Here is a 576,716-nt window from a genome sequence, read left to right as displayed (position 1 = left end):
TTTGAGAAGGAAATTGGTACTTTAATTCACCAAAATCGCATTCAACTGATCACAAAGTATAGTCAGGAGATTACTGATGTAAAAAACAGCACCATCACTATTTGAAAAAAATCATTTTTGATAAATCTGGGCAGGCCACATTTCTATCAGCCATCACTCCAACACCTTATCCTTGAGTAATCATGCTAAATTGCTTAATTGCTAATTTGGTACAAGAAAATTCCTTGCCATTGACTATACAATGCTTGAAACTGCCAAAAAAACTGAAGATTTCATACAAAGGCATACAATACAGTCTTCAAATATAAAGGACAACTGGCTCTAACAAGGACAGAGAAAGATGTGGAACGCCAGATGTCTATCTAGTTTTCAAAGGTGTACCAGGCCCGGGTGGCATTAAACACTGAACTCAGTGACAATTGGTCTCGGAGACCAAAAGTCCGAAAGCATATGTGGCAGGGTGGAGGGCAGGGCCGGGTCATGATCCTACACACCCGGTCCCGTATTAGGCTAATTAAGCCTCAGAGAGGGATAAAGGTTTACGGACATGTCCGTCAAATGTGTGTGTTTATGTTTTGGTTTTGAGTTTAATTAAATATTATTTATATTGACAAGCTGGTTCTCACCTCCTCCTTGCCCATCTTAACCCCCTTACATTGAACCCTCTTTACACTGGTGCCGAAATCGGGGAAGGAGCAGGGATACTCCGTAGTAGAGTTCTCGCCACTACCGTCCACCCCAACGGAGCAGCCGCGGCCATCTGCCGGGGTACGAGGAGCCCAGCCACCTGGAAGAGGACGATGGCCGCTCCGTTGGGGTGGACGGTGAACTCTACTATGGCGTATCCCTCCTCCTTCCCGGGTTTCGGCACCAGTGTAAAGGGATCAATGGAAAGGAGGAGGCGAAAACAGGCTTGATAATATAAATAATATTTTAATGAATAACTTAAGACACAAACACAGATGACGGACATGTCTGTTAACGATCTCTCTCTCCCGCACGATCCTCTGCAGTTGACCTTTATCCCTATAGGAGGCTTAATTAGCCTAATACGGGACCGGGTGTGTAGGATCACGACCCGGCCTTGCCCTCCACCCTGCCACAGCATAATAATCACCACCCAAAATAACCTTCAAAAATAAGAGATTGTGCTCTGAAGGAAGAATTCCAAAACCAATCCAGCTGGAAACACACTAACTAATTGGAGTTTACTCATTCAAAAAACAAAAGGTGAACACTCAAACAAATAGGCTGCTCACCATTATTTGAGCATGTGATCATGACTAATAGCAGCCGGTGTCAGCCAAACATCACTTCAGTCTATTCCGATGGACATGGTTGGAGTTGGCATCAGTTCATCCTCTGATAAGACATGGGATACTTCATATGCATGAACCTTGGACTTAGGATAGACCTCACCGAAATTACCGGCCAGACTGAACTGTGATGCACCTCATTGATCTCTGCCTGCATCACCTCGGTCTAATGATGGACTACACTCTTGAAATGGAATACATCGACTATAAATTAATTACCAACAAAACCCTTCATCAGCCAATTAACAAGGACAATTGCATATATGTGAACTTCTGCAGTTATTATAGGATGGACTTTAAAGACATTAATCCTTAATCTTACAGTTCATACAAAATCTTTGTTTAAACACTGTCCCTTAACACTTACTTAATTTAATATTTTTAAACCATGACTTGCACTATACATAAGTAATATTGGCATTATATTCATGATGTTAACCAGAGGGGAACTGGCCCCCACAGTGAGTCTGGTGTCTCCCAAGTTTATTTTTATCCATTAACCAACATCTTATGGAGTTTTGGTTTCCTTGCCACAGTCTCCTTCGGCTTGCTCACTGGGGTTATAAATACAATTATTATTTAATTACTTATTTTTAAACACAATTCACAATCATATTTTATCAAACTACACAATGATGACTCATAGACATTATAGACAATACAGTTTTATCTTCTGTTAATGCCTGATCTTCTGTAAAGCTCCTTTGAAACGATGCATGTTGTGAAAGGTGCTATACAAATAAAAATGACTTGACATTACACACAGCATCCAAAGATTTCAGAGGAGCCTCCAATTCATGTTACAGCCAGCTCATTCCCGACTGCAACATTAAGGAGGATCGTACACGAGAGGTCATTTGAATTGTATTCATTTATTAATTTAAAGATAGTATACAATTCAATAGGGGACAATCCTGCTTTAGATTATCTTATCTGCTTTATAAATGATATAAAAAAGTGGATGGCAATTAATTTTCTTCACCTAAATGAATCAAAAACTGAAGTGATGGTATTTGGTTCGCCTGGCTCTACCAAACACATGACTAATGATCTAGGTTCCTTTGCTTTTAATTTACATGAAGAATGTTAAGAATATTGGAGTAATTCTTGACCCTGATCTAAAGCTTGATAGACACATAAATTCTGTGGTCAGAAGTGGTTTCTTTCATTTAAGGAATACTGCGAAATTGAAACCTTGTTTATCTTTTAAGGACATGGAAGTTGTTATACATGCTTTTATTTCTTCAAGACTAGATTACTGCAATTCATTGCTCTGCGACATTTCTCAAACTTCACGGTCACGTCTGCAGTTAGTCCAGAATGCTGCTGCAAGATCCCCAAGTCCCGTCTTAAGTCAAAGGGAGATCGGGCCTTTTCAGTGGCGGCACCATGGCTGTGGAATAGCCTTCCACTACATATAAGGTCTTGTACATCAGTTGATGTTTTAAAATCTTATTTGAAGTCTCACCTTTTTTCACTTGCTTTTAACTGTGTTTAATGTGGGTTCTTATTTTATGTGTTTTTATATTTTCTATATTATGTATTTATATGATCTGTTTATGCTATAATGTGAATCACTTTGGTCAACATGTGTTGTTTTAAATGTGCTATAGAAATAAAATTGATTGATTGATTGATTGATTGATTGATTGATTGATTGATTGATTGATTGATTGATTGATTGATTGATTGATTGATTGATACTGAAGGAATAAAGAATATCTAGAGGGTTAAATAAAGGAGCAACAAACAAGAAAATCCAAAGGAGCTGTAAATGATGGGGAGCATGAAAGAAAGAGTCAGGGCCGTAACATTCTTCAAAAGGCTGAAAAATATTATCCAACACCACATGGGGCAAATCTCTTTGAAGGAGCATGTCAATACAAGATGCGCAACCACAGCTTCACACATGTGCACTCCATAACATTCCCATGCAAGTATCTCAACCATCCACAGCCTAAGAGCAGATGTTTGAACTCATGTTTCATTCCAGATCTCATCAGGCTGTAGAGCTCTGATCAAACATAACAGAGGCTGATGGTGGGAATGTCAGGCAGGATTATCACCTGTTTCATTTGCTTGTGCACATTTGAGATATCCACTTGCCTGACTCATTCTACAGCATAACACACTCTTTAACCAAGCACTCTAGGGTTGGGTAAATATTACAGCATGACTGTTCGCAGACCACTGTGCTCTGAGAAGCAGTTGCAATGCCGGCAAGAAGTAAGGATCAATTCAAATTATAGTTCAGAAATGCAGTGTGCATAAGACTATAAGGATGTAATACAGATATTTAAAGTTTAAAGCACAATGAATTCTTCTCTCAGGGTGTGCGCATGTTCTTTCATGTTAAATTAGGTTGAAAGTCTTTGGTATTACTATGCACAATGATATTGTGAGGAAAAACTAAATTGCCTTCATAATCTTTCACCAAAATGTACCTAATAAGTTTTCCACCTCAGAAACAACATTTCTTGTCTGATGACATCGTCAAGGCCATGCAGGCGAGGAAAAATAATACTACTAACCAATAATATTGAAGCTCGCTTTTCACAATCCAGTCCAAACCTGTTCTTCCCTATAAGTTCTGCCCTATGTGGTTAAACACTGAATATTCTCCAGATTTACTTAGAAATATCTCATATGATAGAAATTAAATAATTTGCATGTTTCATGAAGACCTAAAGGTTCAGCAAGAAAAATTATTATTATTTTGTCACAGAGAAAAAACATTCTGAATTACCTGTGAATTATATAATAGTACTGCTTTAGGTATTGAATGGTGTCTGGGTGATATATGAGTAAGGGGCCACAAAAAGTAAGGTTGCAATACTGTAAAACTAAAGAACCGAGGCTGTTAGCCTTGTGGTTTAGGAGGTGGAGAGATTGAAACACCTGTCCACACATGTTCTCGTGCAGGGATATTTTATTCAGGGTTGGAGCTGTATAACACCACAGGCCTTAGTATCAGTTAATGGAATGAAAGAGATAAAGCAATGAAATTTACAAAGGCTGGCTTCAACAAGCTAGATGGAAAAAACAATGCTTGATAAAAACAATAAATCAGAAAACTGCTCTGGGTTCTTCTCAAAAAAGAGCAAAGAGCCAAAATCAATTCCATTCCATCCTCCTTAAAACCTCACAAAATTACAAGGCTTGGAAAGAAAACAGTAACAGTTTGCTACGTGCTGTGTCATGGGAGCGTGCACTCTGAATGAAATGTAGCTTATTTGGCTTCAGTGGGTCTTGAGGTCTCATCAACGCAGTGTCACCATCGCTTAAGTTGAGCAATGATATGCCAATATTAAATTTACATTGCATTTAACGATGTGAACTGTGATTTAGGTAAAATTTTTCCAAGGACTGTTTTCACAACATTCTCTGTTTTAATGTCTGTTGGAAGGTAAAAGTGTTGCAAAACTCAAGCTTGTAGATTTTAATTTGAGAACTTGTACAATAAATATTTGTGTACATTATGTACAACACACATTAAAAGTTTCCTTTTGCTTTGTTCCATACATTGTGTGTCCAGGAGACTTGGGAGGCAGGGTCAAGTGACGGAACTGCTGTTAGAGGAGTCTCTTGTAAGGCGGACGGAACTGCTTAAGGAAGAATCTCTGGAGGAGCGGTCAGAGCCATGGAAGACTCTGTGACTGAGCCATGAAAGATTCTGTGGGCGTAGCCGGGAGAGGCTTGACGAAGGCAGGCGGAGCCATGGAAGGTGGAGCCGTGGGAGGCTCGAGGGGCGAAGTCATGGAAGGCGCAGCCGTGGGAAGCTCGAGGGGCAGATCCATGGAAGGCGGAGCCATAGGAGGCTCGAGGGGCAGAGCCATGGAAGGCAGAGCCATGGGAGGCTCGAGGGGCGGAGCCATGGAAGGCAGAGCCGTGGGAGGCTCAAGGCTAAGAGGTCCTTGATGATTGGGAAATGACCTCAGAGGTTGTGAGTACAGGCAGAGACTGGAAAACGACCTCTGTGGTCGTGAACACTAGCAGAGACTCGGGAACGACCTCCATGGTCGTGAGTACATGCTGAGACTCGGGAACGCCCTCCATGGTCGTGAGTACAGGCTGAGACTCGGGAACGACCTCTGTGGTCGTGAGTACAGGCTGAGACTCGGGAACGACCTCTGTGGTCGTGAGTACAGGCTGAGACTCGGGAACGGCCTCAGTGTTCGTGACACCTGCAGAGACTGGGGAACGGCCTCCGTGGTCGTGAGTACAGGCTGAGACTAGGGAAAAGGTGTCTCTTTCTTTCTCTTCCATTTCCGGACAGCTGGGAGCGTGGTTACAGGGACGGTCGAGGCTACAGGCTTTGGCTCTGGGACGGTCGAGGCTACAGGCATTGGCTCTGGCTCATTGGCCGTGGCAGGTGTAGGCGCTGGCTCATTAGCCATGGAAGGCTTGGAGCAAGGAGCCGTGGAAGTCTTGAAACAAGGAGCCGTGGAAGGCTTGCAGCAAGGAGCCGTGGAAGGCTTGGACAAGGGAGCACAAGATGCAAGTTTTGGCCCAGGGTTCCCGCCATCCACTGTGTAAAGGGATCAGCAAGTTCCAGAGCCTTCTCCACATATTCACAAAGTGTCCAGTGAGGATCAGCTGGAGGCATCAGTTCCTTCAGTGCACTATTCAGACCGGTCCGGAACAAAGCGGTCTGGATAGTGCACTAAATTCGCTAGCTCTAAAAACTCACGGACGTGATCCTCAACTGGACAGTCCCCTTGCTTCAGAAGCAGAATTCTGACCATTTTTGGTCAGTCTTTCTGTAAAAAGGCAGGCGAGGAATGAGGATCTTAATGCATATTTTGATAAAACAAAGATGAACAAGGTAATTCAGAATAAAACGAAACAAAACACGGGGAACCAGACACAGAACATGACAACACATGTGAAGACTGACAAAGAAACCAGGGGAAACAAGGGCGTAAATACACAAGGGAAAGAGGAACACCTGGAGAAAAAAAATCAGGGGAAAACCAATCATAAAATAAGAAACAGGAAGCAGGAACGTAGAACTAAACAAGGATTTCAAAATAAAAGTCTAAGCACAGAAACAAGGGATAAGTGACAGTATGTATAATAAATGTGTAAATATTTAAAAGGTAAAATAATACATTATGAAATATTTAAAATTCAGAAAAAAAACTGTAAATAATAAAATAATTTAACAAATAGGATCATGCCACATGTATGCAAGGGTTTGGTCATATTTTTATTTTTGCATAGTATTTATGATATAGAGAGACATCATGTAAATTGATAAAATTAAATTCTAGAAGCTGAAATTTGGTTAAAATTATCAAAGCGAAATATGAAAATAAAGTTTACAATCTCGCATACTCCATTGCGTGATCATATATATGAATCCTATATATATGTGAAGATGCCCCGTTCTCTGTTTGCTTTATATCTTTTTCCGTTTTAAGTTGCTTTACGATTACATGTTGTCAAAAGTCTGGCGAGTAATAACAAAACAAGCCAATGGCAATTCCTTCTCCAACATGTCCATAGAGGGTTGTCCATGATGTTATGTTTTCTTGAAGGCAGAAATCATCTATAATACCCAAATATACACTGATCAGCCACAACATTTAAACCACCTGCCTAATATTGTGTAGGTCCCCCTCTTGCCAACAGCACCAACCCGCATCTCAGAATAGCATTCTTTAATGCTATTCTTCTCACCACAAATGTAAAGAGCGGTTATCTGAGTTATCATAGACTTTGTCAGTTCGAACCAGTCTGGCCATTCTCTGTTGACCTCTGTCAACAGAGAATCACTCTGAATTTGTTTGTTTTTGGCACCGCATTTTGAGTAAATACTTTAGACTGTTGTGCGTGAAAATCCCAGGAGATCAGCAGTTACAAAAATTTTCAAACCAGCCCATCTGGCACCAACAATCATCCATTAAATTATCTAATCAGCCAATCGTGTGACAGCAGTGCGGTGCAAAAAATCATGCAGATACGGGTCAGGAGCTTCAGTTGATGTTCACATCAACCATCATAATGGGGAAAAATGTGATCTCAGAGATTTGGAGCATGGCATGATTGTTGGTGCCAGATGGTCTCTAGAATTTACTCCGAATGGTGACAAAAACAAAAAAACATCCAGTGAGCATTCTGTGGACGGAAATGCCTTGTTGGAGAGAGAGGTCAACACAGAATGGCTAGATTTGCTAGACAAAGTCTACGGTATCTCAGATAACCTCTCTGTACAATTGTGGTGAGAAGAATAGCATCTCTGAATGCTATTCTGAGATGCGGGTTGGTGCTGTTTTGGTGGCACGAGGGGGACCTACACAATATTAGGCAGGTGGATTTGATGATGTAGCTGATCGGTGTATGTATGAGTACTCTTTATTCTCCATGTATGCCCCACTGTCTACTGTAGCCACTTGTGCTGAGCAAAAAGCCTGATTGTTATAATATTTACACTGCTTTAATCAATGGGAAACTGACAGTCTTGATTCAGGGTACATCTGAAGTATAAAAATATCTGCTGGCAAGCCTTGTCCCCTTTTGCTCTCCCTTCATCTGCCTCTTGTCTTTCTGGGATGTTAAATGTAATCATCCATCCACTAGATCTACTCTGCTAGAGTGACATGGGGCATGAGGACTTTTGCGGTAAAATAAAAACAGGTGGAAAACTCAACAGCACAAAAGAAAGAAAAAACATTTGCTAAATAATTAAAGCCAATCAGTGGAGAATGAACAGTAGAATTTTCCCTACTATTTATCCTAATTAGTAATGGTGCAGCTGAGGATTTGTCCCCTATGCTAGCACATTTCTTTCACTGAATCGAAGAATATATTTTCCTCTATTACAATTGCAACAGATAATTTAAAATCCACAGTGCAAATCCGTTAAATGCTTAAGGGGTACTGCACGACACGCAATGTCATTGGTGGATACATTATATTTTGCCCTTGGTAGGAATCGAATCATTATGTAGACACAAATATGTATATATTGTGTGTACACACACACACACACACACACACACACACACACACACACCTTAGTTCTCTGCCTCTAGCTGACACCAGATTTAATCAGCAGCTACAGTCAATAAGTTGTATCACTCAGAATACCTCAAATAAAACATCAGCATGTGAAGAAATATTTTTGACTTAATTTGCCCCAAGAATGAATTATGAAACTGATGTGAGAACATCTATACAAATGTAAGGGAGGGTAAAAGTTAATGAAGGATGACACTGTACTTCAATATCTTTAAATATCCTGCTCTAAATGTAAAAGGTTTCAAATAAAAACTTTGATGTAATAATATATTATTTTAATTTGGCATGCAGAATTTGGATCATTTCACTCAGGAGGCATTCATTAATGTCCAAGACTATCAATCCTCTTAATGAATGTTATATGTGATAAACAAAGAAGTACAGTAGGATTACAAAGTCTCAGCTACCCCAATAATAACTCTTGAAATAAAACAAATTTCACCAGACAAACTTATAAATAATTTTTGTATTTATTTATTTGTATTTAAATTTTTGGCAAAATACTAATTATAATCATTAAAGCTCTTTTAAAGAGATTCTAAGGAATTTACATAATGTGGCAAACGTAACTATAACTATAGAGTAATGAATACTATTATAATGACGCCTTCAGGAAAAATTCATTATGTTTTTTACTATCAAACTGTGCATAGTGGGGGTTATTTTAATAAGTGCTGTAAAAAAAACAGAGAGAGAGAGAGAGAGGGGGGCATAAAAGTGAAAGAAAATAAGAAACCTGTAGGACCGAATGCCTTAGACAAGATATACCACTGACCTAATCTGCATATGGCTGACAATAAAATTAGTTATAGTACATCTCATCTAAATGTAAATTAAGTGTTTTATGCCTTCAGTAAACAGTTTATGTATCCATGGTCTGTTTTAATTACCAATTAACCAGCCATTTCTCTGACTTCTTAGTTTTTGTAAAATTTTTCGACAGCTGTTGAAAAGGAGAAGGAAAGATGAAACAATTTATCTGGCAGAGAGAAAGGACTTGAGTGATATCTTGGCTTTAAGACCAACACATTTGCTTAAAGTCCTGCAGGATCTAAAGATGATGTGATTCTGCAATGAAAGCATGTATGTAGCAGCCTTCTCGATGTTGGTGACTGTATATGGCTTTATATTTACATAGCAATAGCCCATTCAAGTGCATGCATTCTATCAAATTACAAAAAAAACATTCTGAAAATATTGCTGGAATCTGAGACAATTTATGAAGGCATTATTACTGGCCGTGCCGTAACATATTTTCAAAAAGGGTTTAGCCACACATTTTCAAGATCTGAACGAGAGATATATAATCTATACTTTTATTTTCATATTTTATGAGCTGTCCGAAGGGATATTTTATCCTTTGACTGTGTTTTAAATACAATTTACATTTTGAAGGTGTTGACTTTCACTGTAACAAAGGATACGCTGTGAACAGTGAAAAGTTATCATCCGCTGACAGGTGGCTTTCTGACAAATTAGCTCACATAACCAAAAACCTTCACATTTCCACATCTTCTTCAACAAAGCGAGAAACGTTTGATTAATGATTGGCTGCGCCTAACTCCGAAAGCTTTGCTGAAGTATTGTGTCCAGTATCCTTCAATTGACACAGGGGCTTCAGCTCTCAAAGTCACTTACAATCAAAAGCCCAGATTGTTGCCACGAAAGTGCCTCTTCCCTTTTGTCAGCGTGTAAGTTGTTAACACCATTTCACTACAGTGTTGCTTTGCTGAAACAGCAACAGGACATTAATTTGACATTAGCACTGTAACATCAATTCCTCTCCCTTTTCCAACTTGGATAATGCATTTACTGGAAGTAGATTAATATCTATTCCATAAATCATTCAGAGAATTTGCAGAGCCCGAGACATAGGGGAAATGTCATATATGTTAGCTGATCCTGGTCTTGCGGCTCAACGTTCATTAATCAGTGCCTCAGGGTCCCTGGGGCCAGTCAAAGGGGGAAAACAGAGAAACTTAAAAAATATCCAGATTATTTATTTATATTGACTTTGGCTCTGTAACTTTATGTTAATTTTCCATGTCCTTTTATTGCTGTCCTTCGCCATGAAGCATAACCCCCTGTCCACTATACGTTCCACAAACCACCATCAACATATGAGCAAGCTTTTGTCTTGATATCTCTGTGATGATGGATGCCACAATTTCTAAAGCAAAATGTGAGCAATGTTTTATTATTAGTTCCTCTGTTGTCTGTTTCTCTGGATATCGACTTATCAAGTTACTTTGGAATTGATTCGAAACCACCAGTATTATGTTTCAGTCACAGGATCAGTAACTAACTGCTTTCTTTTAGCTTAGCATTTGAAACAAACTAAAAAGTAACTAGCAGTTATGACCAAAAAGACAACAAAAAAAAAAGCATAACATTCCCGAAAATGTCCAAGACCAAAAATCTATAGAAAAAACTCTCCACAAGGAGCCCAACCACAGACGAGCTCTGTACCCACAGAGGGGTGAATTGGTTGGCTGTCAAGAATATGAAAGCTGAGTCTCATCTGCTGGAGACCCTGAACCTAATCTACCAGCAGAGAATATTATTGTGCCTGTTACAGTCAAACTGATTCACTGTCAATCTGGCCCAAAGCTGCTCTCAGCTGCCCACTTGACCTTGTCTCTGAAAAAGCACTTTATTTTCATTACATCACTGTTCATTCAGACCGGCAAAACGTGCCAAACAAAGGCTTTCAAAAGGATTTACTCAAAGCATTCTTCAAAATATCATAACTAGCTTTAATTACAGTTTTCAACAAGGTAGACTGACACGAGCAGTCACTTTCAAATGAAATGCTTAAATTTTTACCACCTCCTTTTAAAAGGGAAATAATTGTCCATTAAAAGCCCCACTCACATGGACAACAGGCTCGCTCAGGCTGTGCTGCCATATGCTGAAATTATATGGCTAAACATTCTCATTGATTTTTGTACAAACATGTTTGATAACAAAGGTCTACAGCTCTTATGGGAATTCAAGGGTGTATCTTAATTACAGAGTTAACACAGGGCAATCCAAGATGTTCACTATCTAAACTGACAAAAGTAGTATAAACTAAATCTTTAATTAATTTCCATGTTAGCATATTGTTTGGTACTGTTTAATTGATTATCTGTTGATAGCAAATTAAATTATAAACATGTCAATCCCACGACTATGTTACAACCATCAGTGCTCAACAATAACGATGACCCTCTGGCCTTGGGCCAGTAACAGTGTTTTGGGCAAGTTGATGGATCTGACACTTGCCTCATCAGGCCAGTACTGCAAGATCACTAAATCTTATCCTCGCTGATGTTATATGTATGTTTTTGTATCCATCCATCCATCCATCGTCAACCGCTTATCCTGTGTACAGGGTCGCGGGGGGCTGGAGCCTATCCCAGCTAACATTGGGCGAAAGGAGGGGGACACCCTGGACAGGTCGCCAGTATGTTTTTGTATGACTTGCAAAATTAAACAATGCATTGAACACTGTTATTGCAAATTCTGCAAATTTTAACATATCAAGCATTTAGCTGGCGAACATGTGTTTTGTCGAAATTGAGATAAAGACTTCATTTTGGAAGCGTCAGTAAGATTTGGTAGAAAATTTCAAAACATGCAGTAATGTTTTGCATCGTATGCCTATATTTTTCAACAAAAGTGTTTATAGGTGTTATGGCATTATAGCAGTACAACTTCAAGCAACTTCAAAAAATAAGTCTTTATTTTAAAACCACACACTGTCAAGATTTCAGACAGAAACTTCCAGTTTTGTATTTGTTAAGAAAGAGAAATGATAAGGAATTACTAAGTTTTGCTATGGTAAAGCAAAAATATTTTTGAATAAATGTAAATAAATAATATATAAAAATAAATGTATATATAATAAGTCTCTTAAATATTCAATGATTCTCAAACACTTGTGAAGGAAAGGATATATGAGAAAGCAGTGGCAGGCCATGCATTTTAAGTCTAGGCCTTCAGTGTGATTCATGCCATTAAGAAAACACATTTTCACAATGAAGAAGACACCCTATGCATTTGGGCATCATACATTATGTTGCAGCTAACTAATAATACCAATTGACACTTTAAAAACACATCCATGCACGGAAGGCTCAGCCCTGCATGCCATGGCCCTCCTGCAAGTTCACCAGGCCAAGGCACTCAAAGATCTGCACTTGGGTAGTCCTGAACCCGATGTGTTGCAAGAATTGCTCTCGGCGACCGACCTCACCCTCCGGGCCACGAAGGTCACAGCACGGACACTCGGGCAGGCGATGGCCACCCTCGTTGTCCAAGAACGTCATCTTTTGCTGAACCTGGACGAGATGAGGGAAGTAGACAAAGCTTGCTTTCTCAATGCCCCCGTCTCCCAGCTCGGTCTATTCGGTGACAATGTTCACGATTTTGCCCAGCAGTTCTCGGCGGTGAATAAACAGACAGAGTCCATTTCCCACATCATGCCCCGCCACCGGTCCAGCGTGGGCCGTGCTCCATCTGCTCGCCGAGGGCGTCCTCCTGCGGCTTCCAAACGTCAGGCAGCTCTCAGCCCCAGTGTCGAGCACCCCGCAGGAAGCGCACGCCCCAGTCTCCCGAATGTCCTCGAGGACCTGGAAGGCTCCCAAGTGTTCCTGAGACGGACGACCCAGGGAACAAGACTCCGAAGCTGGTAAGCAGACCATTCAGAGGTCAACGAGAAGTGTGGCATCCTCGTGGGCACTGGCCAACGGCACCTCCCTAGCAGACATCTGCATCTCAGGGCTGAGTCGGGTCTCGACCCGTGTTCTCTCAGGTCCGAGCACGTAGAACTCAGGAATGCGGAACGTCTGACCGGGTGTTCTGCTTGCACATAGCGCCTTTACCCTCCACTGAGGTGATCACGTGCACTCTTTCCCCCAGGAGTGTCCACTAGATTCACGCTCCCTGGATGTTCTTCCTCCCTAGCCCTCTGGTCCGCGAATTCAGTGGAGGAATTCCCCGACCAGACCCACTATGGGTACTAAAATTATCCTGTACTGGAATTGGTGCTCCACAGGATGGGCCCTTGTGGATTAATCCCCCTGTGTGTATTTTCCACAGTACGGTCCACCTACGGGCAGACCATCGTCTCCCTTGGGCAGTCACCGCTGCCCCCCCGGTCGGCGTGTTTGTAGCAACTCCTCCCTCTCAGCAGGTAGGATCTACCACATGCCATGGGCAGGTGGTGGTCTCTGCAGGGTCATTTCCCCCTGAAAGAATAGGAGTTGGAAAAGAACGCCTTCCCCGATGCGTGTGATAGCGTTAAGATGGCCCCAGCCGCTTCAACTCTATGTGAGAAACATAGAAAGAGAAAAGCCGCGGCTGCTCCCATGCTTGGCACGTCGCTTTGTTTCCCCCTTCGGGATGCCGGGAACCTAAAAAGTTTATGATGATTTTATGGGGCGTTAGGGAAGGATATGTGCAGTCTGACGCAGACGGTTGCTCTGGCACACAACTGCCTGCCCGCACCTGCATCAGCAGCGTACATACACCGTTCAGCGCATGGCGTGACTGAACAGGGACCCCTAGTGTCGCTTCACTCAACACAACTTCGAAGTGAGCGACAGACGGGGAACATCTAGGTTACAGTTGTAACCTCCGTTCCCTGATGGAGGGAATGAGACATTGTGTCCCCCTGGCCACGATGCTGAACCGAGCCACTGCAATGGCCGAACCTCCTTCTCGGCTCCTCAGTGCAAAACTTGAATGAACAGAGGCATGATTCCCTCCCTTTATACCCGTATGTCCAGAGGAGAGACATGCAAATTCTGCCAAATTCTCATTGGCCTTTTCTCAAGTTCAAAGGTAACCAAGGCCTTCAAAAAAGTCCCTCCATTAGGGAACAGAGGTTACAACAGTAACCTAGATATTATTTCCTCAAAGTGTAAACTCAGTGGAACTCCAGCACTTTCAACATTGCCCTGTTTGTTTGAGCGGTCAAACATGTCAGCTTCTGGCTCAACCAATGCCATGAGTTTAGGGCAGGACAGTCTGATCTGTTTGTAAGAACAGTTTGGATGACAGGAGGAGTGTTTGGATAACCTGTCTGAAAGCAGTGATTATTTTTATAGTTTCATTTGTTGTTGATATTGGCCCAGAAATTACACAAAGCAGCTATTCAGTCTAAAATTGGCCCTATTTGCTTTCTTAATAGATATATATTTTCTTATTGTGAATGATTAAATGGTGCACATTAATCCAAAGAAAAAAATATGTTTGGCTTTCATTCACAGTATAAATGAAAACATGAATGAAAAAAATCTGATTACCTGTAGCACAATGCTGAATCACAGTGTGGTGATTTTCAGTAAAAAAACATTTTTGAGATTGCTTACTTGTAATAAAAAAAATTATAATAATAAACCCTTTTATTATTACATTATTGTTATAAGTATTATGGATATTACATTTTCTATACAACAGTAATATTTTTCTATTGTAATGTCTTTGATTTCACGCATCCAGTTAAATAGAGCTTTTATTTTGGAGGAACTTTTATTTTGGCGGACCTTTGACAGACCTACCTCCTGTGTGGTCGTTTTAATAAGGTCCACATTCTAAATAAAATGCTGAAATACTCGTGAGCTGAGACCTTGGAGCAGCACCGGAGGAGTTTGTGTGAGTGTTCACAGCCACTCAGAAACTGATGAAATTCTTCTGTGGTTTAATTATCACAATTGGCCATATCAAGTTTGAATTTGATTAACCTATTGATATGCAATTCTCCCGCACTCGGTGGTGATGTCACTCTGCTTACATTTAATATATAATTTACCATCTATAAATGTAATTAATGTTAAAAAATTATACATCTTTTCAAATGTCTAAGGGTTCAACATTGATATTCGATCTCTGTTTCACGATAGCAATGCTCCAGAAACAGCAATTTAGTTATTTGTGCCAGGAGTACAAATGAAAACATGCAATATCAAAACGGGACTTCATACCTTTGTTAGCCAGATTTGTCAGTTCACCACACTTGGGCCAATTGTCCATGACAAACATCAAATAGCACTTTGTGTCCATAAAATTGATAAATCCGAGAAATATTGATATATTCTCAATTGTTTACATGAGATCTCGCCTGAAAAAATTACCCTTCATCATCGTTCTTCAACAACCTATGCAATATGAGCAGCATTCATGTTGTAAAATTTTATATTATCTCATATATTAGTCTCATAAACAAAATGAGCCTGTCTCCAACATCTATTTTTAAAAATGCTGCGTAGTTTTATTCATAATTTCCAAGCAGTGCAGTCAGATTGTGTCGTCTTGAAAGGTCGGAGCCTTAATTTTACTCACTTCCAGCTATTTTACAGAGAACAAAAGCTTACAGGAACCTAATTTTTTCCTAGATCATCTTCAAATTTGAAACATAATTTCTTTAGCCTTGTGGCTTTGAGAATATTGTATTTCTGGGTTGTCTTGGCACTTTTATTATAGTTTTTTTAGATTATAAATACATGTTCAGCACAATAATATTTCCATTACTATAAACTTCAGCTTCTCTAACTTTAAAAAAATAACAACATATATTAATTCTGAAACTTGGTAAATAAAGCCCAAAGTGTCTTCTTTCAAAATATACTACAACTGTGTCCATAGTCCAAAGGGTCCAGTAAATAAAACCATTTAAGTTCAGGTATGTCATTTTCATGGTTTGTGCTCAAAAAGGGGGTGCGTATCAACAGGTTAATTGTCAAATTGTCATTGATTTAATTTAAAAGATTTTACATGTTGTAAAATTTTGCTAATAGCGCCATAGTATAGAATGGTACAGAAATGAGCAACAAGATTATATTGCACCGTTTAATATATTTCGTTATTGTAAAATGTCATTAGTACTGTGGTACAGTATACCATACTGTAGTGCAAACTAGGGGCGAGGGAAAAATAGATTAATAAAGGCATACAAGTTTGGGACACCATGAGGGTGAGTACTGTAAATGATGACAGAATTTCATTTTTGGGAGAACGATTCCTTTAACATCTTAAAGAAAACAAACAAACAACTTTCTAAATCAGATATTTGAGCCTGTATATATCTATCATTCAGTAGATCAGTATCATGGCTTCAGTATCGGGAAAAGTAAGTACTGTTACTGATTAAGAGATTAAACAGTCATCTGCAAGGCAAGCGTTAAACTGACAAACATTCAGACCACTCACCACTCTCATAGCAGGCGTCGAAGATGAGATGTCCTTTCCTTGGCGGTCCAGTATATCCTGGAGGGGTGACAATCAGTTTGTTCATATTCCCCACCAAAGCATCCTCTCCGCCTGCTTCATTATCTGCCACACAGAATTGAGATTTCCATATAATCAGCTTGTCTATACATACATACAGCTTGATTACCCTTCAGTTTCTAATCTCTAAACAAATTGCCATTTAAAACACCAAGGCAATTAACATTTCAGCAAGGACCATTGTAGAGCTGACTTAAAAAATACTTGGCAACAGCAATGTTTTAGCAATAACAATTTGGAATCTAAAAAAGGTTTTGGTCTTAGAGATCCATTTTGTTTGTGGGTACATGTCTGTGTACAGTTTGCCAGAGTGCCAGTCAGATAGAATCAATGCCAACACTGAATTTATTTCTCAAGCCTGAAACCAACACAAGGTGAAGTATGGCAACAGAAACAAAACCTCTAGCAATAAAAAATCATAGTAGTAGTAGTGAACACTGGTAAAATACAATAAAAACGAATGTTTCTAGAATTGCAGCCATGAACCTAACACAGACACCTTTATGTTAAATATGTATGTATATTGACATATTAGAGAGGTTGTCTTTTCATATTGTGCTGCCACATTTTACCATGCATCATGCATGATAACAAACACTTTCAACAAACACTTAAAGGGTGGTTCTTCTGTTTATTTTAGCCTTCTTTTAATTTTTGAAGCTTGTTTTTATCATCATCATCAATGTCGTTGTTATTATTATTATTCCTAGAATTATCATTAAGCTGAGAATTCAAGAACATTCTTTGCTAAACGTCTGTCTGGCAATACTGCTAATAACCTAGGTTTGTTTAAAGACTAGTACAGGTCTAATAAAACCAGTAAATGTTTAGTAATGCTAGTAAGGACTAGTCGAACAGGTAAAGATCTAGTAAAGTGTGAAAACTATACTGTACATCACCCACTGCATCTGGAAACGTCCACCTTAACAAGGCTGGGCCACAAACACGTGGTCTTTCGTTTCATTATGCAGCTGTAAATGCATATTTATCGCAATAAAAGCCGCTTTGAGATGTTATGACACTATATATGCTGGACAACATCGCAGAAATGCGGTTTATTCAAGACATTGGCTAACGTTAGCAAACGGTCACTGTTTTTACGAAAACGAAGCCCTAAAATCATTCACCGAAAGGATAAAACAGCTCGCTTTTCATGCACTGACAGCTTAAAGTATGTGTCCGTGAAAACAAAACGGTAACACGACTCCGTGTGAATATTTTTTATTTTACACACCAGTATCGAGATGTTCTCTGCTGATCTCCCCCATATTTCGTTACCACCGCCTCACTCAGCCTAGCGACGCTGAAGGAGCGTTGTCAAGGCAACGGCGCTTCACCGCGCGAGAGGAAGAATTTGACGTCACTAGCAGGTGTGAGCGCGGGAAGAGCTCACAGCACCCCCAGCTACGCGGGTGTCTCTCCACATCAAGCAAAGATATGTTGTGTATTCACACCTTGGCGTGTGAAGTGTTGAAATGGAAAGGGAATTTCAGCAGCAGTTTTTATAGATAGTAAGTAGCGCCTTGAAATGCAATGTAAAATTATAGAGTTTAGATAAAATGCATAAAGCAAGCACTCAACATGTAGGCTTTAAATAAACCCTCAAATGAAAAAAACATCATCTACAGCTACCTTAAAAATGTTGTTCAGACCCATACTGTATGACTTTCTATAGAACACAAATGTTGTTAAGAAATATGTTTGGGAAATGACAGCCTCCATCAAGATTCACATATTCATTCATTGCATCTTTTTTCAATATAATGAAAGTAAATGTGACTGAGATTGTCATTCTGTCAAACACACCTTTTATTTTTGGTGAACCACCCTTTTAACGTAGCTTGAGGTAATATTTCCATATTTCAGAATCAGAATAGTTTTATTGGCCAGGTAAGCTTTCACTTACAAGGACTTTGACTTGTCATTTGCTAATGGTGTACATACATAGGATACAGTTTAAATATACTTTATTTTTCATGTTAGGGTTAATTTACAGAAAAGTCTAAATGTTGAGTGCTTGCCTACTTATGCATGTTATCCAGACTCTATCCCTTTAACTAACCCTTTAACTATCCCTTTAAACCTGGTATATACTTAACCTTTCTTACATTGTGAGGACAAAGATGGAGCAGCATGCAAAAATTTCGGTCATCAACAGTTCCTTCAAGTGTCTCATTTTTAAAAATGCAACTGACTGGCTCTCTCAATATAGATTAAGTGTATGGATTCAGGGACAATTGGAGCATAGCCTGTGCCATCAACCACAATCAAGTCCGTCCTCATTCATTTCCCATTAATAATGCAGCTTTCTAATTAGCTTGCAAATGATCAACCATATGACTTGCCTTTTAGGAGTGCACAGGAATAGAGACCATCAGATGCTAATTTTAAGGTTATGAGCAAAGAAGAAGTCTCAGAAGCAGATGAAGAGAATTAGGATTGTCTTTAATAAGGCAATGATATTTCCTCGTGATCATATTTGATGGCAAACTAAAACAAGCAGGGGCACCCAGGTTAGTTTGACTGTTTTTATATAATGAGGAATAGTGCTGCATGGTACACCCTTCAAAGCGAAAATTGAAAAGCTGTCCTTTATGGTATGTAATTTCCTTATATCTCCAATTATCTGGCTCCATGCCTCCCTGTTTATTTATTGAGACTGTCAATTCCTATTATGAATTGGCCGACAAAAATACAGATCATTCAAAACGATCTCTTCCTTGCTTTTTTGTGTCCGCAGACATCTGCACATGTTCCAGGGTGCATGCAATGTACCTGTGTATGCCAAGACCTGTGTATGCATAGATCTGCGAACAAATAGCAGGAAATAAAATTGTAAGGGGAAACAGAATCTCAGCAGATATTCATATGACAATTATGATGTGCCTGCAAAAGCAGAATTTCTTTTCTGCACACTGGTCCTGTCACGCGGTCTGACATGTGAACAGATGATTTAATGAATCCATCAATCAAAATACAAAATCAAAGTACAGTCCACTTCTTGATCCTCCAATTTTTTAATTGGTTCCCATGGGTCGCAGTGTTGTTATATATCAGAATAAGTTTTACCCCACCATTGTAACCAACTCCACTGCTAACAATCATGAGAGACCAGTGTGTGACACCAAAGAGTACAATGGCAAAACTGGATTAAAGCTTGTGTGTGTGTGTGTGTGTGTGTGTGTGTGTGTGTGTGTGTGTGTGTAGCGTGTATTTATCACTTTGTGGGGACCAAATGTCCCCATAAGGATAGTAAAACCCGAAATTTTTGACCTTGTGGGGACATTTTGTCGGTCCCCATGAGGAAAACAGCTTATAAATCATACTAAATTATGTTTTTTGAAAATGTAAAAATGCAGAAAGTTTTCTGTGAGGGTTAGGTTTAGGGGTAGGGTTAGGTTTAGGGGATAGAATATAAAGTTTGTACAGTATAAAAACCATTACGTCTATGGAAAGTCCCCATAAAACATGGAAACACAACATGTGTGTGTGTGTGTGTGTGTGTGTGTGTGTGTGTGTGTGGCGTGTGTGCGTGTGTGCACATGTGTTTCTTCTATCCCATTTTAATATGCAGAGACAGTTAAAAGTAAACCATATGTAGGTTGATTTCCTGGAAAAGTGTAACAACTGTGGTTTTGTGGCATTATAAACAATGTTGGTTTGAGCATCCTGACATAGCAACATTAGTTCAACCAATAAACTTTTTTTTTTTTTAACCAAAATATACAGCAGATGAGATTTTGGGAAACCTGTTAGAAAAGCATTATTTTTGCATTTCTGTGTAGTGACGCTAGTTAGAAATTACACATTTCAGCTCTAAATATAAAAGATGAAACTTTCTTTTTGGTCTGGAGGCATTTGAAGCATTTGCTGTTAAAAGAGTTACCTTGCGTGTTTGTGTGGGGGTGTGCGTCTCTCTGTCCAATGGCACCTACATGTTTTTGGTGGCGTACAGGGAAACCCTTTTTAGATGGACCATGTTGGGACTCCACACATGAATCCCTAGCAGTGAATGGCAGGTCATCTGCATGGAGTGGACAGCACACAGGAGAAGAGACAGGCTCTGAACAGGCTTTATGAAGACACATAGAGACACTATGGAGACAGCAATCAGAATGCTCCTGGGACCTCAGCGGACAGAAGAGGGGAATGAGAGGCAGCTGACTCTGGAATCAAGCCGTAAACTCCATGATTCAAGTGACAGCCCTTCCCATTGCATGCACACGCACACAAGCACGTATACACAGTCTCCTCAGTGATTTTTAAAGAGCTCTGTTGAATATGATAAAATCTGAAATGGGCTACTGCACTTGAGAAATGGAAAATTCTGCAACATCGTGAACATAATTACAGTGAGAGTGAGAAAACGACTGTTTACATGATCCCTTAGCATGCAGCACACTGGGTGGATCTCTTAACTGAATAAAATGTGCCTGTAATAATATTATTTTAAATGGATTTTGCATTAAAAGTTACAATGTAGACATTGTGGGGGTACAAACAGTTGTATAATAGCATAAGTCAAATGTTATACAGTTTAAAAAAAGGATTAGACTGTACCTTTAATATAATGCACTCACACATACACATATACCTCTATAGTGTACAAATTATAGCTCTATCATCTATCTATCTCTCTCTCTATCTATCTATCTCTTTATTTCCCTTTTTCCTGTTGGCTTTAGTCCACCTCAACGGATGGGTCGGTGTCAATAGGTTGCTGTTAATTAGACACACGCCTCTCATGGGCCAGAAGACCAGATCTTACTGTACTAACGGTATATGCAGTTTAAAAAAGTAGGAGGAAAAAACGAATCAGCTTATTTTGCTAGTCATACCCACTTTTAGCTAACATCCACTTTAGCAGATTGAAATTGACTTATTCTTGCCTGCTTTGTTATTTTGAGAGACAAACATAAATGCTTTTGTGGTTTGTATTGTATTTTGTGACCATTGGCATATGAAGCTGATGATTATGCTAGCATACTATTAACAGCAAAGCCTCTGTGTGTCAGGGTAGAGACCAGGAGATCGGAGGTAAGTGATTCAAATATAGTTTTACTCAAGCATAGAAGGTGAAAGGTAAGTATCAGGTGACTTTTCAGGTGCTGGTTTAGTGAAGATAGTTCGTTGCACGGAGAACAACTGGAAATCCAAATGACTTGGATCGTAGAACATTCACTCTGTATCAGTTCGTTAACGCCTTCTCTTTTCTAGGAGCAATCGGGCCGGTTTGATCAGATCTCAGACAAGGGTTCAGGAATCGGATAAGTGATCTGGAGATGGCAGAACAACAGTGCATAGGGTTAGTATGAATCAGGTAAGAAAACGGAATACTCAGGTTTTCAGGATCGACGGAGATATCAGGACACAGGGAGAAGTGGTCTGTTCCTGTTGGAGGCTTGACAAAGACTGGATACAAGGTGAGTGTTTTTATAAGTTGGCTGATGAGGTGATAAGTGATGACCAGGTGTTTGTGATTTAGAATTCTGGGGAGAGTGATCTTTGAGTGGTGGACTGCAATGAACTTGACTGATCTCTGACATTACCCCCCCCTCCAGAGTCCGCGCCAGCGGACCTAGTACCTTGACGTCGTGGGGGTCTACCTCGGGGTCGCAGAGCAGGCCTTTCAGGATGAAGTTCGTGGAATTCTGTGAGTAACATGGGGTCGAGGATGTCCCTTCGAGGTACCCAACACCTCTCTTCTGGGCCATAGTCTTCCCAGTCTACCAGATATTCGAGTAGACCCCTACGACGTCGGGAGTCCAGGATTTCTCTAACAGTATAGATGGGGTCGGCTTCAATGGGAGGTACTGGGGGGTTGTCATCGTGCACTAGGTCTGTGGAGGGAACAGGAACAAGTGGATGATGGGGTTTCAAGAGTGAGACGTGGAATGAGGTGTGGATGCGATATTGGGCTGGTAAACGGAGCTTGTAGGTGACTGGGTTAAGTTGTCTTACAACGGGGAATGGACCAATGTATCTCGGACTTAGTTTACGACAAGGGAGTCTTAGACGGATGGCCCTGGTCGAAAGCTAGACCAGTTGCCCAGGCTGATATTCGGGAGTGTTACTGTGGTGAATGTCTGCGAAGTGTTGTTGACGGTTCAAGGCTTGTTGGAGATGATGATGAGTTTGGTTCCATACCCTCTCACTGTTTTGGAACCAAGTGTTAACTGCGGGGACTTCAGATGACTCACCGGACCATGGAAACAATGGTGGTTGATAACCCAGTACACATTGAAATGGTGTTAGATTCGTGGAGGTTTGTCGAAGGGAGTTTTGAGCATACTCTGCCCATACGAGATATCGGCTCCAGAGATGTTGATTCGAATGGCAGAAAGTACGAAGGAAACGACTGACATCTTGTATTTTTCAGCTCCGCTTGACCATTTGCTTGTGGGTGGTACCCTGATGTTAAACTCACTGTAACATTCATTAGTGCAAAGAAGGCTCGCCACACCTTGGAGATAAATTGTGGCCCTCTGTCTGACACAATATCCTCCGGGATGCCAAAATTCGGAAGACGTGTTCCAACAATAGCTCTGCAGTCCCGAAGGCTGTGGGTAAGTTCTTGAGGGAATTAATTTGCAGGCTTTGGAAAAACGATCAATAGTTACCAGGATACATGTATTCTCGTCTGAGGGAGGAAGGTCAGTGACGAAGTCGACTCCAATGTGTGACCAATGTCGTTGCGGGACTGGCAGAGGCATGAGTTTTCCAGTGGGTAAGTGACGAGGGTTCTTGTTCATGGCACAGAGAATGCATCCTTGGATGAAAGTCTTGATATCCTGTAACATGTTGGACCACCAGTATCGAGTTTGAAGAGTGGAATAGGTCTTATTAACTCCAGGATGACCTGTGCCGTCAGACGAGTGTGCGGAGGAGATTAGAGAGGTACGAAATTCTTCGGGTACGTATATCTTTCCGATAGGACATTCTGGAGGACTGGGTTGGTGTTGAGACATTTCAAGCAGTTGTTCATTTAGGTCCCACTGAATGGGATTGACAAACATTTTTTCGGGGAGTATATTCTCAGGTTCTTCATGGGAAATTTCGGGGGCATGGAGACGGGACAAGGCGTCTGCTCGGACGTTCTTCGAACCCTGACGATAGGAGATCTGGAAATGGAAGCGAGTAAAGAAGAGTGCCCATCTGGCCTGGCATGGGTTAAGTCTCCTTGCCTCTTTCAAGTACTGCAGATTCTTGTGGTCTGTGAGAACTAGGAATGGATGTTTGGCTCCTTCTAGCCAGTGTCTCCACTCTTCTAGCGCAAGTTTAACGGCCAGGAGTTCTCGATTACCAATATCATAGTTCACTTCTGCAGGAGATAGCTTGTGGGAGAAGAATGCACAGGGCATGGGTTTAGGTGAGGAAGCAGAGTCTTGTGACAACACCGCTCCTACTCCTGTTGTAGAAGCATCTACTTCCACAATGAACATCTTTTCAAGGTTCGGGTGTTGGAGTAAGGGGGCTGTGGTGAATGCGGTTTTGAGAGATTGAAAGGCATGTTCAGCCTCAGTGGTCCAGAGCAGTGTTTTCGGTTTTCCTTTGAGTAGAGAGGTCAGAGGAGCTGTAAGCAGGCTGTATTGATAAATAAATCTTCGATAGAAATTCGCAAATCCAAGAAATCATTGTAACTCTTTGACAGACTGTGGAGTGGTCCAGGAAGTAATGGCTTTGGTTTTATGATCATCCATCTCTACTCCTCTTTCACTGAGGTGGTAACCAAGAAATTCAACTGAGGTTTGATGGAAGGAGCACTTCTCTGCTTTCAGGAACAGGGAGAATTCACGTAGCCGTTGGAGTACCTGAGAGACATGTTGCTGATGCTCCACCAAGTTTCTGGAGTAGATTAGGATATCGACTATGTAGATAATGACAAATTGATTCAGGTAGTCTCGGAAAACTTCATCCATGAAACTTTGGAAAACTGAAGGGGCGTTGACCAGACCATACGGCATGACGAGATATTCGTAGTGTCCTGCTGGGGTGATGAATGCAGTCTTCCACTCGTCGCCCTTTCGGATTCGAATGAGATTGTATGCACTTCTCAAATCCAGCTTGGTGAATATCTTGGCTTCTCGAAGTTGTTCAAGTGAAGAGGGAACCAATGGGAGTAGGTAACTGAACTTGACGGTTATCTTGTTTAAAGCTCTATAATCTATACACGGACGTAAACCTCCATCTTTCTTAGGGACAAAGAAGAAACTGGTGGCAGCAGGTGAAGTAGAGGCCCGAATATAGCCTTGTTTTAATGCTTCTTCAATATACTGTTTCATGGCTTCTTGCTCAGGAATAGCCAGAGAGTAGATTCGAGAGACTGCATGGATGGCGTATGGCTTGGAGGTGGCGGATTGTTGAAGTTGGAGTTTCTGACAGAGCTGCCCGGAGATGAAGTCTCCTGCTGATCCAGAATCCACAATGGCTGTAGCAGAGACATGGAAACGTGTAGATTTCAGAATCACAGATATCGTTAACGGAGCTGATACAGAGGCGGACGTGCAAACAGAACTCACAAGCATTCTAGGAGGTCGTGTAGGGCATGAACGAAGAAAATAGTTATCCACCTGCATCTTCTCGACAGTGACTTCGGAGGGTCGTTTATCGGGGTACTGAGGTGGTGAAAAGGTGGGTTGCTGGGCTTCGCGATAGCAGCTTTGAGATCTTTGGTGCACACGGAGAGCTTGCTGTATGAATTTCTCAACCCCCAGGCTATCATCATAAATCGCAAGTTGAAGGCGGAGTGCAGGATTCAAACCACGTCGGTAGATGGAAATGAGCGCTTTTTCGTTCCACCGACTGGCGGCGGCTAGAGTGCGGAATTCCAGTGAATATTCAGCAACTGACTTCTTGCCTTGGTGTAATTGCAATAGCTTGTCACTGATGGATGAATCATCTACTGGACGCCCAAAAACTTCTTTGAAATGGTTTATAAATTCTTGTACAGAGGAAGTAACGGTAGATTCCTGCAGCCACAAAGTTTCAGCCCATCTTAATGCAGCTCCTGATAACTGTTGAATAATAAAAGCAACCCTCGACTTTTCAGTGGGGTATAACTGGATTTGTTGTTCTAGAGCGAGCGAACACTGTAACAGGAAACCGTTGCAATCCTCCGCCCGGCCGGAGAATGCCACTGGACGGGAAGTTGGATTGGCGAAGCAAACCAGAGAAGGAGCGGGGTTTACGGAAGTGCTGGAAGCTGGCTGACTGGGATTAACAGCGGCGGCTGTCGGTTGTGCAGGGTTATCAATATTACAAACAGATTCCATCGGCTGTTCTTCTTCCCTTTTTTCGGCCAAGCCTTCTGTCAGGGTAGAGACCAGGAGATCGGAGGTAAGTGATTCAAATATAGTTTTATTCAAGTATAGAAGGTGAAAGGTAAGTATCAGGTGACTTTTCAGGTGCTGGTTTAGTGAAGATAGTTCGTTGCACGGAGAACAACTGGAAATCCAAATGACTTGGATCGTAGAACATTCACTCTGTATCAGTTCGTTAACTCCTTCTCTTTTCTAGGAGCAATCGGGCCGGTTTGATCAGATCTCAGACAAGGGTTCAGGAATCGGATGAGTGATCTGGAGATGGCAGAACAACAGTGCATAGGGTTAGTATGAATCAGGTAAGAAAACGGAATACTCAGGTTTTCAGGATCGACGGAGATATCAGGACTCAGGGAGAAGTGGTCTGTTCCTGTTGGAGGCTTGACAAAGACTGGATACAAGGTGAGTGTTTTTATGAGTTGGCTAATGAGGTGATAAGTGATGACCAGGTGTTTGTGATTTAGAATTCTGGGGAGAGTGATCTTTGAGTGGTGGACTGCAATGAACTTGACTGATCTCTGACACTGTGCTTTGGACATTGTTATATTTAATCTAATTGTTTTCTTTCCTGGTATAAACCAAACCAACAAAATGAAATAAGATCTCAAGAGAGATTTCATAATTGAAACTAAAAATTTTAAATGACATTTTAAATGTTAATCTCATGAAGGTCTGATCAGTATGCATATTGAATACTATATGATACTTTAATGGTAAAATTACCGGACACTGGCTGATGAGCGTCTATGACTAGAATAAATCAATAAATAACAGTGACCTCATAATTGGTCATACTTTTTGTTAAGTTTTTCCATATAAAATAATTATAAAGGAAAAGTCTCAAATCTAAAGCAAAGAATTTGAGTCACTAAAAGTCCCTGTTATCTCATGCTATTCTCACATAGAATTAAAGGGTTTGGTTGTTGGCGTTTAATTATTGAGAGGACGGGTTATCAATGCTCAGTTCCTGCTGCTAAGTGGGAGTCATTTTACAAGTTCCCATTTAAAGGTTAAGTATACGTTTTGAGACTACATCTGATGAATCATAATTATTTTATATGGTGCATCTAAAAAAAAAAAATAATATCGTGGAAAATTTCGTTTTTTTCTGTAATTTAATTCAAAAAGTGGAACTTTTATATATACTAGATTCATTACACATCAAGTGAAATATTTCAAGACTTTTATTTTTTGTTTTAATCTTGATGATTATGGCTCACAGCTCATGAAAATCAAAAATCCAGAATCTCAAAATATTAGAATAAAGTATTTATAATACAGAAATGTCGACCTTCTGAAAAGTATGTTCATTTATGCACTCAATACTTGGTCAGGCTCCTTTTGCACAAATTACTGCAAATAATTATTGCTCAGTGATCCAAAGTCCTCTTTTCAAATGAATTAATTTTGCATTTAATTTGGAAATTGGAAATAATTTGGTCCCAGAGTCTGGAGGAAGAGTGGCGATGCACAGAAAGAAAGTTGCTTGAAGTCCAGTGTGAAGTTTCCACATTCAGTGATGATTTGGGGTGCCATGTCATATGCTGTTGTTGATCCACTGTGTTTTCTCAAGTCGAGAGTCAATGCAGCCATCTATCAGGAGATTTAAGAGCACTTCATGCTTCCATCTGCTGACAAGCTTTATGGAGATGCAGATTTCCTTTTCCAGCAGGACTTGGTACATGCCCACAGTGTCAAAATTACTTGTAACTGGTTTGCTTACCATGGTATTACTGTGCTTGATTGGCCAGCCACTCGCCTGACCTGAACCCTATAGAGAACCTTTGGGGTATTGTCAAGAGGAAAATGAGAGACACCAGACCCAACAATACAGCTGAGCTGAAGGCCACTATCAAAGCAACATGGGCTTCCATAACATCTCAGCAGTGCCACAGGGTGATAGCCTCCATGCCACGCCGCATTGATGCAGTAATTTGTGCAAAAGGAGACCCGACCAAGTATTGAGTGCATAAATTAACATACTTTTCAGAAGGTTGGCATTTCTGTATAATTATCAAGATTAAAACAAATGGATTGAAATATTTCACTTGATGTGTAATGAATCTAGAATATATAATAAGTTCCACTTTTTGAATTAAATTATGAAAAAGAAAAAACTTCTCCATCCATTATTGGAGATGCACCTGTACATAAAAAATAATAATAATCCAACCATCAAAAAGTTGTCCATGCAGTTTGTTAAACAGGCTTTATGCCGATTCAGTGCATCCACATACATACAGTGTGCCTAAAATGTATTTGGACAATTAAGCCACACTTAAAAATCTATGAATAACATTGTATTAGATATTCAAAGCATTAGACAATATATCAAACCAAACTGAAACTGCCAATACATGATGACCTTTTCTCAGAACTATAACTTAACTTTTTTTCATGTTAAACATTACTTTTAATAAACTGATCTCAAGGTAACTTTACAGTAAATAGATGTATGAAGTCAGTGCCCCACAGAGTAACAACAGGTTCATTACATATGAACACATTCAACTAAATTTGTTTCAGAAAGTGTCCAAATACTCATTGTCTTAATTTTGAAGCGTTTTTAAGCTTAAGTGTTCAAATCCCTTTCAGAGCCAGGTATTTCTAGCAATGTAAAGCAGTGAATCAAAGCACCATGCAAACTATTAGACAAGTCTCATGATCTGATGTCATTTCTGAGGAAGAGACATGTCAGTTTCCCAAATATTCTCTGGGAACCATTCAGTGAAATCTCAGCAGGGGTTTTCTCAGGCGAGGTGCCACTGGTCAAAATTGTGTTAATGATATTGGTCTATAAATCAGCCCTCTTCTACTCCATACATCAAACACGGCTGTCGTGAGATGATGGAGGAGAGGGAGGAAGTGAAAGAGAGGAGAGAATGGAGGTGAGAGCGGGTGCCAAGCTGATCATGTGTTCTCCGCAAGCAGCAGGAGGAGAGTCGTGAAGCCAAACAAGGAGGAAAAGATGAGCCAGGGAAGGCAGATGTGCCTGTGTCAAGTCTGTTATGAACAGTATTCCCACCCTGTGGTAACACTGTGAACTGTAGCTGCAGGAGAGCGTGATCGAGAAAGATAGAAAGAGTGGAGGGTGGGGTGGGGTGGGGGTAGAGAGAGAGAAAGAGAGAGTGAGGAAGGGAGGGAGCAAGGAAGAGGAGAGAAAGGGTGAGGGATGGAGAAAGAGAGAGAGAGGAGTTTAAACTAAGAGCTATGTTTTGGGACGGACTAATCTGCTAGAGAGCAGTGTGAGGATCGGAACGCATTGTGTGAGCGAGTGTGTGGAGGACAGATAAGGGAAGAAGCCCAGCAGACCGACTGCTTGTTTTAATGTGCTGACTCTGGGGAGCTAAAAAATATATATATATATATTGACTCTTCAGTCGTGTGCCGTGAGCCAGGGCACAAGCGCCACATTTAACAAAGGTGCACCAGAAAGCAGGGCTAAGGAGAGGAGCAAATACATCCAACCAGACAGCACATTTAGAGGATTTCTCTTTCCTTTCTTCTTTTTTTTTAATCTGTTCATTTTTATTTTTTATTTTTTTTCTTCGGGACTGACTCCCATTTCCTGTAGAAAAAAGGAGCCATAGAGTCACAGAGCAAATACAATAAAACGACCGGGGTGACAAGAAACAAAACAACGCCAACAAGATGTTTGAAATCAGCCGAACACTGAACGCTGCTTTGTTAAGCAATGAGGTAAAGGAATTGGATTTTTCTTGTTATGTCACCTCACTTCTCTAAGTGTGTGTTCATTATTCCGTTGTGCATAATGTTTCCGTGTGTCTTATCAATGTGCCCATGCTTCTAAATATGGCAGATGTCACAGGTTTTAAATGAATGCGCAGGGATTGGCCGTTCAGGTCCAGTTAAACGCTGCTAGCTGAAGGCAGTACCTCGTTGCTCTCCGGGCGTGCTGTAATGGATGAGAGACTAGACATGTTCTCTCTCCCTCTCCCACGCACAATCATTTCATTTTCTCATTTACTCAAAGCAAGAGAGCTCTAACTGCTGAGCTTGCTTGATGACTTGCCCATCTGGGGCTTACACTGACTGCGTGTGTTTGTATGTGTGTGTGTGTGTGTGGGCAGGTTTGGGTGGTTTAGGAGGAAATTTTTTTAGGTTACAAACTGGTAATTACAAGCATATTATGCTATAATTGTGGATATGAGGACATTTCTAGTTTTCAAATCGCTTAAAAACATACTAAAGTTTTTTGAAAATGTAAAAATTTAGAAAGTTTTTTTGAGGGTTAGGTTTAGTGGTAGGGTTAGAGGATATAATCTGTAGTTCATACAGTATAAAAATCATTATGTCTATGGAGAGTCCTCATAAGGATAGCCACACCAACGCACATGTGTGTTTTGTGGTTTACGAGGACATTATTTTAGGTTACAAACTGGTAATTACAAGGGAATGCTTTATATGTGGTTTTGAGGACATTTCTAGAGTCCCCATATTTCAAATCCTTGTAAAAATGCAGAAAGTTAGGTTTAGGGTTAGGGGATATAATCTATAGTTCGTACAATATAAAAATAATTGTCTATAGAGAGTCCTCGTAAGGATAGCCACACCAACGTGTGTGTGTGTGTGTGTGTGTGTGTGTGTGTGTGTGTGTGTGTGTGTGTGTGTGTGTGTGTGTGTGTGTGTGTGTGATCTCAGTAGTACACGGCTCTCTATCACTGTGGCAGTCCAGGTTTCTCTTTCCTTCCTCCTCTTGCTTGTCTTTAGACTATAAATATCTTTTACCACCTTGGCTAGCATTCTGTTCTTCTCCTCTCTTCTACTTTTCTCCCTTTTTCCTTTTAAACGTGCACCTTGCGAGCAGTGTCTGAAGATGATGGTAAGATGCTTACAGAACTCGGCAGTAGCCCAGGCGGAAGGTTCCTTCCCAGGCATGGGCTCGCTGCTTTTCCCCCAAGATCCATCCAGCCAACTGTGGGACAGGGCACTGGGGGTAAGAAGATAGACAGATCTATTAGACAAATGAAAGAGAAAAAATACAAGAAGAATTAGCACAGTAGAATAAGAATAGCAACTTAATTTAGGTAAATGTGTTTAGCCCTTAGGGTTGAATTAGCCAATGTTTTCATGCTTCATTGTGGGATAATACGGCTGACTACTCTGGCTAGATCTTTCTATCAGTTAGCCAGAGAGAAAGAGAAAGAGATTGAGAGAGTGAAAGCAGGTTGTGTAAGTACATCATTTGTGTATTCCTGCTCGGAATGTGATTGTGCGGCTCCTTGTGTACTGATGCCTGAAATTGAAAGTGCTGCATGTGTATGTGTGTGCGTGTCATATGTATGCATAAAAGTCACTCCAGAATTCTAAAGTTGGGAAGCAAAGGGTTCATAATAATACAATGTGCATGTATTATTGTGTTTGGAATTTTACACAACTTTCTAAATATATTGTCTTGGTCTGCTGCACCATTATAGCATAAAAGTGTTTGGAACTGTAAAAGGCGTTATCATGCTCTAATGTAGATTGTGATTCTTATAATACACAATCAGTAACAAAATCATCCTTGTGTGGCACTATTGTTGAATATTTTTGAAGGACATCAAAATGAAGCTATTTTATTCCTCCACTGATAGGTGTCTATAACTGAGTATGTTATGTACTATATTATATCCTTTAATCCTCTAAACAGGATTGTGTAGAGTAGATAGATTGGTAAATTATTCCCTATACAATGTTTTCACTCAAGATATTTATCCTTTCGTCTTCATTCAGTCATTTCTGATCTTATACACTACAATCTTGAGGGGAGGGGGGTTGGTTAAGAATAAATCCCTGACTTGGTGCATTAAATCGACATGAAACTGTGGGTGTCTAATCTGTGATGGGCTCTCGTTCCTCGTCTCCACAAAACAGGATCAGCCTGCCTGCCTGGAGCCGCATCACATTCTCACACAAATCAGACTCATACTGACAGTACTGGAGCTCCTCTGCCAGTACACACACGTAACGCAAGTATACATACACACACTGCGATCGCATACAGCTGGGTGTTCTTAGGCAGAGGCAGCAGATATTTAAACCCTTCTTCACAACTTTTTGAGGTGCGTACACAGACTTTCCTTAAAATCTTCTGCGGCTCAGGGATTTTGAAACATTTCGATTATTCATCCCATTGATTCTCCAGCTTTGAGAAAATGTATAAAAAGAAACAAGGCATGTAGAGTCACAACCACTATATTTTCATTAGAACAGCAATATGGTTACAAGTAGTTACAACTCTGATAGTGTTATTAAACAATCACTATTTGGCCAGGGAAAGTGTAGGGTCCATGTGACAATTAATATCAAATAAAAAATGTGTGATGTCAAAATGTACTTGGCACTAGTCATGTTCTGTTTTTCCTCTGTTTTTAATTGTCCAAATTGGTAGAACTCAATTTACGTAGCTAAAATTTCAAGATAAATATAGTTTGACAAGAAGTGGAGCTTCTATTCTGTCCCAAAAAGTACCAATAGACTTTTAACTAACCATGTTGTTTTTAAGTGATTCTACTTTTGCACATCTGTCACAGCCATTTTAAAAACAGAAATTATTAGAATAAAATTTTGAAATGATTAATGTTACATCTTAATTTCACAAAATGACAGCAGTCATTGTACATTATACACTACGTGTACACTTCATACATACATTGACGCTACATTTGGATAATAAATTGTGCTTTCATTGGGGACAGGAAAACATTTTCTTGTTCCTGAAAGAAGAGCCAATCCATCGTAACACTGGTTGCAATGATTTAGCATCTCTTCTGGACTGTTTCTACTCTTAAAAATCATTTTCCTCTCACGATTATCCGCAAATACACAGCTTGTGTTTTAGATTGTAATTAACAAGGTTACACCAGACCATCGTTACAGTGATTAATGGTGCCTTCATTAACTGAAGCCAGATAATTTGCATACATTAAATCACTGGCTGTGTATGCAATGTATGAGGGATATTTCATTCTCCTTTCTATTTCATTGCAAGTGTTTATTAGTATTCTCCCTGATATCATGCAGAGGAAAATGACTAGAACATTCCATTTGGGTGGAGCTTTCTGAATTATATATCTGTACGCACAGCATGTATAGAATTAATAAATCTAAATGATGATTGCATTTTATGAATATGTGAATCAATGAAGCAATAAAAACACTCTGAGTGGTAGAGCCATGCATGAAACATGAAACAAACATGAAATTATATTAAAAGTAGAGTGTTTTCATTGAAGCAATGGATCACTAACAAAAATTGTATTTGCTAAAGCTTATCAATGCGCTATAAAACAATTTGTAAATTATTATTGTTATTATTCTTGTTTTTGTTTTTTATTATTTAGGTATCCCAGCTCTTGCCAAGGACTCTCAATTCTCAAACATCCCAAATATATTGAAATTATTTCTAATCATGGATAATAACTGCAGTGTATGTTTTTTTTTTTTTTTAATTAAGCATGACACATTGCCACTGGAGACTGCGCTAAGCATGATATGGTCTGATTCCCAATTATAGAATTGTTTTTAACATTCAGCACAAATGATGAAAGACTCTGAAATAGCACAAAAGCACAAGCACGTTCCATTGAAAATACATCTGACTTGGTAGGATAACGGACATTAATCCAAACACATGCAGATGTGCTAGATTAAAAAATTCAGTTTCTAATTGGAGATGATGTGCTAATATACAAACACTCCAGCAATCAACGTATAGCTTCTCTTTTTCAAACAGCTGCAAGCTCAGATTCTAACTTCATTTTCAGCGATATTTTGAAGGTTACATTAGCTCCTCAGTTCGTTCGAGGGAGCTGAGAAACAAACCGTGATGAGGGGGAGAGGAAAGGGAATTGAAGAGCGATTGGCAAATGTCTGTTGGCAGTACGAGAGATAGGCAGGGTCATCTCTATTTCACAACAAAGATTAGCTCTGCCCATCTGCTGGCTCGAAAGGCTCCTCCTGCTGTCACTGCAGTGTACTCTGTTCAATGTAGCCCTGGAAATTAGCTCATTTGTGCTGCTCAACCCCAGCCTAACTGTACTGAGAACAGGTGCGGCATTCTACCCCCGTACAAAGCCGTAGCATGTGTGTGTGTGTGTGTGTGTAACCTCCACAAGAGCAGTCGAGCAGCAAGTGAAGCAGACTCATCAACTGTAAAAAGATTCCCATCTCACAACACAATAGCAGTAGATTGCAGTGGATCAACTTCCTGTTCAGATATAAAAACCCTTTTCTCCTAATAGTAGGCCATCTCTCCCTCGCAGAGTTATTAGCGTTCACCTCAAGAATACCAACATCAATACCTTTTTGCTTCTGTGTATATTTAGCTTGGTACAAAAGGTGCTGCGTTAAACCAAATATGACACTACCGTTTTATTCACCATGCTGAGAATTTCAAGCAGATTCCATCAATATTCTGTCCTGATTTAATTTGCAATGCTTCAGTCAAGGACAGTCTGTAATTCTGTGCAAGTGTGAAAATGATACAGCCATCACAGAGAGAAATCTGGAGCCCAAAGCCCTACAGCCTTTTCATCTGTTGCCTAGAGGCTGCCGCTTTTGTCAGGGTGCTTTGCTATTTGGAAGAAAGGCGGCGAGAACGAGCTATTTAACCTGTAGGTCACTCAGCAGTCACAACACACACGCACGTAGGGGCATCCATGAACGAATTAGCTATCTTGCACTGCTCAAAAACGTGTGTGCGCATGAGTAAATGAAACAAGTCCAGAAACAGAGAATCCTATAATGTAAACTAGTGATAAAGGACCACCTGTTTTGAATGAACATGCATGAGACAAATGTTGCACAGGACTGCATCCCTATACTGTCAGAGCATTATGGTGATGGACTGAGCTCATATTTATTGTCAATAGATGCCAATAGGACACATTCCAATTTTTTTTTTTTAAATAAGCAAGCCAAATTTGTTTTATTTAGTTATTTAAAATAGCTTGAAGGTGGACAATAAAAGGAGTGATTGTCTCTTCAAAGTAATATGATGAAATATGAAATAAAAATGTCTTTTGTATAATAAAATTTAGAATCTGGAATTACAGTTTGAATTTTTGTGTCCTAATAGCACAATATATGTAGCATCATCAGAGACAAGTCTGATCAATCAATCAATCAATCAATCAAACTCTTTTCAGCAAGAGTGGTGTAGATGGTATCGCCATTGTGTTCTTTAGAAAGATATATCCGACAGTCCCTGTTGTGTGACTATAAATGGGTAGTTCATTTAAAACCAAGAAAACCAAACTTTTATATCTTAGGTCCTGTAGCCATTTTTACCAGTTTTCATAATTTTTTATTAGCTTTTTTTTGCCTTTTTGGTTCATTTGAAATGGTACTGCAATGTGAAAAATGCATTTTTAAAAGTTATATTAGTTCATAAAATGGCATGATGAAAAATAAACTTTCCTTAAAATAGCTTTAGATAAATTATAGCATGTCACATCACAGGACACTGCAAAAATGCTGGAGATTTAAAGCCAAATAAAGAGTCTATTACAGAATATTATCTTATTCTATTAAATTCTGCTCTATTCAATTGTGTTCTGTTCTATTCTATTCTAGAAGAAAAATGTAAATATGGAACATCAGGAAGGTGCACTTTATTTGTTTTGTTATTTATTTATTTTTTGTCTATTAAACAATGCAGTCATAGCCTTCTGCTGAGTCTAACTATTGGGGCAACCCATGCTAAAATACACAGAGGTCCTCAGACATCCTTTGCAACATCTGGCTTCAAAGCCATAAACACTTGCAGTTTTTCATCTTCAGGCATTAGCATGTTAAGCTGGGAGTAAGAATGAGAGAGCTCATTAGGAAAGAAATGTAATAAAATGAAAATAATAAAAATTTGACAACTACATTTAGTTATGGATAGTTTTATAAGCATGCAAGCCTGAGTTTAAACTGTAATTACAAGGGTGCATTTGTGTGTTCACATAAATCCTTAGCAATAATTTGGTGACAAAATTGTCCCCAGAAGTTAGCTAAATATGACAAAGCCTCCTTTTGGGGACATTTGGAAATGCCTTCATTAGGAAAAACAATTCATAAATTAGATAAATAACAGTTTTTGTTTTTCTTTAGTTATCAGCTTAATAAAAAAAATAGTTCTAGGTCTATGGTATGGTATGGTGTGTTCTCACTGTCACACTCAATATACAACACACAACAGCCATACACACCACCAAACACAGGTACTCACTTTTGCACACCCTCAATGCTTCAGGACATGGTGCATGAAAAAGAGAGTGAGAATAGATGAAAAAGCTCCGTTGGGGGGCCGTCATCATTGAGGCGAGGAGCAGGTGTCTCCAGCCAGGCAGAGTGAGAACCAGGGCAGCCTGCCTCAGTTGAGTCGTAGCCCCACCAGAGCTCCCCTCACCTGGGAGGATGGGTGACATCTGGCCCCTATGTCTATGCAGTGGAATACTCACACGTCAGGGACTGCAGTCACTACTGAAACGCTGAGCCTTAAGACATTATAGAAGGAATCTGATGTTCTTCTCACTGTCATACTTTTTGATGATTACACAGTTGTTCCAATTGCTAAGTCCCGCCCCAGTATAGGGTGGGAAGGAGTAACAAAAAGGTTGGAGATCCCTTCTCCCATCCCAGCATTCAAAAATAAGTCAACTTTTAAAATCAAATAATACTTTTACTTAGTTCAAGAAAAAGAAAAAGGAAGTATCAAAGGCTCCAGGAGGGGACAAGGCCAAAACAACAAACAAAAGTACAATTACTAGTGGGAAGTCAGAACTAACTTACCTAACAATGAAAATGCAAATAAACAGCATAAATTTACCCTAGCTCCCTTACTAGTTAAACACAGGAGAAAATATGTGTTGATAAAGTGAGAGGCAGATTGGAGGTCTTGCAAGAGCTCTCCCCTTTTTTTCTTTGAAAAGAAAGCTAAAAAAGAGTGAGTGGAGAGAAGGGTCAGCATGAGTGATACAGGCACCATGACCTGGAAGTAAAAAGCCTGTGATTTCAGCAGCAGGGGGTGATGATGGTCCCCAAAGAAAAACATGCTCACGTACAGAATAAAGGTCTAGTGTTCATCTAGAGTTTAGGAATGTGATTTCTGCAGGGAAAATTAACATCAAAACACTGGATTTAGCTTTGTGTTTCAAGTGAGACTATTTGAGTAAAGCCATAAAAAGATTCAAAATAAAAGAAAGAAACAGAAAAGGTGAAATTACAAAGGAAGAGTAATTTCCATAGCTGAGGCAGCATTGTTACTGACAATGCAAACTAAAACTCTTTTAGGTTTTTCAAATGCAGAAATAGTTCATGTTTTTTTTTACACTTCCAGAAAAAGAAATAGATATTTTAATGATTCAGATCACCTGGCCACATTTATGAGTATTTCAGAAATGATGATGGAGTGATTTTAAAAGAGAACCATTGAATGCTTACACTGGAATGTGTGTTAAGTGCATAACAGCTCCCTTGTCTGGTTTACTCCAGTTTGCTTAAGTACTGTAATGAATGGTTTTCTTAATTCAACAGGAATGGCAAAGGCACTGTAGTGTAAAAGGCAGCAGCAGCAGTTATTCATCAATTTCACTCCCTTTTCCTCTTTTCCTTACTTATACTTTGCAAGCATGTTTTTTTTACAGCCCAAACAGAACTTTAAAGGCTTCATTGGTTTATGAATTACACTGGCTGCTATAATTTTGCTCAATTCACACTGTGACTCCTCTTCACACTGGAAAATTAACACAATGACCACTCAGTGATGAGATTATACATCAAATCCAACTCAAACATACTGCCATATCAGGAAAAGAAACTATATCTGTGAGACACATTATCGAATATGTTGGATTATGTGTTAAATACATTACGAAAAGCAGTCACACACAGACTGGTTGTTATTAAAGTTCAATCATCCATCAGAATTGGCCAGCCATTTTATAGTAGGATTGGCCGCGTTGCGGTGACACGCAGGCTGTTTCTAAAGTGATAAATGTGCTCTCTGCCTGAATGATAGCCTGTGCCCAAATGCTGACACGTTGACGAACGGCGCTGCTTCCCCGAATTGATAGTTTCTGAACCCATATATTTCATTGATTTGTTAATTGTTCGGGGGAGTTGGAGACGCCTGACTGTCATGAATAAATGATAGATGCCTGGCATGTGTGCATTACTGAGGAAGACCTTTGAGGCGTGGTGTTGCTTCCTTCGAGACGCCAACCTCCTCTTCATAGCCCAGAGGAGCCGCTGGTCCCCGTTAGTTTACCCTCGCATTAATAATGCATTCTCTCTAACAGCAGTGTTCAGCATTAAATGCTCTGCCATGGAGCCTGTTCAAAAACATCAATACAACTAGCTGAAATAACCCCATTTCAGGCAGAGCGGGAAAAGAGAAGTTACATATGCTAATTGCTTCTGAAGGCATCCCTTCCTGCTACAGCTAGCGGCTCTTGTATCTTTTTCTCTTTCTGCATACTTTCCTCCCTCTTTCTCTCGCTTGCTCTCTCCTGCACTGGCGAAGAAAGGCACTGTGAATTCTAAGAGAAAGACAGCAAGGATTGGGGGGCGAGTGGTGCAGAAATACTGACGTTGCTTATCCCAGGGCTCAGAAAGACAAGGTGATAGAGTATCTACAAACAAGGAAAGATAGGTGGGAGAACAGAGAGATCGATGGCACATTTCTGTTCAATTTAACCCTAGAGATATGAGTTGTATGTATAATAACAATGAGGCAAAAATGACTTACTTTTTCAAATTACTCATTGTAGTTGCTCTGAATCAAATACTGTTGGTGCAACATAAAAACACTAGATGATATGCTATTTGTCATGTGAATATCAGATTCATGGCAACTATTTTACTTGCATTTTTAACTTAAAGGGAATTATTTTTGCAAAAATAAAATTGTGATAATTTTATCACCCTATTGTTTTTCCTTGGAACCAAAAGGAGATGCTAGGCAGAATGTTAAGGACCGACAGCCTCGGTCACCATATACTATGTGAATGGTGACTGAAGTTGTCAGCCCCTAACATTCTGTCTAGCATCTCCTTTTGTGTTCCAAGGAAAAAAGAGAGTCATACAGGTTTAAAACAACAATAAGGGTGAGAATATGATAACAGATTTTTCATTTCTTTTTTCCCCAATTTGGAATGCCCGATTTTGCGCTCTAAGTCCTCGTAGTGACTGGCCTCAATCTGGGTGGCGGAGGACGAATCTTAGTTGCCGTGTCTGAGGCAGTCAATCCATGCATCTTTTCACTTGTTGAGCATGTTACCGGGGAGACATAGCACATGTGGAGGCTTCAAGCTCTTCTTTGCAGCATCCACGCACAACTCACCACACGCCCCACCGAGAGCGAACCCTATTATAGTGAACACAAGGAGGTTACCCCATGTGACTCTATCCTCCCTAGAAACTGGGCCAATTTGGTTGCTTAGGAGACCTGCCTGGAGTCACTCAGCACACCCTGGATTCAAACTTGCGACTCCAGGGGTGGTAGTCAGTGTCTTTACTCGCTGAGCTACCCAGGCCCCCCTTGATTTTTTATTTCTGGGTGAACTATCCCTTTTTAAGCATAAATTATCGGGCACTAAAATACTCAACTTTTCAAATTCACCATTGACTAATTGAAGATATTCATTGTTGCTGAAGAATGAGTAATCTAATGCATAAGCTGTATTCACCCTGTGGCTCCTCTAAGCAAAGACTGGCCTGGTCAGCACAGTGTATTTTTGCCCCCTCTCTAAAGGGAAGCACTGATTAAAGACCAGGCCAGATGGACCACAGCGGTCCTCCTCATCGTGCTCGAGAGCTCCAACTGTGATCAAATACAGCAAAGGCCACCCTTCAGCCAATGGTCACACAACTCGATATCCACCATTGCTCCATCCCCCTTTAGCAAACCATCAACGGCCCTGTACCATGCAAATTAGATGGAGAGAATCGTCAGTGATGTTAATGATCAGAAAGGATTGGAGTGTCTCGCTCAATGTCACCTTTGTTTAAAGCAGGCCATTATAACAGCCTCCAACCGGGTTCGAGATCTCATGGATTTACCAGTGCCACAATCATCTATCTAATTTTCCCCACAAATAATGAGGCTTTCCATAATGAAAAAGAAGTATACACTTATTTCTAATTGCCTTCAAAACTGCAAAATAATTATTCAGTAGTATTAGTGATATTTTTTATTATATTTACATTCTAAATTTAAATGTCAAACTACAGTGACTCTTACTCTTATTTTGTAATTATTGTTATAGAAAAGTATGTAATTTCTACACCACTAGCATCACAAATGGAATTGCAAAAATAATGATGAGCCATTGAAATAAAAAACAATAGTCCCACCATCCCAAACCATTGGTTGAGGCAATGTTGCTGTGCCGGGATGGTCAGGATACTCAAACAAACAGAGCAATGTTTTTAAAGTGCCACAGAGCCTCAGTGTTAAATCTACAAATAGCTTACCCCTTTACTTACAGTTAGTTTACAAAGTTTGAAAAAATGGCAAACTTCAGTTTTAAAACATGTTTTAGTCTCAGAACAAAATGTGAACTAATGGCATAGATGATCAAATTTTTATTTAGCCAGATAAATCACAACATTTCCTGAATCCTTATCCACTAGTTGCTCGACTATGAAGAACAGCCCTTGTTTTCCAACAGGTTTTTGCATATTTGAACATGCAAGCTCCATCTGGGTGAGCCGAGCCTGAGCTCAGTAGCCTGACACATGCAGTGCTGTCTAGTGGTGAAGCCGCCAAAAAGAGTTGATGTGGTGTCGACGTTCTCCTTTGAGAAGGTGACAGGAACAGGAATTGGACTGGGTGATACTCATGTCCCCTGACAGAGAAAGATATTTGCTTCAGAGGGAGGAAATTCACCTCTTACTCCCAAGGCGAATGAGAATAGTGACAATCTGGAAATGTCAAAAAAACAGGAAACAAGAAAAAGATTTTGACATGAAAGGGGTAAAAATCTCCTTCAACAGATAGAAATTAAACAGTAACAGTATTTTGGAAATTTCAGGGTTCTGTTTTACTAAATATTTCGGCTTTTTTTAACTTCTAAAATACACACATACATCCATAAAAATAAATAAGTTTTGAAACGCTTGACTGAAATGTTTCTCATGATCTTAAAAATCTTTTGATCTGAATGCGTATGCTTAAATGTTTGAAATTAGTTTTGTAGACAAAAATATAATTGTGCCTCCATATTCATTGATTTAATTATTAAATGAAAATTTTATAAAATAAAAAAACTTGGATTTATTTTGGATTTTGTTTAGTCACAACATAATTCCCATAGTTCCAATATGTTATTCCATAGATTTGATGACTTTACTATTATTTTAAAATGTGAAGAAAAAAAAAAAGAAATTATAATAAAGAATGAGTAAGTGTTTCAAAACCTTTGACCGGTAGTGTAAATCCCTTACATAGGAAAGTTATAGGTTTATAACTTATTAATTCATTTTCACATAAAAAATTATTCAAACGAAAAAAGAAAAAGAAAAAAGGTTTTATCATTAGTATGCAGTATTTGTTTGTATTTAAAGGGAAAGTTCACCCAAAATCTTTAATTACCCTCATTTTCTTTCTTCTGATGAACACAAACAAAGATTTTTAAAATAATATTTCAGCTCTGTACCTGAAGGTTCTTACAATGCAAATGAATGGTGAACAGGTCTTTGAAGGTCCAAAAGGGACATAAAAGCAACATAAAAGCAATCCATAAGTCTACAGTGGTTAAATCCATATATTTGTAAGCTATATGATAAGTGTGAAGCAGATCAATGTTTCAGCTATTTTTACTGAAAATCTACACTTTCACTTCCACGTTCCGTTTAAATATTGATTAGTTTCTCACCCACACCTATCATATTGCTTCAGAAGATATGGATTTAAACACTGGAGTTGTATGGATTACTTTTATTCTGCTTTTATGTCCTTTTTGGACCTTCTGAGTTCTGCATTTTGAGGATCAACAGAGCTATTCTTCTAAAAATCTTAATTTGTGTTCAGCAGAAGAAAGAAAGTCATACACATCTGGGATGGCATGAGGGTGAGTAAATGATAGAGAGAATTTTCATTTTGGGGAACTATTCTTTTAAGAATGTTACTTTTTATAATCTACTACTGAATATGTAAAGAAATGGACAAAGTAAAGTGCCTTCACTTTGAGAAATTTCTAAATTTTTAAAGCTAAGCTGCAAACAAGGTGTGTAGTTTTTAACACACTCGAGCTGACAGCTTGCAGGGGATCTACACTTTAGTGTCTTTAAATAAAGCTGTTATTATTCAGGGTGAAAATTGAGACAAAATAAATGTTCCATCTTGCTGGAGGATTTTGAAATAATTATCACCATGTCTATTGCAGGTTTTAACATGTTACGCTCAGAATAGATGCTTGGTAATCATACTCGAAAAAGGAGTGAATGTGTAAAATGCATATGGTGGAAATGGATGTCATTGATGGGACACTGATGGAGCATGGGTAACACACTCATCCAAGTAGAGTGTAGGTTTGAAATATCTGACAAACAAGAGCCCTTGGATTTGTGGTTATGGCCAACTGAATGAGTCAGGTGGTGTGTGTGCATTTGGAAGCAGGGACAAATGGGGCATGCAAGGTTCAGAGTAATTAGCCAGATTGAGGACTGAAATGAGGCAGTGTGATAGGAGGCCGGGGCTAAGCATTTGTGCGCGTGTGTGTCTGTGTGTGTGTGTGTGTTTATTTGTGTTTGTGTATTTGTGTTAGAGGCCAGACTGGTGGGATGCTCTAATTGGAGCTAAGCGGCCGCAGAGGATCAGAGGTACTCCAGAAACAAAGGAGCACAGGCAGAGAGAGAAAGAGAGAGAGAGAGGTTGCTGTACTGAGTGTTTGAGTGAACAATAACTAAAGTGACATTTTACATGCTCAGCTAGCAAGGCTTTGACCGAATCTCTGACTGCATCAAAATCATACACATGTCCAAACTAGGCCTACAAAAAGAGAACAGAAATTCTAAAATGAAAAGACTGACTGATTTGTAATAGATGTATAAACATTTTCATTTCCAAGAAAATTACTTGTTCTCAATAAATATATTACATTTCATCCTAAGATGACACTCAATGAAAAAATAAAATCCACTTTAACTATACCGAATGCATCTGAGATAGAAAAAGGAGCAAATTCATTGTCATTGTCAATTAGTTTGCTGAGAATATAATGTAAAAGACCATTTACAGAATGAAAATAAATCAATTAGCCCAGTTGCTTTTAGCTCGTTACTCAATTCACATGCTGCTTCACTTTTAATGGCTTTTTGACAGCTGATAAATTATGTGATTTACATTAGCTGGCCTGTTATAAAACCCCTCCACCGGTGGTCAGAACAGCCATCCTTTAGCTCAACAATACCTGCATTAAAAGTGCATTTGGCAAAATGGCTGACATACAATGTATGTGGGTTGAAGGATAAATTACAGCATCTGATATAAAATAATGATATCTTAGACTGACTGCATTTAACTGCTGTTTTCCATGAGGCTTATCCAATGCACGATGACTAAATTAAAGTCATTTATGCGTATAGACACACACATACAAACAGTTTTCTTCAATAGTAAAGATCTCTGAGGTCACATCCTCCCACTCAAAACCTCCATGTATTCTTAGACAAACTCATGATCTCATGCCAGTCTAATCCCTGAGACCCCTCCCTCCATCTGTCCCCACCCAGCCCAGGAGTGAACACAGAGAGAGAGGGTCACACGCAGCCTCTGAGTCATACTGGACATGTTCCCTTAGCCTGCATGTCTACTGCATGTTGTATACGGCCGTAATTTAAAACACTCTTAATACAGACATATCTTAGCTATATCAGATATACAAATATACTGCAAATTGGCAGACAAACAACATGATCATGAACATCATGATTTTAGCTTAAAATTATGTAGAAGGGAAATTGTATTTTTTTCCCACTTTTAGTTACCTAACAAATTTTTGTTCCCCTTCTATCACTCACTCGACGTTGAGTCGAATGAATTGACACAAGGGGTCTTCCTGGGATGCCAAACATACCTCTGAACCTGAGAAAAGGCCAATGTCAAGTTGGCAGACAGAATTTTCATGCCCCGCCTCGGACAAATGGTATAAGGGAAGCGGGGCAACGAGTACCAGTTTTTTTTTGGAGCCGAACGGTTGTGCAACAAGCAATATGAAGTTCACCACTGTTTCATTCACCTCTGTCAGCGAGAAGCATTGCTGTCGGATCTACGGTGCATTTCCAGCTGGCGTTCTCTCTCTCTCTGCACGCTGTGCAGTCTACGCCCCTGGGCGCTTCGACAGCGCTTTTCACTGTTAAAAGAGCGTTCTCCTCCTAAGAGTTTGATTTCTCTAAAAAATTTTGAGTTTTCCACTCACAAAAGAGCAACACACAGCGGCGTTGAACGTCCTTTTCAGGATGCGTCTTTTTCAAGATGCCTTTCCTGTTGTTCATGGATGCGGTCGATTTCTCTCCAAGGCCGATGATCACACTGAAGCGGCGTTCGTAGATAGCTCATGTACTCATTGCGAGAACATGACCATGGCAGCGTTGCAGTCGCAGCTCTCCTTCCTCAAGGTAAATGCCACTTCAGCCACCCCCCTGCGTCGCTCCTCCTTCCCACGGGATTGAGGACGACCCGGCTGGTGATGAAGGCGATATGGGGATAACTATGGGCTCGGTTTCACCGGGTAAATCCCCACGAACCACCCGCCCCCGACACGCTCGCTTGCTTCCGAGCTCGGGATGAGTGCGGCTCGCCTCACTGCCAGCCAGCATTCTCCCTTGAAACCCTGGACTTGGATGATGACATCGCCGCTGCATCGGAGAGCGTCCAGGCGTCTGACGCAGAAGACTTGACTGGGCTGCCACTTCGGGCCAGGAGGAGAATCCTTGTTTGCATTACTTTCATTTGCCAAACCGCCTTCGGGCTGTGGTAACCACATTCTCAATAAAAAAGTGATTTCCTCACTCCATGGGTAATCCAGCCGGTGCGCCGTTCTCACGGCACCCCGGCCCCAAAACGCTACAGTCCCGGCTCCCCGGACGCAATTCCCTCGCCTCCGGCACTGCCACTGCCCAGCCCCGGCAGGCCAGCGCTGATGAGTTCCGAAGACACCTTTCTAGGACCTTTTCCTCAGTCTCTAATCCACCCCCTGCCAGTTGCGCATAGCAAAGGAAAGTGCTTTGAGTCTTTTCTCAGCACCCAAGCCTCGGGACGCTCTTCTGCCTCCCGACGCGCTATTACCTGCTCCCCACCAGCACGAAGCTCCAACCGGTACGTCAAAAGCGATCGTCCCTTTAGTGCCCCTCGCGTGGAGCTTGGATGCGTGGCTTTCACTTCCCAATCCGTTGCGCTGGCTGGCCAGGACCATCCGACTCGGCTACGCAATTCAATTCGCCCGGCTCCCGCCTCGTTTCAGCGATGTTCGCTCCACTTCCGTGCATGGTGAGAAAGCCTGCACCTTACGAGCAGAGATCACGACCCTGCTCCTCAAGGATGCGATAGAGCCCGTCCCTCCAGCCGAGCTGGAGAAGGGTTTCTACAGCCCTTACTTCATCGTAACCACAAAAAAAAAACGCTGGGTTGCGACCAATTTTTGGAGTTCTCCAAAAATTGCGAGTTCTCAACAATGCCTTACACAGACTCCCATTCAAAATACTCACGCAGAAACAGATTCTTACCTGCGTTCGACAGCTAGATTGGTTCACGGCGGTAGACCTGAAGCACGAGTACTTCCACGTCTCCATTTTGCCTTGACGGGAATGGAGGTTAAAATAGTAACTATGACGTTTTCAGTTCACTTAAATAGCCCTCTGGTCACTGCTTGACATTATGTCATGTCAACAACCCAAATGCTGTTTATGTAATATTGTGCTATAATCTACTATTTGTCATGTTATTTTCAAAATACCCTAGTATTATAAAACTTTTGTAATGTTTATTGTTTTTAATAAGTAGCATTACTAATCAAAATAAAAACATTTACATTTGATAATACTAGCTCATTTTTAAAATAACATGGCAGCAAGGAAATTATAGCACACACATAGTACATTATTTCCCTACAGAAAAAAAGAATGCTTATGTTTAGTGATCTGTGAAATACTGAAAACAGGGAAATTCAAACTGAACCTTCCAGAAGAAGTTCCCCTCTCGGAATTCTCTTTGCAGCATCAGCTGTTACAAAGACCAGCAGTTGACATTTCGTCCTCTGTAAAGATTTCCGAGACAGAGATAGGAAGAGAGGCAAAAAGAGAGAAATTGTGTCATTGTTATCATAAGAATCATTGTTGTTTATGATTTGTTATTTCTTTGACTGTTGACCATAAGGTTAAATACAAAAGCGATGTCACTGCATTCTAATTATGCTATTTTGACAAAGCTAACATAGGTCTACTGCTACTCTACAGACATGTTTTAGGGTTTTTCCAAAATCTCTAAACCAAGACCAAATTTATCAACTTTAATGCCTCCTAGATTTTCCAAACTCGACATAGGCCTCTAGACTGTTCTAATTCAGGTTGCTGTGACTTTTCTAACTGAACTGGAATTACAGTTTTTGCAAAGCAGACAATAAAACCCTGAAAAATCCCATAGACTTAAACTGACAGAATCTTCCAACATCTGTCAAAAAAATTCCATTTAAACAAATACACACACAGCCTTTTGGTGCATTCATGTCATGTCGGAATTCCTGTAATTACGAGATGGCTACTCGTAGATTCTACTCGGAGCTATTCGTGTCCTCAGACCTAGTAAGTTATTTGTTTCTATGGCAATACAACGTTAAAACACTTTGTTGTTGACAACAGCTAAATGTTTACCACTACATAAATGTGTTAATTCACCACTATATGTTTCACCACTATCTTGCAAAATACTTCAGAACAAAACATAACAAAAAATGCTGTCATCAATGGCACAATAAAATGGCTTTTGAAACAAAAACGACATGTTAATTCCCTTCAACAGTTGAGGTTGCTGCCATTTTGGATATTTTTACCTGATGCCACAACTGTCAAGTTGAAGCTTTCATAGAATTCCTAAGTTTACAATTGTAATTACGAGTTCTACAAAGACGTGAACACTTTTTCCAAGTAGGAATCTTGAATAACGGTAATTACGACATTGCTCTCTCTCCCTCATCTTTAATTATCTATCTATCTATCTATCTATCTATCTATCTATCTATCTATCTATCTATCTATCTATCTATCTATCTATCTATCTATCTATCTATCTATCTATCTATCTATCTATCTATCACTATAAAGCCAACATCAAAGTTTGTCTTGTCAAAATGTATCTATCTAGTCTAGTTTATTTTCTGCTATTTATTGTCATGTGTCACTTGCTACTGACAGGAGCTGATCTGCTCAGCCATTACTGTCAGAAAAAGACACACACATAAAAAGAGAATAACAAAGAAAACAATGTTCAGACGGACTATCTATATGCCATAAATCCTCTTCACTGAAAACAAACATGTAAAATACATCTGCACCGAGGCACTCAGCACTTTGTTTACATCCATATGAGAATACAGATCTTGACATTGACTACCCACATTAATATTTTTCTCTTTCTCTCTCACACACAAACAAACATCTCTGAAAGATATGTGTGTGAGATGAAGTAGAGAAAGAGAATACCTACTGACCTACCAAATAGCTGCCCCGACCCACACCCACCTTTTTTCATCTATATATCTCTATTCTATGCATACACACAGTATGAAAGTGAAAGTAGGCATCTGTAAACTCAATGCACACATTTCCACCTGCTGCCCAAGTGACAATGAGAAGTGGTCGGTGGTATATATATAATGGTAGCGAGCATTGCGGATTGTTCTGCATTGGGTTAACAGCCGCACAAAGTTTGGAGGATGTGGAGAGCTCACTGATGGCTCCCATCAGTGGCTGCTAGACTTCAGATTGGTGAACTCACACAGAGGTTAATGGACTGACTAAAGTTTGCCTGTGCTGTGACGAGAGGTCCTGTGTATAATTTAATCAACCCTGCATATGAATGAAATGACAGGCATGTTTTTTTATATCTCACTCGCTCTCTGTTGGTGGGAGGACATGCAATAATGTCTTGTTGTGAAGAAGATGAAAGGTAATGCTTTCCAATTAGCAAAATGGGAGGCAACACACAACTAGGTCATAGTGTGTTTTGGATTTGGTTGGCACAGTGGTTTTTAATAATGCCATTTTTGCCATGCAAATATTTTATTATTTTCTAAATATATATTTATACAGGCCCAATTATTTTTTTAACCAAGGCTTAACTTTGTCCAGTCCTGTGGTTTCTTAATGTTTAATTCCAATTTGGGACTTCAATTAGGTTGTCTAGAAGATAAATAGAATTTTGTCTTATCTCTTGTTGTGTCATTTTAATCAAATGCATTTAAAGGAAAATAAAAATACATTACACAAAGTTTGGTTTTTCTCAGGTCGAGCTTGCCATTACCATGTCCCTAAGATTGAGGCGTTTCCATCCAGTGAGAAATGTCTTACATTTTTTATAGTTCCGCTGGACTCTCATGCCATAAGTGCTTCTTGTCAAGTCCGTTGCGCACCATGAGGGACTTCTGCTGTGGTTTTAAGAGAAAGTGCAGGAGAGGGGACGATAAGACCACTGCTGTAACATGTTGCTCAGCCCATTCCAGTCTTGTGATTTGTTCTATTGTGCCACTTCAGCAGCACAAAGACCCAAACCGTATTAAAATGACACCCCATTATTTCCCCACAACAAACCTGAGAGCGAAATGCATTTGCACAAAACTCCCCTAAGATCTATTGAATGTGCAATATTAGGATTGTATATGTGAAGTAAATGGTTGCAAGCAGGAAATGTGTTTTTGCCGTGATGAATTCCATATCTCGGTAAATAAAACAAGATCTGAAATCCCTTCATTCGGAGAGCAGTCGCTCTCGGGCAGCCCTCACCGGTGGAGATGTGAAATTAGTTTTGTCAGGGGTGGGAGTGACTGGTCTCGCGCTTAATTATTGATTCAGTGCGCGTGCAGATGCGAACAGCAGAGAATGTGGGAAGAGTTGGCAATGATGTTTTGAAATGATAAATGATAGAAAAGAAATAATGAATTGGTTGAATGGTTATTTTTACAAGACTGTCCTTCTCACTTGAGCAGACTGGAAGACTGCAGACTGGTGTTTTCTTCCTTACTTTCTTTAAATAAATAAATAATTCCCAGTCAACCGTAAGGTTTGCAAACTAGCTATGAAGAGTACAGTTATTTCCTTCGATAATTAGGAAGGCTACAATACTACTTTAAATAATTTCTTCATAATTAAAAGTTAAATAATTTATGTAAACACAAATTAAAACAGTAAACGAATCCCTAGTCATTAAACCATAATCACAGATGCGTTGACACTATAAAAGCTAAAGCGTTTCAAGTGCACCTGTCTCCCACTCGCAAACGAAGGTCAAATTAGCTGTCAATCAGAGCCGCTGCGGCGCGAGTCCGCTCGTTCCCGAAAGGCACGAGACTCCCGCCTCACCCTCTCCAACCGACTTCTCAAGAGCAGCGCGCGCCACCCCTGTCTTTTCCCTCTCAGCCAATGAGATCACACTGCGCTCCATAAATGGTGTGGAGGAAAAAAGGATGCTCGCACTACTAGCACCGCAAAGTCATTGAGGGACTGTCTTTTTTGTTTTTGTTGTTTTATTTTGGATGCTTTGCCCTCAGATTCATTAACCGACGAAACAACAGGCGCTTTCCGACCGCAGCTTTAAGTTTCTGACTCCATCTCTCCATCTATCAGCAGATCCTTCTCCACCCGACTGTCCTTGGGTCCACGCGACACCTCCTCCAAGACTTCCGAGAACGACACGCATCATAACCGCTCAAAGGCGCGACGTTAATTTTCTAACTGTCTTATTTAAATAAAAGAACGAGCCTTATCTTTCTTACATTCACCCAAGGACACGAGAATGGTCATGGTGAGTAATGTGTTCTCATTTGAAACAGGAGAATTACACTGCAATGTAAATCACCGAAACACACTGTTACGTGCAGTTTTAGAACAGTGCCTTAATCCGACGCAATACACCTCATTTCACAAATTTCGCTCTTTTTTTATTGTTCTTGACCACACGTACAGCGACAGTGGGGATTATGACAATTATATTATTTAGAGAATGTTTTAGAGACGCGCATTGTGCGTAAAGGTGTGTGTAAATGCGTGTGTAGTTATGTATTATGCAAAGAGCAGGTGTGTGAGATCGGTAACCTGTGCATTCCTCAACCTGGCACTCTGTAAATAACATAAAAAAGTATTTTCATTAAATTAACACGTTTTAAATAGCTAAATCGCCCATAATAGCCAATGCCCCAAAATTTGGTGTCTTGAAGAATCAGCCCTCTTTATGGCTTTACTTAAACTGATCTTTTGCCCACTTAATCCTTGGGATACTTGGGTGTAAACATTTTTTTTTATAGTAATGCATTAATGTACAGAAATCTATCTAAAAATGTACAGACATATGTTGGCTCTAGTAATGGAATAGATTTAATATTTAGGTTTTGTAATGATTAACCTGTGATTCTCAAATTTATACTGCATGTATATGTATTGAATGTAAAAGATTTCACATATTCTGCAAGCAGTGCACACTTTTAACTTGCTTTAATTAGCAGTGCTGTGCTGTCACCCTATTACCATAATGCCTGTAGGTGCAATCACTCTGCACTCAAGCTGAGACCTCGGTAGCGATTGATTGCCTTTGCTAGTTCTGAAAGGGCTTCTGTTAGCCAAAGTGCCTGTGCCTCCATCTGCAAGGCTGCCAGAGCGAAAGTGTTAATTTTCCAGAGTAGAGCAGATGACGGACAGCTGAGGCAACCAGTGAGGAAGCTGAGGAGGAGGGGGCTGCTCTGACCTCACCAATGAGGAGAGGGCAGGGTGTGGAGCTGGAGCGTTCAGCTCATGCCGAAGCCCATGCATTCACAAGCAACCTCACTCGGAGGAGGAATGCCCACTCTCTCTCCTGCTGTCCGCACGCTGCCTCACCATCACTGAGACACATATAGAGAGAGAGAGAGGAGAGACACAGAGAGATCTCCAAGTGAGGAGATATTTATACGGCTATAGGCAAGAACTCTGCCCGCCCACTTACAAATGGAGTGGAATGGGTTTAAGATGGTAAGGATGCTGCTTTGCTTTTGTGCATTCAGGCATGTTTGAGTGTGTATGTTCGATTGTGTGTTTGCCCTTGTTGTGTCTCTCAGCCTGCAGCTGCAGTGGCAGCATTAGAGTCTCTGTCTTTCTCTCTGCCTCTTCCTTTCTCCTCTTTTTTCCATTCTGCATGCTAATCCTCCCCTTTATCTTAGGATGAGAGGAGTATTGTATGAGAACAAGGCAGATGTGAGGAGAAGAGCAGAGTGGAGAAGAGAAGAAAGAAAGAACAGGTGTAGCAGTTTCTCAGATGCCGCGGTTTAGAACCTATTTACGGTGTAGAGGCAGTATGGAATCTAAATGCTCACCTTTTTTGGTTGCATTCTAATTTTCACTCTCATTGTAACACCTGCAGTTCTGGTTTGATCTGACAAAAAGATACCATGAGCCATAAGTGTCATATGATGAATATGAATTCACATTTTAGTAAACAATCGATTTAAAATTTCAATGTCAAGATGCAGGGACGTAGAGGGTTGTGTAACATTGTAATAGCATACATGTCAGAGTGTAAGTTTGTAAATGAGAACGAGTGGGAGTGACCTTGTGTGTGTGTGTGTGTGTGTGTGTGTGTGTGTGTGTGTGTGTGTGTGTGTGTGTGTGTGTGTGTGTGTGTGAGTGTATGCTTGTGTATGTGTATCTATTAGGTAGTGTATCTATTAGGTGTGTTTCCATGCATAGTGTAGTTAGTGTTCAAGCACGTCTGGAGATCACTGGCTGTGTTTACTGACTATTACTGTGATAGAGGCAGGGCAGGCTGCACTTTGCATGCTGTGCGTGTGTTGTGTGTGTGTGTTGTGCGAGTGTATGTGTCCATTGTTGACTAAGGGTTCAGAGACTATCTCCCCCGGCTGTCACCAGGCTAGAGGAAGACTGTGCCTGCCAGGAACCAACTCTCCCCAAGAGAGAAACACAAAGAGAGAGAGAGTAAGGGATGTGGCAAAGCATACAAACTGAGCTGGGTATGAAAGAATCTAAGGCCTGTATTAAGGTGCAAGACACAACAAATAATTTTGAATGGTCGAGGCAGCACAGATATATGTTTGTACTAACTTGCTGTGACTGTCAAATCCCCTATCTGAGCAGTGTGGCTGTTTGAATTCAAATGTGGGCAGCATTATTCATTTTTCAGGCAAATGTTTGTTTGTGTGTGGGCTTTAACATGCAATCAAAATTCTAATTGAAAAGAGAGCGATTCCCAACAGTGAATCCTTGCCTTACATCCTTCCTCTCTTTTCTTTGTGCGCATGAGTGAGGAAAAAATACAGTTTACGCGTGGCAGATAGTGGCTGTGAGGGGGCTTGTCCACAAGTATGAAGGAGATGGTTATAGTGACAGAGGAAATAAGGTGCGGGAGGGAGAATGTTAAGGGGAAAGAGCTTCCACGTTGGCCGCTACATTTCTCCTCCTCCGCAGTGCTGACGTCCCGGTTTCACACTCTCCTAATGGCCATTACACAGAGCTACAGCCACGTAGCCACAGCCTACCTCTAGCTTATGCTGTTTCCTTCACTCTGATTCTGTTCTTCTCATTACTTTTTTCACCTCACATCTTATCCTCCTCCTTCTCTCCTTTCCTTCCTTCACCTATGTCCTTCCTCCGTATGTCCTCTCCTCATATTTTCACTCCCTCTTCCAAGCAGCCTTACCACTCTGCTTTAGGGCTTTCTCCTTTGTTGTCCGACTCCAAGGTTGCATATCAATGCTAATAAGGCTAAAGCTGGACTGAATATTAAAAAGGGGTGGATAAGGGCGCAGGTGGACAACAGAGAAAAAAGAGAGAGAGAGAAAAGAAAATGAGACAGGCTGTCGAGATGCTGTAATCTGGGCAGCAGGGGTGGGAAAAGTGCCCTAGGATGTGTGATGGCTGGGTGGAAGAGTTTGCACCCCTCTCCACACAGCGTGACTACACATGACAGCTGAGTGTCAAAGTGGGCCACTTGATTTTTCTAAAAGTTAAGAAAAGAGTTCGTAAGAGGAGAGGGAGTGCTAGAGAGAGGCTCAGGTTATTCCCCTCTGGCTGTGTAGACTCAGGGGCACTGAGGGCGTGAGTGTCACCACTGCATCCATCCCTCACTGTTCCACTGCAGGAAAACAGCAGTATTCTTATAACTGCCTGCCTCTGCATACTTTTACAATGAGCTCTCAGATGGTGGTGCCGTAGAGCTTCAACCTGTTAAACATGGTTCACTGTGTAACTTTCAGTTGAAATGTTTCCACACAGTTCTTTTTAATCACATTCAGTATTGTGTTTCTGTATAAAAACACATGATTTCTCTTACTGAATGGTTGGAAGATATTTCTCCAGCTGATGAAACATCAGTCAAGACACTTGGACCAACTTGAGCTGAATTTTCTAGTGGCAGTTATTGTATGTAAAAAATTTATATTACAATATGGTATACACTACAATTCTGTTTTGCTTTTTATTTTTTGCTGCATTTACAGGATGTGCCAGCTTTTTTATATGTCTCTGACCAAAACACATTCCTCAACTCTGCAGTCTGAGCAGTGGTAGAAATACAGATACACTAAATGACTGACATGAGATCAGATAACCTAGGACACAAGAAATATTAATCGGTTTACGGATTGGACAAGCGGTCAGTGAAGGGAAGCCAGACAGGACAGGCAATGATGCTATGATGCATTATTTAAAATCAGACTTAACACAGAAATACAACCGCACGAAACAGGATTCATGAGGATTTATTTCCCTTCCATTGGATTTACCGCACTATATTTAAGATTAAAGGACAATAGCATTGCCCTGAGCCTTTTAGAACACTAAATAACATTAGTGGCAAGTGTATCAGTAGCCTTTGCTGTAGTCTTCTAATTAGAACCGATGCCAGATACCATTTGTAAGTCTTTATGCTCTCGCCGCAGTTCCGACATGGCATCGTTAAAAGAGTAAACAGCAGTCTGTAATCTATTTGCTATGCTCTTCATTCCGATTTGAAAAAGTATCCTGATACTTAATCGTTTTCAACGGCTCTGACAGATTTAGAACACAAATGTAACCTCCGAATGTAATTACTGAATGAGTCTCACTCTGCCAACTGATTAGAGAAAATGCCTTGAGAGTTACTGAGGTAACTGAACATCCAGCTCTAGGGGGGATAGAGCACACTGACAGGTGAAGACAGCATGCGCTTATTAGACGAGTCTCTTATTGAGACTTAAATAACTCAGAAAAGATTTCAGCGGCTAATGTGGGCTTTCATCACATTCCATATTTGCGATCACATCACTTTTGGGAGAGTTTTACCCATAGTGTTAAAATGAACAATGTGCAAACCTACAAAGAAAACCTTTACAAAGAATTACAAAGAATTTGGAATGTAAATTTTAAACATGCATTAAAATTAATCTGTGAAATGTTCAGATAAAAACTGGCTAAATGAAAAGAACAATCAAGAATGAGATCTATTTAATGTCGCTGTTGTTTCACCCAGACCAGTGTTCCTGACAGGTTATGTTTCAGGACATTTTTTTTTACATTGGACATCAAGTAGCAACCCAACACCATACCAAAACTGTTTATTACAAAAGCAAGAAAATATCAGTGAAATCAGTCCTGAAATTATTATTATTACATAGTAATTAATATATAGTCATATAGTATTAATATTACCACAAACTGCCTAACAATATGCAAAATTATGACATAGGCAGAGTATGAAAATGGACAATTCTGCGAATGCATTAACAAGAGCAGAAATGTGATTTACCAGCCTAAAGGTCTGGTCGCACCGAGAATGATAACTACGATATCTATAACCATATGTTTTAAAAATCTTTTTGACTCTGAGAGAATTGCAGAGTCCACACCACAACAATAACGATAACGACACTGAGGAACAATTCTCTTCAAGAGTCACTTTAAGAGTGTTTTGTTCCAGCTGATGAACAATAAAAACATTGACAGCCAATCAAAATTCAACTTTAAAGGGCTTGAGCCGCAATGTGCATTAATCTTCAAAGTAACAAATTTCAGCACCAGATCACCACTTATTACACACACAAACAAATTGAAAACTCCTGCTCAAGAACAGGTATTGTTTCTTCTGCATTCTTCTTCTTCAGTATTAACGAAGATGAGATAATGAAAACTAACGCATACTGGTGGCATACAGTTACCTCAGATGTACAGCGGTAATGTTGACAACATTGTCTTGTCTCCTTTGAAGTTGTATCAGTCTGTTTTTCTTTTGAATTCTTAGCGAGACGTAGTGCAATAGCAGGTCATATTCGTTTATTTTCTTGACCATGAATGTAACTGCAGCATGCACTTAGAATAAACAGAAAGTTGTCTTCTGTTGGTGTGGACGCTAATATAGATATCATTATAGTTATCGTTATCATTCTTGGTGTGAATGGGCCTTAACGCATTAATTAAATGGTGGGCAAAATACTTAATTAGAACAAACCATATTTCTAAGTATTGAAGTCTGATTGCACAATCTTTTACAACCGTTTTCTCGTCCCTTTAAAAAGTTTAAAATCTTACAGAGCTGTGAAAAAGTATTTGCCCCCACTCCCCTCCTGATTTCTTCTGTTTTTGTTTATATCTCATATTAAATTGCTTAAAAAATTCAAACAAAATCTCACTTAAAACAGGCAATCTAAGTCAGAACATGTGAGTGGAGCTGAGCATGGATAATTTCACCTGAGCCAAGAGCACCTTTTTGAAGATCCCATTCCGTTCGCTTAGGCCGCTCATTGCCTGCTCTCTCAACCTAGAATGCACATGATATGCTGACTTAGGAATCTGAAAAATAAGCAATAGGCCTGAGGTTATGGAGTTTAAACATTGTTTTAGTAAGGTTTCAAACCTTATACATAAATGCAAAGTAAAAAGCAAAGCTAAGAACAAGGAAGTAGAAGGGAGTGGAGAGGCTGTGAGAGTTAGCAAAGATTCCCTTTGGAATCTTAAGTGTCACATTGCCAGAAAGCATGAGGATGTTTTATGCGACAATAGTAGCTAAAGGTAAGCTAGTAGGCTACACTAACATTCGATAATAAATAGATCGTAATGTATATTGTTTTTTTGAAATGCGAGATTCTGCACAACCACACGTGTTATCAATTGTAGAGAACTAAACTTTATAGCCTACTACAGAGAAATTTCATGTTGGAGCGGGATTTGAGTGAACTTTTTTATCGTGAGCATGAGTGGTACTTGATCGGAGCGTTCGCTTAGGCCGTTAGCGGTACTTGAGCAGAGCGCACGTGCATGGAATGGATTAATCTGAGTGTCACACTGCTCCACTTCGCTCACATGCTCTGATCTGAGTGAACACAAAATACAGTTTTTAAATAATAATTTTATTTATTGAAGCAATAAGTTATCCATGACCAACTGGGCCTTTGTGAAAAAGTATTTTCCCCTTAGTTACTAATCTCCAAATCTATGGAACTGCATTCATAATGGAGTTCAGCTGGACTAGACACACCTAGGCCTGATAACTCCCAGCCCTGTTCAATATAAAATAGAACTGTTTCAGCAGGAGTTTGCTAAAAGGTATCACCTAGTAGTACACTATGCCAAGGTCGAAATAAATTCCAGAAATAATGTGGAAAAAGGCGATTGAAATACATCAGTCTGGGAAGGGGTACAAAGATATTTCAAAGGCTTTGGGACTCCAAAGAACCACAGTGAGAGCCAGTATCTCCAAATGGAGAAAACTTGGCACAGTAGTGAACCTTCCTAGAAGTGGCCGACCTTACAAAATTCCTCCAAATGCACAGCGATGACTCATCCAGGAAGTTATAAAAGCCATTAATAAAGGTCACTGTTCATGACTCCACTATCAGAAAGACACTGGCCAAATATGCCATCCAAGGAAGAGTGGCGAGACGAAAACAACTGCAAAACCAGAAGAACATTAAGGCTCTTCTGAATTCGAAAATGGAACTGTTTGGAAGACAGGGGTCCCGTTATATCTGGCATAAATCAAACTCAGAATTTCACAAAAAGAACATCATACCTGTGGTCAAACATGGTGGTGGAAGTGTGATGTTGTGGGGATGCTTTGCTGCTTCAGGGCCAGAGCGACTTCCAAAAATGAAGGGAAACCTGAATTCTGCTTTCTACCAGAAAATCCTCACAGAGAATTTCCAGTCATCAGTCCATGTGTTGAAGCTCAAGCACAACTGGGTTATGCAGCAAGACAATGATCCAAAGTATAGGAGTAAGTCCACCTCTGAATGGCTCAAAAGAAGCAAAATGTAAGTTTTGGAGTGACCTAGTCAAAGCCAAAGAGTGGGCCACAGCATTGTGAAAGACTGATCTCAAGTTATCGGAAGTGTTTGGTTGCAGTTTTGCTGCTAAAGGTTGCACAAACAGCTATTAAGTTTAAGGGGGCAGTTCGTTTTTCACATGGATGATATAGGTGTTGGATAACGTTTTGCTTCAATAAAAAAAATATATATTTGAAAACTGTATTTTGTGTTTACTCAGGTTGCTTATGTTTTATGTTATATCTCATTTGAAGATCTAAAAGAATTTAGTATGAAAAATACATAAAAATAGAAGAAATCATGAAGGGGCAAATACTTTTTCACAGCACTGTAATTATTTTGCTATTCTAAATTTGCTCTAGTATGTAGTTGCATTTTATTATTTGCATTTACCATTTTTTACCATTGTCCCTGCTATCCATGACCCTTTATTAACAGACCTGTGACCCACCAGCTGAGAACCACTCTTATTATTTCTCCCAGAAACATTTGGGGAAAACAGAGACAAAGGTGACACTTTAATGGGTCATAATTTAAATCTCCAAAAAGTCTCCTGAGCTTTGAAAGAGCAACCTCTGAGCATTAAAATTTTCCTCTGAGTGAGGCGAAACTTACCACATGTTTTAATAAGACTCAGGCTTGATTAAATAATGTGCTATGAAGAGAATTTTCTTAATAATATGCTTTCACCACAAAATGGGTCCTTTTATTATGTCAAAGATAAATATAAATTAATAACAACAAAACGTTTGTTTAAATTTTAATAGGCCTCGACAGCGATTTCTTCATTTGATTCTTCCTTATTCTCCTTGCTGAAAGCTGAGGAAAGATCACAAGTGCAAGCACAATAATTCCTCTGGCACAATTTCAAAGTGCCACGCATAGACAAACGATAATCAGCCGAACATACACTGCACGCACAACCTGCTTACCGACACACAATACACTGCTACTGGCATACTGACAGATGCCTCTCCAGATACACATTGAATATTGTATATGTTTGTTTGTTCTAAAAAAGGTTGTATTGTATCGTACGATACTAAGTTCACAATTCAATACCATATGTATCGTATGATACATAAACAAACACATTATAGTGTAATTAAAACCAAGAAGCACAACATTGAGAGCTCTACAGGTGTCCTCCTGTAGAGGTGGGCACTGAGTGCTCACAGGAGAACAGAGCAACAGATCAGCAGTACATAGGCGAGAAGATCAATGGCAAATGGAAAGAAAATTGTAACTTTACAGCTTGTCGAATTTGCCAAACAATGGTGTCATGTCCCAGAGCTACAGTACATCAAACATGTTGTTTTATTTAGGCCGAGATCACCGCTCACATCGGTGAATTTGCGATGCATAAACACAGCAGCAGCAGCAAAGCTGCACCTCCCCCAGATGACACGGAGCATTACACTGAGCAAGACACTCATAAGTAACATTATTTTTTTGTTGGTACAACACTTGCACACATGTTATAAGCCAGTAATAATGCAGATAACATTTACATGCAACATGAAACCAGGGGAAGAGGCCAAAAAAATTATGTGTGCCAATTGGTTTTTGCTCAAGCCGCTAAATAAAATTGGATTATGTACATATATCGTAAAACCAGAGTTCAGGTTTTTTCCTTTCTACAGTCACTTTAGCTTGCTCTCTGGGGGCTTTAAGACTTTAAGGCATGATTTTCTAGGGGTGCAACGATTGATCGGCCACCGATCAAAATCGGCAGTCTTAAATCCGTGATCGCCGATTGGCCGATCGTGCCTAGAATCAGGGTCGATATTTTTCGCTGCAAACAGGGAATCACACATACACTGCTCCTCTAATAAATTTGTGCTTTCTTAGCCCTTGAAGCATGACAGTGTGGCCTTCGGAGGGTGAGTTGTTGGCAATTCTAAGCATTCAAAATTTTTTACTTGCATACATGATGTAATTCACATGAATATGCCATTTTTTTTTTTTATTTGTAAGAATTACACTTGTGTGTATACTAAGTTGTTATACAGTGAGCAGGAAGAGGATAAAGAGGCTGCTAATGGGTATAAAAACAAATTAAACAACAAATAAACATACAAATACAAATCTGAGTGCACATGATGTAACATGAGTCCTGACAAACAGATGTTGTGTGGAGCGATAGAGACTGTTTGAGCCATCATGAGCCATCAAGCACTTTTAGCTTCGCCCTCTTTAACATGAGCGCTCTCTTGTCAATCAAACATGCACACTCTCCAGGTGCTCTCAATATCTCATCATCAGTCACTCATCTCAGCACTATTCTGCAAGGATCCCAATTTAAATCAGATTAATGTTGGTCACAATACCACTAAAAACAGATGTAACTGTTTAACCTTCAATAAAGGCACCGCGTCTTCACTCATTTGCTTAATAATTAGTTATTTGTGTTACAGCAAAACACCCAAGACAGCAAACAAATCATAGATATTAATGATTTGTCACTGGAGCAGTTTTAGAGCTTGTAATGGACATATTTTTCTTATTTTTGAAAGTATCTCTCCTGTGTATGTGATGCTCTCATGGTTTTTGGTTGCCAGTATGTCACAATATGACCTTTTGATATTGACAACAGAACCATTCATAACTGTTTTCAATACAAATAAATGTTAGCATTTCACAATTAATGTAATTGTAATGTAATTTTGGTAACACTTAATAAAAAGGTTTCCTTTCTTTAACATTAGTTAATGCGTTAGGTATCATGAACAAACAATGAACAATATTTTTACAGAATATATTAATCATAATGTTAGATAATAAAAATACAATTGTTCATTGTTAGTTCATCATGGATTAATGTGCATTAACTAATACAACTTTTGATTTAAAAAATGTATTAGTATAAGTTGTAACTAACATTAAGTTCATTAGTTCATATTAACTACAGTAATGTTGTTAAATAATGTTAACAAATGGAACCTTTGTAAAGTGTTACTGTAATTTTACTGTGTTGGGCATAAATATATAACTGCAGCACATAACTTGCAAATGTGTGGCAAAGGGCACAGTAAGAAAAAATCGGTATCGGCCGATTAGTGTTAAAACAATTGGAGATCGGTATCGCCCTCAAATTTCGTGATCAGGGTACCACTAGTGAAAAGTGCTAAACAAATATAAATGACTTGAGTGTAGACAAACTTTAGTATTTCTTATTAAAATAAAAAAGTTCTGTTGTTTAAGTTTCTTTATTATAGAGCACTACATTTGTTGACAATGTGTTGAAACCTTTAGTAAGTTTAAGAATCATATTGTGAAATTTGTGTATCTTTACATGCCTAATATACAGTATATAAATACTATTATTATTATATATATATATATATATATATATATATATATATATATATATATACAAATATAATACAGATATAATGATGAAATTATTATATATAGTGATCTTTAAATATTTACAATAAATAATAAAAAAATATTCAGATAATTAAAATATATTATATTATTGTGGCGTTATTGCAGCTTTATAATCCAATGTATTGTTTATTGGCATATTATTGAACATAAGCTAATCATTGGCATACAGTTGACAGCAATCCATTTTGCAAGTGAATTTGTCAGTCAGTCCGAGATTTATTATGAGGGCTTGTCTAAGGACCCATGCATTTACACCTGCGTCAGACAGATGCTTTTGGAGCATCTCACTTTTTGGTTGCGTCGCATCATAAACACAATTTTTAGGTGACTGTGTCAAGGTAAACATAGTTTAATACTTAAAAGAGCAGGTTTTAAGATCCCTTAGTTCGGATTTACGCTCCATCAAGCTGTGTTTTGAACGCAAGAATGTTGTGCTGTCTGCTGAAGGGTTGTTATGTTGTCTGTATAAGTTGCCTATATTGCTGAAGTATCGCTTACTGCCCCCTAGAGAAAACAGGTGGTACTTAAAGCTTGAATTTCTCAGGAATCTTCCTTATTAAGGTCCAGGGACATGATTAATTATGTAAACATTTTTAATGCATTATTTTTTATAAAAATTAATCTGAATTAACACATTAAATCGACAGCCCTAATATATATATATATATATATATATATATATATATATATATATATATATATATATATATATATATATATATGTATGTATATTTTGCTCTCATCCCCTATCATACTAGCTTTCGACCTCCATCCCACTTTCTTTGTTTCTTTCCTTCTCCTCTCTCCCCCTCGCTCACTCTCCCCCTCCCTCGCTCTCACTCTCTCTCTCCGCCTGTGTGTTTTGGTATTCATACAGACGTTTGGATTTGAGTGGCAGGCTCTCTTGAGACTGCACATTTCTCTGATCTACATTTTGCACCCTAAGAAAAGACAGCAGAAGTGGCAGCAGCAGGCGAGTCTTTGCTCCCGCTATTGCAAACACTGTTTCTTTTTCTCTGCTGCCCATTAGCCAATTAACTGACCTGTCTCCTGTGATGCAAAAGGACATCTCAAGGTCATTTGCACTACAGAGGCTTGCCTCACACAATCACACAGATATTTAAACCTATTTAAAAAGTTTAATTCAGTAAAGAAATTCACAAAATTCAAAAAGTAATATTTTTATCAAGTGTTTTTGTCTTGTTTTCCATTTAAAATTGTCTAAAAATCCTTAAAGCAAGATACATTTACTTGAGCAGCAACATACAAGATATTTAGAATTGCTTTAAGATAATATATCTTAAATATAATTGTATTTTATATATAAGTGTATTTGAGTGCAGGAAAGACAAAATATACTTATATTCAAGATCTATTCTCTAAAAGCAAGTCTAAATATTTATATGCTGCTTCTCAGGAGAATGCATCTTTTTAAAGGACTTTGATATTTTAAAATATTTGAATTTTTTATATTATATTCAACATTCTCAGATAAAAAAGTTTCTTCTGCAGTATAGCTGCTAAAGAAAATGTACATTGTTTTAAAGGAGTTTTAGATATTTATATTGGAAAACAAGCCAAAACAATGGGGCAAAGACTACCCTCTCTCACTTTTCTGTTCAATTCAATCCATCTTTAACTCACAAAAAACAAACTCTCTTATTAATAAAACTGCTTGTTGCCAATTTTCGTCATGATAAGAAATGCACAGTGACCTATATTATGATTCAATAAGTCACAAGCCATTGGGTTATAATCTAGCTGCATTAAGCGTGCACGCTCGAGGGACGAGCCCGTGACAGAGTGTGCATCAGCCATGTGCAGTTTCATTCATTCATTCATTCACACAACTCATAGAAGAGGCACTGTCCGCACAGAGAAATGCCACTTTCGGAGTTTGTAGTTATTTACGTGACTTGCTTCCGTATTATTTGAACTTTAATAAAGCTATAACACATTAAATATAACTGCATTAAAGATGTAATGCTGGGTGATTCCTTTAAAGACGCTCAACACGTAAGTTTTGCTTCAGCAGCATGGCAGCTCCAGCTATTTACTTATTGTGGCAGGGCGGAGGGCGGGGCCGGGTCGTAATTCTACATACCCGGTTCTTTATCAGGCTAATCAAGTCTCCGAGAGGGATTAAGGCCGACTGCGGAAGATGGTGCGGGAGAGAGAGATCGTTTACGGGCATGTCCGTCATGTGTAAAGGGATTTAAATGGGCAAGGAGGAGGGAAGAACCAGCCATCATTAGAGTTTAATGTGATCTCATGTTATGTTAAATGAGATCAAACGACTATTTGACAATGAACATTTTTGGATGTTATTTGTGCTTGTTTCCTTTGATGCTCTGGGTGTAGAAGTAGGAAAAATGAGACGAGAAATAGAACATGGGTATAAATGTCAAAGATAGTTCTACTCTGTGAATATCAGTGCCCGCAGGTCAAAGGTCACACACATATATGAAGGGTTACAGAGTTTGCGAGGAACGTCAGCTCACGCAATGGGATGGCCCACAAAACCGTCTTCCCCAAAACAGTAACCATAGATATGCTGTTGGCATTTCACAAAGGGAATGCTTTGCCTGAAATCTCGCCCCAGTAGATCCGCTTGGGTTGAGGATATTGTTATCTCGCTGTCAAGAGGAGTTAGGCTGATTAGAGGTGAGAGCAGACCTTAAGCAGAAGTTGCTGGCGCAAATGTCTTCCCTTACACAAACACACCCTGTTTTTTTTTTTTTCCTCCTTTGCTTGCAGAGAAGCCAAGCATTTATTCCATTAGGTCTCCATCAACCTTCAATCAGGAATCCAGTTTGTAAAAGCACGTCTGACAAATGCTGATGAATATTCCAGGCACAAACCAGAATGCTTACAACTATCAAGAGCACAAAAAAAAAAAAAAAAAAATACCCACATACTAGGCTCATCACTAAACTCTGTTTCAGATGGATTCTGCAAGAATAACCATATATTTTCTAGCACATTCTATATGAGCATAGATGGCCCCCTGTAGGCTTTTTCAATTACACTGTACCCTAGCAGTGGAAGATTAATCTGCTCTTTTGAATGCATGCCACATTTGCTGCTTTCGTTGATATTCTGCAGAGGTTTTATCTAACCAGCTGCAAGACTACTTTAGGTCGCCTTCTCCCTAGCTGCAGCACATTTCTTAATGTCATTCTTTATGCCCCCCAAAGACATCCTGGTGATGTGTTGACACAGCGTTCAGGTCATTTCTGCTTTTAAAATGTGATGACACTAAAGTCTATCACTTCATTGCAGTTAAGCAGAACGAATGAAAAGAAAGACGATTAGCAGTAGATACTATATGTTCTCTGTGGGCACCACAGCATTAGTGGGGAGCACAGTTGCCTTCTTTTAAATGACACCCATTCATCTACATTTTAGAGCCTATATGACATCCGAGCTCTTAACGTGGGTTGACACATATGAAGAGGCTAACAGATTGAATCTCTTTTACCTCTTTGTCTCTCACATTGAGATTGGTGCTATTTATTAACTGCCTGTGTTAGTTAGTTATTCAGTCAATCTCCTATCAATTACCTCAGCGTTCACTTATTAAAACAGATGCTGTGGGGTTGCTGCTTTGTCTTGCAGCTACTTTCCTTTATGAGCTCAAACGCAGATCTTAATCAATAACTAAACTGATGCAAAGGGATGTTTCTCCACCAGCTGTGGACTTCATTCCTCATATAAATATTGGTGTCTTTGTGATTGCTTGGGGTTTAAAAAAGGCAAATATTTGTCAATACGATACGGTCACCAACATATTGTGCATTCATATTTAAAGGATTGTATTTTGTATCCCTGTGGTTCTTGGAGGAGAAGAGGCAGAAATATTAGGTGTGCTTGTTAGTGCAAAGAAGAGCTCAATGTTGTTGTTGTTTTTTTTTAAAAGGGAAGAGAAGTGAAGGAAAACAAAAGACCACATGGGAATGAGATTGGATAAGGAAGGAATAATGGTGAGTAGTGTTGGTAGATGAAAATGGGAAAAGAAGGGGTTTTGGGAAAGAGGGAGTGTTGAAGAAGTGAAGGGAACCGTGAAAAATCAGCAGCAAGAAGATGAGGAGGCTGAGATTGGATTAACCAGGGCTCATGTGTGTGGTGTGTTAGAGTGAAAGAGAGAGAGAAAGCTCAGTGTGTTTATGTGTGTTCAGAAGCCCACCTCATCCTCTTAGAAACTTGAGACTGCAGTTAGCTGCCTTAGTTACTGTATTTTCCCTTGCCTCACACATACACACACAATCACACATCTACTTTTAGGCTATTTGTAAAGCTTTTAATGTGTCTCTATAATGAGCAAATATAGCATGACAAGCTTAAACAGAGGAAATAATTAAGAGACAAAAATATTGTGTAAGGTCTTTAGCTGGCTTTCGCACTCCCCATAACAAAACACATTCATCCTCATTTTACCAGCTCTCCAAATTCACTGCAATACTCACCAAGGGCTCCCAAGCACAGCTTTAAAACCCATCTATATAGTCTTGTTGTGATTTGTTGTTGGAGGTAAAGCAGCTTGTTAGTTGCAAAGGTTGAGGGGTGCGCAGTATGCATAGTTTCCAGGGCATGCAGTAATGAGGCTGCACTCTTTCTCTGTGCCCGGCACAGGTGCGGCACTGTTCTGCCACCTGCCATCTACCTACAGCCATGTTAGTGCCCGTTTGGAGCTGACACAGCCTGGCATACTGCTTGTACTAAGTAAAAGGAAACCACATATGCACTTGCACACATATACACTGAAGTGCATGCAAAGAGAAAAACTAAACCACAATACTCATGCAACCTTGAGCTATCTGAGCAGAGACCACTTGCACCATAAGCAGTGCAGCGCAGAGAACCTACATGTAGCCACGGCAAGGTCACCTTTATTTTAATGCAGAAAAGTCCCCCACTGGGAAGGCAATGGTAAAATGTGTAATATATATGTGCAATGTTTAGAGAGGAAGAGCAAAAGGGTATGTGAAAGAGAAAGATCGTGTGGGGGTGGGCAGTGTATCTCTGACTCTGTCACTGACAATCAGCTTGAGGTATAAGTCTAGTTGACAGACAAGGACAACACACGCATAAACCCGGAGATCTCACCCCTCTCGTTTTGATCATCAACTTACACATAAACCAAGTTTCATAACACAGATCTTAGACATTTTAAAGGCACATCCACCAAATGCTTTGATATGGCCTTGCATCTAATAACGAAGGCCTCTCCACATCACAAGTAGCGCTTGCAGAGATAACCAGGGGCCGGAGCATGTCAGTCATTTGCCACTGGGTGTGTATGTGTGTGCTTGCAAGGCCAGGCCCAGCAGGCTGCTTATCTCACACAGCCTAAAGGATGCAAGTCCTGTGGGCTGTACTGCGGCAGGCAGAGGGCCAAACTCTTATATTTCCATCAGGAGCCCGAGGATAGAACTGGTCACTGGAGCCACACAAATGCAAGTGTCATCCCCGAATCAGATGCTCACCAATTTTCTGCTTGCCTTGGCAGTGAGCTGGGCTGCTACCAGCGGCTAATGGAGCTAGCGGTCCCAGGACAGCATGGACTAGATAGTGGATACATTGTGCAAAATGCACACGTAAATTTATTTTTCTGTCAAGAAATAAAGCTTTATTTGAAAGATCTTCAATTAATGTGTTTACATGCACACCAATAGGTTGAGAACTACCAAAAATCAGCCTATTTAAAAAGTCCAACAACGGAAGAAACATTTACATAACATTTGAAACCATTGGGCTGGTCTCTGCTTTGGATAATGAAAGCGTACCCTGATTATGAAAGCCCGTTTAAAGCATTTAAATGACTTTACTAATTTTAAGCTTATTAAGTGTAATCGTTGTAAGATTGTGCATGTAAATGGTAATAACCCCAGTATTATGTAATTTTTCAGTATCTTTATCAGCATGCACCACAGTTGTGTAACTTTCACAAAAACATTCCTTTTTGCATGGCAGTTCATCAGCACTGCATTGAAGTTCTTTGCCTTTATTTGAAAACTCTGCTGAACCCTTACCAACACATTAGCCGCACTGTCATGTTGGGCGCTAATTCGTCTCCACAGAAGATCTGTGAGAGAGGTTAATTTAAGGCCAAGGAGATCCCACGCACAGAGAGAAAATACAGCCATTCGTCCAGAGAGAGAGGGAAACAGCAAAGGAGCGAGGATGGAAAGAGAGAGGGAGAGAAAGCAAGAGAGCTGGGTCAGCTGATGAGGTCAATGTTGTGAGATTTGGAGAGAGTGGGTAGGGAGAGACGCAGGTGTTTCACCAGACCCATAGCCCAAAGGAAATACACGGACCGTGTCACCAGTGCTGCCGTTCTCCACATGCACCCTCTTTTCTCCTCTCCTTCTCTCATCCTTCATCTTTTCCATTCTCTTCATTTACTCTTCTCCCATTCCTTCTCGTGCTTTCCTTGTTTCTTTTTCTTCAGCAATTTTTACCTAAAATGTACATGAAAGACAATTTGATATCTCCAACTATCTCGAATTGAGGTTTTGTGTCTCACAGAGTTGTCAATATGTATGCAACTTTTTCACACAAATGCATTTTTCATTATTTAAATTCTGTTATAATGGTTTCAAGCAATTAAACCCTCAGACAATCAATCCACTCTCAATCATCCAGTCATTTACATGATAAAATGTATTTTTTTCTGCAGCTTAAATTATTCAGTTGGACCACTGGACAATCAAGTAGCTTCTTTACCATCTAAAAACAGCTTTTTAAAAGAGTGTTGTTCTGTTATCTTGTTGGCTAGATCTTCAGAATCTAGAAAATTATTTATTAACACTTCTAATGGTATTAATATTTTGCTGACCTTAATACTAATGTATTAATCATAATTCCATATTAGAGGGATAGTTCACCAATGATAGTTCAAATGTAAAATTCTGTCATCATTTACTCACCCTTGTGTTGTTCTAAACTTATTCTGTGTTAAGCCTGATTTATACTATGGAAGAAGTCTAAAGTTTTTCTCCTGGACAAACTAAAGCACCTTAGGCGAACGAAACCAGCATTTAGAATATGTGCAGCGTATGTGTAGTTTTTAAATTAGTTCTTTTAGGGTGTTGTCATGGTGTTTAATGTACTGTTCCAGCCACAAGTAAAGACAATAATGCAGGTTTTTCTCTCCGTGGACTGCCGCTTTTAGCACTGTGTCGCTTCTTTGTTTTATTAACTTGTAACGGAGCCCCTTCCACTTTTAAAAAATCTATTCGCTCCATACATTTGTCGTGGCCACACAGTCTTTGTAGATTTTGTGTTGCAAATCAGATAAAAAGTACACTTCTGCACAATCTCGTAGAGATGGGCTTCAAAGTTATCCATTTTAATGACAGTAACCCAGGTAACAACTGGGCACGCATTATTGTAAATAAAAAAATCGTCACGTTTAAACCACACACACGATTAGTTTTAACCAATCATCAGTGCTCTTCGACCAGCTGAGTCTTCAAGGTCAAGAATGTCAGAGATGTACGCGAACAGGAGAAATCTCACCAAACAAACACCTTGGCAGAACAAAAACGTCACTGCACTTTGTCATTTGTAGGTGAACCAAGCGAAGCCTGTTCGCCCATTAAGTATAAATTAGCCTTTACACATTTGCTTTCATTTCCATACAATGAAAGTAAATTTTGACTTAGGCTAACATTCTGCCTAACATTTAATTGTATGTGTCAAGGAAGAAAGAAAGTCTTAAGGGTTTGAAACAACATGAGGTTGAGGAAAGTACTATTTTCATTTAAAGTGAACTATCCCTTTAATATAAAACTTCACCAAAATATCTATTACTCCACAGACTTGTCATTATTGAGTCACCTTACATCACCCCAGGAATCGAATTCCGCCTTTGAACAGGAAAAGGTCAGAGAGATTCCTCTGAGATATTCATTGGACTCAGACAGGTGCATGGAACCCATCTCTGAGAAACAGACACAAAGAGAGAACATGAGCCATGGGCCAACTGAAAAACAGCCATCATTACTGATTTAATGAGGCCCGCTGTAATGACGGGGTAATATAATCAGGGTGTGGTCCTCTGCTATCCTCTACCATCCTGGTTGAGCCAGACCCATCACCACTACCCAGGGGAGAGAGGTAGAGAAATTACGGAGAAATGTTTTGGAGACTTCTATCGATTCTGTGTAACGTAAGACTGGACTTCATATAGAGAGGAAAGAGGAAAATGTGTCAAGCAAAAGTTAAATGAAAAATTGCTTTTATACTGAGGCATTTATTATACAAACTCTCTAAGAGGGAGAATAAGAGGAAGAGAGAGAGGTACTCAATGAGAGAAGCAAGGGAGGGTGGAGAAGAAAAAATCCATTTGGTAAAGTAGATGCGGATCGATGATGACGGAGCGGAGCAGTCTTGGCGCATGCCGTCCCACATTACTGCCCTGATTGATCTGCCGGAGTGGCAGCTTGACCTGAGGGCTCTGGAGGAGGTGTCCCACAGAGGAGTAGAGCCCACGCAAAACACTGGGAGAGAAAAACAAAAATCAATATGGACAGAGAACTTTACTGACCCAATGTTAAGATACAAGAAATGTATAAAGCTGCGAACCTGAATGGGTTTTGACAGCCCCTCCGGCAGTTCAGTGCACAGGAGGGTTGAAGTCTGGGGCTAATGCAGCGACCTCTGTGAACATTTAGGAGAATTGTACCCGCCGCCTAGAGTCTCTGTTAACTGAAAATGTGTTTATTTATCAGACTGAGAATTATTTTTAAGGGATTTTATCCAGGGCTATTTATTGGACTCCTACTTTTTTTGTCAAAGGAGGTAAAAGATGAGTGAAGGAAAGGTTATTCCCTGGCTACATGTACCTGCCTTGTATGAATAATCAGAAGCCTTTAAGTATTGCTTGAGAAAGAGCATTTCAAGTTAAAATCCTCATCTTGTCCTCTCCTTGGCGGCTTTGAACCCCATTAGAGTGCATAAAAAAACAGCTAGATCATATATTCAAATGCATATACAGTATGGCTGCTAATGATGACCTCCATTTTGTGGCTGGCTCTCAGTTTTAAAATTTGAACAGTCTGTGATGCCAATTATCTGCACCGGGGGTGTGTGATACGGGCTACAGGCACAAGGAGATGATTGTGCAAGCTGCTTCTGAGTCCAGTGTGGTTCCAGTTTGGGTCGGGTTGGAGTTAAGCACAGGTTGTTTGGCTGAAAACCTTCTGTCGGTGTTAAAGAGGCTGAATGTCACGTGAGCAGATGAGAGAAGCATGGGAGATATTTTGATTATACAATGTGAGGTGACATTACTGTTCCATTGGTTTTTGTGATCTAGTCACTTTTGTTGCAGTAATGAGTCATGTCCGAGAAGGTAATATCTTCAAAAACCTTTTGATACCGGTTTTGATAACCACCAACTATAAGCGATACTTGCTGGTTTCAACAGGGAATTACAGGCATCTACATTTTTGTGTGTGTATGTTTGTGCATGTGAGAGAGAGAGAGAGTGAGAGAGAGAGAGAAAGAGAGAGAGTCAAAAAGTTCATGTTATAATAGAATTTTCACCTGAAAACAAGAATTGTAATCATTGAATCCCCCTAATGTAGTTTCAAACCCACATGACTTTCATTCTTACGTGGAACAATAAAGGAAATGCTTGGCAGAATGTTAGTCTCAGTCACTATTCACTTCCATTGCATCTTTTCTCTATACAGTGACATTGAGATGGAGAAAAGGAAGTCAAACAGGTTTGGAACAACATGAGGGTGAATAGTGATGACAGAAGTTTCAGTTTTGGGTGAACTATACCTTTAAGCTCACATCCTCTATCCAACGGCTATTCTTTTCTGGCTTATGTGAGAAATTATTTAAAGAAACAAACGTTCAATGAATTGCCATATTTGCTTACATTGCTTAATTGCAATGAACAACTGCAGAAGTTTTTTGTTTTCTCAATAAAAGCAATCCAGAAAGAGGAGGAAAATGAGACAGAGAAATAAAGTGAACAAAAGCCATTTCTCCATTGTTAAATCTTCCATATTTGATTCCTGTGAGCTTTGAGAAAAGGTCAGTGAAAACAGAAGATGAATTCATTTATAGTCTGTCCTCTCCCTTCTGCCGCCTGCGGACATTGATCTGTCCTTTGTAACCAGAGTAACGGTGAGCATGTTTTAGACTGTGAAATGATGCATCAGTTGGCTGTGTCACCCTGGTTGTCATTTTGAACGATTCAGCATGTGGATCTGAAGATTTGGTTTGGTTCATGGAGACAATTTGCTGTTTCACTAAAGAACGAATACACATAAATCACATGGAAATCAAGTTTAAAGCTGAATGTACACTTATGTTGCATCACTATAACAATAAAAGTGTGTTGTTACACCCTGCGGTCCTCACTTAAAACTAAAACCAAGGTGGCACTGGAGATTAAAAACGAAAATCCCAAAAGGCTTTTTTCTTCAATTACAGACCCATGTCCCAGATAACACAACACCGAGAGCTGTTAGCAATCCACCTGCCCGCCCCATCCCTCTCTCCTCCACTGACAATTTTTCTCAAGATCCCGACACCTGGGTGCTTACATGTATGTGTTAAACATCTGCAGAGGACACAGAGCCCTTCCCTCCCGCCCCTGTCTGATTCAGAAGTGTCCCCTCCGTCATGTAGTGCTGGATGCCTCTTATTACACTCCTCCTCTATTCCATCCATCCAACGGAAAGGTCACGCTCATAGTCTCCCTCTTTTCCTAAATTGGCTGTTTTCGCTGTTAGCTCCACGGCTCAAGCTGTGATTGCGGCAGCCTCGGTATTGGTCCTCTAAGGTCTTGTTTACGAAGTTGGATTTGTCCGAAAAACCCATGATATTAAATCTACAGTCGGGAGCCTTGCTGTTTTTCCACCATATATTCCACCCAAATTCGTCTTTTTTCTATGGCCTTGTATGTAAAAATGAAATACCTAAATTTCTTAAGCGAATAAGTCAATCTTTATAGCACACATTCTCTGCACCTATAGCACCCATATCCACTATGTGATGCCCTAGCCTATTATATTTAAAACCCAAATAAATCCAATCAAATTTTAATTTTAAATTTAACTGTCATGTCTATCCAAATCGAAGCCACCTATGTGTTTTAGTCTGCCTGGAGACCGTCAGGAGTGTTTATTTGGTATGGAGAAAATGGGCATGTTTGAATATTGACCCTGCCCCCCTCCTGTAGGGATCGACAGAGACTCAGTGGCGTCAGGCAGACCTGCCGCAGCTCCAGGGCTGGGCTGAGAAGGGACTGCTGACACAGCCAAAGATGGTAAGGATACTGCTACCCACTAACTGCCATTTTTACCCCATTTATACTCTACCATATTGCTACTATGAAGTATGAGAGGGGGGCCTAATGCAGGGTTTTTTTTTTTTGAATTGTAATATGTTTTAAATAAAAGGGGAGGGTGACTTGATAACATATTATGAATGGATGTTGTATTGCCAATATTTGTAATATTTGTGCCGCATTTAAAAGACGTGTGCTATTAAAACAATTCTTTGCATATTTAAGACATGAAGGCTACATTTTCCGATTGATTTTATTTTTATTTTTAAAGGGATCGTGAAAATATTAATTTTGCATTTGATTCGCAAAATACTTTGATTTCCACACAGAACAGCCCTGTATTTCCCCTGTACTTGAACCTGAAGATTATTACCAGTGTTGTTTTCCCCTAGATTTAGCTGTCACAGGGCCACATAAATAAGAGCAGACATATATAGGAGGGAGAGCACTAGCATCAGAAGGCCACGGTAATGACTGGAGAGCATTACCGGTAAAAACATACATCAGAATAGAAGCCTGACATTTCATCATCTTAGCTAATAAGGCCATTAAAGTGCTGCGTTGAAATGGCAGGTATCAGCGACACACACCGAAATGCATCTATCCGCAGTGCTATGAACACATAAACACACACACACACCTCTGGCTCTGCGTGATACAGGGACATTGGACTGGTTGAACCTGTATTTTTATCCCCGTCCTGACATCCTCTAAGGCACTTATGTAAGACAGAGTGGCAGAGCCTCTTCCTTCCCACATTCACACACGTGACTTCCATGTAGACACACACGCTCATATCCTGACCCGAGCCGAGCAGTGTTCAGAAACAGTCGGCATATCTGCCATTGTGTTTGAAAAAATAAAGGAGTGTAATCTGGGGCTACTGTTCAGTTGAATCAAAGGAAAGATGATGTCTGTCCTCCGGCTGACACCAAGTCCTTTGTGATGTCTTAGCCTGTCTGCCTGTCTGCTAGCCTAGCGTGTCTGTTTATCTCCCTGTCTACTACAGCTACAGTACTGATAGAACAAGCTAGGCTCTGCCTTGGTTAGCAACCAAACCAGAAATTTCCAGTGCAGAAGTTTATAGCTTACTATTCCAGTTAAATTGTTTGAATGCCACACATAATATGTCCCAACTACCTGACAGATATCACTGAAATAGGTGTCCTGAAAAATTACACCTCTCAGTGGCAGCCCTAAAGCCTCTGTTAATATCAAAAAGTGGGGGGCATTTTTTTTTTCTGAAAATGCACATTGGATTTGTATGTGTTTATGTTGTCTGACATGTCTTTTGAGGGCAGGGATGGGGGCAGTCTGAGGCATTAATGCATTTTTATTTAAAAAGTCTGGTGTCTTAACATTAACCTTTTTCAACAGAAGCAGAAATGCTACATTTTTGGTGGAGTAAGACGCTGTTCTAGTGTGGATGAAAAGCATAAATGTAGCTAAATTAATTTCAAACAAAAACGTTTTAGTGTGGATGTGGCAAAGCGGAGTCCAAATGAAGTTAGCAAAAATGGCTCAAAATTGCTTTCAGCACCTTTAAAGGAGAAGATACACACAAGTCTTCATTGAGCAAGTGGTTTTATTAACAATTGTAAAAAAAAGTTCAATGTTTTGAAATGTTTAAAGACTTAAGAGCTAGCCTACTCCATATGTCCATAAAGAGTATCCCAATAATTTTCATCCAGCTGTGCTAAAATACAAAATATAACAACTAGGACACAAAACACCTGTTCTCCAAGCTACTGTAACTGAACCATGTAGTAACAGGTTTATAAAAGCAATAAGGCTCTCAAGGCTGTGCTACATTGTGAATCATCAACTTTTAGCTTTAAATACTGTAAATTCACAATACAGCACAGTTCATACCTTATTGCTTAATTAGTGTGAACTTTGCATTACACAAAACTATTTCCTGATTAAGTACTTAAAGATTTCTGAGCAGCTGGAAGCCTGATGGGTGTTTTGTTTTGTTTTGTTTTGTTTCTTTTTAGTTTAAGAAATTCTTTAGTAATTTTGCCTTTCAAAATACTCTTTAACTACTTTATTATAAGGAAACATAGCTACACTGTCTCTTTAATATTAAACCCAACAATATGAAATATGTGAAGGAACAATTACCCTTCTCAAATGAAAACCAGAGTTTAAGTAGAGGAGAATAATAAAACAGCATTTAAGTGCTGGTGAAAGGATTGAATAAGAAGGACAAGCCTTTAATTGGCCATCAAGACACAACAGGTCTCAGGAACCAGAATGAAAGTTGTCCACTTTCACGTTCCGATTCTGGAATATTCAAAGCTCTCTTCCCATGAGGTTTGAGCATTTTTCTTTTTCTGAGAGAACAGTGCACAGCAGGAGCAGGAAACAGACTTAATATGTCTCCCCTCCCATGCGCGCACACACAAAAACACATGCAAATAAACACGTGAACGCACAACGCAAACCAATCAAGACCTGCTTGCAATGGCTATTTTGTCCCTTTCTGTCACTCTATCCCTCTTTGCTGCAGAGATGAATGGCACAAGACCTGTTTACATACATATCCTGAGAGCTTTACAGATGGCCTCCTATCAGCTTTTTTCAGTTTGTCACATTGGATTATGTGAACGTTTACAAAGACTAAAAATCAAGGCAAGGAAATTGATCCAAAACCTCCATCTCCAATGGGAGACTGTAATGTCTGCCTAACCGCCTTTCTTTTGGTACTGTGCAATTAGTTTGCCAGACAGTAAAGCTATTTTTGCTGAGATGTTAAAGAACAATTAGGGAGAGCAGAGAAACGTTACAAGAACAATTTAGGATATTTTTGATGGCTTCTCATCATGCACAACTAAATAGATTTGTTGTTTATTCCTCTTTCATATAGTTAAACAGTGTGCACGTGTGTTACTCAAAACACACTTGCACACACAAGGGTGGTGTCAGATGGGGGAAAAATGTGTTAACCTTTCTAAATATGCCTATTTTGATAAAGGAGAGTCTGACTCCAGAGTGCAGATGAAGAGTATTTTTTGAAGTGCAAAAATAAGCACAGCTGAATTTCAGCTTAGATCATTTTTTTTTTCCACCTCATCTCTATTATTTTCCACTCTTGAATCTATCAGCAGGAAACATTAACGCTTTTTCTTCACTCTCACTGCAGATCTTGATCTGAATTACACTACATCCAGTCAGAGAGGAAGATAAATATAAAAATGGTTGACTTATAGAGTCAGCTTAGAACTAGCTACAATCAGGTCATGATTGCTTTTTTATTCCATGTTTATTTATTTTAGGTTTTTCCCCCTTCTATCCTCGTTTTTAGTCTGAGGTTATATGACAGTTTTGTCTGTCATTGAGAGACCTCATTGGCTGTTTCCAAAAATCTGTTGCTTTATATCATACAGCACACAATGCAGGAGTCATTAGTCAGGATGCACCAAAATTTTCACCACCAAATTGTTTTTAATAAAACAGTATATAATGCAATTTTGGATTTTGGTTGAAAAAGAAAATAGATGTAAAATCTTGGCAGAAAATGTGAACAGAACTGTTATTTTAATCTTTAAATTGGAGAAAAAGTAGAGGACATGTGGTATTATCCATGTTTAATCATATTTAATGTAAACGCCAGCTGATGATGAATGATATATTGGGGGAAAGGCAGTTGCTTTTACAGTTCATGAGATTCATATTGTATAATAATACAATATTTTAAAAGTTGTTGGAGATGAGGTGTTATTGGATTAATGCCAAATAAAGAAACAATAATATAGTATAATATTAATACAATTGTTAATTTATTCCCAACAAAGGCTAATTAAAAAAATCCCCATTTTCTGTTTAATTTTCTGGCATGTCCGGAATTTTTGGTTTCAGTCAACAATATTCGTTTAGCGCATCACTAGACATTAAGCTTTAGCATGTCTGTCCAGACAGTCTGAGAAGGTCAGGCTTGTTTGTTTTAAAAGGTGTAAAAGCTAAAGTTGTCAACATGCTGCACTGACTGTCATCCACTGACTGTTGTTTGTTCCCTTGGAGTGCTTTAAAGGAAGCTGCCCTACACACACAAATATGCATATCCTCAATCTTCGTGACAGTCAGAATATGACACAATTTCTAGATGTCAACCAACCCCCTTAAAATTACACACGCACACACACACACACATTCTTTATGCAAATTTATGAATACATTTATCTGCGGTGTGGAACTATCTTAAAATAAAAAGTTTGAGGCTGAAAAGCAGCAAAAACTGGGGGCCTCCTCTGTTCCCTCTTCCCCAGGGCCAGCAAGCTCCTCTTCAAACACCTGCTCTTAAAAGTGTACGGCTAAACCAGTGGCAAAGCTGTTTGCCATGACAGTCGCTCCATGCTGAAGGGCTCACATTGTTACCCTGTCAAGTTGAGCCAACCATCAAAACGCACAGCCAAACTCAACAATATCACTGATAGAGTGAGGGGGAGGGAAGGGGGAAAGAAAGCTACTGAAAGTGTAGAGATGCATAAACAGTTCTTCTGTAAGTGTGTCATGCATTGTATTATTTAGAATCTGTATGAGATCATTTGAAGCTAATAGTTGTTCCAGTTGGAACATCTACTAAATGTTTTTCCAAACCCCTTACAGCAAAAACAAAAAAACAAAAATGACAGTATTTTTTGCTTGTTTGCTGGTAAAAGTATCTAAACATTCTTAAAAAAAATATAAATTGACATGAAAATCAAGATTTTGTATGAAAAATGGACTATAAAAAGACTACTGTAAGATAGTAGAATATACGTATAATATATAATGGCGAATATATATTAAATTACATTCATTGTTCTCACCCATTGGCATTTGTTTTTCTTGTTTTAAATGTAAACCTGATTATATGATTATGATTATACAGCAGTTTTATTAGTGCAGAGGTTAGTGCACTTGCTCCTCACAAAGAACTTCATAAAGTTCTCTATTTAATAAATTATTTTGCAAACAAATAATGATTTGTTGATGTTAAAGTTTGCTAATCCATTATGGTTAAATGTTGTTGAAGTCCATCAAACTAAATTATGTTTGATTTTTAGGAATTAGTAAATAGTTTTATGTATGAGATCCCACAGTCTTCAACAGCTTCTGTTTCCACAGATAATCAGCAACATGGAGCCTCCTGTGACGAATGGTCCAAACTCAGCTACGGCCAACGGGCCCTCTAGCAACAGCCGCAGCTGCCCCTCACCCATGCAGACCGGGTGCTCTAATGATGACAGCAAGACCAACCTCATCGTCAACTACCTGCCCCAGAACATGACCCAGGAAGAGTTCCGCAGCCTCTTCGGCAGCATTGGCGAGATCGAGTCTTGCAAGCTTGTTCGAGACAAAATCACAGGTACTAACAAAGACGGGGAACTACAAAAGATCACAATTTATTGATTACAATGGTGAGCTATGTACAGTGGGGGCAGGAGAGACCTGATGTTTTGAGTATCTCAACCAGCCCAACAAAGCAAAATTGGTTCAACCAATTTCATGTGTTTGGGACAGGACTTTCAGTTTTTTTAACCAATGGAGGATGAGGGGATTGTTTGGGAAACATGTCTGAAAACCATCATTATTTTTTGCCATTATTTTAGCAATTGCATTTGGTGGCGCTAGTGGAACATAAATTGTACACTTTTTAATTATTAAATCCAATTAACTCTCCTCATGAATTAAGCACCACGTGATGTTTAACATGTCATATAAATGAAAAATTAGGTACACTATTTTACAATATTCAGCGTTGAAGATAAACTGCCTTCAGGAACCAGCAACCTTGCATCTTCCTGAATAATTGGCAACCAGCTATTATACTACTATAATACTTCATAGGAAAATCATAATCAAAAATGTCTTACACCAGGGGTGCTCACACTTTTATGGCATGAGATCTATTTTTTCATAATGCTATTACTGTAATATCTACCTTGTACAATATAAAAATTAATTGTAGGCAGTGTTGTCACAACATTTCAGTAGTCAGAAAAAATACCAGTGAAATATGACGATTCTCGATGAAAAAAAATAATCATTGTCAAGTTCTTCTCAATTAATTATTTAAGACAAGGAAACAGTCAGCAATAAAATAAGAACAAAGAAACAAATTAAGAAAATAGTGCTTAAAAATTTTAACAGCAATATCAAGTATTCAAGTAGACATTCTTATATTCTTGTGAATTAAAGGTCTTCACTGTATGATTATAATACATTAATATTTTATTTGAAAGCCACTAAATTATTCAGCAAAAAGCAATGAATGGTTTTCTTGTTTTCTTGACCGTTTGATCTATTAACGGGTTTGACCAGTGGTTGTCTTGCGATCGAGCAGTCAACGTAATGAGCACCCCTGTCTCACACAGTCTTATACTGAAACCATCCCAATTACTTGGGATTCTGTTCGACACAATTGTATAAGATCAGACTGCAATTTCGGGAAATTCGGGGTGTTCAAAACATTGGGCGACAAAGGCTAGTCTTGTTTACAGAACCCAGACAGAAAGGGAGAGGGAGAAAGAGGACATAAAATTGTTTAAGCAGCACTCTGTTAATCAGAGTTCTAATCCCACCATAGTGACTATGTGGGTGGTTAGCAGATGGATGGGAAGGCTGCTCAGAGGTAATGCCAGATAATGGCCTCCATTTTATATCTTACTTAGTGACACTTCGCTCTGGATAATCTCATTAAAACAGGGCCAAGCCTAAAGCCACTGGTTCTGAGACAAAAGGAGAGAGAAAGAGACGCTTGGCTCTTGACCACATTTTGAAGGATTTCATTGCCAAGCAGTCAGATGGTTGAGAAAGAGAATCGTCATTAGAAACATCGTCATGAGAGTTAACAAATGTCCATTTTTCAGTTTGCAAGTTTACATGTGGGAAATTCACTAAAAGTCTTGGGGAATACATTAACGAACACCAAATGGAACCTAGGAATGTATTTTATTAAATTGATTGTAGTCCAAAACAATAAGGTTGGGGAATCTGATTTAAGCGGCGGGTCTTAATGCTTTTCCTTGTTATGGCTGAGGAACACAGAGTGCATCATAAATCCTTCTCTTACTGCACTGCACTCTTGCACCAGGTTCCCAGGGGTGCAATTTTCCAGTTCAGAATTTTAAGCAAAGGCAGCAACAAGGCTGGTTGTTCTGTCTACTTCCATCATTAGCTGCTGTCGGGGGTTCAAAATAGATTGTAGGTAACAGAGTTTAAGAGCACGGATTGTATCCAAACCTTGATGTCATAATATTTGACCGGATCAATCTTCCCGAGTTCCGCACCCGGCTTTCATCTATAGGGTATGGACGTCAACGAGAAGTCACTTCTCAGCTTTTCAAAGAATTTTGACATACGAGAGAGCCTTCTACATGGCAGTTGAAAAGCTAGAGAGAGACGGCTCCTTCGACAAGGTGAGAAGCATTGGGCCTTTGCAGAATAATAGACAGGCTTCTTCATTTCCCTTTTTTCCATCCCCCGCTCCTGTCAGCTTTGATGAGACGCAATGCAGTGAAGTACCGTTTGCCTCGGCTACTGTTCTCTTGGCTTGTCAAGCCCGGGTGACTTCCGACTGCTGAAGTGCCACCCCAGATTGTTTATCCGTCCTTCTCTTTCCCCCGCTTGTACTTTTAAATATACATATACACACACACTCTAATTTTTTCCTTCTGACCTCTGGCTCTGTGCATGCAATACACCTGAGACCTGAGGCTCAATCTTTTATTTAATATAGTCATACACGCATACAGGATCTCAACATTGAGTCAGTCTGGGATTACATAAAGAGACAGAAGCAATTGAGACAGCCTAAATATGTAGAACTGTGGCAAGTTCTCCAAGATGATTAGAGCAGTCTATCTGCCAACAACCTAAAAACTGTGTGCAAGTGTTTACCTAGGAAAACTGGTGATGTTTTAAAGGCATAGTGCGGTCTCACAGGGTATTGAATACTTTTTTTTATGTTTACTGCAATTTGTATGATGCTAATTGATTCCAGACCAAACCAACAAAATTTAAACCTAAATCATGTATCACAGATTCTTTTACTTAGACTGAGGCACACATTCAGCAAGACTTTAACACTGCTAATCAGCAAATCAGGGTATCTGCAATTGTTAAATACTCAATACATGTTTTCCAATTTTTAACTAAATGAGTTCTTGCAAGAATGACATTTATAGGTGCTCTCAGTAATGTTTCCTATTAAAAAGAAATTAATTGTAATTTTTAAATAAATGTATAAAATCACAACCACTCACATGAGATGAGGACTCTATTCATATCAGTAACCTTATAAAAGCACCATAGGGGCTGCCATTTTAGAATCACATGACCAGCTAAATACTACTCGCTTAATCTCTTTAACCATCTTGTTATTAGACACTTTCACTTTTGGATTAAAGTAATCATAGCTGATTGTGAATAGTGCATTTCTATAATGGGATCTGTAACTGAAAACTATTGATTTTGAATGATGCTGCATCCACACCACTAGGTGTCACTGTAAGTCCAAGATGACACAAACAAGTTACTGAATGCACCTTTAATCATATGTATCAGATTTTATATAATAAAAAAATATTTTGTATTATATTGGTTTATGTTTGGATATCTCTTTTACAAATTTTAATTAAATTCAACAAATGTTGGATTTTGCTGATAACGATAATAAGATGTTCGAAGAAAACTGAAAACTGACTATATTGGAAGAATATTTTTTAAATCTATACATTGAATGTGTTTAAAAATGAGGGGGCAGTCCAGATAAAATCAACAAGAGTTCAAACTAAATTAAATCATGCAGTTTATTGTGAACACAAAATTCCAAGAATAACCAGAATAAAATACAATTTGGTGCATAAAGAGGGATGTTTTACTATAAACTAGCAGGAAGGACATGGGGGACTCTTATTTTGAAATTGATGTGCTCCTATATGCTCACACAAACAGACGAGGAAAACAGCATATTAGCCTGCAAAACTAAACACTTTAAAGTAAAAAATTGTCATATAACAAATATAAGCAGTAAGCCATCAACATTAGAGAAACAGCGTTCGCTTGTCATAAATACCCAGTACACACTGATTTTGAACAGCTCTGAAAGCGCTGGAAATGCAGCATCATGAGAACAGAGACTCGTCTTCACTCTGAAGCAAACAGCACATGCTGACAATATATGTATTTAATTCAATCGCAGCACAGGACATGTCAACATTTCTAAAGTATTTCATGTCAACTACGCTTACCCAAACACACATTTATCATTAGCAGATGAACCACAAATAAAACAAATGACAAAAATCCTTGAATTTCTTGTTGATTCATTGCACAAAATAAATCTGAGATTGATTTATTTCTGTATACTCAGAAATAACAGCAGCCCAATATTTATCAGCGAATATGTAAACTGTCAGCAGAAACGACTTCATCACATTTCTCTCAGTGGGAGAAGCATTTCAGAACTCATTATTGCAAGGATTGTGTCAAGATGCAGAGGAAAGCAGATGGTTATGTTGCTAACATAGCGGAAAGCCTTTGTTTTTAAAGGTTCGACTCAAGCTGCAAATCCCCTACTCAAAATGCACACATCTCAAGCCCAGTGTTGCTACCTCAGCAACACCCGGTTCGGTGCTAATAGTGAGGATAAACACAGCCTGTAGGGAGCAATGGTGATTTTCTTGTGAGCCAGGAAGCATATTGAATGAAAAGTTTTAATGGAATACATTAAGAAAGTGTTAAAGCTTCTGGCTATCAGCACAAAGAAAAATGGAAAAGACTGATTGAGCACTGGGTCGAAGAGGAAAAAGAATTGGATACTTGTCAGTTTCTCTGGCTTGGCAGATCCCTTTCTGTGTGAAAATTAACACAATTGTGTTTATAATGATACAGCAAAAAAGGACACACTCAGGCAAGGATGTGAATTGATTGTGTCTATGATTTTCCATATGATGAGGAGAGAAAAAAAAAAAAGAGCAACTGAATATAATCTTCTGTTCATATTCTTGAAGCAGTAAATAATTACTGCACGATTAAAAATGGCTTCTGAGAAACAGCACCAACCCCCCTGTGGTTTAGGCCGCTCCCTGTGTAGCACAAAAGCGAGCGGCACATGCTATTGCTTCCAGCCTTCTTCGTCGCCTGCTATTTTGCTTAATTATTTTCCCCTTCTCGGCCAATCCACAGATGCCTTTGTTGGTATTTAATGGCTTGGCACAGGCAGCGGTGCTGCTATTAGTTCACTCTGTGTTTAACACTTATGTAGCTTACATCAAAAAGCCTGTCTGCTTTGTGCTTCTGCTTGTTCAGGTACACAGCCCACTCACGCACCCAGCCATCTGTCACGCTGCTGACCTGAATGCAGTGTTCGTTGTCCGTTGCCAAGCTTAGCGCATGATAACCTGTGTCTAGGTGAGCTGACATCAATATGGAACAATATATGACTTCTGTCTCTATTCTGACCAAAGAGCAACCCAATCAACTTTAAGAAATCATTTACAGACCAATAAAAATTATTCTAGCATAATTTACTCTCTCTCATGTCAGTCCAAACCTGTATGACTGTCTTTCTTCAGTGTAACACAAGCCTTACGGTATTGATTGTATGAGGAACAGATTGAATTTAAGTAGTTATTCACTGAAAATCTTGACATCCACCCTAACTTTCCATAATAGCGAGGTCTGATACATAAATGGATCTCTCTTTTGGGCTCAGATCTTTTAATAAATCAATTTAACCAGTTCACAAATCTGGTCTAAATGATTTTTAGGTGCTCAATTTGTCATTTTGTAGATTGATAAACCCAGTCCTTATTCACTGTCATTATATGTTTAAAAACAATGGCCAGGATATTCTTCAATTATTCACCTTTTCTGTTTCACACAAGATATAATGTCATTTAAGTTTGGAACGACACAAGGTTGAGTAAAAAATGACAGAATATAAATTTTTCTGTTAATAATTCTTTAACTACCAAGAACAACTGCCATCTGAATTTAAGCCAGTAAGATGTCTTCCCATTCCTTTCTACTGGAACACACAACAACACAGATGAAAAACTGCAGGTAAAACAAGAAAATGTGGCTAAACCGTATCTAAAAAGTGCAGTCATATAGGTGATATGGAAAAAAAATCCAATAGAATAGCAGGAATAAGCTACTTCAGTATTTGGGAACATGAAGTTTCTCAGTGCTAAAAAAAATATAATTCAGTGCTGTGATTTGTTCTACATTCAGCCTTGAGTAAACAAAGTAAATTAGTTGTTGTTATTTAGGGTAAAACATTTAGACCCTCATTTACATTGTTTGAAAATGAACTTTCTGTCACCATCCCAATTTCACTGACAAACAGAAGCACTGAACAGACCAATCTCCATCTGTTTTTTGTTTTTTCACAGAAGGCCATTTACCTTCTATTGGGTTATATAAAATGTTCATGGGGAGAAATTTACTTAATGTCCTCTATTTTATCCCTTTTTCTTATTTCTTCTGGTTCACATACCATTTGGGAGGTCTATTTGAATGCCAGTGGGCAGTGACATTATTACTTTTTTAACCTGATCTGATGATTTTCCGTAAATAACCATCAGCCTTTCAGTGCCATGACCTAGCCCTTGCTTGACAACACATTGAGCTGTGAGGCTAATGCAGTTGACATGGGTTTGAATCTGGTTTATGACATTTCCCAATCCCATTTGCCCACCCTCTTACTCCCCATTTCATCCCATCTCATCTACCTATAAATGAAAGTGGCAAAACTGGCCAAAAATAAAACATAAAATGTATGTTTTTATGCTTATGCTCATATGTCATATGAGCTGAAGAATAGCAAGCGAGCACAAGGTGGTCCCAAAAAGCGCTACAAGGACACCTTTAAAGCTTCATTGAAGAGCTTTGGATTCGACCTGAAAAGCTGGGAATCCCTAGCACAGGACCGACCTGCCTGGAGAAGAAAAGTACAGGACGGTGCAGTCCTCTGTGAGAGTAGGAGAAGCTCCTGTGCTATCTTGAAGAGGCAGCAGCGCAAATCTACCAAGGAAGGGTGTGTGGCTGCACCTCAGAGCTCTACATCCTCCCTGACCTGTCCAGTGTGCCACAGAGAATTCCGGGCTCGGACTGGCCTCTTCAGCCATCTGCGCACTCATCAAATCCCAACAAAATGACAAACGTGCCATGGTCATCATCAACTTTGATGGACGAACAAGAAGAAAGGAGAAGATCTTTTTTTTTAAACTCACCAAGTCAGCATTCAACCATACTGTATATGATCTAGAACTTATCTTAAAGGTGAAGAGTGTATGTTTAAGTTCAAATACATTCTCCAGTTTTTTCTCCCAAATAATTTTACAAGTACATGAAGTGCTGCTGAGGTTAGTCACAAACATTACCTTGCGGTTAGCTTGGGATTAGCCTCTGGCTCCATGCAGCTCCAGCAGTTCCAAGTAAGCGTGGGATCTCAGCACTCACTAGGGTGGCTGCTAGTGTTGTCATCTTGTATGCGGGGTCTGACGCCGCTTCGTTGGGGTGTCCCAGATTTACAGGAGCTCCTTTCGTTTCCACATGCACACTCCTCCCAGACAGCCCACACACTCTAGGCTACACGCCAACATGCCACAGGCTCCAGCACGGCAGAGGGGGGAACTGGGGGCTGGAGATTCCTGTGTCTTCCAGCTGTCGCCAGCTTAGCACAGCAAAAATACAATCCACATATTCAGTTACAGTATAAAGCTTATAAGGGAGTGAGGTGTTAAATGGTATGGTAAAGACATTACAAAAAATGGCAGCAACATTGAGTTGGCCCGAACGGAATCTGTGCAAGCAACTTTTTAGAAAGCTTAAGATTTTTACAGAATTTTTAACACTTCATTTTTTTGTATTTGTTTTTTAAATATTTCTGGCTAATTTGATTATGCAGTCCTCTTACCTTTGTTTATAACATGTGATATACATTTTCTTGCTAAACAATACTGAAATTGTAAAAGAATTCTGTCTGGGCCTACCAATGAGTTGAACCTTCTGTAGCAATTTAATAGTGTAAAAACTTTCCTTAGCTCAAGTGAACAAAATAAAACCACAACAAACAAAAACCGTTAAAGGAGTGTTTCAGCTTCAACACAAGTTTACATTTACTTTTATGCATTTGGCGGATGTTTTTATCCAAAGCGACTTACAGTGCACTTATTTCAGGGGAAAATCCCCCCAGAGCAACCTGGAGTTAAGTGCCTTGCTCAAGGACACTATGGTGGTGGCAGTGGGGATCGAACCAGCCACTTTCTGATTACCAGTTATGTGCTTTAGCCCACTACGCCACCACCACTCCGAGTTAAACTCAATCGCTGGTATTTGTGGCCTAACGTCGATTACCAAATAAACAAAAAAACAAACAAATAAAACACTCTAAACAAAAACCGTGGTTACTGTCAGGCACTGACAATGGAAGTGAATGGGCCAGTTTTTACTCATTAAATTATACACTTTCCAACATATAGCGACAAGACGTAAATATTATATGTGATAACATGATTTAAGCATGATAGAATCACTTACTAACCTTATCTGTGTAAAGTTATTTCCAATATTACAACTTTATTGTTGTATTTTAACAGGGTTTACCAACGCTGGTAAACCCTGTTATCTGGTAAATACTGTAAAACCAGTATATCCCTGATTTTATTACACAGAAATTATGTCAACATGTATAATGTTTACAACTTGCGGCTATACTTTTGAAACAGTGTGTATTTTAATGTTTATGGACTGGCCATAAATTCCCTTCCACTACGAGTGGCTTAATAACCAAATGACCTTTAGTAAATAACAGTTTTTGTTTGTTTGTTTGTTTGTTTTTTTTAAATGAGGGATGAATTTAAATAATTGTTGTGGTAATTATGTGGCAAATGCTTTTGATTGAGATTAAATTATATTGAATCTGGAACAGTTCTATAATCAATCTGTAAGGACAGGTAAAACAGACAATTCTTACTTTCCAGTGTTCATTACTCATGCCATTATATGTATTCATATAGTATTTTGATAACAAAACTTGCAGGCAGGTATGTAAGTAAGGGAACAGGTCTTAAGTCTATGCTAGGTCAGGTGAGCTAATGGGTTTACACAACCTCTTAGTGAAATATGAATCTCTAATGCAAATCCAATCAGAATGATGCTTTTGTCTGAGAGAGCACTTAGAGACCCCTTAAGTGTTTTATGTACAAATGGGCTGAATTAAGGCTATTAGATACAATGATAAACTGCATTAGGAATAGAGTTATCCCATTGCACCTTACATTATCTAATTACACTTCAGTCAGCTTTTGTCTCTTTTGATGGAAGATCACTAAGCTAATTAGAAAAAGTCGTGAAGTCATAAATTGACCTCTTCTGGAATTGTATAAGTCGTAATGGGAAATGATGCAACTGTGTGTTTACAGCTGCCAATAACAGAACAGAATAGAATGAAAATGTCCTTAATATTTCTTTTTGAAATGCAGTTTCTGTCTCAAGATGCTGTAGCAACAAGGGCACAATGTCAGGCAAGCAACAGCGGTGATACATTTGTTTTGACAAATCTAAATGTTTTTTTCATTCCTTCCCCATCCCTAAATGTGACTAAATTTAAGTCTGACCAAACAGATTTTCCTGTTCGTAGCCAGAGAGCTTCACAATATCAAGGTGCTTTAGCATCAAATGTTCATACAAATGTCATCTTGCATCTGTCTTGCTGTTCTCTCCCACACAAATGCAAGTTTCAGCTTTTCCACTTTATTCAAGCTTAGGGGAACTGCAAATGTCGACACAACATGGCTGTTAGAGGGTTTGGAGGGGAGGGGTGTGTGTAGCTGGAGGCAATGTTGTGTTTGCTACAACGTTCATCTCATTTTCAATCAATGGAAGCATTGGGCCTTTAAATCAATCAACAATTTATCAACAATTGATGTAGAGAGATGGAGAAATTAGTAAGGATCTAGTGCAAAGACTTTTAGCTGGCTGCCAAGCAGCCAAACTGTGAAAATCAGTCAAATATTGCATATTTCATGTGCAAAGCTTTGATGATAAATGATGCTGAGCGCCAAGGAATGTGTGTGCAGAGTTAAAGTAAATGATATGTAACAAAAAGTAAAAGGATTATGTGTGTGTGTATGTGAGACCGAGGAGGGACACTCACCAGACACACACTTGTTTTATCATCTCACACACTCTGTCTCCTGCTGCTGGGGGAAGAGGCGTAATGGTTCAAATGCAGCACCTCCAAATGGAGCCTATAACCTCAATTTATAGGAGAGAGAAACATCTCATTCCTCCAATTTAACTCAGCATGTTCCTCAAATGCTTCAGAGGAGACCTAGAGAAGGGGCAGCTTACGCCTGCCCTTCCTCATCGTCCTCATCCTCGCTATCATTGAGATGTTGTTGATGGTGATTACAGGAGAAAGGAGGACAGAGGCTTTGGGACCTTGTGATTCCAGTGTAGTGATGTCAAAACTAATGATATCAATAATCTGTTTTCATGCATACATACATTCTGTACTAAAGCAACCACTGTTAGTTCACAAAACATGACAACACACGCATGTGGTACCTAGGCACATCTCTCAGGAACAAAACAGAGCTGTGCATATTATAAATCACATTTTTGGAACAAAAAACGTACGTTGATACACTTACATTTATCCCACGCACCCAGTCCCATATACAAATGTGCTCCAAAACCTAGTGAGCTGCCTATAAGGGCAGCATTTTATTTTCATACACATTCTTCCGACATAAAAGCTGTTTCTAAAATCATATCACATGTACATTATCCTTTGCGGAGAAGGTAATCCTCAAATGAGTTCAGTGAAAAAATAAATCCAAGATGGCAGACGAGGTGAAATAAATGTTGATTATAAATAAACATATTTCATTTAGTATTGAAATGTATAGAAAAACTTAAGTATTACCAGAAATGGATTCTTTTACCCAATATTTGTGAATACTATATATGCTCATACTTATTAGAGTATCACACCATTAGCTTAGCAATTTGCTAACATCAAATTGCGAAGAGTGTAACAGTCGCTGCCCACTTTTTTAGCTGTGTGGGTACCTGAAGTATTTTTCCTATACTTTTTTTCCTTTGGCTTTTCATAAAAATCCTTATCAAAAGAGTTCTATGCCATGAACCAATCTAACCAGCTTTGAGGTGAATCACAACATTACAAACTTTGATTTGAAGGAAAAAAGTGTGTGTACTTATTGTCTTTTATGAGGGAACGAACAACAATCCCATGAAGCATTGCAAATGATGTAATCAAAATAAAAAAAATATAAAAGAAATATATATATATATATAAAATGTTGATTGTAAGTGTAGAATTGGTAAATGAAAAGTACAGTATATTGCAAAATATTCTGATATACATATATAAGTAATTTCAGAGTGTAGGAAGACCAACTCGATTGCGTCATTCACAGTGTTATCATCTGGGTGGGAGTTTTCTCTGCTGTATCATGGATAGTGTAGTTCTTCTTCAGTAATTCTGATATTTAACATGTTTTTTTTTAAAAAAAGAAGTTAAAACAACATGGGCTGATTTCATTCAGACTGTTGCGCTCTATAGAAAGAAATGTATGCATATGTAGAACATTCCAAATCAGTCACTTGCAGTATGAGGTTTCATGATTATTGGGCTGCTGCCTTAAATGGCAGCTGCCTATGTAGGGAGTAGGCAGTTAGGCAGCACACTAGGCTTTGGAACAGCACAACACTCTTGATCACTATTCACTCCTGCTTCAATCGTGTCCCATTCCAATGAAAAGCCCATCAGGAGCCTACACACTAATAGTCATAAGCTGTTTATTTGTGAAAAATATCCTTTTAATTAGTGTTAAGCATTGTCTTTGAAAAAGCCTTTCCACCATTTCCAGATTTGACTGCATGTCTATCCTGCTGGGTAACAGAGAGTGCTCAAAAAATGAAGATCCACACTCATTAAAAGCTCATTAAAACTGCAATACATCATTTCCTTTCTCAATTTTAATTGACAATTAAAATATATAAGTTAATGTAACATTATACTAATTAAACAGCATAGAGGTAATTCTCCTTTGCTGTGCCATTTGAAGTTTATTGCATATTTCTAATGGGCTCTTTGAAAATCAATTCAACCAGTTTTATCGATAATCTCACTTTACAGCAGAGAAAAGGGAATATTCTCTCAGATTTGTTGTAAACAGCGCAATCGGCCCTGCATGCTTATCAAGATGGGCCCAAACACAGCATGGCATAAATAAAAACATTTTTGTTCTGTAAATTAAACATTACATGAACATTTACAGAACAGCTATTATGCTGGATAGCAGAGCGCTGGCTTTGCCATGAAACATTCTCTCTGATTCTCAATAATGAATTCATGAGGCAGACTTGTCCATAACCCTCTCCGGTACCTATGTTGCTGTCCATTGTAGGTAACCCTGGCTGTGCTGAAGAGATTGTGTGTGCTTTGTATTCATGTGCTGTCTCTGAGTGTGTATACAATCTTGTTTTGTGAATAGATATTTTATATTCTTTCTGTGTGTGTAAGTGTGCATACCACATATGTTTGTCCAGATATACGAAGTAGATGCCTTTTACTCATGTATGGATATAACATGTTTGATATTGATTCTTTTAATGTTTTATGTCTACATAGTATGTAGGTGGAACAAGTCTGTGTGTGTTTACATGGTTGCAGTACAGTGTATTTGACTGTTCTGTTATCATAGAGCAGTGGTTTTAAACTGGTTTTTCTTTATGCACTGTACCAAACACTGTATATCAGATGTGTTTATAGCACAAAAGTAAAAAACATTGAAATTGTTTTTATTTATCATACATTTTAAGGCAATAATTCACAGCACAAAAAATCTCTTTTTACGTGTAGCTTAACCCTGGTTCCCTAGGTAGTCCCATTGGGACGTGCCCTGAGTGTCACATGGTCTGAAGCCCTTATACAATCACGGCAATTTATTGGCTGATGGCCCTTAAGGAGTGCCCCTAGGGAGCTACGTCACAGGCTCCATAAAGGCTTCATGCCATTGAGTCAGATTTTCTGCATGAAGTCATGAGCCTATGCAGCTGCTAGAGAGTATGGCCAACTTATGCAGTGTCTCGTTAAAACTCAGGGAACCAGGGTTATTCTTCACGTAACCGAGACATTCCCCTTCATAGGAACTCGAGCTGCTTAGATCAGCAACTGTTGCCAAGGGCTCAAACGTTTCTTTAAAGGCTTAAATCCCTTAGGATGAAAAAGGTCTAAACCTGCATACCTTGTGCATAAAACGAGAGACAAGACAATAACTACTGACAGAGACCCCATTGATAAGGGTATGCTCAGCCACTACATCGGCAACATAGACTTTTAAGCATTGCTGGGGCAACCTCTGCCCCAAAATGCTCTTCTGAATAACCCACCATTCAAAAGAGCGCCCTGTTGAGGGGCCATACCCATAACTTCCACAAGTCTGGCTGAGGGTGCCAAATGCTGCCCCAAGCCTGAGGCAACATGTCTGTTCTGACTGGAATCTCCCAAGGTACCTTCTACAGGAGAGAGACCAGAGTCAGAAACAATACTTGAGATGGCCAAAATGGTGCCATTAACAGAAGCCGAACCTGATCCTCCCCAACTCTCAGCAGAACTGCGTGCAGCAGACTGATCGGTGGAAACACATAAAGACAAGTTGTCGATCATTGATGTGTCAATGCATCGGTCCCTAGGGGTGCCGGGGGCAAGAGGTGTGACATTTCACTTGAAGCTAACAGATCCACTTCCGTTCTGCCGAGTCTTCTCCAGATTTGTTTCATAATCTGAGGATGTAATGTCCACTCACTTGGCATCAAGCCCTGTCTGGACAGGAGATCCACCCCAAAATTCAACCGGCCCAGAACACGCACGGCTTGTAGAGACAGAAGAATGAGCTGTGCCAGCCTCTGTATGGCATGGAACGCACTCTTCCCTGGTGATATAGGACACCACTGTCCTGTTGTTTTAACAGATAAAGACATGGCTGCCCTGAATCTCCAGGAGGAAAGATCTTAATGCCAGCAGCATCGTGAAATCTCCTGAAAGTCTATGTGCCAATATTTCCACTGACCCGTCCAGACCCTGTAGGCTGGACGACCCTCGTATATAGCGCCCCAACCTGTGGAGCAGTCGTCATAACTTTGGCACACTTGGCCCAACGAAACGAAACGCCTGCATCAGTGGCTGAAGTCCCTTTGTGGAGTTCATTCAGCAATGAAAAGGTCTTGCATGCAACATGCCCAGGGGAATGACAGTGGAAGCCACGATCATGAGCCTCAAAAGCCTGTGAAATTTTCTCACAGGGAGAATGCATCCCACTCTGATCAACGCTAGACACTGGCTGAATGATAGAATGTGAGCTTGAGACAGATGCGCCTGCATCACCCTTGAATCTAGCTCAACCCCTAGAAACAGAGTCTGTTGCTTTGGCACAAGGAGACTCTTGTCTAGGTTTAACCACAGCCCTAGATTGCTCAGATAGCTGAGAATGACATCTAGATGTCAGGCAGACAAAGTCTCTGAGTGGGCTTGCACCAAGCAATCATCGAGATAATTATAAACGCGGACGCCCTGAAGCCTGAAGGGCGTCAAAGCCGCATCCATGCATTTTTTGAAAGTGCGTGGTGCCAGTGAATGTCCAAACAGAAGCCCCCGAAAGTGAAATCTTAGAAAGCACCTGTGCTTCGGTGACATTATTTGCTTCTGCATCAGCATTTTGAAATTACATTTCATTAGTTTGGAATTCAAACATCTCAAATAAAAAACGGTACACGAGCAGCTGTCTTTTTCGGGTCGAGAAAATAATGGCTGTAAAAATCGCACTCTCTCTGAGAAGGAGGATCTCCTCTATTGGCCTTTTTCTAAGAGAGAATTAATTTCCCAAATCAAAAATGGGCCTTCTCAAACTGAAACTTTGGGTGGAATGACCCGTTGAACACCGGCGTAGTTTGCCTGTGTTGAATTACATTACCATGCTGTATCGTTCGAAGTACCCAGTTCAAAATGCCCAGTTCGAAAGGCCCTTCAGCTGCTGCAAAGCCGACAGACAGGCAGATAGAGGGATTAATGCATTGCTTTTGCCTGCAGTTGCGACCTGTAACCACTATATGGCAAGCTTGGCTTACTTTTGGCGACTGCCCCCAAACCAGTTGCACAATGGAGGAAAGCCATCACTCTTGTATTACTGAGGCCAGTTGTATTACTGAGGCCAGTTGAAGGGAATTTGATACTGTTTTTGCCTTTATTGTACTCAGGCATAAAAGATGAATGCCCGAGATGCCTTTGCAGCAGGGACGCTGACAGAATAAACCTTTTCCCTGGTATTTTGAACGGGTAAACATTTAAGAACATTGGAAGATATTTTTATTTGGGAAAACTGGTTCTCCTCGACGGCCCCAGCATTCTTTATGGTAGGACAACATGTGGTGCTTATGTTCACTGTATGTATTGTGTACACTTATGTTTGATGAACATTAAATTTGGTTATGCATGACTCGAGACCCTTGGTCATTGAGACAGAGGCTGATTTCGGAATGTGAGGTTTTAATGTTCGATCTTTAGCACAAGTTGCGAAGAGTGTTGAAAAGACAGGTGTTCAAAGCATAAATAACGGCAAACTCAACCTGATACTGTCTGAAGGGCAAACAGGAATGACATGGATATTTTTGTATGGTCCGGTTTCATTCACCGAATGGGGACTCACCCGTCATTTCACTGCAAGTCCGTCAGGCTAGATTTTGGTTTCCTGCCAGCCATTTAAAAGGGGCAGGTCCAACATCTAAATGCCTACGCGGATGCTCCTAGGATTGTTGGAATGAGGAGGACACAAATCCTTCTGAGGGGGTGCAAAACTTGTGTCCAGCACCTTATCTGGCTCTTTGGTGGGACATTGTGAATATACAGAACTTGAATGCACCGGATCTGCACCTGGCTTTTCTCTCTCTCTTCGAGGAAGCATCTTCTGGAACACAGCAGTGTGCGGTTTCACAGCGCTGAATTTTTCCAACACCTACTGGACTGCATAACCAAACTGTCCGGATTGTGACACAGGGACATTCATAAGAAAGGCCTTGTCCTTGTCACGAATATCTGTGAGCGTAAACCACAGATGGCATTCCACCACCACGAGGCCCACCATATTCCAACCAACAGCATGAGCAATATATTTGGTAGCCCTTAGTGCCAAATCAGAAGCGCGGTGCAGTTTTGTGACGGCCTCAGCATGCAGTCCAGCTCCCTCATCTAAATCCTCATAAAATGGGCTTGGTAGGCTTGCAAAACCACCAGTGTGTGCAAAGCCAAAACCGCCTGGCTCAAAGCCTGGTAGGACTTGCTTAACAAGGACGATGTAACTTTGCACTGCTTTGAGGGAAGAGTAGGCCTTGATTTCCATGTGATAAGATAAAGATAAAAAGATAAAATATACTTTAATGTACCCCGGGGGGAAATTTGTCTTGGGCTACAGTCACTGCGACACACACTTACAACAAACCACATAAAATATACACTGAGTACAGACAATACAAACATGCCTCATTACACTGTACCGTGAAAACACACAGTGGGAATAAAAAGTGTACAAGTAGGTAGCAGTCATTTGTTACTGTTTAGCATCTTAATGGCAGCTGGCATGAATGAGTTTTTATACCTCTTTAACCTGCATTTCAGCATTCTAAATCGTTTACCTGAGGGTAACAACTCTAGTTCCTTATTGAGAATGTGGGTTGGGTCATCCAGAATCTTATGTGCCTCCCTGAGCACAGATTTTTCGTACAATGACTGTAGGTAGCACTGTTCTTGGTAACCTACAATTCTAAAAGCTGTACTGATCAGACGCCCCAACTTGGATTTAAACTGAACTGAAAGATTACCATACCAGGTCTGCATGCTATAACGTATCACACTCTCTAAAATCTTTGTGGTCGACGTAGGAGGAGAGGGATGGGCAGCCAGTGTCTCTTCCATCGTGGGGATCAAAGTATTGTTGTGGTTGGAAGCTCTACACACATTAAAAAACTTGATTGATTCGTAATCCTGGCTGAATAAGGTTGATCCCTGGACTTCTAAAAAGGGAGTGGCCTATGAGCCGCTAAAATAAAATAACAGTCATCTGGCATCCTCATCCTTAATGCAGAAGGAAACCACAGTGCAGGACTCAGGGCTAGGATGCAAATGTCCACGTGTAAACTCTACATGAGAACATCAAGCTGGATCTGGGGAGAGTGACAGAGACAACTGTAGGTCAGCCTGCTGCCCAACTCCCATCTCCTCTGCGTCCGCGTCAGCCTCCCACGAGTCCATGCAGTTTGCACCAGCATGTGGCTTGTCTGAATTTACAAAGGAAGCGAGCCTTTCACAGAGCATCCTGACATTCATTAAATCACGCTGTGGGCAATTCGAACCCTCCAACGCAGCATCCGCATGGTGAAAACCCAGACAGACAATACACATGTCGTGGGAACTGTGTGCACGGAGGTAAGCACTTCCTAAATGACATCCTGTGTTACCACTCAAAAGGGAGAGTAGTAATTATTCTCGCTTCAATGTGAGTCAATGGTACAACGCAGGCCAGACGATATTGTGCACTGAAGAACAGAAAATCTGGCTCTATTGCGCAAAGCGAGCAACTTTATGGAGCCCGTAATGTAGCTCCCTAGGAGCTTTGCTTAAGTGATTGTATAAGGGCTTCAGACCACGTGACACTCAGGGCATGTCCCAGTGAGACTTTGCAGCTCAAGTTCCTACGAAGGGGAACAAATTGTAGTTGGGACAAGCCACACTAATCCTGTTGACAAGTGAACCCATATTTAATATTTAAATGTAATTTGGTAGTATTGAAATGAAATGCTTAGACTGACTATTGCCAACAAAAGCCTTCATCAGCCAATTAACAAGGACAATTGCATCTATGTGAACTTCTATAATTAATCAAGATGGACTTCAAAGACTTTGGTCATTAATCTTACAGTTCAAACACAATCAATGTTTAAATACTGACCCTTAACACTTAGTTTAATAATTTTAAACCATGATTTTACCTGTACATAATTAATATTTACATTACTTTCATAATGTTAGCCAGAGGGGAACTGGCCCCCACAGTTAGTCTGGTTTCTCCCAAGGTTATTTTTCTCCATTAATCTACATCTTATGGAGTTTTGTGTTCCTTGCCACAGTTGCTTACAGCTTGCTCACTGGGGTTATTAATACAATTATCATTTAATTATTTTTAAACACTATTAAAAATAGTATTTTATCTAAATTACACAATGATGATTAATTGACTTTATAGACATTATAGTTTTATCGTCTGTTAATGCTGATATTCTGTAAAGCTGCTTTGAAACGATGTGTGTTGTGAAAGGCGCTATACAAATAAAATTGACTTGACTTGACTAGTATTTTCTGTACCAAAACATGTAGTTTTGTTCATGGTTGTTGAGGACAACCTGTCCAAGTTTCTTTGCTAGCTTCTACCAATTGAAGTCAACAACAAAGCATTTTTAAATGCTGATAAGCCGATTTTGCTATCCAAACTATGTTCTATTATGGTAAGTTGCATTTAGTATTTCGTTTTTTTCTATACTGTCCACAACCATATACCCTGCAACAGATGGCAGTGTGCACATGTGTAATATTATAGAGGGTGACAGGTGACATTTCCATCTTTTCTCTGAGGTTTTACCTCTGCACTTTGTTATAGAGCACAGATGAGATAGGAGATATTTAATAAAGAGGATCGGTTTAATGTTCTGTTAATTTGTCTGTTCGTGGGGAAATTAAATTAGCTAAATAATTGCCTCCCAAAAAAGGCCCGTAGAGATTGTCAAAACAACTTACAGCCTCCTTTCTTAAAGGAAGGATGATTTTATTTTTCCATGGTCATAGACTACAAAGACGAATAATTAAATTATGCACGTAAATGAATAATTAATGAACACACCAAGGGGTTCTCTCTTAATGTTTAAAAATATTAAGAATATGACTCAGTTCGACAACAGTCATCGTAAGCAGTGTGCGTAGGTGTGTTTATTGTGCATTAATGTTTTGTTTTTTCCAAGCAAATAGCCTGGTTCTGGCCCCCCACCGAGATCTCCACTGTCTCACCGTGTGTGTGTGTGTGTGTACATTATACTGTTGGGTGGAATCCCTTCGACTGAAGCAGTGGCCCTATTGGGCCTCACCTTATCCTGAGGCAACAGCTCCAAAGGAGGCAAGGACAACTGCTAGCAACGTTATGGAAATACCATCAGGCAAAGGGGCATTACAAAACAGATTTTATTAACCCATTATTGTACCCTTAAACACACAGCCACCTATATACACACACACATCCACCCCCACACATACATACACAATGAAAATGGCAATGCAGGACATGCCAACGTGGGCCACAAAGGGAGGAGAGAGAGGAACATAACTGAGCAGATATTTCTCTGAGAAGTAATAGACCTTGTAATCTAACATGTGTCTCCTCTAAACTTTCATAAGAGAGCTCAATAATGTCACAAACTGTGCTCAGAACTACCAAGATACCAAAATCTTAATAACATTATTGCAATCTCTGTTGTAATAATCATTTTCATAATGTAATCTCAAAACATTATTATTAATGCGATTGTAATTGCTGTGTGAATGCATTTATGCCACCTCTGAGCAAATAACAATTTTTTTGTGGCACGTATGCAACTTTAGATGCAGCTTCCGTGCTACCATTGAAATGTAAAAAATGGTTTAAGATCTAAAACATTTAGTTTAAAATTCTTTCAAGACCAAATTAACTTGCTATTTGTCATTTTTTTATTTCTAAAGATTTTAGAAGAATTATTTGAGACAAAGTTGCCACTGCCATCACCAAACGGAATTACAGAAATAATGGCTGTTTTCAAACTGGTTTCTTGAACACTTCCCTCATCTGCCATTGGTCAAACAGATAGTCCTGCTCCAAATTCACCCCAGTGGTTGAACCAATGTTTTTATGTTAAGCTGGTTGGGATGTTATACAGTAGTTGTCTCTCCATGTTAAACTAGGGAATGGGGGGTATTTAAATAAAAAAGTAATACATATCACCTTTGAATGAAACACAACTGAGGACTTAAATCTCCTGAAATATGAAAGAGCAACATCTGTGCGATAAATTTTTCATGTGGATAGCAACATTTTCATTTCTAGTGGCTCTGGGATGCCTGTGTCAGACCAGTGTCACGGTTTGAATTGCTCTGTTTTGCCTTTTTTCAGTTTCGCAGTTCAGACCGGGGTCTTAATGAATGATAGAGGGATTGGTAATCCTCTCTAATCCAGAGAGAATGAGAAGGAGATAGACATGCAGTTTTAAGTGAGGGCAGAGAAAGGTTCGCCGGTTGTCCCCCACGGAATCTGGCGCGCTTTAGCTTGTGTTTGTTTGGCGCGAGGTGTTGCACAGTTTCGCATTTGCGATTCACTTTGTGTGTACACTGTGGATTTAGTGCTGTCTGATTCCATTAATGAGGATAAGTGCAGCACTGTTCTCTAGTTCCACTGCACTTGTGTGGCAAGATCTTTAAAGAGCAAAAAGTATGGGGGGAAAAGCAGTACCACACAGGCCTTTAGCTGCAGGGTTTCCGTTTAAGTCAAATAGCAGCTGATGGCTGCCTTGCCTTCAGAGGAGAATCATACGGTTAGAAGAGGTTAGATCAAAATTATTCCACCAAAGACTCTGTCAGAGGTTTCCAGCAGAAGTTTACAGTTACTGCTCACTATCTAATTGTAAACGCACACTAGTTGCTGATAGCTAATGCTACAAACAGTGTTAAGTGTTCATGTCATGTCCCACATAACATATGCATATTTTTATGGTTTGAAAAATGTATTCAATTATTTTAAATGTATTGCCTTTCAAAAGAAGGATAATGAAAGAAATCTGCTGGCCAAGATGGAATCTGCAGAATTTTCCCCCACATTTTCTGTGCTGAATTTGGAGGGAAATCAGCAGAATTTGCTATATGGATTTAATTATGGTTAAACATGACTTTCTTTCTTTCTTTCTTTCTTTCAATAACAGGGCAGAGTCTTGGCTATGGTTTTGTCAACTACATTGACCCAAAAGATGCAGAGAAAGCCATCAACACGTTAAATGGACTCAGACTTCAGACCAAAACTATTAAGGTAGGTGACCACACTTATAGAAACTATAAAAGAACGCACTCACACGTGACAGAAATTAAAAGGTTTCTGCTTCAAATGAAATAAAAACTTCAATTTGTTTGGACAAATCCAATCTTGTTTCAAAAATCCAAACACGATAAGCAGTTAAATATTAATACATTTTATAATATTGTTATGATGAGCTGGAAGGCAGACGAGGGGCGAGGATCTAATTGCAGAGTTAGCTTTATTTGACAGGGTGAAAACTAAATAGACAAAACCAAAACAAAGGAAACACCCGCGATGGGGAAATACAACAAAAACACGGAAAACATTACAAAGGTTTGACAGGCAGGATAAACATAAAAGAACACTGAAACAAGCATCCATATACATCGACGATCGACAAGGGAAAGGAGAACAAACAGGGTTTATATACATTTGGAGACATGATGATGACAAACTACAATCAGGTGAGCACAATGACACAGGGCTGGCAGTGATGAGGGCCGGGGATCATGGGAAGTGTAGTTTTTTTAACAAGGACAAGTGAAACCCAGGGCAGACAACAAGTGAATCGTGACAAATATAAAAGAAAATCAAAATTGCACATGTGATCAGAATTTTTGTCGTAGGCTAAACCCTAAAAGTGTAAAACAGCTCCGGCATTTTAAATAGCTGTATTTGTATGCATGCTTGAATGTGTGTGTCTTACTTTTTGGATCTGCATTCAGGTTCATGTTGTTGTTACTGCCTGCCTGTTGTTTACCAATCACTTCTCAACCAAAGCAACCCACATTACAGTAATTGCAGAAGCTGTCCCCCCTGGAGCAGTGCCTCTTGCTCAAGGGCACATAGTTGATAAGGCTCTCTCAGTACCTCTCCAGTTAACAGGTCACCCTCACCTGGGACTGAACCTATTGAAATGTAACAGATAACAAATAGTAACATAACAACATCTCATTTAGGTGGAAGCATTTTTTCCCAGTCACCATTTCTCATAACTGCGCCAGTCAATTCACAGAGTGTTTCTCGTCACTGTTTCTGCCAGTGAAGCTGCAGTGATTAGTGCATGTGTCGTACACTGGCTTGTGCTGGGCTGGCTGCACAAAGAGAGAGGAGGGAAAATCTGACTCATTAAGATGCAGAAGGAAACAGGAAAGCAAGTGAAGAAAAAAGGGGAAAATAGTGTAATTGATATGTAAATGAATCTCCAAATGTCAAGTCATGAAGTCACACAAAAAGAAGGAAATAGCATGTATAATCATATAATTTGGACATGCTTAATAGATGCCTAAAATATATATTTTTTCCACTGCAAAATTCCAGAAAATTCTATTTCAATCCATTATTTTCTGATTTGTCATGTTCTACTCTGTTCTGTCCTGTTATGTTCTGTTCTATTCTGTTATGTTATTATCTGTTTTGATCTGTTCTATTTTCTGTTCTGTTTTGCTCTGCTCGTCTGTTCTGATTTATTAAATTGGAATATATTACTAAAAACTGCCTAAAATTTGTATTTTCTTACTACAAATTCCATTCTGTTATGATCTGTTGTGTTCTGTTCTTTTCTAGTTTGTTCTGATTTGTTATATTCTGTTCTGATATGTTCCATTTCATTTTATTTTTTTCAGGTATTTTCCATTCCATTCTATTGTGTTCAGTTCTATTCTGTTCTATTCTGATTTGCCATGATATGTTCTATTCTGTTATGTTCTAAACTGTCAAGATATTATATTTTCTATTATATTCAGTTATATTCCGTTCTGTCATATTTTATTCTATTCTGTTCTGCTCTGCCTTTTTCTATTCTATTATTTTGTTCTGTTATGTTTTATTAAATTACAATATGGATTATATAGTAGATGTATAAAATATATATTTTCAACAGCAAAATACCAGACTATTCTATTCTGTCATGTTATATTCTGTTTTGTCATATTCTGCTATTCTCTATTCTGTTCTACTCTGCTTTTTTCTATTCTATTATTATGTTTTGTTCCGTTCTATTAAATTAGTATACAGATTGGTATAAACAGTTTGGTTCGTCACAATCTGATGGCTTCCATTTTCCTAAACATCGCTTTGGGGTAAATTTAGAAGAAGCAGCTGGTTTTAACTGTAAATTCCAACTTCTGCTTGAAGCATAATCTGGCTGTGTGTATGTGTTATTATCTGGCCTATAATCCCAGACCTCTCACTTAAATCCGCCATAATCTAATCAGATTGGATTTTTCCTGCTTATGAAAACACAGCATTCAGTTTCCGCGGCTCAGTAACTCTGAACAAAACAGCAAAAGGAGTGCGTTTTTGTGCATCTGTGTGTAGGAGAGAAAGAATGAAAAAGGGATAGAGAAAGAAAACAGTTGTCAGGGCTGTTTTGAATGAGCACAAGGCTCTTAAACATGGGTGGTTTCCAGAGTGGCAGTGTGTGTGTGTCTTGGCCAGCAGTGTTTCTAGTACTGGTTTTAGCATCATCTTAGAATCCATCAGAGACAGAATGAGTCTCTCTGTGTGTATTTGACAATCATCTCAGCTTCCTGCCACACAGCACTTCTCTCAGTGACAAAACACACTTGCAGGACGGCAGCAATACACACAGACACTGTTAAATCACTGTGCTTATAGGCCAAACACACAACAGGGTTTTGCTCCCATCTTAGGGCTTCATATGAACAACTCTTGAGCTGCTTCTTTTAATGAGTCAGTCAAAAAGACTCTTAAACTTTTATCAGGTAAAACACTTATAGTGTACCTATTCTATTCTATTCTGCCATGTTCTAGGAGGTACCAATGCACACATACGCACATTAGCACACTATTAAAACACTAGACTTTAAAGCCAAACACTTACCACAAGCTTTTCAAGCTACTGTTGATCTGGTACTTTTAATGAATTGATCAAAAAGACACCCGATTGATTTGTTTGAATCATTCAAACAAATAATTCAGAATTAATTTCAAACAAATCAGTTACTGAATTAACATCTGACTTACTGAACCACAAATTATCATAACTTTTTTCAAGTAAGACTCAAAATTAATAGAGAACTACTACTGTGTTATATGTACTTAACCCCCTAGTATGGACCACATCATGTTTTCGAAACTTACACCAGTATACTGAAATAATATGTTAACCTATAAAATGTGCTTCATGTGGTAACATCTAAATTAACTGGTTTTATTCAAGTCTAAAAAAAATATTATTTAACATCCCTGAATTAACCAGAATACATTAGGTGACACTAACAAAAATAATTTTAAGGGTTTGATCGTGTAGAAATAGTTCCTTAAGGTAACAATTGTAGCAACGACTAAATATGGGGTGGGGGGCTGGTAGATGGCTGACTCCCCACTGCTGTAAACATGTTTGGAAATTCAGTAGGAAATGCATACAGTACATTAAGAGGGCCGGCGGGCACAAGTTAGTGTAACACTAATTTTGTTGATGCCTGTTGAATGGAACTGTCATTATTCTAGTTCTATATGCGGTCTCCGCCAACATACATGCACACACAAAACACACAACGTGTTCACACACAATACTCCTCTCTGTCCATTCACAGACTTGCGGGTAATGAAGCAAGAGCCATCTTCCGTGACTTAGCATGCCAACCTACATGCACAAAATGCATGCTACCATGCTGCTCACATGCACACCCCACGCATGATAGATTTTTGCTTACGTGCACAGACACAAACACGCATACAGGAATTGGTACAAAGAAAGAAGCGCCTTGACGCTCCCAGGTGGGTTTCACACATGTCCTAACCAGGGTCGATGCAATGTCTTTCCAGAAACAAATAATTTGTCTCATCCAATCTGAAAGCAAAAATACATGATAAAATCAAAGAAATCAGAACATATTTGATGTTTATTTGCAGCTATGTAAAATGGGACTTCAGACCAATAAGATTCCAGCTATCCAGCAGGATGCCACAGACAACAAAACTAATCAAGAAAAATGTTACATCCAATGTTTTCCAAACCTTTATTCCATAGAACACAAAAGGAGATGTTCAGTAGAATATTAGCCTCATTTACCATTACCTTTCAATGCATGATGACTGAGGTTGTCATTCTGTCTAACATCTCCATTTGTGTTCCACTGAAGATAGAAAGTTATTTGGAACAACATGAGCGTGAGTAAATTACATAAATTTCATTTTTGGGTCAACTATCCCTTTAATGTGTCAGATCTGGTTATGACACCTCAATCCAATCCAGCTTCTTTGTTAATCATCTAGATCCTTTTATTTTTCTCTATATTTTCTATCTCTTCTTCTTTCCATCCATCTCAGCATGTGGCCCCATGAGCCAACGTCTTTATCTCTTCTATGTGATCTTTCTTTTACACCTCTCACTCAGCCCTCCCTGCTCTCTCTCCTTTCTCTCTGCACTCCATGAAACCTCTTATTCTGACCAGCACCAGCCCTCTCATAAGATCCTCTCCTGCTGTAATACAGCGAGAAAGAGAGATGAAATCCCCTGTCTTATAACTTCTAATAAGTGTGTTCCAAGGTCATCCTCCTTATGAAGCCTCCATCATAACCCCACTCCCCATTGAGCAGGGATGAAGACAGACCATCTAATAGCAACAGATAGCTGTGTCTTAAAGTGGATGTGAGAGAGAATAGGAAAAAGAAGGAGAGGGTAATTATCCAAAGTGCAGTTCTTTGGTCTTCTCAGTAGAGAAGGAAAAGCGATGTTTATGAGGGCCCTCCTGCTGAAATAAACTCTGATGATGTATATCTTTCCTAGATGCTTACAACAGTCTTTTAGATCAGAGAGAAGAAGGGAGAAAATGTGTCTATGGGTTTTTACAATTCATTTATATCCTTCTCGCAGGGTGACAGCGTCACATTCAGAGACGCATTATCACTTGAGTTTATCAGATAATATAAGAAGTCCATAAAAAACTAATGCTTGCACGACTACTCATTTTAACTAGTTGACTAGTCATCCTGAAAAGTAGTTTACTAGTTGCGGAGTAGATGATTAATTTACATAAATGGCTCACCAGAAGGCATGCAACTTCAAATGAATATTTTCTGTAAGTCTCTGGCCAACACTTGATTACATGTTTTTTTTGCAAGAATTTTGGCTGGGTTCGCTTATAATGTGCTTCGTGAATGCAAAGCGTTTCGGCTTCACATCATTTTCAATTTCACATCAATTCAACAGGGTTCCTGCACATTTGAACCAATTAATGTTCATGCCTTTTAAAGGGTTATTTCAAGCTGAAAAAATGTTTTTAGACAAGCAAAAATGTAAAATTTAATTTTCAAGCCTGAAAAATCACTGTTTTAAAATTCCCTGATATTTGCAGGTTTTCCATAACCATGGGAACCCTGTTCCAAATATACAGTATTTAAACGCAAATACACCAAGATGCAGTTTGTGGACAGAGGAATTTTTCTACCAAATAGAACAAGTTCAATTGAAGTCATGTGATCCAAGCCACATACACAACACATCGACCAGTCACACAGTCATTGCAATCCCTAATGAAAACCACTCAACAAAGCGACACATTCCTATGTCTCACCGGTTAAAAAGTAAAAAGAGTGAGAAAAATGCAGTTTGAGGAAAAAAAGAGTTTCACTCCAGTCACAACTTCCACACACTCATCATTTTGTTACAAACACACTTCTCCATGACACCTCTCCGTTTCTCAACAAAACTCTGGTTTTGCTTTCCTGTTGAGGTGTGATTGGAGAAGTCCCACTGTGGGTGAGAAGAGCATAGCCTTGTGTTGTGAGATGTATGTGTACACACATACACATACTCCCTCTCACACTCCTCACAGCAGACAGGGTGTTGATAGATCCTACATCTGGAACTGCTTGACAGGGCAAGGATAAAAGCAAAAAGAAAAGAAAAGAGAAAACAAAAAGAAGAGGAGAGCCAGCCAGGGTTCTATTCCTTTTGCCTTCTATATTTAAGTGGATTTGAGGAGATTACTGCACAGTGTTTAGCATGTTTTGCTCAGCATTTGTAGCAGTGTAACAGCCTGTGATGGCTCTGCTGCCCAAATGTCAGAACTAATGAAAATATGAGATGGAAAGGCTGCATCAACCATTAATGGGAACAGATTAAACTGACGTGAGTATTAAAAGGGCAGAGAGATAGAAACATCTTCCCATCTTGAATTAAAACTGATCAGCTGTAAGGAGAGAGAGAGAGAGAGAGAGAGAGAGAGAGAGAGAGAGAGAGAGAGAAATCTTTTGCAATTTGAAGAGTGGTGAATACATGGAGTCAACAGGAAAATTCAATCTGTTAACAGAAACTTCTCAATTAAAATAATCCAGGACAATTCAAAGAACTCAAGTGTTCCACCAGGATTATATTTACTTTCTGAAATATTTAATTATCCCCATTTGTGTCATGTACAATTATGTTAAAATTTTACTCTTTCATATATGTTTACACATAAAAAATGAGTAGTACTTTTAAAAAACATGCATAAACATGTACACTCACATGAGGTGAGTGAAAAAGCTGTTGTATTATAAAGTACATGATGCAGGCCAAATCATGGGGCCAACATTTTAAGGTCACGCAACTAGCCGGATATTACTAATTTTATCTTAGTAACCCACACAGAAAAATAATGATCATGGCTGAAAACGGTGACAGATTTTCTACAATGGAATCAGTAAACGAAAACTGTGCTTTTGCATTGTTACATCCACAATTATGACAGTATATGTAAATTCCAAAACTACTGAGTGTAATTTTAAATGGATAGTTCTGACAAAAATTTAAATTATGTAATTATTCACTCACCATCATGTTGTTCTAAACCTGTATATCTTTCTTTCTTCTGTGTAACAAGGAGATTTTAGGGAGAATGTTAGTCTCAGATTCCATTCAGTGAATGCCAACTGAGGCTAACATTCTGCTTAACATCTCCTTTTGAATTCCACATAATAAATACAAGAGAAATACGGGTTTAGAACAACATAAGGGTTACTAAATGATGACAGTAAACTATCCTTTTAAGTTATTACATTTGGTAAATTGAGGTTGGGTGAGTGCAATTAGGTGAAAACAGCATTATATGTGTTAGAAAATAGAGAGAGAGACAGGGTGTGTGCAGTTAAAAGAGAACAAAAGCAAGTACGGTGTGTTTTAGAGTGTGACAGGTTCTGTCCAAGGTGCTGCCGAGTTCGTCAAGTTGAGAGGGGTGAGAACGTGCCGTGTAAGCGTGTGAGTGAGAGTTAGGGAGTGTGGTGGAAAGAGAGCTGTCCAAGGTGCTAGCAAGCACAGCGCACTGATATTAGAGTGTGTGGGGAATGCGAAAATGAAAGAGAGCTATAGATGGCTTGGCTCTCACTCTAGGCACAAACAGAAGGTTCCAAAATGTTATTCAGCACAGATGACAGCCAGACTTCTCTCTACCACACACACATACACACACTCACATACACGCACGCTGTTCCATCATGTTCACCAGCGTGTGTTTTCTGAAAACAAATGAGCTATTATTATTTGCTGCTATGTGCACTGAGTTTATAAAAAAAATTCTACAATGTTGAAATTGTACAATTATGTGTAACTAGATTTGCATTCCAGAGCTTGCAAGGCAGCCAAAGAACAAGGTTTAAGTTAAGCTTATATTTTAGGCTATGGTTCTGTGTAAATTAAATGCTATTGCATAACAAGACAAGTTATAATTTAATATGCAACTTCGATCCTTGAAAAAATATAACATTTACAAAAAATAGATGTCACACCTAAGGATTAAAAAAATTATCTACAAAGTTTGTATTAAGTCTGTATGCTGTTTTGGGCTGATTTTAATAGCAGACATTAAATACTTAGGGTTAAGAGGTTCGAAAAATCCCTAAACAGAATATCAATACAGTGTTCTCTGAACTAATTGTATGTATAGTTTTTCTTTAATTCACACTTGACCTTTAGTAACTAATTTTTTATTTTGTATATTTAAGTTTAGTTTTGATATTTTTTGACGATTTGCAAACGTCCTTTGCAACAGTTTGTATAGCTGTTTAGATACCATCCCATTCCTAAAAAAAAATATACATGACAGAAAATCCCTAACAGCAGCTGCTCCTTTCTCAAAGACATTCTACTAAGTAAATAGGATTTCCCTTGTTCATAAGCTGAGGGTTTTGGGGCATTGTCTTACTGAAATCTCTAGCTGCTGCAGGACAATGCAAGAGGCAGAGAGAGACCACCAGCACAGTGAGACAGAAAAGGTGCACAGATGACTACCAGCATCTGAATACTGCATCACAATGCAATATTTATTTATAATATTTCATGAATGTTGGCTATACATTAGCTAAACAGATTGATTGCTTGTTAGTCTATTACAGCTCTGCCATATTTTCTAACACTTTAAGAATATAGTGTGATTATATGGCATGTATATTCTTGCCAAATACTTCAACAATCCTGCCACTTAAAGCACAATGTTTTCAGAATTTTGTTGACTGATGTGTTTGTGTGTATTTTTTGTTGCAGGTGTCGTATGCACGGCCCAGTTCAGCTTCTATCCGTGATGCTAACCTGTACGTCAGTGGGCTGCCCAAGACCATGACCCAGAAGGAGCTGGAACAGCTCTTCTCTCAGTACGGACGGATAATCACCTCCCGCATTCTAGTCGACCAGGTCACAGGTATCAGTGTGACCGCTTTTCTCTCAATCATACAGAAACACTTGAGCATGCACATGTACAATAAAACATCACATATCACCACACTAATATATTCCAAATAAAATGTATAAAACTTCTTGCATATAATCAGTTTAGTCAAAGGGATAGTTCATCCAAATATGCAAATTCAGTCATTATTTGTCCCATACCCATATGACTTTCTTCTGTGGAACACAAAAATAGAAATTTATCAGACCGTCCAAGCTGCTCACCATTTACTTGTATGGAAAACAGCAGTTTGGACATTGTGCTAGATGAACTACTGTAAAGTCATATGGGTTTGGAATGACATGAGGGTGTGTAAATGATGATTTTCATGTTTGGGTCAAGTATCCCTTTAAAGCTGAGACAAAAAGAATTGCTTTTAAACACATACTGTATATGCACAGAAACTCTGTAATACAGAATTTTCCAGCATTAGCTCCATTTCAGATGGTTATACAAACTAGTGTGAGGGCTCCAGGCTAACATTTGAGAGTGCCACCAAGTTCTAAAGTTGGTTATATATTATATTATCACTTAAAAAGATGGCGCCGCGGATGGCTGCTTCGGCGTGAAGCTCTCTAGCATGTTGTTTGTTTTGTTTGTTTGTCATGTTTTTGTCACTCTTTCCCGATCAGTATCTGGCAGAGCATTCCTGATAATTTTTTGCAGGTGTTTGATTATTCAAACGTTTTATTAGACATTATATTTGGAGGTGCAGCGGTGCTCTACAAGCGATCCAAAATGTGCACGTGAGGGAAGCGTGCCAGCACACTTGTAAAGCTTCGTCAACGTGGCTTTAGGACTCATCTGGCAAATGTCCGCTCCCTCGGTAACAAAACGGACAAACTGCTTCTGCTAACTCAAAAAGATAAGGACTTTTCTAACTCTGCTGCTCTGTGTTTCACGGAAACCTGGCTGAGTGAAGCCATCCCGGACAGCGCGTTACATCTGCCTTGCTTTCAGCTGTTCAGAGCTGATCGCATCGTGGAGTTATCAAGGAAAACTAGAGGTGGTGGAACATGCTTTTACATCAACGTAAATTGCCACTGTTCATCAACTTTAAGCCTTTCTACTCGCCGCGGGAGTTTTCCTCGTTTATTCTGGTGAGTGTTTAAATCCTGCCAAAAGCATGCGTGAATGCAGAGTTGCAACAGCTGGCTGATCACATCACAGACACGGAGCAACAACACCCGTACTCTCTTATAGTTATTATGGGAGATTTTAATAAAGCTAACCTCACCCATTAACTGCCAAAATACAAACATCACATCACATGCCCTCCAGAGAAATAAATATATTGGGCCACTGCTACACCACTGTAAAGGATGCATATCGCTCTGTCCCACGTGCAGCTTTAGGACTCTCCGATCACTGTCTAGTTCATCTTCTCCCAACCAACAAGCAGAAACTAAAATCAGCAAAGCCTGTAGTAAGGACTGTAAAGAAATGGGCCAATGAAGCAGAGCTGGAACTACATGCTTGCTATGCATTAATTGGAGGGTTTTTGAAGCTGCAGCCACAGACCTGGACGAGCTCACAGATACTGTGACATTATATATCAGTTTTTATGAGAATATACATAAACATACTAGGACATTTTTATCATTCAATAACGATAAACCATGGTTTACAGGAAAACTCAGACAGCTTCGTAATGCCAAAGAGGATGCTTAAAAAAAGTGGGGATAGAACATTGTACAACCAGGCCAGGAATGCACTGACTAAGGAAATCAGAGTGGCTAAAAGAAACAACTCTGAAAAGCTAAAAAAAACTGTTTTCATCCAATGATCCTGCTTCTGTGTGGAAAGGCCTAAAATGCATCATCAAATACCAAACACCTCCACCTCACTCTGTAGAGAGTCAATTAATGGCTGATGAACTGAATGTGTTTTACTGCAGGTTTGAAAAGCCCAGTCTCACACCCCTCCCCCACTCTGATCTTCACTACACACACACACACACACACCAACACCTCATGAAACCCCCCTTCTCCCCCTCCTGCTACTAAACCTGCACTTATGATCTGTGAGGAGGATGTGTGCCGGGTCTTTCGTAAACAAAAGACTAGGTAAGCTTCAGGTCCAGATGGTGTATCTCCTGCCTGTCTGAAAGTCTGCGCTGACCAACTAGCCCCCACCTTCACACAAATCTTTAATAGATCACTGGAGCAGTGTGAAGTTCCCTGCTGCTTCAAATGCTCCACCATCATTCTGGTACCCCAAAAAACTAAAATCACAGGACTTAATGACTACAGACCTGTCACTTTGATGTCTGTGGTCATGAAGTCATTTGAGAGACTGGTTTTGGAGTACATGAAGGACATCACTGGACCCCTGCTGGACCCCCTTCAGTTTGCTTACCAAGCAAACAGTTCTGTGGATAATGCTGTCAATATGGGACTGCATTATATCCTGCAACACCTTGACAGACCTGAGACTTATGCAAGGATCCTATTTGTGGACATCAGTTAAGCCTTCAATACCATCATGACTGATCTTCTCTCAACCAAACTGACCCAGCTCTCCATGCCCACCCCAATCTGTTGATGGATCATCAACTTTCTGACAGTGAGACTGGGGAAATTCGCATCCGGGACCCTCACTATTAACACTGGTGTTCCTCAGGGATGCGTTCTCTCTCTTCTGCTCTTCTCCCTGTACACGAATGACTGCACTGCAAAATACCCCACTTTCAAACTCCTGAAGTTTGCAGATGACACCATGGTCATCGGCCTCATCGGCGACGGTGATGAGTCTGCATACAGATGGGAGATTGATCAGCTGGCTGTCTGGTGTGGAGATTATAGTGGACTTCAGGATAAATCACCCCTGCATCCCCCCCTCACCATCCTGAAAAGCACTGTGGCAGCAGTGAAGTCATTCAGGTTCCTGGGCTCTACCATATCTCATGACCTTAAGTGGGACACCCACATTGACACCATTGTGAAGAAGGCTCAGGTTGTACTTCCTTCACCAGCTGAGGAAGTTCAACCTGCCACAGGAGCTGCTGGCAGATTTCTACTCAGCCATCATTGTGTCTGTCCTGTGTACATCTATATATATTCAGGACTGCTGAGAGGATTACTGGTGCCCCTCTGCCCACCCTCCAAGACCTGTTCATCTCCAGAGTGAGGAAATCACTCTGGACCCCACACACCCTTCACACTCCCTCTTTTAACTGTTGCTCTCTGGCCAGCGCTATAGAGCACTGAGCGCCAGGACATCCAGGCACAAGAACAGTTTTTACCCTCAGGCCATTTTCCTCATGAACAGTTAAACTGCCTCAGGACTCCCCCATAGAGCAATCATGTAAATACATATCTTATGTACATATGTAAATTCACATATTTAATTCAATAACTGTACATATCCCTACATTGCACATACATTATCACTTGCACATGTACATCTGCCATTCTGTTATATGTCCTATTATTTGTGTCTATTTATACTCTTACCTTGTTTTATATTCTGTGTGTCACTGTAATGTTCTATGTGCACTTGTTTCTCCTATCACCCATAAATATTCTTTGTGTATGTGTGAACGCTTGGAAATAAAGCTCATTCTTATTCTGATTTTGCAAAAAGAAGTCCAATTACCAATAATATTGAAAATTTTGCTCCACTGAAATGCTAATTTGACAGTAAGGCATTGATTTTGAGTTGGAATACAGATGTCAATTTACTGGTATTAACAATTAGTATTAAGAAGTTTATCTATAACATCAATAAAAAGTAAAAATGTAACAACTAATTTATATAAGGCTAATATTTATTCTTCAGTGTGACTAAATTGGGTATCCTTTCATCAGGTTTATGTTGATTCATGAAAATGTTTGAAGGTAAACAAAACCAATAAAAATGTTTTACAATCATAGAGCATTTGAAGAGAACAGATTTTTAAACAGAAGGAAAACTAACTTTGTCCATAATTCACAAAGATCCAGGCTTTAAAGCCCTTGATTATATTTAGCATTTTTTATAATTTAACAGAGGTTAACAAGACCATTGTAACCCAAGGTAAAACAACGCACATCTTCACCACCATGGTTAGATGTAACATGATTTTTATTAAACAAACTATGGCATTTTTGACAATTTTAACAAAAGATTCCTCAACTCCTAATGTAGCCCACTATAAATGATAATATTTATTATGAATATTTCTATCTAAAATATGAGCTAATAAAGTTAGTGTACTTTAGTAAATATATGGTAATTCTCTAAGGGTGCTGATGTGTGAAATGTCTTGTTTATATCTGTGTTCCTGTTCGTCTTGTCAGTAGCCAACTGTTTTGAATATCGGACCGTTTAATGATGTTTTAAACTACTTTACTCACCGAGGGTTTCACAGAGGTTTGCACCTGAGAATTCTGTGCTGAATTCAAATGTTTTCCGCGATTCATGCCGAGCTTCACTGGTTCTAGCAGGCAGTGCTGTAATGATCAGTGGTGTGCATCGAGAGCTCGTGACCGGTTTGGCGAGTAAACGCAACTTTTCCGCACTGGTAACAGCCAGTGGCGGATATAGGCATGGGCAACATGGGTAGCATTTTGCCGTGTGTGGCACAGGGTGCGTTTCCAGGGGTGGCACGGACCCCCAGGATGCCATACAAGCTAGAACCTCCACTGCTTGCAGCTCTGTAATGATTGACACTCCGCAAGTGAACGCACCTGTTCTGTGATCAGACTGCTCTGTCCATTGAGCCGTACTGCTAATTGATCCGGGTAGCGGATAGCACTGTATCGTTCCGCATTTGATGCATTTGCCATTTGATATTGCTTAATAGAAAATGGCAGTGGTAAACGGAGTTAGAGAGAGAAAGAGGGAGAGTTGACAAACAATTTAGTCACACCGGTGGGGAAAACAGTTGCAAAATGTGATCATTTAGTCGCAGTCTGGTACTGATGAAACAGAAAACCCACATACAGACTCATTCGTGTATTTCAATGTGTGTATGTGTGTATATATATGCTTGCATTTGATCTCAGAACATGCATCTTGACCTTAAGAATCATTAAACATCAGTACCACGTCCATGACACAGAGTGACTGATGAGTCTATTTTAACGCATCCACCCGTATCCTTGGCCTATCCCTCCTCCAGCATCATGAATAAATCAGCCAGGATATAAATGGTCATGGAGCTGAATTTCTTACACATTCAATATTTTTCAAACTGCATAATTCATAACGGAACTCAACATGCAAACAATATCGCATAAGCCACAGGAAAAATGTACACCACGTTCTAGTGGTGCTGAACCTTTTATGAGGAACATGCACACACACACACACTTAACAAACCACACACTGAGAGGCTTTCCTCCCTTGACACAGATCCTTCCTTTGGCCCAGTGAAGGTTCCCTGGGAGAGAAGGGGCCGTAGGAGGGAGCTTAATGAGTAATTAAACTTGAGTTGCTGGTGATTAAAAAAACAAGGAGTATTTTTTTTTTCCAAAGAGGTCTACCATAAAGAGGCATAGAGCAAATCTTACAACTCTTCTGTGAAGCCTTAAATGCAAAACAGGGAGTGTGTATTAGTGTGTGTGTGTGTGTGTGTGTGTGTGTGTGTGTGTGTGTGTGTGTGTGTGTGTGTGTGTGTGAGAGAGAGAGAGAGAGTATAGAAAACCAGAGTTGAAGTCAAAGTGACTCAAAATCACATTATAGTTTAATTGAAAATCATCTGAATGTTGACCGTTCAGTTTAACTCACCAGTCACATTTTCCAACACCTGATAGTATAACTCCAAAATCACTGCAGCCCATTTCAGGTACTGCAACAACAAACTCCTGCATAAAAACAACACTAATTTCTGCACCACTATAATGACTATATTAAATACAAATAATTACTGTTTGTAAAACAAGTTTCCCAAACACACCTCCTTTCAGTCAAACAAACAGATTGTCCCACCCTTAACTCTTGCCATTGGTTTAGCCAATGTAGATACAGTCGGCCAGGCTGGTCGCAATCCGAAACAAAGCAGCAATTTTTTGATTGGGCCACATTGTTTACACTTTTCATAGGAATCTACCAACAATTGGCTTACTAATAGTTTAGTATAGTACAATTATTTGTTATATAGTCTTTGTACATTAAGTTGGGATAGAAGTTATTTTAATGTAGAAGAAAATTACAGACATAGGTGAAACTAATGGAAGATCTTTAAATTACAATGAGCATAGTCTTTATGCCACTGTTAACCAGCTCAAAACTGAGTAATGAGTGGCTCAGTGTAATTCACCAAAACAATGACCATTTCATCAGTCTGGTACCCCTCACATACTCGAGAAGTATTTTGGACTTACCCTATTGTAATGTCCATCTAGATTGGACATGCACACATACAAATAAATGTATGTTTTGTTTTTTTTTTACAAATCTGCTAAACACTTGTAAATGCAGATCTAATCATTGTAATATCCCTCCATAATATAATTCATCCTGAAACAGCACTGCAAGAGCAAGTCATTAATAAAGGCAAAGATATATACCATGATAAACTAACAGTGACTTTGCATTTGGTAAATAAAACATTCATCTTCGTCATCAGTTTTGTTTTTAAATGGTAACAATTAGGGAACTATAGAAGTGTCACAGTACGTGGTGCTGAAGGACACAAATACAGGAAGGCAGAATAAGGCTTTTATTTAAATAACCAAATACTATACAAAATACAAATCAAAACTCTCACGAAAGAGAAGAATAAACTACCAAAAATAAATCAGAAACGAGACAGACTGAAACTGGAGACAGGAAACAGACCAGAACACACTGATAGAGTTGCAACACAGCAAAACTATCCAACAAAGAAGAGAATATATAGGAGCTGGTAATTGGAGGCAGGTGCTGCTGGCAACGAGCTGGGTGGAGACACAGTCAGTCATCCTGGCAATAGAGCTGATGTTCTCCACATGACACATGCAAAACAAAAGTGGGAGAGAGATGGAAACACAGACACACACACCAACAGGACAAGACATACAGAAGGGACTGTCCAGCCCAGACTGTGACAAGAAGGTCGGTTATAGACAGAAAAACTGTTCTGCCTGCCATTTAACCCTCTCAGTTAGCCCCAACAGAAAGTAGTTTCCCATGGATAATGTTTTCCATGGAAGTGACTGAATGTTATTTCCTCTTCTCGCATGTATCTTTTATATGACTCATTCCCCAGGGCGTGTCTGTTTGTTCTCACTTCATTGGAAAAATTAACTAAATTACTGGTATTTGAAAAACACGTAGCATTTGGCTGAATCTATGCCAAAAGTATTTACACTTAACATTTAACCTTACATTAATGTCAGAGAAATAGGATTGTTTAGGCGCTTTGATCAATAGTCAAATATTCAGAAAGGCTCCACTGGACCTTGCCTAGCAGTCAATACATGTCCCATCAATGAGAGCAAATACAATTGATCCAGAGTGCTGTCTCCAACAAGCTGCGCCTTTTGAAATTGAAAATCGACTTCCTCAACGCCACTCCCATGAGCTACTTGTGGAAATCCCTCTTTTAAAATGCGACACTTTCTCCACTTCTATCTCTGTCATTTATATTTTCTCATGACTTGAATTCCATTAACTACACTGTGTGAACGTGCTGTCAGGAATGGTTAGAAATACACAGTCAACTTCATGTGCATGTTCTTACAGTATGTGCAATTGAGCCATTGCTCACCCTTAAATTTACTAAACTTTGCATGTATAGGACAAAAAAACTTTTATTGTCTTATTTAATAACAACCTGCAATCAATGTTCAAGCACATTCAAGCACACTTTCTGCATTTTAAACAGCAGTAGTCTGCTGCATTCTCCACAACCTAGCCCTCATAACCTATCAACAAGATTGGGAATTGCACTGTGCAAATTGTGTTTAGCAGAACAATTTGTGGGTAATGTATGTTTAAATGATCAGTGAATTACAATCTAACTGAAACGAGATGCTTCACCAAGCGTTGTCAGGCCTATCTTCCTTCAGACATTGCAACATAACACACATGCCATCACACAGCTACCATGGCCTCCAATTACACAAGGACAAACAGATGGATTTATAACTGTACCAGCAGAACCAGGCAAAGGGCTGCTTGAGTCTTCAAAGACCTCCCTTACTGAGCCTTTTCAAACACCATCTGTAGCAGCAGCAACTAAAATTTCATAAAACGTGGATGCCATCATTCTCCTTTCTCTGATTAGGCAGAAGCTATGGCAAGAGGTATATGCTTTTTTCCTCTCATCATATATTTAGCTCACCAGTTTAATAAATGTTCCATCAGTTGGCACAGGCACTAAAAAGTGAGAATGAGAGACAACGGAGAGGTGCTTATGTTCAGACAGAGGAGAAAATGCTTTCATTAACAGTCAAGCTTTTCACAGCTTTCCTTTATTCCCAAAGGAGTATTTTCCTCTACCTCTGTCTCTCTCAATGCAGTAAGTGTCGAGGAACCGAACAGTGGGCGTGCAGTAGAAAGCGCTTTGTCAGCCCAGCAGTGGCGGTCTCTTGCCACCATTTCTTGCACACGCGCTCTATGTGTCACGGTTATTATTAAACGCGGTATTCTCTGGCTTCATGTGTGCTGAGCTGCGATAAGTGCTGGTAAAAAGTTATGTAAGGTAGGAGTGATTACTGGGAAAATAGTACCGTTAACCGGCATATTGTTGCAGTAACTTCTGATAAGCGCTAAAAATAAGCTAGCAGTGCAAGTGTCTCTGGTTTTAGCTTGGCCGTTCACTTTTTTAGGCAGCCTGTTGTAGAAATGGCTGCAGGCTCATTATGCTAATGTCAGGGAAGCGAGGAGAAAAGAAAATAGTAAAGCACAGTCAACATTAAGGCTCCTATTTGCATTTTTAACCGTTAATCTGCAAGCTTTTCTTCTGGATCCTAATTTTAGCGATTCTGCAGGCTTCTGATAGATCGTCAGCTGTTTGCTGAGTTGCAGCTGGAATGAGAGTGGTCAGCATTATTTCCACCCGAGGAAAACAAAATCCCATCACGATTTCATTATAGTTTTGTTAGTGCACAGCACTGAAACACTCTGGATTGAAATATAGTACAGAGTACCTGCCCTGTGTCTCTGAGCTTTTAGAGTGTTTCAGGGTTTTTTTAAGGTATGGTACAAAAATAAAATACACAAAGTATACAGCGTGTACAAAATTAGTTTGCTGTTTAACAGGTATCACACTGATCATTCATATTGTTTGACTTGTTATGGCTTGCATTCAGCTTATCAGTAGCTATTCAAACATGTTTGGGATGTTTGTGATTAAATAATAGCTTACGACTTACTGAATACTGTGAAGTATACTCTGCTTACTATTTTTTTAAAATAGTATGTGAAACAGCAGGCATTATTCCAGTTGTTATATTGTTGGCACATGACCTCATCACGTTGTGTCTACGTGGCGTCCAGTTATCATCTTTGAATTTTGAATTCAAAACTCACTCTAATTAAGTAATGAGTTGAGAAAGGATATTAAAAATAATTATTTTTGGTTCATTCATCACACCAGAAATGGAAGGTCAACTTTCACAGTTGCATACAGAACTACACAGAATTCCATACAGTGTACTCTGCTGCATACTGCAGATTTAGGCAATTGTACTGTAGTAGGTCATCCATGCATACAATAAATTTGCATACTGTGCACAGAATGCATACTTAATTTTCCAGACTTAGTAAGAGTAGAATGTTAGCATGCCATTCCAAGCATAGCCATTGCCACATAATAGATTTGAAAATACTTGACCTTTGACCTCCCCACAATCACAGTTTATGATATGTTCATCCAGCACACCAAGCGAAAGCAAGAATAGCATTTAGTTTGCGGCAGATCCTTCAGTTCTTTGCGGTGTGCTTAAACTGACAGACAGAACCAAAAAGTCATCTAGTTTTGGATCAAAATTGTATGAAAAATAAAATGTTGTATTTTTAGATACTTGGGATTTTGCATGTCAAATATCTTCCAAACAGAGAGAGAAGGAGAGGAACAGAGAGAGGAGGTGTCATTCCCAGATTCCACTCTCTGCTCCACTTTCTAAGGATTCTTCTTTTGACCTCAACATCACTCTGCAGGGAGCGTAAAGCTAAACCCTGCATCCTAAACTCTCTAGAATAATGCATCCTTTCATTTTTCGAACCTTTACTTTTCTCAGTCTAATTAAAGAGAGCAGGTTTGGGGAAATAAGAGAGCTGTCAGGAAATTACTCACGCTGCGAGGGAAAGAGAGTAATGCAGCCAGTCTGAATGAAAGCTTGCTGCATTGAAAAGATTGTGTGCAAATATTTGTTTGCAGAACTGAACGTATCAAAAAAACACTGATTTGAATAGACAATCAGGCAGCACAACAGAAAACATCAATACTAGCGGGTGACAGCCAAGAGAATAAGAGAAGGAACTGACAATATACAAAGCAGTGTGTGTGAGTGTAGACTCACACAAATACACACGTATGTGTTCATTGTATTATGCAAATTGCCCTCTTGGCGAGTCGTCTCTGCTTGCACCTCTCCCCAGCACAGAAGGATCATCTCATTAAATACCAGCCCAACAAAAGACCTCCCAGTATGCCAGGCTCTTTTTAATGTTACTTTCAGGTAGCGGTCAAAACCATCGCCCTGGAAACCATGGAAATGTTGCAGACAAGCTGCATACCATGAGGCGGTGTGTGGCCGTCAGCTGGTGCAAACCACACAGCATGCAGCTGAGCAAGACACTCATGCACACAAACACACACACACACACACACAAACACATTCAATTTCCACACCAAAAGGCAAGAACATTTCCACACAATATTGCCAACCTCTCATGAAGAAAAGAAAACAAATTACATGTATGCCTGACAGCACTGGAATGTAGGCTGGCCAATAGAATCTCCCCGTTCCCTCACGTCTCATTTGCATAATGTGACACCAGCAATGGGATCCGTCACACAGGCTACATATCTCTGTCATTTGTCATTTTTGAAGCTGAGTCATTTGCAGGAGTATTTCTGTTTCTAAATATAGAAATGCATGGTTCTAAATGAAGGTGTGCCAGTAAGGGTCTGTTTATGTTGGCATACTGGGTCTCACTCACTTACTGTGCATACGAAAGTATTTGTGTGTAAAACCTGTTTTGTTGGAGGAAAATGCCATTCTAGTGTGGATGAGAGGCATAAACGTAGCAAAATTAATGTGTTAAAATTAAATAGTTGCACCTGTTTGCATTCACGTAAGACATAAGCAACTGTTAATCACTCGGCCAGAAGTGGCCAATAGAATCTCCCCATCAAATGTTCTCCATTCTCCATGAGGGAACATTGGTCATGACTGTAAAAAGAAATCTTTCAAATGTGTAATTCCGACATGATGTGAATTAACCTTTAGTTTAACATTTAGAGCCAACTCAAACCACACATATGCAAAAATCATGGACTCCCGTTAACCTTGAATACATTGAATGTGTTAAGAAGAAATTAACAATTTTATGTTAAATATATTTGAGTAATTGAGTGACAAAGTGAGAGATTTGAATAACACTTTAAAATAAGGTTCCATTCATTAACATTAATGCATTAGATATCACAAACAAACACTTAACAATATATTTTCTACAGCATTTACTAATCTTAGTTAATGTTAGTTAATTAAAATACAATTGTTCATTCTTAGTTCATGTTAGTTCATAGTGTAATAACTAATGTTAACTAACACAACTTTTGATTTAAAACATTTATTAATATATGTTTTAATTAACATTAACTAAGATTACTAAATGCCTAATAAGTATTTTTCATTGCTATTCATGTTAACTAATGTTAACAAATGGTACCTTATTGTAAAGTGTTACCAAGATTTGAGTATTTAAGAAATTGAGTAACTACTGTAAATGAGCCTGAGTAACTGAGTGCATGGAAAGCCCTTATATAGAGATGATTTGGATGTGTATTATGCTAATTACTAAATTGAAGTGGACACTCCATCATTTAGAATAATCCAAATTCATCAACGGGCCATCAATTCATCAGAAGGTTGGAACACATTTTCCAGAAGAAACTTTTCTGTGTGCTTAAGTAAAAATACACAATTATTAGTGAATGAGACCCAATGGACTAAATGTACATATTTTGGTTTATATTGCTGTTATAATCTGGATAAATCCAGTAAGTGTATGGTGTGTTTTTTCTGGTGTGCTGGCCCCACAGGTGGCTCGCGGGGTGTGGGATTCATTCGCTTTGATAAGAGGATAGAAGCTGAGGAGGCCATCAAGGGTCTGAACGGACAGAAGCCCTCTGGGGCTGCTGAGCCCATCACAGTGAAGTTTGCCAACAACCCCAGTCAGAAGACCAGCCAGGCAATACTGTCGCAGCTGTACCAGTCCCCCAACCGACGCTACCCTGGACCCCTCCACCATCAAGCGCAAAGGTTCAGGTAAATGCAATCAGATGGGCCTATAGTCTACAAGGTTACACTGAGCAAACAGTAGCTATATATTAAATAGTAGTCTTTAAAAAAGGCATAAATCATTGAGGAGACTGCTAAATTGTTTGAATACTGTAAAAAAGAATAAAGGCTAGAAAATAGGTGTTGTAATTGCAAAACTATGTTGCCTGTTCACTGTTCAATGTCACAACTAGGGCTGGGCGATATATTTAATTTTCACAATATTTTGTAATAAATTACTTGCAACATAAAATTAACATGATTAATATTGCAATGATTTTAATGTGCTTTTTATTTAGCTTTTAAGTTTCCTAAAGAGTATGTCATTAGACTAGTTTTGCTATCCTTTCTTGTCTCAGAACTCGCAAATATGAGAGCATTAAGATACAGATGTATTGATTGCATCTCTGATTTAAACTTCAGTAGGGAAAAGGGCGTTAGTGTTGATAAGTTTGATTCATTTAAATGTTTCAATGTATCAATTCACTTTGTTTGTGTCAGGGCTCAAAAATACATAGGGAATTCTCAGCATGGCAATTATTTATATTTTAAAGTGTATACAGGTAGTACATTTATATTTAGGTAAATATTGCTAGTATGCCATTATTATGTAAGAACTGTTATATTGGTTCATATACTTTGCATTAACATTATTACAAATAATTATTTATATATTATAAAAAATAAAAAAAAAGGAAAACATGCTTTGATTAATTGTAACTCAAGTTACAAATTATAATTTTCACAACACTTTACAATAAGATTATATTTGTTAACATTAGTGATGAACATGATGAACAAAAATTAACAAAGATTGATATAATACATTGTTTATTTTTAGTCCACGATACCTAATGCATTAACTTTTGTTAATAAATACAACTTCATTGTAAAGTGCCACCAACATCACCCTTTTAAGCCATTTCAAAGCAAATTCATAAATATTGGATTATATATACTGAATAAATCAAAAGGCTGAAAAATATTGCGCTTTATTTTTAGCTATATCACCCACCCCTAGTCACAGCAGAGGAATGGCTATTCCCAAAACAAAAAAAACAAGATTCAGAAAATAAACCAAAGTGAAGGACTGATAAGAGACAGTGGGGTTCTGTTGTTCACAATGTCCCTCTGATTTCTTTTTCTCATACGCCATCCTCCCCCTTCTTTCATTTCACATCTGTTCCTTTCATTTCAGTTCAGCAGGCCAGCAATAACTTCACTCTGGCAGCTAACACCTTTACAGCCCAAGGCAGTGGTTCTCGACCTTTTTAAAGGCACTGCAAAGTACATTTCTCTGGCATAGCCCTCACTATGCATGAAGGTGAATAGTTAGTCACAGGCAACAATAACAACACCTTTTGATCCCGCTATTGAATTGGTAGGTCTTTGCTTAAGATCTCCTCTCCTCTGAGGCTAATTCACATTAAACATGAGTCACGTCTTATGAGCTTCGAGCTGGCGAAGTCTGCCAATATAGATGAAGACATCTTGCAGTGAAAGTTTACAGCTTAACAACAGCAAATATAAGTTCACAATCAAGCAGACATTTGAATGCATTATTGATAACAAAAGCTTAATATATTTAGCTTCTTGATTCTTTTACTTTTGCATATCCAAAATACTATTTGTTCAGTTTGTGCTTTCAGTATGTGAAGTATTTATCTTCTTAGCTTAATCCAAACTAGGATTCCATGTGTTGTAAAGTTCAGCTAGAAGTAAATAGGCTTATTAGTGCAGCACACTAACTAGCTTCACCAGAAAGACCATAATGGTCAACCAGAATTCACAAACAAAATTTGCTTGGCTCTGTTGGTTCACCAACTAGACCGGCATCTATATCAGCACTGAAATCAGTAGAGTAGTTAGTTAGCTATAAAATACTTTGGATGAGTTACTATCTATCACAACCTGCAGCCTGGACTGTCGGTGTGATGTTTACTAAAGCAAGTGATTCTTTGTCAAATAGGACTCGCTGAGCTATTAGCACCACTCTGCAATACTGATGACAGAAATTAGTAATTAATTCCTCATACATCACAAGCAGTTATTATTGAAGAGATTTGAAAAGGATCAGCCCCATTTGCATGTATTAGTCAGCCTTACAAAGGCATCATTGTGTTGTGTGTGTTTGGAGAGGCAGTGTGAAAAGCTGTAGGCAGGGCCGAGCTGGGTTGAGACAGGCCTGCAGATATCTGCTTTTGCACCTCAGAGCCCTCTCTCCAATTAACTCATTTATCCAGAAAGCAACCTGCCTTGCTAATTGGCTAATTGGCATCTTAATGACTCGACACACTGAATGTACTAGTTTTATTTTTGTTGTTTGTTTTTTTTCTCCAAGTTCACAGAAGGTAGCGTCACCAACTGTTGATCCACCACAGAGAGATTCTGAGTGTGCGTATGTACACGTGTTTGTCAGAAGTTCAGTTTGAAATGTAAGAAAGCAGTAATTAGCCCTGTCGGCCATCTTGTAAAGATTTTAATAGGAAATTAGACAGGGCCAAGCAGAGTTAGGAAAGGAGGTCGCAAAGTAGCCAAACAGACAGAATCCCAAAATGAGAATGACTGACGGGGAAGGAAAGTGTAATACACTGACCCAGTGGGTCACTGGGGCTAATAGAGAGACAGTAGAGAAAAGAGGCACTCCCAGTTAATGCTGTATTAAATCCTGCCTCCAACTTCACTGAAATGTCATTTTATATTAAAGTTTTCAGGTAGGCTGAAAAATGCACTCAATTTCATCCATGTTTTTACGATTAATTTATTTCTCTTTTCAAGTTGATTTGTTTTGTACTTGCTGTCATACCCCCCACCCCCCCCCCCCCCCCCCATCACTGTTTCATCGTCACTATATTAATACATTACAGTATTACAATACAGGGGTGACTTCAGGTAATTTGGGCTTAATTTACCTTACGTATATATTAAAATGAGAATTTGGACAAACAAAATGTCAGTTGCTCAAAATTCTCTCATCATTTATTCACTCTCATGCTGTTCTAAACATGAATGTCTTTTTTCGTCTGTGGAACAGAAAAAGAGATGTTAGGCTGAATGTTAGCCTCAGTTGCCATTCACTTGTATAAATAAAAGAAGCAATGCAAGTGATTGGTGACTAAGGTAAACATCTCCTTTTTTGTTCCATGGAGGAAAGAAAGTCATTTAAGTGTAACAAATAAGTGTATGTAAATGATGACAGAATTTTCATTTTTGGGTAAACTATCCCTTTAATTGTAATTCCACACCCCTTCTACATAGATTGAAAAGCAGCCGAAAAGTCTAAATTGATCTACTGTATATAAGTATTCTATGCCAGTCATAGAATCTATTCAAATTCAAATTTGAAAGTATGTTAAGTATGCATAACATAAAAATTAGCCATCCAGTCTAGCTGCTGTTCCAGCACCTTAGCAAACTATAAACAATTTTAGGACTGCAGCACTCTTAGATTCAAGTTCATGGCTAAATGCTTCCAAAAGCAGATAGCAATTGCGTTAAGTATGTGTGATGCTGGGTGGGCAGTCGAGTGACCTCCTGTGTTACCATTAGCGCTGCTTCAAGTCTGCTGCTCTTTTGATGTATGATTGACTCTGTGAGATGCCTGATGGGGCAGCACAGTGTAATGGCCCATCGCTGGATGGGTGTCTTCCTTCAGTGAGGCAGGGATGTAGCATTAGTTCCATTGAGTGAGTCGACCATCTGCCTGGCATTAACCCCAGAACCCTCCTTCTCTTTACAGGCTGGACAATTTGCTTAATATGGCCTATGGCGTTAAGAGGTAATTAAAACTTCACCGAATGCCAGATGTCCATGTTGACAGTATGATTTTTATCCTGTTTTTTTTTTTTTTTTGCTTTTCTAAAAATCAAATGCACTCAGTTCAGTTCACAGTTTTCATCTTTCCTTGAGTTTCCTTTTGCTTATTCCTTTTTTTTATTTCAACCTACCAATCATTAGCCCTAAAACGTAAGTGTAAGTATCTTTTTTAATTTGTAGTGTTGAATATGCATTGTTTGATTATGATGATTATGAGTTCTATATTCCGTTTTGGTATTTTATGTTTTATTGTGTGTAGCAGATGTTATGAGGCGTGGCTTCAACAGGATTCAGGGGCTGAAACCGTACTTCCGTCCAGCTCAGGATTATAGATAGCTGCATATAATTTTTTTACACAGAAACAATAATAAAATAAAAAACAAATAATAAAAAAAGTTATATTCCTAAAGTATAGAGTCTAACACTGAGTACCAACCAGATGTGATGCAATAAAGCATCAAGCAATAAAATGTCTCTGTGTAATTCAAAATGTTTGTCCTAACCATCCATGGCCACAACATGTAAAAAGCAACAGGACATTTTGTCAGTCACTTAGTTTCTGTTTCTGAGGCATCATGCTGGGTAGCCCCGCCTATCGTGAAATCTCATTGGTCCAAAAAATCTAGATTTTCCAATGCATGTGATCTTCATTTGAACGATTACAATATTGACTCTTCAGTCTCAAGATCAATGTGAGTAAATCACTCGCACATGCAACCAAATAGTGCACTATATATCTGTGATTTGCCACTGGCTGGTAAATGTTCAGATTTCGCTCACCAGGGTTTGTGAAGTTTAGTGGCAAAAAGTTCAGTTCACTGTGTGTTGAGAGTAAAATTTTGGTTTAACTCATTCCGTGTAATGTGTCTAAAGGCGAGAGCCACATAATTAATATGTTGATATATGAATAACACACTTTATAATACCCTTTCTGTTCTTTACAGTCAGTTTTTGATTAAATCAACAAAAAAATAAACATTTAATTCTAATCACACATAGCTGGTATTTGATAAAGAAAAGTGTGACTTGTCAATATGCGCTCAAACAAAACAAAAAAACATTATGACAGTATGTATGTCAGGGTAATCACAGAGCCAGCACAATGTAGGTAATCTCTTATCTACACTTTAGAGTGGGCAAAGAAACACAGACCAGATAATAGGAAAAGAGTGTTATGGATCTTAACCCCACTGAGCTTTATGGGATCAGCTAGACTGTAAGGTGCGTGAGAAGTGCCCGACAAGACACAACTATGGCAAGTGCTACAGGAAGCATGGGGTGAAATGTCACATGATTATCTGGACAAACCAACAGCTAGAATGCCAAGGTTCTGCAAAGCCGTCATTGCTGCACATGGAGGATTTTTTGATGAGAACTTTTTGAAGTAGTTTAAGTAATAGTAATTTTTCATGTTATTACAACAACAACAACTTACATTTATATAGCGCTTTTCTCAAACTCAGAGCCCTTTACATATTATAGGGGGAATCTCCTCAACCACCACCAGTGTGCAGCATCCACCTGGATGATGCGACGGCAGCCATAGTGCGCCAGAACGCCCACCACACACCAGCTATTGGTGGAGAGGAGATGGTAGAGTGATGTAGCCAATTCAGAGCTTATTATTAATGTCCTGACTATACACTGTGATCAGTTGAATGCCACTTTGGTGAATAAAAGTACCAATATCTTTCCATAAGAGCAAAATCTGTAATCATCCAAACTTTTGGCCACCAGTGTGTGTGTATATATATAGTTAAATGTTTATTGTTTACAGTACATGCTTAATTTATAATGCAAAATATATAAATGCAATTTCAAGACATTAATTATATTGATGGAATGCATGGAGTTTTTACTAAACTAAAATGTGAACAAAATGATGGAAAAACTATAGATAAAATAAAATGTCTAAAATCAATATTTCATAATGTAACTGTAACGTACAATTAACAGCATTAGCTGAGCGAGTATTGCTTTCATATGTAATCAAAATGGACATTATAATTGAAATATACCCAAATGATTCAGAATATAATTGAAATTGGAATCAAATCAAATCGAGAGCTATTGAATTTGAAATTGAATTGAATCAGGAAATCTATATCAATACCCAGCCCTACACATTAAACCTTAAAAGGACAAAAGAATGTCTTGTCTCTTTGAACTTGTCGCATCACGCCTGTTTAGGATGCCACAGTAAAATAGAAAACTTGGTGACACTTTACAGTTATGTTGTATTCATTAACATTAGTTAAAGCAATAGTTAACATAAACTAACAATAAGCAATACTTTTACAGCATTTATTAATCTTGGATATTGTTAATTTATACATACTGTATAGTACTATGGTATCGTTTTTACATTACAAGTTGTATATGTTAACATTGATTAACACAATAAAAAATAACATAAACAAACAATAAACAATAGTATTTTGAACATTAAAGAAGTAGTTTACCCAAAAATGAAAATTATATCATTTACTCTCCCTTATGTTGTTTCAAACCTTATTTGAAATACAAAAGGAAATCTTAGGCAGAATGTAAAGCTCAGTCACATGGAAAACAAAAGCCTCAGTCACCATTCACTTTCAAAGTGTGGGTTTTGTTTTTCATGGAAGAAGCAAGTCATACAGGTTTGGAACAACATGAGGGTGATTAAATGATGACAAAATGTTAATTTTAGGTGAACTATCCCTTATACTAATGTTAACCAATAGAACATTATGCGTTATTTTTTGGGTTTATGTGTTTGAATAAGTTGGTGTATAGCTAGACGGAGGGGGTGACAGCTCACCTGGATCCCTGCAGGAAATGTAGCGTTTCACTGCAGGTTTAGGAGCCTCTGATCAGTTGGGTTTGCTTATGTTCTTTTTGCTTTGTGCTGCTGTGATTGTAGCGAAAAGGCTTCTTCTCAACATGTTTTAGTGCTTATGACATTTTGTTGCATATTTTAGTATCTATTGAAACACTTTGATGTCCATCGAACACCAAAAGATTCAAGGCTAAGATGAAGAAGGGTAGCATGAAAGGTTGTGCATTGCGTGTGTGTTTTTTCATAGATAGTTTCTGTAATGATTGAAGGCTCCATATTTTACTGGATTTCTTCTCTTTCTAGAGAAGTCAATTTCTGTTTAGCAGTGGCTGAGCAGAATAAACCATTTCAGTTATTGTTGTTGAGAAAGCATGCTCGCAGGAAAATGTGTTCCAGAAAAATTATAAAAGTTTGTGTAACAGTTCAAGGATGGGCAAGGAGGAGACGGGAACCGGCTGAACAGTAAACGTGAAGTTTTAATGATATAAATTAACTTAAAAAAAACATAAACAAACAGACACACATGCAATGCAGCCATGTGCATCTCTCTCTCTCTCTCAAACCGGCATCTCCAGCTCCCCATTATATTGCTCTCTAGCTGATCAGCTGATTCGGCACCGGCCATAAAGCCTTACTCGCCTTTCTCCTGGGGGAGAGACAAGTGAAGGCATGAGTAGAGGGAAAGGGTAAGTGGAGACACAGAGAGGAGAAAGAGTGAAGAAACTGCTCACCGGCTCCCGGATGCACTGTTGCCCGGTCCTCAATCGTTTCTCCGCCCTATGGCACACACCAGCTCGCTCCTCCCCCGGCGGACGGCAGCGAGTCCTCTGGCACCAGGCGGACGGAAACGCTCCTCTCCTTCTTCTGAGTATGGCAGCAGTTCCTCTGACTCTCGACGGCCGGCAGTGACCCCTCCATCCCCAGGCAGACTCTGCAACAGCACATCCCTCCTCCCTCCTGGATTTCAGCACCAACTGTAACAGTTCAAGAATGGGCAAGGAGGAGGCGGGAACTGGCTGAACAGTTAACAAAAAATGTTAATGATAAAAATGAACTTAAAACAAACATAAACAAACAGACACACATGCAGCACAGCCGCGTGCGTCCCTCTCTCTCTCTCTCGAACCGGAGTCTCCTGCTCCCCTTTATCTCGATTTCCCGCTGATCAGCCGATTCAGTGCAGCCTCACGGCCCGGCCACGCCCTCCTCCTCGTCACACTTTGTTTTGAAAAAAATCTGTGTTTTTTCTGTTCTATGTCAAGAGCTAACAAGTCACAGGAAGGAAAAACAATAAAACAGGATATGCAAACAAGGCAACAAGATCTTTCAAAAGAAATGAAGATGCCTTTTTATTTACACTGTACACTCAGCTGTCAAATCGCTGAAAATGACATAAGCCTGTCTGTCTCGAGAGACAAGATGAGAGAATTTAGGGGGAGGCGTTATTCTCAGTGAGCACGCTGTAGAAAGTAATTTATGAACAGAGCCCAGTCTGAAGAAGTGAGCATCACTTGGTGAAGGTGGGCAGCATGGAAGGGTGGGATGGCTCCAGGTCAGTCACTTGTTGCTATGCAACTCTTTGTCCAACAGACAGCGCTCGGCCCTGCCCTTGTAGTCACTAGATGCCTCTGTATCAGCAATAAGCTTGTCCGACCCTCACCCACTCACTCTACTACAGATGACTGGCATCCAAATTACCACGAAGCCATATTTTGCCTTCGTCTCCACGATGAATAATGGTGCCAGATTCATTATTTACAGAGAAATACCGGCGTAATTGAAGTCATGAGATGGTTGCTTGTCACACGGCGCAAAGTGAACCGACTTACCATTATACCCTTCATTTGCATAATGAGACACAAGCGACAGGACACAAAAGAGAAAGAGAAAGACAGATGCATTGACTCTGCCAGGATGAACAGTCTAAAACGCAGATGAAACGTCTGAGTAATTCTTGGCAGAACAAGAAGCATGGAATTTGCCGGCCCTGTAGTCCGTGCAGTGCTATCAATCACAGTTACACACTGCAGAGCGGCAGAGGGTGTGGGTGGAATACAGTCTTGTTCCCCGTGCTAGCTAGCTGGAAAGCACCACTTCCATTTTCTGGTTGCTGGCAGCTACCTATCCCCCCTCCCTATCTTTGTTGAAGACGGCAGCAGCAAAGCGGAAATCTCAATTAAAGCACACCCAATAATGCATATAGTCATTCCTTAAGAGGTGGAACATGAAATTAACCTTTTATCTAATTTACCTTTTATTTAAAGTGGAAATTTCCTTAAAGCGGAAAGGCAATTAAGTGAAATCACCTGAGCATTCAAATCTCTGTATCATGAGGGAGAAAAAGGGGAAGAAAGGAATGATTACAAGAAGAACGAGAGCAGATCTACTTAAGGTAGTAATGTGCAGAGTTCTCATAAGTTCTTCATATTTTCAATAGATCCACACAGGAAGACAGGGAAAGAAAAGAGCTTTGTGTCTCAGCGCCCGTGCGAATGACACTTCTGCGCAGTCCCCTGCAGCTGGCATCAGAATGCAGACTTTTTTATTCACGATTCATCAAACCCTCTGGTTGCCTTGCATCTGAATAATGGAGCAGATACTCAGACTTGTGTTGGATAAAAAGTGATAGATTAAAAAGACTGCAATGGCACACAGCTAGTGATATTCCAGGCCTAGTTTCGATCACATCTGCCTGTGATTGTGAAAGTGAAATTTCAAGTCTACATAGCATTGATTACTAATGCAACTCTTCAAAAATCAGCAGGTGAAGACAGTTAGAAACAGCAAGTTCAGTTGTGATTCAGTGCCACAAAACAACTTACGTTTTTTTTCACCTCTTTCATTTTTTCCTCTCTCTCTTCCTCCAGGTTCTCTCCCATCACTATTGATAGCATGACAAGTCTAGTAGGGATGAATATCCCAGGTCACACAGGAACGGGCTGGTGTATCTTCGTCTACAACCTGTCGCCAGACTCGGACGAGAGCGTTTTGTGGCAGCTCTTCGGACCGTTCGGCGCTGTCAACAACGTCAAGGTGATCCGCGACTTCAACACCAACAAGTGCAAGGGGTTCGGTTTCGTCACCATGACGAACTACGACGAAGCGGCCATGGCCATCGCCAGTCTGAATGGTTATCGGTTGGGTGACCGTGTCTTGCAGGTGTCTTTCAAGACCAACAAGACCCACAAGTCCTGAACTCCCTTCCCATCACTTGTGTAGCTTTAAACAGCTCCTCTATTACTAAAACCCACCTCCGCCCAATCTGCTACTCAAAACAGGAACACATTCAACCAACAAACCCACAAAAAAGAACTGGATATGGCTTATAACTTAACTTTGGACCTATAAGCCAATGTTGCCTAAGTATTACAAAATGACAAATTGAGAATACTCATTATTTGTAGACCCTGGATGTGGTACAGGGTTTATGTTGTATGTCTTTTGAGTTCTTGTGGTTGTTTTCTCTTTTTTCTTTTCTTTTTTTTTCTCTGTAAACAGTAGCAAAACCAGACCGCCCTTATTTTGAAGAAGAAAATGTCCTTCTTTAGATCGAACTCTCTTGGTTTCGATTCAGGATTTTTTCTTTCTTTTTTAAATCCGGATCCACTGTCGTTAGAATAACACCTCCCTGGTAAGAGAACAGGAGGGGGCTCTTTTTAAAAATCGTTGATCATTCATTAATTTTTTTTGGTGTAAATTCTTAGAAATCCCCAAAATGAATTGACAGGGATGACACCATCCCTTTTCTCTAATGCAGAAGATGTTTCTAGCATAGTTTTGGTTTTGTACTACAAGCAAAACACACGTCTGTCCTCACGGGGGATTAGGGGGAAGGGGAGAGGGAAGGGATGGGTTAGCACTCCTGATGACACGTTACGTACAAAAAAAAACTACACACACACTGTTGCCAAAGAGAAAATCTCTTTGCTTGAAAATGCGTTTAGAAAATAATGAAAAAATAAAGAGAAAGAGGATCTATTTTTATAAATAATGATTAAAATAATTATTGAAGAATTTTTACAAGAATCTGGATTTGAAAAAAGAGAAAAATATTTTGACTGGCTAATTAGGGATGGGGAGGGATCAGGTGCCACCTTGTCTTGTTCGTTCTGCCGTGGTACTTTTTAGGATCAAAGGTTGTTTGTTTTTTGGGAGAACTGGATTGGCGATGGTTTTGTAGATGGAAGAATTTATCAAGGGATGCAAATTCAGGCAGGTAATTTTTCATAGCAGTAATTATTCAACAGCGATACCCAACAGGAGACGGAGAGGGGTCTTCCCAGGCCGATCACATCTTCACAGTCAAGAGCCCAAAGCAAGGCCACTCATCGTCCACTCATTTTCTTTAGATCATCAGTCTTTGGGATATAAGTAATTAAGATGTATACACACACTTATCCATTTGGAAAGCATACATGATTGCATTTCTTTCGCTCTAATTTTGTGGTATTGCATTTGAGATATACTTCCTTTAGCGATCAACAGTAGGTGCTATATTACATGGTTCACATATCTTAAATATCCAACTTTGTTGTTCTTCGTGTTGTTTAGAGAGAAAAAAAGAAATTTCGATGTTGGCATTATATTAAGCTGCTGTTTTATCTTTTTTGTTTTGTTGTTGTTTACTTTGATTGTCGGCCCCCATCTGGTCCCCCAGATAAACAAATTCGGGCCTTGTAAGAATCACTTGACGAGTTTTCTTTGGCTTGCTTACTTCTAGGTTATTTGCTGAGTGTACTGCGTTTGTCGAAATTCAGCGATAATTAGCTAGTTTTGTTAGTCTAGTATTCGTTTCCTCAAAGGATCTATTACAACTGTGTATTTCTTTGTTGTGTACAAATAGATATATAGTCAACATTTTCTGTTCCGAGATCTATATCTATCTGAGTTATAACTGTTTTTTGTTTGGGATTGTCTTTTTTCATATGAAAACTTTATGAAGTGATGGTTCAGTTACTTAGAAAACTCGTGAGGAATCCTGTTTAATATGTTGTTATGTCGATTGTGAAGATAAAGAAAAAAATCAAGAAAAAAAATTTAACTGAAAAATTGGATCGGTTTATTTGATTTACCGCCGCAGCAAAAGAAATCGAACAAAAAGCTTCTTGAGAAAAGCTGTATTTATTTATTGACTGATTGATAGATTGTTTCATTGATTAAATTATTTATTTATCTCGATTATTTATTCGTTTGTTTCTTATGTTGTCTGTGTTTTTGCGTGATTCTGGTACAGGGAGGGGGGGGTCTTTCTGAGCTAAAGGGAACAAATGACTAGGGGAGACGCTCTTCCATTAGTCCTGTGCACTGAGAACTTTTAGTACGTTTGTGCTTTGTACCAATATATCAAAATTACAATATAAAAAAATTTAAAAGTCAAAAATGAAAAAAATGTTAAGAGGGTTGGTGAGGCTCTTCCCTTATTAATAGAAACAGTTACTCGCTATGCATAACCTAGCCGATAGTTCAATTTGCTATTGCTTTTTTCTTGTCTTGTTAAACATAAATCTTTAAATCTTTTTCAATAAAGTTTAGTCTTAATAGAATGTTATAACAGTTGTTCTGGTTCAATATAACCTGTGATAAGTTTGTGTAGTTTTAAAAGCCACTTCCCACCCTCCCTCCACACACTACCGTTGCTTTGTGATTAAACTTTATGCAAAAATGTGGGTTTGAAATGTAGTTTCTCATGGATCTCTACCACATTCATGTCAGGCTTTGCTGCCCTAATTTGATCAATATGTGTATTGTTTTAGTATTATTCATTGAATTTGAAATGTAACCTTCATTTAAATTACTTCTGCCATACTCAAAAAAAGCATTGACTCTGATTGTACTGGTTGAAGAAAAAAGAAATAGCTATAGAAGACACTATTTGATAGATGACACCTGTTATATATTTTCTAAGATATAGTCTATTTTGAGAGGTACATTTCCTGATTGGAGAGCTCAGCTCATGTTGAGATAAGAAGACCAGTGTGAATGCTGGAGAACTATTGAAATCATGCAGATACTGTAAATTCATGAACAGTCTTACATTCCTCCACCTCCTCAACTACACCTATAATGTCATCCATCCTTCCCCTGCTCCGTCTCTAGGGGCGGCGGCACAGCCCTTCTCAAACCCTGCTGCGGCTGGGAGTTTGAATTATGCAATGACCCCAGTAGAATGTTGTTCTGATGAACAAATTTCCTATATTATGTCCTCCTCTTTTGGTTAATGGCATCACCCTCTGTGCATCTGAATGTCAACGACTGTAAGAGAGCGCGTTTAGAACGCATCTGTGTGTGTGTGTGTGTGTGTGTGTGTGTGTGTGTGTGTGTGTGTGTGTGTGTGTGTGTGTGTGTGTGTGTGTGCGTGTGTGTGTGAGCGTGAATGTTTGTGGGGGTGTTTGAGACATGGGGCCATGCCTCTACAGTGCATACCCAAATCGCAGTGTCTGTACCCCTGTAGCGCCTTATAGTGGCAGCCTGCCAATAGGAACCCATAAGCCAGTAGTGTAGGAGGGAAGGTAAAGTGAGGAACAAGGCTCTTGTCATAATTCATTTTCTCCTGAAATGTGTTCATTGCTATCTGAAAAATCTATAAACCTTTAAAGACAAAAAATATGAGAAAAAAAAAGTTCACCAGACCAAGCTGGTCTCTCCTACTTACGTTATTACTTATCTATCGATTATTGATTATTGTTACTATGATTAATATTATTCTCATTATCCTTATTCTTATTATGAATCAAATTACTGCGATGAATGACTTCATGTTATCCTTGCTAGTTTAGGTCATTTCTGAAACTGGAAACAAAATATGGAAAAAATACTTGCTGTAAATGTTTTTTTCTTTTTCATAAAACTGTTGTGTTTGAATTATTTGTACTTTTGAATGTTGGGACAATAAAATAAGGTGTTGAAAGCTGTGTTGTGCCATGTCATGTTCAAAAAATATATATCTTTTTTGGTAGCATTTTGCCCCTCGCGTAACATAATGGGATTTAACTTAAAACCAATATAGTCAGAAATCCTCATATTTAAAACATTCACAGGAAGTTGTTTCATTTTCTTATTACCTTGAAGGCACCAAATGTCACTTAAGCTGCACCTTTTTATATGAATTTGATCAGTTATCCAAATGAGTGTGAATGCCAGTGTTATTACTTTCACTAAAGTAAAATTTCAAAAAGAGGCACGGTAGGTTATTACATTAAGCATGCCTCTCGCAGTCTGTAATACAGCACAGACAGCTGTGGTATAGTGAGATGATGATAATGAGAGCACAGTGCCCCCTGTATTATTCCTGAAGAATTGACTTGTACCTTTCAAAACTACAAGTGTCCCTGTTTTAAGCAAAAAAGGCAAATAAGGTGTATTTATGAAGGCAAATAGCCTATGCAAAAATTCAGTAATCAAGCTTAAAAAAAACATTTGAATTATTAAAAGGATAGTTCATTTAAAAACAAAATAAGCTTGAGTACATAATGGCAGAATCCTCATTTTGTGGGGGTTAACTATCCCTTTAAGTGTTACAAAGGGTTCATTAAAGTCAATTAATATGGAAGTGCTATGGATGGATCCAACACATGGATGGCTGGCCTCTGTTTGTGGCCTGTGCCTTTGGGCTGGACGGGGCATGATGCTGAGCTGAAGGGCAAAACAGGTAATGGGTGTGATCAAGCCATCCGGCCTTTCCACGTCTATACACACTGTTAAGGATTTATTTAGGCAAAAGCTCCATAAAGGAAGAGCACTGGCAACATGAGTCATCCCGACATCTCTTTAAAAACTCCCCTACTAACCACAGTCTCCTAACAAAGACAGGAGATCCACTGGCCTTTAAGTATTTAAATATTTTTAAATATTTCATCCAAAAGTGAAAATTCTTAATTTTACTCACCCTCATGTTTGACTTTCTTTCTTTTGCTGAACACAAACAAAGATTTTTAGAAGAATATTTCAGCTCTGTAGCTCTGTACTTACAATGCAAGTGAACGGGCACCAAAACGCCAAAAGTACATGAAGACACTATACTGTAGTGTCGGGGACACTATACTGTAAAAAGTTGGATAAGACATTAAACCGAGGTCCTATCACTCTGTGGCCATTAAAAATCCCAGGACACTACTCAAAAAGATGCAAGTGGCAAGTCTTGGCCAAATTCCCCCATTGGCCTCTTACCATCATGGCTTCCTTATAATCCCCTATACATATAAACTGGCAATATCACTACACTCTCCTCTCCACCAATAGCTGGTGGGCATTCTGACGCAATATGGCTGCCGTTGCATCATCCAGGTGGATGCTGGTGGTGGTTGAGAAGATGCTTCTGCTACAATGTAAAACACTATATAAATGTAAGGAATTAATTATTATTAATCATATCGCTTCTGAAGACATTCATTTAACCACTGAAGTCTTATGGATTACTTTTATGCTACCTTCATGTGGGAGCTTCAAAATTGTGGTACCCTTTCACTTGTATTGTGAGGAACAACAGAGCTGAGATATTCTTCTAGAAATCTCTGTTTGTGAACAGCAGAAGAAAGAAAGTCATTCACATCTGGAATGGCATGAGAGTAAGTACATGATAAGATAATTTTCATTTTTGGGTGAACAGTTCCTTTAACTGATGGGGCTGATGTCTTCATTCACACATCTTGTTGTGTTACCATTCTGGAAACAAGTGGCAGAATGTGTAATGTACACGCCAGCCATTTACTTGATTGGCATCTTCCGTAAACATCTGGCATGATGCCACATGTGACAAATTATTATGCAATGCAAACTCGATCTCTCACAATCTGACATACATTTGCTCAACAGATGAACAGAAGTTGTCATTCACCGTGAAATTGAACATGAGTACATTCAACAGCTACACAGATCCCTTATGATTTGAATTACTGACATTATTAAAGAGAAGTGGTCGATCTTTATAAGGCATTTGCAATAGGCGATGCAATCCTGATAATAAAGTATTGTGATGATTGGCTGATACAATGCTGGTATATATAATTACACAACAGTTATGTTCCTATTAAATAATTGGAAAAACCTGCTACAGGACTAGTTGTCATACAAGGAAGTTGTCACAAGGGCTATATCTCAGTAACAGTAAGATGTTGTATGTTGGTTTCAAACACATTGTTCAAAACCCACTTAAATGAGAATATTCTTTGTGTGTGTGGGAATTCTCCACTCCAAAATAAATTTCACACTCTTTGTTTTTTGTTATAGCTCTCGGGTAACAAGCAAACATAATCACCACTATATGCGTTAAGGTAGGAATAAACTGTATTATGAAGACACTTTACAAGGTAAGGTAAGGTTCCTTTATTAACATTAGTTATTGCATTAGGTATCATGACCAAACAATTAAATAAATATTCTGGATTCAATACAAGTTAAGCTCAGTTGACAGCATTTGTGGCATAATGTTGATTATGACAAAAATGTATTTCAACTCGTCTGTCCTTTTCTCTAAAAAGGCAAAAATCAAGGTTACAATGAGGCACTACAGTGGAAGTGAATATGGCCAATTTTTGGAGGGTTAAAACAGAAATATGAAGCCTATAATTTTACATTAATTATTTTGTTAAAACACATGTATTATTTAAGCTTTATAACACAGGTCTGTTGAATGCTTGATTCTAATTGGTTGACAGATGTTCTAAAGTGTGCAATTATTTTCCAGTAAACGTATGGCTATGAAGTATTTCCAGGTCTTGACTGCATAACGGTTCCATATCACTTCACCAAATTATTTCAGTTATTTCAAAGAGCTTTACAGGCTACCACAAAAATTAACCAATTAATGCAAAAATATTGGCTAAGGACATCGGATAAGAATGACAAACAATGTCTATAATATCCTAAATTTATTTCAATTTCGATTCAAATGCGCCCTTGTCTCACTCACACTTGCTGACAATGACACAAATACATACGTGCTCACACACATGCCAACACACACAGACGTAAACACACCCCAGCTACTTGATCAATACAACAGTTTCTATATTATCTGAAATATCTGTGGGAAGCACCCTCACACTCCCCCTCTCCCTCTCTTTCGCTCTCACATGCACTCTCACACATGTGGACACACACATACGCATAACGCACATTTACTCATGGGTGAAAACAGAGCCGTCATATCAGTGAAGCGGGAGACAGCTGGTACGTGATAGCTGTGCAGTGTTTAAACCTCACTCCCCTAGCCTCAAGAGGCAAACTAGCAACCAACGCCCACCTCCCATGCTAGCAACTCTGGTTCAAATCCCACTCGGAGCGAGTTGAGCAGGACTGGTTGCAGTGGTGCTGTGACCCGGATGGAAGTGAGGTTTAGTGGGGTGAGTGTAGTGGGAGCCAGCTGGTACGTGATAGCTGTCCAGTGTGTAAACCTCACTCTCCTAGCCTTAAGTGGCACACTAGCAACTGACGCTAGAGGCTGTAGCCTTTACCCTCCTTGTTAGTGTGCTTGCCTCCCATGCTGGCGATGCTGGTTCAAGCAGGACTGGTTACATCAGCACACACCTGCATTTCATTGGGGTTGAAAACAGTTAAGGTTTACAACAGAAAAGCTATATACAAAAATGGTGACACCCATGGCTGCTGAGAAGTGAGCTTAAACTTAAATCTTGAAGCTATGTTACTTTAGATGAGAGCTGCAAAAAATAAAGGTAATCCCAAACACGATCTCTCTCAGTTTTGGAGTTTCTCTCTTTCGATCACTCAAACACAAACTCACATACAAATGCGCACTTACACACATGCACAAATGCACTACCTTTTTACTCCAGTAAGTGCTCCAGAAAAGCAGCGCAAGCCTCACAATCCTCCATTGCTAGTTCTAAAGTGATGTTTTAGAACTAGCAACAAAGGCTCGGACTGTATCAAAGCAGGACGCTGAATCTGTGATAAAATCCTGAACGATGTCTTAAGGTGTGGTAACAATGGTATAAGCAGAATAATTTACTATGGCCCTTTGAATTATTGAAAAATAATTTCACATCTGTGGTGTAACTCCACAGCCCGTCATGGCCATAGAATTGGTTTACTCATCAGTTACTCATCACTTTTTCACCCTCTCGCAACACTGATTACTCCATTAATTCTGCCTTTGAGGAAGAGTAGGGCAGCTGTAACATTTCTGTGTTGGCCAATCTGTGGTTTGAGTTCCTCTCAGAAGCAGACACATATTTCCCGCTGGCTTTGCTTTCTCTGTCTTTTTGTCAGACTGAGTGTGGCCGTTTGCCTCCCTGCTAGGCACTGGGGGTGAAGGAGATATGCTGGTTTGGGTGGAAAGGGCCCCCATCTGGCCAGGGCCCAGGGTCTGCTGCCTTTTTATGAGTAGACAGATGGTGTAGGCCTGTTCCACTCGCTTCATTCTTCAGCCCCAGTCCAGGCGGTCTACCACTACCACTGAGACCACCACCAAGACCACCATCCGCTGACATGGGTCATAAACTCTCTCACTATCTCGTTTACACACACCACTCATTCTCTTATTTATACACTTTGCACGTTTCCTCTCCATCATTTGGATTCTTTTTTGTTTTTTTGCAAAGGTTATACTCATTAACACAAACTATAATGATGAAAAGTAGCAGTAAAAAAGTTATATTTCTTCATCAATTTCAGTACTATATTACTGTATATACACTTTGGCAGTATTGTAAAAGCTGAAATTCATGCTAACATAACTTTATTGACTCTTAATATTGATAAATATTTACAATAACTAAAATAATTTACTTATTTTAGACTTTAAAGGGATAATTCACCAAAAATTATAAAAATCATGACCAAAAATCATAATTTACTCACCCTCATTCCGTCTCAGATGTGTACGACATTCTTTTTTCTGCTGAACACAAAGAAAGATTTTTAGAAGAATATTTCAGCTCTGTTGGTCCTCATAATGTAAGTGAATGGGTACCAACATTTTGAGGCATTTAAAGGCAGCATGAAATTAATCCATATGATTAAACTAAATTAGTAATTTTCCAATCATAGAAAATAATTATATAACACTTCACAAATATGTTTGTTCTATTGGTTAACATTGTTAGTTCATGATACCTTATGCATTAACTAATGCACCTACTGCATTTATTATAACCCTAATTCCAAAAAGGTTTGGACGTGGGACATTATGGAAAATGGTAATAAAAACAAAAAGTAGTTGTAAATTCTATTGACCATGTGTTATATTGAAAGCACTTTTATATATATATATATATATATATATATATATATATATATATATATATATATATACTGTATATACATTTCATTGCAACATGCTCCAAAAAAGGAGTGTATATTTAAAAAAAACTTTAATTAAAAGTATTCATAAGGTAAAAATCAAATAATGTATCGATGTATTTATTTTAATATAGCACAGGGTGAATAGAATTTACAAATAAATCCTTTTTGTTTTTATTAGCATTTTCCATACTGTCCAAACATTTTTGGAATTAGGGTTGTAAACTTGGTTAATGTTAATTTATCAAAATATTATTGTTCAATGTTTTTTCATGTTAGTTCATGATGCATACACTAATATTAATATATACACATTCAATGTACAATTGAATGCAGTATTACATGTACAAATTAACATTAAACCAGATGAATAAATGCGGTAAAATTATTATTCATTGTCATTTCATGGTAACTATCATGTTAACTGATGTTATCAACTACAGTACAACCTTATTGTAAAGTGTTCCCAAAACATAAACTAAAACCAATCTGACATTTAATATCTAAATATATAATAAAATAAAAGTAACAAAATGGTCAAATCTAGCCTTTTTTGTGTGTATATTGTGTATATTGTGTGTATATTGCCATTGCAGCCCCTTTTATTTACATTTTATGAGATCAGTATTTCTTGTATAGCTTTAATGTGAGATCCAGCTAACCATAAAATCAGCTTGAGAAATTACCATAGAGAGAATAGAGACAAAAATCATAAATACACACATTTAGAACATTACAAATGGAAATAAAGAATGGAAATAAAAGGCAATTTGTGGTTTCTCCACAAATCTGATCAAGCCCTCTCCCTCTGTATGATCTTCTTCTACTTCTAACTCTCGCTATCTTTCTATCTGCAAGAGGCTTTGCTCTGGACAGAAACCCTCACACATTTTCCAAGATCAGATTTGAATATCTCTCCTCAGCACTTGCTGTTTTCCACCATCTGTCACATACAACAGTGAAGTATCTGAGCCAAACCTCCATTCAAATGCCTATGAATTCTCACTCTGTATTCCAAACACACACACATACAAGACAGATAGCCAGTTTCTAAATCATTCACACGCAGTCAGTCAGTACAGTTCATGGTCCCTATTGGCTTTGTCCCTACAACACACACCTGCTAGTTCTGAGACATTCAACACGGCCAACTTTCATGACTCACCATGCAAGATTACATAAATTGCCCTAAACTCCATTTCACTGTCCTGTTTAACCAAGCTGGACATTTACGGAAGGTCAGAGCGAATTGTACATCTGAATTGCTGATGAAGCCCATGTTTGAGAGCACATTCATATAAAACGATCATCCTGAAGATAAGATTTAACAAACCTTGACATTTTAATGTGCTTTTATTCAGCTTGGTTCTGTGAATGTGGTCTGTATAGTGTAAAGGGAGAGATAACTTTCTCATGGCCTGTTCCTTTATCCGACTCAGTGCAATATCCAAACTATCTCCAGGGTAATACCCACTTATTTTTTTTAAGCTTCAGGATTTTATAGCCTTATGAAAGAGATAATATATTTTCTGTGCTCTATCACGTTATAAGGTTTTTGATCCGAACAAAGATAGTTATTTATTTATTTTTGAAATTTGTGGAGGATTGAAGTATAGAAAGAGAAATGAGTTGAAGCCAGGGGTGCAAATACAAGGTATGCAGAATATGTGGCCTAAAGGGCCCATGTAATTTATTCATAAGCATTTTTACTTTCATACAGTTTGTTTTAATGAACCAGTTAAAAAATCGATTCAGCGGTTCTTTATGTCATCATTTGTTCCCTGACATCCCAGTGTGGCAAAATACATGCTCTAAAACAGTGAAAAAATAAAATAAAGGTTCAATCTGCTAATTTCTAGTTGGACATGTCTGAAACAATTGTTGCAGATGGAAAGAGTCAGTGAGTTGTTGACTAAAGAAGTGCTTGGACAGACTAAATGAGTGAGTCAGTTGTTCACCCAAAAACCTCACAAACCAATTCAGTCTGGCTGGTTTTGTGATCAGATCAATTGATTCATTATAAAGATACTCAGAACTCAGAACAATGATTCATTTACAAATCAAACGTTGCATTATTTTTAAATCACTGCAATATCACTGCCAATTCAATGGAGGTCTTTGACTTCATACTGACAACTAAAGGTGTGGATGCAGCATGACCAGCAGCAAATGTTTTTTGGTTACTGACTCCATTGTAGAAATAACTTCTTTGCAGGTATATTAATGGGTGCATGATTTAAAGGGATAGTTCACCCAAAAATGAACATTCTCTCATTGTTTACTTACCCTGATGATATCCCAGGTGTTTATGACTTTCTTTCTTCACCAGAACACATTTGAAGAAAAATAGAAAAATATCTTAGCTCAGTAGGTCCTTAAAATGCAAGTGAATGGATATTTCTCTATTGAAGCTCCAAAATTCACAGAGAGTCAGTATAAACTAATTAAATGAATGTCTTCTAAAGTGATCACTTTTGGTGCAAAAATATTAATATTTAAGTATTTTTTTAACTCGTGCTTCAAGCAGTGTTATGCGTGTGTGACATAATTGCATTGGCATTTGAAACACGCGAGAACTGAGGCACTTGCATCACACCCGGAAGAGCGGCGCTGTTTACAAGTGAAAATGAGGAACGCTGTACAGTCTCAAAGTCTTTCTGGCAAGTCAGTCCACTGTCGGCCATCTTTGGAACACTCTAGGTAGGCTATTTCCAGTCATGACAGTGAAGCTCCAATCTGCTTGAATGGGGAAAGACCGAAACCTCTTAAATTGTTGGTCAAGTTTATGATCAAATAACACATCAGCAGTAAAATCTGACATAACTGGTATAATAAATTGTGCTTCTTTACCTCATAATATTGTAAAATTTGAATAGCTAATGCACATGCAAGTTTTCAAGTTGATTGACAGGCGATATCTGTATCTAAATGGTGATTGTCTCTTTTACCTGTCAGGTGGGACTTCCTTTCTACATCGATTGACTGTTGGGCGCTAGAGCTCCTTGGTAAGACATTACAATTTCTCCCATTCACTTTATAGAAGTGACCTGTCTCTGCTAAATAGTCTCTGACAGTATCTTGGTTGGTTTTGGTTAAGATCTGTTTCTTTACTCACAATGGTGCATTTGTGTGCTCATCCTGGATGTTTCAACCGAGTGGAGAACCAAGAACGTGAGATTACATCTGTATCCATGGCAATTTGATTACATCACACAAGAGACTGCTTGGACTCCACCATTAACTGAAGCGTTGGATTATAGTTCAAAAGTACTTAAATGTTTCTCTTTTTCACACCAAAAGCGATCGTGTCGCTTTAGAAGACATTAATTTAACCGCTGGAGTCTTATTGATGACGTTAATGCTAACTGTCTCTGATTTTTGGAGCTGCAAATGAGAAATCTCCATTCTCTTGAGATTTTAAGGGCCTACTTAACATTTAAGTAGGCCCTACTAAGATGTTATTCTATTTTTCTTAAAATGTGTTCTGGTGAAGAAAGAAAGTCAAATACACCTGGGATATCATGAGGGTGAGTAAATAATGAGAGAATTTTCATTTTTGGGTGAACTGTCCTTTTAATATTGCCCAAAATAAGTGATTTGCATCACCAAAATTAATAAAAATAAGTGATCCAAATGTATCCCGTGTGGGGGATTGTTAAGAATTTAAATCATAAAAGTGACTTTTTTGTGACAGATTTCAGTGACAGATTTCAGCCACATTGTATTCACTGAAATTACACTCTAACACTACCCCCAAAAAAGGATGACACAACCAGATGTTTTGGATAGGTTAAATATTGAATAGGCCTTTCAAAAAAGCTTGTTGCAGCCCTGGTTGGAAATGTAAGTACAGCGTAGTTCTAACAGGAAGACTAGCAGCTGTACATCATCGCACCATTAGCTAAGTAACTCCTCGCCAATCACATGTAAGCCAATGCTTTATAATTCTGCTCACAATCTATCACATTGCTGTTTCAGTGTGTTAACGTGGCATCCTCCACCACCCCACCACCACAAGTTGAGTCCCGTCCTTCACGAGGGTAGGCTCCTCGCCCCTACCTCCTATCTCCGGCATGATATAACGGTTCCGAGTACAACTTCTTTGGACTGCCAGACAGGGCTTACGCCAAAGAGAGACATTACATTTCTGTTTTATATTCATCAAATAAATGTCATCTTAAATTTCACTCATGTCTGCAAGTCTTCCTGATAGAACAAGCAAATAAATACATATATGTTCACATGCGTACATACAGTCCTGCTCCCCTTGTTTGTGGGTTTCACACCTGTCAACACTGCTAGTCCAGCCTTGAATCCTCAATCTCAGCTGTGAGTACTCTGAATGGGAGACCTGTTGGTATGGACCAAATATAGCATCAGCTGTCTAAAGTTGCTGCAGGCAAAAACATCCAAGGGAAACCCAGGGGCGATGATTAAATAAAGCGCAGACCCTGCTGTAAATATCAGAGAAGCCTGCAGGTACACACATGCACACACACTCAGTCCTGTACCCTGGTGTTGTCTGCGGCAGGCCTGAGGGGATCCAAGCCAGCTTGCTTTGGTCTGAATGAGAGTGTCAGTCACAACATGACTTTAATTTGGCCTGTAGTCCAAAATGAAGAAAAGGAAACTGAATAAAGTCCAAAAGAATGCACACACACACACAACAAGTTTGAAATGAACTTACAGTTCTGAAAAACATCCAACTTATTCATTATTTACATATCAGTGTTTCCTGCAGAACTGTGGTTTTTACAGCGCACACTGAAGGATTCATATCTGGATTACTATAGTAAGTCTCAAGGAGGTCTATAATGAAATGAGCTATCAGTTTACATTCCCGTTGCTATGCTAGAACATGCACACCCTGAAGTATGCTATTTGAATGCTGTCATCTTTGCTTATTTATAAGCGATTTATATGTTACTTCCAAATAACTCTTTGTAAAAATACATAGCTACTTTTGAATGGCAAAGACACTTTTTGTCACTATAATGTTGTTATGGCATTTATCAGAAGGGGCTTACTGCTAATGCTAACCAGTTAATTCTTGACCACTGTTTTAGACAGATTTAAACGCATGTTTAGAAAATGTTTTTGGACCAATTTATGAGAGTAATTCGTTTGAGAACCACAATGTTACAAGTTAGTTTTTGTGTGCAGCCAGCAAAGAGAATGCAAATGAAAGATGTGTTGTCTTTGCATTATTTCAGAGTCTTTTTATCTCATCACATTAAAGTCAGACTTCAAACTCACAACTCTGGTAAACTATTATTTCCTTTACTGTGTTGCTGTTGAGACAGATATATTTTCTCACCTGGTGAGAATGCTGTTCTCTCCTGTTGTCACAGCTGTCTGTCCTCCATGCATCACATCTTTTATAGGTCAACATCAGCTCACCTTGCTCTCACCTTCAATCAAACACATATATAAGCATGCAAACACACACAAGACATATACACACATAGGCACACACACCTCTAGTTGACCCAATAAGTACAATTCTGTCAACATTTACTCACATGTTTTTCTATATGACATTCTTTCATTCGTGGAACATAAAAATAGATGCTAGGCAGAAAGTTAGTCACTATTAATTTCTTTTGTATGAAAAAAAGATGCAATAAATGTGAATTGGTGGTGGTGTAGTGTCTAATGCACATAACTAGTAAACTGTTAATTAGAAGGTTGCTGGTTTGATCCCAACTGCCACCAACACTGTGTTCTTGACCAAGACACTTAACTCCAGGTTGCTCCAGGGGGATTGTCCCTGTAATAAGTGCATAAATGTGAATTAATTGTTTCTAACTCCTTTTGTGTTTCAAGAAAGAAAGTTTAAAACAATGTGTAGGTGACTGATTGATGGAAGTTTTTTTATTTTTGGGTGAACCATTCCTTTAAGTTGTATTAGAAAAGCTATGCTGCAGAAAACTGTTCAAGTGTACTGGACATTTTTTATATGCTACTCCTGCTACTAAATCAAGTATTAAGGCCTAGTCACACCAAGGTAATTGTCACCAAAAACACAAAAATATTTTAAAAACTAACAATGTATCTAAAAGAGTGAGAAATATCATACTGCATTCATCATTTTTTTTTTTTATTTGGAGATTAAATCATGTTTTTAATTGTTTGAAGGCCAAACAATTCAAGTATCCAAGTTTATTTATTTATTTCATTTTAGAAACAAAAAACATAAACAGACCAAGAGTGAATAGTTTTAGTGCAAGAATATATAAATCTAAAAAAATATATAAAAATATAAAAAAATATATATATATTTCATAGTTTACTTGGCCACATTTTACGTTAAAATACCTTGCAGTTTCAAATAAAATGATAACAAAATAATATTGGCTTTCCTTCAAACAGTTAAAGAACTTGGTTCAATGGATAGTTCAGTGACAGAAACCTTAACCCTCTGGGGTCGACGGACGCGCCGGCGCATCCTGCTGGATTTATTCATCTTTTTGGGCCATAAAGATAAGTGTAAGACATCATTAGAGACTATAAAGTGTCTACTTTTATTTGTGTACACTCACAATAACAATAAAACCTTGTGCTTTTGTAAAATAAAGAAAATAAAAAGAGTGCTTTTTCAGACGTCTTTGTCGCTGTGAGCATATATCTGAAACACATCACAAAAATTTACTGAAACTTTGCGAATACTTATCACACAAACATGAAACATATATCTAAAGAAAGCTTAAAATGTCTACTTTTAAATAAAACAATTAAAATTGAAAACAAATATTCTGCTGCAATGTAATCTGTATGAAACTAAGCAATGTACAATTTCTCATTTCTAATTATCCCTAATGTGATCACACCCACGGGCAGAGGGCGCTATTCATACACTAATGTGCTGAGGCGATCAATGCAAATGGTAAACGCCCCCGACTGTGCCTTAAAAAGCATCAAGTTAATTCTCTCTTCTGCATGTTTGGAAGATGGCACAATACACAGGTGAGGAAGATTCCACATTTCCTCAGAAGAAGAGTGGGACTCCGATGAACGGTTGCATTTTGAAGAGAGACTTGATCCAGCCGTGGATACAATTTCAGACAAGTAAGTCATTTAGTTTTTATTACATAGTAGTTGACATGCTATTTTATATAAACATGTACATATTTTACTATTGGGACTGTTTCCAGACTTGCCAGCCAGGATTCAGAGTATTGAAATTTGAAATATGTCCTAATAGGCAAGTTTTAGTTACATTCAAATGCTGTTTCGGCTAAAGCAGGTATTTAAATTGTATGCTGTATGATATAAATATGATATGTAATATGGTATAACAATAATATGAATGTTTAGATTATATTTTAACCTGTGTTTATGCTGCCTCATTATCATCAAGCTTGCGCTTGCAAATATGTATTTGGGTGTAAATATGTCAAATGTGATGTAAATATGCCCATATTAGAAAATCACCATCTTATAATGATTTCTGAAGGATCATGTGACACTGAAGACTGCAGTAATGAAGCTGAAAATTCAGCTTTGATCACAAATTGCATTTTACAAAATATTCAAATAGAAAACTGTTCTTTTAAATTGTAAAAATAGTTCAAAATATCACTGTTTTTACTGTATTTTGGATCAAATAAATGCAGTCTTGGTGAGCAGAAGAGACTTCTTTTAAATGGTAGTGTAGGTCTAAAATTATGTAATGTCTTTATGTAAATAATATGTATAGTCTGATTACTTTTTTAACTTAAAACTTTATTTTGATCATTAAGTCTCTCTCTGTCATATTCCCCAGTGAAAGGCCCAGGGGAGGGGTCTTTGTCTCCTCAGGAGTGAATCTTATCATTATTCATGATCATCCACTCATCCTCGCATATGGCCTTTCTAACACTAAAAGTGTTTTACAAAAGTTAAATAGCTGTATTGTTTTGTATGAATGAATGATCAGGACGGTTTTCACATCATTTTGTAGGAAAAATTCTAGGCTGCAGATCCAGTTCTCAAAAGTCTTGTGAACAAATGATTAATGTGTTATATGGCCTTATATTTTTCAAAAACCATGCATAAACGTTATTTTCTCAAAAATACAAACATGTACATACATGTTGCTCACATATTATTGTAGCCCAGTTTGAGTATACAGTGTTATCAGACTTTAGCCATTAATATGTTTTAAGCAACTGAAAAAAGCACAAATGTCAAGGCCCAAAACACCCTCAGACACCAGAGGGGTTAATATACAGTATGCATATATCTATTGTATTTAATGTAAGTCAAACATACTGTAAACACCTTGTACAGTTTTCTCTCCATACTACACCTCATGAACACATCAGTAGTGTCAGGATATATTCTGATGTATTTAATAGCATAGGTGGGTGGCTGATGAAGTGGTGGCCATTTTAAGAGAGCAGGCCAGAACATTGATGTGAACAAGCCACTCGTGCTGAAAAAAAAGAGGACGAGAGGAGGCAGAAACCTCCGGTCAGCCCCATCATAAGCTCTCGGCTCTCGCTCCATAGGCGAGTGGCCCGTGCTTCAGTGCTTTTAAAACACTCTACCCAAGTCTGGCTGAAGAGTGCCGGGCACACGAATGGCTCTCCAGCTGCCATATTTACAATCAGCCCTTTGTCAGCTTTGCACACCAGCTCTTTCTCTCGCGATGCCTCTCAGCCTGCAGGTCAATTATAATCAAATTGAACGAGCAGCTGAGGAGAGAGTTCAAATCTTGACCCCTTCTGTAGCACTGCCCGGAATCTTGATACGGGTGCTGGATTAAGAACACTACATGCATTGCTGAAATAGAGGATATTTCATAGGACTATAGCGCAGATCAGTGGTTCTCAACTGGAGGGTTGTAACCCAAAAAAAGAGTTGCAGATATTTTCTGATAGGGTCACACTGATACGGTGTCATATCTAGATGAGTTTTTGTTCATGTTTTGTTTTCATGTCTTGTATTTTGAAATTATTTTTCCTATTTCATGTCATGTGGTTCCCTTGTCATGTGATTTCATGTTTTCCTCCATGTTCATGTGTTTTGTTTTCATTGATTTATTGTCTTATCAGTTCTAGTTTGTCATTGGTTTAAGGTTATTAGTCATGTTATCTTGTTTATAGTTCTATCTGTTTATTGGTTTTCTTGTTATTGTTTTACCCAATGCCCTCATTTGCCATTGTCAAGTATTGTTTATGTAACCGTGTTTGTTAGTCAAGTCATAGTCAAGCCAAGTCATAGTCTAGTTAAGTCTAGTTCATGTTCATGTTCATGTTTATGTTTGATTCACATGTTGATTTACGGTTGTTTGGATTTCACGTTTTGTTTAATAAACTGCACTTGGGATAGTCACTTCATCGTTAACGTCTTCATCATTGCCACCAGCAGCATCGTTACATAGGGTAGGAAAAATAAAGCTACATTTAAATGATAAATCGCAACTAACCATATCATTGTGCATAGTTCAGAGAGTAAAAATAAATAACTAAATAAATCTTCTTTTAAACTAAGGAGAAAAGGCTTACCAATCCATTGTTTTTTACATCCAATCAAACTCTACTTTATTTTGGTTCAAATTTGTGTGATGTGCCCTTTCCTCGAAAACCTCGGTTCTCTCTACAAGAGGGAACGAGTATTGCGTAAGCTAGCTTACGCTACGGGAAAGATTCATCTTTTCTGAGATATTGAAGCCAAAAAATTATCCTTAATTTTGTATCCATTGTCAACGCAGTGCAGCAGCTGCATACCTTGAGCGGGCTAGCTAGCGAGCTCATTGGTTGCTCTGCGGCAACTGCTGCAGCCTATAGACGAACTTGAGTGAACTTGCGTCCAATGACAGGCACCCGCGCCGTCACTGTATCAAAGCCCGCCAGAATGGGCGTGGCTAGAGTGCATATAAGCGTAAGTTCGTAGGCTGGAACCCTGGTTTTCATTGAATGAAGCAAAAATCGCTCGTGGCGCGAGCACGGCTGGCTACGCAATACTCGTTCCCTCTTCTAGAGAGAACCGAGGTTACGTTAGGTAACCGATTCGTTCTCTTACGAGAGGTTCTCTCGTATTGCGTAAGCTAGCTTACGCTACGGGAACCCATTGTCAACGCCGTGCACGCCAAGCATCCACTGCATGAGCCCCGGGGGTGGGGGGACCCGGGGGCGCCCTTGTGAGTGGGAGAATAATATTTGGCCGGCAAGAGTGCAGGCCAGTGTGTGTGTAATACATAAGCACATAGTGGGAAGGGAAAGACAGAGCGGCGGTGCCGGTCTGTGTGGAATGTGTCCCGTCAGTGCAGCTCACCAGGGGAGCTGTAGCGTATTAAACCGCTAGTAGTTTTGCCTGCAGGGCGGGCACTTCCAGATTGTAAAATCTGACAAAGGTAGAGGGGGAAGCCCAGCCCGCTGCCACACATATGTTGTGAATGGAAATCCCGCTGGACCATGCCCACGAGGAGGCCATGCCTCTAGTGGAGTGAGCCCTAATGCCTAACGGGCATGGCAGGTCTTTTGACGCGTACGCGGCAGCAATAGCGTCCACTATCCATCTAGACAGTGTCTGTTTCGAGGTGGCGAAACCTTTGGTGCGCCCTCCGAACGAAACGAAAAGCTGCTCAGAGCGTCTGAAAGAGGCGGAGCGCGCGGTATACAATCTCAGTGCTCTGACTGAGCAAAGGAGATTGGCGTTGCGTTCGCTATCGGATGCTGGCAGCGCCGATAGGGAAATGATTTGTGCTCTGAAAGGAGTACCGATCACCTTGGGGACATAGCCGTGTCTAGGCTTTAAAATGACCTTGGAGTCACTTGGTCCAAACTCAAGACACGCAGCGCTGACAGACTCCCACACGTTTAACTGATGACAGGGCAGTTAGAAAAACGGTTTTGAGTGAAAGGTATTTCAAATCCACGGATTGAAGCGGTTCGAAAGGGGGGGCTTTCATAGCTTCGAGAACTACGGAAAGATCCCAGATAGGAACCGATGGGGGGCACGGGGGGTTCATCCTTCTAGCTCCCCTGAGGAAGCGGATGACCAGCTCGTTTTTCCCAGTGACTGGCCGTGCAGGGGTTCAGCGAACGCCGCGACGGCCGCCACGTACACTTTGAGCGTGGATGGGGATCTGCCCTTATCCAGCAGCTCTTGTAAAAACACGAGCAGCGACGACACCCCACATGTCCATGGGTCCAGGTCTCTGTCGGTGCACCATTTTGAAAACACAGACCATTTGGACGCATAGAGTCTTCTCGTGGAAGGGGCTCTAGCGTGTATGATAGTGTTTATTACTCCTTCTGGCAAAGCAACGGGTAGTCGTTGATCACCCACGCGTGCAGCGCCCAGCGCTCTGGGTGGGGATGCCAGATCGTGCCGCGAGCTTGAGAGAGGAGATCTGCTCTCACTGGAATGGGCCACGGGGCTGTCAGTGACAGCTGCGTAAGCTCCGGGAACCATGTCTGATTCTCCCAGCGCGGGTCTATGAGGAGCACCGAGTGACGCGTTTCCCTGATCCTCTGCATTACCTGTGGCAATAGCGAGACGGGAGGGAAGGCGTAAAGCGGGCGGTTGGGCCAGTACTGGGCCAGCGGGTCCTCGCTTTTCAAGAAAAATACTGGGCAGTGAGAGTTCTCTTCTGACGCAAAGAGGTCTATCTCTGCTCTGCCGAATATGCTCCATAACTTCTGGACTGTTTGAGCGTGCAGGGACCATTCCCCTGGGGAAATATTGTCTCTGGACAGTCTGTCTGGGCCGTCGTTCAGGTGGCCTGGCACGTGCGTCACCCTCAGCGAGCGCAGGTGGCACTGGGACCAACTCAGTATGCGTTTTGTCAGATGGAAGAGGTTCCTGGATCTGACACCGCCCTGACGGTTTAGATAGGATACCACAGATCTGTTGTCCGAACGGACCAGGACGTGGTGACCCTGAATGACCGGGAGGAAGCGCACGAGCACGTACTCCACCGCTATCATTTCCAGACAATTTATGTGAAGGAGCTTTTCCTGAACTGACCATAGGCCAAAAACCGGAGAGCCCTCGCTGACCGCGCCCCAACCCGCGTTGGACGCGTCTGTCGAGATGACTTTTCGGCGAGATACAGCTCCCATCGTCACTCCCCGCTGATACCATTCGGCCACTGCCCAGGGCTGCAGAGCTGAGATACAGGTCTGAGTCACTCTGATCGGCTGGCGGCCATAAACCTGGCCGTCGAAGGCGACTCTCAAGAATGGCCTGTGACGGGGATTTATCTGAATCTGAAAGTAGGCATCTTTCAGATCGAGAGAAATAAACCAGTCCCCCTGGCGCACATGCGCAAGGAGTTTCCTGATTGTAAGCATTTTGAACGGTCTTTTTGCGAGCACCTTGTTCAAAACCCTGAGATCTAATATTGGTCTGAGGCCGCCGTCTTTCTTGGGATCAAGAAAATATTAGCTGTAAAACCCCGACTCGCTCAGAGAAGGTGGCACTCTCTCTATGGCCCTTTTGCACAGAAGGTTTGCTATTTCTGAACCAAGCATGCAGGCTGCTTCCATGTTCACAGTAGTTTCGAGCCGCGCTCTGAAGCGGGGAGGGCGGCGATCGAACTGTAGCAAATAGCCCTGTTTTATTGTGCTTAACACCCATTTGGATATCCCTGGGATAGCTTTCCACGCTTTGAAGTGTAACGCTAGAGGGTGAATGGCCAAGTTGCCCTGATTGCCGCACACAGCGAGCTGAACAGAATGTGTGAGCGCGCTTACTGTGCTTATGCATGACTGCTCGCAGACAGCAGGGACAGGCTGTTCTGTGAGTGACTTCCCGATTGAGGTGAATGGGGAAAAAGTCACATCTGTGAAGTGATGCGCGAGCATAGTCACGGGCATGGGACTTACATACAGAGAGGTGTTTGCTGGCCATGTGACAGATCGGAAGCTCCTCCGGCGCTGAGAGGGGCGCGGCATGAGGCGCAGGTGGTGCGAGGCATCTTTAAAAAGACGCTCGTTGCTTGCTCTAAAAAGGATACGTCGCCGGATGGCGTAGCTCGCAGGATGGCTGAAGGTGGCGAAGACGGCCGGCTTCTTCGAGCGCTGTCCAAGCTTGCTAGATGCCCCTCGATCGGCGACGCGGCTTCTGCAGTTCAGAGATGCGAAGAGCTTCGCTGAATAGATGAAAATCAGGGTTCCAGCCTACGAACTTACGCTTATATGCACTCTAGCCACGCCCATTCTGGTGGGCTTTGATACAGTGATGGTGCGGGCGCCTGTCATTGGACGCAAGTTCACTCAAGTTCGTCTATAGGCTGCAGCAGTTGCCGCAGAGCAACCAATGAGCTCGCTATCTAGCCCGCTCAAGGTATGCAGCTGCTGCATTGCGTTGAAAATGGATACAAAATTAAGGATAATTTTTTGGCTTCAATATCTCAGAAAAGATTAATCTTTCCCGTAGCGTAAACTAGCTTACGCAATATGAGAGAACCTCTCGTAAGAGAACTACTCATGGTAAAATAAAATATTACCCAGACTATATTAAATACAGTTTTAACAAGGATATAACCCTTTGCAACAAGGATTAACTGTAAATTATGCATGAATAAATCCAAATTCAGGAGATATTTAAAAATACATTTCCAGCCTATGACTGTTAATAATTTAGCATATAATTGGGCCTATGCAGTTTATGGTAATATTCATTTGAATGTTTGATTTTAAGGACATGTTTGTTTACTTCTGACTGGTAAACAAATTTGGTACTGTGTTAGGTCGCCACTTAAGGTCCAATGTAAAATCTAATATAGTTGCATGACAGCTAGTGATAATTCATACAAGATAGCAAAATCGTAATATATTGTAAGAGGCTTATACAGCAAGATATCATAGAGACCAACCAATCAACAAACAGAATTTCATATTGATACAGGTTAGTCTATTTTTCTCTTTGAGAGTAACATTTTTAAGTTTTTGTAAGTCAACTAGTATGATTTTTTTAAGATTTCTCCATTAAAACTTTGAGAGTCTGAAATTTGAGTTCTGAAGAAAAAACTGTTTAGAACCACTAGTGTGAAGTTTCAGCTCAAAAACAGCTTCTCATAATATTGCAGGGTATGTACAAGGCTTACACTAACTTAAATACCATGTAGCCATCAACTATATAAGTGTGGTGACAAAATCATTTGGAGTAATCAAGAACACATTTTTTATTCTCTCTTAAACTAGTTCGGGAAAAACACAATCAAGATAATTTCCTTTTGCTATGAAACTTCCCCAGTGCTGAATCATTCAGAGCTCTGTACAGCTGGAGGACCAGCCTGGTATTAACATGCCCGGGTTTCTCACTGTGCTTAGAAAAGAAAATGCTTCTCTTGCATTCAGAGAAGCATCAGGCTCCTCTGACGTTAACATTGAGCATCAAGCATCTAATTCAGAGCTTGACTTCAGCTCATGCCTTGCAAATGTAATCAAGATCCATTCGCTCTCTCTACTTCATGCGCATATACAGACACATCAAGCAGATGAATCACCATACAGCAGTTGTCTTGTGGCTCACACCCATGAAGAAGTGCAGGAAGAACTGTGTTGAAAGGACTGTGACTCCATTTAATGTTGGAGGAAGAGGTGGGGGGGGGTGTTAGCACCAGGAACAAGCATAAAAAATTCCTCGTAAGAGATTTTCCCACATACTTTTTTATGGTTAGCTCAGTATTCCTGAGTCTGGCAGGCATTTGGATCATTTCGATACAGTTCACACATGCACAGTGCCCAGTCTTGCATGCATGCACACACACACACCCTCCTTTACAAATGGCAGGAGGAATTCTTCATGCATGGCTGGGCCTCTTGGCTGCAGCAGCGGTTGCTAGGCGACAGCAGAGGGGAGCTGACATTAGGAAAAGCAAACTGACCACAAGAGGGCTAATCTAGCATGAAACAGCATCTGGCCAGCCAGTCTCCATCACTGGGACAGCACTAGGCCCCTGTCGGGGGAGACACACCCTGCTCCCCCAGAATGCTAAAGCTTACACTTGCAACCAGCGAAAGAGTCCTTCCTCAACGTGTGATTAGAAATCATACTGTGCTGCTTGGGGATGCTTCATTCCTAGACTGAGACTTTCTGGTGTTTACATAGCAAGCTCTGGATTTCTTAGGCTCAAATAATCTAAGTTTACATTTTGTTGTTTCAAGCTGTGCTGCAGAACTGATATGAACTTGTTGTGCCTGTAATGGAACACAGTTACATTCTCTTTGTGTGTCTATGTGAATTTATATGCACAAAAACATGGGAACAAGGTGTGACAGAGAAAGAGCTTTGTGAAACACAATTACAAAGATTATAACTTGTGAATGGTAGCAGGTGAGAGACATGTCCCAAAGACTTAGGACTTTCCTTGAGAAAAAATATGAAAAAAAATGCAATGACAATGAATGGCGACTGAGGCCAAAATTCGGTTTTAGGCTAAAATTCGGAATTTTGTGTTCAACAGAATTCACACCAGAATTGTGTTCACCTATTCACACCAAGCACAAATAATAGTTGCAAATGGTTATTGTAAACACTATTCTAAATAGAAAAGATAGTTTGCAATTGACTTACTGAGAGCAGTCTTTTTTCTTTTTCAGAAGAAAACTGACCAACCAATATTATTTTAAATAGTCTAAATGTGTCTCACAATTTTTTATTTGACTACTAACAATGTAATTTTAAATGTAGAATTTGTCTTGCTAAGGCTAATTGTGATGCAAAAATTTTGCGTATCCTCAATACAAACAATATGGTAATATTTTCAGACATTTTGCATAGCTTGGAAAAATTACAGAGAGCGACTGGCTGTAATGAGGGACTAACTCTACCTCCATGACAAAACAACTCACTGTAATAATGTGGTGGGGTTCCCTGGCTGCTGCTGGGTAGGGGGTCTCCATCCAGTCAACACACTGCCTGGATAATCACAGGTCATCACACCAACGCCCCATAGCCTAACAAAGCTCTCCAATCAGCCTCCCATTACCGCTATTAAAGGGCTTCTGTTATAACATTAGACTAAGTCACTGAGCCTTATCTGCTCAGCTTTGCATATACAATAATTACAGCATGAGCAGGATTTTATAAGGGGGTGAGAATATTTTAATAGCTCTTTTGTGTCAAAGTAGTTACAGTGCATACAGTAATATTGTGATTGTTCTATATTGGCCATTGGGTTAACAGAATGTAAGGTGTAATCTACAGTGCCGGTCCTCCATATAGGCAAACTAAGCAAGTTGCTTAGGGCCTCCGATCTGCCAGGGACCTCCTACACTGTCAAAGACATTATAAATAGTTTTACAAACATACAAATTATACTTGATTAGGGCACCCAAAAGGCTAGTACCAGCACTGGTAATAGGGATGGGAAGTCACTTTTGGACATCTTGTTTCATTGAACCGGTTAAAAAAATGACGTTCATTTAAGTCATTACACTCGATTAAAATGTTTCGCCCCATCATTCAAGTCCTTGGTTCATGCATGCTCATCAGCAGCTCACTGATCAGCAGCTCTCGGTATTACAGTAAGTCGGACTCCGAAAGAGTCGATTCTCAGTTAAGCGTACTGCTGACTCGCAACCTGCTGTGATCAACTCAATGTACTGTTGACGTGAGAGCTGCTGTTCCCTGATCAGTGTACTTTTGTCTCGAGATCTGCTGCAAACGACTTGATGTACTGTTGACACGAGAGCTGCTGTGCTGTCCCTGGATCAGTGTACTGTTGACTCAAGAACTGCTGTGATTGACTCAATGTACTGTTGACTCGAGAACTGCCATAACCGGATGATAATTTTACATTGATAAAATGCTAATACAATCAAGTCATAATCATATTTCCAGTAGGTCTTTCTGCTCAGCAAAATACACCAGAAACATACATTTGCCCCTTAATCACAAGCATGCTTAATGTCAGCAGCTCATCGGTTCTCAGTGTTCTCAGACACCTCCAAAAGAGGCAATTCTCAGTTCAGTGTACTGTTGACTCAAGAACTGTTGCAACTTCAGTCCAATTTTTGAAATAGTTGAAGCAGTTCATTGCAAAGAAGAGTTAGGAATAGCAGATATCACCAGTTCTAGGATCATATTACTTCCTTTTATCAGCTAATTTCGAGTCAGAGTGTCAGGCACATCCGAGAGACAGTTTAAGATAGAGTAGCTTGTGGATCAGTGTATACTCAAAATTTGGTGAACCTCCCGAGAGTCCTCTCACTGCCCCCTAGGCACGGATGCCCTGGCCCTTGGGGGCTACACAAGTCTGCGTTTCCTCCAGTGAGCATCATTGCACAGACACTGTGCAAAGTCAGGGAGGATGGACAGCAAGTCCTGTTCGTTGCACCGTACTGACCTAACCGGACGTGGTTCTCAGACCTGATGTTCATGGCTGTAGCCCCTCCCTGGCGCATTCCCCTGAGGCAGGACCAACTCACTCAGGTGCAGGGCATGCTCCAGCACACGTGGCCAGACCTCCATGTCTGGCTCCTGGATGGGACGCGGAAGACATAGCAAATCACTGAAGACGGCCCTCCTGGTGGCACTCACTTCCATCAGCGAATGCCTGGAGTTCGGGCCAGCACACTCTAATGTGATCTTGAGACCCCAGACTGGTTACTCCCTTCCAGGAAAGCAAAAATTTAAAAATAAATAAATAAAACACATATTTTACCAATGGTACTAGAAATCATAACGCTTATATGCATCTGTCAGTTACGACAGATGAGATAAATTGAGATGACATGAAAACAGTTCAGTATAACATCGTATCATACTATCATGCACATTTGTTTTCAAAACACTGGGATATCTGCCAGCATATGACCAAGCTACGGAGGTGAAAATTAATAAAATTAAAGTTTATGTTTTTAATGATTTTCATTGGTCTTTTCCCACTTTCACAATTTCTGTAATATATTCTTGTACTAAGACTTCAATTTACAGCAATTAATGTAATTTGACAATTTAGCCTATGCCTTCATTAACAAAAGACATCCTTTAGATGATGTTCAAATCTGATTTAATTAAAACATCTTACATGCGCATCAGATTATTACATTTAAATCACAAATAACTCATTCATTGCATGAAGCATTAAGTTGTTTTTTATGCCTTGCCTTGAGTTTTTCCATTGTTCTCATATCAAAAACAATGGAAAATTAACGTCAATCACGAGTTACCTTTCAAGGACTTCATTAATTAAAATACTGGAAACAAAACATCGATCTTTCATCTTTTGCACGGTGAAAAGTACTGTGTCTTGTAAACTCTTTTGTTCTTTTGAAGTTCTCTAAACAATGGAAGATACAGAAAGAGGCAATTACAGAAAGGTGTAAATGAGAAGTTTTATCTGACTTTCCAAAAGTTGGTGGAGAGGTATATTATCTTACCAGAGATTTAGACTATACCCTTGAGCTCCTGGCTTTACATTTATTAACCTGTGACAGACACCTGAGAATCAGAGAGGACACTGCACTCCCCTTAACTGAGCAAACAGGTGAGTCATACTCTCTCTCAAGATATTATATCTAAAAGATCCCTGTGATGCTCAACAGTCAAATCCTATCCTTGTGCATGCAACTTTTGGCTTGTGTTCTTTGTTTCTATCTTGGCTGTGATGCTAGAACTTGTGCTGTGTCAGAATACCTGTACTTTCAGAGTATGTACTTAAAGGGTCATGAAACCCCTAAACACATTGTTAACAGATATGTACAGGTTTCACATCACTGAAAACATTGATAGCACACATAATGTTTACTGTTAAGCGGAAAGTGGTTATTTTTCTTTTTTATTGAGCCATTTCATTCTTCCGGTTTAAAAACGAAAGTTGAAGCAATGTCACAAAAATGAGGTATATGTGTAAAGGACAGTGGACATGTAGGTCAGTAGATTCGTAGGGTTTCTCCACAATATTCAGAAGAAGGAACGCTTCCATCCAATCACAGTTCTGCCTCATGCATGAGCTCACATTACAGTGGAGAATTCATGTCAGCTCTCTTTTTTGTACCTTATACATTGTGTGAAAGTTTCATGGATTTGTACCTACATGGTTTACCAGTGTTACATCATAATGAAAATGGAGCTGAAATACTGAATAACTTTACAAAGACAAGGTTAGTATGCAAAGTGCTTAAGCACAGTGTATCGGACCTGTTTACTTTCATTTTATGAGCCTTACTGAATGCAATCTTTTTTGATGAGTCTGAATTATTTTCTATGGTAATCATCATGCCACAAATTCTGGCAATAGATTTGAAATTGTATTAAACCTAATACACTGTTTACTAAGAATAAATATCTACAAATTAATTAAATAAGTTTCAAAGCAGTGCTGGATTTGATAGTAATGTCTGCTCCGACTTTATTCTCAAATGCTTGAACAAAACATCCACAACTTTTTTGCAGATTTGCAAACTGTTCTACTGTCTTCACTTTTGTCCCATGACTGATATGCACACAAGGTTCCCCAAAACACTTGTTTTTATGTCACTCATTATGAGTTGTTCAGAGTGTTTTCTGGAAGGAACTCTTGACCCCCTTCCGTCATTTTCTTCCTTCTCAACCCCGTAACCACCCACATTTTAAAAAATATCCTGTTCTTTCCGTCTGTAAAATTATAATCAGATAGCTTTTTCCAGGTATTATAGTCCTCCTTGTAAAAATTATGATTTTTGAATGTCCGTTCAAGAGACTTATCTATCACTTTATGTAATAACAATTTTCACAAAACAACCATGCTGCAGTTAAGATTAGGTTACCATGAAAATTCTGTGTCGTTTCAAGTTTTAGCATTCATTCATGGATGCATTTTTTAAATGGCTGCAACTGGTGCTTAACTAGGCATATACTGAAATATATAAAATGATACAAACAAAAGTGAAGTCATTACAGGGGCATTTCTGCTCCGAGCCCTTAAATTTATGACTACTTTTATGTTACTTTTGGGTACATTTGTAAGCTATAAAGTGGGTCCATTTTAAAAGATGGACCGAATATTCAGTATTTTTTCCTTTTAAATTTTGCATGAGATAGAATGTCTAATGGGTTTGGAACGGTATGAGGGTAAGTTTATGATGACATAATTTCCATTTCTGGGTGAACTTTTCTTTTAATTTAATGAAAAACATATTCCTCAACCATAGACTGAGTACATTCTTTAGATATGCTGTGTGACCTACTCGTTCAATATACTGCTTTTTGGCATATTATATATAATGGAAGTATGCATATTAAGAAGTGCGGTTGGTTTTGAATCTTCTCTCATTCACCGGCATGTAGACTGACCTTGCTAACAGAGAGCCAATACCAAGCTTGTAGGGAATCACTACACAGCATGTTACTTAAGCATTTGGTCTCATTAAACACACACTAATTAATGATTAACATCAAGTCATATTTGAAGGCCATGTTTGAATCCCTTGAGGGGCCTGGAGAGGCTGCACCACATTCTGAAATATCTCTTCAAAAAGACTCATCATATCCCTACTGACAAAAACAGCTACAGACAGCTTAATGTGGTTTGCTGGTCTTAGCTGGTCTCCCAGCCTAGCAAGACTGGTGTTTAACTGTTTATCTGGTGTTTAAGTGCCCAAAACCCCTCTAAAGACAGCAAAATAGACCATCTTACCACTTTTGGGGATGGGGATGAACTGAACACACTGTTTTGTTTTGTTTTTAAGTTGCAGCTGCATGAGCTAATTCTTGTTTTGACAAGCACACTTGCATGATGCATATGAAAAGGCAGTGCTTCTGTCAAATCAACAGGTACACCTAAACAAAGATGCACAATATCATAAACAGCAAATGAGCATTTTGTGGGTGCTAATTGGAGCATGCAAAAAAACATAAAAATGTGAGTGGATGAGTGGCCACTGGGGGCAGCATGGAGCTCTAAAGTGGCCTCAGGGTCATTACACAACTAATGGTGCCATATGGTCCGAAAACAAACAGAAAACAGTCATTTTCTCCTCAATAATGTCATGAGATGCCTTTGCTTGTTTGGCTAGACACCAGTGGGAAGTTGAGAGAGATGAGACCATTTCAGCATGGTCTCTTGCAACGGTAAATGGATTTATTGTGTCAACAAAGCCTTTGGCAAAGGCAAAAACGTTAAGTCCTCTTGTGTGAAGAACATAAATAATCATGCAGATGGCAGTAATGTCACTTTGAGAGCAAGAACTCTTCATCTTTCGGCTGCTTCCGTTAGGGGTCGCCATAGCAGACCATTCGTGATCTGCATATTTTACTTGGCACAGGTTTTTTACGCCGGATCTTTCAGAGCAAGAATACATGTCAAATTTCTCCATTTATAATGAGTAGATAAAGGAAAACAAATTTAATGACTTTGTTGGCAAAGTACAACATAATGTAGGTTGTCTCTCTCACACCTCTTTATTGAATATGAGATGGAAGTAAATGACCACATCATGACTTTTGGATCTCTAAATTACTGCTGTTATCCAGCTTCAGGTCAAAGGTTTCTTCACAAAGCAGTAGATTCTTCACAAAGTGACAACATGCTCAAGCTGATCTCTGTATCACCATCCATCCATCGTCAACCGCTTATCCTGTGTACAGGGTCGCGGGGGGCTGGAGCCTATCCCAGCTAACATTGGGCGAAAGGCGGGGGACACCCTGGACAGGTCGCCAGTCTCTCTGTATCACATTTCATTTAAACAATTTTTTTAGCTTTATAAAACATTTTCTAGAAAAGTCTTGTTACTTAATAAAATATTCCAGTTAATAGAAATGTCTTCAGTGAAATAAATATATATATATATATATATATATATATATATATATATATATATATATATATATATATATATATATATATATATATATATATTTATATATAGGTATATAGCTTTGCTCATATATATTCCATAGGCTAGATAGATTATGTAAAGTAAAATTTGCTTGTAAGCCAAAGTGATTTCCGATTTGTGAACAATTAATTGGTTAAAACAATTCCCAAATTGAATGATTCAATAGCAAATCTAAAAATAACAACTGGAATTGTCATGAAAATTAATTGGTCAAAAAGTGGGACTCCTGACACCACTGAACTTGCTGTATGTGAACATACCTTAGAGCAACATTTTCTTCTTACAGAACTTATTCTAGTTTTTTTATTTTTTATCACAAGCATGTTTTACTAACAGGCAGACAAATCAAGAGTTTTGTTCATTTGATGGTCTGTGAACGACTTACATTAGAGAATTTTAATTTTACACGTATGAGGCTAATGCATCAAATAGACAGTCAAGTGATTCCATGTAATAGTGTTCAAATGACCCCTCTAAAACGCATGCCAAAAAAGTGGACAATTTTGCGGATATTTCATTTCCTTGGTTCCAGCAGCTGTCATCTCTTTCACTCCATTACCCAGGCTTCCCTGAGCAAACCAATTGCCACCATCCACCATTTAGCCATACATTTGCAAGAAAGCATCGTTCATCATGCCCCACGTTTTACGTGGATGTAGCAGTGGACAGTGGAAAAACATGACACATGAAAAAATATCTTTGCACCAAACTGCAATGAAATTACCATTTCAATATCATTCGCTGTGTCTGTTTCTCTCCACGGATCTTCTGCATGGAGAAAGAGACTGGAGTGGTCTCAACGAGTCACCCCAGCTCTTACTCATTCAATTTCTGCCTCATTGAGGTGCCTTCAGGGGTAGGGTGGAAAATCAGCCAAAGAGAGCATTTAATATTCACACCCAGATTGCGAGAAGTTTTGGGTATTAGACGAAGAGGACTTTGATGTGGCATCAAGCATGTGCTGAAAAATACATAGATATATAAATAAAAAAGCACACATGGCATCTATTTTTGTCTCTATTTCTGGCTTCTCCTGTACATACACACTTCTTTAGACGGAGTGAACAGAAAAGTCCCTTCACTTGAATTCTCTCCTCTTTTTCAGGAATGTATTTGACCAGCTGGTGAGTTTTTGATGTGTTTCACTTTAATACCGAGTCTGACTCTCTCTTTCTCATCCTTGCTCTTTATCTCTCTCTCTTCCTCAATGCCCAGAAAAATCCTTCTGGGTCCCAATTAAGACTCAAAGCTGCTGTTCTCTGTATGATAACAACACCAAGCGCTGACAACATGCTACCTGTCAACGAGAGCATCAACACCTGCCATCTGTTCCTGAGCAAATTGTCTTCATTATACACAGAAACTTCACAATAAAACACACACTTACACACACATATATATATATATATATGCAGTTCATGTGAATTTTTTTATTTTTATTTTTTTAAGTTAATAATACAGTTTTTCTTTACACATTATCAGCATAACAATTTGAGTGAAAACTTGAATTGAAAAATTTACATTTATTTTTGGCAACAATTTACATCAAGGTTCCCTTTGTAAAGGATTTATAAAGGCATTCACTAATAATTAATAACTCATCTACAAATGTATTGTAAATCATTTATATGCAGTTATAACATGAATAAAAAGGGGGACTTTCATAAGATACTTGCCAAATAGTGAGCCAATTTAAACTCACATGATATAAATGCTTAACAAAGGTACTTATTACTTATGAAATTTCATAATTCATGATTTTTGTCATGATGCAGCAAAAATATATTATAGAGAGAATAAAAAGTGTTGTGTTTGTATTCATTACTCTTATGTCTTGACTCATGTCAATTTGCCTGTTGAGTTGGAGACAAATGAATGCCGTTACTCAGGGTGGTAATCTTCATATCAAATTTGGAATGTCTCAGCCAAACACCTTGCAGGTCTTCATGCTCATCCACAGCAATAATGTATCCCAGCAACTTTAATTTCTCTCACTTATTAAAAGTAATACTTAATTCTTATTTCCCATCATTTTATTGGTAATTTATGAATTAAGTAACAATAAATGTACTTTGTAATACAAGTCTTAATGTAAGGTGCATTTTCAAACTTATTTAGCAACCTTAAAAAAGGTACCATAATGCAAGCTGGACAATCATGGCCTGTTTAATGAGTAACCCGTGAACCATTTACAGTTTTAATGACTTATCAACATTTATGAGCTATGAACGTGTACCTTAATTTAAAGTGGAGAACTGTGATTATTTATTAACCAGCTACCAACATTAGTAACCTGTGTATATTAATGCAAAATGGATAATTCAAATAAAATAAACATGTATTAAAAGAGTTTCCAACTCATGCAGGTGCTTTGTTAACAAAAGCCAAATGCTTTAGCATTACATCATAATCATGTACATAAATTAACATTTATCATGTTATGTTCCAAAAAATATTAAGGTTAAAGAAATGTTTAGCTTCAATATAAATTAAGCTCAATCGACAACATTTGTGTCATAATATTGATTACAACAAAATTTATTTGGATACATATATATATATATAAAGCTAATAATAAAAGCCATCATCTGCCAAATCAAAGGACAATGCATTTAGTTCATACAAAATAATTTTGTTTAACCATTGACCTGCAACACTTACTTAGATTATTAATTTTAACCAAAGTTCTGGCTCTAGAAATAGGCCGTTTAAAATTTGTGGAACTTGTGGCATCACAAGGACCAAATATATCTGCATATGACTGCCTCCAGCAAGACATCAATGCATATTTTTCGTCATTGCACCCTTTGCCCTGCCCACTGGTGCGCAGAGAGTCACACTCACACAAGTGAAGTGTGCCTACCTGGATTTACACTAGATGGCTTTGACCGTTATCATTAATCTTTTATAAGACTTTGTTTAAAAGTTATGACTCTAAAAAGGAGACCTCCATCCTTTTTCATCTTGCTTTTGTGCAGTTTTGAAGGCATCCTGGACCATTTTATTCACCCATTTGTGCTATTTTTATTTTAGTTCTGTTCACACTTCAGTTTGCTTACCAAACAAACAGGTCTGTGGATGATATGTCAATATGGGACTGCATTATATCCTGCAACACCTTGACAGACCTGTGACTTATGCAAGGATCCTATTTTGTGGACTTTAGTTCAGCCTTCAACATCATCATGCCTGATCTTCTCTCAACCAAACTGACCCATCTCTACGTGCCTACCCCAATCTGTTAATGCATCACCAGCTTTCTGACAGATAGGCAGCAGCTAGTGAAACTGGGAAAACTCACATCCGGGACCCTCAGTATTAGCACTGGTGCTCCTCAGGGATGCGTTCTCTCTCTACTGCTCTTCTCCCTATACACGAATGACTGCACTGTAAAAGACCCCAGTTTCAAGCTCCTGAAGTTTGCAGATGACACCACGATCGTTGGCCTCATCCGCAATGGTGACTAGTCTGCATACAAATGGGAGATTAATCAGCTGGCTGTCTGGTGTGGTCACTACAACCCTGGCGATTTCTGGCGATGTGCGGCATGTTTTAAGAACGGTACAAGCTCAACTATTAAAAACAATCACGGAAGATTTGAGGTGTCACTCCGGTGAAGACCAGTGTCTCTGCTTTGGCCTGTTGAAGCCAGTTGAACATTTATATTTATGCATTTACATTATTATCCAAAGCGACTTACAGAGCCCTTATTACAGGGACAATCCCCCCAGAGCAACCTGGAGTTAAGTGCCTTGCTCAAGGACACAATGGTGGTGGCTGTGGGGCTCGAACCAGCATCCTTCTGATTACCTGCTTACCAGTTATGTGCTTAGACCACTAAGCAGATGCTTTTATCCAAAGCGACTTACAGGGACAATCCCCCCAGAGCAACCTGGAGTTAAGTGTCTTGCTCAAGGACACAATGGTGGCGGTGGCTGTGGGGCTTGAACCAGTAACCTGCTGATTAACAGTTATGTTATTTAGCCCACTACACCACCACCACTACCACTTCAGTTGAAGCACCCAACATCACCATGGACTGTATTACATTTGCATATTCAGAACATTTCAATGTGGATTGTATCCTTTTGTCTTGTATCAGAGTGGATTGCTTGTGAACCAACCTCAATATGATTCAAGCTTTGCAAAGGAACTGAACGATACGGCAGTTAAACTCTACCGGACCCACGAGTACACAGTTTAATTCACAAATGTTTCAAATGTCATGACTGTTTGATATTTCCTGTGCTTCAGGGAACATTTTTATACATTCAGATGAAATATGTTGGGTATATTTTATGTATAAACCCTGATATGTAGTTTTATAAATTATAATGTAAAGTTTGTTCATTTTCTTTCGACTGAGTTTCAAGTATAGCTGTATTTGAGGGACTGCATGATGAAGCTGTACTTCGTGACAGAACAATTTTACATTCACCCGATTTCGCTCTCCCTTTAATTTTACAGATGGACGCTGTACATTGGTGCTGTACATTAGTCGCAAGTTCTCACTGAGGGAGACTAAGTACAGCACCATTGAAAAAGAGTGTCTTGCCATCAAGAAGATGCCATCATCCTCTCTCTCCGCAACTACCTGTTGGGGCATGCCTTCACCCTCTGTTCAGATTACGCCCCGCTCCAATGTCTCCACTGCATGAAAGATACTGTACCAACGCGAAGATCACCCTGTGGTATCTGGCTCTTCAGCTGTTTAGGTTTGAGGTGGTCTATAGACTGGGGGCGTAGATGGCTGTCATTGACATCCTTTCCAGAAATGGAGAGGGCGTGGTGGGCAGACCGGATGTCTCCCCAGCCTGAGTCAGGTGGTGGGGGTATGTGGCGGCGAGGGCATGGTCTAGCGCTCTTCCGAAGAGAGAGAAAGCGGTAAGGGTGCACACACCTGAGCGCTATAATGTGTGTGTGTGTGTGTGTGTGTGTGTGTGTGTGTGTGCGTGTGTGTGTGCGTGTGTGTGTGTGTGAGCATGTATTTATCACTTTGTGGGGACCAAATGTCCCCATAAGGATAGTAAAGCCCAAAATTGTTGACGTTGTGGGGACAATTTGTCGGTCCCCATGAGGAAAACAGCTTATAAATCATACTAAATTATGTTTTTTGAAAATTTTAAAATGCAGATTTTTTTTTTGTGAGGGCTAGGTTTAGGGGTAGGGTTAGGGGATAGAATAAACATTTTGTACAGTATTTAAACCATTATGTCTATGGAAAGTCCCCATAAAATATGGAAACCCATCAAGTGTGTGTGTGTGTGTGTGTGTGTGTGTGTGTGTGTGTGTGTGTGTGTGTGTGTGTGTGTGTGTGTGTGTGTGTGTGTGTGTGTATGTGTGAGCGTGTATTTATCACTTTGTGGGGACCAAATGTCCCCATAAGGATAGTAAAACCCGAAATTTTTGACCTTGTGGGGACATTTTGTCGGTCCCCATGAGGAAAACAGCTTATAAATCAACCTAAATTATGTTTTTTGAAAATGTAAAAATGCAGAAAATTTTTCTGTGAGGGTTAGGATTAGGGGTAGGGTTAGGTTTAGGGGATAGAATATAAAGTTTGTACAGTATAAAAACCATTATGTCTATGGAAAGTCCCCATAAAACATGGAAACACAACATGTGTGTGTGTGTGTGTGTGTGTGTGTGTGTGTGTGTGTGTGTGTGTGTGTGTGTGTGTGTGTGTGTGTGTGTCATTGGTAAAAAGGCCCAGAAGCATCTCTTCTCCTGTGGCACTGACATAGGGCAACAGGAGGGCTAAATATAAACAGTGTGGGCAGCTTACCACAGGAGCGGCTTGCGCGAACATATGAGGTGCTTTATGGGACTGATGGGCTGATGACAGGATCTGTGTTATCAGGCTGTGAGGGCCCACACTGTTTGAACGCAACAACAGTGTGAGTCGGACGCAGGAAGTGAATGACAGTGCTCTGGACTACCTCACACTGAGAGAGTTAATGAGCACAGCCCCCAGAATATGTGAGTTCAAAATTTCACTCATGTCTTCACACTTGCTCAGTCAGCACAGTTTAACCACAGTATGTGTCTTCTGCGGTTCACCCACACCTTAAAATGGCCACTCCAAAAACAGCCAACGAAATATGCAATAATGGTGCCCTGACATAAGGGCCGAATTGTAGATGATGTGGATGAATTGTGTAACATCTGCTCTGATGGCTTGGAATACATCTGTACATAAATGTATGTATTAGTGCGGTCAGTCGATTCATATTTTTAACTGTGATTAATCAAATAATTTTCTAATAATTAATCACAGATTTTAAAAGTGCCTATTTTTTCTGTCAAAATGCACTTAAACAAGCCCTCATAATAAATCTGGATTGCTGTGAGCTGTATGCCAATGATTGTCTTATGTTCAATAATATGTTAGTAAACAATACATTGTATTCTAAAGCCGTCTTATCAATGATTAACTCTTCTGCCACAAGAGTCTAATGCATTTTAATCTCAGTAAAATGCAATTCAATTTATAACATTTTTTACATGAGTTTTTCTGGATTTTTTTGTTGTTATTCTGTCTTTCACTGTTCAAATTAACCTGCCATTAAAATGATAGACTGATCATTTGTTTGTCAGTGGGCAAACGTACAAAAACAGCAGGGGATCAAATACTTTTTCCCTCACTGTATATACATATATATATATATATATATATATATATATATATATATATATATATATATATACATATATATATATATAACATTTTAATATTTAAAGATAACTATGTATAATTATTTCAGCAATATATATTGAATTATTGTTATATGAGGGCTTTCTCTCCTCTCTCTCTCTAGATATATATATATATATATATATATATATATATATATATATATATATATATATTCTTAGAACTGAGGTTTTTTTCTCTAAATCTAAAAAATGAAAATTCTATCATAATTTATTCACATTCATGTCATTCCAACACAATTTATCTTACTTTGTAATGCAAAACATAAAAGAAAAAGTTTTAATGCATATTCCTTCTTTTCAGTACAATAGCAGTTGATAGGGACTTAAAAAAGAATCCAAAAGTATAATACAATTAGTGCATGTGACTCATGCATGACATTTGCTTAGTGACCCCGGTGTAAATACCATCTGCCACACAGTGCAGCTATTTTCACCCCAATAGTCTGGTGAAACAACAGGAATATATGACAAACTAGACATTAGATGTCGCTGCAGTGGCGTGGGGTGTACAGATGGCATGAATGTTTACTGTTGTCCTAGAGACTCGGTTTGATTCTGCCTTTTGTCCCACTCTTTTCCCCATCCGATTTCCTGTTTCCACTCTTAATATTTCCTTTAAATTAATTACTAAATTACTAATTAAATTAATTGATTCAAATGAGTATACATTTTTATTTCATTACAGTAATTTGGACATGATGAATGTCAGGGAGTGCAGAGAAGGGTTTGATCCATAGGCGGTGTCCATTGATCACACTAATTTCTGTGGCTCAGCATCACTTGTGTGTGGATTACAGCACTGTATTAAGCTACTATTGTAATATTGTAGTAACCATGTTTTTTTGACAAATCATAGTTGTTGTTTTTTGTAATTAACATTTTTTATTGATTTAGATATACACAACAGAGAAAAACCCAAGACATACACATCAAATCTACATTTAAAATTGTACCCCCACTTGTATCCCTCCCTAACCACCAACCCCACCCTAACCCCAAACGAACACACTTGTAGTCACATATAATAATACACACAAAAGAAAAAAGACTAAATAAATATATAATGAACATACATAAATAAACTAGACTTTTCTCTCCCCATCCCCTCCCCGAGAGTCCCCCAAAAATGCTAAATAATTACCCCATTTCCTGACAAACAAGTTCCCAAACCCCAGCCTTCTATTTGCCACCTCCTCAAAAGCTGCCACCCTCCCCATCTCCACACACCACTCCTGAAATAATGGTGCTCTGTCCTGACTTCCATCCCCTTAAAATTATTTGTCTGCCAATCATGATGCTGGTGACACAATCTTTATGTTTATTCCTCCAATTTCTGACTGCCCCATCGCCCAAAATACAAAGTCTGGGGCAAAGTAAAATTTTAATGCCCAAAACGTCACACAAACAACTCTGAACCTTCATCCAAAATTCTTGGATCTTAACTCACCCCAAAAAACATGGGTTGTGTCTCCAACTTCTGATTGGCATTGCCAGCAGGTGGGTGTGTCTTTAAGACCAAGCCTATACAATCTAGAGGGGGTCCAATAGAATCTATCAAAAATCTTGAATTGCATAAGGCGCACCCTTGCATCTCTAGATGGAGACTTGACATTTTTTTAAATCCCAGCCCACACTCCCTCCTCCAATACCAAATTTAAATATTTCTCCCATTATCTCTTGAGAGAAGCTGAAGCTCCGTCCCCCAGACTCTGAATTAGCAGAGAGTAATACACTGATGCCTCATGACCTTTTCCAAAAATCAGTAATCACCTCTCCCAGAGTATCTGCTGCTTTAGGGGGCTGTGTGCTACTCCTAAAAACAATACAGAGCAGGTGGTGCAGCTGTAAATACCTATAAAACTGAGATCTCAGAATCCCAAAATGTTGAACCAAATTTTCAAAAGATCTCTACACTCCACTATCATACAGGTCACCAAGTGTAGCAACCCCCTCACAATCCACTCTGACCAGCAGAAAGGGGACTTTTTAATATGTCATTAAGAGTTCAGCCATATGCTTGTGGCAACATTTATATAAATGTCAGAATTAAACACTTTTGTCCATACCGAGTGCAAATGCAAGATAACAGGGTGTAACTTAATTTCTCCAATTAGTTTGGTAGAAATGTTTTATAATGGCAAAATAGGGGCAAGAACTTCTTGTTCAATACAAAACCAAGGAGAGGCTCTTTCAGGTGGAAGCATCCAACGAGCCAAATTTCTGAGACCAAATACATAATAAAAAACAAAATCTTGGGTATGCATAGCCCACCTTTGTCAATCGGCCTGTGTAATTATTCAAATGCAATCTAGGATGCTTACCATTCCAAATAAAGGACTTCGCTATCAAACTGCTTAAAATAAGAGAGGGGACATCAACAGGGAGAGGTTGTAGCAGGTGGATGAATTTTGGAATACATTTCATTTTAATAAAATTAACCTTCCCAATTATAGATAAATATAATGATGCCCACCTGTCCACATCGCTCGAAAACCATTTTATTAAGGGGTCAAAATTAACTCTAACTAAATAAGACAAATTTTCTGGGAATAAAATGCCCAAATACATAATGCCCTGTTTGGGCCACTGGGAGACACCCGGCTGGAAAACCGTTACTGGCAGTACGCTGTCAGAGCCAAAGCTTCGGATTTAGACCAATTGACTGTGTATTCTGAGAACTTAGAAAAGGAATGAATAATTCTATGAAGGCAAGGCATAGATCTAATGGGGTCAGAGACAAATAATAAAATATAATCTGCATAAAGCAAAAGTTTATGCGCCATACCTCTTGCCACCACCCCTGAAAAATCATCTTCCCTTCTTATCACGGCTGCTAATGGTTCCAGGGCAAGACAGAACACTTAACTTTATCCATCCAATAAAAGTATTCCCATACCCATATATTTCCAAAATCTTAAAAAGATAATCCCATTCTACCATATCAAACGCCTTTTTGGCAACAAGTGAGATGCCGCAACCGGATTCTGATCATTCGCTACTGACCGCATAATATTGATGAAATGACTAATGTTATCAGAGGAGCTGTGGCCCCGAATAAACACCACCTGATCTATATGTATAAGGGATGTCATAACTTTACACTATAGGTTAGCGAGAATTATTGACAGTATTTTAACATCTAGCTGGATTAGGGAAATTGGATGGTAACTCTTTCGGATCTTTGGATCTTTGTCCTTTTAAGAATCAGACTGATCACTGCCTGGGTAGCTCAGGGAGTAAAGATGTTGACTACCACCCCTGGAGTCGTGAGTTCAAATCCAGGGCATGCTGAGTGACTCCAGCCAAGTCTTCTAAGCAACCAAATTGGCCTGTGTAAAAGATCTCCTCCAAGGGATGACACTTGAAGCAGTGGCTCGGAGGTGAGGTTCTTTATTATATTAATCTGCACGTGCACAAAACACTTTTACAAAGAAAGCTCTTATTAACACACAGTAATTCTCAAGTCAGTCTCTCTCTCCCCATGGAGGCCCTCTGGCTGCCTTCTATGCCGCTCTTCCCGTGCACACTGAAATTAGAGACAGGTGTTAGACATAATTTAGCTCAGGTGTAAGCGCCCTTACCGCTTTTCTCTCCCGGACGGGTGCATGACCACGCCCCCGCTGCCACAGCCCGGTTGCTATGGAGGGTAGAGTCACATGATGTAACCTCCTCGTGGTCACTATAATGTGGTTCTTGCTCTCGGTGGGGTGCCTGGTGAGTTGTGCATGGATGCCACGGAGAATAGCATGAAGCCTCCACATGCACTATGTCTCCGCTGTAATATGCTCAACATGCCATGTGACAGTCACTATGCCACCACTTAATTACCTTGCCAAGCTCTTCCAATTTTATCTCAGAATCAAGATAATTTTTTTGCTCATTCATCAATTTAGGGAGAACTAATGGTTCCACAAAGTTTCTAGAAGTAGACGAAGACGTGGAACTATAGAGATCAAGATTTTTTTAAAACATTATTAATATCAATGGCTGAGGTAAATATTTCACCACCAGTAGCTTTCACTGAGGGAATGGTAGAGAAAGACTCTCTCTGCTTTACATATCTAGCCAAAAGCTTCCCTGCTTTGTCCCCCAACAGAAACCATAGTTTTAATGCAATTAACCATGGAGTTATTACAGTAATATGGTGGTAAGATTTTGCGGTTACTGTAAATTTTCAACAAAATACCATGTTGAAACAAAAAAATTTTTTATGGTTACTGCAGTAAAACCAATGTTATTTTTTTTGAAGGGAAGATTAGGGATAGGTTTAGGGATAAGTTAATGTAATGTGTCTGTGAGACTCTAAATAAATACAATAAACACACTGCAGTGATACCCTTATACTGTATGTTAGTATTTAAACAAAAGGCCTTGCCTTTATCCAAATGTTCCTGAAGAAAACACAAAACATCTGCCACTGAACATAAAAATGGAACAATGTGTCTGTGTGCACACCACTGCTCAAACACACTCCTTTTCCGATCATATGCAAAGGGTGTTGAGGTAGCCCTCATACTCTGAATCATTTCAATCACCCTTGGGGTAAACATGTAACACTCAAATTTAGCCTCTCATGGGCCAAGCTCAAAGAGCTACTCGGTCCGGGTCGAGGTGAAATATTTCCCCTCGTGCTTGCGACAGCAAGTCCTTGAGCAGTGGGAGGGGCCAAGGCTGGCTATACAAGAGTTGTATTTTTTCTGCCAGCCACAGTTTCTCAAGCCAGCATGGGGCAATCAGTATGACTGAGTGACCGTATTAACTTACTCTTCTTAGAGTTGGAATGATTAAATGCATTGGGGGAAATGTGTACAATTCCCCCTGGACAGGAGATCTGCCTCCATATTCATAACTCCCAGAACATGTGTCACCAGCAATGAGAGAAATAATGCACTGCTCCACACAATCAGCTTTTGTGCCAAGCTGTGAAGTCGCTGTGATTGCTTGCTCCCTTGTATTTTTATGTTGTCCAATCTGATTACAACATGGTGGCTTTGAAGGAGCAGTGCAAAGTGCTTCAATGCCAATTGACTATTCAGCCTTTGCACACCGCGCCCCAACCTGTGAGTGAAGCGTCTGTCATAACCACATTCCTCAGAGAGACTGCCCCCAAAGAGATTCCCCCGTGAAGAAAAGCGTGTATTCTTCAGTGACAGAGAGCAAGCATCCCCTCTGACGTCACTGTCACCCTGAGATTTAAGTGATGGCAAGGATACAAGTGCTGTGCAGCTATCCAGTGCTAAAACTCTCTCATTCACAATAGTCCCAATGGAATGACAGATGCTGTCGAGGCCATCAGACCCAACAGGCATAGAAATTTTTTACCTCTCTGAAAAAGGGCCAAACAGCTGCAAATCAATCCGATGCACTCCTCTGACAGAAATTATCGATACAGATCGGAGTGTAATCTGAGACCCACATATATTATTTCTTGTGAGAGCACCAGACAGCTCTTTGTCTCATTTATTTTGAAACCTATGTTCTCTAAATGAGACACAAGTGCTCTCATATCTATCTCTGCTTGCTGCCGTGATGGAGCACAGATCCGTAGATAGTTTAGGTAAGCAGACACTCTGAGACCAGTTAATCTCAGCGGCAATAGCGCTGCTTCCACACACTTGCTGAACACTCTCGGTGCTAATTACGGTCCGAAAGGCACTGTCAAAAATTCATAGGCTACTCCCTGATAAGCAAACCTTAGGAATTTTCTGTGTGATGGGTAAACGCTAAATTGTGTCTTTCAGATCGACCGACGTAAAACAATCTCTGGGATGAACAAATTGAGAGAGCGTTTTGAGCTTGAGCATTTTTAATTTGTACCTTCTGAGGTGTTTGTTAAGGTTCCACAAATACAGTATGGGACCTCCCCCTCTCTTGGGGATAATGAAATACCTGGAGTAAAAATCCTGACGTCCGTCATCCGCTGGCACCACCCTTATAGCTCTTTTGCTTAGTAAATTGTCTATTTCTTCCTCCAAGATCTGGCAGACTCCCCCTCTGCTGTTGGCATTAACATCTTGTTGAAGAGAGGTGGATTTACAGCGAATTGCAGGTGATAACCCCATTCTATTGTAGATAAAACCAGGGCTTGAGTGGAGCCGGCATGCGAGGGTATGGCATTCCCCTTGTTGCAAGAAATACCAAACAGCACCACCATTCCCCGCTTACCATCCCTTTTAGATCAATTGTGACATGTATTACTTAGAATTAATCATGCAAGTAAAATATTTAATATTTAATTTTAATACGTTTGGCAAATAAGGGCAATTAGCTGGTCAAAATTAAATTTCAAAGTGTGAGGCTGACAGATTTCTATAGGTGAAATACCCCAATCAGCTCTGGCCACTTGTACAGTTTGGATATATGCTGCCAGGGTGACGCTTTAGTCCTGCAATCTGGTAACATTGAGGGCACAAACTCTCTCACCATTGCAAAAAATGGGCTGACTTGTCCTTCCTTGTGTTCACATGAAACTTAAGCCACAAGTTTTAAAATGTTTCACGCACTTTCTAACATGGTCAAATAGTAGATTGGAGTAGAAAACACACACACAAAAAATTTTGGTTACACGATCCCCCTTTGTATTTACAAATCGACCACTGAATAAAACCCAGGGCTGGACTGCACATGCCCGCCAACTTTCCATCTAGCGGCGGAGCTGGGGATTACAGCTCCAAATTGGAAATTTTTCTTTGGAAGCTTTTGTGTTTATATTCACATATTCCCTCAGCCCACTACCTGGATGCACAGAGAATCGTTTTATTTTTGTAACACTCTCACTCTGTGGTCAAATCCCACGGCACTTCTCGTTAAGAGTAGAGGTGTAACCCCCGGTGTTTGCTCTATCACTCTACTCTCTCCTCTCCTCCAATAGCTTGGTGGTGAGCTTTCTGGCACACTATGGCTGCTGTCGCATCATGAAGGTGGATTCTGCAAACTGGTGGTGGCTGAGGAGAATACCCTGTTCACTTTGAGTGTAGTGTCAGAAAAAGTGCTATATAAATGTAACATTCACTCATTCATTCAAAAGAAAAAAGCTGTGCTCTACAAAGTACCTGAACGGCCCATCTAACTAACTGTTCAGCGACCACCCCTTACAAGTCCTGCTGAGGATAGCTTCCAATAATATTCATGGGGACAAGAACGAGAATGAAGAAGAGACCAGTGGCAGTCCCTCCCAGTCTTATATTGGGAGGTGGGGTACACTTATTACTGCTGTCAGCTGACAGACATGGTGTCATTGCTTCCAGTTTGAGGTGAATTCCCATAGCATGATACCAAATGAATGATAGAAAGAGAACTGCAGTCTTTCTATTCAGTGAAAGCTGACCAAACTTATTGATAACCCATGTTGCACTACACAGATATTTGTCCAACCAAATGCTTACTTACATTTACATTTATGCATTTGGCAGACGCTTTTATCCAAAGCGACTTACAGGGCACTTATTACAGGGACAATCCCCCCGGAGCAACCTGGAGTTAAGTGCCTTGCTCAAGGACACAATGGTGGTGGCTGTGGGGCTCAAACCAGCGTCCTTCTGATTATCAGATTACCAGTTATGTGCTCAGACCACTACACCACCACCACTCAGACCACTACACCACCACCACTCCACATACTTGAATGTGAATATCCCACCCCCAATTTATAGCAATTTATTGCAGTGACATAACTAAAGCCTACTGGCTAAAAATTTAGGGAATTTTTTTAATCGGGAGCTAAAACAATGCAATCAGCATGTGTTAATAAAAAACTATTCATTCTAATTGAATTCCCCTTTGCATGTCTAAAAGAAGACAGAAACCATCAGAATCCATCAACTCAGGAACAGATACGTAGCTATTTTCCTCATAAGAAGGCTGCAAGTCAATGAAAATGTATGAGTCACTTCAGTCTTTTTTATGATTTTGTCTTTACTTAATGCCATTACTTGGCGTTCCATGAGACAGCATACAACCAGCCTTCTTGTCATAGACGAGATGGCAGTTGTGTCATTGTGCTAAATGAATGGGAGTTGTTAACATTAAAAGTGTTTCTGAAGTTTTACAAGATCCTACTTAAATTTGTAAATGCAAAGAGAGACTAGAAGTGATTTAAATAATTACAAACATCATATTTGAGTTGTTTATCAAAGCTGTACTTTGTTTTCAAGGAATACAAAACTCTGAAAGCATGATTTAAACTAATCTGGGCACTGAGAAGAACTATGTACAGTAATAACTCACCAAAAAGATAAATGATTTCCACATCAATGATTAAAACACTGCACTCTTGCCTAGGACAGATCTTGTTTGGTGTTAAACGCATTCTCACTGCATTGCCGCAAGCGAACTCTTGTGTCTGAGTCCCTTCAGCGGTCATGCTACAAAGATGAATGGACTGAAACTCTCCCTCGGTATAATCTCATCTCTTCGCCCCAACTCTTTGACTATAATCTCTGGCCCACAGGCCAGGTGAAGACCATCCTTCACGCAAACACCATGTCATACATTATGCATTACTGCACAGCTAATGCATTCAAACATTGTCCGTTAGCTGCCCTTGTTATTGGAGACCTCCTCACATGAGTAATGATGAGTCTCCGTGCCCAATGTCCCGTACAGCAGAAAATGACTGTGTTCAGAAGAGTGCAAAAAAGTGTAGAGTAGAGAAAGAGAACATCTGCCAGGCTCAGCCGTAAGGTCTCTTCCTCCTTCACATCGTCCTTCAGGTTAAAAATCTCATCTTAACTTAAGTCCTTCTTAAATTCTCATTGTCCTATTGTCAGTAATTAGACAAGTCACTCTTTAAAGGTGAAGTGTCAAATTTTTTATGTTAAAATAATTTCTCTAATCCCAACTTAATAAAGAGTTACAGTTATAAGAAAGCCACTCAAGGTTGAAACAAGAAACCTGTTTCAAAATGATAAAGGTTTTTTATAAGTCATTATTTTTGCAAATTCATTTCAGAAATGACACATTTCAACTATAAGGAGACACTTGTGACAGATAACCTATTACAAAAATGACAGTTTAAGCTTTAAAAGTTACATCAGTGTTAGATTTGGGAACATATCACAGAAAAACAGAGGTTATTTACATATAGAAGTCTAATTCTAAGGGTCAATGAGAAGGTGAAAATGCTTATTATGACAGTTTTCGTGCAAGGAACCATGATGAACCTTATAAGTGGACATCAGGGAAAGATATGAATGCTTTATTTGCAGAATATGGACCCTTTAAATTAAATCACTGATGACTTGAGGATCTGCTAAATTCTTGAATTCTAAGGACATTTGATTACGTCATCTGGCATTAATTCCGACTAATATCGCCATAAGGTCAAAGGTCCAAACAATTACTCGGACGAAATAATGACAGTGAGTTCTCTGGAATAACAAGCAGACTAGTATTGATTGACAACTCTGTCCAGAAGCTAGTTCAGAGTGTTAGACTCTCCTCAGCTAAAGCACATTATCATCCTGAAACACCCCTTATCAAAGTCCTTTCTCATTACCAATCAAGCACCAGTCTGCATGCAAAAATGTCTAATGGATGTACGCAAATGTTTCAGAAAAATAAGAATAGAATTCAAGCGGGAAAAAAATGTATGTATTTGCTGACGATTTCTTATTTAAGAGAGGATTTGGGGCCCTTATGGATTTCTCCAGTCTTGGGGCCACATATATCAAATTCATTTTCTTCTCAAAAGTTGCTAAAATGTTGGGTCCATTGCAGTATAAATGTCTTCCATGCAGTTGCGTAAGCTTTAAAATAACCATGTATTGAGTAGGGGTGGCTCAAAATAGTCTTAACCATTATTGAGGTTGACTAGTTTATATAAAATATAACTTATTTGACATATTTATTTATTAAGTTTTATTTTTTAGTGCTGTGCTTTAGCTGTTTACCGTTTTCTCTCTGAATTTCCCTTTAAAAAGATGTTTCTTTAAATGCATCCCCTTTAAAACTCTATCCCTATTGAATAAAACATTCAGAAGAACATCTTTGGCCATACCGTTGTGTCTCATGCTATTTTTTGTTTAGTTTAATTCTTGACTGTGTCAAGCTAAAAATACAGTTCAACCTTTAAAAGCACATCTCAAGATTTTAAAGAGCTGTTTTTGAAAGTAAGAACACTATCCTAAGAAATGCCTCCAATCCATCACAATGAAACTGAATGGTGACTGAGAATACCATTTCTGGCACTGTGTTCCAAAGAAGAAGGAAAGTCATACAAGTTTGGAACAACATTAAGGTGAGAAAATGATGAAAGAATTTTCATTTTTTAAGTGAACTATCACTATAAAAGTATTCCATAACACATCTATGCTCTACAGTACAGAGGATATTCCATACAACCACTTTACACCACCTCCTCAAATACTGAGAATAAAACAACTGAAATGTCCAGACACAAAGCAATATCAGACTACCACAACAGTTCATTGCACAGTAGAGACATCTGGAGCCTGGTCTGATCTATGACCACCTGTAATAATAATTCACTAGCTTGTAAATGTAGGACCCTCGGTCTCCCATCCCAGGAGCCTCTCTTTACTACCATGTAATAAAAGCATGGGCACATGTCATTGCAGAGAGATAAAATACTTTGTAGATGGCTGTAAATGCAGGAGAATGTCCTGAGGTTTCCCCCTCCTCCTCTCTGTCTCTTCATGGTGTTTTTTAATTAAAGGAAATGTTCTGCAGAAAAAGCCTCCACCAGCTCACATACAGTACACCCACATTATTCTATCACCTCTACTGCAGAGCTGTAAAGCTGCCGTTAATGTCTGGTGGTAGCTTGGTAGGGGGAGGATACGGCACAGCAAGAAATGAAAGCAGAAACCATTTATTCCATCCTCCCCCCCGCCCTGCTCTCCCTGTCTCCTTCTCTTTCTCGCCATTCAATCTCTCTGATCTGTCATCCACTGGCATTTACAGTGCATTTCAGTCAGTCCTTCCTTAAGGACAATTGTTTTTTCCTCTGATTCCATTAACATGAAGGCACAGAGAAATGAGAGGCGCACAGAAACTGGAATAATCTCACACTCCCCACCCCACCCATCCACATGTACTCAACACGCAGAGAACACAGCACACACACACATGACGCAAAATGCCATTGTATTTTTAACCTGATCTTTTGAATTTCACATTAAATAAAAGCTAGATTGGTCACATCATAAGTCCAAAAGCATACCCGCTGATTGTAATCACAAGTCCATCACAGTGGAATAGGGGTTGGAACCAGCAGGGACCTGGTGATACAAAATTATAACGATATCAGTTTCACAACAGAATTATATTACAATGTTTAGTATATGTTTAGTTTATTGCTATTGGAAAGCAAAAATATGTTGCGATCTTTTACTCCCAATTTTCATTGGTTTTCAGTGCTTTGCACAACATTGTAGTCATAGACATTAGGAATCAACTCGACATCGTAGATGATACATTCATTCTTCATTGTTGAGTCATAGAATAGCATATAGAGCAAAGGCACGTCAGTGTCGTTAAAAAATACAATTTGACATGCAGGATTATCATATTTTGTTTCCAGAATGTATCATTCAACAATAAAAACTTACTCTAAATTTACGGAGGATTTGTACAGACATGCCCAAAGTTATAGACTCATATTCTCAGCACTTTTTGAGTTTGCTTATTTTAGGAAAGAAATAATGTCAAAACAATCCGATATATCATTTAGATAATCATATTTCAGTTACAGACTTTCAGTTAAGTTCATTACTTTTAAGTACATTAATTGGGTAACATATTTAAAAAAATGTATAAAAATATGTAAAACATATTTAAACATTAATTATGTAATTGTAAGAGAGAAACGAGTGCAAGAGTTAAGTTCAACAATGAACAGGGATGAAATATAGACATTATTTTAACTTGATGTAACAACATGTTCTTACCAAATGCAAAGTCAAGTAATTTGTTGATCCATATTGAATGCCAAAATGTTGCACAAAAACGTCTCGATTACTAATGTAACCTGATGGAGGGAACGAGATGTTGAGTCAATGTAGTGACACTAGGGGTTCACTTTTGAGAGGTCCATTCACCTCTGATTTATTCAGAAAAGGCCAATGAGAATTGGCGAGTGGAATTTGCATGCCACTCTCCACCCTGGACATATGGGTATAAAAGGAGATGGCGTGCACCACTCATTCAGATTTGTTCTGAGGAGCCTGGAGAGAGTCCCTGCCATGTCAGCGGTCAGTTCAGCACTGTGGCCGGAGGGACAGAGTGTCTCGTTCCCTCCATCAGGGAAGGTTAATATGTGGAGAATACCTCACATGAACTTACCAACTGGGAAGTTCGTATATGGAATGAAACCCCTTGAGAGGACCCTATCTATGGAGAGGGTGCGCAGCCACAGTGGCTGAGGGGAAGACACAGGTTTCACCGAAAGGGAAACTGAACAGTGGAAATTCATAATACAGGATGGTGGTTTATGTATGCCACGGTCACTGCGACTCACCTCAGGACTCGAGTCTGTAACCAGTGCTGGGGCGGTCTCATATGCATCAACCCGAGGGGATGCCATATGCCCCAGGAGCCTCTGAAATTGTTTCAGTGGCACCGCTGTCCTCCACCTGTAGGATTTCAGGCAGGCCAGCACTGACTCTGCACGCCCGTTCGTGAGTCATGCCATCATGGTGACCGAGTCCAGCTCCATGCCGAGAAAAGAGATGCTCTGTACAGGGGAGAGATTGCTTTTTTCCTGGTTACGCTGAAGCCCCAGTTGGTCAAGATGCTGAAGCACAAGGTACCTGTGCGCACACAATAGATCTCACAAGTGGTCTTGCGAATGCCCTTCTCCCATAGCGGGGCAAGGCCAGCCTCTGTGCCTTTGGTAAAGATAGATCGGTACTCAGATCCAGAATTGTGCTCAGGGACGGGCTTCGTCGTTCCCTTCGCCAGAAGGTTAGCAAGCTCCGTCTGAAGAACCAAGGCATCCTTGCTTCGTACCTAGGTTCAGAGGATGCCACTGAACTGGATCGCGTAGCCAAGACGGATCATCCTGATAAGCCATTGCAATGGGCTGGAACCTAATGGCACCAGAGGGATGACCGGTCATGCCTGGGGTGGGTAGTTTGTGGCAAGGTAGAGCCGACGCCCCACCGAGAAGATTGTCCGGGGGTGGCGTGCTTCTCTGCAGGCCCGCAATGGTGAGCGGTGGTTGGGGCTGGTGAACGGCCCGAGAACCGCCATACTTACCTGTTTGCCGGCTTCCCTCTGACAGAGAACAAGGGAACGCGAGGTGCTCACATCCCACTCGCTTACAGAGAATATTTTCAGCACCTGGCCGTCACGAGAGCGGGAGTTGGGAGTTGAACCTGTGCGCTCACCAGGGTCAGGCCGGTCGGTGCTAGCAACCTCATCCCTGGGTCACCTGTCTCAGGGCCGCTTTGAAGCACATCCAGGGTTTTTAGCGGAGATTGGCATGCAAATTCCACTCGCCAATTCTCATTGGCCTTTTCTAAATAAATCAGAGGTGATTGGGGCTTTCAATAGCGAACCCCTAGTGTCACTACATTGACACAATGTTGAGTGAGTGACATATAAGGAACTCTGATTGACATGAAAGAGATACCTTTTATTGCATGTCACATTATTGCATCGAATCTGTTAAGTACACAATGTAATGCTGCAGTATAGTGTATGTCTTCTCATACATTTCTTTTTCCCAATAATATTAATGTAAAAAAAAAAAAATAACAAAATAGAGTATTGGCATAAGAAAATCAAGGTAAAATATCACAATATTTGAAATGCCATTTTTTACCCCACCTCTAATTTTCACTCAAAAATCCCAAGGGTTATGAGCAGAACATGATCTCTCCATTGGAAAGTTTGTTGGTCCAATGGTTACCTTTAACTCCATTGTGTTGTAGTGCTCTCAGCCTGGTGTGCCTGAGACACTCTGCTTTAAGAGTCTTCAGCAATAGAACTGTGAAGCCTGGGCACCGTGGATCACGGCAGCTATGATGGAGGTAATTATTCAGGAAAACGGAGGAGACAGAATAGTCAGAACAGTCTTAAACATTGCAGCTTTCCTCCGTTCAGCCTCAATGTATAGACAAATAACAGCCACCATCCTGATCAGGTCCTGATTCCCCTTGAGCTCCCTTCCCTGTGAGCTCAAGGGTAAAATGGCCTTGTGGAGGAAAAGAACGCATAAACGATACAGCTTTATATTTCAGAGAAAGAGAAAAATGTCATTACAAATAAATTGCTAGGCATTGTAATGGTCTTTCTTTGCTGTGGCTCTGCCATGCGGAGGAGAAATTTCAATATACTGGAACATCTTAATACAGAATTTATCAGCAAGCTTCACTCACAGGGCTGCGGTAATAATCCCTGTTCTTGTAGAGGGATGCAGCAAACCCAGGTTTTTCTAGTTTGATGCTAAATCCTGCACATGATTACATAAAGACTTTTTATAGTTGGACTTGTTCTGTCAAATTAGGTCTTTTAGCACCCTGCCCTGCAGGAATTACAGACTTATTTCCTTCTTGTGAATACAGATAAAAAGGGTCTCACTATGGGTTTAGGAAAAACTCACAAATGAGAGAATGGGTGAAAGAGTGAATGTGAGAAGAAATGAGCATGAGCGAGAGGGAGAGAATGGGAGACAGATAGAGTGAGAGGAATGGAGAACATGAGAGTGAGAAAAAGAGAGAGAGAGAGAAAGAGATGCTCTTCCCAACTCTAAATGGTCTGAACATATGAATAATTTCTCACCTTCTCCATAATCTCAGCGTGAGATGATTCTTCCTGCAAAGACTTTGAGAGATTAGATATGGTATGCACTCCAATTCTCTTCATTTTGAAATCTATCCTTGATCTGAAAGAAAGTGTGCACCCTCAACGGTTCTAAATGTTTCTCTGATGCTCAAGATGATAACAAAAATAAAACTATGAAATAATATAAATAATAATAATAATAATAACAATAATATATCAAGATTGATCTCATTAGGGCCTGGGTAGCTCAGCGAGTATTGATGCTGACTACCACCCCTGGAGTCACGAGTTCAAATCCAGGGTGTGCTGAGTGACTCCAGGCAGGTCTCCTAAGCAACCAAATTGGCCTGGTTGCTAGGAAGGGTAGAGTTACATGGGGTAACCTCCTTGTGGTCATGATTAGTGGTTCCCACTCTCAATGGGGCACGTGGTAAGTTGTGCATGGATCGTGGAGAATAGCATGAGCCTCCACTTGCTGTGAGTCTCTGCAGTGTCATGCACAACAAGCCATGTGATAAGATGTGCAGATTGACTAGCTCAGAAGTGTAGACAACTGAGACTTGTCACACCGTCACCCAGATTGAGGTGAGTAACTGTGGGTCATGAGTACTAAGTAAGTAGTGGGACTTGGGCATGCCAAATTGGGGAGAAAAGGGGAGAAAATAAATAATAATAAAAAAGATTGATCTCATTATTTTTGTGGTTGCATTTAAAAGCAATTTTGCCTCTAAATATATTTTTCCTTTCTAAATGCATTCAGTTTCAATGCTTTCAGTTGCTCTAAAATGTGTGTAATTCTTATTCCACTGCCATCACCGAACAGAATTGCAAAACTAATGATTGTTTTCAAACAGGTTTCCCAAACAATATTGGTCAGACAAACATACAGTCCTTCCCCAAACTCCACAAACTCACCCTAAATCATTCCTCCAGTGGCCTTCTCATTGTCGTTGACATTACCTGTAATATGTTTCACTTGTGATAATTTAAGTCCACCTTACAAAGACTGCAAATAACTTTTGTTAAAAGCCCAATCTGGATTTGATTTATAAATAAATTATAAAATATATAAATGTGCCATTAAGGAGGTCTTACACCAAAATTTACTGAAAATCAAGGGCTACCATATAGATATTTGAAAATCACACAGAACAAAATGTGTTAAAGCATTAAATAACTATGATGTTTTCATGTTTCATCTTTTTTTAGATGAGAGAGTTAATACATACAATTTGGCAGCCCACACATGCTATCTGACTGTTCAATTTTTCAGAACCAGGTGTAATTATTCATGGACGCCAGGGTATAACTAGCAATAGTGACCTCTCCTTTATTAGGTAACTTCTTTCGCAGAAAGTGAAAATTGCCACAAAAGAGAGAGAGAGAGAGAGAGAGAGGAAAAGTGGGCATCAGGCACAGAAAGTGATCCATCATTTCTTACTCACAAATCATCTATCTTTGTGTTTGTGGTCAGTGGCATGTCCAATGAGCCTCATAGACCAGCCCAAGGTCTATTGACAGATCCTCTGTGGATTGATTGAAAAGTTAGGCTAGCAATATGAACCCATTGATTTTCTGACATATTAAAAAGGATTAAGGTAGTCATAAATGCAACTGGAAAAAGACTTAATGGGCCATATGTGTGCGCTAAAATATATGTCTGTTATTTTTCCCTTTTTCAGTCCCATTAATCACATTTCGTCTGTGATGATGGATGGCTGTCAGTTGAGTGCGATCCGTCTTATGAATCTCAAAGGTCCGGCTTCCTTCTCCCATCCTTCAAATAAGACACTTCAACTATCAATATGAGAATAAACTGAATCAATTTAAAGTCATGGTGGAAAATAATTTAAATGTTTCGGAATACATTAATTTACCCAATTTTATGTAAATATTTATTTTCTGAAAATGTTATCTGAAAACAGTGTGATTGAGATTTTGTAGTGCTGTGTGGCAACATTTTAATCTGAATTTAAATTTAAAATTGAACTTAGTTTGGAGAAAAGGGAATCAGTAAATAAATAGGCATAGTTAATCAAAAATAATGAGGATTATTATTATTAATAATAATATGAATACAACTACTTTAATAAAAATTATATTTAGCAGAAGTGGTAGGCTTAGTTGAGGTTACAGCTACAAACATTGTCGAAGTGCCTCATGCAACATCAGAAAGGTTGGGCAAAGATCAGAATTTAAGAATTGGTTCCTTTTAATTCAGTAATTGGAATCAGAATTATACTGACCACGTCCAACAGGATGAAACGAAAACAGGAATTTACTGAATTGCCATTTGACAAAAAAGAGCGTAATCACAAAAGTTTTGCAACTAAACAATTAGGTAAATAATAATAAATAAAAATGTGTAAATAATTAAGAGACTCTTTAAATGGAGCTGTTTCATTGCCCCATTTCAAGAGCGCACACCTAAGGATTTAATGCACCAATATCGTCCTGAAGATCCGCTCAGTGAAATGTACCACATAAAGCAGAATATCACACCAAACTGGGGATTTTCAGTGTGCCATGTTACATAGGAATTGAGCATCTAATGCTTTGTGAGAATTCTCAGGGAGTTTAAAAGGACTTTCGATCGATACAGGGACGAGTCTTGCCTCCTTTCCCCCTTACAGTGACACTCACAGACACACAAAACTCCTCCATGCATGACTCTATAGTGAACATTATTTTCCCTGACATTTCCTGCACTGGCTTCTTAGAGACAAAACACACGTCTTCTCACTGCTATTGTATATAGCAACCAGCAGCCCAGCATACAGGAGTTTATTACACCAAACCCAAAGAAGTGAAGATAAATCCATTCAGCTGGAATGAAATAGTAGGTGAGGAAGTAAGCGAGAGAAAGAGAGAGAGAGAGAGAGAGAGAGAGAGAGAGAGAGAGTGTGTGTGTGTGTGAGAGAGAGAGAGAGAGAGAGAGAGAGAGTGAGTGAGTGAGAGAAAGAAGATTAGTAGACAGACACACAGACAAAAAGCAGGAAAGTGTGGGAGAGAGGCTGCTGCCAGACCCCAAGCGCTCCCTGAAGGTATGCTGTATATTTCATACTGTTATGAGACATTCTGAATGGTATTGTTTAATTCAATACCTGCCGCTACTGCTCCTGTCAGCTCTCTTACACAATAACCACAAACACTGACACACACAGGACCACATACAGACTATCATACACACAGAACCACACATTGAATCACACAGTAATTGCGCGCACACAGCGACAACACACTGACACATACAGCCTGCACACACACACAGCAACAACAAATTAACAGAGCAAACACACACACAGATATACACAATATCCAAAATGTTACACTGGCCCACACAGAAACATACACTGTACACCTCTATACACAACACCACAAACTGAAACACACACACACTCACACACACACACACACTTCACACATCAACACATACTCATACAGACATACATTGTATACAATCTATACTACACTACACTATACCAAATGCCACACACTGTGACACACAGACACACAGATATACACAATATCGAAAACGTTACACTGGCCCACACAGAAACATACACTGTACACCTACTATACACAACACCACACACAGAAACATACACTGTACACCTACTATACACAACACCACACACAAACACACACACACACACACTTCACACATCAACACATACTCATACAGACATACATTGTATACAATCTATACTACACTACACTATACCAAATGCCACACACTGTGACACACAGACACACAGATATACACAATATCGAAAACGTTACACTGGCCCACACAGAAACATACACTGTACACCTACTATACACAACACCACACACAGAAACATACACTGTACACCTACTATACACAACACCACGCACAGAAACATACACTGTACACCTACTATACACAACACCACACACAGAAACATACACTGTACACCTACTATACACAACACCACACACAGAAACATACACTGTACACCTACTATACACAACACCACACACAAACACACACACACACACTTCACAGAACAACACATACTCATACAGACATACATTGTATACAATCTATACTACACTACACTATACCAAATGCCACACACTGTGACACACAGACACACAGATATACACATTATTGAAAACATTACACTGGCCCACACAGAAACATACACTGTACACCTACTATACACAACACCACACACTGAAACACACACACACACACACTTCACACAACAACACATACTCATACAGACATACATTGTATACAATCTATACTACACTACACTATACCAAAAGCCACACACTGTGACACACACACACACAGGTATGCACACTATATACAACACTACACACTTAAATAGATACTGGTTACTGTACACTACACAACACAATGACACACACACATATATACAGTATAAACACTATACCTATTACCACACACTTAGACACACACAAATGTATACACAAACTACACAACACTACACATTAACACAGATTTACTGTACACAACACCACACACTGACACACATTTAAATATGCACTGTCCACAACACTACACACTAGCACACATATACTGTATATATATACTATACCCAAAACCACACACTGACACACACAAACACACGCTCTACTGACCTTTTTCAGTGTCATCACTTTTCCCTGCAGCCGCCATGTTTGTGACCATCAGCGGGAGGAAACAATCAGGGCCATAATCACAATATACACTTCACAAGTCACAAGTCCCCCTCAATAATCAGATAATGCCAAATCCAATAATTAATATCCTTGTTGCTGTTCAGCTACAGTTCGCTACAGTCCGATGCGTCACAGATGCCCGAGGGATACTTATCAGGTTAAAAATCTAGGCCTGTCTGCAACTCCAAGTCCTGCAGTGTGAAATGTGTTTTGATGTGTCATCCGCTGCAGCCACCTTAACCTAGTCTTATCGTGCATCTATTTGTATGGTGAGCACAATAAAATAGTTTCTATTGGAATCAATTTGCATACACATAAGCTTTTCAATTATTTGAAACAAAAACAAAGCACAAATATGTCCTTGTCGAGCCACAACATCAGCAGGCAGCTACCTGTGTTCATAGCAAATTATTTATTTACTCCTCCATATTTTTTTTTTAATTTTGTATTTTGTTTGCTGCAAATTAGCACACAAACAACTTGTCTCACGCGTCAGCTTACGTCATCACTCTTCACATGCATTTTTTTTTGTGAAGCGTAGTTTGGAGACCAGGCAGAGTTGTCGGGGATTCTTCCAAGTGAAATTTTTGTAATGTGTGACACCTTGTCACCGATCCCTTGTGTAATGTGCAAACCACAGCAACTTCAAAATACAGATAGACAGTTGTGTAGAGTGAAAAGAACAGCAATCCGATGACTTATATATCATATAGTGTGTGGGCGGCATAAATTGTTGCATAAATTGAATAGCACATTGGATTAAAAACAAATGTAATTTTTAGCATGCTCAGTAGTCTAACACCTCTCATCAATATCATTTGAGATAGCCAATCAAATCGATGAAGGAGGGACTCAAGTTTAAGAAGCTAAGCTGGAAGGGGGGCCTGGGTAGCTTAGCGACTATTGACGCTGACTACCTCCCCTGGGGTCACAAGTTGGAATCCAGGGTTTGCTGAGTGACTCCAGCCAGGTCTCCTAAGCAACCAGATTGGCCCAGTTGCTAGGGAGGGTAGAGTCACATGGGGTAACCTCCTCTTAGTCATGATTAAGTGGTTCTCGCTCTCAATAGGGGCGTGTGGTAAGTTGTGCGTGGAACGTGGAGAGTAGCATAAGCCTCCAAATATTGTGATTCTCCGCGGTGTCATGCACAGCAAGCCACGTGATAAGATGTACGGAAAGTGCTTTTTACATTTTGTCATACATTTTTCAAAATATTACAGAGGGGTAATCACTAGCATGCAAGCCAACCACGAGAGAGGATCAGGCAATTTAATTATATGACATATTTCGCACCTGCATTCCAATCTACATCCTTCTTCCTGATCATGCTGTGTGTTTTCATCAGCTGAATGGGAGGTTAAACACTATTACAGTGTGACAAGACTCGAGCTGAGCGTGAAAGGCATGCGCGCATCACATACCGATCAACTATTTAGCACTTTTCGGTGAATCACATCTGCAAAATCCTAAAACTTTATTTCCAGGTTTAATGTATATTTTGAATAGACTGGTGTCTAGGTGTAGGTGATAGGTGTTTTCACATGTTGTTCTGAAAGCAAAAAGAAACAAAAGAAACATGGAACGCACAGCGTGACAAAAGCGGGCATGTTTACTCGCGCGATTAACCGAAAATGTAATGCTGCCGGCTCGTAATGTGTAAATGGCTTGCATGCGCTGCATGCGCTCTTGAGTATACTGCAGTCTCCTCACATTTTTACTTTTTGTTTAGCCCCCCATTCAGCTTCACCCATAGGTTGCCGACCCCTTTTGGAAAGGAACTGAATGAATGTGGTTGTCTGGCAGACTTTTGAAGTAGATTTTTTGAAAATTCACTTGATATTGTCTAAGAAAATTATCTCACAAAGTTGACCATTATCACCCACAGATTAGAACTATAACATTGTAAGACCTGTGACTTATGTCTTCCATTGTGTTTTTAGGTTAAGGCAAGGATAGACTTGAGGGCAGTAAATAATTTTGTGTATTTTTTTTGCTAGCCTGGTGATGTCATGTAAGATTTAGTGATGAAAAAAAAATATTTTCTTTGAGACAGCACAAATTGCTAGCAATGCAGACACAGTGCTTGTCATGTACTGTGTGAAAACATGTATCTTTTAAAACCAAAAACTATAAAAGTTTTGTGTATTTAAAGCATTTATTCAGAAAATTATTGCATTCTGCGCCTTTACCATTTTAAAGGACCAAAGAGGACCATTGGTGTTATAGACAAAGCATCTAAAATACGGATTCACATGATGTTTATCAAAGCCATGGTACAGTATATTACATAATACAAGTATACAGTAGATGCAATACGTATGTCACGTTAAAAAAAAAGATGTCCTTTTCTGCATATCGCGGCGCCGTTTTGTGGTCCGCTCTGCATAACACAACGGCTCATTTTAACTTGAGCCGCGGCCCATTCAGCATGTTTCGGGGCCGACCCACCACTCGGTTTTTCTGATGCCATTTCGCCCCTAATCGGCCCCAAAGTGCATCGGCCCATCGGGAAAATGCCCGGTATGCCAGATTACCAGTCCAGCCCTGATGTAGGCTAATAAGTGTTTTGATAATCTTTTGGTAGGAACATTTCTTTACCTGTAGAAGTCGTTCACATGCTGCACACATATTTAATTATATAAACACTTTCTTCAACACTGGCAAAAGATAGGATGTATTTGCAGGGTTGTTTTCCTTTGATTGATTGTAGATCCACTGCAACCAGCAATATCTTTGTTTGCCATGTTAAAATATATTCCATGATCTTGTGACAAGTGAGAGCACGCTCCAAATGATTCAGCAGCTCAAGTCATTCAGATTGAATTGCGAACCAATTCAGACAGCTTTCTTATCACGTCTGAATAATTCATGGTAAAGAACATTTTGTGATCTGACATCTTTAGTTCTGATTAGAACTGGCATTCGTAGCATATATGTATAAAACATGATGAAGCGGTGTAGCTTACGCCACTACCTAGTAAAAAATATAGCTACTGAAAAGCTACTTGATTTAAAAACTAGCGATGCTACCGTCTCGCTACTCAGAAATGTAGTTAAGCTAATAGCTTCACTATTTTTAGCGAAGCTGCTGTCCATCACTGGAAACAGATCAATACACAAAACCACACACACATAAAGTATATACACACACTATACACAATAACACAAACATATACACACATTACACAATGCCACAAACTAACACACTTATATACACACTATACCCCACACCACACACTGACACACACACACACACATACACACACACTATTCACACTATACCACACTATACACAACACCCCCCACACACACACATTCACACTAAACAACACAGCACACACACACAAACACACACAAACACACTAAACACAACACTACACTCTGAAACACACATTCCTGTCACACTATTAATACCAAACTCTGACACAAAACTATATACACCCAACCACACAGAGACACACACAAAGAACCACACACTGGCACACACAGCACTATGGCTGCCACACACTGACTCACACAGCCTCAACTCAATCCAACATTTCCTCACAGCACATCTCTTAATCCTCACTGCTACAGACATTAACCAGCACAGACGGAGAGCTAAAGCTGACTAACACCTGAGGATTCACCTGAGCACACTGTTTTCAAGTTCAAAATTACAGTATGAAGGAGAGCTCAAGACTAAACACCTAAGTGCCAATATAAAGAAACAATATGGAAAGTGTGAGCACACTACTTACATTACAAAATGGCATAGGATAGTCCAGAAGTATGCCATTTGGGACATGCCTATAGAGAAATTTGAGCATTTCTTGATTCGGTTTTATCAAGACATCAATTGATGTATTTTCATGATTACAGTAAGACAACATAAATCTTTAAATGATTTTAAAGGATTTCTGATCAGGCACTGAATAGAATACCCAAAGCATCATTCAGCCAAAATAAACTAACATACTGAGGTAGTAAAAAACCACATTGTATTTGAGGTTTAAAATGCTGTCCTGATGCACCCCATATGGCAGCGAAGCACCAGCTCTCACCAGTCAATCACCCGCCGAACAAATGTTTAGAATTGTGTGCGGATTTCAAAGGAAACAACCATCCGATCCGAAAACTTGAAAAAACGATTACATATGCAAGGATGAGAACTTCACGGCTCTTCCTCAGTGTGCCTGTCTGATTTGAACATGCAGAGTGACAAGATGACAAGTACACACACATCTGATGCTGAACTAACACAGGTACTCCACTAAAACAACTATTTTTGCTCAAAATGTTGCGTTTGTGCTTAGATTAAATCAGAGAAACAGCACGCCGGTTTTGTTTGCACTTTCTTTGTCTTTATGATTTGCAGTTTATTATCATTCAGTAACACACTGATATAGTGATTGATGTATGTCCTCACAAAATCATACATGGTCTCCTCAAAATCCCAACACCGCAACGACAGAATGGATGTATGCTGCAACAACAGCTGTGTTTTCTTGACAATGGAAGTAACGTCCATATTTCTCGCAAAGCATCACAGGATTTATGAAAAATGTGGATAACACCATCTTTCAGTTAAAAAAGCCAACTGCCTTTTTGAAAGAGGATATTTTCCTGATTTGAGATATGTTATTGAAACTGACCAGTAGTTTTGGAGATTTTGGTCAATCCCCATTCAAATAGGATAGGAGTTGTACTTGCTTGACTGGAATTAGCTGCAGAGAGGCATTACCAATATGACTGCCGAATGAATTAGCTTACCTTAAAAAGGAGTTATGGTAGACATGGGCATTTTATATCATCAGGAAAAAATAATTATTTTCCAGCAAATTGCAGTAAACCGAAACAACCTCTGAACGCAAACATGCATGCAACCAGCTGACATCAGCTCCCTGTCACAGTAACTTTACAGTTTTTTTTCTAATACTTAAACATAAAGAAGTAAAAGTGTGTTTATAATATGTGTGTGAGTCCAAATTCTTTCTAGCTGGCATCCATCCTATCAGACCACAACAGCTTTCTTCCTTGTGTGCTGGAATTTAGTCTCTTCTCATTTTTTTACATTTTGTATTTTTTTTTTTTGCCCCATACAGACTAATGCATAATCCCATCAGATATTTCTGGCAGTGTCAAGTGAAAGTTAATAAACACCTCTCTATTGACTCACAGGGATTAAAAGTCATCGGAACATGTTTGTGCTGCTCTCGAGCTCCTTTCTGCCAGGGCTGTGCCAAAAAATGTATGCCAAGATGTTTGCGACAATGAGCCCGATTTTTGCTTCACAGGTCCCCGGTGACATGTCAAAAACCGAACTGGAGGTAATTAGCATATTCAGTGAAGTTTCTCATGCATTTGCCGTGAAGTGTCGCGAGGATACGCACAAGATTCATGCCACAAATATAATATATTCATCCAGGTCCATGCTCCAGCTTTCCTCGTGAAACATTTCAAAATAGTATATAACAATAGAAGGGGTTTTCTGTTATGAAGATTTGTTTATTTGTACACAGACGCATGTTCACGCCTATAAAAAAAAACAAGAGATGGATAATGAATATCAGCCTGAATATCAACTTAATTTCTCCTTTAGTCTGAAAGCAGTATCATTATTTTTACAATTCAGTTTGGTTATGCCTTTGCTGCATAAATTACACAATTCATTCTAAACCTCCTGTTTTTCAGATGTTCTCCAAACACATGTCTCCTAAAGTGTTTCAGAGCAGTTCCCAGAAACAAATCTTAATGTTCACGCCTTTTCAACAGAACAAGAGCTAGAAATGGAAATTAGCCTGGCTTGAATATTATTTGAATTTCTCCTTTAATCTTCCTGCATTATGACACCATTTTATAGAACATAAAATATCATGTAATTACATAACAATAACCATCTTCCTTCCACTGTCTGACATTTTGAATCAGTTTTCACTTTCACAAAACAAAAACAAAAAAAAACGTTCAAATCCAAGAAGTCAAAGCAAAAAGATAACTGCAATGTGGCACATTTCTCTTCGTTCACATGAAATTTGTGGAAATAGGTTAAGTCATATACTTTCTCACCTTGGCTAATTTCTTTCGCTTTATTTTCAGTTTATTTTCCTCAGACTTTAAATAGCACTGAAGCATTTTGCTGCCGAGATTAAGTAAAATGTGTGTAGCGTTTTACTACAGCTTGTGACGCACATAAGCCTGGTGTCCTTCTCTTCCAGAAAACAGCAATGCATGGCTGCTTTAATGCAATTCTGAAATGTGAGGCTTCTCACTGCGGGTATACGAGACAGGAACAATGTGGCGCTGTAGTAGCGGATTAGGACTTCACAAGCTATCGGGAAATTTTAAACCTCCCTGGCAGCGAAGCGCTGGCATCATTGGAATAGTGTCATGTTGTACATTTGTGGCATGAACTAAATGGGTTGCTGACGCTTCACGTTAATATGTTCACTGGACATTGTGTCCGAGCATTTTTTAATTTGTCGGATATTGGGATGTTTTAACGGTCAAAAACTGGTATTTACCGGCTAACGAAAACCCTGTTATGAATATGTTTTGACTCGAGGGAAATCACATGTGTTTGTGGCAGGACTGCCTGTTTGTCGGACAATGAAAAATGAGGGCAGTGTTTTGGAAACCTGTCTGAAAATAGTCCTTATTTTTGTAATTGTGTTTGGTGATGTGAGGACAATAGAAATTACACAGCTCATTCCTGCAAAATCGTAGATGTGTCTCCTAAAGTGTTTCAGAGGAGATACCAACACTGTCACACATTGTGCTTACATTTGTGAAGATACCAAAGACTGCTCTAAAAAATCTAAGATTTCAATATGAACTGAAACATTTCTCATGAAATCTTTCAAAGACCAATTTATCTGGCCAGCACTATTAATATTATAATTTCTTTCTGATAATGAATTGTTTTCTTTTTGTTTCTTTATACACAAACTAATCTCAATGTTCACGCCTTTTCAACAAATCAAGGGCTAGACTTTGGAAATCCATTTTGCCTGAATAATACTATTTGAATTTTTCCTTTAATCTCCCTGCAGTGCTAGAAAATAACATATATTTTCACCATTATAGGGAACTTAGAATAATCACGTAATGGTACTCAACAATATCCACCCGCCTTCCACCTCCAGCATTTTGTTTTGACTTGAGGGAAATCACATGGTCTTTGCTAAAAGCATTAAAGGCTACCCAGTTTATACTCTTGAAGGGCTCCCTAAGAGTGTTTTCCTCTCTGTTGGCCCCTGAGGGTCATGAAACTCTCACGGTCTCCAACCCTCCTCAGGTACAACTCACTACAGAAATGGTAGGACTTGGAGGCAGCACTATGGCAACAGCAGAAACAGGCATTTAGATTCCGGTGGCGTTCCGATTGCAAGTACACGAGTCACAGGTTTCTCAGGGAATCTTCTCCAGGCTGCGCTTCCAAGGTGTGTGTACTTGCTCCTTAGAAGTTGGGAGCGAGAGATTGTGGCCAGAAGCTATTAAAATATGGGCATGAATTTCTGTTATCTGCCTGATAGGAGGCTGTGACGGCGGCTTTGTGTTATTACAGAGATAAAATGCACAGGCACTCGGAGAGCACGCGGTGGAGGCAAAGGGAGGAGGAGGAGGAGGAAGCAGGTAGTGTTTGGGAGGAGGGGAGGGTGTTGGAAGCTCAGATTTATAGAACTAGGGAAACTTAAGGCTATTAAATCTGAAGATTACTAGAGTGCAAAATGTATGTTTTGTTTTGAAGGGTGAGGGTCGAAATCCCTTGTCTCTTCAGATATATCAATACATATATATATCCTTTTATATCAATATCTATCTATATTCTGTTGCTTAACTTCTTTAATAAAGTGATGAATTAACTATATGCATGATCACATAATCAATTCTAATTTCTTATGCATAACTGAAATATACTTTGAATCATATGTGTGTTGGAATGTGAACTAGTGTCTTTTAAGGAACATTCCAGAGTCTCTCTCTCTGTCCTGCCCGTAGTCTGAAGGTCCTTTGGGGATAAGCTTAGCTGTGATGAGAGGGGGCAGGGAGAAGGTTAAACATATGTTCTGTGTTTGATCGTTACTTTTCTATGATTAAGTATATGGTTTAAAGTCCTATGCAATACTACCTGAATAGTAGAAGTGTGATTTTCTCTTATTATTTCTTTAGGGAAGAAAGGTATGTTATTTCTACCCCTCTCCTCTGCCTGAGGAGTGAAAATTTTATCTCTCTTGTTTTGGCTTAAATGACCTGATAATGTGTGCTCTGGCTCTCCTGTGCCCAGAGAAGAACTGTTGTTCGTCAGTGTTTTGTGTGTGCGTTTGACCTTCTACCCAGGTTTTGAACCCAGGAAGGCACAGCAGGCCGACTCGAAGACGCCCGCGATCATCTGCGAGGTCACTTCCGATGTAAATCTCGGGCTCTGACGACAAGTGCGCTGATTAATGTTGATAGGCCGCATAGCTCTCTATATGTTGTGACTTTATGTTCTTTTAGCCAATCAGGAGTAAAATAATGGAATGTACTTCCTTGCAAATGGTATAATTGATGTAAGATTTTGTGTAAGGTACGAGTTAGCTTTCGATCTCCTCGTGAGACTTTGTCGCTGGCTCTACCAATTTCACTGCAAACTATACTTCAGTAAATTTTGGATTCTTTAATATAACTTCTCGACTCCTGGTTTTCTTTCTCCATATCTGGTCCGGGTCAAAACTGTTATACCCCTAACAGTTTTTTTTAAGAATTTGGTTAGTAGCCTATTTAGCAGAGGCTAGTGAATGTGAGAGAAAAGTTGTCATAATCAGATGAGGATTTTAAGGTCAAAGAGTCAGATACCCCAGTTATTGAACTAATTTAAATTCACTAAGAAATCGCTAAGACCTAAACATTAACAAATCCTTTTATTACTTTCTGCTATCAAAGCAACTGCCATTTTTCCTCTCTCATAAAAACATGTTTTTAATGTTTATTGTGCACATCTTCCTCCTGGAAAATGGAAATGTAAAAAACTCGTAAAATTGCCTTTCTGTGACGCTCTCTGCAACCCTTGTTATGTGCAGGGCAATGCACCGCTTGACGCTGGCGCTGAACGGAGCGTTGACGCCTCGACTGAACTTTTTTAAAATGTGCTTTACAATGAGGAAAGGACATTATTGACACTCAAAATTATTCTTATTTGTCTATTATTGTCCTTTTTTCTGGTAAAAGTCATGCTCAGCAGTTTAAATCTGTAAGAAAACGATACTGTAGATCTGCTTTGTGTTTATAATTCTTAAACACTATACTGAAGTTAGTAGATTTGTAGTCATGCAATTTTTAATTAAATAAAAGTTAAGGATGTTATTGAAACTCACTATTATTATAATATTTTCTTTTTGGATGAAAAATAACACTCAAACTAAAGAAAAACTATAGATCTGATTTGTATGGTGGCCCAGTAGTGCACAACACAACGAAATTCAAAAAGCAAACATAAGATCACAACACAACGGAAACAAGCCACAACACAACACAAAAAAGCCGCAACACAACAGAAACAAGCCACAACACAACGAAATAGCCACAACACAACGGAAATGATCCCGACCACTAGGGGGCAGCGTCGGCACTAAAAAGCCCATATTTCACACACACACACACACAGCGTCAAACTCGGAGGAGAGGAGAGGAAAAACACATGTGAAAACAAAGCAAAAGCAGGAAAATGAGTCGGAAGCACTGCAGCATTTGGAACCACTTTAATGATGTGGACAATGTTAAAGCACAGTGTAGAATTTGCCAAAAACAAATATCGCATAAAGCCGGTTCTACGCACAACCTACACCGGCATATGCGATCTGTGCACCCAACTGTGAAGCTAGCGGAGCTTCGAGAAACAGCTTTTTCTTTAATATGGGTTCTATTATGTTCAGATTGTATTTGTTTTGAATGTTGTTTCTATACATTAAAAAGTTCTAATGCAAATGCTTAATAGTATTATTTTTTCATAACAAATCAATGCATTTTTAAAGAAATTGTGAGACATTGCGAGTATGATTTCATTTAATAATTGAATTAGAATTGTTTTCACACCTATCATAGAGAAAACATTTTTTTTTTAAAGAGCCGTTTGTGAGCCAAAAGAACCGGCTCTTTTCAGTGAGCTGAGTCAAACGAGCCGACTTACGAAAAAGAGCCGGATTGCCCATCACTAATCCAGACCGCCAGCGATAACGCATGGGAGATTGAGAGCAATTTACCGTTTCCGGAGACCACCTGTCCCCCTAGTGGTCGGGAGCATTTCCGTTGTGTTGTGGCTATTCCGTTGTGTTGTGGCTATTCCGTTGTGTTGTGGCTATTTCGTTGTGTTGTGGCTTGTTTCCGTTGTGTTGTGGCTTTTTTGTGTTGTGTTGTGGCTTGTTTCCGTTGTGTTGTGAACTTATGTTTGCTTTTTGAATTTCGTTGTGTTGTGCACTACTGGGCCACCGTAGATTTGTTCTTTTAATGCTTACACACTATAAAGTCTCTTGGTAGATTTCAATCATGAATGACTCAAAATTATTCAATGACTCGCTAATAGCACATAAGATGCTCATTTGTCGCCATCTAGTGGCATCTCCAGAAGGTATCACTGAACTAATCTGTAAATAAAATTGAACAAATTTGTGACACAGAATCAAGAAACACCAAAATGCCCTTTATTTTTTTCCAGTTAATTCTGCACAATTTTGCAGTTAATTTAATATGCTTAAATCACTAGAATCGCTGGAATTGGTGCTTTTTAAAAAATATATATCCCTGAAAATAATGTTTGTGAGTTTGCATCACTGTAATTTGTTGCGGCATTGCAAAATTAATTTGCAAGAACAAATCTACAAATTAGAAAAGAAGCAAATTTGTTGTTTTTTTCATTACACAATTAGCGCTCTTGCCACATGTGACCTCATTATACAGCATACCGACATGACTTGAAATGTTTGAAATTCAAAATGTAAAAAACGCAAGTAAACACGCTACTAAGATGGACAGAAAACATGGACAAGTTCTTTAAAAGGAAAACTATCGATGATGGTTATGTGGGATAGTGGTGTGCCGTGGTATTTTTTATTCATAAAAGGTGTGCCGTGGAACAAAAAAAGGTTGGGAAGCACTGCATTAGTGGAATATTGAATTTTTATGGCATTTTATGAAGTCTCTACATGTATGTTGATTTTAATACTTTTAAATTCCATAGTTACTTTTTTAGAAACCATAATTACATGTACTAATAAGGAGCATGGCTTTACCTGTGATCATGTTCTTACTAATACCACAATTAAACTCTGGATAAAGAAATATGGTAAATTATCATAAGGGCAAGTACAAAGGAGAATTAAGGATGAAGCTGTGAGTTTTTCCTCTGTAAATATATGTTCTGTTCTAATGAACTTTAATGGAAAAAGTTAATTTAATAATTAAGATCCTGATGAAAGAGAAATATTAGTTAAGAAGTCCTTCTGTCACAGCCTTAGATTAATGTTTACAGGTATTATTGTTGTTAATTTCAGTAAATTAACATCTGCCTCCCAATCTGATTATGCAGTATTAATAATGCCGACTGCATTTGCAATTCAATAATAATATCACTATGTACAATATTATTGTATGGGTCTGTTGGTCTGAATAGCTCAAGGCCAATTTTTTGTCCCTGTCCAGCCCTGGATGGAGTAAATCATACCTCCCTAACCTAAAACATTAACTCAAACCTAACCAATAGTAATCAAAAATCAAATGAGAGGTACACAAAAAAACAGACATCCTTACCCTTAACCAATGTTAGGACCTGGCCCTAGCCTAACCGATAGTGCTCAAAAACAAAATGCGAAATAAAAACCAAATTTTCTGAAGCAACCAAGTCATCTCGTGCCGCTTCAATGACACTTGTGTCTCACGTGTCAGCTTGCGTTCTTGGCTGGACTCAACCCGCAATTCTCAGTGTCCAACACACTATGAGGTGAGAAATTAATCATGTTGGAATAAGTATGTGTATGTAGGTGAGCCTGTAATACAACCGTTAAAATGTACTGTATCATTTCAAATGATGCATTGTATTAAAAGGGTTTCGATATCATAATCAAAATTCGATATCAGAGCAGAACAGAGTGCGAGTAATAGTACAGAAAGTGAGCATTTATAAAGTCATAGTCAGCTGTTGTAGTTGTGATTTGTGTGGAAGTGAATAAAACGCACAGTGTAAATTTCACGAGGAAACTGTGACAAAACGTAGAACGAGGCACGGAAAATTCAATTTGCAAAAAATGTGTTATAGTAACTTTCATTTTATTTAAACTACTTTGGTAAATTCTGCAGCACTAGCATCACCAAATGGTGTACACTCACATGAGATGAAGTCAGTACTCATAATAGTTTTCTATAATAAGTGTTTTATTGTACATGGTGCGGGTCACCCCTTCAATGTGTTTTGGCATGTTGAAATCACATGACCTGCAATGTTTCATGAAACGTCAAAGAAGAGAATCCTTGTGCTCACGGGCTGCCTCCAGGGCTTTACTGGGAAGAGAAATCCCCGGCCCAGGATTTTACATGGCAACTGGCCCAACTGTTGAGCGGGTCTCCTGATTTTTCCTCAGACTCATAGTAAGCTTGCATGAGTCTACTCCAGAGTTTCATATGTCAGTGTCACAGTCTGCGTTCAAACTTGCCAAGACTTTTGTAAAGACTAATGTCTGCAATAAAAAGTCACAGATTTCAATATATTCTTAAACATTTCTCATCCAATACTTGTAAGACCAGATTATCTGGGCAATGCAAGCCACATTAATTTTATATCTCTGTACTCTTATTTATTACAGGAGTTTTACATGAAACATCAGAGATAAAGTTGATACTTCAGTGAAACCTTATTAAAACCTAACCTAATAAAAAATCTTTAAGACAGATTATCTCCTGTGGACAGAATCATCAATAGCTGGTCAAGAACTAAGTGTGTAATTAAGTTAATGTGTTTCAAAGACTGTTTTTAGTCATGGATATGATGGCATATTTGATCTATTGATGTCACATTTCAATATACCATAATAGCGTTGGCCCTCACAGTGAGTCTGGTGTCTCCCAAGGTTATTTTACTCCATTAACCAACATCTTATAGGGTTCTAAATACAATTATTATTGAATTACTTATTTTTAAACAAAATTTACAATCGTATTTTAGCAAACTACAGAATGATGACTCATAGACATTATAGACAATACAGTTTTATCTTCTGTAAAGCTGCTTTGAAACAATGTGTGCTGTGAAAGGCGCTATACAAATAAAAATGACTTGACTTTTTTGAATCAATAGCTTTAGCTGAAAAAAAAATGGCATCCACAGTTGGACTACAAGATGACACCAACTGTATGTTGACACAAACTCATTCAAATAAAGCTGTGCAGAATGGCATGTTTTCTAAATCTATCAGTCCCCAGCCAATCAGATGTGCGTGATAGCATGAGAACATACCCATCAGGTGGTTTTTAAATTGTTCGGCACAGTTTGAAAGTGGGAAGAGGATTGGTTAGCAGGGTCAGGTGCATTCGTGACTGTTTTCGAAGTTCCTGTTCATCTCCAATTCAACTTGTCGCAGTAAATACTGTAGACAGACCCCTGACTGTGATCTGAGCAAAGCTAAGTTCCTTTAAGCAACACTGTTTATGAATGTTTGAGCGTGTGTGTGTGTGTGTGTGTGTGTGTGTGTGTGTGTGTGTGTGTGTGTGTGTGTGCGCAGGTGTGGACATAAGGATTCAGGTGGCGTTTGTTTACACGAAAACCTCTCTCAGACTGCCATCTTGAGATCCACTTGTTAATTTCTGGTGCCTTGCTGAAGAGAAAATTCATTAACCTCAGAGCCACAACCATGTGGTGAAATGTGCATGTTTAATGTGCCTTAAAAGAGCTTTTTAAAGACGTAAACAGTCTAATTGGGAGGACTGTAGGCAACACAGCGCATCACACACACCAGCTCACTCCTAAAGAGCCACACTTGATTGGTACTCTGCCCTGAACATATACACACACTACCTTGTGTGTATATTGCAGGTACTTGTTCTTAATATAAGCTAATTATAATAACTATAAACTAACCTTAACCCTAAAATAAAACAATAAGCCATGACAGGTTGTACGTTACAGTGATTTTATCATGGTTAAACTGTGTTGTTAGGCATGAAGCATAATGGAGCGCATTAATGTGAGTTCAGCTGATATCAGGTCAGTTTTGTTTGTATAGCGCTTTTCACAATACATTTTGTTTCAAAGTCGCTTTACAGGGCATAGTGCCTTACAAAATCTCCACAAAGAGCAAGCAGCTTGGAACATGGCCCATCTGATTTTACAGATGTAAGGGAGTAGGAGTAGCACTTTATAATAACTACATTGTATAAAGTATTTGTAAAGCATTTATTTAGAGTCAATTGATCATTTATAAGCTAGTGTTCCTACATTAATAAGCTACATGCAAATATATTTTTTTTATAATATATTGATTGTTATTTGTTTATAGTCACTGTAGCAAATTATTTATTATTGTTTAAAGGGCACCTATTATGTCCCTTTTCACAAGATGTAATTTTTTCAGAGAAGTTTCAGCTCATAAAACCCTACAGATCATTTATTATACCATGTTGAAAATGTCCATTTTGGGGTGGGAATAAAACGAGCTGTTTTTGTGTGTGTGTGTCTTTAAATGCTGGTGCTCCCCGCCCCATATCCAGAATAGGGTGGAGTTTTGACATCTCTGCTTTGGAACTGGATATCATAAGCAATATGACTGATGGTGAAAATAGTGGTGTTCAGCCCTATGTGTTTGAGTCAGACACTGATGTGGGAGAGACTCCGTCAGAAGTAACAACTTTGAGAATGTACCAGGTAGATTCCATATGATTATTTGATACATTTATTTATTTGTGTATCTGTTTTTTCAACAGTTTTACAACGATCGATGAGCAACACACACACACAAATACTGTAACAATGTTCGCTATGCGCTATAACGAAACAACACACACAAACAAACATGTCCGTCAACAGTCGTGGGGAAGGCCTGTACAAAGTGACGTCACTTTGTACAGAATCTACGAACGGCTTGTTCTGAGACAGTGCTTATGATTAATTGGGATTAAAAAAGGACTGGGTAGATTTGTATCATTATAGGGTGGTTGTGTACACACACACTGCCAACACACATTTATGTTCAAACTATGGAATGATATTCCGGACATTATTCAAAAGGAATTGCAAATTGTATTTGCAATTGCGTTTTCAATTTGTGGACGCATAAAATGTGACATAATCCAAACGCAATTGCAAATCGCGCATTACCGTTTGCATTTTCGTTTAAGCGAACGCACAGTGACTGCCAGATTTCAAATGGAAAAGCAAAGTCCGTTTGCAACTGTGTTTCCCATATCTTATGAGTTTTGGCCCTGTCATATTTAAATAGCAATTTCAATTACCACGTCTGCTTTTTCACTTTCTCAGCGTCGCGTATGTAGCCAGCCAAAACTCAAATGGAATACTATTTTTTATTTTTTTTTTATTTTTTTTTTTAATTGCAATATTAACAAACTTTTTAGACCATACATACAAGAAATATAAACAATCTTTCAAAACAAAAGAGAAATTATGGTTCAGAATACATTAAGAGAGGAAATGTGAAAGAAATTTAAATATATTCAACAATAGTCTAAAAAGAAAAGAGAGTAAGAGAAGAAAGAAAAAAAAAAGAAGAGGGCACAAAAGAAAAAAACATTAAGAGAGAATATTAAACATGGCACTAATTCTGGATGTTTTCATTGCTTTCTTGTTAACAGAAGTTGAAATTGTATTTAAATACGTCTTCAATTCTTCTTTGAAAAAGCTAAAAGTGGGGTTTACTTTTCATATATTTACATTTATGGATATGAAACTTTCCAATATATAAAAGAAGGTTTATACAAAAACATGCATTAATTAGATTCTTGTCTTTAACATAAAATCCAAAAAGAATGTGTCTATATGATAAAGAAAAGTTACATAAAACCTTTTGGACAATCAGAGCATCAATATTGTTCCAGAAAGACCGAGTAAAAAGACATTCCCAAAACAAATGATCAACAGTTTCAGAGGAGGCTTCACAAAAACAGCAGGAAGTATCAATATCATTTCTAAATTTCTTTAAAAAGTATTTAACTGGATAAAATCTATGAATAATTTTATAGGATATTTCTTTAACTTTATTAGTTAGAAAGAATTTCTGAGGAAGTGACCAAACATATGACCATTTAATATCATCAAAAGGTTATTCCAATAAGAAATGGAGGAAGGAATTGAAGTAACAGGGTCCAAAAATAATGACCTAATTTTATAATTGGATTTATGTATTGAAAAACAAATAGAACCAACCACAGTAGATTCAGGACTAGGGGAGAAACAGAAGTCACTGTAGCACTATTATTGTTTCTAAACAGCATACAGATTTCCGAAGAGATGGCCTTGAAAACTATATTAAATTCTTTACTAGATACTGGGAATTGGTATCTTGAAACAAAATCGGAATAATTAAATAAATTACCTTCACTATCAAATAGCTGGTTTACTAATATCACCCCATTATTGAACCAGTTTTCAAGAAATAAAGATTTCCTCTTATGAAGAATATTACAGTTGTTCCAAATTTAAAAATTGTGTGGCGAGAAATTATGCTTGTAAATAAGTTTCCAAGCCATAAGCATCTGCTGATGATAATTGGAAAGTTTGACAGGAAGTTTACTAATTGAATAATTGCACATTAAAAGAAAATGTATACCTCCTAATTGAGAAAAAATATATCTTGGGATTATACTCCAAATAGAAGATTGAATGTGAAGGAAACGTTTAAGCCAATTAATTTTTAAGGTATTGTTAAGAGAATCAAAATCAATGAAATTTAAGCCACCTTTATTATAAGAATTCAAAATAACTGATTTTCTAATACTCAAATGGAATACTAATTCCCTTAGTATTTCCATTTCCGATGCCTTACACAGAAACCTGTCAATCAGGGTCAAGGGTAGGATTATGCTGTGGGGCGTGTTTGTCTTGGGAAGTGACGTCACTCACAGTCGACGGTCAAGAGGTGATGCCCTGAACAGACGCCGGTTTATCAAATCAAATCAAATCACTTTATTGTCACACTACCATGTACACAAGTGCAACAGTAGGTGAAATTCTTGTGTGCAGTTCCGAGCAACATAGCAGTCATGACAGTGACGAGACATATACCAGTTACAGTAAACAACATACTTACACAACACAATTTACATATCAAATGTACACATACTTACACAACACAATAATTATATACAATGTACAGTAAACAATACACACAATATACAATACAATAAGTAGGAGTATATGAAATATATATATATATATGAAGTAGTATATTGAGGAGAATATGTTGACAGTCCAGTGTGAGATTATAGATTAATAAAGTGCAGTGCTAATTTTATTTATTTATTTATTTATTTTTAATTATTGATCGTGATAGACTGTGAGTGACATCACTTCCCAAGACAAACACGCCCCATAGCATAATCCCACCCTTGACCCTGATTGACAGGTTTCTGTGTAAGGCATCGGAAATGGAAATACTAAGGGAATTAGTATTCCATTTGAGTTTTGGCTGGCTACATACGCCACGCTGAGAAAGTGAAAAAGCAGACGTGGTAATTGAAATTGCTATTTAAATATGACAGGGCCAAAACTCATAAGATATGGGAAACACAGTTGCAAACGGACTTTGCTTTTCCATTTGAAATCTGGCAGTCACTGTGCGTTCGCTTAAACGAAAATGCAAACGGTAATGCGCGATTTGCAATTGCGTTTGGATTATGTCACATTTTATGCGTCCACAAATTGAAAACGCAATTGCAAATACAATTTGCAATTCCTTTTGAATAATGTCCGGAATATTATTCCATATCAAACACCATATAAAAGTGAAATTTGCATAATAGGTCCCCTTTAATAAGTTCATTTATAGGCAGTTTGATCCTTTTTTTTTTTAACATGAACAAAGCATGAATATATACTGAATAAAGACATTATATATGTAATTAATTGGATATACATTTAAATGTAATTAATGTATTTGTTACTGCTTTAGTAACACTATTAAAGCAATTATGACTTAATATATAAGTCGGAATAAAGCACTGACTAATTGCTTACTAAGCATTTTTGTGACCTAATCTAAAGTGAGAACTTTTTATGCCTAATTAAACATTTATTAATGATCCATTCAAACTTGGCCCTGAAATAACCATCTCCACAGCATCTAAACCACAAAGGCTCAATACAGACACTAAAGCTTAAAATAAAATAAAAAAAAACACACACACACAGAGAGACACAACACAAAAGTACAGGAATAATAGTGAGAGAGTAATATACACAGTTTATTAAAAGAGATCTTCTAATTGCTTAAATGCCACTTTAGCATGTTCCATCCTTTAAAGCTTTATGAGCAGACCTGTTGTCATTATTGCCAATTAAAATGACAACATAATTCAGTTCCACCAGTGGACCTAGGATAAATATTTCATTAAATTGAATCCGATTCCAGAAGGAAAGTCCAAAAATCCCGCTACTGTCTCTGTGCACGCGCTCTGGAAACAGCCAGCACATCACCACGGTCATATTTTTTTAAAGAATACAAAAAATACAAATAGAAAAGAGCATGTAACATTATAAAAATGACTTTAAATTAAATTGAGCCAATTCAGTGCCTATTAAACTTCATTAGGGAAAGCGACTTTGTCATACATGTTACTTTTCTCAACAATAACAGTAGCTTTATGTTACTGAATAGGGCATTTTATGTAATCATTTTCTAGAGATTGGAGGGGCAGATTTGTATCTCAGGTACCAATCCTTGTAGTAAAAAGGTATAAGCACAGTATTTCATGTACAAATGTCTTGGAAACTTGTTAACAAAGAATTCCGCTTTCAGGATTCAGGCCTCATTTAGGAAGACACATTTGTCTCTCATAGAAAGCAATTTTTAGTTAAATCACCACTTTGATTACATGTTTCAATTAGCAAAATTAGATATTCATTACAACAACATCTAAAATAACAAACAGTGCATGAGGGTCCACCAGAGCATAAACCCCATTGAGACTGACAGTACAGTGCATGTATCTGTGATGATCATGTGCGTGTGTGTGTGTGTGTGGGGGGGGGTGGTTGGGTGGGCGGTTGTATTGCAGAAAGGAAAGGACATGTGGCAGATTTAAGAGCACTTGTGTGCAGCACGAAGGTGTTTTCCACCAAGTCGGAGAAAAAAAAAATGGTCACAACACGGGCTGATTGCCATGGTTATAATTACACTAATGGCTTCATTACGGGCATTAATTCAGCCCTCATCAGTCTTTTGCCAGTGATTAGTTCAAAGTGGAGGAGGGGTGAAACGTACAGTACTCCAAGAAAATCATTTTTTTAAATAGGCAGAATTTTCACCAGATGAAGATGTCCTTGTACAACTCGTCATTGTTTCGTAACATGCTAAAACTGCGCCTAATATCCTCAGATAGAGTTTGTTAAACTGATATAATCCTGATGATTTGACTGAATGGAGCATGTGTTCTAATAGGAATGTGATATCCATGTGCTAACAAAACAGGGCTCAACAGTATGAATGACTTAATTGCCACTAAAAAATTTGGGGGCAGTTGGAATTACTTGTCACCTGCCGAATTTTGGGCCAGTACTGCGTTTTACCTAAATCTTACATCAATTACAATGTGTTGTTATGCCTTTATAACTAATTATAATTTTTGCAACTTTTTATATATCTCGTGGTATGGTTTATGGTAGGGAGGTCAGTGTCGTTGATTTAAAACTCAATTCAGCATTAGCCTTAAAAACTTCATCTGTTTGGGAAAAAAAATATTTTGCTTTAAACGATACACACTGGACACTTTACCTCGAAACCATGATGATACATGCAATGAACTAAGATATGTCATATTGCAAAAATGTCACCACAGTAATTTTTAGGTGATCAGGACACTATTGTCTGTGCCACTTATGTCACCAAATGGAACTGCAAAAATAAACGTTTTTAAACAGCTTTTCCGAATACTCCTGCCATCATGGGTAGAACAAATGGATAGTTTGTCCCCAAACTAATGCAATTGGCTGAGCCAATGTTGCTGTTTCTGGCTGGTCGGAATGCTAAAACCAACAAAGCGATGTTAAATGGTAAAAGAAGCCACAGTTTTTACATTTATGGGGAGAAATGGTTTACTTATAGTATAATTAGTATTTTAAAATAAAACAAAATTACACATGTCGGATCTAAATATGTCACCAAGGTAGTGTAATTTAGCTGGGTAAGATTTGTCAAAGGATTTGTCAAAATTTAAAGAATAACCTGTGTCTTGGGAGCATCTGATGGAAAAGGTTGAAAATGATAAACAATTAGATTATGTTTCATACCATGTGTTCAATTGTTTTTCTTTAAATGTGTTTAAATGGATTTCTATGTGTGTCAAAGTTACAATACAGCTTATTTTTGCAAAGAAAACTTAATGTTTAGGGAAATATATATATTACAATTCAGACCCCTATAAGAATATTGCTAAAAATAGCTTTAATCGTGGCTTTTTTGCCAGTGACAATGTTTGCAGGACAAGTACAAATCTGAACTACTACACTAAAAAATCTTTATTGTTGAGCCCTTCACAGCTATTGAGTTTCCTCTCAGTATTGCTGCTACTCTCCTGTGTGTGATAGGATGGAAACATGTGATCAGCCCAAGGGCCTCCAGTATGTTTTCAATTCCCTGTGGTCTGTCTCATAAAATGTAAGATTTGAAAAGAGAAAACAAATATACACACACACACACACATACATACACTGATCAGCCACAACATTAAAACCACCTGCCTAATATTGTGTAGGTCCCCTCGTGCTGCCAAAACAGCGCCAACCCACATCTCAGAATAGCATCTGAGTTACCGTAGACTTTGTCAGTTCGAACCAGTCTGGCTATTCTCTGTTGACCTCTCTTTGTTGACCTTCGTCCACAGAACTGCCCCTCACTGGATGTTTTTGGCTTTTGCCACTATTCTGAGTAAATTCTGGAAACTGTTGTGTGTGAAAATAACAGGAGATCAACAGATACAGAAATACTCATACTTGCCTATAGTGCACCAAAATCATCCATGCGATTATCTAACCAGCCAATTGTGTGGCAGCAGTGCAGTGCATAAAATCAATCAGATATGGGTCAGGAGCTTCAATTAACATTCTAATTAACCATCAGAATGGGGGGAAAATGTGATCTCAATTATTTGGACCATGGCATGATTGTTGGTGCCAGTGTTTTGAAGCGTCATCACAGTGCCACTCATCAAATGAAGCACAGGTGCTTTTGTCTGGTAATTTCTTCTTCTTAGAATCCTTTACCTTAAAGCGGTGGAGGGACACAGCTGACTGTATCTGTTCAGAAACAAACAAACAGAAGGAACATGAAAGAGTCTAGACTGAAATTAGAGTGGAGAGTGAGTGACCTGTTCAGACTGTGAGTGCAGAAGAGGCCTCTGTCTGACATTACATGAAACACACACTGATTTACACATTTAGATATAGACATACACTCACGAACACAAATATAGGCACTACATACAGTTTGAAAAGAAACAGATAATCGAGGAATACAGCCTGATATCATGAAAATTATGTGACTGTAGTGCCATTTTTGCAAAATTATATTAAGAGAAATGTCTACTGTGTTTTGTTAAATATTTTTTCAAAACAGATTAGCGGTTAGCGCTTTAATGAGTTTTAAATAAAAACCTACCTCCCTATCCTAAACCTTAAAACTAAACCTCATAGTGTCATAAAATTTGAGATGAAAAACAGATGAGGATTAGAAGGTTAATACTCTATTGATTTCTAAAATCAACAAAATCAATCCTCCCCACCCTAAACTTTAAACCTAAACATAACTGAAAATCTCATAAAAGCAAATGTGTGATGAAAATAAAAAAAAGCTCAATTGCTGAAGCAACCATGTCATTTGTGGTCCCTGATGTTTCTGTGACGCTTTTGGCAAACGTGTCAACTTGCGTGCGCCTCAGGACTTGTACCCTGGTCAGTTGAGCTACCATGCAAAAAAGCTTGCAAATGTAGTTGGTAATGTCATGCAAACATTAATATGTATAGCCTTACAAGTCATGCAGTAGCAGTGTTTTTATTTCATAAGATAGCATCATGTGAGGAACCAACATGGTCACATGGTAAGTCTACTCACCAACAAGTGGCATATCTGACATTGTTGCATCAGTTCCAGAGTGTTTCATTTCCTCTGTTGCATGACTGCAATCACGTTGCGTCAGTAGTGTGGGAGACCTGGGTTTGAATCCTGTGTTAAAACCAGAGAGTAATTATGTTAGCATAATCAGTGATGAGTCCAATACTGAGGTTGCATTTTACCCTCTAACATGAAATTTTTACTCCAGTGATGGTTAGGTTTAGGATTTGAATTGGGAGTATACTGTAGTTTATAAAATATGCATTCTTCTTCACTGTGTTACAGCCAACTGAATGCAACTTGCTTCACATTTTTGCTTCTGGCAAAATTGGACATTTCACCTGGAATATGGAGCTCACTCCTGCCACAACAGTTACAGCTTTGGCCACTGGGGTGATGTCTCACATTTTGGTAAGCACAGACCGATTTCAGCTAGGAAAGTCGACCTACTGTTTCAGATTTCACAGTGAGATCAGTAAAAAAGTAAGTGTTTTATGAACTGATATACTGCAGTTTTACTCGTGATTTGTGTGAAATGGAAAAAAAGTTTTAGTAGTGCCTCTAGTATTCAATTCACCAGGAAACCGCAGCAATTTATTTAATGAGCCATGTAAAAATAATTTTGCAAAAATGTAGGTTAAGCAACATGAATCTACAAGACCAGGTTGGAGGAATAATGAATAATTGCTCAGATGAATATTGACAAATACTAACATTGTTAAACCTTACAAAACTATGGCAGCAGTACATACAGTGACGGAATCAGGTGGTAATATTTAAGGAACTTCAAAGAATATTATGGTACATATTCAAAACAATATATACCGTTTTACAATATATACCATATGAGAATAAGCAGTTCGAAATTCAAATATAAATATTAGTAATTAGAGCAGGATGATCAAAAAGGTCATTGATAGTGCACATCAATTCATTTATAAGTGCAATTTGTGTTATGTTTAAAGTGCATACTTATCAATCATCCACAGAAATAATCATCCACAAGTCATACCTGACCATTCTATCTCCATCATCTTCCATCAGACACTGTTGAATTAAATGGCACATGAAGAGCTCCCTCTAAAGGTCTGATGACACACTGCAAGGTATTACTACAGTTTCACCACTGTCCTCTTTTAAAGCCCAACCTCTCCAAAAACCCTCCTACACATAACCGCACACATCCACAACTCCCTTAAACTCAACTCCCTCTTCACTTACTCCCTCTCCTCACACACTTCCCTTCAAATTGCGATCCATCATTGACCTCTAAATCAATAATCAATCTGCAGTCTTCTCCTCTTACCCCATCTGTCTCCATTGGCCGGAGCATCGCTCTCTGCCTTTATAGATCATCATTTGGGTCTGTGTAATTGCTGGTCAGAGGGAGGGCCGCTATTAAAGACAGCGTGGCCACTGGCTCTTTCTTTTCCCCTCTCTTTGACCCAGTTCAGGCACTTCTTGACTTCTCTCACACCACTTTTCCTCTCTCACTCTCCATAAAACTCTAGCAATAAATGCAGCTTTGAATGAAGATATCGGTCAAGTGTTTTTAGGGCTGATCAATATTTGGTCAATGAATTTCCATGACCTTTGAAGTCGTTCATTATTTTTCAAAATACTTTTATAATTGATGGTCAGATTTTGTATTGGTATGTCAGGAATAAATCTTTTGGTCAATGAAATGAAACATATATATTTAATAGTGTACAAAGTGTCTCCAGTAAGACCTTCAATGAACTGACCATATATATATATATATATATATATATATATATATATATATATATATATATATATATATATGCTTCATGTGTTAAATTATAAAGGAACTGGTTTTATTCAATTCAGAAATTTACCTGACAAAGAATGTTTCATTAAAGGGATAGTTCATCCAAAAATTATAATTCTCTCATTATTTACTCACCATCATGATATCCCAGGTGTGTATGTACTTTCTTTCTTCACCAGAACACATTTAAAGAAAATTAGACAAACATCTTGCTCAGTAGGTCCTTTCAAGTGATGGGGATTTCACTTTTGAAGCTCGTATGCTCGTGTGATGTGATCGTGTTGGCACGTGAGACACGTGATAACTGAAGCACATGCGTCACAGCCGGAAGAGCAGCGCTGTCTACTAGTGAGAAGGAGCAATGCTGTTCAGTAGCTTGGTTGGTTTTGGTTTAGATCCTTATTTTTCTGTTTCTTTACTCACAATGCTAAATTTGCGTGCTTATCCTGGATGTATCAACTGCGTGGAGAACATGAGATTACCTCTGTATCATGACAACGCGAATACTTCACAAGAGAGGCCACTTGAACCTCACTGGTAGCATTGGATTATAGTTAAAAAGTACTTAAATGTTTATGCTGACTGTCTGTGATTTTTGGAGCTTCAAAAGTGAAATCACCATCCACTTGTATTTTAAGTACCTACTGAGCTTAGATATTTTTCCACTTTTCTTCAAATGTGTTCAGCAGAAGAAAGAAATTCATACACACCTGCGATATAATGAGGGTGAGTAAATAATGAGAGAATTTTCATTTTTGGGTGAACTATCTCTTTAATAGAAGTAGTGAAAGAGAAATAGATCCTTGAAGAAACAATTTCCAGTTACCACTTTTTTATTGTAATTTTTATAGGTTTTCCATGACCGTGGAAACTTTGGGTCCATACTTCATTTGGAAATTATTATAAACCTAAACACAACCTCAAGGATTTTTCGAAATCCATAAATTAATTATTTTTAGTTTATTATCTTACTATGTTTATTTCTCTTAAATGGGTTAATTAGCCTGACACTGTGAAACACCAATTAAAGTGGTTTTCTTTAAAACCATGGTAGCTAATGTTTACTGATTATTGCATCGAGCATCTGCCATTAGGTTCACAATGAGAGTCATTTGGCAGTGTGATACATTGGACAGAATTAATTATGCAGGAATATGAGTGAAATTTAGGCTAAAATAAGGGCAAAGCAGGTGATATATTTTACACTTCTTTCTTTTTTCTTGCCGGCACTAGCTGTACTCCCTAGTTTAATTTCATGATGTATAGTTGTACATTATGGCTGTAACCCTCTGTTACATCCCAGAAACCTTACAGTTCAAATACCCTAATTCTAGACTATGCTTTCCATCTCACTCTGTGCAGGCATGCAACTGGGATTTGCTTTTTCTGGCTTCATTAAAGCAGTGGGTGGGTGTAGATTTCTCACTGAACAACACTGACATCCATCACACATTAGCTACAAAATTGTTACAGTGTCACAGCATGCTCAAACATTGTTTTATAACATATAATAACAGGCTATAATATCACATCTTTCAAGACTGCTCACATCATCAATGAGTGGCAAACAACAGTCGAAGAAGCGTGACTTTAAACGAAGGCAGAGGCTATTTGCAAAGTGCAAATAGTGTTATATGCTATTTACACCACTAATTAAATACTAACTTACAGTATGGGCATCACTGCAGTATGTTTCCTGTGTTTATTTAGAGTCCCACAGACTTCCTACACCAAGCCCTACCCCTAAACCTAACCTGAGTTTTCCCTTAAAAAAATGACCCATGGTTTTACTACAGTAACCATAGTATCACCGTATTTTGGTATTTTAGTTAAATCATAGTACCGTAACCACAAAATTAAAACATGGTTACTATATTAACTCTATATTACTGTAGTAACACTATAGTTCATTGTATTAAAACTATGGCTTCCTTAGTATGAAAGGAAATAAAGACAGGAAACAGGATGAGAAAAACTAGGGCAAAAGGGGGAATCGAACCCAGGTCATATGAGAATAACTCATCCACAGCACCTTTACACACCACGCCATCGAAGGGATACTTGGAGGTGCAGTTTGTCTTTCATTTCAGTATTTCCATCAGAATGCTTATTTGTCTGTACCAGATGTAGTGTTAATATGGATTCCCAGTACTTCCCATCAGAGATGTGTGTGTGTATTTTTACCCCTTTTCCCCTTCACCATCAGGGGATTCAGAATCAGTACATAGCTCTGTGGGTTAGCTGAGCATTCAGCCGTGTCCACTGCTTCTACAGTGTGATATGCTGTTAATTAATTTACACTGAGTCCCAGCACTATGCAAACCACTGCAATTCCCTATTCCAAACACTCGGGCGCTCATTCATGTTTGTGCTGCATGTGATGCGTGATTATCCAATCAACAACACAAGGTCACCGTGGAGCAAAGAGGATCTGGGGAGCATTGAAAATATGTGCGCATCTTAAACGGCTACTCCAGCTTCATAACTAATTTATCATAAGTAGGATTCATGTTTTCCCCACTGGCTTTGGTCAAACAGACACTGTGGTCTCACGAAGCATCCACACAAACAGCTGTCCCTTCCAAAATGCACGGCCGCTACAGCCAACGAGGGCAAGAGGCGCCAACGAGGGCAAGAGGCACCGGTCCCCACAATTCCTCTGATGCTAATTGGCTGCTTGAAAAGATTGCCCTGGAGGGCAAAGGTCACTTTAAATATTAATGCCATTAACCACTTTGGAAGAGTGCCTACTTCAAAAGCCCCTGCTGTGCTCTCCCACTTGTTTTTTAGTTTACAAAACTCTCTTAAACTCTCTGTTCTTGTGAGTCACACTATGTTGTGATGGGAGTTGGTCTGCCAGTCAGCACAGACCAACAACATATGCCGTGTCAAGCCACAAACTGCCCCCTTCCGTAAGCCTGCTATTTAATGGTCAAGAACTGTGGAACTGACAACGGCTGTACATGCAAGTCGGTCTGCACTGGGGAAATCCTGTTACCTATAGGTCTAGGTGACATAGCTAAAACAATTATAACTTGATATTTTTGTGCCTTTTACTAATATTTTACATGTTGATATTTATGCATTTTCCAACATTGTCTCATGACAACTCCTAATAATTCCTACGACATGGCAAAATCGTAATATAATGTACGAATTGGTTCATACTAAAAGGTAAGACTCTTATTGCCATACAGACCAACCAACAACAAACAGAATCTCAAAACAGTATAATTCAGGCTTTATATTTTAGCTAGCCTCCTTTCCAACACTTTATTTTTATAAAGTGTACCTCAGTAAACAAATTTTGTATATATAATATTTATTTATGCAACATAAATGACTGATGAATGGCAATAACCTGTAATATGCTTCAAACCCGATGTTTTTTTAATCTGTGGAACACTAATGTTATTTTTTCAAATAAATCATGGTTAGGCTTTGGGTAAGATGTTTAAGGTGACGTTATGGTTAGGTTTAGATTTGGGGTTTGGGTCAGTGGTTAAACTTAGCAAAAACTGTAAGAACACTCGTTCAAAACCAAGATGTTTCTCTTTCTTCTGTGGTACACAACAGGAATATTCCTATTAAAATCATGGCTAGGTTTGGGTTTGGGTTTGGTAAACTGTGTAATTAAACTTTGATTAGGACATTTTTAATAACATTGTTTGTTGGTTAGTTTATTTTTTCTATCAGAGTAAAAGTTGTAAAAGTTGTATTTGTACAAGTCAACAGATACAATTTCTTACACCATCTAATAATTATTATGACTTTTAATGAGAGCAGGTTGGGTTGTTTTTGTCTTAAATGACTTAAAAGTTGTTGTTTTTTTCAATCAGATAAATAATAATAATAGATTATATAATCATCTCAACCAAACAGACATTTTAGCCAAGTAGATTCAAAATAAAGCTAGCTCTTTAAGAAACTTAATTATCTTATAGTCATCATCTTATGCTATTGAAAAAGCTGACATGGGGATTCGCATGGCACCATGCGAGGGTTGGACGTGTGAATGGCGAGCTCTGCACACTTTGCTAGATTTGAATAGTTTTTAGTCATAAACCGGTGAGATTCTATACAACTATAACAACTATATTTTATCCATAACTGTTTTATGAAGACAATATGTCAAAGAAGTCAATTTCCTCAGGCTCTGGAGACAATAAAAGACACTTACATGCTTAAGCTGATACCCCAGATAAGGGACTCGGTTTGAACAGTGTAATGGTAGAGATTCAGCGTCAACTATCGAGCATGCCAGCAATGCTGCAGAAGGTCGTTGCTGATTTGGAGGATCTTGCTGTAATATGTCGATCGATCACTGCCATGGAGATTAAATTCTCTGAGTTGGTTACAAGAGTGTTGGACGTTGAGAAACGGATCAATTATCTGGAGTCATCGGAGAGGAAATGAGCTGCTAACCCGCTAGCGACCAAGAGAGACTTTGAACGCATTTGGGAAAAGTTGGAAGACTTAGAGAATCGTAGCCGGTGAAACAATGTCCAAATTGTTGGAATTCCTGAGAATGAAGAAGGCCGAGATATGGTGAAATTCCTAGATGAGCTCTTCCTGAGTCTGCTCAACATAACAGGCCATAAGCTGGAAATCGAGCCAGCTCACAGAGTTCCGACTCTGAGATCCGCTGAGGGAGACTGGCCCGAATTAATTCTGGCCAAATTTCTGAGATCATCCAATCATCTTCACTTCTTGGAAGAACCACAACATTTTCTTGTTCCCAGACTTTGCGAATTCGACAAGAGAGAAACGTGATCAATTCAAGAAATGCAAGAAACTCTTACATCAACGGAAGGTTTTTCTTTTGCACTGACGTTCCCAGCCAAATTGAGAATAGATACTAAGGATGGCCGCAAAATATTTAAATGCCCACAGCAAGCAATGTTATAAAGTCAATGGAATGAGTAAGTTCTTGTTTGATACTGTCTATGCAGCGAGTGGACTTAATTCACTGAACATTCACTTGTTCATCTGAGGAAACTGGGCGGCTTTTTTGTTTATTTTGTGCTGGTTCCGCGTAGTGGCTGGAGTTTGTTTTGTGTAGTAACACTCCTTCGGGACAGTTTGTGGATGAATATGCACGTTTTTTGTTCTAATGCCTACTTTTGGTTAGAGATTTTTCTATGGAATATTTCTATGGAGTGATTAGGGCATTTTTTTTGCACTCATGTTCTCACTCGGGTGAGCCTGACTTACTGAACATTCATTTGACTGTCCGAGGAAACTGTACACCTTTTTTGTTTCTTTTTGTGCTGATTCTGGCTAGCAGCTGGAGTTTTTTTTGTGGAGGAACACACCTTCAGAACACTTATGTGGATGAATCTACACATCTTTGTGATTATACCGCCTAATGGTTGGAGTTTGTTTTATAGATTATTTTCTGTTGTGTAATTCTGTCTCACAAAATTTGTAGAGAAGCACCGGATATGAGCAATCTGATGGCAAAGTTGTCGCGGTCTCGTAGACGTACATGGACTGCTTGAGTTTAGAGGGATGGACAACGATTGGCGCTATTGTGCATGGGGTTAATTGGCACGTTCTTCTTTTTTCTTTAGAATTTTATTTTTTACACACAATCTTTATTTTGTAATATGTCAAATTTTAATATGAGTGGGTTATCACTCTCTCTCTCTCTTTTGAATGTTAATTTGTTTGGGCACACCATAAAAAGAAGGAAGTTTATTTATTTTTTAAATGTAAAAAATATGATATTGATCATTTCAGGAGTGGTGCTCGAAGATGTGCAGGGTGGCTGCCTTTGAAGTAGGGTCGTTTAGAAGACTAGGGAAATTGTATTTGTTTATGGAGAAATGGGGCAGATATCTGACGTTACTGGATGACATTTACATTTATGCATTTGGCAGATGCTTTTATCCAAAGCGACTTACAGTGCACTTATTACAGGGACAAATCCCCGAAGCAACCTGGAGTTAAGTGCCTTGCTCAAGGACACAATGGTGGTGGCTGTGGGGATCGAACCAGCGACCTTCTGATTACCAGTTGTGTGCTTTAGCCCACTACCGCCAATCATGTATGACCACTGGGATGTTGGTGGCCAGAGTGGTGTAGTGGGGGTGATAGTGGGGGTTAATTGTAGATTCTGTGTTTATATGTTTTGTTTTTCATCAACATGTGAATAAAAAAAATTGTTAATCAGAAAAAGCTGACCTGGCTAACTCTGTTTCTAACTTATATTTTTGTGTGCATTATATTGCTAAATGTCAGCGACAATTGATGTATTCCTCACATCACAAGCATCGAGTTATCTTAAGCTGTGAAATGAAAAAAAAAATACAATCTAGTCAGCTAAAAGCAATATCCATTCAGCCCATTCAATGGTTGCCTATAACTTCAAATTATGAATTCAGGCACGTAACCAAATGGCGAGCGCTTCACGGCTTCTTGCTGTTCCTCATCAGTACTTTCTGCTGAAATGTACTGTTTGCAATATGCAATTAATGAGTTGTTCAATGCTTTGAATGAATCCATTTGATATGTAATTGTCTCTTTTCCCCAGAGGTATAAGGACAGGCCCATAGACGGAGCTGTCAGAGAAACAGGGCTGTCTTTAATCTTCATTTGATGACCCTCATACTTGTAGGCTGTGCTATAATTTAGCATGAGAGACAAATGAAAGTGTGTATGAGGTAGTAAGTGATGGAGGGGGAAAAAGTATGTGAGCGTATGCTTGTGTGTGTATGTGAGTGAGCGATATCAAGACGCTGCAACATTTTAGACAGACCTACTTCTGCCAATCAGACGTCAGTTGTCTCTCATCTTACATACAGAGACGAAATGACCACTTTGAAAGCATCCAACACTCCAATGGACTGCGATGGGGTGTGTTGTTGAGGGGTAATAGAGGAGTTTAATAGTGATCAATTTGTGTCTCGTCTTTTATCTTTAAACATATCAAAGCTGCTCAGAAATATGAATATCAAACCGATCCAACATTTGCACACTGCAAGAGTGGGAAGGGAGGTGTGCGTCTGCTAAATGTGGGTAGAAGTAGTGCATTTTGATTGTAACAGAAAGATGAAGAGGAGGCAAACAGAGTCTGCAAAGGAACATGATATGATGTCATATGCAAGGGTTTCTGGTTTAAAAAAAAAATACAACTCTCAAATAACAAATAATATTACATTCAAAGTGTAAAATACCTTCTCGCTTTACAGCAACATTAAAAGCACAGTTTTGAAATATATAGGCTATTCTTTGAATTAAGCCAAGAGGTCAATGTGTAACTTTTTTTATCTTCTATGGTTACACATCTTCTTGTCATCTAAATTCGCAGGTCAGAATTCACCAAACTTGAGCTTTCCTCCACAGCTTTTGCATGAGCTTGTTTTTATGGTCTCCGGTGTTCGGATGGATTTGAATGGAAGTGAATGGAGCGTAAAGTGTAGTGAGACCACAAAAACATGTATAGACACTGCACAGTGTCTCTCACACAAACACAAATCACCATCAAGCAGGGCTGGACTGGGAAGAGAAATCGCCCCCTGGATTTTACATGGCAACTGGCCCAACTGTTGAGGGGGGGGGGCGTATTCACTGTCCTTTTCTGCATATCGCTGCACCATTTTGTGGTCAGTTCTGCATAACGTGGCGGCTCATTGTTGCTTATCGTGGCCCATTCGGCACGTTTTGCGGCCGAACCACTGGCCCGCTCGGTTCTCCCGATGGCCATTACGCCACTGCTTGGCCCAAAAGCAGAGATGGAACCAAGTCACACATGTGCAAGTCTCAAGTAAGTCTCAAGTCTTAACCTTCAAGTCTCAAGTAAGTCCCAAGTATTTTTTTCTTGGGCAAGTCAAGTCCCAGTCAAGTCACAGGCTATGTCAAGTCAAGTCCAAGTCAAGTCACCTTATTATTGTAATTTTACCTGCAGAATCTGATCATAATAAAGTGAAAAGACAAGATATAAGTAACTGTCAGTAAATTACAATACTCATGTTCAGTAAAATACATCATGGAATCAAACAAAATTGTAACTTCATAAAATTATTTATTTTTCACTTCTGCCAACAGTGTTTGAAATGTTTTAAATTTTCAACATTGAGTCCATAAAACATATAACAGCTTAACATCCAACAGACTCCTCTCTGAACACCTCCCTCTCTCTCTCTCAAACACAGTTACATACATTAAACTTTGTTACATTTCTCCTCTCTCTCTCACACACACACTCTCTCTCTCTCTCACACACACTCTCTCTCCCACACCCTCTCTCACACACTCTCTCTCTCTCACACACCCACTCACACACACTCTCTCTCCCACACCCACACTCACTCACTCACTCTCGCGCTCGCGCTCACACACACACACACACACTCACTCTCTCACACACTCTCTCTCCCACACTCCCACACCCACACTCACTCACTCACTCACACACACACACACTCACTCTCGCGCTCTCACACTCCCACACACACACACACTCAGAGTATATTCATAAGCCTATTTTTGTCTGTGAGTGGGAAACGTTGAGGTACCAGCGCGCGTGAACGTCATGGCAACGTACAAAACAAAGTACCTCGCGCGGGAAACACTTAAATGCGCGTAACTAACGTAAATCAAGCAGGCTAGTATGCAGCATAAGCCACGAAGTGTTGGCGAAATAAAAAATTAATGGACAGATTTTTTTTTTTCCAGAAAACTTCTTGCACAAAATAAATTCAAGCACTTTCAAGGACCTGTATATGTATGTTTATTTTCAAGAACTTTCCAGGGCCTTGAATTTTATTTTTCAGATTCACAAACTTTCAAGGATTTCAAGGACCCGTGGGAACCCTGCTATTATTACATTAGCTAACTACCAACTAACCAGATAAAATTAACAAATTGACAAGCACTTACTGGGCAGAATGGCTCTTCAAATGGCGGATCGAAATTGGAGGTTGTCGTCTGGCTGTCCGCGATCTTAACATTGCATGTCTTGCAAAGCGCTGTTCGATCTTTTACCATCTTGATAATCATTTTTGAAGCCGAAAACGATGACCCTCGGTAACGTTACCCCTCCGGCTGACATGTTGATGGGTTATCTGATCTAAGTGGGCGTGGTGTGCGTAAGGTACGAGAGGGCATGGCTGATGATAGCCTATAGTGTCAACCTATACGATAGCCTATAGTATAGTTCTCAGCCTGCGCTCCAGCTGGATCAACTTTATTTTTTAAAATAATTTATATATTTTATATTCAAACTGAAAACATGATGTGATTAACACTCAAGTCATTCAAGTCTTCGTCTCTCAAGTCAAGTCAAGTCCCGAGTCTTTAACTTCTAAGTCCGAGTCAAGTCTCAAGTATTTTATTTTTTGTCAAGTCAAGTCACAAGTCATAAAAATAGCGACTCGAGTCGACTCGAGTCCAAGTCACCAAGTCACAAGTCCCCATGTCTGCCCAAAAGTGCGTCAGCCCACTGGGAAAATGCCCGGTATGCCAGATTACCAGTCCAGCCCTGCCATCAAGGTAACACACAAAACCTGAAAATAATGTAATAAATCTTAAATAAACATAAAATGTAACTTAAAACAACACAGCTTGCATCAATTATAAGAAGAAACATAAATATTTAAATCAAATATAATCAAAAGTGAAAGGCCATGCAGGGAGTTCTGTAAATGTCTAATTATTGTTTTCCACCACAATTTAACATTTTGTTTACCGTAAAAGTATTTTGTATTGTCTTATTATGCATACTGTAAATTTTTAGAGTTAACATTAAGCTAAATCATACTTTTTACTTCTTGAAAACATTATTATTAGTATTTAAGAACATTTATTTTCTTATTTTATAAGAAAATAAACAGATTAATATTGTTTAACAAGGCTGAATCAAGTCTTACTGTTTCATTTAACTACTTTGAGGTCTGGACCAGAGTTGTTGGGTTGGTTTCAGTTCACATGACGGGATTGATCATCACCAATCAGCGGGCCTGGAAAGTGTTCGGGACACGGCTGCCACATGATTGACGGAACACAACAAAGAGTTCCCTTGTTTGCTCTACTCCAGCTTGAACCGCAATCTCCTACCATTGTTTCTCTCTTCTTCAACATTGTCATTGCGGCATGGAAGTTTTTATTTTGTGTGGTAGGGTCTTCATGGCCCTATGCACCGACATCAGTGGCAGATCATTCAACTTGGAGACAGGGGCCATGGAAGGCTTCGAGACAGGGGCCATGGAAGGCTTGGACAATGAGGCAGAAAATACAGGTTTTGGCCCAGGGTTCCCACCATAATCCACTGTGTAAAGGGATCCGCAAAGTTCCAGAGTCTTCTCCACATATTCGCAGAGTGTCCAGTGAGGATCAGCTAGAGGCATCAGTTCCCTCAGTGCACTAATTAGACCGGATCGGAAGAAAACCAGCAGAGAGCGGTATGGATAGTGCACTAAATTCGCTAGCTCTAAAAACTCACGGAAGTGATCCTCAACTGGTCGGTCCCCTTGCTTCAAAAGCAGAATTTTGACAGCCACTAGATCCATTTTTGGGTCAGTCTTTCTGTGATGTAGTAGGTGAGGAATGAGGATCTAAATGCAGCTTTAATAAAACAAAGATGAACAAAGTAACTCAGAATACAAGGAAACAAAAACACAGGGAACCAAGCACAGAGCGTCAAACAATACCAATACCAAAACCAATCATGAAAGGAAACTACAAAGGACTACAAAACTAACAGCAACAGGGAACTAAACAAGAATTTCAACATAAAAGTCTAGACAAAAAACAGGGAATGTGATACGATGGGGGGTGTTAGTCATTAGCTGTTACTGCGTACATTTATTTTTTTTACAATATTATACCATAATAGTACATTTATTTTCTAGTTAAATATAAAATAATTTTGTTATACACCTTATTCACGCTAGCGCCATCTTTGATTTTTAATAGGAGTGACATTGAATTTTGAATAGGGATAGACTTACCATCTCTAAAATGGCACGAACGGTGTAAAGCTATATAAAGCTCCTACATCACATCTGATATTCCACAACTTAGGTTGTTTGGAGGTCTTTGGATACTGAATGTTCTTGGATAGGTATTTTATCAAAGTTTTGTTCGTGTAACTATCCAAAACACTTTAAACTGCAGTACAACCCATTGAAGAGATGGTAACTCTACCCCTCACAGCCCCGTAGTCATTCCCATTAAAAATTAAATATAGCGCTAGTGTGAATTAGATCTGGTAACTAACTAGCAGTTGACCAATTAAATCTACATGTAACTTTTGGCCCTCTAGTGGTTTAAGCATAGAACTGCACGTTACTTGCGGAAGAGCATTGTTATGGTGATTTTGGTCGGCCTTTGGCTCTGCTCTTCTGTGCAGATGAATCTGATGGTTTGATGAGTACCTGTGTACCCATGGATACAGATTATCAACGTATCAGAGCGAATTTCACTAACAACAACAAAACTCACCCCCTCCCCTCAAACAATTAAATAAATAAATAACAAAAAGTAGAAAAAGACGGATATCTGAAAAATATGTCTTATTAGCAGGTAAGTAGCATACCTGTTGTTTTGACTTTCAAAATAAATAACATTACAAAAGTTAGGCAACAATGACATTAGACATAACGATTACTAGTCATATCAGATAAAGTCAAACAGGTAAATAGACTAAGGTAGTAACTGGTTCAGAGATGGGAATTTTTACCACCACAAAGTTTTTTTTTTTTTCCATTGTCCTTCCTCGAAAAAGAAATCAAGAACTGCATTACCACAATCCATAATAAAATGCCTCATTAGAGTGGCTGACGCTATCTTCCGCGCTAAGAGAGCTTCCTGGCTAACTATCGGGCCAATAAAATATCTTCCATTTCTAGCAAGAAAAGCCACCTCCGGGTCTATTTTAAATCCTTTCATATCTCGGAGTTGTCGCCACCTCTGAAAAAGCCAAGCCGATGCTGTTTTGTGTTTTATTACGGGCTCTGTCGCTTTCCCTTTTTGCTTGCAGGCTGTTCTTGGTTCGAGGTTTCTCCAGACCTTCTTTTCTTTATTTACAGACATGACGCAAACACGACATGGTTCAGAGATGGGAATTTTTACCACCACAAAGTTTTTTTTTTTTTCCATTGTCCTTCCTCGAAAAAGAAATCAAGCACTGTATTACCACAATCCATAATAAAATGCCTCATTAGAGTGGCTGACGCTATCTAATGATCTACCGCTATCTAATGATCTAAGTATTATAGGCTTACCATAGTGAATCAGGATATGGCAAATACATGGTTTGGAAAACAGACTGTTGGTGTACTTTATAATTAATGACATTTTTTCATTTCTAACAAAACAAAAAAAATCATACATCGTGTAGCTTTAAGTTTTTTACTGTAGCGTTTTTACATTCTTTTTCCATTCAAATAAAAAAAAATTGAAAATTAACAAATTTTTACATTTAAGAAATATTTAAGATTATGCTCTATTTCTAGGTCACTAGTCAAATGTAAGCAAATTTGTGGAATTGACCATGTTTAACTTCTGCCTCTGATTTGCTTAAAGTGCACAAAATGGTCTTTGGAACATTCTTAAATCATGCTGGGTTAACATGGATCATCACTCTTTAAGTCCATGCCAGCTCATGTACATGCTGTCATTAAAGCAATTTATGTCATAAAACACTCATATTTTTGTGTTGATGATACAATTTGTAATGAAAAATTCTATTATTTTCACCAGTGGTCTCAGAATTATCATTTTTATTTTTTTATCATTTTGTTTTTATTTATTTATTTTTCAAATTGCCTGTTACATTGCTGCTGGGCAAATAGACAATCAAAATGATCAATTTGCTTAAAATTGGTGCTTCTTACAGAGGTCACTGCCTACAGCAATCTGACTTTAATCCCACTAGACAGAGACAGCAGGTTGGCTGTGATATGACACTGATCACGTAGGCCATGAATAGGACTTTAAAGGGCAAAAGCCAAGGCCACAGAAGGACATAACACTTCTCCAGATCATCCCACTGCCAACAGCATCCAATTACTCTCCTAAATCAATGTGTAAATTTACACCCCTAAATCAATAATCTTCAAGGTGTTCCTTCAAAAATGTACATTTTGCTGACCTCCGCCTGCCTCTGATCTCCAATCCACTCCAAGTAGGGCCAATCAGGCCCCTTGCTTTGACCCCTACATAGGTAATGTACAGAAAGCCATCAACCAAACACTAAAATATGTCACATGTCCACCCCCTCAAGACTGCGTCCCCCTCTTACCAGGACATCATCCTCCTGCCCTGAAGACAAGGACCGTTCACCAGCGTTCTTTATTGAGTGGAAAAGTAATTGCCTTTCTTTTGTTTGTTTATGCACTTTTTATTTGTTATTCAGCATGGACAGTAAAGGCAGCTCTTAGAGTGAAAATTAGTTTTATGTAAGGAGTAATAACCTAAATGGATTTCCTCAGTAGCAGGAAGCCCCATGGCTATTTATCTTCTCCCTCCACTAATTATTCATTACAGCTCAGCCAGAGGAAACTCGTAAAAACACACAGTCAGATAACAGTGCCGAACCGCTCGCAAAATTACTTTCTGCTTTTGCGTCTTAAAAGATTCTCGCACTTCAGTGCATTTCATTCCAGTGGAGCTTCTTGAGCAGAGGCTCACCGTAAGCAGCTGATAGCCAAAAAATATTCACAAACACTGATTTGTAAATTCACAATCAGCAACCATCAGAGAGAAATGAACAAATGTTTTTCCATCACAAGTGTAAGTTTAATTTGCACATTTTGCGAGAAATTTGTTTCTGAGCAAGCCTGTGGTGCACTTTGGAATTTGCAAAGTCTGCAATCACTGCCATCCACAATGTATTAATGTATTCACCAGCAAGAGGACAGGGCTACTTTTTTGCTTAGATCCCAGGGCTCTTATAATGACCCCACATTCATAATTACCCTTCACCTTTACCTGACTGATGTCACAATGGTGACATTTGTGTCCAGTCATGCCCTAGTGGTTGTACTATGACACTCTTTCCAATCACTTGAGCCCCAACTCATCCCACAAGCCTATCAGCTCACAGCAGAATAGTTGTCACGGTGACAAGAAAACAATAGAGGCAAAGGATTGTCAGGAAATAGAAAGAGAAAAAGACATTGACTTACGAAAGAACAGTCATAATAAAGTGTTAATAATTATAATCATTTAAATGAATTTCGGTCTTTGATGTGACACTTATTTCTTGTCCAGATCTATTTAATTATTTTAAAAATACATAAAATTATAATTCACACATAATAATTACTTGAATACACCTCTTCTGTGATGAACATGTTTTCAGTTTCTGGATTCAAAGTCATTTTGATATTTTTTTTGGGCTAAAATTAAAAAATGTCATGCAGTGTAATCATCAGACAGAAAAAAAAAATCTAATTCTCATTAAAAGCTGAAATTCTTAAAAAATATATATATATTTGCCTTGAGTAGTGCAGAATAACCTTTGATTATTTTATTTTTTTAATTAAGCAGTGAAACAATTGTGTTTTACATGATTAAAACTTAAAACTATTAATAAAAATATATTTTTTAATTCATATTTGAAAAACCTTTGTCCACCAAATCAAAGTCATGTGGTGTGACCAATATGAAGGTTGTCACTTTGTTGTTTATGATGCCAAAAAAACAGAGAGTACCCCTATAAAACCACAAGATTCAGTGTGAAGTTTTAAAAATACATTTCTGATATTTTAACATTTCTATGAAAAGAAACATTGTGTTTTATGACGACTGAAGTTCATTTTCTACTTAAAATTACCCTTTCGTTCATCATCAAAACATTTATCTGTTGATTGTTACGATTATTGTGTTTTGTGCACCAAGTGTTCAGGTCTGTGTTTGCAGCTCTGCTCGGGATCTTGTTTCTATCACCATTAAAGCAAGCTGATGTTGCCTAATATACTACATAGCATTCATTAAGGTACCCTATGGAAGGCATGTGCCATGTGGAACATGACTTAATTCGGTGCTACATTGCTTGAGTAAAATTTATAAAGAGTGAGTAAACCTGGCTTGAAACAGAGCATTGTGAGAAACATTTACTTGAGAATTTCCCATTAAAGCCAAGAATTGTGTGTAGCCTTTATTTGAAAAAATGGTCTGTTAAATCTTCTAGCAAGTTTCCTAGGTTTTTTGTAAGTCATTCAACTCAGTTTTTTCAGTGAAAAGCAAATGACTCTTTTTATATACAGTAGATGTGCAGTTCTCCAGAATACATTTCAGCAACAGTCTAACTGGATCAGAGAAACATTGCACCAGATATTTGAGCAGCACAGAGCATTCCTTGTGTCCAGACCTTGTGTCTGTTGAAAAAGGATGCTTTTGTTAAAAGAGCCAAGGGCAACATTGATGTGGGAAGGCTGCCATCTAGTGTGACAGATCATCTGATACAAAACCTGTACATCTTGGCTTCACTGTCTTTGGAAAAAGCATAAATGTTAGGATCTATGTAAGCTGGGTCAAATCGGTAATCCTGATTGGTTCTGATAAATAATAATTTAAAAAAAGCCTAGGTTTTAAAGTATATGAACTCTTAGTTACTCTGGCTTTTTATTCTGATTCATAGGAATGTGGTAAAATGCTTGTCCTCTCTACTTCCTGATACAATACAAGACTGGGTGCTTGGGTCTGAGGTACTAAATAAACAACACTGATCACGTGGGAAGGAACAGCATAAAAATACATATTAACATAGAGTTACACCTCATTAATTTGACAAGTGAATAGAACACACTCAATAACAAAAACAAAAAGTGGCTGCTCCCCAGGTCTACTAAACCAACAATGAGCCGAGCAAATAATAATTCAAATGAAAGAACAGGTTTATCAAATGCAATATAGTGCAGGTGTAACAGAGCAATAGCCCTGCAACGCAACTCTGAAGCCCTCCGGAGACAAACCCATAACACAGGCAAAAATTAACACAATCATTCATTAAATGTTTGTTCTCAGGCCTTTTCTACATCTGTAATTTGGAACAAATAAATGCATTATTCTCTTTCTTCTGAATAGACTAAAGAGATTACACATGCATTAAAAAACATAATTTATGTAAAGATGACAGTTTTGCTAGGACTGAATTATGCATGTGCAAATTAAACTACAATAAAACAAGGAATATTAGATGCAGTTAATTTACATTTTTAATGACCACAGAGAGTCAGGAACTCAGTTTAACATCTCATCTGCAGAACAGTGCCATTTTTACAATACAGGGTAAATATATACAAAGTCACTAATACTGGATCATTAGGACCAACATAGACCACAGGGAGAGCACCCCCTGCTGGCCTCACTAACACCTCTTCCAGCACTACCCAAAGTCACTTAGTTACTGTGTGTTTAAGTTATTCACCTTATTCAGCCCCGCCCCTTTTCCGTGCTCGCTCTTCCGAATTTTTCATCTAACATCCTGTTTGTTTTGACACTACTGAGAAGAGTCGATCAAAGGAGGCGGTTGTGGCAACAGCTTAATTGTGACTGGACCGTGATTGGTAGAAAGTGCCTTAGATTCCGGATGCGATCTGGAAATGGAGGATGAAATGTTTGTGGTGGATACTAGTGGAGGTAATGGAAATAATGAATGGAATATAATGGAAACTCAGTAAAGACAGAAAAGTTCACTGAAACTGACAGTAAAAGAGGAAGAGTAATACAAGGTACTGATGAATTTGCTTCTGAGACTGTTAATAATCTGTTAAAATGACCAAAGCTCTTAAAGAAAATATAGGAGAGATTGAAAGTGCCAAGACCTTGAAGGATGGTAAATGGAGAGATGGTTGTTATTTTGTAAAGACAATATTGAACAAAAAGCGGCTCTGGAATTTACATTTTTCTTGGACAAAATGTGGAATGCTCAATCCCAAAAGAAAAGAAATGGGTAAGAGGAGTGATAACAGGGATTCCCACTGATGTTTCAGTTGAGAATATTAAAAGAAGTATAACTGGAGCTGCAGTAACTGACATTAAAGTGCAATAGAAATAATGAAAAGATGGAGAGGCTCTCAGTAATGATACACTTTGATGAGGATAAGTTACCTGACAGAGTATTCCTAGGTTTTGTGTGCTACGTTGTCAGTCCATATGTTCCCCCTCCACTGAGATGTTATAAATGCCAAAAGTACGGTTATGTAGTGGCTGTATGTAGAGGTAAACAGAAATGTGCAAGATGTGGCGGTGATCATGAATATGGCAAATGTTGGCAAGGTGTAAATCCTGTTGCAACTGTGGAGCCGATTGCAGTGCAGGATATAGAGGGTGTCAGGTGAGAAAATGCCAGTAGTGAAAGGATTATCATATGCTGAGGCTATAAAAAAAGTTGAGCAGACCTCTAAAGTGAGAGAAATTATGGCAAAATCATCCCACCAAAAGATGGATCATTTTCAAGATAGAATAATAGAGAACTCAATAACTGTTGACAAAGTGGCATTGTAACATTTATGGCAGAAGTGGTAAATTGTTCCGGACAAACTGAAAGCAGGACGGAAAGAATAAAAATCATTATTAGAGTGGCTGAAAAGTACTTGGAGGAAGTCACTCTGGATATGATAAACGAGAAGCTTAAGGTGAAAACAGAAATCACTTAGTCAACATGTGTTGCTTCATAATGGTGCAAACAGTCCTGCAGTGGAATGCAAGAAGTTTAATTGCAAATGGACAAGAATGTAAGAAATTCATTTCTAGCCAAGAAAATCGTCCTGACATAATATGTGTGCAAGAAATCTGGCATAAACCACAATTACATTTTTCATTACAGGGATATATTACAATACACAGAAATAGAAAAAGAGGAAATGGTGGCAGGGTAGCAACTTTTATTAAACATGGCATTGGATACAGAATAGTAGATGTGAATGTGGAACAAAGAGGCAGTGGTGGTGGAAATATGGGAAGGTTCGCAAAGCATTTAAGTAATTAACTTCTATAATCCATGTGACAGGTTAAGTAGGGATACACTGGAAAATATTGGAGAGAATGGTTATTATAAAATGGTGTGTTGACTTTAATGCTCACAGTACATTATGGGGAGTACAAACAATGATCATAATGGGATGTAGTGGAAGAAATTCTAGACAGGAGATGGTTAATGTGCATCGATGATGGAATAGATGCTTTACGGGGATGGATTTCTGCGTTAAATCTATTGCTTGTTTCTGAAAGTTTAGCAGGAAAATGTGCCTGGAATGTACTGAGTCAAAGCACAATAGGAAGTGATAATTTTCCTGTCTGCTGTAAGCAGTGGTGAAGAGAATTCTGAGGTGGAAGTTCAAAACAGCCAATTGGGATAAATTTAAGGAGCTGTGTCAAAACAAAAGAGGATGTAGAAGAGTTTAATAATAAATTAAGTGAAGTTCTTTGGAGTACAGCTGAAGAAATAATGGGTAAAAAGAAAGTGGTAAGCAGGAGGAAAGCAGTTCTGTGGTGGAATGAAAAGTGCAGTGAGGAAGTCCTAAAAAAAACAAAGCACCATAGTGAGGAGAGTTATCCTGTTGGCAAAAAGAAGTTACTGGAGAAGTTACTTTTCTAGGGACTCAAAGCGCTTTACATAGTATAGGGGGGAACTCCTCGACCACCACCAGTGTGCAGCATCCACCTGGATGATGCAACGGCAGCCATTGTGTGCCAGAACGCTCACCACACACTAGCTATTGGTGGAGAGGAGAGTAGAGTGATGTAGCCAATTCAGGGATGGAGATTATTTGGAGGCCATGATAGCGAGGCCAATGGAGGGTATTTGGCCAGGACACCTGGGTTACACCCCTACTCTTTATTGAATTGCCCAGGGATTTTTAATGACCACAGAGCGTCAGGACCTGGGTTTAACATCTCATCTGAAAGACGTAGCTTCTTACAGTGTAGTGTTCCTGTCAATGTACTGGGGCATTAGGACCCACACAGACCACAGGTGCCCTGCTTGCCTCTCTAATACCTCTTCCAGCAGCAAAATTAGTTTTCCCCAGGAGGTCTCCCATCCAAATACTGGCAAACAGGGGTGTGAAGTAATGAATTACAAATACTCATGTTTCTGTAATTAACTACTTTTTACTTGAGTACATTTTAAATGCTGTAACTGTACTTTTACTGCGCTATTTTTCCACTGTCTGTGTTTTCTACTTCACTGTCCTGATTTTATTTGTATCTATCAACATGATTGGCGAGGGAGAGTCTCGACTCCCGTCAAATCAAATCACACGTAAAAACCTTGAATGGCAGCTGCAGACCTGGCACCAATTGTGGAGGATTCATAAAACACAGCAGCACCTGAAAGGGCTTTTCACAGTGAAAAAGGCCATTTGCATGATCGTATCTTTTGAGTTTAACTTGCTCAAGCCAGATATCAGCATTAATCCTGCCTCTAATTTGAGAAACATATCGCAATATTATCAAAAGGGCTGTGCGAGAACATGATCTAGATGTTTATCAGAAAAAAGAGATGTTCTCGATCAAACATTTGAGTAATTTTTTATATTTAGCTAATGTTCTACATCTAGAACAGGGGTGTTCATTACATCAGTCATGATAGCAAGAGCACCACTGGTTTGTTGATCTAGATGAAATATAAAATATTGACTTTTTATTTCCTGACGTCTGTAGCATTCTGTTTGATTGACAGGCGACCAATGTTTATGTGCTAAAGCGGTTACATGCCTAAATGGTCAAATACACTTTCGCACTTTCACAAACGCATTCAGTTTGGTCTAAAGTGAACTTAAACAGTGGGTCAAAAAGTGTATTTGTATCAAAATGTCGGACTTCAAGTGTAACCGAATTGAGCACTGTCTAGTAGGCTATGTCATATAAAGGCTATTAATCAAACAACATTAACAAGGAAATGAGAAAACCACTCACTATTTTTGGCTGAAAAACTTGAGTAGCTTTAAAAGTATTAATGTAATAGAATAAAACAGTGACATTTTTAATAATACTATTTTTTTATATATTGTTTGTTTTTTTAATAATTCTGACCCCTGCTGCAGAGAGTGTGTTAATTTGTATAATAAATTACCAGGAAAGTAGAGATGATAAAATAATTTATAATTATGCTTAGCCTTTATAAATATCAACATCTGTAGAGCAATACTTCAGGCAGAATATTTCACCAATCACAAACTTCCGAAAATTGTATTTCTCACCCAACCTATCATATCTCTTCTGAAGACATGGATTAAACCACTGGAGGCACATGTATTAGACTACTTTTATGCTGATTTATGTGATTTGTTGAGCTCCGATTTAGCACCGATTCACTTTCATTGTGCCATGACGTGCCAAGTGTTCCTGCTTATTTAGCTTTTTTTTAGCATTCCTTGCATTGTTTTGAACATGTTTTTTGCACAACAATAACGCTCTGTCAGCATTAAGGGAAATATAGACCCTACACATAAACTGATTTTAATGTAATTATACCACACATTATGATTTAAAATGCTGATCAGTGTATTGAAAATAACTTTTTAATCTTTTAATTTCTGTTATCCATGTCTCCCATTTCATTTTTTGGAATCAGACTCATGTAGTGTTTATCATAGATAAGTGATGTATTTTAAAGTTGGCATACATTTTTCATTATAATGGTTCATAGGTTTTGCAACTCAGTACTCAATACTCACTACTCATGAGTACTTTTAAATGAGCTACACTTTTACTCTTACTTGAGTAGTTTTTAGGACAGCTACTTTTACTCTACTCACACTAAATGTTTAGGGAAGTAACAGTACTTCTACTTGAGTATGATGAGCACTTGAAGTTTTAGCGGAAACATTTGTTAAAGTGCACAGTAATGCAAACACTTCAGATGAAATGAGGATGCATCAGGATCAGAGTTTGAAGAAGAACCCACAGATACTGGAAAAAGAGAGGACCATCAGGAATTACATTAGATTCAGTGTATACTTTGTATGAAATGAAGAGAGTGCATGTGGGGGTTAAACAAACTTTAAAGATTATATATGTTATGACATGATCAGCATTTATCAGATGCATCATTGAGTACTATTCTGAGCCTTTTTAATAAGATATGGGAAATAGGGTATTTACCATCTGCCTGGAAGCATGGGGTCATTGGGCTGATTGTGAAGCCAGGAAAAGATCATTCATAGCCTATTAACTACAGGCCCATAGCATTGATGTCTAATGTCATGTTTAGATTGGTTTATGTAATTGAGAACAAGAGTCTTTTTTCCCTATACCAGAGGTGCTTCCAGATGGGGCAAAATACAATGGATTCTACTCTCTGTTTGGAAGCTGAAGTAAGAAAGGCTCAAGTCAAGTATTAGTGGGTGTTATTTGATGTGGAAAAAGATTATGATATGTTGTGGAAGGAGGGGCTCTTTTTTCAGATTAACATTTTTATTATCGGTTGCTCCTCAAACATGACATTCATATACAGAGTCAACCATTATCCCCCTTAAACCCCATGGTATCCCTTCCCCCCTCCCGATCCCCGACCCCCAAAAAACATCCCTGTGGCCAATGCACAAGTACACACGTAGATTAAAAAAATATATATATATATATATATATATATATATATATATAAAATAAATAAAATTATAATCAATGTAATTATAATATACTTATCAATGTAATGACTCCCCTGCTCTTACTTGAGCCACTAAAGACAACATATCCACCCCATATCTCCCCACATTTTTCAGTTTCCTGCAGGGAAAGATGCCTTTCTTGAAGAAACACTATATCTTATTTCTTATGTTTCAGAAGAGAAATAACCTTCCTTCTTTTTATGGGATGTCCCAACCCATTCACATTCCACGTGGAGAGAGACAATCACTCATATTAACATTTTACATTTTGACATACAGTATTAGAAAAAATAGATTGTGTGTCAAAACTAAAATTATAAAGACCACATTCCAACCATCAAACTCACTCCAATGTCCTGCAAGAAATATTCAACAAAACCTTCAGCCAACAGGAGGCATAATCACCCAAAACGAGCAGATTCATCCACAAGCTGTCCCAAAGAAATTATATTACTCAAAACAAACTCCAGCTGCTAGGCAGAACCAGAACAAAAACAAACGAAAAAGGCACCCAGTTTCTTCGAACAGTCAAGAGAATGTTCAGTGAGTCGGTCCACTACATGAAACATGAAAATTTCCAAATGGTTTACTCACTGCAATGTTTTTATTATGGACAGTGCTTGCTGTGGGCATGTACATTTTCTATGTCTATCCTTAGTATCTATTCTCAGTTTGGCCAGAATCATCGGAGCAAAAGCGATCTTCTATTGATGTAAGAGTTTCTTGCATTCCCTGAATCGTTCACATTTCTCTCTAGTCGAATTCGCAAAGTCTGGGAACAAGAAAATGTAGTGGTTCTTCCAAGAAAGCTTTCATTTACTCCTCGCCCGACGTGACATGATATATTTATCAGATGATCTCCAAAATGTAGCCAGAATTGATTGGGTCCTGTCTCCCTCCATGGATCTCTAAAATGAGATTATGTGAGCTCGTTAAATTTCCAGCTTATGGCCTGTTATAAGAGCTCATCTAGGAATTTCTCTGCCTTCCTCATGCTCAGGAATTCCAACATTTCGGACATTGTTTCATCAATTATGATTCTCCAAATCCTCCAGTTGTTCCCAAATGCATTGCAAGACTGTCTTGGTCGCTAGCGGATTAGCAGCTAACTCCCTCTCAGATGACTCCAGATAATCGATCAGTTTTTTGACGTCCGACAATCTTGTAGCCAACTCAGAGAATTTTGCTTCCGTGGAAGTGATAGATCAACGAATTACAGCCACATCCTCTCAAGTCTGCAACAAACTTTGTCAGCATTGTCGACACATTCATCAATTCATGCCGGATTTCTTTCAGTTCACCATCCAAATTGAATCCGGGGCTGCCAGCCTGCTGATGCAGGGAATCAGCTTGAGCACGTAAGTGTCTTTTAATGTCTCCAGAGCTCAAGGATTTATCATTTTTTTAACATATTGTCTTCCTAGAACAGTTAAGAATCAGGGTGTATCGAATCTCACCAGTTTATGACAGAAATAGCATTAAAACTAGCAAAGTGCGCAGATCTCGCCGTTCACATGTCCTCTCCTCGCACAGCGCCACCGAAGAAGGGTCTCATAATGAAACTGGATAAAATGGGAATCATAGGGAGAATGCAAAACTAGAGCTTCTTGTTTGGTAGAACTATACAAGTTAGAGTGGGGTCTGAGTATTCCCGATATACCCATTAGAGAATGGAACTCCTCAAGGAAGTGTTTGCAGCCCTATTCTCTTTAATATAATGATTAATTGCATTTTCTCTCAGATAGACACTGGAATAGGGAGATCATTATATGCAGATGATGGAGCTTTATGGAAGAGGGGGAGCAATGTTACATATGTGGTGAAGAGTATGTAGACTGCTGTAAATAAGGTTGAGAATTGGGCTAATATTTGGGATTTTCACTTTTCAGTGGCAAAAACTCAAGTGATTTGCTTCTCAAAAAGGAAAACTAATCCCACAGTGAATATTAATATGTATGGGCATCAGCTGGAACAAGTATCTCTGGGTATGTGGATGGACTCAAAATTGAACTTTGGAGTGCATATCAAGAAACTGATTGATAAATGTAAAAAAGGAATAAATGAGGTGCTTGTACTGAAGTACTGAGGTTACTTCAAGTAAGTTATCAGTCACTTAGAAGTATATATTATGCAATGATCATATCAGCTATAGATTATGGCAGTATGATGTACAGTTCTGCATCAGTAACTTGGCTTAAAAAGGTAATAAAATCACAAGCATTACGAATATGCTGTGGAGCGTTTAGAACATCTCCAGTGTTATCTTTACAAGTGGAGATGGGGGAAATGCCTCTAGAAATCCATAGGCTTAAATTAAGGATGAGATATTGGACTGTTGTAAAGGGTCATTTGGAAAGTCATCCAGTTAAACAAGTACAGAAAGTTTGTTGGGAATATGAGTACAAAAAAACAACAAGCTTTTCATGGCTAGTAAGTAAGGAGGCACAGAGTATGGGATTGAATGATGTTGAAATTGCCCCTTCTGTGGTTGTGCCAGCAATACCTCCTTTGCGCTTCCCAATACCTGTAATTGACCTCCATGTACATGAAGAAATACATAACAAGGAAATGAAAGTGCCATTAGATATGCAGTTGAAGTCAGAATTTTACATACACTAAGGTTGAAGTAATTAAAACTAATTTTTTAACAACTCCACAGATTCATATTAGCAAACTAGTTTTGACAAGTCGTTTAGTACATCTACTTTGTGCATGATTTTTTCACTTTTAATTTACTATATCACAATTCCAGTGGGTCAGAAGTTTACATACACTAAGTGAACTGTGCCTTTAAGCAGCTTGGAATATTCCAGAAAATTATGTCAAGCTTTTAGTCAATTAGCCAAATAGCTTCAGATAGGCTAATTGAAATCAATTGGAGATGTTTTTAAGGCTTTTTGTACCTCTTACGTATGTACAATACATACACTAATGTGTAAAGTGTAGTGGATAAAACACTTTAAAAATCATATTAAAATATAATTAAGAGTGTTGTTTATCGTCCCCGAGTAAGTAATATCTGTTATAAATGTTATATCTGTTATAAATGTTTAAACATCTATTCGGGTCTAGTCGTGGCATCCTCCACCGTATTCTTCTCGTCGACATTCTCGGGAAGGTGTGCATGAAAACACATTCTGCAGGACACACTGATGTAAACACTAATAAGGTGTGCAACAGTTAAATCCATCCATGTAGCGCATGGTGATTGAGTGCAAATGTACAACCCCCCTGTATATTTTATGTATTGGTGTGTGCGTACTATGAATAACCATGGTTATTTAAATAAATATGATGTAGTGATTTCGAAACAGTTGTATTGTTTGTAATATATAGCTTTCTGAATTAATAGGCTACAGCGATATTAAAACTTTGTATTGCAGCACTTATGTTCTTGCCTCCTTAGGACGGGTCAGTTTTGCAATATTACTCATTTGTAAATTGCTTTGGATTAAACCATCTGCTAAATGAATAAATGTAAATGTAAACAAGGAGACCAAAGACAAACACTCTACAATATGTGCGCATATATGGGAAAACTCTAAAATCAAAACAGTAATTTTAAATTATATATCTTACAAACTTGTTAGGTTGCTTTTATTTTTAACAGTTCAGTTTCTCAAATTTATTTTTTATTTATAATTTGTATATGTATTGCTTGTTTCAGTTCTATTGTCTTTTGCATCTTATTTGATTGTTCATAATTTTTTTATTTATTGCTTGTTTTTGTAATTAAAATGTTACCATTACATATTTTGTTTTTGTATATTTCACTTTTTTTAGACAATGTTTTATTTTGTAATGTTGAGCAATTTTTCCACTTTTTGCTTGCTTTTGTTATATTGCCTTTCTGAAGGTTTTTAATTTTTTCAGATATGAGATATGTGTATTTTGTTGTTGTTGTTGTTTTTGTTGTTGATGATGATGTTGATACGGATATTGGCTTTTGGGCTAGTGTTGGACCATAATTCCATGCAGTATGTGGGCCAAACTCTCAGACAAAATGCAGCCAGATTCTGACCAAAATAATTTTGATATCTAGGATGTTTGGCAGATCAAGCATAAACAACTAAATGATAGCTATTTTTGTTTCTCATTGTGTTCATCTGCAATTATTGCAATATTTTGTAATTTGTGTAATATTTTCATAAAAAAATTGTTTACAGCAAATGTCTAAAGGGCACCACATGCAAATGCACTCTTTAATATACACTACCGGTCAAAGGTTTAGAGTCACTACTTATACTTTATTTTTATTTGTATTTTTTTGTCACATTTTAGAATAATAGTAAAGTCATCTAAACTATGTAATAGCAGAAATGGAACTGGGAATTATGTTTTGACTAAAAATCTATGTTATATTTTAGCATCTTCAAAGTAGTCACCATTTGCCTAGAATTTGCAAATATTTACTCTTGGCATTTTCTCAACCAACATCTTGAGGAGTCACCCTGGGATGCTTTTTAAACACTATTGAAGGAGTTCCAATCTATTCCTGGCACTTATTGTCTGCTTTTCTTTATTATCCAGTCAAAGTCATCAATTTATGTTTATGTTATAAATGTTTTTTTTTTTTTTTGTAATGAAATCAATTAATATGTTGGCACAACATGTTCTTTATTATCTTGCTATGATGCAGGACGACAGACCAATTAATTGGGGTTTATAGAATGTCATCATCGACAACAACATGTAAAATACACCTTGATTTTCCATTGTTTCCACAGAAGACATCAATGATACCTTTATGTTGTGTGTCAGAATATTTGGAGATAAATATCCTTTTACATAGGACACAATAAGTGGATTCCAATTCATATGGATATATTTCATTTCCCTTACGACTCTGTACACTTGACATTGTGTTTATTCACGCATATGGGAGTGCCTTCTTACACGACCTAGTTGAAAGCTCTCTAAATGTTCTAAATTTGGCTATGGTGTTTGAGCCCTGCCTGCATTGGTGTGAAACTGTCCACTATAAAAACAGGTGCACAAACACTATTTCCTCAGAATTTCTTCCTTCAAGACTGCGATCATCTCTTGTCTAGTAGCCCTCTACCTTTGTTGTCGATATACACAAGTCAGAAGATGTATTATTCACAGGAAGACATTATACATGTCGCTCGCTGCATCAGGTGTGTGGTCAGTGGATGATGCTGCCGCCCCTTCCCCCAGCAAGGGCGAGGAGCGTGCAAACGCCACTGACAGGGAGATGCTCTGCATTCTTACAAGGGCAGTCAAAGAGCTTAACCCTGAATGGTCTCCCCCAAAGGAACCTGAACATATTTGCCTCAATGAATGGTTCCTGCAGTCCAGACACCGTCAAATGGCAGCGTTCATAATGAACTGTCTAAGTCCTGGCGCATTCCTCTCTAATGTGGATAGTGGGGAAGAAAATTGTTATACCCAACTACCCCCTTTGGAGGAGGCAGTAGTGGCACACCTCTGCCCAAAAAGTAACAGGGCGTGGAAATCACACCCCATACATCCTTCCAAACTGTGTTGACAAATGTCCACACTGGCGGGAAAAGCTTACTCAGCGGCAGGACAAGCTGGACCAGCAGTGGTGGTGCTCCAGGTATTTCAAGCCAAACTCCCCAAGCAAATGGATGAGCAAGGCTTCAATTCAAAGACTTTCAAAGAGCATGTCAACACAGGTGAGGCATGGTGTGTAATGGACGCCTGACATTCAACACCTGGAGAGCTTTTATTCTGATATTGTGAATCACCACATTCTGATTCGTTCAGACAACACAACAGTAGTAGCGTCTATATATATATATATATATATTGCCATGACATGCTGGCCCACATATGGCCAGCAAAACGCAAACATGAATTACATTTACATTTACATTTATGCATTTGGCAGATGCTTTTATCCAAAGTGACTTACAGAGCACATATTACAGGGACAATCCCCCCGGAGCAATCTGGAGTTAAGTGTCTTGCTCAAGGACACAATGGTGGTGGCCATGGGGATCGAACCAGCGACCTTCTGATTTACATGATACACTCTGTCATGTAGAAAGTCAGAGAGGACAAGGAAATGATTCTATTAGTTGCACTGAAATGGCCCATCCTGCCATGGTTTCCGGAATACCACTGAGGAGGGATCTCCTCTATCAGGCACAAGGCACAATGGGGCATCCCCAGCCCAAGCTGTAGAACCTGCATATGTGGCCCCTGAACGGAGAGCGCTAAACTGCCATAATTGACACATTCAGTCAACACTCAAATTGTTTGTGGTAACTATATCTGCGTATCACACATATGAAGCTGGCTCCAATATAGGCAAGCATGATTTAATCATCAAAGTTTCTTAAAGGAGCAAGACAATTAAACCCACCTAGCCCAACTACTGTCCCAACTTGGGACTTAACTTTAGTCCTAAAAGCCCTTCGAGCCTTTGGCTCTTCTTAAGACCGCATTAATGCTGACTCTGTCTTAGTAAAGTGGGCCGGTGACCTGCATGCCCTATCAATTGACAATTCATGCCTGGAGTTTGGCCCCAGTCTTTGAAAAGCCACTGTCAAACCCAGGAAAGGTCCTAATCGTGCCCTTCAGAGCGAAGGTAGTTCACCTCCAGGCATTCTTCCCTCCTCCATTTAATTCGGATGAGGAACAATCATTGCATTTGTTATGCCCTGTGTGGGCACTACACGCATACTTTGAGCATACACGCCAGTTCAGACTGTCTGATCAGTTCTTTATATGTTATGGAGGACGCACGAAAGGAATGTCCAACTCCATGCAAAGATATTCTCACTGGATTGTCAATGCAATTGCCCTGGCTTATGAGTCACAGTGTAAGACTTGCCCAATTGGTGTTAAAGCACACTCAACTAGAGGCATGGCCTCCTCATGGGCATGGAAGAATGGTGTGTCCTTACAAGACATATGTTTTGCAGCAGGATGGTCTTCTCAAAACACATTCACAAGGTTTTACAACCTACAGAGTCCTCTCTGTTTAAAGTGCTTGCTATTCATTGGCCAAATATATATACTTATGATCATCCCTTTAAGGACGAACTCCCCATCTTTTTACACAACCACCTGCATTTAGGCCATTGTAATTTACATAAGTCACTTAAATTATAAATAAACTCCCTTCATAACCAGGATTATGAAGGAGTTCATTCATACTATATGACTATAGTTCATATATTAATACTGATTGCTCAACCTGGCCCAACATGAGGGTCACTCACTGCGGCATACTCATGTCGGACGCTGTCCCACGAGACTGCGGCATAATGCTTCTTTTCTGGGAGGTTATGTCATGTTGTGCAGCGTGATGGGATTCGGTTCCCCATATAATATATTATTATTATACTTGTTGTTTACACAATCTGAGGGCTGGGTTTGGTGGGATGCTCTGGGCCAGAAAGTCCAGGGCCACTTTTTAGTCCCAATCTGCCCCTGGTCCCAAGGTAAGGTACGAGGAGCACAATTAACTTTAATATCTATAGCTGATTTTCTAAAGTTTGCTCTTTTGTCTTCTTCTAAAGTAAGAAAATGTCTGTAATCACCGCAATACTGCACGAAATGCACAGACGAATCAAAAGCACATAGGTCTACTACAAACTGTTGCACAAATGAGAACAATAGTAGTTTAGGCTTAACTTCGTGTCTTAAACTTAATTACCTTTTCAAAATAATCAATTAGATGTATTAATGTTGAGTTTTGAAGAGGGTTGACAGGTGTTTTACGAATCCTCACGCATGTTGAGGAAAATCATGAATATTCATTGTCGTATTATTGGGCATAGATTCAAGTGACACATTGTAGAGCAACTGAACAGCATTTATTCATGCAACATTCCGAACTCACATTCCCCACATGAACCCCGAGCACCTAGTAGTCCCGGTACTTCCTGTTGGACGCTTCATAATAAAGCCCCCTTTCATAATAAAACCCATTACTCCACATCCCCCTTTCTAGGAGATGAATGCAGACTTAAATGAACATTTACTGCATGAATGAAAACACTTTTTTTTCTCTCTCTCTTTTACATTTTACAACTAAATAAAATATTTATATTTTCTTTTTATGTAACTCTTTTGTATTCACAAGTCCAGTCTTTGAGGTTTTATGACACTTTTACCAGACCTGGTTCTGACAGGACCTGGGGAAGCTGCCTTTGGAGTCTTAACCGCAGGCTCTGAACAGTTCGGTGTGAGCCTGGCGCCCTCTGTTGGACAGACTGGTGTACTTGGAATTTGAACCTTTGGTGTGATTTCAGGCAATGGCAATAGATGATGCCTGTTCCTCCTGATGACTCCTGACGGGCTCTCCACGATGTATGAGCGGGGTGTAGAATGAGGTGAGATGACAGTCCCTTCACTCTTGGTGTCTGTGATCCACACCGGTTGTCCTGGTGAGAGCTGAGGAAGATCTCTCACACGATGTCTTTTGTTATACACTGAACTGTCCTTTAGTCTCCTCTCTCTCTCTCTCTCTTCACCACAGTAGCCTCATTTGGCAGGCTGGGAATGAGCAACGAGGGAAGCTGAGGAACTGGCGTACGAAGTCTCCGTCCCATTAATAGTTGCGCTGGGCTGTATCCATTAGCCAATGGGGTCGCTCTGTAGGCTAAAAGCGCAAGATATGGGTCTTTAGCTTTCTTTAATAGTCTTTTCAACGTCTGGACATGACGCTCAGCCTCCCCATTGCTTTGAGCAAACTTTGGACTGCTGGTTACATGTCTGAAACCACATGCTGCAGCAAAGTCTTTGAACAGCTGGCTTGAAAACTGAGGTCCATTGTCACTGTAGAAAAGCTCTGGAATGCCATGTCTGGAAAAGATTGACTTTAGGTGTACTATAACAGGGCAGTGGTGGCTCAGTGGTTGAGGCTCAGGATTACTGACCAGAAGGTCAGGGGTTCAAGCCCCAGCACCACCAAGATGCCACTGTTGTGCCCTTGAGCAAGGCACTTAACTCCAGGTTGCTCCAGGGGGGATTGTCCCTGTAATAAGTGCACTGTAAGTCGCTTTGGATAAAAGCATCTGCCAAATGCATAAATGTAAATGTAAATAACATCTTCTGATCTTGTGGGCGTCAGTTTTGCTAACTCCACAAATCTGGAATAGTAGTCCACCACCAGAACATATTTACTGTTGTTAAGAGTAAAAAGATCAGCTCCAACTTTTTGCCATGGTCTTTCAGGGAGCACACTGGGCATTAGAGGCTCCACTGAATTGGCACGTTCCTTAATGCATGTGGTGCAGTTTTTGACAAGCTCGTTGATTTGGCCACTCAGACCAGGCCACCACACAGACTCTCTAGCTCTCTCTTTGCACCTAGACATTCCCTGATGTCCCTCATGTAAGGCTATGAGAACAGAATTGCGCATAGTGGTAGGAATCATGAGTCTGGTGCCTTTCAGTAACAGTTCATCATGTACAGTTAGAGTGTCTCTGTGTGGCCAATATGCTTTGACTGGACCTGTGAGATGGCTGTAATCTGGCCAGCCTCTCTGACACAAAGACATGACTTCAAAACAAGTGTTATCTGTCTTTAATTGTTCTTTCAGTTGTGTGATGTATGTTGAGCTAGCAGGTAGGCTTCTGACTATTTCATCTACGTAGATGTTTGTGTCAGCCATTAAATCTGCTGCAGCTTTAGAATCTGAATCTTGCACGACAGGTGCGCGTGAAAGGGTGTCCGCTGTGAAGAGTGCTTTGCCTGGAGTGTGTGAGATGGAGTAACTGTACCTCATGAGCCTGAGTCGGAACCGCTGGATCCTGGGTGGAAGCTCGGTTAGGGCTTGTAGTCCCAGCAGACTGACAAGTGGCTTGTGTTCAGTTTCCAAGGAGAAGTGTCTCCCGATGAGGAAGTCTTTAAATCTTTCACATCCCCACGTTAATCCAAACGCCTCCTTCTCCACCTGTGCGTACCACTGCTCTGTCTCAGTTAAAGAGCGTGAGGCGTATGCTACCGGTCTCCACTGCTCACCTTCTTTCTGAAATAGGACTGCTCCGAGTCCGTAGGATGAGGCATCAGCAGACAGCTTCAGATCTTTGTTTGGATCATAGAGTGTGAGAACAGGTGGTGATGTCAGTTCACTTTTCAGCTAATCAAATGCTTTTTGTTGTGCATAGCACCAAACCCACTGGTTTTTCTTTGAAAGCAGATCTCTTAGGGGCTTATCTTTTTCAGCCAGTCCTGGAATAAATTTACCTAACTGGTTGACCATTCCAAGAAAGCTGCGAACTTCGCTGACATTTGACGGCTCTTTCATCGCTTTGACTGCCCTGATTTTATCCGGGTCAGATTGGACTCCCTCCGCAGACAAAATGTGTCCAAGGAACTTTACCTCCTGTTTGCTTAAGTCACATTTCTCCATATTTAGTGTGACACCAGCCTCTTGCAGTTTGTGAAGCACTGTGTGAAGTCTGACATTATGTTCCTGCTGGTCCTCTCCCCAAATGAGTATGTCGTCCATATGACAAACCACGCCTGGCAGCCCATTGAGAATCACTGACATTCTCCGCTGAAAATGTTCTGGGGCTGAGGCTATTCCAAAAGGAAGTCTGTTAAAATGGTAGCGTCCGAAAGGGGTAATGAATGTTGTATAGTGTGCTGACTCAGGTGATAATGGGACCTGCCAAAACCCTCTGTTTGCATCTAACTTACTGAAGACGCATTGCTCCAGCCAGAGATCCAAGTGTCTGTTCCACTGAAGGTAAGATGTACTTCTCTCTGCACACTGCATTATTGAGGTGAGTGAGGTCCACACAAATACGCACTGAGTCATTTTTTGTTGGCACTGGGACCATACCTGAGCACCATTCAGTTGGCTCTTCAACTCTGCTGATTACTCCCATGGACTCCATTTTTTCCAGTTCCTGTTTCACTTTTCCCAACAAAGGAATGGGGACATGCCTTGGTGTGGCCAGGGAAAAAGGAACAGCGTCAGGTTTTAGCTTAATAGTATAAGGTTGCTGCATTAACCCCAAACCCTGACACAGCTTTGGGTATTTCTCATTTAACACTTTCATGTCTATGCTATCTGCTCTAGACACAAGGTTTAGCTTGAAACTTGCTGGCCTGCTCAACAGCGCTATGTGCAAATCTTTGATAACATATACGTTTTCTTCAATTTCTTCTTCACCTTTGCACAATGTTTCTCTGCACATACCCAATACATTGAGAGGAGTGCCCCCAGGTCCAAACAATGGTCTGTCTGGTTTGCATAACTCTGTCACATTGTGATTTATACTGTAGTACATCTGGGCTGGGATAACTGAAACATCCGCTCCAGTGTCTGTCTTAAATCTGACTTTGTGGTTTCTGATGGTAAGGTCTGCATACCAAGGATCTGACCCTGCGTCCACAGAACCAAGGAACATGGGTGTGTCATTATATTCCTCTGTTTCTATCACATGCACGGATTTAGCAGACTTACACACCTTACTGTAATGTCCTCTTTTACCACAGTTATGACAAGTCACATCTTTTGCTGGACATTGAACTATAGCATGTGCTGGTGTTTTACCACACCTGTAGCAGGATCTCTCATTTGGTGTTTTGGACTTTGTTGAGTATTTTGGCTGAGTTGGGGACTTGTATCTTAGATACTGTTGTTTTGGATGCTGTTGTTTTCTATATTTCACTGACACAGCATCTATTTCCGTGTTGTTCTCTCCTCTAATGTCTGTTTGTTGCCTTTTTATGACTTCTGACTGCCGGGCTTGAATTACTGCCTTCTCTAGCATCAAGTCCTTGTCCATTTGTAATCTCTCAGCTAAGCTGGTGTCTCTGAGTCCCACGACGAGGCGATCCCTTATTAGCTCATCGTGTAGAGCACCGTAGTTGCAGTTTTCAGCCAAAGCATAAAGCGCGGTGACAAACAAGTCAACAGTCTCATTAGTTAGCTGTACTCTTTGATTAAAACGGGCTCTTTCATAGATAATGTTTTTCCTGGGCACAAAATATATGTCCAAATTGTCTTTTACCGCTAGATACTGTTGTCTCTGCACGTCCGTTAAAGCTTGACCTCGAAGAATGTCGTCCGCTTCATCCCCCATACAGTAGATGAGCGTGTTTACCTGGTTAGCCTCAGAGCTAAGATGCAGATTGCTGGCTAGACGGAAACTTTCAAATCTCCGTATCCACTTTTCCCATTGCTGAGGCTTAGAAAAATCAAACGCTTCGGGAGGCTGAATGGTGAATGTGGCGTTCAGGGGTGGATTTGCGTTAATGTTGCCGCTGTTTACCTGTAGCTGGGGCGGTAGCCTGCGAGGCTGCGTATGCGGTGCGCTTGCTCCCACTTCATCTGCATCCGACATTATTTTCTTCCGATAAAATCTTCTTTTTCACTCCCAGAACAGCTTACTTTCTCTCCCCGGCAATTGAGCTCTTACTGCCGCCCGACTTCTGACACCATGTCGTATTATTGGGCATAGATTCAAGCGACACATTGTAGAGCAACTGAACAGCATTTATTCATGCAACATTCCGAACTCACATTCCCCACATGAACCCCCGAGCACCTAGTAGTCCCGGTACTTCCTGTTGGACGCTTCATAATAAAGCCCCCTTTCATAATAAAACCCATTACTCCACATTCATGAATACCAAATATCTCAGAAACCGAACATCTTGTAACACCAGTTGAAAAGGCTCAAACATTTTTTTATTTCAAACCTATTTACGTCATCACCTAATGGCGTCATAACGTCATTCCTGATTTCCCGGCGTCTTGGCGTATATGGTAGGCTAAAACGTTTTCACATAAAGCCATGTAGACAAATAAGGCTGTTTTCTTTACTTGTAAGTTGTAATAATTAAGGGTGTTTTTGTCATCAGTGTGACATTAAATGATTTCCCTGCACGTTGAATACGTCTTAAACTATTTGTCTATTTCAGTTTGTAGCACCCAGAACAAACAATGCATACATATATAGAGACTTAACTTGTCTTAAAATTCCCGAGCTAGGCAAATTCTTCCAAGAAACAAGACGAACAATGGCAACAATGTAGGCCTAATGTCTTCGATTAGGCTATTTAAAATTATCGTCCAGTTCTGTGTGTCTCCTTTGTTTTTCTGAGCGATGTTTTCGTTTTCTTCTTGGGGCTCATGAGCTGCTGGTCATCTATTAAAAGTTTTATGGTCATAATAAAGCACAGCCTTAAAACAAATTCAAAAAAATTATAAAAAAACTCGATGACATTTTTACCAGTCTGTAGTAACCATTTTGAGTCGCATGATGGCGCCAAATAGCTATTCTAATATACGTTGAACTGCTAGAATCATTGCACTACTATACAGGCTCTATTCTTTCAAATGTATTTCAAAAGATAACAGGTCAAAGTTAACTCCTACGAATAACAACAACTAAAAAAAGAATCAAACAAAAAAGAATGAAAACATATGCACTTGGTAACACGCTTACTATATTTCAGCTAGGACTGGCATGGTTAGTAAACCCTATCAAAATTGCCTACATGCAATATTACATTAATAAATAGCCCTTTTTAAGCCTTTTGTCTGTTCTGAAAGCCAATGAGGATTTTCTTTAGAAAAATCACCTATCTGATTCATGAGTTCAACAATTTTCAACATTGACTTATCAAAAACCGACACATTATTTGTTGGCAATTCACTCCTTTCAAAAGATTGGGGGTCACGCCCTCCCACCCTCATTCTGTTGTGTTCCCAAGTCTGTTTTGTAGTGTTTAACGGACCACAAGCTGGTGATTTTGTCAAAGATATACAAAGGTTGTGTAGGCCCCCATTGTACTACCAAAACAACGCCAACCCGCATCTCAGAATAGCATTCTGAGTTGCTATTCTTCTCACCACAATTGTACAGAGCAGTTGAGTTGCCGTAGACTTTGTCAGTTCGAACCATTCTGGCCATTCTCTGTTGTTCTCTCTCATTAACAATGCATTTCCATCTGCAGAACTGTGGCTCACTGGATGTTTTTTTTTGTTTGTTTGTTTTTGGCACCATTCTGAGTAACTTCTAGAGACTGCTGTGTGTGAAAATCCCAGGAGATCAGCAGTTACAGAAATACTCAAACCAGCTCGTCTGGCACCAACAATCATACCACGGTCCAAATCACTGAGATCACATTTTTTCCCCCATTCTGATGATGGTCGATGTGAACATTAACTGAAGTTCCTGACATGTATCTGCCTGATTTTATACACTGCAGGCTGCCACAAGATTGGCGATTAAATTAATTGCATGGATGATTGTTGGTGCCAGGTGGGCTGGTTTGAGTATTTATGTAATTTCTGATCATGTAACATTTAATGTGGTAGCAGTCAGTAGCCAACTGCGAAAACAAATGAGTTGCTGTGGCAGCTTCTATTGAATGATGAGATAGCTTGGATGGAAGATCTGTTCTGGTGAAGGCGAATGCTTTGCAGCGTCACTGCATTGGTCTGTTTGTGGGCAATGGGCGTGGCCGAATGCCGGAAGATCGACGCCATATAGAGGTAAACGGCTGTTTATATATGCATACTCTAGCGATGTGATTGGTCAGATTAAATGACCTTGTTCCTCCTGAACCTTGTTTATAAAACTCCATATGTTAATATAAAAATAATAGTTTAAACACTTGGAAGGACATAAAACAAGAATATTTCCAATTATTAGCCTGTTGCATCAAGGCCTATGAAAAATATAGGCTAAGTAATTAAGAAAAGAGTAAAAATGGTCTGTTCTGTGAGTATGTGACATGCCACGTTGCTGTCTATCCTTTTTAATAGGAAACATGAATGTTTCCTAATAACGATCGACCTTAGAGTTAAGAAGTTATTTTTTTTTACGTGCGTTCCCCAAAACTGCACTTAACATGAACGTGCGAGGACGCGCTTTTAGGGCTACTTAAGAGAGTCGCTGTCCGCGGGACAGTGCTGAAGTGTGCCCTAGTGCTGATCGTCAGTGTAACTTAATTATATTTATGCGTAACTTTGCATTTATTTGTAATTTACCTCACTAATATATATATATATATATATATATATATATATATATATATATATATATATATATATATATATATATATATATTTATGTTGCTAATATTTGTTTAAAAATATTCGACCAATATCTAGCCTACATATTACAGGTCCTTCTCAAAAAATTAGCATATTGTGATAAAGGTCATTATTTTCCATAATGTAATGATAAAAATTAAACTTTCATATATTTTAGATTCATTACACACCAACTGAAATATTTCAGGTCTTACAGCTCATGAAAACCCAAAATTCCTATCTCAAAAAATTAGCATATTTCATCCGACCAATAAAAGAAGTGCTTTTAATACCAAAAAAAAGTCAACCTTCAAATAATTATGTTCAGTTATGCACTCAATACTTGGTCGGGAATCCTTTTGCAGAAATGACTGCTTCAATGCGGTGTGGCATGGAGGCAATCAGCCTGTGGCACTGCTGAGGTGTTATGGAGGCCCAGGATGCTTCGATAGCGGCCTTAAGCTCATCCAGAGTGTTGGGTCTTGCGTCTCTCAACTTTCTCTTCACAATATCCCACAGATTCTCTATGGGGTTCAGGTCAGGAGAGTTGGCAGGCCAATTGAGCACAGTAATACCATGGTCAGTAAACCATTTACCAGTGGTTTTGGCACTGTGAGCAGGTGCCAGGTCGTGCTGAAAAATGAAATCTTCATCTCCATAAAGCTTTTCAGCAGATGGAAGCATGAAGTGCTCCAAAATCTCCTGATAGCTAGCTGCATTGACCCTGCCCTTGATAAAACACAGTGAACCAACACCAGCAGCTGACATGGCACCCCAGACCATCACTGACTGTGGGTACTTGACACTGGACTTCAGGCATTTTGGCATTTCCTTCTCCCCAGTCTTCCTCCAGACTCTGGCACCTTGATTTCGAATGACATGCAAAATTTGCTTTCATCCGAAAAAGTACTTTGGACCACTGAGCAACAGTCCAGTGCTGCTTCTCTGTAGCCCAGGTCAGGCGCTTCTGCCGCTGTTTCTGGTTCAAAAGTGGCTTGACCTGGGGAATGCGGGGATGTTTCTACTCCAGACTCAGTCCACTGCTTCCGCAGGTCCCCCAAGGTCTGGAATCGGTCCTTCTCCACAATCTTCCTCAGGGTCCGGTCACCTCTTCTCGTTGTGCAGCGTTTTTTGCCACACTTTTGCCTTCCCACAGACTTCCCACTGAGGTGCCTTGATACAGCACTCTGGGAACAGCCTATTTGTTCAGAAATTTCTTTCTGTGTCTTACCCTCTTGCCAATGGGTGTCAATGATGGCCTTCTGGACAGCAGTCAGGTCGGCAGTCTTACCCATGATTGCGGTTTTGAGTAATGAAACAGGCTGGGAGTTTTTAAAAGCCTCAGGAATCTTTTGCAGGTGTTTAGAGTTAATTAGTTGATTCAGATGATTAGGTTAATAGCTTGTTTAGAGACCCTTTTCATAATATGCTAATTTTTTGAGATAGGAATTTTGGGTTTTCATGAGCTGTATGCCAAAATCATCAGTATTAAAACAATAAAAGACCTGAAATATTTCAGTTGGTGTGCAATGAATCTAAAATATATGAAAGTTTAATTTTTATCATTACATTATGGAAAATAATGACCTTTATCACAATATGCTAATTTTTTGAGAAGGACCTGTAAGTGTTTTACAATCATTTTGTGCAGAAAGATCTATTTATTTTACACAATCTTCCATAATCAGGTGCGCACGTGTAATATTTCGTTTTCACACATTTCTCTCGATGTGAAAGCGTCCAGGATTCCAGGCCCTGTGTATGATCCTGCTAATTACAAGCAATCATTGAATATTAGGCCTACGAGGTTCACCGTGTTATCACACAGCGCAAAATAAGAAGACGTTTAGAAGCTGCGCTTAAGGGACATGCACCAATGAAGTGGTCTGCTCTTTACTCCCAAAATTGATAATAATGACAGCAATGCTGCATGTGCGGTGCCACACGACTGTAGGATAGTGCTGGCGAGACCTCCTTTAGATATCAGATAGGAAGAGGAGCAAGGATGATGAGCCAATATTTACTTAAGATTTTCATGCAGTTATTTATTTTTTTCTTCTCTCTCTGGTTTTCATTTATACAGTTGTCTGCATCAATCATGCCACCACTTTGCTGTTACCACAGTCAACACAAATATCTTTATATGTTTACTAATTAATCAATTTATCCATATCTGTTTTAGGTATTTCATTATTATTATTATTATTAAACTTGCCTGTCAAAATCAAAATAAATAAAACATAGGTATCCTGATATTAATGTGTAATCATAAATTTTGTCTATAGGCAATTAAATTGTATCAGGTGTCGTTTTGCGTTTGTCCTTCAGGTGTGTGCATAGTCTGTGTGCTTATGATGCTCTTAGCGCAGCACGAGTTCTCCAGAGCACTCGTAACTCTACGAAAATGTTCAAGTACTACTTCAGTTACGATGCTTTTGGTAAACGAGGCCCAGATAACAATGAACTCAATTAAATCTAAATAGATTTAGATTTAATGTATTTCTTTTTATATTGAGTAATATAATTTAAAGATATAGCTAAATACATTTTTCAAGCGTCAGACTATTGGTTCTTAAAAGCTTTGTTTGTAAAAACTTTATTGATCCCCTGTCCGAATAAAACAAATATATTGTTCCGTTTCATAATACAACACAAGTTCGGAGTAGTCTTTCGTTTAATGTATTATACAAAAAATATTATATTTACGCATTAAGCGTAGAGAACCACACTCCAATCAAATATTTAGCCTATTTTACATTTAGGCTACAAAATTCCATCAAATTGAATAATATAAAATTAAATAATTTATTTATTTCATTTAATTTGATCAAATAAGCCTATTACTCAATTTATTTCTGTATATTTTTTTATGAAATTGCTTTTGAGATTAAATAGGCTTCACTTTGTAGCTAATAATTTTGTCAGACTGCTTAGTCAACATATGACCTCATAACTTATAGGGAAAGAAATTCTCAAAATGAAAAAAAAAATAAATATCTATATTTGTTTTTTGAAAAAAAATATCCCCGATTTTTTATTATTTTTTATTATGTAATAAATAAAAAAATATAATAATTATTGTACAAAAACACGACGGCAGAGGAATTCTAACATGTATTAAAACACTATCTATGAAAATATTAAATAGAGGCTTCTATGCGAAAGAGGCTTCTATGATATCATGCACTTCATCAAATGTGCATTATGAACATTGGAGTGCTCGGTTTTTCCGTTAAATGAAGACACTCTGTCAATCCGCCACTGCTTTTATCTGCAGGGAGAAAGTAAACACTTAAACTCTGGCGAGGGGGATTATGTCTCCATGGCATCGCTATTCAATAGTTCAGCAATACACTCCACATGCAAAAATACAGTGGACTCCTGCCTTGAGACTGTCACTGTTTAGAGGCCTTCAGAATCTTGTAAAAGAAGAGTAGTGCTCAAATTATCTCACTTTAACTCAGACATGTATAGTTTTGAAAGTATTGACAAATACTCCTTACATTAACTTTTTAAAATATTATGTAATTCGTTTTCAAATATATATTTATACAGTAAACGTGAATTAAAAAAGCTACATGCATTGCATTACTAATCTTTGTAGCTAGCTTATAATTGTTACCACATTATTTTTATTACATAATATTCGTTATTATTGAATTGTTTATTATTGTTAAAGCTTGTATTATTTTTCACGTGTTTTGAAATAGGTAAAAATTTACCTAATAATTAAAATTTCTAATATAACTCAAATAAAAAAAATAAAAAAAAGTATTGCAGCAATGATTCGTTGTTCAATGTACAAAAAAGCAAAACAAAAATTAAGAATAAAATAAAATTTATTTTTGCAAAATTTACACAGATTGTACACTTCGCAACGTAAACATCAGCAAGATTTCATTCAACAAACAATTGTTTTACGTCTTAGCCTGCGTCTTTCTTTTTTTTTTTTTTTTAAAAAGATTCCTTTTGAAGTGTTTTTGTGAACATAACTTTGACAAATATGTATTTATAATCAAGATATGCAATATACTTTGTTTCGCTGTGTAACACAATATATCACTCACAAAAGGAATACAAATGTTTGTAACCACATTGAATCAAAATAACTTCGGCGTTCAGCGTTCTTTGAATGAACATGGCACGATTTTTACAGACAAGGAGCAGAAAAGACGGAATGATAGAAGTTCCACAATAACAATAATTCTAGAATTGTCCCTTTTAAATGATGATGCAAATTATTCTAGGAATTGCACTAGTATCACACGGGGGCTTAATCCGTTTTGTAAATAATCTAAATGGATTATAACAAATGTGAAGAATTTTAAAATACACAATTTACAGGGAAATACTATGGTCACCCTGCTTAAGGTCTAAAATTCACCTCTGCAGTGTCAATGATCTTCACCATTTTACAGTTAGGCAAAAACTATAACCTTTACGCGTAACCATTTTCTTTTTGATTAATCATAAACTTCAAAGAAGCCAAGACCAAACACGAGTCAATCGTTAGTCCGTATTACGTTTTTTTTTTCTGGCGATTTAACTAGACATAGTTTATATACATAATTGCAATAACAGAACCACAAGGCCCACAAATCTTGGGAACGTTGAAGGAGAAATATTTAGGCCTAAGAGTCTTAAAGACATGGAACAGATGAAACGCTATCCCTATAGTCTTTTTTTTATTATTCCATAGACCCTCACTGTTTCTCTGGAGTGTTGTTGACCAGGGGACCATACAGTCCATTACTGTAGTTCTGATCTTTATGCAAGAGAGTCCTGTCTCTAATCAAGTCACTGAAGGCGTAGTCCATTGGCGGCCTAAAGCCCAATGTTGGCATTAGACCTGCGGTGGAGTAAGGAGCCATGAAGGCAAGACCTCTGCTGTGAGCCGAGTATGCCAGCCGCAGTGGGTTCAGGCCCAAATGCGTACTGAGAGAATAGGTGCTGGGATCGGCACTAAAGTGTGGAGCATTGGGTTGCAGAGGAGAGAAGGCAGACCTATTGCTGAGCGTCATGGTTCCGGGTAACATAGGCCTCGGGTTGGAAGATATTGTCGTCTGTGCGCTCTGCAGCATCCTCTCCGCCGTCCAGGACTCCTCTGGGCCCTTGGCTTGGCCGCTGTTGTTGAGTATTTGCTCTATGGCCTGCACCACGTCTTTCCCGCATCCCTGAAGGACAAGCTCCAGGACGCTGCGCTTGTGGTTGGGGAAGACCCTCGTTAAGATGTCGATGGCGTTCATCTGTCGTGATGCTGCAGAGGAGGGCGAGGGCTCCTGCTCGTCTTTATCAATATCCGAGCCGGAGTCTGAGCCTAGTGGACTGATTGAGCCCGGCGTCTCCTCTCCGTCTTTCAGAGGTTTGGTGATCGGGGAACTCACGAGGGATTCTCGGTCACCGTTTTCCGAGCCGGAGCCGTGACGCAAATCTGGAGATGAAATTCCAGGAACAGATTCGGTGTCTGTGGGTACGGACTTTCCCACCGCCTGCTGTGGAGTCACCGATCCTGGTAAATGTGTCTTCGGGAACAACTCGAACTTTTGAATGTTTGATTCTGCAGAAACAGATAAATGTATATCAACAAATGTCTGCTATAGCCTAATGTCAACTGGACAACAAATAGTAGGCATATAGCTTATGTTTTTTGTGCATAAAGACGTTGGATAGGTAAGAAACTGAAAGGGAATTTAACAACAAATATAACCACAATAATAAAGGCCTATACATGACATATAAACCAAATACATATAACATATTTACCTACCGGAGTTGGTTTCGTTGTTCATTTGGCCAAAGACCTCATAGTTATGTCGAGGAGGAATTATGCCGTTGGCAGCGGCCAAGGCCAGACCCTCTGCAGTGCCGTAGAGCAATTGCAGCTCTCTTGCCTCGTTCTCCTCCTGAGCCTGTTGCCTGCGGAGCGCAACCTGAGCTGCCATGACGCGCTGTCTCTCAGCGATCAGAGTGCATTTGGCACACATGCAGTCCTTCCATCTGCAGTAGCGCTTATGCCCCTTCAGAGCGGACACAACTCCGTGATTCCTGCACCGAGCGCACTTGGGCGTTCGTGGATACTTCTCCGTAGCGCGAAGCAACAGTGGTGGGCCCCTTAAGAGGTTGCTGGCCATGGAAACCGGTATGGAGGCGGTGGCACCTGGATGAACCTGCGACCCTGCTTGGGCGACGGACGGGATCTCTGGACGAAGATCCATATTCTCCGAATTAGCAAACAGTCGATCAATAGGTTAAAATACGTGCGCAGCCGAAGTGTTTGATCGGAGAGGAGCGTGCGCAGTGTAAATACGTTTCATAAGCATTGGGCAGAATCAATTCACTGCGAATTTCTTTAGCACAGCTCTGAAACCAATTAGGAATGTTACTCAAAGTCTTCTTTCCAGTGCGCCTCTTTGCACTTTAACTTGTTGAGCGCAGTTCATATGCAACCCCAGAAACTGCTTCTTTCTTCAAAAAATCGTCAAAACTAAAGAATAGCCGTTTTGAAAAACAATAAATTCCATCGAAGAAATGATAAACTACCTTTAAACTCAATGATCAGCCGACTCCAAGACAGAGCAGTCTGAGAGAGGAGAGTTTGCTGCCCGAGCCAGTGTGAGACACTAACTTCCTCGAGAGATCTTCAGTGGATACAGATCCGTCTCGAGCTATTTTTGCGCCCACGTTTTCATTAGACAAATTTGAAAACAATGTGGCGCCTGTCATTGGCTAAAGGGGGAAGGAGCGATCTGATTGGCTTGTCTCTTTTCAACTGTGTCCACCTGCGTCCTTTTCTCAAATAACAAGCATCACGCAGAGCTAAAACATAAAACTATTATCATAGGAAATTATTTACTAAAATACAGGCAATTCATCTAGTAAGACAAAATGACCATTGCGCATGATTGAAGTATTTGCCATTCATTTATTAATAAACCGCTATTTTGCCAAAATAGCATAGCTGATTACGGGATCTTCTAGACTTTAAAAAGCAAGATATTTTCTTTGCAAGTACATTTTTACCGAAGGTAAGTTACACGTTTAATCTTTTGAAAAACAATGCGATTTTTTTTTTCAGGGATTTACTGCAGTGAAGAGCCAATTCCTCACGTCGATATCGAATAACGCAAACGGTAAGTTGTCTCGCTAAATTTGAAGAGGACTTCGTTTCGACTTTGTTTAGTGCATCACTTGCATGTATGTATTGTTTGAAAGTGTTTAATGTGAATGTTTTTATTTTTGAAAATGTTTCATAACTCATGTAGCCTATAGCATTGATTTTAAAACATCGAGTTAAAATGAGACATAATGCAAAGTGAGCTGGTTCAATTTATAATAAGATTTTTACTGTCAGATTTTAACAGGCCACGGGGATATTTGATTATAGGTATTAATATAGAATTAAATTAAAACTATTTCGCTGTGGCTTGTGCCCTATAAGAGAAAGCTGATATAGCATGCCTCCCGCTATTGATATTTCACTTTCGCGTGGTTAAACGCGATCGGAGTAATATAGGGCCTACTAATATATAAGTCTAGCATTTGCAAAACAACTAGCCTATTAGCACATTTTTCTCTGTATATTTTTGTCGACACCAATATGGTCAAAATAAAAGAAATCCTTCACATTTCTCCTTGGCATCGTTAATTGATCCTTTTTTGCCACTTTCCAAACAGTCTTGTTATTTTTCACGATAAATTCCACATTTTACCGCATTATTTTTCAGCACTTTTCAGACTTTTTATTAGAACGAAAGTCAAGAGAAAGTGATACAAATACTGTTGTTTGTAAACTATTTTAATATAACCTCTTACATATATTATTATTATTATTGTTGTTATTGTGATTACAGAGATTCAAAAATGAACGGCAAAGATAGGCCTATTACATTATAATTGTAGGCTATAATTATTGCGATATTATCATTGTAAAGTTGACCGATATTTTTGTTGTGTGTCTTGTTGTGTGTATCAACGAGATTCAGTTAGACTGAGGTCGTTTTAATTGGCCGTATAGGATACAACAGAATACATTTTGATTTAATAACCATACACCGTTTATTCCCACGGTCATCAGATATTTCAGGGTGTCACAATAATAAAATGCTTAATGAGGGATTTTATTTAGCACATTACAATGTCTTTTAAATATAGGCCTACGCTCTACAAATTCCTCTGGAGTAGGCTACGAATTGCTGTGGTTTTCTCAACTAGGCTACATTTCAGGTGCAAACCCGCTTTATATAGGCCTACTCAATTAGTCGCGAACTTTAATTGTCTGAGCATTATTCATTTTGCTTTCCGGTAAATCAAACAGTAGTGTTGAATGGACAGATATGATTCATTTGAAAGATTTTAAATAAGCAAATTCCATGTTCCCTTCAGCACCTGGAATTTGAACTGAATTTCCTTTGATAAAGTGATGCAGGCCTGTCCAGTTTCCCTGTTGCACGGGTTCTTATTGTTTACACACACACATTCACAGTAAGCAAATGCCATCTGCCCCCCACCAACCAGCACCCTAATAGAGACGATATTAAACTAAAGCTTATTGATATTCAGAGTCATTATCTTGGTGGCGATCTCACGCGACTGACAATAGACGTCCCGAGATCATTATAAAACCATAAGCAAGCATTGATTGTTCAGAAACTGAAAGATGATGAAAGCACAACTCTTTTAACAGTTATGATCTTTGGCCGATTTTACGTAAGCTGTTGTGTCAATGATGATGCCATATAGTCACAGCTTTCTAAAAATCACAACGGAATGTCATCTAACAGTAAAACAAAACAGACTCATATTATTTACAATGTTGCTCATTCAATGCAAAACACTTAGAGTGTGCGGAATAACAATCACACACAAAATGTGAATGTGCAGAAGTGAGATTTTAATGAAGTTGAAATAATGAACCCGGCCTCTACACGCTTTACTTTGAAAATCTCTCCATTGAACGGGCGTCTCTGTGAATTCCAATTAAATGCCCCCAGGCAATTAAAACTGACTGTGGGCACTTAGGAAATTCAACATTCTAACAGTTCATCAGACCTATGCATCAAAAACCCATACAAGGCTTTCATTCCCTTTTTAGGATCTCCACCGCTGACTAAGTTTTACACATTTTTAAAGCCGCACAAAAGAGATGCTTGACCCGACATATGTAACAGCATGTCTCTGTTCCTCTAGCACCCCGGGGCGCTATTGTACGGATCTTTCTCTCCGCTGATACCGGCCGGAGCGCGGCAGGACCCAAACTGCCTCCACGCTGAATTCCTGCTGGAATGGTTTGAGTGTGCAAAGCGCAGCAGAGGTTAGAGTAGCAGATAAAAAGGGGGAATGAGGGTGCAGCAGCGCGCGTTTTGAAAAACCATTTACACGCTTCATCTCGTCTCCAAGTCCTCATTAGGTTGTTAACCTCTTGTTCACATGAAAAGCTGCTGCGCCGCGCAGGACCCTGGTATTCCCCTGAAGGCACAGAACAAAGCGCTTAAAATAACTGCGTTAAAATGAGCTTTTATTGGGATTCTTAGGATGGATGGTCGATGCTGCATTATTTATTTATTTACTTATTCATTCATTATTTTTTATATACAACCATATATTAGTACTAAATTATTATTATTATTATTTATTTATTTATTTATTTATTGGAAGCCACTGATTATAGAATTTTAAGTATGTCTTGTTTTGGGGTGAAATTTGTGACTTTAGGTAACTGCGACAATCAATGGGCAAATCTTGATTTTAAAACATAATTTGCTTTGAGGTGCATTTTGTGTGACTTAAGCAAGCTGTGACTTTCAATATGCAACAATTGTCCCTCTCTAAAACTAGTGTTGCATATCAGGATTTAGGCTACAGTTTTCTCCCATTCCTATTACATGTCTGCCACAGTGGGTCTCTGAGTGTTAAGGAAAAGTTTGAAACGGTGAGAGCTATTAACTTTGTTATTAATTCTGGTAACCTGTTCTGGGACTTGTGGGAGAAATAGCCTACATTAATTTCTTCGTTATTTCTTTTTGGGTTCTAACTGAAAATTGAGATGGAGACAACACGAAGTGAAATCATTCACGTAAAATTACTTTATCAAGACGTCCTTAAGTAACAGTCCAAAAAGTTACTGTGAGCGAGTCCAGTAACGCACATCCACTTTGCACGCTTAGAATGCTCAAATGCCGACGACAAATGAAATGATTTGTGTGTGTGTTTGTGTGTGTGTGTGTGTGTGTGTGTGTGTGTGTGTGTGTGTGTGTGTGTGTGTGTGTGTGTGTGTGTGTGTGTGTGTGTGTTCATGCAGCAGCCAATTAAAATGCAGGTTCCATCCCTCCACATCTGCCTCCCTTTACAAACGAATCATACAGACAAGAAGGGACCCAGTGAAAGAGCCCTCATTGAGATCACAGATGGAGTATAGGTTTTTGCAAGAAATTTGAGAAACACCATTGTCCCAAATCCAAACTCAATGTGGTCCTATACAATGGTTCCGGCTTTGAGCCGCGCCGACTCAATTGGTCTTGTTTTTTAAACTTGAATTGTTCAGCACAAAGACCGACCTCCTAAATGTCACAACCACTCCAAGTGGGGCTCTGCAGCGCGATGCTTTAGGAAAAAAGAACACAATTATGAAGCAATAATTACTCTGCTTCGCTTCGCACGCCACTGCGTCTATTCAGTCCCCTTTAGCCCCATTTAATGCTTTAACCTCGTCCACGATAATCCGAATACCATGGCTTTATTTTTTCCATTTTCCCCTGCAGATTTTTTTATTAGACGGGAGTGGGAAACGAGGCTTGTTGTGACCTGGACCATGGCCGTGTCAACTTACTTTCTGTGCTCTGCGTGGATTGGTTGATCAGTGTCGACTTTAAGTGACTGGTGAAAATGACACGAAATGTTTGTAATAACTGAATCCAAAATGCTGCATCCGATATTCCTCTTCTGTAGTCAACGATTTGCATTATGTTACCGCTAATAGGCCACATAAATAAATAAATGTCTGTTGATTGTAGCGTACTAATAGTACAAAAAAAAGAAGAAGAAAAAAATGTATCCTGGCAATAATATTGAAAATAACAAAACAAAAATTCTTTTATAAAATTATTTTAACAAAAATTATTTTAAATTTTTTACATTTTATAATTTATATTCATTTGTATAATTACTATTCATGCGTGTTAAGTATTATTATTAGAGTTTAATATATTTCTTGAGGTTTATTTGAACTTTTATTATTAGCCTCAAAGTTCAGGCCAATTATAGCCCTGGAATGTTTTTTTTTTTTTTGTTGTTGTTTGTTTGTTTGTTTTTTAAATCGCACGCATAATCCAGCCTAATCTATACTTTGTCAACTAGATATCAACAGCTATGAACAGCGAATATTGAAAATGAAATAGTAAAAATGTAATGATATATATATATATATATATAAAAAAATAGCGGAAAAGCGTATATTTTTATCTTCCATTTTTTATTCTATTTTCATTTAATTTGTATTGAAGTTGGGACAGTTATTTTCATTATTTTATTATTTATTTTCAAAATTCCTCCCTATATAAATGGATTTAAGCAACCACGTTTGGTCTGTAGGCAACATTGCAAAGCTGTAAAATACAAACACTAATATATCTCACAAATGGGTTTACCCAGTTTAACTAAATTTGTTTTTAGTCTCACATGGAATGAATAAAATATGTTTGAAGGACTGCAGTAATGTTCGCAATATATATATATATATATAAAATAAATAAAAATAATTAATAATTAATAAAAAAATTGTAAAAAAAAAAAATTTTAATGGGTAATTCCTCAGACTAAATTATTATTATGTCTCCCAACACACACGCACGCAAGCAACAAGCTAGATCAACCTATTACCATCATAAAGCAGTGTGACAGTCTAACCTTCAGGTCTCAATACCAGGGTTAAGAAAGGAGAGCATAAAATCAGTATGAAAACTTGAGTTCTGTGAATGAATGTTAGAAAGCATTCCGTTTGGTAGTAGCCAATAAAACTATTCCTGTTCACACCAACCCCTCCCGCCTGGCTCCGTTCGCACACATTTGCCCAGAAATGAACTCCTTTTGTGAGCGACTCTTTAAGCTGCATAGATTCTCCAGCGTCTCTGAGAAAGTAAACTTTGAATGACCCTCCAGGTTAGTTTAGTCTGGGATTTCAGCATCGTTGGGTGAGTGGATGCTGTGGGATCAGGAACTGCTTCAAAGATGAGATCACTTGCGTCAGGAATTCTCTTCTCTTACCAAGGGCAGCAGCATTCTTGACCTGTAAAGACTGGTCAAACATTATTGAACGCTTCCCTTTTGTTATTGAAGAATATGAGTCACCATCTGATGTTGCCAGAGGAGAATATGTGTCAAAGGAAGCCACAAAATTACTCTCTTGTCGAGTGCGAGAGTTGGGTATCGAACCATAATGGAATTAGAAAACTGATTCTTGACAGCAGCTACAATTCTGGGTCGCTGATTGAGATGTCAAGGACTGGTGATCAACAGTGAAATGTTATATGAAAAAAATATGCAAAAAACTATGCAAAACTTACTGAGTTGCAATATTGGCATACATATGTGATTGTGTCATATATATATATATATATTACACACACATATACATTCATACACAAATAGAGGAAAATCTAAATACATTATGTCTGTTTTGTTGTTTTAATCAGGAGGATTACTGTTTCAATTGTGGCAATTATTGCTATTCTCATATTGCTCAGAACACACTTGTCAATAGAACAAGATGGAGTGTAGACAAGCTGGATCAAGCTGAAAAGAAATATCAGTTCACTTATGATGACATCATTTCAGACCGGTGCACATCAGTGCTTTCTGCGTCTGTGAGCATTAGCCTGACATTCTGTCACTGAAACAGTAATATCACACTCAAACAGGAGCATAACCAACATTTCTCCCTCAGGCTGTACTGGCCTGCCTTTCTCACCTGACTAGTCATTTTAAAACTTGCTCCTTCTTGAATGCATGAACATAAGTTGGGAGAGTGGACAAGGTCAAACTCAACATGACACAAGGACAACAGTTCTGAAACAGATTCAAGTCCAATACACTCAGACAATATTCTATATTTGACCCTAGTCATAATATCAGAGCTGTTGTGAGTGCAGAAAAAAAATTATTCACACTGAAAAATACTTTAATGCATTAGATACAAAATTGGGCGGGGTGCTTGACTGATTAATGTTTTCCCAGGGCATATCATCTGCATTGGAAGTGTGACTCAATGCACATATTAAACGTTCAGATTCCTTGCGTGAGAACTTGACGAGAAATGCCAAGGCAACGCACAATTAAAACCGCCCCAGGTTAGAAAGATCTCTCCATCTATCCAGTGTAAAAAGGTTATATATAAAGACACTGCAATCACAATTTTAAAGTGTCATTGGCAGGAGGATGATCACTTAATTAGCTTTCAAAATACTAATCTATATCCACCTAGAACCATATTCAGTTGAGCAGGATATAAAGCCATGTTTTCTTCTAAACTTTAAAAATGTGTGGAGTTGCAGAGAGCACAATAAGCATTTAATTTCAGGCACAATTAGCTATGATGTCTGGTAATACTGAGCAGAAATGTCTACTCCACTGACAAAGAAGAAAACCAATTCCTTCTCACCGCTCCATTCACCTATCCCAGTTTCAATATCTCTGCACAGGAAGTGCAGCAGGAAGTTGCTCAAAGTGATCATGGAATGTTCAGTTTAGTCCTACAGCTTCATACAAGACCAATCATGTGAATGCCATTGGCTTAACTACAACTACATTCTCATGAACAATGGCAGAAAAAACAAAGTTTGTATCTGATCCACGGTCACGAACACTTTAGTGAATTATACTATTAACAACATCTGGTTTGCATCAGCAATGATCACATTTGTACTATTTCCCTTTTGTAATTTCATAATTAAATCAAAAGGTTGAAATAAAAAACAGATTACAGTAATCTCAAACCGGAAACAAAATTAGGTATGATCTGATTGGTTTGTATTAGATCAAGCCAGAGGAAACCACTAGTGATCGCTCCTGTCCCAAGATATTCATTTGTCAGCAGCTCCATGTTAAACTGGAGGAAGTCCAGTAGAAACATCTTCTCTCATCTGAAATATGAAGAGGTCATGAGCTCATTTGATGAAATAATGATTTGATAAAAATCACCCACACATGAATGGAAGTGGCAAGACATATGCATGTTCATATATTCTTTATATAATGTACATCAACCTAAATCTAATACAGCATCAAACTTAAAAATGAAAAAAAAAGAGAAAAATAAACATAAGCAGTTGAAATAAAAAGCAAATTTCATCAATTTGGGTGTCAGGGAGAAGCCAGGCTCTGAAAGGTGAAGGGCTGTCCAGGGCCACGCTGAAAATCAGGGACTTCGAGAGCCTTGGTGAGTGTAGGGGATAGGAAATAGTCCAGCGTTCCCAGGAAACGTCACTTTGTTTGAATTTATTATTTTTTGTTTTTTTTTATTCATATTTTTTCCATTTCATTTAATTTCAACACAAAATATGTCTTAAAAAAGCAGCCGTAGTGAGAAGTCCTTGTCTGTGAGGCTGGCTATTTTAAACTTCCACATATTTGCATGATTTTTTTTATTTATTTTCGGTTATCTTACATTTGGGTAGAGAAAAAAACATTACACTGCAGTTATGTGAGTGAGTGTTTATCCGTGTGCTAGTGAAGGCCTCAGTGTGCATAAAATGTACACTTGGCATTCATATACAACGCATCATGTGTGTGATAGTGTGTGGGTGTGTGTCTGGTCGCTGTGGACATCATGCTAAAAGTTCTTTGCTTATTCTTCTTCTCGCTCATCTCAGATGGGTTCTACTCTTTGGCCTCCAGGAAAAGGGTCTCCTGAGGAAAGAGTTTGGCCTCCACCAGATTCCATGCTGGGTCTAACTGCGTTATCTGGGGAGAGACAAAGAAAAAAACCATGACCATTAACACTCTGATACAAGAATATTTGGTATAACTTTCCATAAGGTTAGTTAGTGCATTAGGTATCATACACCTGGTGGCTCAGTAGATAGCATTGTTGCTTCTTTAAAAGAAACTCCCTGATTCTAATCCCTGCTCATCACTCCCAAACTCACTGAATCCCCGTGACTCTACATAGCATAAGAGGCTATAGAAAATAGATGGGTGGATGTTCTCTAAAGTTTTCATGACTCTTTGGTATTCTTCACACATGTCAGCTGAGTTACAGTGTGTTAAATGATGGCCCAGTAAATCGCAAGACCTGTGTTGCCTCTGTTGAACTTTAAGTCCTTTGTTGTGCTTTAACATAAATGCAATTTATACTTTGTCACTGTGTAATTGCAGTTTCTGGGCAGTTTTTTTCTTGCAACTTTTGAACCTTTTTTTTTTTTCCCACAATGTAGTCATTGCATAAAGTTCTGAAATGCTAAAATTTTGCTTGGCCCCTTAATCGCTGCTTGCAGCTATATTTGTTATTATTATTAAAAAATGTATTTAAAAATAAAAAATACATATTTATTGTGTTCATCTCTCCTTCCTTGTAGCTTGAATACTTACTGAAGGTCCTTCACAAGAGGATCATCATATTTGAGGATCCCCTTAAAAAAAATGTGAAAACCTCTGCATTACCATATTCGTCACCATGGTGAATTTTTGTTATTAAAAAAATAAAAATAAAAATCACAATAACAAATAAAGAGGACAGTCATATCAAATTATGAATAAGGGTCAAAGATAATTGTCCATGGTGGTTTGGATATAACATCACACCCTGAAATGTAAAAATGGCTTTTAAAGATCTGTCCAATGTAGTGTACACCCAGCACCAGTGAGTGAAAGAAATGAACTTGAGACATTCTTCTATACTGAAACAGCAATCAAGATGTAACATCTAGATGTCACTTAAACTTTAAAATAAAGTGAATACATACAGCTAAATACAAAAAGTCACTGCAATATCAAAATTGCAATCTATTAAAAACATTCACTTAGTATATAGGAGCCCTGCTCAAATCATGAGGTGTGTGGGCTCAGAGTGGCTGTTCCTCCTAAACTATGATATGTGTGGGGTCTGGCCATCTGATGTCATTGATTAGCTCTGAAATGTGATAATGTCCCCGTGTGAGGTACGTGTCCTGTTTCCTTTTGAGATAGTTGCCGTTTGTTATCGCAAATAGACCAATCCAAACCAAACACAATAGCAGTGCCACAGCTATGAGGTGAGAACTCTGAACGCATCAGCAAGGAATAAGAGACGAGCCCAACCACCAACTTCATTATCAAAGAGCACCACAATCTAAACAGAGCCACAACAGCAAACTAACTGAAGTCCAACAAATTACACTTATGATACACATCATGTCAGAGCCACGTCTCAGTTTGGGGATTTTTCAGATCGTTGCAGAGATGATGAGGAGTGGCGAGAGTTTACATAAGCAGCTTGTGATACTGCAGCGAGAGTGAAAAAAGGAGAGCAAGAGATGATGGCTGCATTGTAGTGAGCTAATAGCAGAGCGTTCTCCTGTTACATAGGGCCTTTGCTCACACCTGGGTGTCCACACAGTACACAGCTACAGTGCTCAGCACAGAGGCTTAACTACAGCCTGGTAAAAGGGCTCTGATTAAGGCCCATTCTGTGTTCTGAAGACCCCTCCAGGTCTCCATGCTTGTAATTAAAACACTGCTGAAAGAAGCTGGGATGGAAGGTCACGGGTGTCAGAGAATAAAGCTAACATATCATGTAGTTTCTGTGAGAGCAGCCCAGACATTGCAGGATATTGCAAAGCTGATGAAATAAAAACATTCAAACCAAAATGGTAAACAAGGTGTAATATGTAGGTGAGACCATGTCAAACTTTTTATTGATTTAGACACATGAAATAAAATTGCAAACATATATTCACTGAATCAACTTTTAACCCCCACTATTCCCCAACCCCCAACAAACATCCCTGTGGTCCAACTTGAGAATACAAAAAAAATTAATTATATATATATATATATAAAAACATGGGTTGTGTCCCCATCTTCTGATTGGCACCGCCAGCAGGTGGGTGTGTCTTTAAGTCTAAGCCTATATACAATCTAGAGGGGGGTCCAATAGAATCGATGTAAAATCTTAAATTGCATAAGGCGCACCCTTGCATCTCTAGATGTAGACTTGATTTTATTATAGAATCCTAGCACACACTCCCTCCTCCAATACTAAGTTTAAATCTTTCTCCAATAATCTATTGAGAGAAGTTGAAGCTCTGTTCCCCCAGACTCTGAATTAGCAGGGAGTAATACACTGATGCCTCATGGTCTTTTCCAAAAGCAGTAATCACCACTTCCAGAGTATCTGCAGCTTTTGGGTGGGATACTACTCCCAAAAATATTACAAAGCAGGTGGCGCAGCTGTAAATTTTGGGTTCAGCCATATGCTCAAACAACATTTAAATAAATGTCTGAATTAAACACTCTGGACACTTTTGTCCATACATGTAACTTAACTTCTCCAGTTAGTTTGATAGAAAGTCTTTGCAATAGCGAAATAGGGGTAAGAACTTCCTGTTCAATACAAAACCAGGGAGGGGCTCTCTCATGTGGAAGCGACCAATGAGCCAAATGAATGCACTGCACTGAATAATAAAACAAAATCTTGGGTAGGCCAAGCCCAACTGTGTCAATCGGCCTATGCAACATAATGAAGTGTAATCTGGGACGTTTACCATTCCAAACGAAGGACTTCGTTATGCTTTCAAATTGCTTGAAATAAGAGAGGAGGACATCTACATGGAGAAATTGTAGCAGGTAGTTGAATTTTGGAATACAATTCATTTTAATAACATTAACCTTCCCAATCATAGATAAATGTAATAAAACCCACCTGCCCACATCGCTCCAATTTAACTAACAAAATCACACAAATTTACTGGGAATAAAATACCCAAATACTTAATGCCCTGTTTGGGCCACTGAAAGTCATCAGGCTGAAAAGCCGATACAGGGCAGTACGCTGTCAGAGCCAAAGCTTCGGATTTAGACCAATTCACTCAGTATCCCAAGGACTTAGAAAAGGAATGAATAATTCTGTGGAGGCAAGGCATAGATCTAGCAGGGTTAGAGACTAATAATAAAAAATAATCTGCATAAAGCAAAAGCTTATGTCCATACCTCCCCGCCACTACCCCTGGAAAATCATCCTCCTTTCTTATCGTGGTTGCTAATGGTTATAGAGCAAGATCGAACAATAATAGGTAAGGAGGGCAACCTTGCTGGGGGCCCGTATCCAGAGTAAAATAGTCTGAAATTAATCTATTTGTTTTGTACCGCCACTACCAGTAAATCCATCCAATAAAAGTATTCCCGGACCTGTACATTTCCAAAATCTTAAAAAGATAATCCCATTCTACCATATCAAATGCCTTTTCGCTATCAAGTGAGATGGCAATGACCGGAGTCTGATCATTGGCAATTGACCACATGATATTGATGAAATGCATAATCAGAAGAGCTAGGTCCCTGAATAAACACCACCTGATCTATATGTACAAGAAATGTCATAACTTTACTTAATCGTTTAGCCAAAATGTATGACAATATTTTAACGTCGAGCTGGATCAGGGAAATTGGACGGTAACTCTTACACTCACTTGGATCTTTGTCCTTTTTTATAATCAGACTGATCCGGGCTTGTGTGTCATGGTTGGCGGAAGCCTTCCATTCTTTAATGATTCTGTATAAACTTCTGGCAAAAGTGGAGCCAGTTCTGTAGCATAAGATCAAACAAATTCAGCGGAAAAGCCATCTGGTCCCGGAGACTTGCCTGTAGGCAAGGCCTCAATTACCTAGCTAAGCTCCTACAAGGTCTTAGAATCAAGAGAATTATTTTGCTTAGTCGTCAGTTTAGGGAGTTCTAATGGTTCCACAAAGTTTCTAATATCTTCAGCAGTAGATGAAGACGTGGAACTATAGAGGTCAAGATAGAATTCTTTAAAAGCATTATTAATATCAATGGCCGAGGTAAATATTTCACCACCAGCAGATTTCACTGAGGGAATGGTAGAAAAATCTCTCTGTTTTACAAATCTAGCCAGCAGCTTCCCTGCGTTGTACCCCAACTATGACTGTCAAAACTCCATCTTCCACAACAAAATAGTATTATATCTGTATTTCAATCGGGTCATTTCTCTGAGGTCATTAGACAACATTCGGCACTTCAGCTCAGCCTTGGCTCTTTTAATATTCCCTTCCAATTCCATGAGTTCTTGTACTTTGGATTTTTTGGTGAATGAGTCATACTGTATGATCTGGCCCCCAAGAACCGCCTTAAGTACCTCCCAAGCCACGCCTACAAAAGGATACTGAGGACCAGTTGGTCTCCATATAGACATTGATTTCAGCCTTTAGTATTTGTTGGTATTCAGGATTTTGCAAAAGGGATACATTAAAGTGCCAACTATAAGATTTCTTTTTCTCCATATGTGGCAACACCTCTAAACACACCAAGGCATGATCAGAGTATAAAATGTTTCCAATTAAGCAACCAACAACAGATGAAATGAGGGACTTGGATATAAAAAAAGACTGTCCAAAAACAATAAGAAAACATTCAAACAATAACGACTCTTCCCAATTTATCTTTACTCTGTTTGAGACATTTGAATTGTAGCTGTTTACTTGGTATAATGACTCCCCTGCTCTTACTCAAGCCAGAACTATAAAAAAAAATGCCCACCCCATATCTTTCCAAATGTTTCAGCTTCCTGCAGAGAAAGGTGCATTTCTTGAATAAACACTATATCATATTTCTTACACTTAAGAAGAGAAATAAACTTCCATCATTTTATTGGATACCCCAACTCATTCCCATTTCACGTGGAGAGAGACAATACACTCATATTAACATGTAAATGTGTCAAAAACAGGATTATAAAGACCAAATTCCAAAATTAGTGCAACTGTCAAACCCCAAACATTCGCTAGAACCCAACAAACAGAAAAAAGAAAAATGTGCACATTAACACCACACACGGCAGCGCCAACTGGCATCCATCCCTCCAAACTCAAACGGTCCATGTACGCCTACGAGAACCCCCACGACAACCTTGCCATCAGATTGCTCAAGTCTGGTGTTACTATACAAATTTTGTGAGACAGAATTACACAGCAAAAGATAATCTATAAAACAAACTCCAGCTAATGGGCAGAATAAACACAAAGAGCATGTAGCTTCATCCATAAAACTGTCCTAAAGGTGTATTATTCTACAAAATATACTCCAGCCACTAGGCAGAACCAGCCAAAAAAAAAAAAAAGCACAGATTCTTTAGACAGTCAAACAAATGTTCAGTGAGCCAGTCCATTCGACTGCAACATGAGTGCAAGCAAATTACTTACTCCAATGACTTAGCCAGAAATACTCCACAAAATAAACTCCAGCGATAAACGGACCAAGCACAAAGAGCAGGTATATTCATCCACAAATCCGTCCTGAAGGTGTGTTGCTCTACAAAATAAACTCCAGCCACAAGGTGGAACCAGCACAAAAAGAGCATGCAGAATCTTCAAACAGTCAAGTAAATATTCAGTGAGTCAGTCCACACGGCTGCAACATGAGAAACACATGGTGACTTGCTCACTCCATTGACTTTATGAAGGACATCGCTTGCTGTGGGCATGTGAATGTTTTATGGCCATCCTTAGCATCTATTCTCAATTTGGCTGGGAATGTCAGTGCCAAAGCGACCTTCCGTTGATGTAAAAGTTTCTTGCATTCCTTGAATCGATCATGTTACTCTCGTCGAGTTCACAATTCTGGGAACAAGAAAATGCTGTGGTTCTTCCAAGAAAGCCTTCCTTTACTCCTTGCCTCGCGTAACACAAGATCTTTATCGGATGATCTCAGAAATTTGGCCAGAATTGTTTGGGGCCTGTCTCAATCCACGGATTGCCTAACCAGAACCCTGTGAGCTCGCTCGATTTCCAGGTTATGGCCTGCTATGTCGAGCAGACTCGGAAAGGAATTTCACCATATCCTGTCTTACTTCGCTCTAAGGAATTCAAATTATGTGGACGTTATTCCATCGGCTACAGTTTTACATGTCCTCCAACTTCTCTCAGACATGCTCCAAATCCACCTTGGTTGCTAGCAGATTAGCAGATAATTCCCTCTCCAATGACTCCAGATAATTGATCCATTTCTCAACATCCTCCACTCTTGTCAGAATATCAGAATATTTCTCCTCCATGGCAGTGATCGATCAACGTATCACAGCAAGATCCTCCAAGTCAGCAACAACCTTCATCAGCATTGCTGACATGTTCAACATCGCCACATTTCCCACTCTCCAACCAAATCGACTCCTGGGTCCACGGACTGCTCAGGGGTATCAGCTTGAGCACATAAGTGTTTTTTAATGTCTTTGATTTCTTTGACATCTTGTCCTTCTAGAACAGTGTGTATCGAATCTCACTGGTTTATGTCATTAAAAGTTTTAAAACTAGCAAAGTGCGCAGAGCTCACCTTTCACACCTCCAATCCTTGCATGGCGGCACGTGACTTTGTTGTCACACTTTTAACTATTTTTCATACTAATTTGTTTTAGATCTTCAAAAAAGACATGACATTAAACAAGGGCAACCTGAGTAAATACAAAATATAGATTAAAAATATATATATATTTTTTATTGAAGCAAAAAAGTTATCCAACACCTATATAACCCATATGAAAAACGAACTGCCCCCTTAAACTTAATAGCTGGTCATGCCACCTTTAGCAGCAACAACTGCAACCAAATGCTTGCAATAACTGGAGACCAGTCTTTCACAATGCTGTGGTGGAATTTGGCCCACTCTTTGCAAAACTGCATTAGTTCAGCCACATTGGTGGGTTTGAGCATGAAATGCCCATTTAAGGTCCTGCCACAGCATCTCAATTGGGTTCATGTCAGGACTAGAACTTTAATTTAGCTTCTTTTGACCTATTAAGAGGTTGACTTACTCCTATGCTTTGGATCATTGTCATGAGGCATAATCCAGCTGCACTTGAGCTTCAACTCACAGACTGATGACCGCAAATTCTCCTTTAGGGTTTAGTGGTAGAGAGCAGAATTCATCTTTCCCTCACATATTGCAAGTCGCCCTGGCTCTGAAGCAGTAAAGCATCCCCACACCATAACACTACCGCCACCATGCTTGACCACAGGTTCTTTTTGTGGAATTCTTTTGAATTGTTTTATTTACGCCAGATGTAACAGGACCCGTCTTTCAAACAGTTTCACTGTTCACCAGTCCATTCTCACAGAACATTCTTCCAAAATGTTTGAGGATCATCAAGGTGTGTTTTGGCAAAATTCAGACAAACCTTAAAGTTCTTCAGGGTTAGCAGTGGTTTTTGCCTCGCCACACTTCCATGGAAGGCATTTTTGGCAAGTGTCTTTCTGATAGTGGAGTCATGAACAGTGACCTTTATTGATACAAGAGAGGCCTGCAGTTCCTTCGATGGTATCCTTTGCTTTTTTGTGACTTGCTGGATGAGTCGTTGCTGTGCTCTTGGAGGAATTTTAGAAGGTCGGCCACTTCTGGGAAGGCAAGTTTTTTCCATTTGTAGATAATTGTTCTCAATGTGGTTCTTTCGAGTCCAGAAGCCTTTGAAATAGATTTGTAACTCTTCCCAGACTGATGTATTTCAATCACCTTTTTCCTTATAATTTCTGGAATTTCTTTCAACCTTGGCATAGTGTGCTACTGGGTGAGACCTTTTACACAACTTCAAAAAAAAAAAGTTATATTTTGGTGTTGATTTAACTGAACAGGGCTGGCAATAATCAGGCCTGGGTGTGTCTAGTCCAGCTGAACTCCATTATGAATGTAGATTCATAGATTTTGGGATTTAATAACTAAAGGGAAAATACTTTTTCACACAGGCCCAGATGGTATTGGATAACTTTTTTGCTTAAATAAATAACATTATCATTTAAATTTTGCATTTACACCGATTGCCTTTGTTATATGTTAGATTTTGTTAAAATTTTAGAAACAATTTAGTATGAGACATTTACAAAAGAAATCAGAAAGGGGCAAATACATTTTCAAATCACTGTATAATACGATACACCAAACGGAATTGTAAAAATAAACGTTGGTTTCAAAACAGTTTTCTGAATACGCCCCCCATATTTCATTGGTCAAACAAGAGAAAATCCCGCCCCCAAGCAATCTAAGCTGGTCTCTCAAAACAAACAGGAATTTTAGTAGCACACAGAAACTCAGAGGTTACAGTTTTCATGAAAATTAAACTATAATGACATACAGTTGTCTTTGCATATTAAGACAGTTCCATACTTCAGCTTTAAAGGAGTTTGAACCAAGAGGGTTTAGGGGTTTCAAACCAACATAAAAAAACCTCTACTAGAGAAAATACACATTTGCGCAAATCAGACTTCTTACTTCAAATGTTAGCATTACTAAGACACAGCCTTTGTGGCAACTTCCCAGTGGAATAACTAGCCCCAGTCTCATCTGTATATTTTGTGTATATTCGTCCATTACTAAAAATCAGCATTAAATTAATCCTATCCTAATCCTTCAACTAGTATGAATGATATTGATGTAGCTATTTAGATCAATGACAAATTAGGAAGTGTCCCACTTTATCAGAGAAAGTGTCCCACTTTACATGTATTTGCCCAAAATACTTGTGTGTATCCTTTAAAAATAAATGAATAAAATTAATCTTATGCAATTTTGTTTTAATTTTGCAAAAATAGGGTGTTCTGGGTGGTTACTTTCTGGGCAAGAAGTCAAAAGAGAAGTTAAAGGCTCTAGGACATTCTATGATAGTTCCTAAATATTACTAAGGTCCCTCCTTAAATATAAATCTATGGGAGTTATTTTGTACAATTTATTGTTTTCCATGAAAAATCCGATCAATCCAGTCCAATTGATTATAAAAGTAACAACCCAACTCTATCATTCATAGTCTGGATGAAAATACTTTAATACTTAAAAATATATATTTGAGAAAAATTTCTAATCCTTAACCTCAAGTATAAGCAAGAACCACTGATGGTAATCTATTGGCAGTTAGAGCTCCACTAAGCATTTGGGCATTTCCAAGGGGGTGGGTGGGGTTCTGATATCACACCCATTTCAGCACATTAGCTCTGTTGCCCCAAACCTCATTGTAATGTGTGACTTGTGCCTTTTGTTTTCGAGCCTGACCTGAGGCTACAGGAGGGGCATAGTACCAGAGAGAGAGTAAAACACATCGATTCCACCGAGGTGCACAACCCCCTCCCATCTTTCATAGAAGAGCTTAACAAAAACTTAAAATGGAAATGAACCCGAAAGCCTGCTAGAACACCCCAGCATCAGGTAGAAGTAAATTAGGATTTAGGGTGACGCAGGTGTGTGTGTGTTTGTGTTGATGACTGTTCTCTTTTGAAGGGGAAAGAGAGAAACAAGGTGGCACTCCTATGGCAGGAGACAGATGCCATGGGTGATTGTTTACATTTTTATCCAATTAACAGACCATAAGAGGAGCAGCATCTGCCAACAAACAAATCTGTTGTTTTGCTGCTCTCTCCTTGTCTTTCACTCCTTTTCCCTCTCTCACTCCCTCCCTCTTTTCCCAGCACTTGTCTCTTCTGAACCTTCTGTTTGGTCCTCCTGAATTAAATTAGACTTCTCTGAGGGACACAGAGTGCTTTATAATACCTTTCCATCAGACACACACAAACACACATTCAAGAGACAACTCTGACTGACAACCTTGACCATAAAGAACCACTTTCTTTCCCATGTAAGATGTTAAGATCAGATGAATTCAAACGTGCCCGAGTGGTGTGATCTCCACTGATGAACAATGCCTTCTCCAATGGCCAAAGTAAACAGAAGAAGAAAAGAGATCATTTGAGGGGTGTCGAGACTCATATCGCCGTAATCCTGAGAAGGCAGATGAAGTGGCCTTGTGATGGAGTAGAGGGCCGGGTGGCTGTTTTCTTTAGGCCTTGATGATGTTGATGGCAGGTAATCCTGCTAAACCTTTAACACACTCATATTCATCTGCCACACACAGTCACTACACAAACACAGTACAGCCACCCAGATGACCAGTGGAATAAGGACAAAAGAGGTAGATGCTCACTCTCTCCAAATGTAAAGTGCTACTCGACTTCTGGGCCTGATGACCATGCCAACAACTAAACAAAATCAATACAAAATTGCCTCACAAAGGACAAGTACTTTTAAGAATTTACAACCAGGCAAAAGTTTAAAATGAAACCGTGTCTCCAAAATAAAAGTCTAATCATCTTAAAGTTTTCTTCAAACTAAATCTTCAAATCTGCAAATTAAATGTGTCAATCATGTTTTTACTGTTAATAAGTAATTTAAGCATTTTATTTGTCTTTTTGTGGGAAACTCATGAACCTTTAATAAACTGCTTTTGATATAAAAGTATTCCCATTTTAATAAACATCTGTCAAGATCGTAAATTTGTATTATTTTTGATATTAATTTATTTTAATTTGTATTCTCTTTTAAAAACATGAATTTTGACACGTTTCCTTGTGGCACTCACTTTTAAAACTGATTCCTTGTTATAAAAGAAACATTGCACAGCTGAATGCAAACATTTATCAGCACTGTTAGTGTAATTACAGTGTTTTCACATTAAAGGTGCAGTATGTAAGATTCAGAAACCCTTGTTACTAATGACACTTGTGGCCGTTAAGTGAACTGCAGCCAAAACAGGACCAAAACAACGTAATGTACAAAGAGACTGAACACGATTCACCAGCATCATGCTAACAGATGAGGTAGCCTAATTAAAACTACACAGTTATGATTGTTTTACTACAAACTTTGAGACAAAACTAAAACTACTTATCAGCTAACATAGCATACTGATACATACATATAGTTACATACTACCGAACTATACCAGACAGTTTACTGTTGTACTGCAGTTATGTTGCACTATTGTATGTTTTGTATGTCATATGTTGTACTGTGAATAAGAAACCAACTTATTTGCTTAAATTTATCCTGTATACCTGGCATTTAGTATAAAGAGAAGATCGTTGAAATTATTTGAATGTTACGAAGCAAGGTAGTTTGTAATTCGTCAGCAGGCAAAAATGACACAGATCAATTCTTATGGCACTATATTTCACATGCTTTGCAGTTATGTAAGCTTACATGTCCAATAAGAAGAATACCAATTCAGGGTCTGTTTTGATCCCCAAAACCAAACAAAGGTCCCTCCAGGAATCAAATGCCCTGCTGTTGTTCACTCTAGTTTTAGCTCGACCATGATCATGTTCTCGCTTAGCCAGACAGGATTGTGTAGCTAATTTGTTTTTTTGGCTTGAGTTTGTGTAGGAGTCGGTGTTGTGCTGGGAGCCGGCCGTTTGCTGGATTCCAACTATAAGATAAAGTTACCTAGTTTTGCAGTTTGTTGTTGCTGTTGAATAGTGCAAGCACTGAGGCAAGGCTCTCGGGAGCGTGTATAAACGTCACATCCTTTGGATTTTCCCAGCAAAAGCAAATGAAAATCAATCTACAGGCTTTAACAGATAACCTAGGAAGTCCGGGAAAGGCAAATTTTTTTAAGTTGCATTACAAGCCGTTCACACATTAGCAAAAATAGGCGAATATTACATGAAAATTGTTACATATTGCACCTTTAAATTTGAGCAGTAATTTTAAATGAAAAAGAAAATGTATTTGCATCACTGACTGTACTGTGTACATTTCGGCAAGCAGACCATTTCAAAAGTCCTTTCCTTCAGGGAGTCAATATGGAAAATAAAATAAAAGTGGGACAACATCTCTATCTCACAGTGAAAACATGATTTACTAGCAGCTGTCAGTTTAGTTTAATTAATTTCATTATTAGTATACTTAAGGATTAACCTGATCAATAACACAGCAAAACTCATTAAAATGACAATGCAGAGTTTCATCATAAAGCAGGTGTATGTTACCAGGCTGAGGCAAAGTAAACCAAGCAAGGGCATTATTATACTTTAAATATACATACGCTTTATAAAGGTGTGGCTTCCGAATCACACAGTCAAAACATTTAAAAGTAAATTAGTAATAAGTTCAATGTCAGCCCTTGCTGAGATGGTCCAAGACTTGTTTAAACTGAACATGCTTATTCAAAAGCCAAGCAAATATATATTCCTGTTCAGTAGCGTTAATAAAAGGTCCAGCAATAAGTGGCTAAGAGGGAATGAAAATAAAGACCAGACACACAAGATTTTCTAAATGGAAGGAAAAGAGAGAAAAACAAACCAACCAAAAAAAGAAAGAAAAAAATATATACAGCTGAAACAACAAGTCTCTAATGAAGCCATTTAGGGCTCTCCATCATTAATTAAAACCCAATAGCCAGGTCTGTGTTAACGCTGTGTTGTGGAGTGTTTATTTGTCTAATTAGTAAAGCGGTGGGGGATCATTATCTGCCTGCAGGAGTGGTGAGGGTGTTAGGGTTCGTGGTGTTGGAGTAAGACTGGTTGAAGGTGGGGTTGAAGGGGGGCATGAGGGTTTCCACCTCTGGGGAGAAGTCAGTTCTGGCTCCCTGCTTGTCTTTAGCATGACCAAGGGATGCTGGTGTGGGGTGGGGGGGGGGTCAAGAAGCAAGAAAGCCACAAGCCAACATAAAAGCACATATAGGCTTCAATCGGACATCAGGTACCTGAAACGACACGGCTCTCTGTGGATGAAAATGAGTAGAGGTGAATTAAACATGCTAAAGTGGATGCGATATTACATTAACTGATCTGAGAGATGAACCCCTATTCCACTGTTCTGTGCATTTCCACTAAAAAAAGAGGCAGTTCTGGGCCAAAAAATAAAATAAAAAGCTTGGCACTGACCCCTTAAACCTGCTGGTCTCAAACCAGAAACCAGTAAAGCCAGAGGGACAAAATAAAGTCCTCATTGCGTAAAGTTTTCAGAACAAGTCATGCAATTATATTTGTATAGCGCTTTTCACACTACACATCGTTTTTAAAGCAGCTTTATGGAAAATCAAGAAGTTTTACAGAAAAACAACAACTCAGTATGGCAAGACTCAAAAACAAGGCTGATGTGATTTGAATTCAGTTGACAGAGCCTCCCTTTCTATTTATATATTACATATATCTATTATATAAATATATATACTACTTAAACCAGAGTGGTAATATTTATAACAATTTACACATTCATAAACTGAACAATTAATAATGTCCCCGGACCATAATAGGGAATATTCCTACCATCTAAGCAGGAGCAGTAAGCGGAACTCCAGCTGTATAAGCAACACGCAGTTGCACAGTCAAAACCATACTCAGACTTACTTGACACCAGCAGAAGCAAAAGATGAGAATGCATACTTGTGTTCAAAAAGCACAATTCCGAATGCAAGGATTTCCAGATGTGTTTTTTTCAAAAGTTTCAACATTTTTACGTTTTAAAATGTTTTGTTTAGTGAGATGCTCCAAAACCGTCCATCTAACGCAGGTGTACAGTAAGTACAGTGAAGCGTCCAACGAAAAGCCCATATAATTTTCTTGGACACATTGATGAATTCAATTGCAAAATGTATTACTGTGGACTGTAGGTAAATGATAGGGTTATGTTCAATACTATGGAAATAAACAACATGTTGACTACTAAAGCCACTTTTTGTATTGTGTTATCAATGCTTTATACATCTGCCAAAAATATTGTAATGCATTATCTGAATAATAAATGTAAATATTTATATTTCATATTATATTATTTATATTACATCAAAACAAAAATATTTATAATTATTGAATCAATATATATTGAATTATTGCTAATTTAGAGCATTTATCAGCAACTATTTATTAATGCAATCAATGAATTAAAAAATGTTCATGAGCCATTAATTTTTATTAGTTAAATATTGAAATAGCTTTGGACTGTTATATCAAAGTGATGGCTTAAAGGCTCTAAACTCAACTACTTTGGATGGTAAATTGTTTTTTGAAAACTAAAAATAAAACATGTAAAATATTTTTTTTTAACAAGCTGCAACATTTGTTGGCAGGTTACGTAGTAACAGAGAGTTATGACATCATCGGCTCTCAAATCTGAGGAAATGGCAGATTCTGAGGCCTCATTCACACTAATCCATTCTAATTTGTTTACTAACTAGTATGCGGTAATGGAGTGTTTTCTAAATGCTTTGTTTTTAGTGGAGGAAAATGGTGTTGGATAAGAGTTATGTGGTGAAATCAATGCATTTACAGAAGAAAATATTTTAGTGTGGACGTGGCCTGAGAGAGGTTCGCAGATTGGAGAACTGGCTCCAGCACCAGCAGCATTTTGGTGGAAATGAAAGGGTAATGTAGTAACCCAAGTTGGATTACTTGACAAAAAACAAAGTGTAAAAAGAATAAGATGTCGTCAGATGATCGGACATCCTCTAAACACTGGTGTGAGTATCTATGTGACTGTGCCTTGACATTAATGAGTATTATGAATAGAAAGACAATCCTGAAGCTGGTTTCTAATCCTTCCTCACGCTCTCGTTCAGAAGAGTGCAGGAGCATTGGATCTGTCCATCAAAAGGAACAAAAGAACAAACATTTCACTGACAAACACAAACCCTGGCAGGCCGCAAATGAAACAAAAGCCTTCAGACACTTATGCTATCTCTCTCTCTCTCTCTTTAAACTCCTCTCTGTTTAATCACTCTCTTATTGATGGCAATTACCTTGGTTTTGGATGTGGAGAGGAGAGGGAGAGGGAGAGAGAGAGAGATGAAGTTTAAACATTTGTGCAGAATTACAAATGCAATAGCACTCATGGTCTAATCCTGTGGGAGGGATCGAGAGAGTCTTAATTAGAAGAGGCAGAGAGAGAGAGAAAAATAGAGATCACAAACACAGCCTGTTTTTCTTTCCCTGGATATGCTGGATACACTTCGCCCTCTGCAAAAACGCACAACATGAATCTCTTTTGGTTTTCCGAACAGAGACTGTGAATAACTGCAATGAAATGGTGTTTGGGTGTGCAAATGTGTATTGAATGTTTGACCAAGTTTACGCATGAACGTTGGGTGTTTATGTAGATAAGTGTGTAAGGCATTTTGTGTGTGTGTGTGTGTGTGGGGGGCCTTAGCACCGGCCCCCAAAGGGTTTGGATGACATGCTGTCTGGGCAGGCCTGCGCACATCTCTTGATTAATGGAAAGCCCATTTCAGTTTCCATGCTGTTAATTAGTCAGGTTGTTAAGAGCATCGCTTGTTATCTACCTGCAGCAGAGCGCACAAAGGCAGCACTTTAATGACAGTGCTCTCTCATACATGCACAACACACACACACACACACAGGAAAGAACTGCTGACTGTATCTGAAGTAGCCAGTGCACCTTTCTGCTTCCGAGGACCACAATTAACATTCGGCAAATTACTCATACGCTTGTGGATAAATGTAAAAAAAGAAAATACACAAGAGGGAAAGAAATAATAATTAAACAGGCATGGCTTTTAATTATTGTGCAAGTGTGTGACTTGCAGTACACACACACACACACACACACACGCACACACACACACACACACACACACACACACACACACACAAATCAAACTACTGCCACACGCTGGGATTAACTAGTCAATTATACACTCTATTTTTCCTGCTGAGCTGTAACACTCACACACACTCATTCAAACACACGCACAGTTATTAGTGCACCGCAGATGGACAGGAATTAAAAGATATTCACCGTCAGTGGGGATCTAGTCTAATATCAGTCATGTTCCAACATGGGGAGGGGGAAGTTCTGTTAAGACAGTGGGTGCACTTTTAAACTTAAAGAAATAATAGCAGTCATTTGCGTGTGTGGGTGGGGGGGTTATGGCCAAACACCTGAAATTACATAATTTGAAATAAAAATAAATAAATAAAAATAGGTTGAATAATATATATATATATATATTTATTTATTTATTTTAGGGGTAGGGTTAGGGTAAATCACTAGTAATAAAAATGAGCTATATTAAAAAACAAAAGAAACCTAGAGCAAGTCCCCATTTCGATAGCTCGGTAAAGATGTGTGTTTGTGTAGGTGTGAGCTCACATTTCTGCGTGGAAAGGTAGTGAGTAGCTTGAACTCGTCAGATGGGTAACCTTTAGAGGCGATGAAATCGAACAAGACCTGGAGTTTACAGCTGCCCAGGAACCGCCTTTCCAAAAACTCGCCGCTAGGTGTCCGGATACGCAGCTTACTGATTGGCTCTTCATCCTCCTCCTTGGGCTCTGGTGGCAGGGTCTGCTCCAATGAGAGACGGATAGCCTGCGGAGGGGGCGGTAAAACAGTAACCGAGCATTACACAAAAATAACAAAGGCTGAAACTATAGGCACGTACCTCAGAAATTATACACAGATTACAACAGTTTTGTTTTGAATTCAGATATTGAAAAGGTCATTAAACATTAAAATTACCATAAAGATATTATTGTACCACATTTTATAGAGGAGATCAATGTTGTGGGTAAAGCGATAAAATGAACGTGAGTTATGTAATCAGATCGGTTTTTTTTTTCGAGAATGCAATATTTTTTATTGTAGACCATAATATCTTGATGTTACTATGAGTTACTTTTTAAATAAAGTAACACATAGCTTTTGTACACCTCTACTGTCCCTGTATTGCGAGAAATCAGAAGTATTAGTGTGCAAACTTCGGGGAGGTGACGTAGTGCATGATTGGCGTTGTAGTTCTATAGAGTGTGAGGCCAGAGACTATTTAGGAGGAGTCACTTTTATTTAAATGTATGGGAGAAATTGGAACACCCAACCAAGAGCCTCTAGCACCAAACAGTCAATGATTGTAGAAAGGAAGTCCCAGCTTGCAGGTAAAAGAGCCAATCACCTTTTAGATACTGACATCGGCTGTCAATCAACTCGCTAAAACACATGCACATTTCATGTTTTAGAGTAATACGAGTTCAACATTCGGTTGAGTGAAACGTGGTTTATTCATGTGTTAATACATGCTGCACCAAAAAAATCATTAAATGCATTTAGGCAGAGGGATTATAAGACTGGTTTTCCACTAGCCACAACATGATACACAGGGTGAAATCGTTCAGTTCCCTTATGCAGCCGAACAGCTCCGTGTTACAGCTCCCTGTAACTGGGAGAATGGGATGAGAAAAGACTCTGGATCTGTAGTTCCAAGCAATGTTATACATTGATTGTGTACGCAGAGAAAATTTCTTAGTTTCTAAAAATATTCAACATTTTTGTTTAATAACAAATAAGAAGTTTGAGTCCTGAAACAAACCGTTTTTATGACATTTTGGTAGCATTAAAATTATTCCACTCAAGTTGTATCAAAATGCACATTTGAAGTTGTGGTGTCTGTACTCACTGTGGATCAACTCAAAACAAGCATGCTCTGAGATGACATAAGAGAAAAAGATGTATTTATTCATCACTTATTCCTTAAACATGTTAGACTGGCATTCCCCACTGAATTTTATCCTGACTTTTGAAGATTATCTTAAATTGTCTCTGGCATGGTCGATGGGCACAGCACATGATGACAGGTTCATGCAGGTTCAAGGGTTGGACTTTACTACTTTAGGTAAGACACTGAATATCTTGATATGGGAGTGTGGTACAGTAGGTAGCATGACCTGCAATGTCTCTTGTATGGAATGCATGGCTTATTCGTGTGGAATGCATAGCATAGCAGAAGAGAAAGTGGCTGTGAGGAAAAAAGTAACGCAAAAGTAAAACTTAACTTTCCATTAAAAACACTTTTTAATTAAATTACTTTGAGTAATGCAATATTCTAACGAGTTACTTTTAAAAGTAACGTTACGCAACATTGGACGGGATCAAGAGTCTGAGTCCACACTGAAACTCAGGGATTTAAAACCTGATTCAAAATTGAAAAAACAAGTTTTAGGATTATGAAAATTTTAAATGGTAAATGGTCTACACTGTGTCTCATTCACACACACTCACACACCAATGACAGCAGAGCAGCCATGCAAGGTGCTAGCCTGCCATTGGGAGCAACTTAGGGTTCAGTGTCTTGCGCAAGGACACTTCGGCATGTGAAGTCATGTGGGCCAGGATTCGAACCACCAACCCTGTGATTAGTGGCCAAACTGCTCTACCACCTGAGCCACAGCCGGTAGAAGAATCTGATTTTAATTTTTTAATTAAAATCAGAGTATCACTTTTTCCTCCAACTGTTGGGCTAATTATATTATATTTGTAATAAAATTATTATTATTATTTTATTTATTAGATAAATGCAAAATAGCAGCATTTTCACAAGTGGACTGTTAAAGCCAATTGCACAATTGCATAAATCTTAAAGTATGCTTAAAATACAGAACACAAGTCATGTGTCAAGGGTCCTAAATTTAGCAACATTACAGCTTGATCATTGCAACTGAAAACAACACAAAAAGTCTTTCCATTTTACACGTCATAGAAATATCACACTCTAATTTTCTCAGTTTGGGAAGGGAAAAAATTAAAGCGAGGGATGGGGGAGAAACAGCGAGAAATCGCATACAGAGATAAAAAGAATGAGTGAAACTGAGAAAAAGAGAGGTGAGGGAATAGTGTTGTCTCCAGTGACACGGAGCACAACCTGCCGTTCCTCTGGGATTTTCAGTCCAGCTTGTTGTTCCTGTTGTGACACTGGGCAGCATATGCTGTGACAAAACACGCAGACTTTATTTACACACCATAATGCAATTATATTTCATCAAAGTGTACAACAGTAGCTCATTAGCAGCAGGTGGCTTGTGTGAGCGCGTGCCGGCCCCACTCCCTTAGGTAGGGGCCACATGTAAAAAGCCCTCTGGGGGCCGAACAGCATCTCTCCCTAGCCCTTACTCAGGATGTACAGTATGTGTGTATGCCTGTGTCTGTGTGTTTCCTGGTCCCTGCACACAAAGGGAACTAAGTAGCTTCCTTTTCACTGTGACTAAATAAACGTGAGCGGGTGTGCAGCACCTGACGGGAGAGAATAATGACATCAGCACTCCCTGTCTTCCTTTCACCCACCCTCTGTGTCACAAAAGAGACCAAATGACATAGAACTTTTATCCTCTCTCCTCTACTATACACTTCTGCTGTTTGTTTCACTTCAGTGCTCCTATTTTCACAGTGGACCCACTGAGGTGCTGTGGTTTGAGCGTGTGTGTGCTTGGATAGACTCCCATGTGGAGAGCATCTTACTACCTTGTTTACACACACATACAAACATCATTGGTAACGTTGGAAATGAATGCCACATCCACATGATACAAACACACTGTAACAGCTGTTGCCAAACACATGCCTCTAATATCTTTTAATCTCTTAACTTGGTGTCCTTCAAACTTTAGCAGACACAGAAATAAATGTATGACTTGCCGTTTGCATTTAATCGTTCCTCTACACACATGAAGAGCAAGTGAGGTTAATTACAACTGTGTGTAACCCCAAACAATCTCTCTGCTAAGGCCATTATGACATTGTAGAGTGCATTTACATGCAAGGTTTTACACTGAGTCTGCTTAATAAGCCAGCAATGTATGTGGTTATGTAAACACATTAAATGGCTTTCCTTTATCTGTGTAAGGTCATAAACGGCTTAAAAGTAAACCAACAGACATGGGTAGATTTTTGCCTATTACCCTGAATTTGCAATGCACGTAAACACCATTACCGGTGTTCTTACTGACTTATCCATTGTACACAACTTTTCGCGGTTTGACGTCAAAAGGAGAGAATAAATCGTTTATTTCAAATCTCATGTAAGCACAATTTTCTTGCTTTGCGGGGCTCATGGAGATGTTTTTTATGTCTTATGTCAAAACTAAGTTTATGTCAGCTAACTAGTTGTCCCCAAAATTCTGTCATAATTTATTTGTTGTTTCAAAACCATTTTTACTGTGTACACAACACAAAAGGCTGTCATACAGGTTTTAAAATAACATCAGAGTGAGTAAATAATGACAGAAGTTACATTTTTGGGTGAACTATCCCTTTAACAGGCAGCTAACACAACTGGTGTCATTCAACCTTGAATAGACTCAGAAATTAATGTAGGAAATTTGCATCTAATCTTTCCTCTACACCCTGGAAGAGCAAGTAAGGTTATTTGCAATTGTGTGCTAGCCCAAACATTTTGATTGCTATGGCCTTTATGACATCATAGAAATCTTTGTTATGTCTTAAGACTGAACGGGCGATCTCTGCAGCAGAGATCGATGAGATGTCACCAGTTTCACAGCTTGGAGATTCACGTCCAAAGGTGAGACTACATCATCATAAAAGTGTGACAAATAGAAGTTTCATAGAGGAGTACAGGGGAATAAACAAATAACTGTAGTTTGGAGTTTAATACAGGTGATTTTATCAGTATGTGTGTATGTTTTCTTTGAGTGTGTAAAGCTTTCCTTGGGTTCATTACAGACAGCAGGTGAACAACTTTAAACCCTGCTCTCATTAAAACACAAGGTTGCTGCAGAGTTAACAGCACCCACACACCCACACACACACACGAAAACACACAAAGCTGAAAACAGATCTGACACAATTACTTCGCCTGCAGGCTGTCTTTGTGTTTACCTCTCCACAATGTGCCTTATATTAAAAGCTTTGTCCACAACGAGCATTAAATGAAGCTGAAGTGAGCTATTGTAGGGTATCGTATGTTTGAAGGTCTACACTGTTACCTACACACCAGGTTCTGACATGAATGGAACCATAGCTTTTGTTGAAGCCTGTTTTGCTAAAAGTGACAAATCAGCTCATATAGCAGTTTCACCTGAACAGGCCTGGTAAGTATTTATTGCTGAATAAACAGACAATAATCTGGCACTGGGGAGTGCCGCCTGGGTTATCAGCATTCTGCTTAAACTAAACGTTATGAGCTCTGTACTTTGTGTGTGGATGTCATTCCAACCCTGTATGACTTACTTTCTTCCATGAAAAACAAAAGGGCATTTTTTTTAAAAAAATGTCCATATGTCTTCTCGCCATATAGTGATTCCAGGTTGTCAAGCTCCATAAAAGATGAAAAACTAAATACATTAATAATATAATAAACTCAGCAAAAAAAGAAACTCTCACTTTCACTTTCATATTTGTATAAACATAAAAAGATTCAACAACAAGACATAAACTGAACAAGTTTCATAGACATGTGACTAACAGAAATGGAATAATGTGTCAAAATTTTAATGTTTCATATAAACAAAATAATGTGTTACATTTTCCAAATTTTAAAATCAAAATGTAAAAGTCAGTATCTGTTGTGGCCACCAGCTGCATTAAGTACCGCAGTGCATCTCCTCATGGACTGCACCAGATTTGCCAGTTCTTGCAGTGAGATATTACCCGAAGCTTCCAGCTACGCACTCTGAGGGGAATGGCCCAAGTCCTCACCCTCCGATCCATCAGGTCCCAGACGTGCTACATAGGATTGAGATCCAGGCTCTTCACTGGCCATGGCATAACACTGACATTCCTGCCTTGCAGGAAATCACACGTAGAACGAGCAGTATGGCTGGTGGCATTGTCATGATGGAGGGTCATGTAAGGAAGGGTACCACATGAGGGAGGAGGATGTCTTCCCTGAAACACACAGTGTTGAGATTGCCTGCAATGATAACAATCTCAGTCGGATGAGAATGTGACACACCGCCCCAGACCATGATGGACCCATGATGGACCTCCAAATCGATCCAGCTCCAGAGTACAGATCTCGGTGTAATGCGATAAACGCGAGTCCGACCATCACCTCTGGTGAGACAAAACCGGGACTCGTCAGTGAAGAGCACTTTTTGCCAGTCCTGTTTGGTCCATCAAAGGTGGGTTTGTGTCCATAGGTGACGTTGTTGCCGGTGATGTATGTTAAGGACTTGTCTTACAACAGGCCTACAAGCCCTCATTCCAGCCTCTCTCAGCCTATTGCGGACAGTCTGAACACTGATGGAGAGATTGAGCATTCCTGGTGTTTCTCGGGCAGTTGTTTTTGCCATCCTGTACCTGTCCCGCAGGTGTGATATTCAGATGTACCAATCCTGTGCATGTGTTATTACACGTGGTCTGCCACTGCAAGGATGATCAGCTGTCCTTCCTGTCTCCCTGTAGCACTGTCTTAGGCATCTCACAGTACAGACATTGCAATTTATTGCCCTGGCCTTATTGGCAGTCCTCATGCCTCCATGCAGCATGCCCAAGGCACATTCATACAGATGAGCAGGGACCCTGGGCATCTTTCTTTTGGTGTTTTTCAGAGTCAGTAGAAAGGTCTCTTTAGTGTCCTAAGTTTTGTGACCTTAATTGCTGTTAGTGTCTTAACGCCTGTTCGTGTTCTTTAATTGTTTATGGTTTATTGAACAAGTATGGAAAACATTGTTTAAACCCTTTACAATAAAGATCTGTAAAGTACAGTGTCCTGAAAAAGGGCTGTTTCTTTTCTTGCTGAGTTTATATATATATATATTTATGCAGAAAATGTCCACAATGTCTTTTTGTGTTCATTTTTGTGCTTCAATGGATGAGGAAAAAGTGGTTAAAAATTATGTAACTCATTAGCTGAAGCAAATAGGTTACGTAATAGTAACACAAGGCTGGAAATCCGAGATAGATTGCAAAAAATGTCTTAACATTCTCTTTTAAGTTTCACTGAGCACCAGGTAGTACAAAAACAAGGAAACCAATAAATTTCTGTAAAATCCTGTTACTTTACATGGAAGGATCATGTTTATATGGCATGCATTTTAAAGGTGAATTACATAGGGTCATTCTCACCTTTTTGTGGCACAATCCAACATGCTTGTCATTTAAACCATGTTATTGAAACAAAAACAGTAAAATTATAAATACATCATCAAACCAAACTTCACCTCTCTTTCATCCTCCTGCTCTTTCCTGATTCGCTCCTGACGCACTTGTTCCGCCTCCTCTCGCTCCTGTGCTTCTCTCTGTAAAAAACAGTAACATTTAAAACAATAAATATAGAACTGACCATCAACATACTTAACTAAAGTAACTTGCATAAAAAATGCACACAATAAATGCCATCCTACATTAATCTGAATAAAAAAACTGAGTGCAAGTCTAAACCTACAGTAATTCAAAGGCTTAACATTTTTTTTTATACAATTTGAAAATGTAGTATCTCGCCAAACCTTTTTACGATCAGCCTCCAGAGACAAACGATAAGCTTCATCCTGTTCCCTCTTGACCAATTCTCTGGCTTCACGTTCATCCTGAAAGGAAAATGTAGATGTTAGGGTTAGGATCGGTTCATACCAAATGCAACAAACAAAACGAATACAGGTGTCTCGAGATGTTTTAAACATTTATTTCTAACAAGACACACTGTGTAAAAAAAACATAGCACTCCTGCAAGAGACACTGAAAAAATATTGCAAAAAGATAAACTGTCAAAGACATCAGACTAGCAAGTTTGCATGGAAAAACAACAAAAAAAAACATTGTGAATGGACACAATGCATTAATTTCACAGTGAACAGTACATCTGCTGTTTTATCATGTGAACACTTCCTAACACTCTAGAGATTATTGTGTGTGAAAATTCCAGGAGATCAGCACAATCATGCCACGGGTCTAAATCACTGAGATCACATTTTTCCCCATTCTGATGGTTGAAGTGAACATTAACTGAAGCTCCTGACCCATATCTGCATGATTGTATACATTACACTGCTGCCACACGATTGGTCGATTAGAAAATCACATGAATAAACAGATGTACAGGTGTACCGTATAAAGTGGCCGGTGAATGCATGTAAAAGTTTCATCATTTGAAAACCTACAAAAAATTAGTTTTTAATATGTTTAGCTTGTGAATGTACTATATCTCTTTAAAATAAATACCATTGGTTTCATATTTTTTATATACTGTAAGACAAACACATTCATAAAATTTTATTTTGTGGCTTAAGTGCTAAAATACTTTTAGGGGTCATTGTATTAAGCTTTTGAGTTGAATACAATCATGAATTGCTACTTTCATATATTTTGTAACATTGTGAACAGCATTATCTGAATCCTATTCCAGATAGGCAATAAGAGCGGGTCTATCCAGATAACAGTCACATGGGCTCTTTAACGTACGAGATGGTTCCTCGTCATTGTCACCAGTAATGGCCACATACTGAATTCTATTGTACTGTCTGACACACTAACTGGGGACTACTGAAATAGTATCTTATAGAAGTGAATATGTGGAGTTCCTCTACATACAATGGAAAGCTTTTTTATTCTTGTGTGCGAGTATGTGTATCCTGTTTGTTAAGACCCACACAGCTGCAGGTCTACCTGCTGAGATAGAAAACTGTGAGTAACTACTGTTGCTTTTGTGCAGTCAGGCTCGTGCAATTGTTTGCGGCCTCTTTTAAGACTAAGGGTCTTTTCTACTGGTTGGACTTTGTGTGGAAATGTGAAAGAGCTCCGTATACACAGAGCGGAGGAAAAGAAAAGGAAGGATAGAGGAAAGAAAGGAGGGATGGAGCACAGAGGCTGATCAAAGGGGAGATACATCCTCAAATTCTATTCAGACAAGCTGTAATAGTGTGTGTGGAAACCGTGTCATGGTATAGGAAGAGATTGTGGGTAGACGTGAACGTGTGTGTCTTTGCGGGTTGTTCTGTAATAATTCTGACACAGGTGATTCGGGATTTTAAACAAATGGATCTTTTATCTGAGGGGTGGAAATAGGAACAAATACGTAATGCCTTTTCCGAATACATAGTTCTTTTGAAGAACTAGCAAATACTGTATATTGCAATTTATTTCAAAAGAAGTTCCCAATAAAGCACTGTTATAATAAAGCAATAAGCCTTGAACAGACGATTGTGGCCTAGTGCTCTTATAAAACAAATAAGGAAATAATTGCATTAATAAATCATATTATCACAATTATAAATTATTTCACCAAGTAATGTAGTTCATTAGCTTAACTGCAACTTGCCACATTACAACAGAATGCAACTGATGTGCTGGCACAGGTGTGTTTATTTATGCTGTAGTATACAACAAACTTTGTCAAAGACAGTTGTTTTGGAACAGGAGTATTTGATAGCTAACTAGTCAAATAATTGTCAATTTTATGCGTATGTATGTGCAAGCATTTTTGCAAAGTATTTTTTAAAAAGGTTTATTGACATTATTTGACTACCACTTACTCCTATTCCAAAAAGCATAGCATGACAAAGCACAGCATGCCAAAACATAACATAATAACCTAACCTAGCGCAATGCAACCCAAACTTACCCAACATATAACATAACATATAACATAATCTAACCTATTATACAATCACCTTGTTACTTTTTGCAATTCATGAGGTCATAAAAACTGTATTCATAATCATTATAGATTGTTTTGGATAAAGTATAAAATGACACCACAGGACACTGCTGCTACTGCTTGAACTTTTATGTCAACAGTACACTAACAAGTGCCAAAGCATTGAAAAATGATGGTAGAACATTTTGAAAAGTTGGTATGAATGATTAAACTGTAAAATTAAAAATAAGTTTAATTTGGAAAGTTATCTGTCCACTTAAACTACGTCCTTTGACCATATTAATCACATTTTGTCTTCGTTTTTACATGAATATATTTACACAAAATTTTCTAGCTCACAAAAATACAATAAGAAAGAAAAGAAATCAAGGGCTAAGAAGTAAAGAACTGAAACGTAGGAAAGAATGAGAAAACTCTTTTCTCTTTCTCTATAACACGCTACATACAGTGAGTCAGTGCTGTGAGTTATACTGGAGCTGACGGAGCAAGCGGAGAACTATTTTCCCCCTGACTGCACAACCCCAGTCATGTCACTTACACACACAGGAATGCTGTTGTGATCTTGGAGGATGAGTGTGTGCTGTCTGGGTTTGCCTGTTGATCCAGACAGTGTTTGTAAGGTGTGTATGTATGTCCATCCATACCAACAGACATGCACAGGTCACTCGGAGTCACCTGCTTGTACAGGGCAGGAATGACACACACACACACACACACACACACACACACACACACACACACACACACACACACACACACACACACACACACACACACACACAGGGACATTTCTGCCAAGGACTTTAAAGGGCAATCTGAAACTACCTCAAATGGCATGCTGTTAATGGCAGTACAACAACAAATGCTTTCAAACAACAATACTCCCAACTGGTGGCTCACTCATTTGTATACAAACACAAGGTTAACAAAGGTTTTAGGTCCTAGCTATACATCCATGATTTTAATTCGAACATGATCAGCAGAAGTTAAGCTAGCTGCATTTCAATCAACAAACAACATTTTAAAGGTAATGTGTATCATTTAAAAAAATTAAAAAAAAACTTTCTGGAAATGTTTTACTTTACTGTAGCTCTCAAATCTCATTCACATGTCTACATATTAAAATGTCATGTTATGCTCAACTACGCAACATGTGCAAACCAATATGCCTGTTATCATTGATATCACACCTTGTGTGATGCATTTTCACAAGTCATATTTGAATATACACAAGCACAAATTAAATTTGGGAGCTTCAGCAGAGGGGAAAATGTACAGTTAATAAAAATACAAAATTGTATCTGTTCATCACACAAAGCAAACACATGCTTTCAGAAGATTTGGAATATAGTGCAGAAATCGCATGGACTACATTTATTATTATTTTTTTTATTATTAAAAGTGCAATATGAAACAATTTTCCGTTGTGTGAACGGCTTGTAACACAACTTAAAAAATTAGCCCTTCCCAGGACTTCCTAGGTTGCCTATTAAAGCCTGTAGACTGATTTTCATGCGAAGAGAGCAGGTTGCTTTTGCCAGGAAAATCCAAAGGATGTGACGTTTATGCATGCTCAAAAGAGCCTTGCCTCAGTGCTTCTCTTCCGCTATTCAACAGACACAATATTCTGCAACACTAGGCAAGGTTATCTTAGAGATGGAATACAGCAAACGGCCGGCTCCCAGCACAACACAGAGTAAGCCAAAATACAAAACAAAACAAAAAAACATTTACCAACTGAATCACTTCTGGCTAAGCGGGAACATGATCGTGGTCGAGCGAAAATTAGAGTGAACAACAGCAGGGCATTTGATTCCTGGAGGGACCTTCGTTCGGTTTTGGGGATCAAAACAGACCCTGAATTGGCATTCTTCTTATTGGACAGATAAGCTTACATAACTGCAATGCATGTGAAATGTAGTTCCATTAGGATTGATCTGTGTCATTTTAGCTAACTTGATCTTGCCTGATAACGCTTACGAATTATAAGCTACCTATAAACAATTAACGATCTTCTCTTTACACTAAAAGTCAGGTATGCTGATTCACAGTAACTGTCATAATCAATGTTAATCTGTAATTATTCAGCATGGTAAACTACAAAAATACATGAAATGAATGCTAGACACTGTTCAAGATAATGCAAAAAGACCCATTCATTAGCGTAACGTAACTTGGTTATACAAAAAATATATACAATCTATTATTCTAAAACAATAATGCATTGATATATCAAAATAACAGTTGTGAAGGAATCACATCAATACTGAATTGTGTCAACATATTTATAATGTAGTCTATTTTATAAACAGCTACTACTAAATTTTACTAACAGCAATTGATAAAGCTGATTAATGCAAACATAGGCTATTGTATAAATGCAGTCAATGTATCATGCAAAGAAAAGTAATTACTTCAAACTACAGTCTCACATAGTCAGACCTATATCCACACTTTATTTTAGCCCTGTTCCTGCACTGGAGAGTCAAATATAATATACAGTCTCAAAGTTTGTAGTAAACAATCATAACTGTGTAATTTTAATTATGCTACCACATCTGTCAGTATGATGCCAGTGAATCACGTTCAGCCTCTTTGTACGTTATCTCATTGTTTTGTTTCTATGCTCGCTCGCTCGCTTCCGTATGGAGTGTGTGCGAGCACGAGTAACAGGTAGCTGGCTGCAGTTCACTTAAAGGCCACAGGTGTCATTAATAACACGGGTTTCTGAATCTTACATACTGCACCTTTAAATAAGAGCGAGTAAAAGATTTAAATTACGGAGGGTAAGATTTACAGCAAAAAACACTTACAATTTTGATCTGTTCATCCCCAAAATCTAACCTATGACAACGGAAGACTTGGTATGTAAAGAGGGTGAATACGAGATATTACATTTTGAGTTTAAGAATTACAGCAAATATACACAAAATAACTCTTTGGCTAAACTTAATTCAATAGTGGACAATGTTTCCATGTGTTTAAAATGATTTTCTCTTAATTTATTTCCAAATACTTTGTGTATTGGAAACCTAATTGAAAATCAGACCTGTCAAAGTAACTCAAATTAATCTATTTTATTTCTTTATGTAATTATATATGTTATAATTATGTAATTATAAATGTTTAACTAGTAGTGAATGTTCGCATGCTAAGAACATGCTGGTGAACAGAGTGCAGCTTGGTGACTTTTCTATAGTTAGCACATCAACCTCTCAACGAAGAGACCATTAAATATCATCTACATGAACCTGTTCTCATCCTAAGCTCAAGCTCCACCCTTCAACATAATGGTACTAACAAGTACCCCTTTATCTTCATCTTGCACAAAAACACACAAAATAACACTTTGAAAATTATAACATTTACTATCCCTATTGAGTCCCAAGCAAAGCATGCTGAGACATAGATATACCCTTTCCAGTTGCAATTAACCAAACAAAAAAATGTCACGTCCAAACACAAATAGGTTAAATTAGGCTTCATCTTTTTTCCAGTGAAACAACTTGGTTACATTGTGTAATATATACAAGGGAGGATTCTGCAAACCTAACAATCTTTTTGAGTGTAATTTTTGATCCGTTCATCACACAAAGCTAACGTATGGCTTCAGAAGACTTGGAATACAGAGCACAAATCATATGGACTACTTTAATGGTATTTTCAGAATTAAACAATGGTGAGTAAATGATGAAAATTATGGAGGGGAAGATTTACAGATAACAATTACAATTTTGATCTATTCCTCACAAATCTAACGTATGGCTTCAGAAGGCTTGGAATATAGAGCAAAAAGCCTGTACTACTCATGTGGTATTTTTAAAACAAAATGAGGGGGAATCAAAACATTTTAAAAAATATATGTTTTTGGGTGAACTACTCCCTTAAATTTAGCATCACAAAAAGTCAAACTTTTTCAGTTGGCAAAAAATTATTGCATATTTTGTTCGCATCATCTCAAAGCTAAGGGCCAAAAGTGCAAACTACAGAACATGCAAAATACCTTAGCTGCATTTCTTCTAACATACTCAATAACCCCAGTTGCCTGTTTGAGTCGATTCACTTCACATTTCCTTCACAGCCAAACAAATTACAACCATTAATTGCCACAAGGATCAAACCCTCAAGGAACTTCCAGCAAAAATCCATCAACATGTCAGAGTTATTCAAGCGCTCTGACTGAGGGAAGCACAAATTTCACAGCCTAATGGAACAGGTACAAATTGTGAATAACATTTTTAATTGAACTATATTCACAGAGAGAGGAAAACAGCCTTAATAACAGGAGGTGATTGAACGCAACTCCTCGAGTCTAGTAAAAGCATTCACAGATTGTGACATAGCATAAATATTACCTGTTGCATTTTGTGATCAATAATAATTTAAAGCATCTCACGCAGGGGTGCGAACAGAAAGGAGAATGTTGGTACAAGGCAATAGATGTCAAGACTTATCAAGTCCAGGGACTCAGCCTCAAGGGGACAGTAACCTGTGTTTGCTGTCTGAATATTTCCCACCAAACCACAGACACGAACATTAACACTCACAAAAGGTTTAGAGAGACACAGATAATTATCTCAACTCAAAGTGAGTGTGGACCGACCTGTAATGAGAATGTGGCATGTAACGAAAACCAAAAATAGGCGTTTTCTTTTAATTGGCCAGAAAGTTTACGAATTAATTCCCTTAGCTTAACTGGAGTATGGTGCTAGCAATGTCAAGGCCACTGGTTCAATTCCCAGAGAACACATGAACTGCTAGTGTATACCTTAGTGAGTGGCTCTGGACAAAAATGGTCTGTCAAATGTATAAATGTAAATGTTTGCTTGGAAGATTGCATAAAGGCATTTAACAATTCATTACTAGGAAAAATCTCAGATGTCAAGCCAGAAGAGGTCATTTAAAAGTTTTTGATTCAATTGATCACATGAACATAGACACTGCTTACACACGGCTTGTTTCAGCTCTTTGTAAGTACATTGTTTGCAAAGCTTGCATTGACTTAAACAATCACTGACCACATGCAGTCATTACACACCAAGGTTGTATCCTGCCGGCATTGTGCCGACTCTACAGGCGCAGTCCACCGCAAGCTTACATTACACAGCCAGTGAATTGTGCTTTTTCTTCTAAGGTTTGTCTGAAATGCAGACAAACAAAGACGCAGGCATCGTATCTATTCTAGGCCAACGTGTAGGAGTCAGACAATGAGTGGTCATTTGTCCCAACATGCCCCTGATTATTTCTTGTGGCATAAAAAAGACTTTGAATATGTCTAATATCAAGAAGCATTTCTGTGTCATTTTATCTATGATTTTATAATAATAGAGAAGACGTCAAACTATGAAATGGCACAGATGGATTATGGAAATAATGCAGTGCCTAAAAATTATCAAATACATTTTAGCATCTGCAAAGTAGTCACCCTTTGCCTAGATTACAGCTTTTTTAAACACTATAGAAGTTCCTACGTATGCTGCTGGGCATTTGTTGACAAATTTTTTCACTATCTAATCCAACTCTCTAATTTCTCTTACACCTGTCTAATATATTGTGTAGGTCCCCCCTCGGGCTGCCAAAACAGCTATTCTGCTGAGAAGAATGCTATTCTTTTCACCACAGTTGGACAGAGCGGTTATCTGAGTTACCGTAGACTTTGTCATTTCAAACCAGTCTGGCCATTCTCTGCTGACCTCTCTCATCAACAAGGTATTTCTGTCCACAAAACTGCCACTCACTGGATGTTTCTTGTTTTTGGCACCATTCTGAGAAAATTCTAGAGTTGTGTGTGAAAATCCCAGGAGATCAGCAGTTACAGAAATACTCAAACCAGCCCATCTGACACCAACAATCATCTATGCGATTATCTATTCAGCCAATCGTGTGGCAGCAGTGCAGTGCATAAAATCATTCAGATACGGTTCAGGAGCTTCAGTTAATGTTCATCAGAATCGGGGGAAAAAATTATCTGGACCGTGGCATGATTGTTGATGCCAGATGGGCTGGTCTGAATATTTCTGTAAATGCTGATCTCCTAGGATTTTCACGCACAACAGTCTCTAGAATTTACTCTTGAATGGTGCCAAAAACCAAAAATATCCAGTGAGTGGCAGTTTTGTGGACGGAAATGCCTTGTTGAAGAGAGAGGTAATCAGAGAATGGCCTGACAGGTTCGACTGGTAGAAAGTCTACGGTAACTCAGATAACCGCTCTGTCCAATTGTGGTGAAAAGAACAGCATCTCAAAATAGCATTCTGGCACTGTTTTGGGAGCACGAGGGGGACCTACACAATATTAGGCAGGTGGTTTTAATATTGTGGCTGATCGGTGTAGTGTTTGTATATGAATCTCTGTCTGGTGGGCGTCTTCAATTCTCTCACCTCATCTTTGATGTCTTCTTGCTGCTGTGCGGTGAAGATCTCCATGGCCCCCATGAGTCTCATCATGAGTTCATCCACTGTTGTGTTGCCTTCATAACACAAGCATAGAATAACACAATCAGACTGTAGCAGAATGATGAAATTTGGCTATCCTCCATTATTAATGTAAAAATGTTCCTTGTGAAAGAAATTCCTGGATTTTCAAATAGCTGGATATGGATTCATAAAAATAGTTTTGATTCAGACCAATCTGCTAATGAACCATTCAGACTGATTTGTGAACTATTCTGGTCTATTCTGGGCTCAAAAGGAAAATGTGCTTACAAATCAGAAATCACTTTGCCGTGCAAGCAAGTTGTTTTCTACACAAGAGCAAAATCTATCTGATGGAACCATTTTAGGTTAAGCTAAGCTTTAACAATGTATATTCCCTATAGAAATGTGAATAACTATTTCTATTTTTTATTTTTAAGATTTTATCAATGTGCATGACTTTTCCAAGACTGGAAATCAAAATTTTACGACTCCCTAATATCTCCAGGTTTTTGATGACTGTTGGGAACCCTGAAATTAAAGCAAAGGAAAATGGGAACATTCCAAATACTAAGATATTCTGAAATTCATGTTAAATTTTTCAATTCAACTTTTCACTCAAATTGTTGAGCTGATAATACAATTTGCATAATAAATAAATAAATACTTTGAAAAAAAAATATTTGGACCCCATTTTATACATTTCGTTAATGTTTTTATGTGTATTCAAAAACATTACAAAATGAAAAAAATACAAAATGTTAATCTGTTAAGAATTAAGGTTTGTTAAAGATTTATTAAATGTTTCAGTTTTATGAAATCCAATAGTTTTATTTATAGTTCATATACATACATATTACCTTCAATGACATTTAAAACTTCATTTGATGTCCGTTTGCCCATGACAATTAGAAGTAATGGGAACTGGTCAGTCTTGTAGGTCCGAATGGTCTGTGCTACAACGCTGCCAAAGTGCCTTGTGCACATTGTGAGTAGTCTAGAGAGAGAGAGAGATAGAGAGAGACACAGAGGGAGAGAGAGTCTTTTTTTTTGAGTGGACAGACAGTGAATAAAACTCCCATGAACAATCAGAGCTTAATAAGAGTACACAGCTCATCATATTAACAGACTTTAAAACCAATTCTGGCTTCTACTTCTCCAAACACTCCCCCGTCTGAATTAGTATTCAGCTCCCGCAGCACTGAATTTGATAGGCCAGAGAGGATTTCTTATTCCATTACAAAGACAGAACTTTAAATTAACATTTCGCTGAAGGAAAAGGGTAGCAGGCAGACTCCGAGAGCTCGCAGTAAATGTCATAATATTAATGAATTGCCATAGACTGAATGCAAATATAGATTAGCTTATCTCTTCTTTTAATAACAGCAGCTTTAATAACTTGAAAGTAAAATAGAGGAGAAATGGAACGCACTTGTGTGAGGGGTCATGACCAGCGTGGGAGGGAGGAAAGGAGAAAGAGGCAAATTTCATACTATCTGAGAACTATAAGAAAAAGTTGTGTCAGAGAAGACGACTGAGCACTTTATGGAAAGAAGGACTACAGATACGTTTGGGGTGGCATACCACCATTTTCGAAAGACTGTAGCTTTCTATGTGAATGGAATATCTGCATGGCCTCCTATATATGCCAAAATGTGCAGTAGTTGCTCAGTGCACAATGCATGCAATACCGTATCTCCAATGCAATGTTCTCCACCTGACATTTCCCTTCCAGTGTGATGTACAACCCCAAAAATCCGAAAAAGTTGGGACAATATGAAAAATGCTAATAACAACTATACTGAAAGCACTACAACTTAACATTATATGATGTTTTACCTTGCAGACAGTAATTTCCAATCAGATGATTGCAACACGCTCAAAAAAGTTGGGACAATCAAGTGTTTACCACTGTGAAACATCACCAATTCTTCTAATAACACAAATTAAGCATTTTGGCACTGAAGACACAAGTTTGTTAAGTTTAGAAAGTGGAATTTTCCCTCAATCATCCATTTTGTAAGTCTTTAGCTGCACAATTGTATGGGTTCTTCATTGCTGGATGGTGTGCTTAATAATGCGCCACACATTCTCAATTGGAGACAGGTCAGGACTGTAGGCAGGGCAATCTAGCACACGCACTCTCTGCTCACACAGCCATGCGCTTGTAATCCGGGCAGTATGTGGATTTGAAGTTGTCCTGCGGGAAAATGCAAGGACCTTTCTGGAAAAGATGGTGCTGGATGGCAGTATATCTTGCTACAAAATGTGTACATATCTGTCTGCATTCATGGTGTTCTCACAGATGTGTAAGTTACCCATACCATGGGTACTGACACACCCCTGACCCATACAGACACTGGCTTTTGGACCTGATGCTAATAACAGCTTGGATGGCCCTTTTCATCTTTGGAACGTGTAACACAATGGCTTTGTTTTTCAAAAACGTTTTGAATTGTGGACTCTTCAGACCAAAAAGGCACAGTTCCTGTGTTCTACTTTCCATCTAAGATGAGAACGAGCCGAGAGAAGTTGGCAGCGTCGGACAGTGTTGATGTAGGGCTTCTGCTTTGCAAAGTAAAGTCTTAACTTGCATCTGTGGATGTAGCGGCGAGTGGTGTCGACTAACAAAGATTTACTAAAGTTATCCCAAGCCCATGTTCATGATATCCATAATGAATTCTGTTTTTTAAGACCAAATGCATTCAGAAATGGTTTTCGTTTTGCCATTTACCCACAGAGATTTGACCAGATTCCTTGAATCTATATTGTGCACTGTAGAGGGTGAAATGCCCAAAATGATCCATGCTCTTGAAGAACTGGGCTGTTTTTGGAGGCTCCTTATAAACTATGACAAGATTGCCTCACCTGATTAACATCACCTGTTTCACATTGCCTTGTTATTTCAACTCGTCAAATTGTTATTAGTCTTAAATTGCCCGTCTCCAATTTTTTGGAGCGTGTTGCAATCGTCTGATAGTTTAGTTGTGGTGCTTTCAATAGAGCAAAGGGTGAATATAATGTACAAATCACTCCTGTATGTTTTTATTAGCATTTGTCCCAACTTCTTCTGAATTTGGGTTGTATGAACTAGAACCAATATCCACCCTGATCTCTTTCTGGACTCATTATTTAATTATTTAGCAAACATATGTGACAAAGCATAATACAGTTTAAAATTATTATTTTTGCATAAAGAATGATGTTGCGCATACTATTTTTATTGTTTAAATAGTAGGCAGCATAAAATATATACAGAGCAGAATGTAGTAAGCAGTTGTTTCTCTTGAGACCTTGAAAACTTGGAAATTAAAAGACAATTTGAATAAACTTAGGGTGCTAAGTCTAGAAAAGAGGATACAATGGTTCTAACTAACTGTAGTGATATGTATCAATTATTTTAAGAGATACCTTCAAAACCTGTATGACCTTCTGTTTTCCATGGAATACAAAAGAAGATTTTAGGCTGAATTACAACCTCATTTAGTGTGCCCACATGTTCTTTTGTGTTTCACGGAAGGTCATTTGAGTTTGGAACCACATGAGGGTGGGTTAATGATGACAGAATAAAACGTTTTGTGTAAACTATCCATTTAAATCATTGAAGATCTGAATCAGGACAAGAGGGACCATAACTACATTCTACAGACTGAGAGCTGTGCCACTGCAAATCATACAAATAACACTTGCAGTATTTACAGAGGTCCCATCCAGCAGTGCAGTTGACAGATAACTGCCACATCAGTGATGCATAAGAAATCTTAAAGAATCTTAAGTGTTTTCAAAGAGCTTCAGGGGAGTTTTTTTTTTGCTAGCTGATAACACCTGGTGTTTCAAATGTCAAGTCAAGACAGATTCATTATTGGAGTGACATGGTCTTGTCTCCTTCTCTTCCCTCGCTCACATCATACAATCTCAAGTGTGAGAATCTTAATATTTCCGAACACCGTAAGACCCAACCGAACCTCTCAAGGCGTGGCATAGAATCAGGCTATCTGCTGGGGCCACAGGGTGTGCGCACTGTTCTTTCTCTCTCACTTAATCCCCATAGACAACAGTTCCTGCAACAATGATGCATGATACTTAAAAGTATGCCTGCCTGTGAAAAACTTGCTGCCACAATGCCAGTGGATTCTGGGTGGTTGCAAGGATTTTCTGGGTAAGTTTGTAACGTACTTTTTCCCAACAGCATCTGGTATGGGTCGCATTTAAAATGTCATGTGAACTTCAAGTATACTTTTAAATGATACAATTGCACAGAAATAACAAACAACAAAGACACTATAAAACATAAATTGTTCTGTGCCTCTTGTCATGGTAATCTAATCTGACAATGCCCTTCAAAAGTATGAAATGCTGAAATGCCAGAAGTTCAAAGAATTTTCTAAGCGTTTCTAAGCACTTTGGAGGAATCACAAATGTAAGTGGTGCTTGCCTGTGAAAAACTTGCTGCCACAAAGCCAGGGGATTCTGGGTGGTTGCCAGGGCATTGCTACATGGTTGCAAGGATTTTCTGGGTCAGTTTGTAACATACTTTATTTTTCAATTCACATGTGACACAGATATGTTTTTGAATAACTGTGTGAAGGTCAAAAATCTAATTGATATGAAATCTCGAGCTTGAATTGAAACCTCAATAACATTTTCAGAGCCTCTCTGAGTCACTTTCATATGTGGAAATAAGAAATAAATCAGATTTTCTCCAACGTAAACAGGCAGGTCGGTTTTTATGTGAAATGTTTTATATTAAAGGGAAAGTTCACACAAAAAATGAAAATTCTCTCATTGTTTACTCCCTCATGCCAAACCCAGATGTGTTTCACTTTTTCTTCTGCAGAACACAAACTCAGATTTTTAGAAGAATATCTCAGCACTGTAGGTCCTTACAATGTAAGTGAATGGTGATCAAGTCTTTGAAGCTCCAAAAATCACAAAGCAAACAATAAAGTGATCCATATTAAATTTACATCTTCAGAAGCAATATAATAGGTGTGGGAGAGAAACAGAACAATGTTTAAGTCATTTTTTACTCCAAATCTCCACTTTCACATTCAAATGTGAAAGTGAAACTAAACAGGCACCACATGACACTTTCAGATGTGAAAGTAAAAAACAAATAAGACTTAATTTTGATCTGTTTCTCACCCACACCTACGCTTCTGAAGATATGGATTTAACCACTGGATTTTTTAACTTTATTTTTTGGAGCTACAAAGGTCTGATCACCATTTGCTTGCTTCGTATGGACCTGCAGAGCAGAGGTATTCATCTTAAAATCTTTGTTTTGTGTTCAGCAGAAGAAAGAAAGTCATACACATCTGGGATGGCATGAGGAAGAGTAAATGATGGGATAATTTTAATCTTTGTGTGAACGATCCCTTTAATCCAGCTCAACATTCTGATCTGAGCCAAAAATCATATATGGGCCACATTCAGCTGTGTTGTGAATGTAGAACCTGGGTCCCTTCTTCAACGTAAGTCTATGAGTTTGATTCACCTGTTTTATCATCTGATCACTTAGAAAAATAATAAACCTTTTCAACAAGGAAAAACCAGAGGTATGAGCAATAATAACAGTGATGCTTTTATCGAGTATGCTAGAACAGACCCCTTTGTATCTATTAGAACAGAACCATCAGAATGTGGCCTACACCTTTCTCTTATTTAGACCAACAACAAAAAGCATCTGTAGCAACTGTGGGTGCTAATTACATTAATCCTAATTAACTTTAGCCTCTGGATTAATGCACAATTATGTTGAGATTGGTGTCAGCGATTAGCAAATCACAGGCTTTATTAAAAAAAAAACCACTACCAGTCACCATCCAGACAGGCCTGGCTCAGGAGCGTGAGAATGAGAAGTGTATGTGTGTATGAGCATGTCAGGGAATAAGGTGTGTGTGTGTGTGTGTGTGTGTGTGTGTGATTATGAATAGCCCCAGATGTTGGCCGCCTTTAATCTGTAGTAGAAAGGCTCAGCTGGGGCAAAAAGCAGAAATAGAGGGGTATAGAGACAGAGCTGGACCGAAGGAGCCCCTGCAGAAGCAGGTCACTGGCTGGTCTTTCTCTCCATGTCTGCTCAGGAGGGAGGTCTTTAGGGTGAAGCGTACTGGAAGAAAAGTAGAGGCCTGCTCAGAAGCAAAGCCTGCTGGGACCAATCAAGAATCCATCTGCTGCCTGACCAGGTTCTCCCTCTTTCTTTTCTTGCCTTCCATCCTTATTTCACACTCAGTCCTTTTTTCAATCAGAAGCCCTAAACACCTGAAACACTGTTCATCCAGCTAAATCAACACTCTGGGTTGGATCTTTTAACTATTACAGCAAGAGTTAATGGACAATAAGTGTTTTTGGTGAGTTGGTGTTATAGACCAGGGGCCGTTTAACAGAATCACCCTTACTCTGGAATCCTGTCTTACCTGTTAGTAGCCAAGGGAATTTCAGCTAGGATCTATATATGTCCTAGTAAACATGTCAGATCTCAACTTAGATTTGATGTTACAAGAGATTCTTTTGCCTCTTGATGGCAACAAAGCATGAATGCAAATTACTACCACTTCTTCCACCAGAACCGCCATTCAGAAATGAAGACATTTTGAGGAGCGCACTCTATGATGGCTGTCTGTCTAACTGACCCTTCGGTGAGGCAGATTAGTGCAGATTGCCCTACCAGGGCCTCAGTGAGCAAACACAACATCTTTTGTTAAGCCCTCTTTGAGGAGAGAGTCGGCAGATTAGAGGGGGGAAGGGTGGAATGCCTCTTATTAAGAGATCATCCATTTTGAGTATGAAAATGCTTCCGATTTCCACCGCTCTAGATGGTCTGATTACTAAGGGTGCATCAATATGGAATTTCAAAGGCTGATGCTGATAACCAACACCTCGCTGTGGCTGATACATATAATGAATAGTTTTATTTTTGCATTTTAAACCCTTCAATTGGATAAAAGTGGCTAATTTATATAAAAAAAAATTCACTTGACATAAATAGGAGTCATTTAATATTTGTAATCTTTTACACTCAACTTACACTCATTAAGGCAGAGAGTAGGGATGGGACAGTTTATACAATTTTGAAATATTGCAAATCAAAATAAATGAAGAACCACAATGAGGCAAAACGATTCGATATTTTGAATGTCCATGTGATCATAAATTAAATGACCCATCAAACATAAAAATCTCTGTCACTTTTTTCCATGCTGTTTACAGGGTTTGCAAAAAGTCCTTGAGGTGTATTATATAACTGCTTGAATTTAGCTTTTTTGTGTGTGCTGTAAGTACATGCAAGTATTGGAATACTTGGAAAATCACCTTGCTTTGTTGAAAAGTACATGAGATTAAAACAGAACTTTTATTCTGTGTAATGCTTGTCGATTAAAAATATGATCTAATCACTCCATTAAATCACTCCACTATCTTTAAATAATGTGTCTTTTAATATCCTTTCTGTTTTTTCTGTCAGCAGTTGATCAAAAAGTAAAAGTAAACATTCATTTTAAAATCACACATTGCAAGGATGACTCCACTCTCCTTATGTTAACTGATCCTCGTTGAACTCTTAAAGCGACAGTACCATTTAGTTTAGTTTTTATATAAATGAATGTAAATACTTTTAAATTGTATGTTACTTATTTTCACACAGTGACAGCTCATATACCTATTATATACAGTTGAAGTCAGAAGTTTACATACACCTATGCTAAATACATTTAAACTCAGTTTTTCACAATTTCTGACATTTAACAGTTGCTGGAATTTTGGCCCATTACTCCAGACAGAACTGGAGTAACTGAGGCAGGTTTGTAGGCCTCCTTGATCTCACATTCTTTTTCAGTTCTGCCCACAAATTTTCTATTGGACTGAGGTCATGGCTATGTGATGTCCAATACCTTCACTTTGTTGTCCTTAAGTCATTTTGCCACAAATTTGGAAGTATAGTTCGGGTCATTGTCCATTTGGAAGACCAATTTGTGACAGAGCTTTAACTTCCTGGCTGATATCTTGAGATGTTGCTTCAATGTATCCACACCATTTTTCTTCCTCATGATGCCATCTATTTTGTGAAGTGCACCAGTCACTCCTGTAACAAAGCACCCCCACAACATGATGCTGCCACCCCCCCATGCTTCACGGTTGAGACAGTGCTCTTCTGCTTGCCAGCCTCACGCTTTTTCCTCCAAACATAACGATGGTCATTATGGCTATAGACTTTGCCAGTTCGAACCAGACTGGCTATTCTCTGTTGACCTCTCTCACAAATGAGGCATCTCCATCCACATAACTATACCTCACTGGATGTTTTTTGTTTTTGGCACCATTCGGAGTAAATTCTAGAGACTGTTGAGCGTGAAAATCCCAGGAGATCAACAGTTACAGAAATTCTCAAACAAGCCCATCTGGCACCAGCAATCATGCCACAGTCTAAATAACTTGAGATCACATTTTTTCCCCATTCTGATGGTTGATGTGAACATATCTGCATGATTTTATGCACTGCTGCCACACGATTGAATGATTAGATAATCGCATGGATGATTGTTGGTGCCAGACGGGCTGGTTTGAGTATTTCAGGGGGTACAGGGGTACTCAATTAAAGTTCCAAGAGGTCCGGTCTCTACATTCCTTCCCAGCAAAGGTCCGGATAGTTAGTAGCTAACATGGTGTCAGTAGTTATATGGCTAGGAAATTATAATTGTATTTTTTTTTAACCTTTTTGACAGCAATAGTACTTTGTAAAAAAAAGGGGGGGGGGGGGGTCCAGTTGAGGACATTGGGGGCCCAGAGACACAGGGGTCTGAGAGATCTTTTCTACCAAAAGATTTAAACATTTCATCAAGACTTCATCAGTCTGTGGGGGCCATGCCATCTGAGCCTCATTTCATATATCGAACTGAATTGTGAGAAACCATATCGTCCCATCCCTAACTTAGAGTGTTAACCAACATCTTAAATGATCGGTGTTCCTTTAGTTAGTGCTAGATGACGACAAGCGTAATCTAAAAAGTCCACAACGAAATACCCAATATCGACCGATACATTTTGGGAAAAAACTCACTAATATTGGCCGATAACCAATATGATGGTAACCGATATATTGTGCATCCCTCCCTACCTTTTAAAATTAAGAGAGGTTACGATAAAACACATGGAGGAGAGAAATTATAAACGGTGTTACCTGGCTTTATTAGCTTCTTTGGTAACGTCCCAGGCCCATGTGATGAAGTTTTGGCTTAGATATGACACTATGGAGTCTGCACACATCATCTGGGAGCAGAACACATTACTGAGGACACTCTCGTCATTATGGAGGTAGATGGCCAGCAGTTTTCTCTAAAGGACAGAAACACACACATACACATCTAGTCAAAACTCTGGAAACACCTACTCATTCTTGGACTATTAGAATTAAAAAAAAAAATAAAATGGAAGAATGGAAATCTTACATTTTAGCTTCTTCAAAGTAATTTGCCAAGATTGCACACTGTTCTCTCAACCTAAGCTTCATGAGGTGCTACCTGGGATGCTTTTTATACAGTATTGAAGGAGTTTCCATTTATGCATACTTTATATTGGCAGTTATCCAGTTTTTTTCATCTACAAAACTAAATTTAAGCATTTAAGCATATGCTTTTAGATAAGATCATAAAAAACAAAATCAAGGTAAACCAAAATGAAAACTAAATGTAAAAAAATAAAAATAAATCAATTATATTGGAAAAATGTTATTATCTCTTGCTCTCTCATCATCCAATGCAAATTAGAAATGCCCAAATGAAAATGCATGTTCAACAAGCTGAAAGAAGCAACACGTAAAAATGGAATTTAAATGTTTTGCTTTCACTGTAAATGTTCACTTTCCCATGACCACAGTGTTAAATAAGAGATTGCAGGTCATATTCATAAAACTGAATTTTTTGTTAAATAGTACAAGCACTTAAATGTGGAAATGTAGAATTGTATTAACTTTTAAAATGTGAAAATGTGTAGCTGACAAGAAATTTCAAGCACTGAAAAGTCATATCAGTATTACACATGCAATATGACATCATATGGATAGAATAGGCTATATGGAATTTGTACATTATACAAATATCTCAAATGTGGTTAAAATCATATAAAAAAAAATATATAATAGTACACATACAAAGATGTTCTACATTTTTTAATACAATATAAACTCTAAACTCACAATATAAAAGATGTGTCTCTTTTTCAGGACACTGTATTTTACTACAAATCCAAATAACTTTACAGATCTTTATTGTAAAGGGTTTAAACAATGTTTTTCATGCTTGTTCAATGAACCATAAACAATTAATGAACATGCACCTGTGGAACGTTCGTTAAGAAACTAGCAGTTTACAGACGGTAGGCAATTAAGGTCACAGTTATAAAAACTTAGGACACTAAAGAGACCTTTCTTCTGACTCTGAAAAACACCAAAAGAAATATGCCCAGGGTCCCTGCTCATCTGCGTGAATGTGCCTTGGCATGCTGCATGGAGTCTTGAGGACTGCAGATGTGGCCAGGGCAATAAATTGCAATGTCCGTACTGAGATGCCAAAGACACCGCTACAGGGAGACAGGAAGGACAGCTGATCATCCTCGCAGTGGCAGACCAGGTACAGGGACAAGTACAGTGTGGTAACAACAAAACCCTCCATCAGTGCTCAGACTGTCTGCTATAGGCTGACAGAGGCTGGACGGAGGGCATGTAGGCCTGTTGTAAGGCAGGTCCTTACCATACATCACCGGCAACAACGTCGCCTATGACCAAAAAAAATTAAAATAAATAAATAAAACCGTCGCTGGACAAGACAGGACTAGAAAAAGTGCAAGTTCACTGACGAGTCACGGTTTTGTCTCACCAGGGGTGATGGTCGGACTCACGTTTATCGTCGAAGGAATGAGCATTACACAGAGGCCTGTACTCTGGAGTGGGATCGATTTGGAGGTGGAGGGTCAGTCATGGTCTGGGGCGTGTGTCACAGAATCATCGGACTGAGCTTGTTGTCATTGCATGCAATCTCAATGCTGTGTGTTACAGGGAAGACATCCTCCTCCCTTATGTGGTACCCTTCCTGCAGGCTCATCCTGACTTGACCCTCAAGCATGACAATGCCAACAGCCATATTGCTCCTTCTGTGCATGATTTCCTGCAAGACCTGAATGTCAGTGTTCTGCTATGGCCAGCGAAGAGCCAAAATCTCAATCCCACTGAGCACGTCTGAGACCTATTGGATCGGAGGGTGAGCGATAGGGCCAGTCCCCCCAGAAATGTCCTGGAACTCGCAAGTTCCTTGGTGGAAGAGTGGGATAATATCTAACAGCATGAACTGGCAAATCTGGTGCAGAAATCTGCCAGACACATCATCAGAGGTGAGCTTCCCTCCCTCCAGGACATCTATACCAGGGGGTGTGTGAAAAAATCTCAGAGGATTATCAGAGACTCCAGCCACCTGAGCCATGGGCTGGTCTCACTGCTACCATAAGGCGGTATCGCAGCATCAGGACCTGCACCAGCCGACTTCATTGCAGCTTCTTCCCCCAAGCAATCAGACTTTTGAACTTTTGATCACTCACAATACATACATTTTATCAGCACTGCACTTTATTAGCCTCAGACTGGACTCACATTTTATACATCTCTTAATAACACACTGGCAACTGACTATCAACCAACAGCTGAATGTCAACACAACACTTCATCTTAATTCCAATAATTACAACGTAACTGATAATACAATTACGATGTATTATCACTTAATACAAAAAATTGAATAAAAACTAAATGTAATGAAAAACTAAAACAATCTATAAAATATTTAAAAATTAAAACTAACAAAGAACTAACAAACAAAACTAAAATAAATTGGAGCAATGAAATAGAAATAAAAACTCAATACAAATGTTTTAACTATTACAACCTTGAAACAAATTGCATCAACTTCTGACTAGTAGTGTACAAATGCCTTTAATAGACAAGTGAAAAAATTCCAACCTTTAGAAAGCATTTGAAGTACTATTCAGAAATCGATGCCACAATGACAACCGATGATCATACCATTACACATCCTGTAAAAGGAAGCGACAGGTAGATCAAAATGATGAAAACTGAAGTTTCAATGGCCATTTCACCATTTATGAAGACAGCAGCAATCTAATCCCAGCTCACTGATCCACCGTTATTTCATGATTCACCATCAGGCTTTCCAAGAGATTTAAGGCCAACATTCTTCACCAGGGTCTATGAGCAGAGAAAGACAGAGAATGCCCCATGGAAACCATGAGCAAAGCAAACACCCAAACCAAATCAAACTGACGCTATCTAAATCAAACTTTCTCTGGTGCTGTTAACGTAAAAACAAAAAACAAATAAATCACTTTATTTGTTTTGCATCAAATGCCAATTCCCTTCCTCTGTCGTCGCAGGTAAGCACACGAAGAGGCATCGGTGATGTCGATACACACCCAAATCCATAGATATTTATGTTGCCAGACGAACGATGGTCACTCACATAACACAGCAACTAATTAAAACAACATGGACACGGCACAAACATGAAAGGTTTTGCCAGACAAGGCAGGGGAGTAAAACCCGCCAAATTACAAAACAACTCTAGACGTTTTCTTACTGCTCTGACACCCCATGGTTTGTCAAGTACAGCAGGAGGGATTTCTCAATAGACCGCCGTTGGAAAAACAGAAAGCAAAACGGGCAGAAAAGCGAGAGAGGGTGTAGACTAAGAAGAGAAAGTTGGGCTCTACGGAGGTGTGTATGGAGGGAGGACTGATGGAGTGCTGCTGTGTTTGCACAGTGATTAAAGCTCGAATGAGCCTCACGGCCTCTGGCGGGAGCGAGATCAGGCCTCTTTTAAAAGCCCAATTCAAGGCCCTGAAAAGATTAAACACTCATGCTGGGTAGACAAGCAAATGGGGCCTGGGGTGAGGGAGAGATTTTACCCATCAAAAATTGGGGGGTTGTTGAAAACGAGACATGCACTTTTTTCACTTCTCTCTCGGATGTTCCGCAGTGCACACAGACTGTTCAAGAATGTATTTGTGCTGAGCTGCGAAGACGTTTTGACCTTTTGAGGCCTCTAAGATTTCAATGAGGAGGTGGGAGAAGCAACTCTCTCTAATAACAGTCTTTGGCCAGCTCCCTTGTTTGACGCCCCTCCATTACCCACAGTCCCTCCTCTCTACTTTTATCCTATTGTTTTCCCTTTCTTTCTTTCCCTCTTTTTGTGGGGCTTTTCCTAGTCTGCAAAAATCAGTGCTCAGTCCAAATTACTGGGTCTGTTCTAGGCAAAGAAACTGACCCAAAAGCTCTTTCCGTCACCTCCAGTTGTCCCCACCTGAAATGGCAAGAGAAGGATAAGATTGGGAAGGGAGGAGAGATGTCAAGATGAGATGACAGAGAGGGAGGAGGGTAGAAGGAAAGAAAGTTGATCTGTCCTGTGAGTGGGACTGTGCTGGCTTTCACACAGTTATATGAAAGTTTGGAATTCAAAGGCTGACTGCGGATCTGCATTGCAGCAGTTAAGTGGACCACAGAAAAAAGTAAAGGGAAAAAGCCTCACATTAAGCCCGATTCCTAAGTACATTTTTGATAATTCACAAAGTTAAGGCCTATATGCAACAAGCATGAATTTTCTACAAGATTTTAAAATGAAATCTCTGTGAACTCCTTCAGACTGAATCTGACATTTTTTATTTAGAGATTAGGTATATTTTCAATTCTTTCAGATACCCAAACTTGTGTTTTTCCAAAAGAAGCTAAAAATTCAGCATTAAACTTCATGTGAATAGTTTTTGTTTCTGAATACTTTTTACTTTCGTGTCATTTACATTGTCATTTAAAACTGGTGTGAACGGGCCTTCAAGTGCTCAGACAGGTATTCGAAAGCTTAGCATTCCATAAAGTACACTCTTTTGACCACTTTAACTGTTTGTGATCCTTTATAGGACAGTCAATGGAAGGTACAAGCACAGATGACACACAAAGATGTGAGCTTTCCATGTGTCTAGAAATATCTGACTGCATGCGGACAGCAGTTTGAACGACTGATAAAATCTGCGCAAGACATAGTGGCACGTGGACAACCGTAATTTACATTGGCCTTCACAAATATTATAACCCCTTTAAGAAAGCATTTGCATGGCATGCCTCCTAATAAACAATGATGGTTCCTAAAGATTGCACAGAATCAAGGATCAACATAGACCTTAGTCAGGGTAGACATTTAATTTTATGCAAATAAAAACAGTCTGTTCTATAAGTTATAATGTTGTTCAGTCAACCCAAAATTTAAACAACATCTTTCCAAAAGTGTTCCAGAGGACATAAAACTCAAGGAAACATGGGATGTGAAAATTAGATGTGAAATACGGACTGAAAAACAATCTTGATTTTGGGAGTTTTTAGACATGTATTGTTGATGGACTGTGTAAGCATGCACTTGCCTGACCATGAGAGTAACGCTAGTCACACTGAAGACCATATGACTCTATTTTAAAAGCATTGTGAAAGGATGTTTTTAATTACAGGCAGCGTGTGTGTGTGTGTGCGCACGCGCTGGAGGGGGGAGAGATGGAGAAAGTTATCATCTTCTTTTACCCGTAGAAAAGCAAACAATGGGAAATGTGGAGTTCATATTACTGCTCTCTCTCTCTTGACCTCTAGCAAAGCGTTTCAACAGATGGCACTTGCAATACTATGTGTAAAGGAGACTCTTCCACAAATACTAACAATAATCTTGAAATAACAATCATAACATTTTTAGAAAATGTATGCTTTAGGAGCTGACCCATAAGTGCAATACAACTGTGAAAGCAAGGCTTTCAGTTATTTAACATGATAAAAGTATTGATGCCAATTAGGCTACCATTTCATTTTTTTTTTAAACCATCTTTACTCACATTTTGCCTTTTGTGTGACAATTTTTTTTTAAGTCAAAATCAATTAATATGAGAACATAAAAACTGCATGCATAAAAAATATATGCATGAAAAATTATAAAAAAAAATGAAGGAAATTCTGTTTAAAATTGTAAACGGTCAACTTTATTCCATGTTAACTACCCCAATATTGAGTGCTTAAAGTTAAACTGCATTATTGACTTCCATGGTGCTTCAATAAATTGTGATTGATGTTTAAAGACAAAATCTTCATTCACCAAATTAAAATGTCAATTTCATCTTGTTTCCTCTGTTAGCATAGCAGCGCTAATAACATGGAGTAACTCATTTGTCTAAAAACTCCTCTCTCTGTATCCCTCTTCTCTCTGGCCAAAAATTGTTTCACCATGGAGGCTCTACCATGAAACTCATGCATGAAAAACCCATGAAGGGCACAGAAGAGCTATGAATTTTGATGGGTGTCTTTGTGCGGGTGGCCGAGGAGGGTTAGCGTGATTAGATGGATGTTAAGGGGATTTGTGATGAGGCTTGTGTGCTGATGGGTGGCCTGACTCAAGACTCTTCTGCTGATCCTCCATCTGAACTCCAGGGCCACCGGCATTTTCATTAAGGACGGATTGGGAGCATCAGAAACACTTCATCAGATGTAGTGTTTTACTTAGTGATTAGACTCTCAGGCCTATGAGAGAGAGGGACAAGTGTCCTCAGAAGAATCCATGCCGCACATGCACATGAAACGCTCACAGTCAAGGCTAAACAATTTCCTCTTAACGAGAAGACCAGGCGACTGACAGGTGTTAAAAAGGAGAGTTGAGATGAGAGATTACAGAGTTAAGGAGAGATGCATTAAGTCAAAAAGAGCAACGTTACAGCGATATTAGAATTATGAAGAAACGGTGGAGTAGCAATCATTCTTACTAAAGTACCATAATGGAGAATTCATGGGGCCAAAAAAAACATTTTAATGTAATGGATGGGTTTTGGTACGATGAGTAGTAACTTTTTTTTTACTGACATTTTAAATTAATGGTAATTACAAAATATATTTGTTTTAAAAACATGAATTGAGACTATCAATAGACCTGCGTTTTGTTCCATCCCATTGCGCTCCATGTATCTGTTTTGGAAGGTATTTACGCTTCCTATGTGAAAGGCCATATAGCGAGGGCCCTGAACATTCTCGGTAGTTCTCTTCTGTTGATGGCCCTGGCAGGGACATGTTCCTCACTTTAAAAATGTTCTATGTTCATCCCTTCTAATATTTGTTAGACAACCAGTCCTCTTCAAGGATCCATGCCTTAATGCATCCCTCCGGCTTTTCAAACGGTTTCACATACATATATACATATATACATATATATATATATATATATATATATATATATATATATATATATATATATATATATATATATATATATATATATATATATATATATATATATATATATATATATATATATATATATATATATATAAATACTTAATATCTTAATATCAGATATATATATAACCCAACATCTGTAAACTGCAAATGACACACCTAATGAGTGCGCAAAGATAAGAGTAAAAATGTGTGACCCTGATGAAAAACGCTGACTGCCTGCACAAGAGGAATGTAGCAAGTCATCTCTTCCTCTTACATTAGTTTGTTTTCACTGACACACTGAGCCATCTCCTCGGGAGTGAGCAGCGCCCATATTGTGCCTCTGCTGTGGCGAGGAGGAAGCATTCCAGCCCACTCCTCATGCTCAAAAACAACCTGAACTTGCTGCATCCTCCCAGTCTAATAAGACCATAATCCACACAAGCTGTCAGTTTATACAAGCCTCCTTATGAGGACACAGTGGGAAAACCAGCAAAAAGCTGTTCTAAATAAAGCTTCAGCTGTTCAAATGGGAAACGGAAATTTGATGGGGATTTATCATCATAGGGGGCCAGCTCTGCCAATCAAACATTTAGTAATGTTTATATACCTGTGCGAAAAACTCTTTAAAGGGTTCCTGAGTGAATAGAGAGAGAGAAGAGCTCATCCAAAGCTCAAGCAAGCTTCCAATTTTGTTTAATTTATTGTATTGTTGCCTTATCGTTCATTGTTTGCAATGATTTACTACATTAATCCTTGATAAATGATACATAGGTGCACTTTGCAAATGGTTTCTACTCTTAAAGTGCAAGCACTGGGTCTCTTTATCATTTCTGTTCTATCAGTTTTAAATCTGACTGTCACTATCAATAAAATGACAAAGCTCCACCTCCCAAAAAAAATAAAAAAAATAAATGTATGATAGAAAAGATAAGATTATTGATAAGTTAATTGAATATGCTACATATACTTACGTCTCTGGCTTTGCCGTAAAAGGCTTCTTGAGCCGCCGCTTCCAAGGAACCAATGTAGAACACAGGATGGCACTCACCATATCTAAAGAACACACATGCGCACACACAAAACAAACCTCAGTGTGCAGATTGAGAGTAAAATAAATCAAATAATGGTCTAGCTGATTTCAGACATTAAAGCATCTTAATATAAACAAGCAGAGCTGGAATGTATTGTCTGACTTTCTTTGGTGAAATTGGATCGTAAGTGTTACTTTGTCACCTTCTCACCTTCTAGAAAATTCAGCAGTAAAGTGCATTAAGGCATCACCCTCATTTTCACTGTTTTCTGGCACTGAGGAAAGAAATCAGATCTCCAGTTAAACATCCTCTACGCAGGATGAACCCCAAACTAAAGGTGCTCTCACACATGGTTAAATTGCTTGGTCCGAAACAGAGTTTCTTTCCTCCCCCGGTCCCCATGCCCCCACTGTTATCTGTTAACATAATTTTATTTGGGTCTGAACTGCAGTCCGATTGAATCATCAACGTGAGTACAAGCGGCAATTGTTTACTGCTGTAACTAAGTAACAACTCAAGATGATGTCAGCTTTACTGTGTTATTAAAGTATTAATTTCTTTGGATTTACCACCAGCACCTAATATGCATATAACGATACTTAAGTTTGGCTGCCGTGGATGCATTGAAAGTGCAATTATGTGAATCTTAGCATTTGTCTGCCACGAGCCAGTGGATGCATTGCAAGAGATATGAAGAATGTGAGTTGTTCTGTGAATGCAATTTATTTGACAGACAAGCAGGTGTGAAAAATTTGTCATACCATATCAACTTCCGCAATTTAGGGCGATTGCATTCATATCACCAGCGAACCGTACTGGAGTTCACATGAACTGTTCCCCAAACCACCTTTTCAAGGGGACTGGGGTGCTGTTCATGGGTCCGCACCCAAGTTCGGAAAGTTAACTTAATCCGCACAAAGCGAACTTTGATGTAAAAATGAACATGAAATGCACCCGGGTGAACTCCAAAAGTGCTAGTGTGAAAGCACAATGACAGATTGCAACTTACTCATTGGAGACTTTCGACAGGTCGTGCTTCCCATGCCAAAGATCTCAGATTCATCTACACCGAATTCAGGTGCATCCTCGAAATCATCCCCTTCACTGTCACTGACCATGTGGACATCTGTACACTGCAATACATACACAGAATCAATTGTTTAGCGATTTAGAGTTTACTTGCCCCCACCTTGGTATATACTTTATTTTAGGGCTGCAACTAACAATTATTTTGATAATCAACTAATCTAATGATTATTAGAAGGATTATTCAAATATTCAGGCGATTATTGCAAAGATAAATCATTAGATCTAAACAGACTATTCAGGTTGTGCTCAGAGTTCAAAGGTTTTATTATATATCTATATAATATATATATTTATTAATATCTTTTAAAAATACCTCTAAATTACATTCACTGAATTAAAAGGGGAACAAATACTTTATCAAGTTTAATTCAGTAAACATTCACTGCAAAAAATCCTATTGTTTGTTATCGAGTGTTTTTGTCTTGTTTTCCAATAAAAAATATCAAAAAATTCTTAAAACATGATATATTTACTTTAAAGCAACATTTAAGATGTTAAGAATGTTGCTTTCGGAGTATGTATCTTGAATGTAAGTGTATTTTGTATACAAGTGCATTTTATCACTTGTTCATACTTCTACGAGTGCAGTAAAGAACAACTATACTTGTATTCAAGATATAGTCTCTGAAAGGAAGACTAAATATATTATATGCTGCTGCTTTTAAGGATTTTTAGATATTTAAAAATATTAGAATTTTTACTATTATATTCAACAATCTCAGATAACATATTTTTCTTCTGCAGTATAGCTCCAAAAGAAAATTCTTGGGAAATGTACATTCTTTTAAAAAGGTGTTTTAGAAATTTATATTGGAAAACAAGCCAAAACAAAAACAAATCTACATTTTTTTTGTTGCTGTGTAAAATGGGCAAAGATTACCTTCTCTCACCATTTTGTTCACTTCAATCCATCTTTAACTCTCACACAAAAAAACCCTCTCTCTTCTAAATATAGCTGCATATTGCCGATTTTCTTTCCGATATGAAACAGTGACACATATATTATGATTCAATATGTTGCGAGCCATCACTCTATAATCTAGCTGCAGCAAGTGCATGTGAGGGACGAGTGTACCCGCACCAAAGTGTGCATCAGCCGGGTGCAGTTTCAATCTCTCCCCCTTAGATCGAGTATCTTCACACGACAGAGAAATGCCAGTTTTGGAGTTTGTACTTATTTACATGACCTGCTTCCTTATTATTTTAACTTTAACAAAGGATGCATTAAAGATATAAAGCCAGGGTGTTTCATTTAAAGACGTTCTGATCTGCAAGTTTTGCTTAAGCGGAATGGCAGCTCCGGCTCTGCTTCATTTAGAGTGCTTCTGTATTTACTTATTGTATAAATGTACACATACTGTGCGATCTACATCACCTGAAACTGTTTGAGCGGTGTTTTCTCCTCAATCAGGTCTGAGCTGCTGTGCTGCTCTCTTGCATCATCAGAGTTTAATGTGATCTCATGTTATGTTAATTGAGAGCAAACGACTATTCGACAATGACAATTGAGAATACATTTTTGTTGTCGACGTCGTCGATAACGTCAACTAAACGTTTCAGTCCTACTTTTCTTTATTAATAGATTTGAGACATGATTAAGGCTGCACAATATATCTGATCAGCCATAATTATCACTATTAAATTATTGGCATTGTTCTGATTTTATCAGTACTGGAAACGGACAATATCAGGCTCTATTATATGGTAAAATGGCAGGTTTAAAAATTTATAAACTGTTATACATTATTTTTTTTAAAAAACAGCATAAATTTATAATGCTGGCAATCAAATCATTTACTGGCCATAATTTTTCAGTTATCAGCCAGAATTTTATATTGGTGACTCCCTAAACAATAATTTGCATATAATCTTTTAAATCTATATCTGTGTCCAAAACTAATATTAATGGTGCAGGGAATGTAATAGTTGCAATGTGTTGAAAGGTTGCCATCATACTGGAGACCCAGGGGAAAGACTGGCTGCAGTGTTAATGCCTGGTAACCCGACAATAATCACTGTTGCCTACTACTCATTATATCAGCAATTCAGACGAGGACAGCACTTGTATTCCAACAAACAAACCTCTAATTTAAAGATACCTCTCATTGGCTGAGAGGTAAAAATTTTTTTTTTTTTAAAATCAATACAATCACACAAAACATAAAAATTGCCGGGTTTCAATATGTTGAAAAACTAAAAACAACTAAAAACTGCATAAATGAAAAATCACATGTCAGAATTATGAGAGGAACAGAATTTCTTAATGTTCCCAGTCTCGGGAGTCTGGGTAGCTTAGCGTCTGACTACCGATTGATGCGGACTACCACCCCTGGAGTCGTGAGTTCGAATCCAGGGTGCGTCGATTGACTCCAGCCAGGTCTCCTAAGTAACCAGATTGCCTCAGAGGGTAGAGTCACATGGGGTAACCTCCTTGTGGTTGTAATTAGTGGTTCTCAATGGGGCCAGTGGTAAGTTGTGTGTGGATCGTGGAAAGTAGCATGAGCCTCGACATGCAGAGTCTCCGCGGTGTCATGCACAGCGAGCCATGTGATAAGATGCACAGATCGACTGTCTCTGAAGTGGAGGCAACTGAGACTTGTCCTCCGCCACCCGGATTGAGGCGAGTAACCGCGCCACCACGAGGACATACAAAGTAGTGGGAATTGAGGATTCCAAATTGACAGAAAAAGGATCAAAATAAATAAATAAATAAAAAAATCCTAGTCTCTGGAAAAAAGACAGTACGGAAAAACTGAAACGGTGTGTTATAGACAAGTGATGTTATCTGTCTGTTTTGTTACCTCGTCTGTTTGGTCCAGTGTGAGAGCTGGGGAAGATCTTCTACACACACTCAGATGATGGCAGGGGTAACTGATTCCACTGACGGCCAGAGTCATCTGCACAATCACACAACTTCATTAGACCTTTTACACAATAACACAGATGATCAATGTGACTGTGACATTTTCACAACACAACTTTGTTGCATGTAAGAGAAAAGAAAATTACAAATACAAATCTCAAATCCCCTAGTCAATATCTGAATCTGACCTATTTATGCCACAATCGAAATCACAGAGAATTTTTTTTCCCCCATTCTAATGGTTGATGTGAATATTTACTGAAGCGCCTGACCCATATCTGTATGATTATATGCATTGTACTGCTGCCACACGATTAGCTAATTAGATAATCGCATGAATATGTTGGTGTACAGGTGTTCCTAATAAAGTGGTAAGTATATAATTCAATGACATCAAATGACAACAAAATTGCTGGAATTATTTTACACAATAATTACTTAAAAAATACAAAAATAACTGATAACAGAAATTGTACATCGTCCATTGACAACTAACACCGGTTTTCGGGCCGATGTCAATTATCTCCATAATTTAGGAAACACTGCATGCTTATATTACCAAAATATACAGTCCTGTGCACTTGTGAAAAATGTTGCAAAAGTTTTCATTACTCAATAAATGTCATACAAAGTCCAGTAAACTTAACAAAAGCTACATCAATATTTGGTGTGACCACCTTTGCCTTCAAAACAGCACCAATTATCCTAGGTCACCTGGACACAGTTTTTCTTGGTTGTTGGCAGATGGGATGTTCCAAGCTTCTTGAATAATTCGCAACTGTTCTTCTATCCATTTAGGCTGTCTCAACTGCTTCGTTCTCTTCATGTACTATGTACTCCCACATTGACTATGTTTGGTGCGGTCCTCTGTGGGGGCCATGCTATCTGTTGCAGAGCTCCCTGTTCTTCTGTTCTATTCTATTTTATTTGCAAAAGGAATGTTTGGGAGTTTAAAATGTGTATTTCCTATTGACACTAAAGCTGAATATACATTCACCTAAAGGATTATTAGGAACACCTGTTCAATTTCTCATTAATGCAATTATCTAAATCAACCAATCACATGGCAGTTGCTTCAATGCATTTAGGGGTGTGGTCCTGGTCAAGACAATCTCCTGAACTCCAAACTGAATGTCAGAATTGGAAAGAAAGGTGATTTAAGCAATTTTGAGCGTGGCATGGTTGTTGGTGCCAGACGGGCCGGTCTGAGTATTTCACAATCTGCTCAGTTACTGGGATTTTCACGCACAACCATTTCTAGGGTTTACAAAGAATGGTGTGAAAAGGGAAAAACATCCAGTATGTGGCAGTCCTGTGGGCGAAAATGCCTTGTTGATGCTAGAGGTCAGAGGAGAATGGGCCGACTGATTCAAGCTGATAGAAGAGCAACTTTGCCTGAAATAACCACTCGTTACAACCGAGGTATGCAGCAAAGCATTTGTGAAGCCACAACACGCACAACCTTGAGGCGGATGGGCTACAACAGCAGAAGACCCCACCGGGTACCACTCATCTCCACTACAAATAGGAAAAAGAGGCTACAATTTGCAAGAGCTCACCAAAATTGGACAGTTGAAGACTGGAAAAATGTTGCCTGGTCTGATGAGTCTCGATTTCTGTTGAGACATTCAGATGGTAGAGTCAGAATTTGGCGTAAACAGAATGAGAACATGGATCCATCATGCCTTGTTACCACTGTGCAGGCTGGTGGTGGTGGTGTAATGGTGTGGGGGATGTTTTCTTGGCACACTTTAGGCCCCTTAGTGCCAACTGGGCATTGTTTAAATGCCACGGCCTACCTGAGCATTGTTTCTGACCATGTCCATCCCTTTATGGCCACCATGTACCCATCCTCTGATGGCTACTTCCAGCAGGATAATGCACCGTGTCACAAAGCTCGAATCATTTCAAATTGGTTTCTTGAACATGACAATGAGTTCACTGTACTAAAATGGCCCCCACAGTCACCAGATCTCAACCCAATAGAGCATCTTTGGGATGTGGTGGAACGGGAGCTTCGTGCCCTGGATGTGCATCCCACAAATCTCTATCAACTGCAAGATGCTATCCTATCAATATGGGCCAAAATTTCTAAAGAATGCTTTCAGCACCTTGTTGAATCAATGCCACGTAGAATTAAGGCAGTTCTGAAGGCGAAAGGGGGTCAAACACAGTATTAGTATGGTGTTCCTAATAATCCTTTAGGTGAGTGTATATATATATATATATATATATATATATATATCCATCTTAAGACAAACGTTGTTGTGAAACATCTTATGTGTCTAAGACTTTTGCACAGCACTGTATCGACAATAAGGTTGTAAAGCAATTTAGAATTCTAACATTTGAAGCAGGAGTAGTTTTAAGATAAGACCTAGTACTAAATTTAGATGCTTTTTTCTTGAAACAAAACCAACCTTTAATATTTTAAAATAAGATAATAAAACCATTTAAAAATTTAAGGTATTAAGGTATACATTTAAAGACAATGATTTTTAGGAGTGACAGTGTATTTAAACCACTCAAAAACATATATTTCCACCATCTAATTCCAATCCAGTGACTTTCTTTCTTCCACACAAAAGGAGATATTAAGCAGAATGTCAGGGACTGACATCCTCAGTTACGTCACTTTCATTGCATTGTTTTTTTCCATACATTAAAATTGAATAGTGACCAAGTCTGTCAGTCCCAACATCTCTTCCTTTCATGTTTCACTGAAGAAAGCCATATAAGTTTGGAACAACATGAGGGTGAGTAAACAATGACAGAATTGTCATTTTTGAGTGAACTATCAGTATAAGACAGTCACCCTGGCAGAGGTTGCACAGATCACCAATATCCAAGCAGGGTTTCTCTGGCTCATGAAAAATATGGAGGTTCTGTCTTGCTTGGTGCTCTAAAGAGCATCACGTGCAGCATGCGGTGAGCTGCTGGTGAAGGCCTGAGTACCTCATTAGCTCTCAGGCTAGAGTGGAAATGTCAGCAGCACTCCACACTACAGGGACTCATTACAGAGGCCATACACACACATACACACACAACTCCCTGGAGCAACAGAACAGAGCTCTATTCTCTCGACACTCTCTTCGACTTATCTGACATGACTACATTCACTTAGCCAGTTTTAGCATATTAATTTACAATATCTTAAAGAAAATAACTGCCTTTCTGGATAATGCAAAACGATACTACTTAGTCCACACAAACTCAGTCTAAAATATCAAGAAGACAGAGGGTCAACTGCACAGGGCTCTGTTCAGGTGCTTTACACAGGAAAGAAACAGTTTGGTGCTGCTACAGTAGATCAAGCAACAGTTGCTAGCATAACAACAAAAATATTTATATTAATCCAACAGAGAACTAAAGGTTTTGCATATTCAAATTTATCTTTCACAGAGTCACGCAACCAGGTGGGACTACTGGTATCATTATGTTACATCCAAAGCTGGAGAAAATAAAATAATTGGTAGAATTAAAAGTAAAAAAAGTACAATCATAATAATAATAATAATGATTGGGTGATTAAAAAAATGAAAAAGTAAAAAGAATAGCAACTGATATTAGAAATACTGAATTTTACTTTTTTCAGAAATTGTCAAGGTTTTAACAGATTTAAGACATAAACATGTATGTCAGGTGTTGGTACTGATTAACATAAATAACAGATTAAAGTGTAGAGGAGCTTTGGTTAAAGCACTATAATATCATATAATGCATCTAAGAGAGGATTTCAGAGGGTGTCAAGTACTTCAACATGTCGCCAAATCACCCCAAACACACAAACAGACACAACAAACACTCTCTTTTGAGATGGCCCACACAGAGAGAAGAATCACAGACAGCAATACTTCATTTAAAGACTAATTAAAGACAGGCCGTCTAAACAAAGACAACATGCAGTACAGTCAAGTGTCAAAATGTACTGTTCAGATGTTAGCTACTGTACATTCTGTTATTAGAAGAATGAGAGTTTCAGAGCAAAGAGAAATTTAAATGAGTAAATGTAAATCATATACTTTTGCAAAACTATGCATTTCTGTATATATTTGTCTTAAAATATGGTTTGATCTTCATCTAAGTTACAATAATGAACAAACACAATCTGATTGAACTAAAAACACACAAATTATTATATAGTTTAAACATTCACAGAGTAGATTGAAAAAGTATGTGATCCCCATTGCTAATGACGTCAACAAAAGCTAATTAGAGTCAGGAGTTGGCAAACCTGGCATCCAGTTAATGAAAACTGGAGGTGTGGATTAGAGCTACTTTGACTTCTAAAAAGCACTCAAACATTTTGGGTATGCTCTTCACAAGGAGCATCTGCTGATGTGGACCATGCCTCACAAAAAAAAAAGAGATTTCAGCAGACTACAATCAAGAATTGTTGCATTGCACAAAACTGGAAAGGGTTCAAATGTTCTCTCCCCTTTTCTCCCCAATTTGGCATGCCCAATTCCCAATGCACTCTAGGTCCTCATGGTGGCATAGTGATTGCCCCAATCTGGGTGGCAGAGGATAAATCTCATCTGCCTCCACATCTGAGACAGTCAATCCTCACATCTTATCACATGGCTTATTGACCGTGTTACCGCGGAGACGTAGCACATCTGGAGGCTCACTCTATTCTCGCAGCATCCACATACAACTCACCACAAGCCCCACCGAGAGTGAGAACAACATTATAGAGACCATGAGGAGGTTAACCAAACATGACTCTACCCACCCTAGCAACCGGGCAAGTGGTTGCTTAGGAAGCATGACTGGAGTTACTCAGCACGACATTCCCTTGTTTCTTAATATTGTGTGTTGCTTCCTGTAAGATCAATTACATTTTTTGTCTTTACTGATAGCTTTGAATGAGTCCCTGCTTTGTCTGGAGCAGTGAAAGTATGTTCTTAAGAACAATCCTCCAGGTACTGTGCGTTATTTGGTTTCCCAGCATCTTCTCCACATTCAAGTTCTTCCCAACAATGGCTACATGATGTTGAGTTCCAGCTTTTGAGGACACTTCCAGCACTTATGACAATTGAGGAACTCATAAACAACAATTACAAAAGGTGCAAACATTCATTAATGATCAAGAAGGAAACAAACTATATTAAGAATCACTGTTTGATATTGTGTAAAAATATATATATATATATATATATATATATATATATATATATGGAGTGGTGGTGGCGTAGTGAACTAAAGCACATCACTGGTAATCAGAAGGCTGCTGGTTCGATCCCCACAGCCACCACCATTGTGTCCTTGAGCAAGACACTTAATCCAAGTTGCTCCGGGGGAACTGTCCCTGTAATAAGTGGACTGTGAGTCGCTTTGGATAAAAGCATCTGCCAAATGCATAAATGTAAATGTAAATATTATGCTTCTAAAAAAAGCAATTTTCAACACATTTGTAGTCTGAAGTACACTTATAATGTTAATTAACATTTTCTTGCACCGAAAAACATAAAACCAGTTTTATTTTTCCATTACTACATTCCACCTTCCCTTAAGACTTTTGTATGTAAATGACCACTGTTGTGATTGGCTAATATCCACATACTCGGTCATCGGGGTGCCAGGTTACCTAATACTGAAAATGGGATAATATGCAACATGGCCAGTGTTAACATGCCCATGGTTAAGATGTCAAAACAATTTCTGAATTAGCCTTTTATGCAAATTAGTTTTCATAAATTGTAAATGGTGAAATGGGGAGGGAGTTTTGCTTTGTATTTTTACATTTATAAATAGTAATCAGTCTTATCTGAATAAAATAAGGAAATGCTTATTCTCCACTGTATTACCCCTTTAATACTTTTTCACACAGCAGTAACTGGTGTTGAAAAGAGGTAGAATTAAGACACTTAAGTCACAGGTAAGTGGTAAAGCTTCCAAGTTCTGACCTCTCTATCTCCTAACAGAATGAGTGTGTCTGTGTGCTTGTGTTTCAGAGCCGCAGGCTACAGGGAAGAGCCCCCCAAACTTTCAACAACTCCTTCTCCACCAGCAAACAAAAGGACCAAATCCTTCTCTTTTGGACCCCTTTCATTAACACTTGCATTAAAGCCTTTAGCACAGAGCACTATGCAAAAGAGGAATCCTATATCTCTTTTCTCATCCAAGAGGAATTCTCCTTCTCGGTCCACCACCACCACCTCTAGCTAACGTTTTTCTTATCCTCTCAGTATCTTTCAGCTATTTTGTTCTCATTCTCGTTCTCTTGGGCTGTGAAGGAGATAATTACTGCTGACAGCTGCTCTAGTCGTCCGAGAGCACCAAGCTGCACCTTGCTCCTGTTTTCTTTAGAGGAGGAGGACAAGAGAGCTACAGAGCACAAAAAAGCGTGAGAGCTTTGAGTCCGGGGAAGAAAAGAATATAAGAAGCCCCACCCTAAACACCTGTTGGATCTTTTCAGGTTAGCATTGGCAAAGGTGTCAGTCTTGATTAAAATCTAGGGTCAAATACAGGGTTTAAAATGTCCAGTGAACCTTAGAATTAAGCCCTTCGAGAAAAAAACTGTGTGAATAGATTAGAACATAATTTTTTTCCCCTCACCTGTTCAAGGTGTTAATCTGTAACTGCTACGATTTACAGGAGATTAATGTGATTTGTTAGGAGTGGAAGAACAGCAAATGCCTTAGAATAATTACAGTATAGTAAATCCGTCAATTTGTTTACAAATAAAGTCAGTTTGTATGGCTCCCTGAGTGTAATTACAACAATAACTAGATTGTTAATTAGCTTTGTAATATTTCTGCTGAATCCATTGATTAATTGAAAGGGCAATAGATTCTAGACTTCCCAAAGTATTACAAAAAATTACCAAAGGTTTAATTTCCTGGATAAACTACCTTTGAAGGTCTTCTCACACCTGTCCAGCACAACTAAATGACACTAAAGAATAAAATGTTTAGCCTATTGCAATCTTTCACTCCAAATCGATTCACACCAATGCGGATGTTGAATTCTCACAGAGACTAGTTAGCAGAGACAGGCCACTTCTATTTAAATGAATGGGAGAAATTGGAAAGCCCAACCAAGAAGCACTAGTGCCCAACGGTCAATGGATGTTGAAAGGAAGTCCCACATTATAGGTAAAAGAGCCAATCACCTTTTAGATACAGGCATCGCCTGTCAATTACCTGGCTAACGCACATGTGCATAAGCTATACAAGATGGGAAAATTGCATGTTTTAGTGTAATATGAGGTAAAGAAGCACAATTTATGATTCCAATTTTATTGCTGATTTAAAATATGTTCTTTGGTTGTAATCTTGACCAACCGTTTTTGAGATTTCGGTCTTTCCCCATTCAAGCACTTGCATGACTAGAACTAGCCTCCCAAGATTGTTCCAAAGATGGCCAATAGTGGATTGAATTTTTCATTTAAAAATGTTTAAGTTGGTGTGGATAGGCCTTTACACTAGCAAGAAAACAATACTGATGTTTATTTACGATCTTCAAAAATCATTATATTTCTATCTGCAAAGTTAATAGAACGACTACTTGGAAGGGAAAAATATTTAATGAAACAACGATCTTATCCCTCAATACAATACAGGTCAATTTCCCCTGCCTATGTCTGAAAAACACCACTTCCCAGCATTAAATACAACATAGGCATAGTCAACCAGGTGTTGATCTAAACATGTAAAGCATGATTTGAGTCAGACAGCTCCAGTGAGAGACCGAATGCAGAGACAGCAGGTTGATGTTTCTGAAAACGGAAGGTAGGCAATATAAAGGTGTATATCCATCTCTCTCAGAAGAACTTCACCTGCAGACAGCAATCTCACCAGGGGCTCTGTATGGGCTTAGAGCTGAGCCTCGTCGCTACGGCAACCAGCAGGCCCAATAAGCCACCTCCGCAGGTCTGTAATGCCGAAAGCCCATAACAGCCATGAGCCACAGAGCCCCTCAGAGAGAAGCTGCAGTAATACATTAGCAAACACCAAGAAACACTGGATAAATGTCAGCAATTAAGGGGGGAAAGACTCTAATAAGGACATTCCAGAAGTTGTCAATCATCCCCATAGATGCTTCACAAGGTTGGCAGTGATATATGAGGAGAGCTCAGAAGAGTTTTGGCTCAGGATGTGTGTGAGAGAGAGAGAAAACGAACTCATAGGTGAGAAATGGATAAATTAGGCACCTAAATTAAGAGAACAAATAAAATAACAAAAACATGAGCTAAGGTGCTTTTTATTAATTGTGCCAAGGGTGTAGTGCACCATTGCCCAGTCTTGAAACATACATTTTTTTTCTATTTTGATTACATGGTTTACAAAAGTTAAAAAATATTTGTAAAAAATTAGTGATGAACTGGTATTACTGGCCTGTCAAATGGAAAATTAACACTCCCCAATACCCAGAGTAATATGATTTTTATCAGTGTCCCTGTAGTTCAAATTGGTAGAGCACTGTGTGAACACCAAAGTCATGGATTGATTCCCAGGGAACATGTATGTAACTATGAAATGTGTAGCTTAAACGCATAATGAGTAGAGCTGTCAAAATTAACGTGTTAACACATACCAATAATTTAATACATTATAACACAATACATAACTCATTAATGTTTCTTAATCGTGATTTACACATTTACTGATTTGACATTAGAATCTGACAATTTATTCAGCTCTGTGCGGGTTCTAAACACTGGTTAGTAAAGCGGAAATTAAATTCATGAGCTTTATCGTGATTAAAAATTAATCGACTGACAGCAGTAGTTATTGCTGCATCCAATTATCCATACTTTTCTCCTATACAGTATATGCCAAAAACTGTTTACCAATGGAGCAGTATGTATGAATCCACGGTATTCATGAAGCAGTAAGCAAGAAATACCCGACTGACCTACGATTTCTGGTGAGATTCTGAAGTGTGGATCTACTGGACACTTAACGATACCATAATCCCTCGGGAGCTGAGGCGAAGTCGCGTTCAAAATGTTGGATTTAAAAGAAGAATTTTTGTGGTTGTTGTTATTAAGTCATATGTGAGGGTCACAGATCAATGCCCACATCCCAGATGAAGTATGACGAAATCTATTCATTTTACTCGCATGCATACCTCAAAGAACGTACTGTTTTGGTGGCAGAGAAGTACGTCCGTCATCAAATACAGTACATACCCAGACAGATGCAGCATATAAGTCTATTTCGATAAAAGCATCTGCCCAATGCACAAATGTATAAGTGTAAGGTAAATGTAACAGAAAATTAGCTGTTAAAATAAAATAGTCCAGCCTTATAACTGCAGTGAATATGGAATATATGTTCAGGCTGAAAATGCACCAAAGTTTGGGCCAGCAAACAGCAGTCCTCCAGTGGCCTGCCATGTGAAGAAGCTTGTGTCAGCCCCTCAAACACACCACACACATCCTGACTACACCCACTCAAACAAACAAGAGCTAAACATGACTATGGTAAACAGCCTCCTTTGATTTTACAGACACTCCACAGGGATGCCAAGACAACCACTAAGATCCACCCATTGATTCATAATATAATATAATATAATATTATATATATATATATATATTATATTATATTATATTATATTATATTATATTATATTATATACACACACACACACACACACACACAGTACCTCACAAAAGTGAGTACACCCCTCACATTTTTGTAAATATTTGATTATATCTTTTCATGTGACAACACTGAAGAAATGAAACTTTGCTACAATGTAAAGTAGTGAGTGTACAGCTTGTATAACAGTGTAAATTTGCTGTCCCCTCAAAATATCCCTCAATGAACTGTAGCGTTCTTGTGCATCATCCTTAGAAGAGGCTTCCTTCTGGGACGATAGCCATGCAGGCCAATTTGATGCAGTGTGTGGCGTATGGTCTGAGCACTGACAGGCTGACCCTCCACCCCTTCAACCTCTGCAGCAATGCTGGCAGCACTCGTACGTCTATTTCCCAAAGACAACCTCTGGATATGACGCTGAGCACATGCACTCAACTTCTTTGGTCGACCATGACGAGGCCTGTTCTGAGTGGAACATGTCCTGTTAAACTGCTGTATTGTCTTGGCCACCGTGCTGAAGCTCAGTGTCAGGGTCTTGGCAATCTTCTTATAGCCTAGGCCATCTTTATGTAGAGCAACAATTCTTTTTTTCAGATCCTCAGAGAGTTCTTTGCCATGAGGTGCCATGTTGAACTTTGAGGGAGTGTGAGAGCGATGACACCAAATTTAACACACCCCATTCACACCGGAGACCTTGTAACACTAATGAGTCACATGACACCGGGGAGGGAAAATGGCTAATTGGGCCCAATTTGGACATTTTCAGTTAGGGGTGTACTCACTTTTGTTGCCAGCAGTTTAGACATTAATGGCTGTGTGTTGAGTTATTTTGAAGGGACAGTTAATTTACACTGTTATACAAGTTGTACACTCACTACTTTACATTGTAGCAAAGTTCATTTCTTCAGTGTTGTCACATGAAAAGAAATAATCAAATATTTACGAAAATGTGAGGGGTGTACTCACTTTTGTGAGATACTGTGTATATATATATATATATATATATATATATATATATATATATATATATATATATATATATATATATATATATATATATATAGTAATCCCTTTCTCCCCAGAGACAAATTTACAATGCTCATCATAAATCCAGTTAAAATGTCTATATGTTTAAATGTTGACTAGTAAAATAATTTCACTGTATAAAAGGATAAAAAAATATATATATATATATATATATATATATATATATATATTTCTTTGCTTAAAATCGAAAATTAAAAGACTTTAAATGAACTAGTTGCTGCGCACTAATGCATTCCTGCAACAGAGCTGGATCAGGGTTCGAATATACTGCAGGTATAATGAAAACCTTGATCCACTGGTTTCTTTGACAGTAATATAAAATATGAAACGTTCCTCTGAAACAGATGAATATATTAAAAGTTCAATCCATTTCAACTTCAACAGTACAAGAAAACCCCCAAAACCTGTCGCTAGCTCCTTCAAAACCAATATGCTTAAAAGCTCAGTCATCGAAATGCAAACTGACTACTGATAATTTTTCTATCTTATGAGGTGGAACAAAGTGCAGAAAGAATTGTTGTATATGAGCAAGCGAAGAGTAATGAAAGCACAGTGGAGCAGGCATTGATTCAGACTGCTGGTAAATGTATTTCTAAGTCCGGGCTGTCACGTTTATTGGTACAAATCCCAAGAGATGAGGAAAGGTTAATGAGATACGCGTTAAAACGGCCCTGCCTGAGCTTTGAGTCTTATGCAAGTCGTTTCAATAAGGGCCGGGGGCAATTATTAAGACCTGTGCTTTAATACGTCCTTTCCAATAAGCCGGGTCGAGGTAAGGGTTGAAAGTTGGTCTGTGGCCAAGTGCGGGATGACCACACATAACAAATCTCAGCTCGAGTATTAACAGTTTAATGTGCCTTAAAGTGTATTCACAAGCTGTGCCCTCTTCATCAGAAACCAAGATTGTGGGTTGAGGTCTTTGGTAAGTGCACTTCAGCCCTGAAGTGTTCCAACTCAAGTGGGCAGTCTGTGGTGAGAGGGTGTTATTCAGTGACCTTGTGTCCGTTGTGCTTTTTGCAAAAGGACAAAATGATCTCTCCTTTGACAATATGAGAGTGAAATGCAATGAGTGAGATACATGAGCCTTACAAGTGAACACTGAAAATAAACAGTCATTGTTAAAGAGCCCTGTGAAACACTGCTCATAAAGTTTTTGACAATAGGGGCATAGTTCTTTTGTTCTGGTACTCTCAAATACTAAACAGTCACAGGGTTTTCTGCTTTATTTTTTGTTCTTTCAATTAAGGCAAACAAACCAATTTTAATAGCTTCAGACCTAGATAAGTTTTTAGTAATTTAAAGGTAGTTTGCCCAAATGTTTTTGCCTCAGTCATCATTCACTTTCACTGCACATTTTTTCATACAGTGAAATTAAATGGTGACTGAGGCTAACATACGATCTAACATCTACTTTTATGCTCCACATAAAGTCATATAGGTTTGGAACAACATGAAGTTGAGTAAATAATGACAGAATTTTCATTTTTAGGTGAACTATCCCTTTAACAAGGCACAATGGTAATATACTGCTGGTGTGGTGGAGGAAAAAAAACATTTGACACCCGAAACAAACAGTACAGAAAAAACAGGTTTGTCAGTCAGTTTAAAAGGCCACACTCTCTTTACTTACCCTCAATTAGACACTTGACAGCAAATCAAAAAAGAAAACAATCACAATCACACACCTTAAACACACTGCCCTTTCATATTTTTAGAAACTGTCATCTTTTTGCACTACTGAGTACTGGTCGGCGCAGCACTGTCTATTGTCCTGTTCATTGTCAGAAATTTGTTGTACTGTCCTGTACTTTTTGCACATGTTTGCACGTGCACTTTATATAGGTATATGTAGGTTTTTTTTATATAGGTATTTTATTTCGTTGTGTTGTCTCATGTGGTCCTGTGTTGGTCCTTTGTTGTTTTTATGTAGCACCATGGTCCTGGAGGAACGTTGTCTCGTTTTGCTGTGTACTGTACTAACTGTATATGGTTGAAACGACAATAAAAACCACTTGACTTGACTTGACTATTTCAAACAACAACATATCCATGCTTCACCAATCAAATGTACAATGAGCAATGATAAGTCTTTAAAAAGTTCCCATAGTTATTGTGCGGATGATTATCAAGGATGTCTAATATGCGAGGTGAGGGGGGAGAGTGGGGTTCCGCAGGGTTCGGTGTTTGGCCCTCTCTGATCAATTTGAGAGAGTCAGACTGAAAGGCTGGGAGCAGAGATCAGGGTGGGAAAGGTCACTGACCCCCCCGCTACATGAGCTGTAATGTCCACATAGAGAGGACAAGGGAGGGGAGATGCTCTGTGACATCTTAATTAGTAGCAACATCTTACTATCACGTTGGGTGATGCCTGAACCACTACAAAGTTCAAAAGACATTCCAGTTTACAAGTGATGAATGTAATTTTTTCCCCTATCCTAGCTTAAAGGGATATTTCACCCAAAGAGGGAAATTCTGTCATTATTCTTTCACATTCGTGTTGTTCCAAACCTGTATACTTTCTTTTTTACTTCTGTGGATGTTAGGCAAAATGTTAGACTCATGTTAGTCAACATTCACTTACATTGTCTGGGGAAAACAATGTAATGACAGTGAAAGTTGACTGAGAGTGAGGTTGACAGGTTTGGAATAATTTGAGCGTGAGTGAATTCACCCTTTCATTATAATAAGGTAAATCTTTTTATAAGCCACAGCAAACAAGAAAGTTAAATAGAGAAGGGTTTTTCAATAGACAGGTTCACAATCGTCATAAGATGGAGAAAGAAAAAAAGAAAGCAACATACCAAGTCATCAGAAGCAGAGGCAGGCCAGCCGTCCCACTGTTGATGCCGCACAGGGATATTTGTCAGGTCTGAAATGTTTCTCTTCACCTGAAATATGAACAGACAAAAAGATCAGACAATAAGTACTAAAAGCACCAAAAAAATGCTGTTTGTAAGTTGACATCACTACTTTCTTATGGAACCTTTCAGAACACAAAGTGTACCTGCTGTAATCGCAAGTGACATAAGTAACTGGGAGGAGAGGAAGAAGAGACAAGTAGCGTAAAAGATCTCCATGTGGTAAAAATTCCATGAATCCTGTCCTAATGCCCAATGTCAACAGCCCTTCACTCTAAAAATGGACAGTATTTCCCTTCTGCCATTCACTTGTGTAACTGAACTTAATAACATAGCGTGCATTTAAACAGTTGATGCAGGCCCCTGCTCTTACGCCACTGTTGGTTTAAAGCCGAACGCCAAGCTGATGTGCGGAGGATGGGGCTGATCAAAGCAGGCGTCAGCGGGAGCTGGATGGGCCGCAGATTCTAGTGCATTATCCTCGGAGAATGCACTTCGCTGCGGCGCTAGATACAGAGGCAGAGAAAACTAGCTATTGTGGCGGAAAGCCCTGCTAGCGCATGGCCAAATCCCACCGCGAGCACACTGAGTGGACATGTATTCTCTGCCAGACTGAGGACTCGTGCCCATGGAGGCAGAAACGATGGCTACAAGAAGCTTATGAAAACAAACAATATGAAGCAGGATTTGAAAGAGATAAACTTGAGAATGAATTAGCAGATCCAACCATATTCATTCTGTTGACAAAAATGTAACCACCGAAACTGTGAATGTTTTTGGATGTATTGATAGAGGCATCTAAAGAACCCAAGCATATAAAGAAGGATGATTTTCAGGGAAACCTAAAATTGAGATCATTAATAACTCGTTCTCATGTTTTCCAAACCTGTATTGACTTTCTTCTGCTGAATACAAAAGGAGATGCAAAGATTTCTATGACAAATCGAATGGACATACATTATATTAAAATCAACAAAGGAACATTCTTTAAAAATCCTCCTTTTGTGTTCCTGCAGAAGAATATCTCAGCTCTGTAGGCCTTTACAATGCAAGTGAATGGTGACTAGACATTTGAAATTCCAAAAATCAAATAAAGGCCACATAAAAGTAATCCAGATGCCTCCAGTGGTTAAATTCATATCTTCAAAGGCAATATAATTGTGGGTGAAAAACAGATTCATATTGAAGTCCTTTTTTACCACTTTCCACTTTCACTTTCAAAAGGTGAAATAAAGTAAAAATCAAAGTGGAGGTTTATAGTATAAAAGGACTTAAATATTGATCTGTTTCTCACCCACACTATCATTTCGCTTCAGAAGATATGGACTGAACCACTAGTCTTATGGATTACTTGTATGTGGCCTTTATGTGATTTTTGGAGCTTCAAAAGGTCTGGCCACCATTTACTTGCATTGTATGGACCTACAGAGCTGAGATATTCTTCTTAAAATCTTTGTTTGTGTAGTGCAAAAGAAAAAGTTATACATATCTGGGACGTTATGAGGGTGAGCAAATGACAAGAGAATTTAAATATTTGAGAGAACTATCCCTTTAAGAGAGATACAGAACCATAGCTGAAATTAGCTTCCCAACCATCCTGGTCAGGCAAAAACACATTAAAGGGAAACAAATTCAGATACTGGCATCACCTCAGGTCGGCTGAAGTCGAAGACTGAAGCAGCATACACACTCAGTCAAATATCCACAAGCCCACACACAGGGCTGTGCGCTTTTCTTATTAAAGCGAGCAAGGGTCAGCTGGGTTGGCCAGTGTTATTACAGAGTGTAATATCGGTGTTTGACCACGGGGCTACAGGGATTTGGCCGCCCATGACTGACCGACAGGCTGCCTTAAAAACCAGCTCTTGGCTGTAATAAACCTTTTAGGGTCAAATGTCACAGCAGCCCAAGAGAAAGTAGTAAGTAATGCCAGCATCAAGGGCCTGGCAGAAGCATTAAGCTGCTATAACAAATCGCCCCTTTTTGGTACTTTTAAAGAGGCAGAATATTTCACTACTTAACTTCATTGGGTCTTTTTTTATGAGCACTGCCTTACGGTCAATAAACCTATAAACCTGTACATCCAGAGAGAAGCTATTCACTGTTAGCTGACTTCAAAATAATAATTTAGGTTTATTGGAAGGTAGATATTTGAACATTTGGCAAGTAAGAAAGAAAATGGTAAATAAAAGCAGACAGGGAATAACAAAGGCATAAGATATAGAGTATATTATCTAGTGGAGGTAACTGGTTGGGTGAGGTGCAAAGAGCTCTTGCGAATTATGAAACTCCTACGAATTATAATTGAGAGAAAGCCCCATACTGCTGCAATATTCACAAACACAAGTGTCATTACCTATTCATGAGCTATGAATTCCTCCTCTTAGCAGTCAGGGGTCTGCAAATTAGAGCCAACATTACCTGACTAAATGAAAAGAAAAATATACACAGATAGGATAAACAAACAAATCCATCGAAAATTAAGTTTATTAACCGCTGAATTCAGAGAGAAAGTAAAGAGAGTTTTTGAGATGTTCAGAAAGGCTGACATTTGTTCTGTCTTGCCCGAACTGCTGCCCATAAGGAACAATGAGGTTTGATTAAACAACCAAGGAAAAGACTCTGTCCTATTAAATCTGGTTCCGCTGACATTTCACTTTAAATGTCACAATAGAGTCTCCAGCATCAGGGAACAGACTTCCATTGTGAGAAAAACAAATCAAAATAGAAAACATTGACATTATATCAGAAAATGTGGGAAGATCTCTTGGATAAAGACATTTCAGCTGTCAGGATTATATTCTTAAGCACTGCATGTAACAGTGCCTTTCATTCGAAAGGATTTGCATTCATATTTGATGACTGAGCAATCACACTGGATAAAACAAGAGAATTATTCCAACCACAGGATGATTTTCCCACCTTGTCCAAATAACTGCCTGTTTAGTAGATTAACTGTGCAATATTTACAGAGATGTATAAAGAATAGTATTTCACATACACAGAAATTTGTGCTAATACAGACAGACAGACAGACAGAGTAATGAAAAGCTACTTGCTGCCCCCTTACTGACAGAAACTAAACTGCACAGTTCAATGTGAAGATTAATCTGAACAACAGCTTCTTGCTTCTGATGAACATAAACAAAAACAAACAAAAAAAACTGCTTGTTGCTTCATATAAACACAAAAAACCAACAAACATGGAATTAAAACTGTTTGTTGCTTCTTATATAAAAACATACAATAAATAAGTAAATAAATAAAGAAGTAATGTAACTGCTCCTTAAAATATGAGACGATAAAAGTAAACTTATTTTCTTCATCTTATAATTTAAAAATGTATATTTTACGAGAAAATGCTTAATGGGCCTAAAAAATGTGATCTTACAAATTATATTACTTTGACCATAAAATTACTTTTTAAAGTGACTTTTTCAGCAATGGCAATAAACAGTCTCCCAGCCAGAGACACACACACACACACACACACACACACACACACACACACACACACATTAATGATCCATCTTTCTAAATGCCAAGTACTGGTAATCCCTGGCTGGAGAGAAATCAAAGAGAAGAAAAGGTTGCCATTAAACAGTCACAAGCTCTGCAGCACCAGATGCCTTTCATTCACACTCTTTTACTCTCCATCTTTCTTTTCTTCCTCTCTGTTCAGCTCTCCAGCTGTGGGGAGAAACACTGTGGGGCTGGAAAAATCCCTGGGACAAGTCGTCTTGTCACGGACGGCAGAGCCCTATCGGATGGCTCTTTTCTCCCCGCCACTTTCCTGACAAACATTTGCTCTGAGGCTTAACTGTGGCCCCGCACTCGGGTTTGGGAATGCCAATCAGAAGAGGAGAGCAGGGCCCGGGGCCGAATAGTGGAAGGGTACGTTCCCTGGGAGCCTCCAGGCAAAGCGAGAGCTTTTGGCAAAGACAAACAAGGGGACAGCACTGAGGGACTCTCTCTCCCTCTTTTGCTGCTTCCATTGATATGCACAAGCAGAAAAGCATCGGCTGGTCTTCAGGAAAGACAAAAGACGGATAGAAAAAGAAAAGATGGAGAAGAGTCCTCTCCATATGTGGCTGTGAGGGGGTGAATGGGAAAAAAGTAGAGAGGGGAGATTGTGAGAGCTCTCTGTAGCTGTTTTGTTGCATTTTCACACACGGCTTCGGTCTGAGGGCCACAACTGTAAAACAAAACAACTTCTCTCACTTGTTAGTAACTTCATAAACAAAACGTTTGTGAAGAAAAGTGTTGGATCCCTGCTTAGCTTTTCTTTGCAATTTCTGGCAAGCGAGTGCTTACTTTACACTTTGGATTTGGATAAAGGGTTAGTTGGTTCACCCAAAAATGAAAATTCTGTCATCATTTACTCACCCAAATGTTATTCCAAACCAATATGATCTTTTTTCTTCCTTGGAACACAAAATGAGATGTACGAGAGGCAGTATGTCTCAGTAACCAATTACTTTCATAGCATCTTTTTTTCAGACTGTCACTGTGCCTCATATCTCATTTTGAAGGTCATATGGGTATGGAGCAACATGAGGGTGAGTAAATGATGACAGAATTTTCATTTGTGCATGAACTATCCTTTAAATAGCTATACATTTTCCACTTAGAAATGAGAAAAAGTCTGTTCTCCAGAGCCAAAGCTACTAACTAACTCCCCAGCAAACTAAATTAACTCTGACAGCTATTTAACAAAGTAACATGCAACCAATAGCATTCAAAGGCATTCTCCAAAAAAAACAGTAATTTGTTTTTGTATCACATGCAATTTGTATCTCTTAAGATGACGCATGTTCTCTCTCCCCCCTCACTAGCTCTCCTTGTTAAGATAAAGAGACAGAATGCTTGCGGATCAGGCCAGTCAGGGCCGCCACGGCCTGTTTGATTCAGCTTTGTCCAGTCACTCGCTCCCCTACCAAGCAAACAGCTTCACTTCCTGCACCTCTTTTCTCTTCCCCGCGGGCTCTACTCTCCAGTTGTTGTAATCCCGGCAGAAACACTTAAGGTTTACAGTAGGTGCTCATTAAAACCATCTGCTGAGGGAAAGAGAGCGCTCACCCATCTCACTTTAATCTCTTCAATTAGCACCATTACAAAGCTGTCAAGTAGTCTGATTACTGTAATGGTGACCAGCGCCATCAAGGCAGCAGTTCGCTGAGAGAGGAATTCTGGGATTGTGTGGATAAAGCTGATGGGGGCAAGCATTTCCTCAATCAAAAATAGGAGGATTCTGAAGCAGGTCTGATTTTTCCATTTTGTATTTTTCTAATTTAAAAGGAATATTCCTGGTTCAATATAAGTTAAGCTCAATTAACAGCATTTGTGGAATCATGTTGATTAATACAAAAATGTATTTTGAATCTCCCCTCCTGGGTTACAGGCGAGGCACTTACAACAGAAATGAATGGGGCCAATTTTTGGAGGGTTTAAAGATGGAAAAGTGAAGCTTATAATTATATAAAAGCAATTGCATTAATTCTTGTTAAAATTTGAGCTGTAAATTTGTTTAATTTATTATTTTTAAAGTCATTTTAGGGTTTTAGGATTTTTTGAAATTTCATACAAAATTGGCTATATCTTTACACATATATTTTTTCACACTAAAATCATGTTTATACACTTTTTTTTTTTTTGTCTAATGGCTATACTTTTAAAAACATGAGTATTTTAACATTCCAAAATTGTCCCCATTCACTTCCATTGTAAGTGTCTCACTGTAACCAAGATGTTTGCTTTTTTTAAAGAAAAGGAGGGGCAAGTCAAAATATATTTTTGTGGTAATCAATATTATGCCAATTTTTATTTCCTTATAATGACCTAGAAATAAAAAAATAATTAATAAATGTGCAGCATAGAAAATATTTCTTATTCATTTTACGTCAAAGCATTTCTTTAACTTCTTATTTTCTAAAACTTAAAATAGATTTTTAAATCACAGATTTTCATAATGTGGACCCAGACATTTTAACTCCACTGTATGAACTGATATCTTGAGGAACAAATGTTCTGATTATATATCTTGTTTCTCGCAAAATTCCTTGCTGTTTTGAAACAATATCTATAATAAAAATGCGCAATAAACAAAATAAAGAAATATGTATTTGTTACGGCACAGATTTCTTTTTTCCCTATATCACAAAGTGAGACAAAATCGATGATGGATTTGATCAACTTTTGTCACTTCAAGTTCACCAGATGAGGTAGATGCTTCACATCATCAAGTACCTCAAGATGACTTGAGTTTTAAAAACAAAAAAAGAACATCAGAGATGTCTGTTTCTTTAAAACGGCACTGCGCAACCCCAACATGACTCCCCCAGCACTGAGGGAGGGTTTCAAGTGGCGCTGTTAGTCCACGGGGAGCTTGTTACACTTGATGTGGAGCGAGCTACCTGCTGTGAATAATTAATGGAGCCATTTCCAGAATGCTGTGTGTAGGTTACTGGGGCAGGCCGAGGAGAATGCGAGGGAGTCGGGGAGGGGTTGTGTGTGTACAGAATGGAGCGTTTGGGTTTTGTGTCCCACACAAACCCACCTTAAACACAAAACAGTGCATTTAAAAGGAGAGGGATGAAAAGAACGGCGTCACACAGGTCTGATAGGAAAGGGAAAGGAGCTGATGAGCCACAGGGGGGTTTGTGCTGCCTGGTACTGAGCTCTGGTTCTAGCAGACACAAAGTACAAAATGGACAGAAGACAGGGTTCTTCCTGCAGTGCATCAATTAAGCAAAAAGGTATGAGAATTCATACTACATTGTGAATATAATCACGGTTAAAGAATTTGCAGACACAATGTACTTTCACTGTGATTATGGCCACTCTTACCTCATTGCTTTATTGAAATGGTTTCTAAATTAAAAAAAATTTTATGGAAAAATATATTCATTAAAATACAATTTTATTAAAACAGCTAATTAAGTGCCAGCCATCTTTACACAAAAGAATATAATCTCTGATATATAAACCAGTAAAGGAATAGATCACCAAGAATGATACTTGTGACCAAAACTTTGAAGCTCAAAAAAGCACATACAGTCAGCATACAAGGACTCCAGTTTGTCACATGCAAAATGGATTAGATTACATCAGTGATTAATCCATGTCTTCTGAGGGGATCTAATCCATTTGCCTGTGAACAAATCAAAATATAACTCCTTTTTTAAAGTACATCTTGCCATTGCAGCCTTTTATGTGCTTTACGGAGAGTCCAAATTTTGGTCACCATTCATTTGAATTGTGAGGACCTACAAAGCGGAGATATTCTTCTAAAAATCTTTGCTTGTGTTCTGAGAAGAAAATTAAAGTCACACACATCCGGGATGGCCTGAGGGTGATTAAATGTTGAGAGAAGTTTCATTTTTGGATGAACAATTCCTTTAAATGGTTAAAGGATTGGTTCACCCCCCAAAAAATTAAATCCCTGTCCCTTTTTCATTACAATGACAGCAGATACTGCCTCACTTTAAAGCTTAAAAAGGACCCAAAAATATGATGAAGTAGTCCAGTAGTAGACTTGTGCATCATGTTGCAATATCACTTCACAATTATATTCACTATAAAAATTCCTTGCATTATAACAATATATTCCAAGATTTTCCATTATATTCCAAGATTTTCACAATAGGCCAATATTAAGAATTTCACAATATATATTGAAATTATGTATATTTATGATTATATTATTATATAATTATATATTATATAACTTATTATGTATTAACATTTTGGAATATATTCCATGTTTTTATGTTGTCAGCAGTTTCATGGACCTTCTGGATATCATAGTTAGTTAATTAGAATAGTTAGTTTTGGCTCAGTGCAGATCATAATCATTGGTACAATCTCAACCACAAGGAGGACAATTAGTTTAGCACGTAATAATTAAATTTACACCCCATCTAAAACAGGGAGTGCAGCAGTTTCAGGGAACATGGGCAGAAACGTTGACAAATTCAGCAGAGAGACAGGTGTAGGTCAGACAAACAGACAGACAGACAGTGGCAAGGTGACAGACAAGTGTGTGGTTGTCTCACCTCCTGGATGGTTTTGCTGGCGGGGAAGTTGAGGCTGTAATCTCTCTGTGCTTCACAGTGTCTGATGACAAGCAGGTAGTTCTGATTCGACGACCCTTCCATGCTGCTGCTAAATGGCAGGAAGGACAAAGGGGGAAAAACAGAAAGAGAGAAGAGCATTAGAGTTCAGTGGTGGACGAGTTGGGGCTCGTTTCAGTCTCCCCAGGGTCCCGGGGTCAAACACATCTGTGCTACCCCGCTGCTCTTCCCAACCCCGCTTCCATTAATCTGCAACATACAGCGGGAAAGATGGGTTGTGCCAGGACAACAGCATGCCCCATAAACCTTGTGGATTTTTTTCACTTTTCTGGGTTTGGAATGTGGACGCTAACTATAGAGGGGTAAACTAAGACTACAGTAAACTATAGTGGGGTAGACTACAGCAAATATTGTTTTTGCATTCCCAACAAAAAAAGAAAAGAAACGATTATGCTTTTAACAACTACATCATCACAGCAATGCATCAACAAAGGCTGTAAAATGGTTCCATTGAGCGGCAAATGCTGTTGGTTGATGACTGGCACCTATGAAAAGCGACATGGTCATCCTCTAGGGAGCGTTTACTGTCTGGAAGGCAGAATTCAAATAGAGAATTTTTATTGGCAACATCTGCACACAAAAATTATTCTTAATATATCTAATAATTCCAAAGATTTGTACTTGAGACACAAATGGACATTAGGTCCTGCAATCTCTAAAATATGATTCAATAAAATTGTTATCCTGTAATTCCAAATTAATGTAATAAATCCATCTGTTCCATCGCTGTCGGAACAAAAAAAAACAAACAAAAAAAAAAACCGTAGTTTTAGAAACAGCAGTGGTCTAAGTAAGGGATAATGTACAATCAGCTTGAAGAAAAGCTTTAACACTCTTTGCTCTGTGGCAAGATGCATTATCCTCCTGAAAAATGACTTCATCATCACCAAACCGATTTTCTATCGATGGAATTTGTCCAAAATTTCTAATTTCACCTGTGTATTGACAGTTGAGGTAATGATTGCCATCTTCCACTGGTTCTTTACCTGACATGCAACCCCATTTCATAAAGACTTGGAAAATGTGATTGTTTTCTTCAGGCACTCATCTTTATATGTTTCATTAGAACGGCACCAGACAAAAGTTCCAGCATCATTGCCTTGGCCAATGCAGATTTGTGATTCATCACTGAATATCACTTTCTTCCAATCATCCATACTCCATGATTGCTGCTCTTAAGCCCACTGTTGCCTTGTTTTCTTCTGTTTAGGTGTTAGTTCTGGTTTTCATTTGGCTTTTCTATATGTAAATCCCATTTCATTCAGCCAATTTCTTACAGTTCTGTCACAAACATCGACTCCTGTTTCAGCCCATTTGTTTTGTAGTGCATTTTCTATTTTCAAGGCATATTGCTTTGAGTTTTCTATCCTGACACTTTGGCGTCTTCCTTGGTCTACCTGTATGTTTTCCTTTTATGACTTTCCCTTTTTGTTTATACTTGCACCAAATTTTAGACACTGTTGGCAGGAAACAACCAACGTTTTTTTTGCCACACTCCATGTTGGATTTCCTTCTTGAAGGAGTTTTGTAATCCTTTCCATTGTTTCAAATGACAACTCTCTTATTGGGGCCATGTTTTCTTTCAATTAGCCAAGTTCAACTGCTCAATAATGTCTTTAAGCACACACATTACAGACTAATTTGCATTTTTAGACTTGTGCCGGTATTTGTTTTATAAGTTACAAGGCGATTCCATATATTTTTCCTCAAAATTGAGTGATTCAATAATTTTTTCCTCTAATTGATCTGGAAAATATATATTCCATTCATTAAAATAATGTAATGTAATTTGTTTGCAGTATGTTTCACAAAGCCAGAATGTTCAGTTTTTAAACAAAAATGGTTATTTGGTATAATAAAAGATATTGGTCATATCTGTGTTTTGTTTATTTGCTATTAAGTAAAAAAATCTGGGTGAAGTGTGGTGATTACATCATTTTTGAGCGGTCTGATACGTGGATGTGCGGTTGTTACTGAGGAATATCAGACCACTGATGGCACCATTGACCAATCAGAATAGAGTATTCCAGAGAGCCATGAAATAAAAATAGATAATGTATAGTTAATTCATACGTGCGTGCGTGCGTGCGTGCGTGCGTGTGTGGTTTACGAGGACAATTTTTTAGGTTACAAACTGGTAATTATGGGGAGCGGTAGTGTAGTGGTTAGCGCACTGCGCTATGAACCTGGCGACCTGAGTTCGATTCCCGTTCATAGCCAACACCAGTGACGATTATCTGAACCTGTCCCGGGCCTCCCTTAGGTCGACTCAGCCTAAAATGAGTACCTGGTGCGGTGTGTAAACATTGCCACTGGGGAGACAAAAGGCGGTCGGGCGTGGTGCTGGCCACCCACCCCCTCGTGGCTCGCTAACAGCACTTGCCCCTACAGTCTGTTAAGGCTAAATGGGGGATCTTTGTCTTTGTTGTGGGCATGTTTATGTGGTTTACGAGGACAATTTTTTAGGTTACAAACTGGTAATTATAAGGGTATTATGCTATAATCGTGGTTTATGAGGACATTTCTAGTGTCCCCATAATTGAAATAGCTTAAAAAACATATTAAACAATATTTTATTGAAACTTTAGTTTTTTTGTTAGGTTTAGGGGATAGAATCTATAGTTTGTACAGTATAAAAATCATTATGTCTATGGAAAGTCCTCATAATAATAGGTAGACCAACATCCGGAGGAACTCTTATCGATTAGGGATAAGTAGTGTAAACGTCCCACAAAAGGACAAGGGGGCTTGTTGTGCTGAAATGCTCAACTGTCATCCTAGGAGCACTGACACAAGAACAGGGTTTGAGGTTCATGGGAGCCATGCTGATGGGTTTAGAGGAGGGAAGGCCTCATCTGATGACAAACGATGGGGGTTAAGTAGCGCTTTGAGCAAACGCTCAGTCTGTGTTCGTGAATATGAATCAACAGCTTAGAGACGAGCCTGTCGGCTAATCAGGGTTCGAACGAAAGCAGCCAGGAAGAGGAGTGTGGGGAATTAATATGTAACGCGCACATTAATTATGCAACCGGCGCTTTAATCTCAGGAGCTTTGGACAAGCTTATGTTAACAGAGGGCCAAATTTACTGTAATGGCAGCTTATTTACACTGACTAAAACTGCGAAATCAATATGTAAATGTAATGTTTGTTGTAGCTAGCGATGAAGATTGAAGCGGTGGTCTAAGAGAGGAGGATGCATATGTGATGCTGTGGCGAGTGGAAAACACAGCTACGACAGAGTCATGAATACAGTTTATAAAGGAGGGGTTTCATTCGGTTCAAGACTGTCACCAAAAGTGAACATTTAGAGACATTTAGCATTTTGATACAATTCATTTAGATCAGGGGTGGGCAACTATTTTGGTAAAGGGGCCACATCGGGCTTTAAGTAGTGCATATGGGGCCACATTTTATTCCTTTTGAGATACAATGTTAAGCATTGATTTGGTTTTTGTATCTTTTAAGCCCTGTGACTAGTGAGACTATTCTGCAATTGCCTAAAGTATTGTATTGCTCTACAAAAGGTAGATACTTTTACATCAGGCATTAAAAAACTAAATAAGGCTGAGCTTATAAATTTATTTTACCATCTCTACTTCCCTGTTAATTAATTATTAAATGTAACAATCTCTACATCAGGGGTCTGTTTAAATAAATAAAAAAATTTAAATGTATAGAACTTTTAATGTTTGTCGCAAAGCGGGCGAGTTTACTTATTTTTTACATTACCCGTTTACATGCTAAAAGGATCATGATGCGGGTCTCCTCGATGGTTTGACTTTCAGCACTCAACTGAATAACACTGGCTGCATGACTATGATAAATAATTACTGCAAGAGTTAGATTAATATACAGGTGCGAAGGGACTTCAACATTTCTAAATTGCTCAAATAAAAAATGCATATACATATTAGTCTCTAGCTTGCTTTTGCTCACATGTCAATGATGCCGAGATCTACTTTTATATTTAATTTAATCGCTGAGAAGGTTTACCTGCAAAGTATCACCAAACATCACAAGCAGCCTCAAGAATGGACACAGAGTGTCTGTATAACACTTTTTCTTGAGCAGAATATTGCACAACAAAATCGCTTATTTGTTCAAAGGGGAAAGCAAGAGCTAGAAAGTGTGTACTCGCTTGCATGGTTGCCAGATTGCACAAAATAAGTATAACATTAGGCAGAATATTTCCAATTTGCGCAAGTATAATTCTCAAACAGGGGGTGTAGCGTCTCTTATCTAGCAACCCTGAGCATGTTAAACGCTTGTGGAGATGTGTTAGGTCCCAAGGCAAGTTAACTGAAATATCAAATGAAAAATAAAAAGACACTTTTACGATAAATGAGCCGCGGGCCACATTAAACTATGTGGAGGGCCTGATCCGGCCCGCATGTTGCCCATGTCTGATTTAGATTGACTAATGTGAATGACTACAGTTAAGGATGGGAAACATTTGTATTTAAAGATTAAATATGTTCTTCTTTTGATATCTCTGTTTTAGAATCTTAAAATCAAACATCTAAGCCTTTTTCAATGAATGTGTAAAATGTTTTGCTTATTATGTTTGCTAAATAAATATATAGTTCAGTAAGTACTGTTCACAACATTTGCTGAGATTTTCTTTCAAGCAAAATTCTAAATTGTATGCAAAGAAGAAATTAGAAAATTATAACTATACAACCCAAAAGATAACTGTTTGAATTTCAAAAATAGTCTAGTTAAACCAGATCATGTCCTTTCTCAGTAATCATTTTTTGTTTTGGAAAATATGGAATCCATTGTAAATATTATACCTCATACTTTCATTAACAAATATAACTAAAATACACAAAATGTAATGAATATTAAATATAATCTAAAAAGAATCAGTTTAAATTAAGATGTGAGCCAAGTTAAAAGAGAACTGAAAAGTTATTTTCTTCAGAGAGTTTAACTTTTCTTGAGTTGAGAAGGCCTAGTCTCTGAACATTTTGCAGATCTAGCGCATAAGATTCATCTGCAGGAGCTTAACCGGGTTCAGCCCTTTGTGGTCCCAAAAGCACCTGGAGATGACCCCCTAAACTCAACCTAAATGCTTTTCCACACCACAGGAGGTACCGGAAACAGAAAGTCACTGGCTGTTATAGACAGAAAATAATCCACTGTGTAAATGACGAGCAGATTGGTTTCATTCAGGGATAAGTCTGCAGACTCAGAACCTTGCAAAGAATGAGACTTTTTTTAAAGTCCTTACGCCTCGTTCCTCGAAAATGCAGGCATGTAATCTCAAACACATGGTACCAATCTCTGGATGTAATCTCATTCACACACAAAAAATTCCAAAACTATGCATGTGAATTGGGTTCAGAGCAAAGATGCCACAGAATGTGACAAAAACTACCTTGAAATTGAAAATGTGGTGGCTAAAAAATGCCCCTATAATGAATTGGTGATATCGGACATATATTTTAATAATCTAATTTATGCCAAAGTATACACACCATGGCATAAAATATATATTGTTAGAAAAATGGGGAGGATACTGCCCTTTAATACAAATTTTAAGTAGACTTCTATCACTACCACCACAACACAGAAAAAAATTATTCCACTCTTACCTCTTAATTTTATTTTCCTCATATGCTGCTTTTTCAAAGTGCTTTTCTTTTTTGTTGCATTGCCTGTTTTGAGCTGACAAGTTTAAGCACTAATTGCTATAAGTTTAAACTGTTTTTCCTTTCTAAACCTTACAAAACCAGCCGATTCCTTGGGCCCCCGAGTCCCACTGGAGATCAGATGCCGAAAATGAGAAATACAGAACGCGCACCGACTTATTTGCTCATTTGTATTTGAAATAGCAGAAGTTCAAATTAAAATAACCTTACACACACACATCTCCTGGAAGCAACAGAAATAGATTATTCGTTTTAAATTATTCATAAAGTTCCATTATTTATGCTGGAGATTAGTGGTTTGGATACCTCCACGAGAGATATAGAGAGATGAGCTTGGCTCATCACTGGATTTCTGTAACTACCTTGGATGGCGAGTCTGTCTTGAAAGCTCCAAAGACTGTGTCATATTTGCATTGAAAACAGAGAGAAGAAAATGAGGCAGGCAGCAGCGCAGTGTGAGGACGGGTTTGATTAATATGTTTGGATATGGTCTGCTGAGGTATGCTTTGCAGTAATTGCCTACAGTGGCTTTTATTTGTTGAGTATTGTCCCATTGTTCACTGCCTTCGTCCGGGCCACGGGGAGACTCCACACCAGACTTTTAATTTAAACTAAAATACAAGCGGAGAGAGTCAATCTTAAATACAGATGGTCTAAAAGTATGTAAACAGATTGTGACTGAAAATCTGGAACCTTTTGTGCAAAAATGGTCAATGCTCTATTGAATATTCTCAAATCATGCAGAAATAACACAGAACATCAGCTTTTGCAAATGTTGTGGAGTCCATGCCAGCTTGGGTGCGTGCTGTCACTAAGGGAAAAAGTGGACATACGACATTGTTTTGCAAAATTTCTAACTTTTGAATGTAATTTTCACTCAAATTGTTATGCTGATAATGTGATTTAAAATGGGGGTGAACTGTATTAGAAAAAATGCAATATTGAAGCATTTTCACAAGCGATCTCAGACTTTTGGGCTGCACTTACAGGATTAATATCAAATTAAATAGCTGTGTGGTCACTAATGTATGTACATTGGCTATTTGACAAATGCTTAGAACATGGCACATTCAAGCAGATCTTAGAACTAGAGCAATTTGTTTTAAAATAGCATTTTAGTCATGCAGTAATGTTGGTTACACTCCAATAAGGTTATATTTTTTAACAGTAGTTAACAAAATGAGCTAACGTGAACTAAAACTGTACAATACTTTTACAGCAAATATTAATCTTGTTAATTTTAACATATACGTACAATTGAATCATTAGTAACAATTATTGTTCATAGTTAGTTCATGATAATTAATGGATTTACTGATATTAACAAATCGACAATTATTGTCAAATGTTACCAAAATTTCCTTCTGTTAATTTGCTTTATAATTACCCATAAACACTGATAGACCAACTGTATTCTCTCCAGGTTTAAAATGTATTTATAGAAGCCTTTACAAAAAGCAGATGGGACAACAGCATCATCTGTAAGCAAAACTGGCCCTGTGAGAACACCAGTACAATAGGACAAAATCTGCTCACAGTTATTTATAAAGGTAGCTAACAGCTTGTCTGCTCACCCTCCTGGAAGCCCTCTTCTCACTGCACCAGGAGAGGACAATCACAGGCAACAATTGGGTCACACCTAACTAACACCGGCCCTCTCTTTCTCTCCTCTACTTTGACTTCTCAAAAATAGTTTCCGGGAGATAATTAGAGCCTGCCACCTATGACGAGCTCTAGTAGGTGCTGGATATTAGATATTGTGCCATTTAGAGAGAGAGATGACTAGGTGGTACTTCACCTGCCCGATAAGGAAAAAAAAAAATCAGAGCAGCTGTCAGAATCACTTTAAGATCTGAAATCAGGACAAATCACTATGAATGTGGTACACACTACTGCTCTACACAGGCAAGATTCAGTAATAACGCCAATACTGAAACTAAGAAAAATGGATTTTGATTGTCCAAACATATGTGTACATAAACACATATATGTAATGCATTTACATGATTCTGAGCATAATCAAGCCAACCCCATCTTTCACAGGATATATGTAGCATTGCAACTATAGAATAATATCAATATAGTTAATTTGAAAATACATTTATAATATTAACTGATGTGCATTCACGGGTGTGCATATATCGGCATATTTACAATGGCTTGGAATGTAGCTCATCCAATCAGATTTATTCAGAGTCAAGTCTGTTGTTTTTAATTCAGGTTATATAATGTGAAGCAGCGGTTTTTGCACTAATGCCAGACTTATTTATTTGTTATTAATAATTTTATCTTTACTCCAAATTTCAAATAAAACACAGAAAATAATCAAATTAGATGAAGCTCTACCCTACCCTCAATGTTTACATGTTATGTCACAGTAATGTGCATTTTTGGTGCAATCTCCACAAAGAAAGAGAAACAAAAAGACAAAATCTGACGTTCAAAGTACAATGTGAAATGCAACTGGACCAAATTAAATGCAGGCATCTGACAAGGTGCCAAATAACAGGAGAAATAAACGGTAAATATAAAGTGTTGACATGTTTTGGAGGGTACTGTTAACACAATGTTAGTTTACAGCCCATTAAGTCCTTCTCTCGAATGTTTTCACACACTAGAGTACAGTGTCCACACAAGATGACAGAGATGTCAGTTTAAAGCCAGCCATTTCCGCAGCATCATCATCACCACCACATCCCGACGGAGCTTACAGCAGTGCTAATCAACACATAATTACACACACAAACACATACCCATCAAAATTACACACATGCAGCCCTTTCTAATTGAAGTTACTTTAATTTATAACTTTTAAATCACACTGTCCCTAACTACTTGGGTGAAGATCAGCTATGCTTTTTTCTTGCTATTGTGATACAATATAGTGTATATCACCTCACAGGAAATCTAGTATTTTGGAACATAACGGCTATGCAATGTTTTTATTATTATACAGTACAGTATGATCCAAGAGATATCAGTAGTACAATGCCTCTATTTTGCTATTTAATACACATTTTTTACATTATAAAATGTATTATCAACATAACAATTAGAGTGAAAAGTTTAATTGGACACAAATTTGCTTACATATAAAAAGTAACCTAGATATTGCAGAATCTTTCATTTTACAAATGTTCTTTGTTTTACATATTTCAAATGTTTTTATTTTTTTCTGATTTAAACTAGATTTTGTATCAATCAATGTGGACTTTTGGATCCACTTCCTAAATTGCTGGTAGGATCAACTTTATGAACATTAATAAGCAAATAAATAAACACTTGCATTACAATCCAACTGTTTATGCAATGCTGGAGGCACAGATATCGAGACAAAAAGTGGACGCCACCTAGTGGTGAGTCAGTATCTTCTGAACCCTGTGATTGCGAGATCATCCAGCTCATCTAATTGGGATTTTGTGGTAGTGAGAACACTGGCAGTTAAAAAATAGCTGATGCCTATATATATATATATATATATATATATATATATATATATATGTATGTGTGTGTGTGTGTGTGTGTGTGTGTGTGTGTGTGTGTGTGTGTGTGTGTGTGAGAGTGTCAAAGAAACCGAAATAGGAGCCTTCAAAAGGTTGGTCTGCATCCTGTAACAAACACTGACTGTGAGACAGTGAAAATTATGCCTTGTAGTGGAGCAAAATGATAGCATACTGAACTCATGTGGCCTGTTCGTGTAATTGCACACAGATGTACCTGCTCTGGCTGGTGCTGGCTGAAGCCACAATATCAGGGGTGAGCACAAACAGGCTGTTGTTCTTGGGTAGGTGTAAACTCCTAAGAACCGTCTGAGGGAGCGAGAACCAGGGAAATCAGATGAAATGTCAAATATTTGTAAAGTTATTAGAAAAATATTAGGAAAGCATTCTAACAAACAAAAGCTATTAGTAAATGCATGAGGTATCATGAACTAACAATGAACAATATTTCACAGTATTTATGAAACTACTTGATTGATGAGAATTTATGAAAATACAATTGTACACCGCTAGTTCATAATGCATTAATTTGCTCACGTATACAGCTCTTTAATTTGAAAAATGCAAATGTTGAAATTAACATTAGCCAAGATAATAAGTAGAGTAAAAATATTGATCATTGTTAGTTTGTGTTAACTAAAGTACTGTTGAATTATGTAACTAAAATGAAGTATAGTAACCACTATAATTAATCACTATTGATAACCATTCATTTTCATACTTCACTAAGGTTGTGAAAAGAATTATTCTGAACACCTGGACCTGATAAGGGCTCCTGAAGTTTAAACAAAGGATTTCTGCACTACTTACACTGTCAGACACATCTCCACACTTCCAGCCTTTTAACTGCATTTTAGACACAGGCACCTGTAGCTCAGTCTCTAAAACCTGTTTAATTTCACCTGCAGAGAGAGAGAGAGAGAGAGAGAGAGAGAGAGAGAGATTAAAGGCTATCGGCGGTTCTATGCATGACCACAAGAGGGCAGGATATATCTAGTTTTGATTCGCTGTGTTTACGTTTATGTCACACAGTGGTACTCAATCATAGCCAGCTTATTTCACACAGTGGTACTCAATCATAGCCAGCTAAGAAACAAAGTTAGCAATTTATTTAGTTTGCAAATGCCACATTATAAAAACAATAACTTCTTCCATCGAACCTTTTTTGCATGTTGGAATATGTGTACTAGTAATACGTCCCAGGGAAAAACAACCTACAAAAACCTTTATAAAGAGGCCATCTTTTCACACCAAGCGCTTCTCCACTTTTTACACTTTTAAATATTTTTGTACGATTTTTCTGTGGATATAATGTACAGACATACATAAAATGTATAGCAATGATAATTAATGTTTCTTTGTTATTACAATTGACAAGCTAATCCAGCCTCTGTAGCACTTAAATAAGTACACATTTTAAAAACATATTTTCACATTTCTATCAAGAAGATAATAAACTACCTGTAATTGAAAACCAAACCTTAAAAGCAATACATTTGTACAAATATTTTAACACAAAATACAGTCAAACATCAAAACTTCTAAAATCTCTGACATCTGAATTTTTAAGATTAACACACTGCACAAATTAACCAATATGCAGACTTGGCTGGACCATTAAAAAAGGAAAAAGTTACAGCAGCGTTAAACCTTAAAAAAAGTTAAACATTTTTTACTGATTTTGTGTGGCTTACCGAGAGTGAGTTTATACTAATTAAGCTTGCATTTTGAGTTGTGCAGATTTTTCTGTGTATACTGTATTTATGTCATAACTTACAACTCGAAATTAAAGGTGTACTTTTTTAGTGTATTTACTGTCTTTACTGAGAGAGTGCTACACCCCTGCAGCAGAGTCCACAGAGCTCTTCCTGTTGACTTCTATGTGACATACAATTCAACTTTCATTCACAGAAATACAGTCGCAGACACAGCATGTGGTTCTGTGGCTTGTCATACCAAGAATCAAAACTTATATCTACATCTAGCATTTATCCCTTTTGGGGGGGGTTTGAAGATAGATATGATCTATGCCTCCAATAATTTAATATAAAAAAAAATAAAATAAATAAATGTTTTTTATAGCAAATGAACATTTTGAAAAAAGCCTAAAAAGATTTGAGAAGTGAGTCAGCATTGTGGGTAACAGTTGTACGGTCCATCCTACAAGATTATCTACTGCTCAGAGGGAAGTGTGCTTCTAAGAAACAACTGTGTGAATCACATGTCTTGCTTCTTCAAGAGCAGCATGTAGAATATACTTCTGTCTGCAGAGGGGGTGTGTCACTCTGATGCTGGTGATGTGTAGATGTTTCTGATGCTGAAACTCACATTTAACTTCTAAAAACGGCATATACTATAACTCCTGCATCATCTGTGCTACAGAAAGTGTTATTACTTTTCGAAGCAAAATGGTTATGATTTAATGATTAAATGGGCCACAAAAAAAAAAATAACATAGCCTTGAATTAAAAGAGGGACCCAAGGTATATCTAGGGACCAGAATATTATAGATACTTGTTGGTGGCTCTTTAGACATTGTAGCATTGTGGTAGTGAGCCGAGCATGAGCTCCCATTACATTTCTATTAGATAAAATAAGTGTAATTTTGCCAGTGTCGTCTCCTCTCTGGCACTGACTGTTCTTCCTGTCTCATACCAAAAGATTGCATGAATAATTGTTCATATTGTTTATATGCAATTACATTGATCATTCAGCAGATGTTTTTATTCAAAGCGACTTACAAATTAGGAACATCACAAGCAATTCATCATAAAAGAGTGCTTATATAGTTAAAGAAACATTCCAGGTTCAATACAAGTTATGGTAAGCTCAATCGACATTTGTGGCATAATATTGATTAACACCAAAATTAAGAAAAGAAGGGACGAGACTAAATACATTTTTGTGGTAGTGAACATGTTGCCACAAATGCTGTTGATTGAGCTTAACTTGTATGGAGGATGGAATATTCCTTTAATGTATCTTTAAAAGTGTGCTCACCGACAGTGCTGCCGTCCTCCAACACCACCTCAACAGAGCGCTGCCTGTACTCAACGTGGAAGTTGAGCATCCGCGGCTGCCGTTCCACGATGTGTCGAGAGGGCAGGATGGGGCATAAGGCAGGGCTGGAGGAGGACGGGGGTGAGGAAGATGATGATGCTGAGGAAAGCGGGGCTGAAGGCATTGGTGCTGTGACTTCCGTTTCACTGTGTGGCCTGTAGGGGCCAGTTTGAGATGCTTCACTGGACAAATTACTGCAGAGGACAGAAAACAAATGGAAGAAAATTAGGATTAACTTGGATAGCCTCAACCAATGGACTTTAAAATAACTGTATGAGTATACACCTCATATACAGTAAGGATGAGTGTCTTATCATTATAACTAATGTTTGAGGTTTAGATTTTCAATAAAGCAAGTTTTACATACTGGGTCACTGAAATGATAGAACATTTTGGAAACAGAGCAAATCAAATCAAGTGTTTACAGCACTGCTATTCACCTCTGCTAACTCTACAGTACCAGAAATTTGGTTTTCTGCAGTTGAAGTTTACTATTGAATGTGAATGTGATAAAAGTCTGGTTTTATTTAAATAAAACAAAGACAACATTGTCTGGATGCACACATAGAGTTGAAGTCAGAAGATTACATTCATTTAGGTTGAAGTCAATAAAACTATTTTTTTTTAATGTGAACACGGCTATGCATATTATAATTATTTTACTTTGTGATTATTTGTTACTGTTTCAGTTCATGATGTATAAAAATAAATTTGATTTTAATGCACTGAATATGTTTTCCCCTGGTGGTTGTTTATTACAATAAAGGCCACTACTTTGGGTGTCAAATGTTAATTTAATTTAACAGTTGAAGTCAGAAGTTTGCATACACTTAGGTTAAGTCATTTAAACATATTTTTTAACCACTCCACAGATTTCATATTTGCAAACTACAGATTTGGAAAGTCGTTTAGGACATCTACTTTGTGCATGACATGACTATTTTTTCCAACAATTGTTTACAGACAGATTGTTTCCATTTTAATTGACTATTTCATAATTCCAGTGGGTTAGAAGTTTACAAACACCAAGTTAACTGTGCATTTAAGCCGCTTGGAAAATTCCAATGATGTCAAACCTTTAGACAATTAGCTTGTGATAGGAGGTGTACTGAACTGGAGGTGTACCTGTGGATGTATTTTAAGGCCTACCTTCAAACTCCGTGCCCCTTTGCCTGACATCGTGGGAAAATCAAAAGAAATCACCCAAGACATAAAAAAAAATTGTGGACCTCCACAAGTCTGGTTCAACCTTGGGAGCAATTTGCAAATGTCTGAAGGTACCATGTGCATCTGTACAAACAATGGTACGCAAGTATAAACGCCATGCGACCACGCAGCCATCATACTGCTCAGGAAGAAGACGCATTCTGTCTCCTAGAGATGAAAATCAATGCCAGATGAAGTGCAAATCAATCCCAGAACAACAGCAATGGACCTTGAAAAAATGCTTGAGGAAACAGGTAAACAAGTTGCTTTATCTACAGTAAAACGAATCCTATATCGATATAACCTGAAAGGCTGCTCAGTAAGGAAGGCCACTGCTCCAAACCCACCACAAAAAAGCCAGACTACAGTTTGCAAGTGCACATGGGGACAAAGATCTTACTTTTTGGAGAAATGTCCTCTGGTCTGATGAAACAAAAATGTAACTGTTTGGCCATAATGACCAATGTTATGTTTCGAGGAAAAATGGTGAGGCTTACAAGATGAAGAACACCATCCCGATTCCCAAACGTGAAGAAAGGGGGTAGCGCCATTATGTTGTGGGGTGCTTTGCTGCAGGAGGGACTGGTGCACTTCACAAAACAGATGGCATCATGGGGAAGGAAAATTATGTTGATATATTGAAGCAACATCTCAAGACTTCAGCCAAGAAGTTAAAGCTTGGTCGCAAATGGGTATTCCAAATAGACAATGACCCAAAGCATACCTCCAAAGTTGAGGCAAAATTGCTTAAGGAAAATAAAGTCAAGGTATTGAAATGGCCATCACAAAGACCTGACCTTAATCTGATATTAATATGTGGGCAGATCTGAAAAAGTGTGTGCAAGCAAGGAGGCCTACAAACCTGCCTCAGTTACACCAGTTCTGTCTGGAGGAATGGGCCAAAATTCCAGCAACTTATTGTGAGAAGCTTGTGGAAGGCTACCCAAAACGTTTGACCCAAGTTAACAATTTAAAGGCAATGATACCAAATACTAACAAAGTGTATGTAAACTTTATATCCACTGGGAAGGTGAAGAAAGGAAAGCTGAAATAAATAATTCTCTCTACTATTATTCTGATATTTCACATTCTTAAAATGATGTAGTGATCCTAACTGACCTAAGACAGGGAATGTTTTCTACGATTAAATGTCAGGAAATATGAAAAACGGAGTTTAAATTTATTTGGCATAGTTGTATGTAAACTTCTGACTTCAACTGTAAATACACAGCATGACCAGTGTAGTCTATTTCACACATGACTGACTCTAATGAGCAAGTCCTTTTATTGAATCAGTCCAAATTACTCTCATCAGTCTGAATCACTTTCAGTAGTAAATATCAAATCTAACTGTCTAACCATAATATATTATTATGAAGGTAAATGGAACTTTACCTTCATAATAATATAACATCAACTTGGATAAACCCTTCAATACTGGTCACTTCATAGGGCAGATTTATCTCTGTATTTATTCTATAAGCTAATTCAAATTTTGGGTTTGACTCTTCTCTATTTGCATGTGCAAAGATTTTGATGAGTATGGTCATAAATGTCTAAGCATATAATAGCTGATTACATTAGGTTGTAAAAGATGTGTAATGAGAGGCATGTTTATCTGACTATTATAAATGGAAGCTAACATCCAAACTTCAGTAACGATTTTAAAGAAAAGTAGGGGGAAGGAGAAAAAGATAAAGGAAGGAAAAAAAATATTTGGTCCTCTACACAACTCTGTGCTATCCATAATTCAGGCATTGCTGCAATCCAAACAGTATCAGAGTCAATGTAAACAGCAATTTCTGGCATAATAATATGGGCTAGGTCAAAACAGACGCTTGATTGTCTGTCCCAAAGAAAATCACCCCTTTTTTTGCCCTGCTAAGGCAGAGGACACAAAACAGCTTTTTCTGGCACTTGCTCTCTCTCTGTCCCCCTCTCTCTCTCTCAGCGGCTGATGGCTGAATTCCCCCATGCCCCCGTGTTCCCCTGTGGCAGTAAATAATGTCTTTTCTCTGAGCAAAGGCGGGACAAAGGCTCCTCTCTTCTCCAGGGTCAGCACATATCGCTGTAAGAGCAGAAGCGGGGGGCCAGGCAGAGCACACAATGTCTGACTTTATACCACCTTATTACAATACCAAAAGGTTAAAGACGTTAAGCTCTGGGGGCATTCAAAAACTCGTTAGGCACAAAATGGAAAACCCAAACACTGGACAAATAAACGAAATGTCTGAAGAAAAAAAAAAGTCACTGCTCCAAACTAAATAACATCTATCGGAGGAAACAACCATATAATTTGTTTAAATTACTACAAATGTATAAAGTAAAAAAAAATAGAAATGATTGAAAAGAAATAATTAAATTCAATTAAAATAAAACAGTGAATGTCTCTTCAGAAGATTTCATTGTAATGTATAATGTAAAATTTACATGCAGGAAATCAACTCAAACTGCAGGCCACCAAGACATTCCTTGATTACAAGATATCCTTACATTACAGAGAGAGACATCAATGAGGGAAAAGATGTATGGACATACACCTTACAAGAGGAAAAACTACAAAAGGTAGCTCGGAAGAGCAAAGTTCTACTTTTGGATTAGAGAATCAAAAGTGCTCTACAAGCACACTACAACCTTTAATCCAAACTAAGTAATACAGAATAGACACAAATCGAAAGAGTTCAGTTAAGCATATATTACATAAAATTTGTGCAGCCTGCTTGATGACTCATTAAGCACAAATTTGTAGTTTTTTTTAAATGGTGGCTTATACAGTTAAATCTTTCATTAAAGGTGATTAAGAGTTTCCGATATTACAATACTCCAATCCTAACTCCAACAACTATAAGCCATTCATAGGTTAATTTGCCAAAACTGTGGTACTATCAAAACATTTATGTAATTTCAGGGTGGTACTATCTGTTTGTTCACCCAATGGAAGACGTGTCTGAGAAAGGATGAGTGTTTGAAAGCAGCCCATAGTGCTGCAGAAATTACACACTTCCCCTTTAATGATCTGTGCTTAAAGAAACTGATCAGGAAAGTTATTCTTCCTAAAATAAAAGACAAACACATGAAATGCTGATTCAGAAGAAAACAAGCAACATCTGCTAACCCTTCAAACCACTGCAGTTTCAGATGATAAAGCAGAGACACTTTAACGAATTTCAAATCAGGGGATTTGCGTCAGAAATGAAATGTCATTTAAATTTGGTGAGGCTTCCCATACGATGATTTCAGAGAGAAACTCCACATGGTGTGTCATTTATTTAGTTAAAATGGTCTTCACCCCACCTTCAAGGGATAGTTCACCCAAAACTGTAATTTCTGTCATTATTTATTCCAGTACTCATCAAGCACATGAGCATATGAGTTTCTTCTGTTGAACATAAAAGGAGCTATACAGGCAGCATGTTAAGGGCTGACATCCTTAGTCACCATTTACTTTCATTTAATGGAAACAATTCTCTTTTTGTTTGACAGAAGAAACTATTGTGGGTTTTGAACAACAAAACGGTGAAAAATATTTTTTTTATGGTGAAATATCCTTTTTTTAAAATCCCTTCACACTTGTGACACAACATTAAGATTATTCAAAAATCTAGTCATTCTTTCTTCTGCTGTGATATAGGGCAACGGTTACTACACATCTTTCAAGGGCAGAGCAGGAAAAGTGCAGTTCCACAGCCTGCGGCATCTTCAACCTCTTTTTAAACAATCTTGTGTTCTGTACACAATCTTCAACCGCTAAAGATCCTTCTTTTTTTCTCCCTTCTCTCATTTGGTATTCAGTCAAAAGTTATTCCACTGTGTGCATCTAGATGGCAGTCTACACACACGCTTGACTTGGCAGCAGAACACGGGCCTCCGGGTCCCACCGAGCAGAGATCCAGCTGGCGACGGGCGACTCAATGGAGGCACTTGAGAGAACAGTGCCATCCTACAGACTGTAGTATGGTGCCAGCCACCCAGAAAATGCACAGGCTGGAAGTCGCCATGCCAGGCTCCATTCATAATTACGTGCTTTTGAGAAAAACATGTCCTCATGTCCAAGCCCTTACATTCACACACCCTCCAAATAAACTGTCACACAGAGCACACAGTCTGAATATATTTATTCTTAAGACTCAGTGGCATTCATGAGCACTGACCGTTGAGGAAGGAGAAATGGACGGTGGACACAATGAATGCTCACAAATGCCTTTTGTTGCCAAAAGTTTCAATTCCTGTTATTGAGTCAGATTTTTTTTTTCTGGTTGTTGTTGTGTGTGCTTGAGTATTTATGTCCAATTTCTCTCTCTTTCAGGCCAGGGCAACAAAAGAAAAGCTCTATACAGCTAAATGAGTACTGTAACACTTTACAAACTCTCCAAGCCAGACAAACACACAACAAAAACAGTTTGTTTCATTTTCAATTGAGAGTGTCAACGGTTTTGAGCCCAACGCAGTGCCAAGGTGGTTGGCCCCTCTATATACATCCACAACCCAGTGCGCACAACAATGAAAGCTGTCAACTACTTTTCTTACCCTAAATGCAATTTGGTGTAGCTGGCAGAATTTAATTGGTTGATGGAATGCTGGAAAGCTTTACATTCTGCCTAAATACTCAGAATGAATGAGTTCACAGGGATCCAAAGCAGACCAAACTAAAGAAAACAAAAAGACACAGGAAAAAAGAAGAAATTCCATTGACGAAACAGTGGTGTGGTCATAAACACAGGAAATTCATTCATAATTTACTCATCCTCATGTCATTCCAAACCCATGTAACACAAAAGGAGAAGTTGAAACATGTAACGCAGAATGATCAGTTGCAGTCAACATTCGCTTTCATTGTATGGAAAAAGATGCAATAAAAGCGAATGATGACTGAAGTTAACATTCAGCTGCATCTCCCCAGAAAGAAAGTCATACTCATTTGGAAGAACATGAAGGTGATTAAATGATGACACAATTTTCATTTTTGGGTGAACTATCCCTTTAAACAGAATTTTTAAGAGCCCACAGTTGGCAATATCTGTGCTGCTGAGTCCAATATAAATCTCTTTGTAGGTTGTTCCCTCCATTAAAAAGGTTTTCAAACCACCGCTATGAAAACCCCTGTAGTAAACATGATCGTTTGAATTCCTGTGACACTCTTGTTGAAACAGTATAAAGGAAGTAATTGCTGGGGTGCAGACTGCCAGAGGGAAACGAGATGACAGCCCACTCTGCATTGCCAATTCACCGCAATTATTTCCTGCAACACACTTTAATCCCCCCCCCCCCATTCTTGTATTTTTTTCTTTCCTTCACATTGACAAAAAAAGTACCATGACTTTAGGATATGGTAAAATAGTGATGTAATGTTTTATGAACAAGTACCAGGTATACACCGATCAGCCACAGCATTAAAATCACCTGCCTAATATTGTGTAGGTCCCCTCGTGCTGCCAAATCAGCGTCAACCCGCATTTCCCAATAGCATTCTGAGATACTATTCTTCTCACCACAATTGCACAGAGCGGTTATCTGAGTTACCGTAGACTTTGTCAGTTCGAAACAGTCTGTCCATTCTCTGTAGCCCTCTCTCATCAAAACGACAATTTCTTCACAGATCTGCTGCTCACTGGATGTTTTTTTGTTTTTTGCACCATTCAGAGTAAAGTCTAGAGACTGTTGTGTGTGAAGCAGTTACAGAAATACTCAAACTAGCCCTTCTGGCACCAACAATCATGCCATTGTCCAAATCATTGAGATCAAATTTTTTTCCCCATTCTGATGGTTGATGTGAACATTAACTGAACCTCCTGACCCGTATCTGAATAATTGTATGCCCTGCTCTGCTGCCACATGATTGGCTGATTAGATAATCGCATGGATGATTGTTGGTGCTGAATTTGAAGGCCTGAACGATGTAACCCAATGAGTTTATAGGCGACTCCAAGGCCAAAGCTAAGTGTTTCAGTGAGAGGGCCAGAGACAGGGTGGAAAATTATAATTTATTAATAAACTATGAAAGTTTTGATGCAAAATGACTTCACTGACATTATCAATGGACCTCAGGGAAGATAATAATATTATTAAATAATTTCATGACCCCTTTAAGTGTTAGGTTGAAAAACGATCTTATGCTTTCAGAAGACATGGCAAATTATGCAAGAGATGCATGGACTACTTTGGGGTTCTTTTAACCTTTAAATTGAGAAACTGTTATCTGCTTTTGTTTAAAAAAAAAAAAAGAGATTTGTTGATCTCATTTTGTGTTGCACAAATGAGGGTAACAGTAAATGTATTATTTGACCATTTATTTGTTTTTGCTGCATCAGAAAATGAAAACTAATCACTATCAAATAATTTAATATGGTCTTAACAATATTAATTGAAAAAATATAAATACAATTCTTCATTACGATATTTCTAAAACACAGGATCCATTGGTTTGTTTACAGGTTCATCAGAGGTAAAGTGGAAGAGTTGTGATCTGTTATGACTAATCAAATGAGCAGACATGATAAGAGCTCTAACCAAAAACTATGAGCCGGGACACACGCTGCTCTGACATTTTCCCATCGATTCCTTAACATCCAGGGAACCAGCAGAAGCCACAGCTGGACCTGATTACAGCTTCAAGACGAATGCCCTTTTGAGAGGAGGCTAGTCTCATTTTACAGGGGCATGAAAACAGTAAATATCTCATTTAGCAGCAGAGTAATGTGTCATCTTACGGGTTTAGCTGTATATAGTCCCTTTCTGAACATGGGCTCTTGACAACCTTCAAGTCTGTGATAATTTTGGGTAGGGAAACCCTGAAGCAATGATTATGGGTTCATAAGAATCAACACATAATGTCAAATACCTTTGTATGATCCCATTTTCTTGTGGTATCACTCCATTGATGGCTGCCTACAGAGACATAAAGCACAAACACATGTAAACATCATATAAAGAGAACATACCACAGTAGTCACTACAATAAATAATAACTGTTGTCTTAAGTCACCACTACTACTATGTAGGAGTGGTGGTGGCGTAGAGGCTAAAGCACAGGGCTGTTAATCAGAAGGTCGTTGGTTCGAAACCCACGGCCACCACCATTGTGTCCTTGAGCAAGACACTTAACTCCAGGTTGCTCCGGGGGGATTGTCCCTGTAATAATTGCACTGTAAGTCGCTTAGGATACAAGCGTCTGCCAAAATGCATAAATGTAAATGTAAGTTAATATCATGTTTAAAAGTGAGAAGTTCACCTTTTGTAGTTCACTTATAAGGCCCACAATGTAACAATTAGCTTTTTTTAAAGAAGGTAATCCAAGTAGCCTCTCAGTTAATATGAGGTTATAAAATGTAGTGTATAATATTTCCAAGAATTGCAAAAATGCTGTTTTAGATAAAGAACAGTGTGTTACATTAAGCACCACTGCCGTTTCTGCTTGAGATTTTGTGTAAATTACCCAAATACATAGGGTTCATTTATTAGGATCATGTACTGCCATAAAGACATAGCTTGCCATTTTGACAGTTCTAATTCTCAATCCCACAGAATTCGCAACTTACTAATGCTGAATAGTGATAAATAACAGAGGTGCACTTCAAGACTAATCATATTTTTAAACCACAGAAGTCAGATATTCTGTTGTAAAACCCAAACATAATCTGTAAAAGCAAAATATATTTAATCCTCTCTCTCATTATACTAAAGTGGAATGCACAGAGATGGACATGATGTGTTTGTGTCTGTGTGTGCTGGTTTTTGGAGCCAGACTGTGTGATAAGAAGACTAACTCGTGGATAGAGATCTGACTGGAACACGGTCTGACTGAGCCAAACAACAAAGTGTTTGCAGAGATGTGCAAACACAATGCTTGCCATGTTCTACAACTTTTTCCACATCTATAAAGGCCATTGAAATTATATTTTGTCTTGTGTAGAGACAGGAACTGTTAACACTAGCAAAAAAAGGTATAAAACAACTAAACTATAAAACAACTATAAAACTTAAAGGAACAGTTCATCAAAACACTGTCATCATTTACCCATCTTCATTCTGTTCCAAACCCTATATGATTTTCTTTCTGCTATAGAAAAAAACATTTGATATAGCGGAGCATGTAAGTCTCAGTCAATGGCATTGCATAGGGGAAAGAATGCAATGAAAGTGAATTGTGATTAAGACAAATTTGCTGCCTAACAGCTACTTTTTTGTAACACAGAGGAAAGAAAGTCCTCTGACAGGTAAAGATAGTTTTGGAACATGAGGATTAGTAAATGATAACAGATTTTAAATTGTTATCACATATATCACATTCAGGGCCATGAGAGTTGAAGTACTGAGCACATCCTACACCTCATGAAAGATTTGCTCAGGTTCAATGCAGTGTTTGTGTGATCAAGTGTGTGTTACACATCCTAGCTTTAAGTTAGTTCAGCGTGGGGCAATCAAAACACTCACTGACTGTCCTGTCTTGACAAAGGGGATTTTTTTTTTTTACTCTATCAACCTTGCAACCCTGGCCAGGAACAGCGAGTCACAGCTGCACTTAACCACACCATGGACTAGAGCTTGATTTCTTTGAATGGCTGCCAGCAACCACCCCACCATCCTGCTAAATATAGTAAAACAGGCCGCTTTTAAGATAAAGTGTGACTATTGAGGGAAATCTGTCTGCAAAACTACAATTTCTTTCCTCTCTTTGAAACCTTTGCTTTGGATCTATCCTGGCACTGCATTATTTCTACCGCTATTACGGTCTGTAAATATGAGAAGGTTCAAACCATAAAATAGCAGACTTTTAAGGTGAGAACAGGTCACATGGGTGCCTCATACAAATTAGCACTATGGAAACTGCCAGAAAACTCCCCTTTTACCTTCACCCAACCAAACACATCTCTGCCAGAATCTGCCTTTTTCTGCAGTAAGACACCCGTCACAGTGGTATATTTTGTATGCTGCAAGAGGTGAAATGTGTGTGTGTCGGCGTACGAGAGGTGATATGTCACTATAAATCACCAGCTTTTAATACGAGGAATTCAATTCCACTTTCTACTCCATGTTTTTAAAGGGAGGGATGGGCTTTTCTAACAAAAAAACTAGATCCGTCTAAATTAACTGTTTGCTAGATAAGATTAGATATAAATAAAATTATCTATTAAAAGACACTGTATAAACTCTGCACAATAGGAGCAACTAACAAACCAATATTTATTCACAAGGCTGAATTATTTCTGTAAAGAACTAGAATCATACAATTCACCACCCACGAATCGGTAAACACATTTCTACCGTGGTACAACTAAATAATTAAACAAACGTTGGGCACTTTAAAAGTGTGGTAAATGTGCTCTCTGAAAAATAAATATCACCAAGTGGCTCAATATTGTCAGATATGAATCAATTAAATATATATATATTACTGCTGCATGATTAATCATATCGCAATCGCGATGTCAGCCTGTGCGATTATATGATGGCAAAATGCTACGATTACATTAAATAAGTGCATGTGTGGACGTGACAGCCCATTCTCTCTGAGAGCTGTTTGCCCATTTTCTACACCGCTAATAAAAAGATGACCAGTCAGTCTCAGTTTAGGGAGTGGCACGTGTGGTCATGTCATGCAAGTTTCTGGTGAAGATGGACACCGAGCAGACCGACACTGAACTGGTGGCCAGAAAAAAATAACACAGATCATAGCTTGGCGATACATCTTTATTTCATCCTTAATTAAAGTTCATATAATATGGGAGCGTGCCATGTAAATAAACACAAACTCCAAAACTGTCATTCTCTGTGCGGTCAGAGCCACTTCAACCAGTCGTGGAAGAGACCCAATCTGAGCGGGAGTCGAGACCGGGAGAGATTTAAAGTTCTGCCGGGTGATGCGCACTCTAACACAGAGATGCTCGTCTCTCACCCCCGCTGTCTGCAGCTTGCAACATGTAGCATCATTGATGAGATCATCATGATAAGATCAATCTAATAACCCTAAAATGACAACAACATTAAAAATGTGTGTGTGTGTGTGTGTGTGTATATGTGTGTGTGTGTGTGTGTGTATGTGTGTGTGTGTGTGTGTGTATATATATATATATATATATATATATATATATATATATATGTTTTGGATAGACAAGATTGACAAATGCTTATCAATAATACTCTTATGGCTAAAATGTTTACAGTGTTCCGTGGCTAAAATATCAATATGACTAAATGCTACTAAAATATGACTAAAATGTCAACAGTTTTCATTGACTAAAACTACATTAAAAAGCCCAGTAAGCCAAATAAAACAAAGCACAATTACAGATGCGTTTGCGAGTGTCACACCATATGACAAGTCTTCACAGAGATATAAAGAGACATGATGCACCGTTAGCAAAGTGGGATTTCAGAAAATAATCCACACACTGGACAAGAGGTACCAGCGATAAGTAGAACTTATAAGTAGAAAGAGTTTATACAAAGTACATGTTACATCCTGATTAAATGTCCCTGTTTGTTTGGACAATCTTATTTTCATAAAAATTTGTATGTTCTTATTTATTGTTCCATTTTATTTAGGTGTAATATTGAGAAAATAACAAGTTTGCAGTAATGCAAAGATGTTATTATTTAATTTTGTAAAAATATTTTAATTTGAAAACACTGCATTTATAGTTGTTGTTGTAGCTAGTTTGTATGTTTGAGTTGAGAAATACACATTTCAGCATTATCAATAATCTATTTGTGCATTTTCCTTGATAACCAAGCAAGTTGACTCATGTTACCATTTGTTTATTATATCGCAATCGCATATCGCAATATGACATTTTCCCCAAATCGTGCAGCCCTAATATATATATATATATATACACACACACACACACACACACAGAGTTGAATTAAGAAGTTTATATACACCTTGCACCAAATGCATTTATACACCAAATGCATTTAAACATCACAAGTCCTGAAATTTAATCGTAGGTCAGTTAGGATTACTACTTTATTTTAATAATGTGAAATAAATGTCAGAATAAACAGACAGAATTATTTATTTCAGCTTTTCTTTCATCACATTCCCAGTGGGTAAGAAGTTTATGTACACTTTGTTAGTATTAGCATTGTCTTTAAATTGTTTAACTTGGGTCAAATGTTTTGGGTAACCTTCCACAAGCTTCTCACAATATGTTGCTGGAATTTTGGCCCATTCCTCCCAGACAGAACTGGTGTAACTGAGGCATGTTTGTAGGTCTCCTTGCTCGCATATGCTTTTTCAGTTCAGCCAAAAATCTTGGCTGATTTCTTTTGATTTTCCCATGATGTCAAGCAAAGAGGCACGGAGTTTGAAGGTAGGCCTTAAAATACATCCACAAGTACACCTACAATTGACTCCAATTAGCCTATTGGAATCGAATTGGCTAATTTGCCTAAAGGCTTGGCACAGTTAACTTCAGACCCACTTGAATGTAAACTTCTGACCCACTGGAATTGTGATATAGTCAATGAAACAATCTGTTTGTAAACAATTGTTGGGAAAAATTACTCATGTCATGCACAAAGTATATGCACAAAACGACTTACAAAACTGTAGTTTGAAATCTGTGGAGTGGTTAAAAAATGTGTTTTAATGACTTCAACATAAGTGTATGTAAACTTCTGACTTCAACTGTATATATATATACAGTGGGTACGGAAAGTATTCAGACCCCATTACATTTTTCAAGTTCATCAAAAGCTAAAATCATTTAAGTTCATTTTTTTTCCTCATTATTGTACACACAGCACCCCATATTGACAGAAAAACACAGAATTGTTGACATTTTTGCACATTTATTAAAAAAGAAAAACTGAAATATCACATGGTCCTAAGTATTCAGACCCTTTGTTCAGTATTTAGTAGAAGCACCCTTTTGATCTAATACAGCCATGAGTCTTTTTGGGAAAGATGCAACAAGTTTTTCACATCTGGATTTGGGTATCCTCTGCCATTCCTCCTTGCAGATCCTCTCCAGTTCTAACAGGTTGGATGGTAAACGTTGGTGGACAGCCATTTTCAGGTCTCTCCAGAGATGCTCAATTGGGTTTAAGTCAGGGCTCTGGCTGGGCCATTCAAGAACAGTCACGGAGTTGTTGTGAAGCCACTCCTTCGTTATTTTAGCGGTGTGCTTAGGGTCATTGTCTTGTTGGAAGGTGAACCTTCGGCCCAGTCTGAGGTCCAGAGCACTCTGGAGAAGGTTTTCATCCAGGATATCCCTGTACTTGGCCGCATTCATCTTTCCCTCGATTGCAACCAGTCGTCCTGTCCCTGCAGCTGAAAACACCCCCACAGCATGATGCTGCCACCACCATGCTTCACTGTTGAGACTGTATTGGACAGGTGATGAGCAGTGCCTGGTTTTCTCCACTCATACCGCTTAGAATTAAGGCCAAAAAGTTCTATCTTGGTCTCATCAGACCAGAGAATCTTATTTATCACCATCTTGGAGTCCTTCAGGTGTTTTTTAGAAAACTCCATGTGGGCTTTCATGTATCTTGCACTGAGGAGAGGCTTCCGTCGGGCCACTCTGCCATAAAGCCCCGACTGGTGGATGGCTGCAGTGATGGTTGACTTACTACAACTTTCTCCCATCTCCCGGCTGCATCTCTGGAGCTCAGCCACAGTGATCTTTGGGTTCTTCTTTACCTCTCTCACCAAGGCTCTTCTCCCTTGATAGCTCAGTTTGGCCGGACGGCCAGCTCTAGGAAGGGTTCTGGTCGTCCCAAACGTCTTCCATTTAAGGATTATGGAGGCTACTGTGCTCTTATGAACCTTAAGGGCAGCAGAAATTTTTTTGTAACCTTGGCCAGATCTGTGCCTTGCCACAACTCTGTCTCTGAGCTCTTCAGGCAGTTCCTTTGACCTCATGATTCTCATTTGCTCTGACATGCACTGTGAGCTGTAAGGTCTTATATAGACAGGTGTGTGGCTTTCCTAATCAAGTCCAGTCAGTATAATCAAACACAGCTGGACTCAATTGAATGTGTAGAACCATCTCAAGGATGATCAGAAGAAATCGTCAGCACCTGAGTTAAATATATGAGTGTCACAGCAAAGGGTCTGAATACTTAGGACCATGTGATATTTCAGTTTTTCTTTTTTAATAAATGTGCAAAAATGTCAACAATTCTGTGTTTTTCTGTCAATATGGGGTGCTGTGTGTACAATAATGAGGAAAAAAATGAACTTAAATGATTTTAGCAAATGGCTGCAATATAACAAAGAGTGAAAAATTTAAGGGGTCTGAATACTTTCCGTACCCACTGTATATATCGGCTATCACTCACAAAATTGCTAATTTGCCTACCTTAGAGTGCTTTTACAAAATCAAACCAAAACTGTGCAAAAATTAAACCATTACATCCCTATTGTTTACCAAGAGTAGTGCACAGAAAAACAAGGCCTTACTACAGTTAGGCACAGAAGTAAAAATAAGAGTACAACAACCTAAAGGATTTTATAAATAAACATTTTCAAATTAAGGTGTAGCAGCTGTTAGTCAATGCAACTGGCCTATGAGAACGAGGGGACTAAATCTACAGAAATGTGCTAGAATGTTCTGTGAACAATAGTGCCATTCCATAGGGTGTTTGCTACACACAGTGTCTTTGTCTCCAATGCATCACCATCAGCCACAAACAGACAAAAAGCAGGAGAAATAATCATGCCCTTGTTAAAATGGTTTGTGGTTTAAACAAACCTTAGCCATGTGTTTTGCATTACAGATTTAATGTAAACTGAGTGCATCTTACCACCAAGTCCCAATTGTTCAGTTCTAGAAGTGTGATCGCCTCTGCAATATTGTCGATACCGGTACATGCCTGAAACAAAAGGAAAAATACAAATGGGTTCCAATTCAAACTAATAAAACACACATTTAGCAAAAAGACCAAAAACTGTATTGAAAGAATGATACTACAGAAACAGCCCCAAAGATAGATAAGTTACTCTCTAAATCATTCAAAACAATTTAATGGTATTTTTTTTTAGATTATAATATTTTATTGTGTGCCCTATAAATGGGTTATTACAGAAAATAATACAACTTAATTGTATCTATTAATATATTATCTATGCTAATCAAAGCTTTCTTTTATAAGAATCAGCTTTATTGTCAGGTATGCTTACACATACAACGAATTTGTCTTGGTGACAGGAGCTTCCAGTGCACAACAATACAATACAGCAAAAAAAAAATAACAAAAAATTAAAAAAATTAATAAAAAGGAAAAACTTTTTTTTTTAATAAAATACAAATAAATAGATATAGAGTAAGAATAAAAATTGGATAGAAAATAAAGTATATATAGAATACAAAATAAGACAAAAAAATAAAATATATGCACAAACATATATACATAGTGCTGGGGACAGCTAATTAAATTCGATTTTTAATAAAACCCTTAATTCTATAGTCATAAAGTAAGTAAAGCATTTAGTAAATATAGTCAACCCTCAATGTTTGGTAAATGCTATCTGACACTTTTCTGTTTTGTTAGCCTACTTCTTGAAGAGTTTTTTTCTCACAGCATATAAACCTAAACATCTTGTCCCAGTATTTTGACTCATATTTGAGACACAATGCAAACAAACTAAAAAAAACACGTGTTTTTGCTGAGTGTGACAGCTATGGCAGTGTAGAAAACAACCTCGGCCAGTGTAAACAAACCAGAAGAATCCGTGCGACATGGAAATAAACAAACTCAAACGGCACAGCAACCAACACTGCACGGTCATCTGACAGCTTCAGTTAAGTTAGTGGCCATTACAGGGTCACAAAATGAAAGAGGAAGCTTCATATGACAGTGTGCGCTTATTTGTGCTAGTCACAAATAAGCAGATGACGTTAAAATGTGTCCAGTCATGTGCTTTATAGACTTCACTTCTGCTGAATAATTCAAACAAAGCCACTGACAGCTGATCATCTCGAAACATGTCAACAAAAACGAATGTCTTCAGTAAGCATTAGCCGCTCTTCACTCAGTAGCCACAAGAACAGATCTGATCTGAACCTCCAGACCTTATAAACTCAAACATTGTGTTTATTTGTGCGAGGTAACTCACCTGAAAGTCGGCCAGGATCATTTCTCTGTCCATGTTGCTGTCGGAGGCCATTGCAGGGAGAAGCTAACGACTCATGTAAAATACCCCAAAAATATCAGCCTCCGATTTCAAAAGAGCAGCGGGGAACACGGCTTATCAATGTGCGGTGAGTAATTGAGTTATAAACGCTGCTGTTCTGGCCGTATTGTCACTGTTTAGTGGATTTCTGTTTTTCTGTTATCGTCACTTTGCTGTTATGGATCGGCGTTCAAAGCAACAGAAACATCTTACGGCTGCCGTAAAGTAGTGTCGTAAACTGTCACGATATTCGCACGGTTAAAGAAGTGATCTGTTTTTTTAAAGGAGCAGCGAGGCCGTGGTCCAATATGAATGTATTGTCATCAGGGGCGTATATTCCAGGGGGGATGGGGAGGAGGTAAAAGCCCCAATAATCATTAATCAATAATTAAGTATTTTGTATCTCTGTTGGCAAAGTGACTTGAGTAATTGCTTTTGTCTGTATCAAGTTGAAATGAGTGCACAAAACTGAGGAATATCCCTACTGAAAAAAGAAAGGTAAGCTTCTTGGCTAGTTTTAGAGGGGTCTGGGGCACTTTTTAGCTGGTCATGCTGAGATACCAGCTGACCCCTCTGCTAAAACAGCTGAGAACCAGCTTGGCCAGCCAACCATATTTAGCTGGTTTTAGATGGGATGTTCAGAAGCTGTAGAAACGGTCATTTCTAGGAATTAACTATTAGCCTACTTAGCATTGCTGTTGGTCACTAGAGGCATTTATTGCAATGAAAACAAATAAAATGAGGGGGTGCAATATTGAGAAACGTGCCTTTCTTAAACAAACTGAACTTAAAGGAATATTCTGGGATCAATATAAATTAAGCTCAGTTGACAGCATTTGTGGCATAATGTTGATCACCACAAAAGTAAATTTTGACTTTCCCACTTTTCTTTAAAAAATATTTTAACAAATATAACAAAATCTGGGTTACAGTGAGGCACTTATGGTCAAAGTATACTTTGGTTTTCCCCATTCCTGATCGTCATCGAAATTGCCATAAATTCACAATGCTTCAAAGCCTATAGCAATAACATGTAAAAAAAATATATATATATTTTACCGGTATGTTAAAATGATTTTAGTGTGACTAAATCGCTTGTTAACTTTTTCTTTGTAAAGTTATATCCCATTTTACAACTTTGTTGCCATAATGACATAATGATCTTAAAAGCTCAAAACTACTTGGGTTTTTGTTTTTAAAGTGCTTTTAAAAACTTATAAGCTTCACATTTCTGCCTTAAACTCATTAAAAATTGTCACTATTTACTTCTATTGTAGCCTTAACCTCGATTTTTGCTTCTTCTTCATCGTCTTCTTTAAGAAAGGAGGGACGAGTCGAAATACATTTTTGTGGGTATCATCAACATCACAAATGCTTTTGATTGAGCTTTACTTGTATTGAACCCAGAATATTCCTTAAAATACAAAACGTTGCGCTGGATGAGTGCATCTCGATTACATGACTTCATTTAGGCTAAAACTCAAATTGTTTTTCAAAACTAAAACAGCCGTGCCTGCATTAGTAACTTGAATAGCCTATATTTCATTAACATGGCATAATCTGTGACAAAGCAGAATGTGCATCTTTCTCTCAGCCTCTCCCCAGCATTAGGCTACCGTTGAGTCCCGCCTCACTACGCGTCTGTTAGTAAAAGTGGGCGGAAGTGTCGGTTCTTTATTTCAAAAACGGAGTTATGTCAAGCAACAGCCGCAGACTCTTTGACAAAGTCAGCTGTCTTCCGACCAGCTTATTCAACGCCCATAAACCAGTTGAAAGGATAAGTGGATCGATGCCCGTCACGTAACCATTTTCCAGGTTGTGGATACAATGTTCTTTTTTCAATTATATATAATGACGTCGTGCATCATCGGCTGAATCGACACTGTGTATCTACACCACCGTGCGCGAGCGATCACAACAAATGAACAGATATTCACGCCTGCAGTTTGAAATCATTCACTGAGCGTCGTTTGAATCTTTCCTCTACTTGCATACTTGCGTATCAATTTGCCCCTTGGTCGGTATCCTTTTTTTTTTTTTTTTTTTTGACAACACCCATGCCAGCTTTGACCGATTTGATGTGCAGATCAAAGAAGATCGCATATGACGTTTCATATTCAAGGATTTCCCCGGTTGAAAATGGGCGGGAAGTTTGCGTAAAACGTTCAGCACAGCCTTGTAAACTTATTGAGTGGATATATCCGATTCCCTCGCCGAATAACAGTCTGCTCCCTCTATTTATCTGTTTCAGAGTTTTCAGTGATACCGGCTTGAAATGACGACAGCATCTGCTAATGCCATGATTGGATCGCTGTTCTGCAGACCACTGCACCTGCATATAGTTAAAATCAAAGGACTCATGAAAGGGCATCGGAGACATGTTTGAGTCTCCGGGCCGCGACACTGCTCTTTTCTGTAGCTCTCTGAAGTGCACGAATGTGAGGTTATTTGTTATTTGGTCATTTGTTGCTTTTGTTTTCATCGCTAAAAGTGACTGGCGTTGTGCTGGAACGTTTTCCCCCTCTTTGACTTCTTCTCCGCCTTATTTGTTCGGGTCGTTGGGCTAAATAAAACGATGCAGGCCTGAGTTCGTGAAAATAAAACAGCGGTTCTTTTTGTTTCGTTTGTTTCATTGCACCTCTGATATCTGGACCAAGACCACAGCAGCGCTTCATGTCATGCACGAACACGGGGAGGAACTTCTCACACAAATCACATAAACGAGGATGTGTTTTATTTGTATTTTTTTCTTACAATCAATGAATGCTTATATATATTTGATAGATATGGCGTTACATCCCTGTTTTCTGCGCTGGTTCGAATAGCTTCAGAAGGACGATATTAATGTGGGCGGACCTTGGCTCATCTCCAACGGATCTTTTTTAGGGTGGCTGGAGTATCGGACTATTTACTACAGCTTTGTAGTAGGCTACTTCTCGACACCATCAAGATTTTGTTTCTCCATATGAACCATCGGACATTTTTAAGGACAGAATCAGAGATCTGAAATATTCTACCTCCTCAGCATTTTGTCAGTAGGCTATATAATGGCCGAAGCCACAGCTATAGATAGGTTGAGCACTGCAGCTGCGAGAGGAGATCTGAAGGAAACTGAGCAGATATTGCAAAGCAACGTGAACGTTAATGAGAGGAACAAGTTCGGCAGGACCGCATTGCAGGTTAGAATCACAAACCGATTAACTTATTTGACATTAAACGACATGGGAGTACATTACAGCTTTCCACATGTATTTGTTATGAAGCTTTTGTAGCGCAAAATATAATATACGTAGCATATACGTAGCATATATATATATATATATATATATATATATATATATATATATATATATATATATATATATATATAAATAAATAAAAAATAATAATAATATTATTATTATTATTTATTTATATGAAGCCTATTATTATATTATTATTATTATTAGCCTATTATTATTATTATTAACGATGTCTAATAGGCTACACGTGCATCACCCTCAAGAAAACATTTCGATTTGTCCTTCACCATGCCACTGTAAGCAGTGATTTGGTAGATTTAGCCTACTTTTAAATAATCCATGGTTATTTTTAAAGTTGCATGTACACAAAGTATCCACCTTTTACAACTTATCTATATAATATTATGCCAACAAATTAGAGTGCTCAATGGCAGGCATTCTTTCCCTGAAACTGAAACAAATCTGTTATATTACAGCATAGTCAGCACGAGCTATGAAATTTGACTTTGTACTAGTTTTTGGCAGATTTACACTTGCAATTTTTCAATGACAATTTAAATATTGTAATATTATATATACTGTTTACTGTATATAATATATAACAGCCTTAAAATTAGTAACAATTAAGCTAAAAATTTAATTTGAATTTTAACACACTTTCTATTTTATTAGCAATAGCTTAAGACCCTAAGTTTTTGGCTTATATTTATTATTTCCTTTATGGAGGAACAGAAAATGATCTCATGGTATAACTCATTTTGTAGACTTAAAATCTTATTAGACTCGCAAATGGATATTCACTTAAAAAGATTATATTCTGATAATCAGAATGCAGGTTGGACTAGAATCGATCTCTGTATAGCACATAGTCCTCTGAATTCACTCTATTTAATTTCGGTCAGCACAAGAAAGTATTAGGCCTAGTCTTAAAAAAAAAAAAAAAAAAAAAGAGTATCGTTTTAATAGTGGGGTGGTAGCCTACACTTATTTTGGGTAAGTCTACATATTTGTACCCTCAAGTAGACAAATACTGTATATGTCCCCAACATAGAAACGTTCTGAAAAGGTACACAACCCTTACAATTATGTACCCAAAATGAGTTATACATTTTAACAAGAGGTACAAAAAAGTCCCCTTGAGAGTACTAGAGCTGCTTGTGTCATTGTCATACAAAATACTCGCTATATATTCAGAATGAGTTATAGTTTTAGTAATCCCAATTCTCGATGTAGCTTTTTAATTTCTGTCACATTTCTCATTCCTCGTTCAGTTATGTTAAAATATTCGTGTAATGCTCTGGTTAACTTCCTCTTGAAGACACCACCCACGAGTTTATTAGTAAATGATCTGCTTACAATTCAGTTCGATATGCATTTGTCATACATCATGCATTTGATACTACATATTTTGAGCATCTGTTTGCATGGTACAGCTATAATGAAGTTTCTAATGAGAAATAATAGACACACATTCTCTGAATACTTTGTTCGTGACCACATGCAATAAAAAACAACACGAATATTTTAGACATTCACACCTAGATTTGAATAATGCTCTAAAAATGCATATTGCATAAATCCATAAATTCACACTTAAACTCAAAGTTATCGTAACGCATGTAACACCATTAATTTGGACCTTCACAACCAAGGGACACTCAACCAAGACACGTAATTTTATTGCATAGCTATAGTCTTCTCTCTCTCTCTCGCTCTCTCTCTCTCTCTCTCAGATGCGCATTCTTAAAATGATCCTATATTGCTCATGACCACATTTAATAAAAAGTAGCCTAAGATTATTTTGGACAATCACACCAGTGTGAGTAATGCATATTCCAAAATGCACACATTCACTCATAAATTGCCCTGATTATTTTGGGCTTCCAACCCTAGATCGTTTTTTTCTTTTCAGACAGGACCAACACATCATGAAACATTCTCCATAATACGACACAATTTAAACACATGATTACTTCTGTTTGGATTGTATCTCAGGTGATGAAACTTGGCTGCCCCTCAATAGCGGAGGCGTTGCTAGGAGCGGGCGCGGACCCAAACGCGCGCGACCCCTTTGGATGTCTGACCATCAGTCATGATGCCGCGCGAGACGGATATCTGGACACTCTACAGGTGCTTGTGATGAATGGTGCTGATGTCAATCTCCTTGACAGCAAAGGAAACCTGCCTCTGCATCTGGCGGCGCAGGAAGGACACCTGGGTGTTGTGCAGTACCTCGTATCTCATTGCAAGGCACAACCATTTCTGCCTAATTCAAAAGGCTGTACACCTCGTGACCTGGCGCTTATGCACAAAAACCACAGCACTGTGGAGTGGTTAGATAGTATTGTGCCATCAGAATCCAGCTAGAGAATATGTCTATAGGCAAATGTGATTTGTTTTTATAATTAGAGGTAGCAGATAAGATAAATGCTGAACTAGCGACTTGTTGCATTGCAGAACATTCAGCAAACTACCTCTTATCTTATTGCAATGTATAATATGCTTTTGTATTTCGGGCTCAGGGGCATGTCTTTTTGTGAAGAACAAATAACATTTTATTTAGCGTTAGGCTATGTGTAATTATTATGACCTTCTCAAGTATAAAAATGCTTTCAATTGGCTGAATGGTTTATTTTTAGGTCTCTGACATTGAAATAGTTCTCCACGTTTGTTGATAAATGTTCCTCTGGTTCTAAGTAAAATACTCCCACATTTTAGATTCGTAGATAATGTATTTCACTATAACTTTCAATCAGTGACGTGCGGTGATGTCTTAAAGAGGCTAGGCACTGAATTATGAAAGCCAGATTACCTGATTTATTGTTTAAGCTAATAATACGTAATAACAGTGAACGTTACACACAAGCGCGGCATATCAAGAAATGTACAAATCAGGATGTATATCGTGTACTCTCTCTCTCTCTCTCACACACACACACACACACACACACACACACACAAGTGCGTCAACAGTGAACATTATGCATTTATCAGATCCTTCAAAACCTCTCGGTTTTCCTTTACCTTTTCATTGTGGTAGGTTATATTCAGCTTCCTTTGCTCGTCAAGTGCAAGGTCGATCCGAGATTTTCCAAAGGTTTTCAGTGTAATTTGACACTGGATGTGAGCTGACGACTTTTCATGCTTGGTTAAAGCTGCGAGCAGGTTGTTCAAATCACAATATCCCGCTGAAGTCCAAACAGTCTGACTGGTTGAAAAAAGCAGGCAGGGATAGCAGTACAGCCGCTGATTGTTAGCGCAGCCATAGCCAATCTTTTCTTACATACCAATCAGTTTGAAATGATCGGATAATTTTTGGGCCCTTTTGCTGTACTAGTCCATCTAAGGCTGGCGTAGACCTCCCTCTTGCAATTAACTCCTATTTGGAATTAAAATCGAGCTTGGAAAAATTTCTTAATTCCGTGGTTACGGCCGGTGCTGTCATTTTGAATTTTGCGGGGATTAGGCATGTAAACTAGCTGTGGTGTAATGACGTTAGCTACGCAAATGTCCAGGAATATCTCGATTTTAATTGGTCCATGTCTGATACGTAACGGAGATGATTACGGGCATAACATATTTACGTCAAAAGGCACAGCAGATTTGTGCTTTTTGCCGTACATGTTAATGAATACAGGATCGAAGTGCGCATGCGCAACATGGGTTTTCCGCTTGTCGTCTGCAATGAATGGACCGTAAAAGCACTGCTTATTCTACCATTTGTTTTTAGTTGATTATGCGTAACTGCTACATTTGTCATCATAACGTCTAAACAATTGGAATAACACACATATTGCATGTATAAATCACAAGAATAAAAAGTAAAAATCCAAATACAAGTTTATTATTTAATAAACATTTTATTTTTGAATTTTGGCAGGGTAGGCAGTGCCTAGTTTGCCTACCCAGACCGCACGTCAGTGCTTTCAATATTACATTTCAGCAAAGCATTTACGTCCAGTTTTATAGCCAAAAAAAGAAAGTATTGTTGATCATTTATTTTAATGGATCTGCTTAAAGAAAAATGTACATCTCATTTTATTGAAGTAATTGCACTATAATAGTCAATATCCACTTAACATTCCCTGACTGCTCCGAATATATATATATATATATATATATATATATATATATATATATATATATATATATATATATATATATATATATATTAGTTATTATTATTTGTGCGTTTGTCTGTTTTCTTTTTGTTTGTTTGTTTTAGTTTTTTTTTACAACGAACTTGCACTTTTGCTGGTAGCCTAATTAATGCATTTTTATTTTTTTTTTAGACGTTAACTGTGAATGTTTTGTTATTGTTGCATTGAAAATATTAATTCTGTATTAAAATAACCAAAGACAGCTGTTAAACGGTTTCTCTATGTTACATGTTGTTGTGTGTTTAACTCTGGCCTCGTATCAATACAATACGGGTAGGCCTAAATCATTTATGAGACTGTATTAAAATATGATGTTTACTGTTAAATGTATAAAAGAGATGAATAAAACGTTGTGACGTTTAAAGTGTCATGTTTATGTTCTTGGTGCATAAGTTGTAGCTACTAGAGATATTTGGAGCGGATGAGCCGGTCTGCCAGTCCCCAATAAGCAGAAATAGCCATACATTTGACACACAAAAAAAAGTTTCAGCTTTCGTTCGAGTGAAATAATGAAACTAAATGAATGCAAGTTTTTATCCCAATGTCCCATTATTCATTTGGGCTAACGACAGTTATATTTCTCTCACCTTTTCAAATATATTATTTAATAGATCCATTTATCGAATCTCCCAGTTAAGCAACATAAATGCATGCACAATGAAATCCAAAAAAGGACAGTAAGAACCAAATGCATCATATCAGCATGTTATTTCCCTTCTCTCCAACGGTCTCGCAATAATCTAAAACAAATATTTTGACGTGTGGTGTGTGTGGCAATTATTCTTTTGAAAACAAAACCACAACCAGGAGAGAGAGAGGACACGTTTTAACAAAGCAGATCCACATCTAATACTTTGCCAGTAATCTCGTCTTGGGTATGCAATGCGCTTTTATTTGATAGCTCGTTAATCAAAAACAAATACTTGGATTGTTATTTTTGCGTTACCATAATAGAAAAAGCAGAGCGAGTAAATGATAATATGGTGACTGTCTATGAGGGTTTTCCTGGCCGAGCAGACAAAAGCTCCATCAGGGATCCGTTGGTGGGAGGACACAGCAACACGATTTTAAATTTAGGCGGTTTCAGTGTAAAAACACTTGTGTTTTTTCCTCCAAAAACTCCCTGGGCAAGAGAAGACAAGACGTTTTTAAAATTCAATTTTCATAATTGTGGAGATGGCATAAAGTGATCTTCCTGGTTGCGCGACTTCACAAAGGCTACGTGACTTTTTGAAACGCGCGATTGCGTCGCTAATCTTTTTAACCTTTTATTCTCCCTTTTCAGTTCATTATTAACGTGACAGTTATTCATCGTTCCACATCGGTATATCGGCTATCAACGATGAAAAAAGCTAAACTATTTAGAAAAGTCTAAATGTGGATAAACTCTTACTGAAATTGTGATTTTCGAAGACATGTTTGGGCATGTCTCTGGTCATTTTAGCACCCATATAAGGGAACAGTTAACATTATTTAAAAAGGAAAACTGTGAAAAAGAGCATTGTGTGTGAGTGAGTTTAAAAAATAATATCGATAAATCGAAAGTCAAATGCAAATTCGACTTAATTTAGTTTGATTTAATTTTTTTAATAAGTTGCCACATTGCATCCGCACTCCGGGTACTATACGTCCATCTTTCGGAGTTCTCTATCTTTACAGCCTATGCACTTATATAGCGCTTTTTTAAGCTTAGCGGTTTTCAAAGCCCTTTACACTGACTCAGGCACCCATTCACACACACACACACACATACTCACACACCAATGAGCTACAAGGCGCTAACCGCCATTGGGAGCAACTTGGAGTTCAGAGTCTTGCCCAAGGACACTTCGGCATGTGGAGTCATGTGGGCCAGGAATCGAACCACCAACCCTGCGATTAAAGTCCAAGTCGCTGTACCACCTGAGTCACAGCTGCCCCATCCTCACTACATTCCTAGCTTATGATCATTTGTTACATAGCCTATTTGATATTGTTGATAGGTTGTGTCATGCACTTCACACTGTTATTAGTTATTATTACAGCTATTACAAAAAACATGTATTTATTGTAATTTTAGTTTGGAGGGCAGAAAAAACCTCAAACCCTTATACACTGAACAAAATATTAACCCAAAAGTGTGCATTATGTGGTAACATCTAATTTAACTAGTTAATTCAAGTCAGAAATATTATTAAAGATAATTCGATCAATCTGAATCCATTAGGCTACACCAACAAAACAAATTTTAAGGTTTAGATCAGGCAGAAATAGCTCCTTAATGTAAAGATGGCAATATAGCAAAGTTCTAAACTGTCTCTGATTATAGCACCTGTGACAACATTCCCCAGTCTCTTCATATACTATACACAAGCACAGGCACATTGTGGAAATAAAAAATGCAGATCAATTTGTGACACATTTGGTAGGCCTATATATTTGTGTCATGTCCTTCATGCTGAAAAAAAAAAAAAAAAGTGATTTCTCTTTAACATTAGAGGCAGTGGGTGTAGAGGTCACCACGACTGACCTTTCAGAATAGTTTGGTGGAGCTGTGCTATTTCTAGGTTATTTCTAATTACAGTTATATACAGTAGCTTACTTGGTCTAGATTTTCTGTGTGGGCTAAGTGATCAATATAGGCCTAAAATAACATATCAAAATATATTTCTAAATAGGTGAACAAAAGGACATTTAAGAAGTATTCATTTAGGACATTCATGTTATATTATTTAATACAATAAATAGTCCAAATTGGGTCACACAGAATCACAAATTATTATTATAATTATGTATTTATTTTCTCACATGGCAGTTCATTTCATCTCAAATACACATCAGGGAATGTCATGTGGCAGACCTTTCATCTGGATTTCACAAACGCTTTACACAGCCTGGGTCAAGAAGTTATGGTTCATTTTCGCTGTCTCTGTTTAATTGCTCAACAGCAATGCTTTCCTTGTATATTAATATCTTTCCCCGCACAGCAATCTTATTTTACAGAAAAGTTTTGTTTGTCATTTTTAGTTTGTCCCAAATTAATAATATGAATTTGTATTCCTGAATATATATTAAAATGTTAATGTTTTATGTGAATATAACAATATAGTTTTAAAGTGTTAACATGAATGGGATAATGGCACTTTGTTAGGAATGTTCTGGGTTAAATGCAAGTTAAGGTCAACCAACAGCATTAGTTGCATTATGTTGATTACCACAGAAAATAATTTGGACTCATCCTTAATTAATAAAAATGATATTTAAAAAAAGATGATCGCTGTTTCCTTAAGGCACTTCAAAAATGAGTGAATGGGGCCAGTTCATAAACATTCATATACTCAAATGTTTCGAAAGTACAGCCACAAGACGTTAACATTATACATGGTAACATGATTTTAGTGTGATAAAATCACTTACAGGGTTTACCGAAGTTAAATTGGACAATTTTACTTTGATAAGGTTGGTAAGCATTTTTTTCCACATTAAAATCAAGTTAACATGTATATTGTTTACATCTAGTGGCTATACTTTTGGATCAGTGTGTATTTTAATGTTTATGGACTGGCCCCATTCACTTCCATTGTAAGTGCCTTACTGTCACCACAGTTACAGTAATTTTTTTTAAATGAACGAGGGCCGAGTCAAACTAATTTGTGGTAATCAATGTTATACCACAAATACTGTTGGTTGACCTTAACTTATATTGAAAATGGAATATTTATTTAACCCCAATGCAAAAAAAACACTATTTCCAAATGTATCCAACACAAATAATAGTGAAATAAATAAAGCTCCAAATCTGTTTTTCTGTGTGGTTGACAGTTAATTCGAACATATAAAAACACCCATTTCTTTTCAGCCATTGCTGCTTTGTAATTTGTGAGCCTTACAAATACTTGTGTGAGCAGCTGCCAGGACAGTGTCACTTGAAAACTTTTTTCTTCTTCTGAAAGGGTGAAATAATATGTCCAAAAGCCCTGTGGTGGTGAAGCATTGGCCAATCAACAGGGCCACCTTTATCAGACTTGGGAAGAAATGCAGTGCCTTTTGCTTTCCATTTTCAAGAGAAGTTCAGTTGTGGCTGCAGTGACTGACAGCACAGAACTCCATTCAAGAGCAACTTCCTTCCACATACATATTGTTGTTCATGCATCATGAGCGATGATGACCACAGCCACAGGCATTTTTGATCAGTAGACGTTTTGTGTCTGGAGATGGCTTATCAGTCCAATCCAAGCACGGAAGTTTCTACAATACATATGGCATGTGTGTGTTTGTCCAGAGGTAGAGATGACATTGGCTCTTTCCTGCATGCTTTATATGTATACTGTATATACACCGATCAGCCACAACATTAAAACCACATGCCTAATATTGTGTAGGTCCCCTCGTGCCACCAAAACAGTGCAAACCTGCATCTCAGAATAGCATTCTGAGATGCTATTCTTCTCACCACAATTGTACAGAGCGGTTATCTGAGTTAGCTTATACTTTGCCAGTTCGAACTAGTCTGGCCATTCTCTGCTGACCGCTCTCATTAACAATGCATTTCCAGCTGCAGAACTGCTGCACACTGGATGTTTTTTGTTTTTGGCACCATTCGGAGTAAATTCTAGAGACTGTTCCATCCATCCATCCATCGTCAACCGCTTATCCTGTGTACAGGGTCGCGGGGGGCTGGAGCCTATCCCAGCTTCTAGAGACTGTTGTGTGTGAAAATCCCAGGAGATCAGCAGTTACAGAAATACTCAAACCAGCTCGTCTGGCACCAACAATCATCCATGCTATGATCTAATCAGCCAATCATGTGGCAGCAGTACATACAATCATGCAGACACGGGTCAGGAGCTTCAGTTAATGTTCACATCAACCATCAGAATGGGGAAAAATGTGATCTCAGTGATTTGGATCATGGCATGATTTTTGGTGCCAGACGAGCTGGTTTGAGTATTTCTGTAATTGCTGATATCCCGGGATTTTCACACACAGCAGTCTCTTGAATTCACTCCGAATAGTGCCAAAAACAAAAAACATCCAGTGAGTGGCAGTTCTGTGGACAGAAATGCCATGTTGCTGAGAGAGGTCAGCACAAAATTACCAGACTGGTTCGAACTGACAAAGTCTAGATAACCGCTCTGTACATTTGTGGTGAGAAGAATAGCATTACAGAATGCTATTTTGAGATGTGGGTTGGCGCTTTTTTGGCGGCACGATGGGGACCTACACAATATTAGGCAGGCGGTTTTAATGTTGAGGCTGATCAGTGTATATATAATATATAATATTCATAGGGGAGACAGGGATATTTTTACAAATTTTTCTTCAGTGAATATAAAAAGGATGCAGAGAGGCTCTGAACATTTTCACCATTATTGTCCAGAAAAAAGATACAGTTTATTGAACACATGCTGACCTTTTGTGTGCAGGGCTTGTTAAAATTACACTATCTATCTAAAGCATTCGTGATTGCTTGCTCTGAACTGACATTAATGAAAAAATACCCACCAAATCTACCTTCATTGTATACTGTAGGTGACCCTATATAAAGATGGGTCTGAATGTATGCCAGTATGCCTTTATTGTGTTCAAATATTATCCAAGAACTATTAGAAAAATTTGATGGAATAGGAATTTTAATTTAGACAGTTTTGAACTAGTTTGAAACCAACATACAAATCCAGTACTTAAGAAAACAAGGATTTGTGTCATTGGCTAAGCAAACTTCTGACTCAAAACTTTCGAGTTACTAAGATATAGCCTTTGTGACAAATTTCCCCAGTCTTCCACTATACATAGTTATGGTTAATAGTTAAATAAATAGTTAACAAACAAATAAATAAATAAATGCAAACATACAATAAAAATGTGTGTACATATACATTAGTCATCATGCAGTTTTAGAGGATCTTGTGTGACAGCAATATTGTACATATCACTTGACACAGCTGGTACAAAGTCTGCCAAGAAAACATTCCCCACACCATTACACCACCGCCACCAGTCTGGACTGTTGACACAAGGCCGGTTGGGTCCATGGATTCATGCTATTGGCACGGAAATCGAAATTCATCAGACCAGGCTAAATTTATCCAGTCTTCAACTGTCCAGTTTTGGTGCCCACTGCAGCCTCAGCTTTGTGTTCTGCGCTTTCTGCTGGCTGACAGAAGTGGAACCCAATGTGGTCTTCTGCCGCATCAAGGTTCAGCGTGTTGTGCATTCCGGGATGCTTTTTCTGCTCATGCACATTGAGACTCTGAGGGTATTGACAAAGTAGTTGGTTATGTGCCCAGACTATCTGATATGCCTCATCACTAACTGTCATGAAATACATGTGTTGCTGCTTGCTCAACAGTGTCTAGTAACATTTAAAATATTTCAGAATGCACTTAAAGGGTTAGTTCACAAAAAAATTAAAATTCATAATTTTCTCACCCTCATTCCATCCCAGATGTGTATGATTTTCTTTCTTCTGCTGAACACAAAACAGATATTTTGAAGAATATCTAAGCTCTTTAGGTCGATAAAATGCAAGTGAATGAGTGCCAACATTTTGAAGCTCCAAAATCCACATAAGGGCAACATGAAAGTATTCCAGACGACTGGTAAATCCATATCTTCTGAAACGATATGATTGGTGTGGTTGATAAACAGATCAATACTAAAGTCCTTTTTCCTTCACTTTCTCCTTCTGTTTTTGGTGATTCACATTTATGATAAAAAATGACTTAAATATTGTCACTACTGAACACATGCATTTAACCACTTGTGTCATATGGATTAATTTTATTCTCCCTAAATGTGGATTATAAGTGACAATGTGGAGTTGTTCCATCTGTAGGTAAAAGTGCTCCTAATGAGGTTTTGAATGGTTGGCAAGTTGTTCTGCCTTTTTGCTGGTCAGAGAGTATATAAGCCTATTTGCACTGTGTGTGTACAACAAAAGGCCTAAATACAATGTGTATGTATGCAAATATAGGTAGGGTTGGTTGTCACATATTGACGTTATCAAAATAACTACTATCTTGTTAACTATAAGGTTAGGAGTGATAAGTCCAATTGCATAAATGTTTTCTCTAGAAGTGGGTTTAACTGTTGCTTTCGAACATCTGAAAGGCTGAAGTGAGTTCTCAGGACAAAGGTGTTTTTTATGTCAGGTTGACACATTTATAGCTGGGCAAGTGTCACACATTTTATATTAATTTAACACAAATCGTTATTTACAAATACTTTTCACATTTCAGAAAATGTATCTTCTTTATATCAGTATCAATAAACATCAGGTTTCCATCACAACACACCCCATGTTTTAACGAACTGTATCTTTATTTCCTGGGAAATAATGGTGGAAACCCACTCTCTGAAATATTCACTGAGTAAAAAGTGTTACAACTTGAACTAGCACTTCACAAAGCCATTCTGTAGTACCAAAATATCATCAAACAACAGCTCTGATTCCAGATTAACAGCAAAACCCTTTTTTTTTTTTTTTTGTCACAAGTTCAACCCAAAGCAAAAAAATGCAACCTCACCTGTTTCCAATTTGTATTTTTATATATATATATATATATATATATATATATATATATATATATATATATATATATATATATATTATATTACAATTATTTTTTACTGTAACCACAGGTTAAGGCCTACAACAAAAGTGACTCAGCATCTCATGTGCGGTAGGCGACCTCTAGTAATGTAAACAGGACCTACTCTGAGGAGCCAGCCACCAAAGCATGGAACTCATTACATAGCAGTGTCGTCATGTCTCAAAGACCAATCTGTCAAGCAGTACCCTGCTGTGAAATGCTATAGCATACTCTAAAACTAATGTAGCATTTTAAAATCATTATTAGGCCTACATATGTAGTTATGAACTCTTTAAACAGCACTTGTGTAATCCTTGTAGAATCATACTATATGCATTTTTAGGACTTTCTGTGACACTACTAGAGATCTATTTATACTTTCAAAAGTTTTTTTTATTGATGAAAAGATGGTCTATTATTTGTCAACTGCCTAATAGTTACATTGGCCAAATAATCAAACTTTGAGAATCTTAAAAATGTATTTGAAAGAGAGAAGGGTAGTAATTTATTTTAACAGCCTGTCTACACCTGACGCGAGCGGCACGTCGCATAAAAAACAATAGAACCCCATTATAACCAATGATGCTGTTTACACTGGAAGCCTCTGTTGGGCCGACAATAAACGAACGTCGCGTTCAATTTTGCGCTGCAGGCGCTGCTATACAAATTAAAGAACGTTCGTGTGGACGCGTCCGGTGTAGACATGCTGTAACTTTCTTTTTTTTAACATACACGGACTAATGATCTATTTAAATTTTTTTATGTTTGTTATTGTTATAAATAAAAGTTTCCTGAGAACACATTAGTGACAAAGGTGAATATGTTCTCACCTTTTTTGCCCAATTAATTTCTGTGACTTTTCCATTAACTAATTAAATATTTTAGAAAGAGAAAAACTATAAGATTCTATATACACATACATTTTCATGACTTTTTCAGGCCTGGACCAAAGGTGGGAACCCTGATATTAGAAATCGGCAGCTAAACAGAAACACAGACAGACAATTTCATAGAATTTATGCTATTTATTATTTGCCTGTAGTACAGTTAAGATGCATAATTTTATATATACATACATATTTATGTATATATTTAAGAACAGACAAACGGGAGACTCTCACAGCCTTACGCACACATCACATACAAACAGATCATAGATAATGTCCATGTGCTCCCAGCACATCATGGAGAATCAGTTTCATGTATGGCATGGCATTGCATTGATGACATGTCTCTCAGGAGCAAGAAGTGTCCTGTAAACGTGGTCCGGGGCCCAGTGGCCCCCTGATTATTACGTCCAAATGCTCACTCGTTATCGCTCTGTCGCAGGTGTAGAGTCCCTATCAGCCCAGGACGTCGAGCAAAAACCTCCTTGTCTGGTCTAAGGCAATGGAGCTCCTCGTTGTATGGAGAGACCTAAAGGACAAAAACTCAAACTAAAAGCACTGTGCAAAAACAGGTCAATGGATTATCTATGAAGAATATATCCCCCACCTTCATTAACTACACACATACTGTCACTCCACACAAGGCATGTTTTCCAAAACGAGAAAAAAAAGAAAAATCTTCACTTCAATAGCAGCCACTAACCATCAGAGCTTTGTTTCTATCTAGTTTTGAGTAAAGGAGACAGATTTAAAGCCTCATATTGATAATATCAAGAGAAAAGATGAGGCACGTTGCCCACAACCAATTCTGAATTCTATCAGTCTTTCTATAAAATTTGTGAGGAAAATAAATAGAGACTCATTTTCAATGCTCTCATGTGCTTTCTTTTATAGTCATAGAGAGGGCTGGGCATAATTTCACCAAATAAAGGTGGAAACGAAGGAATATTTCCTTTTGAATAAATATTGTACAACTTTTCTTGCAGCTCTGCTCTTTGTCTATTATTTGATATAAAACACAAATTTGCCAAAAAATCTGGCTGAAAACATCAATGGGAAAACCTTTAATCATTTTTCACTTACTTTAAAGAAAAACATATATATGCTTGATTAATGATTCAGCCAAATCCTTGGTGACTCTCACTGTGAAAACAGTGGAAATAATCAAAGGATTCAATTGTTAATTTTTCTAAGGTTGTGAGTCCTTTGTGATGTCATAAAGAATTCTTTTGAAGTATTCGGTACACTCAGAATTAAAATAGAAATCACAAAAAAATATAACCGCATGTCTTTGCACTATGTACAATTATGTTAGCAAAACGTAAGTGCAATGAAGGTGAAACTAACATGATCAAGCGGTTTTGCACACTCATACATGTAGTGAGTCACTACAGCCTATATTGCATTAATCATATTAATATCACACGTGACACTCTGGGCTGACTTTAGGTTTCCAATGACTTCAGTGATTTTGTCTGTAGATGCATTTTTCGGATTTGCTATTACACTAACAGCAATGGTGATTTTAAAATGACAAAGCAAAGAGCAACAAAACATTGAATCTCATCAGACATGTGAGAGCTGTCGCCACCAAGTGTTGGACATTTTCAATTTAGGAAAGCACAGGATTACATCACTTGTTCTCTTTTTTCATTTCTTAAAGTCAATGACAAAGGGAAATTTTCATCTTGCCACTACAAATTGCATCCTGCTCTTTCTCGAGTGTTCACACTGACAGTGATTATAAGGTTGGAGATAGATAGTAGGAGTTCCAACTTCCTACATTGCATCCATGCCATATTGCATTAAGTTGACAGTTCAACTTCATCCCATTGTTGGCGATAACTGTTGCACATGACGCCACAAATTGTGAACTCTTATTGAAAATGAATGACTACTGGTCACTTTGTCGCTGCAAACGCTATCGGTTTGAACACCCCTTAAATCTGTCAGCACAACAAACTTATTATTCAGGTTTGCTGCTCACAATCGATACAGAAATATAACAACTTCTCAACAGAAATATGCAGAATTGTATAGCAATTTAAAACAAACAAACATATAAAATCAAAAGCTAACTTAAAGTTAAATAAAGGTTAAAAGCGATGATTCCTGTGCGCACAACTGGTGGAGGGGGGTTGTGCGCACATGTGTGTACAGCTAGGCTTACTTCTCTGAATTGGAGTCAAAGTGCAAAATTCACCATGGAATTTTCTTTCTTTTTTCTTTGCATGAATATGTGCGTGTGTGCAATATAATTTGCTGTTTTGCCCCAATGTGCTTTCGCCGAAAACCAAATGAGCCTTTTATGGAAACTGAGACGCTAAGATATAAATAAATAGAGATTGAAGGTTGAACTGGTGTTTTCTTTAAATAGTCCACCAATAGGTTTCTTGATGGTTTGTCTCATTCCAGTGTAAGTGTTGCTTCAGTGGAATGGTGCATGACTGGTTTGTCTGGGCGATGTTTGAAGCTAGTCATAGGAAATCCCAAGATAAAGTCATATGGGTGCAAAACGGCTCCTGCAGGTTTCCCGGTCCAGCAGGACAACGCAGGAGAGATTAAACCATCAGTGTGGCTCTTAGGTCCTTCTACATCCCACGCCCCCAACTGAGCGGACATTTTTTTTGTGAGCACAATGGGGCAATGTTAGGACAGGACTCAAGGGCTGATTCTATGTGTATGTGTGTGTGTGTGTGTGTGTGTGTGTGTGTGTGTGTAGGGAGGGCATCAGCGCAGGCAGTAGTCAGTTAGTTTCATAGGACGAGAGCAAAGCAGCATCTACAGGCTCCATACAGGAGGGACACGTGAAGGACCTCATCAGCCAGTCATCTATGCAGTCCAGGTGGTAGATGTGCATGCAGGGGAGGAACCGGATGGGATCTCCGTACACAAAGTCCATCATGCAGATAACACACCTGTGCAAAGAAAAGATGACAACACATTAACACACACCTCTATTGTGTGGAATAGATGGAGGTTGGCATGCAGTCTGTGCTTGTGACAATGCTCTAGTGTATATTTTATCAAAATTAAAAATTTTGTTCTTAATTATATGGTGCTCTCAGATTGTGATTCAATCCATTTTATATAACAGACATACTGTATAGATGGATACATAATATCATTACTCACTCTCGAATCTTCTTTTCGGTGCCGTCACTGCCTGGATCATAGACTCCTTTGGGCAGGTGTTGGATGAGGCCAATCCTCTGAGCAATACGCACCTGCTCCTCTTCAGTCAGTTGGGTAGCCAGCCGGGCTTGGCTGGGAGTCGGGTGGTACACCGGCACATGGATCTGCTCCTGATATAACACACAAAATAATGTGTGAACGAACTTGCTCACAATTACTTCCTAAGAGAGCCTTCAAAGGCATTTGCAGAGATTAATTAGATCATTTCAGATACAAGGGTTAATATGCAGCTATTTTAGGCGATGCTTTTATATGTCACTTACAGTCCACTTTTTAAAGGAACAGTATCATGAGATTAAGTATTTTGCTTAAGGACAAAATGCTGATGGATCATAGATCACACCTTGTAGTATTTAAACCTAAAACATTTCAGTTCCCAGCCCAGATCTCCACCACATGAATTCAATATCACACGTAAATACCAGCAATGTACTAAAAATGCAGAATCACTTTGAGTGTTACTGGACTATGCAAAGCCAAATATGATCAAACAAATCCAGAATTGACTATGCCGTTATTCAATGTCAAATACAGTAATGAGTAAGCGTCTTAATATTTAAGACACACACAACCAAATCTCCACTAGGGGGCATTATCTCTCTTTTTGCACCGTTTAGACATAAAGGCCCAAATGGGAACATATTGAGTCCATAGGGTACTTATGAAGAGAGGGATGTGAACAAGTCTCCCATTGAGACAGGTGCCTGCTCATCATTCACTGGTCAAAGCTGTTTGGGAGACTGTGTGTGTGTGTGTGTGTGTGTGTGTGTGTGTTAAGGCTCAGTGTGCACTGCTACACACTGACAAAAGTTATTACTTTCATTAGAACAAGTGGATGTTATAAACACTGTTTACAGCAGATTACTCACACAATAAATAAATAAACAAAAAATAATAATTTTTTAAGTTATTTGCCTTCTTCAATGTGTTTTATTAAATATATATAGTTTTGAGGTACACAATACAAAAAAATTAATTAGTACCCAGTTTTTTTTTTTTTTTTTTTTATGTTTAAAAAGCCCTTTTAACATCTCAAAAAATATATTTAACATTGAGGTCTTGATCCTTAACATTTATAAATGTTTCTTATGAGAACTGATTAAAAACCAAATCTTAACTTGATCAAATCAATCACACATCCTCTATGAATAATGCTACACGTTTAGAGTTTCAAAGAACTCAGATATAAAAACATCTGTTAGGATTTCTTGCATTGTATTTTTCCTAAAATGTGTTTTTGCTGAGATCAAATATGCCCCTCATACAGAAACAACATTGCTATACTGGATCAGTCACATCAGTGTTTTTGTGTGGTTGATTTCAACTCATTAAAACTTAATGCAAAAACTAAGACCTAATGTGTATCCTCAGACGTTCTCTGATTGGCTGCTGTGGTGAGCCAATCAGCTACTGCAGCTGCTTTCCATCACATACTAAATGGAGCACAGACAAACAGGGCCCCACAGTAACTTTAAGGTGAGGATATCACGTAAAACAGAGATACCAGACACATTACATAGTTCTGTTCTATTCTATTACCCTAACCACCATTACAACATAATAACTCAACATTAAATTACCTCTACACTCAATGTAGGGCATTAATATCACGTTTCAGGCATCAACGATTGTGCCGTGGTGTTCACATCTTGTCTCCCTTTAAAACCTTAAATAAATTAGCCTCATAATCGAGTGCTGATTTGTGAATGGTGGTGTTGATGGTTATTGCCTGAAACTGGAAGTTTTACAGACCTTGAAAGCTTGAGGTTTTGCGAAGAACAAACACCAGTACAATCTTCGCTCAGGACACCCACAATAGACCAATGTACAGACATTACCCTACTGACAATCAGACTTATCAGATATTTGTAACTTTGTTTTAGCTGTGGAAATCACCAGGGACTTAGCTATATAATGCTATATCATTATCTGGGTCACAATAAAATATTGTGATTATGTTTAGTTTATGGAAATTCAAAAAAGTTTAATTTACTGCAATCTTTAACTTGCTTGTTTTTCTTTCATATGCATTTGACTTCAGTGCTTTGCACAATTACATTCAGCATGTTCTTTGTTTCGATTTTTGTCAAATAGAAATAATTGACCACATACCTTTATGGACACTTTCGCCGACGATGCAGTCCAAGTGTACTGCGCTGATGATGAAATTTGCATCACGCGCACAGTGCACGAGACGTAGTGGAATGTGGAAAACTGAAGTATACTTTGGCCTTAATGCTACAGTACTTTTAGCCATCTCACACGTACTCTGAATTATCAGGGTAATCTCTTTTTTCCCAAAAAATATTCATTGGTCAATATTTCCTCACCCTCATGTCATTCCAATCCAGTATTACTTTTTTTCTTCATGGATCACAAAAGGAGATGTTAGGCAGTATGTTGGTCTCATTCAGCATTAATTTTTTTTTTTTTCAAACAAAGAAAGTGAATGGCCTAACACAACAGAAAGTTATTCTGCCTAACATTTCCTTTTATGTTTTACAGGAGCAAGAAGTAATTAAAGTATGGAACAACATGAGAGTGAATAAATAATGACAGAATTGTCATATTTGTTGAGCCATACATTTAACTGAAAATTGATACAGTATCACGAGGTATCATAATGTACAGTAATAATTTCAAATATTGATTTCCCCCACCTTTACTTTGTTTGCTACCTGATAAACCTTTAACCCAAATCCAGATGTGTGCATGCACACCATGATAGCGATTATTCAAAAGTAGGACATTTTCTACAGGGAAATAGATGCTGTGAAAACCAGGCCTAAGGCCTGGGAGGAGCTGTCCGGGAAAAGGCATCCATGGCTTGCGCGCCACTAGTTCTGATTTCAGCTCAGATTAAAGGTGAGCTTTGAGATCAGGTTCAGTGATCACGTAAGAATTAGGTTACAGTGCAACGGCGATCTTAACTCCTTCGAGTCACATGATTGCACCGAATCAGACAGGTTATTCTGCTTGCTGGAATACACACTTATTTGCACACCAGCTCAACACAAAACCAAATTAAAAGAAATAAGTCTGACTGTGTGCGAGTTTGGCACAGTACACACTCACAATGTAGTGGTCAGCATTCTTTTGATCCAGCAAATTAAGGTGTGTGTGCGTGTGTTTAGCTGGAAACACAATAGTTCTGACAGCAACGTCATCTTCTTCTCTGACAGTCTTTCTGAAACTTTTTTTTTTTTCACATTATGGAAAACAAAACTGCAGACAGCAGCCATACTGTACATACAGTCAATGACTTAACATGGAGAACTTTCTGTATGAAGATACCTCTCGAGTAAACTTGTTTCAGACCAGCCTCCAAGACACCATAACATCACATCTCATGGTCTAGAACAAATTTTAGTGAGCTTTAAAGAAAATTAAGAAAAGTAGTGTCATTATTTTCAATGTTAAAATTACCTACTTTTTTCTATACCAGCAGTATATTAAGAGACCACTAGAATTCATATGAATATTCATAGGTTAATCACCTTTAAAAGTGGTTTGTACAAGCATCCCAACTAACCCAACAAAGCTATATTGGCTCAACCAATGGCCTGAGAAAATGGGTAGTGTTCAGGAAACCTTTTTGAAATAATTCATTATTATTTACAACTTTGCTACTGGCACAGAAATTACTTTATCAATTTTAAAGGTGCACTCAGTTATTTTTTATGTGTATGCTGTGTTGATCTAACACCGACACCTAAGAGCATTAATGCATCATCATTCATATGCAGAAAGTTTGATTGAGCATCAAAGATTTAAAACAAATTCAAGCTTTAAAGATAATCAAGCAAATATTTAAACTGACAATTACTAAAATGCTTATTCCAAGATAGAAATGCATTTAAAACTTGAACAACTCTCCATTTATAAAATAATTTACGTCTTTCAATCACTTTGTGAAATGGCAGTTTTATTGTTTTGTCCATAGGATTGTGGAATATCATAGGCCAACATTCACACTTACACGTTTTAATTTAAAATGCATTAACGCTATAATGCCATGCATTTCATATTTGATACAATATTTTGTAAAGCCTCTACACATTAACAACATAATGAATTAAATGAACAAAGCAAACATCACACGTGAACTGCCCAAATACAAACAGCACATTACATGCCCAACCAGAGACAAAAATATACTGGACCACTGTTACACTGTTAAAGGATGCATATCGCTCCGTCCCTAGAGCAGCTATGGGACTCTGATCACTGTCTGGTCCATATTCTTCCAATCGACAGGCAGAAACTAAAATCAGCTAAACCCATAGTTAAGACTGTAAAGAAGACAACAACTGAAGCTGAGCACGAACTACAAGCCTGTTTTGACTGCACTGATTGGAGTGTTACTGAAATTGCAGTCACCGACCTGGATGAGCTCACAGATACTGTGGCATCAAAAATCAGTTTCTGTGAGGATATGTGCATTCCTACTAGGACTTATTTAAAATACAGCAATGACAAACCATGGTTTATGGCAAAACCATGCGGAAAAATAATATTGTGTAATCAGGCCAAAAACATACTGGCAAAGGAGATTAGTGCAGATAAAAGAAGCTACTCTGAAAAGTTGGAAAACAAATTTTCAGCTAACGACCCTGCATCAGTGTGGAGTGGCCTGAAAGACATTACAAACCATTCCCAAACACTGTAGGGAATCGACAACTGGCTGAAGACCTGAATGTGTTTTACTGTAGATTTAAAAAGCCCAATCTCACACCCCACACACGCTCTGACCTTCACTTCACTTCACACAAACACTACCTGCAACCCACACCCCCCATCCCCCCCCCCTCCTCCCACTCAACCTGCACTTAAGATTTGTGAAGAGGATGTGTGCCGGATCTTCCGAAAACAGAAGACAAGGAAAGCACAGGGCCCAGTTACTATTTCACCCACTTGTCTAAAAGCCTGTGCTGACAAGCTGGCTCTCATCTTCACACATATCTTAAATACATCACTAGAATGACGTGTAGTTCCTCGCTTCTTCAAATGCTCCACCATCATCCCTTTCTGGACCCTTTCTGGATCCCCTGCAGTCTGCCTATCGAGCAAACAGGTCGGTGGATGATGTAGTCAATATGGGAGTGCATTACATACTGCAACATCTAGACAGACCAGGGACTTATGAAAGATCCTATTTGTGGAATTTAGTTTGGATTTCAACACCACCATCCATGCTGTCTTATGGAATAAATTAACCCAGCTCTCGGTTCCCACTTCTTTTCTTTTTAATTACAAATTTAAATTGATTCCATTCAACAAATTAAATAAACATACTGAAAATACGGAATCAAATTAAAGCCTTCGCTGCATGAATGTCTCTCGCGGCATTTCCAGCACCTCCCCAACTAAATCGACTCCCAGACTTGTGGCCTGCTCGAGGGGCGTCAGCTTTAGCATGTAAGTGTCTTTTAATGTCCCCAGAGCACAAGGATTTTTAATTCTTTGACATACTGTCCTCCTAGAACAGTTATGGTACAGAATGTATCGAATCTCACTGGTTTAAAAGTATTAAAACTAGCAAAGTGCGCAGAGCTTGCCATTCACAAGTCCGATCCTCACATGGTGTCACGTGACTCTTCAGTTCCCACCTCTATCTGTCAGTGGATCACCAGCTTTCTGAGAGATATGCAGCAGTTAGTGACACTGCCAGCACATGTACAATCAGCACTGGTGCCCCCCAGGGATGTGTGCACTCCCCACTACTCTTCTCCTTGTACACAAACGACTGCACTGCCAAGGACCCCTCTGTCAAGCTCCCAAAGTTTGCAGACGATGCTACATTCATCGGCCTTATCCAAGATGACAACGATTCTGCTTACAGAAGGGAGGTTGAATGGCTGGCTCACTGGTGCAGTAAAAACAACCTAGAACTGAACACACTCAAAACATTGGAGATGAAAGTGGACATTAGGAGGAACACCCCAGCATCAACCCTGCTCACCATTCTAAACAGCACTGTGGCAGCATTGTGAAGTGGAGTCATTCAGGTTCCTGGGAACTACCATCTCACAGGACCTGAAATGGGAGATCCACATTGACTCCATTGTGAAAAAGGCCAAGCAGAAGTTGTACTTCCTTCGCTAGTTGAGGAAGTTTAACCTGCCACAGGTGCTGCTGATCCAGTTCTCCTCAGCAGTCATTGAGTCTGTCCTCTGCACTTAACGGACTGCTGAACGGATTATTGGTTCTCACCTTCCCACCCTTCAAGAACTGTACACCTCCAGAGTGAGTAAAAGGGCTAGAAATACCACTTTGGACCCCATTCTCCCAGCACACTACCTTTTTGAACTGTTGCCCGCTGGCCGGCGCTACGGAGCACTGAGAACCAGAACAGTCAGGCACAAGAACAGTATCTTCCCTCAGGCTATACACCTTATAAACAGTTAAAACTGCCTCAATACTCTCCATTGTGGCAATACAATCAAGTGGATTTTCAACTATTCACTCATATTTATATTCCATTTATATTTATTTGACATATCCTACCTCTTCTGCACAACACATTAAATCACCTTGCACATAACTTCATATGTATATATAACATACAGTATCTGAACAACAATATTGCCCTAATTTTGAAGTTTTCTCTATATATTTATCTGTTGTATCTTATGTTTTGTTGTATGTGCTGATTGTACATGTGCTGGCAGTGAACTGCCGCTCTCTAGATGTTTTTGGTTTTTGGCAACATTTGGAGATCCCAGGAGATCAGCAGTTACAGAAATACTCAAACCAGCCCATCTGGCACCAACAATCATGCCACGGTCCAAATCACTGAGACATTTTTTTCCCCTTTTTGATGATTGATGTGAACATTAACTGAAGCCCCTGACCCGTATCTGCATGATTTTATGCACTGCACTGCTGCCACACAATTGGCTGATTAGATAATCGAATGGATGATTGTTGGTACCAGTCGGGCTGGTTTGAGTATTTCTGGGTTTGAGTATTTCATTGTGAACGCAACTCTGCAGCCTGTAAAATAATACAAAATATATAAATACAAACATATTCACCACGAACTATGATTTATATTTCAGTCATTTTTATCATCATTAAAATTATTTTTACATTTATAATTGTTTTTATGTCTTCATTTTTAGTCTTCACGCCTGCATGTTTAGATGGATACTTGCCTGACTGTGAATGGAAAGGTGGTTATGTATGTATATATATATATATATATATTCGATCACTTCATTATTTTAATTAATTTTTCATTTCGTTTGGAGTGCAATTTGAATTTAGAAACTTATTTGATTTAAGTTTTTCATTTTTTAAATAAATTCATTTAATTCATGTAAAATCACTAAAGCAAGAATATTCACCGATCCCGCCGATGTAATTGGATATTGCGACATACATATATATATATATATATATATATATACACATATATACACACACACACAAACACACACCCACACAGTATATATATCGTGAAGGAGGGAACAAAATTAATTTATTCACACACATGGTGTATTTTCCCAGACACCGAAATACCCGAATGGTAGAGAATGCACAGATGAAGCAGGTTATTTGCCAGAGATGTTGACAACTGTTCAAAAAGTTTAACAACACATTTTAATTGCACTTAATATTTTTCCAGTTTCATTTGAATTTTTTGTTAAAATAAGTTACAAGTTTGAAATCAAGGTGTCTTGCTTTATTGTGTAGGCTTAACCCTAACCCTGCTTAACAAAAATTACCCCATAGTACCACCTAGTGTCCAACCAGTGGTAATTCTGGTGTTCGTCAGTTTCCTGTGGAGGTTTATTTTTTATTTCTTTTTCTTTTTTTTTGCGTTCAGCCGACCAATCAAAACTTGGTCGACCAAGACTCTTCTCATTGACTAAGATTAGGTCGACTATCAGGGGGCAGTCCTATTTCAGAAACAGCCAGAAAATGCAAGAACACAGTCATTGCTGTTAAATTGCTCATTTGAGAGCACCACTAACACCATCAGGCACTCAATCACTACTGTGGGTGCTACAGAGAATGATGACTGTTTCACAAAAAAAGACAAAGACAGACCGAAACAAAGAGATGAAGGGATTGCAGGGAAAAATGGGAGCAGGCGAGTGGGGAATTCTGTTTGGTCTGGTAGACTTTGGGTGCTAAACAAAGCATGTTGTCCAGTATCCGGCCCTCCCTCATTACCGGAACAGACAAACCATCTTGCAGTCCATTTTCTGCACTCTTTCTCAGAGTCTGTTCCAGTAAAAGCCTGAAAGCACCACTTCCTGTACTCCAGACAAAACTATCCAAAACTTTTTACTTTAACCATTTCAGCATCAACACACACACACACACACACACACACACACACACACACACACACACACACACACACACACACACACACACTGTCCTTAATCCCAAAAATAAGACATAACCATAAACCAATAAAACATGTGTTATTCCTGATAACAATGCCATCCACTGACCTCATCTTAATCAGAAATCAAAGCAATACCATGGATGAGAATGCTATCACAACAAACGTTGAAGTGAGGACATCCATGTGTGCCACATTCCTGTGTGCCTATCACTCGATTAGCACAAAACAAGACGAGAAGCTAGAATGACTCAGCCAGAAGCACAACCACTGAGGACAGAGACTGAAGTAAAATATGCTAGCCAAGATGAACAGATTTCGACTGTGTGAATGTGACGACAAAAAAAACCCAGCAAAAATAATTTTTCCTATTGAATGGAAAAGCTGGTAATCAGAAAAGTTACACAGTTTTGAAAACATCTGAGAAGCCCCAAATATTGCCAAGCTACTAGTTAGTTAATCTTCAACACTTACCTCCCACGTCCACCCAGGCCATTATTAAAACAAACCTCCAAAAAGGAGTCACTCTGCTACTGAGCAACTTGATCACACTCGAATAAGCTGAAAATGAAGTTGCAAATGTATTGCATGGGTAAAATGTAATGCCTTATATGTCATGCATCATGGCAGAAGTGTTTTAATGTCCTAAGATAGCATTGTGTAAGGAACAGGGCAAAAACTAAGTGTTTATGAACTGATAATCTGCCGTTTTAAGAGGAGGGTAGTAACACATTACATTTTATCCATAATAATAATAATAATAATAGTTTACTTGGGTAACTATTAGCAGAAAATGTACTATTAAGAGTAGGTTTAATGGTGGGTACTTTGTAATATTACAAAAGTAAATTTCTAATGAAAAATGTTTTACTCTTCGTTATAATTTTAGATGATACGGTCGCTACATTACTGGTTTTAATTCAATAATTGTTGATAAATTCGTTATTTATTGAGAGATTATTGAATGGGAACCGGAACTTTACAGCTGCGCTCCGTCACTCGAATCGAGTTTATTAATGCAGCAGCAGCAGCAGCAGCAAGTGCTAAAAAAAATTGTTTCTTTACAACAACACTGTGAAAAAGAAATAACATTATGCAATGCCTTCATTCAACAATAAAACAAGCGTGTTTTCTTAAGCATACCAACTTTAGAAAACACATACATCCAGCTTAAGAAAACATGTTGCAGGAAGATATAATGATAAAGCGGGCTTGTTTGTTATTGTAATGGTCAGTTTCATGGTGATTCTGTAACTACAGGCTCTATTGACTTCAGTTTTTAAGTATACATTTTCTTATATAAGTGCAGCAATACATCAGTAGATAACTCGATGTAAACATTAGCATTGTGTGTAAATGCCTTTTACATTTACATTTATTCATTTGGCAGGCGCTTTTATCCAAAACGACTTACAAAAGAGGAAAACATAAGCAAATCATCTTAAGGAGACAGTGGTATGAAAAGTGCCATACTACAAAGTTTCACTATCATCAGAATAGTATACAAAACAGATTTAAGTGCAACAAGAATTGTAAATATTATTATTTATTTTTTTTTTTAAGTGCTTCTGGAAAAGATGTGTTTTTAACCGTTTTTTTGAAGAATTTGGGGTTTTCATAAGCTGTAAGCCATAATCATAAAAATTATATCAAATAAAGGCTTGAAATATCTTACTTTGCTTGTAATGAGTCTATATAATATATTAGTTTCACCTTTTAAGTTGAATTACTGAAATTAACTTTTGCATGATATTCTAATTTTTCGAGTTTCACCTGTAGAGAGTGTGTCAGCTTCACGGATTGAGTTGGGAAGGTCATTCCACCAACGTGGTATGATGAAACTGAAAGTTCGGGAAAGTGTTTTGGTGCCTCTTTGTTTTGGTACGACAAGGCGACGTTCCTTAGCCGACCGCAGGCTTCTGGTGGGAACGTAGCACTGCATAAATGTTTTTAGGTATGCTGGAGCAGACCCAGTGACTGTTTTGTATGCCAGCATCAGGGCCTTGAATTTTGTATGTGCATGAACCAGCAACCAGTGGAGAGAGACAAAGAGTGGTGTAACATGTGCTCTCTCAGGTTCATTAAAGACCAGACATGCTGCTGCATTCTGGATCATTTGGAGAGGTCTAATAGCACATGCAGGAAGGCCTGCAATGAGAGCGTTACAGTAGTCCAGTCTAGTTATGACAAGTGACTGAACGAGCAGTTGTGTGGCATGTACAGAGAGGATGGGTCTTATCTTCCTGATACTGTTTCCTTTGATTGATAAACACAGCGCGAGCATACAGCAAAAAGCTGTACGTTTGACCGGTGCTGTGCTTTTTTCTTAAGGACAACAGAGTACAAGGTCTGAACTGAAATAAGCCCAAATATGCCTCTAAACAGAGATATGGTGCAACTTAACTTTTCAATGTACAAAACTAATGATCTAAATTGTTGTCACTGTTTATACTGTAAGCCAGAAAATATGCAGTAATGAACTAAGAATGCAAATAGTACAATAAAAAGCTGTGAAATAGCGACAATAGTCTATTATAAATGGCCTTCAGTTTATATTTCAGAATATCTAATATAATGCATAATAATATAATTGAGCCTGAGAGACATTGTTTAAAGTTTTCACTCTAATAATTACAAGGAACATTTCCAAACTTTTCTTTTCATTTTCAGATCTGACCAAATCTGTCATCTAATTTTTGTTATTCCAAATCTGTGTGCCTTTCTGTCTTCTCTGTTAGGCAGAGTGTTAGGGCCTGACATCCTCAGTCACCGTTCACTTTAAAATGAGACAAATATGCAATGGAAGTGAAAGGTGACTGAGGCTAACATTCTGTATAACTTAATTCTTAATTGTGTTTATTGAGTTTAAGTCACATAGGTTTAGAATATGAGAGCGAATAAAGGATATCAGAATTTGAATTGTTACACTGTAATAGTGTATAAAGGATATAAAGGGTGACACAGGCACACGATCAGTGCACACGTTGTTAATAATAATCATAAAGTAACCAGTAACTCGCTTCTTGAGTATTCTTTTAATTGGATACCCTCTTACTCGTACTCAGGTAATTATTACCATTAGTACTTTTACTTCTACTTGACACATTTTTTTAAGTATTAGTATATTTACTTGAGTACCGTTTTTGGGTACTCTACCCACCTCTGTCCGTTTTACTTGTGATTTGTGTGAAAGGGAATAAAAGTTGTTGCTGTAGCGCCTCTGGTGTTCATTTCACCACGAAACTGCCGCAAAACATACAAGGAGACACATACAAATAATTTTTCCAGAATGTATGTATGTATAGTTATATGATTCTACAGTATTTTTAGTTGTTCAAAAGTACTGGTTGTTCTTTAACATACTACTACAGCTGCAAAAGCATCAACATTTATTAAGTGTTCACTAAGTTATAGTTAAGACCATTTCACACTGAAAGCGACGTGATAATGAAGGAAGAATCATAGAAAAAAGACGCTTTCGCATAGAAAACAATGCAAATGACCGCCACTAGCACATTCACGCTGTGGCAGGGTGGAAGGCGGAGGGCGGGGCCGGGTTGTGATTATACACACCCGGTCGCTTATCAGGCTAATTAAGCCTCCGAGAGGGATAAAGGCCGATGGCAGACGGTGGTGCGACGAGAAAGAGATAGTTTACGGACATGTCCGTCATGTGTGTGTTTTGTCTTAATGAAGTTATTCATTAAAATATTATTTATATTGCCAAGCTGGTTCTCGTCTCCTCCTTCCCATTGAACTCCTTAACACACGCCTTTACATTAGGTGTTGCTAATCAGTAAGCAATTTTCCCCCAGTAGTGTAGGTGGCTCAACGCAACTTTGAGCTGGTCTTCCCTTCGCCCATCACGATGAGATGTTGACTAGTTCACTAATTGACAAGTTAGCAAAACAATCATGACAAGCAAACAAGTTCCAGTTTCCCAATGTTTTTCTGAGACGTGGGTTGGCACTGTTTTGGTGGCACAAGGAGGACCTACACAATATTAGGCTGATCGGCTGATTGGCGCATTTCATCGCTGGGCAAAGAAAAAAATATTGACACCGGAAAAAATTATTTGCTTTGTCACCGTGCTATTCAACGCGAATGTTAGCTCAAGGTAAGAATTTAGGAAGCCATTCTTTCGATTCAAAATGTTAATCATGTGAGAAATCGTGGCAAAGAATTGTGTTTGGTGTAAAAAGGCATTTAGGGTGAAAAAAATATGAAAATCTTGACTTATTTTGCCTTTGAGTCCTTTTGATTTCTGGCTGAACTATTAGTTTAAGTAACAAAGCAGTGCATGACTGAATGGCTCCTGATGTTAAGGCTTACAAGAACTGGAAAAATTGCGCACCTGTGCTTCACTCTGGGACAATCAACTCTCCCTTTTTCTTCTTGTACACACACAGTCTGCCTTCTTTGTTCTTAGCAGTAAGGGGGCTGAAGAAGTGAACTCTTATCTGAGCACAGGAAGGTTAAACAAACAGCTGTGCTTGAGTGTTACTCAGCCAGCAGTGCAGAAACAGTCTGTACAAGCTCAGCACAAATTCCTCTCTCCATTACCACACAGGAACACACGCTCGCCACACTAAAATACAGATCTGTTTGCGTGTACATAGATAATGGCTAATGAACCAAAAATTAACATTTCATACATTTGGTTACAGCTACTTACTTAAAAGTTCAACTATGTGGTGTTTTCTGTGTGTAAATAACAAGACTGTTTAAAATGGACATTATTTCTTTATTGTGTGCTTGTTACAACCCTATAATTTTCTGTTCTGTATCTGTGATGTTTTGGAATGTTTAGGAACGACGTCTGATTGGCTCCTGCTGCCTAATTGAGCCCACTTCCTGATTGGTGCAGCCTGGTCCAGGAGCCCTTTAAAAGCCCTGTCATCACTTTCTCTTGAGTTCAGATAGAGAAAGAGGGATTGTTTGAGAGTTTTGGAGAGTGTTTAGAAAGTGTTTTTTTTTTTTTGAGAATCTGTTTGAGAATTGTGTTTGATGTATTTGATACTTGCTTGTTTATCGACATTGATTTAAGATTAACCCCTCAACCTAGATGCTTAGAACATTGTAAATACTTTTGTAAATATATTGAAAAATTGGAGACTGGGAAAGTAAGGAGTCTGATGTCATTGTGTTTATTGTAGATCTTTTGACATCGTCTAGGGTTAGGGAGTAAGGTAAATGTATTGTATTTTCTTTTCTTGACAGGATTTGAAAGAGGTCAAGAGTGATTATGCTTTTGTTTATTAGTTTGGCCTGGTCAGCTACTGAATTCCTACTGTTTGAATTCCCATTTAAGATAAATAAAGAATAATTGTTTCTAAAAACCTGTTTTCGAGTGCTACCTTTTATGTTGCATCCTAACCCCTAGATGGGGTGTAACAGTGCTACATATGTTACATTACACCACAAATTCAGGACATTACACAGTTGGATGTTCAGCGACTGAGACTCTGGAAGCAGCAGAGCCGTTTCTACATGGTTTGCAGATGTTTATCTCCTATGAATGGTTGTATTGTGCACACTGCATGGATTTCCCCTCATAGAAATCAACACCTTGCTTCAAATCCCTCCTTCAAAAGAAATGAGCTATTAACCCAAAAAAGATTACTTTCTGCCCCACTTTTTCTCTATTTCTCATATGCATTAGAGAAATTGTTCAAATAAATTTAAAATTTTTAGATACCAACATTACTTCTGAGTCTGTGGACTGAGCTTCTCTTCTCTTGCACCTGTGGCTCCTTCCAGACCCTGTTTGTTTGTATGGGAATTTGTGTGTGTGTGTGTGTGTGTGTGGTGAGAGAGAGTGAGACAGGTTAAGTGAGAGTTCTCCACTTCAGATGAGTTGTCTGGGTGCAGTGTGATGTGAGCTCACCATGTCAGAGTAGAGCAAGCAGCCTGTTAAAGAGAGCAGCCACAACAAAGTAAACACACAGAAAAAGAAAGGGAGAGGGAAATCGATTGATAAGCAGGGAGGAGGGGAAAACAGTTCCATTTAGACAAGAGGGAACCTCCATTATTTCTAATGTTGGCTTCTACAACAGGATTACTACTACTAATAAATGTTTTCTGGTCTGGCTGAGACGGTACTGAAGATTTTTACTTGCACTACATAACCCCCCCCCCAAATATACTTTTTTTTAAATAAATAACATTTTAATTATTATTGTTATTGTTTTTTTAAAACATTAAAGTACTTGTTCCCATCCCTAATTTAAATTAGCATAATTTGCAACAATAATCAATGCATCAAGAAAACAAAATGTTTGCAAGGCACAAAAACATGTGCACATTCAACTAATGTAAGATGAAATAATCAATGCAAGCATCAACTGTCCTGAAACTGTCACGTTCATAGAGGCTCAGGACCCAGATACAGAATAAAAAAATAATCGTTTATTTAATACAAAAATAAAACAAAATCTAACATAGAACTCCCACAAAAGGGAAATAACAAACATAAACAAACCCCGTAGGGGAAAACAGATATCCAGGCTGGGGCAGAGGAAAATGGGGAACAGGACCGACCAGACCGAACAGGGATGGGAAGGTAATCCAAAACCGACAGGGAACAAAAAACAAGACCGACTGACTACAAAAGACAGACTGGATCAAAAAGACGAACTGACACCGAACACCACACAAGAGGAGACTTAAATAGGGAGAGAAATCAACATGTAAATGAGACAGGGCAGGTGTGACTAATAATCTAATAATGGGCAAACAAGGAAGGCGGGGTATGACGCAAGACAGAGAGACACGCGGTGATACAGAAATAAAACAAAGCCACGTGCTCTCGCAAGACAACAAAACATCCGAATGGCATGAACGCACATCGCCAAGACAATAAGGCAATATACGCTCAGTGATGGTGGCGTAGTGGTCTAAAACACATAACTGTTAATCAGAAGGTTGCTGGTTTGAGCCCCACAGCCACCACCATTGTGTCCTTGAGCAAGGCACTTAACTCCAGGTTGCTCCCTGTAATAAGTGCACTGTAAGTCGCTTTGGATAAAAGCGTCTGCCAAATGCATAAATGTAAATGTAATGCCAACCGACAAACAAGATGAGAGAATGTGCAAAACCTTGTGCGAGAGTTCAGCCACAAAAACCTGAAATCTTAAACCGAAGTGACCGAACCTCAGCACAACGTGAAGACAGCTTGCGACCCGGGTGCACAGCGCAACATGCACCAGTGTTCGCGAAAGACAGACATAAACCTTTGACATGAGTACACGCTGCCAAGATGACATAAGCGTCAATAACAGAGAGAACATGAAGCATGAGTGTCTAGAGCTTGACACAAACCAAACCAGACAGGAAGTCAGGACCCAGACACCACGCTACAGACATGAACGAAGAGCGCACGGCAGGGAATACAACTGAAACCTTGCGCTCACACAAAACAGGCAACGAAACAAAAGACAGACATGGGACGATGATGCCACAGTCCTGTCAGACAAAAACCCAGACTGACAGAAACTTGTACACACTGGCCCCTGGCCAGTAGGCAAGCCTTATTATTGAGCCCTGTGAGCGTGGTGTCTCTCTCAGACACATGCTTATTTTACCATGCCCACCTCATGGATGAGTCAGCAAGTGCTGTCAGCTGCTTTCCAAATTACCACAACAAGAGAGGACGGTCTCATATTACACTCCTGTCTCTCTCCTCGTTACTCCCTCATATAACTTCCTGTTCAGATGCGTGACAGAATCAGAACTCTAACCTGATACATGAACATGAATGAATACACATATTTTAATCCCGGTTTGGTTTTATTGCATAAAGTGAAGTTACACAGAACAGATTGACGTCTGATTGGAAAAAAAATAAAACCTCTTTGAAAACAGTAATTTAAGCAGTTTTGTTTGGTGCCATTAGTGGTGGGAAAAAAATACACACTTACTGCTTTATTGCCTAAAAGAAGAAAAGTTTTGATCTTGCAAATCTTCAGGCCCTACGAAATTGGCCACAAACTATGCAAAACTATATTTTTACCCATACTGTTCTTTACATCATGGTAAAAAATATTGAGTTTTTAATGCAGTAGTTTTTTAGTACATACTTGAAAACATAGGCAACCCTTTCCAGCCCCCTGCCTGAGACTCTAGGGGAAAAAACTTCAAGCATTCTTGGCAGGCGATGGGAGAATATGCTGAGATTAGGAATGATTTGAGTTCTCAAGGGTGCCATGCATTTTTTTTGGCGTGGTTCAAATAAACCTCCTGTCTGTCCAACATTCCAATAATAGTCTCTGCTGTGCCATCAGAATATTGCACAGAGCAGCAGTGCAGTTAACAAACTCTGGGTGAATTCAGCAGGCTCTGTCTGCTTTGGCTCGTTTTTGAACACCCTTGTCTGAATTTGCACCCCAGAGACTCCATAACTTCACAAAACAGAATAGCTGAGTGCATTTTGTGCTGGCGTTCAGAAGAAAGGTGCCTCTTCTTGAAAGACACAGCCCAGTAACACAAAAGAAAGAGCGATATTAGTGGTGCATTTTCTCATCTAATTATATTATTGTCATAATTGGTAAATGGTCTGCACTTATATAGCGCTTTTTTATTAACCTTAGAGGTTACCAAAGCGCTTTACACTGTGTCCCAATCACCCATCCACACTCACAATCACACACCAATGGCGGCAGAGCTGCCATGCAAGGCGCTAGCCTGCCATTGGGAGCAACTCAGGGTTCAGTGTCTTGCCCAAGCACACTTCGGCATGTGGAGCCATGTGGGCCAGGATTCGAACCACCAACCCTGAGATTGGTAGCCGACCTGCTCTACCATCTGAGCCACAGCCGCCTGTATTCGTCGTATTTCAACCCTGGAGCTGTAAGCTGTGAGAGATTTACTTTAAAAAAGATTTAAAGATTTCAAAGAAACACAAAAGATGGATGCTCCTCTTGTAGAACAGAATATATGAAACACCACTGGTAAAGCATATCTAAGATCAGTTTTCCTGTCAATATTATGTTCTCCAATGGAAAATGACATTGTTTTTCTACAAGACTGCGATCAGCCTAATTCCTTTATCATTTTCATATATATTCTTTAACAACACTTACAAAGTTTTCTGTTTTGATGCTAACTATTCAAGGCTTGCTGTATAAGATGCATTATAATCTGTGGTGCCATCTCGGAGTCAAATCTCTTGTCCCATCAGAATGTTCAGGCTGTTTCCAGATGAGTATGCAGAGGAGGAAGTGGCAGAATGTTGCTAGACCACAGTCATTATAGCTGAATAAGTGCAAATGAGCAAGGATTAGAGCACAAAAACATCCCACCTTCTGCCTTTGTTCTCATTGGGCAGCTGCAACCTCTTCATGCCAATCAAGATGCAGATTCTCCAAGATTGGAGAGAACACTATAAACTTCCAGAGAAAGGTTTTGCATTACAAGATTACATCACAGTAGTTCTCAGGAAATGATCTGCATGATTGTCTGAGATAGCCATCCGAATATCCAATAAATTGTGTCAAGTCTCAGAAAGCCAGGGCAATAAAACCTCTTTTGATTGTCATTTTGAATAAAACTGGTCAATAGTGGTTTGCTAATAGCGAATGCAGATTATGTTGAATTACTTTCTGGTAAAGCATTTCTATGCAGATATGATCAATACAGCAAAGAGTATGTAACAGCCAATACAGCTGCAAACATGACTAAAACAACACAGAGCCTTGACATCCTGTCAGTCAAATGCATATCCACACTATATACCAGGTTTCTTCTTTCATAACACTGACAGTGTATAAATAGTTTGCCTATTGCGCAGTGTTTACAAAGTGTTGGAACTCGTTTGTATCTACCCACACGATAAGACGTTCATCCACTCAAAACCAGTTCCCAGGGAAGTGTTACGCTGTGTTGGCCTGAGATAAATGCCTTTTATTTAAACATATCCAAACAAAAGAGATGGGCAAAATAAAACAACACGAGCTTATTACTTGAACCTCAGCTGGTTCCACATGTCCGCAGTAGATGAGGGAAAGCCCCTCGTTAATAAAATCTCAATGACGTCACAATTACAGAATTCCAAACAAATAGCGTCACAATCAGAATTGACACTCTGTTGTAATAAAACTGGTAAATCAACTCGCAAGTAAAAATACAATTACAGGCTGTCCATCTGTCTGGACTGATGTGAAGTGTAGGCCAAGTTTATGTCGAGACCTTGTGTTAAACAAAGAGGATTTAGTATCCCACACTGTCTAGGGCCACATTAAACAGATGGAGCTCCTGGGGTGCCTGGTTGAAGAAGCCAGTGCAGCTGACATATTTCTGTATATTAGTATTCGTTTTACAACAGATTATAGATGATAAAAAATAGGCGCTAATATATACAAACAAATAACTGATAATTTATGCACACCCTGCCTAAAAACAATCTCCTTTCTAGCTATGTTTAGGGCAACTTTGTTTAATCTAATTGCTTTTCATAAGCCTACCTGATATGGAGGTGGTGGTTCCTGATCCGGATCGTTGGCGTCACCGAAACTGGCCCTGTCTGACTGGGATTCGTGGAGCAAGGAGATATCATCCGAAGTGGGAGATTTCAGACAATTTCCCATCTCCTTTCTGAACTCCTATTTGTCTAATTGTTAAAATCCTGCCTATCCCCTCCTTTCCACCCGTACACACTCCAACCAGACTTCCTTCAAAGCTGTACGATTGCAACTCTACACTTCATTTAAAACGATCCGGTCAAAGCCAGAAGAGAGATCCAAAAGGAGAAAAACAAACCATTGTCGACACACAAAGAACCTGACCAAAAAGTATCAGCCGCGCGCAGCGCACAGACAGCAACAAAACGATGTTTTTGTAAACATACGCAGCCTAAACTTCGTCTATTCACCTCAAAACCTTACTAAATGGTGCTGTCGTTTCCTCTTGGTCTCTGTTGTAAACACTGTCTACCCTTCAGCTGATAAATTCCACCATATCAACTGTGCGCTCACTCTCAATGGCGACAGAGGCAATGTTGCCTTTCAGGCAGTCAGTCGGAGACCCGCATCCCAGTTGTCTGGACCAATCAGCGAACGCCTTCTTCAACAAGGACGTAAGTAGTGGATACTCGGCATCCAATCAGATTTCCGACTTAGATCACCAACAACAGGGTGTTTAAAGCCTGTAAACTTGACCGCATAAGGCCTATTTAACTGTGGTTACAATGTATGTGGGATCTCCTACGGATCTGTTGACATGTTACATTAGTATAGTGTGTAGGAAGGGTGTTTTTGTTGATTCAAATGTGTCAGGGTTCCTTTATTGTTAATGACATCATAAATCAACCTTGTTTATTTCTTAAAGATATGATCATTTTTATTTCTTAAAGATATGATAATTCTACACTTAAAAATAGGCAATTGTGTTTGATATTAAATCCTTATTCTTGTCGTATTGTAAGTAAAACACAGATACCTTTAGTTTCTTTATTCTGGATTATTCATGCTCTCTTTGGATTATGTTCATGTGTCGTGCATCACACTAAAGAAGGCATGCTTGGTTCGAAGAGTGAAAACCAAGGAGATGTCATTTGGAATGCTATTATATAATTTAATTAATACAATTAAATTCAATACTTACAAGAATGTCTTTTTGCATAGCCATGCATCATATACAGGATTTGCTGATCTCTATAGCCCATATCCTGTCAAATCAATCTAAATCAGTAGGAATTAAAATAAATAAATAAACTAACACCATATATCATTACCCTTTGAGACAACGTCAGTTTCCATTGGTCATATCTTTCAATAGATCAAATTGACAGAACTATTGAAGCAGTTAATATCAAACCAGGTGTTAAACTCAGTTTCATAACAACACTTTCTTGTTATAAGTATGCTATGACATTTCAGAGCAATCATATGATTTCAAAATGACCTGATGATTGTTTTTTCATTATGTAAATTTGACTTTGGTAGGACTGGGTCTCATAAAAATGGCACTATAAAGAATACATTGCAATAGAACAAATTTCCTTCCAAAACTATTAAACGAATCTAGGATTAATTAATTTAAAACACAATTTAGAATAGGCCTTGCTGTGCAGGACTGAACTATAACTACATTTGAATAAATACGATGCATTTAAGTACAATGTTGCAGCTGGGTTTAGTTGGTTGAACACTAGGGAAAAGATTTATACAGTAGCATTTATAATCTGAATAAAATACAATCCTCTGTCCTGAACCAGCTAAAATGTTCTCTCTTTTCAAAATGTAAGTCTGTAGTGGTTTTCAATGCATCCCTCATGCCGGTTGGAGCTGGCACACCAGCCTGTCCTGCATGTAACTAAAAGACTTGTTTGTTTGAGCTCAAGTACGATCTGGATCAAGTCCACATGAAGGAGACTGCCTTTCTAAAAGACAAATTCAAATTCAAAGACAGTTTTCAAAGGCGCGGTAACAGTTAATAAATCCTAAAAAAAAAAAAGATAAATAAACTCACAAACGCCTAGTAAAAACTCTTAACAATTCTTCGATTTTGACTGTCTTTTTATGCTGATAAAAAAACATGTTTTATATTTTTTATTAACACAGTTAATACAGACTAACAATGCAAACAGAAACACTAAGACAGTGTTAAATATAATTGAAATTAAGTTGAGAACAGGATTCATCCTATCCATGAGATTTAACAAGGCCAGTGTACTCTAACCAAAGATTTCAAAACTCCTGAGCATTTTTTAATGACCTATTAAACTCCAAAGATTAAGTAAACAAAAAGTTGTGCACATGTGCTTTAAATGCAAATAAAACATATATTACGGTTAGCCATAAGGCACAGCTACAGTACGTCTAGACTACTGTTGTCACAGCATGGCCACAGTTTCTATGGTAGTTGTGGAAAGCATTATTATAAGACTTCTAAAAACAGCTAAAATGGCTGACAGATGTGTGATTCGAGAGGTCATGTTATTAACCTGATGTGCTAGCTAGAATAATATTGTTGTTGTTATTGTATAATAACTGAACTATTATTAATAATAACAATAATAATAATAGTAGTACATTCACAATATTATAATAGCATGATACAATTTCTGTGACATCATAACTGCATGATGTCATTACTTCATCTTGATTGAATTGCACTATGTCTCATTTTCATACACTTGTGGTTCAATATCCTGTTTTATCACCACGGCAAGCCTAATCATGGCTTTTGTGACACCAGTGGTGACCCCTAACTGCTAAGGGCTGGAGGGTGAGCAGTGGTTTCCGTTCTCAGCTGTGCCTCGTGCCTTATGTAGTGCTGCCTGGATCCGGAAGTGTGTCCGTGATTCCATGGAGTAGTTCTTGTAATTTTGCCTGGTAACATTTTAAAGAGATCACTGTTAACAGTGTTCAAGGCTAATTAGGGAAAGAGTGAATTTGTCAAGTGTCAAGAAGGATAAAAAAATACACATCAGACCATCCACTGAGTGTTGCAAGGTGAGATATGTGATGGATATGGAGGTAATTATACTAAATATTTGCTTAATAGGGGCAGAGCCATTTCTGTGCATATGGGGGCATTCCTGCTTGGAGGCCCCCAGAAACCCCCTGATCATGGCATTCTCTTCTCCCTTCCCTCTCGGGCCACAAGGGGTCCTCCTATATCTGTCTTATTGAACCATAACAGATGCCTGAACCGTACTTGCTGTATTAGTATATTTAAAAAATACACACATACACAAAGCAACCTTGCTTTAAGGGGCCCCTGGTGGCTCGGGGGACCTAAGCGCCTGCTTATACCACTTATAGCTGGAAAAAGCCCAGATAAGGTTCATCCACACATTAGCCCTGGTACAAAATAAACTGAGCTGCCTAGGTAGGTAGCATTTTAAGGTATCATACGTGCACTCCAGATTCTAAGGTATTGCCTGTACAGTATTTGTAAAGAAGCCTATTCCATAATGCATTGTGATAAGCTTAGTGGAAATTTCGATTATAAATATAATTTATTAAATAAATAAAAAAAGCAATATTTTTTTTTTATTAGTTATAATAGTTATAAAATAAGTTATTAATAAATATTTGACCCAATATGTGTGCAAGCTATGTATTTTAATTTTAATTAGACTATTGTGTTGCTGACTAAACAACATGCTAACACCGAACTCTATTGAAATCAATTGTGAGTCTTCTGAGGGTTTTATGAAAGGTGTGCTATTTTATTTGTATTACACACAAGAGTTGCTGCCCTATGTAGAGAATTCCAAATCTGTCACTTATGAAGTTCCATTACAGTTATATATAGGCAGTACAAAGCAAGGTACTCTCTAGATTTTGGAGCAAAGCCCTTGTGTTATGGGAAAAGAAGTGTAGATCGCTAGTTATGAAGTATGAAACAATCACTGTGTCATTGCCTGAACTCACTTGGCTGTCTCCAGAAGTCTGATGGCCTCCTCTACTCTGTCCTCCTCCAAACATAGTAAACCATGTTCCAGAAGAGCATTGGGCACCAGGTAGTGGTCATATTTAATCTGACTCTCACTGTATCAGCATAAACACACAGACAGACAGAGAGAGAGAGAGAGTTTGAGAGAGCACATTTACAGCAACTCAAGCCAAGTTTACAAATATTTCAATCTTTTTCTCTATTATCCGTGACATACTGGAGATTAAAAAGATCTAATTTCATTTTCTGTGCACTGGAATCACTAAACATGTCATTTTACCAGTCTGACTCATGAAGCTTGATATTACTGGATGTTTAGTACAAGTTAAAGTCAAAACCGGATTTAGCCCATGTCTGCTTAAGACTTTACAAGGAAAGCACAAACACTTCTCCTCATATTAGTGTGATTTGTAGTGAGGTGAAAGAGGCAGACTGACTTGCAGAGGACGAGAGTGAAGTAATGTTCGGCTTCCTCCTTGTGGCCCAAGTGTTTGAGACAAAGCCCCTTCAGTAGACTAACCACACATTGGTCATCTGTAGTGAACTCAGTCCCTGAAGGAAAACAAGCAGAGACATTTATGTCGATCCCCACAGCCACCACCATTGTGTCATTGAGCAAGGCACTTAACTCCAGGTTGCTCCGGGGGGATTGTCCATGTAATAAGTGCACTGTAAGTCGCTTTGGATAAAAGCATCTGCCAAATGCATAAATGTAAATGTAAATTTATGTTACACAAAATAAGCCAATCAAAGATATGCTCATTCTAGAGAGCATTTGAATCAACACAAATTTGGATACGTCTCCGAGTACAAGATGAGTCTTTAACATTTGGTCCAAGACATTCTTTATTCTAAACGCATATATCTGCTAAAAGATCATTTTGTCTTTTATGATACACTAGCTTGACTTCATGGGGTCTTTAAAAAACTAAACTTTGTGTAGTGGTTGAAGTTTTGGAGCCAACCCTTGTAGAAGGTAGGACCGACTTGGGATGTCTCAATGTCTCGTAAACTGTTTTGAATTGTGTGGAGGGAGAGCTCACTTGGGTATTGCTCAAGCTTCTGTTGGGCCTCGTCCAGGGTCTTCAGCATTCCCTCTGTCAGGTCCTTATGCTTCCCTATCACAGTGTAGCCATTCCAGATATACATCATTTCCTGTCATGTAATCATACCCACACTCTGAGTAAGAATCTGAGAATGCATCTTGTCCAGGTGTTTCCTTTTGTTTATTTTGCAGTGGGATTAAGTCAAGACAATCTCATTCTTTACTCTGTTATCTTCATCTATAAGACACTTGTCGTATAAATAGAAACAGACAGCAGAAAAATAACATGCATTGTATATGCAGTATGTTTAAAATTTAGGGTGCTAAACAGTATTATTTTATTCAGTCCAGGCACTGACCAATGGAGGTGCAGGAAGAGGAATGGGATTGTCTGAGTTGTAGCGTCGAGCTTTTCTGATTGCAAACTTCTCTGTGGGCAATGACTTCCCAGCTATTTTCTGTTTCAGACCATGAACTTGCCTGAAGGATGCAAACCAGACAGTATTAAAGAACAGCAATAATCAAACATAAAAGTCCATGGCTAAGCGCTAAGCACAGCAATATGCCATAGGTCATAATCACAAAGTCAGTTGGCATGGCTATGAAGTTTTGGTATTTTCGTGAAAGTATGCACTATGTCTAGGCACAAATGGCTTTTTGCTAAATTGCAACGTGCAAGTGGGCTTGATAAAGTGCCATTTAATTTGGAGGTTCTTCTCTGGTTATTGCAGTGTCTGCATCCTATAATATAGTCCATTTTCTGTCAAGCACCAGTGATTTAAACAAAGACAGCACATAAATAGGGAGTTGGTAGTGTATATGGACTGTATGCAATTAATTAGAAGAATAGAAATATGGAAACATGGAAACATTTCCTTTTATATGTTCAGAAAATGTTACTCTAATCAGGATTTGGATGTATGCTCTCTTAAATGATAGGGAATTAAGTATTATTAATAATTTTCATCTACTGGCACACAAATCATGTATAGTATTAATAATGATTGTATCAGCACGCAATTCACCTCTACCAGTCGATTTTGATTTAGACAAATTTATTGTATTTACTGAAACATGAAAAAATGAAACCAAAAATATTTCTAAATTCAAATTACACTACAAACGAAACAAAAATATAATCAAAATAATGAAATGGTAAAAAAACATATAATACTAAAATGAAACATTTTATACTCTAGAACGTCTTTCACCGGCACCTTTTGCTGTGACTTAAAAAAAATCACTCTATGACAATAGGTGAAAAAAATACCAACACAAATATGAGTGTGCAGTTTGCACACATACACCCACAGTAGCGCAAACACTCCCACCAATGCCAGCTTTCTTTTTTTGCACTTAGAATTAGCACTCTCACAAAAATTGGATAAAAAGATGGTCTTTGTGAGTAGCGCTGCCCTTTGTGAATTCACGAAAATAGAGACTTATGTGTCATATTTTGTGTTTTCTTCTGTCACAAAATATTTGGTTAAATGCTGCTGATCATCATTATAATTCAGTTATATGAATTGTGGTGTTTTCTAGTTTTATAAGTTGTATTTAGCAGGACTGTAATGGGACCGATATGGGTTTTCAATGGCAGATTCTAAAACAATTACATTTTGTCCCTTAAATTATAAATATGTGGTTACTGTCACGTTCCTCTGTTGTCTGCCCTGTGTCTCACTAGTCTATTGTTAAAGAACTACACTTCCCAGTATCCACCTGTCATCATCACTGCCATTTTGTTCATTGTTCTCACCTGTGTCCCATTTAGTCATCACTCCCTGTGTATTTAAGCCCTGCTTCTTGTTCTCTCCTTGTCTGTCGTTGTATGTTGTCAAGCCTGGAATGTTTCCCCTGCCCGAGTTTACTCGTTTATGTTTTGTTTCCCCATCGAGGGTTTTTCCTTTGTGTTTTGCCCGTTTACCTTTTTAATAAAAGTCTGCATTTGGATCTGCGTCTCCTCGCTGCCTCATTCGTTACAGTTACATCCTTAGTATTTAGCAAACATTTATTATTTAATGCTGTCACCCTAATTGAGATCCTCATTGTTTTGGTTACAAATAAATACTGTTCTGAATATGAAAATAAACATTTTGATAGTTAGACAACAAAAAAGATATAGCTTCCTCAACACTGTTAATAAAATACTTAAGATGTAAAATATGTTTTTAAGATATACAGTAAATGTGACATTAACATCTGCACCGCTACACCGCCCAAAACCCAACATTCTCTCACACACACACACACACACACACACACACACACACACGTTGTGTTTCCATGTTTTATGGGGACTTTCCATAGACATAATGGTTTTTATACTGTACAAACTTTATATTCTATCCCCTAAACCTAACCCTACCCCTAAACCTAACCCTCACAGAAAACATTCTGCATTTTTACATTTTCAAAAAACATCATTTAGTATGATTTATAAGCTGTTTTCCTCATGGGGACCGACAAAATGTCCCCACAAGGTCAAAAATTTCAGGTTTTACTATCCTTATGGGGACATTTGGTCCCCACAAAGTGATAAATACACGCTCACACACACACACACACACACACACACACACACACCATTCTCTTGCCATTACCTAAACAAAGCCACCTCGTTCTCCCCGAACGGCTGGCATTCCTCACGACTCAGCATGCTGAGGTAAGCACCTTTCATATATGCATATGTGGACTGCAGAAAAAGTGTGTGTGTTAGAGACAGAAAGGGTTTAAAACTGAACTGTAAACAGAAACAGATTTATTGTCCTCAGCTTCCATTCATGTTATATCAGCAGAGCCTTAAATTTAAAGCAAAATCTCCAATTCCACAATATAATACATTCAAAAATAGAGTAAACACATTGTCATTAAAATGCATCCGCTGTGTGATGAGTGACTACTTTTCTTTTGTTTTTATTTTTAAGTAACCTCAAGTAACCTCTTCATAGCCATTAGATATTTGATCCGTTCAGTAAGAGTTAACTGTATTTTAGGATATCACCTTAGACCAGGTGTTCTCTTTGCTGAGCAGATCTGCATAGAAGTAGGCCATCTTCCAGTGTCTCTTATAGGTGAAACACCACATGAGCTCCCAGTAACACATGTGATGGAACTGCTTCCAGTTCTGCTGTGCTTCACAGCACTCCTCGAAACGCTTGATAGCCTGTAGTACAAACAAACACACATCATTTGCACAAAATATAAAACATTATAGTACAGATTATACAGTATACTGTAGATACTGTATCTACTGTGTATATTTATACAGTGTATATATATGCTATGTGTGTGTGTGTGTGTGTGTGTGTACTCTATAGTGAACTGTGCAAAAGTCTTAGGCACATTATGCGTTTTAGAAAAACATCTCACTTAAGATGATCTCCTGTTTTAGTGTCTCAGTAGGAAATATCAATTTTAGATTTGATCATTCCCTTTGCAAACAGAATTGAATAGAATAGAACAAGGAGTTCTGCAACAGATGGTCAGGCACCCACAGAGCACAGATCTCAACATCACTGAGTCAGTCTGGGATTACATGAAGAGACAGAAGCAATTGAGACAGCCTAATTGCATAGAACTGTGGTAAAACATACAGTGTATATACTGTATGTTTATATACAGTATATATATACATACATACATCTACAGTGTATATATATATATATATATATATATATACAGTATGCGTGTGTGTGTGTGTGTGTGTGTGTGTGTGTGTGTGTGAGAGTGAGTGTATACACAATGTCTAACAGTAAAAATCACTCACAGCATCCAGGTTTCCTTTAATTTCCTCAATTCGACCAGCGAAAAACAGGAAAATGGATCCCTGTGAGACATATGGCAGTTTTCAATCCCTCCAATTTAATTCGCATTTCACAGGAATACTTGATTAATTGCAGCATTCTGTGGCACCTATTTTTTTGTGTAATGAGTAATGACTGCTATTTTTCATCTCAGTAACCTCCTTTGCATCAGGGTCCTGATCACACTGGATTTATTTTATGACACCTAATGACCAGTTAACTGTGAATTATTCCTTATTCATTTAATAGCACTGTCATTAAAAAACTGATGAAATGTTTATTCAGCTGCAACAAGCATTGGTTGCCAACAACTATTCTAGTCCTAATGTAATAAAGGGGTAATACTTTATGATAAGATTTGATTTGTTAACATTAGTTAACATGAACTAACAATGAACAATACGTTTACGGTATTTAATAATCTTACTTCATGTTAATTTCAACATATATAAATACATTTTTAAAATAAAAGTTGTATTTGGTATCATTAGTTATTACACTATGAACTAACATGAATTAACAATGAACAATTGCATTTTTATTAACTAACATTAACAAAGATTAATAAATGTTGTAAAAAAAATATATTGTTAATTGTTAGTTCATGATACCTAATGCATTAACTAATGTTAATGAATGGAACCTTATTGTAAAGTGTTACCAATCAAGCTTTAGAATTTTAACCGGACACTATAGTTTTTGAACATGGTGTTCAATGACCTTTGGATACATTTTCAGATAAGGCTGCAGCAGTTTTTCTGCGTCCTCCACATCTCCATTTCCAGTGCCTAAAAGACACAAACATACAAGCCAAGAAGACACACAATAGCACAGCATTACTTCTGTTATATGTGCTACAAATGATTTAAAAGTGTGATTGTTCTATTTTTGTTCAGGAGCATTTTCTTCAGTTTATTTTAAGACATTGTGCTGCAAGTAAAAATCGTTCTTACCCAGAATGAAGCTCATGAAGGTGTGGTAGCAAAGTAACAACATGTTACACAAGAAAGACCTAAACGTGTAGTCAGCAGAGCCCTCCTGAAGCTGCTGTAGACCAAACTCCTACACACCGAGAGAAAGAGAGAAGGTTATAAAATAGCCATATCAAACATGCCCAAAACAGACACATAACACACAGCAAAGCAGATCAGGCTGTTGTTCATACTTAAATGTGTTTTCCTACATTCAAAAAAGTATTAAAACACCTGCATGCACCTTGACACAATTTACTGCAATGACAGACTGATTGAAAATCCGTCCAAGACCAGATTAAGTTTCATTATTTACACGCTAACTGTGAGGACAGCCAAACTAAGCTTAGTGCTACACAATACTCACTTTGTTACCAGAGAAGCCAACAAATTCCAACAATCTGAGAGTCCTTGTTGGCAACAGCGACAGCATCTAGGAATAACACAGGTGAGGGGTTTAGAAAATAGCTTTGTCTCCAATGAATTCAAATCTAGGATTCATGAATATTCAAGGTTTAAGTCTTGTTAGATTTAAGCAGGGTCAGTAGGATGCATCAAAATGTTAAATTCTTAAAATGTATAAAAATCTTAAAATTGAAAACATGTAACATCATAATGCACTCACCAGATTAAAGGCCCCAACCCCAAGCTTAACACCTCCTTCAAAATGACCATGATTGTCACCATGAACATAAACTGAGGACTTCAGGACTGTATGTAGCTCCCTAAAATGCAAAAAAACACACACACGAGAACACAATGCAAGAGTTAAACATAGCCACACTAAGACTGGCTGCAAAAGTCATTTCCAAATCAAATTTGATCAGAAAAGTCAAATCTGAAGTGATTCTCTTATGTATAACAATCAGGGTAGGGGAGTAATGGAATACATACAAAAATACAAAATATAATTAAATGTATTCCACTACAATTAAAATTTAATTCATTGGTAATTGGAATACAGTTACATAAAAAAAAATATTTTGAGTACTGAAGAGATTATTTTGCATTTTATTGTCAATTGTTTAATTTAATATTTAGTCCTTTCAAAAAAAAAAAAAATCCAAAGTGCATTTGAACAGCAGTGAAACACTTTCTTATGATGTGTTACATTCATACGAGCAGACAGAGAAGTAAGTAAGTTTGGAGCAGAAGAAATAGAAATAAACCTTGAGTAAATTGTCAGCTTTACGCTAAGCTAAAATGCTATTTCTAGACATTTTACATGCACATTACCAGACACGATCATATTATTTATCAAGAAAATTCATGTTGGATCATAATTTCTTTTTTTCTAGTAAGACCTTTGATATTAGGGCGGAAATCATATTCAATTTTTTTTATTGTTTTCCTGTAAAAATATCATCCATCCATCCATCCATCTTCAACCGCTTATCCGAAGACGGGTCGCGGGGGCATCTGCTCCAGCAGGGGGCCCCAAACTTCCCTATCCCGAGCCACATTAACCAGCTCTGACTGGGGGACCCCGAGGCATTCCCAGGCCAGTGTGGAGATGTAATCTCTCCACCTAATCCTGGGTCTTCCCCGAGGCCTCCTCCCAGCTGGACGTGCCTGAAACACCTCCCTAGGGAGGCGGCCAGGGGGCATCCTTACCAGATTCCCAAACCACCTCAACTGACTCCTTTCGACGGAAAGGAGCACCGGCTCTACTCCGAGCTCCTCACGGATGACTGAGCTCCTCACCCTATCTCTAAGGGAGAAGCCCACCACCCTTCTGAGGAAGCCCATTTCGGCCGCTTGTATTCGCGACCTAGTTCTTTCGGTCATGACCCAGCCTTCATGACCATAGGTGAGGGTAGGAACAAAAATTGACCGGTAGATCGAGAGCTTTGCCTTCCGGCTCAGCTCTCTTTTCGTGACAACGGTGCGATAGAGCGAGTGCAATACCGCCCCCACTGCTCCGATTCTCCGGCCAACCTCCCGCTCCATTGTCCCCTCACTCGTGAACAAGACCCCAAGGTACTTGAACTCCTTCACTTGGGGCAATACCTCCTTCCCTACCTGGAGTACGCACTCCATCAGTTTCCTGCTGAGAACCATAATATAAAAAAATATATAAAAAAATCCTTAAAATAAAATCAATTTGATTTATATGGTTTTAGAAACAATGCTGCATAAGATATTTAGGTTTTTCAGAGAATGTATTTTTAACCTGTATTTTGTCTTGAGTTTTTATAGTAAAACAAGTGAAAAAAATCTACAAGTGCCGAAGAAGTAATCCAAAGTATTTATAATACATTACTGACTTTGAGTAATCTCACTGAATACATTACAAATTACATTTTACAGCATGTATTCTATGTAGTGGAATACATTTCAAAAGTAACCCTCCCAACCCTGATAACAATCAATTTTGCAAATGTAAAAATCCAAACCTTAGGTTAGATATTCTGATTTGTATTCTGTGAATATATTCATTTTATTTTGAGTATGTGAATTAGGTAATTTATTAATAATATTTTGTAAATTCATTTTGAGACTATTCTGACCCCATATATATTAACTAATATTTTGACTAAATAAAACCAATTTATTTAGATGTTACCACATGAAGCAAATTTTTAGGCTACCTGACAAGACATTTTTTAAAGTAAGACTTAAATGGAATAGTTCACCCAAAATTGAAAATTGTTGTGGCCAGAACTTTAAAGCACAAAAATGCAGCATAAAAGTAATCTATATGACTCAAGTGGAATTCTTCAGAAGCGATGATAGGTGTGGGTGAAAAACAGATCAATATTTAAATACTTTAAATCTCCACTTCCAACTTCATATTTACAGTTACATTTGCAGTACATTTATTTATTGAGCAGATCCTTTAATCTAAAACGACTTACAAAACCAGGAAGTATTCTTGTTGTTTCTCACCCACACCTGTCATATCGCTTTTGAAGACGTATGGATTACTTTAATGTAATAAAATGAGTTAGTGATGACATAATTTCCATTTTTGGGTGAACTACTCCTTTAAAGCACCATTTGAGCCATTTATGAACCATTTCTATCCTCACAAGTCAGTTTAAAGAGTTTTTTTCTATATTGTGACATTTTGGTGTAATCCAGTCATATTAAACAATATTTCTTACTTGAATAAAGCCAATTAATATGCCAAATGAAGCAAATTTTTGTATCTCTAATACTATCTCTAATACATGAATGCATTATTTGGCCCATTTATGAATCATTTCTATTCTCACAAGTCAGTTTTAAGAATTTTTACTTTACAATTGTGACTTTTAAGAAATTTGGCCCAGATATGTATTCTATGGAGACAGAAAAAAATGTCAACCAACAAATCTGCTTCAAGTGGTAACATGTTTTATTCAAGCCAAAAATATTATTTAACATAACTGAATACATTTCAAACCAACAAATCTAAATATATGGGTTAGATCGGGCAGAAACAGCTCTTTAAGGTAGTAACAGCAGGTTACCACTTTTTAAAGTGTATACATACACACACAAATGTACAAGGCTTAAGTCATGTTTTTATTATTATTATTATTATAATTTATAAATGCCTTTGTAAATGGTTTGCATTAATTGAAGTATTTCTAAGCAACATGTTGCTTTGCTCAGTCGTAAAGTGCACCATTTATAAAAGCTCATCTGCATCAAACGGTTGAGGTGAGACAGTCCAGAGGACAAACAGCAGTAGATCTTACTTGTATATCTGATAGCTGTTCCTCACTTTCATCCCTCCCTTTATGAAGCTGATCATATTTTCATCCTGCAAAAGACGATATGAAGGTAGAAATACGTAGACATTAACCACAGTCTGAAATTTAGGCTAAAACATGAGCGAATCTCAGATAATCAACTTAACTTGATCCTCAGTAATACATTTCATTCGCACAAACGGCAACAGGTCAAAGTAGATTTTCAATCAGCAGCGTAAGGGCATATAAGGTCAAGAAGACCACTGGAACCCACCTGAAGGAAAGTTAGTGCTGCTCTCTGGAGGAGGCATTCAGCATAGCACACTTCAGCATGGAGCTCCTCTGGGGAGGACACAAACGTTATTATGGTTTCAGTGTATCTATTGATATGGCATGGTGGGAGCACGTCACATCGCCTCTTCAGAAAAATAAACAGTATCACCATAGCAACAAAAAGTCATAAATTACAAGCGTATGCTTAATCTCAAAGCATATCCATATCTCAAAGACTTAATTGTTTATCAGTGCACACTTACTGTCAAGGTAAGATTTGGTGAAATATGTATTGACACAAACCTTCTGTGAAGTTTTTGCTGTTGAAGGAAGACTTTTTACGGTATCTGTAATGACAAACACAGCCTTGTCAGTCCTAATAGACAACACAGTGGTCCATCAGAACAGGTTTCTTGATTACACACACACTGTTGGCATATTTACAGGTACCAGGACTCAGTTACAGTCCTAGATTGTGAAAGCTTGTCCCACTTCAGCAGACAAAACTACTCTAGACCCAAAATAAAAAACACAGAGTGATTCATTGTGTCTCTCAGGCCACATAAATAGAGCAGTTGCACCTAAAGAAGACACAATGGTTGTCTGGTTTCTGTCTATTCAAGAAAATTCCCATCTGAGACAAACATCAATTATTCTGATTCAGTTTGGCTTCTGTTAAACGGTCACAAAGACAGACATGCAGATAAATGCAGGAGGGTTAATATATAGTAGTCATATACACTGCAAAGTTTTGTGAATAATATCCTTCCCCTCTACTCTATATAAAGCTCCACTTTCACTTCCACATTCTTCTTCTTTTGTTTTTGGTGATTCACATTCTTTGTGCATATCGCCACCTACAGTACAGCGAGGATAATGTTTTTTAATGCCCTTTTCTCCCCAATTTGGAATGGCCAATTCCCACTACTTGGTATGTCCTCATGGTGGCATGGTTACTTACCTCAATCCGGGTGGCGGAGGGCAATTCTCAGTTGCCCCCGCTTCTGAGACAGTCAATCCGCGCATCTTATCATGTGGCTCATTGCGAATGACACCGCGGAGACTCCCAGCATGTGGGGGCTCATGCTAATCTCCGCGATCCACGCACCACTTACCATGTGCCCCATTGAGACGAGAACCACTAATCGCGACCATGAGAATGTTACTCCATGTGACTCTACCCTCCCTATTAACCAGGCCAATTTGGTTGCTTAGGAGACATGGCTGGAATCCCTCAGCACACCCTGGATTCAAACCCACGACTCCAGGGGTGGTAGTTAGCGTCAATACTCGCTGAGCAACCCATGCCCCTAGGGAGGAGAATTTATAGTGAAAAAGGATTTAAATAATGATCTGTTTCTCACCAACACCTTTCATAATTATTCAGAAGACACGGGTTCAACCACTGGATTCTTATTAATTATTTTAATCTGCATTTATGTCCTTTTTTGGAGCTTAAAAGTGCTGGTCACATTCACTTGCACTACATGGATAAACAGAGCTGAGATTTTCTTCTAAAAATGTTATTTGTGTTCAGCAGATGGCATGATGGTGAGTAAATGATGAGAGAATTCTTATTTGTGAGTGAACTATCCCTTTAAGTCTAAGATACAACAGTAGTATTCCAAATACCTGATAACACAGATCTGTCATTCCATACTAAGGTCTACATTACACGTTACAACTGGGATCTATGTTTTGAGGTGTATGGTTTACATATTGTAATAGAACTGGTTTACAGCACTGCATGGCTGCTATTAGTGGGACCAGACAGTGTAACTGATGTACAGAAAGTAGTGGCAGCTATGATTGTCTGTGCATGTGTGTGTTTGTGTATTTGATTATCTGGGAGTGGCATTCCACTGCAACAGGGTCATATGACGTGGCAGAGTGTGTGTGTGTGTTGCCTGGAAACACTAACATACAGCAGATTTTCTCATTGTGTCGTGGGCCTGTGAAATTCCTCTACCATCTGGGATGCTGTGATAGCCCGAGACATGCACCAGCAGCATTCTTAGATTACATCACCAATACAAACGTGACATAACCAAGAATAACCTGAAAATAGTGTATGTGTGGTAATAGGGCACTTCAAAAGAATTCAAGCCATATGCAGACACTAACCTGCTCTATGTTACCATTCACATACAGTGGCTCAAAAAGTATTTGGACACTTTTAGACACTTAATTCACATTTTTAAAATGTTCATTGCATTAGAGACAAAATATCAGCTTACATGGCATCTGCAAACAAACAACTCTATATGCTTTCCTATTAAGTCAATTTTGAAATTCCTTGTAATTAACTGGTGTCAAGGTGATGTTTACTGGATATATTAAGTCAGTTCATCACATTCGCTATGAACATGTTCTACAACCAGTTTGACAACCAGAAATACGGTTTGTCTAAATTTTTAACAATACATCTATTGTTTTATAATTTGAAACCTAATAATAAACCTAAAAAGTGTGTTTGTGCTTGTGTAATTTTATAAAATGCCACTTTTTTTAAAAATCTAATGCAATGGCATTCAGACATTTTAAGGTGTGGCTTAAGAGTCCAAATATTTTTGAGGCCACTGTATATACTGTAAATATCATATATACCAAATTATCATAAATACAAAACAAACCTTTGACACACAGCCTGTGCCTCTTTCATGGTGTTTCCTGCTGCCAAGATATCCTCCGGGTTGAAGGTCATCATTGCCTGCATTTCCAGTATGGTGGCATATGTGAGCGCATGGTACATGCTTTCTTTATTCCTACCAAAAAACAAAAAAAGAAGGCAATGCATTATCTCTATATAGAACAAAGGAGAAGGTGTGTGACTGGTGTGATGGTAAGAGAAAGTTCACTTCTGAACCATTCAATAAAATCACATAGACAACATGAGACCTGAACAGGGAGGAATGTATTTGGGTAGCCCGACAATCACAAAATTGTGACAACATAAAACGAATGCCAAAACATAAACAAAAATAACAATATGAAAAACAATCACAGCAATACTTTCACTTTCAGTCAGAGTCAAACAAGCTGATGTAGAGTAAGTGGTCATAATTTGTTTTCCATCCATTTCCACTCTTTTTGTTATTTATACTAAATGTTATGCATTTATATTGTATAACTACATTTTAAAGTGGTTTAAAAAGTGCAATAAACGTATTCAGTGTAGGTTCAGTTCTTTCAGGAGTAGAGTAGAATGTGACACTACTTGTCCAACATTCCTGGTTAAAGAGAGGTCTGGCTAAACAGGTTTACCACTCTTTCCATTGCACAGGTGGAATTGGAATAATGTTGGTGTGAACAGGAATGTGCATGGCATATTTGCATGTCTCATATTTAGCATCCTCTAACCAACAAATATATTTAATTATTGTAGATCACAAATCTGGGAAGCTTTCTGATCATTTGAGTGCTACAAATGATAACAATATGCCACAAGGACAACACACAATTCATACCAAAAGCATACCACATAAACCTGCATATCAGCTTTTCACATGAAGGCATACTTGCTTTATGATTGAACATGATTGTTATTTAGAAATGAATGGGCTGATTTGCGAAATTTCACCAAAATATAAAACATTTCTAATCATTTAACTACCCTTATGTCCAACCCCAATGGTTGGACATAAGGGTAAAAACAAAACAAAACAAAACACAAGTATCATAAAAGTTTTGTGTGCTATATTCCAAGTTTTCTGAATATTAGCTTTGTGTGCGTAACAGACAGAAATTGTATTCATTATTAACTGAAAATCTTTCTCTCAGCTACTTTTAAGGTGCTTTTTAAAAAACATTTTGGGAACTTGACAGCTTGTGGTCACTGTATTTTGATTGTGTTTTAATTGTTTGGAAAAGAGCAACGTGAACTCTGCAAGACAGCTCCTCTTGTGTTCCACAAAAAAATCCTGACCAATGTGTAATCATTAATTATGTCAAAGTCAAATCAGATGTCCAGCAAAACAAGCACCAGGACAATCAACAGAAAGATCTTAATTCCCTACTTAAGCCCTTCGTGTTCACAGTATCTTTGCTAGATTGTTGTTTGATGTGAAGTACTTAACTCACTCTCTCTGTCTAGTTGGTCTTGTCTTGTTTATCTGTTTGGTTGCCCAACTCTGCCCACGTGTCTGGAGTGTGATTGCCTTCCAGTCTGCTGGGTGCTGTTCTCTGCACCTCACTATGCACTTTAATGGAGGATTCCTACGAATCTGCTCCTGACTTCCAAAATGCACACACTCGCCTAAAGTGAATATTTATTGTTAATAAATCCTTTGAACTGTTCCTCTGCTCTTAGGTCTCTTTGTCTCACTCTTGCTCTCTGAACAGAACAATCTAGCCAAGAATGGACCCAGCGGAGGAGTCTACTCTTTGCTCCACCCTCTCTCAGCAGGGAGCTTTACTGGGACGTCAGCATGATCAGATCTCTGTATCTAACCAGGCTCTGGAGCTGATGGCGTCTCAGCTAGCTGAGCTCACCTCTGTCATTCAACAACTCCACCTACCTCCCGATGCTGATCCCACTCAGGAAGCACCCTCACTGGCTCCATCGGTTCTCTGCATCTCTTTTCATGCCTTCTCCACAAGCTCTGCCGAGCTTCTTGATTGTGCTTTTTGATTGCTCGGCTCAAGGTCGGGAGGGGGCGAGGGTCTTATTCAGACTGTCTCAAGGAGAACAGAGAGTCTGAATTCGCACCCTGGCTGCTTCTTGTGAGTGGAATGACCACGCCATGTGGGACCGGTTTCTGCATGGGCTTTCCAACAACATCCAAGATGAAATCTATCCTTTGGATCTGCCTCCACGCTTCGACGATATGGTGGATCTGGCTATCCGAGTCGCTCAATGTCTGACCTTATGCCATTGACTCCACTCTCCACCTACCCGGGTAGCTGGCCATCTTACCCGGTCCTCTACTTCGGGCAGGTCACTAGAATCACAGCCTGACGGGAGAGCCCATATAAGTCGGGAGAAACTCAGATTTCACATAAGGAGAAGAAGCTATGCCTCATTCATGGACTATGCTTTCATTGTGCCCAGTCTGGTAATTTCTCTGCTTCCTGTCCAGTAAAAGACGCCGCTCATTTGTAGGAAGGGGGTTAGTGGCAAGCACAACACCTTTGGATAAACCCCTTGGACTTCGTACACTTCGACTTGTCTTCCAAATGGCGGCTTCCTATGGTCCAATTGGATGAACATATCACCGCTCACACCCGCAGTGGCACGCCCCTGTCCGTCATCACCAGTCCACCAAGCCAGTCACCTTCGTCTCTGGAGATCATACAGGGCAGTTGTCCTTTTACCTGATCCATTCTCCATCGGCACCGGCAGTGTTGGGGCATCCTTGGATGGTAACGCACAACCCACACATGGACTGGTCAACCAACACTGTTGTTGCTTGGAGTCCTTACTGTTTGTCGCACTGTCTTAACTCTGCTGTCTCCCCTGTCTAGTCTTGAGTTGAGTTTCTTTGCAGGATGAACAGGCAGATTTATCTGAAGTACCTATGACATACTATGACTTGAGGGCACGTACTACGCTGCGACCCTTCCTCTTCATCGCTGTACGACTATGCGATTGAACTACTTCCTGGCACCTCTCCTCCTCTGGGGCAGCTGTATTTGATCTCGGCTCCCAAAAGGGAGGCCATGAATGGGTATATCAATGATTCTCTGGCAGCCGGTCTCATCAGCCCTTCCTCGTCGCCAGCAGGGGCAGGGTTCTTCTTCATGGAGAAGATGGCTCGCTTAGACACTGTATGGATTATCGGGGCCTGAATGACATCACAGTGAAGAATTGCAATCCTTTGCCGTTGATGTCCTCAGCTTTCGAACTTTTGCAAGGAGCGTCCGTCTTTAGGAAGTTGGACTTATGCAACGCTTATCACCTAACCAGATTAGGAAGGGGGATGAGTGTAAGACAGCTTTTATGGTGCTAGGGTCATGGCTCTAGTGAGTTTGTCGGTTTTGTCTGTGTGTTTTGTTATTTTCTCTCCCTCATGTCTCACAGGCACTGCTGGCATGCATGATAAGAACAGTGAATAGAACAGATAATGAAACATACAATAGACCTTCAAACAAAGGTCTCTCTGCCTCACACCCATATGCACACAAGGAGCATCTAAAAGAACATCACTGTATTCTATGGACTAAAGTCATGCATGAATGATCTCAGCCAAGAAACTTTCCCACATCTGTAATCAATACAGCTCACACAAAAACAGTAAAAAAACAACAGGTCAAGCTGTATATAGACTATTTATACATAAATTCTTACCTGCTCTTAAGTCTGGTCAGAGCCTCATCAAATTCATTTTGCAGGAACAGATCCAGTGCTGCCATGCAGTCTTGGAGAGCCACTGACAGGTCAGATTTCTCCGACCTAACATGCATCACAAACATACAGAGAAGAGGGATCTATTATTTAAAAGTGATATATGGAGCAAAGGGAGAAAGGGAGAGAAGGAAAAGGTGATCATTAATAGTTATAATGTGATATCAAACTCCAAAATGACACATTTCTTTTCTCCTGTAAACATAAAGGACAGTCATCACAACCCTTATCATTATAACCATTTAGGTTAACATGTAAGAAATCTTCAGGGTTTCAGACCAATTTATTTTACTGCTCCTTCAAAGCAGTATGTGACAAGGATGAGGGTGAGGCCAGGCCGTGACTATGCACGCCCAGCTCCCAATCGCACTATTCAGGAGGAGCGGAATAAGTGCAACAAGATGCGGCAGTTCGGGAGAGAGAGAGCTACAGGCAGCTGACCTGTATGTTTATGATTGTGTGTTTTGGTTTAAGTTACTTTACTTTGACGCCACCTCCTTTCCATTGAACCCTGTTACACAGTAGTTCACAGAAAAGAATAACTTTGCACTTTAAAATCTGTGTATGCACATGCACACTATTTACTTTAACTCATCCTTTGTGATTCACAAAACTGGAGAGCATTTGAATAAAATACACAAGTCATATGGATTACTTTACTGGTGCATTTGTGCTTCTTAAATGTCATATTGGAGCTTGACAGTAACAGCTATCACAAAACCTAACACACAATACCGGAGCACTCGAAAACAGATTATAATTTTTTTGGCCATTTTCAGCTGAAATCTTTCAGCAGATGACATTTGGTGCATTCTAATTTAATTCTGTAATTTTTTGGTGGTTCGGCTTTTTGTACCACAAAAGCACATATTGACCAGGGACTGCCAAACTCCAAAAAGGGCAAAGTCTCAAAAAGTGGTCTTGTGCACTATATTTCAAGAATTCTGAAGCCATATGATAAGATTTCTGTGAGAAACAGAATGACATTATGTTCTTGTTTACTAAATAATGTTATTCTTCTTTACCACAGAATTCAAATCTAATTTTATGTTGTGTGCATTCAAACTTGTTGTGTCAAAGTTGTTTGTGAGACACACGAGAACAATGGCATTTGGTGCCACAATGCATCTTGACACACCGTTTTGAATATGTGGGAACATGAATTATAAATCTACAGCAGAGGGGAGAATAATCAATGAAAAACAAATTAAATTCAGGTCTGTTCTCACACAAAGCTTTCACATGCCTTTAGAACACTAAATATATAGCACACAATTCAGATGGACTACTTTCATGGTGCTTTCACTGTATGAAAAAAGATCAATGTAAACATTCTTCAAAATTACTCCTTTTGTGTTCCATGGAAGAAAGTTATATGGATTTGGAATACCAAATTTCTTTAAAGTTCAAGTGCATATATCATTAATGATAACACATCTAGTTACATAACAGAACTACTGATCACCTTCTAACCATGATAATTCTCTTAGGAAATACAACAGTTTGTGAATTGGTTCAAAGTGTTAGTGATCAGGTGTGATGTCTGTACTGGAAGTTTAAGCTCACACAGCAGGTCTCTCTGAGAGTCTGCCAAAAAGTTAACACCTCCTCCAATCATCCTGTTTCATGTTAGTGTGATGTCACAGCTCTCTGATGCAGATAATTGCCCCCAGAGCCTCTTTATTAAGATACAAAAGCAGTGAGACTGATGTCACCTTCAAACAAACGGAGGCACAGGTGAGTGAGTGAGTGAGTGAGTGAGTGAGTGAGTGAGTGAGTGAGTGAAGGTGTAGTGGCCATGGTGAAAACATGTGGGAACATGACATATAATGCCAAGAGGAGTGTTCAGATTGTATCTGTGGCTGTATCTGAAGTGTATATATATGGATGCAGAGTGAAGGGTATACACAAGACAAAGGGCATCACCAGTTTGCGTGCATGTGTTTCTATCAAGAAGAAAGGTAGGCTGCAGTCACTTCTGTCTCTTAACATGATAGTCCTGCAGCTCAGCCCTCCCAACTTATTTAATGGAGTTTAAAACAAAATTTCAGGAGGAGAATGTTAATTAAATCAATCACAATGCAATTCTGTTTTCCGTCATTTAGGTTTTGTTTGGGTGAACTATATCCACAATAACAAGAGCCATGATTATAATTTGGGCTGAATACACAAATACTGCAGTAGTTTAGTGAGGTGCACACGTTAGTAAGTATTAAAAGACGTAAAAGACATTTGTAGGTATAAAATAGAATTAAAAAAGAATGTATAACTACACTACTCAAACTATAGGCCATCTAGGGGCTTCATATATTTATAAAGAAAATCAATGATGGCTTTATAACATCAATACATATAAAATATTGCATATTTGAAGAAAGTCTTGTGTTCATTAGCTGTTACTGTAGGTCTGCTGATACATCATAAAAAAAAATCAGTGTATCAATGTGTGTGTAAGAGGGCTGTGAGCCATGAAACAAGACCTAACAGTTCACAAAACACTAAAGGAGTAAGCATTTTTCCTCATTCCTCAATCTGATGAATCATTTACTTAATGGATCTGATTCTTGGCAATGTAATGAGTGAAATCTCCAAAACATCAATGTAATTTCAGCTTTTCACAATACTAGTTCAAAAGTAGTTTTACGAACAGTGGCTCACAAACCTCCAGTAAACAAGCAATATGTATAATTTCCTAAGTCCAAATTGTCCATTGTTATAATTACCACTAAAAGACTAAATAATTTCAAGGTTGCGAACAACCCTCTGATCCAGTCATTTGATCCTGATTTACTGATGGGAATTTGTAACCTCTAAATATACAATACTTACAAACATTACACTCATTGTGTTGCCAAAGGTTTAAGTACTTCTCTTATGAGAAGGCAAAGCACATGTAGACGAACATAATCAAAGCCCATTGAATTTCATACATGCATACTAGGAACATATTCTTCACATTTACAGTCTCATTTCAAATACATTTCAAGATTGAGTAGAATTTTGGAATGATCCTGACCTCTGCCCTGCCCAATTGAGATTACAGCACGCCACCTAATCTAATTATACCCAACAAGCATGCAGTTCTTCCTTCCTGAAACATTCTGCTGAAAACAGACATTTATGAACCTTTTCTGCATGTGGACATATTAACTGAGAATTGAGAGAAAACAACAGGACAATGTCTCTGGCCTTTCTCCACTGAGACAAATTAAATTAATAAATGTGATGAAATGAACTGCACGTCTTTACATTCCAAACAACAGGCCGTACAGAGACGCTCTTTATGTTATCTGCTCGGTCAATAGCAGAGCATCTGTTGGCTCAGGCTACTGTCAGACCTATAGAAGGAGAGACTGGTTTGGCTGGGCCTCTTCACCTCTTCGTCAGGGTAATGAGTGGCAAGTGACTTCAATGCTGTTGTCTACCGATGCTAATGGAGCATGCTTCCTGCTCATACAATATAAAATGCCCACAGCATAGAATCATAATCTCAAGCTTAAATCAAGGAAAAAATAAAAAAATCTCAATGATGTGCTCCATTCTCTTCTATTCAAACTGTACACATCCGAATCAACATGATCACGGAAAGTCGGCATGTTGTTTCCGAGAGTTCCGGCACCCAAGGATCGGCCACATTATGCCGACTCACTGACAAGCACCATTTTCTGTCAGGCATTTTTGCATCAGCTCCAGCATGTTTACCTTCCCCTTTGGTGCGACCTGGAAGAGTGTTGCTTTAGCAATGCTGGAGACCCATGTTCGGATCCAACCTTAAAACAAGGAAGTAATTAAATGTTTAGGTTTAGGTTTGGGTTGGGGAGTACAGTTTATAAAACATTCATTCCTCTTCACTGTATTACAGCCTGTACAGCTGAAAACAACTTGCTTTTGGTGCCCCTCCATGGACATCACACCCTGAAAATGAAGCTTATTTGTGCCAATATGCACAACAACACTTACTGATTTACTGATCAGTCTGTCTGAATGCAGGAGACTGCAAATGGAAGCTCATGCAAAAAATGCAGTATTCTGCTGCATTCCAAATTTCAAGTTTGAATAACTCTGACCTGCAAATTTGGATAGGCAGAGGGTGTTTAACCAGCAGACACTCTCAACATGATCATCTGTTCATGTACCCTGAAATCGACCCCTTTCTGTCGAATTACCAACAAAGGCTTTCCCCCATTATATATATATTTACATTATAAAACTTTACCTGTGGCTCTACTGATAGTGTGTTGCATGGGTTCACTGCATTCACATAAACAATGGTGAGTTTGATTTAGAGGATGCATTTTCTCTCTAAAATAAATGTTTTACTCCACTGACAGTTAGGTTTAAGGTTGGGGTTTGGGGGTAGGATTATTAAAAATCCATTTGTGGAGCGGAGGGGGGCGGGGCCGGGTCGGAATATCACGCGCCCGGTCCCCAATCGGCCTGATGAGGCACGCGAGGGATTAAAGGTGGCCGGTGACGATGGTTCGAGAGAGAGAGAATTACGGGCATGTCCGTCGTGTGTGTTTGTTTATGCTTTTGGTTTAAGTTTTCATTAAAATTATGATTTATGTTGACAAGCCGGTTCTCGCCTCCTCATTGCCCATCCTTTAACTGTGTTACACCATTCATGTTTAATGTATTGCATCAACAACACTTTCAGTTTGGCCACTGGGGGCAGTGGTTCAAATTTCAGTACACACAATCCGATTTCAACCTCTTGCAGTGTGTTCATTCAGGACCACTTGGCTCAATAGAAAGAATATATATTTGAAATTTGCATGCTTTGCATAGTTGTGGGATAGGGAGTACAGAATATGGCATATTTTAACATTTTAAATATAACATAACTTGTAATTTATGATTTATACTTATTAATCTACAACAGAAGCCTTATGGTGGTCCAAAGTAATTGCACATGCTCAAAGCCTAGTGTAACTGTGGCTTTAGACTTACATTGAACAAGGAACCCGAGCCATATATAGGGGCCGAGCCAAATCTAGAGATGCCCATGGACTTGTGACTTGTGCCATTTAGCAACCATCTAGCAACGCCCTAGTGACCAACCAGAACACCCTAGCTAGCACATAGCAATGCACTATATACCACTCAGTAAACCATAGCAACCACACAGAAACACAGTGGCAACCACCCACAATATTGTGATGCTAGGATCTATTTGCTATATGCTAGGACTCTGCACTGGCAAGCACCATTCATATTTTCACCAGTTGATGCACACACACATAATTTTAATTCTGTGACACGCATTTACTGACACAAAAACCCCAAAACAAAACCTCCTTCAGATTTAATAATGTAAAACTAGACAGTCAGTAACAATCAAGCCAGATAATGATCAGATTTCTTCATTTCTTACACTTCCTCCCTGACTCTGATATCAGATATTACAGCAGGGTCATTTATGAATGAATGGAGAACAGTGTATACTATATTGAGCGTGGCTTTAGCAAAAGGAAGTAGGCTGAAATTTGTTTAAAATCTACAGCACAGGTCAAATGAACCTTTGCTCTTTTTGAAATGTTGGTACAGTTCTCAATAAACTAATGTGGTGATGCTGAGCAATTCTGAAAATCTGGTGCCTCCTGGGGGCTAACTGAGTGCAGAAGATAATCACCTAAATGACTGAACCAAAAAAGCTGACACTAAATATTCACATGCACGTTCACTGCTAAGAGACCTGGTGGTTAAATGGATAGATCACCCAAAAATCACATCACCAGACTTACTCCCCCTCACCCATGTTGCTCCAAACCCAAATTACTTAATTTTGTCTGTGAAACTCAAAAGGAGATGTTAGGCAGAACGTTAGCTCCAGTCACCATTCACTTTCATTGTATGGAATAAAAAAAAAAGATTCAATGAAAGTGAATGGTGACTGAGGCTAACATTCTGCCTAACATCTCCTTTTGCACTCCATGGAAGAAAGAAAGTCATACAGGTTTGTAACAAGGGTAAAGGTGAGTAAACAATGACAATCATTTTTGTGTGAACTATCCCTTTAACACATGAATTCTACACAACGCAAGCAAGGCAATTACAGTCTCTCTGAAAGCAAGAGCATCCAAAACAATTACCTGTCTAAAATATCCAAAAACCTTCCCTGTTTTTCTAGTTATGCAGCCTGTGAAAACACTCTCCTTTGTTATGTTACTGTTACTGTTAATATAGCTTAAAAGGTCTTCAATCTCTGCCAAAACAACATTCACACCACGTTCTTACCCGTTTGACAGAGTTTCTGCATCTCTTGACATTTTCATCTAGTAAGGTGTGATCGAGGAGTGCAGTAAAGCGAGAGAGAAAAAGAGAGACAGAGACACGGAGGAAAAAAGAAATAAAAGAAGAAAGAACAGATGCAGAGTAATTCACAGTGTGTGTGAGAACAGGCCTTTGCACTGGCTGCTATCGGCAGAGCAGCAGTTTCCCTCAGTCTACAGCACACACTCACTCTCTCACACACACACACACACACACACACACACACACACACACACACACACACTCACACAGGCTTCAGATAGGACAGCGGGGCAGGAACGCAGAGCTTAATAAGATTGGGATGACTATCAAGTGAACATACTCATCGTCTCTATCTTGCTGTCACCCCGCCTTCTACACACACACACACACACACACACACACACACACACACACACACACACAGACAAATACACAAACAGTTATACATGCCACCTTAACCTCCTCCTCTTCTCAGTATCACCCTTGTGCTACACATTGCATCCTAGCCTCTGATTGGTCAATGATGTAGTGGAGGCGGAATCGGTTACTTAAGAATCTGCCACTCAACCGAAGATAGAGATGTAGCAAAGTCAAGTGACAATCTAAACTCTAAATCAGTCAACAACACTCGACACAACGATAGCCCTGTATTAGTAAATCAGTGCTTGATGGTGGAGAGAGAGATCATGAGATGCAAAGGACGGCTGCAGACCAAAGAATCAGCACAAGGAAGTGCATGTGGCATGTTATGGAGTGAGAGATGACGTGTTAAAGAGAAAATGGAAGAATGAGGATGAAGAATAAAAATAAAGAGTAAATATATACTGTAAGGGGAAAGACGAATTAATCAGAGAACGAGGAATTAATCATTTATTCACCCTCATGCTGTTCTAAATGTATGTATGACTGTAGGTAGAATGGCTAGCCTCACTTTTATTGGATCTTTTTTCCATACATGAAAGTAAATGGTGACTGAGTGTGAGTGAAATGAAAACGGACCTACCTTCCTGTCTTAATACATGTTGCTGGTCTTACTGTGCAGAATTAATCAGTGGACGTTTTTAACCCTCCCCCCCCAAAAAAGGAAATTTTCTGTACTTCAAAAAAGCAGTTTTATTACATTTATGCATTTGGCAGACGCTTTTATCCAAAGCGACTTACAGTGCACTTATTACAGGGACAATCCCCCTAGAGCAACCTGGAGTTAAGTGCCTTGCTCAAGGACACAATGGTGGTGGCTGTGGGGCTTGAACCAGCATCCTTCTGATTACCAGATTACCAGTTATGTGCTTAGACCACTACACCACCACCTATACCTGTAAAGACAACCTAAATCCAAGAAGTCCCCTGCTGCAGACCTTCCTCACAAACCAACTGCACATGGTATACAGTGGGCTCGTCCGGGATTAGATTTTAATTAAATGACTGTCGCCTAGATTCCATACATCTTCCGCACTATTTTGTTATCGACAAAGTGAAAATGCACAAAATAAAATTGCGACATTTCCTGCCTTCTGCTCGTTTCCATTCAAATGGCCCATTATTGATAAAAAGGGTGTGCGTGATGACGTCATGCCTAAAAAAACACTTTGTCGAATAAGTTTTGGTTTAGCGCAAAATAAATCTGCCCTTAAGCCGTTTCCATTCAGAAATGTGTGTTTACCGCTAATTCGCCTCCCAGATGTCCCTAATTTATTTCCTCTGAAGTTTTGGTAAAATGGAGAGAGCATTGAGACAATTCATTAAAATTAGCCAGTTTACTATCATTTTAATTTCATAAATAAAAGCAATCAGAAGAGGAGGAATTGCAATCAAAAGGGAGCAGTTGCCCTTCTGACAGGACTGTAATATTGGTCCTGATGTTAAACCTATCACAGGGTGGCACCGGTTCCGACCCGAAAGCGGATTGTCATGGCCCTGTTCAAGCTGGCAACCTGCACCAAGTATTGGGGAAACTTTCTGTCTCAGTATAAGGACCATCAATAGATGTGTATATGCAGTGTTCACAGCTATTAAAGAAAAAAACATTTGGTGTTATATCAGGGTTTACATATGATATATACCTGATATTCAATATTTTGAACAATCATCTAATCAAAAGCATCGCCATCACAACTGCATTATGTCCCGCATATTACTCCAGCATCTTTTAACAACCAACTGAACTTGATTATCATCACAAATTAATTTTAGCTTCAAAATGCAAATTTAAATTTTCTGAAGAAGCAGTAAATGCGATCCGATGTAAAGAGGGTCAGATTTAAAATATTTAAATGTTTTAAAATGTTCAAAAGCTTGTTTTCTGAAAGTGAACTCGGCACTGGAAAAAATGTTCTGATAGTTTATAGTCTTGAAAAAAAGTGTAGAACATTCTGAGAACATCATTCAGCCGACCTTTTCATCTACAGAACAGAACAGGCTACGTTTGAGAAAAGACAATGCATATATAGGTCTAAAAAAAAATGTGTTTGTTAATTTATTTTTTTAATTTAATGCTTTTATCGTTTAGTAATAATTTTTTTCATTTGGTAATTAATGTAATTTAATACAGGGGATTTTGACGGCATTTTTTTCAAAAGTAAGATAAATAATAATTTAATAGAATTGGGCTGTAAGTGTTCCAAAAAAAAAAAAAAAAGGCAGGCTAAAGCTTTTCTCCTAGTAATGTGCATTTATTCTTAATTTAAAACATCTTTATGCACAGAAATTATATGTTTTTTGTACTGTGGGATAATTCCGTGACTGCCGTCTATTATTTTGAACGGTGTGGAAAAGCAACTTTAATAAATAAATGGATGGATACTGTGATTAAATTAATCGCAAACAGTGGCCATACATTTGTTCAACGTGCACAAAATATTTGTGTTGGCACTCCTGGAAGTGTCACGTTTGCAGATCGGCTCTATATGCCGTAAAGATCAATCCATAATCATGTACAATAAATTGGCTTTCAATACTGTTGTCATGATTAACACAGGCTAACGATTGGGGCAAACTCTGTCATGTGACACTACATTTTTGCGTTAATGGCAATTTTATCGACAAGAAGTGTTTCCAAACCATTTTTTCGCGACATTTGATGTATCGACATAGAGTTTATGCACATGAGTTAAATGGAAAAATATTATGTTGACATTTGTGACATTTTAGCGCTAATGTGCATTTCCATCAGCTTTATTTTGATGCGCTAAAACTTTTTTCTCAAAAAATCCTTGGATGGAATCATAGATTATGAAATCGATATTTTTTCTTTAGAATAACAATTAATCATAAATGGTGCACAACAAAACCAGGGAAATATATTATGAAAGTAAATAATGTAATTTTGATTTGGGGTTGTCTTTAAAGAGTTTGCATGTCATCTGAAAAAAAAAGCACACTTCGCCTCTCTTTACTGTATATTGGGGGCAGGGATTTCCAAGCAGATCTAAGGTAATGCTTTGGCACAGCAGCACCTGCACCTGCACATCAAAAATACACATATACGCAGAGGTACTAAATGATCTCACCATAAGCACTGAATAATGAATGCCCCCCCCCCACCCCCCACCCAATATTTGCTCAGATAAGAGCTTAAGTTGTTACACGTTTGGAGCAGTCGAAATCTCTACATAAGTAATACTAGTATGGCACAAACAGATGGTTAATAAATAGATTATCATTTCAAAGCACATTAATGCATTCTCAATACACAGCATATCAATGGCATAAAGCTCAAATTGCATTTGTGAGACGTATTTCCAATGGTGGTTTTAAAGGAACAGTTCTCCCAAAAACAATAAAGTTTTTTATTTATCTTTTTACTTTTATTTGTTGTGACTTTCTTTCACAGAACAAAAAAGGAGATGTAAGACAAAATGTTCAGTCCCGATTACATTCACTTTCAATGTATGCAATAAAAGTGAATGATGGCTGAGGTAAACATTCTGCCTAACATCTCCTTTTGTGCTCCATTGAAGAAATACATTTGAGGAGCGAACATGATAAGCACCTTCTTACCTGTGACTCGCACCGCAAAGACTAATCAGTAGATCCGTATTCATGTACATTTATGCATGAACACCCAAGACTCTAGATCATTTGTCTTCACAAAATGTGACGGCAGCAGAGCAAAGGGCAAATTAGAGTTTCAAAAGGAAATGTGGAGGTGAAATCCTACCCATAATCAGTGATGACAGGGTCCAGCCCATCTTTCTCTATGATAGGTGACCTAAAACAAGAAACAATCTTAGAGCTACAGGCACTTTTATAAGTCAAGAACTCATATGACATGTCTATGTTGAATGGTTTTATTTCTTTATCAATATACAGAGTGTAGATGTGTTTCAGTTCCTGACTAATGTGAACAAGTCTTGATATGAAGGAAACAGGAGTGCACACTCACTGTGGTGGAGAAGTGGAGCTGACCAGTGACTCTTCAGCCTTGAGAGGATCCCTAAATGCAGATCAAAGCATGCACATTTTTTAAATATTGTATTCTTTGTTGATGGACATTATTTAATGTGTTTCCAGAACATGGTAAATGGCCTGCACTTATATAGCACTTTTTTAACCTTAGCAGTTTTCAAAGTGCTTTACACTGTGACTCATTCACCCATTAACACACACACCAATGATGGCAGAGTTATAAGGTGCTAGCCTGCCACTGGGAGCAACTTGGGGTTCAGTGTGTTCCCCAAGGACACTTCGGCATGTAGAGTCATGTAGGCCAGGAATCGAACCGCCAAACCTGCGATTAGTGGCCAAACCGCTCTACCACCTGAGCCACAGCTGCCCCAAATTAAGCTATCAACTGTGATTTTCTTTTAATATCTTTAATCAGCATTGAACAGTAAACAACTGCAACAAACAAAAACAATATGCTGGAAACTCCAGATAGCTTATTGCTATGCAGGTTTGGGGAGTAACGGAATACATGTAATGGGATTAAAATACAAAAATATAAGTAACTGTATTCCACTACAGTTATACAGAATACAGTTACATTCAAAAAGTATTTTGATTACTGTAGAGATTACTTTGCATTTTATTGTCATTTGTTTCATTTAATATTTAGTCCTTTGAGATGGAAAACATTTATACATATAAATGATGTGATCCAAAGTGCATTTGAACAGCGGTGAAACACTTTCTTATGATGTGTTACATTCATACGAGAAGTTTGATGTAAGTTTGGAGTAGAAGAAATAGAAATAAACTTTGTGTAAATTGTAAGTTTTACACTAAACTAAAATGCTATTTCTAGCCATTTTACATGCACGTTACCAGAAACTATCATGTTTTTTTATCAAGAAAATTCACATTGGATCATAATTAAAATTGTTCTAGTAAGACCTTTGATATAAGAGCAAAAATCATTTTCTTGATAATAATCTTTGCACTGTTTTCCTGTAAAAATATCTTATAATCTTTAAAACAAAATCAATTTGATTTATAAACAACAATGCATAATATATTTAGGTTTTTCAAAGAATGTATTTTTAACCTGTGTATTTTGTCTTACTGTACTGGCAGAGTTTTTATAGCCAAGTGAAAAAAATCTACCAGTGCTGAAGAAGTAATCCAAAGTATTTAGAATATGTTACTGACCTTGCGTAATCTAATGGAAGACATTACAAATTACATTTTACAGCATGTATTCTGTAATCTGTGGTGGAATACATTTCAATAGTAACACTCCCAACGCTGTTGCTTTGTAGTAACAGCTGTATGTGTTATATACAGTTAACAGCATATTTAATTTTAGTTTATTGTAAGTAAACAGAAAATAGCAATGACAGAACACTGACAAAGTACCATTGACGTCAATGCAAAGTTGTTTTGTTTTATGAAACAGAACAAATCAGTGATGATAAGAACTTTTACAAAGAACACATATAACACAAACTATGATATGGCAAAGGAAAATCCACACCTCTGTCATAAAATAATACATTGTGTTAAGCATTAACAGACAGCATGGAGGAGAAGGTGTGACGACATCGGGTTTTAATGGGGAGGCGCAATTACACCTGAGGAGAACAAGTCTCAGCTAATCAGCTCCCCCTCCAAATCTCATACCTGCTCAAACATCATCCACTACATTGTTGTTTACATTAGACATTTTGATTGACACTTACTGCACTGTTGGGGTTCACGTAATTTGCTTTAGAAATAAAAACTAAATTAGTACAAATACTATATAGATAAATGGGAAATCAAGATGTTTCAATATGATGACAAGAATCTAACTGCGCAGAAACTTTTAAAAAGTTTATGTAATTTTAATGCATTTCCCCCGTTGTCCTTATAGGGCTGACATTGGATTATACCACTTAATTTGAACAATGATGTGATATTCACTAATGAAATCTGGGACAGGTAAATAATGTCATTAATATTATACTCTAGGCTACAAATACGGTACTACGTCATTACTCTGTTGATTCAAATCTTTTTTTTTTTTTTTATCCCTATATTCGTTTCATATCAAGCATTACATATGTTTGTTTATAAACTGCTACACGTGTATGACTTATTAATGTTAATATTAAAGTATTACCAAACCATCCAGGTAACTATGAACTTTATTTCAGTAAAACAGTTGTTAGTCATTTAAGAATACAGTGCATCATGAATACAACATGAAATCGTCAGATCTATTTGACAGACTTTTCCTACGTAAATTCAGCTAAAAAAGTTCGCTTTGTAGCTTCGCTCGACTTAAGACATTTCAGGATGGTTTTTAGACTCGATAACAATTAAATGCAGACTATCAGAATATTTTGTTCCAAAAGCAAATCTTCACAATACTGAATCAGACAGTATTAAGGTCAGTTCCTTCATCTAATGCCTGTATCTCTTTAAGGTCGATTTGTCTCCACCTGACCAACGATATCTGATAACATGTACCGACAGTCAACTTACTTTTTGTTGTCATTCTTCTTGTTGCGCCTCCAAAAACTCATTCCAAAGAGGAAGAGAAGACAGAGGATCCAATAATACACTGGAGAGTATGGTAGTCACCAAGGCATTCGTTACTTTACCTATTACAGGTGATGAACTTCTGTTTGCGAAGTAAAGCTGGACGTGTGTTTCTCTACTGTCGTTGTCCCTGCATGTGAAGCATGGGAGGTGTGGAGAAACCCATTGCCACAATAAAAGAGATCTTAGGCGTTTCAAAAGGCATTTTTGCGCCCTTGAAGGGCACTTCGGGAAGGTGACGCCACTCAATAAGTCGTTCCAAACAAAAGTAAGCAAGTACATTTTTTTCACAAAGGGCCTACTTTTAGTGAAAAGTACATTCAAACTGTAATGCCATGCTCTCTTTAGAGAGCCCACATCAAGAGCAGTGTCCTTTGTAGTGAGTAGGGCATAGGGATGATCACTTTTGATTGGAAATCGCCGCCTAAGTGAAAACTGAAAGGCGGCGCTGCAACTCTTCCCTGGTCTTAAAGTCCTCCATTTTAACAGTTCAGGAAGAAACGCTATGGATAACACTTTAGAAAACGGTTCCTTCATTAACAGGTTATGATGCCAGAATTAATGAAGGACAAATGAGTTGCACTACATTAACTCTTAAGTCACTACTATCAACTTATATGGAAACACGATGTAAGTAATTACAAACTGATGACTGTGATAGTTTATTATTAGCCAATCAATAATTACTGAATTTTATTGCCTCTTTGAGAACTAATAGCTAACTTTGGCTACATTAAAATAACTACTAATTAATTACTCATCACCACATTAACTAATTTAACACATTAAATAGTGTCTTAAATGTGATGAATTATATTTGTATTGTCAAATTGAAGTGTCTGGTATCTGTATATGGGTCAATGACACATAAGGATGTCAGAGATGTTATATTAGATAAACAAAATGTTTTAATCTAATTTAAAGGTTTAAAATGTTTTTAAGGAAAAAAAATATTTTTACAATACATTTTTAGTCATAGAACATGTTTGAATATGTTTATCATAGAGTGTGTGTTTTCCAGTCATTTTATATTTAGCAGTTTTATGAATTTTTGAATTACTTAATAAATCTAGTTGAATAGAATACACAAAATCGTGAAACTACACATCCATCACACATCTAATCCTATCGGCATTAGCAATACTGGATGCTGGAGCTGAAGTGGCGGGGCGGGGCTGAAGCGAGGTCATGAGTTTTGGTTTATGTCTTCACCCACTGGTTCCTGAAATTACATTGACAGCTGTTATGGATGAATGCGGAGTTGTCTTTTGAGAATCTCCTGTGGACATGCCTATGTTAAATTTATGATCTATTCTAAAGACAGTATCCTGTTTGCCCAGTTGTCCTGCACTCTTTGAATAAAGCTCCCGCACCTGGGTTCATACCTAATCTCCTCTCTATAGTATCATTACAGCCTGATAGTATTTTGCCATCCTCTTGCTACTGTTTAAGTAATACAAAAGGCCCTTATACAGGTCCTTTTGAAGTTACTGACTGCTCCTTGATCACTGCTTTCTGAGACATTATGAAATAATTATTCCTGTGCCACTGCTGAATCTGACAGTGATACCATCCAGTGAGTCTGGAAACCATCTGATTATTTTCTACTGTTTTTGAGACATTTCAGTGTATTTTGAAGTCACATGCTTTCATGGGTCTTCCAGTGCCTTATGTATTCCCCTGGTACATTTGCCATAGTTGCCCTTTTGGGTCTGCTGCTTTGTCACCTCTAAATCCAGTATTACTTGGAGTAAGTCATTTAAAAGAAGAATAGTAGCTCATCTCTCTTTGTTATATAACATTGGACTGAAAATGTATATTTTTTAATTCTTTATCAACACAAAAGCCTGTACTTTTATGCAAGCCTGTTTTTAATAAATAGTTGATCAAATAAATATAATGTATATTTTGTATAAATTGTATATTGCGAGACTAACAGTATCAGACAGTATTAAGCCCAACCCTGGCCCCACCACCACTACCGCCAAAAAAAAATTGTTATGGTGGGGACCCCCCACCCCCCATAAGACTTAATTCAATTTGAGCACTGCCTATTAGAGTTCTCTATAGGACGCATAACAACATTTACTAGTTATTAATAGTTAACCTTCTTATAATATTGTCTGATATTACCTACCGATTAGGTGTACAATCTTGTGTATTAGTTAATAGTAGTGATTAATATGTTAATGTAGCTCTAATCCTTTGTTCTGAATTAGTTCTTGATTAGTTTATCATTAACCATGAAACAGTATAGTTACTTAGTAGTTCTCCAGGAAGTATGAAAAAAAAATAGTTATTGATTACCTAATAGTGAACTAATGCATTCATCTGTGTGTGCTATTAAGTAGTTAATCACAGTTGTTTGTTAGTTAATAGTAGTAACTAAAATATAAATGTTGTGCTACTTATTTGTTCCTGTGTGCTTACCCATTAATGAAGGAACATTATTTTAAAATGTTACCATATGGTTATGTTGTAGTAGTCAATGTTCTAACATTTAGGATTGGGGGAACCAAATGTAACTAATAATGTAAGTGTCAGCCATTGAATATCGGTCAGTCACAAATGTGCATATTGGGGGGATATGTCCCCCTCAAAGTCTATGGTGGTTCCTGCCCTGGTTGTTGTTTAGAAACTATCCACAAATTTTCAGGGGCATCTTCAATCATTTGTTGAGGTTCGCCTTGCACAACCAAAACTAACACCCCGGACACAGTTTAACAAGATTTGTTTTTTAAAATGTGATATGGCGTAATTGTGATATGTAAATCTATAACATGAAAATAATAATACGCTTTGTAAATATTATAATCCATATTTTTTTTTTTCAGGCAATTTATGATACTGATTCCAAAGTGCTGAGCGGTCTAGATATTAGACTGATAAGTCCATTTCAAGACAAATCAGTCTAATAAGCAGCCATCTTGGGAACGCTCCCGGACAGCTATTTTCTATGGATACAAATGGCATGAAATTACAGCTCCTATAAACTTGAATTGGGGGATATATGGTTGGTCAAGATTACAATCAATCAAAAATTGTACCATAAATTGTTTCTTTAGATCAGATCACGGTAAAAACACTAGTTGTCAGGTTGGTCCAGCTAATGTGCATTGTCAAGTTAATGTGCCCTTCAAGCGGAGTTGGAAATATCATAATTAGGAGTTATGAGCACATGAATGACAAAGCAAAGTTGCATTAATGAGTGGGGAAAGTCAGAATTCTAGATGATACTCGAGTTTCCAAGTTGGGACATTGGAAGGGGCGTGTCTACCTGAAAGATGATGGAAACCAATGATTTTGCAAAAGTATTTAAACTTAAGTACTTTATTTCAAAAATATTAATTTGTTATATATGACAGTCAACTATTTGTTTTTAAGCAAATTAATTCATAATATGTTAAGAGACCATGCATTAATAAATCAGATATTTCATCCAGGGGCGGATTTAGGCATGGGACATGGGCAGCCATCAGGGGCGGCGTCTTGCCGGGGGTGGCACAAGGCACCTACACAAAAAAGTGGGCACACTGAGTCACAGCCATCTCATTTCCAACCATCCACAACCCCCACCCACATTTCATAGAAACAATTGCATTATGTTGAATGAATATACATTTTACACTACTCTTATGAGGAGCAGCCTATACCTTTCCATACATATGCCAAATCTGGTAGGAGAGATCCACAAAAAATATATATATATATATATTTTTTTTATAACTTACATTTTATAACAATCATCATAATAGGCAGAGAATATAAATAAGACAAACCATAAAAACAACCAAACTATATATTTTGAATGGTTTAATATTTTGTTCATTTTAATTACATGTTACTTAACATATTTAAATAATCGCCTCCAATAAAGGAAATAAAATACAATTAGCCTGTTCTTAAAAGGCAACATATATAAGTGGTTTTCTTTTAGAGGCACACAAAGCATATACATACATACATATGATAGCAACAAAAGACAAAATAATATTTTAACAATAATCAGGGCAAACAGTGAAGCAGCAGCCATAAACTCAAGCCATGGGTTTGAAATAAGGATTGCGAATAGGTGTTTTGTAATGCTGTATTTCTGTCTACATTGGCAGTAATGCTCCAAATCCTTATAATTTTCAGTTAAATATTGCATTGGGCAGAAAAAACAAAAAACAGATTAGACACTGGAGAGGTTGGCTATCCCTTCTATCTTTTGTGCTTTATTTTCACCAAAGCCAAGCTAGTGTCCTAAACCAAAATGCAAATATTAATGTCAATACTGTAAACTTTTAACAAAGTATTAGAAAAATGCATATTCTTTCTTGTCCCTTCTAGCATCTTGCTGTCAAATGCTTTCATATATAAAATCTGCCTGAAAGAACACTTTCACAAAGCAAATCAATTGTACAAACATGGAACAGATGCTGCCCTTTAGTCATTGAAGACTCCAGAGTCCAGACAATGTCCATGAGGCTGAACCTAGAAAGCAGGTTCTTGTCTTTCAGGCTTAATGCAAATAGTGTCTTGGTAGATCCACCTACTGGTGAAACTACATACAGACAATTGAAATGGTTAAGACATGTTACAAATTACAAAGCTTAAAAAGCTTCAAAGCTTAAACCAATTTAACTTAAAAACCCACACACATATAAAACTGTGACGCGTGGGCATTATTAATCCCCAGGACATTGTTTTAAAATGTCTTTCAAAATGTGGTAGTGACAAGGATGAATAAAAGGCAAGCGGCACAATCTAGTGGGTTTTATATCCTAATTGACATAGAAAACATCTAGCAAAGTGAGCATTCAGGGTGCTTCTGTGAAGAGTAATGCTATGAAGCAAAAAGCAACACCAGATTGATTGATCATATTGGACTTACAGTAGACACTAGAAAATAGATTGCAACCTTATTAAAAAGGGTTAAAAATGATATACTCAAATTTACTCAAAGCTTTCTGTAAATATAATGCAGGATACAAGATCTGCTCCATTTATGTTCCAGGATTTTAAATCATCTCATCTTATTGCTTGGGCACTTGACAATAGGAGGAAGATGAAGGGAGCATTTAGTCTCTGTTACAAGTGTAAAGCAAACTGCTATTATTTAGCATTTTACAAAAACTTTATTTTTTTGTTGATCAAATAGAATATTATTTAAGATATGAATGCACTGTAGCACAAGATAACTGGCAAACAATTCACAAATATGTACATTTTCATTGTTAATAACAGCTCTTCGTAAATTGGTAATGTGTCAAATAGTGACTCTTAGTAGTTTGTCAGGAATTTTGACATTCTTCAAAAGGTCTAGATAAAGTATAAATACTGTACTGTACGATTATAAAGATTAAGCATGGAGTAAAACGGCGGTTGTGTTGTTCTGAACATTTAGTAGGGTAAAAATGAAATACCAGTATCCGTTTCTGTAAGATGATATTGTATCAATGGAATTAAGAAGCAAGCACCTAAGCTGAAATTCCACTGAACAGGCTGCAGGTTTTAAGGCTTGTGGGATATGTTCCTGAGACTGGATCGACATGCCCACAATAAACCTCTTGTGTCAGAGAATTCTCTCTGAAACTTTGAAAAGTGAATGAAGCTGCCCAGAAAGTTATTATTACCTCAAAAAAGGATGGGACTGAGTGTTAGTTATGGATTTCTTCAACCATAACTCCACTTCACAGATAAACGAACCACATTGCAATTAGTTCTAAAATAGAAGTAGGGGGATAGACTTGTTCAAAAACACAAGTCATTTTTTTTCTTTTCATGCGCTATTGATGGGTCACATCAATCCTAATTGAAGCAGGAGATTCCTGGAGGTCTCTAGATTTCAAGCCATCAAGGCAGCATTGTGTCGGTTAACTTTTCCTCCATCTTCATTTGACCTTCATGCACTATCCAATCAGTTCCAGGAGAAGTCAGTGGACAAATGGAGCTGGAATCCTAAATGATTACCAAGTGGCTGGAGACGAAGATGGAACCAAGGATTCTGCTTATAAAGATGGTTAAAGCGATGCCTCCTTCCCTCCCCTTTTCTGTTAGTGCGATTCGGGTGGTGGTGGTGGCAGCGGTGGTGCTGTGTCCAGTTAGTGTCAGGACAGCTCAGACTTGCTGAGGGCAATCGCCAGCTCCAGATCCTCCTGCTCTTGCTGGGTCAAACGAGCCACACGGTCCCTCTCCTCTCTCTCACTCTCCCGCTTTGCCCATTCTATCATGTCCTCCTCTGTGGGGTTCTGCTCCACACATACACACACACCATAACCTCATCAGACACCCCTCCAATTTGCACTAACATGAAGTATGATTTCTCAACACTGTGAGCTATTAACCTGATCGTAAGATTGCGGAGTTAAAGGGACAGTTCACCCAAAAAAGAAAATTCTCTCATCATTTACTCAACCTCATGCCATCCCAGATGTGTATGACTTACTTTCTTCTGCAAGATGCAAATTATTATTATAATTTTTTTATTTTTATATCTCAGCTCTGTAGGTCCATACAATGCCTGCCACAATTTTGAAGCACCAAAATCCACATATACACATATATATATATCTATATCTCAACATAAAAGTACTCCAGATGACTTGTACTACAGATGGGTAAATACAAATATTCTGAAGCAATATGATAGGTGTTCCTTCACTATCTCCTTCTGTTTTTGTTGATACACAGTCTTGATGCATATCGCCCCCCTACTGGGCAAGGAGGAGAATTTATGATAAAAATTTACTTAAATCTGTTTCACACCCACCCCTATCATGTCTGAACACATGGATTTAACCACTGGAGTCATATGTATAACTTTTATGATCGCTTTACGCAGATTTTAGAGATTAAAAGTTTTGGTACCCATTCACTTGCATTGTATGGACCTACAGAGCGGAGTTATTCTTCTAAAAATCTTTATTTGTGTTCTGCAGAAGAAAGATAATCATACACATCTCTCATACACATTCTCCCAATTTGGAATGCCCAATTCCCACTACTTAGAAGGTCCTCGTGGTGGTGTGGTTACACACCTCAATCCAGGTGGTGGAAAAAAAAGTCTCAGTTGCCTCCGCTTCTGAGACCGTCAATCCGTGCATATTATCATGTGGCTCATCATACATGACACTGCGGAGACTCCGCATGTGGAGGCTATTCTCCGCGATCCACGCACAATTTACCACGTGCCACATTGAGAGCGGGAACCAATTATCGCGACTGCGGGGAGGTTACACCATTTGTGACACTACCCTCCCTAGAAACCGGGCCAATTTGGTTACTTAGGAGATCTGGCTGGAGTCACTCAGCACACCCAGCTACCCAGGCCCCAAATCATACACATCTGGGATGGCATGAGGGTGAGTAAATCATGAAAGAATTGTAATATTTGGGTGAACTATCCCTTTAAGGCTGAAACGCCATCAACAGTCTGTTACAGACATCAATATACAAATGTGAAAGAAAAGGTTAAGTGTGTAATTTCGGTGTCACTAGCATAACTAACCGAAATGGCTAAATAATTATTTTTAGACAGCTATCCCAAAAACTACCTCATCTAACATTGGTCAGACAAACAAAGTAGTCCCAACCCAAACTTATGCCATTGGTTGAACCTTTGTTAGGTTGGTCGAGCTTCTTGTTGTCTCAAGGTATGCATAAGCATTTGAATATCGAGAATTACACACTTCCCCCTTTAATCTCATATAATGAAGTGCCGTTGGGTCAATGTCAACATGAACCAAAGCAGTTCTCCATTGTCAAATAGGGACAGGCATCTACTGTAGAGTTTTAGTCTGCATTTCACAAATCCAAAGAATTGTAAACCATCTCACTAACCGCTGATATCCATCGTCTCACAACGACTATGATGTGGAAACATTCAGAGAGTGTTAACAGTGATGTTTTGGAATAGTTTTTAACATGGAAGGAGAATCTAAATAATCTGTTACTAAAGGACTCGTTATTTTGTTAACTGCAGCCATCACAGATTAAAAATAATGACTGAAGTTGAGAAATGATGCTGTTTTTCTTTATATACACTTACATTCAAAAGTTTCGTGACACCATCTCATTCTTCCTTCAACCATATAATCCAAACTATGAATTAACACTATAAAATGTTTAGGAAATGATGTAGTGACAAAGACAACTAGCCTCATTAAATCTATCCTACATTTTAGTTTCTTCAATTTTGCCACTAGATTAAAGATCTGAACACTCTGGGCATCTTCTCAACCAGCCTCATGAGGTGCCACAAGGGATGATTTTAAACAGTATTGAAGGAGTTCCCAAATACGATGGCCACTTTTTCACTTCTTTTAATACAAAATCTGGTCCGGACACAATTTGTCTTCAGAACTAATTTCAACCATTTTAGAATAAGCACTTAAGATCACAAGAGATTCTTTAAGGCAATGAAAAACATAAATTCAGTCAAAAGTGTCAAAATTTGTGACTTATAGTGTACTTTTTGGGTGAGGGAGTCCTTAGATAAAATCATGTGACAAGGCCTGGATTGCTCATTCAGCACACCATGCTTTACATGCAGGCATTTCACACAGATGTTTAGGTGTGCGCGACCATTAATGAAGAAATGTAGTCACAAGGGACAAAACAGAAAACACCACACCATGAAAACTAAATTAATTTTGAAGGTAGGATCTTTTCTTTTACAAAGACTTGATCTTAAATATCAAAGCAGTATACTGCCCTATAAAGCATACGCTCAGAAACAATGCAGTAAACACTGCTTGTCCATCCAAAATGGAATTATAAAACAGTCTCACTCTGTTTTCTCTCAATCTGAATAGAGTTGTGCATAATTTAACAGATTATGGTATAAGAGACCAGATTAGGTCATAACTCAATTTTGGACAAATGTGTAGATATGGCATTTTGCCTTTGCAGAGCAGTATATGTCATCATAACAAATCTTAGTTTATTTGATGTATCATCTGATAAAGAAAGGTCACAGTGGGAAAATCAGAGAAGACAAGCTCTTTAATTGTACATTTAAAAATAATACAAAAAGTAGCCAACAAGTACCGCTGGCACCTTAGTTGATTAATTTAAATAAGCACATTTTCTATATTTTCTATATAAAAACAAAACAGATCTTATCTAGATGCAACCAGGGAGTGCTTAACCAATGAAATAAGGACCAAACGGAAAGGAGCAGCCCAATGACACAGGTGGAGACAGTGATTAGTTCGTGCAGTGCAAGGTAAGGCAAGGCAAGGCAAATCAGTGAACCAAGATATGGAGAGGCAATGAACGTGCAAGATGGAATCAAACCTCAACCAATGGGGAGAACATGGCAAAACAATACGAGGGGTAAATTGAGAACAGCCTGCAAGCAGCCCCGCCTCTCCTTCCACAGCCAGTGAGCTTTTATGTTGCCCTTTATGTGGATTTTGGAGCTTCAAAATCTTCATTTGTGTTTTGCAGAAGAAAGAAATTCATACACATCTGTGATGGCATGAGGGTGAGAAAATGATGAGAGAATTCAAATTTTTTGGGTGAACTATCCCTTTAACTTAAGAGTTGTTAAATAATTTAATTAAAAGCTCAACTATATTTACAAAAAACTTTACATAGAAAACGTTTTTTTTAAAGTTATGTGGCTCAGCTTATCAAAAAACACAGACAATAAAGCAAAGGACATGAAATATTGGATGAATATTTCTTTCCAGTAAAACAAAAAGAAAACGAAGACTTGGCTGTAAGGTGTCGAGAGGTCAAGGCTGCTTCTTGTCAGAGGTGAAATGTCAGGGTTCACACTACTGGGGTTCAGGAGGGGGAGAAGGGGAGGAGCTCACTTTGTCAAAGCTGGCGAATCGGGTGGGGTCACGTGGGGCTTGGAGGGGCGAGGAAGGGGCAAAGGGGTCTTGTACCGAGTCTTTAGCGGGAAGGGAAGAGAATTCTCCAGAGCCCTGGGCCTTCAACACACCGCCCCTCTGAAATGACTCAGACGACTCCGATCTGTGGATGTTGGACCCCTTACCTTTAAAGGACACACAAATACACATACACAGACAACATGCTAATTAGATGTGGACTACAGAGATCTGATGCAAACGAGCCAGTTTCCCTCCAAATACAACCAAATGTAAAAAACATCAACATCCCGTTTACACCTGGTATTAAACTGCATCTCCTGTGATTGGCTCTCAACTGGTCTGGTCAGGCTAGACACATCACTGTACACCTGGCAGTAACATGAAGCGTCTCAAATGGATCTCCTGTTACCACTTTTGTTCAGAATTTGAAGGGAGTGTCTCTGATCTCAATATATTTTTAAATAGAGTGGGGAAAAATATTGATATGTTAAAGTATAGTGATATTTTTCCCTCGTGATATTGTATCCCTGTTTGCACATCATATATCGATATTACCATTTACATTTTTCCACATTAATATTGTGGTGATGGGGAAAAAAATTATATTTGCCAAATTGAGCTAGGAATTCTACAATAGTCCCTTAGAAGGGGCAGTTATCTTGCTTTATACATAATCACCCTCACTTTCTAAAATGTATCATGATTTTACAGTCGTAATTTTAACTGAGGTATTTTTACATAAATGTTAGTATCATATAAAATAGGCTAACCTTTTAGGTGAAATCAATTATACGTTTGTGTATTGAAACGGTGTTATAATAAATCATATTGTATTCATAAATACTATATTTTTAGAAAGATTAGCTACATTGACCTAACCACAGAAATAGGGATCCATTATGAGTCTTATATGCTTGTGGCTTGGCATTGTACAAAGATATTAGGAAATAAACTGGCCATGTTTTGTAAACTAGCAATTTATATTAATTTAACAATGCATTTGGTGATTTGGAAACAGTTCTCTTAAGAACAAATGAGAAACATTATGTGAAATATCGCAATATATCATAGTTTTGAATCGCAATACACCAAAAATAAAGACTCACAATAATATTGTATGGTGACATAATTATCAATATTATACTGTATCGGCAGTTACCTTATGATTCGCACCCCTATTTTAAAACTCTTGTTTTAACGTAGCTGTAGATTGAAAGGTGAGCAGGTGGTCTTTTAGATCAGCATTAGCATTTACACTACAACGCGATGTGGTCACATGAGGTTTTTGACAACCTCTGAATGTAATTTTGAGTGATCAGATCAGAAAACACCTTGAACTCTGTTTACACCTATATTTAGCCCGGTTCACTTTGGATTAGATTACCTGAAACAGATCCAAATACCAGAAGTAAACGGGACAACAGAGCAGGAACCTATTTAAGGATTCACCTGGAGGTGGAGGGGGTGGTCTGGTGGGTGTTCCGGTTTTGGGTGGTAATGCTGGGGGCACATCTGACCCAGTGTCCCCCTTAAATAAATTCGGGTTTGTACTCGAGTCGAATGGGTCAGTGCCATTAGACTGAAATGCAAAGGAACAGCTGCAATCCAATTTCAATTTGCATCATATCATTTAAATCATGTGGGTGAAATTCTGGGATTAGTTCACCCAATAATAAAAATTCTGGTATACTTTACTCACCCTTGTTTTGTTCCAAACCTGTATGACTTTCTTCCATAGAATACAAAAGGCTGTATGCTTGTGTCAGTCACGATTCACATTTATTGCATCTTTTTCCAATTAATGAATGTAAATGGTGACTGAGGCCGTCATTCTGCCTAACATCTATCCAAACTATCCCTTTACAAGCCAAATTGTGTTGGGGTGACACCAACATTGATAAGGTGATTTTTACCTTTGCTAAGCTGCTGAAGTCTGCAAAACCTCCAACAAAAGTCTCGTGGCCAAATACTGCGGCAAATGGATCTGAAACAAAGAACACAAGATGCAGGATTTTTGGATACTTTCTGATTAGAATAGTAGAATCATCCACATGTAGACAGTAACTAAACTTGAGGTAATGCATGAAAAGTAGTAAAAACATTTACAGTGGAAACTCAAGGCCCCCTGGTACACATCATTCGAAACGAAGAACGAACGGGTGTGACATTTCGAACTAAATCTGGCCAAAATGAAGGCAATTTTAGTTGGTTTCGGTAGTTCGTAACAGCTCACCAGCACTTAGTTTCAGGAAAACTTCGTACCGACTGCTAAACACTACAGCTATTGGTCCACGTCATCGGTTGGTGAGACTTAGAGCTCCACCTATAGTACTTTAAAGCTGATAGCTAATTCCAGTTATGTTATTTTTTTCAGTTAAGATCAGTCACATGAACACCGGCGTGCAGAGTTATTAGCGAGCTGGTGCAAACTAACCTATATCATTACGACCGTTTGCGTAGATACATTTTCAAAGAATATTTCAGGCAATTTTTTTGTATTTTCTTTTAAGTGCCTGTTCACTCTGTAGTTTGATATGCTGCTTCAATCATGTGCTGTCTGCAGCCGAATGCCATTCACACATCTGCCCAAAGTGAGATATGCCTCTTAAAATCATTCATCTGTCTGTATTCAACCCTCTATGGAGATGTTGGAGAAAGAATCACCACTGGTTAGTACATTTTAGTTTTTACTCGCCAGACTTTTGACAATATGCAAGCTAAAAAGATATTAAGAAAACCGAGAAGGGGGCATCATATGCATGCTGCAAGTAAGTGCTGGTGAGCTGTTTTATATATATATATATATATATATATATATATATATATATATATATATATATATATATGTTTATTTATTTATAATTAATATTCGCAATTAATCTAAATGCCCCGAACCATAAGAATGTTTCCTCAGGAATGCAAGCTTGTAGTACCACCTGTTTACTCCAGAGGGCAGTAAGAGAAACTTACAGTAAGAGAAACGTATGCAACCAGGTTATTGTAAGGTTTTTCATTTTCATTTTTCCCCCACAAAGATTTCAGTTTGTTTTTCAATTGAATTGTTCACATTATAGGTCACATTAAAAGTGGAAAAAGTTCTGACATGATTTAACTTTGTCTCGTTCTTTTAAATCACAAAAACCTGGCATTTTAACAGGGGTGTGTAGACTTTTTACATCCACTGTATATCATGAATGTAGAAGTTAAACATGACAAATTACACATTATCTACAGCATTTACATTACCGGTCAAAACTTTTGAAACAATTGACTGAAATGTTTCTCATGATCTTAAAAATCTTTTGATCTGAAGGGGTATGCTTAAATGTTTGAAATTGGTTTTGTAGACAAAAAAAATAATTGTACCACCATATTAATTTATTTCATTCTAAAACTACAATTTGCTAAAAATAAAAAAATATTTAATTGATAAATTGGACCAAATAATTAAGAAAAGCTGCCAATAAGTGCCCAACATAGATGGGAACTCCATCAATACTGTTTAAAAATCATCCCAACATGATAATTCAAGAAGTTGGTTGAGAAAATGTCAAGAGTACAAGAGAACAAAAGTGCAAATTATAGACAAAGGGTGACTATTTTGAAGATGCAAAAATATAACACGGTTATGATTTATTTTGGATTTTGTTTACACAACACAATTCCAATATGTTATTCCATTGTTTTGTTGACTTTACTAATATTCTAAAATGTAAAAACCAGTAGTGTATATATTACAGTAAATCATCAACGAGTAGTAAATACAGCTTCTTTTACTGGTCTCGTCTGATTTCTACTCAAAACCAAGCATGAAGTCATTGATAACACATTTTAATGTTGTGTCAGTTTAGGTTTTGCATGTAGTCTTGTGCATCCTCGTATTAAAATGCTCATCTACACGCCTGCCCCAGCAGCATAGCCGCAGTCTGAACGACTTTTCCGTGACCTTTCCATTTATTTGTGATTACTGGAGGATTTTCACAAGAGATATCTTTAGCCAATTACATTTTTTTATTTATATTCACTGTGGAAATTTCCATGACGTTTCCAGGCCTGGGAAAAAAATTAATCTCTGATATTTCCAGGACCTTGCAAACCCTGGCAAATGTTTAAAGAGAGATGGATTGGGATGTGTACTAGTATTGACTGGTTAACTACTTGTTCTGTTGTTAATTACTTTATTAATAAAACACAACTCAAACTTCCAAACAAAGACTGCTTGAGATAAGCCAGCAATAACAATGTTTGTCCTACCCGGGTCTGAGTTAGCGATCACTGAATTTCCTCTTTGTGCAAAAGGATCATTGGCTGCTACTGGCCTATCTCTCTGTGAAAACAAAAAATATAGATCAAAGATGAAATTCAGATTAAGAAATCAAGATTAGGATCAAATCCAGCCAATCCTTTAACCCATGCTAGTTCTGATAAACAAATTCAAAACACATCACATACTCTATAAGCACAATGTTTGGGATGTGGGAAAAATTCCAAAGCTTGATTTAGGCTTTATACCAACAGCACCACAAACAACAGGAAGTTTAAAAGGTAAGACACATTATGTAACAAGATATTCTATGAAAATGTACCCAGTTCAGTTTCCTTGTGAAAACAAAACAGAATTTAACCACAAATCAAGAGCAACAGATGCTATTTGTTCTTATCAACATATCAATTCTAACAAGATGTTAAAAGATAGAGTTTAGCTTTATAATACTCACTGCAGGAATCTCTGACCCTCCAAATGGATCGTGCCCTGTGCCAGCTGAGCTGAAGGGATCAGAGTCTGCCAGGGCATCCATTTTGGATCCAAATGGATCCGTGTCTTGGATGCTACCACTGCTAGAAGAAAATGGGTCTGGTGCAACTGCATTGTTGGTCCTGGATGTGAATGGATCAGGGTCTTTGGGGTCTGTGGTGGTGCTAAATGGGTCAGAGGAGCTGAAAGGGTCTCCTGAAGGGAAATCAACTGAAGACAGTTTAAAGAAGTTGTCTGTTGCAAATGGATTGGTGCCTTTGAAGGGGTCCCCACCGAAAGGATCTGGACAGGAAAAGAAAAGGAGTAACATTGCATGAGCCACAATGCATTTGTGCTATTAATGTATTTTTGCAACATATAAGACGGCAGGAAAATAATCACCAGAAATGTCAACTTTTGAGAAAGGGTCATCAGTGAATGGGTAACCTGCAAAAGACAAATTTAGAATTTTTAAACAAGTGTAGTAATTACTAACTAGTCACTGTTGATTAGTTTGCTATGTGTAAAGATCTTACTCTCAGTGAAGGGGTCAGACTGGAAAAAGTCAACGCTTGGACCAGCTGGCAGGTTGGTGGGCGGGACTATAGCTGACAGGGCAGATTCCTTCTTTTCTGGCTCCATAGACTCTGCCTACACACGCCACAAAATCCAAAGCCATTATGTGAAAACTTATTTTTTTATTTAGAGTTAAATTATACTTGCATTCAATCTAAAAAAAGGGTCTTGGCTAGTGCAGTATGATTAACACATGAACACAGACAAATGGAAGTAATTGTTAATGTTGAAGGAACTGTTTTTGTGTGTGTGTGGAGTTTTCTAACTTGCCGCTCACCTTTAGTTTGCTGGTGGCAGTCTGCTCCTCTGCTCTTTCCTCTTCTTCTTCTACATCTGGCTCGGTGGTTACTGGGCTTGTTGCACTTTCCTAAAAAAAGTTTTTTCAGAATGAAACTACGAACATAAGCAACACTTAATTCCATCAAATTTAACTGAATTATCTTTAATAAAATGAAACTAAATATTTAACGTTTTATTAATTTAATTTTGTTAAACATTAAACAATTCAATTTGATTGAATTTTGTTATGAAATGCATAAATCTTAAAAATAGGCTAAAATATTTTTTAATGTATGTTCTGAATGAAATTCTGGTCTGCGGTTTACTACACAGTATATACTGTTGTGCATACTATCTGGTACATTTGCATTAGGGCTGCATGATTGTGACAAATTATTATTTGTCAATTCTTTCCCTTGTTGTCGTCATCACGATTATATTTAGGGCAACTGTATTCTATATTCTTTATTTAGGCTACATAACCAAAACAAGCTGAGATCTGTGTTAATGTGAGACATAAAACATGCATCATACTGCACTAAACTCATTCTTTAGGAATCTTACTGATTATTCACAAATGTCCATAAATTCCCTGCCCCTAGTGTGTCAAGTTGAGTTGTGTTGAGCTCTGAGCGCTCAACGGATGTAGAAAGGAAGTCCCGCCTTACAGTTAAAAGAGCCAATCACCTTTTAGATACAGATGACAATCAACTTTAGATTGTGCATGCGTATTAGCTATACAAGCTTGGAAAATTGTGTTCTTTAGTATAATAGGTAAAGAATCACATTTATAATTCCAGTATTGTCAGATTTGATGTATTTAAGTACGTTCTTTGATTGTAATCTTGACCAACATTTTAGATTTTGGTCTTTCTCCATTCAACTACTGGTGGTTGTCAGCATCAATACTCTCTGAGCTACCCAGGCCCCCATATCACATCACTTCTGTAGATACTGATTTAACCACTGGAGTCTTGTGATTACTTATATGCTGATTTATGTGATTATTTTAAGCTTCAACATTTTGGCACACATTCACTTGCATTGTATGGACCAATAGAGCTGAAATATTTTTCTAAAAATCTTTGTGCTCTGCAAAGGAAAGAAAGTCATACACATCTGGGATGGCATGACGGTAAGTACATAATGAAAGAATTTTAATATTTGGGTGGACTATTCCTTTAACCTATTCCTTAGCATTGCTTACTCACGGTTATGGGTTCAAGAATAGAGCTTTTACAGATTCCTGTTTTGGAACATGGCGGTAAACATTTGCAGGGTAAACTTCAACAGCAAGGAATGGGAGATAACAGCAAATATTATTTTCACTTAACCATTTGCTCCAAGATCAAAAGAAAAAAAAAACACTATTAAGTTTGAATGACTTCAAAATGGAAAAATAGAGAGCGGTAGATTAAGACAGTAAAATGGGAGAAGATGAACTCATTTATTTTCACTTTCTCAGTTTCAGTGTTGTAGTTACTGTGTTTACCTTTGCAGGGCACAGCATGCTACGATGTTGTCGACTCTCTGCTTTGTTTGTTTAATTCAGAGAGCGCTGTCCAGTTATTTCAGAAATGAATGTTACAGTATTTTACTTTTTTTTTTTTTTTTTATCCAGTTTTGTGTAAAAATGTATTTCAGCACATCAAATGATGAGGCAATACATACAAACACTTCCACAAATCACAATACAATTTTATACTGAAAACAGTGTATCATTAATTTAAATGAAGCAAGACCTTATAAATAAGCTATAACAGGAAGAGATGTCATACCATGTTGCCATGTGGCCAGGCCATAGCAGTAGAGTTGACAGTGGAGACTGCACTTGTGAAAAGGTCGATGGAAAAAAGATCAGCTTTAGGCTCCTTCTCCTCTGTGCTGGTGGAAGTCTCTTCCGCTTCTGATGTGGGCTGCTCCTCGGTGACTCTGAGCTCCTGCGGCTCGTCCACGGACGTCTGTTCCTCCTCAATCTGCCATTTGTCCTCTTTAGGTTTCTCTGCTGGCTGTGGTGTAGGTTGAAGCCACTGCAGTTTCTCTGGGTGCTCAGAGGGCACTGTTCCATTGACGAGCACTGGCTCCTCTAGAACCTTCCAGGTGAGCCGTGCCATCACTTCTCTCTCCTCTGTTTTGAGTTCTGCCAATCGCTCCTGTTCCTACAGTAAACCCCACACACCATGTGACAGATTCAAGTCAAGGCAGTTTTACTTGTTTAGCACTTTTGACAATACATACTACTTAAGAAATAGCTTTGCAGGCAACTGTGGCAAGTTACGCAAGATGTTTAGGTAGTAGAGAGAGAAAAACCTTGGAAGGAATCAGATTCAGCTGTGGGACAGCAATCCCTTTAAAGATACCATAACGAAATTCACAAACTCATGCACATAGCAACGGGAGAGTTTATTCAAGATAACATGTCAACAAACAACATGAAAGAAGGGTTTGCGCCAGTTTATTGCACAGAACAAAAAATCTGCAGAAAGATATGCATTGCTCTCCTCTTGCTCTCTCTCTATATTTCATTGGCTTTTGCTCATTGTCGGTCTTGCTCACGGGACAGTGCAAACACCTGATGACGCGGAAGTGCGCGCAGAAGTGCACACAAAACATGACCATCGGTCATGCAATCTGAGACTTCACGCATGCGCACAATGCCAAGGCCAATTGTGGTGTGATTAACGTGTATAAAGTACATGCTATACAAAGACAAGCTAGAAATCACATCATCTAGGTCTGTTGGTCTGACTTGTGATTTAAAACATGCAATGCCTTAATCTCCCATAGACAGCCAATAGGTTGAAAACAGGGGCAACTAACCTGAGCAATCTGTGTGTGAGATTCTTTTACAGCATCCTCTAGGGGGCAGAGTTGATCACGGGCAGATTGGACTTTCTCTCCTAGCCGGCGTGTCTTGTCCTGCAGATGGAGCAACTCTTCCCGGGCCCTGCATAGCTCCTCCTCGTAGTCACAGATTCTCTGCTCCTGCTCTGAGTGCTCTGCCTGTAATGACTGGATCTGAATGCACACAGACAAGTGAGAAATAAAAGAGAACAAAAAGGAGATCAGTTTGCTTCAGATCATTAAATGACTGCAGTGAGAATACTGGCACTTGTATGCATTTAAATGGAATGAATATATGAAATGGCGAGAATTCTCCCTCTCTCTTCATTGTCTTGTTTTCTCTCTGTGGCTGCATTACAATTTGCATAGTATCCATCCTAAACAACATGCGAGATTAGGATTAGTGCGTCCCAAATAACAGAACACTGAAACTAGTGCGTGAAGGTGCAAGGGTGGCAAGCTATTTCTGCATAGAAATGTGGGCTAACACAAAACATTCGATTGATCCAAGTTTCTCTTTTTCTTCACTCTCATTATTTTTCATTCTCATTAGTCCATCTCTTTCTCTCCCATTTTCACACACAAGTCTCATTTCTCTCATACCATTTGGCTCTCCTGGCTGCACTGTTGCTGTAGTAGTCCGAGCTGCTCCTCTAGAGAGCGTTTCTGCTCATCCAGCCTCTCCAGCTTCTCTTGTACCTCCTGTCGCTCTGCCTGCATACGGCCCAGCTCCTCCGACCCCTTCTGCACCTCCTCCTGCAGGTCCTGAGAGAGAGAGTTCAACACATCTTAACTGGCCTATTAATGAACACGAATTAATCTACATTAACAAACGTGCGAAGAGCTCATACAGCCCTTGACGCATGTCTTATATTACATTATGGGCACTATTTTAAGAGCGCTAAGTGATAATTCATATGCACAAAGTTAATGGGCATGGCAATTAAGTTTTGCCATTTTCGTGCAAGTATCCGCAAAGTCTAGGCGTAAGTGGGTTTGGCCAAATTTGCATGTGCAAAGCGCTAATGGGCTGGGTCAAGTGCAATTTAGTTCTCCGGTGCTTCTCCGGTTATTGAATTGTCTACATATTATAATTTAGTCCATTCCCTGTCAAGCACCAGCTAAAGAAACGAAGACAGCCCATTCATTAGAAGTTGGAAGTGTAAAATGGGCTGTATCCAATGAATCAGAAGAATAGAAATATGTCTGATGTTCTTTTGTGCATTAACTATGTCCTTGTTGATTGAAAGGCATATTTATATGGCAGTGATGCTCCATTTAAATGCATGGAAAAAAATAATTTGGGCCTTAGTTACTAAATCCCCAAATCTACAAAACTGCATTCATAATGGGGTTCAGCTGGACTAGACACACCCAGACCTGATAACTGCCAGCCCTGTTCAATCAAATCAACACCTAAATAGAACTTTTTCAGCAGCATGTAGTTGGCTAAAAGGTCTCACCCAGTAGCACACTATGCCAAGGTCAAAAGAAATTACAGAAATTAGGAAAAAGGTGATTGAAATACATAAGTCTGGGAAGGGTAACAAAGTGATTTCAAATGCTCTGGGACTCCAAAGAACCACAGAGGGAGCCGCTATCTACAAATGGAGAAATCTTAGCACAGTAGTGACCCATTCCCAGAAGTGGCTGACCTTCCAAAATTCATCCAAGAGCACAATGACGACTCATCCAGGAAGTCACAAAAAAGCCAAGGACAACATCCAAGGAACTGCAGGAGAACATCCGGTCATAAGTCTGTGAGCTGAGGCTCAAACGCAACTGGATTATGCAGCAAGAAATGATCCAAAGCATAGGAGTAATTCCACCTCTGAATGGCTCAGAAGAAATTAATGTTCTGGAGTGGACTAGTCAAAGTTGTGACTTGAACACGATTGAGATGCTGTGGCAGGCCCTTAAATGGGCAGTTCATGCTCGAAAACCCTACAATGTGGCTGAACTAAAGCCCTTCTCAAAATTCCACCACAGCATTGTGAAAGACTGAGGTTCTTAGGTTGCCTAAAACAATTTAGTTGATAAAAACACAAAAATAGAAGAAATCAGGAAGGGGCAAATACTTTTTCAAAACATTATATAAAATAATAATAACAATAATTGAAAAACAAACCATGACCTCTAGAGGGTTTTACACATATTGGTTTTTTTTTAGTTTTTTATAAAACAGCGACAACAGTGATTGACAAGGTAATAATTTGATCTTCCACTGTATTTTAAGAGTTTGGATATGAACTGTATTACCACCTGCTGGTGGAATCTCCAAATTGAAAATGCAATAACTGAATTTAGACTTTGCGCTGAAAACAGACATACTTCTGAAACGTCTTTGAGCATTTTCTCTAGGTCCTCACAATGCAAGTGAATGGTAACCAGAACTCAAAAGGTCCAAAAAAGGAGATAAAGGCAAATTAACAAAGTAATCCATAAGACTCCAGTGGTTAACTCCATATCTTCTGAAGTGATCTGATGGATGTGTGTGAGAAACAGATCAATATTTAAGACCTTTTTTTCTGTAAATCTCTACTTTTACTTCCACATTCAGCCATCTACTGGTTGGGGATGGTCAACGGTGGAGATTTATAGTAAAAAAATTACTTAAATATCCATCTGTTTCTCACCCACACCTAGAAATATGGATTTAAATACCAGAATCTTATGGATTACTTTTACGCTGCCTTTATGTCCTTTTTGGACCTTCAGAATTCTGGTCACCATTCATTTGCATTGTTATGACCAACAGAGCTGAAATATCACACACATCTGGGATGGCATGAGGGTGAGTAAATGATGAGAGAATATTAATTTTTGGGTGAACTACTCCAGTAACATACTATACACCAACTGTTTGTGCAAATACACCCACAGATAGTGCAACCACCTATGGCCACTTGCACTTTGTGCTGGCACAAAAATTGCGCTTAGAATTAGCGCTCTCACAAAAATTCTAGAAGACGGTGCACTGCGCCTAGGGCATTTACGAAAATGGAGCAGTAGGGTGCAAGAATAAAAGTGAGTGAAAGTGTGTTTTAAAGCAGTTATAATGATGCACCTGTCAGTAGAAACAAACAGAAATGAGGCCATACAAGCAGCACAATGGCTCAGTCTAATAATATCATTAACGTCCTCAAGCAAAGGAATAATGCCTTACAACATTAAAGCAAATTTCACTTCCCTCACAGAAGTGAAGAGAACATCAAATCATTACGGAAAGAAACAAGCTGGGAAACAGTTTCAAACTATTGAAAAGAGGCATATTGAGATGACTAAAAAATTAATCAGTTCTCAAAGGAAATAAAACAAAATAATCAAATCTCCAAGCACCCACCACAATATACACTGCTGACAAAAAACAAAACTAAAACCATAAAACTGTAATTTCCACTTTTATTCCCCTTGAGGTGCCATGAGAATATTTGCCATTTGTGAGTGACTGTGTATGTGTGCCCTAAAAATAAAAGAAATACAGCAGCAGAACTAAGTACAGTAACGGTTCATGTTGAAGATGGAAACCTTCTAATGCACAAATGTCTCCTTGTCCAATCAGAGGCTGTGGTGGGAGCTGGCAGCCCCCAAAATAGAATCTATTCATCATCGCAGAATTTAAGCACAGACGAGAGCTTGAACTAAAACTCTAAGCACATTCTATCTTGTTTAATTATCCAGTGCCTGGAGCTGCCTACCAGGGCTGTGTGTTTCAATGCTAATCTTTTAAAAGCCCAAATAAATATTGATTACATTCATAATTTACGAGAAGCCTTTATCTCTGATAGCTTACACTATTGATCTTTCATCCTCTTAATGCTCCACTTTTGCATAAGTGAGACTGTTAATCAGGACTTTGTTTCTGAGAGTTTCAAAGGGCAAGGCTTAAAGAGATAGTCTGTCATCATTTACTCACCCTCATGTTGTTCCAAACCCTTAAGACGGTCTCTTGTGGAATATAAAAGGAAACACTATTCACAGTTACCATTCCCTCTTATTGCATCTTTTTTTCCCCATGCAATGAATGTGAATGGTGACGGAGGCTAACATTCTGCCTAATATCCTCTTTTGTGTTTCACAGATGAGAGTCATACGTGTCTGGAACAAAATAAAGGTAAGTAAATGGTAACAGAATTTTCCTTTTTGGGCGAACTATCCCTTTAAAAACACTGCACAGGCCCAAAAATATACATAATTATTAAAGGGGTCATAACATGCCTTTTTTTTTATCAGTAAAAGTAAAAAAACAGTCACATACAGTATTTGTAAAACAATAATTTTCCACTCTCATTCTGACACTGTCAGAAATTCTCGGTTTTGGTGCTGCTTGTCCTTTAAGACCTGACAATAAACGCCCACTGTTCTGATTGGCTCTCTGCTCTTGACTGACCTGCTCTCATTGCCATCTCATTGCTCACCGCTACTGGGCAGGGCTACGGAAGTGATTAGGTAAATTAGGCTTTGTGTTGTTGCGAAAGCGTTTTTTGTCTACCACAATGTGACATCACAATGTGGAGGAAGTAGAGAACGAGTCATTTTGGCAGCTTGATTTCAACAAATGCTCTTTTTGAAGTGAGGAAGTTGAGAGTTCTGAAATGACTTATTATCATCTCATTGTCATTGTCTCTGAAATGTTTTATAGTAAAATGAACGTGAAAATAGAATTTGAAAATATCAAGGAAAATCTAATTCCCCCTGTCATGACCCCTTTGCCATGACAATTTTTGTTTCTAAATGTCTCTTGAATTCATGCTCTCCATGTTTATCCATTGTTAAAAAGTACATGCAGTTTTCAACCTGTCCACTTTGGCATCTGTCCAATTTGGCCCGCTCCTACCAAGTAACAGATGAATTAGCAAAAAACTGTTTGATTGGACGCACAACCTTTCACATAAACAAAAGATATGGGAGGCATTTTCTTCTCCCTTTAAAAGTTAATAGGCCTTTTTTTATACAAGTTAATTCAGGTTAATTACATGATATTGCAATTAGTTTAATTGCAATTAATCACATATATAAATATTTGCTGAGTAACCCCTTAAATAACAACATTTCAATATAGCCTATAATGAACAAATAATTTAAATAACTATAAATATTATATTGTTTAAAAATAATAATAATTCAGATAATTAAAATTAATTACATTTTTGTGGTAGACAAGTAAAGCATTGATAAGAAAAAGTGGCTTTAGAAGGAAATATATTTATTTACATATAAGGGCTTTTTTAAGGACATTAAAAAAGGTCGACGTTTTAGAGTGCTTTGGTTGAGTCAGGTCATAAAACGTGTTTTTAGGTGACCGTGTCAAGTTAAACGCAGTTTGAAACTTAAATCTTGTCTCGAGATTCCTGCATTCGGAATTGCACTGCATTCATTTGTTGAGCATGTTATGTTTTATATAATTATTCGTACCAAATTAACGTGTTCAATCAAAGTTTATAGTTAAGCTTACAGTTAAGTCATGCATTATGCAGCCAAATTTTCATATAATTTTTTCTGGTTAGTAGTAGGATTTTTTATGCACAAACTGAATCTGGGATTTCATTTTGGATTATTTTTACCTCTGTCTGTGACTATCATGAAAGGAAAGACTGAGAATTTTTTTAACATTCTAGAAATTAATTTTAAAAACTAGCAGCTGATTAATCGGTTATCACCTTTTCCACTATCAGTCAATCTCTAGTGACATTTTCAGGTGAGAAAACTAAAGAAAACCGAAAATCAGGAAGATAAATGGAGCTGTATAATGACGGCAAAGGAGAACCCTAGAGAGAACAAGAAGCTGTGCTATCAATATACCTGTTCGTGGATCTCCATCTACTATCTATTCACACACATAGGATTGCCTTCTCCTGTATGCTTACACACACACACACGCTTTCATCACATTAGCTATCTGTCAATATATTTTCATACCAGTGATGGCACACTAACCTGAACACAATCTATACCCATTGAAGGATCTAATTCAGGTCTACAAAAATGCCTAATTCTCAGCAAAATCTTCAGGAAATGTAATCATCACAGTGGGCGAGTGTGAGAGAGTGAGAGTGTGTGTGTGTGTGTGTGTGAGTGTGAGAGAAGCTTAAATCACTTCGGAAATGAAAAACTCTAAATTTATGAGACAGCAAGCCACTGCAGACACACAGACCTTGAACTTGTTTCAACTCTGTTGACAGTCAGAGAGGACAGAATAGATCCATGATGTGCAGAGAGGAAAGAAAAACTACAGGGAAGAGACAACAGATAGAAGGCAGGGAGCTTTCTAAAACAGCTGGCTTCTGTTTTCCTTTTCCTGGCCCTTTATCGATCCAATAAACTCTAGACATGATGACGTACAAAGCAGTCAATAAAAAAAAAAAAAGCTTTAAAAGACAGCCCGCAGCCTTTGAACATTTAATATAAAAGATTTAAATAATTCAGATAAAAAAAACTTCAAAACACAAATTCCTTCAATATTCAAATGAATATCTGATGACAAATGATTTTTAGTACTAATAATAAATTAGATAGATAATTTAGTACTATCTAATGATATATTGATATATCAGCCAGGCCGATAAATTGAACGATATTTGGTCATTACTTGTACATTTTAGTTGTATTATTCAAATGTATCAACCTTAATATCATTCATAAAAATAATATACTCTATGATATTCTAGTTAACGGCAAGAGCTTTGGCATATGACAAACCAGTTATATTCTTTTAATTAATTGTGGATAAATAAGTTATATTCCATCATATATATATATATATACACAAGCATAGATAAAAAAGGTCACTAAATATTAGAGTCTCTTTGTCATGTCAGCATCATCACATAAAACTGCATGTATTTTGCATATTTATAATTTTTTGGCTCATGACTCATACCTGGACTTCGCTATTCCTCTGTCGGATGGTTTCCTCCCTCTCTTTGATTTCCTGTTCCACTGCACCCTTCTCCCTAAAAGACCAGCACAGACAAGAGTATTTAATCACAGTAGCGACAGCAGGCACAGACAGCCAGCCGCTAAGAGCAGAGTGGACAGCATCTCCCTCCAACACCATCTCTGCATCTGCTGCTGGACTGTGCATGAGTGTGAATGAATGAGAGAGGATGTGTGCGAGTGAGTGTATGAGAGTCAGAGCTGCACATGAGCAGATGGTTTTGTAAACGTCAGGAAGAGTATGAGGTGGGAAGTGTACAAAGACAGAGAGAGATGGGGGATGTGGGGCTGGAATAAATTGGAGACATTTTTTCCACTCATCTCTCGGACTCTTGAGGTCATAATTGTTAAAATTTAGCAAACGATTTTCTATATTTCTTGTATGCGTCTAATTAAATGAAAATAACACATTTGCAAGGAGGTATGTTTCTGTTCATGAATCACAGCCTCACATTGATCCTCTAATTTAAAAAGATTATTGTTTGTTCGAAGCCTATAGCTAATGAAGTGTGTAATTGGTGCCACTATCATCACCAAAAGGAAAATAAGAATTGTATTCAAACAGGTTTCCAAAACACTCCCCTGGTCTTACATTGGTCAGATAAACAGAAAGTCCAGCCCCCAAACTCACCCCATTGGGTGTCAATGTAGCTGTCAGACAGGTTGGAATGCATAAACAAACAGAGTGAATCAAGTGCAATTTAATTTAGTGGTTTACTCTGCTTATTCCACCATCTGTATCCAATAATATAGTCCATTCCCTGACCCACCAGCAATATAAACAAAGACAGCACATTCATAAGAAGTTGGTTGTGTAAGGTAGCTGGTAGGTAGTACACAAAAAATTAGAACAATTGAAAATTGCATTTACTATGTCCTTGATTGTCGAGCATATTTCTTTTACAGTGTCACAATCTATTTATACTCATGACAATGTTTTATTCTTGACCACGATGAGGTTACCACATGTGAATATACCCTCCCTAGCAACTGGGCCAATTTGGTTGCTTAGGAGACCTGGCTGGAGTCACTCAGCACACCCTGGATTTAAACTCGTGACTCCAGGGGTTGTAGTCAGTGTCGTTTACATTATATGTAAAAGGTATAATTAATAATTATCATCTACTGACACACAAATCATGGCTATATTAACAGTGATTGTATCGGCACTTCTACCTGTCAATTTGATTTTGAAATATTTTATTAATTTATTTGATTGGTAAAAATTAAGCCAAAAATATTTCTAAACTGAAATTACACTTAAAATGAAATGAAACTGTAATTAAAATAACTAAGTGGTCAAAATCATTCAAATTCAATAATATTTTACTCTCTCCAACTTCCACCAGCACGTTTTGCAGTGCCTTAAAAATCACTCTACAACAACCAAGGTGGAAAAATACCATTACAAATTACATAAATACAATTGTAAATTTAAACATAATAATAATAATAATAATTTAAAAATAAACCATGATAGTTGCCTATAGATGGTTTAACATAAATCTCATAAATCTTTGTTTCATATAAGACGGCTTCAACTCTGATTGTCAGGGACATAATTTCATGTTCCACATTATTTTTATAGTTTGGACATGAACTATACCACCTACATTAGACATGTTAACATAATTTGAGAAAATGTGTGAGAAAATCAGTTACTAAACTTATCGGTATAAAGTTATATTATAGATTTTTTCACACTAGAGTCATGTTAAGTTGAAAATATTTTTTTGGCGATCAATGCTATGCCACAAATCACAAATGCTGTTGATTGAGTTTAACTTGTATTGAACCTGGGAATATTCATTTAAGCTGAACTGCATTAAGCTCTATGAAGGTTTTTTCCCATTTTCTTAGACAGTGAGTTACTGCTGCAGTCTTCCCAGCAACAAGAGAAACCTGACCAAGAGTCACACACTCACTCACTCACACACACACACACACACACACACACACACACACACACACACACACACACACACACACACACACACACTCTCTGAGTCAGAGACTCCCAGGAGAAAAGAGCAAGAGAAGAGAAGAAAATAAGAAATGAGAAGACTAAGATGGGATTCTAAGAATAGTACAGGTTAAAAGGGGGTTTGAAATAAAAGTCTTGGCAACAGTCCTAAAAACAGGCCTTTATAAACCTAGAAATGTCCCAGTAGGTTTTAAGCAGCCTGGATCAACCAAAAACAGCAAAGCACAAGATGTCCAAACAGTTTTTAAAACAGAAGGTGTGTCCTCGGCTTACCTGTCACCTGAGTCCACTCGCTGCCTAGGAGACTTAAGGCAATCCCGCACTGCACGCATCATTTTAGAGTACAATAACAACCCATTGTATGAACAAATCTTTCTGTTTTCAATCCTTTCTGGTCATTTTCTTCTGCTGTCTCCATTTTAAATAGACTCTCACAAAATTATTTCTCACTTACTCTTTCCATGAAGGAGGAAGTGAGAAGTAATCTCCCAGTGAAAGTGAGTGTACAGGGAGCCAACAGGTGATGGTATCTGCTTTTAATCAAAGTCTGGAGAGCAGAAGAAAATGAGTGCTAGGGGGGCTCTTTCCCCTTCTGTGTTTGTGTAAATGAGACCTCCCCCTCTCCCGAGTAGTGACTGCCTTCAAAAGGAGTGTTAACCTTTGGAGACTCGATGCTTACAGGAAGTGATTTAACACACATTTAAAGCTGAAGTGGGTAATTTTTTCCATGTTTCATATGCAGCTAAAAAATTAGTAAGCCATTTGTGGGTTGATTTCTCTGAAAAGTGTAAACACTGTGGATCTGTGGCACTGTTAAATCATTGATCTGTTTAGTTGAGCATCCTGACCAGCCTTGCACTGCAGCATTGGCTCAGCCAATGGTGTGAGCTTGAGGCGGGGACAATGTGTTTGTCCATACAAATGGTAGTGTGTGTTCAGAAAACCTGTTTGAAAACTATTTTTGCAATTCTGTTTGGTGACTTTACAGTACATTTAAGATCAGTGATATTTGTTTGTCTAAACACTGTCTTTGGTATGAGTGCAGAAAATCTAATTCAACCTGAGCTGACCTTCCATGTTACGATGACAGAGTATGACATGTAATGAGATCCTCATTAAAGAAAGCATTCAACAGTGCAAGCGCATCTGTCATGACCGGAGGATTGATTTGGGCACAGAACAAACTTAGAGTACTGTCATACACACACAGCTTCTGTTTCTGTGGCTTCAAAAACTACTGTAAACCTGTGTGTGGTTACTGCCTAGAATCTTCAAATAACACTGTAGTAAAACCGGTGGCCTGATAATAAAAAAAAAAAAAAAAAAAAAAAGAAGTGAAAAAAAAACTAGAGGAATTAACTGAAACTTCGGGGTAATTCAGGTGTTTCACTTTCGCACAAGCTGTATTATCAATGTGAGGACCGAGGAGTAAGATCAGTAACTCACCTCTGTATGTCCATGATATCATTACTGAGCGAGTCCAACTCTTTAATAGCAGAGAAATCTGCCTTCTGAACTGACAAGGCATTGTTCTAGTCAGGAGCAGGGGGGATGCAAGGAGCATGGAAAAGAGAGAAAAAATAATAATAATGAAAAACAAAGTATGACATAATAAAAAGAAGTGTTGAACTATTTAGTTTTCGTTTTTAATTTTTTCCTCAGACTATGCTTGATCTTGGCTATAGGAGAACTCTGGGGAAGAGTTTTATAGGCAATTTACAATACATAGTTTTATTGTTTTTAATTTATTATAAACAATTTATGATAAAAAAAAAAATTTAAATCAGCAAACATTTTACACAGCTACAAGCAATAAGCAGAGAATAAGGAATAAGCAGATTAGGATGTTTTCATGGTTTGGGCAAACCTCTTCAATTCTGTTTACATGCTACTTTGATTATTCGCTGGAAAATGTTGTTTTAACGTTTACTTATGAATTATTCATTTATTTTTTTAAAAACACGTGTTGCAAATATGTATCTTTAACTACACAGCATGGCATAAGAAAAATTTGTCAGTTCTATTTGAACAACTGATTAAAAAGGTAGGTAGGTTCTCGTGGTGGCGCGGTTACTCCCCTCAATCCCGATGGCGGAGGACAAGTCTCAGTTGCCTCTGCTTCTGAGACTGTCAATCCACGCATCTTATCACGCTGGCTCGCTGTGCATGACACCGCGGAGACTCACAACACTTGAGGCTCATGCTATTCTCCTCGATCCACGCGCAACTTACCACACACTCCATTGAGAGCAAGAACACCTAATCGCGACCATAAGGAGGTTACCCCATGTTACTCTACCCTCCCTAGCAACCGGGACAATTTGGTTGCTTAGGAGACCTGGCTGTCGTCACTCAGCAGACCCTGGATTCGAACTAGTGACTCCAGGGGTGGTAGTTAGCGTCATTACTCACTGAGGCCCCATAAGAGTAATTTTTGACTACACTGGATGCGCTGTCTGTTTTGATTCACTAAAAAGAACCGGTTTATAAGATTAATCTGTTGTTTTTTGGACTACACTGGTTCCTCTGTTAGATTCACTACAAAAAAAAAAAAACGGTTCATAACAGTCATTTGTTTGTGAATTGGAATACACAGGCTGGATATTGATGTCCATGAGGACAAACTCAACAGAGAGAGATGTGTTTCCTTGTCATTATTTAGCAGTATATGGTCTTTTTTGTCTCACCAACATTCAATTCAGACTGCAAACGGACATTCACAACTCGGGAAAATATTTTGCCGTGGGGCTGTAGATTCTGCAGCATTTTTCCACCACTGCTGGATAATGGTGCAAGGAACTGCTGTTTTGCATGATGACAAAAGTAAGTTAGTGTAGATTTTTCTGTTTCACTATGTTTACAAACCTGTGCTTGAGCCTAACTTAATTTGTCTACAGCACTGGTGCAGAAAAAATGTGGTCAGTCAGAGTGGAAGAAATGCGATAACATGCCTGTATAAAGCGATTAAAATAGAAGTACTCCACATATCTTACTGCAGTTATCATTACTCTGATTATTAGCAGAATTGCAACAAAATAAATCACATACATAAGCTACAGTTTAGTCACAGTATTGCCTTAATCGCATTATGAGGGTGCATGTAAACGTAGCCATTGAAACAAACATACCTACATTCATTACTTAAAATAAATGGTCTGCCATGGAACACCTTTGAAACTAACAAAACAATATCACTAAGGCTATCTTAACACAGGCAGAACAAATCAATCGGACTCAAATCGTTTACAGTTTTGTAGTCTGATCAGGACAAAAACACATAAAATCAGATTTTTAAAAACCTAATCCAAACCACATTCATAGGTGGTTCGGAATCCAATTAAAATCAGATTTTTGTTAATGCGTCTCAGTCTGAACAACCCGATTGGATTGCATGTGTTTTTCGTTATTCACTGTGCACGATCAGTTGTTTCGTCAGGTGTTGTGACGAGAAGATGCGTTCCGAACGGCATAAATTATGCCTTCACAGGACACTTCGTAGTGCCTTTTTATTCTAAAAAGTTCATTCAGGATGATTGTTTTATTACACCTTCAGCTCTCCGACATTGAAAGTAAAGTTTATGAGGGGAATAGGGGATGGGGATGGCCATTTCTGAATGGAATGCACCCATATGTCATGTACATGGGCAGCCAAAGCAGGGCAAAACCTCTATGAAATAATATAGACATTGGCTTTACCCACCCAATAGATGCTTTGCGGTAACACACCAAAGCATCTATTGCTAAACACTCACAAATGGTGAACATATGCAAGTTTGCATCATAAACTTTACTATGACAACTAATGTGGACATGCTAGCAAAAGCGACAGCAATCTAAACAGAAAAAAATCAGATCTGTCCACATATAAACTGCAGTTTGAATGGTCAGACTGAAAAAAAACTTGTTTATCTTGCAGTGTGAACAAAGCCTTAGTTTCAAAATAAACACTTGTTGGTATTAAAGCTGCAAAACGAAATTTAGTTTCATGAACATCATACCTGTTGTGCTAGCCTATCAAACGGAGGGATCATTTCTGGAGAGAGAGTCTGGGGCGGGTCTATTCCCAATGACAGCTTCTGATTGATTAGGTATAGAGCCAATGCAAACTGCTCTCTGTTCAGCTTCCCGATGTCACCTATATCACAAAGCTCCCTATAAAAACATTTGCATACACTATATTAATAAGCATGAGCATATCTTTACAATACAAACCCATACAACAACTAAGGGACTGAACAAAGTTTTAGTAATAACAAGAGATGGGTCAGGTTTAATTAGCTTTTCATGAGGATTTATGCTAAATTAAAACCAAACAGTGGCATCTCACCAAATGCGTGCCAGGGTGGCAGATGGCAAACCCGTCTTGAGAAATATATCTCGGACTTCAACACCTGATACTAAGCCATCCATGTCAATGTCTGTCTTAGTGAATAACACATCATATTTGGCTTTATCCACAGGAGATACCACCCACTGTATACACACACAAACACACCAATTTATTCATTTTATTCAATACAATCAATCATTTATGGAATATAATTCTAATTATGTTATGTATGATCCATATATTAATTTAATACAATAATTATAAATCATTATATTCATTATCATCTATAGAATGCATTATTGGACAATAATCCATGTCGATTATATGGATTTTAATCTAATATTATTTATGATCCATATAATTATCTCATTATCCTGAGCAACACCAGTGTGAATGTGAGATGAGCATGACCTGTGGTAGGGTAGGTTTAGCTGGCAGTGTTTTAGATCCAGAGTGGACGGAACTTCTCTCTTTATGCTGTGCAGGTGCTGGTAGGAGGGGCACCAAAGGGGGCGAGGACACTTTTTTCCTTTTTGAAGGTGGAATCAGACCGGCAGGCAAAGACATGGGAACTGGCTCAGACTCCAGGGCTCGGTATACCAAATACATGGCCTACATCACACTCAGACACACATGTGCACATTAAGTTTAAAGTCATATTCACACAAAATGATATAATATACACTCCATACAATGGAAATCAGCAGGGTCCAAAACTTTGAAGCTCAAAAAAGCATATAAAAGGCAGCATAAAAAAATGAGTCAGTCTGCTCAAAGTGTTCATACCCTTTCAATTATAGAACAGGGTCATGTTTTTTGTTTTTTTTACAGCGGAATCAGACAAGCTGGCAGAACCATGAGAACTGCAACAACTGGGTCGGTAGCAGTCTGGACTTGTTTTGAATGGCTCTAGACCAGAGCCACAAAAGTACCGGTGTGCTTGATAACAGAACTCACAACAGCAAACTCATCTTTGTCCAGCATTCCATCTCTGTCGATGTCACTGAGCTCCCAAACCTATAACAATCATTCCAAAGAGAGAGATCAGATCGATTTGGTAATGTAAAATCATACATTATATTGAAATATAGAGTACAAATACATTAAAGGAATAGTTCACCCAAAAATGAAAATTCTCTCATCATTTACTCACCCTCATGCCATCCCTAATGTGTATGACTTACTTTCATCTGCTGAACACAAATGAAGATTTTTAGAAGAATAGTTCAGCTCTGTAGTTCCATACAATGCAAGTGAATGGAGGCCTACATTTTGAAGCCCAAAAAGGCAGCATGAAGTTAATTAATATGACTCCTGTGGTTAAATCTATGTCTTCAGAAGCTAAATGATAAGTATGGGTGAGAAACAGATCTCTATTTAAGTCCTTTTTACTATTAATCTCCCCTTTCACATTCACTTCCACATACTACTTCTTTTGGTTTTGGCAATTCGTATTCTTTGTGCATATTGTCATCTACTGGGCAGGGAGAAGAATTTATAGTAGAAAATCATTTAAATATTAATCTGTTTCTCACCCACACCTATCATATAGTGAACATGTGGATTTAACCACTAGAGTCATATGGATTCATTTTATTCTGCCTTTTTTTAGCACTCATTAATTTGCATTGTGAGGACCAACAGAGTTGAAATATTCTTCTAAAAAAAGTTGTGTGCACCATAAGAAAGTCATACACATCTGGATGGTATGAGGGTGAGTAAATAATGAGAACAATATAATTTTTGGGTGGACTATCCCTTTAAGTAATGAGCTATATGGATGTATTTCATTTCCAAACATAACAGTTGTTCATATGAAGGCTAAGACGTTGAATTGTGTAACTATAACAGTGAGGTGAACACAGCCACAGTCTTGGCTTTTCAACAAATCAAAACTTAAACATGACAGAATCCACACTCAAACTATGGTCAAGACTGCATCCTGGTGGTGAAACCTGTATGTGCATCCTTATTCCACCATCCTATTATAAACAGGCTTGCCATCCCGCTCGTCTTACCCTGCCAAGAACGTCCACTGGGAGTTTAGAATTGAGGAGCACTGGTTTGACCTTATCGCCTGAAAGCATGCCACCAACTGGAGAGAGGCTGTTGAAGATGGTGTCGAATTTCAACTTTTCCTCTGGCTATGGAACAGACACAAAAAACAAACATACATTAACAAGCCACATGAGTCAATAAAAGCAACTGCATTAAACTGAAAAAAGATAAGAAAATAATTGAGTAATTCTAATGCGACAACATTATATAGCGTTAAAGTTTTAAAAACCCACTCGTTTGTAGGTGATATCTGACCTTGACTACCCATGAGTTGTCAGTTGGCACGGGGCCACACTGAAGAGGACTGCTAGTGTCATGCTAGACAGGAAACAGAAGAACAGACATTAAATCAGAAGAGATGTAAAGCTGTTTTTGCAAAGCAAGCAAATAAAATCAACAACTCAGCAGTTTTATGTCATTGGTAATTATACTTCCAGGTCTTCCTGGCTTGAGAGACAGTTGTGATGTAGTTTTCCTGGTTTGGTAAAGACGAAATTACGGTCTGACTTACAAATTTTGGGGGAGGGACAGCTGCATTTAGGCTTTTAAGAGACACATCAACTCCATTCTGAGCACACGCCACCAAATGGAGAGCAACAAAAAATTGCTGAAGAGAGACAGAGAGACATATATTGATCAAAATATATTGCTCAAAAAAATCTGTAATATCTACCCTGATATAATTATTATTATTATTTATTGTATTTTGTATTAAAAATACCTGCTTGTTCAGTGAGCCTTTGCACTCTGAATCTGCCAAATCCCATATCTGTGGATAGAAGGGCAAAATCATTTAGTTCATTAAAATATGTGAAATACTACTTGCCAACACGCTGTTCTACTCAACAGAAAGTTGAAAATTAAGCAGTTTCACTTGGAAGAGCTTCTGACAATGTTTTCAATGCAAGACTTAGCATCAACAAAATGCAGAAAATAAGGCCATCTGTTCTTTTTAGTAAGTCATCTTTATGTTTCCGGAACTTGTCAATCAACTGAATGGGTTTCATTTCTCACACTGCTGTATATATTTATTTATTTTTCTCCCCGATTTGGAATGCCCAATTCCCAATGTGCTCCAAGTCCTCGTGGTGGCATAGTGACTCGCCTCAATCCGGGTGGCGGAGGACGAATCTCAGTTGCCTCCACGTCTGAGACAGTCAATCAACACCTCTTATAACGTGGCTTGTTGAGCGCGTTACCGTGGAGACAAAGCGCGTGTGGAGGCTTCACGCTATTCTCCGCGGCATCCACGCACCCCATCGAGCGCGAGAACCACATTATAGCGACCACAAGGAGGTTACCCAATGTGACTCCATCCTCACTAGCAACCTGCCAATTTGGTTGCTTAAGATACCTGGCTGGAGTCACTCAGCATGCCCTGAATTCAAACTCGTGACTCCAGGGGTGGTAGTCAGCATCTTTACTCGCTGAGCTACCCAGGCCCCTCTCACACTGCTATATTGAGTAATTGATGTTACCTTGCCAAGGACTACATCTGCAAGGCCAGATCTCTTTAAAAATAAAGCTGCATCACCAGCTGCTACACGGCCACTGCCAGATGGATCTACCTGTGTTGGAAGAAAGGAGACAGTCAATATTATAAATATTCTTAAGCAAAACTCTCAAGAGGCCATCAGGCAGCATGTGTTCTTGCATTTAAAAAAGCAAGAATACTGTAAAAAAAGAATGCAAATGTTTTGAGATTTTTTTTTTTTTAAGGTTTTTAACTGACACAGTGTCTAAAAAAACGTGGCAATCCACTGCGAGGCACGGAAAACAATTGGAAAAACTGGGGGAAAGTTACAAAAAATGCATTGGATGAGTGCCTAAGGCTTTATATTTTCCTAAGACTAAGCAATTCTTGACTTCAAACCAATATTTTTTAAATCAGGAAAATAAATACTACTGGTTGTTATAATATCTTATCACATGATGTAATATCATATCATATAATTAGTTTGATAAGATATACATATATTACAAATGTAATACTATTAAATAAAATGATTAACAACATATAAAATTTATTTAACATAATCAGTTGAATTATTTAATTTAATAGTAGTGTTTTGAAAACCAATAGGCCAATTTATTTTCTTGTGTAAAGAGGTCAGTGTTTATCACTTTTAATGATGACAAAACTGCCATACAAAGGCTGCACAGTACACCAACAACAGTTACTTGATTTGAGTATGATTTTGTAGTTCCTGCAATTTTCTCAAAACCTGCTTATAGTAGAGCGAGACATGTCTGTCACAGGGCAACTTAGTCTAAGAACTATAATTTTGGTCAAAATGTGAAGTTACCCTGTTTTGCCTATGCACAGCAGAATAATCAGTAAGAAAAAATGTCGACGTATCTGGAATCATTTTAAAATCCGACTCCCAGAATAGGAATCGGATCGAATCGTGAGGTGCCTAAAGACTCTGACCCCAGATTGAAATTCATGAGTGTTGCATAGAACAATTGGAATAAAAACTACAATTCCCAAAAGCATCTACACTGTGCGATAGCTGTTTCACACTGCGATTGGCTTCTTTTCACCCTTTCAATCAACCGAGCAAGCGTGAGAAAGTTGTGTGAGATGTTTTAGTCAGCTTAAATGAATAGCATCACATTTTTACTATAAAAGTTAAAAGTTTACAAAGACTGGCCAACTGATATATGCAGTATCTGATTGTTGTACATTGTGTGAAAGGAACGTTAATCGAGTTCAGCAGGGCAGATGTCAATTTAGAGTACTTAATTACATTTAAGAGGACACTTCAAAGACTGAACATTGTGTTTTTATATTAACGTTTACAAGAAAAAACTGGTTAACATAAGCTGCTATTTTTTTTGCAGACAGCATATCAAATGATCTGAAAATATAAAATCTGGTTTATAAGAATTTAAACACTATGTTCCTGAATTTTGTCATAATTGATTATCTCAGTTTCCTCATGCCTTTTTGTACATGATATATTGTGGCACTTTAACGTTATCATCTCTAAAATAAAAATAAAAAAGCTGAACTACAACTGTGCTCCTAAATGTTTGACTGTGCTCCTAATTTCTTAAAAAAAAAAACATTTTTATGTAAGTGTAGAGCCCTGGACTAAAAGAATCCCCTGCATAAAACTAATTATCTTATCTCAATGTGTCCTGTCAAAGATTAGGGCTGGGTATAACCAACAAGATCACAATATGATAAACATCACGATACAGAGGCCACGAAACGATAAAGTATGTTAATTTAGAACTGACAGCAAGAAGGTCCCGGGTTCGAGCCCCAGCTCAACTGGGCCTTTCTGTGTGGAGTTTGCATGTTCTCCCTGTGTTCGCGTGGGTTTCCTCTGGGTGCTCCAGTTTCCCCCACAAGTCCAAAAACATGCAGGTTAATTGAATTGGCAACTCTAAATTGCCCCGTAGGTGTGCAATTGCACCGTAGGTGTGAGTGAGAGTCCCCCAGCCACTGGGGGTTGCACCAGGAAGGGCAATCAGCGTAAAACCACAGATGGTCCACTATGCCTACCCCTAATGGGAGCAGCCAAAAGAAGAACAACAAATTGTTTATAATAAACCGTATAACAGTTTCAGCAAAACCTATCATTTTGCACACTTCAAAACTAAATAATGTAAATAAAGATAAGAAAAGCACATTTTAAATCATTCTGTTACCAAAAAGCAAATTACTTTACTTTAATTGGCCCTTTCTTATTTTAAAATGCTTTGTGCCACCATTAATATAGTCTAAAATATTCTGGCTCAAAATCAAACCCTGTTTTAAAGTGTGCATCAGATCAAAGCCTGTAGGATTAAAAAGTCCTAATACCAGTCAAACAAAATTCACTGTTCTTGTATTCAAAAGAAGAGTTTTAGAAAAATCATAAAATATATACTACATTTAATAGAAATCTTATAGCCAATATTTTAGGCCACGTTCATAAATACATAGGAAGTTTAACAGATTATAGCCAGTGCAATATATGCAAGATCAAGTGAAAAGACATTAGCCTGCAATTGCACTTTCTTAATATAGTTAGTCTCTCACACCAAAATGTGATTTCCACATTGCCCCCACTGCAGATCTTTGTCAGTTTTTTTTTTTTATCTCGGTTGAGAGCAGGATATGAAACTAACTTTTTTTTTACCCAATTTTACCAGCCACTTTGATTTTTACAGCCAACTTCATCCAATTCATTTATAAAGTGTAAATTAAATTCACAATCCATGTAGAGTAAAATGTGAACTGCTGGAATTAAAGTGATTTAAACTTAGAGCACCTCCTGAGATTGAGTTCATTTGCAGCACTCACATAAAAAATAAATAAATAAATAAATATGATTGCGGTCCACTGACAACTCTTCATATGCGCATTGGAGAAGTGCTCGCCCTGTTCAGACCTGATTTTTAACATCTGTCTCAGGAGATCCAATCACATGTGTATTGTGTAGGTATTGTGTATGATACTGTAATTGGTATATTGTGATGTCTCTGTGTCTATTGTAACTGTCTTCTGTTTGCATGTTGAGCAGGGATGGATTACTGACCGGGCCAATGGGGCCAGTGCCTACCAGGGTGCCCTTAAATGGCCAGGGGTGCCCTGGGCTTTAAGGCTGCACGATCTAGTTTGTTGATACCCCCTTCTCAACAACTTTTGGGCATGAACAACGAACCCCCCCACTCTCAAAAACATTTGGCCATGAACAACGAACCCTGCCCCCGCTCAACAACTTTTGGGTGGAGGTGGGCCCTTGGTAATAATTGGCCCCAGGGTCTTTGCAAGTCATAATCTGTCCCTGATATTGAGCAGATGTCAAACTTGACCAATGAAAATTCCTGTACCGCACAAAAATTGGTGAATAAAGAGATTCAGATTCAGAAGTGGAAGGTGCTAAATACAGGTACGAATGGGGTCCGAAACGTAAAGGTTGGCGGAAGCATGAGCTAAATTACCTGGCACTGTTCAAAAAGTACCCGCCTTTTTGTTAATTTCATACCCTGGTTAAGGGTAATAGAAGTGCATATTGCCCGCTTTATCTTAACATGTAGTTTTGCAGTATTTGGATATCTGGCGAGTCATGTCTTACTCCCAACTGCCAGGTAAAAAGCCAAAATGCACATATATTTTTGAATTTAGTTTTGCCAGTGGTAGCAAGAGTCTCTTTTACAATTTAAATGTGGTGGTATAATACTGCTCAGGTAATTAAAACCTGTGTCGCGTGATAGAGGTGATTTGCTACACACTCGAATTGTTAATGTGCTGGATAATATCAATATGGACGTGGCGATACATGACGATGTATCGTCTTAAAATATTTTAAAGACTGCCCTTTTAAACAGCGCACACACAAACTGCAAAACAAAATCATGACCATTGCAATGTACATTTACTTTTCTGGAGAGCTTCACTGGAAAGAGAGCACCCCCAGCAGCAAGATGTTTAAACCACACCCCAGTTCAAACAGGCTGGTTCACTCACCCTGTCCTGTTTAGTTTACAAAAGACATCACTAATTCATAGAGGCATCCTCTTACTGAGAGAATGACACTTACGTGAGGCAGAAGGGGTGTGGATTTTATTTATCTGCTTTGGACAAGTGTTATAATAGATATAATGCAAAATTAGATATAGGACAGATCAAGCTGACAATGCTTACCTGCCGATAGTATTTCTCATAAACAGGATTCCCACTTGAAAGCTGCAAACAAATACAACAAAAACTGGTTAAGATAATTCAAAAGGCATTTGTTTATCTCCCTTAAACAGGCCAAAAGGTCACACAGTGTTAAAACTAATCAAGACTACTTAATAGTAAATTCTTTGTAATGGCTGACTTTCTTAGCAGAATTGCTGATATTCAGCCCACCTCTGAATATGAAAGGTTAAAGCCATCTGGCAACCACACCTAAACCAAACATACACCTTTCCAGTAAATATAGATGTAGATAATATAGTCATGATTGGGTAAAAAGAGAACAGAGGTACAGTAATGGAGGCTCTCCAGTCTTTTCCCATTCTCTGCCATACACCACATGAACATTAAGCTGTTGTTGCATTACGATTCACATTAGTGGGGCAGAGTAATGCAGCTGAGCTGACTGCAAGTCATGGCAAAAAGGCTAATTAAGCCTATAACATCTAGATTGGATCAAGTGAAATGAGATGTTACTACAGATTCCAATGCATAATTTTTTTTCTCTCCTAATTTGGCATGCCCGATTCCCAACGTGCTTTTAAGTCCTCATGGTCGCGTAGTGATTCGCCTCAATCCGGGTGGCAAAGGACGAATCCCAGCTGCCTTGAGTCAGAGACCGTCAATCAAATCACATGGCTTGTTAAGCGCGTTGCCACGGAGACATTGCGCGTGTGGAGCCTTCACACTCAACACACCACGTGCCCCACCAAGAATGAACTACTATAGCGTCCACGAGGAGGTTACCCCACGTGACTCTACCCTCCCTAGCAACCGGACCAATCATCGTGCCCTTGGATTCGAACTAGCCAACTCCAGGGGTGGTAGCCAGTGTCTTTTACCACAGGTTACCCATTCAACTCCAATGGTGAAATTTAAAAGAATGTCTGAGCTGCTCCATTTCATACAGTTAAAAACATATGGGGACCAGAGGCTGTCAAGCTCCAAAAAAGCACCATATGACTTTAGTAACTATATTAAAGGGATATTTCACACAAAAATTAAATCTCTTTCTTCATTTACTCACCCTCATGCCATCCCAGATGCATATGGCTTTCTTTCTTCTGCTGAACACAAACAAAGATTTTTTGAAGAAAATTTCAGCTTAGTAGCTCCTCACATTGCAAAGGAAAGTGTAAATTATGAAGCACAAAAAAGCTAATAAAGGCAGCATAAAAGTAATCCATAAGACTCCAGTGGTTAAATATATATCTTCAGAAGTGAGATGCTAGGTGTGTTTGAGAAACAGATAAAAGTCCCAAGTCGTTTTTTACTATAAATTCTCCTCCCTGTCCAATTCGCCAAAAATAAAAGATGAATGTAAAAGTGGAGATTGATAGCAAACAAGGATTTCATTTTATTAATCTGATTATTCATCTGTTTTTTACCCACACTTATATTGCTTCTGAAGACATGGATTTAACCACTGAAGCCTTATGGATTACTTTTATGCTGCCTTTATATGCTTTTGAAGCTTCACAATTTTGGTACCCATTCACTTGCATTTTGAGGTCCAACAGAGCTGAATATCCTTCTAAAAATCTTTGTTTGTGTTCAGTTGAAAAAAAGAAAGTCATGCACATCTAGGATAGTATGAGGTTGAGTAAATTATGAATGAATTTTCATTTTTGGGTGAACTATCCCTTTAAATCTGCTTTGTGAAATGAATAGACATTTTCAAGCCATTATTCACTGAAAATCTAGCTTTGAAAGCTTATCAGCCATGGTCACCATTCACTTTCTTGTAAGGAAAAGAGCAGCTTGGACATCCAGCTATAAAAAGCTCCTTATGTATTTCACATTTGATTGAACTATTCTTTCATGATGTTATAGCAAAGAGTGTTTTACTATTCAGAGTAAACACCAACCCCTATTAGTGACTCATATGATCATGCATCTCTGGCAAACAGGTCTGTATCATAATGCATAGGCATCAACTTGCGTTTTTATTTTTGGCAATGTTAGGCTGTAAGTTCTGCTCTTTGGTTGCAGTTCGACAGCTCCGTCTCTCTCTTCAGTTACTGCTGCATGCTAATGGGATGCTGGCTGAAAATATTAAGCAAAGTGCCACCAAACACGTTCTTGCATTGCTGAGAAAGGAGTATACATTTTTTCTGCAAGAAAAAAAAAATACAAACCACAAGCCTTTTTAGGATAATTTCCAGAGACTTATTCGGTCATGTTCTTCTATCAATTTCTGAGCTTCTACAAGGCCAAGGCTTAGTAAACCACAATTAAACATACAACAAATAACACCATCAACTAAATCAACAAAACTATTGAGGCATCAGATTACATCCTCTTATTCAACTAAAAAACAAGAGCCGAACCTACTTGACCTATACTAGAGAGGTGGTAAAGTTCCCAAACGTATAGACCAATGCTATTTTCATGAATCAAAAGAAAGCAGAAGAGACTCAGACTTAGACGTGCCTCTTTCCGTGCCTAAGGTCTTCTCAATGAGGTAGTGCCATAATGCATGTTTCATGCATGCCTTGCATCTAAAACTCATCACACCATCACTTGTGTGTATGTGGTCTACACTTCAACCATATGTGCCATTAGACAGATGTTATGCTTAAGCAATAAAAAAGATGACAAGCAAAGTGATCATTTCAGCCCATCAACCAAATCAATGCATGCATCCCTGTGGACTATTTAGGGCTTTAAAACGGCTTTTAGTGATCCTATGTTTATGCATGTGCCCTTACTGATGCTTTCTAGCCTGCTCCTAACAGCTGTATGTGTCTGAAACTCACTGAAACTATCTACAGAACAGGAAGTACGTTTATGCATCACTGCATCGAGGTTTTTGCCCTTTAACGTTTAAATGAGACTGATTTAACAGCATTTAAGCTTTTATTTGGACGTTGCTGAGCATAGAAGAGATCTTGCAAGTGTCAAATGCGCTATAGCTAACTGGCTAATTACTTTGCAAACTCAGTAAATTAGAGCAAAAAGTTGCCATAGCAGAATATATTGAGGTCTATCAATCCAATATATACACAATATAACTGAACTAGTATTGCGTATCCTCTATCTGCAAAAATTAATCAAATTTAGTTCCAATTTATTGTTGAGAATAGGTAAGCTAGCAATGCAGCTAAATAACTTCCTGCTGTTTTACAATGCCACTAGAAACAGTCTGGATTAAATCTACCAAACCACACATGTATTCCAAATAGCAATATCAGATATAAAAAAAATGTCTTAATATTATAAATTACGCAAATGTAATATTAACATTTCATTAACGAATGCAGAAATAAATAGGTGCAGCACATAGTTGATATCTGAACCGTGTAGACAAACATTCAATATATATGCATTTAAATACGTTTTAGCCAATGCATTTTAAAAAAACATGCTGCTCTAATAGTGTCCAATCACTCTGGACGATCCTAGTACACGCATGAGCTGTAACAATTAATGAAATAACTCAAATCCACCCCAGTTCACCGCAGACACCGTAAGATACGCCCTTACGCAAGTCCCTCAAAGATCAGCCTGAAACTTTTTCTCTTCCAAGCAAATGGCTGAAAACAACTTTAAAAATCTGCGATAGTATCAGAGGGTGTGACCGTTTTCCTCTTTAAACCGCAATTTTAAAACCCAACCGATCTGACAGACGTGTGAAACGAGCTCAAGTGTGGTTTGGAAAGTGTTATATTTGTGTGGAAAGGGAGGGTTACCTGAGTCAGGGAGAGAGAAGCAGCCATAGTGTTTCTGTTCCCACTAGCTCATTCTGCGCGTTGTGATAGGCAATGGGCAAAATAGTCATGATGCAAAACATGGCACTGGAGTCAACATTGGATGAGGAGGCCATAGCGAAGGCAATGGGGATGCTGCAAAACCAGGTACTGGAGTTCTCATTTGACGTGGAGGCGACAGACAATGGGCAGTTAAGGGATGCTGCAAAACCAGGCACTGGAGTTTGTAAATATGGAGGACATTATTCAAGGATTGACAATGACCTAGAAAACTCTGGAAATCCAGTTGAAAGTTAATAATGAATAGAAACTTCAGAAGGGCATTCTTTGCATTGCATTCATTGACTGAAACAAACCAGTCCTAACCCTAACCTCATAAATATGTATTGACTTAAATTAGAGAGGCCTCTTTTACGTGTTATTTTTCAGTCTTTCTGGAAGGATTTGAGCAAATATATTTCAGAAAAAGTTTGTATCTGACATATGTCATAATTCTTTTGATATTTCTTTTTTTTTTTTACTATAACAACAACTACTCTGTCAATTTGGAAAATTGTCCATTCATAAGTATAAATTCTTAGGCAAGACTCCACTCCTCCCGCACTGGTTGATTTTAATTTATATGTTGCATCTTTATTGAGCAATAACGACAAAAACTCTCAAAAAGGTAAACGAATATCATTGATTTATAATTGTTTCCCTCTGGCTATTGTATTATATTTGCTTATTTAGTTGCATTTTTCTTTTTGCAGTGGGTAACTTCCATAAGTATGCAGATTGTTCTTGGCATACATTTTTTTTATAAAAACCTGTGCAAAAAACACAAAGTCATAGTAAAAGTTATCCATATGACTACAGTGGTTAAATGAATGCAAGTGGATGGTGATCAGCACTTTAAAGATAGTTGTAGTAAAAGTAGTCCATATGACTCCAGTGGTTAAATTAATGTCTTCTAAAGCGATACGTTTGCTTTGGGTGAGAAATAGATCAGTATTGAATTTAACCACAGGAGTCATACAGACTACTTTTTTTACAACTGTCTGTGCTTTTTGGAGATTTAAAGTGCTGATCACCATCCACTTGCATTGTATGATTTTATTGTTTATCGTTATTTCATTCATGATTTTAGTGTGATAAAATTGCTTACTAGTCTTTTTCGTGCAAAGTTATATCCAATTTTCCAACATTGCCATGAGGGAACGCCGTAAACCCTAAAAATTTACAACGCAAACAACATTTTAACAAAATAATTAATGTACTGTAAGTGCTTTTATAAAATCATAAGCTTTGCGATTCTGCCTTTAAACCCTCCCAAATTCATCCCAATTCACTTACTGTAATCTCGAATTTTTTTTTTTTTTTAAAGAAAAGTCCAAATCCAGAATATTTCTATATTAAAGGCATGTAATCCTTGTGCGAACTTTCTTTTTCTTTTTTATCATTTTGGCTGTGTTATTGCTAACAGCATACATTTTTACCAAAGGTGTGTATTTCTGGGGAAATTTTTTATATTTCTACCTCAGTTCCTATAATACATCTATAATACACTGTGCACATAGTTACACTCAGGACCTTAAGGACAAAAATGTCCCCATTGAAACCCATTAAAACAGCAATATTTGATCCCAGTGCCATTAAAGCATAAAATCATGAATTATATAATATTATGCTTTTATTCTGGAGCCCTGGCTTCAAAATGTACATTTTTTATATTTTCCAAGAGATGGCATAATTTTTCTCATGTTTAGCCTATGGAGCAAATAAATGCTTTTTTCCTATTTTCTGTTTGCTGTATTGTAGAGTACTGCAGGCCAGTTGAACAAATTATGCAGCTAAAATTGTGTGGGTGTGTTGGTATGGATGTCAGAGTGTATTGAGATATTTGTGTGTATGGGTGTGTGTAAAAAAAAAAACAACAACAGTGGCATTATGTAAACAAACTGGCATTTAAAGGGTTAAAATCCTGAATGAATATTAATACATGTTTGGTAGTTATGATCAGTACTGATGTTGGTTAAAAAAAAAATTTACTCAATGAAAGTGGAAAATAATATTAATGTATAATATTATTATAGCAGTTTTTTGACACTGACATTATTGTCCTCTGAGTAACTTTGTTTAATTGATGCACAAGGGTTGACGTGTGATATGGTATGTTTATTGAGCTCATTTGACTGAGAGTGTCGTTTGTTAATGTAAAAACACCAATCAAAAGACTCCAGAGGTATATTACTCTTTTTGTAGTTTTATTTTTGGACAACTTTCATACCAGAGCTTTTCTTTTTAATGTTTCAACACATTCTTCAAACACAAAAAGTACAAAATATATCTTTAAAAAAAAAGGTCACAAACTATTTTGTTGAGAGTAATATCTGGTTGAAGCACAGCAGTGCGATATTCACCATGACTCTGTCTGAGAGCCAAGGTGTTTCTAGAGAATGCTATGGGACAACGCAAATCTCACAAGCTTTCAATATTTCGAACTTCATAGGTTCAGCTTAGCTCTGATTAGAATGTTTGCAGAGTAATTTGTCAAGACCATTGCCTAATGAGGGTGATTCAGGTACACACACATAGTGGCGGATACTCGGAGAAGCCATTGTTGATGTCGGTTTTTCCTTTCCCAAACAACATGTTGGCCAAATGTGCACATTTTTCATTTCAACAGCTTGGCTAACCTTCACATCAGCTACATCATCCCAGACCGATGCTGATCAAACCAAATGTGAATTTCCTCTGTAACAGTTTGCTTATTGACTAGGGCCAAATCAAAACTACAGTGCCAGTGGCAAAGCTTGTGAGATCCAGTGCCTGCATGAAAATATACATATACCTATCTAGGCTATGAATTTGAGGTTTGGTGTAAGACAAAACATGCAATGCGATGTGCTCGCTCAACTCCAAACACACACACACTTACAGACAACAGTTCAAGTTGAAAACAAAGTAGATGAGATAGCATCTATCCGAACCCTGATCAAAACTGCACACAATGAACCTTAAAGGTTAGAAAAAAAGTTTACCTTAACAACGGTACCTCAAAATTGCTCCGCAATATCACAATTTGATAAGGAAAATATTCTTGGAGATAATCATTCTAGTATCTGAGACCACGTCCACACTAATACTTTTCCGTTTGAAAATGCAGTTTTCAGTTTCCTAACGTCATCGTTCTCCAAAGTATGCATTGCTAGAGAGCATTTTTGAAAGTCTCAGTTTCAGTGCAGAAAAACACCCTTCCATTGTGGATGACAGGGTGTAAACAAATGAATAATCAATGCCAATAATCAATGCCTTTCAAAGGAATGCATATTAGTTTGGACATGGCCTGAGAATCGAAGCTACCAGTTGATTACCTTTATGATTCAAGTTTCATGTCACAAAATTGCTAATCAAATCAACAGTTTATATTGGATATCTGATATTTGTAAACATCAGCATAGAATTATTATGGGTCTCACTTCACACTACAGACATGGACGTTATATTTTCATGTTTGCTCCCTTCGATTTTCCCTGACTGAAAATGCTTGGAACTTGCTTTGCATCATGCAAATGAAGATTATGAAAAAGATAAATCTATAAATAGGTTTGTAGTAGTGGGAGGGGAAAAGTACTGTCAGAATCATCTGACACACAACAAAAGGAATATCCAGCATTAGTCCAGCTCTCTACCTCGTACCCTGTTAGTCATAAGGTATGAGGCATGTTTTCTCAAGTTTCTATTTAAATCTACAACTCATCTTTGAGTTTAGAGTCTGTTTCCTCCTCTTCTTCCTCCTCCTCCTCCTCCTCCTCTTCTTCTTCTTCTTCTTCTTCTTCCTCCTCTTCCTTATCCTCCTGTTCTTCTTCATCCTTTGCTTCCTCCTTTTTGTTACTGTCCTCTTCCACATGCTTCTTCCTCTCTTCCTCTTCTTGACTTTCCTTCATTTTCTTCTCAGCCTCCTGAGTGGAGGAAAAACAACACGCAAATGTCCCGTATTTATGAGAAATCATTACACAAAATTAATATTAAGTGGATTATTTTTTAGTAGAAAGAGATATTGTTTGGAAAAGCACACCTTTGTGGCACCCCAAGTCTCATTGCCAACATCTTCTGCCAGCTTTGGGTCATTGGTAATGAAAAAGTTGTCAAAGATTGTGCCAGATTTTACCTGTGATTAAGTAAAGGAAAAGTTTATTTAAACCTGGTATGGCTATTAAGAACAATTAAGAACAAAAAACAATTAATTAAGGGCTATTCAACAATATATTTAGGGTCCAGGTTGGTGTGATTTAATGGTGTACAGTATTTGGTGTGGGGTGCATGGAGCTGAGATAGGGGTTGCCTGTCCAAAAACAGGACTAAAACTATAATCAAATTCTAAAACATGTGCAAACTGTTGCTTAAAGGTGCTGTAAGGAATTTTAGCTTTCTGAAGCTTTCATGTGACTGAGCTGTTGAATTAGCCACGCCACCTCATTCCAAAACCCCACCCTCCAAAGTTAATTTTGAGACCAAAACAGAGCAAAAGAGCAGCATTGTGAAAAGCGTCAATGTCCGCGAGACACAAAAATCGGTTACAGCACCTTTAATAACTGAAGACTAATTGTCTTAGAACAAATTGTTGTTAAAAGCAAGTAAATAATTATGGTACCTGCCACAAGTCCAGTCCAATAACTCCGATGCTGTCATATTTATAGATTTCATTGTCAGGAGTGTATTCTGGGTTATCAATCTCAGGGTGCACCCATTTCCCCTTGTAAGCAGGATTGTCAATCTGGTGGGGTTTCCATTCACCCTTGAAAAGATAACCGTACATATTCAATTTGGGAAAATAAAATGACAAAAGGACCAGTATGACAAAGACATTTTTTGGGTATTAACTGCATATCTTTGTTCAGTGTCGACATTTCTACGCAGGCACTTGCATTTACTTGAGAAACCACAGTAATGTCAGTACCTTGTATTCAGGATTGGTTACCATGGGAGGCTCCCACTCCCCATCCATCTCATCGTCCCAGTCATCAGGCTTCTTGGCATCAGGATCGGGGATGTTCTCGGGTTTGTCCCAGTCCTAGAGAAAACACAAAGATATTAAAAGTTTTTTGCACAGAACAAAAGTAATGTATTTGTAAAACATGATCATTTCCACCCTTAATATAACCCTCGGTTTTGGTGCTGCTTCTCCTTTAAGACTAAAAGCTCACTTTTCCGATTGGCTCTCTGCTCTTGACTGACCCATTCTCTCCTTGTCACCTCACTGCTCACCGCTACTGGGCGGGGCTACTGAAGTGATAAGGTAAAGTAGTTGTCGATGTGTTGTTGTGGAGGTGGTCAGAAGCAAACGCCTAATACAGTTTGACATCACAATGTGGAGGAAATTGAAAATTAGTTGCTTTGGCAGCTTGGTTTCAATAAAAGCTCTTTTTGCATTGAGGAGGAAGTTTTGTGTTCTGAAAGGTAGTGTTTTTATAGTACAATGAAATCTTACATGTCAAAAGATCAAGGAAAATGTATTTCCTCATGTTATGACCACTTTAAGTGAGGTGCTATAGAGCTGTTCAGGTTGTATTCCACAAACCCGGAAGAGAATTCACCATGGGTTCCCTGTGGATTTTCCTATAGGATTTTATAATGGGAGTTTTGGATTTAAGAGGAAAATAAGGTCTGTGGTTAACACATGATACGTGGATGTTTTGTTCTACAATGTAAATTACACATAGTCATACCTCAAACGTAAATTTGGAAGCCGTATTGAAGCACCATTTTTTTTTGTAATTTACGTAACACTGGCTATAATTCAGCATTACATAATTAGTTCATCTGTTATGCAACAAGCAAAAGAAATTTCCTTGTGGTTTTCAGACACCCAACAGTGGCATTGGCCTCACCTCTGGTTTCTTATCATCAGGGTCATCGATTTTCTCCCTCTCGTCCCAATCCTCTGGCTTTTTCGCTTCTGGATCCTTGATCTTCTTGGGAGGAAGGAAGTCCCAGTCTTCTGCCAGAGATCCAGACTCCACCTTCTTATTATCAATCTTGACTTCATAAGTGTTGTCAGGATTGACAATTAATGTGTACAGATGGCTGTATTCATCATCCTAGATAATACAAAACATAGGATAGGAGTCACTTCATCAAAAGTAGTTCCATTGTGCATTATAGGTGCAAAATTAAACCGTAGCATTACCTTGCATCGGATGTCTTTGTTGATCAAATAATTTTTGCCTTTGTAATTAAAGATTACATGGACTTTCTTAGTGCCGGGTCCACAGATGTCAGGACCTGGAAGTGATAGAACACATTTTCTAAAAGGCCCTAGACTGCGAGTAATTTGTAATACAATAACAAATGTATTAATGCAACTGCTAATTTATTAATAGCTTAAAGTCCATTCATTTGAGCATTAAAAACTAAAAACACTGAAGCATGTACAATTTGACATACTGGTCAGCTTTAGTATGCCAATCAATAGAGTGAAGTAGTCACTGAGACACTTACCAAACATGATATTATAAGTGGAGTCTCCATGCATAGCTTCTTGTTTGAGACCAGATGGGAAAAGCTTGATGTAGCCACCACCACAGTCAATGCTCTGCTCATGTTTTACAGTGAACTGGATAACAAGGGACTGGTCCTTGTTGCTGAAGTCCGCAAAGCGAGATGACAGCGCATAGAAATGAGCATCTTGACTGGTCTGAAGACCTGCAAGCCCAAAAGATAACAGTATTACAAAAAGAGCAAAAGTTCACTTTTAAATGTTGAATAATTCATGTCACCACACTGGTGAGCAAAATTTAAATAAATAAAAAATGCTCGAACCAACTTGAAGGCATAAAAATTTCCAAAAATGAAAATTCCCATGCCATCCCAGATGTGCAGGACTTTCTTTCTTCAGCAGAACACAAAGATATTTAGAAGAATATCTCAGCTTTTTTGGTTCATGCAATGCAAGTGCATTCTCCGGGAACCAGCACCTTATCGTGGTGGAGAGGTTTGTGTGCCCTTATGATCCTGAGGGTTGTGTTGTCTGGAGCCATGTGCTCCTGGTAGGGTCTCCCAAGGCAAAGTGGTCTCAGGTGAGGGGCCAGACTAAGAATGGTTCACAATGACTCATGGATAAAACGGCAAAAGGAGGAGTTACCCTGCCCGGAGGAAGCCCGGGGCCCCCGTCTGGAGCCAGGCCCAGATGGAGGGCTCGTCGGCGAGCGCCTGGTGGCCAGGCTTGTCATGGAGCCCGGCTGGGCACAGCCCGAAGAAGCGACGTGGAACCCCCCTCTACATCCCTTGGGCCCACCACCCATTGGAAGAACCGCAGGAGTCGGGTGCGCTGCCATATGGGCGGCAGTGAAGGCCGTGGGCCTCGACGGACCAGACCCGGGCAGCAAAGGCTTGCTCTGGGGATGTGGAATGTCACCTCACTGGGGGGGAAGGAGCCGGAACTAGTGAGGGAGGTGGAGTGTTACCAGTTGGATCTGGTGGGGCTTACATCGACGCACAGTTTTGGCTCTGGATCCGTACTCCTGGATAGGGGATGGACTCTATTCTTCTCTGGAGTTTCCCAGGGTGTGAGGCGACGGGCGGGTGTGGGGATACTCACGAGTCCCCGGCTGAGCGCCACTACGTTGGAGTTTACTCCGGTGGACGAGAGGGTCGCCTCCCTACGCCTACGGGTTGTGGGGGGGAAAACTCTGACTGTTGTCTGTGCATATGCACCGAACAGCAGTTCAGAGTATTCGGCCTTCTTGGAGACCCTGAATGGAGTCCTGAATAGGGCCCCAGTAGGGGACTCCATAGTGATGCTGGGTGACTTCAACGCACACGTAGGAAATGACAGGGACACCTGGAAAGGCGTGATTGGGAGGAACGGCCTCCCTGATCTGAACTCAAGTGGATGTTTGTTATTAGACTTCTGTGCTAGAAGGTCGTAGGCCGTAGGTCGATGATCAATTTTGTAATCGTGTCATCGGATCTGAGGACATATGTTTTGGACACTCGGGTAAAGAGAGGGGCAGAGCTGTCAACCGATCACCATCTGGTGGTGAGTTGGGTCAGGGGGTGGGGAAAGACTCTGGACAGACCTGGGAAGTCCAAGCGAGTAGTGCGGGTGAACTGGGAACGTTTGGAGGAGGTCCCTGTCCGCAAGATCTTCAACTCACACCTCCGGCGGAGCTTTTCAGGCATCCCTGCGGAGGTTGGGGACATTGAACCGGAGTGGGCAATGTTCAAAGCTTCCATTGCCGAAGCCGCGGTGGAGAGCTGCGGCCTCAAGGTTTTAGGTGCAGCAAGGGGTGGTAACCCTCGAACACCCCAGTGGTGGACACTGGTGGTCAGGGAATCCGTCCGACTGAAGAAAGAGGCCTTCCAGGTTTTGTTGTCCCGGAGGTCTCCGGAGGCAGTTGCAAGGTACCGACAGGCCCGAAGGACTGCGGCCTCGGCCGTGAGGGACACAAAGCAGTGGGTGTGGGAAAAGTTCGGAGAAGCAATGGAGAAGGACTTTCGGTCCGCACCAAAGTGCTTCTGGAAAACCGTCCGCCACCTTAGGAGGGGGAAACGGGGAACCATTCAAGCTGTATACAGCAAAGATGGGACGCTGTTGACCTCAACTGAGGAGGTTATTGGGCGGTGGAAGGAACACTTTGAAGAACTCCTAAATCCCAACACGCCCTCTATGGTAGAGGCAGAGCCGGAGGATGATGGGGGATCAGATTCTATTTCCCTGGGGAGGTCACTGAGGTAGTCAAACAACTCCACAGTGGCAAAGCCCCGGGATTGATGAGATCCGACCAGAAATGCTGAAAGCTTTGGATGTGGAGGGGGTGTCATGGATGACACGCCTCTTCAACATTGCATGGAAATCTGGGACAGTGCCTAAGGAGTGGCAGAACGGGGTGGTGGTTCCCCTCTTCAAAAAGGGGGATCAGAGAGTGTGTGCCAACTACAGGGGTATCACACTTCTCAGCCTCCCTGGTAAAGTTTACTCCAAGGTGCTGGAGAGGAGGGTTCGGCCAATTGTCGAACCTCGGATTGAAGAGGAACAATGCGGTTTTCCTCCTGGCCGTGGAACGACGGACCAGATCTTTACTCTCGCAAGGATCCTGGAGGGGGCCTGGGAGTATGCCCATCCGGTCTACATGTGTTTTGTGGATCTGAAGAAGGCGTATGACCGGGTCCCCCGGGAGAGACTGTGGGAGGTGCTGCTGGAGTACGGGGTGGGGGGGTCCCTTCTTAGGGCGATCCAATCCCTGTACGTCCAAAGCGAGAGATGTGTCCGGGTCCTCGGCACGAAGTTGAGTTCATTCCATGTGGGGGTTGGTCTCCGCCAAGGCTGCGCTTTTGTCACCAATCCTGTTTGTGATATTCATGGACAGGATATCGAGGCGTAGTCGGGTGGGGAAGGTGTGCGGTTCGGTGGGCTGGGGATCTCCTCGCTGCTTTTTGCAGATGATGTTGTCTTCATGTCATCATCGGTCCGTGACCTTCAGCTCTCACTGGATCGCTTGGCAGTCAAGTGTGAAGCAGCTGGGATGAGGATTAGCACCTCTAAATCTGAGGCCATGGTTCTCAGCAGGAAACCGATGGAGTGCTTGGAAATCGATCTACTGGTCAATTTTTGTTCCTACACTCACCTATGGTCATGAAGGTTGGGTCATGACCGAAAGAACTAGGTCGCGAGTACAAGCGGCCGAAATGGGCTTCCTCAGAAGGGTGGCGGGCTTCTCCCTTAGAGATAGGGTGAGGAGCTCAGTCATCCGTGAGGAGCTCGGAGTAGAGCCGCTGCTCCTTTGCGTTGAAAGGAGTCAGTTGAGGTGGTTTGGGCATCTGATAAGGTTGCCCCCTGGCCGCCTCCCTAGGGAGGTGTTTCAGGCACGTCCAGCTGGGAGGAGGCCTCGGGGAAGACCCAGGACTAGGTGGAGAGATTACATCTCCACACTGGCCTGGGAACGCCTCGGGGTCCCCCAGTCAGTTTTGGTTAATGTGGCTCGGGATAGGAGCTTCGGGCTTCGGATAAGCGGTTGAAGATGGATGGATGGATGGAATGCAAGTGAATAGTGGCCAGATATTTGAAGATCCAAAAAGCACATAAAGGCAGCATAAAAGTAATCCATATGGATATGGAGTGATATGATAGGTGTGGGTGAAAAACAGATCAATATGCAAGTCCTTTTTTACTATAAATTTCCACTTTCACTTTCTTATAGTGTTTTTGGCGATATGCATTCTTTCAGCATATCGCCACCTACTGGGCAGGGAGGAGAATTTATATGAAAAAAGGACTTAAATATTTATCTATTTCTAAACTACATCAATCTTATCGCTTCGGAAGATATAGATTTAACCAGTGGAGTCGTATGGATTCATTTTATGCTACCGTTATATGATTTTTGGACCTTCAAAGTTCTGGCCACCATTGTCTTGCATTAAATGGACCTACAGAGCAGTGGCGGCTGCTGGTCTTTCAAAGAGGGGAAGCTCATTTTCGGCCTACATTATAAACTTATTTACCCTATTTTTTGCACTAAATCAATCTTAGGTGTTGATCTGCCCTGCTGTTTAATTCTAATTTTTTCCTCGTAAGGAAGACTTTCAAATGGCTTCGCCAAAATCAGGTCGACAATATTAGCAACGTCTGCCATCGTGCGCAGTTTCACCCGTACGACGCTAGCCTAGCCTACTGTATGAATGAACGAACGAACGAACGCACGAACGAACGAACGCTCTAAAACAAAATATATTAAACTTGGTAAAACTGAAACAAGGAATGTGGTGTATAATTGTGTGAAATGTATTATGCAAATTGACTGGGACTGAGCGCGAAATAGCTTCAGTGACTTCTTATAGTACAGATTCGCTGTCAATCAAAAGGAGATGCAGTCTTTCGACAGATCCTCCAATCATCACGCGGAAGCCCGGAGTCTGGGCCAGCCCACTCCTCATTCACCCCCAGAGACGCTGAGCGTCCGTGGGCGGGACATAATCGCAGCATTTATCCAATGACCGTCTATTTTCGGAGCACTGAAAAAAACTGTTCAGAGCAGCCCCATTGAAGTCAATGGACGCTCGGCTTCAACAGGGAAATGCACTGACGCTACGGGAATGTATGAGAAGTAAATCGAGTCAGCCGACCTGCTATATGTAATGTAGCTGATTCTGAACGAACTCGTCTTCGAGATGAACGTGTTCTAACGCATTTTTAGTCAAATTGTTTACACAATAGTACATATTTGACCATTATTTTTTTGACATTATAGGGGAAGCTGAGCTTCCCTTGCAGTCTTAAAGAAATCCCCACTGCTACAGAGTTAATATATTCTCCTAAAAATCTTAATTTGTGTTGATGTTAATTAGCAGATGAAAGAAAGTCATACACATATGGGATAACACGAGGGTGAGTAAATTATGCAATAATTTTCATTTTTGGGTGAACTTTCCCTTTAAAACAATTAAGACTAGCAAACCCTTTTAGCTGGTCTCTCAATGTAATCACCTTTTAGGTGCTTAGAATCCATTTTAAATCATCAAAATAGACCAACTTTAGGCTGGTTTAAGTTTTTTTCTTCAGCAGGCCAGGCATCTTTATATTAATCTATTATATCTCGAACTTCTACAAAAATAGTCATCTGGACACAGAATATTCATGGGTTAATAGTGGTCAAGACTCCAGCATCAGCTTTACAAATCCTGTTCATCATTGGCCTAGATTTAGTCTGTGCCAGTAAACCTGGGCCCTTGGATCAACAGTACACGTGGCTTTACAATGTTTTGAAACAAAGTAAATAATCAGATGGTGTGACATGCCTGCAGTTCACTACAGCACATGACATGACATCATCGTCGGTAGCCCTTCCCCCGCGCGTTATTTAGTGTGCACAATAATGCAAAGCGGAGGAAACCACAAATTCATAAAGCCCGGCGTCCATTTACACAGCCGGTGTATTTTAAACAACCACCACTCACCTTTATCTTTCTCAGCATCGCCAAAAAATTTGCCTGCGGAGAGCACAAACTTCCCGTAGTCGGATTTATGCTCTGATTCCACCCATCGGCTCCTCCAGGAGTCTGCGAAAGAAGATTATTGACAGGGAAAAAACGCATTTGTGATTTGAATATGAAATTAAAAGCCACATCAGCATGCATGACTCCATTCATCTGAGTAATATATGAGTAATAACTTAAGCTTGATTCATTGACCTCTTTCCACTATGCTGCTTCGATTGTACTTCTTATAAAAAGAGAACATTATATCTTATCTTACACCATTTATTGATGCATAATTTAATGAATGCAACATACCATTAATGCTATGCCATACGAAATGCATAAGTCTATTGTGACTCCATCACATATAAATTCAAATATATGTAGACATCATATAACTTAAATATGTAGACATCAGATAACTTAAATAATACAAAAAAAAAAAGCACAGACAAATATTGCACGTCTCTGCTTTAAACTTACCACCGTCTTCAAATTGCTCTCGGAAATAAACAGATGATTCTGCAGTTATTAAAGCGACGCACGCGGTCATAAACAGCAAGGGTAGCCCTGTCATTTTTGTAGAAATGTGTATTCCCTTATTGGGGAAATAAACACGTAAAATATATTTGTAATATATGAGGCTCGTCTATGTATATAAAGAGCTCTGTTTGGATCTTTACATGCCTGCCGAAATTAATGTGCATCTTATCATTCGCACAGTCTCGCCTCTAGGCTGGGAACAGATGGCTGGCGCTGATTGGACGGTGGATCTAGACCGACCAGCCAATCAGGTTTTTTTGCGGAATACCGTGGAACGTCCTTCTAGGCCAGTGACAACTGACTACGCGTTTGGCACGTACACACACGCGTGCGCACAACGAAGGTTAATCACCCTGACGATCATAGGTAGGATGTCCAAATGTAGGAAAATGTGTGACCCTTGATATGTGTGAGGCAGTCTGAAATGAGTATGAAATCTACTGCTAATTTGAAATTATGGTTCATCTCCTTATGTCGCTATATTGTGCTGGTGAAATGGGCCAAAACAAAAAACTATACAATAATGCATTTTTATTTCCACTTCTGTAAATCCACCAAATTGTTCAGATGTTATCTCAATAGAAATAAAACATATTTGTACTTCCCATTTCTTCTCATGGAATGTCCAATTCCCTCTACTTAGTAGGTCCAAGAAATGTAGAATTTAAATTCTACTTTCTACTCTTTCTGAAAAGAACAGACTAGCCAAGTGCAACCATAAACACAAAACTGCATATTTAGACCAGTCATTTAATTTCAAGTTTTAAAGCTACCCACTAAGGCCTGTGTCATCATTAAATGGTTTGTAGACCAAACATGTACAATAGCTCATTTTACCGTTTGATTTCAAATAATTCATAAAAAACTTTAAAGTTAAGTTTATAAATACCTTGACTGTATTTTCAGTAGTAGTAACATTATTAAGGCTGGAGAGTAAAACCAAATGTGGACAACAAAATGGCTGACGTGATTTGAAGCAAGGAGAAAACTTTCTGGCTTTTTACAAAATGAGAAGTGAATAAAGTCAATTTAATTTGATAAATGAGCAGAAAAACGAGTGCTGGCATAATAAGTAAAAATAATAGTGCATTAAAACAAGCCTTGAACTATATACACTTAAAGAAATTATTCCTTCAGGCTCATGTATATCAAGTTAAACCATATAAGCTTTGACCTGCTCTTTAAACCTAGAATGCATATGGAGCTTCACCCCTATTCATATGTGGATAAAAAAAAAACTTTTATTTAAAGTAAAATAACCTTTTATTAAATTCTGAAGTTTCAGAAACATAAAAAATAGAGTAGGAGTTTTGGGTGAAAAAGCTGAAATATGGGCAATTTCCATGTTTGGTGGTAAAATATGAAATATCTCAACAACACATAAGAACAATGGACAAGGATAAAATGTTTAAAAAAATTGTGCTAAACCTTAAGTACTCTATATTGCCAAATAAAACTATATTACCCTATGTAGCCATAGCCATTTCTGTTGATTTGATTGGTGAGACATACTAAAAAAAAAGTTGCAGGTTCAAACCACACTGAGAAGTGGTCCAAGAGCTATGACCATTGCGCCCTTGCCATGAACTAGTCATTTAACCTAAGGTTGCTCCATGAAATATGCCCCTGTAATGGGTGTAATATCAAGCATTTTGGATATAAGCATTGGTTGAATGACAACTTTCTATTCTTGCATACTACACATACAAATATGAACATGGTATTTACCATATATTTAATTACATAAATGTTAAATGAACAAAAAAAAAAAAAAAAAAACAGCTGTTTAAAGCATTGAATTCCATAGGATACACATATGGGTTAAATAGGACCCACATAGGGATAGTGATGCAAATTCTCTTATAAGTTAAAAATGATTCAGCTAAATGTTAGTCACTTAACATGATAGGAAACACCATAATTGAGGAATACCTTGAGTGGCAGATCAAAAGACCACTTCATGTAAAATGTATGTCCTAAAAATAGACACAAGGTAATTTTTGACCCACATATGCATTCTATGGTAAAAAAAAACAACAACAACAACAAAAAAAACAATTCAGATATCTGAAAAGATATCAGATATCTTCAGTGGCTTATCGGGACCTCTTCAGCCCCAACTGCATCACTTTTAAAATTGTACTATAACGGAGAGTGATAAAAATGGAAAACATCAATATTATGAATTTAAACAAGAAGTGCACGTGACAATTCCCGATGTGATCCATTAAAACAACAACAACAACAACATGAACACTGTAACCTGAAAATGCACATGACAATAAATAATACCATAAATGTGTTTAATTTGATCCCAAAAAATGTACAACGTACTTAACAAAGGAGTATTACGTGTTAAATACAACTTCAGCTGCATCGAAAACATATCTGGCATGCCGTCATTACCACCAAAAATAACTCTGAATTGTCCCGCAGATTGTAAAAATTGAACGCAAAATACATTTACAGTAATGCACTTAAAATGAAAGCACTAACATGAATTCTTCAGTAAAATGTATCGACACAAACTACCCCTCTTCCACAGCATTATTAGCCCAAGATGCATGAAAAGATGCAAAAAAATCCACCGGAAACAGTATACCGGTCCCTTTGCCATACATTTATCAGTGCACTGTGATTTGGGATGCACTAAACCTTATCTTGCATATTACTTTATTGGATAGTATGCAAATTATGATGCAGACTTATGGATAATTATGTAAGTCCCTTTTGTGTCCCTTACTATATAACAAGCAAAAGTAACCAGGTTTACTGTTTTAGCTGGTCAATACTTGAGTTGCTAATTGATTCTATTTGATCATTCACAAGCAAACACATGTAAATCAGTGTTATGGTTATACCTTCAAGATATTCACTTATCTTGCCTTATTGGCTTTCAATCCAAGTGCATTACAGTAGATGTGCTCTTTGCTCATTTTTAAGAACTTAAGTAACTTTAGTGCAAGCCAATGTACTATGTAAACTGTAAAGCTGGTTGGGAGAAATCAATCAAATACAAGTAGGTAAAAAGTTAAATTAAAACACTATTAGAGTAAGGTTTGCCATGGACAACCCTCCATTCTCCCTGTCCTAAGTCTCAAGATTGTGAGGTATAGAGTTGAATCTCTATGTTTCTTCTGCATTTTCAATGTTGTGAAACAAGTATTTAGCATTTAAGATATTAGCAGCTAAGATATTAGCAGCTTATTTTCTGCTTTATTCAAGTATACTCTGTTCCTTTATTCTCAGTTATGCTCCGTTATGGTAGAAAGAAACTGATCCGTTGAGGAATTGATTTGCAACCCTGTGCAGAGAAGAGCTTCTCCTCCTTAGGTATATACAACATGGCCTTGGCCACTTCGTCCAGCGTCCCCTCATCTGGTTGAAGGCCACGAGCTGCATATGCATCACGAGCACACAGTTTCACATGCCGATACTCGAGAGGTAAGAATGGTACAAAGAAGTCAATCAGATGGCCTGACATGAGCTCACTCTGGGCAAAACCTCCTGCAGAGGTAAAAAATAACAGGAACAGTAATCATACAACAATGAATAGGAAAGTGTTAGACTAGTTGCCCTATTGCTACCCAATCAAAGCCCCATATTTCTCTTTGGCTTTCAGACCTTCTGCCTCCATGGCTTCAGCCCGAAGAAGATGCTCCAAGTCCTCCATGCCGATGTCTTCCCTGTTCTGTCCCGAGTGCCAGAAATCCAGTGCCACCTCATTGATGGCAGCACCACCAATATTGCTAAAGCAATAAAGAAACAGCCATTAGACATCATATGAGTGGTTAAGTACAACGATGTTGTAATGTTAAGATTCTTATTACAATGTATATGACAGTATAATAATACAGTGTAATACAGTATGACGATTATTTATATTATACATTGTGTTATTTTAACCTTTGCCTAGAAATAATTTTACAGTTTTAGGGCCTGTAAACAACACACCAACCTTAGGAAAAGGAATATGGCTCTCCTATAGCTGACCCCATCCACATTATCATAGTGATCCATGTAGGGCTTTATGGCATCAATGAGTCCTGGATGAAGCTTCTCTGCCTCATCAAAGATAAAGAGAGTCTGTGGGCACCGCAGAACCATGTCTCGAATGGCTTCTCTCAGCTGGCCCTGACCCAAACGCACCCACAAAAATACAAACACTGACCGTAAGACTAGGATTCACCAACAAGTACACAAACATTTAAAAAATGTGACACCCCACATTGGCATACTGAAATTTCTGTTCATTGGATCAGATTTTCTTACTATTTAAAGGTTGTATTGTGTAATAATACAAACGTCCTATGACTTTGGTACTATCTAATGGCAATGTTCCAATACATGTTCCCCAGATGCCCAAATAGTGTGATTGTATTGGACCACTGCCTAGGTGAGGTGTGTGGCAAGAACCACTAGTTCAAGAATCACTAGTAATTTGTTTTTTAAACAAAATATATTTAAGCAAATTACTTGTAATAGAAACAGCACAACATATACTAAGTTTTGACACTTATTTAACCAAAAACAGTTGATTTCCTTTATAAAAGGTATTGTAAATCACCCAGCTAGCACAGAATCAGAAAAAATTGCATTGGCATCATGTTACCCATGCCAAATTTTGCTCACCTTGTACACGTCCAACAATCTGGCATGAGGAAAGTGGAACGGGGCAATGAACAAACGCACACATTCACTCTTTATACCATCCCGGTAAAGGTTGTCTGCTACTATGCGGGCCACAAAATTCTTGCCTGTCCCAGACCAACCGTGGAAGGAGAGAGTCAGTGGTTTATTTGACTCTGGGTTTTTGATGAAGCCTTGAATCGCTTTCAGAACCACAGACTGAGACAGATGTTGCCCATGGAGCTTTAGCTGAAGATCTCTCTCTAAACCTATACATGCATCCACAGGATAATGCATCACATTTTCAAATCATTTACCAAGTTGTTTTCAGACCTATTCACTATGCTGTCTGCACACACACACACACACACACACACACACACACACACACACACACACACACACACATTGACCAATGAATTTCCATCACTTATTACTGGATTAGGATTTCTAAAAATCATTCTCAAAATGCAACTTCTAGCCAATTACACACACACACATTTATAGGGTATTGAAATTTCCATAGACTTTAAAAATGTGTATTTCATTTTTTATTTATTGATTTTGCAGCTTCCTAGAAGTCACAATTGTAATATTTTCAGATATTCCAAGGTTTGTGGAAACTAATATAATCCCAGGTGTTGTTAATGCATACTAATGCTGATTGCTTTACCGGTGACATTATTTGTAATCCTACAGTCCCCTGAATCACAGCACTGACCCATGCTACAATACCAAGCAGTCAGCATGCCAGTGTAGTACTGGGGAAACCCTGACCAAATGTCCCCACTTGGCACTGAGAAGAGAAAAGTATATTACATCAGCCTGCAGTTTTGGAAATAAAAAAATATCATGCACTACTTTTTTTTTGTGCTTACATTATGTATGATTCATATATTTATATTATGTGCATTATACTTTGCTGCACTATAAAATGCATTGTTTGCTTTCAATGTAAATTATTCACAAACGTTCTTCATATTACCTTGTTGGGTTCCATCATCCTGGTTTGGCTGACAGTCCCCTTCCCAGATATTGCAATAGATGTAATTGAAATAATAGGTAGACACATTTGAAATGCTACCGAACTGAAAAAATTCCGCTTCAGCCGAAACAGCCAGGAGTGCGAGTAAGATAACGGTTGAAATCATCGGTACCGACGGAAATATAGATCATGCGAAAACTGTAACATTGAGCTATTAAATGTAATTATAGGTCCATTCAATAATCAGCATCCGATTTTAACTGCAGACAGGCCGCATCAAATGGCACAGTGGGAAGAAAGCTATGAAAGGGCTTCTAAAATGGGCGGGGCTAAGCGGTTACCGGGAGATCACAGCAAATACTATTTGTTTTTACTCAGATCAAAAAAAAAACAAAAAAAAAAACACCTACGTCTGAAAATGAAAACTAGGTGGATTAAGTTAATTTTCGGTCACTCTCAGTAGCTGTAACAAACTCCCTGGCGGCTGTGGCAATTAATTTCTTAAAACGAATTAGAGAAGCATAGTTACATTCAACATTAAAAAGAAATTGCGAGATTTACGCTGATACGAGTCACATTCCATGAAGGCTTGAGTTAAAATGGGTGTAAATATTTCTCCTTTAAAACTGAATGGTTTTCGATCCAATTGCTTTTAATACTCTGATGTTAAGGCTTACCCAGATCGTTAAGCGCAGACGCTCTTGTCACATGGTATCAGTGACTTTTCACAGCGCTGAATCAGTCGATTGTGGTGATTTGCAAGTAATTTTAGAGACTGCCGGAATACTTTGGGAGGGTTCAAACGATTACAGTGGTGCAAGTCTCCCAAAGTTACTTCGGCTATACTAACGTTTAAACGCTAACAACCCGCCCTCGCAGGAATAAATGTATTGGCAAGCACCACTATTTAATGAAAGGAACAAATCGAAAAAGAACGGAACGCGCATGTTGCCAAATCAAATCATGCTGTACTAGTTAACAAAACACCAAGTTAAACAATCCATAGACTATCAACACGACCTTGGACTGAAACTTTGAGTGGATATTTATACCAAACCGTGAATTCATTTTTATATTCAGGATCAGACACAAACGTCTGAATCTTAAGCCTGTTGCTGGCAGAAACACATCAAGAACACAAACCTTCCATAATGAACACATTTTATTGAAGTAACAGGATTCATTGACTTCACAGAACTCAAGGTTTAAAAAGGTTAGTTCACCCTAAAATTAAGTCATTTACTTGCATTTAAAAGGACTTAAAATTGGAGAGCTGTCCTTTAAAAGGTTCAAGTAGTACAACAACACAAAGTAATCTTTCAACTCAAGTTGTAAAATCCAAATCTTCAGAACCAACATGTTAGTTGAGGGTGATAAAAACATCAATATTTAAATGCTTTTACTATAAAGTCTCCTCCCAGCCCAGTAGGTGGAGATAGGAATGTGCAGATGAGAAAGAGAAAAAAAAAAAAACCTACAATATTTATTTTCCACACACCCACCATATTCTGAAGATATGGATTTAACTACCACTACGAAATGTATGCATTACCCAGTTGACCATTCACTTGCATGGACCTAAAGCCGTTTTACGCTTTAAATTTTCAAGTCTTACACATCTGGGATGCATAAGGGGCAAACAAATGACAAGTTGAAGTGGACTATGCCTTAATGACAAGGAGCAGGGTAGTATAGTGTTCAAGGGGCTTTTTAGGAGGGGGATGAGGACCGCAACCAGACAGCAATAGTTGAAATCCAGATCTTTTGATCATAATGTTGATGTGCAGTCAGTAGGTGGATGAGGGGGAATATCCTGTAGAGATAAAAGGGCATTTCAGGCAAAAATCTTAACTCCCAACATAAATTAGCATTTTTTAAAAACAACCTCAGAGATAATGGAACGGTAGGAGTATAATCAGTAGTCATTTGGCAGAATCGAGTCATCACAGGTTTATAAAGTAACAAAATCAGTAAAAGTTGCATTAGTCGCACCTTAGCTCTTCATAAAAGGCATCCTTATGACAAAAGCCAGATACCTAAAACACAGATTTTAGTTGATTAGGTCACAGAAGACTTTTGGCCAAACCCAGGACCTGGGTTCAGTTAAAGACAGTCTAAATTAAATGGACAGTTCAGAACAAAATAGAAGAGCACCAGACACCTTGTCAGAAGTACGTATCAGAAATCACATTTGAGGCGTCAGCCCAGTGTTGCACCGGTCAACGAGCATACCTGTTAGAACAAAACAGCCACCATAAGGTTCAGAACATAGATCGGTCGTATTGACCAGACAAGAGCTAATATCCATACTCCATAGCAATTTCAGAGGATATAAAATTCATCACAAGAGGCGGTGAAGTGTAAATTACTAACATTGTGGTAATCAGAAGGGATGAAGGCTAAATGACACCCAAAGGACTTTTATGGTATCACCATGGAGCCGGTGACTATAACTCCCAGTTGTCCACTTCAGAAAATGGCCAGTCATACCCTTAAAGAGGGGTAAAATATTTTATTGCCAAGCTCGTATAATAGGGACGCTGAATGTTTTCACTTTGTCTCAATCAGAAAACGATCTATGTCCTCAACACGATCAGAGACCTGATTCGCTGTCATCACTTCAAGACTACACACTGTACCACTAGCAAAGTAGAGCATGGCTACACTTACCCAGAAGTACTGAAGTCATAGGGGCGGGCGGGCCCCCAGACAGATGTCAGCTTCACAAAATCTGAAACCAAAATTAGATTTTAGAAGCAAAAACGCTTTAATCGTGCCACTTTTTGAAGTTCTACCATCTAGAAGTTAAATACATTGCTCTGATCTATACATAGATTTTCTGCTAAACTAGGCAGTCACCATTTCCCATCAAGTCTTAACATTATTCCAATATTAAAAAGAAACCAACCAGGAAAGTGTGCTGCTCTTCAGGTCCCATTCTGCAAAGAGAAAGCTTTTGTAAGGCACCCCCACAAAAAACAAATCACTAAATGGAATTAGAAAACTGGTGATGCATCAGATAGGAGCGAAAGACATTGCTCTGTGTTCTACATGGATTTTCTGCTGAACTATGCAGTCATCATTTGCATCAAAAGTTTAAACGCATCAAAATCAGTACTCACTCATGCACCACTGATCGAGTTCTCATGAACCACATGCTTCTGGGGCAACCTGCAGCAACAAATTGAAAACTTAGTATGGAGGAAAAATGGAGGATAATGGTCAAGATATCTGCACCGTTTCAGTATGTTTGAGTCTTTCAGTCTAATTCAGAGAGATTCCCATTGTTTTATGAAACAATCATCATAAACAGTAACTGACAGTGACCAGATGGCAAAGTTCCTCAACACTCACCTTTCAAGTCAGCCACATTGCACACGTATCTATTGGGGTGAATAAATTGATAGTTAAGATACCAAGAAATGAGCAAATATACAAGCCAATGCATGTAAATATTGTGCTTCAGATATGCAATTTTGGTGGTTGCAATTTCATCAGCCTGAACTCAAGAGTAGCAAATGGAGTCATCACATGCACTTATTTCAAAGCATATTGTGCAGTACAGCTTAGAAAGTTTAAGATACCTTGTCAGACATCGCTCCAAGCGTCATTCCAAATCCCTGTAACAGAACATGCATTAAAAACTGCAATTTTAAGATTAAAGTTCAAAGAGACCAATAGAAATCCTCAGAATTATTAAGTTTCAGAAACCACTTCTGTCCACTACTCTTACACTTTATTCATCACAGGATTTGGCATACAGAATTACACAACGGCTCATTACTTATACTGCTTACCTGTTGTCCAACATCTCTCCCTGAAATCTACAAAACCAGACCTACAAAAAAAAACAAAACAAAAAAAACATCAGGAGCTGCAAGTAACACTACACAGCATGGAAAATACATAGCAGTTTAACATGTCAGAAAAGTTGGCATTCATCAGCATTTCAGATGTCCCTACCAACATAATTTTCGTCATTCAAGTGCACACGAGGTTTTGCTGGGCTATAACTAACATTTCCAGAACCACGTGGGCTTACAGTGAATAAAAGTAGCGCTGGCCTACAATCAAGTAGCACAAGTATTCTAAAAAACTAAAAAAATTGAGGCCTTGAACACGTGGCTCTAGAGTCTACATTAAAAGAAATTCGACAAAATCTCAACTCAATGCAACTTAAAGATAACAACAAACAAATCACCATCGAACAGTATAACCGCCAAAAAGTAAGGTTTAAAAAATATAAACCTCATATTTTACAGACGTAGCAATTACCTAACAGTCCTTGCACGCGCCATAGCTGTATGAGACCGGATGAACGTGTCGCTTTGGATTTTATACCATTTCCGCGCAATGAGTTCTGGGAAAATTCCTGAGGAAAAACCCACCCTCTACACTTGAAATTGCAATTAACTTACACCAGGTGGCGCTGCACTGCCCGTAGGAGGTTCCTCTTATTTTGTTTTATTTAATTAATTAAAATTTTTTTTTAAACCATTCACAAACATGAGTACATTTAACAATTTAAAAAACACTATCATAACACGAACATGTAAAAAACTAAAAGTGAAGCAACAAAAATTACATTAAAGAAAAATGTTGTATGTAGTAAGCAGTTGAACAGTAGGCCTACTTTTATATATCGTTTCCAGATGTATTTTAATTTCCGTTTATTTGTTTTAATCCATTTAACTTTATGTATAATACCCACATATAAATACAATATTTTATCTTTATCAATTGAGATACACTATAACATTATATTAGTTTCTTCAAAATAATGAAACAAAACAACAATGGCTTCTTTTTTGAACTCGAGGTCTGATCCAGCACTCTTATCAATGTCTATTAGGTTAAGGAGTTTTAGATTAATGCAGAGAGAAACCTTTTTAGGCCTCATAGTTATTTCAAATATCAATAATAGTTGATAATAATAATAATAATAGTAGTAGAATTCACAATAGCAGTGGAGTACTACATCATAAAGGTTTAGTTTAGTTTTGTATACTAAATTTAGTACCAGTGAGTCTTACATTAGATAAGCTCTCATCAAAAATAATGAGTTTCTAATTTACTTGAATATGTTTACATTCTTTTGACTTCAGTAAAAATTATGCATTGCATAAATTGTTATACATATGTTATTCATAGATGCATATGTTTTGGTAGGCTATAGGAAACCAATTTTGTGTCATTTCAGTTCTAAACAAACAAAATAAAAGCATTTTGTTTTTAATAGAATTGATTTTAGTGAAATAACTTTTTCAAATAACTTAATCTGTGAATCAAATTTGACCCACGTTTGAAGAGCTATGATGTCCTTTCAAGATGTAAATATATTATTAGAATTTGATTAAAAAATATTTTACAGTAACATGACAGTTCACCCAAGATGAATTCACGATTTGGTATAAATCTAATATATCCACTCAAAAAGTTACATTTTGTGAGCTATTCTAATTGCAGATAATAAAAAGATTGTCTCCAAGATCTACAGATTGTATAATCCTCTAAAATGTTCTGTAATCACAGATAGTTAGTGGGTACCAAACAGACCCAACTTGACCTATTAATAGTTAGCCTTCATTGATGCTTATTTAGAAATGTACTTAATGGCTGTTGCTTTCATTTTCTCAGAATGTTTGCAACTGTTGAAGTTTTTAGCCCAGTTCTCTGTTTTCTGATATTCTCTCCATGTATTTGTGCTCACATGCTGTTAGTTTCAAGACTCTTCAGCAAAAGTATTACCTAGAAGATGCTGCCTCAATGTGATGATATTTTCTTGTCAGTAATGATTACCACAGTGCATCTGTGTTCTTTACCCTCCTTTTGTCCTTTGGGTCCCATATTGAAAACAATTCAAAATGCATAAATTCGGGATTATTGTAAAACAGCACTTAAGACCCCCCTTAATGAAAACGTGTTTTATTGTGGTCTCAAATTGTTTAATGATAGGGGAAATATATAATATTCTGAATATTAATGGAGCAACAATGTTTCAAGATTTTTTAAGAATTAAAAAATAAAAAAGTTAGAAAACTTGGGAAACATTGGCCAAGGATGTCTCAATTTATGTTTATTTTACTCACTTTTGGCATTTAAAAATATCCCAACTATATTACAACAATTTCTGATTTATTCTGCTTGTATGAAATCAACAGTTTACATTTTAGAGGTACAATTTTAGCACATACCTTTTAGTAAATTTCACAAATGAATCTCTATTTGTCTTTTCCAGCAGCCAAAATGGGCCACTTTACAATTTGTTAGTGTTTGGGGTTTAGGAAGGTGCATGTTGTTGGGGGGCCTTCAGTCCCATTGTATCCTATCATAAAACAAATAAATAAAAACAAATCTCTGTGTGTTTGTGTATGTGGACATATGCATGTGTGCACAAATCCTACTTGAGAGGAAAGTATGTGATTTTTGGGAAAGATAGAAAACAGTATGTGGCTATGAGCTAAATTTGAGAATTTTTTTTTTTTTTTTTTTTAGATCAAATTGGATTGATAGATGAACAAAAATTATTTAACGCTGTATGACGTCCAGAAAGTCAGAAGGGGAAAGATCTCAGCTGCTTCCCAATACAGGTCAAAACTGACCCCGTAAGACAATGTAAGGAATAATTTGTTTTAAATTGTTATTTCTTTAAAAAATATATATATACAAAAAATATTTTATTTTTAATTTTGTATGTTTTGATGGTCTTGAAAAAGTCAAAACTTTCCAGTACCAAAATCTATAGATTTCTGATGTATTCTTTACCTATCCCGGATCAAAAATGACCCAAAGACAATAGCAGCGTTAATGTTAATGATTGCCACCTGTGAGAATGTGATGTTTATCCATTTTGTTTCTTCCAGAACAAGTTTACCTCAACATCTCTATCTTGAGGACATGCACTGTTTAGTTCTAAAGCATTATCTCAGCCATCACACAGCTTTGTATGAATCACATTTAATAGTAACTGCAGGACAAATGTGGATTCTCTTTATTAAGATCATTAGCAGAGCTAGGGGGTGGCCAGGGGTAGCTGTGGCCACCATGGACTGAAGCCTGGCCTCCCCACTTGCAGTTATTTTTTGTAATTTTTGTTTGCACAATTTAGTTCCCCCCCCACCCAACCCCAATATTTCTGTGCCACCACAGACTGATCGCTTGCCCCTGCCAGGCCACCCCTTTGACAAACTCCTGGCTCTGGCCCTAATTGAGATTACATCGTTTAAAAAATTGGTAATTAATGATTATTTCAAGCAAACCAAGGAATGATAAAATGTAGTGCTTATTCTAAATATTAGCGTTACAATTTATTAGGAAGTGATCAACTACAGCATGATTCGATTTTAAAATCTGGAATGTCAGTAAAAAAAAAATGCATTCAACCTTCTCATACAATTTGGTCTCACTGAAATGTAATATTATATTTTTGATACATGGAAATCTGGTACGATCAATTGTTGTCAGGGATTGCTCTTGCAAAGCAACGCTAAGCTAAGTTGAACTTCACTGCATACGGCAAAGCCTCAATTTCTCATTTATTTGTAGACCAAAGACATAACAGTATGTATGGCAAATTTGACTCTAAACACATCTCAGAATACAAGGATAATACACTTTGACTTTGCTTCCAAAGCTATTATGTGTAAACACAGCTACTACAAGCCAGTAGTGCAACTACTACTCTATTACATTACCATCCAAAGCAGTTTAGGAACTTTAAAATACCACTGATTTGTACCATGATGAATTTGGAAGGAATTTCACATGGAAGGATGGTAAAGAGAATCCAATCTCTGCAGTATGTCTATTTGAAAAATATTTATTTGGATTAAAATGTGACATTTCACAGAAAGACATATTGCAGAGTGATTTGTGATAACACAACTTAGACTCATCAGGATGAGCAGAGATTTGTTGAATGGTTTATTGTGCACATTACGATTTCCTACTGGACAGTCCAACTTTATACCAAGTTGATAAATTATAATATAGATATAACAAGAAGCATTATATAAAAACAGCCTCCCCGAGGCTCTAGAGAGCAAGATATCAAATAATTCCAAAAAAATAAAAAAAACAAACAAACACTGGAATGGACTTTAGCAATGGCAACAAGTTGTCTCAAATTTTTCAGCCCCATAAATTAAATGATACATTTTATTGTTAGGGTTCAACCTTGTTCCCCCTATGTGGGATATCTTGAATGAAACATGTGATTATGGAGTGGAACATAAAGGAAATGGTTGCCATCAAGTATGTGTTTGCAAACAGTTACTATTGCCCTAGAGAAAGAGGAAAACAAGAATATACAGTATCATATCTTTTATATAGAAATAGCTGTAGCTAGCAGTATGTGAACCAAGTTCTCATTTTATATTTATTCTGTGGTTCCATCGTTAAGGCTTGTCGAACATCAGGAGATACAGCCTTCAATCCTCAGTTCTCTGCTTCCCTGAGATACAGAAGGTTGTAGTTTTCAGAGTTTTTTTGACGATAAAATCACCTCGACCCATCAGTTGTTGGAGAGAGAGAAACGTCCTCTGAGATCATTCTTCTCTGCCGAGACGAGTGCGATTGTTTGTTTTGTTGCTAAAGCGCTTCTGATCACATCTGTGTTTTTGTGGTGTTTTTTTATTCCTCGAGGGGTAGTAGAGAGGTGGAGGTGTTGATCTAGTGAGCAGGGAGATTTGACTTTATTTGTATTGATTAAGTTCATATTTTCTTGTTGTCATTCATTCAAACTTCAAAATGCAAAGCTGTAAGGGTTCATTAATTAGTCATTCCAAGGCTGAATAAGAGAAGTAGTTTGCAAGAGTTCTTTTTCAAGACTCTGTGATTTTGGAAACTGCTTCAGTGTCGTTGTGATGCTAGTCGTTTCAGAAGAGGCTCATCGTAGACCCAGCACTCACCATCCTCGTGAAATAGCTGCAGGAAACAAACAAACAAACAAACAAACAAACAATAAATACACTTAAATCAAACTAATACAAGCATTGTTCCAAATAATTTGGTACAATCAAAATTATAAAAAGGATAGCTTAGGTGCTCTTAGCTCTTGGATGCTGATTAGTCAATACAGTGTTCCAATCATGCTAAAATACATGATATCTACCCATGTTGAGTAGCTATCTAAAAGGAGTGACACTAATAACATTATCTTTTAGAGTAGAGTGACAGTAGTTCTGATTTTTTCCTGATAGTGTATTTTTTTCCAATAACAATTGCAAACGGTGCAATGTCACAAAATGCTACATTTGTCACACTGTATTGTGAATGCAGCAATGAAACTGAGGGAGTAATCAAACACGCTCAACCTAAACTGTCATGTGACTCGGGGAAAACCAAATCATTGAAGTAAAATGGTCCTTTTGGACAGTTTGCTTAAATGAACAAGTTAAAATTAATGATTCCCTAATATTTAGTGTTGAGATTTATTCTAGGGAGTCATTTCTTTAGGACGGTTCATGTAAACGAACGAGTTCACATAAATGATTCACTGATTCACTTGAGTCCTGCACAGCCTTAAAAGGACTTTGCATTCTTTTTTTTAATCCAGATATTTCAGGTTATTGATGTTTATCAATATATTTCGATTCAGTTACATAAAATAGGGTGTTTTCTAGTTTATTAGTGTATATAATAAAGTATACTGTTTATGTTGTCACCCCATATCTTTAACCCTTATGAAAATTAAACATTGTTTACTATAGTATAATTGTACACTGTAAAAAAAATCCAACTTCCATTTAGTCAGCCAAACTCTATTTTAAAAACTGATTGTACTACAAATGTAGAAACATTGTAGATTACTTTAAAAAACAAAAAATCAATAAGATCAACTTTTATGAGTTTCAGTGTGATCAACTTAAAATGTTAGACAACAAGAACATACAATGTCAAGTTTTGTCTTGAAGGTAGAATTTGCAGGCTTTTGAGCATGCTCAGTCTTATCACTGAGGAAGCCAATTGTGGCAGAATAATTCCATCTGCTCATCACTGCTACTAATGTGCAATCACTGCTAGTTTGGCTTGATACTTTGACAAGGAATATTTTCTTATTTAAATGTAATTTGTTTATGTTATGTAAATATTAATTAGTGACATTTTAGTTCAGAATTTTGGATTGCTCTATTGACCTAAATAGTTGACAACAATGCACTATTGTGCACTAAATATACTGCATAGGATTGTCTATGTAGTGGATTATCTATAGAAACTTTGTGAACGTCTGTGAAGTGAAAACTTAATGTTTACTGTTGTAAGTCAGCTAAGGCTCCCACAGACATGGAAAATCAAGAATTATTAGGCAATTTAAAATGTGTGATTTTGATTCTTAAGAATATTCTCCAGTATTCATTGTAAGCTCCTCAAAATTAACTGGTCAAAAGATTTGTAAACTTCATATTGTTGCAACTGCCACGGAGCATGCCAATTGGTGAAACAATTTGTGTGGAGGCAACACCCATAATCCCTTGCGCTTAAATTTATTCATGTGTGTTTGGTCAAAGCATGCTGACATATGAGTACATGTAACTTATAATTGCTGTAAAAATACGTGTTTTATTTGAAGTCACCATCAGGGTGATTAGTGCTTGCTTTAAGTTTCTTCAGTTTTCAAGTTGATTAAACTTTTACAAAAGTTTTAGTGGTGATTACCAGCACTGCTATTTAAGTCAGTATTTTAGTGGGGCCGACACATGAAATTTAGTGTAAATGAAAAGCTGCTTCAAGAATTGCTCTAAACTTAAAAATTGAACCATGTTGAAATTGGGTGAACATGTAGAAATCACAGACATTTCTGTGTGCGCTGGACTTAATTTATTTAGTTAAATGAAAGCACAGACAAACGTAAACTGCTATGTTGATACAACTAATTTGCCCCTGATTTGAGAAAACTTAAAGTCCTGAAACTATTTGCCTTAATTTTTCTCCACTTTTTATTTTTTACAATGTAGTAACCATGACTGTGGAAACTTTTCTGACAAATCTATGGTTTTGACACAAAGGGATAGTTCAACCAAAAATGAAAACGTTCTCATCGTCTCATCATTTATTCACCCTCACACCATCCCAGATGTGTGTAACTTTCTTCTGCTGAACACAAAGATTTTTAGAAAAATATCTCAGCTCTGTTGGTCCATTCAATGCTCCAATAAGCACATAAAAGGCAGCAAAAAAGTAGTTCATACGACTCCAGCAGTTAAATACATGTCTTCAGAAGTGATATAATAGGTGTAGCTGAGAAACAGAAGTACTTTTTTATGCAAATATCTACTTTCATTTTCACATTCTTTTTTGTTGTTGTTTTTTTGGCGATTCACATTCTTCGTGCATGTTGCCACATACTGGTCGGTGCTGGTCAAAGCTATAGTAAAACAATTACTTAAATATTGATCTGTTTCTCACCCACATATATCATATCACTTCTGAAGACAGATTTAACCATTGGAGTTGTCTGGAATACTTTTATGCTGCCTTAATGTGAATTTTGGAAATTCAAAAGTTCTGGTAACCTTTCACTTGCATTGTGTGGAACTACTGAGCGGAGATATTCTTAAAAAAAATCTTTGTTTGTGTTCAGCAGAAAAAAAGAATATCATACACATCTGTGATGGCATGAGGGTGAATGATGAGAGAAATTTTATTTTCAGGTAAACTATTCCTTTAACTATGTAATTTGTACATGTAGTAATACTGTAAATTTGTTAATCATGTTTAAATTAAAATTTGTGTTTTGATCCATTTATTCTTCATGTTATATTTCCCCTGTACGTGTGCATGTACTGTATTTTAAGGATGCTCACTCTCGTCTCCCATTGCACTTCTTTCTCCTTCCTCTCTCTGGCCTCCGCCCTCTGTCTCTCTTCCAGCCTGTGTTTGGCATCTGTCGCTGCATCGATGTCCTTCAGTTTCAGGTTAAGCGTCACGTCCTTCCACAGACTGACAGCCAGACAAAAATAACAGAGATCTGCATCAAATCATCTCACAGAGGCACCCACGCAGAAAACACATCAGATGATGTTCAGCAAATAACAGTGTCTATACTGGAAGCATTAAGGTTCAAGTCATCTAAGAATGGTCACTAACTCTGATCAATCAGCTGTAAAACTACACTAAGGTATTAACTACAAAAAAGTCAAATTAAAATAAATCTCTACTTCATTTCCACCAGAAATCCATTAGAATAAAAACAGATTTGCTTGGGTTGTTTTAGAAAAGTGCAATAATTGCACAATTAATGTTAGTACTGAAACACCTGCGTATACATACGGTAAGAAAAAAGAAATCAGAAGGCCAGAGAGGCACTGCTCACGTTTAGCATAGAAACAGTGAAATGTCAGCTAAAATAACAAAAACAATAAAACTGAACTGGCTTTGAGCTACATCACTACCTCACAGAATCAAGTGGAAAAAAAGACCTCGTGCAGATAATAAATGAAGCAGATTAAAGAACCTGCGACATGAAAGTTCATTCTTGCATCGAAAATTCAAATGGGTTTTTAAGGCTGGTTTCCCATGACTTCCAAACTTCGAAGCTCAAGATTTTAAAAAAGTGTTTTCATAATAACAGCTTAAGAGAAATTGGCCTTTGGAGATGTTAAGAGCTGCGGCAAACCCAGTCTCATAGATTTAAGATGAAGAAATCACTTCGTGAGTAGAGGAAAAAGCTTGTCGGAAAAGAACTACATACCATCTGGATTCATACTCCAACTGATCCTCCAATTTCCGCACTTTCTTCTTAACGATGCCCATTTTCTTTGTGTCAACGAACAGTGCATTTTCCTGGGAGGAAAAAATATGTGATCACTTTTCTAAAGAATCCTACTTCAGTTTAATCTTAATGTAATTCCTTTTCTTGCCTCTCTTGGGTTCAAACTTACCCCGGTAGCCAATTTTGTATACATCTCTCCATTCCACTCTCCCTCAATGGAGCAGAATGACTTCTTATCATTGGGGGCACTAAAAGAGAACGCATTTTGAATATCGAGTGCTTTCGATTTATCTGGATAATATTGCATCTGTTGCTTAAATGGACAGTTCAGCCAAAAAAAATCTAATAATTTACTCGCTCTCATTTTTCCCAAATTACTTACTTTCTTCCATGGAACACAAAAGGAGATGTTAGGCTGAACACCAGTCTCAGTCACTATTCACTTTCATTGTAAGGGAAAGCGATGCAATGAAAGGGAATGGTGACTGTGGCTAACATTCTGCCAAACATTTCCTTCTGTTTTCCACAAAAGATAGTAAGTCATATTGGTTTGGATCAACATTAGGTGGAGTACATGAGAACATAACTTTCATTTTTTCCCCTTGACTTACAATATCTCAGCAGTTATCCTGTGCTTCTTTCCTCCGTAGAAAGGTTTGGTGTGGAAAACTATATTGGCACTATAGCCAGATTTGGAACAGGAAATATTGCACTCCCCACCAAGCTCCACCCATGGAACAGTGAGGATTGACCTATAGGGGCACAGTTAAATGGATGAGTTGCACCACCTCCACAATAGCATAATACTCTAAACCTGTTGAAAACAGAGAAAGAACCACACAATGCTTACCTCCCATAGCCATTGGGAAAAGTAAGAATGTAGTGCTCATCATGTTCAAGACAAGACACGCAACCTACGGTAGACAGGAGGACAATTAAGCATTACAGTAACAGTGATGTGCAACTTAATTACTATTGACAGATGAATTTCCTTGTCTACCTTGACCAATATTATGGACACCAATTGACATTCCAAGGAACTTCGATTTAGTCCAGATGTGGGCGTTGAACTGGATTTTTTTGCTGAAACATTCTGCATAAAATGCAGATACTGCAGAAAGATATATATATATATATTTATATATAATCATACTTTAAGTAACAGAGTATAAGGTATTAGATCAAATGGGTAGTGGGGGTTGAGACTTTTAATTTCTCATTCAATAAGTACTACTCACTGGGAGGGTGATGAGAAACCTGCTCTGCCACAAATGATACATTGTTCTTGCTACTCCACGGCACGGGACCATCTGATAAAGACTCCTAGAAAGACAGATGGAAAAGACAATAAGCGAAAGAGAAAAAGATAAATAAAAATCTAATTATAGTGAACACTAGAATTATATTCACCCCACTGTCATCTTTATTTGAATCTGGACTCAGTTCAGTTTTGTTTTTATGGTAAAATAAGCTGCTCATATCAGTTTATTGTGCCAAATAAGATAAAGTACTGCAAACATTATTTTCTTAGAGAAACACATTCAGTGTGAACAACCCCGCAAAAATGAAAATTATTTTATTATTTACTCACCCTCATGCCATCACAGATGTGCATAACTTTTTCTTCTGCTGAACACAAATTAAGATATTTAAAAGAATAATCGCAGCTCTGTAGGTCCTCACAATGCAAATGAATGGGTGCCAGCATTTGGAAGCTCCAAAATCCACATAAAGGGAGCTTAAAAGTACCCCATATGACTCCAGTGGTTAAATCCATGTGTTCAGACACAATATGATAGGTGTGGGTGAGAAACGAATCAATATTTAAGTAATTCTTTGCTCGAAATTCTTCTCCCTGCCCAGTAGGTGGCAATATGCATGAAGAATGTGAATCACCAAAAACAGAAGGATGAGAATATGAAAGTTAAAGTGGAGACTGACTGAGCATGGAAGATAATTTATAGTAAAAAAGGACTTAAAGATCGATCTGATTCTCAACCACACCTATCATATCGCATCTGAAGATATGGATTTAACCACCAGTCGCCTGGATTACTTTTATGTCGCACTCATGTGGATTTTGGAGCTTCAAAATTTTGGCACCCTTTCACTTGCATTGTATGGACCTACAGAGATGAGATATTCTTCTAAAAATCTTAATTTGTGTTCAGCAAATGAAAGAAAATCATACACATCTGGGATAGCATAAGGGTGACTAAATGATGAAGATAATTTTCATTTTTGGATGAACTATTCCTTTAAACCTTCAAACACACACTCACAGAAGAAGCAGAATCCTCTGTTTCAGAGGGCAGGTCCCAGTGACAGAAGAACACCTCGCCCAGAATGGGGTTGTAGGGCTTCTTTGCCACAGATCCTTTCCGACCAGCGTGAAAGGCTGATAGGTACCACTTTACCACCTGCACCATGCGGTCCTTTGGATCCTGCTGATCAGCAATACTGTAGAACGTGGCAGAGAAATCAATAATGAGACTAGTGCCAAAGTACTAGTATTTATGAGGGAGCACTGCAGTGCTCAATGCAAAACCAATATAAAAACTCAATACAAATACATTAACCAGACAGGCAAAACTAGTTAATCATAAATGGACTGAAAAATAATTGATTAGAAGTAAATCACAAGTGTTGTAAGCTGGAGCTCAGGCTCAGCTAGTCAATAATGAAAGCACTGCTGTAATATTTTTTACAAGATTAACAGGAATTAAGAAAGAAAAGATCATATGGTAGCATAGCTGTGAGATTCACTTCAAAAGACAGGACGGGAGAAGTCTCACTTCTTAAGAGCTTTGATTATACAGCAAAAGATCTGGTACTTATTGCAGCTTATTCTGCACAAGAGATTGTCAGACTGATAAGTAAAGCGACCAACCACATTATTAATTAAATGAGTGGCAGACCCTATGAACACTGGAAAAATGCTGAAAAATGTGTGTAGACTCAATGATGAGAATTTAAAAAGTCCTAAAGTAATAAGTATTTTGCAGACATGTTACAGAATTATCGACAGTGCTTGTTGTCATGATGTACTTTCACGGTGTGTACAGAAAACATAAATGTTTATTTATAGAGAAATGCTCCAACATTGAGCCCACTTCATCTCTGATCGGTGCGTCACATCTTCTGTGAAGTGGATAAGACATGCCATGCAGCCCGCTAATTAATCATTAACATCCCTAAAGTGGAATACTAGTGACCATCTAGTTATCTGGTTACTAAGTGCACATTCAGTGATTATTTCATCCTCAAAAGTGCTTTTATCCTCAACCCGGTACTTTGTAAACACATTTTTTTAGGCAGTCTGATACAATTCCTATGCGATCTTACTTCAGGAAGTTGTGTAAAGTCATCCAGTCAGATTAGAGCTTGCGAGATCGAGAATGTACTTTCTATTTTTGTGTGCGATATGGAATAGAACAGACAGTGAACAGACAGTCAGCATGTCTTCTGAAGGGAACATTACCTTACAAACAAATCTGGGTGGGCAAAGAAGTCTGCATACATTTCCAGCAATGACCTCCGCTCCAAGATAAATGTCGGCAAGACAACCTATGGATGAAAAGGATTGAGAGGTAGAAATGAATAGAAAAAAAGAGAAGAATGAGAAAATGAGATGGCTGTTTGGGTTTACCTTGGTGAGATCCATGCCCAATCGCACTTGAGATAGCAGATGCATTATGACACTCTTGTGTTCTTCCACAGATTCACCCTCTCCCTCGTCATCCTTCTCATCATGACTGTCAAATTGATCTGAGAAAAACATACATACACCATAGAACTCAGCAAACATTGAATGTCTCATCTAATGTGGCAAAGCAAACACATGATTAACAGCAGCAAAAAGAAAAGAGTTACAACACAAACATATTAATTGCAATGGTGCAGTCTAGTGGTAATTTAAAAGAATCCAAATCACTCAAAAATAAAAATGGTCATTTACTCACCCTAATGTTGTTCCAAAAGCTGACTTTTTATTCTTCTATGTAACACAAAAAGAGTAACTTACAGCAAAATGTATAAGCTGTTCTTTTCCATACAATGAACGTGAATGGTGACCATGGCAATAGAGCAAGATTTTCAGTGAATAATGCTTAAATTTCAGTCTCATAATACTTGTTTGAGCTTCACAGCCACTTTCATTTTATGTAAGAAAACAGCTTGGACATTCTGCTAAATATCTCCTTTTGTGTTCCACGGCAGAAAGTCATACCGGTTTGGAAGTTTTCATTTTTGGGTTAAACATCCCTTTTATCGTGCGAGATGTGCATTTTGTGTACCTGCATCAGTGGTGCCATTGGACATTGAGGAGTTGATGGACTCGTTGGTGTCTGGTCGTTTTAGTGCTGTACTGTCTTCACTGTTCACAGCAGCAGTTCTGTTCGGGCTGGATTCAAAATGCAACAAACAAGAACATTATGTTTACTTCCTGGACATCTGATGCGAAGATGCAGGAGTGTGTGTGTAAGCATGAGTGTAACAGTGTTTATGTACCATTTTATTTATGTCAGTGTGTTTATTCTGATGTTTGCAGAAAATAATGCAGGGGAATATGTGATATTTCTCTAAGCATGTTTTTTCTATATGCAGTGTTCCAGTTAATGTGCGTGTGGACAGGTTCTACTATAATGTACACGTCCAGCAGTGTTTTAATGAGTTCTAATTGTAAATGAGTGTGTATATGTATTCATTTATTTCAACCCATGCAGTGTGTATGTATGTATGTTTGTTACCCTATGCATGGTTTTAATTGTATGTGCACTCTTTGCATGTATAATGCACTGTACAGTGTTTTGATGAAGTCAGTATGTGTTTGTTTATATATACACAACTCACACTATGCAGAGTTTTATTGGAGTATGTGTGTGTAACTCACTCTATGCAGTGTTTTGGTGAGATGCTGCTCTGATAAAACTCATCGGCGTCGTAAAACTCATCTTCGCTGCTGGAATAGGAGAAGTCAGGAACCGAGCGGGGCAGTATGTTCGTGTGGCTGGGCGACGTTCCGCTACTGCTAGGACCTGAGAGACCACTCTCTGAGAACACAGCAAGAAAATTAAACCAATCTATGTGTGTAAATATGTTTAGTGTGTGTGTAGCGGAGCTTGGAGTACACCACTCATTAAAAAAAATTAAACACCACAGCTGAGAGTCAGCTTAGCTTCCTGTTATGGGTTGAGGTTTTGAGACTTGGCATAAGTGGGCGGCATATCTGCTTCAAATAAACACAAAATGATCCATGATGCTAGTAATATCATACACAGCTGATTTCACAAGCACAATCTCAGATGGTTAAAAACTAGGAATATGCCAGTGGTATTAACATAACATGAGCCACCCCATACACATCTATGGTGACCCAATCAATAATCATAAACAACGCTTTCAGTTTAAACTTCAAACTCATTCTAAGGCCATCAAAGGCCACTGTTTCAGCACTCGAAGGTTGAATCTTTTAAACTCCATTTTAAACACCGAGTCAACCTTTGCCATTTAATTCCTTGCCACAAAACATGCATATACAAATACAACGGTCACACCCACCATAACTGCCAATCACTCTTATGCAAACACTGTAATCACTCTTCACTGCATCATTTACACTAATGACACTTTCTTTCCAAAGTGACAAAAAAAATCTGCGTTCTCATATGAGTGTTCATGTTAACATGTAATTAACTTGATTATTTAAGCAATCTTCCAGGTTCAATACAAGTTAAGCTCAATCAACAACATGGTAAATGGTCTGCACTTATATAGCGCCTTTTTAAGCCTTAACGGTATTCAAAGCGCTTTACACAATGTAACTCATTCACCCATTCACACACACATTCATACACCAATGGCGGCAGAGCTGCTATGTAAGGTGCTAGCCTGCCATTGGGAGCAACTTGGGGTTCAGTGTCTTGCCCAAGGACACTTCGGCATGTGGAGTTGTGTGGGCCGGGATTCACCAAACATATATATATATATATACACACACACACACACACACACACACACACTCACACTGGTGGCCAAAAGTTTGGAATAATGTAAATATGTTGCTGTTTCGGAAGGAAATTGGTATTTAATTCACCAAAGTGGCATTCAACTGATCACAAAGTATAGTCAGAACATTACTGATGTAAAAAACAGCCCCATCACCATTTGAAAAAAGTAATTTTTGATAAAATCTAGACAGGCCCCATTTGCAGCAGCCATCACTCAAACACCTTATCCTGGAGTAATCATGCTAATTTTCACATATTGTTCTGTCATCTCAGTACTTAATTAAAGAATCCTTAGCCAGCGATTACAGCCTCAAGTCTTTTTGGGGATTTTCTGCCATTCTTCTCTGCAGTTCCTCTCAAGCTCTGTCAGGTTGGATGGGGACCGTAAATGGACAGTCATTTTCAGGTCTCTCCAGAGATGTTTGATTGGGTTTTCATTAAGGATATCTCTGTATTTTGCTGCATTCAGCTTTCCTTCAACTTTGACCACTCTGCCATAAAGCCCAGATAAGTGGAGTGTTGTAGTGATGGTTGTCCTTTTGCCAGTTTCTCCAAATCACCACATATGATTGGTGGGGCTCAACCAGCGGGTTCTTTTTTGTGGGTTTCTCAATTGTTTGAAAGTCTAAAATGTATATTTCCTATTGACACACTAAAGCTGAAAATATAAATAACATAAATCTAAATAATATATAAATCTTAAGACACACACACACACACACACACACACACACACAGACACACACATACAGACACAGACACACACATACACAGACATATACACATACACAGACCGTATATAATAAAAAAGCAGCCAAGGTTTTTGATGGAAGTGAATGGGGCCAGTGCACAAACATTAAAATACACTAAATTTTAAAAGTATTGCCACAATGTGTGAATACAACCAGGGATTTACAGGCCTTACAGCATTTACCACAATACAGGGTTTTCAGCTGTTACGTCAACATAGCAACAAAGTTGTAATATTGGATATTACTTTTAGTGCCCGACCGTTATATCGGTCTGCAATATTTTTGGCCGATATTAGCCTTTCACTGATATAATGGTATCTGTGTATATGATTACCAATATACGCAGATATGAAAACTTTTTTTCAGAACATATAATGCAGAAAACTATGCTTTAGAATTGGTGTCATTACATAGTTGTTCCAGCAGAGTGCGCTCCATCTCCACTGTTTACAGTGCTGACTCTGAGCTGACAGTGGCTCTGCAGACAGGGCAGAATTAAGCGGTGCGGAGTTGAGTGGTCTCTTCTCGGGAAGCTGCTAACTAGTTTGTGAAATACATACTGGAAAATGTATATAAAAAAATGACCCCATCATTTTCCCTTTTCAATATAACTAATATAACGTGAACCCTGTCCCTGACAACCCTGTCACTCATGTCTGTTTGCTGTTAGCCAGCTATAGTTTGTCAGTGCAGTAAGTAATAAATAAACAAAAGCAATGTAAATATCTGAAAGAGTGCAATATAATATATAGACAGATAGATAGATAATACATAAATCACACACACAGCAGCTAAACATCAGAGCATCTTTTTGCAGCTCAGCAGACAACAGTGAGGTGGTGGATTGTGTCTGTTGAATTCATGCTATGTTGTCTAGTTGGTAAGATGCAATGCTGGTCGATCTTTTACTCTCCGTGATAACGAGCTTATAGCTAACTAGCTAACCATGTAGCTACTTTCATTGCTTGCCAACTGAGTGGAAGCTAATGTGTAAACACGAAAACCAAACTGTTTTGTTCAGGATTCACAGTTTGGTACCTCCTTCAACCGAACAATTACAGTCTTTGCATTTACAAAATGTAATATTTAAAAGTCTGGATTTCCACCGTTGAAAGTTCCCCTGAACTAGTATAGCAGAATACGGTGCAACACCGCTGCCGCTGTTTATATCTTGTCTCGACAGGTGTAAATTATTCTTGTTTTACAACCTGCCAATAATTGACTGGCAGTATTAATATAGTCAGCATTTGACTGATACTCAACATTACTGATGTTTATTTAGCTATTTATTTTATTTGAATGTATTCTATATTTTAATGGTCAGCCACTGACTGATACTAAACATACAGTACACTGATGTTTGAGCTATTTGTTGTATTTTTATTTATTCTTTATTTTCTCAGTGTTCATTTCTAGAATTTGTTGATGATGTAAAATAATAAATGTCAAATATTTTTTTATATAAATATTTGTTTAAGAAAGTAGCCTTCTGAGTACCTTTGCATAGTCATATCGGTGCAAAATCCACATAGAAAAGGTCTGATTTCATTCCAGCTCAAAAATTAACTAAATCGGACACCATATCGGTAATTGTGAATTTCCCCCCCTCTAAAATTCTGATGAAAGTGAAACTTTGTAGTATGGCACTTTTCGTACCACTGTCTCCTTAAGATGATTCGCTTATGTTTTCCTCTTTTGTAAGTCGCTTTGGATAAAAGTGTCTGCCAAATGAATAAATGTAAATAATGTAAAATCGGTATAGGTCTAAAAAAATCCCATATCGGTCAGGCTCATATCGGTTCCAACTTTACACAGATAAAGTTGGAAAGTGATTATCAAACAACAATTATGTTAACACATATAATAAAGGCAGTATAAAAGTAATCCATAAGACGCCACTGGTTAAATCCATATCATCTAAAGCGATATGATGGGTGAGGGTGAGAAACAAATCAAAATGTAAGTCCTTTTTTACAATCAATCTCCACCTTTGACCAGCCCCAACCAATACGTGGCTGAATGTGAAAGTGAGTCACTTTCATACCAGAATGTGGAAGTGAATGTGTAGATTTTCAGTAAAAAACTAAGACTTAATATTGATCTATTTCTCACCCTCACCTATCAATTTGCTTCAGAAAATATGGATTTAACCACTGGTGTAGTATGGATTACTTTAATACTGCCTATTAAAGTAATAATGTCCTTTTTGAACTTTCAAAGTTCTGGTCACCATTTACTTACATTGTGAGGATTTTTCTTCTAAAAATCTTCATTTGTGTTCAGCAGAACAAAGAAAGTCATACATATATGGAATGGGATGAGGGTGAGTAAATTATGAGAGAATTTACATTTTTGGGTACACTTTCCCTTTAAAGTGCATCAATGGACACAATAAAGTATTGCAGGAAAATAAGCTTAGGAATGCAAAGACAAAATAGCTTGGAGGTGCTAATATGAACACAGTGACAGAATCAATATAATTGTGATGCAGTCAATCTAATAAATGAAAAGTTTCTTTATGTTGGTGGTAAGACCAAGTCTGGAATGGAAAAATGTATGCACATCCAACACTTCTTCAACAGGTGCCGGATCAAGGCAAAAAGCATTCAAATATAACTGAAAAAGTAGAATAAGAATAATATAAATGTGCAGATATACTTTTTTCAAGACCAAGTCTTTTCACACAAATCAGCTCTATCTAAACCCAAGCAGCCCCTCTAAATTTAAATGGAAATCCTAATTTACAGTCTGCATTTTGTGCAGATTTAAGGACTTGACTGTTTTTGTCTAGTTTCCTGCACTGCTGTCTAGAGTGCTACCGACTTGCTGTGTTTTTGCTGTACTCAGCTCGTCCCGCACTGCGCCTCAGCAGAAGCTGGACTCTCTAATGCACAAATGATTGTCAGGGGGAAACACACTCACAGCAGAGAGAACAGCTTTGCCAGCAGCCTCAATGCAGAGGTATTAGTAATACAGTAGCTATGGGTTCAAACAGTAGTATGAAGTTATATGAAAATAATATAACAAAACTAAAAAATAGTTTACTATTCTTAAAGGAAAATATTATTTACACATCTGCATGTTGTTCCAAACCTGTACGAGGTTAATTCTGACATGGAACACAAAAGAGAAATGTTTGAAGAATCATTACCCAGCTCTTGCCATTTACTGACCGTTCATAGAGACCAAAAGGTCCAAAAGTGTTTGGAACAACACAAGGGTGGGTAAATAATGACAGAATTTTCATTTCTGAGTTAACTATTTCTTTGCAAAATTCTTTGGCGGTAGTAATAATTGTATATTTTTTGGATATTTTAATTATTTTATTTATTTTGGACAGAGATTAGAAATCTAGTAACAATTATTTATGTAAAGGTGCTTGACTAACACAACATGTGAGAAACTAACCATAATTAGGGATTGACCGGTGTTTCGATACAATTTAGGGATCCAAAAATGTTTTTGGGATGCTTAAAAATCTGGGTGAAACAGCACCATCTGCACACTGTAAAGACTAAATAAATGAATAACTGCCAGGTCAGACAGACTGAAAGTGACTTAGAAACTTTCTTCAAAATATATATGAAAGATTTAAATTGATAGTTTTAACGAAGTTTCATCCTAATATATATAGCTTTTTTCAAAGGTTTGTCTTTTTATTTAGAAGCGTTAATGTCTGGTACCTTCACAAACATATATCCATAACTTTCCCATTTATGTAATTTTCCACAGAAATAGGAGTTTAGTTTCACTCTAGTTCTCTTAATACTTTCTGTTTTACTTAGTACCTATTACAATAGTAACCTTTAATGACTCCCTGACAATTGGTTCGTACCTGTGCTGTTGGGAGTGGGTGTCTGAAGGCTGCCCATCACCGTGACAACAGGGCCCACGGATAAAGAAGAAGGCCTCTGTTCGGTTTTACACACCTGAGCTCCATCTGTGGATGAAAACACACCCCTTATATGACCTTGGTCTGAAAAACACACACAGAATTTGCAAACCAAATCTAATTTCTAAGCTTCCAAATCTGTGGATGGCAATGCAGAGAAGCCATAAACCAAACAGCATGTGACACTTTTGAAGGACATGCAGGGATAGAGAAGGGAAGGGGAGGGAGGGGGCAGCTCACCTGTTGGGAGAGTGGTCTGCGTTGGCATGGCACTGGCACTGATTACAGAGGCGTTGAGAGGGGTAGGTTGGAAAACTCCATCCACTGGGTTTATGGTGCTCTGCAGAGAACCAAAGATACAATACAAAACACAGCTCTCATAGGAACACATGCTAAAAATAAAACCTCTCGCTGGAGCATTCAGTCTCAACACACAAGCCAACTATCACAGGAATCCTCAAGATAGCATCAAGTACATGTATTTTGAGTTACTGTGAAGATATGGAAGTAGTACACTAAAAAGGATTTTTTTTTTTAAACATTTACTCACCCTTATATCGTTCCAAATGTTCCAAAATGACAAAAGGGTGGCATAAAAGGGGTTAAAAGAAATTATGCACTTTATTCCAAGTCTTCTGAAGCCATACACTAGATTTGTGTGAGTAGTCCATTTGACAGACTGTGATTACACATTCCCCTAAAAAATTAAAAAATATTTTAATAATTTAAAGTAAATGTATTGCCTAAAATTATTTTTTGTGTTAGTTACATTAATAATAATAATCTCACTGCTTTTACGTGGTTTCAAATACAGTTTCTAAGGGTGTGATAATTTGGCATTTTTCCCTCTTCTGAATGCCATAATCTATCTCTGTATTTTTTCCTCTTTTAGAAAATTATGGAAATGTAATAAATTATTTATTTTGCTGTTTGATCAAATGGGAAAGCAAAAATAATGTTTGCTATGGTGTCCTCATCTATAGAAATTTACCCCACCATAGTTTACATGCACGTTCCGAACCCAGAAATGTAAAAAAAAAACTGCTTAAAAGGTATATTCCAGGTTGAATACAAGTTAAGGTCAATCGACAGCATTTATTTTGACTAGCCCCTCCTTTTCTTAAACTATAAAGAAAAAATCCAGGTTACAGTGAGGCACTTACAATGCTTTTTTTCGTTTTTTTTTAATTGATTTTAGTTTGATACATTTTTTTTGTGAAAAGTTATAGCGAATTTTACAACTTCATTACCATGATGATGTAATATCAAGTAAATGCTTTTAAACAAATTATAAGCTTCAAATTTCTGCTTTTTAGCAATCCTAAAATTGGCCACATTCACTTCCATTGTAAGTGCCCCACTGTAACCTTGATTTTTTTTTAAAGAATGGGACCAGACAAAACAATTTTTGTGGTAATCAATATTATGCCACAAATGCTGTCAATTGAGCTCAACTTGTATTGAACCTGCAATATTCCTTTAATTTTCTGTTTGACACACAAGGCTATAATAATAAGGCTTCAGAAGACTTATACTGCACACAATTACATGGAAGGACGAACTTTATGGGGTAGAACCACATAAGGATGAGCAAATGATGACAGAAGTTTCATTTTTGGGTTAATAAAAGTGCAGAAACAATAAAAAGTACCCTTTTTTATGGAGTAAGAGTTGTCTGTCCAGGATTTCAACATTAAAAGGTAAAAAAAAAAAAAAAAAAAAAGTGTTCTACAGCGGACACTTTATTTCTCCGATTTCCTTAACAGTAAAAACAATCATTTTTATTGTTGAAAACAACATGATATCAAAAAGCAAAACTGATTTACTCTCATAATAAATGTGTACTTTCTTTCATAATCTGTCATGTACGAATGGTCTCCACCTCTAAAACGAGTTTCTGCAGATGTAACCAGTCATGTGGGCGGGAAGAAATAAATGAACCAAACATATCACAGCCTAACAATTACAACATTTAGGCTAATCAAATTCTAATTAGACACAATCAAGTCTCATCCTAAATGATTTCCCACCGATAACTGTTGCACTCCAAAATAAATCCCACTGCACAAGTAAAACCTGTTGCAAATACTGTTTCAAATGGTCTTTTAGTATCCAAAATGACCCTTTTCCATACATCAACAAGGCTTTGAGAATCAAGAGAAAAATTTGAAGTAAACAAATCAGATTCAGTGCTTTCAAATGCACAGTGTCCAAATGAGCAACCTCACAGCTGTGGCTTGTGTCCATCACACAGATGCTTCTCAATACATAAAATCTTTGCCTAATGTAACCAAACACTGAGCATCTGTCAGTCGGCGGACACTCAGATAAGAGGCTATTAATCTCTGCTTCCACAGCAACAAGACCAGCCAATAATCCTGCATGCAACATGCAATAAATAGACAGCAAGGAGAAATAAAAATCTCTACCCAGCCTAGACTATGAATCACTGATGTCATGAGACACACAGCAGTGAAGAAACTCTACCCGAAAACACACAAGACAAAAAAACAAATACAAAAAATGACATGCAATCGACGGGAATGAGATTTGGAGGGGTTTTTCAACCCAGGGAATTTTGAAGGATTTAAATCACAATTATTTATTGTTCTGAATAATCCCTCTTTTGTTGTTCAGCGACAGAGCCTGTTGCTCTTAATTAAAAGCCAATTAGGGTAATTATAGCTCTGCAGTGAACACAAACACCAGAATGAGATTAAATCAAGAGGCAGAGACACTCAGGGCCGTGGCAAAAAGACATGGCAAGCATGGATAAAGACTAATGAAAGAATCAGGGCCCCAAAACAGAACAACAACATTTAATAGTGTTTTTATAAGTCCCTTATAATAGTCAGTACCTTATTTATAGTTTGCATTTGGCTTTTCAAAGTTCAGGTGGCATATTAAACATAATATATATATACACAATGTCCCCTGCAATGATATTTTAAGTGTGACTTAAATGTCCAAATAGTTTTTGGGGGCATTATATGAATTTTACACATGGTCTTTTGAGCAAAATTTAATCCAGACTAACAGTAACACAAATGGCCTGCAACAAGTGTTGAATGTACACTGGCAGCCAAAAGTTTGGAATAATGTACATATTTTGCTCTTATTGAAAAAGATTGGTACTTTTATTCACCGGAGTGGCATTCAATTTATCACAATGTATAATCAGAACATTAATAACGTGAAAAATAACTATTAATGTTTTTTTTTTTTTTTAATTCAGAACTTCTTAACCTTCTTCCAAGAGTTCTCATCAAAAAATCCTCCACATGCAACAATGACAGCTTTGAAGATCCTTGACATTCCAGCTGTCAGTTTGTCCAGATACTCAGATGACATTTCACCCGACTCTTCCTGTAGCACTTGCCATAGATGTGACTGTCTTGTTCGGCACTTCTCACGCACCTTACAGTCTAGCTGATCCCACAAAATCTCAATGGGGTTAAGATCCATAACACTCTTTTCCAATTATTGGTCGTCCAATGTCTGCGTTTCTTTGCCCACTCTAACCTTTTCTTTTTGTTTTTCTGTTTCAAAAGTGGCTTTTGCTTTGCAATTATTCCCATAAGACCTGAACCCCTGAGTCTTCTCTTTACTGTTGTACATGAAACTGGTGTTAAATTGGTAGAATTCAATGAAGCTGTCAGCTGAGGACATGTGAGGCATCTATTTCTCAAACTAGAGACTCTGATGTACTTATCCTCTTGCTTAGTTATACATCTGGGCCTTCCACATCTCTTTCTGTCCTTGTTAGAGCCAGTTGTCCTTTGTTTTTGAAGAATGTAGTGTAGACCTTTGTATGAAATATTGTTTTTTGGCAATTTAAAATATTGTCTAGCCTTCATTCATCAAAACAACAATTGACTGACGAGTTTCTAGAGAAAGCCGTTTCTTTTTTGCCATTTTTGACCTAATATTGACATTAAGACATGCCAGTCTATTGCATACTGTGGCATCTCAGAAAACAAACACAAAGACAATGTTAAGCTTCATTTAAAGAACCAAATATCTTTCAACTGTGTTTGATATAATGGCAAGTGATTTTCTTGTACCAAATTAGCAATTTAGCATGATTATTCAAGGAAAAGGTGTTTGAGAGATGGCTGCTGGAAATGGGGCCTGTCTAGATTAGATCAAAAATGACTTTTTTTCAAATAGAGATGGGGCTGTTTTTTACATCAGTAATGTTCTGACTATACTTTGTGATCAGCTGAATGCCACTTTGGTGAATTCAAAGTACCAATTTCCTTCCGAAACAGCAAAATCTGTACATTATTCAAAACTTTTTGCCACCAGTGTAATTGTGTGTTACATTGCTTGTAAGGTCTAGCCATGACGGTTATTGACCTGATGAGAGCCTGTGGGAAGGTTATAACAGGTCACCATCTATTTGTCCTAGATGGCTCAAAAGCATGTATGAAAACAGAAAATCAATGGTCATTCTGTGTGTACATACTGTATATGTGTCTTACATTTGAAGGGCTCGAGTAGTTTGGATCGATCACATTGTCAAAGAGATTTTTACATTGTTGAAAATCATGACCATAGGAAAGAACAGGCCCAGAAATGTCCCAACACGAAGCGTGAGAGGAAGATAAAGAACAAAACCAGAAAGAGAGAGGCAGACGTGGTGACCGGAGCCATCAGATCAAGATCATGCACATCTTGGTTCAGTTTTAATTGAAGTGAAAATTTGATTTAATTGGAAGAGAGAAAAGGAGCACCGTTCGATTGTTGAGAAATGTCAAAACTTACTATCAGTCCGTTTGCGTGTTGCTGTTCGTTACTTTGGTCCTTCAAATTTTAAAAAGAAAAACACAAATTGAGAAAAATGGCTCATAGCTGGGAATCAGCCACAAAAGACAAAGAAGACTATAAAAACTTGTTCAAATGGTCTCCACTGATAGCTTTGCTTAACTTTTTTCAGACAATAACAAAAAGATAACTTGAGGTATTTTCACCTCCTGAATCTCTTAGAACCACCTCTCCAAACCATTGAAATGGTACATGTTGGAATGTTGATAATCTGGCCAAAATAAACATTAACAGGGTTGTGGAAAATTACAGGTCGGATTTGCATAAGACTGGTAAATAAATACGAATGCAGACCCAGGGGAAAAACAAAACACGATACACACACACACACAATACGTGCCAACAAGGCAAGTGTTTTACCTTGGCAATCTGTAGTAGTACGATACAGTGTTTGATGGACTCTACCATACTCTAAAACACAAAAACAAGAAATGAAATTACATTCCAGCACCAACATTTGATACAAGAAGCATTAAGAGGGTGAAGGTGCAGATGCTCTTACACAAGTGGTATCCTTCAGGTTCTCGATTTTCTGTGATTAACAAAATGGAAGAGAAATGGACCAGTTTCAGTTAGAATTGTGAAATGCCCTTGAATAAAAACAAAGAACAGAACATGCACCTTTACAAACATTTCAAAGCAGAAATGAAAGCGTCAGCTTGTGACCAAATGAGTCTCATGAGTTTCATGCCTTAAAAAGGCCTAAAACCGTGACTCTACTCTCTGTAAAAGGTTCACTTAAAATTTAGTATCACTGGGTGTGAATAAATTTCATTGGATTTCATTCACTTATTAATTCATACAAATGTTCTTTCTTATGTATGCAGAAAAGGTTCACAGGCCATATCCATCCTAATCCAAACCTTGTTTCCTATTGCCATCCTTTTCCAAAGTAATTGGTACTAGCGTTTTTCAAAAATCTCAATTTTCAGTGGAACAAAACCGTGTTCCATTGTGGAGAAGTGTAAACGTTGCAAAAATCTATGCGTTTTAAAACCCAAAACGTTTCAATGTGGACACGGCAAAATTGTCTTGTCACACAAAATTTCCAGCAAGATTCACAACAGGTACATCTTTATGGAAAATGTGTACTTCTTGTAATGTTGATGAATCCGTATTATTCTAAATGAGGGAGCATGTGTGCTGTTAGAAATTAACATAATACACGCCCAAACCATCTCCACATATACATACATACATTATATATATACATATATATATATATATATATATATACACACACACACACACACACACACACACACACACTGTACAAAACCAAATTACAATACATAATTACCATCACCACCACTTCCAAGAGCAGTTCTAACCTCAGTAATACATACTTTCCTAATAAATATCAGGATGTAACAATGACGTAACAAAAGGTAGAATTTCTGTAAAAGTCACCCAGTTACAGTAGACACTGATTGAAAATGTGTCAGTGATGACACAGAAGGAAAATAGAACATCATGCCTTACCCTCCTTGACTCATCTTCCTTGCAGTCTTTTATCTTTTCATCAAAGAGCTGAGCAAGAAAAACAATTAGAAAACAATGTTCATAAAATATTATGTCAACTCAAACAAAATGGCTCTTTTGAGTCACAATACGGTCTTATGATTTACCATATACTTTTAAAAAGTACAAAAGACTTACTTTTAACTGGTCGATCAAAATCTGCAAATACGCATCCGCCTCCGCTAGCTTCTTGTCGAAGTCCTGAACGCTGGGAACGAATCCGGTTTCTGCCTCCTGCAATTGAAAGCGAGAGGCATTGGTTTCAGCCCTTTCTTGGTGTATAAAAGCTTCCACGGTGTCCTGAACTCAGCAACGTTCTGCTTTCGAGAGGAACAGGCCAGTTGACTGAGCAGAACTGCTCCCTGCATGTTCACATTTCTCTTTAACAACTTTAACTGAATTACACAATAAGACAACTGGTATAAACATGGATAAAAACATGCGAGTGACTTGTTACTGAACTGAACTCCAGAATAAAGAGGGGCTGCGATTTAGACATTGATATAGCAATTTCTAGAAAATTAATCTCATCATATTTTTAATCTCATTATTTTTTCCTGGCAGTCCACTATTGAATAGGGGCAAGGCGTTCAGTAGAGTCATTTCCATTAAAGGAATAGTTTGAAAAATTTAAATTCTCTCATCATTTATTCACTCTCAAAGGCAGCATAAAAAGTGATCTATATGACTCCAGTGGTTAAATCAATGTTTTCAGAAGCGATATGAAAGGGGTGGGTGAGAAACAGATACATTTTCAAGTCCCTTTTTACTATAAATCTACATTCACACAGCCCTCCTTTGCACGTTCACCAGAGTTCTTCTTTTGTTTTTGGCTGATTCGCCTTCTTTTGTGCATATCACCACATACTGGGCTGTTGTGCAAATATGATTTATTTATGCTTTTCCTTTGCTTTATACCTCCATTTTTTTCTTTCTCCTCCCTGCCCAGTAGTTGGCAATATGCACGAAAAATGTGAATCCGCAAAAAATAAAACAAACTTAGTCCTTTCGTGAATAGGAGGGCTGATAAATTTGCAGATTTATAGTAAAAAAAGACAAATGTTTACATACTTGCATTTCAGGCTTAACAAACCATACACCTACATCTCAAGCTGCATTTGTCCATACTGACTTGGTTGAAGGGACCAACAGACATTTAGCCAAAATGAATTTAATTTCAAATGAAAAACAACAGATATGTTTTATTTTTACAGGCACCATCAACATCTCAACTCCCACCAGAAAAGATTATCCGACAGTCAGGGCCATTCTGGTTGACTACATACTTTAAAAATAGCATACCTCAAACAACTTGCATGGTAGACTTGATTCACAATTGATTTCAATAGATTTGGCATTAGCAGGACTAGCTACACATGCTAAGCTAATGGCAGGTTTTCTAATAAGCATAAATATGCACAGCACACACAAATACTGGGTAAAACGGTGATCTTTTTAACTATATAAATGTATTTTATTGACAATTTTCAATAAATATTTAATTATATTCTCTCATCCGCCATACTGGTTTTGTTTTTTAAACAAGCGTGTCGCAATTTATTGTGGCAATGGTTCTTAACTAGAAACCTCAGCAAACTTCCAAGGGGGCCTTGAGAAGACCAAAACTGATATGAAAAAAATTGAATTTTAAAATAATCAAGCTTAATTAAAAAATTAAGATCATATAAACAATGACATTGAATAATGATGAAGTATTTTAATCTATTGGAACTAGTTTCTGGGGAATGAGGACTTCAAATATCATCATGGTCAAAAATATTTTATTGCTATCATTAATTACACTACCTATCTTTTGGAACTGCTTTTATGCCCTTCAAGTTGCCTACATAGTCAGCTTACTAAATTTTGGAACAAAGCTAGTATGTTTCAGTATAAATAAAAGATGTGTAGGCAATTATTTGGTGTTTTTAGGAGACAAAAAGACACAATGTGTCCTGTGACACATTGCCCTAAACACACAAGTCTCACTTTGATAAAGTGCTCTATTTTGTCAACACAGACAACACAAGACTGTGCACACATATACACAATAACAACCCATGATTTGGCCATAAAGCATCGGAGATTACAAATCACAAGGTCAGTCAAAACGTAACTGACGCATACAAGTGTGAGCAATGCCCTCTCTCTCTTTGCACAACCAAATGTTCCCCTACTACCTTCATAGCACACACACACCCTCTTTTTTACACACCATTACACAAATAACACCCTTACCTGCACACATTTTGAAACACAAACACAGCATGACCCATTTAATACGCATCGGTAAACTCGAGCAAAACAAAGTTACTTACTCTGTTCTTGCCACGGTGGGACATGCCTCCTCAAAACTGCCAAATCTGACCCAAACTCTCTCTGTCTCACTTTCTATATCTGTTCACTATATCTGTCCACCGTGTAAAGGAGGGGCAAATTAGATGAACAAGAACCTATTGACTGATGTACTCCAAGCTGTTCTATAAACCACTCTTGGCTACACTTCCTCAAAAAAGAAAAAAAGCAGAAGAAAAAGTATGAAAAAACAGTGGCATAAGCTCTTACAGGCTGTAGCAAAAACAATACACTGCTGTGATTGGATCTGCTGTTTCCTGTACAGGAGGGACTAGCTGAATATGCAAGGTTGTGATTGGCTATTAAGATCATGTGACTGGATGACAGCGCTCTCTGTGCTTGTAGGTACAGTACTTGCAAACATGCTTTTAGCTGCCAGTCAGCAGATTAAAAAAAAGGAAGGCAGTACTGAGGAGGTAAAGGGGAGAAAATACCTGGAAGAGGAAGAGATGGACAGAAGATACAATGAGAGATGAAGAAAATTATACACACACAAAAAAAGGATGAACAGATAAAGGGAGAACTAAAACCACATGCTGCTCAGTCTGTTGTGGTTTTCCTACGTCTGTATGGGTCATCAAACACCACATTTAATAAGCTCATAGACTGTTTTCAAGTTTTAAAATAAATTCACACACACACACACACACACACACACACACACACACACACACACACACACACACACACACACACACACACACACACACACAAACACACACAAACACACACACACACACACACACGACAGTTTATGAGCTTATTAAATGAGGTGTATGGTGAAAAGTGCTATATAAATAAAATGCGCGCGCGCACACACACACACGCGTGTGTGTGTGCGCACGTTTTATTTATATAGCACTTTTCAGCAAATCAAGCACAAAGTGCTTCACAAAACATAAAATCAAAAATGAACACAGTAAAACACAACATATTCCATCACATAGTAATAAAAGCAACACACACAGTAAAACACAGCACATTCGGTAATAAAAGCCAGTCAAAACAAATTAGTTTTTAAAACAGACATAGATTCAGCAGATTATCCCAGGGTAGGCTGTTCCATAATCATTGGCCCTTCACTACAAATGCTCTATCACCTTTCATTTTGCATCTGGATCTTGGAACAGCTCACTAAATTACAAGAAGATCTAAGAGGTCTAACTGTTTCATAGGGTTTTATTCTTCATGCTATTCTCCGCGGCATCCATGCACAACTCACTACGCCCCACTGAGAGAGAACCACATTATAGCGACCAACAGGACGTTACCCCATGTGACTCTACCCTCCCTAGCAACCAGGACAATTTGGTTGCTTAGAAGACCTGGCTGGAGTCAGAACTCATGACTCCAGGGGTGGTAGTCAGCGTATTTACTCACTGAGCTACCCAGGCCCCCAATATATTCAGAATCTTAAGAAAACAAATCTTTCACAAACTCTACTTCCATAACGATTCCATTACCGATTCTTTTAGTGCTTTTGATGAAGAAATATTTGGAAGTAACAAAGCAAACAATGCTGCTCTCCATGTCATAATTCAAGTTCATAGAGTTCACACAATCTGTCTTGTTTGTTTAGGTTATATATATGTTGCATTTGTGGTCACTGAGATCACATTTTTCCCCATTATGATGGTTGATGTGAAAATTAACTGAAGCTCCTGACCCGTATCTGCAGTGATTTTTTACATTACACTGCTGACACATGATTGGCTGATTAAATAATCACATGAATATGTACATGTACAGGTGTACCTAATAAAGTGGCCGGTGAGTGTATATAGCCATACAATCACGTAACAAGTGATCATTAATAATTTGAAGACAGCTCATTGCCTTTTGACAATTTGTCATCTCTACAATAATCAAGTCTTTCAATCTAAAATACTTACATACCCATGACCGGAGAGTATGTGCTAAATTTTTTCTTGGCTACATCTTTCACGGTTGTGTTGAAAAATTCTGTTCCAATTTACAGCGATACATGTTAGTATGTGTGTTGATGCCAAGATGTAAAATGTCTTGTAATTGATATTGGTGCAACAAGGGAGGTGTTTTCTCTCTCCCTCTTCAGCACTGTTCAGAATATCAGGACTCTTTAGCCGAAAAATGTTTTAGTTTGACATGGTTGAATTGCTCCAAAGCATTTTAAAAGCAAAAATTATAGTGTAGAATTCAAATGTGCCACCATATTGTGGGAAGCCCAATTTAAATCGCACCTGTGAGACGCTCTGTGCTATCCTGTCACTGGAGCTCGCAGCCCTGTTGACGCGCACAGATAGAGCACAGCTTCAATCACTCCAATCACCCTGCACACAACCGTGTCCCACATGAGAAGCATATTTAGCGCTTATAAAGCAAAATTAATACCGTAAGGTTGCTGCTTCGGATGACAGAAATATGTACGGATGTGGCTGGCATTAGAGCGGTAAAATAAATGTGCATCTTAAAAAATATAAATAGATCATTACATGTTGTATCGATGACAGCGCATCGTTGGTTAACAGATCGATGCATAGATCCCAATCGATGGAACATCACACCCCTACAAAAGAATACGGAATAATTCAATTTTATAAATTTTCTTTGTATAAAACACCACTATTTAACAAAATTAATTGTATCAACAACCATCCAGTAACTATTCTGATTTGAGATATCATGAGTCTTAAGTACACTTAACACAGTAATAGTTATTGGTTCATTTCTTGTTGGACATGAAATAATGAATGATTTGCGATTTTATAATTTTTTTTTAATTAGCTTAAAATTAGGGGTGTTCAGAACCGGCTCCATTCTTTAAAAAAATACCATAATCATATGATCTTCGTGAATTTCGTTTTTGTTAACGGTTCACATACGTGCAATTTTCTGCCGATGTGGATGGACCACCATTTAAAAAATACAATGATGGTGTTTCCAGCAGCACTGCCTTCTGTTGGGTCCAGTGTGAAACACACATTGCTACCTGAACAAATGACTAATGATCTTTTCAATCTACAGGTCAAAACACATGGTGCTTCTGGTATAGTCCGATTCCCAAACAAATGCCTCTTATGAACTTATTTTATAAAAGAATAAATAAATGAAATATTCTATTACATTTCTTGTTTTTGAAATGTTATTTAAAACACAGCTAGGATCAATTATTGGATTGCATATGTCTCTAAAAAGTCTGCAAACACACCTTTAATATCTGCTCTGTAGAAACCTGAAATTATCTTATCATTTGGCAACAGGCTGCAGAGGGCAACAAATGCAATAAGGAACATATTTCCAAATAATTGTTCTTCAAAATAATGGGTAGATAAAGAATCTTTAATTCTCATCCCTACTTAAAAGAACTGGCTTATAAGAACCGAGTCCTCTGTTTGGGAATCAGACAAAACTGTTCACACTGTGTGTTTCGTGCTGCTAGTAACTGTGTTTTGTGCTACTGATGGTAGCGCTGGAAACACTTTCAGAGTATTTTAGCACTGTGTTATTTGCATCGGTTTGAACTGGAAATGCAAGACTCGAATATCCTTTGGTTCTGATTTTTTATTTATTATGTTGCCAAACCTAACAGTGGACAAAAGCAATGAACCTCTTTTGCATACAAATTGATTTATGGGAAAAAAAATAAATAAAATTACTTTAACTGACACTGACACAAAATACAAACGGCAAATGTCTATCGCTAGTCAGAGGCAGATGTATGTGAATTCAGGTGCTCGTTTTGGCCAGAAATTTGGATTTGCCTTTGAGTGCAAGATAATTCATAGTGTTTTTGTCAACTTTAAAAGTCCACTAGCTCTACTAAAGGCCACAAAACTCCAATTTTGATTTAATGGTGTATTTATGCAAATTTGGCTGGATAAATCTGCTGCATTAAGCGGTAAATCATTTGATTTTCCATAATATTGTAGATTTTTTACACCCCTGAGAGTTTAAGCATAATGTGGTGCATGTGGGCTGGATGCGGCTGGGCTCTTACCTGCTGAAGGGTGTGGCGGAGAATCGTCCCCTCTAAAGCATGAATCCACTTCTCCCGCTCATCTGCATCACGGGCTGCGGGGCAAATATCCAAAAACACATCCATTAGCAACACACAGACAGATTGTAAACACACACAAATGCACACGTAACATGAAGAGTGGAGAATGATACTGCGGATATGTAAAGGTGACAGTCGGAGGCAACAACAGCTCTGTTGTCGTGTTCCGTTTCCCTTTACGAAGACAGGTAGAGTTTCAAGAAGGCAAGACAGGGTTGTGGCAAGTTAAACAGGAAACCACAATTAAAGCCTCTGCCCTTGAGTAAATAGAGAGTGTAAATAATGCTCTTGACTGAGTGTCTTGTAGAAAAGAAGGACAAAACTTCAGACAGTCTCTCAGCGCTTCAAAACGACAATAAATCAAGCATAAGCTATAAAGCCTGCAGTTAGTAGCTGTCATTTAGCCAAAGTTATCAAAGAACTGCCAAAAACTGCCATCATTAACTCACCCAGCCAGACATTGTTGAAAATATATGACTTTCTTTCGGTAAATAATAACTTCTCGTCATATGGTTTCAGAAAACTTGTATATAGCCTTTTTGTCCATTTTGAAGCTTGAGAGGCAATTGTCACCATCTACTTTTATTGTACGGAAAAGTGCAGCCTGAACTTTCAGCAAACTCTCTCCTTTAGTGTCCATAGAAAACATAACATGAAGGAGAGTAAATGATGACCGAACTCTCATTTTTAGGTGAACTATACCAATAAAGTAGTCAGTTTTAATATATAAAATTACTTTGTCCAGCACTAAAGTATGTACCGTTACACAGTTTCAAAAGAACTCAGTTTACAATAGCATTCACAGAAAGGGGCATGAAATCCTCTAATGCCAGGTTGGTTTGATAAAAGCAAGGAGCCGTAACACAAAGTTTACAGACAGGTATTAACCTAAACCTCTCTTTTGTAGCCTTTATTATTTATAATTGTCTTTAGATGTACATTTAATAATTTCCCTAGGGAGCAGCACAGAAACAGCACTCAGTGTAAGATCTAGCTGACATTTCAATGGATGATGGAGCAAAGCTCAGCAGAAAATCTCAAAGCTTTTAAGAGCACAAAGCCTGGAGAACATGTGTGCACTGACACACACAATCCCATTTCTGCAATAATAAATTCAGATACAGTAATCACTCAAGCTGCTTGTGTGTGTGGAGGCGACCTTAGATGATATACTGTAACAACTTCACAGCACAGTAGCATCAAATATACACTAAACCAGTTAATAAAATCAATGTGCATCAGCCAGAAATATATAAAAAACACAAAGTGGCTCAGTAGCTTCTAAAAGGTTAAGAGAAAAGCCCATCCTTTTTACCTGGTTGTAAAGAACTGAGACATTTTCATTCATACAGGATCACAAGAGCATCACACATCTATGGAACATGCTTGAAAGCAATGTCCCAGAACTGTGTGATTCACAGTCCAAAACAAACATGGCCCCTCCCGGCCTCACTGGCACCAGAGCTGAGATCACATGGCTCATGATGACAAGTTACCTATTTATTAGCCAATAAGGTTTCACTAGTAGAGCTATTGGAGTTGATTACAAAATACCGTACTTGTTCGCTATTTTGCAATCAGGATATGTTCACTGACCTAAAGACCAGCTCAACAGCAAAACATTGAGTACCACACAAAATAATAATAATAATAATCCTGTATATAAAATGCAATATTGCAACTGCATTTAATGCAAATAGCTTTGCATACTTTCACTGCTTTATTTTTTTTCAATTAAAGAGATAGTTCACCCAAATATGAATATTATGTAAACATTCAGGGACACTTATGACAGTCCAAATTAAAACTGTACATCTTCCACAAAAGATGTTAGGCATAATGTTTACAGTCACCATGTACTGTAATTATATGGGGGAAAATACAATAAAACAATGTTGACTTAAAGTTAACATTCTACCAAATGTCAGTCATATAGGTTTGGAACAACATGAGTGAGAAAATTATTTGTCATTTTGGGGTTAACTATACCTTTACGTACGTTACATTATTTTGAGCAAAAAGCATCAAATATTTAATATGATATAATTCAGCATTTAGTAGCAGAAACTTGTTTTGAAAGCAAGGTGGAGCAGGTCTTTAAAGAGTAATGGCAGACTTTAGAGTGGAATCCACCTTATGCAACGTTCCCTTCTAAAGACACCCCAACATTGTGAAAAATTAGAAGAGAGAGAACGACACGATCAAACAGCCTATGATAAAACATTAAATCATTTACAGAAATTCCTAATAAACGTATTAAACATGACAGCCATTTCTGCAACATTAGCAGCTGTTGTCTAATGGTGACATCTCTCCGCCAGGCTCGCTAATGAGCTCCTATAAGACGTTAAATGACAGGGAAACTACACACTGCAATGTTCTTATGGGTTACAGACAGCAATGGGAGAGTGTGGTGCATGGGTGTGTGTGTGTGTGCGCGTTCTCTTCTGCAGTCTTTCCTAAACTCGCTGCAGTTTGCATGGAAACACAAGCGTTTGACTACAGAAAAAAGGCTTTTCGCATCTGAAATTGCTGATCCAGGACTTTTCTAAACACAATCATGGGTAATCATGTTCTATGTTTCACAGGGTTCATACTTTACCCTAGGTTAGAAATTAATCATGGGTATCAAGGACTCAATATTACCCACTGCACATTGATAAACCGTAGGTTAATGTCCTTATTTACATATATATGAGGTCCAATTGATTGTACCAATACAGCTTGAGGATGGCACGTGACCCATTTTTATAAATAATTGTTCATCTGTGGAAATTTTGCAATGTAAATTTGCTCTAGTTGTTGTAGTATACTCAGTTATTTGTATGCATGTCGTCTTTGACTTACACTGACACCTTGGGGCATGGATGCAGTATCATTCAAATGCAAAAGTTTAGTTACAATGCCATTGTAGAAATTCACTATACACATTTATTAAATTAATTATGGCCGACTGAGTGAAAATGTCCAAAAACAGGATGGTTACTTAGTTTAGTATGAGTTATATTCGACTAGTCATGTGATCATAACACCGCAACCCCAATGAGGGACTCCTCTCCATGCAGAACAAAACAGCTTTTATAAGGGTACTGATTTGACTATAGTATTCATCTAATGTAAGTGGTCATGATTTCTTTATATACGTTTCAAAATTACATTTAATTTCTTTAAAATTCTCATAACATTTACTCACCCTCATGACATCCCAGATGTGTATGAATTTCTTTCTTCTGCTGAACATAAATTAAGATTTAGAAGAATATCTCAGCTCTTAAGAGCCATACAATGCAAGTGAATTGTGGCCAGAACTTTGATGGTTCAAAAAGCATATAAAGGCAGTACAAAAGTAATCCACACAATGCCAGTGGTTAAATCCATATCTTCAGAAACAATACGAGTTTCTCCAGTTTCACTTTCTTCTTTTGTTTTTTGGTGATTTGCATTCTTCGTGCATATCGACACCTACTGTGCAGGGAGGAGAATTTATTGAATAAATGGACTTGAAAATGGATTGTTTCTCACCAATCATATTTCTTCTGAAGACATGGAGTATACCACTGGAGTCTTATAGATTACTTTTATACCACTTGAATGTACTTTTTTAAGCTTCAAAGCTCTGGCAACCATTAACTTGCATTGAATGGACTAATAGAGCAGAGATATTCGTCTGATAATTTTCATTTGTGTTCTGCAGAAGAATGAAAGTCATAAACTTCAAGAATATTTAACGAGGTAGGCACTGTTTATGATAAATTGTAACACTGTATACATTACACTATGGGGCAAACCCTGCTCTGGTGGAAAGTTTCATAACCAAGGGTAAAAATCGATGCAAAACCTCTTTCAATAGTAAAAGTGTGAAACATTGCTAACGTGAAACATTTATAACCCAGGGTTGTAAAAAAAGGTGGTAACCCGGTGTTAATAATCTGAAAAGCTCTAAAGAGAAACATGATCTTGAAACCTGTTCTATGTCTTTCCCTCCCTCTTTTTCTCTATTATTTCTTTCCCCTCTGAAAAATGAATGTGTAAGTTGATCTTGTGCACCATGAGTACACTATCTGATCCAGGGAGCTTTTAACTGCTGACTGTGTTTTTTTTTCTTCCAGTCAAGTGTCTGAGAGGAAAACAGCTAGAGGCTTTTAGCTCAAAGAAAATAAGGGGCTATCAGGCAAGGCCGATACTAGGCCAAAGAAGAATATGATGAATTATAGATGGCCCTCTAAATAGCAATTACAGTGTAGTTCCTCTGAACCGCCCCTGAGGCTCACGTTGTGCGAACTTCTTTATATATATATATATATATATATACCCGTCCTGCTGGTCAAGCTCACCTAATTCTCAAATTTACCATGCAAAATGAGAGGTTAAATAAATGCGTACTTTCAAGGCTGTGAAATTTCCAAGTTCACATTGCTTTTATCGTCCTGTGAGGGTTATTCCACCCTAATTTCCATTTTACAGGTCAAATTCTAGTGCAAGGTTTTGTCATTTCTACATTCTAAATAATTTTTTTACCCAGAATGCTGGGTTAATGGCTGGGTCATTGGAAGGCTGTGTGCTAGCAAGGACACGTCCTTTGAAGGCAGCGGTATATCGAGCGTCCTCCTTTAAACAAGCCTCGTTTAAACGAGACAAATGAAAACAGAACTTTTCATGGTTGCTATGACAGCCACTCTTTAACAAGTGTGAGCGCTTTCAGTGAGAAGGGAACAAAGTCCCTTTGGAAGGAATTGTATGAGGTACATTTTAGGAGGGTGACGTAGAGAGAAAAGAAAATAGATTTTTACAGGTGTAATTTCAGTCTATAATATTTTGTCTTAATTATATATTAATATAATTCTACATATTATATACTCTGCACCCACCTACTGAGGTACTTCAACATGGGAATTAACATTACTTTTTATTTGAACATTATATTTTTGGGCAAATTATATTGTTTTTTTTAGACAAATTATGTTAATTTACGTTGAAGCAAAGAATTGTGGGTTGTGAGTGCCCATGAAGAATACACCTCGAGCATCCTCTGAATTCCCATGAAAGAAGGACACATTCGAAGGCTGCATTTGAAGTATCCTACTCGCTTTTCTGAAATGAGACAGCCTCGATGATATATGCGACCGACAAATGGAACATCTGGAGGACGCAGACCTTCAAAACGAGACACAGCAAGGGTGAATTCAAAACTAAATTGACCGACTCACTCCAAAGAACAAAGCTCTTAATGTGGACACTCTGAAGAGAGCGTGGCACTATTGTATGATACTATTGATTGTATCCTTTACTAAAAGTCTTGTAAAAAGGGCCCTTTGTGAAAAATCTTACTTTTGTTTGGAACAACCCTTTGAGTGGCGTCCCCTTCTCTAAGTGCCCTTCAAGGATGCAAAAATGCTGTTTGGAAAAGGTTTACACCCAGAGAGCCCGTCAAGCAATGTCCAACAGCGACACAAGGTAAAACAATTTTTCTTCGACATCACTTTATAAACGTGAATACTGTCATCATATATTGAACTGGAACAGACGGTCAAACTGATACTGGTTGTCTATCCACAAGTACCAGTGCACTGATCTCTCTCTCTCTCTGTCTCTCAAAACTTTTGAAACACTTGCCTGAAATGTTTCTCATGATCTAAAAAATATTTTGATCTGAAGATGTATGCTTAAATGTTTGAAAAGGGTTTTTAAGACAAAAATATAATTGTGCCACCATATTCATTTATTTCATTATAAAACTAAAATATAATAATAAAAAAAAAGTTTTTGTAATTGGATGACTTGGACCAAACTGTGAACTCCTTCAATACTGTTTAAAAAGTATCCAAGGGTGACCCCTCAAGAAGTTGGTTGAGAAAATGTCAAGAGTACATGTCTGCAAATTCTAGACAAAGGGTGACTACTTTGAAGATGCTAAAATATAACACAGTTTTGAATTATTTGGGATTTTGTTTAGTCACAACATAATTTACATAGTTCCATTTATATTATTCCATAGTTTTGATGACTTTACTAAAATGTGAAAAGAAAAAAATTATAATAAAGAATGAGTGTGTTTCAAAACATTTGACCGATACAAAAAAAATATAGATTTTTATCTTACAGCTAAATCTAATTATACAGATTTTTCTGTAGAAATAAATTAAAACAATAACCATTTGAGGTAAAATTAACCCAGCATATTGTCAAAATGAGCTGACATGTTGGGTTGTTAAAATATGTAACCCAACTTGCTGGGTTAGTTTAAGCCAACATGGGTTCTGTCCAATAGGGTTATTTTTAACCCAGCTAGATTTAGAGTACATTGTGACATCTGATAATGTGGTATTGTCTCAGTGGGCATCTTACTGTAATCCTGATGATGTTATGTCGACACAAACATAATTGTTTTTTTTTTTTAAACGCCCAATTTCCCATCGGTTTAATCCCAACATCAGAGATTACAAATCCCTCAGCACTGACCACAAACACAGCTGAATCGTAAAATTATTTTAATACAATTTGTCACATTCAGACAAACTTTTGACAACCAGCATAAAGTCTGGTCAACATTACAGTTTTTTCTAGCCAAGAGGCAGAACACACAAGTGCCTTTCCATCTTGTGTAGCAGTAACTAAACTTACTGCTCATGGCTACAACAAGATAACCTACTTCACTTCCCTTGAGGTCACACTATGTAACCCCTACAGAGTATATGCCAAGAGCAACTGATGTAAGAGCAAATTAGGCTGCATCTCTGGGAGAGTCCATTTAGATCAGGCAGCACAAAACCATTTCCGCTGTAGGGTAAATGGCTCCTGATATGAGAACTGATAGGATGAGTCCTGAGGGTCCAGAGAGGTGGATGGTATGAGGAGATTGTTGAAACTGAAGTCTGAGCTCCACACTCACTCACTCAAACACACACATGCACACACACAGTGGGAAATCTGACACCATAGGATGGGTATGCCTCTGTTTTTCAAGTACTGAGACACCATTACTCCAATGACACAATACACTTTAAGCAAACATGCTACACAGAGTTCAACATTGAACTTTGCCAATTAAATTGACAATTAATGAAAAGAGAATAAGAAATGTTCATTTAATATATGCAAGGAAGCAACCAGCAATCACGTGAGATGGAATTAAAGGAATGGAAATTGTGTATTAATTTACTTACCCACATGTTGTTCCAAACCTGTAGGTGGTATGTTAGTCTCAGACACAATTCTTTTTCATTGCATCTTTTTTTCAATGAAGGTGAATGGTGACTGAGACTAACACACATCTCCTTTTGTGCTCCACGATAGGCTGCAATTCTTCCTACATCTCCTTTTGTGTTCCTCGGAAGAAAGTCATATGGATTTGGAACAAGATGGTGGCGAGTAAAGACAGATTTTTCATTTTGGATGAACAATCCTTTTAACCCAAAACAATCTGTAATAAAAGAACTCCACAACTCTACATAATGGCACCAAATACTGCATACATATTTTCAAAACCTGTTACTGATAAAGACGAATAACACACTCAACCATTCATAGTTAACTGTTCCCCACCGACAACAAGCCAAGAGCAAATAAAACCAAAACTCCATGTACAAGTTTGACACTAGTCGTTAAAGTAAACAGCAATATTAAATGGTTCTAAACAGTTTATCGCAGAAGCGGCAAGCAGGTCCCTACCAAGCGTGCCCTTACCCTTCTTACTGTAAAGCCACAGCATACAGTGTCGGAACATAGCAGTGGGTGAGGGCATGAGGAGAGTGAACACACCCCCGGAAGGCAGATGCCAAGGGGGTGGAGGAGGACAGATGAGCCAGTGAAAGAAGGTGGAGGCTAGAGGATAAAAACCTGGAGCTCAGCAGTCAGCAACCTTGCGTAACTCCGTGGAGGACTGCAGAGAGCAGAGAAAGGATGGGAGAGATTGTCCTCCCTGTTTCTTGAAGTGTTCTTCCAGCTCTTTATTCCATTGTCATTGTGAACAATTCATTGCATTGCTGTTGCGCTGGAGGTCAGCCAGGAAAAAAGATGAGACTCTCTGCTCTCTATATGTAAAGCTGCAAAATCTGCAGATTGTTCCAGTCAGTGGTCACGGCTGAACACGGAGATAAGTTCAACAAATGCACCAGGCCTAATGCAATGTTTGAAATTTGTGATATAAGCGCATGCGTGTAGGTAGCATTTGCTAGTTGCTGATGTCATAATCCTCTTTAAAATCTAAATGGAAAAGAGCATGACGTGGAGAATGAGTAAGCAAGAGCAATAAAAACAGAGTAGGGAGAGAGAGAGAGAGAGAGAGAGAGAGAGAGAGAGAGAGAGAGAGAGAGGGGGCACACGTGAGCATCCGGCGTAAGGCTGCACTATAAACAGCGATAAAAGCGGCACGGCAGGAGGTGCCAGACATAATGAAAGAAGAGAGAGGAGATCAAGGAGACAAAAGCCCTAGAGGACAAGAGAATGGAGCACTCACCCTGAAAATGGAAAGTCTTCTGGTCCACAGTAATGGTGAAAGTGCTGTCGTCCTCGTCATCGATTCCAATCACAGCTCCCTGCGAAAGAGAAACGCAACAAAAGCCATTCAGATGGAGGGACACGTCATTTGCTTCCTTCACTACATCAGCAAAGAGAGAGAGAAAAGGGGTGAGAGAGAATGGGTGGAGTAAGGGAGAGGAAAAGAAAGACAGGAAGGGAGTGAAACGAGAAAGAGAGAGACAGGACGATGACTGCAGAACAGTCTGTAGGTACAGGACCAGAGGAATCACATACAAATATTAAACCTGATGCACCACCACACGATATTCTAATATAGGCTATAATTCACAAATCCTAAGGCCTTGCCAGACAAAATATCCTCATCAAAAATTAAACAGCACCATGCCAAGGTTTTATTAAGGAAAATGTTGAAAATCTAAAGGCAAAAAGCAGTCTTGACTTTAAATGGATATTTTCCAAGCAGTGGTAACTGAGAGGAAGAGAACAAAAACAGACGCTCAGATCTGATTAGACCACAGGCTTCCAGCTAAATAAGCCAACGCCCTTAGCACTTTTAACGGCTGTCTTAAATTTAAACTGTCTGTCACAGCTAACTCTCAAGCGATATAGAAAATCTATTTTTCATTTCAGTGTTACCCTACAGCACAACTTTGCATTAAAGACAAAAACACACACACACACACACACACACACACACACACACACACACACACACACACACACACACACACACACACACACACACACACAAACCTCCTTTAGCAACAATCAAGAACATTGATTGCAATTTGTTGTCAGATAAAGCTGAACTTTGTCAAATGACAAATGGTTTAATAAGTATTACGAAAAAAGCAAATACATATATGCATGATGTATCTTTATGTATGCAGTAAACAACTAAAGCCATGCATGTATGCCATGAATATTACTAGATATACATCTAAAAACAATCCTCCTCTGCATTAAATGTACATATTTCATAACTGTCCTCTATATTCTAAACTGAAGTTTAATGCATAGTGTGCCCTCTGGTGGTACTTTTCACAGCATTTGCTCTAATATGCATTTCTAAATCATAATGAACAAGATGCATGAGAAATGCAAGATTCTAAAAAAAAATTTCATGCATAGTGAAGCTTGTTATTTCAACAGAATGAGCACAATTGTGCACAAACATCTTCTCTGTAAATTCTTCATTTGAACTAATCAAACTAGGAAGCTGCTAAATTGCAGAGTTTATTTTAGTTAACAGATCGTTGTAATTCTCTATTCTTATTTAAACACAAAATAATATATCACATCTTTTTTTATGTTTTTAGTTCATACTATATTCTTGGTTGAAGAATTTCAACTGTAGCTAGCTACATGACAAAATAAGAAAGTGTGCTATATAATCCTGCATTTAGAGACATACATTCATATAATCAAATCACTAAATATTCAAACAAGAACAATACGGGGATAAAAAATTATGTACAATTAAATAGAAATGAATTAAAAGAGTGCTGCTCCAAATTAAAGATGACGTTTCTTACCCGAAGTCGCACACAGCCTCTTCTGGAGCCACGCATCATCTTGTCTTTAGACTGAAGAAAGAGAAAAAAGAAGTATCAGAGCGCATTAACTTTTGTTGAATAAGCAACAAAAGTGTTGGAATATGCCCTAGTCTCATTTTACTGAAGATTTGTAAAGTTCACAAATTTCACTAAATAGCTTTCACAATTACTTTGGCTTCTGGAACTGGAACTCTTGGCTATATCTTAGAAATTAAACAATATTTGTAAACAACATGGACTTGAAGTTATACAACTGAGACACATCAGAACTTTTAACATTACTATTTGCCTTCTGATATATACATATATACATACATACACACACACACACACAAAATCAGTACATTAAAAAAAAGGAAAAGCATTAATATGCAATATATAAACTACCAGTAAGTAAAACGTTTGGACACACCAACTCATTCTTTATTATTACTATTTTTAACATTTTAAAGTAGAATAGTAAAGAATAGTCAATCCTCTGGGCATGCTATTAAAGGAGTTCTCATATATGCAGGACACTCGTTGGCTGCCCTTCCTTTACTATCCTGTCCATCTCATACATTTAAAGAAAAATTTAATAAATGTTAGTGTAAATAAATACAAATGTACTCACAATTTGTGTCTACAAATGGAATTTTTAAGCATTAGCCTTTTTAGAACAGATCATGACAAGCAAATTCAGTCAAGTCCACGTTTTGAATGGTAGTGTATAATATTATGACATGCTTCAGAGTTTTACATAATGTAATAAATGTAACAAATAACACAATGTTAATACACTGAAACCTGAGATTTGCAAAAGCAGACCTTTGATGGGGGTACTAGAATAACAATTAAGGTATTTTTAAAACATGAAAAACTATGTAACTCTCTTTACAGTTTCTCTCATTGTGCCGAGTACTTAATTACAGTCTATTGCTAATCTAAACAGGTACTGTAGATTAACCTTTATCTTGTTTTTACGGTTTCACCAGCAATAACCATGTGTACGAGTACTAATTGTTGCCTTAATACTTCAGTTTTACAGGAGTTGCTGGGTCTTGTGCGTTATGTTATCAGTAGGCTATTAGCTATTCTTATTAGATAGGTGAACCAGAGTAATACGGGTAAAGGGTTACTTTTTTTTTTTACTTTGTTATCAGTGAAAATAAACAACCGCAGCCTCAATTATATGGCCCATATGTAGACATTAATAAACCTCCGAGCTCTAATATGTATGGATGGTTTATTGATGATAACTATTGCAGCTCTTAGCATAGCTGTTTGTTTGGTTTTAAAACACTGTAGAGCTTTCAATAGACAAATATGAAAGCTACAAATTGTGTGTTAACACTGCAATTACTCTGAAGCGAACGCATCCACCCTTCAAATTTGGCAAGCTAAACACTACACTAGCTTTTTTTCCAAGGGAGGTGGCATTCCCGTCGGAAACATAGTGATTCTAACAGCTTATTGGTTGACGCCTTTCCAAGTAAAGCTCGAATTGGCTGGCGTCTCAGTCACTCAAGCAAAGCCCCACCCAGACCAGCTGAGATTCCCTACTCCTGACAGGCCTGCAAGTGCTCGTTTCCTTGTCGGCATTTACCGATTGCAGACTGACAACCAAAGCCTCTCTTAGTTCTCTCAAGAGTGCGACAAATACTTACGGTGTAGTATGAAAGCAACCCGGCGTTATAGTCCAGCACGAACCAGCGATACTGCCATCCCTTCATTACGTTAGTCCATTTGCTCAGCGGCCCCTCCATGATGGACGCCATTTTTACACTTAGCCTGAGTGCTCGTGGGGAGGAGCGCGCGGCGAGTAAAACCATGCGTCTGACGTCACCTACTGAAAGATTCTCACACGTTTCATTAGTATGGATAACTTTATGATAACTTCTAAAGGACCTCTAGGAGTAATGATTTGGATGTCACATATGTGCAAGATAACATGTTGTGTTGTGGATATTGATATTTTAACACAACGGTACAAATACATGTATTTGTAATAAACATACGTTTCAAACGATTTATTGTTTATGTAAACTGGGATATAACATGGGCAATCTGAGACACATACTGTCTAAATAATAAACGTTATATTAAAGTATCAAAAGTTGCATTTACATTTTTACATTGGAATACACCCAGTTAAAAGTGTGTTAGAGAGGTTTGTGTTGTATATTCTTGTGATTATTTTTCAACAAATGAATCCCCTGTCCTTTTAAAAATGTATATTACACTATTATTGTGCTAGTTCAAGAATTAAATTGACAAAGAAAATTATAATTATGCATTTTATTATTATGGGGAACTTTCACATATATATATATATATATATATATATATATATATATATATATATATATATATATATATATATATAAGACATGGAATGGCTAGGCTGAATTTTATGTATACTTACTCCAAGAAGCAACATTTTTCAAACAGGTAAATTTTATGCTTATATATATATATATATATATATATATATATATATATATATATATATATATATATATATATATTAGCTATTTTGTACATAACAGCTTTTTTTCCTTTTTTCTTTGTGTTACATGTATATTGTTTTTATGTGGTTTCTTATCTTGTTAATAAAACATATAATTGCCTGTAAACCTCATAGTATCTGGCACATGCTTATACATCACTTGATCAATTGTTATGGTGTCATTCATGAAGAGAGCTTATTCCAAGACAATGGAACTTATGTGTTTAGTCATGTTGCCAGAGGCATATAGCCAAAGCAATAATTTGTTTAACTGTCATAAATTAACTGTGCAGAGTGACAAAGAAATATATATGAAGTACAGATAATTTATTATTGTATTGTTTATGGGGTTAAACTTTTATTTCTTTCATTGGATACTGCATTTTGGTGTATACAAATTTTTATTTTTTATTTGTATTTATTTAATGACCTTATTTAAAGTTTATTATGATGAATCCCTATTGCTCTTGAACCGAATATTAATTTATTTTTGTGTGGTTTTATTATTATTATTATTATTATTATTATGTAAAACCTGTTTTAATGTATACCCTGTGTAAATTTCCCACGGAGATATAAATTATAAACTTGAACTGAAGTAGGCTACCCACTGAGGCAACGGGGAGACAGTTATAGAATAGAATAGAAAGTTTTAATTGTACTCTTGTAGGTCACTGTGATTAATTATTAATTCAAAGTTGCATATTTGAACACTACGTTTAAAAATGTACTGAGGTATACTGCTCTCTAGTGGTTATTCTATCATCTTGTAAAATATGCACTACATCGCCAGGGGCTGTTCGATATCAGAAATTTGGGAATCGACTCCGATGCATGGTTTTGGAATTATTTGAATCGATTCCAAGAGTCCATTTCAGTATAATTTATTCGATTCCGGGGGAAAAAAAAGACGGGAGGTAAAGTTAAATCTCACAATAAACTCACTACAAAGCATTCTTTGCGCTATTTATAATAGCATGAATGACATTTACTATTAAAAGGTCCATTCTATGATTTAATCAGGGCCTATATGCACATACCAAAGAACGATGCTTCAATCCCATGAGATAAATTTGAAGGAAGTTTGAGGTGATTATTTATTTAAATAATCTTAAAACCGCCATTTAACCTGCATTAAAATTGTCTTTTACCACTCATGAGTTCTTATAATGAACAGTAAATGTCCACTACCGTTTGTACACTGAAATAATAAAATAAATAAATAAATACAAATAAAATATATATATAGCTCAATGTTGACACCTGTCACTATTCTTTACTCTTTGCTCTCAGAGATTGCATGATTTAGCAAGCACAAATCTTGAATGATATATTATAACACATTTACCTCTGATATGACACTTTTAATTTCTTGTTAGTTGGTTCCCACAGTGATAGAATTTGTGTTTTCAGACTCTGGAAAAGTCATGGAAATAAATCAAATCATAAATTTCACTGAAAAGTCTTTGAAATTTCTTAAGTGAATATAATTTTTATTTATATATATATACTCTGTTCTTAATTATATATTCAACTAGATATTACATTTGTGTAGAGTAAAACTTGCTTGCAAGCCTTAGTGATATCTGAATTCTTCTTTTTAGTCTCTTCTTTTCAGTGAATCAGTCAAGCCAATTCACAATTGAAGGATTCATTGCTGAATCTGAATTTAAATTTGATTATCCATTTATCACAAACAACTGCAAAAATCATGAACATTTAGGGATGAGAAATTCTATAGTTAATTGTTTAAAATCAAACTTGAAAAGTGTGAACATTTAGTGTGCTGATTATCGTATAAGTGGCATATTTTAAAATGTCATGCAAATCCACATCCGTTTCACTACTGAAACAGCAATTGGTTCATAACTTGTTTCAAGGTCACCCAAACCAATCAGGGTCCTGCTTAGTTAGTAAAATGTTGAAATGTACATATATAGGAGATAAAACAGTTAATCCTGTTAACTTGAAAATCAGATTTGCATGCTCCTGTGTGTCTGACCAGTCAGATCTGTGATGTCTTTGAGCATGATCTGGAATAACAAAAGGAATCTTTTTCTAATTAGAGTTCAGATCATGACTAAAGATGGAGAGCAGCTCTTCTCAAACATCTTTTATTTGATCAAACAAAGAGTGTCTCTGAGAGCTACTTTGTTGCATTGGGAGCAGAACATTCTAAATTAGAGATTTACAAACTGAATGTAAGGATGAGCTCACTCTAAAGATACTCCGATAAAACTGTAATTGTGGGTTATGTAATTAACAAATACTACTGTCTATTTTGCTTTAAAAAGACAAGCATTACTATTATTTTAGCTCATATTAAAGGCTAGGTTATACTTTGTTTTTCTGCATGCCGTTTTGTCTTCTGTTAACTGGTTTGTGGTATGAACATGAATGATACTTCAAATTGTGTGATTGTTGAGGAGAAGTGTGTTACTTTTATGAGCAATCATATATAAGATTATCACCTGCCGGATATTTAAATGGGTTAAAAAGTCCCATAGACTTGCATTAAAAAGAAGACTTGGGGGTGGGCTTATTTGACATGGGCCAGTAAGCAACTATCTAGCAATTGTATAGCTATTAAATTTAAATATGCTTAACTTCACGCCAAATATACAATTAATTAATTTAATGCTAAAACAAATAGTTGCTTTGCCATTTACCAAATTGAATTGTTTAAAACATAAACTAACTAAATTTTAAAGTTCATACTCCTCAATAAGTTATTAAATACTTTACATTTATTCAGAATTCATAATATGGACATTGTTTAAAGTTTATTTAATATAGTTTGATGGAAATTTATCATACAATTGAACTGCGTAAATCGTCCAATTTTGTGTATTCTCTTTCAAGTGAATTGAAAAAGATTATAGAGTTATTTATGTTCATATAAAGGTTGGAGGAAGAGAGCTCAGGATTCTTCTCCACTGGCAGACTGTGGGACAATGGTGATATTCTTCCTCGAGACACCAGAAAGGTAAAGGAAAACAGTTAAAAATAACCCATTCCGGATATATCAGCCAAGTTACTTTTATTTAATTTTTTTGCAGATCAATGATTGATACATTTGAAATACATATGTGACTCCTGGTCTAAGTTGCCCTTAAAATGGGCAATACATCTGTATGACCACAAAAGCACAGATATGAATACAGACCAATCACTGGAAGGCCATAATGAAAAGCAGCTGTTGAGGTTTTCTGTGGAGACATGGAACCCTTACACTAACATGGTTTGGATACCTAAAGATACCAGACTACAAGCTATACTTGTAGTTACTGTGCTCCCAAAACATCTTAATAGGAAATAAAAGTATACTGTGATAAAGGTGGAGTTCTTAAAGGAATAGTTCTGCCAAATCATAAAATGTGTATGAAATTCTTCTTTCTGCAGAACAAAAACAAAGAATTCTTTGAAGAATATCTCAGCTCTGTAGGTCCATACAATGTAAACGAATGGTGAACAGAACTTTGAAGCTCCAGAAAACACATAATGGCAGCATAAAAGTAATCCATTTGACTCCAATGGTTAAATCCATGTCTTCAGAAGTGATATGATAGATGTGGGTGAGAAACAGATCAATATTTAACTCCTTTTTGTTACTTGATATCTTCACTTTTACTTTCTTTGTTTTTTAGTGATTCACATTCTTCGTGCATATCGCCACCTTCTGGTTGGGGCTGGTCAAAAGTGGAGATTTATGGTAAAAAAGGACTTAAATATTGATATGTTTCTCAGCCACACCTATCATATCACTTCAAAAGACATTGATGAAACCATTGGAGTCGTATGGATTACTTTTATACTGCCTTTATGTGCTTTTTAGAGTTTCAAAGTTCTGGCCACCATTCACTTGCATTGTATGGACCTACAAAGCTGAGATATTATTCTAAAAATCTTCATTCTACAGTGTTCTACAGAAGAATGAAAGTCATACACATCTGCGATGGCATGAGGATGAGTAAATGATAAATGATGAAATGAGAATTTGTATTTTCGGGTGAACTAATTCTTTAATATTAAACAGTACTTGAAGTCACAAAGCTAAGCTGCTAATGGGTTGAGACAGCTCCCTGGACTCCTCAGCGAATGTGTTAGCTATTAAAGCAGTTGCTTATATTCCTTTGAGATAAAGTTGTTTTAAGTTTATTTTACCTATCCTTTGAAATTTTTTATGCAAATTTGCAGGTAAACATATATAATACTTAGCTTCTATGTTTAGTACTTAGCATAGAAGCTATCTCAAATACTGTATATCCTTTCTTTAGGGTTTAAGCAGGTGTTTGAAAATCATTAAACAACAAGAGTATTAGAGAGTCTCCTTTACTCTGACTGTAGCACTACCTCTGTATGAAACTCATTTATATACTTATATGAGGTGTATTCTAAAACTAATCATACAAAATGAACTAAAACGTCTAAATTTTTTTAATTGCAATTTACCTAATCAGCAACAGTGTCTTATTACTGTCTGGCTAATACATTTAATTAAATTGTACATGCAGAATTTTCCTTATGAATAAACCATTGTTCATAAATGGCTAAGCTATGTTGTCATTCATTAATAGAAAAGTTTAATTTTGAAAAGAAATGATATACATGTGGTTTCGTAACACATTGTCAAAAAGTTATAATTATATTATAAGCATACAGTAAGAGGTCATATAACTGGCCAATATACAGTACAATAGCAACAACAACATTTACCTAAAAATAAGTTTGAAATGGTCTGTTTATTGAAATGGAAAGCCCTTCAGGTTATGATTCTCTAAGGTTTGTACATTCCGTGGAATGTGACAGGAATGATGACATCAACCTCTGCGCGTGCTATTTCGGTCAGGTCAGTGGCATTGAGTATAAGGAGAAACGCTGGCCTCTGGGCAACCCCTGGTTTTACCACAATACTCAGGAGAACACCTGGGGAAAGCAGAAGGAAAACTTATTTATTGTATTTCAAGAGAATAAACAAGTCTCAAATGTTTTTAACGTTTAATAAAAGATAAGGAATACCATCATCTTCATCTTTAGCATCAGGACTTGGCACAAACAGTGGTTCAGATGGATAGGCATCTGGCTCCTGCCATATCCATGTTTCTTTGCTTTTCACATTGAGCTTGCAAATCTTAAAGCCCACAAAGACAAACAAACTAGGATAAATCACAAATAGAACACATGGTGAACATAAAAAAGGTTTTCACCATCTTATAACACCCACCCGGTCCGGAACAAAGTGGTTCAGCCCGAGTCCATAAGCAAAGGTGTAATTTTTCCCACAGTATTTGCTGTAGTTGATTTGAGGAAACTCAAAAGCTGTAGCACAAAAAGAACCCAAAGTAGAAACACTTTTAATCAATACATTTTATTTTTTATTTCAGTCAGATGTTTGATAAATGGCTTACATTTTTTGATTCTCTCACACAGTTGGCTTATTGCTAATTTTTGAGAATATGCATTTCCATCTAATCTCAAATCTAGAGTGAATTCAGGTAATTTGGGCTACTTTTTGCCATGGTTGTTTTTTCCTTTCACTTTGACATCCATCCTTGTTCTCCTTGGGTGAGTTCATGAGAAATGTAGCCATGTCCGATTGGAGACAAATTGTTCTTTTTGAATGAATCAACTGATCAAGTTCGCAAAACCTAAATGATTTGTTTACAAATTTTGCTCAATGGCACAATGATCCGGTTGCAGTTGTTCTTGAGTTAGAAGCTCACTGAAGGGGAAGATAATCTGTGGCTAAATTTACACTACATATTTCGGACTGTTGCTAACATAAAGCTATCAGATGGCTTGGAATATAGAGCAAACGGCAGTTTTATGATACTTTATAATGTTTTGTATCCAGGGCTACCGGATTTGATGCCCTACGTATTGATGCCCTACATAGAGATCCTGGTGGATGGTGTGTGGGGGGGGGGGTTGTGTGAGCATGGTAAGATGGTGCCCCCCTAGGGAGTTGGTGCCCTACACAGACTGCAAAGTATGCTTATAGGGAGCAGCGGTACTGTTTGTATCCTTTTGAAGCTTGAAAACTCCAGTACCCATTTAAAGTAATTTCATGGAAAAGTGCAAGCAGCGCATTATTCAAAATTTCTCCCTCTGTGTTACACTGAAGAAAGACAGTCATAAAGGTTTGGAACAACATGAGTGTGTGAGTAAATGAAGACAGAATTACAAATTTTTGGTTAACCATTACTTAGGAGGAGATTTGGGGCTGAATATTTACCTTGTCGTGGTCCAGAGAAAAGAACTTCGGGTTCGAGCCAAACGGTTCCATCGCTGCACATGACCGCAGTGGCTGTTGTGTAAGGAAGAGAAACCAGATTCTTCCCCTGTTCTTCCTGCAAGTCAAACAAATGAATAGACTGTTGGATAAAGAAATAGATTGTTGGAATGGAAATACAGAGACAAAAAGATCAAGAACCCAACTGAATTGTTAATCCACTTGCTCCCGAGAAGAAATAGGAGCGCAAAATCTCTTACCCTGTGAATGTCCAGAGGCAGCACATATCTCCGGACTTCTGGCTGTGGTGCCCTCAGAGCTGCTTTCTTGACTTCCTCCCAGTTTTGCCTCAGGTTTGCCAAATATAGATAATTATACACAAACTCGTGCCTGTCAATCAAATGAAGGTGACCGCAGATGAACGAATAGATCAGCATTTTAGCTGCAGAGATGGCCATACTGACTGCCATTATCAAATGTGCAGCATATGCTTTGTGTTACATTTCTATGTTTGTTATTTTGGCACTAAAAATGACTAAAGCTTGTCCAAATATTAGAAAATAGCCCTCTTACCCCTTCCAAGTACACAGATCGACAACAATAAAGCCTTGGTCCTCATAACAGTTAATGTGATGGAAAACATTAAAGGCAGATGTTCTGAATTTGTGGTCGATGTATTCTCCAGGATTCTTGGTGGCCAAGTGAAACCACGTCTGGGGAATGTAACCAATTAAACAGGATTATGCAACACAAAATGCCTAGAGCAATTTTGGCCTTTGTTTTTCCCAAACATATAATTAACTTTTCAAATGTGATAAAATAAGCCTTGACTTACACCCATTCTGTCATTTGACTCAAAGCAGTCCATGTAATTTGTCCCTCTGATGCTCCAGGATGTCAGAAATTTCAGCAAGTTGATCTTCACAGGAACTTCAACAAGCACAAAGTAGTTCTCCGTCATGCCAAAGCTGCAGATGAGATGGGCAGAAATCAAATCTCTTCAACCAAATTTAGGATTCCACCAGAAAATCTTGCACCAATAACCAAATGGGATTCAGTAAAATGTCATGGTCTAAAAGTCTGATATTACATTGAAAACAAGGGTCCAACTTAAACCTGGAAATGAACAGGTTTATTATAATTTTTAAAACAAATGTTATGATATGTAAGATTCTGCACTATTGTTTTGGTCCCTAAACAGAACAGCAAATTTGTGACCATGTTAACTCCTTTGATTAGAAGGTCAGATTTCCTTGGGACATTGGATCATTATCTTAATTCTGGGTTGTCATTAAAGCAAGAAGGGGACATAGCAAATACTAAGAAATTCTGAATGTCGTGATAGTTTGTATAAAAGAAGAAAAGTGCAAAATAGAAGCCCTTTCACTAGTAATCTCAGATATTTAGACTCCAATATACATATGCATGCATATATGTAAAATATTGTTTTCTGAATTAATCTGTTCGTGTTTGCCTATTTACTGGCTATCAAAGAAATGTGCAACCAACCTGTGGATGTAGGATGGTTTGAACCGCTCACTGCTTGGAAACTGCACCACAATTGTAGACTTTTCAATTGGATTGGATTTATCTGATTCAACAAACCCAACAAAGAAAGTAGGATATCAAACACGTCTTCATGATGAATAAGATTAATTTATGCCAACAAATAAAGGAACCAACCTTCCTGTTCTGGAGGGATCTTGACAATGTTGTAGGCTAGTGACATGTTCTTCCCAAAGCAGTTTCCAATGTTATATACTGTACCATCTTGTTCAATGTGCGGATGTGCAGTCACACCATTGACTGAGAGATAATTGCATAGGTCCACCTATGGGCATGCAGAGATGGTAAATAATGTATTTTTTTGATAATGGACTTGAAACTAGGCAGCAGAACAAACACCTTTTTTGCACCTTCTTTATAGTTTCCAATGTGTCAGGATCAACTTTGGTTATGTAGTTGGTCTCTGTGCAGGCATAGAAATCCTCACCAATGGGGTAGACATTGACAAGGCAGTTGTCTGTCACCTCAATGCCTTGGAAGTAAGTGAAAAACCTGTTGTGCCAAACAGGATGTAACAAATCAAATGTAAGATTAACATACATTTATTTCCATAGTTATTCATAAGAACATCATTATTATTCCATTTCTGAATTACAATGAAAGAAATGTATTCTCCAGACCTGGAGAAGATGTTTTTACAGGGATCTGGATAGGCAGCAGTTCCAAACTCTGTGATCACAATTCTTTTCTCAGTCATGGCACGCACATAAGCATCAGTTCTGATAAACCTGAAGTTGAACATGCAAATTTAATAGGCTGTTTTGTTGATTGAAAATACTGAACTAGAATGTTGAATTGATAACTCTGCACAGCACTAGCATACTGCAATAATAATAATAATTTTCAAAATCAGTTAAATAATCTAAACAATTTTAATTTACTTGAGGAGCAAAAATGTACACTCAAAAACACATGTTAGCCTATCTTAAAGATTTTAAATGAATAAAACTTAAAATATAATAATTTTGTCTTGTTAAAAATAACTTGTCAATTTGATGGACTTTTTTCATTAAACAGAAATGCATAAATCTTAAAAATATATATATTTTTAATTGTTTAAGGTAATGTTTCAGAGATTAAAATAATTTTTTATTTTATTTTTTACCCATGTTAATTATTTTTTTTTTAATTATTATTGTTTTAAGCATAAATTTAAATATATAATAAAAAACAACAACAACATCAACAACTTATTATCTTACACAATTATGCTTCTCCTGTAAATTGATTTAGTTTTAAAGGATATTTATAATTTTTGCTGGAAAATAGTACAAAAATACTGTTTAAGAATTTTTTTCTTTTTTTTGCAGTGCATATTTCCTCTAACCACTACCTCATGTTACCTGAAAACAAATCTGTGTAGAGCAATCTTTCCCAAATACTATGAGTCATTTAAACTCAGGGTTACAATCCTTTCAGGCATTACTGAACAATTAATGTGGCCAGATAGAGGGCTTTACCTGCGGTAATAGGTCACATGTCCATCCTTTAGGTCAAATTTGTGCATGAGAGCCTGGCCATCAAAAAGGTGGTAAAACGGTTCATCTCCCACCTCAAAGAGCCCAGGGCCCAAGCGGAGCAGACTGCCAGTGAGCCAAGCAGGGATTTTGCCTAGAGAGAGAATGTTCACTTTTTCAAGCAAATTCTTCAGCCTCTGAATGTCTATAAAAAAAGAAACAGCTCCCAGATGGAAGACTTTGAGGCATCTACATAAGCCAAAGTAGAAAACTGCAGATTCAGCATGACATTTTTGTAAACATAAGTTCTGAGAATACAAAATGTGTTTTGAAAAAGTTCACAATACAAAAGTACACCTACTACATGCTGATATTACAGTACTGTGCATCAAAATGATTCACAATGATAGTTATTACAGTATACAGACCTGAAACTTGAGCAGAAATGGGCTCAGCCAACTCTTCACATGTCTCAAAGATTTTCTTGTAGCCACCGGCTGGGTGTTCAAGACTATGAATGAAAACAGATGTCCACATTTTTTTGGCATAATGAGCTAGACTAAGGTCAAAGAAAAGTACAACAACAACATCCAAACAACTCTGGTTTAAATTCATTTTTGGGGCATTTTGAAGATGCATTATGGAAATTCAATAATGAACAGCAAAGGTTTCACCATAAGCTTAGATGACAAAAAAGGAGAAGGAAAAGAAGAAGGAAAAATAAAAAGGAAAACAGGAATGATTACAGAATAAAAAAGCATACATTTTTGCAAACATTTACAATATATGAAGATGCCTATTCTTTAAAATACCCCCTAAACAAAGAGCTAAATCTGGGAAGTTCTTAAAAGTTCCATTACTCACCGGCTGACCATGTTGAATGCACATGAAAAACTGAGTAAGTGAGTAGAGTGTGTATAAACCAGATCTGCTATGTTCCCAGGCACTGCCACAGAATCTTAGAACTCCTCCTCCAACCAATCAACAGGCTGAGACAAAAATCCCTTTGTGTCCAGACCATGAACATTTTCGCTGATGTTTACCTTCCTCAAAGACCGCAGCTCTCATTATGACTAAAATGAAGGACACATTTAAATCCATTGATGAACTGGGTCAGCTTAATACAACAAAAATAAAGGTACAAAAAAATCTTAGAAATATGTAAGTATCACAGACATTTTTATTTCAATAAACAAACAGGGTAAGAAACAAAGTTAAGAGAAAAGCTGCCAATTGTCTTTAGCCCAACAAAAGACATTGGAATTTGACAGCATGAAAAGCTATTTCATTAATCACACGTTCTTTTTTCCATCTTTGGATGACAAATGGTTTGTTTGCCGGGGTCGGTGCACTATATCAACCATAACTAGAGACTGGGTTGATTTGTTTTGAATACAAATTAAGGTTCATACTGTGCCCTTGGCAATGCAGACAGTAAAATTGTCATGCATAGACACTTGGCAGCTTATATAGTGCTTTCATAATTACAAACCAGCCTATACAATTCAATGCTCATTTTAAAACAGTTTATTGCATAGAACAGGGACAGTACAAATATTAGGGTTGATACAAATAAAGTGATACAACTACATAAAATGTAATAGATTGGGCTCATTTATGCCTGTTAACTGAATATAATATAAAAGCTTTTATGATGGCAAAGATAAATCAATCAGTCCAACAGTTTAGACTTTTACTCTCATTACACAAGCCACTGAATTAGCACAGTGGCATAGTGCAAGATGATCCATCCATAACATCTTACAACAAATTATTTCAATAAGCAAGTAAGCAGATTTCTAACCACTTGACAGAAAATATAGGAGATATTAAGAAAAGACAACACTAAACATTGCATATTTGAGATGGAAATAATTGTGCAAATTAGCCGACAGGCTAAAACTCCCATGTCACACAGAAACTAATTATTTTAACAATTTATGGCTTTAGAAGTAAACACATCTGAATACTGAATACAAACACACAAAAAGGTGATGCTAGCAAAATTAAAAAAAAAGTTTAAAAGAGACTCCATATCTTTTGTACTCACTATAACACTATGAATGAATGAGAGCTCCCAATAACTTACAACAAGGAATCACACCTTAAATAAATAACAATAAAACTGACAGACAATTGTAATGTAATCTGAAAAAAAAAAAAAAATAAAAAAGGCACTCTACAAGAGCAAAATAGCAAAACAAAAAAAGAATTCTTATAAGAAAACTTCATCTGGAGTTACTGTTAAGATTACACTGAGGTGTCCTTTCACTGCAATAGATCAACTAAAATGCTTTTAAACTCAAAAAGCCACCCAAAAAATAATGCATCACCCAAATAACAATTTAAAGAGGTATTCAGTTCCGAATACTGAATAGTTTGGGTTTTTTGATGCTTAACAGCATTGCCGGTTTTATCTTTGGCTTATCTGCAAAAAGCTGAGCTTCACTCTCTGTTGTGGGGAAACGTTTCAAGTAGATATCAGGATATTCCTTCTGAAACTAAGAGAAAAACAAATAAGAAAAAGTAATGACGCATTTTTAATCAGCATCAACACTTGTAAGATGTATGTATGAGGGAAAGTGCATTTTTAGGTCCTGTAACTTGTCACCAATTATTTTACATTTTTAACAATTTTTAAGCACCTATTGACTTCATGAGTTCATTTTAAATGTTTCTTCAGTGTTACAAATGAAGCACAAATATGGAAAATGGTCTGCACTTATATAGCACTTTTTTTTAACCTTAGAGGTTACCAAAGCGTTTTACACTGTGTCCCAATCACCCATTCAACTTGCAACTTGTTTGAAATATATACATATTCTCTCAATGAATAGGTCATACAAGCAGCATGATAAGCTTTTCTGCTGTCATAAAATAAACTACAGCAGAACATGTATGAGATGTGAGAATCATTGCAAATAAATACCAGTTTGAGCTTCTGTTTCTTCTCTTTCACTGACATGCTCTTGTCCTTGATGAGATTCTCTAGCAGGTCAGTTAGAGCAGCCTGAGACACAGAGAGTTTGTGCTCTTCAAACTCCTGAGTGCTGATCTGCCTGCAGAATGAGTATGTCGGCATGGCAACACCAAGGCCTGGGCATGTGTTCTGGGATCAGGAATGCATGCAAATGAATGTTAGAGGAATAATCTTCTAAAATCAAATGAATAAATAAATAAATCTCAGATTCAACAATAATAGAACTGCACGTGTTTTTGATCTTAAAGGAATAGTTCACCCAAAAATGAAAATTCTCTCATCATTTACTCATCCCAGATATTCATGACTTTCTTTCTTCAGCAGAACATAAACATAAAGATATTTAGAAACATATTTCAACTCCACAAATCACATAATGGAAACATAAGAATAATACATAAGACTCCAATGGTAAAATCCATAGCTTCAGAAGCAATATAATAGGTGTGTGAGAGATAAATATAAAAATTTAAGTCCTTTTTTTATATACTATAAATCTCCACTTTAACTTTCACTTTCCGATGTGAAAGTGAAACTGAACAGGCACCTCATGTGACTTTCAGATGTAAAATTGAAAGTGGAGATTTAGAGTAAAAAAGGACTTACATTTTGATCTGTTTATCACCCACACCTATTATATTGCTTCAGAGTCAGATTTTTGGAGCTACAAATGTCTGATCATATTTCATCTGCATTGTATGGACCTATAGAGCTGTGATAATCTTCTAAAATCTTTGTTTGTGTTCTGCTGAAGAAAGAAAGTCATACACATCTGGGATGGCATGAGGGTGAGTAAATGATGAGAGAATTTTCCTTTTTGTGTGAACTATTCCTTTAAAGTTGTTCTAATATATTTAAAAGGAGAAATGCCCAAAGGTTGTAGGTCCATTAGTTATAACCACCATAGTGCCCTTGAATAAGGCAATTTAAAGGAATACAACGTAAGCTCTTCTGCTCTTTTTCTCCGAGATACAATGGCCCCATAGACTTCCGTTGTAAGTACATTATTACATACACATTTTCCCTTTGTTTTTACAAACTGAGATCTCAGAATATTCATTCAACATCAAGTAGATAGATAAAAGTGTTTGCTAAATGAAAACTTAAAATATTGTTATAAAATACAAAATATATAATAAAAAAATCAAGTAATTTTTTAATGTAAAATATAACAGATAAAAAGTATATCAGATATCTAAAGTAAAACTTTAACACATCCTCTTGTCAATGTTTAGTGAGAGTAATGTCCATGTGGTCTATTATGACAATTACAGTTCATCTGGGCTCACCAGTGATTTGAGATAGCTGACGTGATCTTCCACAGCATTGCGCAGGTACACAGGCACCTGCATGACCTCCTGATGATGATCCATGAGAAACGACAAGAGCCTTGTAGCCAAGAGCTGGTCCAGGTCATCCACCTCCTTACAACTCAAGACACACCTATAGAACGTCTGCACCAACTGTACAAACAACAGAAAATTACAACAACCAGTCTGTTATCATGTGGTCTTATTTTTCTTTAACTCCTGACTCTTAAAAAAATTAAGAAATAAAAATAGAATTTGATCTTTCTTGTACAATCTGTGAGATAAAAATGGGAGATGAGTACAAAATCTGTTCTAAAATCAACAATAACCTACTCTTGCTAAAAAGGACTTAGATATAAAAAGTTTGTTGGGATCTTTCTGACCAGAGTACGAGTTCCAATGATGTCGTGCAGCCGCGGCATGTCCAAGTTTTGGCTCATGCGTGAGATCATTCGCAGGAGTAACTGCAGTTTGCGTCGGCTGGCGGGAGGCAGGAGTAAAGTACAGAGTTGCAGGGCCTCAATGGCCACCCGCTCCAGTGATGGCTGCAACAGACCTGGAATGTTGTGATATGACCCACATGTAAACCATTGACATCAACCAAAAACCATAAACACAAACATACTGAACACAAATGTTTACACTTCATGTAATCGGTACTGATGAGAAATGCACATACATCAGGGTTCCCACATCTTTTGACCAATGCATTTCCATGAATCTTCCAGTTTTTTGTGATTACTGGATAAGGATATTTAAAATTTATTTTATAGGCATGGTACACTCAAAGAACAATTTCCAGCCGATTAAATATTTTACTGCTGAGCATAACATGAAAATTGCATTTATCCAGTTTTTTTTCTTCCTCTTTTTTCCCCAATTTGGTATGCCCAATTCCCAATGCGCTCTAGGTCCTCGTGGTGGCATAGTGACATCAATCCGGGTGGTGGAGGACGAATCTCAGTTGCCTCCACTGTTTTACTACAGTAAGCATATTTTACTAAGACATTCATAGTGAAACCACAGTAATAATAGAGAAAAACAAACACTATGGTATTACAAATAATTACTTTGTGGTTATAATGGTTATAATACAAATACCATAGTAAAACTACAGTAACCTCAAGATTAACCATGGTTAATATATATAGTAAAACCATGATTAATATATGGATACAATATACTGAATTAAAAACGTATATAGTATAGTATATTGGATAGTTACTACAATAATACTACATATTACTATATTAAATCATGATTTCCACCAAAAACTATGGTTACTTCAGCCAACAATATTACTATAGTAAAACCATGTTTACACATAGCAAATCCATGGTTTCCACCAAAAAACATGGTTACTATATTACTACAGTAAAACCATTGTAAATTTATTGTGAGGGCACAAAACTATTTCAGAAAAATAAATCCTGTATTGTGGGAACCCTCATAAATAATCACACACACGCATGCACGCACGCGCGCACACACACACACACACACACACACACACACACCATCAAGGCAACTACAGAGCTAATAAAGAGCTAATTTAAAAAAGAATATATTAAGACTACTACGTTCAAAAAATGTATCTGTTTTTCATACATCAAACAATGTATGTACAACAACAGGTTAATTAGAAGAAGTACCATAATGAAAAGCCAACCAGTATTGCAAAGTTTAATTTTATAAATTAAGAACAGGGAACCTGACTATTCATCCAACAATCTGTTGGGTTGAGTTAAGCCATAAACAAACTACGGCACAGTATTAGTTAGCTTCAAGAGTTAATGCCATCACAGCACACACACATGCTCATGCACAAACACACAGCACATCCACATGGTTTATATTATGGGTTTTTCACATTCGCATGCTCTTACTTTGCGCAGGACTCAGGCGTCGTGCTAACAGGGCCAAAGTGGGCTGAGCAGGTGCGGGTTTGCTCAAGTCAATGGAGCTTTGACAGCATCTGCTAATGCTTGAACCAGCCCTAACATCCATGCAGCTGCCATGCATACGGACCAAACCAGGAGCTCTAAGGTCAACACTGGAGGAACAGTCTGGTCTAATGGTAATTTCAGCCACAGGGGCGCGGACGCTAAAGCTGCTAGCACACATTTCTCTGTTCTCCTCCATGTCAAATAAGTTACCGATGCTTCTGCTCCGGGCCCTGCTGGGTCTCGGGTTGGCTCGACGAAGATCTGAAGGGAGTTGGTGGCTTGTGCTACTGCTGGAAGTTTGAGAATTTTGGAACTTTTGTCCTTTAGACACAACTTTAGACACATCTGGACATGAGTTTAAGGACATTGAGGAACCCTGGAGGTTTGCATCTACTGGAGAATCGGTATGGGGGGTTGAATTATTGCTGCCACAGGACCGTAGACTTTCAGATGATGGGAATAAATTGCTCTTTGAACAAGAAACCACAGCGTTATCTACGATTCTCTCCAGAGAGCAACTTCTGGGATGAAGCCTACCAACTGGGGCTTTTAAATAGCTAGCTTCCAGCCCATCTCCAGCACTGGCCCTTCTGCCTCTAAAAAAAGGCTGCTGGGTTCTTTGAGTTTCTATTTTAGTCTCTGCTTTAGAACTGAAAACTTCCTCCATAGGTGATTCGGCTTCATCAATTGCCTCCTTTCTTATTAAGCTCATCAGCAGGCATTCGGTTGATTTGAACAGGTTGACAATGTTCAGATGTGGGGCTTTGGCTGGCTGTGGGCATTTCGGGTCATCCTGGTTTTTGCGCTTTCCACACTGAGTTTTAGGAGTCGTGATGTAGCCACACATAACTAGCAAAGGACCAGACATTAGAACATAAACAACAAACAGGCAGGCAAAGACACTCAAGAACACAAAACACAGGACAGGGTTAGTTTGAACATTGTGACACCACAAAAAAGCAGTGTGGTCAATAGAAACAGCCCTGTGTTACTTAACCATTTGTTCAAACCAAGTACCATGGTAAGAACATTCACACACCATTAAAGGGATATTTCACCCAAAAATTTAGATGGTAGATGGTCCACAAATACCTGGAACACTGCTGATATATTTTCACCCATTTATCAACATTTCAGTTTCTGGGTGGTCATGGTAACAGATCATATATTAAATTACGCTTATGTAATGTGAAATGCTACCTTAATTTAATATTCAAGGCAAACAACTTTGCAGTTGTAAAGAGACTCAATCAAACAGACTTACACTTTATACATACCCAGGATGTTGACAAATAGTTCATAGTACTGATAAGTAATAAGTGGCTGAGAGAGACTGTAGAAATAGCAGGACACTGTTTTAAACACATCCCGCTCAAAGCCTGGGTAAGATGGCTGGTTTGAATCGTACTTTGGCCCTTAAAAGGTAAAAAAATAAATAAATATTCAAATTTCAAACTGTTTCTCACTAAATTACATGATCATGAAAAGCACCAAATCCATCTTAATACAGTTCACTCCAAAATGATAATTCTCTCTTCATTTGTTTACCCTTATGTTGTCTCAAACTCATATTACTTTCTATCTTCCACAGAACACAAATATAGACATTTTAATTGAGATATTATGTCTGTTTGTCTATACAATGCAAGTGATTGGTGACCAAATTGTCAAGCTATCCAGAGCACATAAAGGCAGCCTAAAGGTAATCCATATGACTCCAGTGGTTTAATCCATGTCTTCTGAAGTGATCTAATCTATTTTACAGACCAAAATGTAACATCTTTGACACTGTATATTCTGACATCAGCAGTCTCCTTGGCAATCATGATTTCAGGCTCAATTGCACATCCTAGTGCCATCTAGCACTCTGCGCATGAGTCAAGCACTAGGAAGTGTAATCGAGCTTGGAATCATGATTGTGCCTAGAGACTGCAATGGCTAGACGTAGAGTGAAAAAGGACTTTTTGGTCACACTTTGGTCTGTTCTCACCCAAACCCAATTCAATCACTTCAGAAGACATGGATTAAATCACTCAAGTCTTATGGATAACCTTTATGCTGCCTTTATGTGCTTTTGGAGCTTGAAAGTTTTGTCACCATTCACTTGCATTGTATGGACAAACAGACATCATATCTCCATTTAAATATATTTGCTTGTGTTCCACGTACGAAATAGATTACGAGTTCGAGAGGACATAAGAGTGAGTAAACGATGAGAGAATTATCATTTTTGGGTGAACTATTTTTTCAAGGGTACTACAGTAATACAATTGTTTTTTTACTGTGACAGGATGGAAGGCGGGGCCGGGTTGTGATGCTGCACACCAGGCCACTAGTCAGGCTAATCAAGCCTTAGAGGGATGAAGGCCGACTGGAAGCTGCAGTGCGAGAGAGATTTACGGGCAGCTGTCTGAAAGATTTGTGTGTTTGTCTTTTTGTTTAAGTTCTTCATTAAACTATTATTTATATTTTCAAGCTGGTTCTCACCTCCTCCTTTCCATTAATCTCTTTACAGGAGGAGGGATGTGCCGTAGAGGAGTTCTCGCCGCTACCATCCACCCTCTAGCAGACAACAGCCATGCCTCCCCAGGTGGATCGGAGGCAGTCCTCCGGCCCCTAGTGGACAGAACGCCCCACCACGTTTTTGGTGGACGGTAGGGTATCCCCCGCCCCTGGCAGCGGTAACCACTCCAGGCGGTTGGTTGGGAACCCTTCCTCCCCTCGCAGTTGGCAGCCGTTCCTCCGCTTCCAGGCGGCCAGGCTCCTCTGTCCTCCAGCGGATGGCCGCAGCTGCTCCTTTGGGGTGGATGGTAGAGGCGAGAACCTTCCTGGATTTCGGCACCAGTGTAAAGGGATTAATGGAAAGGAGGAGGCGAGAACCAATATAAATAATATTGAAGCTTGACAATATAGATAATATTTAATATAAAACTGAAACAAAAAGACAAACACACAAAGGTGTTGAACAGCTGCACGTAAAACTTTCTCTCTCTCTCTCTCTTGCACTGCAGCTTCCAGGTGGCCTTTGTCCCTCTCTGAGGCTTGATTAGCCTGATTAGGGGCCGGGTGTGTAGCATCACGACCCGGCCCCGCCCTCTGCCCTGTCACAGTTACTATATTTTACTTATAGTTTTCGCTAAGTTTTAAGTTAATAATACACAGTTTATACTTACAATTTGCAAGACACTTCATGGCAGACAAAACCCAGTGCGGCAAGTCCTCTGTGTAGGGAAATAAAATGCTAAATCAAAATGTAATGTGTATCATTAACTAAATACATAGATACTTCAAATAACATCTGTATATTTGGCCTACCTGTCTTGTCTTCAAGTGAAACAACTCCATGTTTATTGACTTTTGTCATATTATATACAATGAACTGAGGATTGACTTGGGCTGGATCTAAAACATCATCAAGAGACCCTGATCCCAACAGCTTCTGCAAACTGACCAATCAAAAGATGATCATATTCATGTAAAAACATCACAACGAACATGGTTTTCAACTCATATATTTAGACATTAGTCATGTAGATCTGTGTCCCTCATATAGACTCTATTGCGAACAGTTAGAACCAAGCAATGCAATATGAAAAAACTTAATGTACGAAAATACTCCTGCAAAAAAGGACAGTATGAGTGATATAGCATTTATAGTTTATATTTTTCTTGTCAAGCATGATCAGTTTTGCCTATACTGTACATTTCAACCCTCTTAATACACTGGAAGCTCATTCAAATCATATATAAAAATCACAATTTCTTTCAAAACAAACCAGTGACCTCTAACAAAAAATCCCTAAGGTTTAGGGTTTACCATGGTACTGGCATGTTTTTCTTTGAATTAACTGTAAGTACCATGGTAGATAATAATTTTGGTAATCATTCAGTACCATGGTAGTGCCAAAGTTTCACCCTCATGTCATCCAAAACATGTATAACGTTTTTCTTCTACTGAACACAAACAAAGATTTTTAAGAATATGTCAGCTCTGTTGGTGCTCACAATACAAGTGAATGTTTTGAAGCTCCAAAAGCATATTAAGGCAGTATAAAAGTAATCCATACAACTCCAGTGGTTAAATCCATGTCTTCAGAAGTGATATGATAGGTTAAATAATATTTAAGTCATTTTTTAGTATAAATCAAAATTTTTACAATCTTCTTCTTTTGTTTTTGGCTATTTGCGTCCTTCATGCATATCACCACCTACTGGGCAGGGAGGAGAACTTATAGTAAGAAATAACTTAAATCTTGATCTGTTTCTCACCCAAACCTATCATATTGATTCAGAAGACATGAATTTAACAACTGGAGTCATATGGATTATTTTTATGATGACTTTGTTATATTTGGAGTTTCAAAGTTCTGGTCACCATTCAATTGCATTGTGAGGACCTATAGAGCTCAAATATTCTTCTAAAAATCTTCTTTGTGTTCAGCAGAAGAGAGAAAGTCACACATCTGGGATGGCATGAGGGTAAGTAAATGATGAGAGAATTTTCATTTTTTGGGTGAACTGAACTTAACACATGCAACCTTAAGCATCAATGATAGTGTTGCAGGAGGATGACTTACTGTGTAAGTGTCACATTCTTCCAGATCACTTGAATGTCCTCCTCTGTGAGCTCTCTGCAGTGTTTGGTCTCACCCAAGGCTGATTCTGTAGGAGATTCTTGCATTTCTGGATCCACATTTTCCTATGTGAAACAGCAAATTGACATAACATATACGAAATGATATATTTAAAATGTGACATTCATAATCAGCGAGGAGCAGCAAAAATTACCAAAAGTTCTTTGTTGAATTTCTTAGAGCCCCTGAACTTGAAGAAACCTTCCTTGTCCATCATAGATATGCTCTTCTTCCTCAAAACAGGGGCACAGTTAGGAATGGGCTTCAGTGGAGTTGTTGATGGAAACCTGCAACACATTTTTATCCAGATCATATTTTAAGTTATTCTCTTCTACCAACACCCTTTCACAAGCCTTCCTAAAACATCCACCCTTTCCATACCTGTATATCTGACTGTTGTCTTCCAGGTCTTCCATGCCCCATCTACCTTTCACATCCTCAATAACATGATTCTTCAAGAACTTTTTCAGCAGCTGGACAGTCTGCTGTCTGGTGACCTCGGGTCCAAAGTTGCTGTTGTTTTTCAGGAGTTCATGTAACCAGTCCACGGCAGCTGATGCGGTGAAGCAGTTCATGTAAACCCTTAAGTGCAGCCGGTGTTTCTTCAAGGGCATCCCTGCCCGGAATAGCTTAGTAACTTCATTCCACTGGAAAGTAAACAGGCAATGCCACATAAAGAGCTTGCCATCACATTACTGAAAACCAAATGGCTTTTAGAAAGTGCTGGCCCAACAAACCAAGACAAAAAAAAGAGAGTACTGAGCCAGGAAAGGAGATCATTCTTAATGCTTCACAGAAAAATATTCTTCACAAAGTAGACAAAGAAAAAGCACAAAGCAATTTCTAGTTCATGAAATATTTTAAAGCAGAGCATAACAAGAATAAATGGAATTTTCCATAGTCATAGACTTTAAAAGGGACTTTTATGACTTTCTTTCTTCTGCAGAACACAAATTAAGATTTTTTTAATAATATTTCAGCTCTGTAGGCCCACACAATGCAGGTGAATGGTGACCAAAACTTTTAAGCTCCAAAAAGCACATAAAGGCAGCATAATAGTAATACATCAGATTCCAGTGGTTAAATCCATGTCATCTGAAGCAATTTAATTAGTTTTGGGTGAGAACAGACCAACATATAACTACATTGTCACTATAAATCTTCACATCAGCAGTCTCCATGGCGATCATTACTTAAAACTTGATTACACTTTCTGGCACAATCTAGCGATCTGCACATGCGTCAAGCACCAAGAAGTGTAATAGAGCTTGAAATTATGTGTACATTTTAGTCTGTTCTCATCCAAAATCTATTGGAGCACTTCAGAAGACATGGATTTAACTACTAGAGTTGTATGGATTACTTTTATGCTACCTTTATTTGCTTTTTGGAGCTTCAAGGTTTTGCTCACCAGTCACTTGTATTGTATGGACCTACAGAGTTGAAAAAAAAATCTTAATTCGTGTTCTGCAGAAGACAGAAAGTCATGCACATCAAGGATGGCATGAGGGTGAGTAAATGATTAGACAATGTACATTTTTGGGTGAACTATCACTTTTAGTGTTTACTTTCCATGACATTTTCATTAATTTCCATGACTGAAAGGACAGGTTTCTTGGACAGGTTTTCCAAGAAAATGTCATGATGAAGTTTATAGAGCACTTCTCAATTTGTAATAGAAACTCAAGAGTGCTTTGCAAAGACATTAATAGATAAAATATGCATATGCATAAAAAAAAGACACTTGGGTCATTCATCTTGTAAACTAATGTTACATGTAACCAGACAATATTGTATCATATAAAGTAGGGAAACTCACCAGTTTAGTGGCCCTGTAAGGACCTGGAGTGACGACGTGAGAACTCATCTAAAGATCAGGAATGCATCCAAAACCTGTACAGATGTTTTCATTATACCCACATATAAGAAGTCACTGATTTATAAAAGACATTCGTAATCTGTAATTAAAAAGATGACTGAATATAACAATAGAAAGGTCACTAAACATGGGATTGACGGTGTAAACAGATAATCCGGGGTTGTTTTTGGTGATTTCGGTCCACACACCCGTTTGAAATGCCTATGCAACGTCTCCGACGTTTGTGATTGGGTGGCTTGTTTTGTCACAAGATTGATAGCAAAACAGCCATTGGTTGTTGCTTGGTAACAGAGTTTTGTTATCAAAATAAAGGTCTGAAAAATGCACAATTCAACATAATAGATGAAATCGTAACACCAATATAAACAAAGTCTGTTGTTTTTGCAAAACGAGAAATAATATGCGGTATTAATTTCCTGCATTTCATAAAATAAGCCCAGGTAAACATTGTTTTAATTTATTTTGCATAGATGATTTGTTTTAAGACTTTTATGATTGATTTCTTTGCGCAGTGATAATAAATCTGTTAAAGCATTTCTGTTAGATTTTTTAATGTATTTAAATTAATAAAATAAAATGTGAGGTAATCTATGAAGTAAATGCAAATATTTTGCATAAGAAGAAAAGGAGAGACATTTGATATAATTTAATTTGTTATTTGCATGAAGCTTTTTATTATATTTCCGTATGTAGCTTCGTACACTCTATCTGTGTTTTTGTAATATAACTAAATAAGTTTATAATCTCCTGAGCGGAAAGGGTTGGAGGGAATGGCTACAATTCCCATGCTGCACAAAAATGCAAATTAAGAGTTTATCTTCCGCTTTTATTTCCTTTATATGGTTCTGTCGACTAAAATTTAAACACATTAACGGTTTATCTGGTGAGTGATAGTCTTTGTTTAAACTCACATTGAGTACCACGCTGTATACTGATATGTACATAAAGTAACAATATTATGATTCTCATTAATTTTGGTGTTACTAAGGGACGGCTACAAAGCTTTTTGTTGCTAGCTTACTATTACCAATGGTGCTAATCAAGCTTGGTAGAGAATGTGATTAATTTATCGCACAATTATATAAAGTCATTATATAAGTCATTAATATGATATTTATTGTACAGAAAGAAAGATAATACATTTTAACCCGGATAATAGAATGTGAATTGCATGCTAAACTAGCTAGCAAGAAGTGTAATTAGACAATAAAGTAAAGGGACGGTAATACATACAATACAATATAGCACAACTGCATGAAGTACAATATAAATATTAGAAAAGTGGTTGTTATATGTTATACGATTGCAGATTTCAGTTTGGGCTTATACTATCCTATATTCCATGGACAATACACTCAAATGCGCTGGACAGTTGTTGAACCCTCTGCTAAAATTAAATTACAGATACGGATACGGATTTTTATTTCAAAATATACTGGTGGACAAAAGTTTGGAATAATGTATAGATTTTCAGTTCGGACGGAAATTGGTACTTTAATTCACCAAAGTGTCATTCAACTGATCACAAAGTATAGTCCAAACAATACTGATGTAAAAAACAGCTCCCATCATTATTTGAAAACAGTCATTTTTTGGCCCCATTTAAAGCAGCCATCACTCCCAACTTATCCTTGAGTAATCATGCTAAATTACTAATTTGTTTAAAAAAAATCACTTGCCATTATATCAAACACAGTTGAAAGCTAGTTGGTTCATTAAATTAAGCTTTACATTGTCTTTGTTTTTAAGTTGCCACAGTATGCAATAGACTGACATGTCTTGAGGTCAATATTAGGTCAAAAATGGCAAAAAAGAAACTGCTTTCTGTAGAAACTCTTCAGTTAATCATTGTTTTGAGGAATGGAGGCTATATAATGCTTGTATAGAACTGCAGAACACAAAGACAACTAGCTCTAACAAGGACGCAAAGAGATGTGAAAGGCTAGATGTACAACTAAACAAGAGGATAAGTACTTCAGAGTCTCTAGTTTGAGAAAAAGACACCTCACATGACCTCAGCTGACAGCTTCATTGAATTCAACCCATTCAACACCAGTTTCATGTATAACAGTAGAGATATGACTCAGGGGTTCAGGCCTTATTGAAAGAATTGCAAAGAAAAAGCCACTATTGAAACAGAAAAACAAAAAGAAAAGGTTAGAGTGGGCAAAGAAACCCAGACATTGGACAACAGATAATTGGAAAAAAGTGTTGTGGATCTTAACCCCATTGAGCTTTTGTGGGATCAGCTAGACTGAGGTGTGTGAGAAATGAATGCTACAGGAAGAGTGGGGTGAAATGTCACCTGAGAATCTGGACAAACTGACAGCTAGAATGCCAAGGTTCTGCAAAACTGTCATTGCTGCACATGGAGGATTTTTTGATGAGAACCCTTTGAAGTAGTTTAAGAAGTTCAGATTTTTTTTGTAAAAATGTTCTTCTTCAAATTGTAATATTAATTTTTCATGTTATTAATGTCCTGAATATACCTTGTAATCATTGGAATGCTACGATGGTGATTAAAGGTAGAACTTTCTTTCCATAAGAGCAAAATCTGCATTATTCCAAACTTATGTATAATGATATATACCGCCAGTGTATATCTGTCATAAATGTTAATGCAGTTTTGGATATCCTGTGTGACATCCCCTGAGTAGTGAGTGATTTTACAAATTTCTGCTCTCTTCTTCTAGCATCTGGTGCTGAAGACAGAGTCAGACAACGATGATTGATATCAAAGCTTGGGCGGAATATGTGGTGGAGTGGGCAGCCAAAGACCCGTATGGCTTTCTCACCACGGTTATCCTGGCTTTGACACCTCTATTTATCGCCAGTGCCCTGTTGTCTTGGAAACTCGCCAAGATGATAGAGGCCAAGGAGCGTGAGCAGAAGAAGAAACAGAAACGACAAGAAAATATAGCAAAAGCCAAGAGAGCCAAGAAGGATTGAGCTGGATACTATGGAATGGAGAGGGGTCACATTAATAGTCCAATCATCTAACAAATGGCTCCTGTATTGACTCTTCTCATAACCCAGGACAGTTCCAATGGGACCAGGAGCAAGACTGGTTTTAAAGGAGGCCTTATTAAACTCATAGAAGGAGGTTGTTTGATGTATCTCAATTCAAGGACTATAGTACTTTTTTTACCAGAATATTATTGATGCAATTATTGATGTATTGTTGTGCTAAACACTCTTCTGCAGTACTCTGCATTCCATTTTTTATGGTGTTGATTGTATCTTTCTTTTCCATTTCCAAGTAATCCTCAAAACACCTAAATTATGTTTTTTTTTTTTAATAATGAATAATAAAGAAAATCAATGAAAAGTCTAAAAACTGTCTAATGTCTGTGATTACTGCAGTATTATTGAACCCTACTGTGTACTGTTAATATTTTGAAAATAAATAATAATTGGGGATTAATTCCATGAAACACTTAAAGGTTCACACTCAACTTTTATTTACCCGCTTTATATGTGAAGTGCAAACATGTATCTGTAACACTTAAGTTTTACATTAATCTCCACTAATACAGTGTGCTGTGACTGCCAAGTACTTCTTTAATGGCATTGCATTTAAACCAAATGCACAAATGTTCAACAGAACATACAACCAATCAACACATGCAGTCTATCACTTTGGTTGCTCAGATGAAACCAAAAACCAGCACAACCACCAATTAATTTTTACTTGAAGACAGCAAATGAGACTTTTGATAGTCCTATTTTTTGGTTCCTGGAGGTGCCCAGGATCCTGTGGAATGTGTTGGCAGTGCTTATGGGGTCCTTGGTGACTTCAAACTGTGTGGCAGAAGCATGACCTTTAATTTTCATCTAAACAGGTTGTACCACCAATCCTTCTTCATATTCTTCAGCCTACATGGCTTTATCCCTCTGCTCTGCCTCATCAGCTTTGACTTCAAACATCAAACCATAGAATCATCATCAGATATAATAAAAATGAAATGTACAACCCAATATGAAAAGTTGAATGCTAATAAACAAAATTGATTGATTTGTAAATTCTATTCACCCTGTGCTATATTGAAAGCATTTTTTTATGTTTTACCTTATGAATTTAATTGTTTGATTTATTTAAAATACACTCATTTTAAATCAGATAATTGCAAAATGCTCCAAAAAAGTTGTGATAGTCAAGTGTTTACTATTATGTAACATTACCATTTCTTCTAGTAACACTTATGTTTAACTAGTTTAAGTTTAGCAAGCAGAATTTTCCCCTATTCATCCATTATGCAGGTCTTCAGCAGTGCAATTGTTCGGGGCATTTGTTGCCATATTGTTTGCTTCATAATGCGTCACACATTCTTATTTGGAGACAGGTCAGGACTGCAGACAGGCCAGTCTAGCACCCGCACTCTCTGCTTACGCAACCATGCACTTGTAATCTGGGCAGTATATGGTTTGAAGTTGTCCTGCTGGAAAACCACTTCTGAAAGTGCATGATCTCCTATCCCTCAGATGTCACGGTCTTAAAAACATAATTCGTCTGTAATTGATATCATGACACAGGTTTGGAAATACTTTAAGTTAAAGGGTGAGTTTTAAAATAGTTTCCTGACAGCAGTTGATGGTTCACGTTACCATTGCGTGACTTGGTGCACAGTGGTGCATTCACGTGAGAAGACGGAAGTGCACGCTTTGAATACAACGGTTTAACTAATGTCACGTGAGAGTTAGGTCATTTCAAACAGCAATATAGCACTGGCCGGAAGCAACGATTCAAAGTCAAAAGCTTTTTAATGATACAATTCTTTCTTACACAAACCTATCGATTTGCTTCTGAAGACATTCACTGATCGACTTTGAGGATTACTTGTATGCTGCCTAAATATGCCTTTTGGACCATCAAACAGCCAGTAGCCTGAAGTCATTTTTGGAAAAACAGCCTTAATGTTTTCTGAGCCAAAGTAACAAGACTATCCAAGCTGCTATCAGGCACACCATGGCATGGGTAACATATGTGAGGGCATCATTAATGCAGAAAGATATGTACACATTTTGTAGCAACATATACTGGCATCCAGATGCCGTCTTTTCCAGGGACAACACTGCATTTTCTGGCAGATCAATGCCAAACCACTGCCTGGATTACAAGTGCATGGCGATAGATTTGCCTGCCTGCAGTCCTGACCTGTCTCCAATTGAGAATATGTGGCACATTATGAAGCTCACAATATGTCAATGAAGGCCCGTACAACTGCACAGCCGAAGAGCAATGGCATAATGGAAGAATAGGGGAAAATTAAGCTTGCTAAATGTAACAAACTTTTGTCTTCAGTGCCTAAATGCTTAACAAGTGTTATTAGAACAAATGGTGATGTAACACACAGTGGGAAACACTCAACTGTCCCAACTTTAATGGAGTGTTTTGCAAACATCTGATTTGAAACGAGAGTGTATATATATATATATATATATATATATATATATATATATATATATATATAATAATCACAAGGTAAATATCAATTAATAATAAGTAATGTGTTGTAGTGCTTTTAATATAGCACAGGGTGAATAGAATGTACAAATCACTCCTTTTTGTTTTTATTAGCATTTTCCATACTGCCTCGACTTTTTGGGGATTGGGGTTGTAAGTCATTTCTATTCTACAATGTTCTGTGTTCCATTCAGACTCAGGTTTAGACATTACTTATGACATAAAGAGTCCTGAGAGCCTCTTGATATGCTCAGACAGAAATAATATCTGATCCAAGCTAATGGAAAGTCTATGTTATGTTAGAAATAAGAGAGATCTTAAAGAAAGAGTGTGCTTAACATCTCTGAATGGCTTGTGCTAAATGTCTTGATTGCAAAGGTCAAATTCTCTCATAAATACTTGAAAGAATCAGGATTGAAATATTATGTTACCATAAAATTCTTATATAATATATATAAATATTTTTTTTGGTTCTCTGTCAGATTCATGAATGTTCTCTCTATTACAATCCCATTTTGAGGGAATACTTCCTTCTAAATACTCAAACTCTTTTGGATTGTCTGCTTCCACCAAGCGCCTGGGCCGAATATCCCATCCCGAAGATGAAAAGGAAGAATGAGTTCAAAGACTAATATATTGGAATAGGCAATTTCTTTATGTATACTACCATAATGTTTTACAAAAGGAATATAAGTAATCAATAAGACCTAGAAAAAAAGGCGACAGGAAGTATTTGGTGTTTGGGGGAATTTGACCAATGTAAATTTACTAGTGATTTGCAAATCAGCACAATTAAAAAAGGCATTGTCAATTAAACATCTAGGAAACTGCCCTGTGGTAATATATCATTCAGGAGGAAACAATAGTGTCAAAGGAGTGATTTATGGTGCCCCTCTTGATATCAGTGTCAAAAAATAATTGGATAATTAAATAATTGGAGGAAAAATAAAAAGGAGGAAATGTGACTGAAGCTAAATGATTTCAGGGGTTTAGAGAGGGAAATAAAGGAGCGTGTTGCTAACATTCAGAGTTGGATTGGGCTATTTGAGTTTTCAGGTTAAACCTTATGTTAGACCTCTGCTGTTACAATTGTCAGAAATTTGGCCATGTAAAGTGTGGACAGTGTAGCGGAGATCACTCTCATGGAGAATACAGAAGGAATGAACATGTGCTGTGCTAACCGTGGTGAGGAACATTGCACTGCATTTAAAGGATGTAGACATTATAGTTAAGCTAAGGAATACAGAAAATATTTAATATGCTGAAGCAGTGAAGAAAGTAGGAACAATCCCATAGAATGTCAATCAACAACAAAATGCCTTGACAATTCCAATACAAATAGTGCAAGCACCTCCAGCTGATAGTTTAATTGTTAAACACATAGACTTCCTAGCATTTATTACTGATGTGTTGGCAGGTTCTAAATGAATAAAGTCTAGATCAGATCTTATCAAGCTTATTTCTTCAGCTGCTGGAAAATATCTAGAGTCCCTGTTTGAATTTCTTAAAACATCAGAAATCATGTTTATGGGGACACAGGGAGAATATTTAGATATTTCTACAGGAAAACAATACAAAAATTAGAATATGATTTCTGCCCTAATATCAAAGGTCTTACTTGAAAAAAGAAATTATGATCCAATGTGAATTTTCTTGATAAAAAAATATGATCGTGTCTGGTAACATGTGCATGTAAAATGGCTAGAAATAGCATTTTAGCTTAGCGTAAAGCTGACCATTTACACAAGGTTTATTTCTATTTCTTCTGCTCCAAACTTACTTCAAAATTACTTCTCTGTCTGCTCGTATGAACGTAACACATCATAAGAAAGTGTTTCACTGCTGTTCAAATGCACTTTGGATCACATCATTTATATGTATAAATGTTTTCCATCTGAAAGGACTAAATATTAAATGAAACAATTGACAGTAAAATGCAAAGTAATCTCTACAGTAATCAAAATACTTTTTGAATGTAACCATATTCTAATTACCAGTGATTTAAATTGTAACTGTAGTGGAATACAGTTACTTATATTTTAAATACGTAATCCCGTTACATTTTGTTACTCCCCATCCCTGTCCATACTAAATATAATGTGAAAAGAAACGTCAGTTCATGGTGATTTTATCAAAAATTTGATCTTGACTTTAGGGAAGTAGGCTACACCTGGACACAGCAGGAGGACTGAAAAGTGTGAAGTGTAGTATCTATAAATATTTTTTTAATGGTATCTGATCTTTTCTGTTTTATTTTATGTTGCTGTATTTAATTTATGGACATTACTAAATGTTTTAAATATTACCATTTATTAAATGTATTAAACACATTAAATGCATTAAATTAATTACATTAAATGTATTTCACCCATTATTTGAGATAAAACCGAAGTAAATTGAATGGACAAAGGAAAGGTTATATAAGGCAATGTTTAATATGGGCTGAAAAGTTTAAGATTTTAAATATTGCTCCTGCTAACAATCCTGGAAGGGCTTTAGTCCCAGGAAGGCAACTGCCTACAGTATGTGGATTTTTTCATACTTGATACAATTTTGATGATAAATTATAAATCTATCTCCCAAAGAATTAGCTGATGATTGTACATATACTAAATTGAATTCAATTCTTCAAGTTTATACCAATGGATCCAAAGATCCAGATAGTAATCGGACTAGACATTTTGTGGGTGTTAGAATGGGCAGAGGATAGTAGACCAAACAGAATGGTTATTTGCTCTGACTCCTCTTCAGTTTTAACCTGTATAAAGATGTTTTTTTAAACTAGCTAAAGAGTCATTAAAACAAGAGAAAATAGGCATTAGAGTGGAATTTGGAAGAACCGAATTAAGAAGTAAACTAGTTTGAGGTATTGGGATACAATGGCAGCAACAATGGGAAGAAGACAGTAGGGGGAGACATCTTTTCTCAATACAGTCACATGTAGATACATTTCAGGAAATAACCGATTATTACAAGTATTGTTGTCCAGACTTGGGTTTGGTTTTTTTGAAGGAGTGGGTGGCACAAAATGTCCTTTTTATTTCTGATCTCTTCAATAATCAAGGGGAACTTATCTCTTTTAATGAATTTATTACTCTGAAGGGTGCTCCGTTTTCTAAAAGAGACTTCAATAAGGTGGTTAAAAGTATCCCACTTAGCATCAAACCTTTAATTAGAGCACACCTAAGTTATGCTAGCTTGTCTAATCATATTCCTACACTTTTCAATTAATGGTATCCATATTCTAGACAAGAAATGTAATACTTTTTTTATTAGAAATGCTATTGTCTCAGATCAAGTAACTCTTTCTAAAGCCTGTTCAAAATGGAGTATTCATTACCTAAATTCTAATTTAAGCAATTTATAGAATTCTCCCTACAAACTTCTTATCCCAAATAAAATTAGAGAAC

At 38.2% G+C, this 576,716-nt stretch overlaps 13 protein-coding genes, 1 long non-coding RNA gene, 5 other non-coding genes and 1 pseudogene across 33 annotated transcripts; 3 read left to right on the top strand and 17 right to left on the bottom strand.

Moving 5' to 3' along the window:
• The window catches only part of LOC127630588 (cytosolic carboxypeptidase 6-like), a 423,742-nt pseudogene extending 405,834 nt beyond the window's left edge, over positions 1–17,908 (bottom strand).
• Positions 17,909–30,398: 12,490 nt separating this feature from the next.
• Positions 30,399–132,421, top strand: LOC127630877 (ELAV-like protein 4). Of its 2 annotated transcripts, XM_052108721.1 has the most exons (8): positions 30,401–30,890; positions 72,014–72,100; positions 77,231–77,471; positions 98,189–98,292; positions 106,769–106,922; positions 119,134–119,359; positions 123,111–123,149; positions 128,873–132,421. In XM_052108721.1, the coding sequence occupies exons 1-8, from the start codon at positions 30,771–30,773 to the stop codon at positions 129,198–129,200; spliced, it is 1,299 nt and encodes a 432-aa protein (XP_051964681.1). In that variant the 5' UTR covers positions 30,401–30,770; the 3' UTR covers positions 129,201–132,421. The 2 variants fall into 2 exon arrangements, with proteins under 2 accessions (XP_051964682.1, XP_051964681.1); XM_052108722.1 differs by lacking the exon at positions 123,111–123,149 and having other exon boundaries at positions 30,399–30,890.
• Positions 132,422–250,889: 118,468 nt separating this feature from the next.
• Positions 250,890–253,446, bottom strand: LOC127631161 (doublesex- and mab-3-related transcription factor A2-like). Its single transcript, XM_052109171.1, has 2 exons — positions 252,591–253,446; positions 250,890–252,380 (listed from the first exon to the last, which is right to left on the bottom strand). Exons 1-2 carry the CDS (start codon positions 253,036–253,038, stop codon positions 251,527–251,529), a joined length of 1,302 nt encoding a protein of 433 aa, XP_051965131.1. The 5' UTR covers positions 253,039–253,446; the 3' UTR covers positions 250,890–251,526.
• Positions 253,447–261,018: 7,572 nt separating this feature from the next.
• LOC127631045 (FAS-associated factor 1-like) lies at positions 261,019–365,193 on the bottom strand. Of its 2 annotated transcripts, none has more exons than XM_052108998.1 (19): positions 364,930–365,193; positions 363,618–363,686; positions 356,704–356,750; positions 348,600–348,853; positions 346,410–346,501; positions 345,817–345,908; positions 336,367–336,475; positions 328,256–328,342; positions 314,792–314,887; positions 311,911–312,034; positions 311,112–311,175; positions 310,842–310,923; positions 302,755–302,909; positions 294,440–294,576; positions 293,547–293,635; positions 285,020–285,100; positions 284,735–284,812; positions 277,941–278,156; positions 261,019–261,775 (listed from the first exon to the last, which is right to left on the bottom strand). In XM_052108998.1, exons 1-19 carry the CDS (start codon positions 364,978–364,980, stop codon positions 261,692–261,694), a joined length of 2,007 nt encoding a protein of 668 aa, XP_051964958.1. In that variant the 5' UTR covers positions 364,981–365,193; the 3' UTR covers positions 261,019–261,691. The 2 variants fall into 2 exon arrangements, with proteins under 2 accessions (XP_051964958.1, XP_051964959.1); XM_052108999.1 differs by having other exon boundaries at positions 336,367–336,472.
• Positions 365,059–372,320, top strand: LOC127631046 (cyclin-dependent kinase 4 inhibitor C-like). Of its 2 annotated transcripts, none has more exons than XM_052109002.1 (3): positions 365,059–365,074; positions 367,238–368,165; positions 370,224–372,320. In XM_052109002.1, exons 2-3 carry the CDS (start codon positions 368,034–368,036, stop codon positions 370,593–370,595), a joined length of 504 nt encoding a protein of 167 aa, XP_051964962.1. In that variant the 5' UTR covers positions 365,059–365,074; positions 367,238–368,033; the 3' UTR covers positions 370,596–372,320. The 2 variants fall into 2 exon arrangements, with proteins under 2 accessions (XP_051964962.1, XP_051964960.1); XM_052109000.1 differs by lacking the exon at positions 365,059–365,074 and adding an exon at positions 366,647–366,801.
• An 8,658-nt stretch (positions 372,321–380,978) lies between these two features.
• Positions 380,979–403,403, bottom strand: LOC127631182 (RING finger protein 11). Its single transcript, XM_052109209.1, has 3 exons — positions 402,864–403,403; positions 383,985–384,154; positions 380,979–383,767 (listed from the first exon to the last, which is right to left on the bottom strand). The coding sequence occupies exons 1-3, from the start codon at positions 402,984–402,986 to the stop codon at positions 383,596–383,598; spliced, it is 465 nt and encodes a 154-aa protein (XP_051965169.1). The 5' UTR covers positions 402,987–403,403; the 3' UTR covers positions 380,979–383,595.
• A 1,530-nt stretch (positions 403,404–404,933) lies between these two features.
• Positions 404,934–436,267, bottom strand: LOC127631113 (tetratricopeptide repeat protein 39A-like). Of its 5 annotated transcripts, XM_052109101.1 has the most exons (21): positions 436,083–436,113; positions 433,561–433,611; positions 433,336–433,386; positions 426,624–426,691; positions 422,865–422,969; positions 419,212–419,343; positions 416,882–416,925; positions 416,580–416,647; positions 416,312–416,376; positions 413,251–413,350; positions 412,993–413,058; positions 412,608–412,716; positions 412,375–412,442; positions 411,618–411,677; positions 410,853–411,014; positions 410,452–410,543; positions 408,208–408,328; positions 407,847–407,958; positions 407,241–407,355; positions 406,782–406,898; positions 404,934–405,731 (listed from the first exon to the last, which is right to left on the bottom strand). In XM_052109101.1, exons 5-21 carry the CDS (start codon positions 422,927–422,929, stop codon positions 405,614–405,616), a joined length of 1,614 nt encoding a protein of 537 aa, XP_051965061.1. In that variant the 5' UTR covers positions 422,930–422,969; positions 426,624–426,691; positions 433,336–433,386; positions 433,561–433,611; positions 436,083–436,113; the 3' UTR covers positions 404,934–405,613. The 5 variants fall into 5 exon arrangements, with proteins under 5 accessions (XP_051965061.1, XP_051965059.1, XP_051965062.1 ...); XM_052109099.1 differs by lacking the exon at positions 426,624–426,691 and having other exon boundaries at positions 436,083–436,267; XM_052109102.1 differs by lacking the exons at positions 433,336–433,386; positions 433,561–433,611; positions 436,083–436,113 and adding an exon at positions 429,159–429,405.
• Positions 436,268–439,465: 3,198 nt separating this feature from the next.
• LOC127630699 (epidermal growth factor receptor substrate 15-like) lies at positions 439,466–479,161 on the bottom strand. 2 transcript variants are annotated; one of them, XM_052108413.1, is made up of 25 exons: positions 479,078–479,161; positions 475,350–475,391; positions 471,187–471,276; positions 470,430–470,477; positions 470,220–470,315; positions 469,964–470,026; positions 469,669–469,794; positions 468,608–468,667; positions 468,062–468,262; positions 467,648–467,793; positions 467,319–467,472; positions 464,767–464,852; positions 461,281–461,353; positions 455,004–455,165; positions 454,377–454,574; positions 453,335–453,715; positions 451,555–451,644; positions 451,238–451,352; positions 451,104–451,148; positions 450,685–451,004; positions 450,221–450,293; positions 447,880–447,950; positions 447,416–447,545; positions 445,946–446,130; positions 439,466–439,651 (listed from the first exon to the last, which is right to left on the bottom strand). In XM_052108413.1, exons 1-25 carry the CDS (start codon positions 479,102–479,104, stop codon positions 439,505–439,507), a joined length of 3,129 nt encoding a protein of 1,042 aa, XP_051964373.1. In that variant the 5' UTR covers positions 479,105–479,161; the 3' UTR covers positions 439,466–439,504. The 2 variants fall into 2 exon arrangements, with proteins under 2 accessions (XP_051964373.1, XP_051964374.1); XM_052108414.1 differs by lacking the exon at positions 439,466–439,651 and adding an exon at positions 439,890–442,372.
• Positions 479,162–481,332: 2,171 nt separating this feature from the next.
• On the bottom strand, positions 481,333–491,780 carry LOC127630774 (calreticulin-like). The gene is made up of 9 exons (XM_052108541.1): positions 491,540–491,780; positions 491,036–491,137; positions 485,579–485,782; positions 485,268–485,362; positions 484,969–485,178; positions 484,038–484,151; positions 483,732–483,875; positions 483,156–483,248; positions 481,333–483,039 (listed from the first exon to the last, which is right to left on the bottom strand). Exons 1-9 carry the CDS (start codon positions 491,631–491,633, stop codon positions 482,827–482,829), a joined length of 1,269 nt encoding a protein of 422 aa, XP_051964501.1. The 5' UTR covers positions 491,634–491,780; the 3' UTR covers positions 481,333–482,826.
• A 1,094-nt stretch (positions 491,781–492,874) lies between these two features.
• On the bottom strand, positions 492,875–497,568 carry LOC127631049 (torsin-1A-like). The gene is made up of 6 exons (XM_052109006.1): positions 497,214–497,568; positions 496,902–497,024; positions 496,232–496,497; positions 495,558–495,733; positions 495,224–495,348; positions 492,875–495,106 (listed from the first exon to the last, which is right to left on the bottom strand). The coding sequence occupies exons 1-6, from the start codon at positions 497,377–497,379 to the stop codon at positions 494,859–494,861; spliced, it is 1,104 nt and encodes a 367-aa protein (XP_051964966.1). The 5' UTR covers positions 497,380–497,568; the 3' UTR covers positions 492,875–494,858.
• A 795-nt stretch (positions 497,569–498,363) lies between these two features.
• On the bottom strand, positions 498,364–501,522 carry LOC127631009 (uncharacterized). The gene is made up of 11 exons (XR_007968907.1): positions 501,489–501,522; positions 501,011–501,051; positions 500,798–500,833; positions 500,568–500,596; positions 500,336–500,384; positions 500,122–500,152; positions 499,884–499,944; positions 499,587–499,704; positions 499,375–499,445; positions 499,206–499,249; positions 498,364–499,026 (listed from the first exon to the last, which is right to left on the bottom strand). It is a non-coding gene; the product is annotated as an uncharacterized LOC127631009 (long non-coding RNA).
• Positions 499,096–499,165, bottom strand: LOC127631351 (small nucleolar RNA SNORD47). The gene has a single exon (XR_007968939.1). It is a non-coding gene; the product is annotated as a small nucleolar RNA SNORD47 (small nucleolar RNA).
• Positions 500,221–500,305, bottom strand: LOC127631354 (small nucleolar RNA snR60/Z15/Z230/Z193/J17). The gene has a single exon (XR_007968941.1). It is a non-coding gene; the product is annotated as a small nucleolar RNA snR60/Z15/Z230/Z193/J17 (small nucleolar RNA).
• LOC127631350 (small nucleolar RNA SNORD79) lies at positions 500,448–500,528 on the bottom strand. Its single transcript, XR_007968938.1, has one exon. It is a non-coding gene; the product is annotated as a small nucleolar RNA SNORD79 (small nucleolar RNA).
• On the bottom strand, positions 500,897–500,965 carry LOC127631356 (small nucleolar RNA SNORD75). Its single transcript, XR_007968943.1, has one exon. It is a non-coding gene; the product is annotated as a small nucleolar RNA SNORD75 (small nucleolar RNA).
• Positions 501,127–501,198, bottom strand: LOC127631352 (small nucleolar RNA SNORD74). The gene has a single exon (XR_007968940.1). It is a non-coding gene; the product is annotated as a small nucleolar RNA SNORD74 (small nucleolar RNA).
• Positions 501,523–504,516: 2,994 nt separating the features above from the next.
• LOC127630765 (oxysterol-binding protein-related protein 9-like) lies at positions 504,517–545,107 on the bottom strand. 7 transcript variants are annotated; one of them, XM_052108522.1, is made up of 24 exons: positions 544,997–545,107; positions 543,330–543,380; positions 541,772–541,850; positions 533,257–533,330; positions 527,064–527,159; positions 526,887–526,934; positions 525,907–525,936; positions 525,765–525,815; positions 525,345–525,383; positions 520,818–520,917; positions 520,521–520,625; positions 514,817–514,976; positions 514,221–514,327; positions 513,575–513,693; positions 513,407–513,492; positions 512,208–512,385; positions 511,164–511,248; positions 510,926–511,036; positions 510,776–510,839; positions 510,537–510,677; positions 510,095–510,173; positions 509,905–509,996; positions 509,018–509,153; positions 504,517–506,138 (listed from the first exon to the last, which is right to left on the bottom strand). In XM_052108522.1, exons 1-24 carry the CDS (start codon positions 545,105–545,107, stop codon positions 506,064–506,066), a joined length of 2,217 nt encoding a protein of 738 aa, XP_051964482.1. In that variant the 3' UTR covers positions 504,517–506,063. The 7 variants fall into 7 exon arrangements, with proteins under 7 accessions (XP_051964482.1, XP_051964484.1, XP_051964485.1 ...); XM_052108524.1 differs by lacking the exon at positions 525,345–525,383; XM_052108525.1 differs by lacking the exons at positions 541,772–541,850; positions 543,330–543,380; positions 544,997–545,107 and adding an exon at positions 541,000–541,072.
• A 4,976-nt stretch (positions 545,108–550,083) lies between these two features.
• LOC127630806 (retinal Mueller cells isomerohydrolase) lies at positions 550,084–556,018 on the bottom strand. The gene is made up of 14 exons (XM_052108601.1): positions 555,958–556,018; positions 555,522–555,604; positions 555,097–555,247; positions 554,257–554,364; positions 553,987–554,128; positions 553,754–553,901; positions 553,580–553,661; positions 552,906–553,038; positions 552,644–552,783; positions 552,331–552,460; positions 552,074–552,188; positions 551,063–551,157; positions 550,858–550,969; positions 550,084–550,764 (listed from the first exon to the last, which is right to left on the bottom strand). Exons 1-14 carry the CDS (start codon positions 555,966–555,968, stop codon positions 550,616–550,618), a joined length of 1,599 nt encoding a protein of 532 aa, XP_051964561.1. The 5' UTR covers positions 555,969–556,018; the 3' UTR covers positions 550,084–550,615.
• A 627-nt stretch (positions 556,019–556,645) lies between these two features.
• On the bottom strand, positions 556,646–568,016 carry LOC127631082 (DEP domain-containing protein 1A-like). The gene is made up of 12 exons (XM_052109050.1): positions 567,783–568,016; positions 566,345–566,610; positions 566,118–566,250; positions 565,907–566,028; positions 564,645–564,775; positions 564,503–564,550; positions 562,607–562,744; positions 561,270–562,178; positions 559,767–559,939; positions 559,363–559,536; positions 558,023–558,202; positions 556,646–557,594 (listed from the first exon to the last, which is right to left on the bottom strand). Exons 1-12 carry the CDS (start codon positions 567,828–567,830, stop codon positions 557,451–557,453), a joined length of 2,466 nt encoding a protein of 821 aa, XP_051965010.1. The 5' UTR covers positions 567,831–568,016; the 3' UTR covers positions 556,646–557,450.
• Positions 568,017–568,635: 619 nt separating this feature from the next.
• Positions 568,636–571,198, top strand: LOC127631148 (small integral membrane protein 15-like). Its single transcript, XM_052109151.1, has 2 exons — positions 568,636–568,725; positions 570,536–571,198. The coding sequence occupies exon 2, from the start codon at positions 570,567–570,569 to the stop codon at positions 570,789–570,791; it is 225 nt and encodes a 74-aa protein (XP_051965111.1). The 5' UTR covers positions 568,636–568,725; positions 570,536–570,566; the 3' UTR covers positions 570,792–571,198.
• The last annotated feature ends 5,518 nt before the right edge of the window (positions 571,199–576,716 follow it).

This window comes from Xyrauchen texanus, chromosome 37 (genome assembly GCF_025860055.1).
Source record: "Xyrauchen texanus isolate HMW12.3.18 chromosome 37, RBS_HiC_50CHRs, whole genome shotgun sequence".
NCBI lineage: Eukaryota > Metazoa > Chordata > Actinopteri > Cypriniformes > Catostomidae > Xyrauchen > Xyrauchen texanus.
This window is presented reverse-complemented; position numbering and strand designations above follow the sequence as displayed.

Bases quoted from the DNA above. Each gene is read 5' to 3' on its own strand.
- LOC127630877 (XM_052108721.1), top strand. From the start codon at position 30,771: ATGATGGTAAGATGCTTACAGAACTCGGCAGTAGCCCAGGCGGAAGGT. The intron at 30,891-72,013 runs GTAAGAAGATAG...CCCCTCCTGTAG, and splicing joins TGTGGGACAGGGCACTGGGG to GGATCGACAGAGACTCAGTG. The intron at 98,293-106,768 runs GTAGGTGACCAC...TTTTTGTTGCAG, and splicing joins TTCAGACCAAAACTATTAAG to GTGTCGTATGCACGGCCCAG.
- LOC127631161 (XM_052109171.1), bottom strand. From the start codon at position 253,038: ATGGATCTTCGTCCAGAGATCCCGTCCGTCGCCCAAGCAGGGTCGCAG. The intron at 252,381-252,590 runs GTAGGTAAATAT...CTGTTTCTGCAG, and splicing joins GAACAACGAAACCAACTCCG to AATCAAACATTCAAAAGTTC.
- LOC127631045 (XM_052108998.1), bottom strand. From the start codon at position 364,980: ATGGCCTCCGACAGCAACATGGACAGAGAAATGATCCTGGCCGACTTT. The intron at 312,035-314,791 runs GTAACAAAACAG...TATGTATTGCAG, and splicing joins CACTGGACCAAACAGACGAG to TGTACAGATGTCCACATGGT. The intron at 302,910-310,841 runs GTAAGTATATGT...TCTGTCCTTTAG, and splicing joins TTTACGGCAAAGCCAGAGAC to AGAAAACTGCTGGCCATCTA.
- LOC127631046 (XM_052109002.1), top strand. From the start codon at position 368,034: ATGGCCGAAGCCACAGCTATAGATAGGTTGAGCACTGCAGCTGCGAGA. The intron at 368,166-370,223 runs GTTAGAATCACA...ATTGTATCTCAG, and splicing joins TCGGCAGGACCGCATTGCAG to GTGATGAAACTTGGCTGCCC.
- LOC127631182 (XM_052109209.1), bottom strand. From the start codon at position 402,986: ATGGGAAATTGTCTGAAATCTCCCACTTCGGATGATATCTCCTTGCTC. The intron at 384,155-402,863 runs GTAGGCTTATGA...GTGTTATATCAG, and splicing joins AACCACCACCTCCATATCAG to GAGCAGATCCATGTGCCGGT. The intron at 383,768-383,984 runs GTGAGTAATGAT...TTCTTTGCACAG, and splicing joins ACCGAAAAGAAGATTCGAGA to GTGTGTTATCTGCATGATGG.
- LOC127631113 (XM_052109099.1), bottom strand. From the start codon at position 436,123: ATGAGTTTTTGGAGGCGCAACAAGAAGAATGACAACAAAAA. The intron at 416,377-416,579 runs GTGGGTTCCAGT...CGTCTTTTGCAG, and splicing joins CAGCACTAACTTTCCTTCAG to GATGAAAATATGATCAGCTT. The intron at 407,356-407,846 runs GTGAGCTCTCCC...GTTTTCCTTCAG, and splicing joins GAAGCTTGAGCAATACCCAA to GGACTGAGTTCACTACAGAT.
- LOC127630699 (XM_052108413.1), bottom strand. From the start codon at position 479,104: ATGGCTGCTTCTCTCTCCCTGACTCAG. The intron at 453,716-454,376 runs GTTAGTTGCCCC...GGTTTACTGTAG, and splicing joins CTCACACACAGATTGCTCAG to GAACAGGAGCGATTGGCAGA. The intron at 451,353-451,554 runs GTGAGCGGCAAG...TGGCGTGTGTAG, and splicing joins CTGCCACCAGCAAACTAAAG to GCAGAGTCTATGGAGCCAGA.
- LOC127630774 (XM_052108541.1), bottom strand. From the start codon at position 491,633: ATGACAGGGCTACCCTTGCTGTTTATGACCGCGTGCGTCGCTTTAATA. The intron at 484,152-484,968 runs GTGAGGCCAATG...TGTTTTCTCTAG, and splicing joins CTGATGATAAGAAACCAGAG to GACTGGGACAAACCCGAGAA. The intron at 483,249-483,731 runs GTACCATAATTA...ACTTAATCACAG, and splicing joins TTGGACTGGACTTGTGGCAG to GTAAAATCTGGCACAATCTT.
- LOC127631049 (XM_052109006.1), bottom strand. From the start codon at position 497,379: ATGATTTCAACCGTTATCTTACTCGCACTCCTGGCTGTTTCGGCTGAA. The intron at 497,025-497,213 runs GTAATATGAAGA...TTCTCTTCTCAG, and splicing joins GGATGATGGAACCCAACAAG to TGCCAAGTGGGGACATTTGG. The intron at 496,498-496,901 runs GTAAAGCAATCA...ATGCATGTATAG, and splicing joins GATTACAAATAATGTCACCG to GTTTAGAGAGAGATCTTCAG.
- LOC127630765 (XM_052108522.1), bottom strand. From the start codon at position 545,107: ATGGCGTCCATCATGGAGGGGCCGCTGAGCAAATGGACTAACGTAATG. The intron at 526,935-527,063 runs GTAAGTCTTTTG...TTTCTTGCTCAG, and splicing joins TTTTGATCGACCAGTTAAAA to CTCTTTGATGAAAAGATAAA. The intron at 506,139-509,017 runs GTGAGCATCCTT...TGTTTCCTGCAG, and splicing joins AAGTGCAATGGGAGACGAGA to CTATTTCACGAGGATGGTGA.
- LOC127630806 (XM_052108601.1), bottom strand. The intron at 555,248-555,521 runs GTCTGTATACTG...TTCTCTCTCTAG, and splicing joins CATTTCTGCTCAAGTTTCAG to GCAAAATCCCTGCTTGGCTC. The intron at 551,158-552,073 runs GTAAATATTCAG...TTTGTGCTACAG, and splicing joins TTTCTCTGGACCACGACAAG to CTTTTGAGTTTCCTCAAATC.
- LOC127631082 (XM_052109050.1), bottom strand. From the start codon at position 567,830: ATGAGTTCTCACGTCGTCACTCCAGGTCCTTACAGGGCCACTAAACTG. The intron at 566,611-567,782 runs GTGAGTTTCCCT...TTTACTTTCCAG, and splicing joins CTTACAGGGCCACTAAACTG to TGGAATGAAGTTACTAAGCT. The intron at 558,203-559,362 runs GTGAGCCCAGAT...TCCTGATCCCAG, and splicing joins TCAGCTATCTCAAATCACTG to AACACATGCCCAGGCCTTGG.
- LOC127631148 (XM_052109151.1), top strand. From the start codon at position 570,567: ATGATTGATATCAAAGCTTGGGCGGAATATGTGGTGGAGTGGGCAGCC.